The sequence below is a fragment of the Erinaceus europaeus genome, chromosome 15 (assembly GCF_950295315.1).
Source record: "Erinaceus europaeus chromosome 15, mEriEur2.1, whole genome shotgun sequence".
Classification (NCBI taxonomy): Eukaryota; Metazoa; Chordata; class Mammalia; order Eulipotyphla; family Erinaceidae; genus Erinaceus; species Erinaceus europaeus.
In genome coordinates this window covers 34,008,831-34,585,546 of record NC_080176.1, presented here as the reverse complement: position 1 = coordinate 34,585,546, position 576,716 = coordinate 34,008,831, and the positions used below count along the sequence as shown (strand labels likewise).

At 40.2% G+C, this 576,716-nt stretch overlaps 4 protein-coding genes, 1 non-coding gene and 1 pseudogene across 12 annotated transcripts; 4 read left to right on the top strand and 2 right to left on the bottom strand.

Moving 5' to 3' along the window:
* Positions 1-33,421: 33,421 nt before the first annotated feature.
* ABHD3 (abhydrolase domain containing 3, phospholipase) lies at positions 33,422-106,365 on the top strand. Of its 2 annotated transcripts, XM_060173561.1 has the most exons (9): positions 33,422-33,751; positions 34,277-34,440; positions 35,381-35,563; positions 56,431-56,476; positions 86,057-86,169; positions 90,771-90,944; positions 96,402-96,450; positions 96,529-96,694; positions 105,506-106,365. In XM_060173561.1, exons 1-9 carry the CDS (start codon positions 33,605-33,607, stop codon positions 105,682-105,684), a joined length of 1,221 nt encoding a protein of 406 aa, XP_060029544.1. In that variant the 5' UTR covers positions 33,422-33,604; the 3' UTR covers positions 105,685-106,365. The 2 variants fall into 2 exon arrangements, with proteins under 2 accessions (XP_060029544.1, XP_060029545.1); XM_060173562.1 differs by lacking the exon at positions 90,771-90,944.
* Positions 76,024-76,127, top strand: LOC132533278 (small nucleolar RNA U13). Its single transcript, XR_009545171.1, has one exon. It is a non-coding gene; the product is annotated as a small nucleolar RNA U13 (small nucleolar RNA).
* Positions 106,366-145,848: 39,483 nt separating the features above from the next.
* Positions 145,849-153,615, bottom strand: SNRPD1 (small nuclear ribonucleoprotein D1 polypeptide). The gene is made up of 4 exons (XM_007523663.3): positions 153,458-153,615; positions 152,506-152,582; positions 148,980-149,171; positions 145,849-146,028 (listed from the first exon to the last, which is right to left on the bottom strand). Exons 1-4 carry the CDS (start codon positions 153,469-153,471, stop codon positions 145,952-145,954), a joined length of 360 nt encoding a protein of 119 aa, XP_007523725.1. The 5' UTR covers positions 153,472-153,615; the 3' UTR covers positions 145,849-145,951.
* Positions 153,226-220,268, top strand: ESCO1 (establishment of sister chromatid cohesion N-acetyltransferase 1). Of its 4 annotated transcripts, none has more exons than XM_060173572.1 (11): positions 153,226-153,246; positions 171,766-173,791; positions 179,960-180,074; positions 182,067-182,130; positions 183,207-183,321; positions 190,785-190,916; positions 198,760-198,936; positions 205,225-205,314; positions 208,449-208,592; positions 212,950-213,137; positions 219,093-220,268. In XM_060173572.1, exons 2-11 carry the CDS (start codon positions 172,256-172,258, stop codon positions 219,223-219,225), a joined length of 2,694 nt encoding a protein of 897 aa, XP_060029555.1. In that variant the 5' UTR covers positions 153,226-153,246; positions 171,766-172,255; the 3' UTR covers positions 219,226-220,268. The 4 variants fall into 4 exon arrangements, with proteins under 4 accessions (XP_060029555.1, XP_060029556.1, XP_016043891.1 ...); XM_060173573.1 differs by lacking the exon at positions 153,226-153,246 and adding an exon at positions 159,741-161,025 and having other exon boundaries at positions 198,808-198,936; XM_016188405.2 differs by lacking the exon at positions 153,226-153,246 and adding an exon at positions 159,742-161,025.
* Positions 220,269-228,609: 8,341 nt separating this feature from the next.
* GREB1L (GREB1 like retinoic acid receptor coactivator) lies at positions 228,610-524,287 on the bottom strand. 4 transcript variants are annotated; one of them, XM_060173567.1, is made up of 36 exons: positions 524,101-524,287; positions 445,416-445,508; positions 392,576-392,683; positions 375,333-375,503; positions 374,093-374,290; positions 361,648-361,824; positions 356,141-356,317; positions 354,190-354,312; positions 343,253-343,381; positions 322,097-322,210; positions 321,100-321,219; positions 319,946-320,083; positions 316,137-316,322; positions 311,725-312,051; positions 310,600-310,728; positions 309,955-310,089; positions 306,779-306,976; positions 289,248-289,428; positions 284,609-284,801; positions 275,499-275,632; positions 265,414-265,753; positions 257,548-257,663; positions 256,593-256,837; positions 253,995-254,569; positions 253,670-253,772; positions 249,771-249,926; positions 249,343-249,482; positions 246,227-246,388; positions 245,916-246,123; positions 243,294-243,422; positions 240,968-241,133; positions 240,283-240,510; positions 239,401-239,542; positions 237,950-238,150; positions 233,776-233,914; positions 228,610-231,630 (listed from the first exon to the last, which is right to left on the bottom strand). In XM_060173567.1, the coding sequence occupies exons 4-36, from the start codon at positions 375,487-375,489 to the stop codon at positions 231,467-231,469; spliced, it is 6,030 nt and encodes a 2,009-aa protein (XP_060029550.1). In that variant the 5' UTR covers positions 375,490-375,503; positions 392,576-392,683; positions 445,416-445,508; positions 524,101-524,287; the 3' UTR covers positions 228,610-231,466. The 4 variants fall into 4 exon arrangements, with proteins under 4 accessions (XP_060029550.1, XP_060029552.1, XP_060029553.1 ...); XM_060173569.1 differs by lacking the exons at positions 243,294-243,422; positions 445,416-445,508; XM_060173570.1 differs by lacking the exons at positions 243,294-243,422; positions 445,416-445,508 and having other exon boundaries at positions 245,916-246,120.
* Positions 442,983-443,200, top strand: LOC103114038 (U6 snRNA-associated Sm-like protein LSm6; annotated as a pseudogene).
* Positions 524,288-576,716: the final 52,429 nt, after the last annotated feature.

Here is a 576,716-nt window from a genome sequence, read left to right as displayed (position 1 = left end):
TAGAAGCTTGAAGGGAGTATTCGTGTGTCTTTAATCTTTTGGAAGAGCTTTAAAAGTGATTATGTAAATAGACCATAGTATCAACGATGGAGCAGGGCGTAATGCCCAACAGTACAGGATTCTGGCAGTAGCGCAGCAGGTTAAGCGCAAGTGACACGAAGCACAAGGACCAGCGTAAGGATCCGGGTTCTATCCCCTGGCTCCCCACTTGCAGAAGAGTCGCTTCACAAGCAGTGAAGCAGGTCTGCAAGTGTCTATCTTTCTCTCCCTCTCTCTGTCTTCCCCTTCTCTCTCCATTTCTCTCTGTCCTATCCAACAACAGCGACATCAATAACAACAACAATAACTACAACAACAATAAAGGCAACAAGGACAACAAAAGGGAAAATAAATAAATAAATATTTAAAAATTAAAAAGTAGAGGTACTAACTCTTACTTGCAAGGTTTTTAGAATTTATTTGCATGAAGCACAAGGACCAGAGTAAGGATTCCAGTTTGAGCCCCCGGCTCCCGCCTGCAGGGGCTCGCTTCACAAGCAATGAAGCAGGTCCGCAGGTGTCTATCTTTCTTTTCCCCCTTTCTCTCTTACCTTCCTCTCTCCATTTCTCCTGTCCTATCCAACAACAGTGACAGCAATGACAATAATAATAACAATCATAACAATGATAAAAACAACAAGGGCAGCAAAAAGGAAAATAAATAAAATATTTTTTTTAAAAAACCCTTGTTATGTTGACAGTGATTTATCTGTACTTTATCTTCCATGTGGGATATGTGAGCCCAAACCAATCAGAGGGCTTTTTAACTGTAAGTAGATTTTTTAAATATATTTATTTATTTACTTATTTACTTATTCACTTTTGTTGCCCTTGTTGTTTTGTTGTTGTAGCTATTATTGATGTCGTCAGTCTTTGTTGGATAGGACAGAGAGAAATGGGGAGAGCAGGAGAAGACAGAGAGGGAGAGAGAAAGATATACACCTGCAGACCTTCTTCACCGCCTGTGAAGTGACTCCTCTGCAGGTGGGGAGCCAGGGGGCTCAAACCGGTATCCTTACACCGGTCCTTGTGCTTTGCTCCACCTGCGCTTAACCCACTGTGCTACCGCCTGACTCACTGTAAGTAGAGTTTTAAAAAATATTTATTTATTTATTTTATTTATTCCCTTTGTTGCCTTTGTTGTTTTATTATTGTTGTAGTTATTATTGATGTCTTCGTTATTGGATAGGACAGAGAGAAATGGAGAGAGGAGGGGAAGACAGAGAGGGGGAGAGAAAGATAGACACCTGTAGAACTGCTTCACTGCTTGTGAAGCGACTCCCCTGCAGGTGGGAAGCTAGGGGCTCGAACAAGTATCCTTACACTGGTCCTTGCACTTTGCGCCATGTGCGCTTAACCTGTTGCACTAACGCTCACCTCCCTATAAGCAGATTTTATCTTAATGACTCACTTGTGACCAAAAGATGAAACAGGGCAGAGGATAGATAGCACACTGGTTATGCAAAGAAACTCTCACACCTGAGGATCTGAAGTTCCAGGCCCAAACTCCCACTCCACTGCCAGCCTGTGCTGACCTAATTGCCCTAGGACTTGCTGTCCTAGTGAGTCCTCAAAGAAATCCCAATTGTGGGAGCTGGGCAGTGGCGCCCCAGGTTAAGTGCACATGGTGTAAGGGCTTGACCTGAGGAGCACCATCTTGGCCCCCCAGTGACCCTGCCAGTATCGATGAGTTCCAAGAAAGTTCATGCCCCACTAGAGTTCCAGTACTCTGAATAAAGAGGAAGTAGTAAGTAAGTGTATATTTCTCTGAAAAGAAGGTGTGGAGGGTCAAAAAGGGGGAGTTCTAAACTTAATTAGAGTTCTAAAATTAACTTCCCATATTAGCTTCTGTACCTTGCTTGCTTGCAAGAAGTTGTGATCTATGCCTATATAACCAGCTGTGTAACAAGGACTGCTGCTGCTCTCCTCCATTGCTGTGAGACAGTCCTCGGCTGGGCCCAGTCAGGTAATTAAGACTCTCATAATTAGACCGTGATCTCGAGTTGTCTTCCTTGCTTAGACCCACAACAATGGCACAAACTGCAAAGACCTGCATAAGGATCCCAGTTTGAGCCCCCGGCTCCCCACATGCAAGGGGGTCGCTTCACGGGTGGTGAAGCAGGTCTGCAGGTGTCTTTCTCTCCCCTTCTCTGTCTTCCCTTCTCTCTCAATTTCTCTCTGTCCTGTCCAAAAACAGCAGCAGCAATGACAACAGTAATAATGACAACAACAAGGGTAACAACAAGGGCAACAAAGTGAGAAAAAATAGTCTCCAGGAGCAGTGGATTCGTAGTGCAGGCAGCGAACCCCAGCAATAACCCTGGAGGCAAAAAATAAAATAATAAAATTAAATAAAATAAAAATATATCAATAAGACCATAGGACAAGAGGGTACAAATTCACACAATTTTCACCACCAAAGTTCTATATCCCTCCCCCTTCACTGAAAATGTTCCTATTCTTTATCCTTCTGGAAGCATGGACCCACAATTATTATGGGCTGCAGAGGTGGAAGGTCCGGATTCTATAATTGCTTTTCCACTGGACATGGGCACTGATAGGTCAATCCATACTCCCACCCTGTCCCTATCTTTCCCTAGTGGAGCAGGGCTCTGCAGAGGTGAAAATCCAGGGTATATTGATGAGGTCATCTGCCTAGGGAAGTCAGATTGGCTTCATGTTAGCATCTGCAACTTGGTGGGTGAAAAAGCATTAAGATATAAAGCAGATACTATACAGCTATCAAGAACAATGAACCCACCTTCTCTGACCCATCTTGGACAGAGCTAGAAGGAATTATGTTAAGTGAACTAAGTCAGAAAGATAAAGATGAGTATGGGATGATCCCACAAGTCAATAGAAGTTGAGAAAGAAGTTCTGAAAGGGAAACTAAAAGCGGGATCTGACTAAATTGAAATTAGGGCACCAAAGTAATAACCCTGTGGTGAGGGGTGGGGGTGGGTGGATGGTGATGGAACATATTCTTTTGGTGATGGGAATGGTGTTTATGTACACTCCTATTAAAGTGTAGTCATATAAATCACTAGTTAATTAATATGAGAGGGGGAAAATTGATTGTATGTCTCGAGGTTTTTAAAACACAGACTGAGTCTTTTTAATATATAGGCTGTGTATTTGATATGTGGGCTCTCTCAAAAGTCTAGACCAAGTAGATCAGAAGCAATGGGTGGCACAGCTATATACAAGATACTGGGTACTATACAGCAAACCCTAACAAAAGGACTTTTCAAAGTTAATCCAATTACCAAATAATGTGATGATAACATTAACTATCCATTGTCTTTTTGAACCCTAAGACAGCAGGAACCTCACATCTCCACTAGAGAGCCCCTACTTCCCCCAGTCCTGGAACCTCAGGATAGGGCCCACTTTCCCGCATGCCTCTCCCAATTCATATCAAATAATATTGCATCTGCCGATCGCAACCTAATCAACGCAACAATTGCCACCTCAACATGCTTCAGCTCAGACTGTGTCCAGAGACTTCAGGTATGGAACGACAACCCTTCAGCTTCATTACTCGGTGAGACCTTTTCTTTCATAATATTCTCTAAATCCGTCCCAGGTGGTTCACTTTCTAACAAAGTCCCAAAACCTATAGACCAGGTTCTGTGAGAGAGAGCATACGTTCACACATATCCATAAACAAGTGCAAAATATATACCTGAAAGCAGAAGTACACTAGAGTTTGCAGTGAGTACCCCCCCCCCCAATACTTCCTCTCCACTATTCCAACCTTTGGGTCCATGATTGCTCAACAATTTGTTTGGCTTTGTATGTTAACTCTCTTTTCCGCCACCAGGTTCCAGATGCCATCAGGATGCCAGCCAGGCTTCCCTGGACTGAAGACCCCACCAACGTGCCCTGGAGCACTGCTTCCCCAGAGACCCACCCTACTAGGGAAAGAGAGAGGCAGACTGGGAGTATGGACCAACCAGTCAATGTCCATGTTCAGCAGGAAGCAATTACAGAAGCCAGACCTTCCACCTTCTGCAACCCACAACGACCATGCTCCCAGAGGGATAGAGAATGGGAAAGCTATCAGGGGAGGGGATGGGATATGGAGATTGGGTGGTGGGAATTGTGTGGAGCTGTACCCCTCCTATCCTATGGTTTTGTTAATGTATTCTTGCTGGGAAATTGTGCAGATGCATTCACCTCTGCCATGTTTTCCCCTCAGGCTACTAGTTCCCGTGAGAGTTGGGATATTCTGGGAGTGCCTGTTCCACCATATTATGCCCTCAGGACATTGTCTATATCCCCACAATATTTGGAGTGCTTTGGTTACTCCTCCCCCCTCCCATTCTTGTGAAAGCTACTCCTATAAAAACCCTTCATTTTCTGCACCTCACTCTCTTGCCAGTGCTTCACTCTGGTGTTCAGACGCAGGAAAGGTTACTGCGTGAGGCGGCCATTTTTGCTACCTCCACGTGGCCCAACCTGCTTCTCTAGCACCCAACTCTAAGGTGCCAGCGCAAATAAAGATTTGTGTTTCCTCTTCGCTCCAGACCCCCTCTCTCTTCTCCGCGGCCCACGAACAACAACATCTGGCTCAACAACATCTGGCGCTCAACGTGTCCCACACTCACGCCCAGCCTGAGGTCCAGAAAAGCTGCCCAGACACAGGTAAGTGGCAGCCACCCGCCTCTGTGGCCCTGCGTTTCCCTCCACCATGGGATTTTTTCCGTTTTATGAGGAGGTGTCCCAGACATTCTATCCTTCTCTCCTGGGACAGGCTTTCGATCTCAGAGACGCTTTAATTTTCACTACACTGTGGGTTCTCATGGCTATATTTACTATTTTCAGGATATGTACAAGGCCTCCTGCCAAAAGGTTAAGTGACCTTGAGGCTGAGATATGGGAGTTAAAGGATATTTGCTTAAGACTTAAACACCCTAATCAATCTGCAGTCAGCCCCAAAACCCCTGCCTCCGGAGACACGTGTTCGGTTTCTCCTGCGGCAGCTTCTGCTTCCACGACCCCTCCCCCCACTGCCCCCGCAGAAACGTGTTCGGCCCCTCCTTTGACCCCTCCCCCAGCTGTCCCTCCAGACACGGTTCCATTTCTCTTGCTGCGGCTTCCACTTCTTTGACTCCTCCCTCTGCTAATACCTCATCATTAAGAGACCCTGTGGCTTCCTCTCCTTCGACTCCTCCCCCTGCTGACACCTCATCATTAAGAGACCTTGTGGCTGAGATACGAGAGTTAAAGGATATTTTTTCAGTATTTAAGGACCTTAAACCATTTGCAGTCCACCCCAAGAGCTCCATCCCCGTAGATATGTGTTCAGTTTCCCCTGCCACTACAGCAGTTTCCATGGCACCTTCCACTTCCCTAGATCTCTCCCCAGTGTCATCGAACCAAATCCACACCTTCCCGGTAAACGTGGCCCCTTCTAAACAAAACCCTCAGCCGTGGCAGCCATACTCCTTGAAAGGACTCGGAGCACTTAGGCAAGCGGTCAGGGAGGACGGTATGCATACTCCATGGACCAAATATGTTTTAAGGAGTTTTTACCACCATCTTAACATGCCCCAGGATTGGAAGGACCTGGCTCGTGCTGCACTCCCAGACCTCCTCTACCTACAGTGGAAGGCATGCTTCCACGATGAGTGCTCTAGACAGTCGCAGGAAAATAGTAACAAACAGGTAGAATGGGATTCTGATGCTTTGTTTGGAGAAGGAGCTTATGAATCTGGAGCTCAGCAGGCAGAAGTCAGGTTTCCAACCGGTTATTTTGAAAAGGTACGCATCTGCACAACACAAGCATGGGAAAGGGTGACCCCACCCGATGTAGATTCGTCAGTTCCCATTAACTCTCTTCGCCAAGGCACTGATGAATCATTAGCGAGCTTCATCTCAAGGGTGAAGAGAAGCTTAGAGAGAAAGGTTTATAATCCTGACGTCCGCTCACTACTCCTGCGCTCTACTGTCTGGGAAGGCATGATACCACAATTCCATCAGGCATGCCTTAATCTTAAACACCTACACCCAGATAATTGGATTTTAGCGACACAGGAACTTACATCAGGTAATAATGGGGCACCCACTACGACACAGGTTTATGCAGTTACTCCACGTAATCACAACAGGGCCTGCTTTCAGTGCGGTCGCCAAGGACATTGGCGTAACCAATGTCCTGATAAGCTGCGACCACCCCTCCAGTCAGGGAAACCCCACCTCCAGTTAGAGCGACCACGCCTCCAGTCAGAGCAACCCCGCTTTCAGTCAGGGAGTCAGAGGCCACATACTGTTTGTCCAAGATGTCGTAAGGGGTTTCATTGGAAGAGAGATTGTTGGTCCCAATTTCATAAAGATGGTTCACCCCTGAATGGTAAAAATTCGGGGCTTGAGATTTTGTGGACCACTCCTGTTTTAGAATGGGGTCACCCTTCTATGACAGCAAAGATTGGCAATATTCCTTTTAAATTTTTGATTGACACGGGGGCAGCAAAGATGATTTTAAGGCAAGGAGAGGTTCCCCAAGATTGGGAACTTATCCCTGGACCCAGTATACATGGAGTAGGAGGAGTGACCCAATCATTTCACACACGAGATTCACTTGTGTGGGAAGACCTGGAAGGTTCTACTGGGCACTTCCGCCCTTTGGTAGCTAATATTAGCACCAATCTATTGGGCAGGGATATTCTGGAATGTCTTGATGTTAGGATATCCACAGATGCCTCTGCAGAGTGTAACACCCGCTCCCACGAGACCAGGTCTAATCAGCACCCCCAATACTAAATGCCACTGTTCGTAGCCAAACACCCCACTTAAGCTGGCTTTCTAATGAGCCTGTCTGGGTGGAACAGTGGCCTTTACCTAGGGATAAGCTAGAAATTTTAAAAGAGCTCGTCCAAGAGCAATTGTCCTTGGGACACATTCACCATTCTCGAAGCCCATGGAATACTCCTGTCTTTGTGATTAAAAAGCACTCGGGAAAATGGCGCCTCCTCCAAGCTCTCCATGCAGTTAATAAAGCCATGCAGGTCTGGGGCTCCCCCCAAAGGGGTTTTCCTCTTGCTTCTGCAATTCCCACAGGAATTCCAATCATAGCTACTGATATACAAGATTGTTTTTTCTCTATTCCCTTGCATCCACAAGATTGTAAACGTTTTGCCTTCTCTGTTCCTTCTATTAATAATGCCAGCCCTGCTGACATATTTGAATGGGTGGTGCTGCCCCAGAGTATGGCCAATAGTCCTACAATTTGTCAGGAGGCTGTTAAATCTGCCCTTGTCCCATATATTAATAAGGGCCTTAATGTTTTTCATTATACAGATGATATTTTAATATGGGGAAAATCAGATACAGATCTCTATGCCTTACGTGATTGTCTCGTTCCTGCATTAAAGAAAAGCAGCCTTAATGTAGCTCCTGAGAAGATACAGCTAATTCCTCCAATATCTTTCTTAGGTTCAGAGATTTCTTTAACACAAATTCGTCCCTTAAAACCTAATGTCACCTTTCCTTCTAACCTTACTCTTGCTTCTTTACAAAGTTTTCTAGGAAATTTAAATTGGCTTAGGCAGTATCTCTATCTGCCTACAAGCTGCCTCCAACCACTGTTTGACCTGTTAAAAGGAAACAAACAGCCCTCCTCAAAATGTAAGTTAACTCCTGAGGCCTCCTCAGCACTGGAAAGGGTTAACCAGGCCCTCCAGGACATGCACCTTGTTTGATTCTCCCCCTCCTCTCCGGTAAGCCTTCTAATCTTCAACTCCACCCCCACAGTAGTAGGGGCATTGTGGCAAGACCATGGGTTTCTTGAGTGGCTTCACAGGCCAGTAGGAGGAGCTCCAAGACTCCTCACTGAGATAGACGCGTTAGCATTCATGGTTCGCCAAGGGAGAAATAGGTCTGTGCAGGTCTTAGGGAAAGAACCGGATTTAATTATTCTGCCCTTTTCTCTCACAGATACAGAGTGGCTTATATGCCATCATTCCCGCTTTGCCATAAGCTTCGTGGGGTTTCCAGGACAAATAGATAACTATTTTCCTTCTAATAAATTGATAGGTTCTTTATCTCTTTTGCCTCTACCAGCACCTAAACTTTTCTCTTGAGATCCCATTCGTTCTGCTCCTACAGTCTTCATTGATGGTGGAAAAAAGGGAGCTGCTGCCTTTATATATTACCCAGACAAACAACCCCCTAAACCTCTCTTTACTGAGCTTCCTGATAACTCCCCTCAGTACAAAGAACTTTATGCTGTTTTCCTTGCATTAAAAGCTGTACCAGAATCCTTCTACCTTTTTTCTGACAGTGTGTATACTGTTAACTTACTTCCATGGCTTGCTCATTCTTATGTGAAAATTGATGACAACCCACTTTCCCCTCTTTTGATTCAAATTGCCTCTATGCTCTCTTCTCGAACCCAACCACTATATATTCAGCACCTTCGTTCCCACAGCCCTCTTCCTGATGCCCTGTCCGAAGGGAATACTGTAGCTGACCGCCTTGCCTCCACAGGAACTCTCCTAGTCTCTGTCTCTGATCCTGCTGACTTTCATTCCCTAACCCATGTTAATCTTAAAGGCCTTCGAGCTCGATTTCCTGATGTTCCGTTACCACAATTAAAACATATCCTTGCTACACGCTCTTCCTGTGCAAGTCTCATAAAAACACCTGCTATTCAGACTCTTGGTGTTAACCCCTGAGGCTTAAAAGCTAATGCTATTTGGAAAATTGATGTCACCCACATACCAAACTTTGGCAAACAAAAATATGTGTTTGTCTCAATTGATACCTTTTCTAAATTTATGTGGGCGACAGCTCAGACAGGAGAAAGCTCTAAAAAGCTTATAAGCCACATGCTCTCCTGTTTTGCTGTGATGGGCTTACCTCTTCAAGTGAAAACCGACCATGGACCAGCGTTTACCAGCGAACAATTTAAAGATTTTTGTTCCCTCTGGAACATTACTCATACCACAGACATTCCCTATAATCCACAGGGACAAGGCATTGTCGAGAGGGCCCATCAAACTCTTAAGGCTCAATTGAATAAAGATAAAGGAGGAATGTATCCCCCCAATATCCAGCTAGCAAAAGCCTTAACTACGTTAAATCTCTTTAATATTTACAATAACTCGGACTTACCTCCTATTATTCTTCACTGGCAAACACCATCTATTCTCCCATCTATTAAGGTCAAATGGAAAGACCCACTTGATAAAATTTGTAAAGGGCCTGACCCTCTATTGACCATGGGAAGAGTTTTTGCATGCATTTTCCCACATAATTACTCTAAACCTATCTGGGTTCCTGCCCACCATGTCTGACAATACCCTCATGATAGCACTATTATCCCTGAAGAACTAGAAATAATACAGGAGGACTAGATGCAGGATATATCCCAGGATCCATAATATGACATGGTAGAACCTACAAAAGTTGGCTCACAGAGCCCTCTCTCCTACCCCTTCCCTGAATGTCTTATGTTATGACTGGCCAGTTGTGTTTTGTGAGTGAGTGTGTTGAATGACCAAAAATTTTTGTATGACCCATCTGCTCAGAGTACTCTAAATGTTAAAACCATTGTCACTAACATGCGTTAACTCTCTAAGTAACCTGAGTCTGTTTATAGTCCAAAGTCAATTATAGTAAACCTCTAACTTGTTACAAGTTTTATTGTTTTTCACAAGTAAGTGATTACAGCTATCAAGCCTTCATATGAGGAATCATCTGTTCATATGATAAGGTATTAAACTGTAAGAAGTTCCTCCATATCCAACCTATGTGAATTAACAACATTAACATATTCTTGTACACTTAACTGGTGTATCTTGTCTTGCCACCATAGGCCTGCCTTTGTCAGCCAACAATTTAAATATGTTTCCCTTTATAACATCACCCATGCCATGGACATCCTTTACTACCCCCAAAGACAAATGGCTGTTACCCTGGACATCACATCCACTGACTGCTTCCCTTAGACTTAAGATATGATCCCACCTCTTCATATCAATGGATACATTCCCCCTTCCTTACCTGTCTACCCTTAGTTGTAGGACCCTAGTTTGTTTTACTTCTTCTGCTCACAATAGGTCCTATAATTTTTTTCAAACATTCTAATTAATTTATTAATGAGAAAGAGAGGAGGAGAAAGAAACAACCAGATATCTTTCTGGTACACATGCAGCCAGGGATCAAACTTGGGATCTCACACTTGAGAGTCTAACGCCTTATCCACTGCGACACCTCCCAGACCATGGTCCTATAATTCTTAACAAGCTCATGTCCTTTTGCGGCAACAGATTGATGCCATAAAGATGCAACCTATACAAACTCACTATCATAGGCTGGACATGGCAGAATATTGAGTTGCTGTGGAGGATTTTCCCCCCTCCATCAGAACGTTCACCATGTAGAGGGCTGGCTAGCCAATGACGGGTAAGAGGAAACTAGCGCTATCCAGTCAACCTAAGACAGGGCACATGGTACTACTGGGCAAAAATGACCAGGTGTTCCAATGACGGGTAAGACGGAAGGCTGATCCCCAACCTAAGACAGGCACAGTCCACCCTGCCACAAAACAAAGTCCACCAAACATCAAAACATGATATAAGACAGGGGGACATGTGGGGAGCCACATGTGCTCTCAAGGTTGCTATTGGCATGGCCATAGAGTTTATGTTAAAAGATAGTTCCTGGGAATCGGGCGGTGGCGCAGCAGGTTTAGCGCAGGTGGCGCTAAGTGCAAGAACTGGCTTGAGGATCCCAGTTTGAGCCCCCGGCTCCTCACCTGCAGGGGAATCACTTCACGGGTGGTGAAGCAGGTCTACAGGTGTCTTTTTCTCTCCCCCTCCCTTCCCCTCCTCTCTCCATTTCTCTCTGTTCTATCCAACGACCACAATATCAGAAATAACAACAATATAATTACAACAATAAAACAACTAGGGCAACAAAAGGCAAGATACAAAAAAAAAGGGATAAGATAATTCCTGCTTCCCTACACCTTAGAGTCTTTGTTAAAAGATAAGTTCTTTTTCCCCATGAATCACCCAGGACCTTCCAGATAATGGCTGACTACCATGACAAATAATATAAAATATAATCATAAATAAATAGGAAAGATACATCCCCCAATACTCAGCTGGCTAAGGCACCAAACCTCTTTTTCTATAAAGCATTCAAATCAGATGCCCTGCTAACCACAAGAAGCAGATTGTTTGTGTTTCTTCCACAGGAATCCCGGAAAAAAGCATCTGGACCCCTGCACACCCTGACATCACCCACTAGATGGCACGACTACAGTGGCACACCCCCCCCGAAACTGTGGATGTCACCTGACGCGATCTGAAGAACCTGATTCACAGACTCCAAGGACAGAATCTTTTACTGCCTGTCTGCCTTTCCTGCTTTTGCTTTGACCTGTCACGTTTTGGCAGTTCCAGCTCACTTTCTACAGAAAAGCAGAATTCCAGAGGCTGACCTTCCTCATGCAGCATTTTATCCCCTACCATTTCTCCCCCTAGTCGCCTACTTTGGACTGAGACTTTTATCGGACTTGCTGGTATACCCTTTGGACACTTTAGACAATTTTATAGCAGCTTTCTTCCCTTCACGTTGATGGTTTTACATAGACTGACCCTGAGTAGTTCACAGACTTTACACACTGTTGCCCTGGGCATTAGATAAAAAGAAAGGGGGAGATACTGGGAAATTGTGCAGATGCATTCACATCTGCCATGTTTTCCCTTCAGGCTACTAGTTCCCGTGAGAGTTGGGACATTCTGGGAGTGCCTGTTCTGCCATGTTATGCCCTCAGGACATTGTCTATATCCCCGCGATATTTGGAGTGCTTTGGTTACTCCTCCCCCCTCCCATTCTCACGAGAGTTATCATCCTATCCTGGAGTGCTATGGTTACTCCTCCCCCTTCCCATTCTTGTGAAAGCTACTCCTATAAAAACCCTTCGTTTTCCGCACCTCGCTCTCTTGCCAGCGCTTCACTCCGGTGTTCAGACTCAGGAAAGGTTACTGCGTGAGGTGGCCATTTTCACTACCTCCACATGGCCCAACCTGCTTCTCTAGCACCCAACTCTAAGGTGCCAGCGCAAATAAAGATTTGTGTTTCCTCTTCGCTCCGGACCCCCTCTCTCTTCTCCGCGGCCCACGCACAACAACATCTGGCTCAACAACATATCCTTTCTTAAATAAAAAATAAATTTAAAAAAAGATATAAAGCAGAATAAATTGTTCAATAGTCAGGAACCTAAAGACAAGACTATAGCACATGAATTTTGGGATCTCCATTTTGGAAAAAGCTAGTAGTTCTATTTTAGGTATATTCCAAGGAACCCATGACTTTACTAACTTTTGCCTGAACCTGATAGTTAACATGCTGGTGGACCAAAGGTATTGACTGGGAGATGGTGTCATGGTTGGAAATAGGACTAGAAATCTGGATCAGAGAAAAAGAGTGGCTCCCAAATATGCTCCTCAGCTCTCCATCCCCCTGGCCACTGGCTACAGAGACTGGGGAAGCCCCTGGGGGTCCAAGGGAGGAACCTGCAGATGGGGGTGAGCGAGTGGAGACAGACTTTAACCTCCAGTGCATCAGACAGCAAACTTGTTTTATTGTCAAAAGCAAAGGTATTTATCTATTTATGTTGGAGGAGATGGGTGTAATAGACCAATCACATTTAGTTTTAGCATTCATTCCATATATGGTGAATAAGGGTCTCAGTGGTAGGTAAGACAGGGTATGAGTAACAAGGAACAAGGATATTTGTCAGAAAACTAAAACCAACAGCCATTAGGGTCAAGGTAAGAAAGTAGTTTCAACCACAAGGCCTATTGCTCTGAAAAAACATCTTTTGTTATAAGCAGTTGCCTTAGTTAATCTTGAGGGCCACTGTCCACCTGTTCTGAGGGTAATGATTATCACTCTGTCCAGTGAAACCAAGCAGGCTGACTGAAACATGGAACACAGCAGCCACTGGACATCAGACAGTGAGAAGGGGGTGGCAATAGGCTCCTTCCTGAGCACCTGTAAGGATCTCTTGTGGCCTTGCTTAATCATGGAGGCCAGGGCATCTAATTCTGTCAAAAGCCTGGTTCCCCCCCCCACAGAGGTATGGAGCCATTCAAGGACTCCCCCAACCTGGTGAAGTGCCCCCACGAGAGTGGGGGTGATGTTAAAAATCAGTAAACTTACTGGAATGTTGGGGTCATAGTGGGTGAGCTCCATATCTGATAGGGTCTGATTAACTACTTCAAGGGCTTTTAGGGCCTGGGGATTGAGTTCTTTTTTGGATCTGGCTGCTTATCTCCCTGGAGTGCATCAAACAAGGGTTGAATGACACTGGTGGGGACTTTGAGGCAGGGCCAGAGTCAGTTTAAATTCCCAAGAAAACTGCAGGATATATAGGATCAGCTTTGTATGTCAGAACCAGTTTTAGGGGCAGGACTGTGGTTAAGCTAATCTCAGGTCCAAGGAATTTGATAGGGGGAAATAAACTGGACTTTATCAAGGGCTATCTGAAGTCCTACACTAGTTTGTACAATGGTTTCTTTTCGGTATCTCTCTCTCTCTCTCTGGTTGGAGTGGTCTCCAGGGGAAAGGTAACAGGCTGGTTCTTTCTCACTCATGACAGGGGTAACACAAAGTAAAAGACACCAGGGGACTCTTAGCGTGCCTAGAATCCTAGAATCTGTAGAATCCGTTTATTAGCAAAGTGGACATGAGTTAAATAGAAAAGCAACGAAGGGAATTATTGTTGAAATATGTCAGAAATTACAGGTTTCTTAACGGTCGGCATGCCCCTAAGGTAGGGGGCTGGTATGACAGGAATTGATGAGATACAAGACAGTTATTCTCCATGACACAAGCAACTTAATTATCCAAAGGTATTTGAGAGAAGCATAGGGGTTAAACCCGTAGGGTGAGACAGAGAGAAGATGGATATCAAAGAGCCATATAGTTTGGAATTTCTCTTGTCTGGGGTCTGAGGTGTGTGATGAAGTGTGTGATAAGGTATGTTCTTCTGTGATCAGAAGGTGACTTTGAATAAGTGAATCTGCGGCCATGTGGCCTGCAGTTAATGGAGGGAAGTACTGGGGTTTCTGTGGGCCTGAGAGTCAAGAAGGAAAGAACCAAGTCTGAGTTTCCCCCCTTATGCTTACCTCAGTTGAGAGAGACTTACCAAGAGGTTATCTTCTCAGACCTCCATCCAAAGACGGGGGTGGTTCTCCCTAAGCTCTATCAGGCTTACACATGGTCCCAACAGTTTCTCTTAGGTTTGATGTCATTGTTGTTGGATAAGACAGAGAGAAATTGAGAGAGGAGGGAAAGACAGAGGGGGAGAGAAAGATAGACACCTGCAGACCTGCTTCACCACCTGTGAAGCAACTCTCCTGCAGGTGGGGAACTGGGGCTCAAACTGGGATCCTTCTGCCAGTCCTTGTGCTTTGTGACACATGCGGTTAACCCGCTGCACTACCGCCTGACTCCCATAATGATAAATTTTAAGGCCCTGTTCTTGGCTCTCAGCCAGGGCATAGACCACTGCCTCTTGACATATGATGGGGCTGTTAGCCATGCTCTGGGGGAGGACAACCCATTCATATACATCGGCTGGACCTAAGTTGTTGATAGTAGGGACAGTGAAAGCAAATCCTTGACAATCACGGGGGCTTAAGGGGAAGGAGAAAAGACAATCACAAGAACTCCAGTTGGGATAACAGACGTGAGCAGTAGCTCTCTCTGTGGTGTGCCCCAGACTTTCATGGTTTTATTAATGGTGCGGAGGTCCTGTAGGAGCCTCCATTTTCCCGACCCCTTCTTAATGGTAAATACAGGGGTGTTCCAGGGGCTACAGGAAAGGTATATGTGCCCCTTAGAGAGCTGGTCATCTATAAATTCTTTAAGAGTCTTAAGTTTCTCCCCTGGGAGCGGCCACTGCTCAACCCAAATGGGATGATCATTTTCCCATTCTAGGGTGGGGGTCTCATACTTGGCAGTGACCATTAGAATTGGGAATGGTGATGTAGTATTTTGTGCAGGGTGTCCTTGGTGTCAGAGCCCTTGAGGGAAGGGTAATCATCAGTGGTGATGATGACATCTCTGGCATTGAGCAAGTCGTGCCCAAGGAGGTTGACAGGGAGCCCCTTGGCTACCAGGGGCGAGAACTTTCCTTTAGCTCCGTTAGGGTCTTCCCATGTGAGGGAGTCCTGGGCTTGGAATGCATGGGTTGTTCCTCCTACCCCAGCTAGTTGGGGGCATGGAACTAGAGGCCAACCCTGCGTATTTCTTCTTTACGCAAGATTGTTTCATCTGCTCCAGTGTCACTCTAGCACTTCTTCCTCCCTTCCTGTATCAGGGTAGTCCAGTGGGTCTGGAAGGCTCGGGCCTCCCCCCTGGGGTGCACCCCTCATCTAGTTTAAAGGAGGGAGGGGGGTTCAGTCTTTATGATATTTAGATCTACAATCCTTTTTCCAGCAGAAACTCTTTTGCCACCAGGGACAAACAGCAGAAGGGAAACCAGTGGGAGAAGCCCTCAGCTCCTCAGGGAAATCTTTCCTCCAATGACCGCTTTACTACACCAGAAGCAGGTCCCTTGGGGGTTCGCCACGCTTTCAGTGGCAAAGGCCTGTGCCATGACGGTGGCTAGTTGGGAAAGGGAACCAACATCTTGGGTAGCAATTAACCAATCTTTGTAATGGCACCTCTTCATACTTGGACAGGACTGTCTCCAGTCTGAATTCATGCCTTCCCAAACCAGATGATGGATCATCTCCTCTCTAATAATAGGGTCGCTGACTTTTCTCTCTATGCTTTCTTTGATTCTTTGTACAAAATCAGACGTAGGCTCCCCTGCCTTTTCTTTTTCTTTTTTTTTCTTTTGCCTCCAGGGTTATTTCTGGGACTCAGTGCCTGCACCATGAATCCACTGCTCCTGGAGGCCATTTTTCCCCCCTTTTGTTGCTCTTGTTGTTGTAGCCTTGTTGATGTTGTTTGTTGTTGGATAGGACAGAGAGAAATTGAGAGAGAAGGGGAAGACAGAAAGAGGGAGAGAAAGATAGACACCTGCAGACCTGCTTCAACGCTTGTGAAGCAACTCCCATGCAAGTGGGGAGCTGGGATCCTTATGCCGGTCCTTGCGCTTTGCGTGCGCAAACCCGCTGTGCTACAGTCCGACCCCCTGCCTTTTCTCTTAGAGTGGTCAATGGGGAGTCGCCGGTGTCCTGGCCACTGATGGAGATGCGGTTCCAAGCCTGCATGGTGCAAATGCGCACTTGTTCGAAGTAGAACGGAGACTGCTCTGTCTGCCGCCTGGGAGAACACCAGAGGACCCCTTCTCCCAGAAGGCAATTAATGTCCCACTGGAGGCCCTGTGCCTGATTGCGCCTTTCTTGTTGGGAGCATTTGTCCCAATAAAAAGCTTCCCGTTGAAGAAAATGGGAAGGTAGTAGTGAGGCCCCTGCAAAGGCTTTCTAATATTGTGGTGTATTTAATCCCTGGGCCATGCCCTGTAGGATGGCATGTTGGGTGGCCGGGGACAGTCTCTAATCCGGCAAAGCTCCTCAGCCCACGAAAAAGGGGCAGGGGTTCCTGTGGGGGGAGGCAATTTTGGGGACTTGGGATCCGGAGCTCCAGCTTCAGGCCCCGCCTCATAGGGAGGTAAGGGAGGGTAAAGCTGGGGGGAGTGGGGGGGGAAGGGCATTCAGGAATTTAATTTTTTAAATCTTCAAGGTCAGCGTTGTGTCAAAACCTTTTGAAAATCTTCAATGTCCATATGGATGTCGGCCGGCGGGATGGGGCAGAGGTGTAGCGTCCCAGGAAATTTAGGGGGGTTCAAAGTGCACCTCTCAATGGCCTCATCAAGGGGTTCCGGGGGCTCCGACACATTGTCTAGTGGCCTAAATGACAGGGGAAAAGTTTAGAGGGAGCGAAAAGCCTTCTCTAACCTCCGCAGGCCAAGCAAGGAAAGTTATTCTGGCCCAGATTTCTTTGTCAAAAATGTGGGAAGCGGTAACCCAGGGCACAACAGATAGGACAGTATCCCAGAAAGTTTCTGCCTGCCTCTTGGAAGCCTTCATGCCCCGGGACTCAAAAAAGGCCCTCAAGACCTAGTGGGGGTTGTATTGTTAGGTGGAAAACTGAGAAATGTTACGCATGTACAAGCTATTGTATTTACTGTTGAATGTAAAACATTAATTCCCCAATAAAAAATTTAAAAGGGGGGCCCTCAGACGTTGGAGCTGTGGGTTCCTCTGGCTGAAGGGGAGATTTCCCATGATGACAGAAAGGAAAAGGAAATGGCTTGACTACAAGGCAATATTTCTGGAGTAGAAGTCTCTGGGAGATTCCCGAGTCTACCGTTAAGCCTGTCCCCCGAATTTAAAGATGACTGGCGGCTGCCCTATTGGTGTCTACTAGCCTAAGGGGTTACCAGTTTTTCATTGAAAGAAGCAAAGAGGGAGTCGGGCTGTAGTGCAGCAGGCTAAGCGCAGGTGGCGCAAAGCACAAAGACCGGTATAAGGATCCCGGTTCGAACCCCGGCTCCCCACCTGCAGGGGAGTCGCTTCACAGGCGGTGAAGCAGGTCTGCAGGTGTCTTTCTCTCCTCCTCTCTGTCTTCCCCTCCCTCTCTCCATTTCTCTCTGTCCTATCCAACAACGACAACAACAATAATAACTACAACAATAAAACAATAAGGGCAACAAAAGGGAGAATAAATAAATAAAATAAATATAAAAAAAAGAAAAAAAAGAAGCAAAGAGAATTAATCAGTCCTTCCTGATGCTCTAACGGGCTGTTGGGGTCCAGGCAGAGGGTGCGGAGCCTTCAAGTCAGGCAGGAGAGTAGCTCTGGCCGGAGATCTTCAGTTGCCCTGGACCATTTCGTAGTCCCTTGCCACAGGTCAGTCTAGGAAAATATAGAGGATAGTCAAAGAAAGAGAGGAATTTTAACTGTCAGGACCTCTCGGGAACTGCGGGTACAAGGTACCAATGTCCTTTGTGTGGATCACTCACCTGATCCTCCTATCTTGCAGAGTCTGGACAGGTCCCTGTTAGGGTGCCAGATGTGGGTTGTTCTCAGCTCTCCATCCCACTGGCCACTGGTGGCGGACACGAGGGCGTCCCCTGGGGGTCCCAAGGGTCATGATCTGTTCATTTCTCATCAGCTGAGGTGGGGCACACCTACCGTCCTTACCTATAGGGTACCCGGGGTTCACCCTTCTCAAAGCCTCAGTGTCCCCTAGGAGTCATTCCCCAGGGGCCTTCCCCATAAAAAGTATATAAGTATCATTTTATGGTGTCTTTTTTTTTTTAAGATTTTATTTATTTATGAGAAAGACAGGAGGAGAGAGAAAAAAAACAGACATTACTCTGGTACATGTGCTGCCAGGGATGAAAGTTGGAACCTCATGCTTGAGAGTCCAAAGCTTTATCACTGCATCACCTCTCGGACCACGTGGTGTCTTTTTTTTTTTTAAGGTCTTTCTACTTGCTTGCTGTTTGGGGTCACTGCAAATTATTGTGTGCATTTGCTTTAAGGTGTATCTATTCCTCTAACTTATGGGTACATGTGCACATGTGTTCTGTCTCATGGGCCCTGATCTATATGTAGGTTCTGTGGCTTTGTTACAAAGTGCACCACCTGAAGGAGTAAACCTAACCAAAGAAGTGAAAGACTTGTATACTGAAAATTATGAGTCACTACTCAAAGAAATTGAAAAAGACACAAAGAAGTGGAAAGATATTCCATGTTCATGGGTTGGTAGAATTAACATCATCAAAATGAATATATTACCCAGAGCCATCTACAAATTTAATGCTATCCCCATCAAGATCCCAAGCACATTTTTTAGGAGAATAGAAAAAATGCTACAAATGTTTATCTGGAACCAGAAAAGACCTAGAATTGCCAAAACAATCTTGAGAAAAAAGAACAGAACTAGAGGCATCACACTCCCAGATTTCAAACTGTATTATAGGGCCATTGTCATCAAAACTGCTTGGTACTGGAACATGAACAGACACACTGACCAGTGGAATAGAATTGAGAGCCCAGAAATGAGGCCCCATACCTATGGACATCTAATCTTTGAAAAAGGGGCCCAGACTATTACATGGGGAAAGCAGAGTCTCTTCAACAAATGGTGTTGGAAACAATGGGTTGAAACATACAGAAGAATGAAACTGAATCACTGTATTTCACCAAATACAAAAGTAAATTCCAAGTGGATCAAGGACTTGGATGTTAGACCAGAAACTATCAGATACTTAGAGGAAAATATTGGCAGAACTTTTTTCCGCATAAATTTTAAAGACATTCCCAACACCTATGGGCATCTAATCTTTGATAAGGGGGCCCAAAGGATTAAATGGAAAAAGGAGGCTCTCTTCAATAAATGGTGCTGGGAAAACTGGGTTGAAACATGCAGAAGAATGAAATTGAACCACTTTATCTCACCAGAAACAAAAATCAACTCCAAATGGATCAAAGACCTAGATGTCAGACCAGAAACAATCAAATACTTAGAGGAAAACATTGGTAAAACACTTTCCCACATACACCTCAAGGACATCTTTGATGAATCAAACCCAATTGCAAGGAAGACTAAAGCAGAGTTAGAGAGGGAAAGAGACAGAGAGGTAGCCACAACACTGCTTCAGTGCCGGTGAGGCTTCCCCCTGCAGGAGGGGACTAGGGGCTTAAACCTGAGTCCTTGCTTATGGTAATGTGCTCTCAACAGGGAACACCACCACCTGGCCCCTCAATCTCTCTCTTCTGTTCATAAAATAAGTCTTTTCAAAAACTTAAATTACTTGCATTACTTAAAAACTGATTTTAGATTCAGTTTCCGGAGGCAGAGCTATGAGCAGCAGATCGCTTTCTCTCCTCTCCTCTCCTCTCCCGGATCAACTAGGAATACCAAAGGAGACCACCCGGGACCAAAACAAGACAGGACTAGAATGACCACAGGAATCCAGTAAATCACCGGTGAGTACAAACACATGTGGCTGGTGACAGAGAGGAGAGAGGAGCCTAAGGAGAGATTAAGTGACTGCTAACAGTTCAGCAGTTTATCAGTTGAGACACCACCTCCAGTCTGCTCCACCAACAAGGGGACAGCTGAAGGGAGGAGAGGACTCCCCAGAGACTCACCAAGTGCAACTCTGAGTCTCCATTGTTACTACCCTCAGAATCTGGAGCAGCAACAGGGAGGGACACCAGGGGACAGAGATCTAAACAGGTAACAGGAGAAGACCTATACCTAGGTGGCATAGCTGAGGGGCTGTGAAAGTCTCTTTGCATAACCACCGGATTATCTCTGCCACACCCTGCTTTATCTCTTGGTCAGGAGTCAGTGATTAAGCTGAAGCCTATTGATAGTTTAAAAGCCCTCAGGTTCCCATAGCCTACAGGGAAGAAAAAAAAAAGAGGCTTTTAAATCACTGAGCTCCAACTCAGAGATTTAAATACTATTGAAATAACTATTAACTTCTGCCACTGTGAACCCTTTAATTAACTTACCTAGACACAAGTCAATCCAGGAAATAGTGATCAATAATTTGAAAAGTACTGATAAAGAGTTTAATAACCCACATATTTAAAGAGCTTGCCAGACTCAACAATAAGACAACAAATAACCCCATCCAAAAATGGGGGGAGGACATGGACAGAATATTCACCACAGAAGAGATCCAAAAAGCTGAGAAACACATGAAAAAACGCTCCATGTCTTTGATTGTCAGAGAAATGCAAATCAAGACAACAATGAGATATCACTTCACTCCTGTGAGAATGTCATACATCAGAAAAGGTAACAGCAGCAAATGCTGGAGAGGGTGTGGGGTCAAAGGAACCCTCCTACCCTGCTAGTGGGAATGTAAATTGATCCAACCTCTGTGGAGTACAGTCTGGAGAACTCTCAGAAGGCTAGAAATGGACCTGCCCTATGACCCTGCAATTCCTCTCCTGGGGATATATCCTAAGGAACCCAACACATCCATCCAAAAAGATCTGTGTACACATATGTTTTTGGCAGCACAATTTGTAATAGCCAAAACCTGGAAGCAACCCAGGTGTCCAACAACAGATGAGTGGCTGAGCAAGTTGTGGTATATATACACAATGGAATACTACTCAGCTGTAAAAAATGGTGACTTCACCGTTTTCAGCCGATCTTGGATGGACCTTGAAAAAATCATGTTGAGTGAAATAAGTCAGAAACAGAAGGATGAATATGGGATGATCTCACTCTCAGGCCGAAATTGAAAAACAAGATTAGAAAAGAAAACACAAGTCGAACCTGAAATGGAATTGGAGTATTACACCAAAGTAAAAGACTCTGGGGTGGGTGGGTGGGTGGGGAGAATACAGGTCCATGAAAAATGATGAATGACATAGTGGGGGTTGTATTGTTAAATGGGAATCTGGGGAATGTTATGCATGTAAAAAAAAAAAAAAAAGAAGTAGAAACGCAAAGCAGAAATTGACTGAGTTTGGAGTATGGCACCAAAGTAAGAAAGCAGAAGTATACTAGAGTTTGCAGTGAGTACCTCCCTAATACTTCCTCTCCACTTTTCCAAGCTTTGGGTCCATGATTGCTCAACAATTTGTTTGGCTTTGTATGTTAACTCTCTTTTCAGTCACCAGGTTCCAGGTGTCATCAGGATGCCGGCCAGACTTCCCTGGATTGAAGACCCCACCAATGTGTCCTGGAGCTCAGCTTCCCCAGAGACCCATCCTACTAGGGAAAGAGTGAGGCAGACTGGGAGTACGGACCGACCAGTCAACGCCCATGTTCAGCGAGGAAGCAATTACAGAAGCCAGACCTTCTACCTTCTGCAACCCTCAATGACCCTGGGTCCATGCTCCCAGAGGGATAGAGAATGGGAAAGCTATCGGGGGAGGGGGTGGGATATGGAGATTGGGCGGTGGGAATTGTGTGGAGTTGTACCCCTCCTACCCTATGGTTTTGTTAATTAATCCTTTCTTAAATAAAAAAAAAATTTAAAAAAATCATGTTGAGTGAAATAAGTCAGAAACAGAAGGATGAATATGGAATGATCTCACTCTCAGGCAGAAGTTGAAAAACAAGATCAGAAAAGAAAACACAAGTAGAACCTGAAATGGAATTGGCATATTGCACCCAAGTAAAAGACTCTGGGGTGGGTCGGTGGGGAGAATACAGGTCCATGAAGGATGATAAATGACATAGTGGGGGTTGTATTGTTAAATGGGAAACTGGGGAATGTTATTAATGTACAAACTATTATATTTACTGTTGAATGTAAAACATTAATTCCCCAATAAACAAATAAATAAAAAAAAAACTGATTTTAGCACATCCCACAGAATTTCATATTATCACTGCACATCTGTATAGTAGGGCACACTTTCTTGTAAACAAGCTATTTGGGAATTAACAGGACAAGGTGTTTTCACAAATGTCTAGGTGACCAGCTGAAAATATCTCTTTCTAATTACATATTATAAAAAAAAAACTGGTCTTTTATACAAAGAAAAATCCTGTTGAAAGTTCAATTATGATCATTTTGATCTCAACCATTTAGGATTAAACCCATGTGATAGTTTCTTTTTTCCCCCTTCCTTTGCCTTCTGTCTTTTTTTTAATAAATATTTATTTTATTTATTTATTCCCTTTTGTTGCCCTTGTTGTTTTTTATTGTTGTAGTTATTATTGTTGTTGTCGTTGTTGGATAGGACAGAGAGAAATGGAGAGAGGAGGGGAAGACAGAGAGGAGGAGAGAAAGATAGACACCTGCAGACCTGCTTCACCGCCTGTGAAGCGACTCCCCTGCAGGTGGGGAGCTGGGGTTTGAACCGGGATCCTTATGCCGGTCCTTGTGCTTTGCGCCACCTGCGCTTAACCTGCTGCGCTACAGCCCGACTCCCTGTCTTCTTCTTCTTTTTTTTTTTTTTTTAACATATTTCAGGGAATGAACTCAGAGCCTTGTGCTTATACAATACCACTGAACAACCTCCTGAGCACAAAGTTTTATTCTTTTTACTAAGAGAGACAGAGAGGGAGGGGGAATACATAAGGAGCAATAAGCAGAGAGAGGAAAGAAGAGGGAGTAATACCAAAGCACTGTTCCACCAAGTGGAGGTCTCTGATGTCATCTGTTGTGCACCTATGTAGTGTCAGGGATCAAACTTAGGGTCTCAAGTATTCTACCTGCTGAGCTACTTCTGACGATCTTCTCTTTCTCTCTTACACAAAGCATGTCTTTGGCTTTCTGCTGGAGAAGGAATAGGAGGCATCAACTTTATGTCTCTACAGTTGAGTTACAGTCTATAAATTAGTTCTCTCCAAAGGAAGATATTCCCAGCTGACCCCAGTTACCTTGGAGGAAGCAGAGTTAATTTATCTCCCTATTATGGATACTACTTGGCTTCTGTACCTTGAATCTAAGAAACAAAGATTAACCTTGAGAGAAGTTTTTCATGGATTTTTGCTCAATATTTCAGTGATGAATCTAAACAATATGGATTAGAAGTGAAGGCTGGGAAATATAAGCATATGAATTTCTTTGACCATTTCTTTATTATTGTTATGATTACTATTATTACTAGTGATTTAATAATTATTGACAAGATTTTGGGATAAGAGGGGTACAATTCTATACACCACCAGAGCTCGATATTCCCTCCCCTCCATCGGAAGATTCCCTAGTCTTTTACCCCTTGGGAGTATGGACCAAAGATCATTATGAGGTGCAGAAGGTGGAAGGTCTGACTTCTCTGCTGGAAATGGGTATTGACAGGTAGATCCATAACCCCAGCCTGTTTCATCTTTCCCTAGTGGGGTAGGGCTCTGAGGAAATGGGGTTCCAGGACACATTGGTGATGTTGTCTGCCCAGGGAAGTCAGGTTGGCTTCATGGTAGCATCTGCAACTTGGTGGCTAACAAGCATTAAGATATAAAGCAGAACAAATCATTTAATAGTCATGAACCTAAAGGTAACAATAGTATATAAGATTTGGTGTAAACTGTTCTAAGAGGCTAGGAAATCTATTTTAGGTATATTCCAAGGGCTTGTGATTTTACTAATTTTTGTCTGAGCCACACAGCCAACATGCAGGTGGGAAAAAGGTATTGTCTGAGGAGATGGTATCATAGTTGAAAAAAGGACTAGAATGCTGGATCAGGACAGAGAGTAGCTCCCAAATATGGGAAAAGTATATAAATATTGTTGACTGTAAACCCCATTGATTTGGTCTGGGGCTCATATTCATCACAGAAGCCTGTGTAACCTCTGCATCCCTGTAGGTCTGAGCTCAAATTCTGTGGTCATGGCTAGGAACATTCCAGGATGCTCCAGTTTCAGAACCCATCATTCTCAAGTGATAGGCAGAGTATGCTATCCATCCTCCCTTCAGAGAATGGAACATTCCCTACCATTGTTGATTCACATTGAGTGCCAGATCCTATATAGGCCCATTGCCTGATGATTTCCAAAAGCTTCTTGCTGGATTCCTTAGGTTTTTCTATGTATACCATGATGTCATCTGTAAACAGGGAGCTTTTGACTTCTTCTCTTCCAATATGTATCCTTTTAATTCCTTGCTCCTGCCTGATTGCTATGGCAAGAACTTCCAACACTATGTTCAATAGTAATGGTGATAGTGGGCATCCCTGTCTAGTAACTGATCTGAAGGGAAATGCTTCCAGTTTTCCACCATTGAGTATAATGTTGGCTGTAGGTTTGCTATATATAGACTCCACTATCTTCAGGAATGTTCTATCTATTCCCATTTATTTTAAATATTTATTTATTTATTTATTCCCTTTTGTTGTTTTATTGTTGTAGTTATGCATGTTGTCATCGTCATTGTTGGATAGGACAGAGAGAAGGGAAGAGAAAGATAGACACCTGGAGACCAGCTTCGCTGCCTGAGAAGCGACTCCCCTGCAGGTGGGGAGCCAGGGGCTCAAAACGGGATCCTTAAGATGGCCCTTGCGCTTTGCACCATGTGTACTTAACCCACTGCACTACCAACCCGACCCGCCTATTCCCATTTTTGGTAGTGTTTTGATCATAAAGGGATGTTGTATTTTGTCAAAAGCTTTATCTGCATCCATTGATATGACCATGTGGTTTTTGGACTTGCTTTTATTGATATGGTGGATCTCGTTGATTGATTTATGTACATTAAACCAACCTTTCATCCCTGGGAGAAACCACACTTGGTCATGATGAATAATCTTTTCAATATACTACTGTATCTGGTTGGCTAGAATTTTGTTCAATATTTTAGCATCTATGTTCATCAGAGATACTGGTCTGTAGTTTTCTTTTTTGGTTGTGTCCCTGTCTGCTTTTGGTATCAAAGTGATGTTGGCTTCATAGAAGCTGGAAAGGAGTATTCCAGTGTCTTCAATCTTCTGGAAGACTTTTAAAAGTAGAGGTATTAACTCTTCATTTAAGGTTTTGTAGAATTCATTTGTAAAGCCATCTGGTCCAGGACTTTTATTCTTGCGAAGATTTTTGATAACTGTTTCAATTTAATTGGCTGTGATGGGCTTGTTCATGTTATCTAGTTCCTCATTACTTAATTTTGGAAGTTTGTAGGTATCTAGGAAATTGTCTATTTCTTCCAGGTTCTCTAGCTTGGTGGCATATAGTTGTTCATAGAAGTCTTGTGTGATATGCTGAATTTCTGTGGTGTCTGTAGTGATATCTCTTTCATTTATGATCCGATTTATTTGGGTCTTCTCCCTTTTTTGTTTTGTGAGTCTGGATAAAGGTTTGTCAATTTTATTCACTCTTTCGAAGAACCAACATTTACTTTCATGGATCTTTTGTATGGTTTTATTATTTTCAATGTTATTGATTTCTGCCCTAACTTTAGTGATTTCTGTCTTTCTGGTTGCTTTAGGGTTCCTTTGTTCTTCTTCTTCAAGGTCTTTTTTTTTAAGTTTTTATTTATTTTTGAGAAAGATAGGAGGGGAGAGAAAGAACCAGACATCTGGCACATGTGCTGCCGGGGATTGAACTCAGGATCTCATGCTTGAGAGTCCAAAGCTTTATCACTATGCCACCTCCCGGACCACTTTCTTCTAGGTCTTTAAGATGTGAAATCAAGCTGTTAATTTGTGCTATTTCTTGTTTCCTAATATGTGCTTGTATGGCTATGAACTTCCTCTGAGTACTGCCTTAGCTGTGTCCCAAATATTTTGATAGCTTGTGTCTTCATTTTCATTGAACTCTTGAAACATTTTTATTTCTTCCTTAATTTCCTCTTTGACCCAGTCGTGGTAAGTAGTGTACTGATGAGCTTCCACATTTTGGGACTATTACTAATCTTTTGTTGATTGTTAAGTGTTAGTTTAATTCTGATAAGATGCTTGGGATGATAAGATGCTTGGGATGATTTCCATGCTCTTGAATTTGCTGATGCTGTCTTTGTGGCCTAACATTTGGTCTGTCCTTGTGAATGACCCATGTGGACTTGAGTAAAATGTGTATTCCAGTTTCTTGGGAAGAATGACTCTGAAAATGTCCAATAGTTATAGTTTATCTATCTCCTTATTTAGCTCCCTCATGTCTTCATTGTTTTTCTTCCTGGAAGATCTGTCAAGTTGAGAGAGTGGGGTGTTGAAGTCACCTACTATGACTGTGTTGCTGTTAATATATTGCTGTAGCTCTTTCAGTAGAAGTTTGATATATTTAGATGGCTTCTCATTGGTTGCATAAATGTTAATAATTGTTAAGTCCTCTTGATTGACTGATCCTCTGAACATTAAGTAGTGTCTATCCCTATCTTTTTAAATTTTATTTATTTTAAATTCTATCATGTCAGATATGAGAATAGCTGTTCCTACCCTTTTATGTGGGCCATTGGCTTGTATGATAGTTTTCCACTCTTTCACTTTGAGTCTGTGTTTGTCTTGTTGAGTTATGTGGGTTTCCTGTAGACATCATATTGTTGGGTTATGTTTTCTGATTCATCTTCTTACTCTGTGCCTTTCAATAGATGAATTCACGCCATTGACATTTATTGATATAAAAAATTGAAGATATTTTAATGCTATTCTTGTAGATTTTTAGAGTGTTCTGATATATGGCCTATTTATGGTGGTCTGACTGTTTATAGGAGACCTTTCAGAACTTCTTTCATGGCAGGCTTGGTGATAGTTGATTCTTTCAACTGTTGCTTGTCTGAGAGGGTTTTTATGCCTCCATCTAGTCTGAATGACAGTCTAGCAGGATACAGTAGTCTTGGTTGAAAGCCTTTCTCATTGAGTACTCAATAGATATCTTACCATTCTCTTCTGGCCTGTAGTGTTTGTGTGGAGAACTCTGCTGCTAATGTTATGAGTTTTCCTCTGTAGGTGACTCTTTTTTTTTTCTCTTGCAACCTTCAGAATTCTTTCTTTATCCTTATTCCTTTTCATTCTAAATAGGATGTGTCTTGGTGTCTTTAAGTCTGGGTTATTTCTCTTTGGGAGCCTCTGGGCTTCTTGAACCTATATGTCTTTGATGTTGTCTAGACTAGAGAAGTTCTCAGCTATTATGTCCTGAAGAATTCTTCCTTCCTCTCTCTTTCTTCCTCTGGTAAGCTAATAATCCATATATTATTTCTTTTGGAATAATAACAAATAATAATAATCCCATAGGTCTATGTTGTTGTTTTCAGTATCTCTTAATCTCTTTTTGAGATCTCTTACTTCTTTTTTAGTTGTCTCTAATTCATCCTCGATGTTGCTAATTCTATCTTCAGCCTCATTGATTCTATTCCCTCTCCCCTCTACTGTTTTCTGGAGTTCATCTATTTTGTTGCCCTGCTCTGATACTGTTTTAGCTTATTCAGCTAGTTTTGTTCTTACCTCAACTATTTCAGCTTTCATCTCTCTAATAACCTTGAGATAATTAGTGTTTCCTTCCAGGGTCTCATTCATTGTTTCTATATTTCTGATGACAATTCTTTCAAACTCTTTTTTCACTCCTGTGAAATACTTCCTTAACTAGTGTTTGGATGTTGACCTCATTAATTTGTGCTTCAATCTTTGGACGGCTTTTAACTGGACTCTCGTCCTGGTTAATTTCTCCAATATTTCTTTTTGTTGGTTTAACCATTCTATATAGTATGTTATGAGGTGCCACTCTCAGTACTTTTCAAATTACTGATCATTCTTGACTGGATTGACTTGTATCTAAGTGAGGTAATTAAAGGGTTCACAGTTGTGGCAATTGACAGTTGTTTCAATATTATTTTAATCCCTGAGTTGGAGCTCAGTTGCTTAAAAGCCTCTTTTGTTCTTTTTCTTCCCTGTATGGTATGGGAGCCTGAGGGATTTTAAACTGTAAGTAGTCTTCTTAGCTTCATCACTGACTCCTGACCAAGAGATAAATCAGGGTTTGGCAGAGATAATCCAGTGGTTATGCAAAGAGACTCTCACAGCCCCACTGCTAGGCCATGGAGGTATAGATCTTCTCCTGAATTTCCTGGCCAGTTCTCTGTTCCCTGGTGTCAGTACAGGGCCTCCCTGCCACTGCTCCAAACTCTGAGGGCAGCAGCAATGGAGACTCACAGTTGCATTTGGTGAGTCCCAGGGGAGTCCTCTCCTCCCTTCAGTTGTCTCCTTGCCGGTGAAACAGACTGGAGGTGTTGTCTCAACGGGTAAACTGCCAGATTGTTACCAGCCACTTAATCTCTTCCTAGGCTCCTCTCTGTCCATGAGCCACACGTGTTTGCACTTACCAGTGATTTGTTGGGTTCCTGAAGTTGTTCTAGTCCTGTCTTGTTGCAGTCCCAGGTGGTCTCCTTTGGTATTCCTAGTTGACCCGTGAGAGAAGAGAGAAACATAGCTGCTGCTGCTCCATAGCCCCGCTTCTGGAAGTCCTCAGGTCTTCTTAATTCCATTTCAGGTGGCACACTTCTTAACAAAACCTCAAAATCTAGTTATAGACCAGGGCATATGTACATGTATCCATAAGTTAGGGGAAAAATATGTACTTTAAAGCAAAAGTGCACAGTAGTTTGCAGTGAGTCAATAAATGAAGCAAGTAGAAAGACCTAAAAACACACCATAAAGTACCTAGTGAAACAGTTTCTACTTAGACCTAGATACCCACCTCATCTACCTCCTATTATAGGTCCCTCAATCACTCCAAAGCTAACCTTGTCAGACAAAGTAAGGACTACAAAGGCTGAATAAGGGCAAGAGACTCGCATACTTTAATGATGACTCTTCAGTCACTACCAGGCCACCCCATCATCTGGGGCCCTAATCAGGGAGTCCTGGGATTCCCACACAGAGATGATAAGCCTGGACTCTAACAGATCCCTCTCACCACTGTAATCTCCATCAGGAACAACATAATGGACGCCTTTGTGGGCCCTTATAGGACCTTTCCCTCAACATGGATCAACAATAGTAGGGACTGTTCCATTCTCTGAAGGAATGTTGGACAACGTACTCTACCTACTACCCAAGGAAGATGGGTCCTGAAATTAGTGCAGCCTGGAATGTTCTTAGCCATGACCACAGAGTGGCAGCTCAGATCTACAGGGATGCAGAGGTTACATAGGCTCCTGTGCTGACTATGGGCCCCAGATCAAATCGATGGGTTTTCACAGTTAATAATATTTACACTTTCTCCATATTTGGGGGCTACTCTCTTCCCTGATCCAGCTTTCTAGTCTTATTTATTTATTTATTTATTCCTTTTGTTGCCCTTGTTGTTTTGTTGTTGTAGTTATTATTGATGTCATTGTTGTTGGATAGGACAGAGAGAAATGGAGAGAGGAGGGGAAGACAGAGAGGGGGAGAGAAAGACAGACACCTGCAGACCTGCTTCACCGCCTGTGAAGTGACTCCCCTGCAAGTGGGGAGCCGGGGGCTCGAACCGGGATCCTTCCACTGGTCCTTGTGCTTAGCGCCACCTGCGCTTAACCCGCTGCGCTACCGCCCGACTCCCCAGCTTTCTAGTCTTTTATCCAACTATGACACCATCTCCCCCAACAATACTGAGCCCACCTACATATTAGATGTCAGGCTCAGGCAGAAACCAGCAGTCATGGCCCTTTGGAATATACCTAAAATAGACCTACTAGCTTTATCCAAAATGGAGACCTCAAATCCTCATCTGCAATATTCTTGTCTTTAGGTTCATGATTAGTCAACAATTTGTTCTTCTTTATATCTTAACTCTTTTTCAGCCACCAGGTCCCAGGTGGGACCATGATGCCAACCTGACTTCCCTGAGCAAGGGATCACACCATGTGTCTTGGAGGCCTGTCTCCCCAGAGCCCCACCCAACTAGGGAAAGAGAGAGAGACAGGCTGGGAGTATGGATCCACCTGTCAACACCCATGTTCAATGGGGAAGCAATTACAGAAGCCAGACCTTCCACCTTCTGCACCCCATAATGATCCTGTGTCCATGATCCCAGAGGGATGAAGTATAGGAAAACTTTCAAGAGAGGGAACTGGCTATGGAGTTCTGGGGGTGGGAATTATATGGAAATGTACCCCTCTTATCCTATAGTCTTGTCAATATTTCCATTTTATAAATAAAAAATTAAAAAGATTTCAGGGGTATAGTTTCAAACCCATATTTGTGTGTCCAAGTCATCACAACGCAATGAGTGCTCTACTTTTGAACAATTGATTGAACTCTTCGATTTATTTAAAAACAATCCGACAGTAAGCACACCAGTGGGCATTAATATTTATAAATCTGAGTGATTTTGTAGGACCTTTCTATGGTTTTTACAGTTCTCCATGACTATGTAATAATTTATACATGCTGTCAGGAAGAGACATGCACACGTTAAGGGAGAGAGATCATAGCACCCCTCCATCACCCCAGCCCTTAGCCCCAACCCCTACCATATAGGGCACTCATGGTGGTGCCAGGGCTCAAACCATGATAAGATGTGTGCTTTTAAGAGAGAGCTATCTCCAGACAACCCACTGCCCACCCCCTTTTAAAAAAAGATTTATTGTTTAACAGGAGAGAAGGAGAATCAAGCATCACTCTGGTATGTCAGATGATAGTTATCAAACTCATTGCTGAGGGTCCAATACTTTTTCTACTGCACCGACTCCAGGGCTCTCCCTGCCCCCCCCTTTTTTTTTTTTTGCCAAAGCCCTGCTCAGCTCTGGCTATTAACTGTGCTATGGATCAAACCTGAGACCTCTCAACTATAAGTTCTATGCACTACTGCTGTGCTGTCTCACAAGCCCAGGAATTATTTTTCAGCAGTTGCAGTGCTAAGGGTCCTACCCTTTTTCTTGTTATCAGGAAGAGGCTGTGCACGTGTTTTAAAAGCTCTCAATAGTTCCCTGCTGGGTCTGCAGGTGTCTATCTTTCTCTCCCCCTCTCTGTCTTCCCCTTCTCTCTCCATTTCTCTCTGTCCTATCTAACAACAATGACATCAACAACAACAACAGCTACAACAACAATAAAAAACAACAAGGACAACAAAAGGGAAAATAAATAAATAAATAAAAATTTAAAAAAAGAATAAGCTTAAAAAAAAATAGTTCCCTACTACGTGATTCTCTCCATGGGTAGGTCATATAACTATTACCTTTCTCAAAGCAGACAGAAGATTATTTAGTTCAATCTGCTAACCTGAGGTCACCTAATATAACAATATAGTCACAGGAGTGTTGACATCATGTAGCTTTTGCTATATTTTATTGGTTAGCAGTAAGTCATAGTCCTTATCTGCACTCAAAAGAAAGGGAGAGAGAGAGAGAGAGAGAGAGAGAGAGAGAGATAGTTTTAATCAGAGCACTGCCCAGCTCTGGCTTATGGTAGTGGTGAAGACTGAGCCTGGGATTTTGGAACATCAGGCTTGGGTGGTGATATATATAATCATTATGCTATCTCCCCAGTTGGAGATAAGAAAAATTTAAAAGGCATAGATTGGTGGCTGGACAGAGGCCCACCCAGTAAAGCATATATTCAAGCCCAGCTCCCTGCCTGCAGGGGAACTTCATGAGCAGTGAAGCAGGTTTGCAGGTGTCCCTGTTTATCTCTCCTGTTGTAATTAAAATCAAGGGACTTGGCGATAGCGGCTGGAAGTGGTTTTAGACAATCAAAGCTCTATTACAGCAGTGCAGTAGTACTGAATGGTGTATTTTAGGTATAGCAAAATAATAAATTATCAGCAGGGGAAAGAATAGGCCAGACCCCTCCCCTCTCAATTTCTATCTGTTCTATCTAATAAAAATAGGTTTAAAAAGAGAAAAGAAAATTGGGGGGGGGGAAGGAGGAAAGAAAAAGAAAGAAAAAATGGCCACTGAGCCCCAGTGATAACCCTGCTGGCAATAAATTTTTAAAAAAAATTTTTTAAAGGCCTAGACAGAAATCTGGGGGATGGTACAGAGTAGGATGACCCAACCTCCCTTTAGAGAGTGGGGCAATCCCTACCACTGCTGCTTTATAGGGCAAGTTCCTGGATAGGCCCTGGTTCAAATCCCAGTCCCCACCTCTGGGGTGATGAGGGGGGGCTTCACAAGCAGTGAAGTGGTGGTGCTATGAGTGTCTCTCTGTCTGTCCCTCCCTCTACTCCCTCTTCCCTATTTCTCTGTTTCTATCCAATAAATAAATATTTGTTTAAATAAAGACATGAAGTCGTGAATGAATGGTCCCACGGTTGGGTTGACTGTTTTTAGAATGTTCTTTTGGCAATAAGGGGTGGATGGGAGTGAGAGGGAGGAAAGGGGGGCATGTAGCACAACTTCCTGAAAAACAGAAGGTATTTTCACACTGTCCTGAATTCTTACTTGGGACATTAGCGCCCCCCACCCCGCCCCATCTTTGAATCCCAGGCACACTCCTGGCACCACAAACTGTTAGTTTATTCAAGAATTTTCGCGCAGACCCTCAACTGTACTCAGCGTTCAAGGTCACTGTGGCAGGTGGCAGCCCAGAGACCTGAATGCGCATCACAAGACTGGTCTGCTTCTCCAGAATCCTGATCACTGTCCGGTAGCCACTCACGGTCCGGGCTGAGCGTGGCAGCCCAGAGACCTGAATGCGCATCACAAGACTGGTCTGCTTCTCCAGAATCCTGATCACTGTCCGGCAGCCACTCACGGTCGGGGCTGAGCGTGACCAGGCCTGGGGCAGCTTCTCTGGAGGGTTCCTAGACCGCAGGGCCGGGCAGGGAGTGGGCAGGGCGGGGGGGGGGGAGGGAGAACGAAGGAGGGGGCCGGGCGAAGGAGGGGCTGGAGGAGAGGGCGGGGTGATAGGGCGGGGTGATAGGGCGGGGCGGGGCGAGCAGGCGAAGGAGGGGGCGGGGCGAAGGAAGGGCGGGCGGAGAGGGCGGGACGGGGCGAAGGAGGGACGGAGCGGAGCAGGCCCGGCGGTGCATGGGATGGGCGGGGCAGCGCGGGGGAGGGCGGGGCGGCGGGGCTACACCTCCCAGGCGGCTTCGGAGCTGGCGGCCCCCGCGGCCCGGCCACTCCTCCCAGCGCGCTCCGCAGCCGGGTTGGCGGAAACCGAGCAGTGTGCGGCCGGGGCCGCGGTGGTGGAGGTCTGGGGGAGTCCCCTGTCTAGCGGCACCCGAACCTAGCGCCCGCGGTCCAGGAGGCCGGCCATGGACCTGCGGATGCTCTCCCGGGAAATCTCCCTGTACCTGGAACACCAAGTCCGCGTCGGCTTCTTCGGCTCGGGCGTGGGTCTATCCCTGATCCTGGGCTTCAGCGTTGCCTACGCCTGCTACTACCTGAGCAGCGTTGCCAAGGTGCGCGGGGGCGGCGCGGCCGTCCGGGACCGCGGCACTGGTTTGCTGAAGGCGGGGGGGGGGGGGCGGGGGGGGGGAGCGGCCGGCTGGAGACGAGCTCCTGCACCAAGTGGCCTTCCGGCCTCGGGCGGGAGGGAGCGCCCTAGCTCCGCTGGGTGCGGGATGGACGCCCCTGACCCCTGACTGGGTGCAGGAGAGACGCCCCTAGCCCTGGCCCCGCGGGGTGCGGGATGAACGGCCCTGCTGGGCTGCCGAGGGCTCAGGTCCGCGTGGGCACCGCAGCTCAGGCCCTCCGACCTTGGCGCTCACGGGGCACAGCCGCCTCTCCACGATGCTGGGACGCTTTTGGGAAAGACCCTCTTGCCCCAGCTCTCGCCTTTTTCAGTCGAGGGTTTCGACGAGCCAGTTTTCAAGTCCGCGGTGACTGCATATCACCCGCACCTGGCTCTCAGGAGCCGCTGTCTGGGGGGTCGCGCGAGGGGACCATCGTGGCTTTGAGCGCTCACTGCTCGAGGCTTCCCGCAGAAACCCCAGCTGGTGACCGGGGCCGAGACGTTCAGCCGCTTCCTGCAGGACCACTGCCCGGTGCTGACCGAGACCTACTACCCGACCGTGTGGTGCTGGGAGAGTCGAGGGCAGACCTTACTGAGACCTTTCATCACGTCCAAGCCCCAGGTGCAATACAGGAAGTAAGTGCATTTCCACTGCCCAGCACTTCCCCAGGATTATAGCCACCCCCTACTCTCCGTTCTTGGCTAATAGAATCTCTGATTTAATAAGAAACAAAAAAGAAAGGGAATGGAAGTGAAAGATACCTCCTCAGCCCGTATCTACGAGCAGGACAATATTCAGATATTTGCTCTTCCACATTTTCCCCAGACACCTGATATAAATAGTTTATTTATTTTTAGAATGAAGGGCATGTTTGGGGGGGTTATTTCCTGATTTGTCACGTTTTATCCTGGAGGACCCAGATCCTTTGATGCTGACCTGGGGGGGGGGGGCAAGGGAAAGAAGTATGTTAGTTTTAATTTGGTGTGATGGGCCCCTGTGAAATGATTTCGAATAGCTTCTTGATGCTAATGTCCTTGAGATGTTAAAAATATGGCCCAGAATATGTCAGCAGTCAGGTGAATTGTTATTAATTTTCCTGAGTCATCTAGACTTTCTGGAATTCCCTGTGTTGCCTAGAACTTACACTGGGAAAATTCTATATGTTCACAAATATTCTTCTAGAAGTACCTTAAAATGATAAGGAAACAAATCTTATAGTATACGATGTAAGGAATTGAGTCAGAGAGCCAGAGCAGTGATCAAATCAGCATTTTTACTTATTCATAATCTCCAGATGAATTATTTGGGTGACCACAATCAAATAGGGGTTAAGTGCTAGGTATTTTAGATAATGAAATTATTAAGATAAATATTTGAAGTACATGTTGTTCATTTTTATGTGCTTTTTAAAGACAAGTTGTTGGAAATAATTCATGTTACCAATCTTCATTACATTCTTATTAAAAAGGTGAGATATGCATTAGTAAACACTGGTAGAATGTCATATGTTTTAAAAGTAAGACAATAATAAGATATAACTTGAAACATTTAATGAGTAGTGTCTTTGAATTTCAGTGAGCTTATTAAAACTGCAGATGGAGGACAGATTTCACTGGACTGGTTTGATAATGATAAGAGTAAGTGTTACAAGGATGCCAACAATAGACCTACTATCTTACTCTTGCCTGGTCTCACTGGAACAAGCAAGGAATCATATATCCTTCATATGATTCATCTCAGTGAAGAACTGGGATACAGGTACCAAAGTTTTTTTTTTTTTCTTCCAGTTTCCTCTTGATTCATTCTAAAATAAGCATGTCTTAGTATTTTTCATAAATACTTAATTTCTTGCATAGGTTAGATAATCCCCTAAATCGTTATTTTTCTCTACTTCCTCCACTCCTTTTTTTTCTTCCAGGAAAATGCATAATGGAATCATCTCACAGGAAATGGTATTTAGTATAGTAGGTACACAGCAAATTTTGGTTGAATGAATGAAGTGAAATTAATAGCACCTCAGAATTGACAGAAGATCCAGGTCAAAAAAGTAGCAGGCCCCTTTGGATGAAGTACTATGGGAAACAATTAGCTTTTGAGAGAGTAGAGTGACTTTTATGTCACACACTGTATTTTGGTCCTAGATCTACTAATATTGTCTCACTGACTCAGATCTCAAGTGTGAAAGATAGTCATCTTATAGGCCATCCTTATTTTTTCAAAGGTGATTCTTTCCTCTTCTGTTCACCTGTATTTGCAGGTGCACAAAGCTAATTATGATGCTACAGCATTTTTTGAGTAATCATTTATCAACTCAGCCATAAGGTATGATTTAATTTTTGCAAGTGCTTTAACAACTTTAAATTTCAGGCTGTATCCTAGAACCTTAAAGTAGAATCATTGTGAGGGGTACTGCTTTTTATTATTATTTTTTGCCTCCAGGGTTATATTGCTGGGGCTCAGTGCACCATGCGTCCACAGCTACTGGCAGCCATCTTTTTTTCACTATTGCTGCTGCTGTTGCTGTTGTTGGATAAGACAGAGAGAAATTGAGAAAGGAAGGGAATCAGAGATGGAGAGAGAAAGATAGACACCTGCAGACCTCCTTTACCGCTTATGAAGCGACCCCCCTGCATGTGGGGAGCTGGGGTCTCGAAACGGGATCCTGTGCAAGTCCTTGCGTTTGTACTTTGTACATTTTACCTGGTGCACTACTGTCCAGCCCCAGGTACTGCTTTTCTGTGTCACAGTCTTTTATAATTGAAGGTAATTATAGTAATGGAACACTGAGTTGCATTTAAAATAGAGTTGCAGGGTACCTGGCGATAGCTTACCTGGTAAAGCATGCACCTTACTATTTGTCAGGGCCCAAGTCTGAGCCCCAGCATCACACGAGATAATGGACTACACTGGGAGTTCCATCAGCGGTGGTGTGGGTGTTAACGGTGTCTTCCTTGTCTTCCTGACTCTGTCTCCTGCCCCTTTAATAAAGCATCTAAAAGAATGAGCAAATTGTCATGCTAAGCACTTTGCTTAGCACTGGTATTGTGCATGCCTAAGGCTCCCGTTGTAATAATAATAATAATAATAAAAATGTATAGAGTTGAGTTTTATTGAATGTCAGCTTTCTGACGGGGTGATCTCCAGCAGGAAGGCAATTGACCAGCTCTCTCTCACTTGCTCAAGGGATGAAACGAAGCAAAGACACCGGGGAGACTGAAGTGTGCTCTCAAATCTCAAATCTCGTTTATTGGCAGGTGGTCATGAGTTTAAATAGAAAACCAAACAAAGACCATATTTCAAACATGTCAGAAATTACAAGTTTCTTAAAGGTCGGCTTGCCCCTATGGTAGGGGACTGGTATGACAGGAATTGATGAGATACAAGACAGTTATTCTCCATGACGCAAGCAACTTAATTATCCAAAGGTATTTGAGAGAAGCATAGGGGTTAAACCAGTAGGGTGAGACAGAGAGAAGATGGATATCAAAAGGCCATATAGTTTGGAATTTCTCTTGTCTGGGGTCTGAGGTATATGATCGAGTGTGTGATAAGGTGTGTTTTCCTCTGTGATCAGAAGGTGAGGTGAACTTTGAGTAGATGAATCTTAAGGTAGGCAGCCATGTGGCCTGCAGTTAATGGAGAGAGGTATTGAGGTTTCTGTGGGCTTGCGAGTCAAGAAGGGAAGAACTTAGTCTGAGAGACGATTTCTCCCCTTTGCTCACCTCAGTTGAGAGAGACTAACAAGAGGGTATCTTCTCAGACCTCCATCCAAGGATGGGGGGAGTTCTCCCTAAGCTCTATCAAGCTTACACAGAGCCCCAACAATTGAACATAAAAGGCTTGTTTGTATGAAAAACTGATACTGAGTTTATACTGGCAAAACCATTTTGGCTCAAAAGGTAGGGTTTAGCCTTACTGTGTATGAGAGCCTGAGCTCAGCTGTCAGTGCCACATGGAGCAAGGGGAGCTATGGTGGCAGGGAGGCACTTTGGCATCTCTTTGCTCTCACTCTGTCTTTTCTACATCTTCCTGTCTCTACCTCTCTAAATATGTAGGAAAATACAAACTTTTCTGCTAAGATACACTAATGCAAAAAATAATGAACGCCATGGAAACTAAGCTAAAGTCTGGTAAGACACTTAGGAGTATTGCCTTCACTGAGACCTCAAATAGCATTGAATGGGGAAGGACTAGCAAGTAGCTCACCTGGATAGTGTGCATGCAATGTTATGTGTCAACCTATGTTTGAACTTAGCCCCACTACATTAGAGGAAATTTCAGTGCTGTGATATCTTTCCCTCTAATCTCCTCCATCTCCTCCTCTTTTCCTCCTTCTCCTCCTTCTCTCTCTGTCTCCTCTAAAAAAGTTAGTCCAGAGTGATAAAGTCCAGCAACAGAAAAAAATAAACAGAATGGGGACTATTTGATCTACCTGCATTATCCTTCTTCATTGTCAGAGCTCAGTCTATACTCTCTATGTATACTTGTGCCTGAAAGAATTGCTAAGTTGGGAGTCAGGCGGTAGCGCAGTGGGTTAAGCGCACGTGGTGCAAAGCGCAAGGACCGGCATAAGGATCCTGGTTCCAGCCCGCAGCTCCTCACTTGTAGGGGAGTCACTTCACAAGTGGTGAAGCAGGTCCGCAGGTGTCTTTCTTTCCCCCTCTCTGTCTTCCCCTCCTCTCTCCATTTCTCTCTGTCCTATATAGCAATGACAACATCAATAACAACCATAAAAAACAAGGGCCACAAAAGGGAAACAAGTAAATAAAAAAAATTAAAAAAAAAAAAAAGAATTGCTAAGTCAAATAGCCCTTCCTTCTCCCAAGTTTCATGAATCAGAAAAGATATCTCTTTAAGAAAGGATGAATGAGGGCAACAAAGGGAACAAATAAATAAAATAAATATTTAAAAAAAAAAAAGAAAGGATAAATGGGAAAGACCAGTAATATATTTAGAGAGAAACCTTCTTCATGGAACTAGAGGCCTGGGGACAAGTTCCTTGCAATAATTACAGCTGTATGATTGCTAAAACAATTAGAAATCTTTTATTTATTTATTTATTTATTTATTTATTTTCCCTTTTGTTGCCCTTGTTTTATATTGTTGTTGTAGTTATTATTATTGTTATTGATGTCGTCATTGTTGGACAGGACAGAGAGAAATGGAGAGAGGAGGGGAAGGCAGAGAGGGAGAGAGAAAGATAGACACCTACAGACCTGCTTCACCGCCTATGAAGCGACTCCCCTGCAGGTGGGGAGCCGAGGGTTTGAACCAGGATCCTTATGCTGGTTCTTGCACTTCGTACCTCGTATGCTTAACCAGTTGCACTACCACCCGACTCCCAACAATTAGAAATCTTTAATATATATATTTTAGTTTTTTTATATTTATTTATTTATTTATTTCCCCTCTTGCTGCCCTTGTTGTTTTTTATTGTAGTTATTGCTATGGTTGTTGTCATTGTTGTTGGATAGGACAGAGAGAAATAGAGAGAGGAGGGGAAGACAGTGTGTGGGAGAGAAAGACACCTACAGACCTGTTTCACCACCTGTGAAGCCACTCCCCTACAGGTGGGGAGCTGGGGGATCGAACCAGGATCTTTACGCCAGTCCTTGAGCCTAGCTAGCACCATGTGCGCTTAACCCACTGGGCTACCGCCTGACTCCCAACAATTAGAAATCTTATCCACTCATTCAGAGTTACTTGAAACAATCTGTTTGATTATATAACCTGATAAATATTACTTTACATATATGAGTAGTATCCTGTTTCCTTCCCACTCTGTCTTCCCCTCCTCTCAGTTTTTCTCTGTCCTATCCAACAACAACAACAATAATGGCAGCAACAACAATAATGGAAAAAATGATGGCTGCCAGGAGCAGTGGATTTGTAGTGCAGGCACCGAGCCCCAGGAATAATCCTGGGGGGGGGGAGAATTTTTATAAGGTAATCTTTTTGTAAAAGATTGATGTTTACAGGGTTGAGGGTGGTACACCCGCTTAAGCACACATATTACCATGCACAAGGACCCAGGTTTGAACACCCATTCCTCTCCTGCAGAGGGTCTGCTTTACAATCAGTGAAGCAGGTCTGCAGGTATCTATCTCTCTCTCTCTCCCCTTCCTCTCTCAATTTCTCTCTGCCATATCTAATAAAATTAAAAAGAAAGAGAAGAGAGAGAGAGAGATGTGTTGGAGTGGTGGATTTGGATTTGTAATGCTGCCTCTGAGCCTTAGTGATAACCCTGGGGGAAATAAAGTAAATAAATAAATAAATAAAGGATTCATTTTTGTTGTTGTACATGGGGCTCCACTGCTTCAGGAAGACTTTTTCAGAGAGAGTAAGAGTAAGAGCAAGAGCAAGAATGTGTGAGAGTCATACACAACAATGAAACGACCCTCAGTGCTGTAAGGCCCAGGTTCAAACCTGAACTGCGTGCCTAGAAAGACAAGCATCATTCTAGGTGGACTACCTTGTGGGCCCTCATTTTTATGGGGAAAAAAAATTTTTTTCCACTGGCATAAGGATCCTGGTTTGAGCCCTGGCTCCCCACCTGCAGGGGAGTCACTTCACAAGTGGTGAAGCAGGTCTGCAGGTGTCTGTCTTTTTCTTCCCCTCTCTGTCTTCCCCTCCTCTCTCCATTTTCTCTCTGTCCTATCCAACAACGACTACAACAATAAAATGATAAGGGCAACAAAAGGGAATAAATAAATATTTTTTCACTACTCACCTCCCCAGCTATATAACTTTCTTTTAAAAATTACTAATTTATTAATGAGAGAGAGGAAGAGAGAGTGCCAGAGCATAATTCTGGTGTATTGTGATACCAGGAATCAACCTCAGGATTCACACTTACAAATTTCATGCTCTCTGGTTACTACATAACTTTTTCTGTTAGGAGCTTAATCTATTAATTTATTTCATTCCAAGTAACATAAAAATGAGTGGCCTATTCAGAATTATGTAACAGTCAAGTTCTTGAAATCTAGGTCAGTCATCAAGTACTTTGGTACTGTAAAGTACAGTATTAGAACCTATATTCCCAAAGAGCATATGGTTTAGTTGAAGTGACAAAGAGTGTGCAATTGCAGGGAAGAAATGCATTAGAGAGGACCAGAACTGGCTGCAAGTGAGGGTAAATTCAAAGTAACAGCAACTGACACATAATCTTGTAAAAAAATCCAAAAAAATTTGTATGGTAATCTATAGAGTCAGGAAACTAAACTATTTAAAAGTATTTTATTAATTTAAATATAGATAGGAATTGAGAGGGAAGGGGGAGATAGGGAGGAAGAGATACCAGTACACTGCTTCTCCACTGGTGAAGTTTCCCACTTTCACATGTGGGGACTTGGGGCTTGAACCTCAGTGCTTGTGCACTGTACCATGTGTGCTTTTCCAGGTGGGCCACTACCCAGCCCCTACATTTCTTTTTAAATATTGTTTTATAATGCATGGTTGCTTTAGCACCAGTCGTCATATCTGCATTCTGAAATTGGGGGGGTGGGAATAGCGATTTCACCTTCATCTGAATGTGCTTTCCTAGGTTGGAAAGATAGCATAATGGTTATACAAAAATACTTTCTTCTTCTTCTTCTTCTTCTTCTTCTTCTTTTTCTTCTTCTTCTTCTTCTTCTTCTTCTTCTTCTTCTTCTTCTCCTTCTCCTTCTCCTTCTCCTTCTCCTTCTCCTTCTCCTTCTCCTTCTCCTTCTCCTCCTTCTCCTTCTCCTTCTCCTTCTTCTTCTTCTTCTTTTTGCCTCCAGGGTTATTGCTGGGGCTCAGCACCTGCACCACAAATCCACTGCTCCTGGAGGCCATTTTTTTTTCCCTTTTTGTTGTCCTTGTTGTTTTATCATTGTTGTGGTTATTACTGTTGTGTCATTGCTGTTGTTGTTGGATAGGACAGAGAGAAATGGAGAGAAGAGGGAAAAACAGAGATGGGGAGAGAAAGACACCTACAGACCTGCTTCACTGCTTGTGAAGCGATCCCACTGCAGGTGGGGAGCTGGGGGCTTGAACCGGGCACTGGTCCGTGTGCTTCGCGCCATGTGTGCTTAGCCTGCTGCGCTACCGCCTGGCCTGAGACTTTCATTTTTTGCTTCTAGGGTTATCGCTGGGGCTCTGTGCTTGTACTACAAATCCACTTCTCCTGGAGGCCATTTTCCCCATTTTTGCTGCCCTTGTTGTTGTTATTGTTATTGTTGTTGGATAAAACAGAGAAATTAAGAGAGGAGGGGAAGACAGAGAGGGGGAGAGAAAAACACCTGCAGACCTGCAGGTGGGGAGCCAGGGGCTCGAGCCAGGATCCTTGGGCTTTGTACTATGTGTACTTAACCTGGTGCACTACCATCTGACCCTCAATTTGGAGTTGTGACCTGCACACTTTACTTAATAATGTAACATGAACGGAGACTCAACCTTAGGTGACAGCTTTTCCTGTGACATAAGTTTGTTGAAGGATTATTCATGACTCTTCCTAGGGGAGGGAGAAGGGTAAGCTAAACTACGGAAAAGGGGGCAGTGTACAAGGGCAGTGTTACAGTGTACAAGGACCCGGGTTCAAGCCCCTGGTCCCCAGGTGCAGGGGGAAAGCTTTGTGAGTGGTAAAGCAGGGCTTCAGGTGTCTTTCTGTCTCCCTTTCTAACTTCCTCTTTTCTCTTTATTTCTGGATGTCTCTATCTAATAAATACAGATAATAAAAAAAAGGAAATGGTGAAACTAGAAGATATGTTATGACTACTTCCCAATCTGAAAGCATTATCTTGGATAAGGAATCATTTTACATTAACAGATTCTATTATCAATGGTTTTGTTTGTTTGTTTGTTTGTTTTTTTGTTTTTTTCCTTTTTACCAGAGCACTGATCAGCTCTAGCTTATTTATGGTGGTGCAGGGCAATTGAACCTGGAACTTTAGAACCTTAGGCATGAGAGTCTATGAATGATCATTATGCTATCTACCCCTGACCTCAGTGTTATTTTTTAAATTTTTTTGTTGTTGTTGTTAAAAGAATTTTTTATTTTGAGAATGAGTCAGTTAATGACTATTCATGAGAGTGCCTAAATGAAATAGTACATGTTGGAAAGCATTGAATAATGAGAGCTAGAAAAATAGTACATCAGTAGTGCATAGGACTTGCATGCCTGTGGTCCCAAATTCAGTCCTCAGCACCACTAACAGCCAGAGCTGAGAAGTCCTCAGATGAAAAGAAAGAAAGCACTTAATAAGAATTTAGTTTATCTCAGATCCAAGAAGGATGACAGAGAACCTAGTGGGGGTTGTATTGTTATATAGAAAAGTGGGAAATGTTATTCATGTACAAACTATTGTATTTACTGTCGAATGTAAAACATTAATTCCCCAATAAAGAAATTTTTTAAAAAAGAATTTAGCTTATTTGATGTTATTTCTGGGAAAAGTCATAGTGGAGACTGACAAATAGTCCTGTTCTCTAGGGAACCAATTATTAGATAATACTCTATAAAATGACACCTCAACTAACAGACTTTTTGGAGACCAAATTCTTTCTGTTAGAGCTAATATAAACTCCAAATGTGTTTTGTGTTCACAGCACAAAAGAGACTTCAGCAGTCTAAGCTTACATGGAGTGAGCCAACACAATGAGGTAGTTGAGTGATGACTCAAGTCAAATCTGCCTGTTGTATGTATTCAGTTAACAGTTGTTTAACGACTGTGTCCCTTACTTTTCTCATCGGTAAAAATAACTACCTCAGGGGAGTTGGTGGTAGCACAGCAGTTAAGTGCATGGGGCACAAAGTGCAAGAACCAGTGTAAGGATCCCAGTTTGAACCCCTGGCTCTCCGCCTGCAGGGGAGTCATTTCACAAGTGGTGAAGCAGGTCTGCAGGTGTCTGTCTTTCTCTCCCCCTCTGTTCTCCCTTCCTCTCTCCATTTCTCTATCCAACAATGACAGCAACAATAAAAACAACAAGAGCAACAGAAGGGAAAATAAATATAGTAAAAAAAAATATACTACCTCAGGAAGTTGGGTGGTCGTGCAGCGGGTTAAGTGCAGGTGGCACAAAGCGCAAGGACCAGTGTAAGGATCTGGGTTCAAGCTCCTGGCTCCTTACCTGCAGGGGAGTCGATTCACAGGTGGTGAAGCAGGTCTGTAGGTATCTTATCTTTCTCTCCCCCTCTCTGTCTTCCCCTCCTCTCCATTTTTCTCTATCCTATACAACAACAATATCAGTAACAATAACAATAGTAACTACAACAATAAAACAAGGGCAGTGAAAAGGAATAAATAAGCAAGTATTAAAAATATAGTAACTACCTCAAAGGGTTGCAAGGACTGCATGTAATGTATCTGAAGAGCTTGACTAATACTTGACCCATTATAACATTTTAAGTCTTTTACAAGTGAAGACAATATAATGGTTAATGCAAAGTGGCTCTCATACCTGAGGCTCCAAAGTCCCAGGTTTGATTTCCCATGTCACCATAAGCCAGAGCTGAGAAGTTCTCTGATAAACAAAACAAAACAAAGGAAAAACTAGCTACAGGGAGCAGTGGACTTGTGTAAGCACTGAGTCCCAGTGATAACCCTGGTCACAAAAATAAATAAATAAGAAAGCTCAGTACTCAATAACTTCAATCTCTTAATATTGAGAAAAACTGATTTAAAATGTTTCCTCTTGTTCTCACTGGTTTTGATATATAATATAATTAATATATTATACTGCATTAATTAAGTATTAACTTTCTGGCCTTTTAAATTTTTTTCATTGCCAGTCCTTCACCACTCCAGGCCAATTTTTCTTTTAGATAGAAAGAGACAAAGATATAGGAAAGGGGTAGGAGATGCCACCAAAGCTTCCTCCAGTACAGTAGGGCTTGGGCTCAAAGCTGGGTGGTGTGCATGGCAAAGCAAGCATGTTACCCAAGTGAGTACTTTGGACAACTCTTTTGTCTTTGGAAAAAAAAAAATCATTGGACTATAAAGAGATTATAATCAGCAAGAAATAACAAAAATTGTATTTTTCTTTTAAAACTTATTTATGTTGGAAAGAGAAATAAGGATGGAGAGAGGGGGAAAAGAGTTCTCCATGGCCTGCTCTACTGCTCATGAAACCCCTCTTGTAGGTGGGGACTAGAGGCTTGAATCTGGATCCTCACACATGGTAACTTAAGCAGACTTTACCAGTTGAACCATCACCCAACCCCCAAGAATTGCAATTTTGGTTTATCATTACTAAATTTCAGTTTGTTGAGTGTCTGCCATATGATAGGCCCCTTACTGAATGCTATACATATGTCTTATTTAATATGTATCTGATTCCAAGATATATGCCATTATTTACTTTTTACCAACCAAAAACAGAGCTACAACTATAGTAATTTTAACAAAATTAGATAGTGTGTGACAAGGTGAAGATTCAACTGTGCATTCTTGCTACAAATAAAAGTGTGATTTTTATTAGACTCAGTCAGAGCTGGTAACAGTTCTTCTAAAACTACTGTTTTAGATCCTTAATGTTTCAAGCTTATTATCTAGGGGACAGCTTGCTCCTGAAATTCCCATGACTGTTGCTTCTGTTTAATGTAGATTTGTAGTATCATAGATCTTTGTTTTATCAGAGAACTTCAAAACATGACAGGCAAATAACTCATGTTGTTTACTTAGAAGAGATTTTGGCAGGTTGAGACATTTGGTGTATGTAGAAGAGATTTTGTAGGGAAAGAGTTGAAACGAGAATGTGGTTCTTGAGTTCTTGAGTTACCAACTTTCACTGATAAGCAGGAGTTAGGTATGTAATATAGTCAGTAATACACTGTTGTTAGTTACTGTATTTTGATTTCCACTGCTTCACCTTCTATTAAATGGTAAATGATTTATGTTAATATCTTTTAATATGACATTGTGATATAAGAAATGTTCAGATATTTTCTTTTTTTATATATTTATTTTCCCTTTTGTTGCCCTTGTTTTTTTTATTGTTGTTGTAGTTATTGTTGCTGTTATTGATGTCGTCATTGTTAGATAGGGCAGAGAGAAATGAAGAATACAGCGAAGGGGAGAGAAAGACACTTGCAGACCTGCTTCACTGCCTGTGAAGGGGCTCCCCTGTAGGTAGGGAGCCAGGGGCTTGAACCAGGATCCTTATGCCAGTTCTTGTGCTTTGCTCCACGTGCACTTAACCCGCTGTGCTACCGCCCAACTCACCAGATATTTTCTATTAAAAGTATATTATGGGGAGCCGGGCTGTAGCACAGCGAGTTAAGCACAGGTGGCACAAAGCAAAAGGTCCCGTGTAAGGATTCTGGTTCGAGCCCCAGGCTCCCCACCTGCAGGGGAGTCGCTTCACAGGCGGTGAAGCAGGTCTGCAGGTGTCTGTCTTTCTCTTCCCCTCTCTGTCTTCCCCTCCTCTCTCCATTTCTCTCTGTCCTATCCAACAATAATAACTACAACAATAAAACAACAAGGGCAACAAAAGGGAATAAATAAATAAAATAAAATTAAAAAAGGTAAAAGTATGTTATGGGAAGTTGTGTGGTAGTGCAGCAAGTTAAGCGCAGGTGGCGCAAAGCGCAAGGACCAGCTTAAGGATCCCGGTTCGAGCCCCTGGCTCCCCACCTGCAGAAGAGTCGCTTCATAAGCGATGAAGCAGGACTTCAGGTGTCTGTCTTTCTCTCCCCCTCTCTATCTTCTCCTTCTCTCCCCATTTCTCTCTGTCCTATCCAACAACAACAATAACTACAACAATAAAACAAGGGCAACAAAAGGGAATAAATAAATATTTTTTTAAAGTATATTATTTGTTGGACTAATTATGCATATATAAATTAGGTCAAGATAGTTTATAGTGTTATTAATACTTTCATTTTTTAACCAGAGCATTGCTCAGCTCTGGCTTATGGTGGTGTTGGGGGATTGAATCTGGGACTTTGTAGCCTCAGGCATAAGAGTCTCCACATAACCATTATGCTATCTACCCCCACCTGATACTTTCATGTTTCTACTCACTTTTGTCTAATTGATAGAAGAATGTTAAAATCAACTGTAGATTTTCCATTTAATTCTATTTTGTTTCATGTATTGAAGCTCTTGTCACATATTAATTTATTATTGTTGGTCTTCCTCTGATTTAGCTTTTTTACCTTATAAATTGCTGTCTACTTCTGTTCATGATGTCTACCCAATATTACTATAATTTTAATCCTCTTACCAATTACATGAGGTACTGTTTTTCATACTTTAGCTTAAAATATCCGAATGTCTGTGTCCAAAGCATAGTGTTTACAAATAGTATGTTATTGGGTCTTGACTTATTTTTTTTAAATCTAGTTTGATGATCTCTGCCTCTTAATCTGTTTTTTTTTTTAATTTTTTATTTAAGAAAGGATTAATGAACAAAAACATAAGGTAGGAGGGGTACAACTCCACACAATTCCCACCACCCAATCTCCATAACCCACCCCCTCCCATGATAGCTTTCCCATTCTCTAACCCTCTGGGAGCATGGACCCAGGGTCATTGAGGGTTGCAGAAGGTAGAAGGTCTGGCTTCTGTAATTGCTTCCCTGCTGAACATGGGTGTTGACTGGTTGGTCCATACTCCCAGTCTGCCTCTCTCTTTCCCTAGTAAGGTGTGTCTCTGGGGAAGCTGAGCTCCAGGACATATTGGTGGGGTCTTCAATCCAGGGAAGCCTGGCCAGCATCCTGGTGGCATCTGGAACCTGGTGATTGAAAAGAGAGTTAACATACGAGGCCAAACAAATTGTTGAGCAACCATGGATCCCAAGCTTGGAATAGTTGAGAGGAAGTGTTAGGGAGGTACTCACTGCAAACTCTAGTGTACTTCTGCTTTCAGGTATATATTTTGCAGTAGTTTATGGATACATGTGAACATGAGCTCTCTCTCACAGAAACTGGTGTATATCTAGGTTATGGTACTTTGTTAGAAAGTGAACTACCTGAGATGAAATGAGAGTGTACTATAAAAGGAAAGGCCTCACCCGAGTAATGAAGCTGAAGGGTTGTCATTCCACACGTGAAGTCTCTGGACACAGTCTGAGGTGAAGCATGTTGAGGTGGCAATCGTTGCGTTGGTTAGGTTGTGATCGGCGGATGCAATATTATTTGGTTTGGATTGGGAGAGGCATATGGGAAAGTGGGCCCTATCCAAGGGTTCCAGGACTGGGTCTTAATCTGTTTTTTAAAACAACTCTTTTTTATAAACATTTTTTATTATTTTTAATATTTATTTATTCCCTTTTGTTGCCCTTGTTTTATTGTAGTTATTCCTGTTGTTCTTATTGATGTCATTGTTGAATAGGACAGAGAGAAATAGAGAGAGGAGAGGAATATAGAGAGGGGGAGAGAAAGATAGACACTTGCAGACCTGCTTCACCGCCTGTGAAGCGACTCCCCTGCAGGTGGGGAGCCGGGGGATCGAACCAGGATCCTTACGCCAGTCCTTGCACCTTGCGCCACCTGTGGTACTGCCTGACTCCCCTTTTAATCTGTTTTTAGTCAACTTCCTCTTCAGGTAATTATGTGCATGGTAGATATAATATTTCTCTATTCTTTTTTGTTGTTTTATTTTTCATTTTACTTTCGTTGGGTCTTAAAGCTTGTATATTTTCAGCAAATTGAGAAACATTTTTTTGCCATTATTCAAGATTTTTTCTATTCCATTCTCCTTGGGACCACTGTTTTCATGTTGATTTTTAAAAAGATTGTCCCCCAAAGTCACTGAAATTCTCTTATTTTCCAAGTATTATTTTTTCTCGCACCATAAATTTGAACTGAAGTTTATAAATCAGTTTTATTTTATTTTATTTTTAAATATTTATTCCCTTTTGTTGCCCTTGTTGTTTTATTGTTGTAGTTATTACTGTTGTTGTTATTGATGTTGTTGGATAGGACAGAGAGAAATGGAGAGAGGAGGGGAAGACAGAGAGGAGGAGAGAAAGACACGTGCAGACCTGCTTCACGGCCTGTGAAGCGACTCCCCTGCAGGTGTGGAGCTGGGGGCTCGAACCAGGATCTTTACGCCAGTCCTTGTGCTTTGTGCCAGCTGCGCTTAACATGTTGCACCACTGCCCGACTCCCCATCAGTTTTTTTTTTTAATTCAGATCAGTATTTTTTTTGTTCTAGAATTGTCAGTATTTTTAATTTCTCATAAGATTTATTATTTTGTTATTCATTACAAACTTATTTTCCTCTGTATTCATGAGCATAGATATAATAGCTACTTTACATGTTTATTAATTCTAACATCTGAGTCATCTCTGTGTAGTTACATTGAGTAGGGTTATTGTGTACTGGATACAATTAAAATTTAATCCATATAGAGACTTGTGGATTCTATTATATTTTTCCAGTGACAACCCATGGTTTGTTTTATTAGGCAGATGACTTAGCTAAACTCACATTCTCTGTCCCCTGTGCCATCTAGCACTCTGTTCACTTTTTTTGTCCTGAACTGAACTGTTAGAATATTCCATACATATGTACAAAATGAAGGATAAGCCAGAATTTAGGACCCAGTTTTTACCATAATTTTCTCACTGCTTTCTTACATCGAACTCTGTTTTCCTGCTTTTTCAAGTTCCTGGCTGATTATTTCTATGAGATAGTCTCTCCTCAGCAAAAACAACAATGAGCCTAATGCCATTTCTCCTTTCAAATGTCAACTTCTGCTCAGCTTCTACATGCTTTTGGTTCTTCTTCATTGCCTTTACAATTCATCAAGAGTTTATCGTTACTCTCCTATAAAAATGTTGGCTCATATGTTCTCCTGTAGTATTTCTGGAAGCAGAACCTCTCCTTGACATTAAGAATCCTATGAGTATTTTAGTCCTAATCTATTTTTCCATCATTATCCTCTGTGTAGACACATTTAAACTAAGATTTCTATTTTCTCACCTTTTAGAAAGTCTTACACATAGTAAACACTGCTACATGTTTTTTTATTGCCCTTGAGAGCTTGTTTGGATGTTCTAGCAGGGGAGCGCAACTACTTGTATGCCCTGGACCGAGGACCACTGAGTCTCCATCCCAGGGAGGCGGTCCTCTTGGACCCAGCGTGCAGCTTCAGGAGGGATGCACACGGAGGTGAGGGAGGAAGGGGACAGCTGCCTAGCCTGCCAGATCAGCTAAGTCAAATGTGGTGGTCAGTGGGGTGACGGGTATGGCAGGTAGGTCTCCCTCACGTCCCATTTGTTAAAATTCGGAGGCTCCAGCTGCCCGGGCTAGCTTCACGGGCGGGTAACAGAGACGACCAGAGACATACGGCTGGGCAGGGAAGCTGTATTTCTTTATTTAGGATCAACGATTTATAAACTAAGACAAACTAATCACCAAACAGAACTCTCCTGCCTCCTTCCCCCGCAGCAGCGCCAAGCACTCTCGAACTCTGGAACTCTCTCGGGGTTCCTTCGGGGCGGGGACAAGCGGCCCGTGAAAACTAGTAGGACTGAACCAATTTTCTTGGCGGGGGAGAGCTAGAACAACCCAATGTAAAGCATACAACAATTATCATCTGAAATCACTGTAGTGCTTTCTGAAAATTCTCGTTCCACCCTTTCCTATTTCACTTTCTATACTCAAAGACTTGTGAAATCTTAGAACTGAAATTATGTGAGATCATTTCATGAAATGTTTTTGTTCTAGTTGATTATTGGGCTTGAGCCAATCAAAGACTATCTGTTCCATCACACTGTGACATTGAGTCTTAGCTAAGAGAGTTACAGAAAGCTATAGTCATCCAAAATGCTTATAGTGCTGAAGGTTTAGAAATACTGTACTGGGGGTCTCACGGTAGTGCAGCGCATTAAGTGTACTTGGTGCAAAGTGCAAGGACCAGCGTGAAGATCCCAGTTTGAGCCTCAGACTCCCCACCTGCAGGGGTTGCTTCACAGGTGGTGAAGCAGGTCTGCAGGTGTCAGTCTTTTTCTCCCCCTCTTTGTCTCCTCTCCTCTCTCGATTTCTCTCTGTCCTAGCCAACAACAGTAACAGCAATAACAACAATAGTGATGACCACAACAACGATAAAACAACAAGGGCAACAAAAGGGGGAAGAAAGAAATCCTATACTGTAGGTAACTTTTGCCTCTTAGTTAATCTTCATTAAAGGAGATTCACCTGTTTCAGTTGTGACAGAAAGTTCTTAATGCCAGATTTATTTATTTATTTATTTTTACATATTTTATTTATTAATGAGAAAGAACTAGACATCACTCTGGTACATGTGCTGCCGGGGATCAAAGTCAGGGCCTCATGCTTGAGAATCTAGTACTTTATCCACTACACCACCTCCTGGACCACACATGCCAGATTTAGTTTTTATCTGGTATTTCTTCTGTTTATATTTTCCCTGGTTAGAGATAAAAATTGAAACGGGGAATGTCTTTTATAGAATGATTTTCCTCGTGCCCTTAAAATTGTGGGGGAATATAAGAATTATTAGGAGATAACAGTTACAGACTTGAGACTTGTCAGGTTCCCCAATGATGAAACTTATTTCTCAGCCACCTCTTAATTTTATGTGTAGAGCTATGTTCCTAATGACTGCCTGGACACAAGGAGCAGGATTAAATAAAACATTTGGTTTCTTGTGAGGTGGGTAAAGAGAACAGAGGGTTGCCCTCATTCTGCCTTCCTTTATAGCAGCCTTGAGCCCTCAGACCTCTTATCTCTGCCTCTGCCAAACCTAGGAGTTTGTAGGGTGATGACTGCTGCTGAAGGACCAGTGTCAGGCACGCAGGCCTGTGGAGAGGTCAGCACATTTTCTCTTTTGGCAAGAGATGCCAGAATCTATGAGCCACCTTTCAAAACTGCCTGAAGGAAAGTGCAGATAGCCCACTCTCCAGTTTGGAAGGAAGTCCCAGGTGTACAGGCTGCTTTTTCACAAGTTTGCAGATGGATCATTTTCTTCTTTCACCTTACTAGTTCTGTTCTTCCATCAATAGCAGTCACATGATGCTATCCTGCCCCAGAAGTCATTTTTGTCCTTAGTGTTTCCAGTGTAAAAGTGTTTCTTCACAGGAAGGTTCAAGGCCACAGTTACCGTCCCCTGGATTTCTGTGTACTCTAGGTACTTACGCAAGCAGGTGCAAGTGACTGACTTAGATTATGTGTGCAGGCTGTCTTACTGTTCTTTTTAACAAGATTAAGGACCTTAACTTTTCTGTATATTTTGTAGTATATTTAAGATTCTACATTGATTAATCAATAAAGTATATTTCCAGATTTTTCTCAAATCAAATTTCTGGTATTTTTTAAAATTCTTTTTTATTATTATTTTAAAAAATATTATTTATTTATTATTGGATAGAAACAGAGAGATTGAGAGACAGAGGAGAAAGACACCTGCAGTCCTGCTTCACCACTCATGAAGTTTTCCCCCTGCAGGTGGGGACCAGGGGCTCGAACTCTGGTCCTTGGGCACTGTAGAGTGTGTATTTAACAAGGCTTGCCACTACCTGGCCCCCAAATTTCTGATATTTTACTTTTTTTTTTTTTTAGAGACAGAGAGAGTGAAAGGCTGCAGCAGAGCAGTGTGCAGTGTGCTGGGGGTCAGGCTGAAGCAGGGACTGCACACACGGCAGGGCAGCACACTGTCCTAGTGAGCTGCTCTGCTGGCCCAGGTTTCTGAGACTTTAAAACTTTGTACTTGTTTCAGATAGGCTTAATGGAATTCTCTATATGACATGTCATATGCTGGAAATAATCCCTTTACTGAAATATATCTAAAATACCACATTGAAATCAAACTCTCCATGGTCTGGAAGGTGTTGCAGTGGATGGAGCATTGGACTCTGAAGCATGAGGTCCTGAGTTCAGTTCCTGGCAGCACATGTGCCAGAGTGATATTGGTTCTTTCTTCTGTCACCTCTTACCTTCTTCATGAATAAATAAATACATATTTTTTGTGCCTCCAGGGTTATTGCTGGGTCTTGGTGCGTGCACTACGAATCCACTGCTCCTGGAGGCCATTTTTCCCTATTGTTACCCTTGTTGTTTATCGTTGTTGTTATTATTTCTATTGTTGTTAGTGGATAGGACAGAGAGAAATGGAGAGAGGAGGGGAAGACAGAGAGGGGGAAAGAAAGTGAAGCGACTCCCCTGCAGGTGGAGAGCCAGGGGCTCGAACCCGGATCCTTATGCCCTTCCTTGCACTTCGCACCATGTGCGCTTAACCCGCTGTGCTACCACTTGGCCCCCAATAAATAAAATCTTTTTAAAAAAAAATCTAACTTCCCTGAATTGTGCATGTTCTATCAGACAATTGGTGTATCTGTGCTTAGATTAATAGTATGCTGAAAGCAAATTAGAACCTTAAATGACATTGATTGATTGATAGATTAAGTAAAAAAAATAAAAGCAAAATAAAAATTTTTAAATAATTTATTAGTGGTTTACAAAATCATAAGTCTTTTTTTAATTTTTATTTTCCCTTTTGTTGCCCTTGTTTTAATGTTATAGTTATTATTGTTGTTATTGATGTCGTTGTAGTTGGATAGGACAGAGAGAAATGGAGAGAAGAGGGGAAGACAGAGAGGGGGAGAGAAAGACACCTGAAGACCTGCTTCACCAGTTGTGAAGCAACTTCCCTGCAGGTGGGGAGCCAGGGGCTCAAACCAGGATCCTTATGCTGGTCCTTGCGCTTTGCGCCACGTGTGCTTAACCCGCTGCGCTACTGCCCAGCTCCCAAAATCATAAGTCTTTAGGAGCATCTTTTCACATCCATATGTGTGTATAACCCACCACACTACATCAGCCACCAAAGTCTGCCTCCTTTCTCCCTGATGATCATCTTTGTCTCCTTGAATCTAAGAGACTACTAATTCTTTTACTTTGTTTACTTTAGTTGTCTTTATCTCATGTGTGAGTGATGCCGCCCAGTTGTTGTCTCTCACCTCTTCATAAGCATAGTCATGGTTCTAGCCAAGCCAAGGTTCTACCCACAAAATGAATTGTAATTGAGATGAATATAGAAACCAATTCAAGCAGAATCCATGTAGATGGAGTCAGGATTTTGTTACAGGATGTGTTTGCTTATAGAAGTTAATTAAGAGTTATAATTTTTCCAGCTTTAGTATCAGCATTTAGGAGATGTTGATCTATGGCGTTGTTGCACTTACATGTCACCTAAAGATAAGTGTCAATACACCTTAATCTCTATTATTTTAAAAAATTTTTATTATCTTTATTTATTGGAAAGAGACAGCCAGAAATTGAGAGGGAAGGGGTGATAGAGAGGGAGAGAGGCAGAGAGACACCTACAGCCCTGCTTCACCACTTGCAAAGCTTTCCCTCTACAGGTGGGGGCTGGGGGCTCGAACCCAGGTCCTTGTGCATTGCAATACATTCACTCAACCTGGTGTGCCACCACCCAGCCCCCAACTCAATCTCTAACAAACGGAGTTGTTTTTTTTTTAAATCAGAGTTCTGGCTGATGGTGGTTCAGGGGATTGAACTTGAGACTTTGGAATCTCAGAAGGGTCTCTTTGCATAACTATTATTCTATCTACCCCCACCCAGGAGTTAGATATTTTAAGTGTAGAAATTACTTTTTAAAGTTAGTATTGTGGTCCAGGGAGTGATGCAGCGGATAAAGCATTAGTCTCTCAAGCATGAGGTTCTGAGTTCAGTCCCTGGCAGCACAAACAGAGTGATGCCTGGGTCCTTCTCTCTCTCCTCTTATCTTTCTCATTATAAGTAAGTAAATAAAATCTTTACAAAAATAAATAAATAAAGTTAATATGATACTACAACTACCATTTATACTGATAACTTCAGTGTGTATACTTTTTATCAACATAAGATTTGGTGCCCAGGAACTTTGCTGTTTGTAATGGTATTTCCACCTTGGATAAAATTCTGGTCTCTGTGTTTGCTGAACAAGAATGATTTCTTAGGGGCTGGAAAAACAGCATGGTAGTTATATAAGAAGACTTTCATGCCTCAGGCTTTAAAGCCCTGGATTCAATCCCCAGTACCACTGTGAGCTAAGCAGTATTCTCCCTCTCTATAATCCTTTTTTTCTTTCTCTTTTATTAAAGTAAAATAAACTTTTTTTTGTCTATTTCCTTTTTTAAAAAAAATATTTTATTTATTTATTTTCTCTTTTGCTGTCCTTGTTTTTCGTTGTTGTTGTTGTAGTTATTATTGTTATTGATTTTGTCGTTGTTAGATAGGACAGAGAGAAATGGAGAGAGGAGGGGAAGACAGAGAAGGGGAGAGAAAGACAGACACCTGCAGACCTGCTTCACCGCTTGTGAAGCGACTCCCCTGCAGGTGGGGAGCCGGGGGCTCGAACCGGGATCCTTATGCCGACCTTGTGCTTTGCGCCACCTGCGCTTAACCTGCTGAGCTACAGCCCGACTCCCTAAAATAAACTTTTTTGTAAAGTCATTTCTCAGGCTAGGAATAGGTGTTAATAGATTGGAGAACAATTCACTTTGGGAGTCGGGCAGTGGCGCAGCGGGTTAAGCGGAGATGGCGCAAAGTGCAAGGACTGGCATAAGGATACGGGTTTGAGCCCCCAGCTCCCCACCTGCAGGGGGAGTCGCTTCACAGGTGGTGAAGCAGGTCTGCAGGTGTCTGTCTTTCTCTACCCTGCTCTGTCTTCCCGTCCTCTCTCCATTTCTCTCTGTCGTATTTAACGATGACATCAATAACAACAATAACTACAACAACAATAAAAAAACAAGGGCAACAAAAGGGAAAATAAATTTTAAAAATTCACTTGACTTGTATTTACAGTTATTTTAATACTTATTGGAGGTCTATGCATGTTTTCTGTATGAATAAGCAATACAAATTCTGCTCTTATGGTCTGGGAGATGGCTCAATAGGATAAAGCACTGGACTCTCAAGCATGAGGTTCCAAGTTCAATCCTTGGTAGTACATATACCAGAATAATTCCTGGTTCTTTCTCTCTTTCCTCCTATCTTTCTCATAAATAAATATTCTGCTCTTTTGGTAGGAAAACTCATCACTTCAGTATATTGTTACAGTTCTGTAACTTGAGTTAACGTATTTATAGAACTGGAAATGTATTTTAGTGAAATTTTTTTAATTATCTTTATTTATTTATTGGATAGAGACAGGCAGAAATTGAGAGGGAAGGGGTAGATAGAGAGGGTGAGAGTCAGAGAGACACCTACAGCAGTACTTCAGGAGTGAAGCTTCACAAAAAATGAAGCAGGATTGCAAGTGTCTCTCTCCCTATATGCCCCTTCTCTTACAGTTTCTCTCTGTCTCAATCCAAAGTAAATAAATAAAATAAAAAATAAATCCCCTCTCACTATTCTAAAACAGTGGTTCTAATGTGAGCATTCCAAGAAGATGGTTTTGTCGGAAGAATAGAAGCTGATACCGAGCACTACATGTTACTGAGGAGTTTCTTCTCTCTCATAAAATGATTTTATTTATTTATTTATTTATTTTTACCAGAGCACTGGTCAGCTCAGACTTTTGGTGGTGTGGGGGATTGAACCTGGGACTTTAGAGCTTCAGGCATGGCAGTCTCTTTGCGTAACCATTATGCTATCTACCTTGCCCATCATAAAATGATTTTAAATATATCTGTTATATTGTGAATAACAGTGAGATGTCTAAATAACAACAATTACTTTTCTGGTTTTTAGATGTGTGGTTTTTAACAACAGAGGAGTGGCTGGGGAGAGTCTCTTGGTAAGTACATTTAAATTATTTACAACAACTTAATATTTTAAAGTCATTTTCAGTTTCATAATAAATAGCATAATATTTTTATTTAAAATAACACTATGTAAATAACATGAGTTCTTTGTAAAAATGAATGGATAGGCAAAAACTAGAAATACACAAGACTCATAATGTACAACCAGAAAAGTTCCCTTATTCACATTCATCTGCATCTTATAATGAATAAAATATATATAATGCATTTCAAGTTTTATAAAAATTAAGGTTCTATTTTGTAATTTTTTTTATTGCCATCACTAAGAATCCACCACTCCCATAAGCCATTTTTTTCCTTTCTATTTTACTGGATCAGACAGAGAAAAATTGAGAGGGGAATGGGGGGCAGGGAGAGAAAGACACTTGCAGACCTGCTTCACTGTTTGTGAAGCATCCCCCTGAAGGTGGGGAGTGGGGGCTTGAACCTGGGTCCTTGCACATGGTAAATTGTGAACTTGATTTGGTTGTGCTGCCACCTGGCCCCGTTTTGTAACTTTTATGCTTATTATATTTGAACATTCATACAAATTTTTCTATATACACTTTCTTTAGAGATTAACTAGTGCAGTATACTTTTTTCACTTAATTTTTGCTGTCCCAGGAATAGGTGCAGTGGATAAGGCACTGGACTCTCAAGCATGAGGTCCTGAGTTCTACCCCAGCATCACATTGCCAGAGTGATGCTCTGGTTCTCTCCTCCCCCTCATCCTCTAAATAAATAAACAAACCCCTGTGATGAGCAGTCTGGAGAACTCTCAGAAGGCTAGAAATGGACCTACCCTATAACCCCTATAATTCCTATCCTAGGGGATATATGCTAAGGAACCAAACACAACCATTCAAAAAGATTTGTGTATACCTATGTTCATAGCAGCACAATTTGTAATAGTGAAAACCTGGAAGCAACCCAGGTGTCCAACAACAGATGAGTGGCTGAGTAAGTTGTGGTCTATATAAACAATGGAATACCACTCAGCTATTTAAAATGGTGATTTCAGAGGTCCAGGAGGTAGCACAGTGGCTAAGGCATTAGAATCTCAAGCATGAGGTCCTGAGATCAATCCCCGGTAGCACATGTACCAGAGTGATGTCTGATTCTTTCTCTCTCCTCCTATCTTTCTTATTAATAAATAAAATCTTTAAAAAGAAAAAATGGTCCATCTTGGACGGAGCTTGAAATAATCATGTTAAATGAAATAAGTCAGAAACAGAAGGATGAATATGGGATGATCTCACTCACAGGCAGAAGTTGAAAAACAAGATCAGATGAGAAAACACTAAGCAGAACTTGGGCTAGAGTTGGTGTACTGCACCCAAGTAAAAGACTGGGGGCGGGGGCAGGAGAGTTGGGGAGGGTTCAGGTCCTGGCAGAAGACCTAGTGGGGATTGTATTGTTATGTGGGAAACTGGGAAATGTTATGCATGTACAAACTGTTAGATTTTACTTTCCACTGTAAACTAGTAATCCCCCAATAAAGAAATTAAAAATAAATAAATACAGTGGTCTGGGAGGGCACAGTGATAAAGCTTTGGACTCTCAAGCATGGGTTCAATATCCGGCAGCACATGTGCTAGAGTGGTGTCTGGTTCTTTCTCTCTTCTCCTATCTTTCTCATAAATAAATAAAATCTTTTTTAAAAATAATACATAAATGAATATAGGGAAAAAAGAAGGAAGGAACTAATTTGGGGCCCTTCAGGATAGGTCCTCAGGGAGGGTGCCTGTTTCACCCTGCACATGACCCAGGTTTGACCCCAGGTCCCTAGAGAAATATTTGGTAATGTACGGTCTTCCCCTCCATATTTCCCCTTTTATCTGAAAAAAAAAAAATTTTTTTTTGACCTGGCATGGTGAAACCTGCATAATGAGCAGAAAAATAAATTTTTGTTATCAGAGTATTGTTATCAGAGTATAGATGTGTTGGAGCAGGGTGGTAGCACAGCGGGTTAAGTGCACATGGCACAAAGAGAGGACTGGCATAATCAGATGGATGCAGGAAGTCCCAGGTTTAATCTCTGGCTCAAAAACAGCAACAACAAAAAGTTTTAATTGGATGGAAGGAAATAAAGTGAAGTCTAAACAACTCTTCAGACTCTGACCACAGAACTGAGGTCACCAAAGGGTTAGGGGAGAGGCTGTAAGTGTAATGGGGCCGATAGACATCAGTGGTGGCGTGCTTTGGTAGGGGCATGGTGTGGTAACCACATCATGAAATGGCATAAACTCTGCACCTACAGCCTACAACCAATGCTGCCTCAATAAAGAGCTTTTAAAGAATGAAAAAAAGGTCTGGGAAATCTACATAATGGTTGTGGAAAAGACTCGTGCCTTAGGCTCCAAGGTCCCAGATTCAGTCCCCAGCACCACTATCAGCCAGAGGTGAGCAGGGCTCTGGTCTCTTTCTCTTTGAATACATTCTTTCTGTATTTCTCTCATTAAAATTAAGTTAATTTAAAAAAAGAAGGGAGTCGGGCAGTAGTGCAGTGGGTTAAGCGCATGTGGCGCAAAGCACAAGGACCGGCGTAAGATCCCGGTTCAAGCCCCCCGGCTCCCCACCTGCAGGGAAGTCGCTTCACAGGCGGTGAAGCAGGTCTGCAGGTGCCTCTCTTTCTCTCCCCCTCTCTGTCTTCCCCTCCTCTCTCCATTTCTCTCTGTCCTATCCAACGATGACGACATCAGTAACAACAACAATAAAATTACAACAACAATAAAAAAACAAGGGCACCAAAATGGAAAATAAATAAACAAATATTAAAATTAAAAAAAAAGAAGAAGAAGAGGTATGGGGGTCGTGTGGTAGTGCAGTGGGTTAAGAACACATGGAGCGAAACACAGGGACCAGTGTAAAGATCCCAGTTCGAGCCCCCGGCTCCCCACCTGCAGGGGAGTTGCTTCACAGGTGGTGAAGCAGATCTGCAGGTGTCTATCTTTCTCTCCCCCTCTGTCTTCCACTCCTCTCTTAAGAACAATTTCTGTCTGTCCTATCCAACAACAGTGACATCAGTGGCAGCAATAACAATAACGACAATAACAAGGGAAACAAAAATGGAAAAATGGCCTCCAGGAGCAGTGGATTCTTAGTGCAAGCACTGAGCCCCAGCGATAACCCTGGAGGCAGAAAATAAATAAATAATTAATTAAAAAGTGGCATAAAGGCTCAAGTTCTGATTTTAAAAAAGAATGAAAGAAAAAAATGATGATAATTTACTTTAAAAGGATGACACAGTCCATTATCTATTAGACATAAACTTTGATTGCATTTTTTAAAATATCTCTCCAAAACTTTGAGTTTTTACAGAGATAATGCATATTAAACTGTCCATGGCAGGACAGAATTAGAATAGGCTGCTCTAAATCTATTGATTTTAGTCTATAAGACTGAGGCAATCATCTTAATTAAATTGAATCAGTTAATTAATTCATGCCACCAGGATTGTTGCAGGCTCTTTGCATGGCTCCTCTACTCCCAGCAGACACTTTTTTTTAGATATAGTGTGGGTGGAGGGGTACTGCTTCACTACACATGACAACTTTTTTTTTTTCTTTTTTCATCATTGGGCTTCACCATACCAGGCCAACTTTTTTTTTTAAGGTGTCTCACTTTCTTTTTTTTTTTTTTTTAATTTTTTATTTAAGAAAGGATTAGTGAACAAAAGCATAAGGTAGGAGGGGTACAACTCCACACAATTCCCACCACCCAATCCCCATAACCCACCCCCTCCCATGGTAGTTTTCCCATTCTCTAGCCCTCTGGGAGCATGGACCCAGGGTCATTGAGGGTTGCAGAAGGTAGAAGGTCTGGCTTCTGTAATTGCTTCCCCGCTGAACATGGGCGTTGACTGGTCGGTCCATACCCCCAGTCTGCCTCTCTATTTCCCTAGTAAGGTGTGTCTCTGGGGAAGCTGAGCTCCAGGACACATTGGTGGGGTCTTCAATCCAGGGAAGCCTAGCCAGCATCCTGGTGGCATCTGGAACCTGGTGATTGAAAAGAGAGTTAACATATGAAGCCAAACAATTTGTTGAGCAATCATGGATCCCAAGCTTGGAATAGTGGAGAGGAAGTGTTAGGGAGGTACTCACTGCAAACTCTAGTGTAATCCTGCTTTCAGGTATATATTTTGCAGTAGTTTATGGATACGTGTGAACATAAGCTCTCTCTCACAGAAACTGGTGTATATCTAGGTTATGGGACTTTGTTAGAAAGTGAACTACCTGAGATGAAATTAGAGTGTACTATTAAAGGAAAGGTCTCACCCGAGTAATGAAGCTGAAGGGTTGTCATTCCACACGTGAAGTCTCTGGATACAGTCTGAGGTGAAGCATGTTGAGATGGCAATCGTTGTCACTTTCTTTTTTTTTAATTTTTATTTATAAAATAGAAACACTGACAAAACCATAGGATAAGAGGGGTACAGTTCCCACCACCAGAACTCCGTATCCCATCCCCTCCCCTAATAGCTTTCCTATTCTTTATTGCTCTGGGAGTGTGGACCCAGGGACATTATGGGGTGCAGAAGGTGGAAGGTCTGGCTTCTGTAATTGCTTCCTCACTGAACATGGGCGTTGGCAGGTTGATTCATACTCCCAGCCTGTCTCTCTCCTTCCCTAGTGGGGCAGAGCTCTGGGGAAGCAGGGCCAGTATAAGGATTCCAGTTCAAACCCCCAGCTCCCCACCTGCAGGGGGGTAGCTTCACAAGCAGTGAAGCAGGTCTGCAGGTGTCTGTCTTTCTCTCCTCCTCTCTGTCTTCCCCTCCTCTCTCCATTTCTCTCTGTCCTATCCAACAACGATGACATATATAACAACAACAATAAAACTACAACAATAAAACAAGTGCAACAAAAGGGAAAATAAATACATATTAAAAAATTATAAAGATGTACTCAGTTGTAACTGATCAGATAGGTGTAGCCTAGTCTCAACATTCCAATACTGTGAACTGGGCTGAACTTAGATAAAGTTGTGCCCTCTACATATGTCTATATCATCTATAGTAATGTGATTAATTTAAGAAACAATAGGAATGTAAAGTGACCAAAATATGGTTATAATTATACCCTTTTATTTATTTATTTTATTTTTTAATGTTATTGGATAGAGACAGAGAGAAATTGAGAGGAGAGGGAGAGAGAGACAAGGAAAGAGACAGACACCTGCAGCCCTGCCTTACCACTTGTGAAGCTTTCCCCCTGTAGGTGGGAATCAGGGGCTTGAACCTGGATCCTTGCGCACTGTACTGTGTGCGCTTAACCAGGTGTGCCACCACCTGGCTCCCAATTATATCCTTTTAAATAACTGCTTTAAAATAGAAATGTAAGGAAGTGAATTAATTATAATTCAATGTATACTTACACCTTAATCAGTTACAAAAATGAAATGTCAATATTGATTATGGGAGCTAGCTTCAATATTTAGATTCCTTCATAGCCCTTTTCTTCTGCCTTAAAGCTATGAACAGTTACTGTTGCTGGCTAGAAGAATCTGTATATTTATTTATACCTCATCCTGTTTCAGAAAGAACTTTATATAATTCAGACTAAGTAAGATTTTAGAGTAGGCACTTAAAAAAGATGAATCAGCAAAAATCAAGTAGGCAAGAACTGTCTCTAGCTGAAATCAACCCCAAAGAACTAGCAAAGGCAAAAAAAAAAAAAAAAAAAAAAATCAGAGCCAGCCATTCTCTTAGGAGCAGAAGTGCAAAAGTCACAACTCTGCTAAAATGTGTCGGACATACTCGGACTTTATGGGAATCACGGGGTCTCCTGCTAAGGAGAGTGAGGAGAAAGATTCTGCCACCACATTGTCTTCGTCTCCAAATGAGTCACTGTAGGGTTGTAGGAAAGCCAGAACGAAAACAGACAACAGAACCTCACTGTTGGAAATGAGGACCCTGGTTGGCAGTTTCTTAGCAAACTGATGAAACACACAAGTTACCATGTGAGCTAGTGATTCCACTCCTAAGAAAATAGCAAAGAGAAATGAAATTATGCCTCTGCACAATAGCTTGTACACAAATATCCATAACCAAAAATGTAGAAAGAATGTAGATGCCCATCAGTGGATGAATGGGTTAAAATAAAAGGTGCTGTATCCATCTCATGTAATATGATTCAGCATTTAAAAAAAAAAAATCCAGACCTGACACATACTATAAAAGGTGGACAAACCTGGAAACGTCATGCTAAGTGAAAGAGGCTGGCCACAAAAAGTCACAGATACATGATTCCACTTAAATAGAACATTCAGAATAGGCCAGTCTATAGAGATAGAAAGTCAACCACTGGGAGTCGGGCGGTAGTGCAACGGGTTAAGTGCACATGGCGCAAAGCGCAAGGACCCGAGTAAAGAAAGTCAACCATTACTTCCCTGTGACTGTAGAGGGAGGGTGACTGTCAGTGCTTGGGGGTTTCTTTTATTTTCTTTTTCTTTCTTTCTTTCTTTCCTCATTTATTTATTTATTTATTTATTTCTCTCTTTTGTTTTTTGTTTTTTGTTTTACCAGAGCACTGCTCAGCTCTGGCTTATGGTGGTGCAGGAGACTGAACCTGGGACTTTGGAGCCTTAGGCATGAGAGTCTCTGCGTAACCATTATACTATCTACCCCCGTCTTGGGGTTTCTTTTTAGGGTGATGAAAACATTCTAAAATCGTAGTGGTAATCACACAACTCTGAGTATACTAAAACTCATGAATTTTAAATTGAAGAATTGCCTGCTCTGTGAATCATACTTCATCTATTGAAGAAAAGCCTCCACTAGGTGCTTTCTAGTTCAGATCAGACCAGTTTGGCAGGTCAGGGAGGCCAACAGGAAAAGCAGAAGCCAGATAGTATTTTAAAGTAATACTGTTCAAAGTGTGGATTATGAGCCAGCTCCCACTTCCTCAGACAAGATGAATGCCTGCAATAAAATAGGAACCAACTTCAGTTTCAAGCACACTGTTTAGATGGGCTTGTGTGGAGAAGCAGCATGATGACTTACATTTTTTTTTTCCCATTCAGGCTTTGCTTCTGTATGATTCCCCTGCTTCCACAGACTTTTTTTTTTTTTTTTTTTTTTTTTGCCTCCAGAGTTATTTCTGAGACTCGGTGCTGGCACTACAAGTCTGCTGCTCCTGTGGCCATTTTTTTCAAATTTTTTGGATAGGACAGGCAGAACTTGAGAGGGGGAGAAACACCTGCAGACCTGCTTCACCACCTGTGAAGTGATCCCCTTGCAGGTGGGGATCCAGGGGCTTGAACCGGGATCCTTGCACAAGTCCTTGCGTTTCATACTATGTGTGCTTAACCCAGTGCACCACCGCCCAGATCTCTTTTCTTTTTTTCTTTTTCCTTATTTGTTTTTGCTTCATATTTCCAGATAGAGGGAGAGGGAGAAGGAAGAGAGAGAGAGAGAGAGAGAGAGATATCACTGCATTGTTCCAGTGCCTCTGTACAGTTTCTACTTTGCATGGAGGTCTCATGTGGCAAAGGCTCAAATCTGGGTTCTTGAGCAGATAAAATATGCATTATACTTAATGAGCTAGCTCACATGCTCCTGATTTGCTTTTTATTTTTGTTTTAACCTCATCCTGGACTGGCATTTTGAGTTGCCCTGCTTGAGAATTCCTCTAATCCTAAAAACCTCACTTACTAGGTGTGTATGCTTCTGGAGCAGTAGGGTGACATGCCTGAGGTCATAATGCTGGTTAGTGATTTCAGGGCCAGAAGCTGGAACTGTCCACTCTAAAGTCTTTCAGTTCTGGCTCTAACTGAATTTAGGCTGAAAATCTTGGCATAGAGAAAGAGAGGGTTCTAACCTCAATGGATGGCTGATTAGGTACTAAGAAATATGCAGCTGAGCCTTTCCACCTTGTCCTTTTCTTACCACTTCTGTTTTCTTTGTTTGATTTGGTTTTTGTCATTGGACTTCATAACTCCATGCTATATGGTGACAGAAGGGCTTGAACCTGGATCATGCACTTGGCAAAGCAGGCAAAGCTCTTTGCCAGCCTTCTTCTTAGCTTTCTCATGGAAGCTAATGGGGTAGGAGGGAAATACAGTGCTTGTTCTCTTATGATCTCTATTTTCTTTTTTAAAAATATTTATTTATTTATTCCCTTTTGTTACCCTTGTTTTATTGTTGTAGTTATTATTGTTGTCGTTGTTGGATAGGGCAGAGAGAAATGGAGAGAGGAGGGGAAGACAGAGAGGGGCAGAGAAAGATAGACACCTGCAGACCTGCTTCACCGCTTGTGAAGCAACTCCCCCGCAGGTGGGGAGCGGGGGTCTTGAACTGGGATCCTTACACTGGTCCTTGCACTTTATGCCACCTGCGCTTAACTCGCTGCACTACCGCCAACTTCCTCTTTTTTTTTTAATTGGTGATTTAATAATTATCAGTAAAATTGTGGGATAAGAGGAGTATAATTCCACACAGTTCCCACCACCAGAGTTCTGAATCCCTCCCCTTCCATTGGAAGCTTCCCTATTCTTTATCCCTCTGGAAGCATGGACCCAGGATCATTATGGGGAACAGAAGGTGGAAAGTTTGGCTTCTGTAATTGCTTCTCCATTGGACATGAGTGTTGGCAGGTTGATCCATATTCCAAACCTGTTTCTGTCTTTCCCTAGTGGGACAGGGCTCTGGAGAGGAGAGGTTCCAGGGTACATTTGTGAGGTTGTCTGCCCAGGGAAATCAGGTTTGTGTCATGGTAGCACCTGAAACTTGGTGGCTGAAAAGCATTAAGATACAAAGCAGAACAATTTGTTTAATAATCAGGAACCTAAAAGTAAGGATATAGCAAGTGAAATTTGGGGTCTTCATGTTGGAAGAAACTAGGAAGTCTATTTTAGGTATGTTCCAAGGGATCTATGACTTTACTAATTTTGCCTGAGCCCCACAGCTAACATCCAGGTGGGCTGAAAATGTTGTCTTCGGAGATGGTGTCAGAGTTTGGTAGTCTTCCGAAGGGAGTAAAGACCTACATCCCTATGGTCTGAGGAGTATATATGCCAAAGCCACCCAGGACAGTTTATTATTATTATTAATATTTTTACCAGAGCACTACTCAGCTCTGTTTCTTGTTAGTGAGGGGTGATGTGGAGGGGGGAAGGGGTGAATCTGGGACTTGGGAGCATGAGAGTCTCTACATAACTATCATACTATCTACCCCCACCCCAGGACACAATGTCTTTTTTTTTTCCCAAATCTGTTTTTTAATTTTTTTATATTTATTTATTTTCCCTTTTGTTGCCCTTCTTGTTTTATTATTGTTGTAGTTATTATTGTTGTTGTTATTGATGTCATTATTGGATAGGACAGAGAGAAATAGAGGAGGGGAAGACAGAGGGGGAGAGAAAGATAGCCATCTGCAGATCTGCTTCACCGCCTGTGAGGCAACTCCCCTGCAGGTGGGGAACCAGGGTCTCGAACCGGGATCCTTACACCGGTCCTTGTGCTTCGCGCCACCTGCGCCTAACCCACTGAGCTACTGCCCGACTCCCGGAAACAATATCTTGATCAGGTTTGTGTCTTCAGGCTCACCTTTCCCACACTATTGCCTTCCTATTCAACACCATCCCTCTTTCTTCCATCGGCATTATAACAACGTAGGGATGCTGATCTCAGCTACATGTGTATGTAAATATATCGATTTCTAACACTGACAGATCCATTTCAGTACTGCAAACTATTCTACTTGTACAAAGTCTTATACAGTCTCTTTATGTTTAAATGATTTTCAAATAAGAGAATGTTTCTGTAATGAAAGAATGCGGGAGTAAAACACTTTACTAGCTAGGCACCTTTTACTAGATGCCCAGTATGTGCTGGGTGATTCCAAAGGTCTGAGATGCTTGCCAACTCTCCCCTCACACTGCAAGAAGTCTTCATAGAGTAGATTTCCCTCTGCCCAAGTCTCCATATAGGTTTTATCATTCTTGTCACTGTAGCCATTGCCTGCCTTGGCTCAACTACTTCCTTATTCTCTTCAAGCAATTGGTTCTCAACCTTGCTGCACACTAAAATCCTTCAGAACCAGGGATGGATGGAATGAAAACTAAACAAAACAGATAATCATACTGTAGAGATCAATTTAGATGCATAATTTTTCTTTTTTTTAACTTCTTTATTGGGGAATTAATGCTTTACATTCAACAGTAAATACAATAGTTTCTACATGCATAGCATTTGCCAGTTTTTCATATAACAGTACAACCCCCACTAGGTCCTTTATCATCCTTTTTGGACCTGTGTTCTCCCCCCCCAACACACACACACACACACACACACACACACACACACACACACACACACCCCAGAGTCTTTTACTTTGGTGCAATATGCCAATTCCAGTTCAGGTTCTGCTTGTGTTTTCTCTTCTGATCTTGTTTTTCAACTTCTGCCTGTGAGTGAAATCATCCCATATTCATCCTTCTGTTTCTGACTTATTTCATTTAACACGAATTTTTCTTTTTTTATAATTTATTTCTTTATTGGAGAATTAATGTTTTACATTCAACAGTAAATACAATAGTTTGTACATGCATAACATTCCCCAGATTCCCATTTAACAATACAACCCCCACTATGTCATTCATCATCTTTCATGGACCTGTATTCTCCCCACCCACCCCAGAGTCTTTTACTTTGGTGCAATACACCAATTCCATTTCAGCTTCTACTTGTGTTTTCTTTTCTAATCTTGTTTTTTCAACTTCGGCCTAAGAGTGAGATCATCCCATATTCATCCTTCTGTTTCTGACTTATTTCACTTAACATGATTTTTTCAAGGTCCATCCAAGATCAGCTGAAAACGGTGAAGTCACCATTTTTTACAGCTGAGTAGTATTCCATTGTGTATATATACCACAACTTGCTCAGCCACTCATCTGTCATTGGACACCTGGGTTGCTTCCAGGTTTTGGCTATTACAAATTGTGCTGCTAAGAACATATGTGTACACAGATCTTTTTGGATAGGTGTGTTGGGTTCCTTAGGATATATGCCCCAGAGAGGAATTGCAGGATCATAGGGTAGGTCTATTTCTAGCCTTCTGAAAGTTCCCCAGACTGCTCTCCACAGAGGCTGGACCAGTTTACATTCTCACCAGCAGTGCAGGAGGGTTTCTTTGACCCCACAACCTCTCCAGCATTTGCTGCTGTGACCTTTTCTGATGCATGACATTCTCAAAGGAGGGAAATTGTATCTCATTATTGTCTTTATTTGCATTTTGCTGACAATCAGAGATTTGGAGCATTTATTCATGTGTTTCTCAACCTTTTGGATCTCTTCTGTGGTGAATATTCTGTCCATGGCTTCCCCCCATTTATGGATGGGGTTATTTGTTTTCTTGTTGTTGAGTTTGGTAAGCTCTTTATTTATTTTGGTTATTAGCCGCTTGTCTGATGTATGGCATGTAAAGATCTTCTCCCATTCTGTGAGTGGTCTCTTGGTTTGGGTAGTGGTTTCTTTTGCTGTGCAGAAGCTTTTTAATTTGATGTAGTCCCTTAGTCTTCTTTGTAATTGGATTCGCTTCATTGAAGATGCCTTTAAAATGTATGTGAAAAAGAGTTCTGCCAATATTTTCCTCTAAATATCTGATAGTTTGTGGTCTAACATCCAAGTCCATGATCTACTTAGAATTTACTTTTGTGTTTGGTGAAATACAGTGGTTCAGTTTCACTCTTCTGCATGTTTCAACCCATTTTTTCCAACACCATTTGTTGAAGAGACTCCTCTTTCCCCATTTAGTAGTCTGGGCACCTTTGTCAAAGATTAGATGTCCATAAGTGTGGGGCCTCATTTCTGGGCTCTCAATTCTATTCCACTGGTCAGTGTGTTCATCTTCCAATACCAAGCAATTTTGATGACAATGGCCCTATAATATAATTTGAGATCTGGGAATGTGATGCTTCCAGTTCTGTTCTTTCTTCTCAAGATTGTTTTGGCAATTCTAGGTCTTTTCTGGTTCTGGATAAATGTTTGGAGCATTTTTTTCTATTCTCCTAAAAAATGTGGTGGGAATCTTGATGGGGTTAGCATTAAATTTGTATATGGCTCTGGGTAGTATTTTCACTTTGATGATGTTAATTCTTCCAACCCATAAACATGGAATATCTTTCTACTTCTTTGTGTCTTTTTCAATTTCTTTGAGTAGTGACTCATAATTTTCAGTATACAAGTCTTTCACTTCTTTGGTTAGGTTTACTCCTAGATATTTTATTGTTTTTGTTGCTATAGTAAAAGGAATTGATTTCTGGATTTCAATTTCTTCTTAGTGTTTGCATAGAGGAATGCCACTGACTTTTGAATGTTAATTTTGTAGCCTGACACCTGACTGTATTGCCTGATGATTTCCAAAAGCTTCTTGCTGGATTCCTTAGGTTTTTCTATGTATACTATCATACTATCATGTCATCTGCAAATAACGAGAGTTTGACTTCTTCTCTTCCAATCTGTATCCCTTTAATTTCTTGCTCCTGCCTGATAGCTATGGCAAGAACTTCCAACACTATGTTGAATACTAATGGTGATAGTGGGCAGCCCTGTCTAGTACCTGATCTGATGGGAAATGCGTCCAGTTTTTCACCATTGAGTATGATGTTGGCTGTAGGTTTACTATATATAGACTCCACTATCTTGAGGAATTTCTATCTATTCCCATTTTTTATAGTGTTTTGATTATAAAGGGATGTTGTATTTTGTCAAAGGCTTTCTCTGCATCTGCTGATATGACCATATGGTTTTTGGTCTTGCTTTTATTGATGTGGTGGATCACATTGATTGATTAACATATATTAAAACCAATCTTGCATGCCTGGGATAAGCCCCATTTGGTCATGATGAACAATCTTTTTAATATACCGCTGAATCCAGTTGGCTAGAATTTTGTTCAATATTTTCACATCTATGTTCATCAGAGATAATTGGTCTGTAGTTTTCTATTTTGATTGTGTCCCTGTCTGCTTTTGGTATCAAAGTGATATTGGCTTCATAGAAGCTGGAAAGGAGTATTCCAGTGTCTTCAATCTTCTGGAAGACTTTTAAAAGTAGAGGTATCAGTTCTTCTTTGAAGGTTTTGTAGAATTCATTTGTAAAACCATCTTGTCCAGGACTTTTATTTTGGGAGGATTTTTTTTTAATTCCTGTTTTTTAAAACATTTTTAATTATCTTTATTTATTGGATAGAGACAGCCAGAAATCAAGAGGAAAGAGGGTGATAGAGAGGGATAGAGACAGAGAGAGACACCTGCAGCCCTGCTTTACCACTTGCAACACTTTCACCCTGCAGGTGGGGACCGGGGGCTCGAACCTGGGTCCTTGCACATTGTAATACGTGTACTCAACCAGGTGCGTGACCACCCAGCCCTGGGGAGGTTTTTGATAACTGTTTCAATTTCATTAGCTGTGATGGGCCTGTTCATGTTATCTAATTCCTCTTTACTTAATTTTGGAAGTTCGTAGGTATCTAGGAAATAGTGCATTTCTACCAGGTTCTCTAGCTTGGTGGCATATAGTTGATTATAGAAGCCTCGCATAATATGTTGAATTTCTACGGTATCTGTTGTGATATCTCTCTTTCATTTACAATCCAATTTACTTGGGTCTTCTCCCTTTTTTTGTTTTGTGAGTCTGGATAAAGGTTTGTCGATTTTGTTCACTCTTTCAAAGAACCAACGTTTACTTTCATTGATCTTTTGTGTGGTATTCTTATTTTCAATGTTGCTGATTTCTGCCCTAACAGTGATTTCTATCATTCTGGTTGCTTTAGGGTTTCTTTGTTCTTCTTCATCTAGGTCTTTAAGATGTGCAATCAGCCTGTTTATTTGTGCTTTTTCTTGTTTCCTAATGTGTGCTTGTATGGCTATGAACTTCCCTCTGAGTACTGCCTTAGCTGTGTCCCAAATATTTTGATAGCTTGTGTCTTCATTTTCATTGAACTCTTGAAACATTTTTATTTCTTCTTTAATTTCCTCTTTGACCCAGTCGTGGTAAGTAGTGTACTGATGAGCTTCCACATTTTGGGACTATTACTAATCTTTTGTTGATTGTTAAGTGTTAGTTTAATTCTGATAAGATGCTTGGGATGATAAGATGCTTGGGATGATTTCCATGCTCTTGAATTTGCTGATGCTGTCTTTGTGGCCTAACATTTGGTCTGTCCTTGTGAATGACCCATGTGGACTTGAGTAAAATGTGTATTCCAGTTTCTTGGGATGAATGACTCTGAAAATGTCCAATAGTTATAGTTTATCTATCTCCTTATTTAGCTCCCTCATGTCTTCATTGTTTTTCTTCCTGGAAGATCTGTCAAGTTGAGAGAGTGGGGTGTTGAAGTCACCTACTATGACTGTGTTGCTGTTAATATATTGCTGTAGGTCTTTCAGTAGACATTTGATGTATTTAGATGGCTTCTCATTGGGTGCATAGATGTTAATAATTGTTAAGTCCTCTTGATTGACTGATTCTTTGAGCATTTAGTGTCCATCACTATCTTTTAAATTTTATTTATTTATTTTTAAATATTTATTTACTTATTTATTGCCTTCTGTTGCCCTTGTTGTTTTATTGTTGTAGTTATTATTGTTGTAGTTATTGATGTTGTCATTGTTGGATAGGACAGAGAGAAATGGACAGAGGGGGAGAGAAAGATAGACACCTGCAGACCTGCTTCACTGCCTGTGAAGCGACTCCCCTGCAGGTTGGGAGCTGGGGGCTTGAACCAGGATCCTTCCACTGGTCCTTGCTCTTTGCACCACTTGCGCTTAACCCACTGCACTACCGCCCAACTCCCAAATTTAATTTTTTTAAAAGTCTATCATGTCATATATGAGAATAGCTGTTCCTGCCCTTTTGGGGGGCCTTTGGCTTGTATGATAGTTTTTCAGCCTTTCACTTTGAGTCTGTGTTTATCTTGTTGAGTTAGGTGCATTTCCTGTAGACATCATATTGTTGGGTTGTATTTTCTGATCCATCTTCCTACTCTGTGCCTTTTAATAGGTGAATTCAGGCCATTGACATTTATTGATATCAAGGTCTTAAGATATTTTAATGCCATTCTTGTAGATTTTTACTATAATGTATGTTATGAGGTCCCTCTCTCAGTACTTTTCAATTTACTGATCACTCTTGGCTGGATTGACTTGTGTCTAAGTAATGTAATTAAAGGGTTCACCGTTGTGGAAATTGACAGTTGTTTCAATAGTATTTTAATCCCTGAGTTGGAGCACAGTGCCTTAAAAGCCTCTTTTGTTCTTTTTCTTCCCTGTATGGTATGGGAGTCTGAGGGCTTTTAAACTATAAGTAGTAGGCTTCTTACCTTCATCACTGATTTCAGACCAAGAGATAAAGCAGGGTGGGGTAGAGATAAGCATGAGAAAAGAGGATATACTGTAATAAGGTAGTTTCTAAGTACCCTCCCAACTAAGACATAACAAATAGTGTTTTTTAATGGTTGTAGTTATTTTGTTGTTGTTATTGATGCTGTCGTTGTTGTATAGGACAGAGAGAAATGGAGAAAAATAGGGAAAACAGAGAGGGGGAGAGAAAGACACCTGCAGAGCTGCTTCACCGTTTGTGAAGCGACTCCCCTACAGGTGGGGAGCCGGGGGCTCGAAGCAGGATCCTTATGCCGGTCCTTGAGCTTTGTGCCACCTGTGCTTAACCCACTGTGCTACCACCCAACTCCCCATAACTAATAGTTTTAAAGATTTCTTTTTTAAAAAATTTTTATTTAATGTTTAGGCAGAGAAATTAAGAGGGGTGGAGGATGTAGAGAAAGAGACAGAGACACTTGCACACCTGCTTCACTGCTTATGAAGCTTCCCTTCTGCAGGTGGAGACCAAGTGCTTGAACCCAGGTCCTTGTACATGGTAACATGTGTACTCTACCAGATGTGCCCCCAAAGATTTCTTTTATTCATTAGATATGAGAGGATTTCACATTAGGCGGAGAGAAAGAGAAGCTCGAGTGTAACTCTGGTACATGCAGTTCTGGGAATCAAGCCAGGAGCTTCAGGTGTACAAAATAAATGCTCTACTAGTTGATCCATTTCTCCAGTCTTTATCTAGAAACATTCTATTCCTAGAACTTACTTTATCTAGAAAGCTGTTGGTTATATCTTCAGACCTAAAGATTTTTATAAGGCCCTGTATAACCTGAATGAAACCTTTCTTTTATGGGACTCAGGTCTCATGAAGAAAGAAGACATATGGTGTTTCTTGTGGAAATAATCTAGTAGCAAAGGTTGTATGTGTTTTCAGTAATATTCAACAATTAGTTCTTGACTGATGGGAACAGATAAGATAATAATAGTCTGGTATAAGTAGGTAGGGCAGAGAGCAAGCTAATCAGGATGATTAAGGATAGAATTAGGATAGGCTGTGATATCCTGAAGACGGGTAAATCATACCTTTTCTGTCTGCAGTTTATTCAAGTAAAACATTACAAGGCAGAATCAAATTTGCCAATACATATGGCAGATGAAGACTGCATAGGTGACAAAGACTTTGAGGCCAAACAGACAAGAGAACAGCATTGTTCCATTATCCCAAATATCACCTATGGAGAAACAGTAAAATACAGAGCTAGAAAAATTACTCAGGATAATGGAGAAGGATGTGAACACTTGGACCGGAATACTTGGCAGATGCATGTGTGCATGATTCGACATGAGATGGAAAAGCTGAGACATTTTAAGCAAAAAGACCATCATGATTAGAACTGGAAATATTGTCTCGGATATGAATCTGGCAGTGAGAGGGACATACAGTGAATGCACAGTTGTAAGGAAAAGCCAGTTATGAGATAAGCATAGCTATTCAGGTAAGATGTAAAAAGCCTGGTAGCAGAGCTTGTTGGTACCATACCTTTGCCACAACGCTTGCTTTCTTGGCACGTATCATTCCCATGCATGGCTACCTCATAGCTTCCATCTACAAATACCTGCATTTCTTCATGGGGGGGCGGGAAGGTAGGCTTCTTTATCCACTGGGGCCTGCTCAATATGTTATCCAGAGATACCAGCAGTTCCAGAAATAGCTACCAGCTGGTGGCATAAGGGGGTGAATGGATAAATAATCCACCTCCCAGGGAGACAGACAGTGGTGCAGTGGATTAAGTGCACATGGCACAAAGTGCAAGGACTGGCATAAGGATCCTGGTTTGAGCCCCTGGCTCCCCACCTGCAGGGTAGTCCTTTCACAAGCGGTGAAGCAGGTCTGCAAATGTCTGTCTTTCTCTTCCCCTCCTCTCTCCATTTCTCTCTGTCCTATCTAACAATGATGACGACATCAGTAACAACAACAATAAAACAAGGGCAACAAAAGAGAATAAATAAATATTTTTAAAAATAATAATAATAATAATCCACCTCCCTGGCCACTTGGCTGGGATAATTCTGAGCCATGTTCACCACAATTTCCCAAAATGTTCCAGTAGGATCGAGTCCTAGTTGCTTATAGCCACAAACTTCTGGGTAACATTCTTTTTTTTTTTTAAATTCTTCCCCCCTTCCCACATTTACAGAGGTGGTCGGAGAGGTCTGCCCCCTCTACTGTGACTGGCATATGACAGTGGTCACATTTTACGTAGTGGCTCCATCCTGCGTTCCTGGTGTCACTCTCACTTGGTAATGGTGTCAAGCCTTTCATGTCACTGACTTAGCTTCACTAGTCTTTTCTTGAATATTTGCATCTGTACTTATATATTCCAAGTAGCACTTGAAAAAGGCCATCTGTTCTTGATTTTTAAATTTAAATTTTTTATTTGATAGAGACACTGAAATTGAGAGAGAGGGGAAACGGGAGAGGAAGAAAGACACCTGCATCCCTGCTTCACTCATGAAGCCTCCTCCGCCGTGTAGGCAGGAAGTGGGGGCTTGACCCTGGTCCTGGTGCGTGGTGACACATGCATTGTACCAGGTGTGCCACCAGCTGACCCCAGCATTCTTGATTTTTTTTTTTTTTTTGTCTCCAGGATTATTGCTGGGGCCTGGTGCCTGCACTACCAATCCACCACTCCTGGAGGCCTTTTTTTTTTCTTTATTGGGGAATTAATGTTTTACATTCAACAGTAAATACAATAGTTTGTACATGCATAACATTCCCCAGTTTCCCATATAACAATACAACCCCCACTAGGTCCTCTGTCATCCTTCTTGGACCTGTATTCTTCCCATCCACCCACTCCCACCCCAGAGTCTTTTACTTTGGTGCGATACACCAATTCCATTTCAGGTTCTACTTGTGTTTTTTTTTTTTTTTTTTAATCTTGTTTTTCAACTTCTGCCTGAGAGTGAGCTCATCCCATATTCATCCTTCTGTTTCTGACTTATTTCACTTAACATGATTTTTTCAAGGTCCATCCAAGATCAGCTGAAAACGGTGAAGTCACCGTTTTTTTATAGCTGAGTAGTATTCCATTGTGTATATATACGACAACTTGCTCAGCCACTCATCTGTTGTTGGACACCTGGGTTGCTTCCAGGTTTTGACTATGACAAATTGTGCTGCTAAGAACATATGTGTACACAGATCTTTTTGGATGGATGTGTTGGGTTCCTTAGGATATATCCCCAGGAGAGGAATTGCAAGATCATAGGATAGGTCCATTTCTAGCGTTCTGAGAGTTCTCCAGACTGTTCTCCACAAAGGTTGGATCAATTTACATTCCCACCAGCAGTGTAGGAGGGTTCCTTTGACCCCACAACCTCTCCAGCATTTGCTGCTGTTACCTTTTCTGATGTATGACATTCTCACAGGAGTGAAGTGGTATCTCATTGTTGTCTTGATTTGCATTTCTCTGACAATCAGAGACTTGGAGCATTTTTTCATGTGTTTCTCGGCCTTTTGGATCTCTTCTGTGGTGAATATTCTGTCCAAGTCCTCCCCCCATTTTTGGATGGGGTTATTTGAGTTTGGCAAGCTCTTTATATATGTTGGTTATTAGCCTCTTGTCTGATGTATGGCATGTAAAGATCTTCTCCCATTCTGTGAGTGGTCTCTTGGTTTGGGTAGTGGTTTCTTTTGCTGTGCAGAAGCTTTTTAACTTAATGTAGTCCCATAGGTTTATACTTGCCTTAGTCTTCTTTGTAATTGGATTTGTTTCATTGAAGATGTCTTTAAAATTTATGCAGAAAAGAGTTCTGCCAATATTTTGCTCTAAGTATCTGATAGTTTGTGGTCTAACATCCAATTCCTTGATCTACATGGAATTTACTTTTGTATTTGGTGAAATATAGTGGTTCAGTTTCATTCTTCTGCATGTTTCAACCCATTCTTTCCAACACTATTTGTTGAAGAGACTCTGCTTTCCCCATTTAGTAGTCTAGGCACCTTTGTCAAAGATTAGATGTCCATAGGTGTGGGGGGCTGGGTTACATTCTATATTTACTTCTATCCTTCCTGACTCACTTCCTCATTCCCCTCCTAGGCTTCCTGGTATTGCCTTCCAAGTGAACTACTTGCACACAAGTCCTTGTCTAAGAGATCCTTCTGAGAGAATCGAATGTACCAAGTCTTTACTAAAGAGGAAAGGAGATCCTTCTGTAGTTTATAAGCATGATGATTGGGTTTTCATGTGCTTGTGTGAGATGTTGTACTCATAAACCTTGTTACAGAGTCAGCGCATTACCTGTCTGACATGTTAAAAATAAAAATAAATAAATAAAATAAAGATCCTAAAGAGGAAAGGGAGGGGGTGCTGGTTAAGTGCATGTTACAGTGTACAAGGACCCAGGTTCAAGCCTCTGGTCCCCACATGCAGGGGGAAACTTTCACAAGTTGTGAAGTAGGGCTGCAGGTGTCTCTCTATCTCTTTCCTCTCTATCTCCACTGCCCCTTTCAGTTTCTATCTGTATCCAATAATAAATAAATTTAAACAAACAAAAAAAGGAAATGAAGGATCTCTTTCATTTCCTGTAAGAAACACTGAGCATGATCAAAATGGAGAAAACAATGTAATCTACAATTCTGATTAGAAAAAATGTAGATGAGGGGCTAGGCAGTGGTCACCTGGTTAAGCTCACACATTACCATGTACAAAGACTCAGGTTCAAGTCCATGCTCCCCACCTCCAGGGGGGGATGCTTCATGATTGTTAAAGCAGATCTGGGAGTCTGGTGATAGCGAGGCAGGTTAAGGGCACATGGCGCTAAGTGCAGGGACAGAATCCGAGTTCGAGTCCCCGGCTCCCCACCTGCAGGGCAGTCCCTTCACAGGCAGTGAAGCAGGTCTGCAGGTGTCTATCTTTCTCTCCCCGTCTCTGTCTTACCCTCCTCTCTCCATTTCTCTTTCCTATCTAACAACGACAACATCAATAACAGCTACAGTGATAACTACAACAACAATAAAAAGGGCAATAAAAGGGAAAATAGATAAATATTAAAATTATTTTTAAAAAAGCAGATCTGCAGGGATCTTTCTCCCTCTTTATCTCCTCCTCTTTCCTGTCAAATAGAAAAACAGAAAGGGGAAGAAAAAAAAAAGGAAAAAATGGCTGCTGGGAGTGGTGGATTTGTGTGCTGGCACCCAGCCCAAATGATAAACCTTGTGGCAATAAAAAATAAATTTACAACAAGGAAACAAAAGGGAAAATAAATAAATTTTTAAAAATTAAAAAATATTAAAGTGTATGTGTTTTGTAGAAAAATAGAAGTTAGGGTTTTCATGAAGAGAAAAAGAGAAGAATATTTTAGGGCTTTTTGAGTTAAAACTACTAACAGAACACTATAGTGAAGTTTGATGCTAAAATTTGGAAATTTGAGTCTGGAGCTCACAAGACTGAAAATTTAGGCATAGTCATTGTGAATAGGTAGTTTGCACACCTACAGACATCTGCTCTTTGACAAAGGTACCAAGACTGTTAAATGGGGAAAGGGGAGTCTCTTCAGCAACTGGTGTTGGGAAAATTGGGTTGAAACACGCAGAAGAATGTAATCAACCACTATATTTCACCAAACACAAAAATAAATTCCAAGTAGATAAAGGACTTGGATGTTAGACCAGAAACTATCAAACACTCTCTCATGAATAAAACTGAACCACCAGAAACAAGTCTTGAGATTTATCTGGGAAAGAATGCTGCCAATATTTTCCTCTAAGTATTTGATAGTTTTTGGTCTAACATCCAGGTCCTTGATCCATTTGGAGTTGACTTGTTTCTGGTGGTTCAGTTTCATTCTTCTGCACGTTTCAACCCAGTTTTCCCAGCCTCACTTATTGAAGAGACCCTCCTTCCTCCATTTAATATTTTGGGCCCCCTTATCAAAAATTAGATGTCCATAGGTGTGGGGGGGGTATTTCCAGGCTTTCAATTCTGTTCCATTGGTCTCTGTATTTTTGTCCTGTCACAGGTAGTTTTGATTACGAGAGCCTTGTAATATAATTTGAGATCCGGCAGTATGATGCCTCCATTCCTGTTTCTTTTTCTTTTTTTTTTAATATTTATTTATTCCCTTTTGTTGCCCTTGTTGTTTTATTGTTGTAGTTATTAGTGTTGTCCTTGTTGGATAGGAAAGAGAGAAATGGAGAGAGGAGTGAAGACAGAGAGGGGCAGAGAAAGATAGACACCTGCAGACCTGCTTCACCGCTTGTGAAATGACTCCCCTGCAGGTGGGGAGCTAGGGGCTTGAGCTGGGATCCTTACACCAGTCCTTGCACTTTGCGCCACATGTGCTTAACCCGCTGTGCTACCACCCAACTCCCCCATTTCTTTTTCTTAAGATTGTTTTAGTGATTCTAATTCTGGTTCCAGATAAATGATTTGTAATTTTTGTTCTATTCTCTTAAAGAAACTTGGTGGGCCTCTGATAGGTATCACATTAAATTTGTATATGGCTCTGGGTAGAATATTCATTTTAATGATATTAATTTTTCCGATCCATGAACATGGGATAGCTTTCCATTTCTTTATATCAGTTTCTATTTCCTTGAATAGCAAGTCCTAGTTTTCAATATATGAATCTTTCACTTCTTTGATCAGGTTTATTCCTGGATATTTTATTGATTTTTCTGCAGCAGTGAATGAAAGTGATTTCTGGTTATCCTCCTCTTCTGACTTAGTGTTGATGTAAAGGAATGCCAATGATTTTTGGATGTTGATTTTGTAGCCTGGCACCTTGCTATATTGCCTAATGATAGCCAGAAGCTTTCTGCTGGATTCTTTAGGTTTTTCTACCTATACTATTATATCACCTGCAAGTTGATATAATCTGCAAGTTGCAATAGTGAGAGTTTGACTTCTTCCCAGAAGGGAAGAATCTGTATTCCTTTGATTCCTTTCTCTTGCCTGATTGCTATGGCCAGAACTTCTAATACCATGTTGAAGAGTAATGGTGAAGTGGACAGCCCAGTCTTGTCCTTGATTTGACAGGGAATGCTTTCAGCTTCAGCCCATTGAGTATGATATTGGCTGTAGGTTTGCTGTATATGGAGTACATTATCTTAAGGAATTTTCCATCTACTCCCATTTTTATAGTGTTTTGATCATGAAGGGTGTTGGAATTTGTCAAAGGCTTTCTTTGTATTTATTGAGATAATCATGTGGCCTTTGGTTTTTCCTTTATTGATGTGGTGAATCACATTCATTGACTTACATATATTGAGCCAACCTTGCATCCCTGGGATAAATCCCACTTGGTCATGATGAACTGTCTTTTTAATATACTGCTGTATATGGCTGGCTAGGATTTTGTTCACTATTTTTGCATCTATGTTCATCAGAGATACTGATCTGTAATTTTCATTTTTTTATCGTATCCCTATGTGCTTTTGGTATCAGGGTGATGCTGGCTTCATAGAAGGTGGAAGGGAATGTTCCTGTATTTTCAATCTGTTGGAAGAACTTTAAAAGTATAGGTATTAACTGTTTCCTGAAGTGTTTTTGTTTTTGTTTTTTGCCTCCAGGGTTATTGCTAGGGTTCAGTGCCTACACTACAAATCCACTGCTCCTGGAGGCTATTTTTTCCCCTTTTTTGTTGCCCTTGTTTCTTATCATTGTTGTCATTGCTGTTGTTGGATAGGACAGAGATGGAGAAAGGAGGGTAAGACAGAGAAGGGGAGAGAAAGATAGACACCTGCAGACCTGCTTCAACACTTGTGAAGTGATTCCCCTGCAGGTGGGGAGCCAAGGGCTTGAACTGGGATCCTTATGTCAGTCCTTGTGCTTCACACCAGGTGTGCTTAACCCACTGTGTTACCTACAGCCCAGCACCTTCCTGAAGGTTTTGTAGAATTCATTTGTAAAACCATCTGGTCCTGGACTTTTGTTGTTGTGAAGGTTCTTAATAACTGTTTCTATTTCTTTGTCTGTGATTGGTCCATTTAGGTTCTGTAGTTCTTCCCGGTTCAGTTTTGGAAGGGTATGTTTCTAGGAACTCTTCCATTTCTTCCACGTTCTCTAGCTTGGTGACATATAGTTGTTCATAGAAGCTTTGTGGGATGTTTTGAATTTCTGTGGTGTCTGTTGTGATGTCCCCCCCTATCATTTACAATTCTGTTTATTTGAGTCTCCAATTCTCTTTTTTCTTTTTCTTTTTTTGTTTATTTTTTCAAAGAGCCAACATTGGGCTTCATTGATCTTTTGTATGGTTCTCTTATTTCGATGTTATTTATTTCTTCCCTACTTTTAATGATTTCAGTTTTTGTGGTTGCTTTAGAGTTTCTTTTTTCCTCTTCTAAGTCTTAAGGAGTGCAGTCAGACTGTTTACATGAGCTTTTTCTTTTTCTTTTTCTTTTTTTTAACAAGGGCAACAAAATGGAAAAATGGCCTCCAGGAGCAGTGGATTTATAATGCAGGCAGTGAGCCCCAACGATAACCCTGGAGGCAAAAAAAGAAAAAATATATATATTTATTGAGATTGGAGCAGGGGATCACCAGTTCTAATATGTCTTCTAAGCAGAAGCTCCGGGCTCTGGCATCTACAGCCCTTGGGAACATCATGGGCAGAGACAAATGAAATTCCTGGATGGTGATAGTGTTTTGTTGTCTCTCCCCACCCAGCCCCTTCCTTCTCTCTATTCCTCTCATTAAAATATAAGGTAATAAATTCCTTTGACAAAATACAACATCCCTTTATGATCAAAACACTACAAAAAATGGGAATAGATGGAAAATTCCTGAAGATAGTGGAGTCTATATATAGCAAACCTACAGCCAACATCATACTCAATGGTGAAAAACTGGAAGCATTTCCACTCAGATCAGGTACTAGACAGGGCTGCCCACTATCACCATTACTATTCAACATAGTGTTGGAAGTTCTTGCCATAGCAATCAGGCAGGAGCAAGGAATTAAAGGGGATTGGAAGAGAAGAGGTCAAACTCTCCTTATTTGCAGATGACATGATAGTATACATGGAAAAACCTAAGGAATCCAGCAAGAAGCTTTTGGAAATCATTAGGCAATACAGTAAGGTGTCAGGCTATAAAATTAACATTCAAAAGTCAGTGTCATTCCTCTATGCAAACACTAAGAAGAAATTGAAATCCAGAAATCAATTCCTTTTACTATAGCAACAAAAACAATAAAATATCTAGGAGTAAACCTAACCAAGGAAGTGAAAGACTTGTATACTGAAAATTATGAGTCACTACTCAAAGAAATTGAAAAAGACACAAAGAAGTGGAAAGATATTCCATGTTCATGGGTTGGAAGAATTAACATCATCAAAATGAATATATTACCCAGAGCCATCTACAGATTTAATGCTATCCCCATCAAGATCCCAACCACATTTTTTAGGAGAATAGAACAAATGCTACAAATGTTTATCTGGAACCAGAAAAGACCTAGAATTGCCAAAATAATCTTGAGAAAAAAGAACAGAACTGGAGGCATCACACTCCCAGATCTCAAACTGTATTATAGGGCCATTGTCATCAAAACTGCTTGGTACTGGAACATGAATAGACACACTGACCAGTGGAATAGAATTGAGAGCCCAGAAATGAGGCCCCACACCTATGGACATCTAATCTTTGACAAAGGTGCCCAGACTATTACATGGGGAAAGCAGAGTGTCTTCAACAAATGGTGTTGGAAACAATGGGTTGAAACATGCAGAAGAATGAAACTGAATCACTGTATTTGACCAAATACAAAAGTAAATTCCAAGTGGATCAAGGACTTGGATGTTAGACCACAAACTATCAAATACTTAGAGGAAAATATTGGCAGAACTCTTTTCCGCATAAATTTTAAAGACACTTTCAATGAAACAAATCCAATTACAAGGAAGACTAAGGCAAGTATAAACCTAGGGGACTACATCAAATTAAAAAGCTTCTTAACAGCAAAAGAAACCACTACCCAAACCAAGAGACCCCTCACAGAATGGGAGAAGATCTTTACATGCCATACATCAGATAAGAGTTTAATAACCAACATATATAAAGAGCTTGCCAGACTCAACAACAAGACAACAAATAAGACCATCCAAAAATGGGGGGAGGACTTGGACAGAATATTCACCACAGAAGAGATCCAAAAGGCCGAGAAACACATGAAAAAATGCTCCAAGTCTCTGATTGTTAGAGAAATGCAAATAAAGACAACAATGAGATATCACTTCACTCCTGTGAGAATGTCATACATCAGAAAAGGTCACAGCAGCAAATGTTGGAGAGGGTGTGGGATCAAAGGAACCCTCCTGCACTGCTGGTGGGAATGTAAATTGGTCCAACCTCTGTGGAGTACAGTCTGGAGAACGCTCAGAAGGCTAGAAATGGACCTTCCCTATGACCCTGCAATTCCTCTCCTGGGGATATATCCTAAAGAACCCAACACATCCATCCAAAAAGATCTGTGTACACATATGTTCTTAGCAGCACAATTTGTCATAGTCAAAACCTGGAAGCAACCCAGGTGTCCAACAACAGATGAGTGGCTGAGCAAGTTGTGGTATATATACACAATGGAATACTACTCAGCTGTAAAAAATGGTGACTTCACCGTTTTCAGCCGATCTTAGATGGACCTTGAAAAAATCATGTTGAGTGAAATAAGTCAGAAACAGAAGGATGAATATGGGATGATCTCGCTCTCAGGCAGAAGTTGAAAAACAGATCAGAAAAGAAAACACAAGTAGAACCTGAAATGGAATTGGCGTATTGCACCAAAGTAAAAGACTCTGGGATGGGAGTGGGTGGGTGGGGAGAATACAGGTCCATGAAGGATGATAAATGACATAGTGGGGGTTGTATTGTTAAATGGGAATCTGGGGAATGTTATGCATGTACAAACTATTGTATTTACTGTTGAATGTAAAACTAATTCCCCAATAAACAAATAAATTTAAAAAAAGAAGAAAAAATATATATATAAGTTAATAAATTGGGCCTGGGAGGGGCCAGGCCGTGGTGCATCTGGTTAAGCACAGACATTACAGTGTGCAAGGACCCGGGTTCAAGCCCCTGGTCCCCACCTGCAGGTGGGGAGGCTTTATAAGTGCTGAAGCAGGGCTGCAGGTTTCTCTCTCTCTCTCTCTCTCTCTCCCTCTCCCTCTCCCTCTCCCTCTCCCTCTCCCTCCCTCGCTATCTTCTCTTCCATTTTCAATTTCTGGCTAAAAAATGGGCCTGGGAAGTAGCTCTGTGGCTAGTGACAAAGCATGTATTCAAGATCCGGATTTTGATCAGTGGCGTTACATAAAGAAATATTTATAGAATACTCCCTGGGGCCGGGTGGTGGCACACCTGGTTGAGCGTACATGTTACAGTGTGCAAGGACCCAGGTTAGAGTCCTCGGTCCCCACCTGCAGGGGGAAAGCTTCACGAGCGGCGAAGTAGTGCTGCAGGTATCTCTTTCCCTGTCTATCACCCCCTTCCCTCTTAATTTCTGGCTGTGTCTATCCAATAAATAAATAAAGATTTAAAACATATTAAAAATTTTAAAAAGACTATCTCCCCCTTTTTGCCATCAGGGCTACTTGAGCTTTTTCTTGTTGTCTAATGTGTGCTTGTATGGCAAATAAATAAATCTTTTTTATTTTTTGTATTTATTACCAAAGCCCTGCTCAGCTCTGGCTTTGGTAGTGCAAGGGATTGAACCTTGGACTTCAAAGCCTCAGGCATGAGAGTCTCTTTGCATAAGCATTATGCTGTCCACCCCACCCAAATAAATCTTTTTTAAAGATTACTTTGCTGACCAGAGAGCTCACCTGCTTTGCCTTACACACAGGTGAAATCCCCACAGCACTGAGAAAGCTTTGGTGCTATAGTCTCTTTCCCTCTCTCCTTCTTGCCTTCTGTCTCTCTTTTCTTCTTCTATCTTTTTTTTAATATCTTGCATTCTGTAGTAAAAGGTCCTATGATTTTTCTCTTTTTTAATATTTATTTTGATGAAAGAGAAAGACAGACAGACAAGAAATTGAGACTGACTATGCAGCTATTAAGAACAATGAACCCACCTTCTCTGACCCATCTTGGATGGGAGCTAGAAGGAATTACGTTAAGTGAGCTAAGTCAGAAAGATAAAGACAAGTATGAGATGATCCCACTCATAAACAGAAATTGAGAAAAAAAGAACAGAAAGGGAAACTAAAAGCAGGATTTGACTGAATCTGGGGTAGGGCACCAAAGTAAAACCCTGGGGTGAGGGTGAGGGTGGATGTTTGGCTTCCCCAGGGTGGCGGGGTGGGGGGTGGGGGAGTGGACATAATCTTTTGGTAGTGGGAATAGTGTTTATGTACTCTCCTATTAATTTGTAGTCATATAAATCACTGTTTCATTAATATGAGGGGGAAATTGTATGTCAAAAAAGGAAATAATAAATTATTAATAAAAAATAAAAAAGAAATTGAGACTGGTTTATAATGGTGCTGGGGATTGAACCTGGGATCTTAGAGCCTCAGGCATAAAAGTCTTTTGCATAATCATTATTTTGTCTCCTCAGCCCAGTCACAGAATCTTACTCAGGGTTTTGTGGAGACAAATTTTGTTATCCAGTAAATTATTAGTCACTATAAATAGTGTCAGGTCAGGCTGGGGGTATGGATTGGCCTGTCAACGCCCATGTCCAGCAGAGAAGCAATTACAGAAGTCAGATTTTTTTTAATTTATTTATTTAATTTATTTATAAAAAAGAAACACTGACAAAACCATAGGATAAGAATGGTACAACTCCACACAATTCCCACCATCAGAACTCCGTATCCCATCTCCTCCCTTGATAGCTTTCGATAAGAAGTCATATTTCTGACCTTCTGAGCCCCTTAGAGATCTTTGGTCCATTCTCCCAGAGGGATAAAGACTAGGGAACCTTCTAATGGAGGGAATGGGATATGGCACTCTGGTGGTGGGAATTGTATGACTTGTACCCCTCTTATCCCACAATCTTGTTGACCATCATTAAGTCACTAATAATGACAAATAAATAAATAAATAAAATAAAAACCAGTATCAGCTAACATTTGACTCTTGGAGAGTCCCATATGACAGTAGACACTAGGTAGTATAGGTTTGGGCTTAACTGTGGAGAGAGATTTGAAAATTGGGATTTTTCCAGATGGCTTCTTAGTAACTTAGTGACCTTATTGACACGTTACCTTCCTATTATGATCATAATTTTTTGAAAAATTTAAATTGGGTGTGAAGAGAACTGGTTTTTATCTTTTTATTAAAGTAATGTTTCTGGATTCCTGTCCTTATTAATGAATTCCTAATTTTTAATCTTACATACTTCCTTTCCTATTTAAAAATCTGGTGTGAGTTGTATTTTTTGTTGTTGTTGCTAGTGATTTAATATTGGTTTACAAGATAACAAGGGTACAGTTCCACAGAATTCCATCAGAATTCTGTGTCCCATTTCCTTCCTGGAAACTGCAGTGGTTCTCCCAAGGTCACAGCTGAGTATACTTTCTCTCTCCTTCCCAGATCAAATGAGGCATCTGTGAAGCTCTTCTCTAGAAACAAAACCTTGTTGACAAGGTTCACATTAAAACCATTTGTTTTAATGTACTCCGTGTTGAGGCATAACCAGCTCAACATATTTAATATTTAAATTTCAATGTACTGCACCAACTCAGACAGAGCTTCAACTAAAGGGAAAGCAGTGCCAGGAGACCATGTTCCTTCCATTAGTATAAAATGAGGAGACAAAGTAGTTCCCCTCCTTAGGGATGAGTCATGATTTTTAAAAAGTTGCTGGCATTACCAGGTAGCCTTTTTTGTTTACTTGTTTGACTTTTTTTTTTTTAATAAAAATTTTTTGTCAGACTTTTTTTTTTTTTCTTGTATAAAAATGTGACTTCCCACTTTTTCTTCTTAAATCGAACCTGCTCCTGGTAAGTCAGGGACACATCTGAACAGAGTGTTGCTTATCTATTTAAGGCGTTAGTATTGTTCTTGCTCCAATTGTATCAAAACTACCTGATTTTGTTAGTGTCAACTCTAGTGTTCAATTTAAAGGACATTTTTAAATGAATGCAAAAATATGTATATTTAAGCTGCTACTACTACTAAACATGTATACAATATTTCATATTATGATTTCTTGCTCTTTTCTGCATCTCTGCATTACATAAATAATCAACCTCATATTTTTACTTTTTGTGCTTTACCTGTCACTGCTTACAGACGCCAAGGACTTACTGTTGTGCTAACACTGAAGACTTGGAGACAGTTATTCACCATGTACACAGCCTGTATCCTTCAGCTCCTTTTCTGGCTGCAGGGGTTTCAATGGGAGGGTAAGGTTTTTCTTTTCTAAAATGTCTCAGAGGGAAGTGGTCTTTACCAGCTGCCTCTTTCAGAGGATTGTAAACAACATAGTCATCTTAAAGTGAATGTTTAAGGGCAGGGAGATATTTCAGTGTTAGAGCACAGGCCTCAGAAGCCCCAGGTTCAATCCTTGGCACCACTATATTCCAGTGTTTGGTCTCAGTCTTTCTCTCAAGTAAATAACAGTTAAATCTTTTTTAAGTAAAATACATGTTCATTTCATATGATTTGATCACATGTAGCTGAAGGAAGGAAGGAGTTAGTTCAGGTGTTTCCCTTCATTACTGGCCATTGTGGTGTCAGAGATAAAGTCCCTCTTGAGGTAGTCAGGATTTTATGACCCTAAAGGCTCATCTGAACCCTAGGAAGATGATTTCATCACTTGGCTGGTTTTCATGTTGGCCTTCAAATTTCCTGACGTGCTCCCAGTCATTCCTCTAACTCACTTCTCTAGGTCACTCAGGAAGCTGAAATTGTAACTTAACTCTCATTGCTCCAGCCATCCATGGAAACACTCACTCATTGCTCTCTCTAAATTGAAGAGGCCTTCAAAATGGTTTTTCCTCAGGTGGTGATTTTTTTTCTATTGTTTGTTTTGCTTTGTTGCTGGCCAAATGGACCTAACCTGGAATGCTGTTTGGAAACACTGAAATTCTGTTGTTAACCTTGCTCCCTCTGATATTTTAAGCATACGTATATTATTATAATCTGTGCTGTTTGCAGTAACATAGGGGTTTACTTTGAACTTTTATTTGCCATATTTAGGTTCAGTTCTACTGACTGTTTATATTTTTGTCCTAGTATTAATAAAATCCAAAGTTCTACTTATGTAAGATTTTACAATGGTCAAATTTTAAACCGTTGTCAGAATTATTTTTAAATCTTTATTTTCTTTGGAAGAGAGAAGCCAAAGTACCACTTAGCGCTGGCATATGTAGTGCTTGGGATGGAAACTGGGGTCTTAGGTTTGCAAAGCATGTGCTCTACCCACTGAACCACTTACCCAAAACTATGTTTTAATCAACAAACACATGAAATAGAAAATATTTTCCTTAATCTTGTGCTTAACTTGTCATTTCAATTCTCAGTTTGTTAAAAGCTTTGAAAATAAACTACTTTTACAAATGGTAGACTGAAAAATAAATTTTAACCACAGCTTTTTAGATCCTGATAAACATAAAACTAAGAAGAGAATTAAGAAAAACTAAGTTTCTTACATTAGCATGGAAAGTCTGACTTGACCTAGTAAAGCAAGAACTCTGAATTAGTGCAGAGAACTCAAGCAGAATTATGTGTAATGGACAATATTTCACCTCTTTCCTTTGCCCCAGAAGGTGAACCTTAAAGGACAGTGTACCAGATAAGCCTTTTTTTTCCTTGGTCCTATAAACTAGTGATTTTTTTTTAAGGCCAGATATTATATAAACAGGCCCAGATTCTTTATTCAGAAGCTCCTGGGAAATGCTTATTCATGTCACACTGAAGCCTCAGTGCCTGAGGCAGAACTTGACCATTAGCCTTTGCAGCTGGTTGAATATTAATGTCTTGTGAATTGTTTGAAGAAAGTACCCTTTCTAGTTGCCTAGCACTGGGACATATTCCCAAATGGGTTACTACTTGGAGATGTGTTTTAAAGTTTAACACTTTTTTTTTCTTCTGGAGATGCAGCAGACAAAAGCATAGTCTATCAAAGACACTTATGGGGGCTACGTGGTGGCATACCCAGTAGAGCAGCATGTTACAGTGCATTGGGACCCAGGTTCAACCTCCCAGCCCCCACATGCATGGGGAAGTTTCACAAGAAGTGAAGCAGTGATATAGGTGCCAGCCAATGCCTCTCCTTCCCTTCCCAATTTCTCTGTCTCCATACAACATAAATAAAATATAAAAAAGGGATTATTGTCAAAGATCCTTATGCCTAGAGTCATAGTAGACTGGGTTAATAATCCCCAACTTGTGATGCTGGGGGCCAAGTAAAGGTTTTGAGCCAGAATTGAGGCTGACCAAGGAACCACAGCCACTCCTGAGCCAGTTAGATTACAGCCTCCAAATGAATTGGTAAGTAAGCTTTTACCACTGTAGAAAATACAAAGACATGATTCTCCATATATACTCATCACCCAACTCCAGTAAAGCTGTTATCACTAATCTTCAGTAATTACCAACTCATGGGTAATTTTTTATTACAATTTTATCCCCTCCTAATATTAATTATTTTCAAATAAATTTCAAGTATCACTGGTAGTTATCTTTATAAGGTAGTCTCTTTAAAAAAATTGTAAACCATAACACTGTTATCACATCTGGAAAAGAAAACAGTATTTTCTAAATGTCACCAGTTAGCCAGCTATTTCTACATTTCTTCAATTACTGCTTTGTAGGTTGACTTTTGATGGTGTTTTGTTTTATGACACTAGGGCTCTATGCATGACACCCAGGCTGACGTTTTCATGCTTTATTAATATGTATATATTTGTAATACTCCATGACATATAAAGAAGTATGAAATTTAAATGTGCTTATATGTAATATTTTACTGAGCCACAGTCACACTGACTTGCCTATTACACATTGACTTGCCTATTACTGTTTTTGAATGGAGTAGTTGCAACATACGGCAAAACTGAAAATACTGTTTATGTGTATCCTTATATAAAACATTTCTGAGGGCGTAGTACGGAACTACACACTGTATTTTCATTTTATTTTATTTATTCCCTTTTGTTGCCTTTGTTTTTTATTGTTGTCGTTGTTGTTGGATAGGACAGAGAGATAGAGAGGGGGAGAAAAAGATAGACACCTGCAGACCTGCTTCACTGCCTGTGAAGCAACTCCCCTGCAGGTAGGGAGCAGGGGGCTCGAACCCAGATCCTCACACCAGTCCTTGTGCTTTGCGCTACCACCCAACTCTTTTTTTTTTTTTTTTTTTTTGCGTTCAGGGTTATTGCTGGAGCTCAATGCTGGCACTAAGAATCCTCTGCTCCTGGCAGCCATCATTTTCCATTTTATTGGGTAGGACAGAGAGAAATTGAGAGAGGACGAGAGAAAGATAGATACCTGCTGACCTGCTTTGCCACTTGTGAAGCTTCCCCTCTGCAAGTGGAGGGGGGGTTGGGGGCTCAAATCTGGATCCTTGAGTGGGTCCTTGCGCTTAGTACTATGTGTGCTTAACTGGGTGTGCCACCACCACCTGGCCCCTACACTGTGTTTTTATTATCTTGTAGCTCACTATCAATCACAAATAAAAAATAGGAAGAAAAAAAACTTGCTGTGCAGCCTGGAAGGTGGCATGGTGGCCAGGACATTGGACTTAAATAAAGTCCGGGGTCCATGGTTTGATCCCAGGTTCAGTTCCTGGAGTCACATGTGCCAGTGTTATGTTCTGGTACCCTCTCTCTTAGTAGGCCTTAAAGTTTATGGGCAGGTGAGATAGCATAATGATTATGCAAAAATGCTTTCGTTGCTGAGGCTCCAAAGTCCCATGTTCAGTCTTCATCACGAGCATAGTACAGAGCTGAGCCATGCTGCAGTTTAAAAAGAAATCCAGGACAAGCCTTACATACTGAAGCAAACATTTAACTAGAGACTAAGACCCAGGGGTTTGCATATTTATAATAAATCCACAATATTATTTAAGAAGAAATAAAAACTGTTATGTGAATTTCTCGTTTTACTTCATAGAAGGACACATATAATAAATATGTGTATTTATATGTACATATATATTATCTCATTCACAATAGTTAACTACAAGATAAGTAAGTAATTTTTTAAATATTTATGACCCAGAGAAGGGGAAAGAACTAGAGAGAGCATTATTCTGGCACATACAATGCTAGGGGTCAAACTTGGGACCCCATGCACTTATGTACCTTATACACTGTACCACCTCCAGAATTAATAAATAAGTATTTTTAACTTAAGGAAAGAGTGAAGACAATTGAACACTTTTCCAAGATAAATAATAGTTTGTGTATTTCTATTTCCATAGTTAAAATAAATACCATAGTGGTGGCTGGGCAATAGCGTAGTGGGTTCAGTGCACATGGCACAAAGCACAAGGACCAGCGTAAGGATCCCGGTTTGAGCCCCCAGCTCCCCACTTTCAGGGGGTCTTTCCTCTCCATTTCTCTTTGTCCTGTCCAACAACAATGACAGCAATAAAAAGAACAATGATAAACAACAAGGGCAACAAAAGGGAAAAAATGGCCTCTAGGTACAGTGGAGCCCCGGCGATAATCCTGGAGGCAAAAAAACAAAAACAAACCATAGTTAGAAATGGGATGTCTTGTGACTAAAGAGGTGGCTAAGTGGCTAGAGTGTGTTAGAGAAAAATGCTGGGGTGCCAGTAGGTAGCATAGTGGTTATACAAAGTGACTATCAGGCCTGAGGCTCCAAAGTCTCCTTCACCACAGGAAGCTGATCAATGCTCTGGCTGAAAACAAACAAACAAACAAAAAAACAGAACCTGTTCTGCTCATTTCCCCTCTTCCATTAAATAAATACATTAAAATTGGGATGTCTTGAGAGGTGTAAGAAATTCATCAAGCTTATTTTCTCTTCACTTTAGAATGCTACTTTTAAATTACCTGGGCAAAATTGGACCAAAAACTCCTTTGAAGGCAGCTGCAACTTTTTCAGTTGGCTGGAATACTTTTGCATGTTCAGAGTCACTGGAAAAACCACTCAACTGGCTGCTTTTTAATTACTATTTGACAGCCTGCCTCCAGTCTTCAGTTAATAAGTGAGTCATCTTTAAATTTTGGTATATCCAGGGGCGGTAACGCAGTGGGTTAGCGCATGTGGTGCAAAGCTCAAGGACCAGCATAAGGATCCGGGTTCAAGCCCCCAGCTCCCCACCTGCAGGGGAGTCGCTTCATAAGCGATGAAGCAGGTCTGCAGGTGTCTTGTCTTTCTCTCCCCCTCTCTGTCTTCCCCTCCTCTCTCCATTTCTCTCTGTCCTATCTAACAACAATGACATCAACCACAATAATAACTACAACAATAAAAACAAGGGCAACAAAAAGAAAATAAATTTTTAAAAATTGGTATATCCAAATATTTTGCCTTCTATACCTCAACAATCAAAACACTGAAAAACATAAACTGCTAAGTTACATATACATTACTAAACAATTTATAATTCAAGTGCTTTTTTGGCAATCAATAAATATAAATTGTAAATACATAGAAAACAAAATTATATTAATCTGAGTTGGCTACTTTTGAGAATCTTGTATTTTCTTTATAAATAATATGTGCTGATAAGAACCCTTCTTTCCCTGGTTCAAGCCCCAGGTTCCCCACCTGTAGGGGAGTCGCTTCACAGGCGGTGAAGCATGTCTGCAGGTGTCTTTCTCTCCCCCTCTCTGTCTTCCCTCCTCTCTCCATTTCTCTCTGTCCTATCTAAAAACAACAACATCAACACCCCAAAAAAAGTGAACTTATACAAAAATGATTTTAAGTGCAAGCTAAAAATGTAAATAAAGACTATGGTAGTTCCTTTCTGTATACCAGTAGTCACCCTGTATGATCCGGGCATCGGTGCCCCACTTTGAAGGTCACTGCTCTAGATTAGTTCAATACTGAAGACATTATTAAGTGTGTCGATTGACATTATGGGCTGTTTCCCTAGACTTTCTACTTGTGGTTAATTTTATTAGTACATAATTATCTTTTTTCTTAATTATCTTTATTTACTTATTGGATAGAGACAGAAATCGAGAGGGAAGGGGGGCATAGAGAGGAAGAGACAAAGAAACACCTGTAGCCTTGCTTCAAAATGCAAAGAACAGAGGGTTTTATTTATTTATTTATTAAAGACTATTAATACACACTTTAAGTGAATTGATAAATTTAATGTAAAGTTTAGTTAAATAATATAGTTTGTGTATGACTTAGTGAGATTCATAGTTAACCTGAAAGTTAACATTAAACGTAGGGTTAAACTTAGTATATCTGTTGCTTGGCCATGTGCATGATCCAGGTTCAAGTCTGGCCCTTACCTCATTGAAAGAAGCTTCAATGATATAATCGCGATCCCTCTCTCTCTCTCTCTCTCTCTCTCTCTCTCTCTGTTCCTCCCTCCCGCCTCCCCCTCCCCCTCCCCCTCCCTCTTCCTCTCTATCTAAAAAAAAAAAAAAATTTTAAAGAAGGGAAATAGCAGTTGACTCACTTACCATGTGTGAGGACCTTGGATTGATCCTCAGAACACCACCTGGGAGAACCTGAGGGGAGAGGTAAGGGAGGGAACCTTAGGGGCAATGAAGTGGTGCTGTCTTGCCCTTCTTTCTCTCACCCTCTCTATTATTTCTGTCACTCACCCTCTATCTAGAGAAAAAGAAAAGTACAAAATGACCTCCTGGAATGCTGGAGTGGTACAAGTATTAAGACCCAGTGATAATCCTGGTGAAAAAGGAAAGACAAAAAAAAAATCCTAGTTTTAAAAGAATTATATAATTAAGTATTTAAGGTCAACAAAATAGAAGACAACAGCAAAAATGAAAAGAATGATTTAAAATATTGGTTAAGGACCAGGAAGTAGCTCAGCCAGTAGAGTGCACACTTGGCCTTATACAGGGACCTGTATTAGAGCCCCTGGCACCACACGAGCCCCATACGCAGCACTAGGAGAAGCTCCCTCTCTGAATTTGAAATTGAAAAGGAAAAAGAAAGTACACCAGGAACTCATGTATGTGCAATGCCCTGTATGGCAGTAAATATTGCTTATAACAAGAAAAGTGACCAACATTTTTAAACTGCATGTACAAGCACATAAGTAAGTTATCCAAAACTTTTACCTTAAGCTCCCCCCTTTTTTTGTGGCAGAACTGGTTTAACAGCAACATTTTTTTAAAAAAATTTATTTATAAAAAGGAAATACTGGGGAGTCGAGCTGTAGCGCAGCTGGTTAAGCGCAGGTGGCGCAAACCACCAGGACCGACTAAGGATCCCAGTTCCAGCCCCTGGCTCCCCACAGGCAGGGGAGTCACTTCACAGGCGGTGAAGTAGGTCTGTAGGTGTCTGTCTTCCCCTCCTCTCTCCATTTCTCTCCATCCTATCCAACAACAATGACATGACATCAATACAACAATAATAACTACAACAATAAAAAACAAGGGCAACAAAAGGGAAAATAAATATAAGAAAAAGGGATACAAACTATTGTATTTACTGTTGAATGTAATTAATTCCCCAATAAATAAATTTTTAAAAAGGGGGGAAACACTGACAAAAAACACAGGATAAGAGGGGTACACAATTGCCACCACCAAAACTCCATATCCCATCCCCTCACCTGATAGCGTTCCTGTTCTTTATCCCTCGGGGAGCATGGACCCAGGGTCATTATGGGGTGCAGAAGGTGGAAGGTCTGGCTTCTGTAATTGCTTCCCCGCTGAACATGGGCATTGGCAGGTCGATCCATACTCCCAGCCTGTGTCTCTCTTTCCCTAGTGGGGCGGGGCTATGGGGAAGTGAGGCTTCAGGACACATTGGTGGGGTCCTCTGCCAGGGAAGTCCGGTTGGCATCACAGTAGCATCTGGAACCTGGTGGCTGAAAAAAGAGTTAACATATAAAGCCAAACAAACTGTTGACTAATCATGAACCTAAAGGCTGGAATAGTGCAGGTGAAGAATGGGGGGGGGGGGGTTGCGGGTGGTAGCACACCTGGTTGAGCACACATTACACAATGCACAAGGATCCAGGGGAAAGCTTCATAAGTGGTGAAGCAGTGTTGCAGATGTCTCTCTCCCTCTCTATCACCCCCTTCCCTCTCAATTTCTGGCTGTCTTTATCCAATAAATAAATAAAGATAATGAAAAAAAAATTTTTTAAAGAGTTGGGGGTCTTCGTTTTGTAGATAGTTAGTAGTCCTATTTTAGTTATATTCCAAAGAGCCCATGACTGTACTGTTTTTTTTTTTCCTGAGCCTGACATCTGATATGCAGGTGGATCCAAATTATTGTCTAGGGAGATGATGTCATGGCTGGAAAAGGACCAGGAAGCTGAATCAGGAAAAAGAGTAGATCCCAAATATGGAAAAGGTGTATAAATATTGTTGACTGTAAGACCCATCGATTTGATGTGATCTGGGGCCCATATTCAGCTTAGAAGCCTATGTGACCTCTGCATCCCTGTATATCTGAGCTCACATTCTGTGGTCATGAGTAGAAACATTCTAAGCTGCCCCAATTTCAGGGCCCATCTTACTCAGGTGGAAGATAGCCTCCCTTTAGAGGATGGAACATTCTCTACCGTTGTCGATCCACGTTGAGGGCAAGGTCCTATGGGGGCCCACAAAGTAATCTATTGTGTTGTTCCTGATAAAGATGACCCATAACAATGGAGAGCAGGATCTAGTGGAGGTCTAGGCTCATCATGTCTGTTTGGGAATCTCAAGACTCCCCTACTAGGGCCCCAGCTGATGGGGTGTCCTGATAGTGACTAAAGAGTCATCGTTAAAGTATGCCAGTCTCGAGAGTTGGGCGGTAGCGCAGCGGGTTAAGCGCACATGGCGCAAAGTGCAAGGACTGACATAAGGATCCCGGTTCGAGCCCCCGGTTCCCCACCTGCAGGGGAGTCGCTTCACAAGTGGTGAAGCAGGCCTGCTGGTGTCTGTCTTTCTCTCCTCCTCTCTGTCTTCCCCTCCTCTCTCCATTTCTCTCTGTCCTATCCAACAATGACGACATCAATAACAACAATAACTACAACAGTAAAATGCCAAGGGCAACAAAAGGGAATAAAAATTTTTAAAAAATTTTTTAAATGCCTAAATGTTTTCAGAGGCCAGGGCAGTGGTGCACATATTGCCCTGTGCAAAGACCCAGGTTCAATCCTCCAGTCCCCACCTGCAGGGGTGGCTTCATGGACAGTGAAGCATGTCTGTCCCTCCTCTCTATTGACGCTTCTCTCTTAATTTCTCTCTGTCTTGTCATATAAAACAAATGAGTATTAAAATGTTTTGGGAGTCAGGCGGTAGTGCAGCGAGTTAAGCATATGTCGTGCAAAGCGCAAGAACCGGCATAAAGATCCCGGTTCAAGCCCCCAGCTCCCCACCTGCAGGGGGGTCACATTATAGGCAGTGAAACAGGTCTGCAGGTATCTATCTTTCTCTTCCCCTCCCCTCTCCATTTCTCTTTGTCCTATCCAAGAACAACAGCAGTAATAGTTATAACAATAAAACAAGGACAACAAAAGGGATTAAATAAATATTTTAAAAAATGAAAGATCTTTTCAGGAAAAATAATGATATACTCCTGCCATGTCTAGGTAGGTGTGTGTGTGTGTGTGTGTAAGTGTGTGTGCCTGCCTGTGTGATTCTGCCACTCCTGGGCTGACTTTCATTTCAAGTAGAGGGGTGGGGGAGATCCTGCAGCACTACCCCCACCTCCGTGCAGCGACCCCCTTGTCCTGACATGTTCCATGTAGTGACAGGGCTCACTCAGATGCTCACCTCACCTCACTCACGTAAGGTGTGTGTGTGTGTGTGTTTTCTGCTAGGTAAGCTATTTCCTCTCTACTGATAATAAGTAATTTTTTTTAATTTTTAAATTTATTTTTAAAAGGAGATATTAACAAAACCATAGGGTAAGAGGGATACAACTCCACACAATTCCCACCACCAGATCTCCGGATCCCATCCCTTCCCCTGATAGCTTTCTTATTCTTTATCCCTCTAGGAGTATGGACCCTAGGTCATTGTGGGATGCAGAAGGTGGAAGGTCTGGCTTCTCTTATTGCTTCCCCGCTGAACATGGGCATTGACTGGTCAATCCATACTCCCAGCCTGCCTCTCTCTTTCCCTAGTAGGTTGGGGCTCTGGGGAAGCGGACCTCCAGGACACATAGGTGGGGTCATCTGTCCAGGGAAGTCTGGTTGGCATCATGCTGGCATCTGGAACCTGGTGGCTGAAAAGAGAGTTAACATACAAAGCCAAACAAATTGTTGAGCAATCATGGACCTAAAAGCTGGAATAGTGCATATGAAGTGTTGGGGGTACTCACTGCAGACTATTGTGTACTTTTGCTTTCAGGTATATATTTTGCCCTAGTTTATGGATACGTGTGAACAATGAGTAAATATTTCATGAGTACCAACTCTGTGCCTTTGCTCAGCTGTTGTTATTATTATGTATTTGAGGTAGGATCCAGAGGAGAATAAGCTTTTTTTTTTTTCACTTTTGAAATTCTTTCATTCCAGGCACCGGCATATGTTTGTAAAACAAATTGACATGGATCATGTCATGAAGGTAAGAAAGAAAATTGTGTGATATTTTTACTTCCTTTTTGGATTGTAAGAATAAATATAATCTGTTTTTGTTTTTCAGGCTAAATCCATCAGAGAATTTGATAAGCGATTTACTTCAGTCATGTTTGGATATAGAACAATTGATGATTACTATACTGATGCCAGTCCAAATCATAGACTGAAATCAGTAGCAATTCCAGTGCTATGTCTGAATTCTGTGGATGATGTCTTCTCACCCAGTCATGGTAAAATTAGCATTTGAATATATATTTTGAAATAGCTGTCTTAATTATTCTTCTTTTAAAGACATTAGAGTAATAAGAAGTAAAGTGTTAGTCACATATATGGTCTCCCAAAGCAGAAAATAATACCTAGGTAGTCTTAATTTAGTGTATGTCTCATCTCAGAACGATTTAAACATTCCAGGTGTGTATGTATGGAACTGGAACCACTGTTTCACAGCTCTGGGCTACCTTTTCCTTTTTTTTTTTCTTTTCTTTTTTTTTTTTTTTGATTTTGTGAATGATTTAGTGATGATTGACAAGACTGTAGGATAAGAGTGGTATAATTGTACAATTCCCACCTCCAGAGTTTCACATCCCATCCCCTCCATTGGAAGTTTTCCTGTTCTTTATCCCTCTGGGAGTATGGACCAAAGATCTTTAAGGGGTGCAGAAGGTGGAAGTTCTGGCTTCTGTAATTGCTTCTCCACTGGACATAGGCATTGACAGGTCAGTCCATACCCCCCATCTAGTTTCTGTCTTTCCCTAGTGGGGCAGGGCTCTGGGGAGGTGATGTTCCAGGACACATTGTTGAGGTTGTCTGCCCAGGGAAGTCAGGATGGCTTCATGGTAGCATCTGCAACTTGATAACTGAAAAACATTAAGATGAAAAGCAGAACAAATTGTTTAATAAACAGGAACCTAAAGGCAAGAATAGAGCAGGTGAAATTTGGAATCTTCATGTTGGAAGAAGCTAGGAAGTCTATCTTAGATATATTTCCAGGGGGGCATGACTTTACTCATTTCTGTCTGAGCCTGATAGCTAACATGCAGGTTCTGAGAGTATTGTCTGAGAAGATGGTGTCGTTTTGAGAATAGGACTAGAAAGCTGGATCAGGGTAGAGAGTAGCTCCCAAATGTGGGAAAAGTATATAAATATCATTAACTATAAACCCTATTGATCTGACCTAGGGCCCATGTCCATTCATACCTAGCACAGGAGCCTGTGTAACCTCTGCATCCCTGCCAGTCTGAACTCGCAGTCCATGGTCACAGCTGGGAACATTCTAGGCTGCACTCATTTCAGGACAGTCTTTCTCAAGTGGCAGAGTATGCTGACCCAGCCTCCCTTTGGAGAGTGGGACAGTTTCTACCATTATTGTTCTACATTGAGGGCAAGGTCCTGTGGAGGCCCACAAGATGGTTTATGATGTTATTCCTGATGGAGATGACCAGTGATAGTGGAGAGAAGGATCTGTTAGAGATCTAGGCTCATCATATCTATGTGGGAATCCCAGGATTCCCTGACTAGAGCCCCAGATGATGAGGTGGTCTGGTGTAGTGACCAAAATGGCCATCATTAATGTATGCCAGTCTCTTACCCTTATCTAGCTTTTGTTGTCTTTTCTTTATCTGACAGGGCTAGGCTTAGAGTGATTGAGGGAAGTGAAATGGGAAGTAGGTGAGGAGGGCATCTAGGTCTAAGTAGAAACTATTTGTTTTTTGTTGTTGTTGCCCTTTTTACTACAGCCCTTGTTATTGTTGTTATTGTTGCCACTGATGTTGTTGGATAGGACAGAGAGAAATGGAGAGAGGAGGAGAAGATGGTGGGGGGAGAGAAAGATAGACACACCTGCAGACCTGCTACACCGCTTGTGAAGCGGACCCCCCCCTGTAGGTGGGGAGCCAGGGGCTCGAACTGGGATCCTTAACGACAGTCCTTGCACTTTGCACCATGTGTGCTTAACCCACTGTGCTACCATCCGACCCCCAGTAGAAACTATTTGATTAAGTACTTTATGGTGTCTTTTTTTATGGTGTCATTCTACTTACATGCTGCACTTATTGAGTAACTGTAGACTATTCTGCACTTTTACTTTAAGGTATACATTTTCCCCTAACTTACGGGTGCATGTGCAAGTATGCCCTATCTTATGGTCCCTGGTCTATATCTAGGTTCTTTAACTCTGCCAGGAGGTGTGCCACCCAAAATGGAACTTAGTCCTATGAGCTAGGAAAGGTCTCACCCAAGTAGTGGAGCTGGAAGGTTGCCTTCCAAGACTTGGGTTCCCTGGACACAATCCAAAGTGAAACATACCAAGGTGGCACTGATTTGCATTGATTTGCAATGATTAGGCTGAGCTCAGCAAATGCAGCATCAAATGGTTTGCATCAAGAGAAGCATGAAGGAAAACAAGCAAAGCCCAGAGGTTCTATACAAGACCTTACCATGATTTATGTCATTTAATACTATTTACAAGTAAGTATATCATATCCTGACAAGATTGGTTGCTTCTGGTCTCCCTGACGTAAGATTATAGGTAATTTAGTATTTTTTAAAAAGTTATTAGAAATGCATTAACAGTATGAGCCCAGTGTTGAAATTCAGTTTACTAATTTGAAACCTTAAGTGCTTAGATTGAAGGAATATATACTCAGAACTGAAATCTATGCATTCAGAACCTCAAGGTATTCAATCTGTTTTTCCCCTCATTTTAATTAAAAAATGATTTATAAGACTATTAGTCAATAGTATTTTATATTAACACTATTCCCACCACCCATTCTAGAATCTGTGTCCCTACCCCGACCCCCTACAGTGAGTGGAGCTGAAAATCTACCCTCTCACCCCACAAGTTTTTTACTGTGGTGCAATACTCCAAACTTAGATTCTGCTTTGTGTTTCCCTTTCTGTTTTTCTCTCTCAATTTCTGTTTATGAGTGGGATCATCCCATATTTATCTTTCTCTTGTTATCTCACTTAACATGATTCCTTCTAGCTCCATCCAAGATGTATCAAAGAAGATGGGTTCATTATTCTTAGTAGCTGCCTAGTATTCCATTGTGTATATATATACCACAGCTTTTTCAGACACTCAGCTGTTGTTGGACATGTGGGTTGCTTCCAGTTTTTGGCTATTATGAATTGTGCTGCTATGAACATAGGTATACACAGATCTTTTTTGATGGGTGTGATTGAGTCCTTAGGAGAGGAATTACTGGAAAGTCTATTTCTAGCCTTGTGAGGGTTTTCCAGAATGCTCTTCACAGGGGTTGAACCAATTACAGTCCCACCAGCAGTGCAGTAGGGTTCCTTTGTCCCCACAGCCTCTCCAGCACTTGTTGCTACTGTCATTTTTTGATGTATGACATTCTCACAGGGGTGAGGTGGTATCTCATTGTTGTCTTTATTTGCATTTCTCTGACAATCAGTGACTTGAAGCAATTTTTCACGTCTGTTGGCCTTTTGTATTCCTTCTGTAGTGAATATTCTGTTCATATCCTCTGCCCACTTTTGGATTGGGTCATTTGTTAAGTTTGGTGAGCTCTTTATATATTTTAGTTATTAGCCTCATCTGATGTATAGCATGTGAAGATCTCCCATTCTGTGAGGAGTGTCTTTGTTTGGATGATGGTTAAGTATTTGATGGTGTGTGTGTGTGTGTGTGTGTGTGTGTGTGTGTGTGTGTAACTAGAGCCACTGTTTCACAGCTCTGGGCTACCATTTTTGTTCAGATAGAGAGATGCAAAAAAAGTGGGACAACACAACAGTGAACTTTCTCCACTGACACCTCCCATTTGGTGCTGGAACTTGAACTTGTGTCACATGAAAGGCAATGCAGGTATTCTACCTAAGTCTCTTCTATCCAAATATTTTCAATTTTAAATATGTAAACCCTGTATTTTAACACATTATGAGAATTTTTAATATTTTATTTATTTATTTATGATAAAGATAGGAGAGAGGAAGAACTAGACATCTTTTCTGCTACATGTGCTGCCTAACCCTAACCCTAACCCTAACCCTAACCCTAACCCTAACCCTAACCCTCATGCTTGAGAGTTCAGTGTTTTATCCACTGCACCACCTCCTGGACCACGATTATGAGAGTTTTTAAACAAATAATGGCTCTCAATTTTTTCCATTCTTTATTTTAAAAAATCTTTTTAAAAGATCTTTTAATATATTTTATTTATTTATTTTCCCTTTTGTTGCCATTGTTGTGGAGAGAGGAGGGGAAGACGGACGGTGGGGGGGGATAGACACCTGCAGACCTGCTTCACCACCTGTGAAGCAACTCCCCATGCAGGTGGGGAGCCAGGGGTTCAAACCTGGATCCTTAAGCCGGTCCTTGTGCTTCGCGCCACGTGCGCTTAACCGACTGCACTACCTCTGGACTTCCCTATTTATTTATTTGTTTGTTTGTTTGTTTATTTGCCTTCAGGGTTATTGCCGGGGCTTGGTGCCTGCACAATGAATCCACTGCTCCTGGAGGCCATTTTTTCCCTTTTGTTACCCTGTTTTACCATTGTTGTGGTTATTATTATCATTGTTATTGATGTTGTTGTTGTTGGATAGGACAGAGAGAAATGTAGAAAGGAGGGGAAGATAGAGAGGGGGAGAGAAAGATAGACACCTGCAGACCTGCTTCACTGCCTGTAAAGCAACTCCCCTGCAGGAGGGCGTCCGGGAGCTGGAACAGGGATCCTTCCGCTGGTCACCGCTTTGCGCCATGTGTGCTAAACCCACTGTGCTACCGCCTGACCCCCTTTTATCTCCTTTTTAAAATCTGTGTTTATTGGATAGAGACAAACAGAAAGCAAGAGGGAAGGGGGTGATAGGGAGAGAGAGACACCTGCAGCCCTGCTTCACCACTCGTAAAGCTTTCCCCCCAGAGTCCCAGGTTCAACATCCCTGTACCACCATAAGCCAGAGCTGAGCAGAGCTCAGGTCAAAAAAAAGGAACAAATAATGGCTAAATGGAATAAATCTGACTGATATTAACCATCTACATTCTTTTTTCCCCCTTTTTTCTTTTTTTTTAAACCATCTACATTCTTATAACAGATCATGTTTATAGCTAGACACTAGATCATCATTTTTAGATTCATTCATTCATATTTAATAGTAACGCAAAATTATAAATTCATTCTAGTTTTGAGAAATTAAAGATGATTCAAAGAATGGTGAATACTTACACTATCCTAGAAATTCCCACTTAGATGTTAAACCAAGAAAAAAACCTAGTGTCATTACTTGTGTGAGAGTTAAAAATTCATGACTTGGCCCCACACCTATGGATATCTAATCTTTGACAAAGGTGCCTATACTACTAAATGGGGAAAGCAGAGTCTCTTCAACAAATGGTGTTGGAAACAATGGGTTGAAACATGCAGAAGAATGAAACTGAATCACTGTATTTCACCAAATACAAAAGTAAATTCCAAGTGGATCAAGGACTTGGATTTTAGACCAGAAACTATCAGATACTTAGAGGAAAATACTGGCAGAATTCTTTTCCGCATAAATTTTAAAGTCATTTTCAATGAAACAAATCCAATTACAAAGAAGACTAAGACAAGTATAAACCTATGGGACTACATCAAATTAAAAAGCTTCTTCACAGCAAAAGAAACCACTACCCAAACCAAGAGACCCCTCACAGAATGGGAGAAGATCTTTACATGCCATACATCAGATAAGAGTTTAATAACCAACATATATAAAGAGCTTGCCAGACTCAACAACAAGACAACAAATAAGACCATCCAAAAATGGGGGGAGGACTTGGACAGAATATTCACCATAGAAGAGATCCAAAAGGCTGAGAAACATATGAAAAAATGCTCCAAGTCTCTGATTGTCAGAGAAATGCAAATAAAGACAACAGTGAGATATCACTTCACTCCTGTGAGAATGTCATACATCAGAAAAGGTCACAGCAGCAAATGCTGGAGAGGGTGTGGGGTCAAAGGAACCCTCCTACACTGCTGGTGGGAATGCAAATTGGTTCAACCTCTGTGGAGAACAGTCTGGAGAACTCTCAGAAGGCTAGAAATGGAACTACCCTATGACCCTGCAATTCCTCTCCTGGGGATATGTCCTAAAGAACCCAACACATCCATCCAAAAAGATCTGTGTACACATATGTTCTTGGCAGCACAATTTGTAATAGCCAAAACCTGGAAGCAATCCAGGTGTCCAATGACAGATGAGTGGCTGAGCAAGTTGTGCTATATACACAATGGAATACTACTCAGCTGTAAAAAATGGTGACTTCACCGTTTTCAGCCGATCTTAGATGGACCTTGAAAAAAATCATGTTGAGTGAAATAAGTGAGAAACAGAAGGATGAATATGGGATGATCTCACTCTCAGGCAGAAGTTGAATAACAAGAGCAGAAAAGAAAACACAAGTAGAACCTGATATTGGCATATCGCACCAAAGTAAAAGACTCTGGGATGGGAGTGGGTGGGTGGGGAGAATACAGGTCCATGAAGGATGATAAATGACATAGTGGGGGTTGTATTGTTAAATGGGAAACTGGGGAATGTTATGCATGTACAAACTACTGTATTTACTGTTGAATGTAAAACATTAATTCCCCAATAAAGGAAAAAAAAAATTCATGACTTAGGTTAAGTTGACAAAAAAAAAAATTAGGATTTCTGATGCCAACTAGTGGCTCTATAAAGGACTCAAGGTTCTGGAGAGAGATAGCTAGATATGTAGAGCATGTGCCTTGCCTTTCTGGGAGACACATGGGAGCACCAAGAACAGCACAAAAGGTGATGCTTGGTGAATGATGCTTTGGTGTAGAACATCGCGCTACCACTGACTCCCAAATGTTGTAGTTTCTTTTTATTTTATTTTATTTTTTTTTATTTTTTATTTTTTTAACCAGAACACTGTTCAGCTCTGGCTTATGGTGGTGTGGAGGATTGAACCTGGGACTTTGGAGCCTCAGGCATGAGAATCTGTTTGCATAACCATTATGCTATCTACCCTCCACCCTCAGTTTCAGTTTTTACCAATGGGCTAGAACAAATGCTGGGAAACTTATATTTGTAAAAGAAGGGTCAGTGAAGTTTAAAGGTGGATGGAGAAACCCTACATTTTAATAAAATGAAAATATGCTAAACAAATCACTATTCAATTTACTATTCAAAGTTCAGTTTCATTTTCTGGTCATTTGTGGTCAAAGGCCAAAAGTTCCAGTCATTTAGAGTTACTTACAATTACAAATCGCACAATAAAATGTTATCCCCAGAGAAATGATAGGTAATTTTCTTGCTCTAGGCCTTAGGGATTTTCTGAAGTAGAATTTAATTTTATTTTATGACAGAATTTCAGAAAGACCAGAGCACTGCTCACCTGTGGCTTAGGGTGCTTCTGGGGATTGAACCTGGGACCTAGAAGCCTCAGGAATGAAAATCATTTGCATAACAATTATGCTGCCTTCCCAGCCCCAGAATAATTTATTTTTATTAGTGATTTACAAAATTATAAAATAACAGGTACAATTTCACACTGCTCCCACCCCCAAAGTTCTGCGTTCCCATTTACTCCATCAGAAACTGCAGTAATTCTCCCAATGTCACAGATAATAGGTTGACTATTATATCTACAACTGTCTATCTATCTACCTATTTTCCCCATTTTTTCTATGGTTCTGCTGTCTCTTCTATTTGAAGTCACAGCTATACTTCTTACTACTTCTTTCCTTTTTTCTTCTCTCTCTGGATCCTGATGGACTGGGGTTCAGAGCCCTCTAGTCATCTTCCCCTACCATTTCTCCCCTTCTCTGGGAATATGGAAAAAATTCTTTTTTGGGGTACAGAAGGTGGGGGTGTGTGTCTGGCTTCTGTAATTGCTTCTCTGCTGCATATGTGTGTTGGCAGGTCAAAGTATTTAGGGAGATAATAAGGTAAAAGTTTTATAAAAATATATTAGGAAATTTCATTGGAAAAAAATTAGAGGTCAAGTCTACTGAGCCTTAATATATGATGAATTTAATAATCTTGTATTTGTTTACTTATGTTTACATACATACATACATATTTTTGGTACCAAATTCCACATTTCTTTTTTCTCTCTCTTTTCCAAATTTCTTATTTCTTGAATTAAGAAAGCAAGGAATCAATTCAGACATAATTTTCCTTTATACTGTTCCTGGGGGGAAACAAAAACTGTTCCCCATGAAACATGACTATACTGTCTGCAGGTGCCACTTTCATGGAAATGTTCAAGGACAGAGAGTTTTCTTCAGTGTAAAATGAGAGAAAAGCTCTAACATAGAAGCATCAGAAAGAAGAACCATTGATGGGAAAGTACTCTTTTTTTTTTTTTTTTGACTCCAAGGTTATCGCTGGGCTTGTGCCTGTACTATGAATCCACTGCTCCTGGAGGCTATTTTTTCCCTTTTGTTGCTCTTTTTGTTTTATTGTTGTTGTGGCTATTATTATTGTGCTTATTGATGTCGTTGGATAGGACAGAGAGAACTAGAGAGAGGAGGGGAAGAAAGAGAGAGGGAGAGAAAGATACCTGCAGATCTGCTTCACCGTTTGTGAAACAACTTCTCTTCAGGTGGGGAGCCGGGAGCTCGAACCAGGATCCTTGCGCAGGCCCTTAGGCTTTGCGCCATGTGCGCTTACCCCGCTGCGCCACCACTGGAACCCCACTCTTTTTTAAAAATATATTTATTTATTTATTTATTCCCTTTTGTTGCCCTTTTTTATTATTGTTGTAGTTATTGTTGTTGATGTCCTTGATGCCATTACTTGTTCCTTTTTTTTGACCTGAGCACTGCTCAGTTCTGGCTTATGATGGTACAGGGATGTTGAACCTGGGACTCTGGAACCTCAGGCAGTCGAATCTCTTTGCATAGCTATTGTGCTGTCTACCCATACCCATATGTTTCTTTGTTTAGAGGTGGTTTAATTATGATTGGAAATGATAATGGTGTATATTTTTCTTAACAAAAAATTATATAAATCACATTTTTTTCTCACCCTCCCCCTCTTTAATCTCTCTCTCTCTCTCTTTTTCCAAGCTATTCCAATAGAAACTGCTAAACAAAATCCTAATGTTGCTTTGGTCCTAACTTCTTATGGAGGCCATATTGGTTTTCTGGAGGGAATCTGGCCAAGGCAGTCCACTTACATGGACCGAGTCTTCAAGCAATTCGTGCAGGCCATGATCGAGCATGGCCATGAACTCTCTAGCATGTGACAAGTGCATTCTGTCTGGAACACCATAAAGGGGCAGCTCCGCTTAATACACAGAAATCAACTGCTGTATACAGAGCAAATAAGCCAGCAGGTGTGAGGAAGCCCAAGACAACATGCAGAACTGCTGTTTGAGGAAATAGACTAACTTTGTAGCAAGAGATTAAACATAGATTCAGATTATGATTATGTAGATTTTATTTTTACTATGCCTTACCCAATATGACCTTAACTAATGTAGTACAAACATGAAATTGCACTTAACCAAAACTATTGTGTAAAGGGATTTTAATTCCTCAGGGTTTACTTTAGGTTAGTATTTTCTTTTTTCAGATTACTCATTTTATGTGTTTTAATAATACTCTAATGACTGTTAAGAGATTTAGACTATTTGAATGTATGTTCCAAGTTGACACATTCCTAGGGATGTTTATATCTAATGATGATGGAATAGTTGAATATACTGAATAAGCTGAAATAGTGTAATATACAACATGCTAAATATTTATTCTAACTTTAAAAGACATGCAACAATATTAGACTGACTTCTATACAGGCTCTTTTACTCAATATTAAATTCAGGAAGGCTAATTTATGTTTGTAATGATTATAGCTTACATGCTTATTTTTTTAATTATGTGCATACTTATATATCATTGTATTAAAATGAATTGTACCATTTTAAGTTGTTTGTGAGGTTTTTTGTTTTTTTTTTTCCCCTCCAGGGTTATTGCTAGGGCTCTGTGCCTGCACCACAAATCCACTTCCTGGAGGCTGTTTTTTCCCTTTTGTTGCCCTTGTTTTATTGTCATTGTGGTTATCATTATTATTGTTATTGATGTCATTGTTGGATAGGACAGAGAGAAATGGGGAGGGGAGGGGAAGACAGAGAGGGAGAAAGACAGACACCTACAGACCTGCTTCACCACCTGTGAAGCAACTCCCCTGCAAGTGAGGAGTCAGGGTCTCGAACCGGGATCCTTACGCAGATCCTTGCGCTTTGTGCCACCTGAGCTTAATCCGCTGCATTACCTACCACCTAACTCCCCTCTCTGTGAGTTTTTATCTACCAAAAAAGTAATCTTCGAAGAGTAATTTATCATAAGTTCACATTAAAACTGTTTTGTTTCATTGCTCCCATATTGTTACACACACTATTTGCACCAATTAAAAATACTTCTAGCCATAGAAAGCCTGTTGAGCAGTGACTTCAGGAATGTAAATCTTATCTTCTATCACAAGAACTCTCGGGGGGAGAAGCTTACACATGTTATCAAAGATACAGGTTCTTGGTTAAGCGCACACATTACAGTGCGCAAGGACCCAAGTTCAAGCCCCCAGTCCCCACCTGCAGGGGGAAAGCTTTACCAGTAGTAAAACAGGGCTGCAGTTGTCCCTTTGTCCCTTTCCCTCTCTGTTTCCTCCTCTCCTCAATTTCTGTCTCTATGCAAATAAAATATTGAAAAGATGCAGGCTCTTTTTTACTTTTTAAAATTTTTTTTAAAATATTTATTCCCTTTTGTTGCCCCTGTTTTTTATTGTTGTAGTTATTACTGTTGTTGGATAGGACAGGGAGAAATGGAGAGAAGAGGGGAAGACAGAGGGGGAGAGAAACATAGACACCTGCACACTTGCTTCACTGCCTGTCGCTGGGAAGCAATTCCCCTGCAGGTGGGGATCTGGGGGCTTGAACCAGGATCCTTAGGCCAGTCCTTGTGCTACCTGCGCTTAACCCACTGTGTTACTGCCCAACTCCCTCTTTTTTAATTTTATTTTCTTTATGGGGGCTAATGGATCATAGTCCAACCTCCCATCTCCCTGTGGTGGGAGTCTGCAAAGCTTACCCATAACATAGGTCCTTTCCTATCACCAAACACCAGGTTCTTTCTGTGTCCAGCCTGTCCTCAGCAGAGTAACTAGCTATCTCCTAGTCACATTTGTGTTCAGAGGAGAAAGAGAAAAGAGAGGGACAACACATCTTTCCTTTCTATTTGGTAAAGTGAAATTTTTCTCAGAAGATTCATTCACATGGTATAGTTACTGGCATATACCTACTTGACCTTAGAACCTCTGAGGTTTCAGGCATGCAAGTCCTATGTTCTAAAACAACAAGCCACACTTGTTTTCTTAATATTTGTTATTTTTTGAGGCAGGATAGAGAATGAGATCGTTCTGGCACACATGGTGCTGGGGATTGAACTTGTGACTTCATGCTCTAGAGTCCAACATTTTATCTCTCCACTGCACCATCTCCAAGGCCACACACATATATTAAAAGATTTTACTTGTTTATCAGTGGCAGAGAGAGAGAGAGCCAGATCATCACAATGGTACATGCAATGCCAGGGACAGAATTCTCATGCATGTGAGTCCAGTGCTCTAGTCACTGTGTCACCTTCTGGGCCATGACTTATATTGGGATGCTTTCAATTTTTTTTTCTTCTAGTCCCACACTTAGACTATTTTTTGAGATCTTATATATAAGAGAGTTTCATATAAGAAAGAGAAAGGAGCCATAGTTCCACTGAAGTACATGTAGCATTGGGAATCAAATTAGGAAACTCAGACCCAATGCTCCACTAATTGAGCTATTTTTCCAGCTGCTCTGGACCCACTATTATATTATAATATTGTCAAAATCTTCTCCTTCCAGCATTGGGTAGATAAGTCAGTGTATTAGAGCATAGAATATCTGAGGTTGTGGAATCCCAGGTTCAGTCCTTATCGGAACTATGCTCTGGGCTCTTTCATAAAATGATATTTTAGAATAGTAAAATATAGGATCAGCCATATTCACCAACCCCATACTGCAGACTCCATCCTATAGAATAGCAAGTATGGAGATTGGGTGGTGGGAATTGTGTGGAGTTGTACCCCTCCAACCCTATGGTTTTGTTAATTTATCCTTTCTCTTTTTTTCTTTTTTTTTAATTTCTTTATTGGGGAATTAATTTTTTACATTAAACAGTAAATACAACAGTTTGTGCATGCATAACATTCCCCAATTTCCCATTTAACAATACAACCCCCACTATGTCATTTCTTATTTATTTTAAAGTCTATCATGTCAGATATGAGAATAGCTGCTCCTGCCCTTTTTTGTGAGCCATTGGCTTGTATGATAGTTTTCCATCCTTTCACTTTAAGTCTGTGTTTGTTAATTTATCCTCTTTCTTAAATAAAAAATAAATTAAAAAAAAAGAACTAGTAAATGCGTGTAAATAGGTCCCATAGATCCATATGATTTAGTCATCAGGATGAATGAGGTCATCACAATGCACAGTGCCACATCACAAAGGCAAGATCTAAAAAGTGTTTGCAAGGCAATGGGGAAAATATAGTGACTGGGTGCTATTGCTGGGAATGTAAAATAGAGCAGCCGGTCTGGAGAACAGTATAGACATCACCCAGCATATCAGTATGTGACTCAGCAGTTTCACCTCTAGGCATATGGATGAAGGAAATGAAAGTGTATGTGCATAGCATCAGAGGTGGCTCAGTGGTAGGATGTGCCAGGATCTGCATGTGTGAGGCCCTGAGTTTGATCCTAAGCACCACATAGGCCATAATATGCCCCCTCTCGCTCTCCTGTCTGCCTCTATCTCATTAAGTGATATTTAACAGAAAAAGAGAATACACAACATACCCACTGTGGCACTGTGCACATATATAAATACATATGTGCATATACAGACACATTATTCAGTCACAGAAGAGAAAAACACATTGCTGTTTGTGGGTTTTGATAGAATTATGGTGACATAAATCAGAGAGAGACAATTTCATAAAATCTTACTCATGGAATCTGAAAATAGAAAAAGCAGATTCCTGCAAGAGGGGGCGGACATAGGAAGTTGGCAAAATGGATAAAAGTAGTAAAAAGATATAAACATCCTGTTATAAAATAAGCCCTTTGAGATGCATTGTAGTAATTAAATATCAGTACTAGGCTATATACTTGAAAGTAAAAGTAGATTTCAAATTTTTTATCAAAATAAAAATATTTATGATTGTGTGATAATAGATGTTGCTAGAATTATGGTCATTGTTTCCCAACAGAAATACTGATGTCTTTTTCCTTTATTTATTTATTTTCCCTTTTGTTGCCCTTGTCTTTTTATTGTTGTTGTAGCTATTGTTGTTTTTACTGATATCATCATTGTTAGATAGGACAGAGAAAAATGGAGAAAGGAGGGGAAGACGGGGGGGGGGGGGGGGGGGGGGGGGGAATAGACACCTGCAAACCTGCTTTACCGCCTGTGAAGGGACTACCCTGCAGGTGGGGAACCTGGGCCTCCAACCGGGATCCTTATGCTGGTTCTTGCGCTTTGCGCCACTTGCGCTTTGCGCCACGTGCGCTTAACCCGCTGCGCTACCGCCAGACTCCCCTTTTTCCTTCTTTTTATTGTTTTTTTGTTTGTTTGTTTTTCTCGAGCCCTGTTCATCTCTGGTTTATGATGGTGCCTAGGATTAAGCCTGGGACCCTTGAACCTCAAGCATGAAAATCTTTTTGCATAACACTTACGCCATCTCCCCAGCCTTCTACAACTATTAACTCCTTGTGATGTAGCCTAAGACTAATGCATGTCAATAATATCTCAATTCTTTCCTTCTACTCAGCTCTGGCTTATGGTGGTGCTGGGTGGGGGGTTGAGCAGGCACTTTTGGTGCCTTGGGCATTGAAAGTCTTTTTGGAGAGTCGGGCAGTAGCGCAGAAGGTTAAGCGCAGGTGGAGCAAAGCGCAAGGACTGCAGCAAGGATCGGGTTCGAGCCCTAGGCTCCCCATCTGCAGGGAGTCGCTTCACAAGCGGTGAAGCAGGTCTGCAAGTGTCTATCTCTCCCCCTCTCTGTCCTCCCCTCCTCTCTCCATTTCTCTCTGCCCTATTGAACAACGACTACAACAATAGAAAACAGCAATGGCAACAAAAGGGAATAAAAAAGAAAAAGTATTTTTGAATATCCATTATGCTATCTCATCAATCCTATGCATCAATTTTTATTTATTTTTACGCATCAATTTTTAAAAATTATATATATATATATGCATGTATATATAAGTTATATCACTCATACTCCTGGAATTGTCTCCCAGTGCCACATTAAAACCATATTAAGGGGAGTCCCGCGGTAGTGTAGCGGGTTAAGCGCACGTGGGCAAAGCACAACCAACAGCATAAGGATCCAGGTTGGAGCTCCCAGCTCCTCACCTGCAGGGGGGTCACTTCACAGGCAGTGAAGCAGATCAGCAGGTGTCTATCTTTCTCTCTCCCTCTCTGTCTTCTCCTCCTCTCTCCATTACTCTCTGTCTTGTCCAACAATGACGACATCAGTAACAACAATAACTACAACAATGAAAAAATAAGGACAACAAAAAGGAATAAATAAATATTTTAAAAAGTCTTTTTTAGTGGGGGCCCTAATCAGAGAGTCTTGAGATTTCAAACAGACATGATGAGCCTAGACCTTGAATAAATCCCTCTCTCTATTGTTACTGGTTATTCCTATCAGAAACAACACTATAGACCCCTTTGTGGGCCCCCATTGGACCTTGCCCTCAACTTGGATCAACAATGGTAGAGAATGTTCCATCCTCTAAAGGGAGGCTAGACAATATACTCTATATTCCACCTGAGGAAGATGGGTCCTGATATTGGGGCAGCTTGAAACATTCCTACTTATGACCACAGAATGTGAGCTCAGATCTATAGGGATGCAGAGGTGGTCACATAGGCTCCTAAGCTGAATATGGGCCCCAGATCACATCAAATCGATGGGTCTTACAGTCAACAATATTTATACACCTTTCCCATATTTGGGAGCTACTCTCTTCCCTGATCCAGCTTTCTGGTCCTTCTTTCAGCCATGATATCATCTCCCCAGACAATAATTAAGATCCACCTGCATATCAGATTTCAGGCTCAGGGGAAAAAAAACCCTAGTATAGCCACAGGCCCTTTGGAATATAACTAAAATATGCCTGCTAGCTATCTACAAAATGGGGGGGGGGGGCCAACTCTTCATTTGTACTATTCCAGCTTTTAGGTCCATGATTGGTCAACAATTTGTTTGGCTTTGTATGTTGCCTCTCTTTTTCAGCTACCAGGTTCAGATGCTAGCATGATGCCAAACTGACTTCCCTAGACAGACAACCCCACCAATGTGTCCTGGAGCTCCTCTTCTCCAGAGCCCTTCCCCACTAGGGAAAGAGAAAGACAGGCTGGGAGTATGGATTGGCCTGTCAACACCCATGTTCAGTGGGGAAGCAAACCTTCTGCATCCCACAATGACCTTGGGTCCATACTCCCAGAGGGATAAAGAATAGGAAAGCTATAAGGGGAGGGGATGGGATACAGAGTTCTGGTGGTGAGAACTGTATGAAGTTGTACCCCTCTTATCCTATGGTTTAGTCAGTGTTTCCTCTTTGTAAATAAAAATTAAAAATAATAAGAAGAAAAGAAAAAAGAAGAGAAAAAATAAAAATCTTTTTTAAAAAAACATAATAAAATCTAAAGATAGACTTTTGAGAGCAATTAGCAGGTTGCAACCTGTCATGTAAAAACACTGAATTTCTAGAACTTAGAAAATCACTAGTGTCAATGACAGTTGTCATAGTAAAATAGCTTCTTATCTATTGACATTTTCACCCTAATGACTGTAAGCACACTGAAGACTGAAACTATATCTTCTCTGCCCTTCAATTATACCTTAAGACCTGCACAGTGTCATAGTAGGTCTGTCATTAATCAAGAATGTTTTTTAGGGGATGGGAGATAGCATAATGGCTATGCAAACAGACACTCATGCCTGAGACTCCCAGGTCCCAGATTCAATCTCCTAAACCATCATAAGCCAGAGATAAGCAGTTATCCTCTGAGGGGAAAAAAAAAAGTTACATATATAATTTTAGGATCTTGACCCTGACAGAGGTGGAATTACATAAAATAGTGGGATGAGGCATACTTACAGCCTCTCTCTAAAATAGCCTATATCCTCTGCAGACTTTAGAGTGCAAATGGTAATTTTTAACATTCACAGTTGCCCTGAACCTGATGCAGCACTGGTCACAAGGTAAGCACTAGAGTGTTCAGAACTTAATTTGGAGTCAGTGAGGACAATTTGCAGGGTCAGGTGAGAAAGCATACTTAGAAAATATACTATTTTTAACCCAAGTTCTTATTTAAAAACAGTGTCTTTGTGAAGAAAAAAGAACACTTGTCACAGCTGATGGGAGTGAAAAATGGTACAACCATTGTGAAAAGAAATTTGGAGAGAGTCGGGCAGTAGCACAGCAGGTTAAGCGCACGAGACATAAAGCACAAGGACCGGCAGAAGGATCCCGGTTCGAGCCCCGGGCTCCCCACCTGCAGGGGCGTCGTTTCACAGGCAGTGAAGCAGGTCTGCAGGCATCTATCTTTCTCTCCCCCTCTCTGTCTTCCCCTCCTCTCTCCATTTCTCTCTGTCCTGTCCAACAATGATGACAATGATAATAACTACAACAATAAACAAGGGCAACAAAAGGGAATAAATAAATAATTTTTTTTTCCTCCGCCGCCGTCACATAAATATTTTTTTTTAAAAAAGAAATTTGGAGACTTACCAGGATGTTAGAAATGGACCTACCCTATGAGCCATGACTTCAGTAATTTTTGTTTTAGCTTAGTAGCTAACATGGAGGTAGACTAAACATATTGTCTGGAAAATATGACTAGAAAACTGGATTAAGGCAAAAAGTAACACCCAAAGTTGGAGAAAATATATAAGCACAATTAGCTCTTTCCCCCATCGATCTGACTCATGGTCCTTATTGTTGTTAAAATTTGGAAGGCTCTTGCTGGCTGGGTAGCTTCATGGGCGGGTAACAGAGACGACCAGAGACATACGGCTGGGCAGGGAAGCTGTATTTCTTTATTCAAGAACAACGACCCACAGACTAAAACAAACTAATCACCAAACAGAACTCTGCTGCCTCTTTGCCGGCGCAAGCACTCTCTCTCATTCTGCAACTCTGCAACTCTAGAACTCTCGAACTCTGGAACTCTGGCACTCAGGAACCCTGGAACTCTGGCGGGGTTCCTAGGGGCGGGGCCAAGCGGGCCGCGAAAACTAACTGGACTGATCCAATTCTCTTGGCAGGGGAGATCTAGAACAACCCAATGTAAAGCATACAACAATTCCCCCTTTTCTTTTTAACTAAATGACTATAGTATCAAGGGTGTGGGGTGAACAGAAACATATATCATACAGGCATTTTTAAAAAAGAAACTGGCACAAACATGGAGAAACATGTAAGCAAGTAACAACCAGTGTGCTGCTAAGGGAAGGCCTGAGGGGGGGGCCATTTTTGCCTCTGTGGGCAAAACTTTATCAGCTTAAAAAAAACATTTCTTGCCTCTGGGGGCGTACTTTCTTGCCTCTGGGGGGCGCACTTGCCTCGATGGGCATTTGCATGGGGGCGGGGAACGGCCCAGAGTCCCAAAGGCTGCAACTTACCCACTATGAAACAAAACTTATTAGCATAACCAAAGCACAATCTAATGTTCTAATAGAGAAGGAATTTGAGACTTTTACATATCAACAACGTCTTTTTAACCTTTTGTTACACCCATTCAAGATGGAGTTGTGCGCAGGAAAGGAAACCTCAGGCATGAGAATAATTAGCATAGCCATTGTGCGATCTACCATTTCTAATAGAGAAGGTAATGAAGAGTTTTACATATCAACAAGTCTATTTAACCTTTTGTTTAGACCAACTTAGTTAAAATATATTGCTTGTTAACTAATTTTTACCTCAGACTTTAAATGTAAGTTAATTTTATCTTTATGAGAATCATGTTGAAAACCTTTTTCATTTAACTTTGTCTAGTAAGAATTTAGCCTTAAAGTTACTGTTTACCAAACTTTAAACATACACATAAACATGGTCATTAATACACAAGGAGAGAAACCTTTGTTATGAAGACATGTCATTTTAAATACGAATTTAAATCTGTACTGTCTTAGTTGTTGGTGGGGGGGGGTTCACCATCTGGAGGTGGCTTCCCGCGCAGCTTTACTTCTAGGAATTGCAGGTTGAGATCTCTGCACAAATCTCTGCATACTCTAGCTTGTCTGCCTTCACACTGGACCGGCGGCTGGAGATCTCATGTGCCCAGTTTTGGCAGGGAGCCCGGGGGTCCGGGAGGTCCGGGATCGTTCCAGAATTCATAGCAAGAGGGCAGGCGGGCCAGTTTTGTAGAAGGCGTGGGCCTAGGTGCCCAGGGGTGGCGGCCATAATAGGCCGCCGCGGCCCTGCCCCATGGCCCTGCCATGTCTGCTGCCCTGCTCGCAGTGGCCGAGCAGCGTGGAGGGATCACTTGTCCAGTGCCCTGCACCACACGGTGGAGAGCCGGCTTCTGTGGGCTGGCCTGCGTGCTGGCATTGGGCTCCTGCGTGGTGGCATCGGGCTCCTGCGTGCTGGCGTCAGCCTCCTGCGGGTTGCAGGGCTGCGGGGCTGCGGGCGCGGTGCGCGGGGTTGTCTGGGTACAGCCGGCTGGCTGGCTGTTTAACCAGGTGGAAACAGCAGCTCCGCAACTCGCCTCCCGCCCGCTGGCTATTCCCGCTGGCTATTCTGAGTTCGCCTGAGCGAGTGGAAACCACAGAGTGGTCCAGAGATAAATGTTCCAGAAACAGCAAAACAGTCTCATGAAGAAAGAGCAGAGGCCTTTGGAGATCTCTTCACAAGCAGAAGAGAAGGCCATAGTGCATAGGTAGCCAAATTGTCTTTACTTATCTGAGAGATGCGCAGGTCAGGTCCACGTGGGCGCCATTTGTTGTTAAAATTCGGAAGGCTTTTGCTGGCTGGGTAGCTTCATGGGCGGGTAACAGAGACGACCAGAGACATACAGCTGGGCAGGGAAGCTGTATTTCTTTATTCAAGAACAACGACCCACAAACTAAAACAAACTAATCACCAAACAGAACTCTGCTGCCTCTTTGCCGGCGCAAGCACTCTCTCTCACTCTGCAACTCTGCAACTCTAGAACTCTCGAACTCTGGAACTCTGGCACTCAGGAACCCTGGAACTCTGGCGGGGTTCCTAGGAGCGGGGCCAAGCGGGCCCGCAAAAACTAACTGGACTGATCCAATTCTCTTGGCAGGGGAGATCTAGAACAACCCAATGTAAAGCATACAACACCTTATCTATTCATATTTAGCACAGGAGCCTGTGTGACTTCTGAGTCCCTGGCAGTCTGAGCTCGCAGTTGGGAACATTCTAGGCTGCATTTATTTCAGGACCAGTCTTCCTCAAGTTGCAGAATAGGATGACCCATCCTCCCTTTGGAGACACGGGCAATGTATACCATTGCTACTTTATAGTGAAGGAAAGGTCCTGGATAGACCTACAAAAGGTCTTATGATGATGTTCCTGATGGAGATGATTAGTGATGGTGGAGAGAGGGATCTGTTAGGGGTCTGGACCCATCATATCTATGTGGGAATCCAAGGGTATCCTGACTAGGGCCCCAGGTGATGGGGTGGCCTAGCAATGACCAAAAAGGCCTCCATTAAGTGAGCCAGCCTCTAGTCCTCTTCTAGCTTCTATAGTCTCATCTTTCTCTGATGAGCTTACAAAGCATTGAGAGTCATTTATTGTATCCACATTGATATTAGGTTTATGGGGTCTGGCCTCAAGTTAGGGAGGAAACACACCTAGGGTTTCAGTGGGGTCTAAGTCAACCTTAAGTTTTACTGCATTTACTTGCTTAATGAATTTAATAAAGGTTGAGCCAGAGACGACCCGAACTGCCCCTGCAGCTACAGACAGACTATGACCCACATAGTCAACGACTGCCACCTCTACAGATTCAAAGGAGGTCTCGAAACTTTACATCAGGCTCAACCTGACGCTGTTGACTGGCTACGGAAGAAGGGCAAACGCTAGAAGAAGAAGAATAGGGACAATAATTGCTCTTTAGTTGATAATATTTTTGCCAATATATCTCTTGGCGGATTGTATACAGTGTTTCTTCTAAAGATTATCAAGGGGTGACAATAATGCTGATGCTGTCAGAAGAGATTAGGAGAAGGTGGGGGTAGATAGCATAATGGTTATGCAAAGATACTGTCATGCCTGAGGCTGCAAAGTCCTAGGTTCATCCCCCGTACCACCATAAACCAAAACTGAGCAGTGCTCCAGTTTAAAAAAAAAAAAAGGAGATACATCTTACTTCTTTTTGTGTTGTGTGTTGTTAGTTGAATAGATACAGTGATTGAGGAAAGTGAAGTAGGGAGTAGGAGAGGGTTGTCTAGGCCTAAGCAGTAAATATTTGGTTAGACAATTTATGGCGCCTTCTTTAGGTCTGTCTACTAGATTGCTGAGTTCATTAGGTCTAAGTCTAATCACAGAGGTCTATTTAAGCACTTTTACTTTGAGGTATACAGTTGCCCCTAACTTATGGATACATGTTTACATGGGCCCAGTATCCTAGGGTCTGTGTCTGTGTTAAGAGTGTGTGCCATCTGAAATGGAAGTAGTAGTTCCAAGTGTTAGGAAAGGTCTCACTAGATTTTTGGAGTTGGAAGGTTGACATTCCAGGCTTGGTGTCTTTGGATACAATTCTAAGTAAAAAGGCAGTGGCAGCATGACGTGGCCTGGTCACGCTGGTTTAGTTGACATTAGCAGAGGCTGTATAACAGGATAATGGATCAAGAGGAGAGGCGTCGATAAATACAAGCGAAGTCTCAAAGGTTCCAGGACTGGGAAAAATACAGACTCTTAAAGAGAAAGGGGTATGATACTTCCTTGTAGTCTTAGAGTTTAAGAAGGCAACAGATAATTATTATTAAAACCAAGTTACTTGAGAGCTTGGTTTTCTTTGAAAATCCCATAGGTAGGACTTACTATTCTATACTTCACCTAACCATGCTTTATGTCATTTAATAGTAGATAGCACTACTAATCACTATGTCTTAGGTAATGATAGGACCAGATGATTTTTTAACATTATTGAACAGACAGAGAGAAATTGAGAGGGGAGGGGGAAATAGAGAGGAAGAGAGAAAGAGAGACACCTGCAGCCCTGCTTCACCACTTGTGTAGCTTTACCCCTGCAGGTGGGGACCAGGGGCTTGAGCTTGGGTCCTTGAGCACTATAATGTGAGCACTTTACCGGGTGTGCCACCACCTGGCCCCAGAACCAGCTGGTTCTGATCTATTTTGTCTAAGGTTGTAGATAACTTAGTATTTTTAAATATTTATTTATTTATTTACTTTTTACCAGAGCATTTATCAGCTCTGGTTTATGGTGGTGGGGGGAACTGAACCTAGGACTTTGCAGTCTCAAGCATGAGAGTCTCTTTGGTCTCTTTGCATAACCATTATGCCATCTACCCACACCCACGCAGTATTTTTTGAAGTTATTTTTAGCATAGCTTTAACAATTTTAGCCCAGTGTCAGAATTGAACCAGTTGACAAATTTGAAACATTAAGTACTTAGACTAAATGAATATATACTCAGAACTGAAGTCTAGGCAATATTCTTCCAACCCAGTAGCAAGGAATGTTCTTCTACTTCTGTGTGCTCTTCTCTGTTTCTTTCAGTAATGTCTTACAGTTCTTGCTGCAAAGGTCCTTCACCTCTTTGGTGAGATTCATCCCAAGGTGGTTTATCTTTTTACGTTAACTGTGAATGGGATGGAGTCTTATCTCTTTTATTTCCCTTTCCTGTAACTCCTTGTTTGTATACAGAAATGCCACAGATTTATGTGTATGGATTTTGTATTCTGCTACTCTTCTGAATTTACTAATTATTTCCAGTAGTTTTTTGGTGGTGTCTTTGGGGTTCTCTAGGTGTATTATCATGTCATCAGCAAATAGTGATAGTTTGATTTCTTCTTTTCCAATATGTATGTCTTTGGTATCTCTTTCTTGTCTGATTGCAGTGCTGAGGACCTTGAGAACTATGTTGAATAACAGTGAAGATAGTGGACACCTTTGTCTGGCTCCTGATTTTAGGGAGAAAACTTTCAGCTTTTCCCCATTGAGAATGATGTTAGCTGTGGGTTTGTCATCAATGCTCTTTATTATGTTGTGGAATGGTCCTTCTATTCCCAGTTTGTGCAGGTCTTTATCATAAATGGATGTTGGATCTTATCAAATGCTTTTTTATATATATGAAATTTTTTATATTTATTTATTTTCCCTTTTGTTGCCCTTGTTGTTCTTTCTAATTTTTTATTGTTGTTGTAGTTATTACTGTCGTTGTTATTGATGTCGTTGTTAGAACAGAGAGAAATGAAGAGAAGAGGGGAAGATAGAGAGGGGGAGAGAAAGACACCTGCAGACCTGCTTCACTGCTTGTGAAGTGACTCCCCTGCAGGTGGGGAGCCAGGGACTCAAACCGGTATCCTTATGCCGGTCTTTGCACTTTGCGCCACATGAGCTTAATCCACTGTGCTACCGCTCAACTCCCGTCAAATGCCTTTTCAGCATCAATTGATATGACCATGTGATTTGTATTATTTTTCTTGATATGATGAATTACCTTGATTGATTTGCAGATGTTGAACCATCTATTTCACAGGAATGCGTCCCACTTGTTCTTGGTGAGTTATTCTCTGGATATGTTGTTGAATTTGATTTGCCAAGGTCTTGCTTGAGATTTTTGTATCAATGTTAAAGGATTTTTGTATCAGTGATAAAGGTATATACTCTTCTTTTCTGGTAGAGTCCCATACTGCTTTTGGGATCAAAGTGATGTTTGCTTCATAGAATATGTTTGGTAATGTTTGCCCTTCTTCAATTTTCTAAAATAGCTTGAGGAGAATAGGTGTGAGTTCTCGTTTGAAAGTCTTATAGAATTCATTAGTAAAACTGTCTGGACCTGGGCTTTTATTCTTGGGTAGATTTTTGATTCAGTTTCTAAACTAGTGATTGGCTTATTTAAGCTATCTCCTTCATCTTGGATTAGGCTTGGCAGGTGGTCCGATTCCAGAAATGCAACCATCTCTTCTAGGTTGTCCAGTTTATTTCCATAGAGATGTTCATAATATCCAAATATGATTCCTTTAATATATTCTTTTAATATCCTCATCTTCAGTTGTAGTTTCATCTCTCTCATTCCAGATTTTTATTTGTTTGTTTTTTGCCTAACAATGACAACATCAATAACAATGACAGTAATAACTACAACAATTAAAAACAACAAGGGCAACAAAAGAAAAAATAAATAAATAAATAAATATATTTTAGATCATCTCTCTGGATTCTATTTCATTAATTTCTGCTCTGATTTTGACTATTTCCTTCCTCCCGCTGACTTTTGGAACTCTTTGTTGCTCTGTTTCTACTTGACTCAGTTGTGATGTTAGGTTGTTTACTTGAGATCTTCACTGTTTGTTCACATGGACCTGTATTGCTATAAATTTCCCTCTTAGGACAGTTTTTATTTATTTATTTATTTATTCCCTTTTGTTGCCCTTGTTGTTTTATTGTTGTAGTTATTATTGTTGTTGTTGTCCTTGTTGGATAGGACAGAGAGAAATGGAGAGAGGGAGGGGAAGACAGAGAGGAGAAGAGAAAGATAGACACCTGCAGACCTGCTTCACCGCCTGTGAAGTGACTCCCCTGCAGGTGTGGAGCCGGGGTTCGAACCGGGATCCTTATGCCGGTCCTTGTGCTTTGAGCCACCTGCGCTTAGCCCACTGCACTACAGCCCGACTCCCAAGACAGTTTTTGCTGCATCCCACAGGGTCTGATAATTGATCTCCTAATTTTCTTCCTTTCTACCATGTCCTATTATTTCATCTTATGTTTTAGCCAGGAAATAAATTAAAAGGAAAGTTAAATTCTCAAATGTATGTATTTACAAGGGGGAACAGAGAGAACCAGAACTTCACTCTGGCATATCTATTGTAGATGACATCTAATTAAAATGAAATATCAAGGCAAAAGATAAGGAGTTGAAGCAAGACATTTCTTCATTTGCAAAAAGGTGCACAGCTGACAGAATGGCAGTTGGTAGCAGTATGCTCCCACCCACACTCTTTTAATATGTGATGTCCAGGATCAAATTCAGGACCAAACTTTTATCTACTAAGCCACCTTCCAGGCCATGCCACAATTCTTTTTTTTTTCAATATTTATTTATTTACTCCTTTTTGTTACCCTTGTTGTTTTATTGTTGTAGTTATTATTGTTGTTATTGATGTCATCATTGTTGGATAGAACAGAGAGAAATGGAGAGAGAAGGGGAAGACAGAGAGGGGGAGAGAAAGACAGACACCTCCAGACCTGCTTCACTGCCTGTGAAGCAACTCCCCTGCAGGTGGGGAGCTGGGGGTTCTAATCCAGACCCTCAAGCTGGTCCTTGCGCTTCCTGCTGCATGCGCTTAACCCGCTGAGCCACCACCCAACTCGACACAATTCTTTTTTTTTTTTAATATTTTATTTATTTATGAGAAAGATAGGAGGAGAGAGAAAGAACCAGACATCACTCTGGCACATGTGCTGCCAGAGATCAAACTTGCGACCTCATGCTTGAGAATCCAAAGCTTTACCACTACGTCATTTCCGGGACCACTCTTTCATGTTTTAATAAAGTATTTAGGTCCAGAGGATGACCACAATTGTTGCACACTAGACTTTATGCATGAGACCCCATAGCTCAATCGCCAACACCACCATGTACCAGAGTTCAACAGTGCTCTCTTTTATGACTTCTCTTTTATGAAAAATAAATAAATAAAACTTTTAATAAAGATTTATAAAGAGTGGGGGTATAGCATAATGGTTATGCAAAGAGACTTGCATGTCTGAGGCTCTCAAGTCCCAGGTTCAATCCCCCACACCACCATAAGCCAGAGCTGAGCAGTGCTCTGGTAGAAAAAAAAAATTATAAAAGAAATTATTTGAGAGCCGTGCGGTAGCGCAGCGGGTTAAGCACACGTGGCACAAAGCGCAAGGACCAGCGGAAGGATCCTGGTTCAAGCCCCTGGCTCCCCACCTGCAGGGGGAGTCGCTTCACAGGCAATGAAGCAGTTCTACAGGTGTCTATCTTTCTCTCCCCCTCTCTGTCTTCTCCTCCTCTCTCCATTTCTCTCTGTCCTGTCCAATAATGACATCAATAACAACAACAGTAAGAACTACAACAATAAAACATGGGCAACAAAAAGGAAATAAATATATATATATGTTAATAAAAAAAGAAATTATTTATAAATCTTCAGCTTTGGTGAGTAAAAAGGTGTGAAATGGGATGGTTTTTTGAAAAAAGTTACAAAATTAAGGAAGTGGGGGAAAAAAGACTTGCATAAACCAAAAAATATGTTTCAGCATGGAATAAATGTAATTACTTTCAAGTAAATTTACAGATTCAAAAAGTATCAATTAAAGTCCAAGTAAATATTCCTTTTTTTTTTTTACTTTGTTTAGACACAGAGACCTACCACTTCATCATTTTTTTTTAATTTAGTTAATTTAATTTTATTTTTGCCTCCAGGGTTATCTCTGGGGCTAGATGACTACACTATGAATTCACCGCTCCTGGAGGTCATTTTCCCCATTTTTGTTGCCTTTGTTGTTGTTATTGCTGTTGTTGTTGTTGTTGGATAGGACAGAGAGAAATTGAGAGAGGAGAGGGAGACAGAGAGGCAGAGAGAAAAATAGACACCTGCAAACCTACTTCACCGTCTGTGAAGTGACCCCTCTACAGGTGGGGAGACGGGTGTTCAAACCGGAATCCCAAAGTCGGTCCATGGGTTTTGTGTCATGTGCACTTAACCTGCTGCACTACTGCCTGACACCCCCCACACTTCATCGTTTATTATGCTCTATTTTTTTTTAAAAAAATCTTTCTTGGTTTTAAAAAAGATTTATTTGTTTTATGAGAGAGAGCAGAGCACTGGAGATCAAACCTAAGTTCTCTCACACACAAATTCTTGAATCTGCTCACTGAGCCACCTCCTCATCTCTGTCTTTCTTGTTTTTATATAGTGCTGGAGATTGGACTCAGTATTTTTATATGTATGAGTCATGTGCTTTGCTACTAACTCCAAGTAGGATTTCTTTAGAATTCAATAAAGCAATAAAAAGCAATTAATTATAAAAGTCACCTAAGAAAATAAACAGAAACAAATGCTATTATGATTCCATGCTGAACTCTTTCAGCAGATGACCTCACCTATGTGTCCCAACACTTTACCTCTCCAGAGCCCTACCCTACTAGGAAAAGATTGAAACAGTCTGGGGTTATGGATCTGCCAACATCCATATATTGTAGAGAAGCAATTACAGAAGCACCTCAAAAAGAATTTGGCTGTGTAATTGATATGCAGACTCTCTCAAAAGCCTAGACCAAGTAGATCAGAAGCAACCAATAGCACAGCTATATATAAGATACTGGGTACTGTACAGCAAACCATAACAAAAGGACTTTTCAAAGTTAACCCAATTACCAATGTGATGATAACATTAGCTATCGATTGTCTTTTTGAACCCTAAGACAGCAGGAACCTCACATCTCCACTATAGAGCCTCTACTTCCCCCAGTCCTGGAACCCTTTGATAGGGCCCACTTTCCCGTATGCCTCTCCCAATCCATATCAAATAATATTGCATCTGCTGATCACAACCTAACCAACACAACAATTGCCACCTCAACATGCTTCACTTCAGAATGTGTCCAGAAACTTCACGTGTGGAATGACAACCCTTCAACTTCATTACTCGGGTGAGACCTTTCCTTTCATAGTATACTCTAATTTCATCTCAAGTGGTTCACTTTCTAACAAAGTCCCAAAACCTAGATATACACCAGTTTCTGTGAGAGAGAGCATATATTCACACTTATCCATAAACTACTGCAAAATATATGCCTGAAAGCAGAAGTGCACTAGAGTTTGCAGTGAGTACCCCCCTAACATTTCCTCTCCACTATTCCAACCTTTGGGTCCATGATAGCTCAACAATTTGTTTGGCTTCGTATGTTAACTCTCTTTTCAGTCACCAGGTTCCAGATGTCAACAGGATGCCGGCCAGGCTTCCCTAGACTGAAGACCCCACCAATGTGTCCTGGAGCTTGGCTTCCCCAGAGACCCACCCTACTAGGGAAAGAGAGAGGCAGACTGGGAGTATGGACCGACCAGTCAACGTCCATGTTCAGCGGGGAAGCAGTTACAGAAGCCAGACCTTCCACCTTCTGCAACCCACAATGACCCTGGGTTCATGCTCCCAGAGGGATAGAGAATGGGAAAGCTATCAGGGGAGGGGGTGGGAAATGGAGATTGGGTGGTGGGAATTGTATGGAATTGTACCCCTCCTACCCTATGGTTTTGTTAATTAATCCTTTCTTAAATAAAAAAAAACAAAAAAGAATTTGGGTCCATACTTCCAAATGGGAACAAATTTTAGAGGAAGATGAACAGAGGGCTCTGGACTTGAATTCCATCAGGACCTGAAGAGAGAAGAGGAAAAAAGGAAGAACATTCAGAAGTAGTATAGGTGTGTGTGTGTGTGTGTGTGTGTGTGTGTGTGTGTGTGTGTGTAGGTGTGACTTAGAAAGGAAGAGGAGAGTTGGGCTGTAGCACAGCAGGTTAAGTGCAGGTGGTGCAAAATACAAGGACTGGTGCAAGGATCCTGGTTCAAGCCCTGGCTCCCCACCTGCAGGGGAGTAGCTTCACTATCTTTCAGTTCCCCTCTCTGTCTTCCCCAATCTCTCTCAATTTCTCTCTGTACTATCCAACAACGACGACAGCAATAATAATAACTACAACAATAAAACCAAGGCAACAAAAGGGAATTAATTAATTAATTAATTAATTTTTTTAAAAAGAGAAAGGAAGAGAAGGTAGGACCATAGCAAGAAAAATGGCCAAAGATAGACAGATATAGCAAGAAATAATAGTCAACCCATAATAATAAATAAAATAATATAAAATAATATATAAATAATAAATAAAATAATAGTCAACCCCTGTGACAGTGGGAGGACTACTGTCGTTTCCAGCAGAGGAAGTGGAGACACAGAACTCTGGTGGTAGGAACAGTGTGGAATTATACCTGTCAACTTATAGTTGTTTTTTTTGTTTGATTGTTTGTTTTGTTTTGTTTTGCCCCCAGGGTTATTGCTGGGACTCAGTGCCTGCACTAAGAACCCACTGCTCCTGGAGGCTATTTTTCTTCTTTTGTTGCCCTTATTGTTTATTATTGTTGTTGTTTTTATTATTATTGTATTGCTGTCATTGTTCTTGGGTAGGACAGAGGGAAATTGAGAGAGGAGGGGAAGACAGAGGGGGAGAGAAAGATAGACACCTGCAGACCTGCTTCACCACTTGTGAAGTGACCCCCCCCCTGCAGGTGGGGAGCTGGGGGCAGCATGTGTGCTTAACCTGCTGAGCCACCACCCAGCCCCCATAACCTTATAGATTTGTAAATGAATATTAAATCACTAATTTAAAAAGAGTTAATTCTAAAAGTCACTTACAAGAAGAAACAGAAAACATCACTTGTCACTTCCATCAGGAATGTCATCACAAGCCCTCTGTGGGCCTCTCTAGGACCTTGCCCTCACTGTAGAGCAGCAATGGAAGGGACTCCCCACTCTCTGAAGGGAGGCTGGGTCAGCCTACTCTATCTGAGGAAGATAGGTCCTGAAATGAGTGCAACCTAGAATGTTCCCAGCTGTGACCACAGACTGTGAGCTCAGACTGACAGGGATGCAGAGGTTATACAGGTTCCTGTGCTAAATATGAATATATATGGGCTCCAGGGCAGATAGATGTGGTAAACAGCTAATTGTACTTATGTATTTTCTCTGAGTTTGGGAGCCACTAATCCAATTTTGGAAGCCTGAACCCAATTTTCTAGCCATATTTTCAACTCTGACACCATCTTCCCAGAAAAGATTTTTACTCTACCTTCATGTTAGTTATCATGCTCAGGCAAAACTTACTAATTTTATATATTTTTTACCATTCCCAGGTCTTCATCATTTGGAGCCAACTATTGTTCAGCCAGAGAAAGATGAAGGGGGGAAGAAGAGACACTACAACACCAGAGTCTTCTCCAGTGCAGCTGCACTGTTCAAGTGAGTCATCCTGCTGGCCCAAATTGACTTGTCAACCTGGATTTTACAAAGCCCCATTTCTATCTCTGAACCCTCAGCTGAAATCATCATGAAGTGATGCTATTTACAGTTTCACTCATAAGGGGCACAGATCATTGGTGGTGGGAGTGGTGTGAAACTATACCCCTATTATGTTACAGTCTTATAAATCACTATTAAATCAGTATGTCAGGGGGAAAAAAGATTTAACACTTCAGGTTCTGAAACTGCCTAGATTTTAGTACTAAGTAATATAAAGAATTGAGATGCATGAACTCAAAAAAAGAACACACACACACACACATACACACACACACACACACACACACACACACACACATATATATAGTCAACCCCATATCTATGACTTTGAAAAACTATGACAGATACCACTCAAGGGAGGTAGGGGCACAGAACTTTGGTAGTGGGAGTGGTGTGGAATTATACCTCTAATATTTTATAATCTTGTAAATCACTATTGAATTACTAACAGAAATAAAATAATTTTACTCATATTCATTATGATTTCCATTATAAGTTTTCCATTCCAGTTTTCCTTTACTCTATTTAAGACAGCACTTGTAAGAGAATCCAGCTACTGGGTGGAGGGGTAGCATGATGGTCATGCAGACAGACTCATGCTCTAAGGGCCCAGATTTAGTCCTTTGCATCTCAATAAGCTAGAGCTGAGTTTATGAGCTTGGGGGGAAAGAATTCAACTACTTATTCAAGCCCCAATTAAAACAATTTTTTTTTGGTTGGCTGGTTGGTTGGTTGTTTGACCAGAGTACAGTGCAGCTCTGGCTACGGTGGTTCCCAGGATCATGCAGGTACTATACACTACCGAGCTAAGTCCCATTTCAACGCAGATAAAACCAGTAATGCCTACCTGTCATGCACGACATTAGTTGAGAAATTCTGGCTTCATGTGTTCACCTTAACTGACTCTTTTAAGAACTGAGTAGAAAAAAATGAACTATTATAGTCTGAAGTTGCTCCACTGAGCCTGAAACCCTCCAAAGAAATCTTGGATTACCTGATCTACAAGCTACTCCAATAATACGTTAAGTGTATATGTTCAGAATTCAAAATAGTTCGCTCAAAGGTGAAAGTTGGATGAAGTAGTCATAATATTTTCCAGCTGGGAGTCAAGCTGGTAGCGCATCGGGTTAAGCACAGGATCCCGGTTCGAGCCCCAGGCTCCCCACCTGCAGGGGAGTCAAGTGAAGCAGATCTGCAGGTGTCTGTCTTTCTCTCTCCCTCTCTGTCTTCCCCTCCTCTCTCCATTTATCTCTGTCCTGACATCAATAACAACAACAATAATAACTACAACAATAAAACAAGAAGGGCAAAAAAAAAGGGAATAAATAAGTATTTTTTTTAATTTAGCATAAGAAACTTCACAAAAAATATTCACCAACCATTTTAGATATGCTGACTATTTTGAAGAGAAATCACAGAATTCTACAGTTCTGAGAAATTCTCCACTATGGCCAAATTCTCAACTATGGGTTTATTTTGTAACCCGAGGCCCAGTGGCTATGAAGGTTTAGAATAGCAGGCAAGGGGTCAGGTGAAGATGGCTGTGGGGGTACTGAGGGCTCTACTTGCCATGCTATATCTGCTAAAAAGTTATTGGGGTTTAGAGCCAAGTCACAGCACCCAGCTTCCAGTGACTGTATATACTTTTTCCTCACTGGATTGCTGGAGAACTAGAGCCCCCAAAGTTCTGACCCTTCTAGCGGGTGATCTATAACTCTCAGCAGTTGCTCCAAAGTTCTAGTCTTTGACTAGAACTCAATATTTCTCTGCCCACCCCATAGGCTTTTTAGGCAGCAACTTAAATACTAGTGCTTCAATAGTCAACTCAGAATGGATCAAAGTTATGGATGTAAGACCAGACACAATAAAATACATGGAAGAAAACATTCCAGGAGTCGGGCAATAGCACAGCAGGTTAAGCACACATGGCGCAAAGCACAATGACCAGCGTAAGGATCCCGGTTCAAGCACCCGGCTCCCCAACTGCAGGGAGTGGCTTCACAAGCGGTGAAGCAGATCTGCAGGAGTCTTTCTCACCCCCTCTCTGTCTTCCTCTCCTCTCTCCGTTTCTCTCTGTCCTATCCAACAACAACAACATTGATTACAAGAACAATAATAACTACAACAATAAAACAAAAGCAATATATATTTAGCAATGAAATATCTGGATGATGTAATCACTGTGTATGATAGAACTGCGAGTCTTTAAAAGTGACTACACAAATTGTGATAGCCAAAACCTGGAGGCAACCCAGGTGCCCAACAACAGGTGAGTGACTGAGTAGGTTGTGGTCTAGATACACAATGGAATACTACTCTGCTATTAAAAATGGTGATCTCACCATTTTCAGCCCATCTTGGATGGAGCTTGAAGAAATCATGTGAAGTGAAATAAGTCAGAAACAGAAGGATGAATATGGGATGATCTTACTCACAGGCAGTGTGGGTCTAATGCGTGTTTGAGCATGGATGGTTGACCCCCCCCCCCCCAGGAAGCTCATCTATCAGTCTCCCCTTGCCATGCCAGCCTTGTGGTCGAGCAAGATGGGCTGGGGTGTTGGGAAATTTTGCAGATGTGGTTGAGCTTGGCAGGGCTCACAAAGCACCCTACATTCCCTGCTACTATAGCCTGTCCTTTTATTATCTACATATCAATCTTCTGCTTTGTCTTACAAATGACTAAAGGTCTCCTTCCTAAGTCCCCATAGGGTATTGCTAATCCTGCCAGTTGAACCCCTAGCAACAGTTGCTAGGGAGGTTCATACCATTCCCGGCCCATTTCTCCACCCCTCTCCTAACCATGTATGGTATTGTCAAGCCACTTCCTCTGGCTTGTCTCTTCCATGTCCCAAGCTGGAGTCGGGCAGGCATGCAGATGCCAACCATTGTGGTTGGTGCCACGTGGCTTAACCAGATGTGCTACCGCCCCAATGCTGGGAAGCTCGGATGAATAAAGATTTGAGTTGTCCTTCCGCCATAAGCTTCGTCCCTGGGTCATCTCTCTCTCTTGCGATGCTAGCCCGACACTGGGGTATGTGGGGAATTCCAACCAGCCTATCAGTCTAGCCACATCACCCCACCCGTCCTCCCTCTGGTGGGCTTCACCTTCTTTAAATTTTTATTTCCCTGTTCCTGCATCACCATCCATACCTTCTCATTGCCTTGCTCTCTTTTTCCTTATAAGGATATATTGGTCTCATTGTCCAGCTTGGCTACTTCCTCTGCACAGCTACCCCTTTATAAACTTGTAACTGAAACAATAAAGTGTTCCATCCACTGTCATGGTACCCTGAGGTGGTTTGTGGTACTGTCCGCCGCCATGGTACGCTGGAAGACTACTCAGCGAGCTCACTCCTGCTGCTGCTAGCCCGAGGTCCCCCGTTCTCTGCCTGTTTCTGGTGGCCAACAGACTGGGCGGTGACGTGGGAGATGGGCTAGCTCATTTTCCCGAGGAACCCGACAAGGCAGAAGTTGAAAAACAAGATCAGAAGAGAAAACTCTAAGCAGAACTTGGACTGGAGTTGGTGTATTGCACCAACATAAAAGACTTTCGGGTGGGCGGGGGTAGGGTTCAGGTCCTGGAACATGATGGCAGAGGAGAGAACCTAGTGGGGGTTGTATTATGTGGAAAACTGGGAAATGTTATGCATGTACAAACTATTGTATTTACTGTCGTCTATAAACCATTAATCCACCAATAAGTAAATAAATAAGAAATACCACAAAAAAAAAAAAAAAAAAGAAATACCACAAAAAAATAAATAAACCACACTTTCTATAATTATAAAGAAAAAAAGTGACAACACAATTTGACAGTCTCACCAACGTTTTCTTTTCCTTTTTTAAAAAAATATTTTAAAGACATTTATTTATTTATAAATATTTATTTATTTACTCCCTTTTTTGCCCTTGTTTTTTTGTTGTTGTAGTTATTATTGATGTCCTTGTTGTTGGATGGGACAGAGAGAAATGGAGAGAGGAGGGGAAGACAGAGAGGGGGAGAGAAAGACAGACACCTGCAGACCTGCTTCACCGCTTGTGAAGCGACTCCCCTGCAGGTGGGGAACCGAGGCTCGAACTGGGATTCCTATGCCAATCTTTGAGCTTTGCGCCACCTGCGCTTAACCCGCTGTGCTATCGCCCAGCCCCCCAATGTTTTCTTTTTATATTTGATTTACTTATTTATTTTTAATAGAGACAGAAGTTGAGGAGGATGAAGATATAAGGAGAGAGAGGCACCTGCAGCATGACTTGTGAAGATTTACCCCTACAGTGGGGACCTGAACTCAGGTCCTTGAACAACAATGTTTAAATTTCCATTTTCACATCCTCACCAGTACTTAATTGCCATTTGACACTTCATTATTACTCTGTTTATTGCCTTAATAGTAGGAAACATTTCTCATGTTGTTCCAGCTTAAAGAGGCTAAAACCAACACTCTATCTGGATTTCAGAAACTCTTTTCTGTTAGATTGTTGCTGTTTTAAAACATGGCAGTCTTGGAGTAAAAAAGCTAGCTCACAGGGTGCCGGCTTTGCTATGTATGTGACCCGGATTGAAGCCTGGCACGACACAGGGAGTACAGTGACTGTGGGAGATGTCTTGATGCTGTGATACTGTGATGCCTCTCAATCTGTCATTTGGGAGACATAATTCATTGTTTTCAGAGCAGAGACACAGGGCAACAAGGCAGGTAGAGGCATAACTTAGTCTGTCGAGGAGCCAGCTCAACCTCTCTCCCCTTTGTTCAGACCAGTTCAGTAGCTCCACATCTGGGCAGCTGTTTTCAAGGTCAGCTCCTGACCTTGAAATATGCCCTGGTCAGCTCCAGGGCAGCAACAGCAATGGCCCTCTGGATCAGGAGGCAGAACAGTAGACACCACCTCCTTTGACCTAATGTGTCATACAGCAATCATGTGCAGCAGCAGTGAAAAACATGTTTTTGCTTGCTTGTTTGTTTACCAGAACACAGCTCAGCTCTGGCTTCTGGTGGTGTGGGGGATTGAACCTGGGACTTTGTGCAGCAGCAGAAACAAATATGTTTACCTGGCTATATGGTTTCTTCTTAGTTTCCATTGGAAGACCTATGACATCCATGTTAGCTTGACATAACTACATTATCTTAGGCTCCCCTGTAGATGTCTCTCCCTCTCTATTTGTATATCTCTATCTGAAAAAAAAATTTTTTGGAGTCCAGAGCGGTGAAATTGTGCACACACACAAGACCCTGGAGATATCAAAAACAATGTTAATAATTTGAGCCCCCAACTCCCCACCTGCAGGGGAGTCTCTTCACAGGCAGTGAAGCACGTCTGCAGGTGTCTATCTTTCTCTCCACCTCTGTCTTCCCCTCCTCTCTCCATTTTTCTCTGCCCTATCTAACAACGATGACATCAATAACAACAACAATAACTACAACAATTAAAAAAAAGGGCAACAAAAAGGAAAATAAATATAAAAAAAATTTAAAAAAAAAAAAAAAACAATGTTAATCTTGTGGCCATGGAGGTGCTCAGTGAGCAGAGCACAGAACTTGAATGTGGGAAGGCCCAGGGTCAGTCTGAGGCACTGCAATCGCTGGAACAATGCTTTGACTTTACTTTATCTCATAAAATCAGTTTTGTTTTTTTAATGTGGCAATCTTATATTAAAACCACTTTGTTATTGATACCTGCAATAATATGAAAATTATTATTAATTCTTATTAAAAATATAAATGAAATTAACTGTCTACCCCCCATACACCCAAGTAAGAGCATATGTATATATTTATTTAACATAGGAACTTGTATAACCTCTTAGTCCCTGTTGGCCTGGGCTCATAGTTCATGGTCACAGCTGGGAACATTGTATGCTGCACTCATTTCAGGACCAATCTTCCTCGAGTGGCAGGGCAGGATGACCTAGCATCTCTTTGGAGACTAGAGCAATCCCTACCATTCCTGCTGTATGGTGAGGGCAAGGTTCTGTGAAAGGCCTGTGAAAATTAAACCGTTGTGGTCCTGGAGATGGTGCAGTGGATAAAGCACTGGATTCTCAACCATGAGGTCCTGAGTTCAATGCCCCGCAGCACATGTACCAGAGTGATGTCTGGTTGTTTCTCTCTTCCTATCTCTCTCATGCATAAATAAATTATTTTTAAAAAGAAAAGAAAAAAATTAAACAGAAACTACTAGTGAGTAACACACCTTACTAGGTAAAACTGTCTTGGTAGCAGTGAGAAGCCACACAGAATTTTTCCCCCCAGAATGGCTGCCTAGTTCTGGCTTATGATGGTGATGGAGACTGAACCTGGCTTCTCCAGTGACCTTAGGCATGAAAGTATATTGTGTAAACCATTGTGCTACTCTCCACCCTCTATTTTATGACTGAAATAGGACTCTAAGAAGCTATATACATGTAGAAACAAAACATCTTTATCAACTCTTGTTCAAAATCACTGCTGTAATATTGTAATTGCTCTGTTGGCTGGCTGTAAGGAGAAATAGGTCTTAGGCCATGGGAACTGCTAAGCAGTTAATACCATAATTGTCCTCTTTATTAAAAAAAAAAAAAAAAAGAAAGAAAGAAAGTAAAGAGAAAAAAAAACCTTCATAATGGCAGGGTTGACCATTTGAGGACAAAGATATCGCTGAGCTTTCCACTTTGGTGAACCTCTTCCCTACAGGGTTAATTTGAAGCATGTGAAAAAGAAAACAAGTCTTTCTTTACACAAAAAAAGAAATGTTTTAATTCTAGAAGCCAAAATAAAATTTGGGAAAACACACACACAAGAATGTCTAAGTTTAGTTGTTCAGTTTTCATGTATCTTGATGTGTGGGCAGTTAAATGGTCATTCAATAGCTCCCTATTTCTAGTAAAAGAAATTATTTATTTATTCATGAGAATAAATCAAGGAGAAAGAACCAGACATCAGTCTGGTACATGTGCTGCTGAGGACTGAACTTGGGACCTTATGGTTGAGAATCCACTGCTTTATTCACTATGTCTTTCTTCATTTCTCTCTTTAGCAACAGAGGAGGAGGAGGAAGTTGAGGAGGAGAAGATAGACTATGAGAGGGGGTCGGGTGGTAGTTCAAAGGAAAAGGACTGGCATAAGGAACCCAGCTCCCCACCTGCAGGGGAATTGCTTCACAGGTGGTGAAGCAGGTCTTCAGGTGTCTTTCTCTCCCTTCTCTGTCTTCCCCTCCTTTCTCCATTTCTCTCTGTCCTGTTCAACAATGACATCAACAACAATAATTTAAAAAAAAGGGCAGCAAAAGGAAATAAATGTTTAAAAATATATATTTTAAAAAATCCACAAGGTGAGGTAGTTCTGTGTAAAGTATGCATGAGACCCTGTACTCAACCTCTGGCACTGTGTTGAAAAAGTTGCATCATCATTTCTTTCTTTCTTTCTTTTTAATTTCTTTATTGATGAATTAATGCTTTATATTTGACAGTAAACACAGTAGTTTCTACATGCATAACATTTGCCAGTTTTGCATATAACAATACAACCCCCATTAGGTCCTTTATCATCCTTTTTGGACTTGTGTTCTCCCCCCCCAACACACACACACACACACACACACACACACACACACACCAGAGTCTTTTACTTTGCTGCAATATGCCAATTCCAGTTCAGGTTCTGCTTGTGTTTTCTCTTCTGATCTTGTTTTTCAACTTCTGACTGTGAGTGAGATCATCCCATATTCATCCTTCTGTTTCTGACTTATTTCACTTAACATGAATTTTTCAAGGTCCATCCAAAATTGGCTGAAAATGGTGCAGTCACCATTTTTTATAGCTGAGTAGTATTCCATTGTGTATATATACTACAACTTGCTCAGCCACTCATCTGTCTTCTCCCTTCTTTTGTTTTGTGAGTCTGGATAAAGGTTTGTCGATTTTGTTCACTCTTTTTTTTTTTTTTTAAATAATTTATTTCTTTATTGGGGAATTAATGCTTTACATTCAACAGTAAATACAATGGTTTGTACATGCATAACATTCCCCAGATTCCCATTTAACAATACAACCCCCACTATTTCATGCATCATTTTTCATGGACCTGTATTCTCCCCACCCACCCACCCACCCCAGAGTCTTTTACTTTGGTGTAATACTCCAATTCCATTTCAGGTTCGACTTGTGTTTTCTTTTCTAATCTTGTTTTTCAACTTCGGCCTGAGAGTGAGATCATCCCATATTCATCCTTCACTTTCTGACTTATTTCACTCAACATGATTTTTTCAAGGTCCATCCAAGATGGGCTGAAAACGGTGAAGTCACCATTTTTTACAGCTGAGTAGTATTCCATTGTGTATATATACCACAACTTGCTCAGCCACTCATCTGTTGTTGGACACCTGGGTTGCTTCCAAGTTTTGGCTATTACAAATTGTGCTGCCAAGAACATATGTGTATACAGATCTTTTTGGATGGATGTGTTGGGTTCCTTAGGATATATCCCCAGGAGGGGAATTGCAGGGTCATAGGGTAGGTCCATTTAATATATTGCTGTAGCTCTTTCAGTAGAAGTTTGATGTATTTAGATGGCTTCTCATTGGGTGCATAGATATTAATAATTGTTAAGTCCTCTTGATTGACTGATCCTCTGAGCATTAAGTAGTGTCCATTCCTATCTTTTTTAATCTTATCTATTTTAAGGTCTATCATGTCAGATATGAGAATAGCTGTTCCTGCCCTTTTTTGTGGGCCATTGGCTTGAATGATAGTTTTCCATCCTTTCACTTTAAGTCTGTGTTTGTCTTGTTGAGTTAGGTGAGTTTCCTGTAGACAACATATTGTTGGGTTGTGTTTTCTGATCCATCTTCCTACTCTGTGTCTTTTAATAGGTGAATTCAGGCCATTGACATTTATTGATATCAAAGATTGAAGATATTTTAACGCCATTCTTGTAGAGTTTTAGAGTGTTTTGATATATGTCCTATTTGTGGTGGTCTGACTGTTTATAGGAGACCTTTCAGAACTTCTTTCAGGGCAGGCTTGGTGATGGTTGCTTCCTTCAACTGTTGCTTGTCTGAGAAGGTTTTGATGCTTCCATCTAGTCTGAATGACAATCTAGCAGGATATAGTATTCTTGGCTGAAAGCCTTTCTCATTGAGCACTCAATAGATATCTTGCCATTCTCTTCTGGCCTGTAGTGTTTGTATGGAGAAGTCTGCTGCTAATCTTATGGGTTTTCCTTTGTAGGTGACTCTTTGTTTTTCTCTTGCAGCCTTGAGGATCCTTTCTTTATCCTTATTCCTTTCCAATCTAAGTATGACATGTCTTGGTGTCTTTAGGTCTGGGTTAATTCTGTTTGGGACCCTCTGGGCTTCTTGAATCTTTATGTCTTTGGTATTGTCTAGACTAGAGAAATTTTCAGCTATTATGGCCTGGAGAACGCTTTCTTCCTCCCCTTCTCTTTCTTCCTCTGGTAAGCCAATAATGCGTATATTGTTTCTTTTGAAGTCATCCCATAGGACTCTGTTGTTGTTTTCAGCATCTCTTAATCTCTTTTTGAGATCTCTTACTTCTTTCTTAGTTGTCTCTAATTCATCCTCAATCTTGCTAATTCTGTCTTCAGCCTCATTGATTCTATTCTCTCTGCCCTCTACTGCTTTCTGGAGTTCATCTATTTTGTTGCCCTGCTCTGATACTGTTTTAGCTTGTTCAGCTAGTTGCCTTCTTAGCTCAGCAATTTCAGCTTTCAGCTCTCTAATAACCATGAGATTATTAGAATTTTCTTCCATATTCTCATTTGTTGTTCCTGCATTTCTGATTACAATTTTTTCAAATTCTTTACTCACTCCTGTTATTATTTCCTTAGCTAATGTTTGGATGTTGAACTCGTTGTTTTGTGCTTCACCCTCTGGAGGACTTTTAGCTGGACTCTTGTCCTGGTTCGAGTCTCCAATATTTTTTCTTGTTGTTTTAACCATTTTAAATAAGTTAACAGTTTTTTCAATCCCTGAGTTGGAGTTCAGTGGTGTAAAAGCCCTTTTTTTTTTTTTCCCCTGTAGGCTATGGGAGCCTGAGGGCTTTTAAACTATCAATAGGCTTCTTAGCTTAATCACTGACTCCTGACCAAGAGATAAAGCAGGGTGTGGCAGAGATAATCCAGTGGTTATGCAAAGAGACTTTCACAGCCCCTCAGCTATGCCACCGAGGTATAGGTCTTCTGAGTTTCCCGGTTAGGTCTCTGTACCCTGGTGTCCCTCCCTGTTGCTGCTCCAGATTCTGAGGGTAGTAGCAATGGAGATTCAGAGTTGCACTTGGTGAGTCTCTGGAGAGTCCTTTCCTCCCTTCAGCTGTCCCCTTGTTGGTGGAGCAGACTGAAGGTGGTGTCTCCACTGACAAACTGTCAAACTGGTAGCAGTCACTTAATCTCTCCTTAGGCCCCTCTCTCCTCTCTGTCACCAGCCACGCGTGTTTGTACTCACGGGTGATTTACTGGGTTTCTGTGGTCATTCTAGTCCTGTCTTGTTTCGGTCCGGGTGGTCTCCTTTGGTATTCCTAGTTGATCCGGGAGAGGAGAGGAGAGGAGAGGAGAGGAGAGAAAGCGATCTGCTGCTCGTAGCTCCGCCTCCGGACGATTTTGTTCACTCTTTCAAAGAACCAACATTTACTTTCATTGATCTTTTGTATGGTTTTCTTATTTTCAATGTTACCGATTTCTGCCCTAACATTAGTGATTTCCTATCATTCTGGTTGCTTTAGGGTTCCTTTGTTCTTCTTCATTTAGGTCTTTAAGATGTGCAATCAGGCTGTTTATTTGTACTTTTCCTTGTTTCCTAATGTGCGCTTGTATGGCTATGAACTTCCCTCTGAGTACTGCCTTAGCTGTGTCCCAAATATTTTGATAGCTGTGTCTTCATTTTCATTGAAGTCTCAAAACATTTTGATTTCTTCCTTTATTTTCTCTTTGACTCAGTAGTTGTTAAGGAGTGTACTGTTGAGCTTCCACATTTTGGGACTATTACTAATCTTTTGTTGACTGTTAAGTGTTAAATTCCACTGTGGTCTGAGAAGACGCTTGGGATGATTTCAATGCTCTTGAATTGGCTGATGCTGTCTTTGTGGCCTAATATATGGTCTTTCCTTGAGAATGACCCATGTGGATTTGAGTAAAATGTGTATTCCAGTTTCTTTTTTTAAAAAATATTTATTTATTCCCTTTTGTTGCCCTTGTTGTTTTATTGTTGTAGTTATTATTGTTGTTGTTGTTGGATAGGACAGAGAGAAATATGGAGAGAGGAGGGGAAGACAGAGAGGAGGAGAGAAAGATAGACACCTGCAGACCTGCTTCACCGCCTGTGAAGCGACTCCCCTGCAGGTGTGGAGCCGGGGTTCGAACCGGGATCCTTATGCTGGTCTTTGTGCTTTGCGCCACCTGTGCTTAACCCGCTGCACTACAGCCCGTATTCCAGTTTCTTGGGATGAATCACTCTGAAAATGTCCTGTAGTTCTAGTTTATCTATCACCTCATTTAGCTCCCTCATGTATTTATTGATTTTCTGCCTGGAAGATCTGTCAAGTTGAGAGAGTGGGGTGTTGAAGTTCCCTACTATGACTGTGTTGCTGTTAATATATTGTTGAAGCTCTTTCAGTAAATGTTTGATGTATTTAGATGGCTTCTCATTGGGTACATAGATGTTAATAATTATTAAGTCCTCTTGATTGACTGATTCTCTGAGCATTAAGTAGTGTCCATCCCTATCTTTTTAAATTTTATTTATTTTAAAGTCTGTTGTGTCAGATATAAGAATAGCTGTCCCAGTCCTTTTTTGTGGGCCCTTGGCTTGTATGATAGTTTTCCATCCTTTCACTTTGAGTCTGTGTTTGTCTTGTTGAGTTAGGTGGGTTTCCTGTAGACAGCATATTGTTGGGTTGTGTTTTCTGATCCATCTTCCTACTCTGTGCCTTTTAATAGGTAAATTTAGGCCATTGACATTTATTGATATCAAAGATTGAAGACATTTTAACACCATTCTTGTAGGTGTTTAGAGTGTTCTGATATATGGCCTATTTATGGTGGTCTGACTGTTTATAGGAACTGTTTTCAGAACTTCTTTCAGGGAAGGCTTGGTGATTGATTCTTTCAACTGTTGCTTGTCTGAGAGGGTTTTTATGCCTCCATCTAGTTTGAATGACAATCTAGCAAGATACAGTAGTCTTGGTTGAAAGCTTTTCTCATTGAGCACTCGATAGATATCTTGCCATTCTCTTCTGGCCTGTAGTGTTTTAACTGGACTCTTGTTCTGGTTCATTTCTCCAATATTTCTTCTTGTTAGTTTAGCCATTCTATAACTATATATGTTATGAGGTCCCTCTCTCAGTACTTTTGAAATTACTGATCCAGAGGCTTGAAGCCAGGTCCTTGTGCACTGTAATGTGTGTGCTTAAACAGGAGCACCACTGCCTGGACCCAAGATATACTTTGTAATACCCCTTAGGGCCAAGGACTTGCATAGGAGAGGTCCCAGGCACCAGCCAATTGCCTGAGGTGAACTACAAGTGATATTGGTAAAAATAAGTAAAATAAATAATAATAATAAAGGCCAGGTAGTGATGTACCTGTTACAATGTGCAAGGCCCCAGGTTCAAGCATGAAGCCCCTCGCTTAATACCCACACTGACTATGCCAGTGATGCTCTGGTTCTCTTCCCCATAAATAGATCTTATTTTTTTTTGTTTACGAGTCATTAAATGTAGAACTTTCTTGAATTCCTAAGCACAATATGGCTATTTCTTCTTACTTTTTTTTTTTTTGCCTCCAGGGTTATTGCTGGGGCTTGGTGTCTGCACTATGAATCCACTGCTCCTAGAGGCTGTTTTTTTCCCTTTTGTTGCCCTTGTTGTTTATCATTGTTATTATATTTACTAATATTTATATTTATTAATTTATATTTAATATTGTTATTATATAATATTTACATCAATGACCTCCCAGAAACTTCTTCAAGGAAGTTCATCTACGCCGATGACATCTGCTGTGCAACTCAGGCATCAAAGTTTGACATCCTCAAGGAAACACGAAAGACATGTCTCTGATATCTGATTACTGTAAAAAATGGTGACTAATCCCTAGCACTGCAAAAACGGTATCATCTGTTTTCCATCTACACCATGCCTCGGCCTCACGTGAGCTTAATGTGCAGCTTGGCGATACGAGAATCCGGCATGAAGCCCAGCCAGTCTATCTTGGCGTTACTCTCGATCGCACTCTGTCATTTCACAAACATCTCATAAAAACTGCAGCAAAGGTGGGCGCGAGGAATAACATCATTGCAAGACTGGCCAGCTCCTCATGGGGCGCGAGCGCTTCCACACTATGATCATCATCTCTAGCATTATGCTATTCCACTGCAGAATACTGTGCCCCAGTATGGTTCCGTAGCCCCCATGTCCACTTGGTCTATTCCAAATTATATTCCTCCATGAGGATAATTTCTGGAACCATCCGTTCCACCCCGGTTCCATGGCTGCCAGTTCTTAGCAAATCGCCCCGCCAGATATTCGTCGGGATGCGGCATCATCTAAGTTCATTTCCCACGTCTACGCTCGACCGGACCTGCCAATATACGCAGATATCTTCGCCCACCCTGTCCAACGCTTGACGTCTCATCACCCAATCTGGTCCCCTATGCCTACACTGAACTTCTCTGTTCCAGTCTCTTGGAAACAAGAGTTGGCAGTCAGCTGAGGTCAAGAACAAACACCTCATCACAGACCCCTGCAAGCGTCAACCCGGCTTTGACCTAGCATGTTATGATTGCGCCCTCCTCAATCGCTATCGAACAGGCCATGGCCAGTGCGCCGCTATGTTCCATCGCTGGGGAGCCAGAGACAACCCGAACTGCCCCTGCGGCTACAGACAGACTATGACCCACATAGTCAACGACTGCCACCTCTCCAGATTCAAAGGAGGTCTCAAAACTTTACATCAGGCTCAACCTGACGCTGTTGACTGGCTACGGAAGAAGGGCAAATGCTAGAAGAAGAATTATTATTGTTGTCGTTATTGTTGGATAGGACGGAGAGAAATCGAGAGAGGAGGGGAAGACTGAGAGTGGAGTGATGAGATATCTGCAGAGCTGCTTCACTGCCTGTGAACTGACTCCCCTGCAGGTAGGGAGCCGGGGGCTCAAATGGGGATTCATATGCTTTGCGCCATGTGCACTTAACCTGCTGTGCCCAGCCCCAGCTATTGATTTCTTTGGGAGGAAATAGATGTATTAGAAAAGTTTTGTTCAAGTCTGAGTTGTAGCACTATAGACCCTAAACCCAATGGGCCCAGGGTAGAGGGTTGGACTCCCAAGCATGAAGTCAAGTTCAGCACCTAACATCCCCAAGAGCCAGAGTGATGCTGTGGTCCTCTTCCCTCTCCAAGCTGAGCTTTTTAAAGGAAAATATGCTAAATAAGGTGTCTTGAGACAGAAGTACACATAGGACAGGTTAGTCTTAAGTATATCATTGATGAAAATAAGTTCAAAGGTTCACAGGATTCTAATCTTGTATCTTTCCTGCAAGCAATGTCTCATTATTTCACTGACCGAGGTCATAGCAACATAAAGGAAGCAGCTGGGGCTAGGCGTGGCATAGCTGCTTGAGTGCACACATCCCCTTGTGCTGGATTAAAGTCCCTGGTCCCCACTCACAGGGATGCTTCACAACAAGTGAAGCAGTGCTGCACATGTCTCATTCTCTCTTCCTATCTTCCCCTTCCCTCTCAATTTATCTTTCTATTAAGACAGAGAATAATCACCTACTGGGAATGTATTTCAGTCATGTGTCTCATGTGTGAAGCCTCAGGTCCAATTCCAAGCCAATCCTCCCATCAAAAAATAATGGTAAAATGTATATTTAAAAAGCTGCCACAGTAGCCTAGAAAGTGGTACAGTACAAAGTATTGGATTTGGGGGCCAGGTGGTGACACACCAGGCTGAAAACATGTACAGTACACAGGGATCTGTGTTCAAGCCTCCAGCAAGGGGAAAGCTCCATAAACACTGAAGCAGGGCTGCAGATGTCTCTTGCTCCCTATCGCCTCTCTTTATTTCTGTCTTATATATATTTAAAAGTAGTGGGCTTGAATGTTTGAGGTCCTTAGCATTACATGTGCCAAAGCAATGTTCTGGTTCTCCATTTCTCTCAGTAACTATTAAAAACAAAAACAAAAATACCTACATGTCTATGGCATGGACAGGAGAGATAACATAATGGGGTTATGAAAAAAAGACTATGCCTGAGGTTCCAAAATCCCAGATTCAAGTCCCCACATCAACACAGTGCTCTGGTAAAAACCTTTTTAAAAAGTATCTATTGGGGTTTGCTTGCTTGCTAGGTGACACACTGGGTTAAGCCCACATAGTATAGAGTATCTATAGCCATATATGATGAATCACCACACTGGCACACGGACTACAAGGGATTAGATTCCAACCTTTTACTCACTGTGCCAGTATTTTTTTTTTAATTAAATATATATTTATTCCCTTTTGTTGCCCTTGTTGTAGTTTTTATTGGTCATTGTGTGCCGGCACTCCCGTGAAGTGAAGTCCAGCAGGAAGGCAAACTGACCGGTTCTCCCTTGCTCATTCAAGGGACGACATGAAATAGAGACAAGAGAAACCGGGGAGAATGGAGGCACTCTCAACTCTCAATTTATTCAGGGGTGGGCTTGGATATATATATATAAAGTTAAACAAAGAACATTTTTCAAATGTGTCAGAAATTACAGGTTTCTTAAAGGTCAGCTTGCCCCTATGGTAGGGGGCTGGTATGACAAGAATTGATGATACATAAAGGTCAAGATAATTAGTCTCCTGATGCAGGCATTTAATTACCCAAAGGCATTTGAGAGAATAGAGGTTAAACCAGTTAAGGCAAGATAGAAGATAAGCAAATTAAGGACATCAAAGGGCACTGTTAGAAGTGTGTGATAAGGTTCTCCTTTATGATCAGAAGGTGAGGCGAACCTTAAAGCAGGCAGCCATGTGGCCTGCAGTTAGCAAGGAGAAACTGTGAGATCTCTGTGGGCTTGAGAGGCTAACAAGGCAAGCTTAGTCTGGGAGACTTTCCCTCTTGGCTCACCTCTATAACGAGAGACTAACAAGCAGGGTGTCTTTCCAGACCTCCATCCAAGGATGGGAGAGCTCTACCAAGCTATCACATAGTCCCACAATTGTGGTCATTGTTGTTGGGTAGGTAGAAATAGAGGGAAATGGAGAGAGATGGGGAAGACAGAGGGGGAAAGATAGACACCTGCAGACCTGTTTCGCTGCTTGTGAAGTGACTCCCCTGCAGGTGGGGAGCCGGGGGCTTGAACCAGGATCCTTAAGCTGGTCCTTGTGTTTTGCACCACCTGCGCTTAACCTGCTGCACTACCGCCCGACTCCCGCCAATAATTTTTATAGCAAGTAATAGTGATCAGGTCAAACAACTTCTCTTCAGTTTCTTTTCACATAAAAGTGAAATAATGAACTCCAACTGCCTAAAACCAATCTAGTTCCCAAAGTGTATCTGACATTAAAAGTGTTTTAGCAGGGAGTCAGGCGGTAGCTCTGCAGGTTAAGCACGTGTGGCATGAAGCCCAAGGACCGGCATAAGGATCCTGGTTCGAGCCCCCGGCTCCTCACCTGCAGGGAAGTCGCTTCACAGGTGGTGAAGCAGGTCTGCAGGTGTCTTTCTCTCCCCCTTCTTTCCATTTCTCTGTTCTATCCAACAACATCAGTAACAATAATAATTACAACAATTAAAAAAAAACTGTTTTAGCAAATTGTTTTTTCCCTGTGTAAATGAGGAACAGGGGCTTGAACTTGTTTTTTAGTAAGAACACCAGAGTATTGCTCTGACATATGTGATGCCAAGAATCAAAATCTGGAGTCGGGCTGGGCAGACAGCATAATGCAAGACTTTCACGCATTATTTTCATGAGGTTCTGAGGTTCTAGGTTCCATCCCCAGCATAAGCCAGAGCAGAGCAGTGCTCTGGTCTCTATACTTGTATCATTCTGTTTCTCTTTCATTAAAAATAATGGGAGTCGGGCAGTAGCACAACAGGTTAAGCATAGGTGGCACATCTTTCTCTTCCCCTCCTCTGTCCTATCCAATAACAACAACTACAACAACAAAACAAGGGGGAGTCGAGCAGTGCAGCAGGTTAAGCGCACGTGGCGCAAAGCACAAGGACGGGTGTGAGGATCCTGGTTCGAGCCCCCGGCTCCCCACTTGCAGGGGAGTCACTTCACAGGCAGTGAAGCAGGTCTGCAGGTGTCTTTCTCTCCCCGTCTTCTACTCTTTCCATTTTTCTGTCCTATCTAACAATAATTACAATAATAAAAAAAAGGGCAACAAAAGGGAAAATAAATTTAAAAATATAAAATAAAAAAACAAGGGCAACAAAAGGAAATAAAATATAAAAAATAAGTAATACAATAGATGTTTTTTTTAAACTGGACCTTATGCTTATTTTAAATTCAGAGTTCTACCACTGTGCCACTTCCCAGGCTACAACTAAGTTAAAAAAAAAAAAATTTAGGAAATTGGGTGGTAGCACAGCGGGTTAAGCGCAGGTGGCACAAAGTGCAAGGACCGGTGTAAGGATCCCATTTCGAACCCCTGGCTCCCCACTTGTAGGGGCGTCCCTTCACAAGCAGTGAAGGTCTGCAGCTGTCTTTCTCTCCCCCTCTCCATTTCTCTCTGTCCTATCTAACATCAATAACAACAACAATAATAACTACAACTATAAAGCAACAAGGGCAACAAAAGGGAATAAGTATTAAAAAAAAAAATTAAAAGAAGCTGTGTGGCCAGGTTGGGAGGTGGCAAAGTAGTTAAGCTGTAATGCTAATCATGAGGTCCTGAGCTTGACAGCCAACACTTGCTCTGGTGCAGTGTGTCTATCGAGTATAAATACATCTTAAAATATTTTTGTGTCTTACTAGATTGGTTTCATACAACAACCAAGTAGACATCCCCCCCCATAGCCAGAATGTTACACTGACATATGACTTAAACTAGAAAAAATATTTAGTATTTTATAAGTCATCTTATTTTGTAATTGTTTATTTACTTCTACTTCCCTTAGTCTACTACAAACTACATGAAAGCAGATACCAATTGGAATTTATTTACTATTTCACAAGGTCTTTTCTGTTTGTTCCTTTAAATATCTCCTCCATGCTGCATCACTGGGTTCCCTTGTCTTCTGCTTGGGTTCAACAGGAGCACCAACAGACTAGAGGGTAAGAGACACACACCACACAAATGTCTGTACTATTTCTGCAACCTCTTAAAGGGAATAAACCTTTTTTTGGGGGGGCCAAAACCCAGTCATCACTGCTGGGATTTTACCACTCTAGGTCATCTCCACCCCCTTTAAGGAAGAAGGCAGAAAAGGAGAGATACCACAGTATCCAAGTTTCCTCTAATGGTGTGGGATCCAGGGGGCTGGAATCTAGTCACATGAACAGCAAAGCAGGCAAGGTACTTTCCCAGGTTAGCTATTTCACTGGCCCTATTTTTCTCCTTTTTTTTTCATATTAAAATATTTTCCCTTTTGTTGCCCTTGTTGTCTTATTGTTGTAGTTATTATTGATGCCGTCATTGTTAGATAGAACAGAGAGAAATGGAGAGAGGAGGGGAAGACAGGGGGAGAGAAAGAGACACCTCCAGACCTGTTTCACCGCCTGTGAAGCGACTCCCCTGCAGGTGAGGAGCCAGAGGCTCGAACCAGGATCCTTATGCTAGTCCTTGTGCTTTGCGCCACATGTGCTTAATCCACTGCCCGACTCCCTATATATTTTTTTCTAAAGATAATAATCCCTTCAGAGAAATTCTGACTTGTAAAGTTAGACAAGACTGCATGTATTAAGTTCTTATATGAATGTTGAGAAAGAGGTGGCCATGAAGTAAAGCGCAGGCTTTACTATGCATGGGGACCTAGGCTTGAAAAGACAAGGAAGCAAGGTGTTTCTAAGAATTGTGTGGTCTATGGGGGCTATCTTCAGGAGGCGGGAGACAGAACTCTAGGGGTGGGGGTGGTATGGAACTATATATTGTAATCTCACAATATTGTACCATATTATTAAAAGTAGGGGGGGAGAGGACCTGAACATGAGCCTCCAATCACCTCACAGCAATACTTATGCGGGAAAGCTTCACAGCAGAGGGCTGGTGTATCTCTCTCACACCCTTTATCTATTTAGGAAGAAAAATAGCACCAGGAGTGGTGGAATTGTGCAGACGTGGGGCCTCTGAAAGAGCCCTGGGGAAAAATACAATAAAAACACCACTGGGGGGAGGGGACTTCAGTTTTGCTGTCTAACAAAACTAGGCCTCGTTTTTTTTTTTTTTATTTATAAAAAGGAAACTTGACAAAAACCACAGGATAAGAGGGGTACAGCTTCGCACAATTTCCACCAACAGATCTCCGTATAACAACCCCTCCCCTGATAGCTTTCTTACTGTTTAACCCTTTGGGAGTATGGACCCAAGATCATCGTGGGATGCAGAAGGTTGAAGGTCTGGCTTCTGTAATTGCTCCTTTTTGTTTTTAAAGGGCTTCTTACGAAGGAGTCACTTGACAGGTTTAACACTGATCACAACAGATGATCTAATGACCAATTTCAGTTGGTTTGGAATTCGAGAGAATGTGTACCTATTTTAAAACCAAATCAACCCCCAACTTAAAAAAATGGCTATCACTTTTCACTAGTCTTCATACAGTAAAATACAGGAAAGAATCAACTTTAGAACCCCAATCTACTGGAATCCAGTTTCGGAAGTACAAAAAACAAGTAAAATTCACTTCACTTATAGGTAGGTTCCACAGAACAGAGTAAAAATAAAACAAAAGAAAGTATATTCAATGCATTTGAACAAGTTTCATATTCTAGAATAAATTTACAAAAGGAATTTTTGTTAAAAATATTAAAAGCCTAGCCTAAGGGTGGGATATTCTAGGATTGCCTACTAGTGACATTTACCTCTTGCTGTGTTAATATTAGGAATACATGTGAACCATTAATGTTAACTTGACTTAAGACAATTCTGTCCTACATTTATGTTTATTAAAAACTGACATAAACAAAACCTGTACAAAAAAATATCCCAGATCACGTATCACTTCAAAGTAGTAATCTTGAGAGAGATTATCGCCTAGGACCCCCTCTTCCTCTGCCCCGGCCACGTCCTCTTCCTCTTCCTCGGCCTCGGCCTCTTCCTGCAACTGCAGAAAAACAAGAAGAAAACGGTAAGTTCATTTCTGCATTGACTTTAACTGAATGCCACACATATTAATACAGTAAAGAAAGAATTCAAACTCAGCTTTTTTCAACTCTGATATCACAGAGTCACCTGTCCCAACACATGATACAAAGCCAAGTGCTGGACTAGATATTTTATTATAAAGTTTGTTTCGGGAGTTGGGCAGTAGTGCAGCAGGTTAAGCGCAGGTGGCACAAAGCAAAAGTACCGGCATAAGGATCCCGGTTCGAACCCCCGGCTCCCCATCTGTAGGGGAATCGTTTTACAGGTGGTGAAGCAGGTCTACAGGTGTCTTATCTTTCTCTCTCCTCTTTCCATTTCATTTCTCTCTGTCCTACCCAACGACAGCAATAACAACAGTGATATGGGCAACAAAAGGGAAAATAAATATATAAAATAAAATATCCTTGTAACACACCTTAAATGCACCCCAAAATGAAATTAGTAGTAAATGAACACCAAAGACCTGATTTTCTTTTCTTCATTTTCAAAATTTATTTTATTTTTTTCCCTTTTGTTGCCCTTGATGTTTATCTTCATAGTTGCTATTGTTGTCTGTCATTGGATAGGACAGAGAGAGGAAGAGAAAGACACCAACAAACCTGCTTCACTGTCTGGGAAGCGAAACGCGTGCCGGTGGGAAGCTGGGGGCTCGACTTGGCATCCTGATGCCTGTCTGTGTGCTTTGTGCCACATGCACTTAACCCACTGTGCCACTGCACAGCTCCCATGATTTTTTCTTTCTTTTTATTTGTGAGATGTGATTCTTTCTGCTAGTCATATCTCCACCCAAGCATTATTATTTTTTAAATTATCTTTATTTATTTATTGGATAGAGACAGCCAGAAATCAAGAAGGAAGGGGGTGACAGAGAGGGAGAGAGACAGAGACACTGCTTGTGAAGTGACCCCCCCCCCGCAGTTGTGGACCAGGGGTTTAAACCTGGGTCCCTGTGTTCAACCAAGTGTACCACCACCCTGACCCCTAGGCTTGACTTTCTGTTCAGAGATTCCAAGTTAATTAAAAATCAAGAAACACATTACATCAAACAACAATTTCAGGACACTTCAAATCCTTCAGTTACTGACCCAATCCCAAATCTTTCAACTCATACAGCAATCTATCTGTCACTTGGTCCTATATCTACTTGAATATCACTAACAGTAGAGAATCTATCTCACAAATAAACTTAAAAAAAAATCTTTTTAAAGAAAGAGGAAAAAATCATTTAAAAAAATCTTGAAGAAATTGTTTAAGGCTTTCAACACAAAGGGGGAAAACCCCAACAATACCAAGCACAAAATAAACTTTCTCCCTGACACAAGAACATAAAAACTGAAAAATATATTAGATTGCAGGTCTGCAGGTGTCTATCTTTCTCTCCCCCTCTGTCTTCCCCATCCCTCTCCATTTCTCTCTGTCCTACCCAACAACGACATCAATAACAACAATGGCAACAAAAGGGAATAAATAAATATTTTAAAAATATATATTTGTGGTCTGGGAGGTGGTGCAGTGGATCTAAAGCACTGATTCTTTTTATTTTTTTTTTAAATATTTATTCCCTTTTGTTGCCCTTGTTTATTGTTGTAGTTATTTTTTTAAATATATATTTTACAATATTTATTTCCTTTTGTTGCCCTGGTTTTATTGTAGTTATTATTGTAGTTGTTACTGATGTTGTCGTTAGATAGGACAGAGAGAAATGGGGGAAGAGAGAAAGACAGAAAGGGGGAGAGAAAGACAGATACCTGCAGACCTGCTTCACTGCCTGTGAAGTGACTCCCCTGCAGTTGGGAAGCTGGGGGCTGGAACTGGGTTTAACACTGGTCATTGTGCTTTGCGCCACATGGGCTTAACCCGCTGCACTACTGCCAACTCCCTGTAGTTATGATTGATGTCATTGTTGTTGGACAGGACAGAGAGTAATGGAGAGAGGAGGGGAAGACAGAGAAGGGGAAAGAAAGACACCTGTAGACCTGCCTCACTTCCTGTGAAGTGACTTCCCAGCAGGTGGGGAACTGGGGGGATCCCAACTGGGATCCTGATGCTGATCCTTGTGCTTTGTGCCACCAGTGCTTAACCCGCCGCACTACCGCCCAACTCCCAAAGCATTGATTCTTAACCATGAGGTCCTGAGTTCGATCCCCGGCAGCACATGTACCAGAGTGCAGCACATGTACCAGAGTGATGTCTAGTTCTCTCTCTTTCAGGAATAAATAAATTCTTTAAGTGCGTGCGCACGCACACACACAATACACTTATATTTATATTAAAAAAAAAATCTTGGGACTGGGTAGTGGCACAACTGGTTGGGTACATGTTATAGTGCACAAAGACCAGGGTTCAAGCCCCTGGTCCCCACAAGGGGAAAGCTTTGCGAGTGGTGAAGCAGGGCTGCAGGTATCTTGTCTCTCTCCCTTCCTATCACCCCCTTCTCTCTCAATTTCTGGCTGTCCCTACTCAATAAATGAAAAAAGAAAAACAAAAAACTCTGTACAGGGGGTCAGGTGGTAGCGCAGTGGGTTAAGTGTATGTAACCCAAAGCGCAAGGACCAGTGTAAGGATCCTGGTTAGGAGTCCCCAGGTCCACAATGCAAGAGGGTCACTTCACAACCGGTGAAGCAGGTCTGTAGGTGTTCTCTCCTCCTCTCGTTTTCTCTCTGTCCTATCCAACAACAACAAGAGCTATAACAACAATAACAATAGAAGCAACAACAAGGGTAACAAAAGTGGGAAAAGTAGCCTCTAGGAACAGAGGATTTCTGGTGCAGGCACCAAGCCCCAGCAATAACTCTGGAAGCAAAACAAATAACAACAAAAAAACCCGCAACCACATAACCTGTGTATTTGCAAATGTTTGTGTGATGAATAGTAGACTATGGCAGAAATAGTGTCATCTACCAAACTTACCTGCTTCCCTTTTCTTAGATTTCACCTTTGGTTCAACATCCACAAGTAGTGTATCCAGAGGTAAGCTGTCTGGCAGAATAAAATACCGAATGTTATTTCCTCGAATACTCAGTGTTTCCAGCTGTACAGGTTCTCTGTTCTTCAGGGTCATTTTCACAGCTTTAAGATGGGTATTCATGCTGACATCTACACCTGGAAAGAAAAATGAGGGCAATTATCAGCACAATTTAATTAAGAAACCAGCCAATTACCAGTCACAGTAAATACCATATTATAAGACATTACAGACTGTTTTGCCACAGTGTGAACTTCCCTAACAATCAGTGTAACTGGTAAATGGGAGAAAGTACGACCGCAGAGATCTTCCCAAGCCCATTATGTTTTGCACTTATGTCAATGGCAGTGAATGAGGCATGCCATGAGGGAAGCCAGGCTGGTTTGCATGCTTTAGTTCCAATGCCTCCATAGGTCTGTAACACTCAATGCTTACTGGACTGGTCTCCCTCATCTCCTAACTCCCCTGCCCCCATTTCACCAAGCTACCCTTATCGCTGAGGTGTAAAACTCTTGATGAATTTTTTTTTCAGAAAGACACAAAGGACCTAAGGGAAAGACATCAAAGCACCAAAGCTTCCCCCCAGCATAGCGAGGGCTGGGCTTGAACCTGTGCTGCACACATGCATGGCAAAGCATGCATCACCCCAGGTTGTCTCACTCCCACCGTCCCTCAGCAGTTATCACTGAGGATGTGCATTTGCACTAATTCTTCCACTCTTGGGAGACTCCTCCCATCTCCTTTTTTAAGATAGAGGGTGAGCTAGGGAAAGGGCACCACAGCACAGCAAGGAAAGCTTCTCCACCTGCAGATGCCCCCATGTGATGGCTGGGGGCCTGATCCTAGGTCCTTGCTTAAGTATGTGCTTTTTGTGCCCCGTCACCTTTCAAGTCTATATTATTTATTATTTTTAAAAATAATTTTAAAAAATGTTTTCATTATTTATTTGATACAGTCAGAAATTGAGAGGGAAAGGGAAGATAGAGAGACAGAAAGACACCTGCAGCACTGCTTTACCACTTGTGAAGCTTTCCTTCTGCAGGTGGGGACCGGGGGCTTGAATCTGGGTCCTTGTGCATTCTAACAGGCGCGTTCAATCAGGTGCACCACCACCTGGCCCCTATATTATTTATTTCACAAGGCAGGGGCCAGCAGGAACAGCACTCTGAATATATGGTGCCATAGACTGAACTAGAGGCCTCATGCTGTCCAGTCCAGAGCTCTACCACAGTGCCACTTTGTGAGACACCTTTTAAATTAAAGAAAAATGTTATGATGCCAGATTAGAGCACCATTCATGCAAAGTATGTGCTCTGACACTGAATGATATCCCTAGCCCCCATCTTTATTTTTAACAGAACTCTGGTCAGCTCTGGTTTATAGCGGTGCTGGGGACTGAGCCTGAGTGTCAGCTGTGAAAGCCTTTTGCATAACCATTATGCTATCTCCTTGTTCCACCTATTTTTTAAAAAGATCTGTTTTTCACATGTACCATTATATTTTTATTAGTACTGGAAATTTAATGGGAGATATAATATGTGATTATGCAAAGATCTTTATGCCTGAGGTACCAAGGTCCAAATTCAATCCCCAGCACCATCAGAATCCAGAGTTTATTAGTAGTACTCTGGGAAAAAGAAAAGAAATTAAACTAGAAATGAAGCAGTGCTTTCTTCTATCTACCCCTTCCCTCTTGATTAATCTCTCTATCTATCCAGTAAGTACACAAATAGAAATTAAAGTAGAGGGAGTCAGGTGGTAGTGCAGTGGGTTAAGTGCACATGGCGCAAAGCGCAAGGACTGGCCTAAGGATGCCAGTTCGAGCCCCAGGTTCCCCACCTGCGGTGGGGTGGCTTCACAAGTGGTGAAGCAGGTCTGTAGGTGTCTATCTTTCTCTTCCCCTCTCCTCTAGATTTCTCTCTGTCCTACCCAACAACGACGACTACAGCAATGACAACAATAACAACGATAACAAGCAACAAAAAGGGAAAAATAGCCTCCAGAAGTAGTGCAGGCACCGTGTTTAGAGATTTAATGACTTTTATTTATTTTGGATAGACAGAAATGTAGAGAAGGGAGAGAGGGAAAGAGAAAGACACTTGGAACACTGACTGCTTCACCTTTTATGAAGCTCTACCCCCCCACACACCTTGCAGGTGGGGACCAGGAGCCTGACACTATGTCCTTGTATACGTTCAACCAATGCACCACCACCTGGCTCCTTAAGGTCTTTTTAACTGTATTAAAAAAAAAAAGAAAAAAGAGTTGATACTGGGTCACCAAATTAGATTTTGAATGAATGGTGCCTCAAGGATGGGGAAAACCAAACCATTATTTTTAGCATACTATTTTGCATAAATGTCAGAGTTTCTAGGATGAATATACGGCATTAAGGAGAAGCACCTGGTTATCAGAGCCTTTTACCAACGTATCTAGACAAATCCAACTAAAGATTTAGTTATTTTCTGTCCTTAGAAAGTTGGTGGGGGGCCAGGCTATTACATAATGAAATTATATGCATATGGCAATGATTGCACTATAAAAACCAACTTTATTTAAAAAACAAAGCTAAGCAGAACAGCTCTCTTGGATAGTTGCTGCTATGCCATGTATGTGACCCAGTTTTAAGCGAACTGGGATCCTTACTTGGGTCCTTGCGATTTGTGCCACACGGGCTTAACCCATTTGCACTACCGCCTGACTCCCCTCTTCTACCTTTCTATATCTCTCCCCGAATTCTTAGTTGAAGAAATGACAAGAATATCCCCATGCTGCAGAGACACCTTCAGGGTCAGGGAGCTCTGAATGTGCCAAACATAATAAACCCAAACTGACTCACATCACATTGTAATGTGAGTGAAAGACACATTGTAATTAAAGTGAAAAAGGTCAACAAAGCTTCAAGATAAAACCAGAATATCAGTAAGAACATCAGCTAGTCGGGAGCGGGGCAGTAGTTAAGCGCAGGTGAACTGAAGCGCAAAGACAGGAGTAAGGATCCTGGTTTGAGCCCCCGGCTCCCCACCTGCAGGGGGGATCCTTTCACAAGCGGCAAAGCAGGTCTGCAGGTGTCTTTCTCTCCCCCCTGCCCCCATCTTCTCCTCTCTCCAGTTCTGGGGGGGGGGGGGGAAGAAACGGCCTCTAGCAGCAATGGATTTGTAATGCATCACCTTGGAAGATGCAACTTCAGAAAGAGAAAACGCAAAAGCATCAACGGAGGGAAAGGGAGCCAGAAGAGTCAACACAGGGATGGCAGATACTGTGATGTTCATGCAAACTGAAGTCCCAGGTTCAACCCCCCACACCACCATAAACCACAGAGAAAGAGAGAGGGAGAGAGAGAGTGTGTACGGGGCAGAAAGACCCAGGGAAACGTCTCATCGCAAAATGCTCCAGACACTAATCTGCACTGTCCTGACAGGCACTAGACACCGGCCACTGTGGCCCAACACCCGGACAGGTGCTTCATACCTGTGATCGTGCCATGAACCTGAGTTCCGTTCTTCAACTCGATGGTTACAGTCTCGTGACTCAATTTCATCAAAAATCTGTAAAAACAGAAAATGAAATAATCGTTTTCACTCTAAATACATTAAAGCAGTCTTACTGTGTGAAACAAGAAATGCCGAGATATTTTCTGATTTATTTACTGGATGGGAAGAGCAAGACGCAGAGCCGGTGCCCGAACCCTGTTCCCACGCACCCCGGGGTCTTCTCCGCCTGTTGGGGCACCTGGAGCTTCATGCCACCTCGAGTACACATGTGGCTCGTCAGTCCTCGCCACAAACAGCAAGTCCCAACAACGGCCCTTTCCAGAGAGTGAGAAGAGTCAGAGGTGTGACCCGCTGCCGGGACCACCGCCGGTGGCGACCGTGCAAAGCCACGTCCACGACTGAGGCGCAGGACCACCTGGCACCAGCAGCGCCCTCGGGCGAAGCCCAGCTGGATCTGCGCTCAAGAGCCGGCCGCGTGGGCAGACCGCGGGAAGGGAGGCCCCGCGCGGGCGGCGGTGCCCTCTTCAGGCGGGACCAGGGTCCAGCTCGGCAGCCCCGGTGGCCCCTGTGGGCTCGCGGCGCCCCACGCTCCGTGCGCAGGGCGCTCCTGTCTGCCCGTTCAGGGGGTGCGCGACCCGGCGTCTGCCAGCGAGGACGAGCGCAGTACCCACCCCGGCAGGGAGCAAGGTCCCGCGCAGAAGGCCGACTACGGCCCGCAGTGAGTACTACGGCGGCCGGCGGGGCGGGAAACCGGCCTCTGCGCGCAGCTCCCGCCGACGCCGCCAAGATGGGCGCGGGCAGGGGGCCGGGCGTTAGCAGGCCGCGCGAGCACGCCGCTCCGCGCTGCCAGCGAGCAGGAGGCATCCGGCCTCCCGCCCCACGCCCACTCGGCCCGCCGCCGGCCCGCAACTGGTTCAGCCACCCCTCACCTCACGAGCTTCATTCTAGCAACGCCGTCAGCCCTTTATAGCGCACGGAGTCAGACAACCGAGGGCCAGCCGCGCGAGGATGAATGGGCGGAAACACCAACTCCCGGCACTCCGACGTAGAGCGCGCGCAACGCAGCGGGTGCGAGGCGGGTCGCCCAGGGCGCTCTAGAATGACGTACTTCCGGGCTCCGGAGCGCCCCGGCGGCCCCTAGCGGGTGGAGGTGTGCCTTGCGCTGGCTGAAGGCTCACTGGGCTTGGGGGAAACTGAAATTGCTATCTGTGTGCCTGTGAAGGTTTGGGCGGGGTAAGACATCCGGGAAGTTCATAGAAAGATCCAAAACCTCATCTTTACTGAGAAAAGTACCTGAAGAAAAACACATTTGCTTTTTAACTGTCATTATTTACTTATTGGATAGAGACAGCCAGAAATTGAGAGAAGGACGGAGACAGACACCCGCAGCCCTGCTTCACCACTCTAGAAGCTTTCCCTCTGCAGGTGGGGGCCGGGGGCTCAAACCCGGGTCCTTGTGCACTGTAACGTGCACTCAACCAGGTGCGCCACAGCCCCGCCCCAAGATTTGTTTCATTCCTAAGGGTCTAAGGTCCCAGGTTCAATCCCTGATACTAGCATAAGCCAGAGCTGAGCAATGATCTGATTTAAAATAACTAAGTAGGAGGCGGGAGGTGGCGCAGCGGGTTAAGTGCACTTGGCGCAAAGCACACTGACCAGAGTAAGAATCCCGGTTCGAGCCCCCGGGTCCCCACTTGCAGGGGAGTCGCTTCACAGGCGGTGAGGCAGGTCTGCAAGTGTCTCCCCGTCTTCCCCTCCTCTATCCATCTCTCTCTGTACTATCCAGCAACAACGACATCAATAACAACAACAATAACTACAACAACAATAAAAAACAAGGGCAACATAAGGGAAAATAAATAAATATAAAAAATTAAAAATAAGTAAATAAGATTTTACTTATTAATCGGACGGATGGAGTCAGAGAATCACCCAGTCTATGCAGTGCCAGGGATCAAACTTGAGACCTTACTAACCTCACAAGTCTTACACTATAGAGGCTGCGTAGTGGCTCCCCTGGCTGAACGCACATGTCACAGTGAGCAAGGACCTAGTTCAAGCCCTTGGTCCCCACCTGCAGGGGAGAAACTTTTGAGGGGTGAAGCAGTTGCAAGTCTCTCTCTCTTTCTCTTTCTCTGTCATTTCCTCCCCCTCTCAATTTCTGGCTGTCTCTACTCAATAAATAAATAAAGATAAAAAATAGGCCGTATACCATAACTCAGTCATTTACCTAACTGCTATAGAAATTTATCTTTTTTTAAATTTATTCCCTTTTGTTGCCCTTGTTATTTTATTGTTGTAGTTATTATTGTTACTGATGTCGTCGTTGTTGGATAGAACAGAGAACTGGAGAGAGGAGGGGAAGACAGAGAGGGGGAGAGAAACATAGACACCTGCAGACCTGCGTCACCGCCTTTAAAGCGACTTCCCTGCAGGTGGGGAGCCAGGGGCTGGAACCGGGATTCTTCTGCCAGTCCGTGTGCTTTGCATCACCTGCACTTGACCCGCTGCGCTACCGCAACTCCAAAATTTATCTTTTTAAAAAAATGCCTTAGTTGATTGTAATGAGAGAAAGATAGAGAGAGATAGAGAGAGATAGAGAGACAGAGAAAGATAGAGAGGGCACTGCTCAGTTCTGGTTTATGCCAATGCTGGGGACTGAACCTGGGATCTCAGAGCTTAAGGCATTAATCTTTTGCATAAGTATTTTGCTATGTCCCAATACCACAGATTTATCTTAACAATAAAATTATTCTCTAATTTAGCTCCAGATACTGTCGGGTTTCTTTCACTGGAAAAAAAAAAAACGGGGGGATCGCGTGGTAACCCAGCAGATTAAGCACACATGGCTCAAAGCGCAAGGAGGGCAGCATAAGGATCCCGGTTGAGCCCCCGGCTCCCCACTTGCAAGGGAGCCGCTTCACAGGCAGTGAAGGTGATCTGCAAATGTCTATCTTTCTCTCCTCCTCTCTGTCTTCCCCTCCTCTCTCCATTTCTCTCTGTCCTATTCAACAACGATGACATCAACAACAACAATAACAATAAAACAAGGGCAACAAAAGGGAAAATAAAGAATAAAAAAAATAAAAATAAATACCATGAATGAACTGTCTATACTTGTTTTCTGACCTCCAGTTCACATACAAAAATTGTTTTTAAAAGGTCAACAAGGGCAAACAAAATAGCTCACTTGGATACTCTGTTACTTTGCCATAAGAGACCCATATTCCACTCTGGACCCATCTTATTCAAAGAAACTTCAGTGCTGTACCTCCCATCCCCCCCCTGCCCCTTACCCCTCTATAAACAATAAATAAATAAAGTCTATCTTCTCCACAACATCTCAGCAAAACCTAACACAAACTCTCCTCTTGAAACAATTTCCTCCCCTGCCCCCCAAATGTCAAGAATACCTTAGTTTCACTGGTAGTTCTAGTTATTAGTTCTGGTTCTTAGCTTACTCTAGGTAATAATCCTGATGAATACTTTCTCCTTTAACTCCAGGTATATTCTTCTTTATTTATATTTATTTTATTTATAAAATGGAAACACTGACAAGTCCATAGTATAAGAAGAATACAATTCTCACCACCAGAATTCCATATCCCATCCCCTCTCCTGATAGCTTTCCTGTTCTCTATCCCTCTGGGAGTATGGACCCAGGGTCATTATGGGGTACAGAAGGTGGAAGGTCTGGCTTTTGTAATTGCTTCCCTGCTGAACATGGGCGTTGGCAGGTTGATCCATACTCCCAGCCTGTCTCTCTCTTTCCCTAGTGGGTCAGGGATTTGGGGAAGTGGGGCTCCATATGCAGCACAGGAGCCTATGTAACCTCTACTTCCCTGTAGGTCTGAACTGCATTCTGAACTTGCATTCTGCGGTCATCAGTAGGAACATTGTAAGTTGCACTAATTTCAGGACCCATCTTCTTCAGGTGGTAGTATGTTATCCCAACCCCCTTCCAAGGATGGAACATTCTCTACCATTGTTGATCCCACATTGAGGGCAAGGTCCTATGGGGCCCCCTAAAGGGATCCATTATGTTGTTCCTCATGGAGATGACCAGTGATAATGGAGAGAGGGAGCTATTTGAGGTCTAGACCCATCACATCTGTGTGGGAACCTCAGGACTCCCTGACTAGGACCCCAGATGATGGGATGGCCTGATAGTGACTAAACAGTCATCATTAAAGTATTCCAGTCTCTTGCCCTTATTCAGCTTTTACAGCCCTTGCTTTGATAAGGTTAGCTTTGGAGTGAGTGAGGGAAATGTAATAGGTGAGGAGGAACAACATGCATGTCTTACCAGGTATTCTGTGTTTTATTTCTTCCCGTTTTAAGCCATTTGGCATTTGCTATTAAAGATATGACTGTGGGGAGTTGGGCAGTAGCGCACGTGGCACAAAGTGCAAGGACCGGCATAAGGATCCCGGTTCAAGCCCCAGGCTCCCCACCTGCAGGGGAGTCGTTTCACAGGCAGTAAAGCAGATCTGCAGGTGTCTATCTTTCTCTCCCCCTCTGTCTTCCCTTCTTCTCTCAATTTCTCTCTGTCCTAACAACTACACAATAATAACTACTACAACAATGAAAAACAAGGGCAAAAAAAGGGAAAATAAATAAATATACAAAAAAGACTTAAAAAAAGATGACTGTGTATGGGTCATAGGTAGGATTCTTCAAGCATTACCTGTTATCACCATTTATCTATTGATTTATTATATACATAGAACCCTGTTCTGCCATTTATGATGTTCTATTTGTATCTTTTTTTTTTTTTTTGCCTCCAGGGTTATCGCTGGGGCTTGGAGCCTGCACTAAGAATCCACTGCTACTGGAGGGCATTTTTTCCCCCTTTTGTTGCCCTTGTTCATCTTTGCTATTTTTGGTTTTTATTATTATTGTTCTTGCTGTCACTGTTGTTGGATATAGGACAGAGAGAAATGGAGAGAGGAGGGGAAGACAGAGAAGGGGAGAGAAAAACAGATTCCTGTAGGTAGCGCTGCTTCACCGCCTGTGAAGTGACCCCCTTGCAGGTGGGGAGCCTGCGGCTTGAACCCAGTTCTTGCTCACTGTAACATGTGCTTTCACCTGCATGCACCACCTGGCCCTTCCTTCTTTTTCTTTTCTTTTTTGTTACCAGGGCACTGTTCAGCTCTGGCTTATGGTGGTTCGGGGGATTGAATTTGGGACTTTAGAGCCTCAGGCATGAGAGGCTGTTTTGCATAACCATTATGCTATTATACCCTCTGCCCCCCTTTTTTCAGTCATTCTATTTTTGATGTTTGTGTGTGTTGTTGGGACCTGAACACAGGCCTTCACACATGTGCTCGACACCTGGACAACCTCAGCAGTCCCTCGTTATGGTATTTTCTAATTTATTTGTTTATATTGTAATTAAGGAGACTTTTTTTTTAATTTTTAAAAATTATCTTTATTTAGTGAGTAGAGACAGCCAGAAATACCAGAGAGTAAGGGGGATAGGGGGAGAGAGTGGTCCAGTGCATAAAGCATCAGACTCTCAAGCATGAGGTTCTGAGTTTGATCCCCAGCAGCTCATGTACCAGAATGATGTCTGGTTCTTTCTCTTCCTCTTCTAAAAAATATTGATTCCCTTTTTAATTAATTTATTTCCTTTTGTTGCCCTTGTTGTAGTTATTATTTTTGTTATTGATGTTGTCGTTGGATAGGACAGAGAGGAATGGAGAGAGGAGAGGAAGACAGAGAGGGGGAGAGAAAGATAGACACTTGCAGACCTGCTTCACCGCTTGTGAAGCGACTCCCCTACAGTTGGGGACCCAGGGGCTCCAACTGGGATCCTTATGCTGGTCCTTGCGCTTTGTGCCATGTGCGCTTAACCTGCTGCGTTACCGCCCAACTCCCTTTCCTCCTCTTTTTTTTTTATAATGAACTTTTTTTTTTAGTATGCTATTTATTCCCTTTTGTTGCCCTTGTTTTATTGTTGTAGTTGCTTATGTCTTCGTTGTTGGATAGGGCAAAGAGAAATGGAGAGAGGAGGGGAAGACAGAGAGATGGTAAGAAAGAAGCCTGCAGGCAGACCTGCCTCACCGCTTGTGAAGTGGCGCCCCTGCAGGTGGGGAGCCAGGGGCTTGAATGGGGATCCTTATGCTGGTCCTTGGGCTTTGTGCCACTTGCGCTCAACCTGCTGAGCTACTGCCCGACTCCCTCCTCTTTTCTTTCTAATAAATAAATAAATATAATCTTGAGAGAGAGAGAGAGAGAGACACCTGCAGCCCTGCTTTATCACTTGCGAAGCTTTTCCCCTGTAGGTAGGGACCAGGGGCTTGAACCTGGGTCCTTGTGCACTGTGATGTGTGCGTTCAATCAGGTGCACCTCCGCCCGGCCCGAGGAGGCCTCTTTTCTTCACGCCAACTTTTCTGAGAGAGAGATGAGAAGAGAGGAAGAGAGAGAGAGAGAGAGAGAGAGAGGGAGATACAGATGCAGGCTGGCAGAGGCGCAGCCCTGGGTAGAAACCAGCACTGGGGCGACCACCTGGCTGTGATGGGATCTGCTGCAGGGGTCGCTTCATCATCTCTCCTCTCTCCGTTTCTGTCTCCCCGCCCTCTCAGTGTCCAGACAGGTGCATGGGTGGATTCGCAGTCCCAGGACGGAAGCCCAGTGATAACCCTGGAGGAAAAAAAGCGGGGAGGGAGAGGCCGCGGGAGAGAGAACATTGGAGTTTCAGTCACAGAGGCCCACTCCAAACCTGCTGGTGTGCGTAGCATGACAGTCCCAGCTGAGATGGTTTTCAAGGCTTTATGCATTATTGCTATTATTACCAGAGCACTGCTCAGCTCTAGTTCAAGGTGGTACTGGAATAGCGAACTCGGAATGTCAGACATGAAAGTTTTTTGCATGACCATTATGCTATTGCTGGGCCCTTGGTTTTGGTTTTTAAATGCATCTATTTTCCATCAGAGCGCTGCTCAGCTGGGTTTATGATGGTGGTGGGGATCAAATCTGGGCCCTGGAACCTCAGCAGAGTTCCTTCTGCAGTCACCTCGTCGCCTGCTGTCCCGTCCGGTCCGGTTTAGGGGCGAAAGCACACCAAAGCTTCCTTTACTAGCGGCCTGACGCGACGCCGGGTCGGGCACTGCTGAGGCGCTAGTCCACTCACCCCCACCAATTCTTTCTAACATTTTTTTATTATCTTTATTTATTGGATAGCGACAGCCAGAAATCAAGAGGGAAGGGGGAGATATAGAGGGAGAGAGACAGAGAGACACCTGCAGCCCTGCTTCGTCACTCACAAAGCTTTCCCTCTGCTGGAGGGCACAGGGGCTCGAACCCGGGTCCTTGTGCAGTGATATGTGCGCTCCACCAGGTACACCACCACCGGCCCCTATGATTCTGTTTAGACGAAACAAACAGCGAGCGCCATACAGCTCCGTGGATATGTCGTCAGGAAACATGTGTCACCACCAGTATGTCACACAAGGCTTCCTGTCGCTTTGTGCCCAGGTTCAAGCCTGTGGCCCTCCGGAGAAGCCCGGCAGGGGCAGGGAGGTAGGGAGACAGGGACAGGTGGTGAGCAGGCGGAGGGCCTGCCTGTCCGTGGTCCCTCGCAGAGCTTCGGGCAAGGGCTGCCCAGCTATTCCCGGTCTAGGTGGCTGCTGCAGCAAGCAGGTTTCTTTCTGCCTCCAGGGTTATCGCTGAGGCTCGGTGCCTGCACCCCGAATCCACCGCTCCTGCAGGACATTTTTATTGCCCTTCTTGTTATTACTGTCGTTGTTGGATAGAACAGAAAGAAATTGAGAGTGGAGGCGAAGACAGAGGGGGAGAGAAAAAAGGCAGACACCTGCATATCTGCTTCACCGCCTGTGAAGCGACCCCCCCACCCCCGCAGGTGGGGAGCCGGGGGCTCAAACCGGGATCCTTGCGCTACGCGCCACGTGCGCGTAACCGCGGCGCCCCACCCGGCCTGGGAAGCAGTGTTCTGTGTGCAGGAGCGCCCGGACCGGGAGGACAGAGCAGGGCGTCCGCCGCCCGGTTTCTCCGACTCGGCCTGTGCCGGAGGCGGCAGGAAATTGAAGCGGAGACCCAGGAAAGCGAGCCCGCGCTGACGGCGGCGCCCGCGGGGAGGGGGCGGCGAGCCCGGGAATCGCGTGCAGACCCGCCGCGGCCCCGCGCCCACCCGCGGCCTGCAACCACGCCTGCGCTGAGCATGGACGTCGGCTCGCCTTTTCCCGACGCCCGGCCGTCCGGGCCGAGGTGAAACACGGCGTGACACGCAGCGTGCGTGGCGGCCATCTTCGTCTTGTGGGTACGTCAGCCGAGCGGCTCGGTGTAAAGAAGAGCTTGCGCAAGCGCGCCCGAGACGGCCACAGGTAACTCCCATCTGACGGCTGAGGCGTCGCCGCCGCCGGAAGTTTGGCGTTTCTGCCCGCGGGAGAGAAGCCGGCCGCCGCCGAAGCCGCCGAGTGTCCTCGGTACCCGGATGTGAGTGGTCGGCGGGCTCGAGGGCCCTGGGCGAGCAAGGTACGCAGTCTCCGCGCTTCGCACTGCGGGCCCCACAGAGCGGGCGGGCTCTCTCCCTCCCCTCCCCTCCCCTCCCCTCCCCTCCCCTCTCCGCCCTCCGCCTATGGCTCTCGGCGCCCGGTAGGACCGGCGGCTGGGCGCCGCACCACCTGCCGCCGCCCGGGAGGTGGGCGAGGTCCCGGGGGCCTGGACGGTCCGGAGGGGGCCTGGGGGCTCCGGGCCTTCAGGACCCGGGAGGCTGCGCTACGGGCACTGCCGTACTGTGTCGCCGCGGCTCCGGGGCAGGTGGCATGGGGTCGGTGCCCCCAGCGGGTTCGGTTGGCGTTTCCCACGGCCGCCTCTGGCTGCTGAGCACAGGGGACCGGCCGCCACCCACGCCCCTCCTGCACCGGCCCGCACCCCGCCTGCACCCATTCCTCCTGCATCTGGCTCGCACCCCGCCTGCACCTCTCTGCACCCTCTTGCACCCCAGAGCCTCCGCGGGGAGACAGGTGGGTCTGCCCGGGGTGGGCAGGGGCCCAGGTCCAAGGTCACCGGGTTCGGGGTCGGGTGCGGGCCACTGACATCCGCCCACCCTCCCGCCTCCCGCCTCCCGCCTCCCGCCTCCCGCCTCCCGCCTCCCGCCTCCCGCCTCCCGCCTCCCGCTTCCCGCACGGGCTTCAGAAGGCTGGGCGGGGCTGCCGTGGCGGAGGCGGAGGCCCGGCGGCGTGGCGGGAGGAGCCTGGGTCGCCCCGGTCGCCGCCGCTGGCCGCAGCTCTTCCCAAGGCAGCTGCTCCCCGCATCTGAGTCGCCGCAGCCCCGCGAGCGGCCCGACCTGCCGGAGCCCGCGCACCTGCAGGCGTGACCAGCGCCGGCGGCCCCGCGCCCAGGTTGCGAGTTCGGCCCCCGCACCTCTCCTCAGCCCCGACACGGACTCCTCCTCGCGGCTGTTCGCGTGTGGCTTGGGCTTTGTCTTTTCCACCCAAATATTGGATTTTTCAAATTTAAACTTTAAAAACGTAATAAAAAATCAAATCTGGTTAAGACACGGGTGTCATTAAAAATATTCCTGGTCTCGAATTGATCTCACACAACTCGGCCTCGTTGAGACCGTAGTTTCTGCCTTTACCCGGTAGAGCTGCTGTTTAACCGAAGACCCTGGGGGCGGCAGATCTGGGCCTGAGCTCACGGGGAAGGGACGACCGGGGCTGCACAGGTCACCACCCTCCTCGCCCATTGCAAAATACGCCCCTCCTGCCGGGCACATGCTCGCCTGGGAGCTGCTCCTGCCCACCATATGCATTTTTGGTTGAGGAAGATACGCTGTGATACTGCCTTGCTCAACCAGTATTAGATTTTGAAGAGAACAATAGTTTGGTTTTTTTTTGACCAGAGCACTGCTCAGCTCTGGTTTATGGTGGTGCAGGGGATTGAACCTGGGACTTTGGAGCCTCAGGTACGAGAGTCGGTTTGCATAACCATTATGCTGTCTACCCCCTCCCCATAATTTTTTTTTCTTAGCAGAGAATTACTCAATTCAGGAGTTGAGTCTGGGGAGGCTGGTGATTTAGGTATGAAAGTCGGTTGTGCTGTTATTGATGCAATCTCACCAGCTTGAGAACAAGAAAAAAGTGATTTAAATTAATTATTATTATTATTATTTTACCAGAGCACTGCTCAGCTCTGGTTTAGGGTGGTGCTGGGGATTGAACCTGGGATTTAGGAGCCTCAGGAATGAGTTTTTGCATAACCATTATGCTATTTACCCCCTGCCAAGAAAAAATTTAATACCCGCTTTGTACAAACTTTTGTGCTTAGCATTTAAATCGACAGATTATGCTTCCTGAAGAACTGAAAAAGGATCCCAGTACTACTAACTTCTTTGTTAGTTTGATAATTTATTTAATTTTGAAAAAATATTTATTCCCTTTTGTTGCCCTTGTTTTATTGATGTCGTTGTTGTTGTTGGATAGGACAGAGAGAAATGGGGAGAAGAAGGGAAGACAGAGAGAGGGAGAGAAAGACGCCTGTAGACCTGCTTCACCGCCTGTGATGTGACTCCCCTGCAGGTGGGGAGCGTGGGCTCAAACCGGGATCCTTATGCCAGTCCTTGCGCTTTGCGCCATAGTGCACTTAACCTGATGCGCTACCCCTCCAACTCCTGTTAGTTTGATAATTTATTACAGCACAGATTAAAATAATGGACTTACTTTTTAGTTGTTTTTTTTTTGTTGTTGTTGTTTAATTTTTTTTTTTTCTTTTGCAGATTTATGTTCCACATAGAATTCTTTGAATAACATTTACTGGAGGTGATTAGAAGTTAGGTGGGTGGGTTTCGGAGACAGCATAATGGTTATGCAAATAATTTTCATTCTTGAGACTGAGCTACCAGCTTCAATCCTCAGCACCACTTATACTGTTGAAAGAAAGAAAGAAATTAGTTTAGATGGTAGTTAGAAACCATCTGTAAAATTACAAAACTATATTAACCTTCCAATGAGTTTTATATTTTTCTGTGTATTTTTTTTTTTAACCAGATAATTGCTCAGCTCTGGCTTAATGGTGGTACTGTGGTTTGAACCAGGGACCTTTGGTGCCTCAGCAAAATCTTTTTGCATAAGCATATGTTGTCTCCCCAACCCCTGTGCAATTTTTTTTTTTTTTAATAGCACAGTGAAACTGTTTTGGTCCTGTTTCTACGTAACTGCTGCAGTATAACTCTTAGACTATTGTAGTTATTTGTAGAAAATACATTTCTAGGGAGTCGATCAGTAGTGCGCAGTGGGTGGCGCAAAGCACAAGGACCAGGTGTAAGGATCCCAGTTCGAGCCCCCGCTCCCCACCTGCAGGGGGGTCGCTTCACAGGCGGTGAAGGGGGTCTGCAGGTGGTGAAGCAGGGCTGCAGGTGTCTCTACCTTTCCCTCTATCACCCCCTTCCCTCTTGATTTCTCTTTCTCTCTCCCTCTCTGTCTCCCTCTCCTCTCTCCATTTCTCTCCTATCCAACAATGACAACATCAATAACTACAACAATAAAAATTTAAAAAAGGGCAACAAAAGGGAAAGTAAATAAATATTAAAAAAAAAAGAAAATACATCTGTTAACTACTAGACTTTAAAAAAGATATTTATTTATTCCTTTTTGTTGCCTTTGTTTTATTGTTGCAGTCATTGTGTGCTTAACCCGCTGCGCTACCACCCAACTCCCTAGAGATGTATTTTATACAAATAACTCCACTAGTCTAAGAGTTGTACTACAGCAGTTATGAAGACTCCCTACCAGACTGTTTTTATTGAGGGAGTGTATCTTTTACTTAATTGTGTTACTGAATGTTTGAAGAAAGCAGGCTTTGACTTCTGTTCCCTTTAATTAAAAACCATTAATTTATCCACCAGGAGGTGTCATAGTGATGAAAGCATGACAGCATGTAGTACCAGAGTGATGTTCTGGTCATTTTCTCCCCCCTCCCCAAAAGTAAGTAAACATCACCAGAGCTTACCTTTGTGTTGGGGATTGAACTCCAGACCATTGGTGCTTTAGGCATACAGGTCATTTTGCATAGTCATTATGCTGTCTCCCCAACACAATGAATAGATTTTTTGAAAACATTATATATTATTTCTTGCATTAAAAAGTATTTTATTTTCCTGAGAGATAATACACACACCAGTAAACTGCGCACACACACACACACACCCCAGTAAACTGCTTAGCTTTGTGCTAGGAATATTGGTGCTAGGAATTGAATGTAGGACCTCAGAGTCTCAGGCATGAAAGTCTTTTGCAGAACCATTATGCTATCTCTCCAGTCCCCTATTTCTTGCTTTTAAAAGTTTTAAGTATTGGGAGTCGGGCTGTAGCGCAGCGGGTTAAGTGCAGGTGGCGCAAAGCACAAGGACCGACGTAAGGATCCCGGTTCGAACCCCAGCTCCCCACCTGCAGGGGAGTCGCTTCACAGGCGGTGAAGCAGGTCTGCAGGTGTCTATCTTTCTCTCCTCCTCTCTGTCTTCCCCATCTCTCTCCATTTCTCTCTGTCCTATCCAACAACGACAACAACAATAATAACTACAACAATAAAACAACAAGGGCAACAAAAGGGAATAAATAAAATAAATATTAAAAAAAAATTAAAAAAAAAATTTTAAGTATTATACTAGCATATGTGAAGTTAACAGAGATAAAAAACTTAGAATGTAAATAGAAATGGAGTACTAAGTACTTACATGTAGTATTCTCGAGCTTTTTGTTCTGAATTCCTTTACACTTTTTCCCATAACAAATATTTCTTAAATCATTGAAATTCATTATTGAATCAGTCAGCAACCAGATGAAAAATCCTGTCAGTAACCTAGAAACCTTGCTTTCAGTTACTGCTTTTTCTTAAAATCTTTTACATTTTTAAACATTACCTTGCACCATTTATAAGAGTTGTGCTTATAAATGTTATCTTCAAAATTAATTTAAATATAAGTTTATATTTAAATTATTATTTATTTTTATTTATTAATTTTGCCTCCAGGATTATTGCTGGGGCGCGGATCCACTGCTCTTGGAGGCTCTTTTTCCCCTTTTGTTGCCCTTGTTGCTTTATCTTTGTTGTGATTGTTGTCATTGTTATTGGATAGGACAGATGGAAACTGAGAGAGGAAGGGAAGGGGGAGTGGTGGTGGTGGGGTGGTCCTTGCTCTTTGCACCACTTGTGCTTATCCTGCTGCACTACTGCCCCACCCCCTAAATTATTATTATTATTTTTTAATTTAAAAAAAAATTTATTTTCCCTTTTGTTGCCCTTGTTTAACATTGTTGTGGTTATTGATGTCATCATTGTTGTTGGCTAGGACAGAGAGAAATGGAGAGAGGAGGGGGAAGACAGAGAGGGGGAAAGACAGACACCTGCAGACCTGCTTCACCGCCTGTGAGGCGACTCCCCTGCAGGTGGGGAGCTGGGGGCTCCAACCGGGATCCTCCTGCCGGTCCTTGCGCTTTGCGCCACGTGCGCTTAACCCGCTGCGCCACCGCCCGACTCCCCCCTAAATTATTTTTTTAAAGATTTTATTTATTTATTAATGAGGAAGATAGGAAGAGAGAGAGAAAGAACCATATACCACTCCGGTACATGTGCTACATTGGGTATTGAACTCAGGACCTCATGCTTGAGAGTCCAATGTTTTATCCACTGCATCACCTTCCAAACCACAGATGCATATTTATATTATATGTACATGCACATTCTTTTTTTTCTTTTTTCTTTCCCCATTTTGTTGCCCTTGTTGTGGTTATTATTGTTGCTGTTGCTGGATAGGACAGAGAAATTGAGAGAGGAGGGGAGAGAGGGGAAGAGAAAGACACCTGTAGACCTGCTTCACCTCTTGTGAAGCGACCCCCCCCTGCAGGTGGGGAGCTGGAACTGGAATCCTTATGCCAGTCTTTGTGCTTCATGCCAGGTGCACTTAACCCGCTGTGCTACTGCCCTGCCCCCCCCCCCTTTTTTTTTTTTTACCAGAGCACTGCTCAGCTCTGGTTTATGATAGTGCAGGAGATTGAACCTGAGACTTTGGAACCTCAGTCATTATAGTCTCTGTGCATAACCATTAAGCTGTCTACCCCTGCTAAATTCTATGTACATATATACATATGTGATATGTATATATAAATTTAAAATTATAAATAAACAAGGTCTGGAGATAATTGGTAGAATGTCTGAGGCTGATCTTGCATAAGATCAGCATGACTGGCTCTGACAAAACTCCCATCTCTCTCTCTCTCTTTTACTTATTATTGGATAGAGAGAGAGGGAGAGGCACCTGCAGCCTTGCTTCATCACTTGTGATGCTCACCCCTTGCAGGTGAGGACCAGGGAGGGACTTGAACCCCAGTCCTTGTGCCCTGGAATGTAGCAGTGCTCTTAACCAGGTGCACCACTGCCTGCCCCCCCCCTTTAACTTATTTAATCTTATTGTCTCTTATTGGATAGAGAAAGAAATTGAGGAGGGAGAGGTACATAGAGAGGAAAGGAGACAGGGCTTGGGTGGTGCTGCACCTGGTTGAGCGCACATATATAGTGACCCGGGTTCAAGGCCCTGTCCCAACCTGCTGGGGGAAAGCTTTACAAGTGGTGAAGCAGGGCTGCAGGTGTCTCTCTTTACCTTTCCCTCTATCACCCCCTTCCCTCTTGATTTCTGACTGTCTATATCCAATAGATTAATAAATAAAAGATAATTGAAAAAATTAATAAAAAAAAAAAAGGAAGAAGACAGACACCAGCAGCCTTACTTCACTTGTGAAGCTTTCCCCTACAGGTGGGGACCCGGGGCTTGAACCCTGATCTTTGCACTTTGTAATGTGTGTACTTAACCAGGTGTGCCACTGCCTGGCCCCTGTCACTCCATCTCTCTTTCTTCTCTCATGGAAAAAATTGTTGGTCCTCAGAGGCCATTCAACCATATTGTGTATGTATGAGGCCCCTTGTTGCATTTCCTTGGTACCACACAAAACAAAACAACAAAACCTATTTATCACAGTCTAATTTGAATAATGCTTTTCATGGAAAACAACTATTTTCCTTTTTTAATTTTTTTTAAAACTATTTTCCAAAACAAAAAGTTGAGTAAGAGAATGGCAACTGTGTTGTATTTTTGTAAATTTAGGTTTTTGGTCTAGTAGAAGACAGCCTAATTACTTTGACCAAAACAGATTATAACTGACTGAGTACAGAAGTTGTTTTGGTTGAAATATGTGAAGTCCAGTTTCACTGTTGACAGGAGTACTTTATTTTTATTTTATTTATTTTAAAAATATTTATTCCCTTTTGTTGCCCTTGGTTTTTTTTTTATTATTGTTGTAGTTATTATTGTTGTTATTGATGTCATTGTTGTTGGATAGCACAGAGAGAAATGAAGAGAGATGGGGAAGACGGGGAGAGAAAAATAGACACCTGCAGACCTGCTTCACCACTTGTGAAGCAACTCCCCTGCAGGTGGGGAGCCAGGGGCTTGAACCGGGGTCTTTAAGCCGGTCCTTGTGCTTTGCGCCACCTGCGCTTCACCTGCTGCACTACCGCCCGACTCCCTTATTTATTTATTTATTTATTTATTTTTGCCTCCAGGGTTGTTGCAGGGGCTAGGTGCTGGCACTACAGTGACTCCACTGAAGGTGGGGAGCTGGGATCATTACGCTGGTCCTTGCGCTTTGTGCCACGTGCGCTTAACCCGCTGCACTACCGCAAGCCTCCCTTTTCATTTTTTTTTTTTTTTAACTAGGACAGGACAGAGAAATAGGAGGGGGAGACAGAGAGGGAAAGAGGCAGAGAGACACTGCAGACCTGCTTCACGACTTGAACTTTTTAGGGAGTTGTGATAGTCTTCCATTTTACAAGACAACAAGTGGTGATTTCGTAAAAGTTGTGTGCAGTATGGAATCTGAAATGTTACTTACATACCTTTTATACAGTATTACATTATAAAGTTAATGTTTTGTGCTCTAGTAAATTAAAACTTTTTTCTATATTTTCCGTTTTGTTGTTTTTCATTATTGTTGTAGTCATTGTTAGATAGGACAGAGAGAAATGGAGAGATGAGGGGAAGACAGGGAGGAGAGACCTGCTTCACTTCTTGTGAAGCGACTCCCCTACAGGTGGGGATTCGGGGCCTAGAATTGGGATCCCGGTCCTTGCGCTTTGCGCCACCTGCGGGTTAACAGTGAGCTACTGCCTGACTCTAATTTTTTTTTTTAATATTTATTCATTTTCCCTTTTTGTTGCCTTTGTTTTATTGTTGTGGTTATTATTGTTGTTGTTATTGATGCCTTCATTGTTGGATAGGACAGAGAAAAATGGAGAGAGGAGGGGGAGACAGAGAGGGGGAGAGAAAGATAGACACCTGCAGACCTGCTTCACCTATTGTGAAATGACTCCCCTGAAGGTGGGGAGCGGCGGCTTGAACTGGGATCCTTAACGCTGGTCTTTGCGCTTCTCGCCATGTGGGCTTAACCAGCTGCGCCACCACCCGGCTCCCAATTTTTTTTTTTTAATTTGATCTAAGTTACCTCCTAAAAGAATGTGGAATCATGAGGACTTAAATACCATTATTTTCAGAATAACTGCAAATGCACTAGAATTAACAAGATTCTTTAAAATTATCTTTATTTATTGGATGAAAACAGCTAGAAATCGAGAGGGAAGGGAGAGGTAGAGAGGGAGAGAAACAGATACTTGCAGCACTGCTTTAGCATAAAACTTTCCCCCTGCAGATGGGGGACCAGGGGCTTGAACCTGGGACATTGTGCAGTTAACCAGGTGCTCCACCACCTGGCCCCTAGGCTAGAATTTTTGTAGTTATTAAAGTTGAAAGGAATAATGATAATCTGGAAGTGGGATATCAAGTAGTGAAGAGCTTCATCTTGGATTTTTCTGTGACCAGAACCTCAACTTTGTGTATAAATGAATCTCCAACCAGTACGTTTATTTATTTAGTTTTCCATCATCCTTGGGTCTGTGTTTGTGTGACTCCATTGTTCCTGATGACCTTTTCTTTCTTTTTGAATGAAGGTAAGAGACAAAGAGAAGGGTGAGAGAGATGGAAGACACCTGCAGTACTGTTTCACTGCTTTCGAAGCTCCCCCACCCTCCTTTTGCTAGAGCACTGCCTAACTCAGGTTTATGATCTGGGGGCTGACAAACGAGTTTTTACCTCATTTGATGATGACTACAGTGTCTTCTTGCCATTTGTTCTTTCAGCTTCCACACTTTAAACATCTTTTCACTTGTTTGCTTTTTGTCCTTTGGATTTGTGACTTTGCTTTAAACTGATTTTTAAGTAGCTTTTAGGTGAGAAGAAAATGTATACCCCATTTTAGTCCGGGATATAGTTGTTTTTTTTAAATATTTATTTATTCCCTTTTGTTGTCCTTGTTGTTTTATTGTTGTAGTTATTATTGATGTCATTGTTGTTGGATAGGACAGAGAGAAATGGAGAGAGGAGGGGAAGACAGGGGGAGAGAAAGACACCTGCAGATATGCTTCACCTCTTGTGAAGTGACTCCCCTGCAGGTGGGGAGCTGGGGGCTCGAACTGGGATCCTTATGCCAGTCATTGAGCTCTGTGCTTAACCCGCTGTGCTACCACCCAACTCCCGATACAGTTTTTAAAAGTTTTTAAAAAATATTTATTTATTTTCCCTTTTGTTGCCCTTTTTTTTAAAAAAAAATTATAGTTATTGTTGTTATTGATGTTGTCGTTGTTGAATAGGACAGAAATGGAGAGAGGAGGGGGAGACAAAGACAGACACCTGCAGACCTGCTTCACCACATGTAAAGCGACTCACCTGCCGGTGGGGAGCCATGGGCTCAAACCAGGATCCTTACGGCAGTCCTTGAGGCTTTGCGCCACCTGTGCTTAACCCGCTGTGTTACCGCCCAACTCCCTGCCCGGGATATAGTTTAGTGGTGGTGCATCCCTTGCATGTATGAAGCTCTGGTTTCCAGCCCTAGTGGCAAGAACACATTTACCATCTAAACTGTAAGTACATGCTTATTTATATGGATGGTTTTTGTCATAATAGGATTTTACCATTCTAATTTGACTTTTTATTCCCCCAGAGCACTGCTCAGCTCTAGCCTATTATGATGGGGAATTGAACCCGTGACTTTGTAGCCTCAGAGAGTCTTTGCATGACCATTATGCTATCTGCCCTGACCCCAACTTAACTTATTATATGCACACACTGATTTTTTGTGTGTGTTTTGTATATTTTGTATCTATTTTCTAAAACATAAAAAGGATACACACTGTCTCATGTTAAGTGTCACAGTTTACTTCAGTTAAAAATACTAAAATTAAGTTCTTGTGCATAAAGTGAGCTGTGAAGGCTGATGGCAAAACTATGCTGTGTTATATTTGATGAGAGGTTTATGGAAGACTATTTTTCCTTTGTCCCTTTTATACATTTAAAAATAATTTTTCTTTTAGGTGCTGTGCGATGTGTTAAAAACATTATAAGGCATGAATTAGTCAAATTTTTATGAGTTATGGTAGCTGAAAGATCATTTTTGTCTTGTGGGAAAATAATTGTAAGTAAATCTCAAGGAATAAAGTTTTTTTTAAACTATCATGCTTAAATAAGACTGATTATTAATAGGAATTTTTATTACTTATATTTTACTCTGTTAGCCTTAAGTACACAGACTAAAAAGGAGAACTTAAATTTTATGGAAGTCATATACTTCTTTTTTTTTTTTTCCAAGGTAAATTAAACTTTATTAAAAAAGTTCACGTTAGGGCATATGAGAGAGAGAGAGAAAGAGAGAGAGAGCGAGCAAAGAGACTTACATTGTGGTGATAGTCCGAAAAGAGCAGAAGTCATGTACTTCTATATAATATTAAGATTGCTCTTTTTTGGGAGTTGGGCAGTAGTGCAGCGGGTTAAGCACACGGTGGCTCAAAGCGCAAGGACTGGCAGAAGGATCCCGGTTTGAGCCCCTGGTTCCCCAACTATAGAGGAGTCACTTCACAAGCGGTGAAGTTGGTCTGCAGGTGTCGATGTCTCTCTCTCCCCCTCTCTGTCTTCCCCCCGTCTCTCCATTTCTTTGTCCTATTCACCAACAACGACAACAATAATAATTACAACAATAATTGCAACAAAAGGGAATAAATAAGGGCAACAAAAGGGAATAAATAAAATAAATTTAAAAAATATTTTAAAAAAGATTGCTATTTTTCTAGGATTGCATAAATTTTAATTTAAAATTTTTTTTTTTTACTTTTCAGAAATGGCAACACAAAAGAAAATCCATGTTAATAAAGTATTTTACTAAAAAAAAGAAGTTAGGTAGAAATTTAATACCAAGATACTCAGTGAACAAAGAAAGAAACGTGTTTGCTGTAAAACATGTCTCAAATGAATCAAAGTCTAGTCCATTCAGAAGAAGAAAAATTTCAGAAACACTGTCAAGACAGACCGCTGAGTGACAAATAACTCCTAATTATAGGACTTGGTCTGGAAGCCATTGTTAATGGAATAACTAACAGAATTTTCCTCAGATTTCTATTGCCTTGTCTATAGTAAAGCCAATATCTTTCTGCCTTCATGCTAGCTTTTCCCATGACATACTGGGAAAGAAACCTTACTTGAATCAGTTAAAGTTGATTTTTGAACACTCAACCCTTCAGTACTAATACTAGACATTCAACATTCACACCTGCCAAGAGATAGCAAAACCTCTCAAAACTATTCAGAAAAGGAGGACATTACTCAGGAATGATGTCCATTCAGGAGAAACCAAAAGAAAATTCCTCCCGTGTTATTAAAAAAAGTGAAGGTAAGAATTTAGAGACACAAATTCAAGTTTCTCAAAAGAATCTAGCAAAAAACCCAGGACCAAAGGAAGTTATAAAAACACTGGGTAAATCTTCCAGTGAGAGTAAATTAAATCGGCCTGAATTGGAAACATGCATGAGTACAAGATCTGCAAAGGCATTGTCCAGTAATAAAAAAGCAAGCAACAAACCCATTAGTGAAAATACAGTAGCTCTGAGGGGACGTTTACAACAAGAATCTACACAAAAGAAGAAATCATGTCAGAAAAAATCAGAGCGTGTAAACTCCAAATCAAATGAACAGCTTAACCGGAGATCACAAAGACTACAACAGTTAACAGAGGTTTCAACACGGACTCTTCGTAGTAGAGAAATTCAAGCAGTTAAACAGAATTTGCTACCTATAAGAAAAGAGCCCTGCAGCAATACTCAAAGTAAATCTAATAAGGTCAAAACAAGTCTAAAACATGTGAAAAGAAAAGTACTGGAAACAAAGCCTGACTCTAAAGGGGACAAGAGTCCAGGAACAAAGGAAGTAATAACTTCACCAAAAGGGAAAAAGCGAAAAGTAGAACCTGAGACCGTTTCTGCTTCTAGTTCTCAATGCCTAAAAGGATCCGAAAAGTGTCTTCAAAAGAATACTAGGAAAGAAGAAGCAAAATCTGTGCCTGTAACAACTTCTGGGGTAAAAGCATCAAAAATAGCTACTTCAGTGATCTCTAAAAAGAATGAAATTAAGAAATCAGTTCATATACAAGTGACTACTAGTGCAAAATTCCGAAAAAGTTCACAACCATTAGTGCCTGAACAAAATGAGGATAGTGAGGTGGAGCAAGCAGGAAAGAACAAACGAGGTAGCATTTTACAGCTCTGTGAAGAAATTGCTGGTGAAATTGAGTCAGATACTGTAGAGGTTAAAAGGGAATCATCACAAATTGAAAGTATAAGGGAAGAAAAGCTTACAGAAACAAAATTGGAAGAGACTATTGAAAGACAAATTCTTCAGCACAAGGAAACAAATCAGGATGTTCAATGTAACCGTTTCTTCCCCAGCAGAAAAACAAAGCATGTGAAGTGTATTTTAAATGGAATAAATAGCTCAACTAAAAAGAACTCCAACTGGACCAAAATCAAACTCTCAAAGTTTAACTCTGTACAGCAAAGTAAGTTGAATTCCTCTCAAGTTTCTCCTAAATTGGGCTTATTACCAGCCAGTTTTTCACTACCAGCTTTAGATACGCATCATCCACTGACTCAAAGTACATGTTTAGAGATAAAATCATATGATGATAAAAGCATAGCTTGCCAACAGGAAGAAATGAAAAAACTTAATTCAGAAGAAGTTAAAATTAATGATAGTATTGAAATTAATAGATCTCCAAAAAGGACTTCTGAAAATTGTCATTTGGATAACATAAAACCTTCTGTCCTCCCATTGGGTAGCCAGATGAAATGCTCATCTGAATCACCAGATAAGGTAATTCATTTTTATTGTGAACTGAGTACTTTGCTATAAGAAAGAAGATATAACATATTTTAGCTTAAGCATTAAAAATGAGAGGCTGACAGATCATTTGTTAAGGTATATTAAATTTTTAGCAAGAGTTTCTGTTACTCCCACTTTATAATAGAATAAAGTGACTTTATACATTTTGAAGATTATTTATGAGAGAACCAGAATATCACTCTTGACATGTATTACTGAGGATCAAACTCAAGACCTCATGCTTGAGAATCCAATGTCTTATCACCTCCCAGGCCACAAGAATGTATTATTTTTGATGGCTCACATTTTCACCATTTTTATTTTATTTTATTTAAAATTAAAAAAAATATTTATTCCCTTTTATTGCCCTTGTTTTAGTTGCTGTAGTTATTGTTGTCGTTGTTGGATAGGACAGAGAGAAATAGAGAGAGGAGGGGAAGAGGAGGAAAGACAAACAACTGCATACCTGCTTCACCACTTGTGAAGCAACTCCCCTGCAGGTGGGGAACCGAGGGCTCCAACCCGGATCCTTATGCCGGTCCTTGCGCTTTGTGCCACCTGTGCTTAACCAGCTTGCTACTGCCTGACTCCCTCCATTTTTATTTTATATGAAGGATAAACCCATTGAAAACTAGTTTCTTTGAAATTTAATACATTGACTTATTCCCTTTTAAAAATACTTTTATTTATTTATTATTGAATAGAGACATTGAAATTGAGACGGGAGGTGGAGATAGACACTGCCTCACAACTCATGAAACTTTCCCCCTGCAGGTAGGGACCAGGGGCTTGAACCTGGGTCCTTGTGTACTATAATGCAGCACCTGGTCCCTTGTTTCCTTTTCTTACTAATCCTACCAACAAAGTATGTTTCAGAATTGGACCCCATTCTTTTCTTTATTTGATAGGACAGAGAAGTTGAGAGGGGTAGAGGAGAGACACCTGCAGTATTTGCTTCAGAATTCCTGAAGCTTCCTCTCTTAGGTGGGAGCGGGGACTTAAATCTAGGTCCTTGAGCATGATGTTTGTGCTTAACCAGGTGCACCATCATCCAGCCACCTGGGTCTTAACTTTCATCAAGTTCTTAAAATTAATTTCTTTTGGGATAAATCAACCTTTATCCCACAACTGATAAAATTTAAAAGTTAAACATTTCTGTGGCCCAGGAGGTGGCATTGGATTTAAAAGCATGAGGACCTGAGTTTGAAGTAAATCAGTTTCTAAGAATAAAATCGCAGTGGTCAAGAATAAAATACTTTTTTTTTTTCTTTTAACCAGAGCACTACTTTGCTCTGGTTTATGGTGGTGTGGGGGATTGAACCAGAGACTTTGGAGCCTCAGGCATAAGAGTCTGTTTGCACAATGCTATCTACTTCCACCCAAGAATAAAATAAATGGGAAAGTAAACTGAAAGATATGATCTATTAATAAAAATGTAAGCATATTTTGGGGCCAGGTGGTGTGGCACACCTGGTTGAACACACATGTTACAATGTGCAAGGACCCAAGTTAGAGTTTCCCGTCCCCACCTGCAGGGGAAAGCTTCACAAGTGGTGAAGCAGTGCTGCAGGTGTCTCTGTCTCTTTCCCTCTCTATCACCCCCTTCCCTCTCAATTTCTGGCTGTGTGTATCCAAAAAATAAATAAAGAAAATAAAAAGAAAAAAAAGTATATTTTTGTTTTATATGCCACCAGTATAATAAAACTAAGTTATTATTATATAAATAATTTGACATGTTTAGCTATGGAATTGTGTTGTAATATAGCTAAATAGATACAAAGGTCATTTCCCCCTCTTTGTTCCTTTCAACTTTATTCAGAAAATTGCTCTCGAAGTTGGTATGGATTTCTCTTGTGTGTTTCTATGTTTCTGTATACTTAAAGAATTAGTCGGTGGGAAGATAGCATAATGGTTATGCAAAAAGGCTTTAATACCTGAAACTCTGGAGTCCCAGGTTCAGTCCCATATAATACCAAAAACCAAAGCTGAACGGTGCTTTAGTTTAAAAAAAAGAAAAAGAATGATTAACAGTGTATTGTAAATATTCACGTAAATCATAACATGGGTGTTTTAATTTTGGTACCCTTGTTATGTACAGTGAATATATTTGACTCTTAATTGATACCTGGGCATGTTAATAAGTGTAAAGAAATAGATCATGATCTATTTATGTTTTGTTTGTTGAAGTCCAGTCGCTTCACCAGTCGCTATGAATTGATTGATCAGGAAATGTGCAGATGATGACAACTTCAGACATTTGAAAACCATGCTGTTCTGTCCTAGGTCTACACAAAATATGTTCCTAGCCTTCAATGTGATATATATTGTAGCAGTGCTCACCAAAAAAACAAGTGAATCAGCTTAGTTCAAAATAACTGCTTTTGTGTAATGGATCCTGTGTCTTTACTTAGTCAAAGGGACCTACATAGACCTGTAGCCATAGTGTATATGATGAGTTTTATTATTAACCACATTTTACAGATGAGTGTGTTGCCTAGAGATTTAACTAGGTGTCTCTCCTCTCTCTTTTAAAACTGGGTGACTTTTAAGTGATGGGGCCAGGATTTAAATTAAAATTTAAATAGTTTTAAGTTTAAATGGCTGGTTTTTAGAATCTAGTCTGATTTAATTGGGGAACTAGGAGAATGTACAAACAAACCTTACATTACTTTAAAACTTTTCCTATTTTTTTTTTAAATACTACATAGTGTTTTTCTTAGCTGTACTGAGAAATGGTGGTGGCTGATAAGGCCAGACCTTCAGTCAGCCTTATTTGTTGATATACTTAGTGGTTTACAGTACAGTTGTTGGCACATAGGAACAGTTTCTCATCTCACCCAAACACGCTCAAGACTCCCAGATTGAGTTAATCGTCATCACCAGAACCCAGAAGCCTCTTCTGCCCACACTCTCCCTGCCCTCCTTCACCAGGGTCCTTTGCTTTGGTGCAGTATACCAAACCAGTCCAAGTTTAGTTTCCCTTCTCTGTTCTTGATTCTGAAGTCCTGCCCATGAGTGAGATCATCTCATGTTTATCCTCTCTTTGTGGATCATCTCATTTAACATGATTCCTTCAAGCTCTATTCAAGATGAGTTGAAAAAGATGACTTCATTTGGCTGTATTTAAATTATTTGACCAATATTAACTTGAAAGCTCAGTTATTATTACTTTAAAAGATTTAGTTATTAATGAGAGAGAAGAGGGATTGGTGGAGGGGAAGAGCCTCACTCTGATGTGTAGTGCCAGGGAGTGAACTCAGTACCTCTCCTGCTTGAGAGCTTAGTGCTTTATCAACTATGCCACCTCCTGAGTTGCTAAAGCTCAGTTACATCATCGTCATCATCATCATAATTGGCAATCACTGGGGCTTCACTGCTCTGGGCCAACTTATTTTGTAAATATTTCTTTTTTTAAAAAAATTTTTATTTATTTATTTTCCCTTTTGTTGCCCTTGTCTATTGTTGTTGTAGTTATTATTGTTATTATTGATGTCATCGTTGTTGGATAAGACAAAGAGAAATGGAGAGAGGAGGGGAAGAGAGACAGAGAGAGAAAGATACCTGCTGACCTGCTTCACCGCCTATTAAGTGACCCCCCCCTGCAGGTGGGGATCCGGGGGCTCCAACCAGGATCCTTACTCTGGTCCTTGCCCTTTGCGTCACGTGCACTTAACCCGCTGTGCTACCGCCGGACTCCCAATATTTACTTATTGGGTAGAGACAGAAAGAAATTGAAAGGGGAGAGGGAGATAGAAATGGCAGACATCAAGTGGGGAGGCATCAAGTGGGGCGGGCGTGATAGAGAGACACCTGTAGCCTTGCTTCACCACTTGCAAAGCTTTCCCCCTGCAGGTGGGGACCAGGACCTCAAACCCCGGTCCTTGAGCGTTTTAACGTGTGTGCTTAACCAGGTGTGCCACCACCCGACCCCGAGAATCAGTTCTATAAATTAGTAACTTACTAATTTTTATTTATTATTGGATACAGAGAAATTGAGAGAGAAGGGGGAAAACAGAGAGAAAAGAGACAGAGAGACAACTGCTGCCCTGCTTCACCACTCGTGAAGCTTTCTCCCTGCAGGTGGGGACCAGGGACTTGAACCTGGGTCCTTGTGCACTGTAATGTGAGTGCTTAACCAGTTGCGTCATCTCCTGGCCACAATTTTTCTGCATTTTCAGTGACAAAAGTTTCTTTCTTTTTTTTTAAATACAACTATTTGTAATTTTACTCTCTCATCCTCCCAATTAAAAAAGTACAATGTTCAGGATTAACAATGTAAAAAGAATATTCAGAAGTTGATGAAACAAAAAAAGAACATCAATGTTTATTGTACTATTCCCAGAATATGCATATACAGAAAGTTAATTTTTTTTCCCATTGTCATTTCCATTTCTGTGAGATAGCCAACAGTGATAAAGTCAAGAATTTTGGGGGATAGTAGTTACTAAGTATGTGCTTTGACATGGTTTTGACTTAGGGACTCTTACGGAATGTGAAAGTCCTTACAGTATGGTCTCTTCTGCACTCTTTAAGAATCGAGGACATGGTGCCGAATGGTGGTGCATTGGATAGAGCGCACATGTTAGGCTCAAGGACACAGATTCAGCCTCTCCTACACTTGCAGGGGGAGGCTTCACAAATAATGCTGCAGTGCTGTCTCTTTCCCACTCTATCTCTTCCTTCCACTCTATATCTTCTTCCCCTCTCCATCCCTCTCTGTCCTGTCAAATTAAAAAAAAAATGGGGGGAAATAACTACGGGAATGGTACATTTATAGTGCAGACACAGAATCCCAGTGATAACCCTGGTGACAAAAAACAAAAAGGATTGGGAGGTGGGCGGTAGCACAGTGGGTTAAGCGCAGGTGGCACAAAGTGCAAGGACAGGCGTAAGGATCCTGGTTCCAGCCCCCGGGTCCCCACCTGCAGGGGAGTCAAGTGATGAAGCAGGTCTGCAGGTGTCTCTCTTTCACCCCCCCTCTCTGTCTTCCCCTCCTCTCTCCATTTCTCTCCTATCCAAAAACGATGACATCAATAACAACAACAATAACAACAATAAAACAGCAACAAAAGGAAACAAATAAATATTAAAAATATTAAAAAAAATAAAAAGGATTGGGGATATAGAAAATTCAAAATTAGGGGGTCAGGCGGTAGTGCACGTGGCTGCAAAGCACAAGGTGTAGGGATCCCCGTTTGAGCCCCGGCTCCCTACCTGCAGGGGAGTTGCTTCACAGGTAGTGAAGCAGGTCTGCAGGTGTCTATCTTTATCTCCCCCTCTCTGTCTTCCCCTCCTCTCTCCATTTCTCTCTGTCCTGTCTAACAACGAGACATCAACAATAACAGTGTTAACCAAAGCAAGGCTACAATAACAAGGGCAACAAAGGGTGGGAAAATGGCCTCCAGGAGCAGTGGATTCATGGTGCAGGCACTGATCCCCAGCAATAACCCTGGAGGCAAAAAAAAAAAAAGAAAATTCAAAATTAACAAGTGAAAAGGTCATAAAAAGGCATAGATCGAAGTAGATGGTGAGTGATTGTAAATTTGAGAAGTCGGGAAACTACATGCGGAATGGCTCAGATTTAATTAGTTGAATTTACACAGGCATGAAACTTGTAGTTAGTGCTGTCCAATAGAAGTATATTGTGAGCCACATGTCATTAAGATGTTTCCTCTAGCTGCATTAAGCAAATAAAAACCTTGGTGGAATGAATTATATTTTATTTAACTTGTTCTGTCATTTTAACACGTGTTCAGTGTTTAAAATTGAAATGACAAAGAAAAAATTATCCTTTTCAAAATCTGGTGTTATTTACATTTATTTATTCCACATCTGAAGTCAGATACTTTAAGTGCTCAGAAATCAGATGTGGGGCAGTGACTGTTGACAGAGCAAGCTTGGGCAGGGGAAACTGAAAGTATAGTGGCAGGTAAATAAGGAATACTTCTTTAAGAGAGGCAAAGGTTTTAGTTCTGCTTAAAGGGGATTATGTTGGACACTGACACCTAGAAGGTAACTTCTAGAGCCATCATGAGATTTTAAAGCTTATCTATGGAAATTACTACAAAAATAAAGTATTTGCCTGAGTTTTCTTAGTATGCTCAATTCCACTGAACACAAACTGGGATAATATTAACATTTTGCATTACATGTGTTTAGAACATCAACCTGTGTTTGGAAGCAAGACTTGAAAACAATCCAGTGGAAAATGCCACCAGTGTTTCAACACTGCCCAGTCAAGCAAAAAATGATACAGGGGAGAGTAAATTTTCAGGTATTTTGAAAATAGTTTGAATTTCACAACATTCAGAGGTACTGTTGTAAGGCCTTTTAAATAACATTGCTTTTCAAGTGTGTGATAATAGTAATTATCACCATTGGGAGAGAATTGCTTCTGTTGATTGGCTTGTCTAAGGTGCCTAGGTATGGTGGCTGGTGAGATGGTTAACCTGGGAAGGCATATGCTTTGCTATTCTTGCTGCCTAGGTGGGAGCCCGTGGTCTGTCCCTTGGATGTACTAGGTACCGTGCTATCTCTTCTTCTCTCATTCCCTCTCTGACTACACTCAACAAGTCAAGCTGGTGCAATGAAGCCCTGGTGATTGAAAAAAAAAAAAAAAAATATATATATATATATACATTATTCTTTGGCCAGTTTTGGTTTTAAAGTTTTTATTTTTTATATTTATTTTCCCTTTTGTTGCCCTTATTGCTTTTTATTGTTGTTATTGATGTCGTTAGATAGGACAGAGAAATGGAGAGAGGAGGGGAAGACGGGGAGAGAAAGACACCTGCAGACCTGCTTCACCACCTGTGAATCGATTCCCCTGTAGGAGGGGAGCCAGGAGCTTGAACTGGGATCCTTATACAGGTCCTTGCGCTTTGCACAAAGGTTTTAAAGTTTTTATTTTGGTGTGTGTGTGGAGGGGTCATGCAAAGAGACTTTCATGACTGAGGCTCCAGAGTCCCAGGTTCAATCCCCTGCACCACTATAAGCTAGAGCTGAGCAGTGCTCTGGTTAAAATAAATAAATAAATAAACAAAAATTTTAATTTGTGATTTTTCTCGTGAAGAGTTACTTGATAAATTTCCATAAGTTACTTGTAGTAGTTGAATTCTCATGTGTACACTTCTTCAAGTCAAACACTAGGAGGTGAAGAAAAGAGAGCCACATACTGAGGCCAAATAATTGCTTCTGTTGCATTTTCCTCTTGTTGGGGGGGAAACTAGTACATATGTAAAATGCATTTGTTTATTAAAATAGTAAAGTGAATTGATTATTGCATGACTTTTTTTTTGAGAGTTTAATGGATTACAGTGCAATTGTTGATACATGGGTGAAACCTCTCTTCTCCCGGTAATATGTGTCTGCAAAACACTGTCACCCCTTATCTGATCATCAGTTAAATGCAAATAAAGATAATGAGGGGGCTGGGCCGTGGTGCACCTTGCTAAGCATACACACTGCCATGTGCAGGGACCGTGTTGGAGTCGCCTCCTCCCCACCTGCAGGGGGATATTTAACAAACCATAAGCAGAGCTTCAGGTGTCTGTCTTTCTCGTTCCTTTGTTCCCCCCCCCCCTTTACAATTTCTCTCTGTCCTATCTGATAAAATAGAAAGTAAACAATAACAGTGAGAGACCACTTTGTGCTTGTGAGAGTGCCATACATTAGAAAGGGCAGGAATGACAAGTGTTGACTTGACTTTTTTTCTTTTTCTTTTCTTTTCTTTTCTTTTCTTTTCTTTTCTTTTCTTTTCTTTTCTTTTCTTTTCTTTTCTTTTCTTTTCCTTTTCTTTCTTTTCTTTTTTTCTTTTTGTAAGACAGAGCAGAGCACTGTTTTGCCTTTTTTGTGTGGTGCTTTGGAATAAATTCAGGACCTCCCATATACGAGGCTGAGCAATTTCCCTGTCTCTGCATTGTTTGATTACTAATGGTATTAAAACTCTAGAGATTGTTTTAAAAAGAAATGTTTTCATTTAATTAGGTATTATGCTAATATGCAGATATTTAAGCATAGTTGCTCAGGTCTAGTGCTTATTGTTGAAACCACAGGCAGATTATTATTTTGCCATTGGATCTCTATGACTACTGAGCCTGTCTATACCCTGAAGAGTAATTTCTAGTGAGGAGGCTCTAATTTGGACTTTATTAAAAATGAGAGCATTTAGTGCATTGAAAAATTGTGTTTCTGTCTATATAATGAGTCCTGATTACTAGGTTGAGAACCAGAACAAAACCTGATGTGCAATCCATTTTCTCTACAGGTCCACTTTCCAAACAACCGCATAGTGTGCTTAATAACCAAACATCTAAAACTAGTGATAACAGGTAAGACATTGGCTTAATAAATGTAAATATGATAACATAAGGGGGCTTTTCCTTAAAATACTGTGCTAGTAATCCTCATATTTATGTGTAGAAAAGCTGATTCATAAATTGTCTTTTCATGACACTTTTTTCTAGACCTGAAATCCTGTTGAATAACTTTGTTTGTTTGTTTTTGTTTTGTTTTATTGCCACCAGGCTTGTTGTTGGGGTTTGGTACTGGCACAATGAATCTACTCCTTCTGATGGCCATTTCCTTCCTCCCTTCCTACTTACCTTCCTTCCTTCCTTTCTTGCTTCCTTCCTTTCTTTCTTTATTTTTCTATTTTAATTTGATAGGATAGAATAAAATTAAAAAGGGGTGGGGAGATAGAAAGATGCCAACATTTCTTCACCACTGGTGAAAGTTTTCCCTGGCAAGTGGGGATGGGCGTTAGAACCCAGGTCCTTGTGCATGGTAATATGTATTATGTGACTACTCCATTATTTGTTTAACAGCTTTCCACATTAGACATTATGGTTGTTTCTAGTTTATTTCTATCAGAATAAAGGGTCCTACAATTAAACACATATATCTTTGCTCACATGTGGCTAAATTCTAGGATAAATTCAGTATTAGTATTTAATTGCCAAATTTCTTCCAAAGTAGTTACATCTTTTTATGCTCTCATCAGCAGTGTTTGAAATATTTCTTCTCCTAATTCCCTAAAAATATCAAGTATTATCAGTGTGTGGAAGTGTTTTCAGTAGATTACAGTCTTCATTCTCTTGATGTCAGGATTAAATAAAATATGACTCACTTGGTCTTACAGATTCTTGAAAAGACAAACTAATGACTCAGATAAATAAAACTATAGAATTTAAAAATTGTTCAAAGTTTGAAATGTTACGGCTTTTTGCTTATTTCTTGAAATAGTAGTCTTCTTGGTAGTATAACTTGGGTTCTCCCTCTTGATTTTAAAAGGTCCCCCTTTTCTCCCTGGGAGTTGAAATTTGTGTTGTATAGGAAACAAGAAATTATTTTTCATTAAGTGATAATGGATCTATAACATTTAATAGTTCTTTTTGTGTTTTACAAGAGAGACACCACCAAATCATTCTTGGCCTAAGTGTAATTCCCATTTGGAAATAACAATTCCAAAAGACCTTAAGCTAAAAGAAACAGAGAAAGCTGATGAAAAACAATTGATCATAGTAAGTATATATCTTGACCTTTTTTTTTCTGAAGTGTTACATATATCTTATGTGTGTAGATTGCTAAAGAAAAATTCATTTCATAAATTTGTAGCAGATAATAAAATTCAGAATTCTATACTACATTCTTTACAACTGGTACTTGTCATACTTGTTACTTAAAACATTATTTATTTATGTAAGAAAGAGAGGAAGGGGAGAGAGAGACAGACATAGCAGAATACTGCTGGTTGGTAAGTTAAGCCACCTCCCTTATGGTTTTTTTGTTAACTTCTTTTTTTTTCACCAGAGCACTGATCAGCTCTCACTTGTGGTGGTGGTGGGGGAACTGAATCTGGAACTTTGGACCCTCAGGCATGAGAGTCTCTTTGTATAACCATTATGCTGTCTACCCACACCCTGTTTTTTGTTACTTCTTAAACACATCTTTTAATCACTACGTGCTTCAATAGTTAATTTAACTATTAAAACAATATAATCTTATTTAAAAAACATAGTTTATTAGAAAAGAGTGAATAGTGGAAGAGGAAGAAAGAGAAAGGGACCAAACCTTTCCTCAACCTGGGCATAAGGTGGTACTTATGGTCTTTGGAACCTAGGGCATGCAAGTTGTTGCTCTTAACAGGCTTCACTGTCTTCTTGGCCCATACAGTGATTTAAAATATCTATCTTTGTACATTTTAATTTTATTTACTTTTTTTTTCCCAACAGGCTTATTTCTAGAGTTATATGCCTGCATGATTTCTCTGCTCCTGCTTCTGGTGGATTTTTTTTTTTAATTTTTTTTTAAACAATAGAGGGCAAGAGATAGAGACAGAGAGGAAAGACACAACAACACTGAGTCAGGGCTTGTGAAACTACCTCTGTACAAAGACTTCCAAAGCCTTGACTGGGAATTCAAGCCCAGGCCCTTGTGCATGACTTAAAGTGTGTGCTTCCTGGGTGAGCCATCTTCCTAGTCCCCAGTATTGTGTTATTTTTTTAAATTTAAATTTAAATTATTTAAAAAAAATATTTTATTTATCCCCTTTTGTTGCCCTTGTTGTTTTGTTGTTGTAGTTATTATTGTTAGTTATTTATGTCGTTGTTGTATAGGACAGAGAGAAATGGAGGAAGGAGGGGAAGATAAAGAGGAGGAGAGAAAGACAGACACCTGCAGACCTGCTTCACTACCTGTGAAGTGACTCCCCTGTAGGTGGGGAGCCGGGGGCTGGAATTGGGATCCTTAAGCTGGTCCTTGCGCTTTGCGCCACCTGCGTTTAACCCACTGTGCTACCTCCCGACTCCCAGTATTGTGTTATTTTAAATCTATACTTTATAAGCAGCTTATTCAATAGTTAATTGGAAATAGAACATAATAACTATTGTAAATTTGTCAAGATGAAAAAGAGGTAATACTTTTGAAAAATTTCTTTATTGGGGGATTAATGTTTTACAATTGACAGTAAATACAATAGTTTGTATAGGCAGGAAAATACTTTGATTAAAAATTAATTTGAGTGAGGGCTCACAATATAGAAAATAAAAGGACCCAAAATAATAGGAATATATACATGTGTTGTTACTATTTTTTTAATTTATTGCTATAGAAAGAGTAGGAGAGACCACAGCACAAAAGCTTCGTTCAGTGTGGTATGGAGTGGAATTCTGTCTGGATCATACACATAACTAAGCTGTATACTGTCCAAGTGAGCTAATTTGCCAGTCCAGGAATATGCTTTTATAAATTTATTAACATGAGAGAGATAGCGAGAACCAGAGTATCATTCTGGCACATGGACCCTTATGCATGCAAGTCTGTTGACCTAACTGCTATACCATCTCTTGGTCCATAATAGTGATATCTATCTACGTATCTATCTATCTGTCTGTCTTTCTGTCTGTCTATCTAATCTATCATCTATCTTTTTAAAAAATATTTATTCATTTTCTCTTTGTTTTTGCCCTTGTTATTTTATTGTTGTAGTTATTATTATTGTTATTGATGTCTTTGTTGTTGGATAGGACAGAGAGAAATGGAGAGAGGAGGGGAAGACAGAGAAGGGGAGAGAAAGATACCTGCAGACCTGCTTCACCGCTTGTGAAGCGACTCCCCTGCAGGTGGGGAGCAGGGGGCTCGATCCCAGATCCTCTTACCAGTCCTTGTGCTTTGTGTCACCTGCGCTTAACTGCTGCACTACCGCCTGATTCCCTCTATCATCTATCTTATCTATTGTAGCTTCATCCAACATAATGAAAATATATATTTTTTGTTAATGAAATTTACAAATATGAGAAAATACTTTTGGAACAAATGCAGAGTTTTAGGAGAATTAAGGGGGGAGAATTGTGTCATCAAATTGAGTATTTTTCTGTTATAAATCAGTGGAGTGTGACAGTTGTATTATCTAGAATACTACTTAATATGGTAGCCATTTGTAAGCTGCTGAAAATTTGAAATGTGGTTTCTTAGAATTGAAATATACTGTAAACATACAGTATTTCAAAGACGATGAAATAAAGGTATATAAAATATCTCACTGAAAATTTTTTGTATTTAATATATTTTGAAGTTGAAATATTTAATACTTGTTGGGTAATGTTAAGGTTATTTTTTGATAAATAACATTATTAAAATTAATTTTTATCCACTTGCTCTTGCATTTTTTAACATAGCTACTAGAGAATTTTAAATTGCATTTGTGAATCATGTTTCTGTTGATTAGTGCTGGTTACTTACTGCTGATGGCGATGATAGTAATGATCATGATGACATCTAATTTTTTTTTTTTTACCAGAGCAATGCTCAGCTCTGGCTTATGGTGGTGTGGGGGATTAAACCTGGGACTTTGGAGCCTCAGGTATGAGTGTCTCTTTGCATTACCGTATTGCTATCTACCCTTGGCCCACATCTGATATTTTTGAATGCATTATTTCCTTGTGTTGCACTATTTCCCCATTACCAATGATGAAAATGAGACAGAAATGCTTACTCATTACTGTGACAACTGACTGCTTGAAGAACTATCTGTATGTTGATATTTATAGTTCACAATAGCCAAAAGACAGAAGTGACCAGTGTTCATTTGTGGATGAATAAACAATATGTGTATACATACATTGGAACTTTAAAAAAGGAAATTTTTATACATGCTATACAACATAATGAACTTTGAGGACAGTATGTTAAGTTAAATAAACCAGTCCAAAAAGACAGATATTATATGATTCCACTTATATAAGGTACCTACCTACCTTAGTCAATTTTATAGAGGCAGAATATAGACTGCTGATTTCCAAGATCCGGGGAGAAGGGGGGGTGGTTGGTGAATTGTTAGTGGGTTTAGTTTCAGAATTAAAAAAAAATTATTATTATCTTTATTTGTTGGATACAGACAGCCAGAAATTGAGAGGGTAGGGGAATATAGAGAGGGAGAGAAACAAAGAAACACCTGTAGCCCTGCTTCACCACTTGTGAAGCTTCCCCCCTGCAGGTGGGGACAGGGGGCTCAAACCTGGGTCCTTACTCATTGTAACGTGTGCTCAACCAGGTGTACCACCACCACCCAGCCCCTAGTTTTAGTTTTATAAAATGTACAGGATTTTTGGATAGAGAGAGCCAGAAATCAAGAGAGAAGGCTTGGATAGAGAGGAAGAGAGACAGAGAGACACCTGCTGCACTGCTTCACTACTCATGAAGCTTTCTCCCTGTAAGGTGGGGACTGGGACTCGAACCTTGTGCATTGTAACAGATGCACTCACCAGTTGCGCCACCATCCGGCCTCAAAAAGCTTGAATTTTTAAAAATATATTTTATTTATTAATGAGAATGATAGGAGAGAGAGAAAGAACCAGACATCACACCGGTACATGTGCTGCTGGGGGTTGAACTCAGGACTTCATGCTTGAGAGTTCAGTGATTTATCTATTGCGCCACCTCCCAGATCACAAAGCTTGAATTCTTTAAAATATTTTTCCCATATTTTTAAAAAATATTTATTTAGTTATTTATTCCTTTTTGTTACCCTTGTTGTTTTATGGTTATAGTTATTGTTGTTATTGATGTCATCATTGTTGGATAGGACAGAAAGAAATGGAGAGAGGAGGGGAAGACAGGGGGAGAGAAAGACCTGCCTCACTGCTGGTGAAGTGACTCCCCTGCAGGTGGAGAGCCAGGGGCTTGAACCAGGATCCTTATGGCAGTCCTTGTGCTTTGCGCCACATGAGCTTAACCACTGCGCTACCGCCTGACTCCCTTCCCTTTAGTTTTGTACACAGTCCGTTACTTAACATTTGATTTACCTTTGATTATTATTCTAAGGCACCATAGAAACTATGATCTTGTCTTAAACTCTAGCTTTTTCAGGAGTTAGGTCAAATTTCACAGTTGAAGAGCAGAAAGAACAAATGGAATGTCATTTCTTAAAATTAGATCATATTGCTGAATATTTGTTGTATAAGAATGGAAAACAGTTACTGTTCTATAGCACAAATATGAGGTACTGGAGTGTAGGTGACTGTAGCTGGTCTATCATACCTTTTATATATATATAATAAAATATAATTTTATTATCCTTAAATCTATTATTTATTTTGACACTAGATTCATTGTTAGACTTGGTGTCTGTATGACTATTCAGTTACTCCTAGTTTTCTGTCTTTCTTTAAAGTGACAGAGTGAGTGACAGAGAAAGAGGAGAGATACCTGTTTCTCTACTACTCATGTATCTCTTCCCCCATGCCCCCTGCAGATAGGGCCTGGAGGCTTGGACCTGGGTTGTTGCTTATGGTGACCTGTACTCTACTGAATGTACCACTACGTGGCCCTGCTATGAAAATGTTTATCTGACTATGGGAATGAATCCAGGGCCTCTGATAGCTGACCAACCTCCTGGGCCCATTGTTTCCATTGAGGCATGGAGAGGAGACAGACAGCACAGCATTATAGAGCTTCCTCTGCCCGTTTTGTGGTGCTCCCACGTGAAGAAGGGGCTCAAATTCAAGGCTTTGTGAACGATAAAGCATGTATGCATACACTTTACTGGTCTCCTAATTTTATCAGAACTTAATAAGAGTTTTTAGAGATATTATAATACTTTTTATTTATTTTCCCTTTTGTTGCCCTTGTTTTTCATTGTTGTTGTAATTGATGTTGTTGTTGGATAGGACAGAGAGAAATGGAGAGAGGAGGGGAAGACGTGGAGAGAAAGATAGACACCTGCTTCACTGCCCGTGAAGCGACCTCCCTGCAGGTGGGGAGCCGGGCGCCTGAACCAGGATCCTTACTATAACCCTTATTTTATTTTCCTGCCATGGCCTGGCACCTATGTACCATTTCCCAGTGGACAGTAGAGCTCTGCTCCATCATTCATGAAGCTTGTATTTCCTTGTGGTGCTGGTAACTTGGACCTGGCGTCTTTACACATTCTACTGGGTGAGCAAAGTGGACATTCTACTGGGTGAGCTATCTCTTGGCTCCTTAAAAATTCTTTAAAAATGTCTACGAACCAGAACAAACCATGAAAGGAAGCATATTTGAGACATTAAAAAGTTTAGGTTGGGGAGTCGGGCGTTGGCGCAGCGGGTTAAGCACACTTGGTGAAAAGCGCAAGGACCGGGCAGAAGGATCCTGGTTCAAGCCCCTGGCTCCCCAGCTACTGTAGGGGAGTCGCTTCACAGGTGGTGAAGCAGGTCTACAGGTGTCTATCTTTCTCTCCCCCTCTCTGTCTTCCCCATCTCTCTCCATTTCTCATTTTCCTATCCAACAACGACATCAGTAACAACAACAGTAAGAACTAACAATAAAACAAGGGCAAACAAAAATGAATAAATAAATATTTTTTAAAAAGTTTAGGTTGGGGCAGGGGTAGATAGCATAATGGTTATGCAAAGGGAGTCTCATGCTAGAGGCTTTGAAGTTCCAGGTTCAGTCCCCCAAACCACCAGCTGATTATTGTTCTGGTAAAAAAAAAGTCTAAGACCAGGAAATAGCTCACCTAATAGAGAACACCTTACTGTGCTTGTCCGCCTGGGTTTGAGCACAGCACCACGTGCCAGCATTATGGACAATGACACAGTGCTGTGGTATCATTTCCTCTCTCTCTCTCTCTGCACCTCTCGTTCTCTAAACATGAAAATGAATGAGAGGGAGTTGGGTGGTAGCGCAGCTGGTTAAATGCACAGGGCACGAAGCACAAGGACCAGCGTAAGGATCCCGGTTTGAGCCCCTAGCTCCCCACCTGCAGGGCAGTTGCTTCACAGGCAGTGAAGCAGGTCTGCAGATGTCTCTCCCCCTCTCTGTCTTCTCCTCCTCTCCATTTCTCTCTGTCCTGTCTAACAACGGTAACAGTAACAACAACAACAATAACAACAATAAAAAAAGGAAGGGCAACAAAAGGGAAGATAAATATAAAAAATTAAAAAAAAAGAAAATGATTAAGAAATGACATGTGGTGTCTGCTCAGATAAAATCTATAAAACATTTCTTTAGCATTGTAATAATTTCAGCTGTAAAGTAAGTATTCTCATTGTTAGAGTATTTGCTGGTTGAGGCTTGGTACCTTCTTTTCAGTGGTTAATGAATGCTGTAAATCAAGTGATTAGACCATTAAGATGGAAATAGCTTTTAGTAAAATTACAAACAGATCTCATCTTAAAAAAACACTAGGCAGTGGTCTGGGAGGTGGCACAGTAGATAAAGCCTTGGACCTTTAAGCATGAGGTCTTGAGTTCACTTCCTGACAGTGCATGTACCAGAGTAATGTCTTGTTCTTTCTGTTCTCTTGTCTTTCTCATTACTAAATAAGTAAAATCTTTAAAAAAAAATACTGGGGGCCAGGTGGTGGCACAAGCAGTTGGAGCACACACATATGTGTGTCCCAGGCCTCTCCCCACTTGCAGGTGAAGGTGAAGCAGGTCTACAATGTTTTTCTCCCTGTCTGTCTCCTCCGCCTCTCAGTTTCTCTCTATCCTGTCAAAAATAATAGGTGGGATAAAAGGGGATAAAATGACTGTTGGGAGTCGTGGATTTGTTGAGCAGGCTCTGAGCTCCAGTGATAACTCTGGTGGCAATTAAAAAAATGATTATTTTATGAGCGACTGGGCTGGGGTAGATAGCATAATATTTATGCAAAGAGACTCTCATGCCTGAGGCTTTGAAGTTCCAGGTTCAAGCGCCCCTCCCCCCCCCTCTAAGCTAGAGCTGATCAGTGCTTTGGTTTTAAACAAAAAATCAAATATACATATGGAGTGACAAACTGCTCCTCCCTACTTCCAGGGGTCAAATCTAGGAGCCACACATGGAAATCTCTGCGCTGTCTACTGAGCCACCTCCTCAGCCACAGCATCTTCAGTTTTGTAGTCAGCATTGGATGTTACAGATTGAAAGACGTAGAACTTTTATGTTCACAGTATACATTTAGAGGTTGATATTCTGCAGTCACTCGTTTGGAGGAACAAACGTTTCATTTGTGCTTTGTAAATAGGATGCAGGACAAAAGAGATTTGGAGCAGTTTCCTGTAATGTCTGTGGCATGCTTTACACAGCTTCAAATCCAGAGGATGAGACACAGCATTTGCTCTTCCACAACCAGTTTATCAGTGCTGTGAGATATGTGGTAAGTAGGATTCTCGGCTTTTGTGATACGTGATCAGAAAGGTCAGGATTTTAATGAGATGATTTGTCATTTTAAATGACTAAAGAGTTTTTTTGTTTTTAGGAAATAGACAAAGCTCTTGTAGTGTATAAAAGCCTTTTTGTGCTTTCAGGATACGTAAATCAGCTAATTTGTTCTGGCTGATTTATGTTGTGGGATTTTTTTATTTCAGTTATATTTTTAAGCAGTTATTTTAACTGTTCTAACAAGTAATGCCAGTCAACTTTAAATTTAAAACTATCTTGAATTTGAATAATTAACTATTGACATGCCTGTTTAAAGTTCATGAGTCTTGGCACAGCTTTTCATTTAAGGTTTGGCAATGTTTGTATGTGTGTATACACACATTATCAGATAGGTTCTTTTGATATTTCCTTTACTTTCTCTTTAATAAGTTTACCTTTAAATTAAAAAGGATTCGGAAAGGGTAAGACCTCAGAGTTAATAGTATACCAAAAAAAAAAAAAAAAATCCCACAAAGTAAATATGTCTTAGTATGTATTTTTAAAATGCATGTGCATTTGAAACATAATGGGTACTATTTAATATTTGTTTTTAGGAAGTAGCAAAACTGCAAATAATTTTGAGCCATTTCAGATATCTTGTAGACAACAGTAATATAATGTAGTTGCTATTTACCTGTATCTGAAATGGAATGAGTCTGTTGTTGTTCTACACGTTACCTTCAGTACTCGAATTAATAAGACCCCCAGGACATCTGAACTGAGACACCAGTTCATTTCATGCAGGCTTTTGTATAGGAGTCAGATGTTGGAACATCTAAATATTTTGTCAGTAAAATTTATATCCTTGTCTTTGATTAAAGGGTTATTATGCATTGTTTTCATATCCCATTACTTTTTTAAAATATTTTTTTATTGTTGTAGTTATTGATGTTGTTATTGTTGGATAGGACAGAAAGAAATGGAGAGAGGAGGGGAAGACAGAAAGAGGGAGAGAAAGACACCTGCAGACCTGCTTCACCTCCTGCAAAGCAACCCCCCTGCAGGTGGAGAGCTGGTGGCTCTAACTGGGATCCTTAACGCTGGTCCTTGGGCTTTGCACCAGGTGCGCTTAACCTGCTGAGCCTGACTACCCCCCATTACTTTTTTTTTTAATTTAAACTTTTATTTGATAGAAACAGAGAAATTGAGAGGGGAAATAGGGAGAGACACCTGCAGCCCTGCTTCACCACTTGTGAAGCTTTTCCCCTGCAGGTGAGGATTGGGGGTTGAACTGGGGTCCTTATGCATGATAATACATGCACTTAACCAGGTGCACCACTGTCTGGCCTCCTACTTAGCTCATTACTTAAATTTGACAAGTGAGTTTTTTTTTTTTTTTTTTACTGTGGTCATTTATTTTATCTGCCTTTTTTCATATTCATATATAAGTAAAACATACAGTGTTTGTACATAGAGTATCTTTATCTAGATAGTGATTTACCATCTGCAGTTTGTATTTTTAGAGTTGACAACATTAATATCCTTACAACTTTGAAAAAAAATTTATCAGGCAAATAAATTGTAGAATGCTTTTGACAGAAATATTCTCTTTATTTTATTATTATTATTTTTAAAAAGAATTTATTCATGAGAAAGACAGGTGGAGAGAGAGAAAGAACCAGACATCACTCTTATACATGTGCTGCGGGGGATTGAGAATATAATGCTTTATCCACTGCGCCACCTCCCAGCCCACAAATTTTTAGAAATTAATTTACATTATTTGATTCATATATTTTTGTTTCCCTAAAATTATTAACATACTAAATTTCAAAAATTGAATTCTCCATTATAAGGGACGTTCTTCATTTCTGAGAAAAATCATTCAGGAAACATGCTCTTAGTAGTAAGGGCTGTTGATTTTGGGGGCAAGGTGGGGTCATCATCATCTAAAGAAATGTATTCCTACAAAGCCGTAAAGTAGTGTGGCAGCTTATGGAAGTTTGAGTCCTGACCCAAAAACTTACTCTAATCACTCCTCATAGGACAGAACTAGGGGTTCTTTAATTCATTTATTTTTAAAAAATGCTCAGGAGAGAAGGAATTGAGTTCGATAGTTGGAGATCTTTTGCAAATACTAAGGTAAATATTGTTGCTTTTGTCAGGTGAGGTAGCTGACTTGGTAACTCCCCTGCTTATGCTCCCATGCAACGCCACCCAGATTCGAGCTTCCACCACACTGAATGTACTCTTTCTTTCTGTCTCTTTTGTAGCTCTGAGAAAAAAACAAAACAGCAGCAAAAACCTTGTTTAGCTGTTTCCATATATATGTATATATAAAGTGGAAACTCGGGAGTCAGGTGGTAGCGCAGCGGGTTAAGCGCATGTGGCGCAAAGCGCAAGCACCAGCATAAGGATCTCGGTTTGAGCCCCCAGCTCCCCACCTGCAGGGGAGTTGCTTCACAGGTGGTGAAGCAGGTCTGCAGGTGTCTTATCTTTCTCTCCCCCCTCTGTCTTCCCCTCCTCTCTCCATTTCTCACTGTCCTATCTAACAACGGCTATATCAATAACAACAATAACTACAACACCAATGAAAAAAAACAAGGGTAATTTTGTAGTGTAATTTTTTAGTGGAGAGAAGATAAAAAGCATGTCTATATTTTAAATGCTCTGCTGGAATCACAACTGTCAATTTTTGGTTCTGACATTGGACACCTGGTATTTATTGTGTACTGCATAGATAATAAACTCTAAAGTGGTTGACAAAACATATTTAATCTGCTTGGCATTTTTTACTAGAATTTTTTAATTTATTAGTGAGGGTATTGGAGATAACTCTAGCACATAATTTACCGGGGCTTAAACTAATGCCCAAAGATAGATGCTCTACTAATGTATTACAGCCTATGCCACTTTTCTATGTTTCCTATGCCACTTTTCTATGTTTTTATGAATAGATGGACATAAAACAAGACATCTGGTACTCTTAAATTCATCTTAGTTGAATAATGCTCAGTGACTAGAAATAAAGTTTTGTTCTATTTAACTCTTAAAACTAGAGTAAATTAGAACAATTTGACTTTTTAAGTTTTAATCAAGCCTTTTTTTTTTTTTAATGGAAATAAGTAGCTTTTTCCTAGGGGAATTTTTTCCCCTTAAGCATGGTAGTAATCTATGCCAGTTGAAAGTTCTATTTTCACAAAATTAAATCAAAGTTATTATATAGGTTAGATGCTCCCCAAACCTGTTTTTGGTTGAATGAAATCTCCTTTGCCTCATTTCTTTTCTAGCCTTTCTTCCTTCCGTTTCCTCCCTCTCCCCCCCACGGTGAGAAGGTGGCAGAGAGAGAGAGAGAAAGAGATCATAGCACCTTCAGTGGGGGTCAGTATCAAACTGGATTATATACATTTCAAAGCAGCATACTATTTAAGTTCTTTGCCTTTTTTTTTTTTTTTTAAAGACTTTAAAAAATATTCCCTTTTTTGTTGCCCTTGTTTTTTATTGTTGCTATTGATGCCATCATTGTTGGATAGGACAGAGAGAAATAGAGAGAGATGGGGAAGACGGGGAGAGAAAGAGAGACACCTGCAGGCCTGTTTCACCGTCTGTGAAGTGACTCCCCTGCAGGTGGGGAGCCGGGGGCTCGAACTGGAATCCTTAGGCTGGTTGTTGTGCTTCGAGCCACGTGTGCTTAACCTGCTGTGCTACCATGACTCCCCTTTGCCTTATTTCTTATGTCATCTTCTGTTTTGGGTAGGGAAGTGAGTGCTGTTTTTCTCTATTCCTTCATTGAACTATATCTGCCTTATTGACATTGAGTAAATATATTTTATATCACTTAATAGAAACTATTTAGGAATGAGTTTCTTAATGCCTTATAGGTCATATAGGCTCTGGGTTAGACTTAGGAACAATTTAGTCAATTTAGTTTCCTTGCATAAAACAAGGTTGCCAGGCTAGCAATCTGTCCATTTAAAAAAATCTTTTTTTTGGGGGGGGGGGAGTCGGGGGGTAGCACAGCGGGTTAAACGTACATTGTGCAAAGCTCAAGGACCGACGGATCCCGGTTCCAGCCCTCGGCTCCTCACTTGCAGGGGAGTTGCTTCACAAGCGGTGAAGCAGATCTGCAGGCATCTTTTCCCCTCTCTGTCTTCTCTCCTTTCTCTATTTCTCTCTGTCCTATCCAACAACAGTGGCATCAATAACTACAACAATAAAACAACAAGGATAATAAAAGGGAATAAATAAATATTTAAAAAATCTTTTTTTATTTTTTTTGTAACCAGGATTATCTCTTGGGCTTGGTGCCTACATGAGTCCATTGTTCCTGGTGTTCTATTTGAGGGAGGGCAAGAGAGAGGAAAGGAGACACCTGTAGCACTGCTCCACTGCTCAGGAAGCTTCCCTGCAGGCATCAGAGTATTGCACATGGCAGTGATGGCTGAGCTCTACAAGGTGAACCACCACCTGCCCATAGGAACCTATACTTGAACTCAACTGTATTTGAAGTTTTTAGTCATACAGAAAAGGATTAATGTTTGCTTTTCTTCTTTTTCTCCTTCTCCTCCTCCTTTTTTTCTTCTTCTTTTCCTTCTTCTCCTCCTTCTTTTAAAATTTATTTAATAACAAATAAACCTATACTTGAACTCAACTGTATTTGAAGTTTTTAGTCATACAGAAAAGGATTAATGTTTGTTTTTTTGCTTTTCTTCTTCTTTTTCTCCTCCTTCTTCTCCTCCTCCTCCTTCTCTTCTTCCTCCTCCTCCTCCTTCTCCTCCTCCTCCTCCTCCTCTTTAAATTTATTTAATACTTTTTCTTTTTAACTAGACCACTGATCAACTCTGGCTTGTGGTGTGGGGAATGGAACTTGGACCTTTGGAACCTCGGGCATGAGAGTCTCTGCATAACCATTATGCTATCTGCCCACACCAGTTTTTTTCTTTCTATCTCCTTTGAATTCACATCTTACTAAATGTTTTGTGGAGGGTTTTGCTCCTAAAGTATATGATAAGTCCTAGCCTTCAAGTTTGGAAACAAACCCTGAAACAAACAAAAAGTGAACAATAAGAGATATAACTGGTAAAGCCATTAATTAAGTTATTTAAATAAAATAGTTAAGTGTCACAATTTATCTTCATAGATGAAAAATGATTTTTTTTGTTTTCATGAGTGAAGATTTGATTAAAAAATCAATATCAGGAACCTAACATATCCATCCAAAAAAATCTGTGTACACATATGTTCTTGGCAGCACAATTTGTAATAGCCAAAACATGGAAGCAACCCAGGTGTCCAACAACAGATGAGTGGCTGAGCAAGTTGTGATATATATACACAATGGAATACTACTCAGCTGTAAAAAATGGTGACTTCACCGTTTTTAGCCGATCTTGGATGGACCTTGAAAAATTCATGTTAAGTGAAATAAGTCAGAAACAGAAGGATGAATATGGGATGATCTCACACTCAGGCAGAAGTTGTAAAACAAGATCAGAAAAACAAAACAAAACACACAAGTAGAACCTGAAATGGAATTGGTGTATCGCACCAAAGTAAAAGACTCTGGGGTGGGGGTGGGTGGGTGGGGAGAATACAGGTCCAAGAAGGATGACAGAGGACCTAGTGGGGGTTGTATTGTTATATGGAAAACTGGGGAATTTTATGCATGTAAAAACTACTGTATTCACTGTTGAATGTAAAACATTAATTCCCCAATAAAGAAATAATAAAAAAAAAAAAAGAAAAGAGAGAAATGGAAAAAAGAAAAAAGAAAAAAAAGGCAAAACAAAAAAAATTGGGAGTTGGGTGGTAACACAGTGGGTTAAGCACACGTGGTGAGGAGTAAGGATCCCGGTTCAGCCCCCAGCTCCCCACCTGCAGGGGAGTCGATTCACAAGCAGTGAAGCAGGTCTGCAGGTGTCTATCTTTCTCTCCCCCTCTTTGTCTTCCCCTCCTCTCTTCATTTCTCTCCGTCCTATCCAACAACGACGACATCAGTAGCAACAACAATAATAACTACAACAATAAACATCAAGGGCAACAAAAGGAAATAAATAATATTTTTTAAAAATTAAAAAAAAAATCAACATCAGGCCATATGTTAGAACATACAATAAATTAGTCATAAGAAAAGTTTAGTATCTCTGTGGGGGATGGTAACATTTTTTTTTTTCACTTAATCAAAGTTTTTTTTTTTTTAAGTTTACCCTAGAAAAATACATTATATTAGATTGTGATTTTTAAAATATCAAAAATATTTTATGTGGTGCCAGGGAATGAACGGTATCACATGTCTAAGTGAATGCATGATATTTTTATTTATGTTTTTATTCTACATTCATTAAGAGAGAGATGAGAGTGAAAGACAGAAACAGACTTCATGAAAGAAGAGAAAGAGGGGCCAGGTGGTGGCTATATATATATTTTTTTTTTTGAAGATTTTATTTATTTATGAGAAAGATAGGAGGAGAGAGAAAGAACCAGATATTACTACACTACCTCCCGGACCACTGTGTTGTTCTTTTTAAAATTTATTTTTATTAATGCTTTAATAATGGTTTATAAGACCGTAAGATTAGAGACTTTCAGCAATGTAAATTGTTTGTGAAGATCCCTTGCTGCAGGTATGGACTGGGGGCTTGAACCTAGTCCTTGTGTACTGTAATATGTGTGGTTGACCAGGTGCACCACTACCCAGCCACCTCTCTTTCCCTATCTTTCCCTGTTTGTCTGTCTGTGTGTCTAAGAAAAAAAGTACTAGAGAGAAAGGACATTTAACAAGACATAGAGGACTATATATGTTTAAATATGTAATACACAATGTATTACACATAATTTATATATAAGTATATATATATAAATATTAGGCTGTTGGCAAAAGTCATGACTTTGTGACAGATGGTGCTAGACAGATGGAAGCACTAGAGTCATTCACATCTGTTATTGCTATGTGATCTGACAGGTGAGAGTTCGAACCTTAGTCAAAAAAAATTGAGTGATTTGGTTAAGTTTGGGAGATTTGTTTTACAGTAAGTTGAAGATGTAAGACCAAATTGCATTTTTACCACATTTACTGTTTAATTCCATAAAGGGAAGAGCTTAATCAAGCTTGTGAAAAGTCTCGTAGCTAAAGTAACAATATTCTATCAGGACATCAGCACTATGTGTTTGCAAAACTCTGTGTTGGTGATTTTGATTTCAACTGCACTCCTAGGTCAGGGAGGCCCACCAAGGTTGATGATGACAAAATAAACCTTTAGTCAGGCAGATGCATGTAACATGACACTAGAGATTGCAGAAACATTGAAAATACATCATTCAAGTGTTCATGACCACTTGAAGAAGCTCGGGTATGTAAACAAGCTTGATATCTGGATTCCTCATGAACTAAAGTCCATTTGACAACGTATATAAACACCAGCAATACATACGCTCATTAAATGTGAAGAAAACAATATTTATTTATTAAAATTTTTTTATCTTTATTTATTGGATAGAGACAGCCAGAAATTGAGAGGGAAGAGGGTGATAGAGAGGGGGAGAGATAGAGAGACAGAGACACGTGCAGCACCACTTCACCACTTGTGAAGCTTCTCCCCTGCAGGTGGGAATCGGGGGCTTGAACCCAGTGCATTATAACATGTGCGCTCAACCAGGTGCACCACCACCCTGCCCTGAAAACAATCCTTTTTTGAAGCCGCTGATAAGTAGTGATGAGAAATGCATTATTCATGATATGGTGCGCAGAGGCCTTGGTCTTAATGTGATGACTCTACTCTAGCAACATTGAAAGCAGACATTATCTGAGGAAGGTTATGCTCTCAGTGTGGCGGGATTTTTAAAGGTGTCCTGTTTTCTAGCTTCTACCAAGGAACCAAATAATCAGTTCATATGTGTACTGTCGGCAGCTGGCCAGTTTGAACAAATCCATCATCCAGAAATGTCCAGAATTTGTTAACAGTAAAGGAGTTCCATCACAGCAACGCAAGACCACACACAAGTTTGACCACCCATCAAAAATTATTAGAGTTTGGATGGTATGTGTTGCCACCCACACCCACCATACTCCTGACCTTGTACCCTCATACTTCTTGTTTTACTCTCTTCAAAACTCCTTGCATGGTGTAATGTTCGGTGCAGGCAGGGCTGTAAATTAGCATCTTGTTCAGGTTTTCTCAATGAAAAGGTCCTATGAATGGGGAATCATGAAGCTCACTGAAAGATGGGCAAAAGGCATTAAGCAAAATGGACAATAAGTATATCATTGGTTGATCTTTGTTCTTTATATAAAGAAATGTTCTTTGAAAAACAAAAAAGAAGTCATGACTTCTAACAACCCAGTACACCTAAGAAGATCATTTTAAATTTGTGCTTGTCTCCCTTTTCTTTGAACAGCATCTATCCAGTTCTTCCTCCACCTTCATACTTTAAAGCTGCCTCCTATTGGTATATTTGTATGACTTGTTTCTGGGTCTGTTATATTGTGTATCACCTTCTTGAGAGCTAAATGTTCCTTGTTTGCTTTTCTGTGGCACTCTTGTAGTAACTTGCAAGGTAGGTATTACAGTGGCAAGCTCCTTTAGTTTCTGTCTATAATATGATGCTATTTTTATTCCTTTTTGGGGGGGATATACAAACTTTGCTTCATCTTTTCATTAAAACACAGCAAAAATCATTAGTAAGTATGCTTTGTTATTTAACAGTTGTACTTTAAATTGAAACAAGCCTTTTTTTTTTTTTTTTTTGCCTCCAGGGTTACTGGGACTTGGTGCCAGCTCTACTAATCCACTGCTCCTGGAGGCCATTTTTTCCCATTTTATTAGATAGGACAGAGAGAAACTGAGAGGGGATGGAGGAGATAGAGAGGGAGAGAAAAAGACACCTGCAGACCTGCTTCCATGCTTGTGAAGCATCCAGGCTCTTGCAGGTGGGGATCAGGGACTCAAACCTGGATATTTGTGTGGGTCCTTGTACTTAGTGCTATGTATGCTTAACTGGGTGCATTGCTGCCTGGCTCCCCTCCCCCCTTTTTTCTAAAACATAATTCTTTTTTTTTAAATATTTATTTATTCCCTTTTGTTGTCCTAGTTGTCTTCTTGTTGTAGTTATTATTGTTGTCATCGTTGTTGGATAGGACAGAGAGAAATGGGGAGAGGAGGGAAAGACAGAGGGGGAGAGAAAGACACCTGCAGACCTACTTCACCGCCTGTGAAGCGACTCCTCTGCAGGTGGGGAGCCGTGGGCTCGAACTGGGATCCTTATTCTGGTCCTTGCGCTTTGCGCCATGTGCGCTTAACCCACTGCGCTACTGCTTGACTCCCTTTTTTTTTTTTTTAACCAAAGCACTGCTCAGCTCTGGTTTATGGTGGTGCAAGGAATTGAACCTAGGAATTTGGAGCCTCAGACATGAGAATCTGTTGCATAACCATTATGCTATCTATCTGCCTCCACCTATAGCCGAGACACCTTACAGTTTGTTACTTCCCTAGGGTTTGCTCAACAACCTGTGCCTTCCACAGTTTTAAACAGCAGTCCTGAGCTGCTTTGATTAAGCAACTTGGTTTCTGAGTGATACTGTGTTGGCCTTTTAAGTCTGCTGTGGGGATATGAAGCAGTTGCAGATAGGATGTCTTCATGAGTCTTTTCTTCTCTTGTTCCTATCATTCACATACAATCACCAGCCATCAGACAGCAATATTTTTTGATACTGGAAATCCTAGAAGTGCTCTGATTGATTTCATTGAGCTATTTTGTTATAACATTCATTTTTTGTGGGATAGGCAAATTGTCAAGACTAAGTTGCTCTGTTCTGGAAATCCCATTTTTTGTTTTCAATGTCTTGATATTGGGATCAGGCACCACTTTCAAGTATAGATTGAAGACATAAGTTCTTCTTCTTCTTCTTCTTCTTTTTTTTTTTTTTTTTATACCTCCAGGGTTATTGCTGAGGCTCGGTGCCTGCACTATGAATCCACTGCTCCCGGAGGCCATTTGTCTCATTTTGTTGCTAGCCTTGTTGTTGCCATTATTATTGTTGTCATTGCTGCTGTTTTTGTTGGGTAGGACAGAGAGAAATCGAGAAAGAAGGGGGTACAGAGAGGGGGAGGGAAAGACACCTGCAGACCTGCTTCACCCATGAAGTGACCCCCCCTCCCCCCGCAGGTAGGGAGCCGGGGGCTTGAATCGGGATCCTTACACTGGTCCTTGCGCTTTGCACCACATGCGCTTAACCTGTTGCACTACCGCCCAGGCCCCATAATTTTTTTCTTTTACCATAGCACTGATCAGCTCTGGCTTATGGGTGGTGCTGGGGATTGAACCTGGGACTTTGAAGCTTCAGGCATGTCAGTCTGTTTGCATAACCATTATGCTATCTACCCCAACTCTGAGGACTTAAGTTCTACAGGTATAAATACCCCTGTCAGGAAACAAAACAATCTCATAATTCCTCTTAACATTTTATGAGGTCTTACCCCACTGTAGCTTTTTCTTTTTTCTTTTTCTCTTTCTTCTTTTTTTTTAATTGCTTATGAGAGAACCAGACCATCATCCTGGAACATGGGATGCCAGGGATCAGATTTTTAACCTCACATTTGAGAATCCAGTGCTTTATCCATTGTGCTACCTCATATTATTTCTGTAGTAATATTGATGTTGCAATTACAATGGAGGCTTTCTTAGCTGACACAGTCGGAGAAGTGGGATCAGTTAATGGAAAAAGTTGGTTCACATGTCAAAACTCAAAATGTCAGAATGCCTGGTTAGTGGTTTATCAGGAGGTGTATGGTCTTCAGGTTTTTGTTTTTTTTTTTAACTTGGGGGGTGGAGGGAGGGGAAAAAAGACAAACTTTTTTTTTTATAAAGACAAATTGAGAAGGAAGGTAGAGAGAGAGAGATTGAAGCAAATAGACCTATTGCACTATTTCCAGTCTTGGGAGTTTTTAGCGTCTTGAAATCTAGCCATGTCATAGTGAATACTGGGTATTGCTCATCCTATTAGTGTGTTTGTTGGCATTTTAGCTTCATAGCTATGATTTCATTAAGCATTAAACTAGCCTACTAACCAATACCATGTTTCAATTAATGCAGCAATGTTGATTGGGGTGGTTATACTTTCAAGAAAGATTCTTGTACTTTAAAGAAAGGTTCTGTCCAAGTAACCTTTTATCACTGAATCATTACTAATTATTTTCAGCTTCTCAGGAGCTAGGAGCATAAGAATCTGTCAAGAAGAATCATGAACAGTAGGGGAATAGGATGTTTGTAACATGATTTCCATTAGAAATCACCAGAAGACATGTGGAGAATATTACTGAGGGAGGGAGATGGGGGAAAGAAAGAAGCAAAGCACAGCAGGTCAGGGAAGTAGCTCATCCAGTACAGCACAGGTAGAGCAAGCTTGAGGCCCCAGGTTCGAATCTTGACAGAAAATCTGGTGTGGCATATGATAGAGAAGGACTCTAGAACTTCTTTTCTTTCTTTTTCTTTTCTTTTTTTTTTTTAAAGGATTTAATTTATTTATTTATGAGATAGGAGGAGAGAGAAAGAAGCAGACATCACTCTGGCACATGTGCTGCTATTGTTCTTGTTGTTATTTATGTCATCGTTGTTGGATAGGACAGAGAAATGGAGAGAGGAGGGGAAGACAGAGATGGGGAGAAAAAGATAGACACCTGCAGACCTGCTTCACCGCTTATGAAGCGACTCCCCTGCAGGTGGGGAGTCGGGGGCTCGAACTGGGATCCTTATGGCAGTCCTTGTGCTTTGTACCACCTGTGCTTACCGCCTGACTCCCAGGTTGCAGCACTATTATAAGTCAGAGCTGAGAAGTACTCTGGTTAAAAAAAAAAGATTCCTATATTTTAGTGAGATATTATTCAGAGCACTTCTCAGCTCTGGCAGTGGGATTAAATCGAGGCTCTATAAAGCATGCAAGTCTGGAATGCTACTGCTGCACTGTGTCTGACTTAAGTCTGACTTAAGTTTTTGGCATAGGTCTTCAGTAGGTGTGCGTTGATGTCCTTTGTGGGCTTAATTCTCATTTCTCAAAGAATAAGTGATGATGAGCATTGTTTATATGTCTGCAGGCCACATATGTATATCTGTATGCATTTGTCAATGAGAATTTTTATATTCATTGCCTTAAAATGTGTTTACTTAAATAGTTATTTGTTTATTGTTTTAGTCTTTATTTGTGATTATAGTGGGTTACAAGATTGTTGGCTTATAGGGTATAGTCTCATGTTCACTTTTCACTTTTAAAAAAAAAGTGGGAGTCAGGCGGTAGCGCAGTGGGTTAAGCGCAGGTGAGTTCAAGTCCCCAGTTCCCACCTACAGGGGGAAAGCTTCATATGTGGTGAGGCAGAGTTACAGGTGTCTCTTTGACTTTCTCCCTCTCTGTCTCTCCCTTGCTTTCAATTTCTGGCTGTTTCTATCCAATAAATAAAAATTATTGATGTCTTTTAAAAGTTGTTTACTTATGGGATGGCCTAGTAACTTACTTGGTTTGTCATTTAGGGAACCCAGGTTTGAGCCTGGAAGCAGTGTTGTGGTTGGTGGCTTTCCTTCTCTTCTCTGTGTGAGACTCAGTGCAGTACAGCCCCAGCAATGGAACAATGAAAACAGTTTTTTTTTCTCTTTATACTTAACATCTGGATGTGAATGTAATTCATATTTTGTTCCTAACTTGAAAAAAAAAAGTCTTTTGTAAGTACTGTTTCTACTTGATTTTAAATCTTGACAACACTATATTAGTCATAATAGCCCTAATTTTACTTCAGGTAATCTGTTTTCATTTATTTTTATTTATTTATTTTATTTTTTTAACCAGAGCACTGTTTAGCTCTGGCTTATGGTGGTACAGGGGATTGAACCTGGGACTTTGGAGCCTTAGGCATGAGAGTCTATTTGCATAACCATTATTCTATCTACTACCCTCTGCCTGGTAATCTGTTTTTAAATTAAATCTGGTTGTAAATACTTTAACTTAAATTGTTGCATATGCCAAACTTATTATTAGAAATTTTTTTTTAACCTCAACTAATATATCCCTGCATTTGACTCCAAAAGCTTAATTCTTGATTGTTAAAGAAAATCAAGCCATAGTTCAGACATGCCGAAGTATATTTAAAATATAGTTGCCTTTTTCTTGCTCTTACTGAGTCATCTTCTTATTCTGGAAGGAGCAGATTTCCAAAAGATGATGGTTTTCTGCAGTCGAAGTGTATATTGTTTCACCAAAAACCTTTTGATGCAAATTTGGCTGGATAAGACAAATGGAACAACCAGTTAAACTCATTCCATCTGTACTTATCTTTAACTTCAAAGCTCTTAATTTTAACCTCTGGTTCAGTCCCATCTTACTAGGTTTAAGTGGGCTTTTGTTTTTGTTTTCTTTTTCTTTTTTTCATACAGGTTCTGCTCATTAAACACAAGTGTGGATCTGAAGAAGAGTTTATTACCTCTCTTTTTTTTGAGTATATTTAACTTCAGATACACACACATAGCCTCTCCTCCCCCATTAGATCCTTAGAAGGTAGTTATATTTTTATAGTCTGCTTCTTATGACTTTGATAGTTGTGATCAATAAAGATAAGAATTATTTTTACATATTGGGCTACTGCATGCAAATCTGTTCATTTAAAGCCTCCTCGAGGTCTTGGGCATGACAGACAAAAAACCATGAGTATTTGTGGAGGTCACCGTGTTCCAAAGAAATTTAATAAGAGTTTAATTTTTGTATGAAGAAACTGGGGGAGTTATACTTCAGGCTCTGGGAATCACTTTCTTTTTTTCTTTTTAACATTTTTTTTAAATTTATTCCCTTTTGTTGCCCTTGTTGTTGTAGTTACTATTGTTGTTGGATAGGACAGAGAGAAGTAGAGAGAGGAGGGGAAGACAGAGAGGGGGAGAGAAAGATAGACACCTGTAGACCTGCTTCACCGCCTGTGATGTGACTCCCCTGCAGGTGTAGAGCCGGGGGCTCAAACCGGGATGCTTACGCTGAACCTTGTGCTTTGCGCCATGTGCGCTTAACCCACTGCACTACTGGCCGACTCCCTTCACTGAGTTTCTTAAGTGGCTTGCTTTTGGTTTATGACTTTCAAAATTAATTTATAATGGAACATGATAAAAAATTCATTATTAGATATCTGAACGAATATTAGAGATTGCCTTTTACCTATTGTTTGCCTAACAGAATAGCTGACTTAGGTGCCTTAGTTATCAAACATTAATTAGCATATATTTTTTCATGTTTGTAGTATTTTTCTTTCATATGAATTTAAAGAATAAAATGTGAACTATATTCTTTTTTAAATACCTAGGGCTGGAAAAAAGAGAGAATTCTGGCTGAATATCCCGATGGCAGGATAATAATGGTTCTTCCTGAAGACCCAAAATATGCCCTGAAAAAGGTAAGTTTCCAGTGAATTTTTATGTAGAATAAATAATGCTTTTTTTGTTTTTGGCTAGCTTAAGGTAGTAAAACATAGCATAATGAAAATAAGGAATAATCATTGAAAGAATTCAACCAAACTGAAAGATTATTTTATTGAAAATATTTCAAATTTGTTTTTAATTAACTTTTTTTTTTTTTTTTTAATACCAGAACACTGTTGAACTCTGGCTTATGGTGATACTGGAGGTTGATGTTGGGACTTCAGAATCGCAGGCATGAAATAGTTGTTATTTTGCATAACTATTATGCTGTCTCTACAGCCTGAAAAATTAATTTTTGTAGTGTGTTTTGCGTATACAAAGTAAATTGCTAACAGCGCCAGTACTGTCAGCTATCTGGGTGACATCTGCAGAAAGCATGCTGGTTTAATTAATAAATAATAATGCCTAAGTGATTTCAAGATTCAGAACTCAAATAATTTAGAAAGTCAATAAGTGTAAAGTTTCATTTTAAGAGTAAATTTCTAAATAAAAGCTTTACTACCGAAGGGAATCTAATAGTAGGCTGTCATAATCCTGAAGTAAACATGAACTAATCATGTAAAGATATGCTTAGGGGCTGGGTGATGGTGCAGCTGGTTGAGCTCACGTTACAGTGCACAAGGACCTGCGTTTGAGCCCCCCAGTACCCACCTGCAGAGGGAGAGCTTCATGAGTGGTGAAGCAGTGTTGCAGGTGTCTCTCTGTCTCTCTTCCTTTCTATCACCTTTTCCCCTCTTAATATCTGGGTGTCTATCCAATACATAAAGATAATTTTAAAAATTTTGAAAAAACAGACATGTTTATTACACATGGAAAAGAGGATGTTTCACATGAAACAGAAATAGAGACAGGCCAGAACCCCATTTTTGTACATGTGAGGCCTGGAACTGAAGCTGGAGTTTCAGGCATGCAGGTCCAAAGCTCTACCAGCTGAGTTATTTCCTAGTTATTTTTTTCATTCATAATTACAGTGGGAGACCAGTGACTTCTAAAAGATGTTGGCTTTAAATGACATGATATTCATAAAGTGCTTTTTGCATAATGATGTCTAATGTATAAATAGTTCCCAAGGGAACCTGTATTTCTCCACTATACCCACTTCTGTTTTACTGATGAAAAGCTAGTTAAGCCTCGGGAAGAAAAAGGTTTGTTCTGCCCAGGATGCCTCAGTGTTAGTTAGGAGCTCTTCTTTTTATTTTTCTCTAGACTGCTGGGCTAGAAAATACTCTCAGCTCTTCCCTTGTGCTAATTGGTTTATAAGGCTTATAAACAATCTGCCTGGGAGTCGGGCTGTAGCGCAGTGGGTTAAGCGCAGGTGGCGCAAAGCACAAGGACCAGAGTAAGGATCCCGGTGCAAGCCCTGGCTCCCCACCTGCAGGAGAGTTGCTTCACAAGCGGTGAAGCAGGTCTGCAGGTGTCTATCTTTCTCTCCCTCTCTCTGTCTTCTCCTCCTCTCTCCATTTCTCTCTGTCCTAACAACAACAACAACAACAACAATAACTACAATAAAACAACAAGGGCAACAAAAGGGAATAAATAAATAATAAATTAATTTAAAAAAAGAAAGTAAAAACAATCTGCCTGGGAGTTGGGTGGTAGCACAGCGGGTTAAGCACAGGTGGCACAAAGTGCAAGGACCGACATAAGGATCCTGGTTCGAGCCCCCGGCTCTCCACCTGCAGGGGAGTAGCTTCACAGGTGGTGAAGCAGGGTCTGCAGGTGTCGATCTTGCTCTCCCCCTCTCTATCTTCCCCTCCTCTCTCCATTTCTCTCTGCCCTATCCAACAACAATGACAACAATAATAACTACAACAATAAAAAAAAAAAACAAGGGCAACAAAAGGGAATAAATAAAGAAATAAATATTTAAAAAAAAAAAACAATGTGCCTGTATCCAGTGGAGCAGCAGTTACAGAAGTCAGATCTTCCACCTTCTGCATCTCAAAAAGAATTTTGGTCCTTACTCCTAGAGGGATAAAGAATAGGGAAGTTTTGGAGTCGGGCGGTAGCATAGCAGGTTAACTGCATGTGGCGCAAAGCGCAAGGACTGGCATAAGGATCCCAGTTCGAGCCCTTGGCTCCCCACCTTCAGGAAAGTCACTTCACAGGCAGGTCTGCAGGTGTCTTTCTCTCCCCCTCTCTGTCTTCCCCTCCTCTCTCCATTTCTCTCTGTCCTGTCCAACAAAGACGATATCAATAACAACAACAACAACTGCAACAACAATAAAACAATAAGGGCAACAAAAGGGAAAATAAATAAATATTAAAAAATAAAAAAAAACTCGAGAATACATTAAAAAAGAATAGGGAAGTTTTCAGCGAAGTAGATGGGACAGAACTACACTCCTATTATACTTATATTGTAATCATGTAAATATTATATCATTAATAAAATTTTTTAAAAACCAGTTCACAGAGTAATTCAAAATAATTCTTTAGACCCAATTCTATTAGAACATAATGATTATGCAGAAGAATTTAATGTTTGTGGCTCTGAGGTCCCAAGTTCAATCCTTAGCACCATTAGCCAAAGCTGAGCAGTATGCTTTTTAAAATAAAATTTTTTAGAGGTTGGTATGGAATAGTATATTCAAGTTATTTTTGTACAATGTGGGGGATGGAGACTTATGTCCCTCAAACAGTTTCCCCCTTGTTATCCCATGAGGACTTGCTCAATATTCTGGGTTGGGGAGGGGCCGGGCAGTGGAGCATATACACCAGGTTCAAGGACCTGGCTTTGAGTCTCTGCTTCCCACCTGTAGGGTGAAGGGAACTTCATGAAAGGTGAAGCGGGTCTGCAGGTGTCTTTTTTGCCTTCCTCTCTGTCTCCCCCTCTTTCAATTTCTCTCTGTCCTGTCAAATAAAAAAATAGAAAGGAGAGGAAAAAGAAGAAACTGAATATTCCAGGTTGGAAGGTGGGATTATCATAGTGACATTCTTTTTTACTTTTATTTTTTTCTCCTGGTCCTTTTTCCACTAAGGGGAGTTGATCAGTCTCAAGTGATGGGCAGTTAGTTATCTTATTTACCTTTAGGTCTACACGACCTTGATGCTCTCTTTCATACACAGTCTTTCACATTTAAAACAAATATTATTCTTTATTTGACAGGTTGATGAAATTAGAGAAATGGTTGATAATGATTTAGGTTTCCAGCAGGCTCCATTAATGTGCTATTCTAGAACGAAAACACTTCTCTTCATTTCTAATGACAAAAAAGTAGTCGGCTGTCTTATTGCAGAACATATCCAATGGGTAAGTAATTTTTTTAAAGTGTTCATATGTAGTTTACCATTTCAACAGTTTACTGTGTAGTCTTGACTAGCATGATTCTGCTGCTAACTCTATGAATATTTTATGTAAGGAAAGTGAGAATGCAAGAATTCCCATATGTGTTTCTTTATGAAAGAAGAATTAAATCTTGCTTGGGGGAGTCAGGCAGTAGCTCAGCAGGTTAAGCACAGGTGACACAAAGTGCAAGGACCAGCATAAGAATTCCAGTTCTGGAGCCGGGTGGTGGCGCACCTGGTTGAGCGCACATGTTACAATGCGCAAGGACCCAGGTTCGATCCCCTGGTTCCCACCTGCAGGGGGACAGCGTCACAAGTGGTGAAGCAGGGCTGCAGGTGTCTCTCTGTCTCTCTCCCTCCCTATCCCCTCCTTCCCTCTCGATTTCTACCTGTCTCTATCCAATAAATAAAGATAATTTAAAAAAAAAAAAAAAGAATTCCAGTTCAAGCTTCTGGCTCCCCACCTGCAGGGTAGTCGCTTCACAGGCAGTGAAGCAGGTCTGCAGGTATCTTATCTTTCTCTCACCCCCTTCCCCATCTTTCTCCATTTTTCTCTGTCCTATCTAACAACAATGACATCAGTAACAATAATAATAATTACAACAACAATTAAAAAGGGCAACAAAAGGAAAGATAAATAAACAAAAATATAAAAAAAATCTTGCTTTACAAGTCAGTATATAAAATCAACATTCTGAGAGTTGGGCAGTAGCGCAGCAGGTTAAGCGCATGTGTCGCAAAGCACAAGGACCGGCATAAGGATCCCGGTTCAAGCCTCCATATCCCCACCTGCAGAGGAGTCGCTTCTCAGGCGAAGTAGGTCTGCAGGTGTCTATCTTTCTCTCCCTCTCTCTGTCTTCCCCTCCTCTCCATTTCTCTTTGTCCTATCCAACAACAATGACATCAGAAACAACAACAATAAAAAGACAAGGGCAACAAAAGGGGAAATAAAATAAATAAAAATTTAAAAATAAAATAAAAATAAATAAAAATAAAAACTTAAAATAAATAAATAAATAAAATCAACATTCTGTATAAGAAAAATACTGTTGAATTTGGCAGGGATAGCTAGCATAATGGTTATGCAAAGAGACTTCCATGCCTGAGGCTCTTTCTTCAGTCCCAGGTTCACTCCCCAGCACTATCAAAAACCAGAGCTGAGCAGTCCTCTGGTGGAAAAAAAAAATAGTTGAGTTTTATTTAGAAAGTTTCCATGTTATACTTGGAAATTATGTGTACAGATGTACACGTACTTAGTCCTTTCAGTGCATTATACTATAATTATACTACAAGGATAAATTCAACCTCCTTTTTAATGAATAGAATTTACAGTAGCATTAGTTTCCATATACTTACAGATCACCTATAGCTATCCCTATACTTGTAGTATGCTTTCTGATATACTACAGTGATCTAAGCTGAGTAGTTGAAGCAGATGTAAGATGGACTTTAAAGCATTAAATGGCATCCTGCCCCCACACAGAATAGATTACCATTTCTTTGAGCTTTTATGAGGAGCTGGTATATGTTTAGTAACTATATTACATGAAAAATACCAGTCAGACAAAAAGTGGAATCATAGTAAAGGGAAATGTCCATTTCACATTATGAGAATTATTGAGTTGTCAGAAAAGTTGACACATTTTGGCATATTGAAGCAAAAATATCCTGACTTTTCTGACAACCCAATAAATAATATCATCATCTTAACTGAATTTTTTCTCAGCTGGGTTCTTGCTCATGAGCTCTGTACATTGAATTTGATCTCTCTGTAAATACATGTTTTTTTTTTAAAATTCTTTATTGAGGAAATAATGTTTTACATTCAACAGTAAATACAATAGTTTGTACATGCATAACATTCCCCAGTTTCCCATTTAACAGTACAACCCCCACTATGTCATTTATCATCCTTCATGGATCTGTATTCTCCCCACCTACCCACCCCAGAGTCTTTTACTTTGGTGCAATACGCCAATTCCATTTCAGGTTCTACTTGTGTTTTCTTTTCTTAGAAGGCTAGAAATGGACCTACCCTATGACCCTGCAATTCCTCTCCTGGGGATATATCCTAAGGAACCCAACACATCCATCCAAAAAGATCTGTGTACACATATGTTCTTGGCAACACAATTTGTAATAGCCAAAACCTGGAAGCAACCCAGGTGTCCAACAACAGATGAGTGGCTGAGCAAGTTGTGGTTTATATACACAATGGAATACTACTCAGCTGTAAAAAATGGTGACTTCACTGTTTTCAGCCGATCTTGGATGGACCTTGAAAAAATCATGTTGAGTGAATAAGTCAGAAACAGAAGGATGAATATGGGATGATCTCACTCTCAGGCAGAAGTTGAAAAACAAGATCAGAAAAAAAAAAACACATGTAAATACATGCTTTTTATTAAATTTTTTTTATTATCTTTATTTATTGGATAGAGACAGCCAGAAATCAAGAGGAAAGTGTGATAGAGAGGGAGGGAGATAGACACTTGCAGCACTGCTTCACTACTTGCAAAGCCTTCCCCCTGCAGGTGGAGACTGGGGGCTCAAACCTGGGTCCTTGCTCATTGTAGTGTGTGCACTTTACCAGGTGCGCCACCAACTGGCCCACTTTTTTAATTTAATTAACTTACGTCCGCTCTCTTCTCCGCGGTGCAGCCTGACACCAGACCACCACAACAACAATTTTTAAATATTTTATTTCCTTACTAATGAGAAAGATAGGAGGAGAGAGAGAGAGAAAGAGCCAGACATCACTCTGGTACATGTTCTGTCGGGGATTGAACTCAGGACCTCATGCTTGAGAGTCTAATGCTTTACCATTACACTGCCTCCCAGACCACATAAATTTTTATTTATTCTGGATAGAGAAAGAAATTCAGAAGGAAAGGTGAGATAGGGTGGAACACACACACAGACACACCCCTACCTACAGTACTTCCTCACTGCTTATGAAGATCCCATCTCTGTGGGGACTGTGGGCTTGAACCTTGGTCCACACACACTGTCTGATGTGTGTTCTACTGGGTATACCACTTCACAGCCCTGCAAATACATGTTTTATGAAATGAGTTTGTGCAAATTAATTTGTATAGTTAAAATACATCTTACAATAATATTTAGCTTGAAATTATATAGTTTTGTTATATAGTTGTTATTTATATAGTTGTGCCAGTTGTAATAAATGATAGCTAATAAAATGGTCAGTCTAAAATTTTGCCACTGGTATTGAATTAATTTCACAAGATGCAAAGTGTTGTATATTTTTAGGTGTAGTCTGCCCAGTTCCCAAATGCAGTGATTTCTATCACTGACATTTGTATTTTGACAAAACACACTTTATAGCAGTGTTTAGACAAGTATATAGCTTTATAATGTTTGCTTTTATTAACTTGTGTTGTCTAATTGTTGTGTTTTATACCATGAGGCTGATCCTTTTTGTCAAATAAATGGGTAGAAGAGATGCTTTTTTTTTTTGAGATGCGAACATGGATGTGAATTTGGACTATTTTTACCATGTCCCTACACAATTGTGTACCATAAAATTAAAAAAGCTATCTTAAAAAACAATAGTGATATTGAGTTTCTTTCCTTCTTTCTTCCTTCCTCCCTCCCTCCCTCCCTCCCTTCCTTCCTTCCTCTCTTTCTTTCTTATTGGATAGAGACAGAAATTGAGAGGGGAGGGGGAAATAGAGGGAAAGAAATAGATACCTGCAGGTCACTTCACTTGTGAAGTTTTTCCCTTGTAAGAGAGGACCAGAGCTTGAACCTGGTCCTTTTACACTACACTGTAGTGTGTGCACTTTACCAGTTGTTCCACCACTTGGTCCTTGATTTTTTTTTTTTTTTACCAGAACACTATTCAGTTCTGGCTTATAGTGATGCGGAGGATTGAACCTGGGATATTGGAGTCTCAGGCATGAGAGTCTGTTTGAATAGCTATTATGCTATCTACCCTCTACCCTTGATGTTGAGTTCTTAATATGTAATTTTGTTGGTTCTTAGAATGTAGGAGTTAGAGAAAAACTAACACTCAGTTCCTGTTATGAACCAGCTATAATGTCAGGGTGCTTTGTATGTGCTACCTTATTTATTTTCTTAACATTCCTCTGAAAGAAGCAGGGAATCCAAAATTTAATTAATTTTCACTTATGGTCACATAACTAGAAAGTGAATTAGAACAGAATGCTTATTTAGATTTATTTCCTAAAGTTAACACATGTTATAAAGCCAGATAAATGTGTCCTTCTCATTAGGGTGAGTACTAACAATTGCTGTTTAATATTTAAAAATAATCCACTCCATTTTGATACCTATAGGGCTACAGAGTTATTGAAGAGAAAGTTCCAGTTATAAGATCAGAAGAAGAAAAAGTCAGATTTGAAAGGCAAAAAGCCTGGTGCTGTTCAACATTGCCAGAGCCTGCGATCTGTGGGATCAGTCGTATATGGGTATTTAGTATGATGCGACGGAAGAAAATTGCTTCTCGTATGATTGAATGTCTAAGGTAACTCAAATGTGATTTTTGAAAGTGTTTACAATAGGGGACTGGGTGAGGTTTAGACATTATCATACTGAGGACCTGGGTTCAAGGCCCCTGCTCCCCACCTGTAGGGGATAAGTTTCATGATTACTGGAGCAGTGCTGCTGGTGTCTCTTCTTGCTCGCTAACATCTATCAAAAAAAGGGGGGGAGCCAGCAGGAGTGGTGAAATTATGTAGGCACTGAGCCCAACATTATCCTTGGTGGGGCTGGGGGTAGGGAGGTAGTTCCAGTACCTTAGCTTTTAAACTATTTTAAAATAAAGCTTATCTTTTTTTCTTTTTTTTGTCTCTAAGGTTATCGCTAGGGCTTAGTGCCTGCACTACGAATCCATTGCTCCTGGAGGCCATTTTTTTTCCTTTTGTTGACCTTGTTTATCGTTGTTATTATTGTTGTTGTTGTTGGATAGGACAGAAAGAAATTGAGGGGTGGAGAGAAAGACACCTGCAGACCTGTTTCACCTCTTATTTATGAAGCAACTCCCCTGTAGGTGGGGAGCCAGGAGCTCGAACTGGGATCCTTATGCCGGTCCTTGGCTTCAGACCATGTGCACCCGCCCGCTCCCAAAGATTATCAGAGATCAGATAGTATATTTCATTCTACATTTTAATATTTAATTTAGCATACTCCCTTCCAGTTGTATCAGTATCACAGCAAGAGGCAGGATTCCATCTTCTCTTTTTTAATTTGTTGTATTATCTTTATTGATTGGACTCAGCCAGAAATTGAGGGTGTAGGGGGAGGTAAAGAGGGAGAGAGACACCTGCTGCCCTGCTTCACCACTTGTGAAGCTTTCTCTCTGCAGGTGCGGAACAGGGGCTTGAACCTGGGTCCTTGTACATTGTGACATGTGTGCTAAACCAGGTGTGCCACCACCTGGCCCCTCCATCTTTTAAAGCCAAGTAATATGCCATAGTGTACATACACCATAACTTTTAGCTACTCATTTGTAACTGAGAACTACCCCCAATCTTGACTGTGGTAATTATCACTGCAATGAACATGGGTATGCACATATATTTTCTTTCTTTTTTTTGTTTTATTTATTTATTTATTAATGGATAGAGACAGACAGAAATTGAGAGGGGAGTGGGAGGAAGAGAGGGAGAGAGACACCTGTAGTTCTGTATCACCACTTGTAAAGCTTTCCTTCTGCAGGTGAGGACTAGCGGCTCTAACCCACGTCCTTGCTCAATGATGTATGTGCTAAACCAGGTGCACTACTATCTAGCTCCTCACTATTCTTAATACCCAGCTCATTTTAAGATTAAAATATGAAAATTCTGATGGCCTGTGTGTTGGATAAGTGAAAACATTAAAAAAAATTTTTTTTAATTCCTTTTTGTTTCCCTTTTTTATTGTAGTTATTATTGTTGTTTATTGATGTTGTTGTTGGATATAACAGAGAGAAATGGAGAGAGATGGGAAAGTTAGAGAGGGGGAGAGAAAGACACCTGCAGACCTGCTTCACCGCTTGTGAAGTGACTCCCCTGCAGGTGGGGAGCTGGGGGCTCGAACCAGGATCTTTACGCTGGTCCTTGCACTTTGCACCACCTACACTTAACCCGTTGTGCTACTGCCCAACTCCCAAGTGAAAACATTTTAATATAATGGCTTTATTGAGATAAAACTGTATAGCAGGGGGTCGGGCGGTGGCGCAGTGGGTTAAGCGCATGTGGCGGGACCGGCGTAAGGATCCCTGTTCTAGCCCCCCACTCCCCACCTGCAGGGGAGTCGCTTCACAAGCAGTGAAGCAGGTCTGCAGGTGTCTTATCTTTCTCTCCCCCTCTCTGTCTTTCCTTCCTCTCTCCATTTCTCTCTGTCCTATCCAACAATGAACAACATCAACAATGGCAATAATAATAACCACAACGAGGCTACAACAACAAGGGCAACGAAAGGGGGGAAAAATGGTCTCCAGGAGCGGTGGATTCATGGTGCAGGCACCGAGCCCAACAATAACCCTGGAGGGAAAACAAAGAATTAAAAAAAAAAAACAAACTGTATAGCATACAAAAAGTTTGCATTTCAGTGGATTTTATTATGCTCAGAAAGCCATACATCTATCACCACCATCTTAATTCTAGGATTTTTCCATCATTTTTTGAAAGAAAAAAAAATCCTTATAGCCTTTAGTAGTCACTTCTCAACTTCCGGCAACTACCAGTGTACTTTTTTTGTTGTTTTGTTTTTAAGTATTTAATTTATTTATTTATTTAATTTTGAAAGAGATGCAGAGAGAGAAAGACACAGAGAGAAACACCAGAGCTCTGTTCAGCTCTGGCTAATGGTGGTGCAGCATATTGAATCTGAGACTTTGGAGCCTCAGGCAGGAGAATCTCTTTGCATAACCATTATGCTATCTCCCCCTGCCCCCCCACCCCCAGTGTACTTTTAAGTCTAAGTGAATTTACCAGTTCTGAACATTTTGTTAATAATGTGAGGTAGGATTCAATTTCATTTCCTTATCTTTATTTACTGGATAGAGACAGTCAGAAATTGAGAGGAAAGGGGGTGATGGAGAGGTAGAGACAGAGACACCTATAGCCCTGCTTCACCACTTGTGAAGCTTTCCCCCTGCAGGTGGGGACTAGGAGCTCAAACCTGGATTCTTGCACATTGTAACGTGTGTTCAACCAAGTGCACCACCATCTGGTCCTCAATTTGGTACCAGCACTACTCCCAGCGGCCAATTTTTCCTCCTCTTACCCCCGTTTTATTCAATAGGACAGAAAGGAATTGAGAAGAGATGGGGAGATAGACAGGAAGAGAGAGAGACACCTGTAGGCCTGATTTAGCACCCGTGCAGTGTCTCTGCTGCAGGGCCGGAACCCAGGTCCTTGTGCACATAGTATTTGTGCTTGACTGGGTGCACCACTACCCTCAAGAGGCTATGATTTTCTTTTCTTTAATCTTTGTGTGTGTGTGTGTTTTAAATTTTATTTAGCAGTTAGTATTTAGTTCTCATCCACATCGACTGTCCAATTTTGAAAGTGGTGACAGGTACATAGATAACCAGTGGATATAGCTGGTTTGGTGAATCTTCATCCTGAGTGCTTTCTGGGTAGCCATACCGGGATGCAATAGGGGACAATCCTTATTCCTTTGGCCCAGGCAGCTTTCTTGAGCCTGGTATCACTGGAGCGCCCATCTCCTTCAGGCAATCTCTGGATCTCTTGAGTACCTGAGGAGAACATTTCGTGAAGCCCACGCAGTGGATGCACTTGTGATGTTGATGGTGTCCTCCCAGGTTACCACCTCGTTGATGGCAGGGTGGCCCTTCTCACTGCCTCTCTTTGTAGGAGTGATTCTGCTGGGCCAGACAAGAAAGCAAGTCTGGTATTTTGTATTGAATGATCTTAGCACTGCTACCAAAAGTCATATATCATGGGCTGGAGAGAGAATTCACCCAGAAAGGTGGCACATGCCTTGGCACGCAAAGTGACCCAGGTCTTGGCTTTAGTACCCCGTAGGAGTGGCTGTGGCAGTGGTGCTGTGGTATCTGTCTCTCTTTGAATGACAGGGTGGCAGGAGTGATAGGATTGCTCATGCACAAAGACCCAGGTCTAGCAGAAAAGGAAAAAAAAAAATAATTAACTGTTAGTACAAGGGTTTTATCTGGTTTCTTAGTTCTCTTCCATTGATTTAGTCTTGGGTCAGTGACAGTGTCTTGAATATAGCAGTTTGAGAAGGTTTTGATGCCTCCATCTAGTCTGAATGACAGTCTAGCAGGATATAGTATTCTTGGTTGAAAGCCTTTCTCATTGAGCACTTGATAGATATCTTGCCATTCTCTTCTGGCCTGTAGTGTTTGTGTGGAAAAGTCTGCTGCTAATCTTACGGGATTTCCTCTGTAGGTGACTCTTTGTTTTTCTCTTGCAGCCTTCAGAATCCTTTCTTTATCCTTATTCCTTTCTATTCTAAATAGGATGTGTCTTGGTGTCTTTAAGTCTGGGTTAATTCTGTTTGGGACCCTCTGGGCTTCTTGAATCTTTATGTCTTTGATGTTGTCTAGACTAGAGAAGTTTTCAGCTATTATGGCCTGAAGAATGCTTTCTTTTCCATACCTCTCTTTCTTCCTCTGGTAAGCCAATAATGCGTATATTGTTTCTTTTGAAGTCATCCCACAGGACTCTGTTGTTGTTTTCAGCATCTATTAATCTCTTTTTGAGATCTCTTACTTCTTTTTTAGTTGTCTCTAATTTGTCCTCAGTTGCACTTGGTGAGTCTCTGGGGAGTCCTCTCCTCCCTTCAGCTGTCCCCTTGTTGGTGGGACAGACTGGAGGTGGTGTCTCAACTGATAAACCGCCGGACTGTTACCAGCCACTTAGTCTCTCCCTAGGCTCCTCTCTGTCACCAGCAATGTGTGTTTGCACTCACCAGTGATTTGGTGGGTTCCTGTAGTCGTTCTAGTCCTGTCTTATTGTGGTCCCAGGTGGTCTCCTTTGGTATTCCTAGTTGATCCGGAAAGGAGAGGAGAGGAGAGGAGAGAGACAGACCTGCTGCTGCTCGTAGCCCCGCCTCCGGAAGTCTCAAATATAGCAGTTTGAATTATGTTTTGAAATTAGGAAGTATGAGATTTCTAACTTTGTTCTCTTTGAGTCCCCCCCATCATTATTTCTTTTCTTTAGCGCCTCTATGATTATAAGTAATCATGTCAGTTTCTGCCAAGATGCCAACTGTTGATTACTATGGGAACTGTAAAGCTGTTTTAACAATATTACGTATTCCTTCTAAATATTGACCGTCTTTAACTCTCCTTTAATTTCTTTCAATAATGTTTTCTAAGTGTTAAGCTTCTTTTGTTAAAATAATCTGAGGTACTATGCTATTTTAAGTGAAACAGCTTTCTAAATTATATTGCATTGTCACTGTATAGATGACAATTTTTTAATATTATTCTTTGATTCTGATGTGTTGCTTAGCTGCTTAACTCATTTTTCTTAGTTTTTTTTTAAATATTTATTTTATTTATTTATTCCCTTTTGTTGCCCTTGTTGTTTTATTGTTGTAGTTATTATTGTTGTTGTCATTGTTGGATAGGACAGAGAGAAATGGAGAGAGGAGAAGACAGAGAGGAGGAGAGAAAGATAGACACCTGCAGACCTGCTTCACCGCCTGTGAAGCGACTCCCCTGCAGATGGGGAGCCGGGGTTCGAACCAGGATCCTTATGCCGGTCCTTGTGCTTTGCGCCACCTGCGCTTAACCCGCTGCGCTACAGCCCGACTCCCTTTTATTAGTTTTAATAGATTATTTGTGAATTTTAGAGTTTTAAATAAATCACATTTCATTAGCAAAACTTAATTTTACTTCTTTTCCAATCTAGTTTTTTTCTCTAATCAAATTTTTTAAAAAATTTGTTTTAATATTTATTTCCTTTTGTTGCCCTTATTGTTTTATTGTTGTAGTTATTATTGTTGTTGTTATTGGATAGGACAGAGAGAGATGGGGAAGATAAGAGAGGGGAAGAGAAAGATAGACACCTGCAGACCTGCTTCACTGTATTGTGAAGCAACTCCTCTGCAGGTGGAGGCGGGGGCTGGAACCAGGATGCGTATGTTGGTCCTTGGGCTTTGTGCCATGTGCACTTAACCTGCTGTGCTACCACCCGACTCCCTCCCTAATATTTTTCTGGCTAGAATTTGTAGTGCATAGTTGAACAGAAGGGGTATCAGCAGAGATAGCCTTACCTTATTAATGATCAATGATGAATAGTTTTTAGCTTTTCACCATTAAGTTTCTTTTACTTATAATCATTGAGGTTTAGGTAAATATTTTACCTCAAATTATTACTATTCTAGATGAACAGTTATTTTCAACATACCGTATGTTTACAGTTAAATTATATTTGACTGGTCTTTTTCTAACTTTAATAGATTTTTTTTTTTGTGTGTGTGTCCCCTCTCTTTTTTTAAATAGGAGTAACTTTATATATGGCTCATACTTGAGTAAAGAAGAAATTGCTTTCTCAGATCCCACACCTGATGGAAAACTCTTTGCAACACAGTACTGTGGCACTGGTCAGTTTCTGGTATATAACTTCATCAATTGACAGAATAACACCTAGAGCAAACTCTTGCCTAAGTACTAGAAGACATCTCCTGAAGAGAATGGACTGGCTGGTGACTTAGCCAGGAACTAGGGCCATTTTTATTATAGTGAACTCAGGACTGGCAACAGCCATAAGGCTGTTCCATTTTCATAAAATTGGAAACAATGCAGTAATAGCTTATTATTGTTTTGTTTTTTAAAGACGATATTTTATTATCTTTTACAGAAATTTATGATTAATGTATTTTATCTATAGTTATTTAGACATGTTTACATGCAGCAGATAATTGTTCATAGTGGACTGAAATTAATGCAAGGACTATGGTCTTAGTGATAAGTATATTTTGAAGTTCTTAATATGGAAATATACCAGTGTAGTTTGGTACTGTATTTTTTTATATTGATCCACTGATACCAGTTATAGTTTGAAGATTATATTTTCACAGAATAGAAACCAACATCTTTGGGTTATTATTTAAGGAGGGTATGCGGTATTGTGTTTTAAGAACTTGAACATAATTTGTAAAGGACTTGAAATATAGTTTGAAGGACTTACCCCAAACAAAAACAAAACAAAACAAAACTCCAAATAAGCAGGAAGATTTTTTGAATACTAATATTAACTTTCCCCATTTCTCATTTTCCTGTTCTTATTGGTAGAGAATTTAGGTTTCCTTCTTAGTTGTGAATGACTAGTATTAGGACAATAACCTTCAAAGTTTGTTGTTCTGGTTTCTTAAATTAATAAATAAATAAATGTCACCTTTGGCTCACTTAAGCTATTAGCAAATTCCAAAGAGACTTATAGAAACCTACAGAGTAATCAAGCTAAACATGGATAACTTGGTATCTGCTTTGTTATTCCTCAGAAATACTGCACTGGGTGTGTGCCCTCATTATTGAACTTCATTTTATACTTGTCTACCCTTCATAGTGCCCTCTACTTTTAAAGGGTTTATATGTTGAAAAACTGCTGTGGCCTTTTATGACCTGTATATAATGTAGAATAAAATAATAAAATACTTGATAGCTTTTTAGTGATAATGGAGTCATTTTATTTTTTTCTTTTTGAGGGGAATTTCTTGGGTTTGATACCTTGAGAAACAAAACATAGTGTGTGTATGCTGCTTTTTTTATTGAGATGCCATCTCAGTGAAGCTTTCTGATTGCTGTAACACCTTCCACATGGTGCCAGACTCAAAGTTGGGTCACATGGATGTAATGGAGGCACTCTGTCCAGTGAGCTGCCTATAGCCCCAACACTAGCTTAAGAGGATGTTTGGGGGTCGGGTGGTGGCACAGGGAGTTGAGCGCACATGGCGCAAAGCACAAGGACTGGCGTAGGGATCCTGGTTTGAGCCCCAGCTCCTCACTTGCAGGGGAGTCGCTTCACAGGCGGTGAAGCAGTTCTGCAGGTGTCTGTCTTTCTCTCCTCCTCTCTGTCTTTCCCTCCTCTCTCCATTTCTCTCTGTCCTATCCAAAAATCAAAGACATCAACTATAACAATAATAACCACAACAAGGCTACAACAACAAGGGCAACAAAAGGGGGAAGAAATGGCCTCCAGGAGTAGTGGATTCATGGTGCAGGCACTGAGCCCCAGCAATAACCCTGGAGGCAAAAAAAAAAAGTTGTTTTCGTCAGTTCACCAACTGTTCAGTATGTCAGCAATAACTTCTCTTAATTTTGTCTACAAAACACAGAACCCTAAAATGAAATTTTTTTCTGACCTTTTAGAGAGGTAAAAAACAGTAGCTTGAGAGTGAAACATTGCTGATTTAGAATGTTTTCTGAGCTAAATTATCATATCTACATTAAAAACTGATGACCAAAATTTGGGGCTCTAAGACTAATTTATAGTGTACGTTTTACCCCACTCCCTAAAAAGGTGCTTTATTAATGTGCTGTAGAGTGCTATAGGACTGTAGAGTCTATGTGAATGGACTGGTAAGGCGTTTTAAATATTTCCTTCTGACTAATCGTGATGGCTTACTGCTCATAGTCTTTGGAAATGAGTTATAGGAGGAGAGAGAGGAAGAACCAGACATCACTCTGGTACATGTACTGCAGGGATTGAACTTGGGACCTCATACTTGAGAGTCCAATGCCTTATCCACTGCTCTATCTCCCAGAACACAAAACATTTAATTTTTTTATAATGCTGTTTTTTTTTATAACTTATTTATTCATGAGAAAGATAGGAGGAGAGGAGAAGAGAAAGAACTAGACATCACTCTGGCACATGTGCTGCCAGGGATCAAACTCGGGATATGGTTGAGAATCCAGTGTTTTATCCACTGTGCTACCTCCCGGACCACCAAAACATTTAATTTCCATCTAAGCCATGATATTCTTCAGGGAGACATGCTTAGCTGTTTAAAGAGAAACTGGGGGGAGTGGAAAAGATGTATCACTCTGGTGATCTGAGAGTTTATTTTCATATTTAAAGACATCAGATAACTTTTATGATCTTGATATATTTTTTTTTCAAATACGGAATTTTAAAATTTTTTATATTTATTTTCCCCTTTTCTGTTGCCCTTGTTTTTATTGTTGTAGTTATTGTTGTTGATGTCATTGTTGGATAGGACAGAGAAATAGAGAGAGGAGGGGAAGACAGAGAGGAGAGAGAAAGACACCTGCAGACCTGCTTCATCTCTTGTGAATCAACGCTCCTGCAGGTGGGGAGCCGGGGGCTCGAACCTGGATGCTTATGTTGGTCCTTGCACTTCACGCAACTTGCACTTAACCTGTTGCACTACCACCCAACTCCTGATCTTCATAACTTCTAAGAATGATTGAGTACTATTGTGCTACACTGTGTGTTTAGTGCAATGATCGTAACAGCCCTGTGAGGTAAAATTTATGCTTGAATCCGTATCTTAGTAGATACCAAAGAGACTACCATGGCAGTCTGGGAGAATTGTTGAAATACTGAAGTAAAAAACTCTTAATGTCAAGATGAAGATAAGGAGACAAACTTTGAGATGAAGTTGAAAAATTGATAGGAAGGGGCCAGGTGGTGGTGTACCTGGTTGAGTGCACATTTTATAGTGTGGAAGGACCCAGGTTCAAGCCCCTGGTCCCCACCTGCAGGGGGAAAGTTTCATGAGTGGTAAGGCAGGGCAACAGGTGTCTTCAAAGTTAAAAAAAAAAAAAAATTGATGGGAATTGGTAGCTGGCAGGACAAGGGCCATGGAGAAGAATCTAAGGTTTTCAAGAGTTATGTTTTATCTAGCTTATTTGTTTTGAAGAACCAGCTCTTGCTTTCATTAATCTTTTGGATCATCTCTCTGGATGTATTTCATTAATTTCTGTGCTGGTGTTGACCATTTCCTTCCTTCTGCTGACTTTTGGGCCTCTTTGTTGCTCCTTTTCTAGTTGGCTCAGTTGTGGTGTCAGGTAGCTGACTGGAGACCTACATTGTCTGTTAGTATGGGCCTGTAGTGCTATCAACTTTCTCTTAGTACAGCTTTGTCTGCATTCTGCAGCATCTGGTAGTTGGTCTCTTCACTTTGGTTTTAAAAAAAAATTTAATATTTTTCCTTTTGTTGCCCTTTTTTATTGTTGTTGTAGTTATGGTTGTTATTGATGTCATCGTTCTTGGAGGACAGAGAGATGGAGAGGAGGGAAGATGGGGAGAGAAAGACAGACACTTGCTGACCTGCTTCACTGCCTGTGAACCAACCCCCCTGCAGGTGGGGAACTGGGGGCTCGAACCGGGATCCTTACTCCGGTCTTGTGCTTCGTGGCATATGTGCTTAATCCACTGTGCTACCGCCCAGTCCCTTTCCCAAGTAATTTTTAAGTTCTCTTGATTTCTTTAGAGACCCAGGTGTTAGTTCAGTGTATATTGTTCAGTCTTCATAGTTTTGGTGTATTTCTTTGTTTCTTCTTATGGTTGATTTCTAACCTCACAGTCTCCTCGTGGTCAGAATTTTTCTTTTTTTTTTTTTTTGTCTCCAGGGTTATCACTGGGACTCGGTGCCTGCTCTACGAACCCACTGCTCTTAGAGGCTATTTTTTTCCTTTTGTTGCCCTTGTTTATCATTGTTGTTATTGCTGTTGTCATTGTTGGAGAGTACAGAGAAATTCAGAGAGGAGAGGAAGATGGGGGAGTAAGATAGACACCTGCAGACCTGTTTCACTGCTTGTGAAGCAACCCCCTGCAGGTTGAGCCAAAGGCTCGAACCAGGATCCTTGCACTTGGCACCATGTGTGCTTAACCCGCTGTGCTACTGCCTGGCCCCCAGAACAGGTACTTTTTATGGTTTCAGTATTCATGTATTTATTAAGACTGTCTTTGTGTCTACAACACATGGTCAATCATTGAGAATATTCCCCGTGTATACTTTTTTTAGGAGGGATGAAATGTACTGAATATATTTTTAAGTTCATCTCATCTGAAATGTTCTGAATATATGTTCAGTTCATCTCATCTATGAGTTCATTTAAAGCCTCTATTTCCTTGTTGATTTTCTTGTCCTGATGATCTGTCTCTTGCTGTAATGGTGCGTTTAGGTCTCCAACTAACACTATGCTGTTGTCGATGTCTCTCTTAAGGTCAGTACTATATATAGTACTGACTATATATATAGGGTGTGAGACGAGAGTTGAACAAGGAGACAAACATGCATGAAAGTTGAACAGAAGAGAAAAACAAGTGAAAAAAAGGACAGAAATAAACAGGATGTAACTAGCCCACTGCAAGTAGCAAGCAACTGCCAGCTGCCACTTGGCAGGTGCTTTCTGAGAATCTAGGGGGGCTTTCCACGTACCTAGCAGCTTAAGGGCTGAGCATGTGGGGAGGCTTAGAGAAAATTAAAAATACCTAGCAACTGCAGCTTCTGCAAAGTTGCTTCCACTTTGCTGAAAGGGTATATAATGAATCCAGACTTGAACTCAGGGCCAGAAGCTTGCAGAATGATCTGAGCTTTTCGGTCTGTGTGCTACTGCCTCCTTTCTGCTTCACCCAGGCCTGGTCCCAGTCTCCTCGATATTCCAGTGAGATTCCAGTTTCCTTAACAGGTGCATGCATATTTGAAGCATGTATATTGATTGGATCGACCCTTTGACCAGTATGTTGTGTCTCTTCTCACCTTTTTTTGCCTGAAAGTCTAATTTTATCTGCTACCATGTGGGTCTTGAGCATGGATGGCTGACCCCCCCTGAAGCTCGTCTATCAGCCTCCCCTTGGCATGCCAGTCTTGTGGTCGAGCGAGATGTGGCAAGAATATGTGGGGGAATTCCAACCTTCTTATCAGCCTCGCCGCATCACCCACCCCTCCCCCCTTTTCTGGTGGACTCCGCCTTCCTTATATTTCTATTTCCCTGTTCCTGCATCACCATTCATACCTTTTCATTGCCTTGCTCTCTTTCTCTCTTTTCCCTTATAAGGAGATATTGACTTCATTGGCCAGCTGGCTACTTCCCCTGCACAACTACTCCTTTATAAATTTGTAACTGTGTCAATAAAGTTGTTCCATTCTCCGAAACGGGACCCTGAAGAGGTTTGTGTATCATCCGCTGCCATGATATGCTGGAAGACCCCTTTAGCAAGCTCACTCCTGCCTTGCGCCCCCCCCCCCCCCCCCCACACACACACACAGTACCAGAGTAGCAGTTCCTGCCTTTTGTTTGCATTACTGGCTTGGAACGCTTTGTTTCGCCCAGCCTGTCAACTGAAGCTTCTGTTTATCTTTGTTTTGGATGTGTGTTTCCTGGAGACACACATGGGTCTTGCTTTTTTTTTTTTTTTCTTTTCTTTAATTTACACCAGGGTTATTGCTGGGGCTCACTGCTGGCACTACGAATCCAATGCTCTTGGTGGCCATTTTTTCCTTTCTTCTTATTTTTTTTTTTTCTTAGGACAGAGAAACTGAGGATGGGGAGTTAGAGAGGTGGATAGGCCCGCTTCACCACTCTTGAAGTGGACCCCCTGTAGTTGGGAAGTGGTGCCAGGGTCCTTGTGTTTGGTTGTATGTTTGCTTCCCCAGGAGCACTGCCTGGTACTACCTGGCCACCCTTCGGCAACTCTGACTCTTCTATCTGGTGAGTTTCAGCCATCCATGTTGAGGATGATCATTGATGAATCTGGTTTGTGTAGCCACTCAGGTTTCTGTGTCAGTTATCTTACATTCTCATTGACTTTTCCTATTTGTTACTTCACCTGGCTGGTTTTCTGTAATGGTCTGGGAGTTTTGATTTGGCAACTTTCTTAGCTAGACTCAAAGAATTACATAGGGAAAACTGGGTGGGAAAGGATGGGCTTTGTTTTAGTCAAGATTTTTTTTTTTTTTTTTTACCAGAGCACTGCTCAGTTCTGGCTTATGGTGGTGTGGGGGATTGAACCTGGGACATTGGAGCCTCTGGCATGGGAGTGCCTTTGCATAAACATTACGCTGTCTACCCCCCCTCCCCTTTAGTCAAGATTTTAATGTGGCTGTAAAATTTCCAAGGTTCTTTGTTTGGACATAATGAGGTCAATGGATCTAGAATTTGGAAGAAGTTTGAACTAAGTATATCTACTGGTGGGGCGTGGAGCAAGGACCTTGCACAAGGATCCAGGTTTGAGTCCCTGGATCCCCACTTGCAGGGGAGGGTCACCTCAAAAGCAGTGAAACAGGTCTGCAGGTGTCTTTTTCCGTCTCTGTCTCCCCCTCCTCTTTCAACTCTCTGTGTCCTATCCAATAAAAAGGGAAAAAAATGGCTTTGTGGTGTGGATACTGAGCCCCAGTGATAACCCTGGAGGCAAAAAGAAAAAAAGTGAAAAAAGAAAAGTTGGTATCTGAAGTATGCAAAATAAGAGGGTGGAGGAGACTTACAAGAATAAGGGGGAAATTTTTAAAGGAAACTCTGGGAAGAATTCTTAAGACTCAAAGAATGCTCAGTACTTTTACACCATAATTGAAGTTTGATGAAAACCCAAGTATTAGAAAAAGAACAGTCCCCATGGAGTGGTGAAGGCAGTTGTGGACATAATGAGTATAATTTAAAGAAGCTGACTTTATAAGTGCATATGCATTTTTTTGTCAGCTCGCCTTAATTCAAGACCATTATAAAAATGTCTATAATGGGGAGACCGGTGGTAGAGCAGCGGGTTAAGTGCACGTGGCGCAAAGCACAAGGACCGCGTAAGGATCCCAGTTCTAGCCCCCCCGCTCCCCACCTGCAGAGGAGTCGCTTCACAGGCGGTGAAGCAGGTCTGCAGGTGTCTTTCTCTCCCCCTCTTCTCTCCATTTCTCTCTGTCCTATCCAATGACAGCAACAATAGTAATAACCACAACAATGATGAAACAACAAGGGCAACAAAAGGGGAAAAAATGGTCTCCAGGAGCAGTAGATTCGTGGTGCAGGCACTGAGCCCCGACAGTAACCCTGGAGGCAAAAAAAAAAATGTCTATAATGAGGGTCTGGCAGTGAGTTAAACGCATGTGGTGTAAAGTGCCAAGGACCAGCGCAAGGATCTTGGTTGCAGGGGGTCCTCTTCACAAGTGGTGAAGCAAGTCTGCAGGTGTCTATCTTTCTCTCCCCCACTGTGTTTTCCCCTCCTCTCTCAATTTCTCTCTGTCCTATCCAACAACAACAACAAAAATCAAGGGCAATAATATGGAAAAAATGCCCTCCAGGAGCAGTGGATTCGTAGCACAGTCACTGAGCCCCAGCAATAACCCTGGGGGCAAAATAAATAAATGTCTATAATATGAACATTATAGAAACTAAAGTATAGATTAAGAAAAAAGCGCATTTCAGGAGTTGGGCGGTAGAGCAGCGGGTTAAGCGCACGTGGCCCGAGGTGCCAGGACCGGCGTAAGGATCCGGGTCTGAGCCCCGGGTTCCCCACCTGCAGGAGAGTCACTTCACAGGCGGTGAAGCAGGTCTACAGGTGTCTGTCTTTCTCCCTGTCTTCCCCTCCTCTCTCCATTTCTGTCTGTCCTACCTAACAATGATGACATCAGTAACAACAACAACTATAACAACAATAAAAAAACAAGGGCAACAAAAGGGAAAATAAATATTAAGAAAAATAAAAGCTTTTGTGATTGATACTTATACTTGCATAGACATGTAAGAGCTTTATTTTGCAAGAATTAACTAAAATCAGTACATTTCTAGCTTATAGGCAAGAGTGAATTTTCTGTATTTAAGAAAATTTTGTTGTACATTTATTTTTCCCTTGTGTTGCCTTTGTTGTTTTTCATTCTTGTTGTAGTTATTGATGTCATCGTTGTTAGGACAGAGAGAAATGGAGAGGGGAGGGGAAGACAGAGGGGGAGAGAAAGACACCTGCAGACCTGCTTCACCACCTGTGAAGGGACTCCCCTGCAGGTGGGGAGCCTAGGGCTCAAACAGGGATTCTTGCCAATCCTTGCGCTTTGCGTCACATTGCACTTAACCCGCAGCGCTACCGCCCGAATCACTGCTATATTCTTTAAAAAGATGACTATCAAGGACAGTCAGTAAGATGTTTATATTTTCTCAGTCTTATTTTGCATGACTGCACAATGAGGGCATCTGAATGTTAGTATCGCTATGGCACACATTACGAAGCTCATGTACCTGGGTTCGAGCTCCCGGTCCCCACCTGCAGGGGGAAGGCTTCATGAGTGGTGAAGCAGGGCTGCAGGTATCTTTCTGTCTCTCTCCCTCTCTAGCTTCCCTTCCCCTCTTGAACTCTGGATGTCTCTAACAGTAAATTTAAAAACATTAAAAAACATTTTTATTGCTCTTCCTGAGGTAAATGGTCAGGTTGTTTTATTTCCTTCTACAGAAAAGTGTTTTTGTAACTACATCAAATTCTATTTGAGTGAATTTTTATAGCATTTTTTAATTCTCTTTCTTTATTGGATAGAAACAGCAGCCAGAATTTGAGAGGAAAGGGAGTGACAGGGAGAGAGATACCTGCAGCCCTGCTTCATCACTTGTGAAACTTCTTCCCTACAGATGGGAACCAGGAGCTTGAACCTGGGTCTTTGTACACTGTAGCATGTGTACTCGGCTTGGTGCTTACACAAGGAATCTACCACTTCTGGTGGACTTTTTTTTTTTTTTCTTTTCCTTTTATTTGTTAGGACAAAGGGAAACAGGGTGAAAGGGGACAGGGGGGAAAAAGAGACACCTGTTGTACTCTTTACTACCCGCTACCTGTGAAGCTTCCCCCGACTGTATGGGTGGATGTGTGAACCTGAGTACCTGAGCATGATACTCTTTGCACTTTGCTGGCGCACCACTGTCCAGTGCCCATGACCACTGACTTTTGTCAAACAAACATCAAACACTTCCTTAGGTTGTTATGCCAGAACAGTAGAATCCTAGCATCACATTACCTTTCCTTAGACACTGCCAGAATCAGAAAGCACATCCCATTTTGTAACATATCAGAAAATTAGCTTAAAAAACCCTTTTCTTAGGGTAGGAGATCGTTTTAATACATTCATCAAATTAAAGGACAGGAAAATACTATAAACACAATTTAGAATCATAAACAAAATGTGAGGTAGACTGACTAGTGAAATTCACCAAATTTTTGTTAAGAAAATTTTCTAAAAATCACAAAAAGCAATTCTATAAATTACAGCAAAAAAAAAAAAGCTAACAATTCTCATTCTAATTTTAGTTTACATTCATATTAATCTGTATGAACTGTCATACATGGCAAAGATCAATAGTTTTATAGATCAATTGTTATGTAGGCCTAGGGAACACATTCATACCACAATATTCTAAGGGATGGCAAGGCTCAAAGCTAAACACACCAAAGTATGTATTAACAAGTCATGGTGTACTGTGCTTGTGCAATTTCACCTTAGAGGAGTAGGACCTAACATTCTCTTAAAGATTTATACTGATAGGGTGATGTTTTTAAAAAGATCAAAACCTTGTTAAGAGAGGCGTTGTAAAGAGTGTGGAGGGAGGGGTTGTCGATTTGGATGCTCCATTCACTCTGGTGATGGTCTTTTGGCTTTATTCTGGTGATTCTCTTTCATAGAGTCAGTGTTGTGTGTTTTTTCATCTTATAACCCTTGCTAATATGGAATAACTACACCTAAAGTAACTTATGTGAAAAAACTGTCTGAAGCCATAAAGCCAGAAGAAACCCTGAGAAGCCATCCGCAAAGATAAACCTGTTTTAGAATTATTTCAAGTATTTTATTTGTTCTGTGTGGTCACTATTATTGGAATATTGCACAAACTGTGTTTCTTGGTAGCATCTGTGTTAGGCCCTTTTAACAAAACAGGAGTAACTGATACACATTCGTACCTAAATTAAATTGTGTCACCATGTACCTCTTGGCTAAAAATTCTGTACTTAGTATAAGAATATTTAAAAAGTATTTATAAGGCAGATTCTCTTTGCAAAACAAACAAAATGGGCTTTAGAGGGGTTATTTCAAAATACATTTAAAGCTCATTAGTAGTTATATTAAAACCAAGAGAGCTAAAAGCCATTTTCAGATTAGTACATTCGATCTTTTCACTAGCTGTGAACTTCATGTTGTCACAAGCTAATAAAGCTGGTCAGCTAACACTATTCTGCAGTAAATGTGTACTTGCAGACCTCTTTCAGTAGTCTGAGTCCACAAGCAGTGCATTCAAGTAGAGATGACCATTCTCAAGTGGGAATGAGATGCGATACACATGAGCTGATGCAGCAAACGCTGAGATTATTTGATCCTGAGAAATGGAATGATTTAAAAGTGAACATCCAATAGGTACTAGTTCTAGAACATTTTATAGAAATCTCGATGGACTTACGTCTCATCTTAAGAAACATCCCTTGCTTATTTTCACAAGTCAGAAAGATTTAATGGACTCTTTTACTCCTTGTGAAAATATCACTGGTAAAAAGTGAAGCTCAGTTCTCTTTTTATGACAAAAGTCACAGAGACTTCAGCAATCTATGTGTGGTCAATATCATGCAGCTAATATTGAGTGTATCTTCTAAAGGAAGCTTTGATTGGACTTCTGGAAGGCAACAAGCTAGCTCCAATATACACAGTACCTCAGCCTGGCATTTAAACTGGACTGGCACTGCTTCATTCTTTTTCTTTTCTTTTCTTTCTTTCTTTCTTTCTTTCTTTCTTTTTTTTTTGCTGGCTCCAGGGTTATTGCTGGGGCTCTGTGCCTGCAGCACAAATCCACTGCTCCTGGAGGTTTTTTTTTTTTTTTCCTTTTGTTGTCCTTGTTTTATCCTTGTTGTGGTTATTATTGTTGCTGTTATTGTTGTTGGATAGGACAGAGAGAAATGGAGACAGGAGGGGAGACAGAGAGGGGGAGAGAAAGATAGACACCTGCAGACCTGCTTCACCACCTGTGAAGCAACTCCCCTGCAGGTGGGGAGCCGGGGGCTCGAACCGGATCCTTACCCCGTCCTTGCGCCATGTGCACTTAACCCACTGCGCTACCGCCTAACCCCCCTAACTGCTTCATTCTAACCAAACAGTGGCTACAGGATGACTGCTACAAGGTTCTTCATTGGATCAGTTACTGAATCAGTTTCTTTAGCAAGTTTGTGCACTGTTTCATATTCTCATAAATATGGTGTACTTAAGAGACGTAATACATTTTTAAAGAACAAGAAAAGTTTTTGTTTTGTTCAGTTTAAATAGTAAACTTTTAACTCCTGTGGAAATTTTGCCAAAAGTTTCAATACATATAAGATTATAAATCTTAAACTAACACTGCACAGAGAAAGACAAAGCTACTTCTTTTTAAATACAAATATCTTCTACATTCTATCATTTCAGACCCCTGAGAAACACTGTACCAAAGTACAGATCTGAAGAGAAACTGAGGGTTGAGGCCTCAATTGTTAATCTTCAATTAATTTCACACCAATGATGTGAGTCTCATGTAACACATTCAGGCTAGCTAATTCTGAGAGTCAGTTTTCCTCCTAACATATTGTAGTAGAAAAAACAATGCAAACTCTGTGTTAGTTCTCCAAAGTATATCCTCCTCAGGCTTCCGTGAGCTCACTGTGCCTTAAGTACTTGCATAACTGCCGGAATGGTGGACTTAACCTGGATTTAAGGGAGGTTCTAAAATCGGAACTGAAGAATGATGTCCCCAAAGACCTTGGGCAAATTAGGGAAGAAGGGTTCTTTGGAGAATAGACGAATATGTTGCACTTTGTTCCACAGTGATTGTACTTAAAAGGAAAAAAAATAATAAAATAAAATAATTGTTTCCACCCCACTGCGTCTAAGCATCCCATTACTACTTTTTGTCTCTTCAAAAGCTCAGACATGACGTCCTGTGAGAAAGTAGAGGGGTTTGTCATCACTGCTGTTCGCAGTTTGAAATTCATCCCGGAGGCGAAACTGCCACTCATCTTCTAGCTCTAAGCGAACAATTGTTTGACGTAAGGAGCTTCTATCTTGGCAAATGACACAGAGGGTAGCACCTTCAGAAAAAAACAAAAAACTTAAGTTCAGGATAGAAATGATAAAGAGAGTTTTCCCATCTTTGATTATATCCCCCAGACTGACATCTGTTAAATAACATATTAAATTGCTTTATTAATATTTTTAAAATACTTATACTTTATTATTTACTAGCCACTAGAGTTATTGCTAGGGCTTGGTGCCAGCACTAAGAATCCACCACTCCTGGTGGCCAGTTTTTCCTTTTTCTTTTTTTTCTTTCTAGTTTATTTGGCTGGACAGAAAGAAATTGAGAGGGAGAGGGGAGGCAGAGAGGGATGAGAAAGAAAGACTTGCAGACCTGCTTTACCACTCAAGAAATGTCTCTACTGCAGGTGGGAACTGGGGGCTGGAGCCTGGGTCCTTGCACGAGGTGATATATGCACTTAACCAGGTGTGCCACTGCCTACCCCTTATTTTTTAATAAGTAGTACAAATTCAAAAGTTTATACGTATATAAAGTGAAACATCTCTTCAGTTACATCCCCCTCACCCCCTTTGGCAACTCAGTAGTTAAAACCAAAGTTACGTTGTTTATCATGACCTGCTCTAGGACAGGATCTGTCAACCCCCCCCCCCTTTTTTTTCTTGTAGGCTATTTAGATCATCCTTGGCTTTTGCCTAGCATAAGCACTTCCCAATATAACAATCTAAAATGTCCCCAGATATTTGCTGTGAGAAAACTGCTACTACCACCTCTGAATGTTCCAGATCTTATACATAAGTCCATGACTTTGCCTGTCAGAATAAAAATGGCAGTATGCTATATGCAATATCCCTGCCCTGCCTTTATTTTGCCTCTGCCAGGTCACCTTGTCAGGATTATTTTTGATGTTTAATGTATATTCATTTTTTAGGCAAATATAACTGGTGTATCCCTCTTGAAGCAACTTAAGCTTTTGTGTCTGACTGAACCATAACTTACTAATTTAGCTTTTGTTAAGATCAGATTCAGGGAGTCGGCTGTAGCACACGGGTTAAGCACAGGTGGCACAAAGCACAGGGTCCTATGTAAGGATCCTGGTTCAAGCCCTGGCTCCCCACCTGCAGGGGAGTCGCTTCACAAGTGGTGAAAGCAGGTCTGCAGGTGTCTATCTTTCTCTCCCCCTCTGTCTTCCCCTTCCTCTCTCCATTTCTCTCTGTCCTATCCAACAACAATAATAACTATAACAATAAGATAACAAGGGCAACAAAAGGGAATAAATATTTTTTTAAAAAGATCAGATTCAAAGAAGCATTATTTCTTATATCATTCCTTTCTAAACTTACTAATGGCAAAATGTTTAATATGGTCATAGATCTGACTTTTCATTCTTTCATCCAGTGGTTTAAAGAGTACAAAGTGGAGGCTGGGCAGTGGATCGCCTCATTGAGCACACACATAGCCAAGCACAAGGACCCAGGTTTGAGCCCCCTCTCCCTACCTCTACAGGGAGACACTTCGTAAGCAGTGAAGCAGATCTACAGGTGTCTGTCTCTCCCTATTCTCCCTCCCCTCTCAAATTCTCTCTGTCCTAATAAAATAGAAGGGGGGAAAAAGCCACCGGGAGTGATGGATTCCTAGTGCTGACAACAAACCCCAATGATAAATCGAAGCAATTGAAGGAGAAGAAGGGGAAGAGGAAGAGAAAGAAGGGAGTATAAAGTGAAAAATCTCTGATTACATTCCTCCATCCAGACTGGTCTAAAACTAGTATATCTGGAGCTGGGTGGTGGTGCAGCTGGTGAAATGGCAAAGTTAACCATACAGCAGGACCAATATTCAAGCCCCTGGTCCCAACCTGCAGGAGGAAGCTTCACAAGCCATAAAGCAGTGCAGCAGGTGTCTCTCCCTCTCACCCAATTTCTCTGTATCACCATAATAAAATAAATAAAAATATAGGGCTTGGGAGATAGCATAATGGTTATGTAAACAGACTAATGCTTGAGACTCCAAGGTCACAAGTTCAGTTGCCCACACCATTGTAAGCCAGAACTGAGCAGTGCTCTTATAAAAAAATAAAATAAAATAAAGAAATATATAAAAAAGGGTAAAAAAGTAAGATAATTTATTAGTCAAAAATTGTGCTTTTTTTGTATGTTTTAACTTATCACATTCTGAATAATGTTACCTTTAAGAAACTTACCTTTAAGAAACTTAAATTTCTTAAGAAGATCTGCACCTACAAAAGAGTCACAGAGGTACAAGAGGAGTCCACTGAAAAACACCCCTTCACAGTTGGCATTGCTGGAGTGGGGCCTGGAGCTGACACAGCATATAGCCACCTGGAATCATCAAATGAATAGTGTGGGGATTTCAAAGGCAAATGGAAACCTAGACTTTAGCAGAATGAGTGTCTCCCTATTTACTGCAGGGTAAAGGAGATGGATTTATTTTTTAATTAAAAATTAAAAGGGTGGTCTGGGAGGTGGCACAGTGGATAAAGCACTGGACTCTCAAGCATGGGGTCCTGAGTTCAATCCCCGGCAGCACATGTACCAGAGTGACATCTGGTTCTTTCTCTCTCCTATCTTTCTCATGAATAAATAAAAAATACATATTTAAAAGAAATTTAAAGGACTGGTTACTTAAGTTTTGCACCTTTCATTTACTGTGTCAGATTTTAACCAATTTAAAGTCTTTTGTTTATTTTTCTCATAAATAAAAGGCAGGGTCTCCTGCTAGAGTCTTCATGAAATAAAAACATTTTCCATAAAAAGAAGTACTTTGGAAAGACTAAATGGGGGAGCCAGGTGGTGGTGCACCTGTATAAGCACACACATTACTGTGCAAAAGGACCCAGGTTCAAGCCCGTGGTCTCCACCTGCAGAGGGAGAATCTTCACAAGTAGTGAAGTAGGGTTGCTGATGTCTTACTGTCTCTTTCCTCTCTACCACTCTCAATTTCTGTCTCTATCCAATAAAAATGAAAAAAAAAGATTAAATTTGTTTTAAAGATTAAACGTTTTGATGAGAATAGAAGATATTTTAATTTTCATTTAGATAAGATTTTTATTGGACAAAAGTTTCAAACACTATATTCAAATTTTATTTATTTATTTATTCATTCATTACTAGAGCACTGCTCAGCTCTGGCTAATGGTGGTGCAGAGGATTGTACCTGGGACTTTGGAGCCTCAAACATGATAGTCTCTTTGCATAACCATTATCTGCCCCCACCCTGAACTCAAACTTTTAGCTCTACATCACTTCTGTATACAAAAGAAACAACAGAAATTACAAGAATATAAGATAATTGGGAAACACTATAGGCTTGGGTTCAAATTTTGGTTTCTCTACTTAACTCTGACACTGAGCAGTTGCTTCATAATCCAGCTTTCTTGCACACAGAAAAATAATAGACCCTGTTTTCATACAACTGTTTTAAAAGTTATATAATATAAATCATTCAGTAAGTATTCAGTGAGTGATAGTTTTTAGTAGTAATGGTGGTGGTAATAGTGGTTGAGATTTTGTTTAGGACCCTTGATTCTGGGATGAAGGTAGCAGAACTTATTTTTTTTGCCTTCAGGCTTATTGCTAGGACTCGGTGCCGCACTACGAATCCACTGCTCCTGGAGGCAATTCCCCTCCCCCTCCACTTTTGTTGCACTTGTTGCTCTTGTTATTATTATTGTTATTGTTGTCGGATAGGACAGAGAGAAATGGAGAGAGGAAGGGAAGACAGAGACGGGGAGAGAAAGACACCTGCAGACCTGCTTCACCGCTTGTGAAGCAACTCCCCTGCAGGTGGGGAGCTGGGGGCTTGAACTGGGATCCTTACAACGCCACCTGCGTTTAACTTGCGCAACCGCCTGACTCCCCAGAACTTTTTTGTTAACTAGTGATTCAATATTGATTACATGTCAACAGGCATACAACTCCACACCGTTCCCACCACCAGAGCTCTGAATCCCCATCCCTCTTGCAGTCCACTGTGGTTCGCAAGGTTGCTGACATGGATCAACCACCATCTCTACAACTATATGTCTCCATTTGTACATAATTTCCCCATTTTCCTTCCAGTTTAGAACTCAAATACTTAACTTTACAGATACTTAAAAGGCATTACTTCTGATGGTTTTTAATTTTTTAAAAATAATTTGTTTATTCATGAGAAAGATAGGGGGAGAGAAAGAACCAGACATCACTCTGGTACATGTGCTGCCGGGGATCAAACTCAGGACCTCATGGTTGACCTCCCAGACCACGGTTTTTAATTTTTTTTCCTTGAGAGCACATATCTGTGGCGTTCTATTTGTCCTTATTGCTTATGCTGGTGGGGGAGGGGGCATCAAATACAGGGCATCACGCATAGAAAACATACATTCTACCAATGAGCATAGAAAACATACATGCAAAGAAAACATAAATTCTATCAATCTGATGTTTTTAAGGGTTTCCTTTGTTATTATTGTTATTGTTGTTGTTGTTGTAATAGAAGGAGAGGCAGAGAGAGGCACCGCAGAGTCCTTCAATGTGATAGGGTCTGGGCTCAAACCTAGGTCCTGCGCATGGCAAAGCAGCACAGTATGCAAGGATTTCTTCTACTCTAAAACCCTACAAGTCTTGGTCTAGTTCTCAGGATAAACTATTGAAATATAAGAATGAGAAAGTAAATGTGCTGTGTGTTAATTTTTTGTGTGTGGTACCAGGTATGAATTTGGGATACTCTCATATTGCTAACCAACCTTGTGGGCCCAACCTTCCCATTTTTTAAATTTTATTTAGGAAGTTACAGGAAAGAGTAGGAGAAAGAGACAGGAAAGATAACATAGCATGGCTCTATATAGTCATGTCTGGATAGCTTTCCTGCTGCCCCCACGTGGTGCTGGGGCTCAAAGCCAGGGCCTCGTAGGGTAAAGATATGTGCTCCGCCAACTGGGTCACCACACACCAACCCCAACACAGTTAAATTGTAAAAGTCAGTTTTCAAAATTTTCAGGATTTCAGTGTTGGATTTCAGAGTTGAGATGTTTGTTAATACATACAAAGGAAAACTGGGGACAATGAAGTATATAAAATGTATGTTCCAATTAAAAGCAATTTTATTTTCTTATATTTATTGATTTAAAAAAACTTCTAGGTCCGGGAGATGGTATAGTGGATAAAGCATCGGACTCTCAAGCATAGGTTCTGAGTCAGTCCCCGGCAGCACATCTACCAGAGTGATGTCTGGTTCTTTCTCATTAAAAAAAAAAGTTAAGAAAACTTCTATTAGGAGTATATGCTAATGAGGAGAGTTTTTAAAATCTGGAGCTAGCAAGATCACTTACCTGGGTCAGTACCTGCTTTACCACATGTACTACCCTGGTGTGAGCCCTGTAGACCATAGGGAGCACTGTGGTGCTGATGGAAGCTTTGGGACTAGAATGTCTCTCCTTGCTTAAAAACTGACCCAGAACAATGAATACCAATAAAGATTTAAGAAAAAAAGAAAAAAAAAAAAGGAATGAGTAATCCTACAGGATTCAGCCATCAGGGGTCAGAAAAAGCTTAAAGATAGAAAAGGCAATTCAAAACAAAACTGGGCACTGGGGAGATAGCATAATGGTTATGCAAAAACATTTCCATGCCTGGAGCACCAGAGGTGTTAGGTTCAATCCCTAAGCACCACCATAAGCTAGAGCTGAGCAGTGCTCTGGTAAAGAAAGAAGTTAGAAGTGGAAAAATAGGGTTGGGGTGTAGCTCCAGTACAAGGCTCTGGGGCTGAGCCCCAGAACAAGGGAGCTAGCTAGCTCCATGAACAGTGGGGCAGTGTTGTACTTTCCTATTTTTCCTTCTCTCCCTAAAATAAAGGAAAACTGACCTGGGGAAGCCGCTTACTAGTGTTGTGCATGTGTGAGTCTGAGGCCTTGGATTCATTCCTCAGTGCCCTATAACACACAATGGAAAAGGAAGTTCAGGAGTAGAAAGTGAAGAATAACAGCTATACAAGGCTCCCATGGTACCCTAAATTGCTTAGCAATCACTGAGCTCTTTCTTATATGACTAAAATGGTGACTTCATTGTGTTATGTCTGGAGAAGTCACTTTCTTATGGAGAAATAATATGATCACAGTATTATCTGGTGTATGTTATGACAGGAAGGAGCAAGCAACTGATTCTGTCCAAGGTCACTGAACTAAGTTTTGGGTGTTCAACCTACTCATTATGGAGAAGTGAAATAGGTCTAGACAGGAAAAGCTGCTGTCACATGTTGAGCCTTTGCATAGGTGAATATGTCACAGACCTATTCAATTAGACTTTCAGACACGAGACAGAATGGGAAAGAAATGGCTGGGAGTGCATGACATACTGGCTTAGCCCTTTCCCCTTTACCTCTGGTCCAATGTTAAGGTAGCAGTCAATGGCCAGCACAGGACTCTTAAAGTTGTTGATGGCTTTGGGGAACAGTTTGTATGAGGCATGTTGAAGGAACTTCTCTAGAAGAAACTGTGCAGGCGCTGCAAGCAGGGTGTGTTCACTGTCCGGAGCGCAGACATAATGAAGGGGCAAGATAGGTGCTAAAATATCTGATACCTGAAACCAGAGCCAAAGTTATCATGGGAAATGTGTCTCTGGGTGAAATGAGCAAAGAAGCACTACACTGCATTTTTAGTTCCAAACAATAATGGTAGTATAGTACAAGACAGATGCTGGTTTCCAATATAAGCCTGTTCTTGGATTCTGAATTTTTCCCCCTTGTATATAGTACATGTGGACTTAATTTGTACACAGCAAGGGCAGGAAAGATGGAAAAGTAGACTTCTTTGAAAATACTGCATTTAGGGTGGGGGTAGATAGCTTAATGGTTATGCAAATGGGCTCTCATGCCTGGGCTCCAAAGTCCCAGGTTCAATCCCCTGTACTACCATAAGCCAGAGCTGAAAGTGCTTTGGTTTAAAAAAAAAAAAATGGGCCAGGCGGTGGCGCACCTGGTTGAGTACTCATGTTATAATGTGCAAGGACTCAGGTTGGAGCTCCTGGTCCCCACCTGCAGGGGGAAAGCTTCAAAAATGGTGAAGCAGGGCTGCAGGTGTATCTCCCTCTCAATTTCTGGCTGTCTATCCAATAAGTAAATAAAGACATTTAAATTTTTTTTAAAAAAGATATATGTATAAAAAAGAAAATATTGCATTTAGCAAGTACATTGTGAGAACCAGCAAAACTATTGTTGGATGTGGATAGTTTAATCCTGTCCCAACCAGAAAGAGGGTGTGGGTGGGGAGAAGTGTCTAAACTCCACCAGCAATCACCTGGCATCTAATTAGAAACAGAAAAGGGGAGGCCCATAGAATTTGCCTTTAACAGGATAGGAGCTACATCTTTTTCTCTTTCCTTTTTTCCTTAAGCCCGTGCACTGCTCAGCTCTGACTTATGGTGGGGTTGGGGTTTGAAGCTTAGGCATGAAGGATTTTTTTTTTTTTTTTTGCATAACTATAATGCTCTTTGGCCCTATATTATGTTTTTAATTTATTTTTTAAATCTGTGCCAGACAGCCATCTTGACTCACATTTCTTTCTTGTAACACATAAAGTAAAAATATTTAATTTCGTGGGCTTACAAATATAGAATACTAACCTAAAACCGAAGTTTTGATGGAGTTACTAAGCCTCCAATATAAAGAAATGTAGTCTGCTGAAATTTCAAAACTTCTGTTCTGGCTAGAGATAAGTCCTCAGAGAAATGAGACTATAAACTTATGTTTCCTTAGTTTCCAACTAAATGGCAGGTACCTAATAACAAAGACAATACTTATATTCACCAGTAGAATAAAGTGCAAAACTTACCATTATCTTTGGTTTAATGATAAAGTCCCTTTGCCCTCCAACCTGAATATGTTTCTTCATGAGGCTGAAGTTATTAAAGCGGCAAATGAGCAGACCACTACTGTTTGTTCTCAGGTTAAAGTCAACATCTTCACAGAAATACCTAAATTATATGAGAGGTTTCTTTTACTACCTGTTACATCCCCAAAATGATAATTACAGAAATGTGGCAGAAGTTAGGAGACAGCCCCAAACAGAATCAGTCTTTGAGTTGGCCCTTCTTAACACTGACCTGAAGACCTGCTAGCTTAGGTACCATAGCTGTTAAAGGGAGCAGGAGGTAAGGTGATTTGGCTATCAGATACTTCCCAAGGCCTCAGCCGTTCCCAGGCTGCACATCCCAGATACTTTTGCAGAACAGGTTAAGAGGTGTTCTATAGTTCCGACCTTCTTTTTAGCTATCTCAGATTTTCTAGGATGTGAACATAATTCATCCAGGAGTCCAAGCCAGGGTTAGACTGCTTATTCTCATCTGCTGGTTTTTGTCTACAGGATCCAGACACCTCTGGGTCTTATTGAAATTTGGGGAGAATGATATCTTCTACGTTTTGAGGGTGAAATAGGGTTACTCTTCAGTAGGTTTATGGATCCACGCATTGATTTGTGTTCATTAAATAATTGTTCTATTTCTTACTGGATAATGAAAAGGCTAACTATCTCCACTACTGAGGATTAAGGGCAATGGTGGGGGCTCCTGGGGGCTTATGGTCCTCTCCTGCCTTATAAAAAGTCATGGCTTTTAATGAATGACAGCAATAAAAGCATTAGAGGCTACAGTTTGGGTAGGAAAAATCAGTAGGTGCCAGAATCACTTGTCCATGAGGATATACATATGAGACTCACCTGTTAAAATCGTACTGCACATTCTGAGTCAAGTCTATGTTGAGAAGAATGAAATCATGCACGTGGCACCTAGAGAAAGGGACCTTTAGACTCTGAGAAGTCAGCTTGCTGCTCCATTTCTGTATGCCCAGGATTGCATAGTGAATGATTTTTGGTGTTGCTTCAATATGCTGCAAGACACTCTTCAAGGAGACATTCTTGCTGGAAACTCCTGCTTCCACGGACTGGCTGTAAATGTAAAGTTAGTTCATATAAGAATCAATGCATACTACTGAATAGGCTATTTATGGAGTGCCAATACTACTATGCACTATTAATAACTGTACAGGATTTTATTTGCTGGTTTACTCTCTGTTGGTCTGAAATGGAGGAAAATTTTGAGTCCAGTTTTCATCCTGTCTGTCACTGCTGATTTAAACAAGTTACTTTCTGATGCATGGGCTTACCATTTTAAAGCAAAGAAAGAAATGCAGGGGCCTAGAGATGGCTTAACCAGCAGGCCTGTACCTCACCGTGCATGAAGCCCTAGATTTGAGCCCTGGAATCCCATAGAAACCACAGCACTGAGAGAAGCTGCACAGATGGTGGAACTGTGCTGTGGTAATTCTTTTCTCTCTATATCTCACAATGGAGAGAGAGGGAGAAAGAGAAGATTCCCCTAAGACTTCTTGGGAAGCACTACTACCTGGTCTGTTCCTGGAGACTGTGAATGTTCCACAAGACACATGAATCATCCATCACAACGATGAAAGGCCAGACGCACTGACGTTTAATACCCATCTCTTCGAGGCGGTTTCTCTCCAATTCAAGGTTGTGATATGATAGCTCCTTAATGAGAAATCTGGCAGCCCCTAGAAAGCAGCATAACCATAATTGCATGTCCTTCATTAGACCTGGCTAAGCTCCACAGACAGTTCACATCCTGTTCACAGGCATGCCAGTTTATATAGTGGGTGTGATTAGTGGGTGGATGGGGGAACAAAATGTTCAGAGCAGTGTGGATGGTTCTAAAATGTAGGTTAGTCAAGATATAGACTCCTGGAGCCCATCAATGAAGAATCACTGCATGTGGTGAAGTATTGCAGCTATCTGTGATTATGTAGATGAAGTTGGAACTACAGTTTGAGGAGTACTGCTAAGAATCTAGTTTCCCTGACAGGACATTAGATACTGCATAAAGAACAACTTACTACTGTTTGTTCCTAAAAGTTACAGTGGAGCATCTGGTAAGTGCACATATTACCATGTGCAAGGACCCGGGTGTCTTATCTTTCTCTCTTTCTTTTTTCTTTCCTCTTTCATTTCTTTTTTGCTTCCAGGGTTACTGCTGGAGCTCAGTGCCGGCATTACAAATCCACTGCTCCCAGAGACCATTTTTCCCATTTTTTATTGGATAGGACAAAGTGAAATTGAGGGGTGGGTGAGATAGAGAGGGACAAAGAGAGACACCTACAGACTTGCTTCACCTCTTGTGAAGCATCCCCCTTGCTGGTGGGAAGCTGAGAGCTCAAACCCGGATCTCTCCCCCTTCTTAATTTCTGTCTTATCCAAATAAAAAAATAGAAAGGAAAAATGGGCTGCTGGGAGCAGTGAGTTCACAGTGCCAGCACTGAGCTCTAGTGATAACCCTGGTGGCAATAAAGAGGAGGAGAAGAAGCTGTCTTAGTCTTAGAAGCATACTGCTCTAGAGAATGGCTAGGGTTGTTGCAAATAAACAGCATATTTCCTGAAACTTGAAGTGATTATATTTAGTGAAGTAGAAAATAGACAAAAGAAGAATAGATCCTCCAAAGAAGACAAATGCTCAACAATGAAATATGAAAAGGTGCTTAACACATCAAAATACAATTATAATCACAGTAAAATATCACTTCACAGTCCATTAAGATGCTACTATTAAAAAAATAAAACAAAAACAAAAAAACAGGAGGGGCCAGGTGATGGTGCTCCTGGTTGAACGCACACATTACCATGTTAAAGGAACTGGGGGGAAGGGACAGTTAAGCAGTGCTGCAGGTGTATGCCTCCCTTTTTTTTAAAAAAAAAATTTATTGTTTCATGAGAAATGATAGGAAAGAAAGAAAGAACCAGGCATCACTCTGGTACATGTACTGCCAGGACTGAACTCAGGACCTCCTGCTTGAGAGTCCAATGCCTTATCTACTGCGCCACCTCCTGGACCACCAGGTGTCTCCCTTTTTATCTCCCCCTTCCATCTCAATTTCTCGATGTCTCTATCCAATAAATAAATAAAATATTTTTTAAAAAATAAAACAGGAAGGGAGTCGGGCTGTAGTGCAGCGGGCTAAGCGCAGGTGGCGCAAAGCACAAGGACCGGCATAAGGATCCCGGTTTGAACCCCGGCTCCCCACCTGCAGGGGACTCGCTTCACAGGTGGTGAAGCAGGTCTGCAGGTGTCTATCTTTCTCTCCTCCTCTCTGTCTTCCCCTCCTCTCTCCATTTCTCTCTGTCCTATCCAACAACGACAACAACAATAATAACTACAACAATAAAACAACAAGGGCAACAAAAAGGAATAAATAAATAAAATATTAAAAAAAATTTAAAAAAAAAATAAAAAAATAAAACAGGAAATTAATGATGATGAAAGATGGGAAAACAGACATTTTGTACCATTGGTAGGAATGTAAAATAGTATATCCACTATGAAAATTAGTATACCAAATCCACAAATTATTGAAAGAAATATCTTGTGATTCAGTAATTCCACTTCTGACTATATTCCCAAAGGGAATGAAAGTAGAGTCTTGAAGAGATATTCGTACATTCACACTCAGAGCAGTATTTTCATAATAGCCAAAAGATATGGAACAGCCCTAATGTTAATCAACAGGTGAATGCTTAAAGGGAATATGGTCTATGCATACAATTGAATGTTGTTCCACTTTCAAAAAGGAAGGAAATTCTAACACATGTACATAGATGATCACAAGGACACTTGGTGAAATAAACTAATCACAAAATTACAAAGACCATATAATTTTACTTACATGAGAGGCTAAAGCAGTCAATTTCAGACACAGAATACAGAATGGTGTTTGGCAGATAGGGGGAAATAGTGAGTGGGCCATTTATCCTTAGCAGTAATTGTTTCAGTTTTTTTGCAAGATGAAGAGAGGCTGGGAATTATACAATTGTGAACACACTGAACTCTGTGTTTAATGGCTAAGATGCTAATTTTTTATCACAAGCAAAAAGAATATTATGTAGTGTGCATTTGTTTCATTTACATACATATTGGCTTCGCTTCCAAAATGATTGCAAGAATGGCAGAACTGATACTAAATAAATTTAGATCTGGGATAAGGAAGCTTTTTCTCCCAATGTCAGTGAGATTCCTCTTCATACAGAAAAAGCCTTCAGTTAGTTTGAGAATATGTGGTTTGAGGAGTATGGAGGATATATATACACAGAACTATGGAAGATAAAGTTGTGTTCAAAACAATAACCAGATTTGGAAACTATTTTAAGGCCACAAAGAGGAGTGGAAGGGAAGACAAGAAAGAACGATCTGAAAAGAGAGAGATGAACACAGACACAGAGGAAGGCAAAGAGAGATGAAGTTGAATAAGAACAAGAGATCGTAAGGGACCATGCAGACCCAGGGAAATGATTCAGGTCTGCTCTGCTATATATGCCAGTTCTGGGCCCAGAGATTATTCCCTTTAAAGTATCAATTAGTAACACTTGATCCTTGTCTTTTTTGAAACTTTCAGAGAGGTCTCAGAAAAAATCAATGGGAAAAAAATAGTGACTCAGAAGTACAAGAAGTGACCAGATAGCACACCTCTAAAACATGTGAAGTAGACATTTCCTGCCTGAGTGTTGAATGGAGGTGAATGAAGGAGTTCTATGTCCTTCCATTGCCTTCCTTGGCTCTGCTATATACTCAGCAACCCACCTGTCCCCACCCCTCCCTGCCCAGAGAGATAAGTGAGTGTGTGGGTGGGGCAGGAAAGACTTATAGGCCCTTTAAAGATGATGCTTCCAATTCCCAAGGTATATAGAAGCCCTAGAACTTTCCATGGGCTTTTCAAAAAAAATTTTTTTATTGACTTAATAATGACTGGCAAGAAACTTCTTCAAGGAAGTTCATCTACGCCGATGACATCTGCTGTGCAATTCAGGCATCAAAGTTCGACATCCTCGAGGAAACACTCACGAAAGCCATGTCTCTGATATCTGATTACTGTAAAAAATGGCGACTAATCCCTAGCACTGCAAAAACGGTATCATCTGTTTTCCATCTACACCATGCCTCGGCCTCGCGTGAGCTTAATGTGCAGTTTGGTGATACGAGAATCCGGCATGAAGCCCAGCCAGTCTATCTTGGCGTTACTCTCGATTGCACTCTGTCATTTCACGAACATCTCATAAAAACTGCAGCAAAGGTGGGCACGAGGAATAACATCATTGCAAGACTGGCCAGCTCCTCATGGGGCGCGAGCACTTCCACACTACGATCATCATCTCTGGCATTATGCTATTCCACTGCAGAATACTGTGCCCCAGTATGGTTCCTTAGCCCCCATGTCCACTTGGTCTATTCCAAATTATATTCCTCCATGAGGATAATTTCTGGAACCATCCGTTCCACCCCAGTTCCATGGCTGCCAGTTCTTAGCAACATCGCCCCACCAGATATTCGTCGGGATGCGGCATCATCTAAGTTCATTTCCCACGTCTACGCTCGACCGGACCTGCCAATATACGCAGATATCTTCGCCCACCCTGTCCAACGCTTGACGTCTCATCACCCAATCTGGTCCCCTATGCCTACACTGAACTTCTCTGTTCCAGTCTCTTGGAAACAGAGTTGGCAGTCAGCTGAGGTAAGGAACAAACATCACAGACCCCTGCAAGCGTCAACCCGGCTTTGACCTAGCACGTTATGATTGGGCCCTCCTCAATCGCTATCAAACAGGCCATGGCCGGTACGCCGCTATGTTCCATCGCTGGGGAGCCAGAGACGACCCGAACTGCCCCTGCGGCTCCAGACAGACTATGACCCACATAGTCAACGACTGCCACCTCTCCAGATTCAAAGGAGGTCTCGAAACTTTACATCAGGCTCAACCTGACGCTGTTGACTGGCTACGGAAGAAGGGCAAACGCTAGAAGAAGAATAGGATAAGAGGGGTACAATTCCCACCACCAGAGTTCCATATCCCATCCTCTCCATTGGAAGCTTCCTTATTTTTCATCTCTCTGGGAGTATGGACCCAGGATCATTATGGGGTGCAGAAGGTGGGAGGTTTGGCTTCTGTAATTGCTTCTCCACTAGCAATGATTTGGGGAGCCCTCTAGGCTAGAGAGAACTAATCTCCCCTCGCTCTAGACCATCTTTCATCTCACTAGTACATCCCTGCTGTCAATGTGCTCAACCCTGGAACCCCTGTAGCCTATACCAGGCCCTACCTAGGGCACTCAATTTATCAGTGACTTTTTTTTTTCATTACCAGTCCTCAGGAGTTAATTTTGCAATACTGTAGGTAAAGGAAAAAGAAAATACAAAAGTAAAGGAGTTAGAAGTCCCCTGGTGTGGAGGTAGGGGAGTCACTGAAAGTTCTGTGCTTTGTCTCTCAGTCCTATGCGTCCCTCAGCCGCCTTACCCACGCCTGCGTTATTGAACATGCCAGGAAGCACCAGCATGATGTGGTTGGGCCAGTACTTGCGATACAGTGGCATCTCATATTCTTTGACCACCAAGAGGTGAAGGTGGCTGATGCCCTCCATAGCATGGAAAAGGTTCAGGAGTCCGTGCTCATGGCGACCACTGGAAGGAGTGAAAATAGGACTCTTGACTGCATTCAAATTCTGCTGGAAAAGGAAAAAAAGAAGACCAAAACGGGAATTGCGATCCATAGTTACAAGAAGCTGAGTGAACCCAGACTACATGTCAGGCCTGCCAATCATCACCCACCTTGTCGGAAACCAGTGGCAGCCGCATGCTCTCCAGGTGTCTCCCCTGCTTGCTGAAGACAAAGTGACTCTCTTTGGACTTGGGAATGATGAAATAGAGCTGCACTTCTTCCCCCAGCATAGAGGAGGAGAATGTGAATGCGTGAAGGGTAGAATCAGACATCTACATCGGAGAGGAAGAAAGACCAGGAAGGCTATGAGAAAGGCTGTTACGTGAGCCATAGAAACCTGCCCCGCTTTGGAATATAACTAAAATAGGCCTATTAGCTATCTACAAAACAGAGACCCCCCAACTCTTCATCTGCACCATTTCAGCCTTTAGGTTCATGATTAATCAACAATTTATTTATTCCCTTTTGTTGCCCTTGTTTTATGGTTGTAGTTGTTACTGCTGTTATTGATGTTGTTGTTAGATAGGACAGAGAGAAATGGAGAGAGGAGGGGAAGACAGAGAAGGGGAGAGAAAGACAGACCTGCAGACCTGCTTCACCGCCTGTGAAGTGAATCCCCCAGCTGGGGGCTCGAACCGGGATCCCTACGCAGGTCCTTGTGCTTTGCGTCACATGCGCTTAAACCGCTGTGCTACCGCCTGACTCCTGAGTTGTACCCTTCTTATCCTATGTTTTGTCAATGTTTCCTTTTTATAAATAAAAAGAAAAGAAACCTTCCCTGAAAGCTACACTGGTTTGTGTGTGGCTCTTTTTTTCTTTTAGTTTTTTTTTAAATTTTATTATCTTTGTTTATTGGATAGAGACAGCCAGAAATCGAGAGATTAGGGGAGATAGAGAGGGGAAGGTCATAGAGATACCTGCAGCCTTGCTTCACCACTTGCAAAGGTGGGGACTAGGGGCTTGAACCTGGGTCCCTGCACATTGTAGCATGTATGCTCAACCAGGTGCACCACCCCTCCTTTTATAATTTTTTAAAAATTATCTTTATTTATTGGATAGAGAGCCAGAAGTTGAGAGATTTTTAAATTTTTTATTAGTTATTTATTATTGATTTACAAAATTATAACGGGTATAATTCCACACTGTTCCTACCACCAGAGTTCTGTGTCCCCATGCCCTCCACTGGAAACTGCAGTGGTTCTCCTAAGGTCACAGATATGGGTTGACTATTATTTCTATAACTATATTTATACATATTTATCCATTTATTTTTCCTGTGGTCCTCCCTTCTTTTCCTTTCTACATCACACTTTCATGTGTGTGCAATTCTAAAGGGACTAAGAAGCCAAGCCCTCCATCTTTTAGTAGCTGCCACTGACAGGAGATCCAAGCACCTTGGCTCCACAAAGCCTCTCTCAGTGGGCAGGTACCACTACTACTTGGTCTCACAAATGTTAACTAGGTTCTGTTAAGGAGGTTCTGCTGTGTAAGCCTTCCCAAAGGTACTCAGTTGTAGGGGGAACTTATGGATCAGCTCAAATGAACTAGATATAATTTTTTCTAAGTAAAATGTTAGGGCTGATGTCTCTGAAGTGCCTCTATGCCCCTCATGTTTCCTGGCTACCGTGAAACTTGAAGAAGTTTGAATAGTCATTAATCCCAGAAATCCAGCTTCCAGGAGAGACTATTTGATTTGTCAAAGTTAAATATAAACATGCTTTTTGAAAATTGCTATGTGCCTTCAGTAGCAAATAATTACAGTCAATAATTACAGAAGGTCTTTATAGACTTTACAGTGATAATATTTTTTTAATATTTAATTTACTGAAAGGGTAGTATTGCTTTTTCAGCTGTAAATAGGATTCAAGTAGATTTCCCAATAAATTTATACTAGATAATACATTTCAATATTGTAATTACCCCCATACATTCTAGTTCAACCTACTTCACAAGTATAGTAAGAAACTTTACTGTAATCACATGTTAGCTATATACAAGGATATTGACAGATAATTTCTTAAAATGTAATTTATAGGGAGTTGGGCAGTAGTGCAGTGGGTTAAGCACATGTGGTGCAAAGCGCAAGGACCAGTATAAAGATCCTGGTTCCAGCCCCCGGCTCCCCACCTGCAGGGAAGTCGTTTCACAGGCAGTGAAGCAGGTCTGCAGTTGTCTATCTTTCTCTTCCCCTCTCTGTCTTCCCCTCCTCTCTCCATTTCTCTCTGTCCTATTCAGCAATAATGACATCAATAAAACAACAAGGGCAACAAAAGGGAATAAATAAAAATTTAAAAAATGTAATTTATAGAACAGGGAACTTGACTAGTATATGTTCAGCAAAGCATTATAAGCTGATTTCAAAACAATGTTTTTAATAATACCAAGAAAACAAGTGGAATATAAAAGGTAGATTGTATTGGAAGGGCAGAATGATTCAATCCAGACTTTCAGTCTATCCCTTTTAGTGGTCCTAAAATTTGGGTGAAGTTCAATTATTACATCCTACAGAAAAGAAGAGTTGTTCTAGGTGTTCTGAACTAATGAAAGTGTTCTGAGCCAATAAAAACCAAGAAGATAAAAGAAAGTGGCATGGAACTTAGTCCTCAAATGGGCACTGAATACCAGTACTACTTGCTGTATTTTCCCATCTTTTGTTCTGAATGAAAGGAAGCCAAATACTATATGGAGCATTAGCTCACATATGAGTTCCTACCTCTCAAAAAAGCAAACGTTAACTCCTCTGTGTGCCTAGTGATCAGAATCCATACTAGGGGAATAAATTTTTAACTAGGACGGTGAAAAAAAAAAAATCAACAGACTTCTTAGAAGCACAGCTGAAAGGTCATACTCTGCGCATCTGTTAGATAATAGCACTGCTTTCATCAAGAACCCAAAGTGAGAAGATCCTTTCACTAAATATACCAGAATATCCAGCTTTTTCAGGACCTTGAGCAAACAGCTACTTTCTAATTTAAAGATAACACATGGAAAAAAAATAATGACACATGGAACCGTTTAAAGAACTAACATAAGACGCTAAAGCCTGACTTTATTTCCACTCTCTCCTGCTCATCACAGTTCTAATAAGCCCCAAGCAGTTTTTATCAATTGATACATGTATTTTCTCACCAGACAAGCCTAGATTGTGAATCTGGGAGCCTTACTTTTACCCTTTACGTATAAAACCCATGTTGGGTAATAGAGGCAAAGACACAGGGGGCTTCACCTGGGAGGCTGAGGTGAAGTCCATGTATTGGTGGCACTGCTCACAGTGGTGGAAGGTGTTGTAGGCTGCATACGTGGTCAGCATCATGGACACAGTTTCTCTTTTCCTGGGCTCCTCGACTTTGGATTCCTTTACTGCTTCTGTGAATAAAGGGGCAAAAGACTTTCTCATGACATGCATGAAGCTCGGGAGCCTGGGAAGAAAGATTCCTGCTCCTTGCAAGGACTTTTCCAGGGATTCTTGTAACTTACACTTTGAGAGGCAGATAGTAAAAAACTGATTGTGTGGGTGAAGTGAAAAGCAGAGAGGAGAATTAACAAAGCTGTACTTAAATATGAATCTTCTTTCTGCTCTGATTTAGATACACTGTGACCTCTATGACCTCTGTGATCTCCAGAGAAGGCAAGCTTGCCTCTACTTGCACTAACCTGCTTTGACCCCTGCCAGCTTCTCAGTATATACCAGACTCATTGAACTGTACTTGGAGTCATGCACGCTGACGTCAAAGGGCATTTTACTGAAGCTCTCGATGTCTGGCCAGGGCTCTCCCTCTGATTGGTTCACTTCGCTGCTTTCACTGTGATCTAGGACAAGAAGAAAGAAAGTATACAGGGCAGGCAGATGGAATGGGATCTGTGGCCTCCCTCCCAGGAGTCAGAGATGCTAGACTGTGAGAGATCATTCTGAAAAATGAGCTTCTGAGTTCTAGGGTAGGAAGGATAAGAGTTGTTCTTGCAGATCTGGGCTGGAAGGGATTGTACCCTCACAGGGTCTCCTGCATTATTCTCTCTACACATGTGGTGCACAGAGTCCCATAGCTATGAACCAACTGAATCACCCTCCTCCTCCACTCAGATTTCCTTAAAAGTTGTAGATTTGCAGTTCAAATCCTGACTCTATCTTTCTCTCCCCCTCTCTGTCTTCCGTTCCTCTCTCCATTTCTCTCTGTCCTATCTAACAACGAAAAATTAGTAACAACAACATTATCTACAACAACAATGGCAAAAAAAAAACAAGGGCAACAAAAGTGAAAAAAAAAAATATATATATATACATAAAAGCTGTAGATCTGGACGGTCTAAATTTCTAATGTTTTAGTTATGGAGTTTTAAGGTACTAACAATTTTAAGAGATTTTTAAGAATTTATTGAGCAAGATCTTCAATATCTGTTACATATTAGAACCACCTGTGAGCTTGTGCAAATTCCTGTGCTTAGGCCAGATCCTCCAAATCGCCTGCTATGACATTTGAAATTCCTTGGGCAGTTTAGATATGCCATCAAGGTTGAGTCACCAGAACTGGCTCTGCTCCTTACTACTTCTCATCAGCAGTACTCCAGATGATATATTTAAAGTTTCAGACAATTGTAGGTACATGAAAAGTGTCCAAAAGATGGCATTTATTTATTTGAACACCATAACATCATTCTGGCATATGCAAGTCCAGGGATTAAACTCAACACCTCATGCTCACAGGTTAGATCAGATGCTCTAGTTGCTGTGCTCCTTCCTGGCCCATGATAGCTACTGTTATATAAAATAAACATAATAAAAATTTAAAAAGCTCAAGACAACTTAAAGAGGAAGAAAGATAGAAATCTTAAAAAAAACAAAAAACCTTCAAAAAGACCTAAATATACACTTCTCCAAAGAAGACATATAGATGGCAATCAAGCATATAAAAAGATACTCAATATCTTTTGTTGCTGTAACAACAAGATATCATGGCTATCATCTAAAAGAGAAGAAAAAGCAATTATTGTAAAGGTAAGAGAAGAGAGAGAAAGGGAACCCTCATATACAAATTGGTGTAGCCTTTGGAATATAACTAAAATATACCTACTAGCTATTTACAAAACAGAGACCCCCCCCCCCCAACCCTTCATCTACACTATTCCAGCCTTTAGGTTCATGATTAATCAACAATTTGTTTGGCTTTGTATGCTAACTCTCTTTTCAGCCACCAGGTTCCAGATGGTAGCATGATGCCAACCCGACTTCCCTAGACAGACAACCCCACCAATGTGTCTTGGAGCTCTGATTCCCCAGAACCCCACCCCACTATGCAAAGAGAGAGGCAAGCTGGGAGAATGGATCAACCTGTCAAAGCCCATATTCAGTGGGGAAGCAGTTACAGATATCAGACCTTCCACCTTCTGCATCCCACAATGACCCTGGGTTCATACTCCCAGAGGGATAAACAATAGGAAAGCTATCAGGGGAGGGGATGGGATATGGAGTTCTGGTGGTGGGAACTGTGTGGAGTTGTACCCCTCTTATCCTATGGTTTTTGTCAGTTTTTCATTTTTATAAATAAAAAAATTAAGAATTGACTACCTTATGACTTACCAGTTTCACTCTGGGTATTTAGTCAAAGAATACTAAAACACTTAATTTAAAAAATATTAAAACCCTTAATATGTGCCTCTGTGTTTACTAGAGCACTATTTACAACAGTCAAGATACGGAGACAACCCAAATGCCTATCAAAGATGACTGGGTAGAGCATATGTGTCATATATAAGCAGTGAACTACTATACAGCTATAAAAAGGTGAAGGCTTACCATTTGCCATAACATGGGTGGACGTTAAAGAGATTATGCTAAATTAAAAAATTAGACAAACACCTGTTGATTTCATCATATGTGGAATATAAAGAAACAAATCAAAAGCAGACTTTTAAATTATGATTAACAGAAAGGTGGAGAGAACATAGGAGGTGGGGGTAAAGACAGGTGGAATAGGGGGAAGTTGGGTGGTAGCGCAGTGGGTTAAGTGCACATAGCACAAAGTGCAAGGACCAGCGTAAGGATCCTGGTTCAAGCTCCCAGCTCCCCACCTACAGGGGAGTCTCTTCACAGGCAGTGAAGCAGGTCTGCAAGTGTCTTTCTCTCCCCCTCTGTCTTCCCCTCCTTTCTCTCTGTCCTATCCAACAACAATAATAGCAACAACAACAATAAAAACAAAAACAAGGGAAACAAAAGGGAATAAATAAATATTTTTTAAAAAGACAGGATAGGTAAAAGGTCTATTAAATAATGATAGACAGTAACTAGACCTTTGGTGGTAGCTGTGATATGGAATACACATTTGTTTATGTGTGATGTGGTACACTGGATACTTACACAATGCTATCAACCAATGTTGCTTCAATTAAAAATAAGCCTATGAGGCTGGCAAAATAGGTCACCTGGATAGTGTGCTTGCTTTGTCATGGGAACAATCCAGGTTTGAGCTCAGCACTCATCACACTGAGGGAAGCTTAGATGCTGTGTTGTCTTTCTCTCTGTCTTTCTACCTGAAAGTTGGCTTGGAGAGGTGAAGCCCTAGCAATGAGAGAGAAAGCAATAAAGAAACAAAGGAAGGAAGGAAGCACTCTGCAGCACTGACCCTTACATCTGACTGCAAATGCAAAAGGGGTTTTTCTTTCTGGTGCTGGAGTTGTTTTGCACTCAGTTTCCCTTTCATTACACTATGCCGTGTACCTTAACTTACAGGCTTCCATAGAAACAAGATATAGTCTGACTAACCAACAAGGGAACAAAAAATGCTTCCTGGACCCTAGAGCAGTAAAATACCATAGTTAGATGTTAAACCAGAGGAATCCCACTGATCAATACACTTAATGGGTGTTTGGGGGGGGGGAGGGGAAGCCTTTGTCTTGAAATGGAAAAATAGATGCACAATCTCCTAATTCCCCTATGTAGGTGTTTTAATCTATGTGCCTGGTAGAGATCTGTATTTCCTCTGTGATGTAGGGACATAGAACCTAAGTCTGTATTTCCTCTGTGCCTGATGGGCCTCACAGCCATCAGTGATTGCAGCTGCCTTACTTCCTCCCTCCACATTCCTAAGCAGGACAGCTAGGGAGGAACCCAGCCTAGCTGGAAGAGATAAGACCCCATACCCAACGAGCACCAGGGCCCAAAACCATGTGCCTGTAATGTGCCATGTCTGCATTCTCTCTGTAACCAAGATGTAAAACTCTATATAACAGTACTGTTCCTCTGTCCGGGGTAGAGAACTTCCTGGAGAGATCCAGAGCTCTCGTCCACCTGTATTATTAAACTATTCTCTATTTACCACACCCCACTGTGGTCTCGTGTTTGGGGATGATTTTTGCAACCATCTAGCATCTTGTTAGAGAAAAGGAGAAGCTGAAAGAGAGGAAGCCCCCATGCCTTCAAGGAGCTAAAAAGTGGGCATAATCATTTTCTGGGTACACTGCCTTAAATTTCACAACCCCCCTGCACATGAGCTATGGGAAAGACCCCCAGGTTTGGTGTTAGTGCCGCTTTCTCAATTCCACCCAGGTTCAGAACTCACCTGCATTGATTTCTGCTTCATCATACACATCTACCTCCAGGAGCCGGATGAGCATGCGGAAGAGGATCCTAAGGAACTGTAAATAGGAGCCAGTCTTTCCCACCTGAAGGAAATAGTTTTGATTGAAAAGGAAGGCAAGGAGAAAGGAAAAGAGAACAGAGGTCTTTCTCACATCTAGGCACGTCTACATTTCCTTCTGACTGAGATGCCTGAGAAAGTCCTCACACCTCTGGGTCACACACTGCTGCCCCTTCAGCCCACTCCCAAACATCTCCCTGGCTTTTGACCTTGGAGACCCCAGACAAAGCCTAGGCCCAGGCCGTACCTGGGGGGGCCCTGTCAGCAGCAGTCTCCGGGGGTGGCAGGTCTGGGCACCAGAGGCTGGGTCGGGCTGATTGCCATAGTCGGCATGGTGCTGCCGAGCTGAGGTCCACTGGCGGTAGTACAGAGACTGCTCTCTGCTGGTCATATCCTTGTGCAAGAAGGGCCGCAGGGAGCTGATCCAGGCCACGTCGGCATGGGGCAGCAGGGCTGAGGAGGCTGGCAGCTTGCCTCCTCGCTGGGCACCCAGGAGGCGGTAGGCCGCTTTGGACAAGATGACTATTGGGGGCAGGGTGCTGTGTAGGCTTCTGAAGCTGGGGACAGGCTGGTCTGGCCATGGGAGGGCCTGGGCGCCTGTGCAGGAGGATATTGAGAGCTTGGAGGTGGTGCTACTGGCCATTTGGGGACCCATGGAATCGCACTCCTGCTTCAGAGCCTCTCCAGCTCCTGCCACACCTGAGGAGATCCCTTCATCTAGTCCCACACTGTTTGCTGGGCTTTGGAAGCTGGGGGTCAAGGACTGCTTCTGGGACTTGTCAGCCATGCTGGAAGAGCTCACTCCATTCTCCATGATGGAGCCTGAAAAGGAAGGACAGAACCCTCTTTTACTAGATGGCAAATGTGCTCCCCTGGACTCCTGGCTCCTCTGTAAGGAGGGAAAGGCCAGGAGCCAGCTAGAACAGGGCTCTGTGGTGCATAAATTCAGTGCCAGAAATCTTTCTTTAGTGTCCTCCATTCTCCCACCTCCGGGTGTGATTGGCCACTGGGAGGTACCATCAGGAAACTAGTTATTTCCTGGTTCCTCTCCTCACCAACCTCCCACTCTCCAACTTGGCCACCAGTGTGGTGGTTTTTATGAGGCTATAGTGCAAGCCAGGTGTGGCCTTTGAGTCACCAGTGACTGTTCCCTCCCCTTGCTTTTAAGGTTCACTGGTAGCCAGGGTGTCCTCAACTTGGCCCCACCATTTCTTGCTCCTTTTTTACATCTGTTGCATCTTTGTAAGTAGTGCCTTTATTAAACTCTCCTCAAATGACCTCATCTCAGCACATTATCTGACTCAGTCCAGGGCCCTGACCAATGCAAACTCCACATTCAAATCCTCCTCTAGGGGCATTCAATTCCTTCTGGGGTCTGAGAGCATCATACTTCTGGACTCCTGGGCAGCTGCCACTTCTATACCCAAGTGGTGTGGGGATGTCTCCACGTGAAGGGAGGCAATGATGTCCTTGTCTGCACATCTGGCCAATATGCTAGATCAAATATGCTAGATACTCTTTGATTTGAAGATAAGCCAATGCTCATCACATTGGGTTGAGGATGTCCTAGGCATATTGGTCATATTCTATGCTTGGGAGACCTAAATGAAAAGCCAGTGCATCGAGGTTCCTGACACTGACACCCCACTTGCCCATCTGTCTGACTTTGTGCCTCCACTTTTTTCCCTCCAGGGTTATCGATGGGGCTTGGTGCTGGCACTATGAATCTACTGCTCCTGGTGGCCATTTTTCCCCCTCCATTTTATTGGATAGCACAGAGAAAAATTGAGAGAGGAAGGGGAGACAGGGAGAGAGAAACTGTGGGCCTTCGAATGGCCTGCAGATCTACTTCACCAATTGTGAGGTGAAAACCTCACCCCCCCCCCCAGATGGTGAACTGGGGGCTCAAACTGGGATCCTTGCACGGGTCCTTTTGCTTTATGGTATGTGTGTTTAACCCAGTGCACCACCACCTGGCCCCTTGTGTCTTCATTTTGTGTGAGAATCTGTCTCCCAACCTGCAACCCACATGACTGCACCTGCCTGAAGGCCCTCAGAGTCAACCCCTTGCTGCAGTGTGTGCTTCATGGTCTGAAAAAAGCACACAGGTAAGGTTGAACTGAATGGAGAGAGACTCTAAATAGCACAAGGCAAAACATTATCTTTGTCCATCAGAACAAGGCCCAGAACACATGAGCATTGTACAGTGGTTCTCTAAGTGAAGGAGAAGGAAGAAGGAAAGAAAACCAAACTTTTCTCCTCCTTCTCTTTCCTGCACTGGTGCTGGAATCCCAAAGTTTTGGAAGCGGTATCTTCTTTTTCTTCTGTTATCCTTTAAACTACTAACTAGAGAGAAATAGCAGGAATCACTGGGGATCATTATAATCTGTTGGCCCCAGAATTGCTTTCAGTGCCATCAGTGGCTTACAAAAGTCATTCACCCATTCATCATTCATTTTGGTAAAGTAACACTTTGTGCCAACTAAAAAGTCAGTCAGTACAAACTTACAATTTCAGAATCTGGAAGGAAAATATGGCATTTGTGCAAATACCAGAAGCATATTGTCCAGGACTAGGAAGATAATACAGATTGGTTCCATAATATCTATGTGTTAGATTTAGCCTATAGTAATGCTCTTCATTAAATGTTTATCTAGAGTAGTACTTTGGCTACTTAGGTGTCATGTTTCCAAGCGTTTCTCTCAGTGAACTGAGATTTGAATAAGATGCTGGAGTCACTAAGGGTTCTTCTGAAAATCTTGAAGGTCTCTCTTTGCTTTTCATTCTCTTTCTAACCTTTTCATTCCTGTCCCTCGCCCCGTGGAAGAGAAAAGAAAGTACTGACCTGAGGTCCCAGTAACAGCACTACTGTTGCTCTGGGGTCTCTCCAAGTCGATCAGCAGCTCATCAGAGTCATTCTCACTGACTGTAGCTTTCTCCTGCTCCTTTCCGCTAAGGTCCAGGGCAACTGTGGGCCCTCGAATGACCTCTTTTGAGACATAGCAGCATGCCAGACCCACCTCCTGCTCCAAGGCTGTACGGGTTAAATAGCTCGAGTCGATTAACCGGAGGTCACAGTACTTCAAAGATCTGCAAAGAAGCGATGATGCTTTTGAGTCCATTTGCTTATATACACCATGTTTATGTGTTCTTGGAGAGCTGGATCTATCATAGCACTTAAAATCTCAGCTCTAACAGCTCCTCGTTATTATGATATTGAGTCGATCATTTCATTTTTTCCATGTACAAATTGAATGATGGCATTTGACATGCACAGTTATTGTAAGGGATGAAGTATGACACATTAAAACATTTACGACAATGTCTGATCTACAGTGAACATTCAACTAACTCTTTCTGTTATTGCTTTCCAATATAACACCCTTGGACTTGGGAGTCTCAGGCTTGAAAGTCTCTCTGCATAACCATTATGTTATCTCCTTGCCCTACAAGTCCTTGGTCTTTGTCAGGCTTGGGAATTGCAGATTGACAGAATACCCTTACTTAAGGTAGAGTCTTTTCTGCCCTACTTCTCTAAGTGCCCTGCTCTGATGCATAGACACTTCATAACTGCAGTGTTTAAATTCTTTTCAGTCCCTCAAATGCAAAGTAATATCTGAAAAGGGGGGAAAATGCATCAAGGAAGGTTAAGTTTCTATTGTTTCTCTTGTTTCTATTTAGAATAATGTTTTATTTGAACCATTTCTCACTTGTTACATGAATGGAACAGTCCAACATCAGGCAAGGGTTACATCAGCTCAGCTAAACAACTAATGAAAAACGAGGGTTATTACATGTACCTGGGAAAGCTTTCTCCAAGAGGATCTTTGCCAGTTAATATCACAATACAAGGCAGGCCTTCTAAATCTTGGTATGTCCGGGGGACCCACTCTTCTGGTTCATTTCCTCTCCAAGTCTGCAGAAAGGGGCCCATATGATAAAATCAAAACCCTTATTTAAGTTTCCAGCTTTTTTTTTTTTACATAGAGATGACTAGATGCTTTTTAAAAAAACATTTTATTTGGGGGATAATGGTTTACAGAATAGTTGTTGATACATGGGTACCATTTCATGCTCATGGTATCTCCCCTGCCAGGTAAGTATACATGGGTACAATTTTTTCACATCTTCATGAAGTTCCCAGCTTTTTAAAGTTTTTTAGATGCAGGTCTTATATATGTGTTCTTCCAAACGACTTCTATTAAGTATATGTGTGCTTGTATTTTAATTGCAGTTAAAAAGCTGGATGAGGGCAAGAGACTGACATACTTTAATGATGACTCTTTAGTCACTACCAGGCCACCCCATCACCTGGGGCCCTAGTTAGGGAGTTCTGTGATTCCCACACAGACATGATGGGCCTAGACCTCTGACAGATTCCTCTCTCCACTGTCATGGTCATCTCCATGAGGAACAACATAGTGGACCCTCTTGTGGGCCTTGGATCAACAATGGTAGGGAATGTTCCATTCTCCAAAGGGAGGCTGGACCAACATATTCTACCTACGACCCAAGGAAGACTGGCCCAGCAACGGGTGCAGCCTGGAATGTTCCTAGCCATGACCACAGAATTTAAGCTCAAACCTACAGGGATACAGAGGTTACAAAAGCTCCTGTGCTGAATATGGGTACCAGATAAAATTGATGGGAGTTTACAGTTAGCAGTATTAAAAAAAAAATTTATTTATTCAATTTTGTTGCCCTTGTTGTTTTATTGTTGTAGTTATTAATGTCATTGTTGTTAGATAGGACAGAGAGAAATGGAGAGAGGAGGGGAAAACAGAGAGGGGGAGAGAAAGATAGACACCTGCAGACCTGCTTCACCACTTGTGAAGTGACTCCCCTGCAGGTGGGGAGCCAGGGGCTAGAATTGGGATCCTTACACCGGCCCTTGCTGTGCCACCGGCGCTACTGCCTAACTCCCCAGTTAACAGTATTTATATACTTTTCCCATATTTGGGAGCTACCCTCTTCCCTGATTCATCTTTCTAGCCCTATCCCCAATTCTGACACCATCTTCCCAGACAATATCTTTAGTTCACCTGCATGTTAACTGCTGGGCTCAGGCAAAAATTAGTAAAGTCATGGGCCCTTTGTAATATACCTAAAATAGAGCTACTCGCTTTTTCCAGAACAAAGATCCTAAAACTCATCTGCTATATTCCTTTTTTTTACATAGTTTTTTAAATTTATTCCCTTTTGTTGCCCTTGTTGTTTTATTGTTGTAGTTATTATTGCTGTTGTTATTGATGTCCTTGTTGTTGGGTAGGACAGAGAGAAATGGAGAGAGGAGAGAAAGACAGAGAGGGGGAGAGAAAGACACCTGCAAACCTGCTTCACTGCCTGTGAAGTGACTCCCCTGCAGGTGAGGAGCCAGGGGCTCGAACCAGGATCCTTACACCAGTCCTTGCTTCGCGCCACATGTGCTTAACCCACTGTGCTACCGCCTGATTCCCCATCTGCTATATTCTTGCCTTTAGGTTCCTGACTATTGAACAATTTGTTCTGCTTTATATCTTAATACTTTTTCAACCATCAAGTTGCAAATGCTACCATGATGCTAGCCTGACTTTCCTGGACAGAGGACATCACCAGCGTACCCTGGAGCCCCGCCTCCCCAGATCCCTGCCCCATTAGGGAAGGATAGAAACAGGCTGGGAGTATGGACTGACCTGTCAATGTCCATGTTCAGTGGAGAATCATTTACAGAAGCCACACCTTCACCTTTTGCACCCCACAATGATTCTGTGTCCATGCTCCCATAGGGATAAAGAATAGGAAAGCTTTCAAGGGAGGGGATGGGATATAGAACTCTGGTGGTAGAAACTGTGTTGAATTGTACCCCTCTTATCCTATGGTCTTGTCAATATTTCTTTTTTATAAATAAATTTTAAAAAAAGGATACACAGAGAATTTTTAGAAGATTGTGGTATTTAGTTTTCATCTCAATAGGATAACATAGGAGCTTTTGATATTTATCATGCATTAGCTACACAGGCTAAGGAAACAAATGATATGAAATACTGTGCCAGTGATGTAAATCTTACAGAAATCCTGGCTAGTTAAACTACCTGACTCAAGACTCTTAAAAATGTTTTATACAAATAGTGAGCAAACTCTTGGGATTGATGGACTTAAATATAGTTTCAATTATAAATGACAAATGAAAAAAATTTCCAAGATGACTAACCCACAAACCAGAATTTTTTATCAAGAAAAATCATGAAGTTATTCTCTTTCTAATTTTCTAATTTTAAAATAACTGGCATGAAATTATTGGCTTAGCACCTCCAAAGAGTCTCTCTCAAGAAGTTGAAAAATAACAAGCACATCTCTAGGCTGGGGAAAGAGACTGCTCTTCATTTAGAAGAGGACAGCAGCTAGCTGATGGTTCACAAAGTGTTCGAGCATCAGCTTCTCTTGGGAACACATCCATACACATCCATACTTGCATCTTTGATAAGTAGAATACCAATTTCTAAAACAACATGTCTATAAGAAGGAAAGGAACAGCCCACCAACTTGACAGACATTTGAAAGTGAAAAGGTTTAATATCTTTCTATTTAAATTAGTATTTTTTGGTTCTTACTGAGGCTTCAGCATTATGGGAATACTTTTTAAAGAATGAGCTGGGGGGAGTCAGGCGGTAGCACAGTGGGTTAAGTGCACATGGAACAAAGTGCAAGGACCGGCATAAGGATCCCAGTTCGAGCCCCTGGCTCCCCACCTACAGGGAAGTCACTTCACAAGTGGTGAAGCAGGTCTGCAGGTATCTGATCTTTCTCTCCCCCTCTCTGTCTTCTCCTTCTCTCTCCATTTCTCTCTGTCCTACCTAACAATGAAGACAGACAACAATAATAACTACAACAATAAAACAACAAGGGCAACAAAAAGAGAATAAATAAATATTAAAAAAAACAAATGAGGGGAGAGGGAGAGTGGCGGGAAGGTGGTAGTGGGGGGGAGACACCAGAACATAGCACCACTCTAGGATGTGGTTCTGGAGATCAAGTCAGAAAACTTCAGCCATGCAAATCGAACCAACCAACTTCCCTTCCTTCCTTCCTTCCTTCCTTCCTTCCTTCCTTCCTTCCTTCCTTCCTTCCTTCCCTCCTTCTTCCCTTTCCCTTTCTTTCTTCCTTTCTTTCTTTCTTTCTTTCTTTCTTTCTTTCTTTCTACCACGGCACTGTTCAGCTCTGGTTTATGGTGGTGCAGGGGATTGAAGCTGGGACTTTGGAGCCTCAGGCTTGAGAGTCTGTTTGCCTAACCATTATGCTATATGCCCTCGAACCTTTTTTTCAGCTGCACCAGCTGTACTCTCCTCCCCACTTGAATATCAGAGAAGAGACAGAGGAGTAGAGAGAGAGAGAGAGAAGAGAGAGACAGCAGGGTACTGCAGCAATGTCCTACTGTTCTCAGAGTTTCCTGTATGCAGGGCATTTCTTGTGGTGCCAGGGACTCAAAACTGGGTCCTCACACATGGTGATGTATATTTTCTTTTTTTTTTTTTTAATTTTTTTCTTTATAAAAAGGAAACATCGACAAAACCATAGGATAAAAGGGGTACAACTCCACACAATTCCCACCACCAGATCTCTGTATCCCATCCCCTCCCCTGATAGCTTTCCTATTCTTTATCCCTCTGGGAGTATGGACCCAAGGTGACGTATATTTTCTACTGTGCAAGCTATCTCCTGGTCCCATGATTTAAATAGCTTGGCATTTCCTTTATTAAACATTAAATGGAATAACAAAGAATCTACCAATAGGAAGTAATATAATAGGCTTTGAGTAATAATTTGATGTCTAAAAAACCCAGTTTTTAGAAATCAATATACTCATAGTTACTGCAAATAATAAAATGTATATAATTTATAAAAGTAAATTTCCACTAACTTTGTTGTACAATATTTTACCATATATTTGCATCTCAAGGAGGTATCATTAGATATACATATCTTTTTACAAAGTTTGAGAGATTGTCCTTGTTTTAGAAAAATCAATTTGCCAAAAGTGTCTTGGAGGCCAGGTGGTGGCACATCTGGTTACCATCTCAAGGACCTGGGTTTGAGCCCCCAGTTCTCACCTGCAAGGAGAAAGCTTTGCAAGTGAAGCAGGGCTACAGGTGTCTCTTTCTCTCTATCTTCCCCTACCATCTTGATTTCTGGCTGTCTCTGTACAATAAAGAAAGATTAAAATGATCTGAAAAAAATAAAAATAATAGTTTAAAAAATACTAGCAGAAATGTTCTCTACAAAGATCCAGCTTCTGGGGCTGTGGGCTGGGGAGATAACATAATCGATCTGCAAAAAAGACTTTTATGCCTGAGGTACCGAAGTCTCAGGTACAATTCCTAGCACCATCATAAGTCAGAGCAGTGCTCTGGTAAAAACAAAACAAAACTCCAGCTTCGCATACCTTTTTTTTTTCTTTTCTTCACAGGGAACTACAACATTTCCTGATTCAAAACAAAGAATTCTGGTAATAGGAATGATTTCACTTATAGTCCTCACGATGGACTCAGCCATTCCTGGCACTCAGATCCTCCCTGAATATATTTTATCTCCTAGGAACTGTCTGTTTATGGTTCCATCAAGCATAATAAGAATGGACTGAGATGATAGGAGAACACACATTATGTTCACTCCATATGATTTCATTTTCCCTCTTTTACTGGGGGATTAATGTTTTACATTCGGCAGTAAATACAATATTTTGTACATATGTAACATTTCTCAGTTTTCCACATAGCAATACAACCCCCACTATATCCTCTGTCATCCTTTCCATATGATTTCTAATTTATCTTGTTTTTTAAACATTTTATTTATTTATTGGATAGAGACAGAGAGAGCCCAAAAGGGGAGGTGGAGATAGGGAGAGATACCTGCAGCACTGTTTCACTGCTTGCAAAGCTTTCCCCCTACAGGTAGCGACTGGGGGCTTGAAGCTGGGTCCTTGTACATGGTGATGTGTGTACTCAGCAGGGCCCACACAGGCCGGGTCATCAAGCCCAGTGGCACCAAGAAGCCGAACAAGGAACATAAGATCAAGGCCCTGTGCAAGGCCCAGGCTAGGTGCCCTGGCTGCCAGAAGATCCACATCTCCAAGAAGTGGGGCTTCACAAAGTTTAACACAGATGAATTTGAAGACATGGTAACTGCACACTGCCTTATCACAGATGGCTGTAGGGTCAAATGCACCCTTAAAGGTGGCCACTAGACAAGTTGTGGGCCTAGCACTCCTCAGAGTCTTAGCACTTTTCCTTCTTTAATTGCACAACAAATCTATGTCTAAAATTAAGTAATTGGGAGTTGGGCGGTGGAGCAGTGGGTTAAGCACAGGTGGTGCAAAGTGTAAGGACCAGCTTAAGGATACTGGTTCGAGCCCCCGCTCCCCACCTGCAGTGGAGTCACTTCATAGGCAGTGAAGCTGGTCTGCAGGTGTCTCTCTTTCTCTCCCCCTCTGTCTTCCCCTCCTCTCTCCATTTCTCTCTGTCCTATCCAACAAAAGCAATATCAGTAACAACAACAATAATAACTACAACAATAAAACAACAAAGGCAACAAAAGGAAATAAATAAATAAATATTATAAAAAAATAAAATAAAATAATTAATTAATTTATAACTAGAGACCAGAGCACTGCTCAGCTCTGGCTCATGGTTCTGGAAGTTGATCCTATAACTTCTGGGACATCAGGCATACCATTTCTCTCTTTCTTTATTTAAAATAAAAGAATGGAAAAAAGAAAATGACTCAGGGATCAGGAAAGTGCTAGGTCCTGGTGTGAGAGAAAAAAAGAAACAAAGTTCCTCACATCTTGACTTTGGCTTTCATATTATGACCAAGAGGAACACTTTATTTATTTATTTTTATCTTTTATTTATTTATTGGATAGAGACAGTCAGAAATTGAGAGGGAAGGGGGTGATAGAGAGGGAGAGAGAGAGAGACAACTGAAATACTGCTTCACCACTTGCAAAGCTTTCCCCTTGCAGGTGGGGGCTGGAGGCTAGAACCAGGATCCTTGCACAATGTAATATGTGCACTCAACTACGTGTGTCACAACCTAGTCCTGGAGCACATTACTTAGGACTTACCGTAGATTGACTTAGTTACTGACACTTCTGAAGTCTCTGAACTAATGACACAGACTGTAAGGAACTATACTTGTCAGTGTCAGTGGAGACCCAGAGAAAACTCATATTCAGTGGCAGTCTCATTTTTTCAGATACTGTCTTTGTAACAGGCACAAAAAGCTTCACAGAGCAGTGAGGGCTGCTTGCCACTGCAGATTCTTCACTATTCATAGTGTCCAAACTATCCCAAGCTCTATATCTTAATGAGGTATACTATAGTAAGAATTTTAGGACTCTTATTTATTATTCATCTTTGAAATTCTGCTGTGATATGGTCTATACCTATAATTAGAAATTGTGAGTGCTCTATCAATACTTTACAACTTCTATTAAATATAGGCGTCCCTATGTTTAGACAGATTTATATGTTCCAAGATAACATATTTAGTGTTGCATATTGGATCACTGAATTTATGTTAGCTAATAGAATAAAAAGTTTTGATTGGGAAAAATTTTTTTGAATAATAAACCACAATCCCAAAGTAGAATTTTTAGAGATAGTACAGTTCATCTGCCCAATTTTACAGAAAGGAAACTGTAGCCCAGGGTGAAAATGCAAATGCAAATCCCCCAGGACTATGTGTTGTTGTTTTTCTCATAAAATATGTACCAAGATAGATTTTTCTTAACCCAATTTGGTTCAGTATCTAGTGTGTAGGTATCCTGTCAGCTTAACTCAGAATACAATGCTTAGCTATGTGCCAGACCTAGACATAAGCACATATTTCACTAAATGCTTTCTACTGGTAGAATATGGAGTATTAAACAGAATACTGATTCTAGACATAAGTTGCCAGGCTAGATAAACAGAAAAGGATTAGTGACTAGATGGTACTTAAGGTTATGTAAGCCACAGAGGTAGAGGGAACATCTTACCTTTTTCTTCCTGAGAAAACAGATAGTTGTGGGCTAGACACATCTTGAACAAGGTTGATAAACATGGGGTCAAATTGGTTCATCTTTTTTTTTTTTTTTGCCTCCAGCTGGGGCTAGGTAACTGCACCATAAATCCACTGCCCCTGGTGGCCATTTTTTTTCCATTTTGTTGTTGTTGCTGTTGTTGTTGGATAGGACAGAGAGAAATCGAGAGAGGAGGGGAAGACAGAGAGGGGGAAAGACAGGCACCTGCAGACCTGCTTCACCACTTGCAAAGAGACACCCCTGCAGGTGGGGAGCAGGGGGCTGGAACCAGGATATCTGCAGCAGTCCCTGTGCTTTGCACCATTAGCATTTAACCCACTGCACCACCACCCGGCTCCCAGGGGCCATCCATTTTTGTAAAGTATGGAAGACCAACTGAGCACTGATGCTAAAAGAGGGGCTTGATAATAAATCAGGCCTCTTAATAAATGGGCCCAATTAGGAAAGTGAACATTTCCCTTAGTTTAGCCTTAACACTGGCATCATGGTTGAATTGACACACGTACAAAACTCTATTTACACATTGCCTCTGAGTGACCCATGCAAGATTCCTAGAAAACAGAAAACAAATGGCATTTCAAAGAAGTGTCTGTTCATTGCTAACCTTTAATCGTGCCACAAAATGTGTCGAAACACTGAGTTCAGAGGCAGGGTTCCCCAGGATGATCTCAAAGCGGTACTGCAGACCCAGCTTGTCACGCACCTCCTGCAGCCTCTCCTTGGCCAACATTGCTAGCTGCACGGAGGGCACTCTGATAATGAGCATGTGTCCCCTCCCATTTTTGGTTTTTCCTGGAGAGCTGATGAGGTCGTCCATGATGCTGAGTGTTTCTGGTGTGCTGTGGTCTCGGAGTGCCGCCATGGTGGTAAGAGCCATCAGAGCCTCGCTGTACTGCTGGATGAGAAGGTGGCAGCGGACGACCATGCTGTGCAGCCTGGGGTACCTTCAATGGAACACACAGGGCCACACTCAGACAGAAGGGCCACTGCGGCAGCACCGTCTGTGCAGCAGTAAAGCAGACCAGCACAGCAGGAAAGGGTGATCAGTGGCAGGGTAGAGTTCTGTAAGGACTGTTTCACTAGAAAGTCATAATTGAGTCAGAACCTGTGGTAACAGGTTCAGTGGATTTTATTTTTGGCCCCAGGGTTATCGCTGGGACTCAGTGCCTGCACTATGAATCTACTGCTCCTGGAGGCTATTTTCTCTCTTTTGCTGCCCTTGTTGTTTATCATTGTTATTATTGTTGCTGTTATTGCTGTTATTGTTGTTGGACAGGACAGAGAGAAATTGAAAAAGGAAGGGAGACAGAGGAGGGAGACAAAGATAGACACCTACAGACCTGCTTCACTACTTGTGAAGTGACCCCTACCCCTGCAGGTGGGGAACTGGGGGCTTATTTATTTATTTTTATCAGAGCACTGCTCAGATCTGTCATATGGTGGTTCTGGGAATTGAACCTGGTAACTAAGAGTCTGAGGCATGAAAGTTGTTTGCACAACCACTATGCTGTCTCTCCAGCCCACTAAGTACAGAAAATTAAAGAGAGGAGCTCCAGTGGTGCAATCGGTTAGCACGCGATACTTATACAGAAAATTAAAGAGTGTTAGAGATAGTCTAGCAATGTTAAGTTGTCTAGGGTGGTCTAGGGGCTTACTGAATTGTCAAAGCCCCCCAGTCCAGATAGACCAAAACCAGGATCTACACCTTTCTTTGATGAGATCCTGCAGGAAATATATCACTTGAATCATACTAAAATTTGAGAAGCATAGATCTAGTTGGGTTGATTGTCGATACAGTCATAGTGGACCATCCCTGGATTCTAACCTCTAACCTTCTAACCATTGGATTAGGATGGTGGTGAGACTGGCTTATTTCTCTGGCACTCAAGATCACAGTGAAAGAAACTGAGATATGTGGCTGTCTGGTGGTGTGCCGGTGCCTGGCTGAGCATATGTCACAAAGTGCAAAGACCACTGCCTAAGCCCCCAGTCGCTACCCGCAGCAGGGAAGCTTTGGGAGTAGTGAGGCAGTGCTGCAGTTGCCTCTTTTTCTACCCTGCTTTCCCTTTTATTCCTATCCAATAAATTAAATGAACAAAAACAAACAAGCATGAAGTCCGTGACATTAATGTCTGTGACATTAATGCCATACCTGTGAAGTATCAGACATAAAAGGATAATTATTGTTAATAACTTGCAGTCAGTCCCACAGAGAGCAGCACTTATGCTTCACTACAGTGCCTTGGTGCTGGAGAAAACTTGGAGCTGTCTGGAGAAATAGCACACCCTAGTGGTGTGATTTTGATCACCTGTACTGCTGTTTAGGAAAGTGACCTAGGCAAATAGAGGTGTCCTCTCCTTATTCCAGCACCATTGGCACCAGTGCCTTCATCTCAGTCTCCTGGGATCACTGCCAAGTAAGAGGATCACTTGTTTAATTTGGGGACTTTTTACAATTATAGAGCAAGCATATGCTACTTTCACCAAAGCCAGGCTTGATAAAATGAGTACAAACAGGTAAAGAGAACTCTTTGAAGGGCTGGGAGACAGCATAATGGTTATGTAAAAGACTTTTATGCCTGAGACTCCAGGTTCCTTGTTCAATACCCGTCAACACCATAAACCAGAGCTGAATAGTGCTCTGGTAAAAAACAAACAACAACAAAAAAAATGAAATCTAAAGAAACAACAAACAAAAACCCAAAACAAAACTAAACACTAGGTGGGCAGTGGTGTTAAATGCAAGTGTGTAAGGACCCAGGTTCAAGTCCCTGGTCTCCACAGCAAGGGGGAAAGTTTCATGTGTGGTGAAGCAGTGCTTCAGATGTCTCTCTGTCTTTCTCTCCCTCTCTCTTCCCCTTCCTTCTCAATTTCTTTCTGTCCTATCACATAAAATAAAATAATAATAAATTTTAAAATGCCTTGCAAGCATAAAGCAGTGCTGGTTAGGAAAGTAAGCACTGGTACCCCAGGAGCTGCACAGCAGCTATGCAGGAAGTGCAGATATAAAGTCCTGGGTTTGATACTTGAAATTACATAAGACAGAGCAATACTCTAGCTCTCTTGTCCTCTCTCATCAATACATACAAAACTCGAAAGAAAGAAGGAAGGGAAGAAGACAGATCCACCAGAATGAGGCTCTAGGCTGAAGAAGGCTGGCTGAATCTCTTGTGGCGCCCAGCAAAATGAGGGTCTGTGAATCTTCTTTCTGGTTGGCAACTGGTAGCACATACAGCTTTCTGATAGCTGGGTAGGCTAGTAGGGGAAATTCATCAATGGTCCATTTTGTGATTCTATTTGGAAGTAAAACAAACGGTCCACTAGTCTGGCCCAGAAATTTTCAGAGTCAAATGCCAATTAGGATAATTCAGTGAACTGTGTGGTTTTGAAATATACTTTAAAGGACCTGTAAAAGGACCACTGACACCCTCAAGCCCAACTATCTTATTTTAAAAGAGAATGAGGCGAGGGGTTCAGAGAGTGGCTTGGGATGCATTACAAGGTAGAACACAGGGTCTGCCAGTATGAGGTCCTGACGTCCATCCCTGGTACCACATGTGTCAGAGTGATATTCTTGAGTGCACTCTCTGTCTGTCTGTCTGTCTGTCTCCCTCTCCCCTCCGTCTCTCTTGTGTGTGTGCTAAATAAATGATTTTAAGAAAGGAGATGGGGGTCTGAGAGAGATTTAGGTATTTCCATAGCATTATATGAGATGGAACTGAGACTAGATTTCATTCAGGTTTCTCTGACAGTATTGTTGTTGTTGTTATTGTTATTATCATGGTATAGTAGATTGGGGAAAAGTTAAATTCTTCAGTCTAATCAGTACTGGGCCAGTTCTTCCCAGTCAATCACACTATTATTAGCATGAGCTAACTGAGCTGCAGGAAGCAAGCACAGGTGATTTCTGTTTAAGGCTTAGTATTTCTTTTCCTGAAACGGGAAAAAAATCAACCTCAGAATAAACTGTAACTGATACACATGCAATTAAATTTAATATTCCAAAAGAAGTGTGAATTTAGAAGTGACTAGCTTTCCCAATATAACAATATCTATGTTAAACTCTGTGATTTTGTAAGTATCATGAGAGATGTAATAAGAGTTGATGAGATCATTAATAAAAATACTACTTATGAAACTTTGCAAGATGTTACTGGAAGGAAAGAGACATTCCAAACTGATGACACAGGCAGATGGGAAACACTTCAAGAAGAGAGACTCAGGGTAATTTTGGAAATCTAAGATCACAAACGCCATGAGAGGATTAATGTCACAGTGTCAGTTAAGGCTTCTTAAATCCAACAGCTGCAGTAATGTAAGACCTGACTCCATGCCTGCTCCTTCTCTTGACACAGCATTATAGTTTGGTTAGGATGCATCCAATGTATTCTCATTCTGTTTTTTTTCCAAGAAAAATTATAGGGCTAAATATGAATCTATAAAAATTATAGATTATAAATAAGTATATACATAAATTATATATATGACTTATAAAACTTATAGGGCTAAATAGAGGGATTATGATCAGCAGAAGTCAGTTTAAAGAACAACAGTGGGAGTCGGTAGCACAACGGGTTAAGCGCAGGTGGCGCAAAGCGCAAAGACCGGACAGAGTAAGGATACCAGTTCGAGCCCCTCGCTCCCCACCTGCAGGGGAGTTGCTTCACAAGCGGTGAAGCAGGTCTGCAGGTGTCAGACTGGACAGAGTAAGGATACCAGTTCGAGCCCCTCGCTCCCCACCTGCAGGGGAGTCGCTTCACAAGCGGTGAAGCAGGTCTGCAGGTGTCTATCTTTCTCTCCCCTCTCTGTCTTCCCCTCCTCTCTCCATTTCTCTCTGTCCTATCCAACAACAACAACAATAACTACAATAATAAAAAAAAACAAGGGCAACAAAAGGGAATAAATAAATATTTTTTTTTAAAAAAAGAACAATAGTAACTAAAAATGAGAATGGGGCACAAGACTTGTATGTCTGAGGTCACTAGGCCATAGGTTCATGTCTTGGCACCACCTTAGGCCAAAGCTGGGCATCACTCTGGTCTCTCTCCTCATTCTTCAATAAAGAAGCACTGGGGAAGGGGCTGTGTGGTGGTGTACCTGGGTGAGTGCACATTACAATGCTCAAGGAGCCGGGTTCAAGCCCCCAGGCCCCACCTGCAGTGGGAAAGTTTTACAAGTAAGCTTTGCAAGTGGTGAAACAGTGTTGGCAGGTATCACCCCTTCCCTCTTGATTTCCAGTTGTCTTTATCAAATAAGTAAATAAAGGTCATAAAAAAGTAGGAAAAAAGAATCACTGGGGAATAAATGGTGGTACAACTGGTTAAATGCACATGTTACCTTGTGCAAGGATCCAGGTTCAAGCCCCTGGTCCCCACCTGTAGGGAAGAAGCTTCACAAGTGGTGAAGCAGTGTTATAGGTGTCTGTTCTTCCTGCTTCCTCTCCATTTACCCCTTCCCACTCAGCTTCTCTCTGTCACTATCAAATAAAAGAAAGAAAATGTAAAAAAAAAAAAAGACTTTAAATCAATGATTGAAAATAAAAATTAGGATGTTCTTCATCAAAGAGCTCAAATTCCCACCATTAAAGATGACCAGAGAGAATTCTGTAGTGGAGGACAGGGAAGATTATGTCTATTTTTTAGTCTCTAATTCATAGAGAGAGAGAAGGAAAATCTTTTTATTCTTTTGGAGTTTGACCCAGAATTGGGAAATAAAAAGAAGACAGAGAAGGCAGAGCAGTCATGATCTATAGTTCCTAAAGTCAGGGTCAGAAGGAGGAGGGTGGCAATGGAACTGAACTATATTAAATGATCTGACTGTTCCTTAATTTTCTCTGGTCTACACTCCAAATCTTTCACAGTAAAGTTCTTTTTTTTTTTTTTAACTAGAGCACCTACTGTGATTTTGTAAGCACCAATTTGTTTTGCTTAATATCTTAATGCTTTTTTCAGTCACCAAGTTGCAGATGCTACCATGACCTCAACCTGACTTCCCTAGGCAGACGACCTCACATGTGTCCTAGAACCCCACCTCTCCAGATCCCTGCCCAACTAGGGAAAAACACAAGCAGGCTGGGAGTATGGATCGAACTGTCAATGCCCATGTTCAGCAGAGAAGCCAGAACCTTCTGCACCTCATAAAGAGCTTTAGTCCATGTTCCCCGAGGAATAAAGAATAGGTTTTTGTCAGTGTTTCCTTTTTATAAATAAAAATTATATATATAAAAAAGAATAGGAAAGCTTCCAATGGAGGGTATAGGACACAGAACTCTGGTGATGGGGATTGTGTGGAATTGTACCCCTTATCCTAAGATCTTGTTGATGACTATTAAATCAATTAACAACAGCAACAACAAAAATTTTAAAATCATGGAGGCTGGGTGGTTGCATACCCAGTTAAGCATGCACAAGGACCTGTGCATGGATCCAGGTTCGAGCTCTCAGCTCCCCACCTGCAGGGGGGATGCTTCAGAAGTGTTAAAGTGTTAAAGCAAGTGTCTATTTTATTCTCTCCCTATCTCTCCTCCCCTCTCAATTTCTATCTGTCCAGTCCAATAAAATGGGAAAAAAATGGCAACCAGGAGCAGTGAATTTGTAGTGCTGAGCCCTAGTGATAACCCTGGAGCCAAAAAAAAAAATTTTTTTTTTTTAAATCATGAAACCATACTGATAAACTAAAAGACTCATGACATAAATTCTTAGAAAAGTGGTAATAGGAATAACACAGATGAATATTAGGTTCATGATTAGTCAACAATTTGTTTGGCTTTATATGTTAACTCTTCTTTCAGCCACTAGGTTCCAGATGCTACCGTGATGCCAACCGGAATTCCCTGGGCAGAAACCCCACCAATGTGTCCTGGAGCTCCGCTTCCCCAGAGCTCTGCCACACCAGGGACAGAGAGACAGGCTGGGAGCATGGATCGACTTCAACAACCATGTTCAGTGGGGAAGCAATTACAGAAGCCAGAACTTCCACCTTCTGCACCCCATAATGTTCCTTGGTCCATGCTTCCAGAGGGATAAAGAATAGGAAAGCTGTTAGGGGAGGAGATGGGATATGGAGTTCTGGTGATGGGAATTGTGTGGAGTTGTACCCCTGTTATCCTATGGTTTTTGTCAGTGTTTCCTTTTTATAAATAAAAATTATATAAAAAAGAAAAAAACAGAAAAGTGGTAATAGGAAAAAGACTAACAAAAATAAAAATAAAATAAAATAAGAACCCTGAAGCAACCAGAAGAACCGAAATAACTAAAATTAGAAATAAATAATATTGACTAAGGATCCTGGTTCGAGCCCCCGGCTCCCCACCTACAGGGGAGTTGCTTCACAGGCGGTGAAGCAGGTCTACAGATGTCTACCTTTCTCTCCCCCTCTCTCCATTTCTCTGTCCTATCTAACAATGATGACATCAATAACTACAACAACAATAAAAAACAACAAGGGCAACAGAAGGGAAAATAAATAAAAAAGATTAAAAGAAAAAAGAAAATAAGAGAACCATACAAAAAGTCAATGAAGCCAAATTTTGGTTCTTCAAAAGAGTAAACTAAATTGACATACCCTTAGCCAGACTCAAAAAACAAACAAACAAACAAACAAACAAAAAAACTGGGAGAAGACTCACATAAATAGGATTGTAAATGAAAGAGGAGCTATCACAACAGACACCACAGAAATCCAAAGTATCATGTGAGTCTTCAATGAACAACTGTAGGCCACCAAGCAAGAGACCCTGGAAGAAATGGACAAGTTCCTAGATACCTAAAAGCTTCCAAAATTAAGCAAAGAGGAACTAGAAAATATGCACAGGCATATCACAGCCAAAGAAATTGAAACAGTTATCAAGAACCTTCCCAAGAATAAAAGTCCTAGACCAAATGGTTTTACAAATTAGTTCTACAAAACCTTCAAGGCGGAGTTAATTTTTTAAAAATTATTATTTATTCCCTTTTGTTGCCCTTGTTGTTTTATTGTTGTAGTTATTATTGTTGTTGTTATTGATGTCATCGTTGTTGGACAGGACAGAGAGAAATGGGGGGGGGACAGAGAGGAGGAGAGAAAAATAGACACCTGTAGACTTGCTGCACCGCTTGTGAAGTGACTCCCCTGCAGGGGAGGAGTGGGGGGTTTGAACCAGGATCCTTCCTCAGGTCCTTGTGCTTTGCACCACCTGTGCTTAACCCACTGTGCTACCGCTCGACTCCCTAATACCTCTACTTTTAAAGCTCTTCCAAAAGACTGAAGACACAGGAATACTACCTTCCAACTTCTATAAAGCCAACATCATTCTGATACCAAAAGCAGATAGGGATACCACAACAACAACAACAACAACAAAAAAAAAAACACCAAATCAAACAAACAACTACAGACAAATATCTCTGATGAACATAGATGCTAAAATACTGAACAAAATTCTAGCCAACCGGATACGGCAGTATTTTAAAAGATTGTTCATCATGATCAAGTGGGGTTTATTGCAGGGATATGAAGTTGGTTTAATATATGTAAATCAGTCAACTTGATCCACCACATCAATAAAGCAAGAACAAAAACCATATAATTATATTAATAGATGCAAAGAAAGCCTTTGACAAAATCCAACATCCCTTCATGATCAAAACACTACAAAAATGGGAGTAGATGGAAAATTCCTCAAGATAATGGAGTCCATATATAGCAAACCTACAGCCAACTTCATACTCAGTGGTGAAAAACTGGAAACACTTGCCCTTAGATCAGGTACTAGACAGGGCTGCCCACTATCACCATTACTATTCAACATAGTGTGGGAAGTTCTTGCCATAGCAATCAGGCAGGAGCAAGGAATTAAAGGGATACATTTAATTGGAAGAGAGAAGTAAAACTCTCCCTATTTGCAGATGATAGGATAGGATACATAGAAAAATGTAAAGAATCCAGCAGGAAGCTTTTGGAAATTATCAGGCAATATAGTAAGGTGTCAGGCTTCAAAATTAACATACAAAAGTCAGTGGCATTCCTCTATGCAAACACTAAGGTAGAAGAAGAAGAAATCCAGAAAAATTTTAAATTATCTTTATTTATTTATTGGACAGACAGTCAGAAAGTGAGAGGGAAGGGGGAGATAGAGAAGAGAGACAGATACACCCATAACACTGCTTCACCACTTGCAAAGCTTTCCCCTTGCAGGTGCGGACCAGGGGCTTATAGCCATATCCTTGTGCATTGTAACATGTGTGCTCAACCAGGTGCCCCCGATCAATTTTACTATAGTAACAAAAACAATAAAATATATAGGAATAAACATAGCAAAAGAAGTGAAAGACTTGTATACTGAAAATTATTAGTCACATACAAGGAAGTAGAAAAAGACACAAAGAAGTGTAAACATAATGAATATTCTACCCAGAGTTATATACAAATTTAATGCAATCTCCATCAAGGTCTCACTCAAATTTTATTTTTTTAGGAGAACAGAACAAAAGCTACAAATGTTTATCTGGAACCAGAAAATACCTAGAATTGCCAAAACAGTCTTGAGAAGAAAGAACAGAACTGGAGAAATCACACTCCCAGATCTCAAGTTGTATTATAATGCCATTGTAATTAAAGCTGTTAGTACTGGAACAAAAACAGACACAGTAACCACTGGAATAGAATGGTAAGCCCAGAAGTAAGCCCCCACACCTATGGACATCTAATCTTTGACAAAGGTGCCCAGACTATTAAAAGGGGAAAGGAAAATTTCTTGAACAAATGGTGTGGGGAAAATTGGGTTGAAACGTGCAGAAGAATGAAACTGAAACACTACATTTCACCAGACTCAAAAGTAAATTCCAAATGGATCAAGGACTTGGATATTAGACCAGAAACTATCACTTAGAGGAAAATATTGGCAGAACCCTTTTTCATCTAAATTTTAAAGGCATCTTCAGTGATACAAATTCAGTTACAAAGAAGAATAAAACAAAAACAAACCAGTGGGACTACGTCAAATTAAAAAGTTTCTGCACAGAAAAAGAAACCACCACACAAACAAAGAGATCCCTTACAGAGTAGGAGAAGATCTTTACATGGCATACATCAGACTACTAGCCAAAATACAAAAAGAGCTCACCAAGCTCAACAACAACAACTAAAACAAAATAAAACAAACAGATAAACAAAGAAAAAAAACCCTAATGACCCTATCCAAAAATGGGGAGACAATATGAACAGAATATTCACCACAGAAGAGATCCAAAAGGTCAACAAGTATATGAAAAAATGCTCCAAGTCTTTGATTGTCAGAGAAATGCAAATAAAGACAACAATGAGATACCACCTCACCCCTGTGAGAATGTCATGCATCAGAAAAGGTAGCAGCAACCAATGCTGTAGAGGTTGTGGGGACAAAGGAACACTCCTGCACTGCTGGTGGGAATGTCAATAAGTCCAGCCCCTGTGGAGAGTAGTCTGGAGAACTCAGAAGGCTAAAAGCTGACCAACCCTAAGACCCTGCAATTTCTCTACTGGGGATATATCCTAAGGAACCTAAGCACACTCATCCGAAAATATTTGTATATACTTATGTTCATAGCAGCACAATTAAAAAATACTGTCAATATTTCCATTTTATAAATAAATTAAATTAAAAAAAAAAGAAAAATAGAGGGGAAAAAAGAAAGTACAATTAAAGAAAAGGCTCAAAGGTTCTTAATTTACCTTTCCAGGAGTGTGTTCACCATTTTTTCAAAAGTCTCATCACATCTTAGAAGTGGACTTGTGATTCCCCACTGCAGGGACTTACTGTACTCATTCAGACCAAAGTAGAGCTTCCCTTCACAGTTCATATCCTCCTGATTTAAAACAAAACAAGAAACAGGATACAGTGTGTTTTGCTTTCTTGCAGGGGAAGTAAAGTTCCTGTAATAGGTTATATTTGAGGAGGTTAGAGATTTGCAAACTCTCTATAGAAAATTAAAAAGCTTCTGTACTCCAAAAGAAGACATCAAAAAATTGAAAAGGTAATGTGTGAATTGGAAGAAAATGTCTGCAAAAGGCTCATATCCAAATACATATTTAAAGAATTCATACAGCTCAATAGCAAGACCAAAAATAATATGAAAATACAAGTGCAGCTGGGGAAATAGCTCAATTGGAAAAGCACCTAATTTTCTTGCCTGAAATCCTTAGTCTGATCTCTGTAGCTGCATGTATGAGAGTTGCTCTGGTTTATATTTTCTCTGCCTCATGTGAAACTCTCTTGTATATAATAAATAGAATAAATATTTTTTTAAAAAGGTGCGTAGAGGAACTGAATTGATATTTCCCCAGAGAAGATAAACAGGTGGCCAACAGTTACATGAAGCGTGCACAATTTTTATGTATATTTTATTTATTTACTGGCTAGAGACAGAAATCAAGATGGAAGCAGTAGGAGAGGGAGTGAGAAAGAAAGATACCTGTAACACTGCTTCACCACTCCTGAAGCTTTCCCCTATCTCCGTGCATGTGGGAACTGGGCTCTTAAACCTAGGACCTTGTACATTGTGCTTTCTACTGGGTATGTCAGTTTCCTGATAGTGTCTGAAGCAAGAGGCTAATGTTATACACTGACTTTGTCTTGCACACTGTGTTGTACTGCTGAACTTTTATGACATATCAATTCTTCCTTCGCAGGGTGGAAGTTAGAAAGTTTGGAGCGAGGAGTCAGGTGTTAGCGCCGTAGGTTAAGCGCAGGTGGCGCAAAGCGCAGGGACTGGCATAAGGATCCCGGTTCGATCCCCTGGCTCCCCACCTGCAGGGGAATCGCTTCACAGACAGTGAAGCAGGTCTTCAGGTGTCTATCTTTCTCTCCTCCTCTCTGTCTTCCCCTCCTCTCTCCATTTCTTTCTGTCCTAACAACGATGACGTCAATAACAACAACAATAATAACTACAACAACAATGAAAAACAACAAGGGCAAAAAAGGGAAAATAAATTAAAAAAATATTTTTTAAAAAAAGTTTGGAGCCCAAGTTGGGTCCCAACTCAACATTTATATAGCTGGTGTATTTAACTGCTTCTTGTGCTTTTTTTTTTTTTTTTTCCCCTCCTCCAGGGTTATTGGTGGGCTCGGTGCCTGCACCATGAATCCACCGCTCCTGGAGGCCATTTTTTCCCCCTTTTGTTGCCCTTGTTGTAGCTTCATTGTGGTTATTATTATTGCCCTTGTTGACGCAATTCGTTGTTGGATAGGACAGAGAGAAATGGAGAGAGGAGGGGAAGACAGAGAAGGGGAGAGAAAGATAGACACCTGCAGACCTGCTTCACTGCCTGTGAAGCGACTCCCCTGCAGGTGGGGAGCCGGGGGCTCGAACCGGGATCCTTATGCCAGTCCCTGCGCTTTGCGCCACATGCGCTTAACCCACTGCGCCACCGCCCGACCCCCCTGTGCTTTTTTATTGTACTGTATTCTTTTTTTAAAATATATATTTCTTTATTGGGGGATTAATGTTTTAAAGTCAACAGTAAATACAATAGTTTGTACATGCATAATGTTTCTCAGTTTTTCACATAGCAATACAGCCTCTAATAGGTCCTCTGTCATCCTTTTTCAGGACCTATTGTACCATATTCTTGGTCAATCTATCTGTAAGTAATCAGAATACAAATTAAAAACTTATCTTGGTGAATCACTCAACATTTATAATATTGGTGTCCCTGCTTATAAATCAGTATGTCCTATGCTATTGATGACATGGGCTGGATAAGCTTTCTAGTAGCTAATGAATGTTGTTCCTAGATCCATTAGGATATTTTTCAGCAGTGGAGATAGACTTTTCACGGCTCCTGTGACACACTGATGGCAGAGGTTAGAAATATAGTCCTTGATCAACACAGGTCTTCCCCTACTTTGTGTAGTTCTATGCAGCCAGTAAACTGCTGGAGTTAGAAATATAGCCCTACACATTATATTTGCCCCTTTCTTTCACTAACCTGGGAACATGACTTGTTGCATTTTGTTCTACTATCTCTAATTATATTATGTGTTTGCTTGCATCAAAATATTTTGTAGTAACCCTCAAGAATAGGGTTGTGACTGGCCTGTTTCCCCTTCCTTCCTTTCTTCCTTCCTTCCTTCCTTCCTTCCTCCCTCCCTCCCTCCCACCCTTCCTTCTTTCCTTCCACTCCTTCCTCTCTCTCTCTCTTTTTTCTTTATTGGGGGATTAGTGGTTTACAGTCAACAGTAATACACAATAGTGTGTACATGCATAACATTTCCACCTAAAAATACAACCTCCACTAGGTTTTCCTCTGCCATCCTGTTCCAGGACCTGATCCCTCCCCGACCCACCTCCGAGTGGGTCGCAAGGATGTGTTGGCAAGGATGTGGAGAAAAGGAAAATGTACATACTTGGTGGGATGAGATTTGGTATAGTCTAATGGAAACCAGTATGGAGAGTCCTCGGGAAAATAAAAATAGGACTACTGCATGATTCAGCAATTCCACTCTAGATGTTTATCCAAAGTAAATAAAATAGGATATTTAATAAAAAATATATCAGAAGTGAACATTTCATTTTACTTTTTGGCCATATTTACATTCTATTTATTTATAGTAGTGATTTAATATTGTTATATAAACTATAAGCTAATAGGAATATGATTCCATGTGGTTACCATCACCAGAGCTCTGTGTCTCGACCCCTCCACTGGAAACTGTCATGATTCTCCCAGTCACTGATGTGGGCTGATTTTATAATTATCTATCTCTGTCTATGCTTATGTCTATCTGCCTATCTATTTATCTATTTTTTTGCCCATTTTTTTCCCTGTGGTCCTGACTTCACTTCTTTTCTAAGTCACCCCCACACCTATTACTACTTCTGAATGTTTTTTCATTTTTCCTCTTCTCTCTCAGATAAGAGAAATGCTGCCTGACTTCCTTTGGTGTTCTCCATATTTGCTTCACTTTCAGTGATGATATAAAAACAAGATTGCTGGTGACAAACAGAAGTGACTATTTTATATTCCTCCCAATTTGTTAATCCTTACATTAAACTGTAACTATAATTTTGCATTACACATGTTGTAATGGAATTGACAGATATTTATTTTTTAAATTTTTTAAAAATTATTTTTATTTATTAGATAGAGACAGCCAGAAATCGAGAGGGAAGGGGGTGATAGAGAGGGAGAGAGACAAAGAGACATCTGCAACCCTGCTTCACCTCTCATGAAGCTTTCCCCCTGCAGGTGGGGACCAGGGGCTTGAACCCAGGTCCTTGTGCACTATAACGTGTGCGCTTAACCAGGTATGCCACGACCTGGCCCTGGAATTAACAGATTATTATTTAAAATGTGAGTTATGAAACTTTGAATGATGTCACTCTAGCAAAATATGTCCCCAAATTACACAAATCACAAAATATTTTTTTTTTTTGTAAAATAAATTGTATCTGGGGAGGTGGTTCAGTATTAGAGGTTATATCTTGCATATGTAAGGCCTTAAATTCTATCCAGAGCATTGCATAAAGTGATAGAGTGATGTTCTGGTCTGTCTCTCAAATATAAATAAGCAAAACAAACAAGCAAACAAAATCTGCCCTCTTTCAAAGTCCTGCCCTCTCAGTGACCCCAGCCTGTCTATTCTCTGCTTTTCTTCCAGCCAAACACTGCTCTGCAGATACTGTTCCTGGAAGGTCACCAAGGACACTACAGGCCAAGTTCCAGTCCTTATATGTCAGTTCTTAGCCTCACTGGCCTACTGCAGTTATCTTCATAGTTTTTCGAGGTTTTTTTTTTTTTTTTTTTGCCTTCAGTTTTATTGCTGGGGCTCGGTGTCTGCACTGCTCCTGGAGGCCATTTTTCCCCTTTGTTGCCCTTGATGTTTATTGTTGTCCTTTGTTGTTATTATTATTGCTATTTTGGTGCTGTCATTGTTGTTGGATAGGACAGAGAGAAATGGAGAGAGGAGGGGAAGACAGAGAGGGGTAGAGAAAGATAGACACCTGCAGATCTGCTTTACCGCATATGAAGTGACTCCCCTGCAGGTGGGGAGCTGGTTCTCGAACCGGGATTCCTGAGCTGGTCCTTGCGCTTTGCGCCATTATGCACTCAACCTGCTGCACTACTGCCTGGCCCCCTCTTCCATAGATTTTATCTATACCAATAGCTTAAGTGATTTTTGGTTTTGAAAAAAAAAATCTAGTCTAAGCTCCAACTATGCATTTGTGATGGTGCACACGTCTCAGTTTTGAAGTCCAACTCCTCTGTATTCCACCCATCAGTCTTCTCTGTGACTTTTTTCCAACTAAAGTGATCAGCTCAAAGATAGATTTAACTCGTCCCTGTTTCCTAATAAGCAACTTTTTGAAAAGTTACTATTTGTCCAATCATTTTCATTGTTAGGATCGCTGATTCAGGCTTTTGTTAGCTCTAAGTCAAGTCACCAAAAGCCATATTCTTGCTCTCTCCATTTCTCATCACTTTGACTTAGTTTCTAGAATTTTTGAACCTCCTTAAAGTACAGCATATTAGCAGATCCTAAAGCTGTACATATGTTTGTTCTATGGCAGGACAGCTTTACCTGCAGACACATGCCCAGCAGAAATGCATGTGCTAACATGCTAACAGGATGGGTGAGTGGATTGTGGGATCACCTAGTGTAGCCTCCACAGAGTAATAAGAACAAGAGGCTTATGACTTATCCAAATCATACAGAATCTTTCATATGTGAAGAAGTCAGATATAGTGGGGCCAAGCACTTTTTTGAGTGCACATCACTATGCACAAGGGCCTGGGTTCAAGCCTCTGGTCCCCACATGCATGGGGAAAGCTTCACAAGTAGTGAAGCAGGGCTACAGGTGTTTCTCTTTCTCTCTCCCTATCTCCCCTTCCCCTTCGATTTCTCTCTGAACTTTCATATGTGCGTGTATGTTTGTGTTTGCGTGTATGAAGAAAAAGAATAGGAAAGGGAAGGGGTAGGGAAAGAGGGAGGGAAAAAGGGAGGAGTCATTAGATACAGGAGCCACATGGTGGCTCACCTAGTTGAGTCCCCACATTACCCTCCCACACCCCCATGCCCACCTGCAGGGGAAGTTTCACAAGTGGTGAAGCAGGGTTGTAGGTGTGTTTCTTCTTCTTTACCTTTATAATTACCTTTATAATTCTTTATGTTCTTTACCTTTATAATTAACCCCCCCAATTTTTCTGTCCTATCAAGATAAAAGATACAAAGTAGCCATCAGGAGCAGTCATGCAGTCACTGAGCCTCAGTGATAACCCTGGTGGCAATAAAAAATGACAATTAAAAAGTCAGATGTAAGGGGCCAGGTGGGGCGTACCTGGTTAAGCACACACATTACAGTGCACACGGACCCAGGTTCAAGCCCCTGGTCCCCACCTGCAGGGGGAAAGCTTCACAAGAGGTGAAGCAGGGCTGTAGGTGTCTCTCTGTTTCTCTACCTTCCCCTCCCTTCTCAATTTCTCTCTGTCTCTATCCAATAATAAATAAATAAAATAAAAAGATTTAAAAAATAATAAAAAAAGTCAGATATAGGGAGTCAGGTGGTAGCGCAGCGGGTTAAGTGCAGGTGGCGCAAAGAACAAGGACCTGTGTAAGGATCTCGGTTCGAGCCCCCAGCTCCCCACCTGCAGGAGAGTCGTTTCACAAGTGGTGAGGCAGGTCTGCAGGTGTCTATTTTTCTCTCCCTTTTTCTGTCTTCTCCTCTTCTCTCCATTTCTCTCTGTCCTATCCAACATCGACGACATCAATAACAACAACAATAAAACAACAAGGGCAACAAAAGGGGAAAATAAAAAAAAAAGAGTCAGATATAAAAGAGTGCAGAGTGCATGATTTCACCTGAAATAAAGCTCTGTCTTGCCCGGTGGGCAAGACAAATCTGTGGTGTAGGTGGACAAAGAGTCTTCTGTAACAGAGGGGGCCTGGGCTCTGGTGTGGTGGTAATGCTCTATAATATTTTTTTCATCTGGCTGCTGGTTTTATGAGTGTATTTAGTTTGTGACAATTTAAGTTGTACATTTACATTATTAATATAAAGAGTAAAAGGCCTATATGTGTTGATATTTCTAATAATACGATACCCATGCTAAAAACATTTGTTAATACCTGTGTTTATTTATTTTTTGGATTTTATTTACTGATTAATGAATGTGAAAGTAGAAGGAGAGAGAAAGAGCTAGTTATCATTTGGTACATGTGCTGCTGGGGATTGAACTTGGGACCTTGTGTTTGAATATCTAATGCTTTCTTCACTGTGCCACCTCCTGGGCCACTAAACCTGCCAGGTTAGCACTCAAGGCCTCTATAAGTTTTTTTTTTTTTTCCTCCAGGGTTATTGCTGGGCTTGGTGCCTGCACCATGAATCCACCACTCCTGGAGGCCATTTCCCCCCCCTTTTGTTGCCCTTGTTGTTGTAGCCTCGCTGTGGTTATTATTGCCATTGTTGATGTTGTTCATTGTTGGATAGGACAGAGAGAAATGGAGAGAGGAGGGGAAGACAGAGGGGGGAGAGAAAGATAGACACCTGCTTCACCGCCTGTGAAGCAACTCCCCTGCCGGTGGGAATCAGGGGCTCGAACCGGGATCCTTACGCTGGTCCTTGTGCTTTGCACCACATGCGCTTAGCCCACTGCGCCACCGCTCGACACCCCTCTATAAGTATTTTTTTCAGGTGATGTTTGCATTTTAGAGACTATGAAGTGGTCTCTAAAAATGCTTGATGTAACCTCCTCTTTGGCCCTTGAATTTTTCCTTTTTCTTTTAAAATTGTAATTAATTTATTAATATATATGTGATTGATCCTAAACTGATGCTTTCATTCTTTTTTATTTCAGACAGAGAGAGGGAGAGAGAATGAGTAGAAAGAGACACCAAAGCACTGCCACTTCACCATTCATAGGGTTTTCTCTGCTGCTATTAATACTCTCAGGTGGTGCTAGAGTTCAAAGCTGGGGCTGGGGCTTCATTGCTGGTAAGGTGTATATTCTACCAAGTGGTCTATCTTTTGGCTTCAACTTTTAAAAAAGTGAAATGTGATTAATATGTAACATTATATTAGTTTCAGGCATTATGATTACATATTTGTAAAAGTGGTGAAATCAACACTACAGTAAGTCTAGTTAACATTACTATATATTATCACACTTCTTTTCTTATGATAGAGACTTGAAATATTTATGCTCTTAGCAACTTTAACATATGTAGTACTGCAGGCAGGGAGGTAGGGCTGTGGATGAAGAACTGGACTCTTAAGGATGAGGGCCCGAGTGCAGGCCCTGCTATCATATATGAGAACAGAGTTATGTTCTGGTTCTCATTCATACTCTCCTCTTACTCCCCTCTCTCTCTTTCATAAATAAATAGATTTTAAAAAATGCATTGTTGTGGCTATAGGAGATAATATAATGGTTATCAAAAGACTTTCATACCTAAGTTTCCAAGGTTCCAGGTTCAATCCCTAGCATTATTATCATAAACTATTTAGAACAAAAATATTTTGAAAAAAAAACAACAAAATAAAGCGATACATTATTATTAATTATGTCACCATGCTGCATATGGGATCCTCATGATTTATTAATCTTACAAGTTTGTACCTTTTGGCTCTCTCCATCCATTCTGTCCACCCTCTTTCCCTCCATCAATTTGTCCTTTGGATCTATGTTTTTGCATGTATGTCTAATTCTACTTTTGATCATAGTGAGTTTGCTTTCTCTTCTAAGCTATCAGCTTTCAGTGTTTTTAGGAAGATCTAACATAATCTGCAAGTGCTCAATATTTTTTAGCCGAATTATTTTGCTCTTCCCAATTATTTCTCCTCTACAACACTGATTTCAGGATAACTATAGGAGGGTAATCTTTAGAAGTTTCTTTATTACATGTGTAAGGTTACTTTTGTAAATTATATACATTTTTTTACGTTTTCTCAATGTTGACCTCAACTTCGTAGAGATTATTTTAAAAAATAAACAAACAAAAAACTTCAGAGTATAATTAACTCCCCACTGTCCAATTATTTTGAGGTTCTAGGAAACCTTAAAAAAATTTTTTTTTTCAGGTATTAAGGACTAAAGTGAAAAAAGGAAACCTGGATATGCAGACAACTGAGATAGCTACTCTCAACACATTAAATGAAACCACTGAGCATGTTAAAGTATTAGTACCATCATCTTCTGCTCTAACCAGGTGACTGTGGGAACTGACTGGAAGAAAGAAACAAACAAAAACTCAGTTGCTCAGGAAGCATTAGCATAGTTAGTAGAAACACAGATCAGTTGTACTGGGACAGGACAGAGAACCACCCAAGAGAAAACAGAATTCCCCAGGCCTCAAACTGAAATTAGCCATTTAATGGAACACAAAGGTAATCTGGGATGATGGTGTCAGATATCAGCTTTTTTTTTTTAACTCTGCTCTATGGATAACTTTGTATCTACATGATAACCTAGAAAAAGGAGAATCACTTCATCAAAGCCACATGGGACACTTCACTTCAATTTTCAGTTTGATAATTGTAATTATGTGAACTACTGAAAGATAAAAAATCATGTTAGTGAGATTTTTGAACTCTTGCTATATTATACAGTCATGGCCATAGTTTATTACAAGATTCTATTCTTGTGAACTAAAATTATTTTTTAATATTTCTTTATTTGGGGGATTAATAGCTTACAGTTGACAGTAAAATACAATAGTTTGTACATGTGTAACATTTCCACATAATAATACAATGCCCATTAACTAGGTCCTCCTCTGCCACCATGTTTCACAGGGAACTGAGATCATGAACTTACTTATAGTGTCAAAAAGAATGCAGACTCACCATGCTATCCAAATGTACCCAGTGAACCTCATTGTTGGAGCTGACTCGGGACTGTTGGGTCTGTAGAGTGTATGGGAAGGAGCTGACCTGTAGCACAAGGAGGTTGAAAGCTTCCAGAACTTCTCTGCAATTAATGACTCTATCAGCCAGTCCATGACTAGGTTCACCATGTGACAAAGATCCTGAAATCACACTGTAGAAATATTGAAAACCACATTAGGACTTTCTAATTTAGCTGATTAAATGCAGAAGCAGACACAAGTGGAGAGTACGTTTTATTTTCTAGTTTTTTTTTAACTGGTTGTAGGAATTGAAGCAAATGACATTTTTTAAAATTTACATTTGACCTAAAAGAGCAAACAATATACTCCTTACCTGTTTCAGACAGATTTCAGTTTTATTTTGCTCTTTTAAAAAAATTTCCCCAATACACCTCAAATTACAAATTAAACTATCAAAAATAGCATTTAACACAAAATATTTTTTAAAAAGGAAGAAAATAGAAAAGAGAGAGAAAGAGAGGGAGAGAGAGAGAAAGGCTTGGGAGATGGTGCAACAGATAAGAGTGCTGAACTCACAAATGAGTTTGATTCCCGGTATCACAAATACTAGAGTGTTTCTCTCTCATAAATAAATAGACAAGCACCTTCTCAAAAATCAGTTACCCATCCTAAGGATAATAGTCATTGCACCATAGAGAGGCTGTCATGGCAACAGAAGATGATTCCATACTAAAGTGTTTCTCACTCTCTCAGTCTCTATTTAAAAAATGTGGCCCAGAGTGATGAAATAACACAGACATAAAGTCCCACTCCCCCCCCCCCCCCAGCACATCTCCAAAGCAAAACAACAAATAATCAACCCCTGGTGGGTCTTAAGATAGCTTACCCTGTTGGATGTGTCATGCAAACAACCTGGCTTTGAGCCTTGATACCACGTGAAAAATAATGGCACTAAGAAAAGCTCTAGTGATATTTTTCCTCCCTCCCACCCTCCCCCTCCTTCCCTCTCTTCCTCTCAGAAATCTTGAAAAGGGGTAAATCAACAGGGAACAGTGCAACTGCACATGTGCCAAAGCTCCAGCATCTCAAACAAACACTATAGTTGAAATGAGTCACTTCAGTTTGAAAGCTCAAATGAATCTGGGAATTTCTCCATCAAAACATGGCTCAAAACCTTGTCGAGCTCTCTATACCCTGGTGAGGGCCAAAAGTGCAAGGGGTCCCATCTGTGTTGCTGTCATTCTTTCCTCCTTTGATGCGGCTAGTCCACGGAATGGACTTGGGAGGAGGGAGGGGAAGACTCTTATTCCCTTCCCTATGACGATCATTTTCATATCTTTGCATGAGTTTCTTTTAAAAGATTATTATTTTAATTAGTGACTTTTAGGATTATGAGATAATAGGGCTACAGTTCCACACACACCCCAACCAAAGTTCTGTACCCTCTCTCTCTCCTAAATCCCTCAACAATAACCACTATAGGTCTCCTAAAGTCTTAGAGACAGGTTGGCTACTTGTGTTTTCTTCTTCAAGTTCTTGTGTTTCAGTTTCCTATATTCTTTTTTTTTTTATTTTATTTTAATCTTTTCTTTCTTTCTTTTTTTTTTTGCCTCCAGGGTTATTGCTGGGGTTCAGTGCTCGCACCATGAATCCACTGCTCCTGGAGGCCATTTTTCCCCCTTTTGTTGCCTTTGTTATTGTAGCCTTGTTGTAGTTATTATTGTTATTGTTGATGTCGTTCGTTGTTGGATAGGACAGAAAGAAATGAAGAGAGGAGGGGAAGACAGAGGGGGAGAGAAAGACAGACACCTGCAGACCTGCTTCACCACCTGTGAAGCGACTCCCCTGTAGGTGGGGAGTCAGGGGCTCAAACCGGGATCTTTATGCCAGTCCTCGTGCTTTGCACCACGTGCGCTTAACCCTCTGTGCCACCACCTGACCCCCTCAGTTCTCTATATTCTACATGTGAGTGAAACATTCTGGCAGTTGCCTTTTACTTCCCTTACTCAGTATAACCTGCATGACTTTTCAATTCTATTCTAATTGGATGTGGCTAGTTGCTTTACATCTCAAAACTACATTTTTTTAAATCCACCTCTCCTGGCAGCCATTTTTTCCCATATAGGACAGAGAGAAATTGAGAGAGGAGGAGGAGACAGAGAGGGAGAGAGAAAGACACCTGCAGACCTGCTTCACCACTCATGAAACATCCTCCCTGCATATGGGGAGACTGGGGTTCAAACCCAGATTCCTGCGCTGGTCTGCTTAGCCAGTTGTGCCATGGCCTAGCTCCCTTGACTCACCATTTGTGAAGCTTCCTCCTTGCCACAGCCCACCCCACAACCTCAAACTTTCAAGTGAGCTTTCTCTGTCCATAGAATACTAACAGAATGGGAGTCGGGCGGTAGCACAGCGGGTTAAATGCACGCACAAAGTGCAAGGACTGGCTCAAGGATCCTGGTTCGAGCCCCCGGCTCCCCACCTGCAGGGAAGTCGCTTCACAGGTGGTGAAGCAGGTCTGCAGGTGTCTTTCTTTCTCTCCCCCTGTCTCTCCCTCCTCTTTCTTTCTCTCCCCTCTCTGTCTTCCCTTCCTCTCTCCATTTCTCTCTGTTCTATCTAACAACGACAACATCAATAACTACAACAACAACAAAAAAAAGGGCAAGAAAAGGGGGAAAAAAAAAGAATACTAACAGAAGGGAGTCGGGGTTAAGCATACATGGCGCAAAGCACAAGGACCAGGGTTAAGGATCCTGTTTTGAGCTCCCAACTCCCCACCTGCAGGGAAGTCACTTCACAGGTGGTGAAGCAGGTCTGCAGGTGTCTGTCTTTCTCTCCCCCGTCTCTCCCTCCTCTCTCCATTTCTCTTTGTCCTAGCTAACAATGATGACATCAATAACAACAACAATAATAACTAGAACAACAATTAAAAAAAAAGGGCAACAAAAGGAATACTAACAGAGACTGAAAAGATGTGGACAAAATTTCTCTCCTTCATTCCTCCCTTCTTCCATCCCTCTATTACACAATATCTTAGTTATACCCACATATGCTCTAAAATTCAGATTGTGGGGAGCCAAACATATTATGGGTTTCAAATAGGCACCTTGGTAATTTTGACATTTCTACCACATGCAAAAAAAAAAATCAATTTTCAAATCTCGTGTGTCCTGGAGAGAAGCCCCCCCCCAAGCTCTGCTCAGCTCTAGCTTTTGGTGGTGGTAGGGAATGAGACCCTGATTTGGGAACTAAAGTATGAAAGCCTTTTTTTTTTTTTTTAAATAAAACTACTATGCTATCTCCCCTGAGAAAAGAAAATCTACGAATACTTACTGATGCCCCCAAGTTTCCTCCCCAAATGCTATGGACAAGCAACACCGGATTACTATTGGTCCAATATGCAATACCGGATTACTATTGGTCCAATAATGGTACCCTGAGGCTGAGGGAGGGGAAAGGAAGGAGCAAGGAGGCAAAAGGGAGGGCTCTGTGACTCTAGTGTTTGATGGTATAAAGGGTCCTGAGTTGGGGATGATGGTACTTTGCAGATAACTATCATGGAGCAATAGGAAATTGTACTCAAGTGTCAACATGAAATAAAAAAATGGAATGATATTTTTTGCCTTTTTAATTCATTACTGTATTTTGATTTGGAAGGAAAGCTGGTTCCATCAGCCTACATTTAATGCATTAATAACCCCACCTGAGATACAGGGATATTTTAATTGATAAAATGGGAAAGTTTTCAGATCTGCTCTCAGATTATTGGAGTAGCATTTCCACTATAAAGATAAGAGGTATGAAGAAAAAGGAGAGGAAGAGAAGTAGCAGAAGAAGAGGAAAAAAGAAGGGGAAAAGGAATAGAAGAGGTAAGGAGGAAATGCATTCAGGGAACTCATTCATTAACTGTAACCTCTTTATTGTTGCCCTTCCTCTGAGGCAGCTGAGTTCAATAATCCACTAAGGATTATATTATTATTATTGCTGGGGCTTTAGCATTCTTGGGTGACTTTTTCAGGGAGGGAGGGAGGAAGAGAGGAAGGGGGGAGAGAGAGACAGACAGACGGACAGACAGACTATAGCACTGAAGCTTCCTTCAAGGTGGTGGGGGCCAGGCTGAAACATGGGTCTCAGGCCTGGTAAAGCAGATGGACTGTCATTTTGCTGATTCCCTAAAGACTACTTTTAACGGATTTTTCTTCCTCCCTTCCTTCCTTCTTTCCCTCTTTCCCTTCCTTTTTTCCTTTCTTTTTAGATTTATTTTATTTATGAGAGAGAGAGAGGAGAAGGAGGAGGAGGAAGAGGGGGGAGAAACAGAGAATCAGAACTCTGGCACATGTCATTAGTGGTCAAACCTGGGACCTCATACTTGAAAATCCTATATTTTCCCACTGTACCACCTCCCAGGCTGCTTTAACAGGTATTTCTAAGTTCACTGACAGCACAGCTAAAATAAAGTTAACATTAAATCATAAAAAAAAAATGAAAGGAAGGAAAAGGCAAGAGTAAGTTAGCAATAAGAAGATGCCAAATATTGAAGCTCCTGAGTTTTAAACCACCACCTTTTAAAGTAATTTATCACATAGCAAGTACTACTATAGAAGAAATATTGTATTTGCTCACTCTGAAGCAATCACCTCGTTAGTTCCACATGAGAGTTGTCATGAACCAGCACAAAGAGTGTGTACGGGTTCTGTTTCACCCTTCTCATAAAAACTTCAAACTTGGTTTGAATCTCATTGTCTAGGCAAACCACGTATTTCTCTGCTCTCTGATAAGCTGTCCCATTTTCCTCCAGACCCAAGTCTACAAGGACACCTGTCAAAAAGAAAAAAGAATATATCTTTTTATATATGCATATAGGAATGAGATAAATTCAAGTTCTGTGTCAACTGATATGCCATGTACTAACTGTGTACAGACTTAAACAGAGCAGATATTTTTCCTTTTCATATCCTCTACTGCAATTCTGAGAAAGAAATATCAAATTTCCTTTTTTTAAAAACACCCCATCCTACCTTCAACATCAGATGCAAATATATAATAAATTATTTGTTATATTAAGTAGAAACAGTTCAGTGTACGAGACCTTTGTTTAGATAAATTCTGTTTATACACAAAGTGCTGTTGCTAATAGCTATTACTGATCATTCAGAAATAGTGAAACTTTGGGTTACAGCTCTTGATCAAATTAATATAATGAAGTAAGAGTTCCTTACTACAACAACAAATGTAAAAATAAAATAAAATGTGATGGTAAACATATAACAACTAGGTTGGTTTTTAAAGGTAGTATTTAATTATGTACCAAAATAACAAAAGTGAATAGAATTATCCAAAATTACCATTCTCTCCAAATGTTACGAAATTATCTAGTATCATTATCTTTAATCTATTGATAAAATATCTAAACATTTAAATAAATAATTCTAGGTATTGTTACCAAGATGATTAATGATATAATTAATAGCATTCAGATAATCTCTCCCTTTTTTTTTTGATTCCAGGGTTATTGTTTGGGCTTGGTGCCAGCACTACAAATCCACTGCTCCTGGTGGCCTTTTTTTTTTTTTTTCTTTTTTCATCTTATTGGATAGAGCAGAGAGAAATTGAGAGAGGAGGGGAAGGTAGAGAGGGAGAGAGAAAGACAGACACCTGCAGACCTGCTTCACTGCTTGTGAAGCATCCCCCCTGAAGGTGGGGAGAAGGAGACTCGAACCCAGATCCTCGAGCGGGTCCTTGTGCTTCACCTGGTGCGTCACAGCCCAACCCCCAATAATTAATCTCTAAATCCTCCTTTAAAATGAAAAGAAACAATGATCATTATGTGCTAACTTATGTAGGAAACATTTCACAATGTATATAGGCATCAAATATATGGTATACCTTATATATGGTATACCTTACACTAAATATATGACAATGCTATATGTCAATTATATCTCAACAAAACCGAGGAAAAAACTAGTGACAAACAATCTCCTCTCCACTGCTACCAGCATATTTAGTTGCACAGGGGAAGGCTAAATTCATGACATTAAACTCAAGATCCTTCAAGTAGGAGAGGACTGGTTTGGGGATTAGAAATGTCATATTTGTAAAGTTACACATAGCTCTTAAGGAACATCATGAACTATAAAGGGCTGAAGATATTTAGCATAAAATCATTAGTCACAATTATACAAAATAAAAACAAAAGGCTTTTAGAAATTTTATTGATTTAGTTTCATTTATATAGATTTTCTTTTAATATACAGTTAGCTCAATTAACTATGTGCAATATAGGTCTAGAAGCTATAATACCCATAGCTTTAAGCAGCATAAAAGGGGAAGAGGAAAAATGTTTTAGTATATAAAATATTCATTATACTAGAAAAGTGAACAGAAATTACTTAGTAACTTTTCTCACTAAAGGTTTTTCCTCATTGACTGTCTTTAATTTTTGCCCAGATGTAGTCAAATATTAATGTGAACATTTCCAAAAGATATCAGTCAAATATTTAATTTGGAAGGTATGCTGACTTTTTCAAAAGTGGGTTGACTTTAAATTTATTCAACATTTGAAAGTGTTTTTTAACAAAATCAGAAGAGAAAATACTAAGCAGAACCTGGACTGGAGATGGTGTATTGCACCAAAGTAAAACACTTTGGGATGGGGGTTCGGGTTTAAGTCCTGGAACATGATGGCAGAGGACCTAATGGGGGTTGAATTGTTATGTGGAAAACTGGGAAATGTTATACATATACAAACTACTGTATTTACTGTCAACTGTAAAACATTAATCCTCTAATAAAGAAATTTAAAAAATTACAAAACAAAAAAAGAAAGTTTTTATTGTAGCAGTTACTATGCTAGGTGTCTAGAGACATATAGGAGAGTAGAACTTAGTTCTATCTTTAATCTATGGAGTTTAGATGGAGAAAATAGCTATTTTTGACAAGTGTTATGGTGGGAGATAAAGTACTATGGAGTAAGAAGGGTGAATGAGGCATAGAGATAGGGCCTACTTAATCTTTATTGTATCTGAAATAAATTTACCTTATTTTGACAAAAGGGGCTATTAGAACAAGCTGAAACAAAACATAGTCAAAGTTTTCCCTAGTCTTTATTTCCCTGAATAAATTTTCTTTTTTTATCTTTTTATTTATTATTGGATAGAGACAGAGAGAAATTGAGAGGGGAGGGTGAGGTGGCGAGGGAGAGAGACATAGTGACTCCTGTAGCCCTCTTCACCACTCATGAAGCTTTCCCCCTGTAGGTGGGGACCACGGGCTTGAACCCAGGTCCTTATGCACTGTAATGCGAGTGCTTAACTAGGTGTGCCACAGCCTGGCCCCACCCCAGACGTTATTTTTTATATATTTATTTATTTTCCCTTTTGTTGCCTTTTTTTTTATTGTTGCTGCAATTGATTTTGTCTTTGTTAGATAGGACAGAGAGAAAATGGAAAGGAGGGGAAGACAAGAGAGGGGAAGAGAAAGACAGACACTTGCAGACTTGTTTCACCGCCTGTGAAGCGACTCTCCTGCAGGTGGGGAGCCGGGGCTCGAACCAGAATCCTTACACTGGTCTTTGCGCTTCGCGCCATGTGTGCTTAACCTGCTATGCTACCACCCAGCTCCCTTAGATAGTATTTTCTAATCCTAAGGAATAAGGATAGTAAGTTAAAGACATGCTAATATGAAAATACTATAAGTAGTTCATAAAGAGAAAAACATATATCTTAAAGATAATTAAAAGTTGACTACATTTCAAAATAAATAAATGAAATAAAAACAGGTCAATTACATAAATTCCTGTAATGAGAAGAGAAAGGTCCATGAATCTAAGAGAGGCCCTTCTCTTAGATAAAACATGATACATTTGCATGTAACTCAGTCTGCTGGCTAGTAGTGGTGAATTTGGGTGGGTGAGTTATTATGCCAGCCTTAATATAAATATATTAAGTATCTAGTAATAAGTCTTGTTCTAGATGCATACAACCTCTATGGAGAAAATGATGAGCAATTAATGATACTGCAGGGGAGATAGCATAATGGTTATGCAAACAGACTCTCATGCCTGAGGCTCCAAAGTCCCAGGTTCAATCGCCCGCTCCCCCATAAACCAGAGCTGAGTAGTGCTCTGGTGTATTATAATGGTTATAATACAAAAAGACTCTCATGCCCTCCCTCTCTTTCTGCAACTCTTTCAAAAATAAAATAAATAAAATATTTTAAAAAACAATTAATGATATTGAGGAAGACCTAAAATGTAGTCAGAATCAAGTTCTCTAATATATATATATATATATATATATATATATATATATATATATATATATATATATTGGGATTACAATGTAATTTTGGAATGATGGAATTACATTGTAACACCAATAAATATTTCAACAGTCTTACATTTAACTTGAAATATTATTTAAAAAATTCATATCACAGAGTGAAGGACCAAGAGTCAATATAGTCATGAATAAGAAAAAGAAAGAAAAAAAAATAAAAAGAAAGAAAAAAGAAAAAAGCAGTTAGCATGGGGTAGGTACTAAAGAGCTGGATTCATAACAGTGTTTGCTTAGCACAGTCATAGGCCCCAGAAGTAGAACATCTAAAAAGTCTGCATTGCAGATGATGGTGAAGGAGGGGCTGCAATAAATGGCACTGGAAGAATATATGAAGCAAGAAATTATGTTAGATCTTACCAACACAGACATACAGGTTTCAGATGGATTAAAAACTTAAATGTAAAAGATAAAACTATAAAAATGTTCAAAGACAATGCAAGAACTGTGTGATCTCATGAGTCCTCTCCCCTCCCCTCACCACAGTACTCATCATCTCGGCTTATGGTGGGGGAATTGAACCAGGGACTTCAAAGCCTTAGAGATGAGTATCTTTTACATAACCATGATGCTATCTCCCCTCTAAAGATGGACACATTCAACTTAAGATCATCTATTAATCAAAGACATTATAAATAAAAAGGTAACTCTTCTATATCTGTAGTAGGTTTTAGTAATAAAGGATTAATAACCAGAATGCATGAATTTCTCTTATAAATCTGAAAGAAAACTGGCAAAAAACTTTAATAGACACTTTCTTAAAAAAAAAAAAACAGGGAGTCGGGTGGTAGCGCAGCGAGTTAAGCGCAGGTGGCGCCAAGTGCAGGGACCCGCAAAAGGATCCCGGTTGTAGCCCCTGGCTCCCCAACTGCAAGGGAGTCGCTTCACAGGGGGTGAAGCAGGTCTGCAGGTGTCTCTCTTTCTCTCCTCCTCTCTGTCTTCCCTTCCTCTCTCCATTTCTCTCTGTCCTATCCAACAACGACATCGATAATAACTACAACAATAAAACAACAAGGGCAACAAAAGGGAATAAATATTTAAAAAAAATTTAAAAAACACCAAACTCAAGTGGGGTGGAGGGAAACAGAATAATGGTTATAATACAAAAAGACTCTCATGCCTGAGTCTCAGGCTCAATCCCCCACACCACTGTAAGCCAGAGCTGAGCTCTGGTAAAATTAAATTGAAGTAAAACAAACAAAAACACTCGAGGGGAAAATAAGTGTATAAAAAATGTTCAAGATTATTAATAATAAGGGACATACAAATTACAATCATTTTGAAATGGGACTTTGACAAATTAATACAAATTAAATAACAAGAAATGGATGGAAGGAAATATGTATACCTCATTTTAAACAACAAATCCAGGAGGGATAAACTATAAACTAAAGAGATTCTTTACTTGCAGGAGGGTTGAGTGAAAAAGTAAAGTATAAGTGAATGGGGACAGGGTAGGGAGAGGGGAGACACTTCCCTGAATATGCATTTTTTTATAGCTTTAATTCTTAGAACTGTGCAACAATCAAATAAAATCAAGGAAGACTGAGTGGATGTGAAGGAGACACTCAGAATCCAAACAGTAACATAACATATGACATGAAACCTAACAAAGCAACACTACAATGCTGAGGATGAAAAAAAAAAAAACAGAACTTGGGAGTCGGGAGGTAGTGCAGTAGGTTAAGTGCACGTGGCGCCAAGCGCAAGGACCTGTAAGGATCCTGGTTCGAGCCCCTGGCTCCCCACCTGCAGGGGAAGCAAGTCTGCAGGTGTCTATCTTTCTATCCCCCTCTCTGTCTTCCCCTCCTGTCTCCATTTCTCTCTGTCCTATCCAACAATGACAACATCAATAACAACTACAACAATAAAAAACAAGGGCAACAAAAGGGAAAATACATAAATAAATATTAAAAACTTTAAAAAGAAAAAAAAACAGAACTCCCCACCTATGGGCATCTAATCTTTAACAAAGGTGCCCAGACTATTAAATGGGGAAAGGAGAGTGTCTTTAATAAAATGGTATTGGAAAAATTGGTTTGAAACATGCAGAAGAATGAAACTGAGCCACTAGATTTCACCAGACTCAAAAGTAAATTCCAAATGGATCAAGGACTTGGATATTAGACCAGATACTATGAAATACTTAGAGAAAAATATTGGCAGAACTTTTTCATCTAAATTTTAAAGGCATCTTCAGTGATACAAATTCAGTTACAAAGAAGAATAAAACAAAAACAAACCAGTGGGACTATATCAAATTAAAAAGTTTCTGCACAGAAAAAGAAACCACCACACAAACAAAGAGATCCCTTACAGAGTAGGAGAAGATCTTTACATGGCATACATCAGACTACTAGCCAAAATACAAAAAGAGCTCACCAAGCTCAACAACAACAACTAAAACAAAATAAAACAAACAGATAAACAAAGAAAAAAAACCCTAATGACCCTATCCAAAAATGGGGAGACAATATGAACAGAATATTCACCACAGAAGAGATCCAAAAGGTCAACAAGTATATGAAAAAATGCTCCAAGTCTTTGATTGTCAGAGAAATGCAAATAAAGACAACAATGAGATACCACCTCACCCCTGTGAGAATGTCATGCATCAGAAAAGGTAGCAGCAACCAATGCTGTAGAGGTTGTGGGGACAAAGGAACACTCCTGCACTGCTGGTGGGAATGTCAATAGGTCCAACCCCTTTGGAGAGCAGTCTGGAGAACTCTCAGAAGGCTAGAAGTGGACCTACCCTAACACCCTGCAACTTCTCTCCTGGGGATATATCCTAAGGAACCTAGCACACCCATCCAAAAAGATTTGTGTACATCTGTGTTCATAGTAGCACAATTTGTAATAGCCAAAACCTGGAAGCAACCCAGGTGTCCAACAACAGATGAGTGGTTGAGTAAGTTGTGGTATATATACAGAATGGAATACTACTTAGCTAACTAAAAATGGTGAATTCACCCTCTTTACCTCATCTTGGATTGAACTTGAAGGAATCATGTTATCTGAGATAAGTCAGAAAGAGAAGGATGAATATGGGATGACCTCACTCATAGACAGAAGTTGAAAAGTAAGAACAGAAGGGAAAACACTAGGCAGAACTTGGACTGGAGTTGGTGTACTGAAGCAAAGTAAAAGACTTGGGGCAGGAAGGGCTCAGGTCCTAGAACATGATGGTGGAGGAGGATCCAGGTGGGGGGGTAAAAGTGTTATCTGGAAAACTGAGAAATGTTTTCCAGATGGACCAACTACTGCATTTTATTGTCAGTTATAAATAGTTAATCCCTCCCGTGGAAAAAAGAAAAGAACTAAGTAAAACAAATTGGTGTTTTGGCTCAGCACTATAAAAGTAAAAGCAAAAAATAATTTCATGCATTCTCTGATTAATGAGTATGATGTAGATAGGAGGACCATATTTTTCCTTGCCAGAAAAATAAGTTTCAAATATGGCGTGGGGGGGCAGGAGGGGACAGGTTGGCGCACCTGGCTAAGCACATACATTACCAAGCCCATAGACCCAATTCAAGTCCCTGCTCCCCACCTGTGCTGAAGCTGCTCTGCAGAAGTCTATCTTCTTGTCCCCTCTTAATTTCTTAATATTTTTCTTAATTTCCTTTGGCTACCGAGGGAGGCATATTGTATTTATCCAGGTGGGGGAAAAAAAGCCAAACAAAGAGTGGGGAAAGACTAAAAAGAATCTAGAAAAAAATGGAGGTTAAGCACACATGGTGCAAAGCACGAGGACCAATGTAAGGATCTGGGTTCGAGCCCCCGGGTCCCCACCTGAAGGGGGGGTCGCTTCACAGGTAGTGAAACAGGTCTGGCAGGTGTCTTTCTCTCACCCTCTCTGTCTTCCCCTCCTCTCTCCATTTCTCTCTGTCCTATCCAACAACAGCAATGGCAACAACAAAAAGCACAACAAAAAGGGGACAAATGGCTTCTAGGAGCAGTGGTTTCATAGTGCAGGTACACAGCCCCAGCAATAACCCTGGAGGCAAAAACAGAAAAAAAACTATTTATCAGTATGAACTCACTTTAATTTTTAATTTATTTACTTTTATTTGTTTATTTATTTACCAGAGCTCAGCAATGGCTATGGTGGTTCCAGAGATTAAACTTGAGACCTTAGAGCCTAGAGCATAAAAAAAAGTCTTTTGCATAACCACTGTGATATTTCCCAGGCCTAACTGTTTTTTACTTAAAATACTTTTTAAAATTTCACAATATAGACTTTCATCTGAGAGAAGGTAGTAGGTATAATAATGTATCTTGAAAATTTATAAAATTATATTTCCAAAAACATTTATAGTCTCATAACCTTTGAAGTTAACCTCCAAAAAAAATTTAAAATGTTGAGAAAAAGTTGAAAGACTAGTACAATAAATGCCTATGTATTCTTCATTTAGTTTCATCAATTGTTAATATTCTTCTACATTTGCATTTTTTAGTTATTATTGCTGAATAATTTAGAGGTGACACATAATATACACTCCATAATCACGTCAATATACATTTCATAAGACCAAAGACATTTTCTTGCATAAACTATAATATCATTACATTCACAGGACAGAACTATTGTTGACATAATAGTCCCTAATACAAAACTCACACTTGAGTTTCATTAATTGTTCCCAGATAAATAGTATTTTTTATTTTTAGGCCTAGTGACAACCAATTAAGAATTAAGAGCTGCCCTTGGATAGCATGTTTCTCTATTTTTTATGATTAAAACAACAACAACTGTCGCTACTTTCATATTTCCTTTTGGTCTTTTTATTGAAAATGTTTAAAACACAGATTGATTGGTTTATAGAATATCATAAAATCTGGATTTGTCTGGGAATGTCCTTGTAATTAAGAAGAGGTTAAACACATGTGGTAATTATACTTCATGGATAACATTAAGTATTTCTCTTTGCTTATTATGTCAATCTGTCCCACAGCAATGGCAAAGCTTGATTACTTATGAAAGTATCTACTACCAGGCCTATGTTTTACAGCTATGTCACATCAGACTATAGCTTGTTAATTTTTTGTAAAGAAGGGCTTGTCCTCACTATTAACTAACCCTCACTACTGCCCCTTTAATTTTTTTCAGTATTACTATAGATTTGTGTTTTTAAAAATTCTATAGGTTACAATCCATTGCCATTTTTTCCCTTTTTTTTAGATTACTCATGTATGCATAATCTCTTAGCAGCCTTCCAGATCCCATTTTCTATTCTGTTTGAGAGAGAGAGAGTATGAGAAAGAGAGAGAGAAAGAGAGAGAGAGAGAGAGGGAGAGAGAGAGGGAGAGAGAGAGAGAGACTACAGCACTGTTCCATCATCCCTCTCCCACATAGTGTTTTTCATAGTGCGTCCATATGGTTCCAGAACTCAGTTCAGGGGCCTCTTGCACATATAGTAAGGTACTGAATGGGCTATCTACCACTCCCTAATTATTTATTTTTATATTCAAAATCACACAATTTTGTGAGCAAAACTCTCTTCAAGTAGGCTTCTATGACTTTTTGACATATTCCTATCCCATCAATCCTTGAATGTCTTTTAGCACAAGGCATCACAGATCCCTGCAAGCCTCAACCCGGCTTTGACCTAGCACGTTATGATTGGGCCCTCCTCAATCGCTATCGAACAGGCCATGGCCGGTGCGCCGCTATGTTCCATCGCTGGGGAGCCAGAGATGACCCGAACTGCCCCTGTGGCTACAGACAGACTATGACCCACATAGTCAACGACTGCCACCTCTCCAGATTCAAAGGAGGTCTCGAAACTTTACATCAGGCTCAACCTGACGCTGTTGACTGGCTACGGAAGAAGGGCAAACGCTAGAAGAAGAAGAAGAAGCACAAGGTATAGCAGACTGTTCTGTCTCAGAGGTGGGACAGAGGGAAATGTTTTTTGTTTGTTTTTGTTTTTTAATTTACCAGAACACTGATCAGCTCTGACTTATAGTGGTGCAAGGGACTGAACCTAGTTAGGTCTTCGGAGCCTCAGGCATGAAAGTCTCTTTGTATAAGCATTATGCTATCTACACTCACCAGAGGGAATAAGCCAAGATCGAGATGCTAACTGTGTGTATTGGTACTTCTTGGGTGACCAAGTACTTCAAGTAGGTACATAGTCACCTGGTGTGACTCTCTCCCTTTACTAGACTGCAGAATCCTGATTCATTTAAGGAGGAACTGAACACTAGCCAGTATTCCCTTTTGTAGGAGCAGAGAGATAACATCATGTCTTTTAAGCCCAGTCCTGTAAAAAATTTAAAGGGGAAGCAGCAATTTTTCAAGCATCCAAAACTCAATAAGAGGTTTAAAACCAAAAATATATATACCATATTAATTATGTAGTATTGACACAGTAACTCCTGTGAGTACTAATGTCAAAGGCTAAAAAAGTTGAAAGTAAATGAGTACTGAGAAGCCATCACTAAAAGGAGCTAATCATTCTGAATATCAAGTAAAACTAATTCTGATCTGGGAAATCCACAGTCTAGCCATTTTCACAGATAACCCAGAACTCATCTCAATGCAATATTATTTTTTTTAGTGATTTAATAATGATTTACAATAAAGATGGCTTATGTAAATAATTTTTGGGCCAGGCTGTGACTCAATATATAGAATGTATATATTACCATGCCTAAATACTCAAGTTTAAGGTCCTGCCTCTCCCCTCACCCACCCTCATCACCACCTTGGGGAACTCTGTCTCTCCTGTCTCTCTCCCCATTTTTCTCTGTCTCTCACTATATAAAAATGACTGTGAAGAGCAGTGGAGTTATGTAGGTACCTGCTCACAACCATAACCCTGGTGGTGGGAAAAAAAATCACTAAGTAAGTAATTTTATTTCTAAATTTTAGTTCATTCCCTAAACTTTTAATGTCTAATTTTTACATCTTGCTCTTCCCAGAAAGAAGATATCCCAAGTAAAATAAAATTACTTTTAGTCTTATTTGTGCAACTTTTCTGTGGATTGATTTAATTTCTCCAAAGTTTTTGATAGAGAAAAATGTTTAAACAGGGAAATTAAGAAAATATTAAATAACAATAGCATGCTGAGTTTTTACTGATTATAACAATAAGCATTCCTTCATCCTGGTAATTTCTATTCAGCTAACAAATAACCTGGGAGTTGAAACAGCTGGTTAAAAGCTCTGCTAATCACTTTCAATGCCCATGGCATTAGTGGGTCCTTTGTCTCTTAGTGGCCCAGCTGGCTCCCTTTATCCTGCTTCTGGGAGAGAATTCTTTAATCTAAGCTTGAAGTAACTGTGTGTGTGTATATATCAATGTGCTATCTGGGTCTAGGAGGGAAGGAGCCCAGAACCTGCACAGACCAGTACTCTGTACACAGGCACTATTTCAGAGCCTTGGTAGCTGAGAGATGATCTTGTATGGCTTCTCTTCTTGATTAAAGTAGATTTCTGAAACTTGGCTTTAATGGCCAAATATATTTTTGCTACAGGACTAAAGAAATAACAAATATTACTTTTAAGTGATTTTTATTTTTTTGGTGGTGGTGGTGGAGGACCTGCACATATGCATGATTTCACTGTTCCTAGGTAGATTTTTTTCATTCTTTTTCTTATTTCAGTACCAGAGCTTCCCTCTTTTGGTCCCTGAAACAGATTTTAATGTAAAATTCAACTAGATAAAATGTTGTGAAATATTTAATTCAAGAAATATTGTCTGCTACCATAGACAAGGCAGAGACAGGCTTCCTGAATACTTTGATTTTTAGTTGAAAAAACAAAGAAGAGCATTAATAAACACCCAGCTACAACAGAGTTGAGTATTTAGATGGAGGATTTCTGGGTCTGCTTGGAGCATGAGCTGTGTAAGGCTAGGAAGCTGAAGGAACTGTAGTATTCAAAGGAAGGAATGAACATTTTAAACTAGGGAAACAATAAATTGCAAGACAGCTAGAGTCACATGGATACAATTTCTCATATTATCATTGGAGTTTGCACACCAATTCCACCACCACTTTCTTCCTTCACCATCATGAATTGGTTCCCAACAACAACCACTGAGCCCTCTTCTGCCAATGCTCTTCGCAGGAAGTACAGAAACAAGTGAACAAGTGCTGCCTAGAATGTGGGGGTGGGGGTTTCGGTGGTGGGAGGAACTCTTCTACCCTGGTGGTGGGAATGTAATTTAGTACAACCACTAGGTAAGACAGTGTGGAGATACCTGACACAATTAGAAATGGGTCTGTCCTACAATCCAGCAATCCCTCTCCTAGGGTCTATCCAAAGAATACAAAAACACCCATCCAAAGAGACCTATGTACAGCTACATTTATAGCAGCATTATTCATAATTGCCCAAACAGGAAAGCAACTCTTTCTTTTCTTCTTCTTAATATTTATATATTTACTAATTGGGGATTGAGGAATGGGGGAGATAGAGCCACACATTACTCTGGTTTATGTAATGCCAGGGATTAAGTTTGGGGCCTCATACTTGAAAACCCAATGCTTTAACCACTATGCCACCTCCCAGGTAGCTCTTTTTCTTTTCTGCTACTGGGGCTTCACTGTATGAGATTCCACCACTAGAAAGGACCTTCCACCACTCTGAATCACTGATAGCAATGGTGATGGGGGTGGGGTTGTGGGGAGGGGGAGACACTATAGCACTGCTCAATTGCTTGTGAAGCTTTCCCCCTATAGGTGCTCCAGTGTTTCTGGTCTGTGCTTCTCCTACTGAGTGAGCCATTTCCCAATCCCTGGAAGCAAGAAGTGTTTATCTGGGACTGGCAAGGTGGCAAAGGTACCTTCTGCCATGCTATCAACTTAGGTTTGAGCCTGGCCCCACTGCAATGAAGGAAACTTTGTCTTTGCCTTTCTCTCCCTCTCTCAAAACGTCTGCATAGAGCAGTGAAGCCATGGTAACAACAGCAAAACCAATTCTGGGACTTCTCAAGTGTAAATTCCATGCATTACAAAGGATACTAAAATGTAGATATATCCTATAGTCTAAAAATTATTTTAATTTTTTGTCACCAGAATTTTTGCTGGGGCTTCTTACCAGCATGATTCCACCACTCCTGCCAGACACTTTTTTCTTTTTCACATAAAAGGTGAGAGACAGAAAAAGAGAGAAGGAAAGAAATCATAGCAGTGCTCCATCCCTTATGAAGCTTCTTCTTTGTCTGGTGCTCCCATGTGGTGGCCAAGACTTGAACCCTTTGAAGTCCTTGGGCAAGGTGGACTGTGTGTATTCTACCAGGTGAGTGACCTTCCAAGCTTTTTTTTTTTTTTTTTTTTTTGAGGTGCCAGGGAATGAGCTCAGGGCCTTTGCTTGTACAGTATCACCAAGAAACCTCCCAGGTCTAATTTCTTCTTCTCTCTTTTTTATTTAGACATGGAAGAAAGAAATTACAGCACTGCTCCACCACCTATGGAACTTCTTTGGTGCCATCCATAGTGCCCCTATGTGTTACTCAGACTTATATCAGGGATCACATATGGCAAAGTGCTTGCTCTACCAAATAAGCTATTTCCCCACTCCCAAAAGTTTTATGCTGCTTCTCCGCTGATCATTCCAGTAGTTACAAGTTCATCTGGAAAACTTAAAAATGTTAAATCCATTTAATTTCATTTTATTATTTATTATTTTTTACTAGAGCACTGCACAGTTTTGGCTTATGGTGGTGTGTGGGGTTGAATTTGTGACATCAGAGCCTCAGGCATGAAAATCTTTTGCATAACCATTAGGCTATCTCCCTGTCCTCATTTCATTTTTAATAATTTCCCCCATAACTTCATTAATGTGCACATTCTTGATTCTTTTTTTAAATATTTTATTTATTAATGAGAAGATAAGAGGAGAAAGAAAGAACCAGATATCATTCTGATATATGTGCTGCTGGGGATTGAACTCAGGACCTCATGCTTGAGAGTCCAATGCTTTTAACATTGCACATCTCCTGGACCACTTATTATTCTTTAAATTTTTTTTTATTTATTCATTGTATGAAAGAGAGAGAAAGACAGAGACAGAGATTGAGAGGGAAGGAGAGAGAGGGAAGGAGAGAGAGAGGAGAGGGAGAGGAAGAGGGAGAGGGAGAAGGAAGAGGAGGAGAGGGAGGGAAAGAGAGAGAGAGAGAGAGGAAGAGAGAGGGAGAGGGAGAGGGAGAGGGAGAGAGAGAGGGAGAGAGAACGAACACTACTCTGGCATATGTGGTATTGGGGATCCAACCCAAATCCTCAGGCATGCAAGACCTTAACTCTACTGCTGAGTCACTTCCCTAGCAGTTCATTTCTGTTTTTTACTTTCAATTTTTTTCATTTAGTTTTTCAAGACTTTTCTCCCCATGCCTTTTGTCCTTCCCTTAGTTAGAATAAAATGCTTTGCCTTAGTGCTGAGTCTGCGACAATGGGATGGTTTCTAATTTTATCTTTTTCTTTCAGCCATACATGGGCTGCCAAAGATGTGCCCTTTCTTGCAAGAGCTGGTTGCTTCTCCCTGCCACATGCTTCTCCTGGCAGACAGATTGCTGAAATACTTCCTTTATGGAAGGAAAATAGAACCAGAAAGCAGGGCAAGTAGACCACTGTTTCTCTCTGTTTCTTCCCTCTTTCCCTCCACTCAGTTACTAGTTTAGCAGGTGCCAGTGTGGACACCACATAAGGGAGCTGGCACACAGAAAAAAAAAAAAAAAACAGAAGAAAAAGGTCCCTGTCCCAAGGTATTGACTTCTGTGACCTTAGACAAAGCTCTCCTTAATTCACACAGCAAAATATGAGGGAAATGAGTCAGGTCTTTTGAGAATACATTCTATCTTCACAGCTTTGATTTTAAGTTGTTTTCCTGTACAATTTCATGATACTCTGTCCTGAACAATTTCTTTTTATACTTTGATATGCCTAAGGTCCTTCCTATATTAAATTGTTACTTGTTGCAAAGTATGAAAGCATTTCAATGTCAAAGCAAATAAATTTTTGGTGTTTTTATGACTTGGAATACTATATGTTCACTAAGAATAATACATACATACATACTCTCAATGATAGAAAAGTGTATATAATATAAAGTCAACTAAGAAAACAGACAGGCAGAGGATAGAAGTTGGCATACTAGGTATTAAGTGATTTAACAGTTTCTAACAGTGGTGAATCTTGAATGGTGGGATTTTAAGTATTTAAATTTTCTATTTTGTTTCCTTTATTCCTCAAAGTAAATAATTCTGTAATTGAATGAATAAAGTTATTTAAATGTACAGCAGTGACATATTTTGCAGCAAAAGTATTGGTGTGTGTGTGCCAAAGTTAGTTATGAGTAATTTAAAATATGTTTTGCCTTGAATTTCCCAAATCTGTCTATAAAATAGGTTTTTCTGTATTCTAAGCTTATGTAATTAAGCAATTTCTGGCACCTAAGGAGTGATAATCTTAAAGTACTCATTAAACAAACAAATACTTGAGAACCTTGAGAAGGGAAAAGCAAGGAAAGACCTATACAGTTCCTTTATCTGTCAAAACCAAAAGTTTTTTTTTTAATAAGTTAGCTATTTTTTAAATATTTTATTTTATTTATTTATTCCCTTTTGTTGCCCTTGTTGTTTTATTGTTGTAGTTGTCATTGTTGGATAGGACAGAGAGAAACGGAGAGAGGAGGGGAAGACAGAGAGGGGGAGAGAAAGATAGACACCTGCAGACCTGCTTCACCGCCTGTGAAGCGACTCCCCTGCAGGTGGGGAGCCGGGGTTCAAACCGGGATCCTTATGCCGGTCCTTGTGCTTTGTGCCACCTGCGCTTAACCCGCTGCGCTACAGCCCGACTCCCAAAACCAAAAGTTTTATATAGCATTTTTCACTTATCAGGGCAGGTCAAAGTAAAGATCAAGAGGTTATTTCAGGAAAATAACTCTGTAGGGAACACAACTGCTGACCATGGATGATTTCACCACTTGAAACAGCTGCTATGTTTGCTCAAGCATGATTTGGGATATCAGATCACAAACTCAGGAAAGTTACAAATGCCAGTTGGTACACATAAAACACCTATAAGGGAAGCCATTCCCTATGTGTTATAGAAGTGGAAAACTCATTAGAAAAAATATAGTTAAATTTTGGTGCTTCTATTTCCCCACACTGAAGAAGAGTGAAAAAAGGAAGTATTAATAGGCAGTAGCTAGGGGAGTCCAGAACTCAGCCTGCTTTCTGGGAGAGCTGTAAGAGAAAACATTTGATCTTCTTTGACTAATCAACTATAGGTTCATATTTTCATCAGGTAGTTTTGTAACTTGTCATTCAGAATTTTGGAGGCTACCAATATGAATGCACTACTAACTAGGCACATGGGCCTCCAGAAGGCCTGGGAAGACTTTGCCACATCAGTCACAGTCATTGATATACATTAAAGCAGGAGAAAAATCTTAGCTCACCAGGGCCACAGAACTAACAATGAATGTTTCCTTACAGAGTTGTGCTGCTCAAAGTCGAGTACTCTGACCAGAGGCACTGGCATCCTCTGAGATTTTGTCAGAAATACATAATGGAGGAGTCAGGTGGTAGCTCAGTGGGTTAAGTGCATGTGGCACAAAGCACAAGCACCGGCATAAGGATCCTGGTTCAAGTCCCCAGCTCCCTACCTGCAGGGGAATCACTTCACAGGCGGTGAAGCAGGTCTGCAGGTGTCTATCTTTCTCTCCTCCTCTCTGTCTTCCCGTCCTGTCTCCATTTCTCTCTGTCCTATCTAACAACGACGACATCAACAACAACAGCTCTGGCTTATGGTGGTTCAGGGGATTGAACCTGGGACTTTGGAGCCTCAGGCATCAGAGTCTGTCTGCATAACCATTATGCTCCACCCTATGCTTACCTTTTAAAATCTAGCTTACAAAGTCAAGTATTTTTCAGCTATCCTGCCTTTCTAAATTCCTCATCACTTCTTAGAAATCTAAGCAAATTTTCTGTGTGAAAGGGATGTCATTTTCCATGTACATTTACAATTTTTAAAAATTCTTTTATTTATAAAATGGAAACACTGACAAGACCATAGGATAAGAGGGGTACAACTACACACAATTCCCACCACATGAACTCCTTATCCCATCTCCTCTGATAGTTTTCCTATTCTTCAGCCCTCTGGGAGTATGGGCCCAGGGTCAGTATGGGGTGCAGAATGTATAAAGTCTGGTTTCTGTAATTGCTTCTCTGCTGAACATGGGTGTTGGCATGTGGATCCATACTCCCAGCCTCTCTCTCTCTTTCCCTAGTGGGTTAGAGCTCTGGACACACTGGTGGGTTGTCTGCCATCTACAGTTTTTACTTACCTACATTTTAGTTTTTTCTGGAGCAATGTTTTTTCTCTACACATATTTTCTCTAGGTAATTAGGAGAAACTCTAACAGTACTTTTTAATTGAGGGTTCTCATTGTTTACATGGGTTGATGTTCTGGTTTCTAGGTTGAAAATATGTTGACAATGTGCTAAATGTTGCCATATCTTCTTAGGAGGATGTAACTTAGGAGTTCATGGGGCATAGACCCCCATGATCCCATGCAGGCCTCTCTTTGCATTAAGAAAAATTCTCTTTGCAGATGAGTGACTACTTTCTAGTTCACTGATGATATCACAGACTTAACAGTATCAGACAAGCACACATATCAATTTATCCTAGTCCTAAAAGAAAAGGTTCCTTGCTGAGAAACTTAGATATAAATCAAAGTAACATTTAAAATGCTCTTATGGCTATTGTTACTGTAAAAAGAATAGAATGTCCTATCAAGATTTAGATTAAGCAAAAGAGGCAGAGAGAATCTAAAATTGGATCTATGTGAGGTCTTTTTTGTAAGTTCTTACCTGATTGCCGAATTCGTTGAAGGGTTTGCTGGACCAGAACCTCTGATCTTGGAACAATGATGATGAAATCCACTTTGCTGAAGTGGCCAAGATCCAGGCTCTGGCTACCACTGTCTGCTATAGCACACACCTGGGACAAGAGTTTTCTGGCCACTGTTAACTGTGGTTGATAAATTTGGAAGCTTTCATTATCTAAATCTAAAATTTTAAAAAAAATCATAAGGTGAGATTAATTCATTCTTGTGTTGGCCACTACCATTTTTAAAAAGATGATATATAACAGCACATAAACATATAAAGTACATAATGCTTTATCACCACAAATCTCCACTACTCTCTGGATGGAGTTATAATGTATTTGTCTATTTTCCCTGAAAACTTTTGCTAAAAGGATGTGTTCAAGAGTAGATGTAGTAATTTCATAAATGTATTATTTTTTAAATAAACTGATTACCTTATAGATCACTAACACAATAATCTTCCCCATCTCAGACATGGAGGAGGGGATGGACATCCTACTACTCTCAGAAGGAAACAGAACTCATAGAAAGGGGAAGACATAATTTGAAGTTTTCTTTGGAAAAATAGGTGCCTGTGTCAAGACCCAGTTCAGTGAAGGCCGTAATGCTGTAACTATAATACTGGATTCCTTTGAGCTTTTCTGGATGGCACCTTGGCAGACATTTCCTTTCCAATAACTACATAATGTACTTAGGACACAGAGGCACCACCTTCACCTCTCTTCCCACTTAACTCTGCCAGTTCTTGTGACCTGGCAGGCCTAGGTGGTTTGAATCAACTCTGGTGCTGACGCCTGTGCTATCTGAGGATATTTAACTGATGACATGGCCAGCTGGCAGCTCAGTATGTGACATATTAGAAAAACATTGCCCAGCTACTCTAAGCATGCCAGTATTTTTTATTACATCATAACTGGGCAATTAATCTCTCTTATATGTGTGTGTGAGCATGTGTGCACATACACACGAGAGTCTTGGTTACTTAAACACCTAAACAATATTTAGTTTTTACTTATTTATTTTTGTATTATTATCTTTATTTATTTATTGGATAGAGACGGTCATAAATCAAGAGGTAAGGGGGAGGTGGAGGGGAAGAGCAACATAAAAACACCTGCAGCCCTGCTTCACCACTTGCAAGACTTTCCCCCTGCAAGTGGGGACTGGGGGCTCAAACCCAGGTTCTTGTACATTGTAACATGTGAGATTAACCAGGTGCACCACCATCCAACCCCTCAATATCCAATTTTTATAGGGCAGATTTTAATACACATTCATGTGAAAGTTTTCCACCCAAAAGCTAAATAAACTTGTACTAATTAATATTTTCTAAAAATCTAACTACAGTGGGACTATGACAAAGATATAGTCATGATAATCTACCACTCCAAATAGTGAGTTCAGATTTCTCCTTCCTCCTCCTCCTCCTTTTCTGCTTTTATTTTTCTTATATTTGACAGGATAGAGAGAAATTGAGAAGGAAGCTGGAGACAGAGAAGGTGAAAGACACCTGAAGCACTGCTTTATGTTTCCCTCCTGAAGATGGGGGCCTGGTTTGATTCCAGGTCCTTGCTCAACTGGGTGTGCCAGCACTCAGATCCCAGCATTTAGATTTCTACAGTCTCCAGTGAGTCCTTCCCAGAAGAGACTCCACTAGAAAACCCCTAGATTTACAATTCTCAATAAAGCCCACAGCTTTTGTACACAAATATTAACAATCAAATTTAGTCTGCCTTTTATTTCCTTTATTTCACACGATGGATGGATGGGGACGATGCCTACTCTATGATGACATGACTTTATAGAATTTAGCTTGGTAAATCTGGAGGTTTGAGAAAGCCTAAATACATCTCTAAGTAATGTTTCTGTAATATGCATGCTCTACTTGGTGTGATACAGCCTGGCCCCTTAAATAATACTTCTTGAACAGGGAAGGAAGGATAAATATATGGGAATCTGTAAGCACTCTGAGACTTTTAAAATTCAAAACAGTATAAATACATTTCAGATTATCTGGATAAAAAATCACTTGATTACCAAATAAAGTCCAGAAGTCAAAAAATTCTTATTTTCTATATTTGCATTTGTTTTTATGACTGAGCTTCTTCTTCTAGCGTTTGCCTATAACTGAGCTGATACCAAGTCATGTTACTTTTATTACTGAGGCAATCTTAATATGATGCATTCCTAGTAAGAGGAGGCCAAAAGGCTATCAACAGCAGCTTGTATGGATCTGTTTCATATCTGCTCTCCCTCTCCTTCCCTCCACTCTTTTTCCTTCTCCCCTTCCCCCTCTCCCCTCCTCTCCATTTCTTTCTCTTTCCTAATATTTTTATTAATTTATTATTGGATAGAGACAGAAAGAAATTTAGAGGGGAAAGGGAAAAAGAAAGGGAGAGAGAGAGAGAGATACCTGCAGCCCTACTTCACCACACATGAAGCTTTTCCAGGGGCTTGAACTTTGCTCACTGTAATGTGTGCACTTAACCAGGTATGCCACTGCCTACCTCCCACATCCTCCTTCTCTCCCTCCCTTCTCTCTCTTTCTTCTTTTCTTTTTTTATCCATGTCTTTTCCAGTGTCGTCCCTATCAATGAGCAAATTGGGGAAGGAGTTTGAATCCAAAGGAATCCAATCTAATGATGCTCATCCCTGGTCCCACCTTCTGCTTTTGAATCTTGGAAATTTGCTGTAGGACAGATGACATGTATTGCTGCTCCTTTTGCCAAGAAGGCTTCCCTGTCTTTGAGATTATTTGTGTTTTATATGTCAGAGAGTAAATAAATGGAGTGGACAGTCCTGCACAGAGTGTGGTCTAGATTTTTTCAAGCAGTTCTTTGAAGACTTTAGGGAACACCAACAACTTTCTGGTGGAGCAAACAAAGTATACCATGAACTCCAGATCATTTAAGAAGAAAAGGTAGGGGGGAGAGAAAGACTGCTTCAAATAAAGCCTTTGGCTTTGTTTTTAGCTTATGGTAGCATCTACTAAGAATAAGACTTTTGATACAGGACACATGTTAAAACATTTCAATTTACTGTGATTTATCAGTAGATAGTGGGGAAATTCCTGCAATATTCTGTGAGTTGACCTTAAAACCCTGTAATATATGTCCTAAGAGCTGATTTCTTCCTTTTGGTCTGAGGCAACATTACCCAGGCTTTGTGTGGGAATCATGGCAGCAGCTTCCTGAGGAGACACACATTCATTAAGTTCACCATCGAAAGGGGTAACCACACTGTCTCCTCTTCTTTGTTGCATTTTTTCTAGCAGCTTGTCCAGATCATCACCTATCACAAAATAAAGAAGATTACAAGGAAGGGTTTGTTTGTATCAGTATCCCAGTTGGGGAGTTCAGCTGGGTTCTTTTCCAGATTTGTTAGTCAGCCAGCTTTTTATGTTTGAGTTTACACTACAGAAATATCTCCACAGTCAGAGCTACCTGTTTGTATCATGCTTAAAATTTACACACTTTCACAAGCTGTTTCTCTTGTAATCTCCATGATATTCCAAGCCATCAGGATGCCATCATTACATCTATATTTAGTGTATTAGAAAACTGAAATACAGGGAGGCAAAGTATTGCTCAAAGTCACACAGTACCACTGTGATTGAGCTGAAACCTTCAATCCTAGTGCCTGGTGCTCTTCTCTATAGAGGTGGTATAAACCATTCCAAGTGAAGGAAGGCCAGCTGGCAAGCTGAAGCACCAGACTTAGCTTCTTAACAGGCTAAGACTTAAATTCAGAAAATCATGCAGCTAGGGGATGGCAGTGTTGCTAAATCCTATAACCACTCACCTAATGATGTGGTTTTGAAATGCGATGCCAGGAAACTGACCTTTCCTGTGATGAGCTCATAACTAATTTCTTTCAGAAACTCACTTGTGGTGAGCATGCTTTCTGCCAGTGCTCTGGCCTGATGCTGACCTGCAAAACAGAGGAAGAGAAGATTATGCACCAGTGACCAGATGTTCACTGGGATGTGATTTATAGCAGCACAAACTGGAAATAACCAAAGTATGTATAGGAACTTGGCTAAGAAAACTGTGGCATAGCAAAAAGATGGCCAATTTCATAGCATTTAGAAGGACACTTTTAAACAGAGAATGTTTATAACAATGTTAAGTGTTCAAGGTGTTATTTTGGCAAGTTGTGTTTTTGAAAATGAAAAAAGTAAATGTATCCTACTTATTGCTGAAGGTTCCTAAAAGAGACACATCACACAAAGACAGAAAGACAAGCCAGCACTGCCAAACTAAGGGACTTTGTCTCTTTGGTACAAAGAAGTGAGAGTCATTTAGTAGAGAGGAGAAAAGTTAGATTTAATTCAGATGGCTACTCCAGATGGTGCCTGACAGCACACTAATACAAGAAACAAAAATACATTTTATAATGTACCAGTTTTCAAAAAATTGTTTCTTTGAGTCAATGTTATAACTTTAAATACCCTTTTCAGTGAGGCGGTGAATACATGAGCTAGGTTTCTCTTAGCAAATCTGACTGATTTAGACTACCTGTTGCAATGGCTTTATCACATGCTAGATTTTTAACATTTGTACAACCTTTCAAGGAAGAAGTTATGTGAGACAAGAGTATCTGTTACTAGGCTACATTCTGAAATAATGCTTCTGCAAACAGCTGATGGGGACACTAGGAAATTAAGGGCTATGAAGACCTAATCTGAGGGGAAAAGGGAATGCAAAATCAGGAAAGAACCCAAGTTGGAACAATTAGTAATCACAAATTAATAGATCACTAGAAATCACTCAGTACTCCTCCCCCACACTGGACAGTAAGTAGTTGAATGAATGAAAAAAAGCAAAGGTCCTGGATAGATTTCTGGCATTGCATGTGCCAGAGTGATACTCGAGTTCTCTCTCATTCTCTTCCTGTCATAATCAATCAATCAAGAATTTTACTTACCTAATACTACCACACAAAATTCATTTCCTCTGATTTTTGATGCACAAATGGCCACAACATAGTCTGGTAGCCTCTGATAGTGTCTCATTTCACTGAGCGTTCTCAGTGTCTCAGAAATGCCTTCAGCCAAAGAGTTTTGAGTCACAATCACATGGACCAAGTCTTGAGATACACTGGCGACTAATCTAGCAAGCCATGGGAGCTGTTCTGGTGACACAGGTGCACACTGAGTGCCCATCTGCAGGGCTCTCTCTCTCAGGGTAAATTCTTGCATAGCTTTCAGCATGATTTGCTCAAATTCTTCTCTGAGAGGTATTTGATCAGGACCTAAATTGAAAAAAAAATTAGAAAACACACACACATACGTGTAATCCTTCTAAGTCAATTAAACTTCAACTGGAAAATAAGTTATCTTTTCTCTAGTGACCCCACATATAGAGTCCCTCCTAATAGTTTTTCATTAAGAAACTACCTTCTTCTTTCTCTGCTTCTGTTTTTAAAATACAGGATGCCATTATTATTATTATTGGATAAAGACTGAGAGAAATTGAGAGGAGAGAGGGAGATAGAGAGGGAGAAAGACAGAGAGACACCTGAAGCCTGAAGCCCTGCTTTACTACTTGTGAGCTTTCCCTCTGTAGGTGGGGAGCAGGGGCTTGAACCTGGGTCCTTGTGCACTGTGATGTGAGCACTTAACCTGGTGTGCCACCACCTGACCCCACAGAATTCCATTCTTTATTCTAATTTTGATTTTTTTCAACATTTAAAAAAAACTTTATTTAATCTGATAGGACATAGAGGGATTGAGAGGAAGGGGGATAGAAAAAGGAGAGAGACACCTGCAACACTGCTCATGAAGCTTTCCTTTTGCAGGTGGGGATCAGGCGTTTGACCCTGGGTTTTTGTGCATGATAACACATACACTTATTCAGGTGTGCCACTGCCCAGCCCCTAATCTTGATGCCTTTAAAAGAGAATGTAGAGGGGGCCAGGTGGTAGCACAGTAAGCTAAGTGCATATGGTGCCAAGTGCAAGGACCGGCATAAGGATCCTGGTTCGAGCCCCCGGCTCCCCACCTGCAGGGTGGTCGCTTCACAGGCAGTGAAGCAGGTCTGCAGGTGTCTATCTTTCTCTCCCCTTCTCTGTCTTCCCCTCCTCTCTCCATTTCTCTCTGTCCTATATAACAACAGCAATAACAATAAAAACAACAACAAGGGCAACATAATGGGAAAAATGGCCTCCAGGAGCAGTAGTGTAGCAGTAGTGTAGGCACCCCAGCAATAACTCTGGAGGCAATATATATTTATAGTCAGTTTCATCATGTCTCTGGGACAATGTCATTACAGGCAGCATTACAGAATAATTAAATGATCGATGAAGCAAGAAGCTAACCCATTAATGTGTAATCAGTTTTAGGTTTCAAGCTTTTCTCATTTAATTATTGTCATTCTTAATTTAAAAATTTAGATAACCTCAGTTTTCCCAGATAAAGAATGTTTTCATCTATTGTTAGTTATTTCCCCAGTATACTGGACTGCTAAGTATTGTAGTTGGTACTCTCCCACCATTGTGGTTATATTGTGGTTAAACTCATATAGGTAACCTGTGGCCTCTGGGTTTTATTTCTCTTCGGGGATAGGTCATCTTCAGCTTTCAAAATTAATATTTTTAGCACACCCTCAACCCTGCATATTGTACAATAAATAAGATATTAGGGGGCCAGGCTGTGGCACACTTGGTTAAGTGCATGCACATGGACCTGGGTTCAAGCCCCTGGCCCCTACCTGCTTGAAGAAAGCTTCAGGAGAGGTGAAGCAGCATTGCAGGTGTCTCTATCTCGCTCCTTTTCCATCCCCCTTCCTTCTCAATTTCTCTTTGCAAAAAAAAAAAAAAATAGTTATTTAAAAAAATTTACTTTAAATAAGAAATTAAATTGATCTTTGTTCTTGGTTCCTGGGAGTCTCTAAATTCTTGAAATTTCCAAATGACAAGAATATTTTTGTTGTTCATGGTGGGGCCCTCTGACCATATATCCAAGTCTAAGGGATGATCATGGCAGAAAGGCCAACCATGTGACTGGAAGCTTGGGACACTGAGCCAGGTGATATCAACCTGACTTCCAAGAAGGGGGAGGGTTGGCGATTTAGTTCAACTACCAGAGGTCAATGAATTCAGCTAGTCATATAGGGTAATAACTCCAGACAGCAAGGCTTTGGTGAGATTTAGGCTGGTGAACACTTGGATTTATCAAGAAGATGTTGTGCTCTAATCCCACTGTGGGCTGGGAGTTGCGCAGGATGTGACAGTTGTATTTGGGATCCTCCCAGACCTTGACCGAGTGTCTCTTCATATGGATAGTATTGATTGTTATCCTTTATAATAAATTCTAATAGTAAGTAAAACAAACAAACAAAATGCTTGCTTCAGAATAAATGATAGTTCTTTAATTGCAGCTTCAATAGTTGAATATGCTGCACACAACTATATATTATTGCTGTATCTAATAGTCTCTTCAATTATTTCTAATTCCTCCCACCTTTCACAGATAACATCCAGAGATCTGGTCAGTAGTTATGTGCATAGGACCCACTCCAAGCTATGAGGGGGCAACACATTCAATAATGCAGAGCAATTAATTCCAAATAGAAATGCATTCAGGAAAATAAATTCATCAAATATGTTCACAACCTTCTTCACAGTCTGAAAACTCAACTTGACAGACGGACTAAATCACTATTAGTTAACGAGACGAGCAGGCTGGGTCATCAAGGTCTAAATAAAGATACTTCTCAGAGTAAAATACCTTCTTTCAAGCAGCTCCTATTATTTTTTCATCTTCTTCTATAGCTGACTTGTAGAAGCATTTGCCTTACTTTCTGCAAGCTTGATAATAGCAAAATTTCCCCTTTGAGCACTGATCTCCAGGAACTCAGATCTGATGGCTTTTCAGATAAAGCCACTCTAAGAGGAAAAGACAAGGTTCCAACTGACTTAGAGCCCTTCAAGAGTCTGGATTTGCTGATTTTATTATCTACTTCAAAAGATGTTCAGATTGTGAAGTTACAGATTTTTTTCGTGACTAGTGGAAAGGGCTGTCCCTTCTGAATCTTGATCTTTCTTTTCCTGATTACCTTCAGGGAACTTAGCTACCAGAGTATTAGAACAATAGTTAGAATAGTATTAGAACAATACAGTGAAGTCAGTAGCCATCCATTAAGATTAGGAATTAGAACTTCAAATGAGCTGCAGAATCAGGCAACTTTTAATTTACTACTTTCTAATAGCATAACTAGCAGGTTAAAGAAAGGCTTATCAAGTGAGTTGTTCATGAGGTATCTGAAGCCTCACAAATTTTAAAAGCCCATGTCAACGCAGGGCCTTGGAGCTCTGAGGGCATGCAGAATTACAGCCAGGGAGTGCTAGCTGATGTTGTAAAGGCTGAATCTAGTAAATTAAAGTCTCCTCTTCCTCCTCTTTTTTTTTTTTTTAATATTGCTTAGCATGTTGATTTTAATTACTTAACACTAAAGTATTTTCAAACAATACATTTACAAGAATGCAGATAAAAATTTTATGTGTGACTTTACATCTTAAACATTTTTCTAAGTAATGGAAAGTCTACTGAAGTCCTGAAGTGAGTGTATAATTAGCCTGCATATCAGATAGCTGACTGTAGTTTGCAAAATAAAAGGCATTATGATTTAAATGCTGATGAGTCACTATGGTATTGTTAGGGCGCCTACATACACCCACTGTGGGGCTCAGGAGGGTGTATTAAATAGAGGAAGTGAAGGGTTCATGACCTATGTACTTTCCTTACTTTGTTGCCTATAGAAGCTTCCAGGAAGGCCTCTACTGCCTCAAAGATAGAAAGCATGATGGTATGACATCAAATGTTAAGAAGGAAAAAATAGTTATGGGGCCAGTAAATTAACAAGATAAAAAGGTCAAGTGGAAAACTGGGAAAATGATTGTCTAAGACAATGGCTATATTTTCATTCCAGATGGTAAATGTACATTTGGATAAATGACTTGGACAGATTGCCCAAAGGAGGATGCCCACAACTCTGAGAATTCTCTTGACATTACATTGAGACCTTAGGACTATTATGAGACTGGACACTAGGTGGAGCTACTTTTCCTTCTGGGGCCCAGAGAAGCAAAGTGGTGCAGGGGAGGCTATATGTGAGGGGAATAGAAGAGAGCTGGATTGAAGAGCGGAGAAGGAAGAGTGGAAAAGAAATACAATTAAGGAAAGAGAACAGTTCTAGAGATGGAATTATGGAAAAGAATGTTAGATGTGAAAAGAGTGATAGTAATAAATGGGTGAATATGAGAAACTGGAAAAAAGGAAAACATTAAAAAAAGGAATAAACATTGTTACCAGAAAATGATTAGTAAGAATAACATACCTAATCTCACAAGATACTGTATGGTCAGAAGAATCATGTTTTCCACACTCAGGACTTGGCTACCGGTCAACCCTAATTGTTCTAAGTCTTTGTTTTCCAACGGTGGAATCTTGTAGCAATTCACCAGTAGAGGACTCACAACAATGTCACCAACATTTCCATAGAAATAGGGTAAAGTGCCATAGCCTGCAAGATGACGAGATGAAAAGAAGCAGGTCAATATAGGTCAGTATTTACTTATTTTATTATTTTGAGATTAAATCAGTAGATACTCAATTTGTATCAAAGATGCTTAACAAAACTCCTTGTCCTCTCAGGTGGCTACGAAGCAAATCATTCATATGGCTATGAAGCAAATCATTCAAATATGTCAATCCTAGGGATTCACTTGGATGCACCATATTTTATCCTTGCATTAAATCAGATGAACAGGAAGCAAAAGACTCAAATTATATTATTTCCCAAGAAGGGGCATATTAATATTATAGTTATGTCATAAAGGACTTTAATTTGCAAAAACATCTCTGTATCCCTTATAAAACTTCAATTCATTATTTTTTGATAAGACTCTTGATCAAATTCCTTTTCATATAAGAAATGAGAAGACAAACTATACTAACATGTTTCACTACTTAAAAACAAACTCACTTATCAAAAGCAATTATTCTGACAGTCATAAGGTCTTGGAGGTTCCTAGTTTTGCTATCTTAGCTATTTTGTTATGTTCTCTTTCTACATGACAGACACCAGTCTCAAATTATTTGAGTGTTTAGAGATAGCTGATGCAGCAGAGTGCACAGTTTACCATGCACTAGGCCCATGGCCAGCACATGGGAACACCACAGAAAGGGGAAGCTTCATGGGTGGTGGAGTGGTGTTGTGGTGTTTCTCCTCCATCACTTTCTACCTCTATCCGAAAATAAATTCACTAAGAGTAGTGGGATTATGCAGGTGGGAAAACTTGACACTAAAAACAGACAAATAATACAGCATTCCTTGAATTATCTTGAAGCATACAGGGCAAAAATATACTGAAATATTACTCTGGTTTTGTGGCAGAGGCTGTCCTTTAAAAAGCAGACACAAAAGGACATCCATATTATACATATCTTTATTTTTCCCCCATTTTTATTGCCCTTGTTGTTATTATTGTTATTGCTGTTGTTTTGTTGTTGTTGGATAGGACAGAGAAAAATCAAGAGAGGAGGGGTAGATAGAGAGGGGAGAGAAAGATAGACACCTGCGGGTGGGGAGTTGGGGGCTCGAACTGGGATTCTTACCCTGGTCTCTGTGCTTTGCACCATATGCGCTTAACCAGCTGTGCTACCGCCCGGCCCCCTTATATCTTTCTTTCTATTTTTTAATGGATGATTTTTATTTTTTTGATTCATTAATTTTATCAGAGCACTGTTCAGCTCAGGCTTATGCTGGTACAGGGGCCTCAGAACCTGAGGCCTGAAAATTTTCTTTTTAATTTGTAGATAAATCTACTATTTTCTTTTGCCTCTAGAGTTGTGATTGGGCCTTGGTGCCGGTACTACGAATCCACCGCTCCTGGTGGCCATTTTATCCATTTTTTTTTTTTTTTTTTTTTTTACTGAATAGGACCGAGAAAAATTGAGAGAGAAGGGGAAGATAGAGAGGGAGCGAGAAATAGACATCTGTAGACCTGTTTTACCACTTGTGAAGCGACCCCCTGCAGGTGGGGAGCAGGAGCTCAAATTCAGATCTTTTATTAATGTCAAGGTAATGGTGTCTAATTTATCAAATTACATAGGTACATTCTCCCCCCCCCCCCCATTCTCTCTCCAGTTCCTGATGGGATTAAGAGTTCAGAGCCCTCTGGTCACCTTCCCCTAACAATTACCCCTATGGGAGAATGGATCAAAATTCTTTATGGGGTGCAGAAGGTGGAAGGTCTAGCTTCTATAATTGCTTCTCCGCTTGACATGAGCAGCCTGTTTCTATCTTTCCCTAATCTTTTTCTTTTTTTTTTAATTAGTAATTTAATAATGGTTTACAAGATTATAAGATTATATACTTCCACACCATTAAAGTCTTATGCCCTTTCACACCAGATAACCTTCACAGTTCTCACAATGTCTTGGAGTATTTTTTCTTTCCTCTTTCCTGCCCTTCTCCTCCTCCTCTTTCCTCTTCCTCCTTTACTCCTTTTTCTTATTTTTCCTCTTCTTCTGCTCTTCCCCTTCCTCCTCTTCCCACTCCTTTTTCTACCAGAGCACTGCTCAGCTCTGATATATGGTGACATCAGGGATTGTTTGAATCTGGGTTTTTGGGGACTCAAACATAAAAGTTTTTTTTTTCTTTCTGCAGGGGCTGAACAGTGGCATACTTGGTAGAGTATACACATTACCATGTATGTAGACTTGGATTCAAGCCTCCAGCCCCTACCTGCAGGGGAAAAGTTTTACAAGTGTTGGGGCACTGCTGCAGGGATTCCTCTCTTTCCCTTTCCCCCATCCTCCCCTTACTTCTGTCTGTCATAAAATGAAGGAAGGAAAGGAGAGAGAAAGAAAGGGAGAAAGAGAGAGGATAGAGAGAGGAGAAAGAGAGAGAGAAAGAGAGAGAGGGAGAGAGAGAGAGACTCACCAAAGTAGTGAGTTGTGTCTAGACACAAAGCCCCAATTATAACTCCGGTAAAAAACAAAGTCCTTGCATAACCACTGTGGCATCTCCCCACCCCTCTGCGTATCTTTCTAAGGCTTAGTTGCACTATGCATGCAACTTACATACTCAATAAAAACTCCCTGGCCATATGCAGTTTAAATAACTGAGATTCCCACAATGTCTCCAGACCAGGGATAGTGGATAGGGAAGCCTGATAAAGGAGACGGCTTGCAGCAAGACAGTAAACTTAAGTCCACCACAAGAAACAGGCATACCACAATGATTTAGTGAGCCTTAGACATCCTATCTGTTTAGTCTCAAAGGCAAAGAAGGCAATGTCCTTCTGGCTGAGGTAAGCCCCCAACGGAGGGAACTCTTGACATAGACATGAAAGTCACTGCGTTGACCTCAGAATCAAAGAACCCCTAAACTCCTCTCTCCACCTAGAAACAGGTTAGAAAATTTCAGACTTCTTAAAGATACTGATTCACAGATACTTTCCCCTTATTCATATATGGATCATGCGGCCTTTTTGCTTCCCTGAGAGATAGCTTGTTAGCTCCTGCAGCTTGATTCCTTCTTCCTCAGGTTCGGCTTGTCATAATTAGACAACCAGATCCCCTGCCCCACCTCGCACACTTGTGAGCCAACCCTACATGAGCTCTGAGCTGAAGTGTGACCTCTTCCAGGCAGTTAAGTTCTCTTTATTTTCTGAGTTCTTTGTTGTTGTTGTTGTTGCTGTTATTAATAGTATGTTACAAGATCATAAGATCACAATGTATAGTTCTACACTACACCCACCACCATAGTTCTGTATCCCCACCCTTCCACCTCCCAAAGATCACCACCATAGTTCTTATAAGTCATACAAACAGTTTTCTTGAGTCTTTTGTTTGGATTTTGTTGTTGCTGTTGTTGGTTACCAGTTCATGTAAATCAGATCTCTAAATTCCACATAGAGTGAAACCATCTGGCTCGAACTGGGATCCTTATGCGCAGGTCCTTGAGCTTTGCACCACCTGTGCTTGACCTGCTGCGCCACGTGCGTTTTACCTGCTGCGCTACTGCCCGACTCCCCTGTAATTGTTATTTTCATGAGCACAAGAGTCAATACACAATGAGGTACAGAAACATTGCTAGATTCCAATGGACAAGGGTAATCTGAAATTCTTTTGCCTTACCTATCAAAATTACTGGCCTAACTCCTGAGTTACTCAGCAGGTTTTCAGGAACAATTACAGTTTCCCCTGCAGGAATGGGCCTAGGTTGTAAAATTCCAGTTAATGGTGTCTGTGGAACTGAGGCAGATAAAAGAGACTCTGGAAAAAAAGTCATTTGGCAAGATGAATGAAATTTTAAAGTTAAATAAAATACAACTGAAATCAATGCAGTTTTAGTACTTCTAATACAAGCAATTTGGTTATGGTTATGGTTAACAGTTTAACCATAATTCTTTCTCTATAACACACACACACACACACACACACACACACACACACACACATATATGTAGTTTTTTAAAATTTCTTTATTGGGGAATTAATGTTTTACATTCAACAGTAAATATAATAGTTTGTACTGAGAATGATATGTAGTATTTTAAAGCAAATTATTTTTTATTTTATGAGAGAGTGAGTGCAGTGTATCACTCTGTCTAGACATTATACACTGGTATATGGGTATCAAACCTGAACCTCATAAATATGGTCTAACCTCTAGGATATCTCTCTCATTAATCTCTATTGTCTTTAAAACAAAGAATGAAAATTTAAAGAACCCTGTCTATGTCTCAAAATTGGTACATCTAAGAATCATTAGAAGTTAGTGCTTATTACAGCAAGATAGTGTTAGAACACTTAACTATAAACACCACATGGCCACAGTTTCTATATCAAAAGGAGAAGCAATTAGTTTTTCATGTTTATACCACAGACTAAACCACACATGCTAGAAATAATAAGTACAGGTCACACAGAGAATCACAGGAGGGTACATCTAACACCACTACTGGTAAAACAAGTCCATTTGTCCCCTGGGATGGTGTATTGGTAGAATCATACTTCAAATAAAGAATGACACTGATATAAGCAAAGGAAAGCTAGAAGATGAACTAAGATATGTTGTAATTAAAAACAAAACAAAACCCTGTTGTATTGCTCCATGTGTTTGCTGGGAAGAGAGACATGATGGAGACAAAATATTCACTACTATCAATATCCTTACAGAATATCAACACATTGGTTAAGGAAATTTATCTTCAATGGCTTGTAACAGGAATTTAAAATAGATCCATACTTTAAGAAAACTTAAAACCCATCTTTGGTTGAGCTCTTACCAGTTCTTGTAAGGGGTCGAACTATAGGAACAGAAGCAACTAAGCCAGGCTGGGGGACAGGTGACCCGGGATACCAACCCCGGTGTCGTTTCTTTGGTGGTCCAGAAGTAAACACGGTAGCTAAATACAAAAAAAAAAAAAAAGAAAGAAAAGAAAAAAGAAAGAAAGAAAGATGAATCTTGTTTATATCAGTTAAAAAGATGAGAAGAAGCCAAAGTAACAAAGTAACATGGTTTAATTTTTTAGGCAGTCTCAGTCGCTCTTCCAGAGATAAAGCTAAAATTAGCAATGATGATATTCCTAATATCACCTAATATCTGTATGCTATTTTATAATCTGTAATTTTACCCAGATTGTTTCATTTGATTCTATCAACAATTCTGCAAAAGGACAAGTATACTGGTATACCCATTTTGTAGATGAGCAAGGGAAACTCACATTTGCCTAGTATTATATAATAGAGAGAAACTTTGAATCTTTGTCGGCAGAGTCCATGTTTTTTTTGTCAAGACACTTCCTTATACATTTTTTCTTTTCTTTATATTTATTTATTTATTTTCCCTTTTGTTGCCCTTGTTGTTTTTTATTGTTGCAGATATTATTGTTGTTGTTACTGATGTCATTATTGTTGGGTAGGACAGAGAGAAATGGAGAGAAGAGGGGAAGACAGAGAAGGGGAGAGAAATACAGACACCTGCAGACCTGCTTCACCGCCTGTGAATTGACCCCCTTGCAGGTGGGGAGCCTGGGGCATACATGCTTTGCTCCATGTATGCTTAACCTGCTGTACTACTGCCTGACTCCCTTCATTATACATTTGTTTTTAGTATCATTTCCTTGATAGTTTCACCTTTGTGGAATCACAAAGATATTTAATCTGAATACACAGGGTCTAGACATGCTAGGATTGTTCTGTCAGATCACTTATTATTCCAGATTCTGCAGTATTTCTTTCCTCATAAACACACTGTTTCAGAATCCTAAGGTGGCATTGTACCTTGATCTGAAGCACAGCTAGGTCTCGGTGATAAAGAGAAATTTCCTGGGCGCACTGGAGTGGAGCTAGACGCACTGCTCTTCCCTCCTTGGCTGTTGTTTCCGTTAGCAGTATCTGCAGAACAAGAGAGTGTGAAACAGAACAGGCTGGGTTAGACATTGCTTTTTATGATTTTGCAGTCATGAAATGAACCTCACACTCCATGTTTCAAAAAAAATTATTTTTTCCCACTGACAGAACTCAGTACTTGTATACAACTAACAAAGCCCATCAGAATAGTACTTCCATTAAAATGAAAGGTCACCTCAGAATAAGTTTCTAAGACTTTAAGATATCTTTAGAATCAAAGAAAACTTTCAGAATTTATGGTATGAACAACTTTAAACAAATACAAAAGTAGAGAGAATAGTGCATACTCACTGTCCTGAGTCAACATTTATTAGTATCTGAGCAATCTTGCTTTATCTATATTCTCTATTCCTTTCCCTTAGTGTCACATATGCACATACATATCTGGATTATTTTAAAGAAAGTTCTTTCATCATATCATTTCATCCATAAGTACTCGTATTTATTTGTACGAGAAAAGAACTGATAAAACATAATTGGAATGTTATCATACTTAAAATTAACAATAATTAATAATTTTTTAATATCAAATGTATCATTAGTATTCAAATTTGTTTAAAAAAATTATTTATTTACTTATTTCCTTTTGTTGCCCTTGTTGCCTTATTGTTGTAGTTATTATTGTTGTCATTGTTGGATAGGACAGAGAGAAATGGAGAGAGGAGGGGAAGACAGAGAGGGGAAGAGAGAGACACCTGCAGACCTGCTTCACCACTTGTGAAGCAACTCCCCTGCAGGTGCGGAGCCCAGGGCTCAAACAGGATCCTTGCTCTGGTCCTTGTGCTTTGCCTCACCTGTGCTTAACCCGCAGCGCTATAGCCCAACTCCCTCAAATTTCTCCTCCCCCATTTTGTTGTTGTTGTTATTATTGTTGTTGTTGTTGGATAGGTCAGAGAGAAGTTGAGAGAGAAGGGGAAGACAGAGAGGGGGAGAGAAAGGCAGACACCTGCAGACCTTCTTCATCGCTTGTGAAGCTACCCCCTGCAGGTGGGGAGCCGGGGGCTTGAACTGGGATCCTTATGCTGGCTCTTGTGCTTCATGCCATGTGTGCTTAACCTGCTGTGCTACTGCCTCATATTTCTTTTAATAATTTCAAATGACTTTTTACAGTTGGAGTGTTCAAATTGAAATAAAAAATCCACACACTGAATTTAGTTTCTGTGTCTTTTTAAATTCATTTATACAAAAATATTTTTATTAGTGATTTAATAATGATCATAAGATTACAGGGATATAATTTCATACCACATCCATCACCACAGTTGAGTGCCCCCCTATTCCCATTCCTTCAAAGATAACCACTATAACAAACCCTTTAAAAAATTTATTATTATTGTGGTCCAGGAGGTGGTGCAGTGGATAAAATATTGGACTCTCAAGCATGAGGTCTTGAGTTCTATCCCCAGTAGCACATGTAGATTGATGCCTGGTTCTTTATCTCTCTCATGAATAAATAAATAAATTCTTAAAATATTATTGTTTTTTCACAATAGCACTGCTCCTCAGCTTTGGCTTATAGTGATGTTGGGGACTGAACCTGGGACAGTTGGTGCCTCAGGCATGAAAGCCTTTTGGCATAATCTCTATACTATCTCACCAGCACCTCCACAATGTCTTGTAGTATGGATCGACCAGTCAATGCCCATGTTCAGTGGGGAAGCAATTACAGAAGCCAGACCTTCCACCTTTTGCATCCCACAATGACCTTGGGTCCATACTCCCAGAGGGATAAAGAATGGGAAAGCTATCAGGGGAGGGGATGGGATACAGAGAGCTGGTGGTAGGAATTGTGTGGAGTTGTACCCCTCTTATCCTATGGTTTTGTTAATATCTCCTTTTTATAAATAAAAAAAGTCTTAACAATAGTTTAGTTACTTTAAAAAAAAGTTCATGAGTTATGTGTTTAAATTCTTTGTTTTGCACATATGAGCAAAACCATCTGGTAGTTAATTGTCTTTCAGAGAAATGCAGGTCAGATATAAATTATAGCAATCCTTGAACACACACACACACACACACACACACACACACACACACACACACACACACACACCTAAAGGGTAAAACTCCTTTATTCGATTTTCCCTTCTCTACCTCTCTCTCCTCCAGGGTTATCACTGAAACTTGGTGCTGGCACTACAAATCCACTGCTCCTGGTGGCCATTTTTTTCATGTTATTGGATAGAACAGAGAGAAATTAAGGGGAGGGGGTAAAGAGGGAGAGAGAAAGACAGACACTTGCAGACCTTTTTTGCTGCTTGTGAAGCATCCCTCCTGCAGGTGGGCAGCTGGGGACTCGAACCCCAATTTTTGCACTTAGTACTTACTATCTGTACTTAATCTGGTGTATCACCACCCCCTCACATTTCTTTTTTAATGAAAATCCAGGGGGTGGGAGGTAGCATCATCATTATGAAAAGACTCAGGCTCCACCATAGTCAGAGCTGAAAAATTCTCTACTGAAAAGAATAGAAATGAAGAAGGAAGAAAGAAAGAATGAGAGAGAGAGAAGAGGAAGGGAGAGAGAGAGGACAGTCAGGATAAACTCGAGACTTTGGGGATATAGGATACTAATTTTTTTCTTTTCCCTTTTTAATTTAGTAAGAAAGGTGGAAAGAGAGAAAGGGAAGAGACAATAGAGACATCAGAGCACAACTACTCCACAATCCACAGAGCTTGCCTAGTCCCTTTCATGGTGTTCCCTTGTAGTGCTAGGGCTCAAACCCAGGCCATCACACATAGTGAAGAAAATGCTCTTTTGAATAAGATGTTCCCCACTCCGTAGGCCCTTAGATCATTCTTACAATAATGTATTCCAGAAAAATGATCTAAATGATACAAATGTTGAACACATAATACTCAAGTAAGATACTTATCAGTATTATAAGAAAAATAGTAGCTAGAAATTAAACTAGAAAAAACTTGCTCCAAAGTAAATGAAATATAATACACAATATCACAAGATAAATTTTAGTTTCTTTTTAAAATTAATTAATTATTATTTTTATTTGATAAGACAGAGAGAAATTGATAGGGGAAACGGAGATAAAGGAGAGAGAGCATTGTTTTACTACTCACGAGTTTTCCCAGCAACATGTGGGGACTGGTGGTTTAAACCTGGGTCCTTGTGCCTGGTAATATGTATGCTCAACCAGGTGTTCACTACCCAAACCCCCTCAAAATTAATTCTTAACACATGGAAAAAGAAACATGGCTAATAAAAATATGTATGCTAAAGGAAGATAGGCAGATATCTGGAGGTAGTTGTTAAGTCAAAACTAATACTGGTAGAACTCTAAAGGAATACTGGCCTTTTTTTTTTAAGTTTAATTTTTTATTTATAAAAAGGAAACTGACTAAACCATAGGATAAGAGGGGTACAACTTCGGGAGTCGGGCGGTGGCGCAGTGGGTTAAGCGCACGTGGCACAAAGCTCAGGGACTGGCATAAGGATCCCGGTTCAAGCCCCCAGCTCCCCACCTGCAGGGGAGTCGCTTCACGGGCGGTGAAGCAGGTCTGCAGGTGTCTATCTTTCTCTCCCCTCTCTCTCTGTCTTCCCCTCCTCTCTCCATTGCTCTCTGTCCTATCCAACAACAAAGCAACGTCAACAATGGCAATAATAACCGCAACCAGGCTGCAACAACTAGGGCAACAAAAAGGGGGAAATATGCAGCTATCAAGAACAATGAACCCACCTTCTCTGACCCATCTTGGACAGAGCTAGAAGGAATTATGTTAAGTGAACTAAGTCAGAAAGATAAAGATGAGTATGGGATGATCCCACTCATCAACAGAAGCTGACTAAGAAGATCTGAAAGGGAAACTAAAAGCAGGACCTGATCAAATTGTAAGTAGGGCACCAAAGTAAAAACCCAGTGGTGAGGGGTAGACATGTAGCTTCCTGGGCCAATGGGGGGTGGGAGTGGGCGGGAGGGATGGGTCACAGTCCTTTGGTGGTGGGAATGGTGTTTATGTACACTCCTAGCAAAATGTAGACATATAAATCAGTAGTTAATTAATATGAGAGGGGGAAATCAATTGTATGTCTCAAAGTTTCTCAAAAGACAAACTGAATCTTTTTAATATATAGGCTATGTATTTGATATGCGGACTCTCTCAAAAGCCTAGACCAAGTAGATTAGAAGCATCCAATAGCACAGCTATATACAAGATACTGGGTACTGTACAGCAAACCATAACAAAGGGACTTTTCAAAGTTAACCCAATTAACAAATAATGTGATGATACGATATTAACTATCAATTGTCTTTTTGAACCCTAAGACAGCAGGAACCTCACATCTTCACTATAGAGCCCCTACTTCCCCCAGTCCTGGAACCCTTGGATAGGGCCCACTTTCCCGTATGCATCTCCCAATCCAAACCAAATAATATTGCATCCGCCGATCACAACCTAACCAAAGCAACGAATGCCACCTCAACATGCTTCACCTCAGACTGTATCCAGAGACTTCACGTGTGGAATGACAACCCTTCAACTTCATTACTTGGGTGAGACCTTTCCTTTTATAGTACACTCTAATTTCATCTCAGGTAGTTCACTTTCTAACAAAGTCCCATAATCTAGATATACACCAGTTTCTGTGAGAGAGAGCTTATGTGCACACGTATCCATAAACTACTGCAAAATATATACCTGAAAGCAGAAGTACACTAGAGTTTGCAGTGAGTACCTCCCTAACACTTCCTCTCCACTATTCCAAGCTTGGGATCCATGATTGCTCAACAAATTGTTTGGCTTCATATGTTAACTCTCTTTTCAATCACCAGGTTCCAGATGCCACCAGGATGCTGGCTAGGCTTCCCTGGATTGAAGACCCCACCAATGTGTCCTGGAGCTCAGCTTCCCCAGAGACACACCTTACTAGAGAAAGAGAGAGGCATACTGGGAGTATGGACCGACCAGTCAACGCCCATGTTCAGCGGGGAAGCAATTACAGAAGCCAGACCTTCTACCTTCTGCAACCCTCAATGACCCTGGGTCCATGCTCCCAGAGGGCTAGAGAAGGGGAAAGCTACCATGGGAGGGGGTGGGTTATGGGGATTGGGTGGTGGGAATTGTGTGGAGTTGTACCCCTCCTACCTTATGTTTTTGTTCATTAATCCTTTCTTAAATAAAAAATTTAAAAAAAAAGGGGGGGGGGGAAATGGCCTCCAGGAGTGGTGGATTCATGGTGCAGGCACCGAGCCCAGCAATAACCCTGGAGGAAAAAAAAAGAGGGGTACAACTTCACACAATTCCCACTACCAGAACTCTGTATCCCATCCCCTCCCCTGATAGCTTTCCTATTCTTTATCCCTCTGGGAGTATGGACCCAAGGTCATTGTGGGATGCAGAAGGTGGAAGGTCTGGCTTATGTAATTGTTTCCCCACTGAACATGGGCGTTGACAGGTTGATCCATACTCCCAGCCTGTCTCTCTCTTTCCCTAGTGGGGAAGGGCTCTGGGGAAGTGGAGCTCCAGGACACATTGGTGGGGTTGTCTGTCCAGGGAAGTCTAGTCGCCATCATGCTAGCATCTGGAACCTGGTGGTTGACAAGAGAGTTAACATACAAAGTCAAACAAATTATTGACCGATCATGGACCTAAAGGTCAGAATAGTGCAGAATAGTGGAGAGTTGGGGGGTCCTCCATTTTGTAGACAGCTAGTAGGCATATTTCAGTTATATTCCAAAGGGCCTGTGGCTATACTAGTGTTTTTGTTTGTTTGTTTGTTTTTGCCTGAGCCTGAAATCTGATATGCAGGTGGATCCTAATTATTGTCTGGGGAGGTGATGTCATGGCTGGAAGAAGGCCCAGAAAGCTGGATCAGGGAAGAGAGTAGCTCCCAAATATGGGAAAAGTATATAGATATTGTTGACTGTAAACCCCATCAATTTGATGTGATCTGGAGCCCATATTCAGCTTAGGAGCCTATGTGACCTCTGCATCCCTGTAGATCTGAGCTCACATTCTATGGTCATAAGTAGGAACATTCCAAGATGCCCCAATATCAGGAACCATCTTCCTCAGGTGTAGCATAGTGTATATTGTCGAGTCTCCCTTCGGAGAATGGAACATTCTCTACCACTGTTGATCCAAGTTGAGGGCAAGGTCCTATGGGGGCCACAAAGGGGTTTTATGCTCCTATCAATTTGTAGTCATATAAATAACTATTTAATTAATATTAGAGGGGAAAAATTGATTGAATGTTTCAAACTTTTTAAAGCACATACTGAGGCTTTTTAATACATAGGCTGAGTCTTTGATATGTTGACTCTCTTAAAAGCTTAGACCAGGGAGAAAAGAAGCAACCAGTGGCACAGCTATATGCAAATAATGTCAAAGGACATAAATTATGGTGATGTTGTGTATGATACAGAAAATCCTAACAAAGGGATATTTCAAAGTTAACCAAATTGCCAAATAATGTGATTATAGTAATAACTATCTATTGTCTTCTTAAACCCTAAGACAGCAGGATCCTCCTGCTTCCTCTATAGAGCCTATATTTCCCCCAGTGCTGGAACCTCTAGGGTGGGGCTCACTTTCCTGCATGCTTCTCTCAGTTCATACCAAATGATATTCCATCTGCCGATCCCAACCTAATCAATGCAATGAATACCACCTCAGCATGCTTCACTTCAGACTGTGTCCAGAGACATCAGGCATGGAATGTCAACTCTTCACCCTCATTACTCAGGTGAGACCTTTCCTTTCATAATATTTTCAAATGCCATTCCAGGAGGTTCACTTCCTAACAAAGTCCCAAAACCTAGATATAGATCAGGTCCTGTAAGATAGAGCATATGTTCACATGTGTCTATAAATTAGGGCAAAATATATACCTGAAAGCAAAAGTACACAATAGTCGGTAGCGAGTAAATATAAAGTTCCTAATGAAATAGTGTCTACTTAGACTTAGATACCCTCCTCACCTACTTCTTATTACAGTTCTCTCACTCACTCCAAAGCTAACCTCATCAAAGCAAGGACTGCAAAAGTTGAATAAGGGCAAGAGACTGGCATCCTTTAATGATGACTCTTTAGTCACTATCAGGCCACCCCATCAGCTGGGGCCCTATTCAGGGAGTCCTGAGATTCCCAAACAGACATGATGGGCCTAGACTTCAAATAAATCCCTCTCTCCTTTTTCTTTTTTTTTTTTCCCTACCAGAGCACTTCTCAGCTCTGGCTTATGGTGGTGCTGGGGGCTGAATCTGGGACTATGGAGCCTCAGGTATGAGAGTCTGATGAGAATCTGTTTGCATAACCATTATGCTGTCTATCCCCACCCAACTCTAGAGGAATACAAAATAAGGGTGAACTAATTTCAGAAATAAAAACAAACTAAAGAAATTCAAGATATAATATGATAAGAAAGACAAGAAAAGCAAAGAGAAAACTTATATGATGCATTAAAAAGTACTGGAGGGAAAATGAAATGACATCATTTAAAAAGGCAAAGGACTGTACATGTGTAATATAGAAAAGTATTATATATAATTTATGAGAGTATTTTAAAAACTGTTCTTGATTCGCCATTTTTTGCTTGAACAGCATTGATCTATTTCTCCCTCCCCTTTTTATTTTAAAGTTGTCTCCCATTTCTATGGCTTATGTTTCTGGGTTCTCACTTTATTGAGAATCAAATATCCTTTGCTTCTTTTTCTGTGACACTCCTTTCAGTAACTCTTGCAAGGTAGATATAACACTGGCAAGCTCCTTTAGATTTTTTATATCTGGTACTGTTATTTTTATTACTTATTATTATTATTATTAATTTTCTCTTTTGTTGCCCTTGTTGTTTTTTATTGCTGTTGTAGTTCTGGTACTGTTATTTATTGCTCCTTCTTATCTGAATAATAGTCCTGTAGGGTAAAGTAAGTGTGGCTGCCAGTTGCTGCCTTTTAACACCTTGAATATACTACCCCATTCTCTCCTGGCTTCCACAGCTCCTGCTGAAAAGTCTGATTTGAGTCTGACTTTGCTGATTTTATAAGTTACTATTTTTCCTGGCAGCTAGCAATTTTTTCTTTGTACTTGAATTTTTGATAGTTTCATAATGATGTGTCTTGGTCTATTTGATTTTAGTAATATGGGAGTTCTCTCTGCTTCCTGAACATCTACATCCTGATGATATCCTTGACTTGGAAACTTTTTCTAGTATTATTTCTTCAAATATTATTTCTGCTCACTCTTTCTCTTCTTTCTTGAAACCCCTATAATTCTGATATTTACTTTTATTTTAAAAAATATTTATTTATTATTTTTGTTGCTCTTGTTTTATTGTTGTAGTTATCGTTGTTGTTATTGATGTCATCATTGTTGGATAGGACAGAGAGAAATGGAGAGAGGAGAGAAAGACAGAGAGGGGGAGAGAAAGACAGACACCTGCAGGCCTGCTTTACCACCTGTGAAGGGACTCCCCTGCAGGTGGATCCTTACTCCAGTCCTTGAACTTCTTACCACGTGCATTTAACCCATTGTGCTACCACCTGACTCCCAATATTTACTTTTCTAAGGGAGTTTTCAATGCCTCAAAGAGTTGCTTCATTTTTCCAATGCCTTTTTTTTCTCTTTCACTTTGAAGTCAGACTGTAGTCATTTTGTCTTCTATTTCTCATGTTCCCTCTTCTACATGGGCAAACCCACTTTCCTGCTATTTGAGACTAAAATGCATTCAAAGTGTCCTTCACATCATATAGCTCTGTTTCTATATTCTCCATTTTCTTATCAAGTCAATCTTTGAGGTCATGAATTTATTAATCCATTTCCCCATAATAAATTGAGAGTTTTGTATTTCTCCAGCTTTCTTGACAATCATTTTTCATTAGTGATTTATACAATTATAAAATAATAAGGGTATAATTCCACAATATTCCCACCAGAGTTCTGTGTCCCCATCTCCTCCATTGGAAACTGCAGTAGTTGTCCCAAAGTCACAGATATGGGTTGACTTTTTATTTATCATTATCTATCTGTATATTTCTCATTTTTTTGCCCATTTTTCTATGTTCTCACTGTCACTTCCTTTCTTTTTTTTGTATATTTATTAATTTCCCTTTTTGTTGCCCTTGTTTTTTTATTGTTGTTGTAGTTATTGTTGTTGTTATTGATGTCATTGTTGTTGGATAGGACAGAGAGAAATGGAGAAAGGAGGGGAAGACAGAGAAGGAGAAAAATTCACCACCTGTGAATTGATTCCCCTGTAGGTGGGTAGCCAGGGGGCCTGAACCGGGATCCTCATGCCGGTCCTTGTGCTTCATGCCACTTGTGCTTAATCCACTATGCTACTGCCTGACTCCCTTGTCACTTCCTTTCTAAATCATACCTACACCTACTACTACTTCCAAGCTCTGATAATCTATTTCATAAATTCTTTCTCTGATAGCTCCTCTGGATCTCTAGATCTGGATCACTAAAAAGTCTGGAAATCAAGTTGATTTCCCAGTATTGGTATTATCCTAGTTTTACCTACCTATTTTGGTTTCTGTTGTTAGTCAGAAGATGACTCTGGGCTCTGTTTTGCATGTGAGTTATGGGAGAAGGGAGAAGTTTGAAGAAGTAATGTAGTATTATGTCACCTGATGTCCCTTAAACAAAGCTATAGTATGGAGGGGTAGAGGAGAGGGATCCTAGACCTCCTTCTTCTATTCTTAGACTGTTTCCTGTAAGTAGGAACTCTGCTGTAAGGTCAAAGTCACTTTTGCTGCCTGCAGGGCAATCTTCCCCATTTACCAGGGTCTCTATGGCAACTGAGACACATTAGAGTTTGGTTGACTTCTATGCTACCACAAGGGTTCCCTGGTTTCTCTGGACACCCCCCTCAAGTTCACTCAAGAGCTTGTGGCTTCTATAGCTCTAAACAGGCCCTTTTCTTCTCTTTTAAATATATGTATTTATTTACTTAATAGAAACAGAGAACTGAGAGGGAAGAGAGGGAAAAGGGAACGAGAAAAAGAGACACCTGCAGTACTCTTTCACCACTTGTGAAGCTTTCCTTCCTGGTCCTCCAAGCATGTAAGGACCAGGGGCTTGAACTTGGGTCCTTGTGCACTGTAACAGGTGTACTCAACTAGGTACACCACCACTTAGCCTCTACAGCTCATTTTCTTAAACTAATTGGCTCTTGAGCATTTCTGTGCAGCCCCTTTAAATGCACTAGGTAGTGTTGAAGCAATCTGCAGATAAGCCACCTCCAGGCAATGCAGTGCCATGCCTCCATGTGAGTATTTCTCTCCCTTCCTGTTCCTAATATCTACACACAATCATCAACCTTTACACAGTGCTGTTTTTCCTCCTTTACGAGATATTTCACCTGTGCTCTGATAAAATTCATTAAGAATGCATTTTAATATTTGCTTTCTCTGAATTTCTTTTTTTGTCTTCAGGGTTGTCGCTGGGACTTGGTACAAGCACTATGCATGCTCTCCTGGTGGCCATTTTTTCCATTTTATTGGATAGTACAGAAGGAAATTGAGAGAAAAGGGAAATAGGGAGAGAGAAAGAAAGATACCTGCAGACCTGCTTTGCTTTTTGTGAAGCTTCTCTCCTGCAGCTGGGGAGCTGGGGGCTCCACTTCAGATCCTTGCACTTAGTATTTTAGGCACCACCACCTGACCTAATTTTTTTTAAATTCCCAGAGCACTGCTCAACTCTGGTGTATAGTAGTGCTGAAGATTATACCTCAGACTTCAGAGCCTCAGGCAAGAAAGTCCTTTGCATAATCATTATGCTATCCCCCAAATTTTTATATTTTATATTTATTTATTTATCTTATTTGATAGGACAGAGAAACAGAGGAAAAGGGAAGAGGGGACAGAAAGGAAGAGAGAAAGAAAGACATCAGCAACATTGCTTTACCACTTACGAAGTTCCCCACTGCAGGTGAGGACCCAGGTTTGAACTTGGGTCCTTGCTCATGGTAATGCGTATTCTCAACCAGGTATGCCACTGCCCACTTTTCTTCTTAACCACTTTTAATTTATAGAATTAGTTTTTCTTTTCTTTTTAAACTTAAACTTTAATTTTTACTTGTTTATTTATTAGAGACAAGGAGAAACTGAGCAGAGAGGGAGAGATAGAGAGGGAAGAGATAAGAGAAACACATGCAGGGGGTGGGGGAGTGGGATGGGACACAGTCTTTTGGTGGTGGGAATGGTGTCTATGTACACTCCTAATAATTTGTAATCACTAATTAATATGAGAGGGGAAAATTGATTGTATGTCTCAAACTTTTTTTTTAATTTTTAATATTTATTTATTTATTTATTCCCTTTTGTTGTCCTTGTTGTTTTATTGTTGTAGTTATTATTGATGTCATCGTTGTTGGATAGGACAGAGAGAAATGGAGAGAGGAGGGGAAGACAGAGAGGGGGAGTGAAAGACAGACACCTGTAGACCTGCTTCACCGCCTGTGAAGCGACTCCCCTGCAGGTGGGGAGCCAGGGGCTCAAACCGGGATCCTTCCTCCGGTCCTTGTGCTTTGCGCCACCTGTGCTTAACCTGCTGCGCTACCGCCCGACTCCCTGTCTCAAACTTTTTAAAGCACAGACTGAATTTTTTAATACATAGGCTGAGTCTTTGATATGTTGATTCTCTCAAAAGCCTAGACCAGGGAGAACAGAAGCAACCAGTGGCACAGCTATATACAAGATGTTGGGTATTATACAGCAAATCCTAACAAAGGGACTCTTCAAAGTTAACCCAATTACTAAATAATGTGATGATAACAATAACTATCCATTGTATTCTTGAACCCTAAGACAGCAGGAACCTCACATTTCCACTATAGAGCCTATATTTCCCCCAGTCCTGGAACCTTAGGGTGGGGCCCACTTTCCTGCATGCTTCTCTCAATGCATATCAAATAATATTTCATCCGACAATCACAACCTAATCAACGCAACGAGTGCCACCCCAGCATGCTTCACATCAGACTGTGTCCAGAGACTTCAGGTGTGGAATGACAACACTTCAGCTTCATTACTCGGGTGAGACCTTTCATTTCATAGTATTCTCTAATTGCATTCCAGGTGGTTCACTTCCTAACAAAGTCCCCAAACCTACATATAGACCAGGTCCCCTGAGATAGAGCATATGTTCACTGGTGTCCATACACTAGGGAAAAATATATACCTGAAAGCAGAAGTACACAAGAATCTGCAGCAAGTACCCCACCAACACTTCATCTGCATTATTCCAGCCATTAGGTCCATGATTGTTCAACAATTTGTTTGTCTTTGTATGTTAACTCTCTTTTCAGCCACCAGGTTCCGGATGCCAGCATGATGCCGACCAGACTTCCCTGGACTGACGACACCACCAATGTGTCCTGGAGCCCCGCTTCCCCAGAGACCCACCCTATTAGGGAAAGAGAGAGGCAGACTGGGAGTATGGACTGACCAGTCAATGCCCATGTTCAGTGGGGAAACAGTTACAAAAGCCAGACCTTCCACCTTCTGCAACCCACAATGACCCTGGGTCCATACTCCCAGAGAGATAGAGAATAGGAAAGCTAACAGGGGAGGGGATGGGATATGGAGATTGGCTGGTGGGAATTGTGTGGAGTTGTATCCTTCCTATCCTATGGGTTTGTTAGTGTCTCCTTTCTTAAATAAAAAAACCTAATATTTATTTATTTATTTACTATTGTTTAGAGACAGAGAGAAACTGTGAGAGGAGGGAGAGAGACAGAGAGACACCTGAAATCCCACTTCACCACTCAAGATGCTTTTTCCCTGCAGGTGGGGACTAGGGGTTTGAATCTGAATCCTTGTGCACTGTAATGTGTGTGCTTAACCAGGTATGCCACTTCTTGGCCCCCTCATCTTTTCCTTAAACACTAGAATTTTCTACATGCCTACCCTTAGTTCAAAGTTTTCCTTTACCCTATCTTTTATTTTTATTTTATTTGCAAATACCATTTACCATAGTGACTTTATCACATATTAAAAGATCAGTTTCTTGACTGTTTTCTAAAATTTTAGAGTAGATCCAAATTTTAGATTTGAACTACTCCAGATTATTGCTATATTTACTATAGTGTACTGAAAATATCTTGTAGCTCTGTCTTCTTTACTAGGCAGAGATTTGGTTTTATTTATATTTGTATCCTGCATGAATCATCAAATTGCTCTGTGTTCCAAATGTCATTTTTCGCAATTCTGGTTAAAATATAGAGAGCAGATCACAGGTCAACTAGGAAGACCAAAGGAGACCATCTGGGACCGCAACAGGACAGGCCTGGGAGGACTTCAGGAACCCACCAAATCACCAGTGAGTGCAAACACGTGTGGCTCATGGACAGAGAGGAGCCTAGGGAGAGATTAAGTGGCTGGTAACAGTCTGGCAGTTTACCAGCTGAGACACCATAACCAGTCTGTTTCGCCAACAAGGGAACGGCTGAAGGGAGGAGAGGACTCCCCTGAGACTCACCAAATGCAACTGTGAGTCTCCATTGCTAGTGCCCTCAGAATCTGGAACAGTGGCAGGGAGGCCCTGTGTTGACACCAGGGGACAGAAAACTAGCTAGGAAACTTAGGAAAAGATCTATACCTCTGTGGCCTAGTGGTAGGGCTGTGAAAGTCTCTTTGCATAACCACTGGATTATCTCTGCCCCACCCTGCTTTATCTCTTGGTCTGGAGTCAGTGACTAAGCTAAGAAGCCAACTTAGAGTATAAAAGCCCTCAGGCTCCCATAGCCTACAGGGAAGAAAAAGAACAAAAGAGGCTTTTAAACTACTGAGCTCCAACTCAAGGATTAAAATAATTATGAAACAACTGTCAATTTCCACAACTGTGAACCCTTTAATTACCTTACTTAGACACAAGTCAATCCAGGCAAGAGTGATCATTAATTTGTAAAGTACTGAGAGAGGTACCTCATAACATACTATATAAAATGGTTAAACCAACAAGAAGAAATATTAGAGAAATGAACCAGGACAAGAGTCCAGTTAAAAGCCCCCCAAAGGGTGGAGCACAAAATAATGAGGTCAACATCCAAACACTAGCTAAGGAAATAATCAAAGGAGTGAATAAAGAGTTTAAAAGAATTGTCATCAGAAATGCAGAAACAACAAATGAGACTCTGGAAAAAAACACTAATTATCTCAAGGTTATTAGAGAGCTGAAAGCTGAAATAGCTGAGCTAAGAACACAACTAGGTGAGCAAGGTAAAACAGTATCAGAACATGGCAACAAAATAGATGAACTCTAGAAAACAGTAGAGAGGAGAGAAAATAGAATAAATGAAGTTGAAGACAAAATTAGCAAGATCTAGGACAAATTAGAGACAAGTAAAAAAGAAGTAAGAGATCTCAAAAAGAGATTAAGAGATAATGAAAACAACAACAGAGACCTATGGGATGACTTCAAAAGAAATAATATACGTATTATTGGCCTTACCACAGGAAGAAAGAGAGGGAGAGGAAGAAAGCATTCTTCAGGACATAATTGATGAGAACTTCCCTAGTCTAGACAACATCAAAGATAAAGATTCAAGAAGTCCAGAGGGTCCCAAACAGAATGAACTCAGACTTAAAGACACCAAGACACATCATATTTAGAATGGAAAGGAATAAGGATAAAGAAAGGAATCTGAAGGCTGCAAGAGAAAAACAATGAGTCACCTACAGAGGAAAACCCATAAGATTAGCAGCAAACTTCTCCACACAAACACTACAGGCCAAAAGAGAATGGCAAGATATCTATGGAGTGTTCAATGAGAAAGACTTTCAACCAAGACTTCTGTATCCTGGTAGACTGTCATTTAGACTAGATGGAGGCATAAAAACTTTCTCAGACAAGTAACAGTTGAAAGAATCAACTATCACCAAACCTGCCCTGAAAGAAGTTCTGAAAGGTCTCTTATAAACAGTCAGACCACCATAAATAGGACATATATCAGAACACTCTAAAATTCCACAAGAATGGAGTTAAAATATCTTCAATTGGGGTGTTGGGTGGTAGCGCAGCAGGTTAAGCACAGGTGGTGCAAAGCTCAAGGACTAGTGTAAGGATCCTGGTTCAAGCCCCTGGCTCCCCACCTGCAGGGGAGTTGCTTCACAGGCGGTGAAGCAGGTCTGCAGGTGTCTATCACTCTCCCCCTCTTTGTCTTCCCCTCCTCTCTCCATTTCTTTCTGTCCTATCCAACAACATCAATAGCAACAATAATAATTACAACAATAAAAACAACAAAGGCAACAAAAGGTAGTAAATAAATAAATATTTTAAAAAATCTTCAATCTTTGATATCAATAAATGTCAATGGCCTGAATTCACCTATTGAAAGGCACAGAGTAAGAAGATGAATCAGAAAACACAACCCAACAATATGCTGTCTACAGGAAACCCACTTAACTCAACAAGACAAACACAGACTCAAAGTGAAAGGGTGGAAAACTATCATACAGGCCAATGGCCCACAAAAAAAGGGCAAGAACAGCTATTCTCATATCTGACATGATAGAATTTAAAATAAATAAAATTTTAAAAAATAGGGATGGACACTACTTAATGCTCAGTGGATCAATCAATCAAGAGGACTTAACAATTATTAGCATCTATGTACCCAATGAGAAGCCATCTAAATACATCAAACATTTACTGAAAGAGCTACAGCAATATATTAACAGCAACACAATCATAGTAGGGGACTTCAATACCCTACTACTCTCTCAACTTGACAGATCATCCAGGCAGAAAATCAATAAAGGCATGAGGGAGCTAAATGAGGAGACAGATAAACTAGAACTATTAGACATTTTCAGAGTCATTCATCCCAGGAAACTGGAATACACATTCTACTCAAGTCCACATGGGTCATTCTCAAGGATAGACCATATGTATGGCCACAAAGACGGCATCAGCAAATTCAAGACTTATTGAAGTCATCCCAAGCATCTTCTCAGACCACAGTGCAATTAAACTAACACTTAACAATCAACAAAAGATTAGTAATAGTCTTAAAGTATGGAAGCTCAACTACTTAACAACTATTGGGTCAAAGAGGAAATAAAGGAAGAAATTAAAATGTCTTGAGAGCTCAATGAAAATGAAGACACAAGCTATCAAAATATTTGGGACACATTTAAGGCAGTACTGATAGGGAAGTTCATAGCCATATAAGGACACATTAGGAAACAAGAAAAGGCACAAATAAACAGCCTGATTTCACATCTTAAAAACCTAGAAGAAGATGAAAAAAGGAACCCTAGAGCAACCAGAAGGACAGAAATCACTAAAGTTAGGGCAGAAAGAAATAACACTGAAAATAAAACCATACGAAAGACCAAAGAAAGTAAATGTTGGTTCTTCGAAAGAGTGAACAAAATTGACAAACCTTTATCCAGATTCACAAAACAAAAAAAGGGCAAAACCCCAAATAAATCATATCATAAATGAAAGAGGAGGTATCACAACAGACACTGCAGAAATTCAACATATCATGGGAGGCTTCTATGAACAACTATGTGCCACTAAACTAGAGAACATGGAAGAAATGGGTGATTTCCTAGATACCTAGGAACTTCCAAAACTACATAAAGAGGAACTAGATAACATGAACAGGCCCATCACACCTAATGAAATTGAAATAGTTATCAAAAACCTTCCCAAGAGAAAAATCCTGGTTTTACAAATGAATTCTACAAAACTTTCAAAGAAGAACTAATACCTCTACTTTTAAAAGTCTTCCAGAAGATTGCAAATACTGGAATACTCCCTGCCAGCTTTGATGAAACCAACATCACTCTGATACCAAAAGCAGACAGAGACACACCAAAAAAGAAAACTACAGACCAATATCTCTGATGAACATAGATGCTACAATATTGAACAAAATTCTAACCAAACTGGATACAGCAGTATATTAAAAAGATTATTTATCATGACCAAGTGGGGTTTATCCCAGGCATACAAGGTTGGTTTAATATACGTAAATCAATCAACGTGATCTACCCCATCAACAAAAGCAAGACCAAAAACCACATGGTCATATCTATAGATGCATAGAAAGCCTTTGACAAAATACAACATACCTTTATGATCAAAACACTGCAAAAAATGGGAATAGATAGAAAATTCCTGAAGATAGTGGAGTCTATATATAGCAAAACCTACAGCCAACATCATACTCAATGGTGAAAAAATGGAAGCATTTCCCCTCCAATCAGGTACTAGACAGGGCTGCCCACTATCACCATTACTATTCAACATAGTGTTGGAAGTTCTTGCCATAACAATTAGGCGGGAGCAAGGAATTAAAGGGATACATATTGAAAGAGAAGAAGTCAAACTCTCCCTATTTGCATATGACATGATAGTATACATAGAAAAACTTAAGGAATCCAGTAAGAAGCTTTTGGAAATCATCAGGCAATACAGTAAGGTGTTAGGCTAAAAATTAACATTCAAAAGTCAGTGGCATTCCTCTATGCAAACACTAAGTTAGAAGAAATTGAAATCCTAGAGTAGGGCACCAAAGTAAAAACCCTGTGGTGAGGGGGAGGGTGAACATTAGGGTTCCTGGGGTGGTGGGGGGGGTTGGGGTGGGTGGGTAGGAGGGGACACAGTCTTTTGGTGGTGGGAATGGTATTTATGTAAACTATTAAATTGTAGTATATAAACCACTATTTAATTAATATGAGAGGGGAAAAATTGATTGTTATGTCTCAAACTTTTTAAAACACAGACTGAGTCTTTTTAATGCATAGGCTGAGTCTTTGATATGTTGACTCTCTCAAAAGCCTAGACCAGGGAGAACAGAAGCAACCAGTGGCACAGCTATATACAAGATGTTGGGTATTGTACAGCAAATCCTAACAAAGGGACTCTTCAAAGTTAACCCAATTACCAAATAATGTGATGATAACAATAACTATCCATTGTATTCTTGAACCCTAAGACAGCAGGAACCTCACATTTCCACTATAGAGCCTATATTTCCCCCAGTCCTGGAGCCTTAGGGTGGGGCCCACTTTCCTGCATGCTTCTCTCAATGCATATCAAATAATATTTCATCCGCCGATCACAACCTAATCAACACAACGAGTGCTACCCCAGCATACTTCACATCAGACTGTGTCCAGAGACTTCAGGTGTGGAATGACAACCATTCAGCTTCATTACTCTGGTAAGACCTTTCATTTTATAGTATTCTCTAATTGCATTCCAGGTGGTTCACTTCCTAAGTCCCAAAACCTAGATATAGTCCCCTGAGATAGAGCTTATGTTCACATATATCCATAAACTAGGGCAAACTATAAACCTGAAAGCAAAAGTACACAATAGTCTGCAGTAAGTACCCCCAACACTTCATCTGCACTATTCCAGCCTTTGGGTCCATAATTGCTCAACAATTTGTTTGTCTTTGTATGTTAACTCTCTTTTCAGCCACCAGATTCCAGATGCCAGCAGGATGCCAACCAGATTTCCCTGGACAGATGACCCCACCAGTGTGTCCTGGAGCTCTGCTTCCTCAGATACCCACCCTACTAAGGAAAGAGAGAGGCAGACTGGGAGTATGGATCGACCAGTAAACGCCCATGTTCATCAGGGAAGTAATTACAGAAGCCAGATCCACCTTCTGCAATCCACAATGACCTTGGGTCCATACTCCCAGAGGGATAAAGAATAGGAAAGCTATCGGGGAGGGGATGGGATGCGGAGACCTGGTGGTGGGAATTGTGTGGAGTTGTACCCCTCCTATTCTACAGTTTTGTTAATGTCTCCTTTTTAAAATAAATAAATAAATAAAAGAGGATGAAATACAGAAATCAGTTCCTTTTATTATAGCAATAAAATACCTAGGAGTAAACCTAACCAAAGAAGTGAAAGACTTGTAGCCTGAAAATTATGAGTCACTACTCAAAGAAATTGAAAAAGACACAAAGAAGTGGAAAAATATTCCATGTTCATGGGTTGGAAGAATTAACATCATCAAAATGAATATATTACCCAGAGCCATCTACAAATTTAATGCTATCCCCATCAAGATCCCAAGCACATTTTTTAGGAGAATAGAACAAATGCTACAAATGTTTATCTGGAACCAGAAAAGACCTAGAGCTGCCAAAACAATCTTGAGAAGAAAGAACAGAACTGGAGGCATCACACTCCCAGATCTCAAATTGTATTATAGACCCATTGTCATCAAAACTGCTTGGTACTGGAACATGAATAGACACATTGACCAGTGGAATAAAATTGAGAGCCCAGAAATAAGCCCCTACACCAATGGACATCTAAGCTTTGACAAAGGTGCCCAGACTAGTAAATGGGGAAAGCAGAATCTCTTCAACAAATAGTGTTGGAAAAAATGGGTTGAAACATGCAGAAGAATGAAACTGAACCACTATATTTCACCAAATACGAAAGTAAATTCCAAGTGGATCAAGGACTTGGATGTTAGACCAGAAACTATCAGATTCTTAGAGGAAAATATTGGCAGAATTCTTTTCCACATAAATTTTAAAGACATCTTTCTTCAATGTAACCAATCTAATTACAAAGAAGACTGAGGCAAGCATAAACCTATGGGACTACATCAAATTAAAAAGCTTCTGCACAGCAAAAGAAACCACTACCCAAATCAAGAGACCCCTCACAGAATGGTAGAAGATCTTTACATGCCATACATCAGACAAGAGACTAGTAACCAGAATATATAAAGAGCTTGCCAAACTCAACAAGAAAACAAATTACCCCATCCAAAAATGGGGGGAGGACATGGACAGAATATTCACCACAGAAGAGATCCAAAAGGCCGAGAAACACATGAAAAAATGCTCCAAGTCTCTCATTGTCAGAGAAATGCAAATAAAGACAACACTTCACTCCTGTGAGAATGTCATTTGTCAGAAAAGGTAACAGCAACAAATGCTGGAGAGGTTGTGGGGTCAAAGGAACCCTCCTGCACTGCTGGTGGGAATGTAAATTGATCCAACCTCTCTGGAGAACAGTCTGGAGAACTCTCAGAAGGCTAGAAATGGACTTGCCCTATGATCCTGCAATTCCTCTCCTCGGAATATATCCTAAGGAACTCAACACACCCATCCAAAAAAAATCTGTGTAGACATATGTTCTTAGCAGCACACTTTGTAATAGCCAAAACATGGAAGCAACCCAGGTGTCCAATAATAGATGAGTTGCTAAGCAGGTTGTGGTATATATACACAATGGAATACTACTCAGCTATAAAAAATGGTGACTTCACCGTTTTCAGCCAGTCTTGGATGGACCTTGAAAAATCCATGTTAAGTGAAATAAGTCAGAAACAGAAGGATGAATATGGGATGATCTCACTCTCAGGCAGAAGTTGAAAAACAAGATCAGAAGAGAAAACACAAGCAGAACCTGAACTGAAACTGGTGTACTGCACCAAAGTAAAAGACTCTGGAGTGGGTTGGTGGGGAGAATACAGGTCCAAGAAGGATGACAGAAGACCTAGTGGGGTTTGTATTGTTATATGGAAAACTGAGAAATGTTATATATGTACAAACTATTGTATTTACTGTCGTATGTAAAACATTAATTCCCCAATAAAGAAATTTTAAAAAAAGAAAAAAAAGTTTGTTAAAAAATATAGAGAACATAAAAATTTGTATAAAGATATATGTTACAGGGAGTCGGGCAGTAGTGCAGTGGGTTAAGCGCACGTGGCACAAAACACAAGCACCAGTGTAATGATCCCAGATCAAGTCCCCGGCTCCCCATCTGCAAGGGAGTTGCTTCCAGGCAGTGAAGCAGGTCTGCAGGTGTCTATCTTTCTCTCCTCCTCTCTGTCTTCCCCTCCCCTCTCCATTTCTCTCTTTCCTATACAACAATGACAACAATAAAACAAGGGCAACCAAAGGGAAAATAAATAAATAAATAAAAATATATGTTACAGACAGCCCATTTTTGTCAATAGACAAAGAAGCTACTGGTTTCTTGTACTAAATTGTTAATTTCACAGAAATTCACAGAAGTCTTTTATAAGCCATACAGTAAACAAAGAAATATAAGTGAGGAAAACATCACCTGTAGCAAAAGTCTTCCCTACACTCTGCAAAGATAAAGCCAGCGGCTTCACAACATTCCTATTCCAGGTCAGGTCCTGAGCTCCACTTAAATTGATTGCAGAATTAGTTGGAGCAAGAATCGGTGAATCTTTAAAATAAAGGAGGTTGTTCAAATTAGAAATTATTTATGTGTCCAGGAAACTGATTCAGCAGGTGCGAGGTGAGAAAGAACAAACTATATCATTTGTTTCTTTCCCTATTTACATTAATATGACACTCTAGGAAAGCCAATTTCTTTGTAATCAGGTTTCTTAAATAATTACAAACATTCACTAGAAGTTATTAGATGCTGGTGCTAATCTAAGGACTTTAAACATAGTAGTTCACTGTAAAGATACAGTAAGATAAATCCTATTACCCTGACAATTTGTAGTTAGTTAGATTGGTGATAGGTGATGTGGCATCAGTGTTAGCATTCTGTGTCATAATGACATCATCTTCATGGTTTTCTCAAAGCCTTACTTTAAGAAGATGTATTTTCTCCATTCCAATGAGTTTATTACTTAGAAGGAGCCATGTAAATTAAGTCATGCAATTAATGTGAAGACATTTTTTATCTGAAGAAAAGTTGCTTTAATTTTTTTTAATAAACTGGAACTAATTTACCTGTGTAATATCAGATACATCCAAATAAAAGTCCTAAAAATTATTTCAGAAAATCCTATGCCATTAAACCAGAGTACTGCTCAGTTCTGGCTCATGTGGTGCTGTGGGATTGAACTTGTGACCCTGAAGTTCCAGGCATTAAAATCTTCTGCAGGGAGTCGGGCTGTAGCGCAGCGGGTTAAGCGCAGGTGGCACAAAGCACAAGGACCGGCATAAGGATCCTGGTTCGAACCCCGGCTCCCCACCTGCAAGGGAGTCGCTTCACAGGCGGTGAAGCAGGTCTGCAGGTGTCTATCTTTCTCTCCTCCTCTCTGTCTTCCCCTCCTCTCTCCGTTTCTCTCTGTCCTATCCAACAACGACAACAACAACAATAATAACTACAACAATAAAACAATAAAGGCAACAAAAGGGAATAAATAAAATAAAATATTTTTAAAAATCTTCTGCATAGGACTAGGGAGCTAGCATAATGATTATGCAAAAAAAAATTTATGCTTGAGGCTCTGAAGTCCCAGGTTCAATCCCCAGCACCAAAATAAGTCAGAACTGAGCAGTGCTCTGGGAAAAACAAACAAACACATATCAAAAAAAGAGTCTAACACTTTATCCATTGCACCACCTCCTGGGCCATACTTTAATTAAAAAAATTGTTTTATCAGGGAAATAATAATTTACAAGCCAGTTGATGTCACATATGTACAATTTCTTTTTTTAAAAAAGTATTGACTTATTCATTTATAAGAGAGCCAGAGCATCACTGGCATATGCAATGCAAGGGATCCAACTCTGGTCTTCATGCTTACAAGTTCAATGCTTTGTCCACTGCGTCACTTCTCAGATTGCACTTGTATACGATTTCCCATTTCCCCATGATAGGTGTCAACACACAACTCCCATTAATAAATAACTTAGGTCTGTCTCTGTATGGTGCACTGGATATATATATATATAATTAACTAATTAATTTATTTATTCCCTTTTGTTGCCCTTGTTGTTTTATTGTTGTAATTATTATTGTTGTTGTTATTGATTTTGGCGTTGCTGGATAGGACAAAAAGAAATGGAGAGAGGAGAGGAAGACAGAGGATGAGAGAAAGATAGATACCTACAGACCTGCTTCACTGCCTGTGAAGCTACTCCCCTGCAGGTGGGGAGCCAGGGGCTGGAACCTGGAACCTCATGCCAGTCTTTGAGCCCTGCACCACATGCACTTAACCCACTGCGCTACTGCCTGACTCCCTGGAAATATATTTTTTTATGTGGCATGGGGAAATGAATTCAGGGTCTCTCATATGTATGATTTAACTGAATGAATTCTTGGTCCCAAGTTTCTCATTTTTTTGCAGGGTAGGTGGTTTATAAAGCGAGACAGAATAAGAAGATAGACACACCACAGCACCATCTTGATAAGACTCCCCTGGTACTTACTGTCCATGTTGCTTCAGTGTGGTACCCATACTCAAACCCAGGGCCTTGTGCATACTCTACTAGGTGAGCTATCTTCCGGTTGTTATCTGGAACTGATAATTTATGTATAGTGTGAAGTAGGAGTGGAATTCATTCACTCCATCCTTCCTCCCTTGCTATTTATTTATTACTATATATATATATATATATATATATATACTATTATTATTATTTTTGCTTCCAGGGTTATTGCTGGGGCTCAGTGCCTGCACTACGAATCCACTGCTCCTAGAGGCCATCGTTTCCCTTTTGTTGCCCTTGTTGTTTATTAGTGTTGTTGTTACTATTATTGTTGCCATTGTTGTTGGATAGGACAGAGAGAAATGGAGAGAGGAGAAGACAGAGAGGGGGAGAGAAAGATAGACACATGCAGACCTGCTTCATCGCTTGTGAAGTGACTCCCCTGCAGGTGGGGAGGTGGGTGCTCGAACCAGGATCCTTCTGCCTGTCCCTGCGCCTTGAGCCATGTGCACTTAACCCACTGCACTACCGCCCACTCCCTATTTATTATTTTTAAATTTTTACCAGAGCACTGCTCAGCTTTGGCTTTATTGGTGTTGAAGAGGTTTGAACTTGGGACTTTGGAGCCTCAGGCATCAGAGTCTATTTGTATAACCATTAAGCTATTTTCCTTGCCATTTTTTCCCACATAGGATATCTAACATTCATAGAAAAGGAAGACCCCTCCACTCATCATAGAATGTGAATATAATATGCATCTGTTTTTCTACTGCCTTTTCCAATCTTCTCTGTCTGCCCTTTGTCAATGCTACCCTGTATGTACTGATAAAGCTTCATGCTCTTGACACATGGTAGAACAGTCCTTTTATTTGTTACTATTCTTATGTCTTTAACACACAGTTGTAAAATAGGAAAGGCATTCATATTACTTCAAGTTTCTTGTGGCTTACAGAGAGGAAAATCTTACTTCACAGTCGATATCTCTGCTTCTGATAACAAAACCTATTAGATACAGAAGGTCCAGTGCCTCAGGACCATAATTCTTTTAGGTGTTCATGAAAATGTTTCAATTTATTAAAAAATCAGAGAAGAATGAACTTTTGCTAAAGGCATTTTAATAAACACTATCAATATATTCATATTTATGTGAACAGTCATAAAACATCATTTTAATTACTTTTCTAGTGAAAGAGGACCCACATATGCAAAGAAATCTAGAAAAAGTCATTAAGTGGTCCTGTCTGATGATCTTGAAATCATACTGTCAGTCACAGGGACACAGCATATCAGTTCATCTCTATTCTGCCCTAGAAAGGAGGACATAAAAACATGTTTCCTCCCAATGGGAAACACAACATCTTTTTTTGGAAAAAACAGTATATATATATATATTTTTTTTTTTTTTTAAACCAGAGCACTGCTTACCCCTGGTTATGGTGGTATGAGGGATTGAACCTGGGACTTTGGAGCCTCAGGGATTAGAGTCTCTTTGCATAACCAATATGATATCTACCCCCACCCTGGAAAAACAATATATGTTAATAATTTACTAATCTTCCAAACACTGACTACAAATTTAAATTAAAGTAGAATTCTAATAACATTTATCTTCAGGTATTTTCTAGATATTAAAAGATATAGGAATAAGCAGGATGAACATAAAGTCGCTGCATATAAAAGGAAAGACACAGTTAATACATAAATATAATTGGGGGAAATATCACACAAGTATTAGTATGGTAGCTAGAATGACTTAATGCTTAGATTATGTATTATCATATCTAGTTTTACAAATGAGCAAACCATGGCACAGAACAATTGAGAGGCTTATCCCACAATCCAGTCAATATACTCAAATGCAGTACTTGAATAACAGGACTCTGATTCTAAGACCTATGCTGTTTATGTTTACTCTTCGGTCTGAAATAGTTCTCATATCACAATAGACATTAAATAAAATAGTGCCACTCTAAAGGATTTTACCTTTCCCTAACAATAGTTTTTGGGTTATTTTTATAGCTTCATTAAAGATTATTTTAGATATCATAAACTTACTATGTCAAGTATTTAGTAGAGTTTTAGTAACTTTAACAACTGGTACAAACATCATCATAATCCTTTTTAGAACATTTTCATTCTTCCAATAAGAAACCTCAAGCTCCAGTTAGTAAGGAAGTGAAGGACAACTACCAGAAAGTTTCACTCATATGTAGAATATAGAAAATTTAAGCATATGAACTAGAAAAAACAAACAAACAAACAACAAAAAAGTAGGTCTTGCTGGGGGTGGTGCACCTAGTTAAGTGCAGACATATGTTCAAGTCTCTAGACACCACCAGCAGTGGGGAAGTTCATAAGAGATGAAGCAGTGCTGCAGCAGGCACCTCCCTTTCTATCCCCCCTCCCCTTCTCAATTTTTCTCTCTCCAATTCTAATAAATAAATTTTTAAAAAGGAAGAAAGCAGTCAATGTGGACTTCCAGAAGTGTGGCTATAGAGTAGCAGCAGCTGCATTTTGCTTTCTCTGATCAACCAGGAAAAGCAACAAAAATCACCTGAAAACTCAACAAAATATGACCAGGATCTCTACAAAAAAACCACCAAGTGACATGTGAGTACAGACACATGTGGCTCATAGACAGAAAGGGGCTGTGGGAGAGATTCCTGGGGCTAAGGGCCATACTCAGGAATGGCTAGTGCCAGTCCAGCTGAGACATACCACTTCTGGGTCTGAGTTTTAGTAACAAAAAGACTGTTAAAAAAAAAAAATCTAAAGCTTACTAACTGTGGGTTCTCAAATCTCCATGGCTATTGCTGCTCAGAGGCTAGAACAGCAGCAGGAGACCAAATGTTGACATCAGGGGCACAGAACCAGTGTGGTAACTCAGGATAAAATCTACCCTCCCTGCTACACCTGAGGAAGATGGGTTGATATTGGGGCAGCATGGAATGTACCTACTCATGACCACAGAATGTGAGCTCAGATCTAGAGGGATGCTGAGGTCACATAGGCTCCTAAGCTGATTATGGGACTCAGATCACATCACATCAATGGGCTTTACAGTCAACAATATTTATAACCCTTTCCCATATTAGGGAGCTACTCTCTTCCCTGATCCAGATTTCTGGTCCTTTTTCCAGCCAGGATATCATCTCCCTAGACAATAACTTGGATCCACCGGCATATCAAATTTCAGGCTCAGGGGCAAAAAGAAAAAGGAAAAACAAAACAAAACAAAACAAAACCTAGTATAGCCACAAACCCTTTGGAATTTAACTGAAATATGCCTACTAGCTATCTACAAAATGGGGGACCCCCAAAATCTTCATCTGCACTATTCCAGCACTTAGGTCCATGACTGGTCAACAGTTTGTTTGGCTTTGTATGTTAACTCTTTTGTCAACCACCAGGTTCCAGATGCTAGCATGATGCCGACCAGATTTCCCTGGGCAGACAACCCCACCAATGTGTCCTGGAGCTCTGCTTCCCCAGAGTCCCACCCCACTAGGGAAAGAGATAGGAAGGCTGGGAGTATGGATCGACCTGTCAACTCCCATGTTCAGTGGGGAAACAATTACAGAAGCCAGACCTTCCACCTTCTGCAACCCACAATGACCTTGGGTCCACACTCCCAGAGAGTTAAAGAATAGGAAAGCTATCAGGGAAGGGGTTGGAATACAGAGTTCTGGTGGTGGGGATTGTGTGGAGTTGTACCCCTCTTATCCTATGGTTTTGTCAATGTTTCCTTTTTTATAAATAAATTTTTTTTTAATCTACCCTCCCAGTGGTCCAGAGGTGTGACTATGGAGTAGGAACTTTTTCACATCATTCTCCTGATAAACTAGGAAAAAGAATGAAAAATCACCTGAAAACTCAACAAAATACAACCAGGATTTCTTCAGAAACTCACTAAGCCACACAGCACTGCTTAGCTCTGGCTGAAGAACCTGTAATATATGGACATATTCCTAGATACTCATAAACTTGCAAAATTAAACAAAGAGGAACTAGAAAATATGCACAGGCATATCACAGTCAAAGAAATTGAAACAGTTACCAAAAACCTTCCCAACAATAAAAGCCCAGAACCAGATAGTTTTACAAATGAATTCTATAAAACCTTCAAGGAAGAGTTAATACCTCCACTTTTAAAGCTCTTTCAAAAGACTGAAGATACAGGAATACTCCCTTCCAGCTTCTATGAAGGTAGCTGATACCAAAAGTAGACAGAGACACATGAATGAGAAAATGACCAATCTCTCTGATGAGCATAGATGATAAAATACTGAATAAAATTCTAGCCAACTGGATACAGCAGTATTTTAAAAAGATTGTTCATCATGACTAAGTGGGGTTTATCCCACAGATGCAAGGCTTGTTCAATATATGTAAATCAATCAATGTGATCTATCACATCAACAAAAGTAAACCAAAACCATATGATTATATCAATAGATGCAGAGAAAGCCTTTGGCAAAATCCAACATCCCTGCAAGATCAAAACACTACAAAAATAGGAAAAGACAGAAAATTCCTCAAGATAGTAGAGTTCATATATAGCAAACCTACAGCCAACATCATACTCAATGGTGAAAAACTGGAAGCATTTCCCCTCAGATCAGGTATTAGACAGGGCTGCCCACTATCACCATTACTATTCAACATAATGTTGGGAGTTCTTGCCATAGCAATCAGGCAGGGGCAAAGAATAAAGGGATACAGATTGGAAGAGAAGTCCAATTCACTATTTGCAGATGATAGGATTGGATACACAGAAAAATATAAAGAATACAGCAGGAAGCTTTTGGAAATTATCAGGCAATATAGTAAGGTGTCAGTCTTCAAAACTAAGATACAAAAATCAGTGGCATTCCTCTATGCAAATACCAAGTTAGAAGAAGAAGAAGGAGGAGGAGGAGGAGGAGGAGGAGGAGGAGGAGGAGGAAGAGGGGAGGGGGAGGGGGAGGAGAAAGAAAAGGAGAAGAAATCCAGAAATCAATTCCTTTTCCTACAGCAATAAAAACAATAAAATATCTAGGAATAAACCTAACAAAAGAAGTGAAAGACTTGTATACTGAAATTTATGAGTTACTATTCAAGGAAACAGAAAAAGACAGAAAGTGGAAAGATAATGAACATTCCACCCAGAGTTACATAAAAATTTAATGCAAAATCCTCATCAAGGTCCTACTCATTTTTTTTTTAGGAGAAAAAAGCTACAAAATGTTTATCGGGAACCAGAAAAGACCTAGAGCTGCCAAAACAATCTTGAGAAGAAAGAACAGAACTGGAGATATCACACTCCCAGATATCAACTTGTATTATAGACCCATTGTCATCAAAACTGCTTGGTACTGGAACATGAATAGACACATTGACCAGTGGAATAGAACTGACATCCCAGAAATAACCCCCTACACCTGTGGACATCTAAGCTTTGACAAAGGTGCCCAGACTATTAAATGTGGAAAGCTGAGTCTCTTCAACAAATGGTGTTGGAAAAAATGGGTTGAAACATGCAGAAGAATGAAACTGAACCACTATATTTCACCAAATACAAAAGTAAATTCCAAGTGGATCAAGGACTTGGATGTTAGACCAGAAACTATCAGATACTTAGAGGAAAATATTGGCAGAATTCTTTTCCACATAAATTTTAAAGACATCTTCAATGACAAAAATAAACCAATGTGACTACATTAAATTAAAAAGCTTCTGCACAGAAGCTACCACCCAAACAAAGAGACCCCTTACAGAATGGGAGATCTTTACTACCATATATCAGACAAGAAGCTAATAACCTAAATATATAAAGAGCTCATTAAATTCAGCAATAAAAAAACCAATGACCCATCCAAAAACTGGTAGAGGATATGGACAGAATATTCATCAAAGAAGAAATCCAAAAGGCCTAGAAACATATGAAAAAATGCTCCAAGCCACTGATTGTTAGAGAAATGCAAATAAAGACAGTGAGATACCACTTTACTCCTTTGAGAATGTCACACATTAGAAATGGTAGCAACAACAAATGCTGGAGAGGTTATGGGGGCAAAGGAACCCTTCTGCACTGCTGGTAGGAAGGTAAGTTGGTCCAACCCCTGTGGAGAGCAATTTGGAGAACTCTCAGAAGGGTAGGATGAGACCTTCCCAATGACCCTGCAATTCCTCTCCTGGGGATATATCCTAAGGAACCCAACACAACCATCCAAAAAGATCTGTGTACACATATGTTCTTAGTAGCACAATTTGTAATAGCCAAAACTTGGAAGCAACCCAGGTGTTCAACAACAGATAGCTGAGTAAGCTATTAAAAAATGGGGTTGTATTGTTAAATGGGAATCTGGGGAATGTTATGCATGTACAAACTATTGTATTTACTGTTGAATGTAAAACATTAATTCCTCAATAAAGAAATAAATTATTAAAAAAAAAACTCAAAAAAAATGGTGATTTTGGGAGTCGAGTGGTAGCACATCGGGTTAAGCACATGTGGTGAGAAGCGCAAGGACTGGCTTAAGGAACCTGGTTGGAGCCCCAGCTCCCCACCTGCAGGGGAGTTGCTTCACAGGTGGTGAAGCAGGTCTGCAAGTGTCTATCTTTCTCTCACCCTCTCTGTCTTCCCTTCTTATCTCCATTTCTCTCTGTCCTATCCAATAATGATGACATCAATAACTACAACAACAACAAAAAAAAAACAAGGGTAATGATAGGGAAAATAAAAATAAATAAATTAATTAAAATGGTGATTTCACTTTCTTCACCTCATCTTGGATGGAGCTTGAAGGAATCATGTTAATTGAGATAAGCCAGAAAGAAGTGGATGAATATGGGATGATCCCACTCATAGACAGAAGTTGAAAAATAAGAATAGAAGGGAAAATACAAAGCAGACATTGGACTGGAGTTGGTGTATGGTACCAAAGTTAAAGACTCAGGGGTGGAGGGGAAGGTTCAGGTCCTGGGACATGATGGCGAGGAGGATCTAGAGGGGGATTATTAGATTGTTATGCAGAAAACTGAAAAATGTTACATATATAGAAACTACTATATTTTACTGTTGACTGTAAACCATTAATCTCCCCAATAAGGAAATAAAAAAGTAGTGGTGGGTAGCATGGTGGATAAAGCACTGGACTTCAAGCATGTGGTACCAAGTTCACTTCTTGGCACTGTGTGTGCTGTGTGTGACAGAGTGGTGCTGTGGTTCTGTCCCCCTCTCTTACTGATGAGTTAAATAAAATAAATCTTTTTTTTTTTTTCTCCAGGGTTATTGCTGGGCTCGGTGCCTGCACCATGAATCCACCGCTCCTGGAGGCAATTTTTCCCCCTTTTGTTGCCCTTGTTGTTGTAGCCTCGTTGTGGTTATTATTATTGCCATTGTTGATGTTGTTCATTGTTGGATAGGACAGAGAGAAATGGAGAAAGGAGGGGAAGACGGGGGGGGGGGGGGAGAAAGACACCTGCAGACCTGCTTCACCGCCTGTGAAGCGACTGCCCTGCAGGTGGGGAGCCGAGGGCTCGAACCGGGATAATTACGCCTGTCTTTGCTCTTTGCACCACGTGCGCTTAACCCACTGTGCCACCGCCAGACCCCCTAAAATAAATCTTTTAAGAGAAGAAATCATGTTAAGCAACATAAGCCAAAAGGAGAAGGATTAACATCTGATTATCTCACTCACAGGTGGAATTTAAGAAACAAAGTCAGAAAGGGAAACACAAAGTAAACTTGGGCTGGTTTGGTCCTTTGCACCAAAGCAAAGGACTCTGGGAAATGAGCAGGGGTTGGGGGAGGGGAGAATGTTTTGCAGACACCTACCACAGGGATATGAGAAATTGTACCTTTGTGTCAACAATTGTACTATATTCCATAAAAAAAAAAAAAAAAAGCGAGGGGCTGGGTGGTGGCTCAACTGGTTGAGTGCACATGTTACAATGCGCAAGGACCAGGGTTCAAGCCCCCGGTCCCCACTTGCAGGGGGAAAGCTTTGCCAGTGGTGAAGTGGGGCTGCAGGTGTCTCTCTGTCTCTCTCCCTTTTTATCTCCCCCATCCTTCTTGAATTCTGGCTGTTTCTATCCAATAAATAAATAAAGATAATTCAAAAAATTTTTAAAAAGTGAGTTAAAAATATTAACAAATTTGGGGCTTAGGCAGTGGCATACCTAGTTGAACCTCTCAATCCTCTAGCTACCTGGAGTCTCACCCTGACCTCAGATCCTAGCCTAATACATTCCTCTTAACTGTCAGAATTTTGAGAGCCTTAGAGTAGTAATTTATCTGGTCAGTCTTAGATTGGCCATTATGCTGATTGTTTGATACTGTAATCTAGTTTCAAGCACTAACTTTACCTGGTTATCTGTGACCAAGCCCTTCTTGCACCACTAAAAACCAGATCCCAAATTCTTTCATTATGATCATCAGTCCTACCATAGAATCTTACTTTTCTGTCCCTTTTAGAATAATATTCCTTTAAATGCTCAGTAGCCTAGCTAGAGCTTAAATCTGGAAGTCCATAATTATGTTCCTGGTACATGTCATTTGATAACTATAAGCAGATTGTCCTCATGTCTAGATTCCCATTAATACCTACTGTCAGATTTCTTGGGAGACAATTCAGTTATGCTTAAGCTAAATTTGCTACCAACTGTCATTTCTTTTCTATGTCCCTTGCCTAGTACCTGCAGGACTGCTGGAATGTGGGTTCCTGATCACCCACACACTGAACCATCTCAATGCTGGTTCTAATTCCAATAGCAGTTTAAGTAATAATTCAATTTTAAAATGTATTCAAGTCATTTATTGGTAACTTTAAAATGCCATAAATATCCACCTGCTGCCTGAGATTCCAAGATACCCCTTACCCGTCTGAATGAATCCTGACTTGTATCCATTAGTTGTGCCATTTTCTGGGGTCACAGTTGATGACACTGAAGTGTTTGTTTTAACAGAGTGGCAAGTAGCAGAGGATTGTCGACTTCTACATTCTGGAAAGGAATAAGGTCACATTGTGTAAGGAGAACCAGTATTTTGTTAAAAAACAGTTGATGGGGCGTGATCCATGAAATCTCTAAAATAAAATTTCTATTCTTGGGTCAGGGAGATGGTTTAATGGATATGCAAAAACAGTTTCATGCCTGAGGCTGTGAGGTCCTACCTAGGTTCATTCTTTAGTACCACCATAACAAAGAACTGAGCAGTGCTCTGGTAAAAACAAAACTTAAAATTGAAATTAAAAAATAAACAATCAGTTGTATTTAATTTTCTTGTAAGAGATCTCTCTTTCCCTAATTTTTAGATGAAGAGAATCTATCTTTGTAAGGCCAGATATTATGTATGTAAAGCAAAGTGACTGTTAGATTTACAATGGGGTGGGCCAGGAGCAGACACCTAGGCCCCACCGGCAGGGAGGAAGTCTCAAGAGTGGTAGAGTAGGCTGCAAGTGGAGTATATCTCTTTTTCCCTCTCTCATGCTATTTATTGCTGTCTCTGTAATCATCAGAAGAAGGAGGAGGAGGAGGAGAAAGAGGAAAAAGGGAAAGAAAAAAGCAAAGGAAAAAGAGGGAGAAAGAGAGAAGGAAAAATGGCTGCTAGGAATAGTGGGTTTGTTGTGGGCACTGAGTCCCAGCAATACCTCTGATGAAAAAAAAATTACAATCAGTTTTGTTGCTCATAAACTAGACTGGGGGAAAGTTATTTATGAATAATATAAGTTAACATAATTTTATGCATAAGACCAAAGCTAAAATATCAAGAATTTATATATAAACTCAATAGGCTTTCAAACAGAAGTTAATCTCTTATCCAGGGTTGATTTGAGTGTGAGACAGTTGCCTAGAGTCCATCTAGCCTAATCTTCTTCTGTTTGTTTGTTTGTTTGTTTATTTATATTGCCACTAGTGTTATCACTGGGGCTTAGTGCTGGCACTTGAATCCACTGCTTCTAGCAACCATTTTTTCCTATAGTTTTTTCTTTCCTTTTTTCTTTTTTCCTTTCTCTCCCCTTTCCTTTCCTTTCCCTTCCTTCCCTTCCCTTTCCTTCCCTTTCCTTTTTTCTTTCTTTCCCTCTTTCTTTCTTTCTTTCTTTCTATCTTTCTTTCTTTCTTTCTTTCTCTCTTTCTTCTAATAAGAAAGAATGGGAGAACCAGAGCATACATTTTGAGTTTTCTCTAAATGACAGAAAGCTAGAAAGAATTCTCTATTTTTTTCCTTTTGGCTGGAGGTGACATTTAAAAAATATTTTTAATTGGGAAAGTAATAGGTTACAGGAGTGCTGTTGATACATGAGTACAATTTCCTCTTTCCTCATGATAGATGTCTGCATACCACTCCTACCACCAACTCAAGCATCTTTTCACCAGTGTCCTGGCTACCCGAAGCCTTTTCCTCTCTCATCCTCACACTCCCTTCTTGACCAGAATATTTTGCTTAGCTGCAAATACAACTTATTCAGTACAAATACCACACTATGTGCCCCCGCTTTTTTTTGGCCTCGCTTCTTAAGCACCACCTACAAGTGAGATCAAATGGTATTCATCCTTCTCCTTCTGGCTTATCTCACTGAAAAAGTCTAATTTTTTTTTTTTTCTAGTGTAAGAGCTATGTTCTATATTCCCAAGAGAAAAATACAGAGGTGGACACTTTCCTAAATTTGATTTTTTTTTTTTTTTTTTTACTAAAAATAAAAAAGAGCAACTCAAACTGTCACAGCATCTCACATTTTAAGTACACCTGGATTCTGGCCCTTGTATGGCCACTTGTAACTATCCTTACATCCTCACACCCTTCCCTTTCTCTCCTGGAGGTTGACATTACCTTTCCAGCAGATAAGGGGTCCTTTTGACAGTACACCCTGGGAACTTCTGATTAGGTAGTACTTTAAGTGCTTCTGCTTTTTTGGTTGGGTGGTAAGCTTCAAATTAATGTGGTTGGAAAATTCCGTGAAATATCGAAATCCTCTTTCTCCACAGCCGATGCAATTTCCAGAAAATCCTGGACAGAGGAAAACCAAAGTCAACAAAATTGATACAATATTTCTCCATATTAAAAACTTAGAAATATTCATAAACTCTGACCCAGTAACTTTCTAATCCCTAGGAAATTATTTAAAAGGGGAAAAAAAGGAAGGCTATTTTATTTTTATCCACTCTACCTCCTGGGTCACTATTTTGTTTTTAAAGCATGAATTGGGGTGGGAGACATAGCATAATGTCTATGCAAAAAACTCTCATGCAAGGCTTTGAGGTCTCAGGTTCAATGGTCAACCAAGCAGTGCTCTGATCTTTCTCTCTCATAAAATCATAATAAAATAAATAAGATCACTAATTATTATTATCTTATTTTTATGGTTTTTTCAGTCAGTAAGATTTCTTTTTATTTATTTATTTATTTATTCCCTTTTATTGCCCTTGTTTTATTGTTGTAGTTATTATTGATGTCACTGTTGTTGGATAGGACAGAGAGAAATGGAGAGAGGAGGGGAAGACAGAGAGAAGGAGATAAAGGAGAGACACCTGCATCACCGCCTGTGAAGGGACTCCCCTGCAGGTGGGGAGCAGGGGGCTCGAACCCGGACCCTTAGCCGGTCCTTGCGCTTTTGCACCACCTGCGCTTAACCAGTAAGATTTCTTTACTAGAGCTTCATGCCTGTACAGTTCCACAACTCCTGTCAAAGGGTGAGAGACAGAGAGAGGAGAGATACCACGGCACTGCTCTCCCGTTTATGAAGCTCCCCTTGTCATAGTGCTCGCATATGGTAGCTGAGGGCTGTAGACCCAGGTCCTTGTACATGGCAAAATATGCACTCTAGTGGGTGAGTCAGCTCCTAGGTTCCAAAAAAAGCTATTTTAGTAAGATTATTTTATAATAGAAAGTGCTCTTCTGAAAAGATAATGAGGGCTGAGGTTATGTAAAAAAGGTAGTATAATGGTTATAGAAAAAATAATTCATGCCTGAGGTAACAAATGTCCCAGGGCTTTTTTTTTTTTTAATTGATTTAATAATGATCATCAAGACTACAGGATAAGGGGTACAATTCCACAGGATTCCCACCACCAGATTTCTGTATCCCAGATTGTAAGCTTTCCTGTTTTTTATTTATGTCGACATATTTGTCCTGGAGCTCCGCTTCCCCAGAGCCCCACCCCACTAGGGAAAGAGAGAGGCAGGCTGGGAGTATGAATCGACCTGTCAATGCCCATGTTCAGTGGGGAAAGCAATTACATAAGCCAGACCTTCCACCTTCTGCATCCCACAATGACCTTGGGTCCATACTCCCAGATGGATAAAGAATAAGGAAGTTTCCAGTGGAGGGGATGGGATATGGAAATCTAGTGGTGGGAATTGTGTGGAATTTTACCCCTCTTATCCTACGGTTTTACTGACCATTATTAAATCAATAAAAACAAAACAGGGTGGCCTGGCAGTAGCGTAGCAGGTTATGGGCACATGGCATGAAGCACAAGGACTGGCATAAAGATCCTGGTTCAATTCCCCAGCTCCCCACCTCCAGGGAGGTCACTTCACAGGCAGTGAAGCAGGTCTGCAGGTATCTATCTTTCTTTCCCCCTCTGTCTTCCCCTCCTCTCTCCATTTCTCCCTGTTTTATCCAACAGTGACATCAATAACAACAACAATAATAACCACAACAACAATAAAACAACAAGGGTGACAAAAGGGGAGAATATGGCCTCCAGGAGCAGTGGATTCATGGTGCAGGTACCGAGCCCCAGCAATAACACTGGAGGCAAAAAACAAAACAAAACAAAAAAAAGAAAAGAAAAAAACTGTTATTTACATATTGTGTGTCAAAAGTGTGGATCAGTAAGCAGGTATCACTTCACAGTTACAGATTTAGTTCTGAACATATTTTTATTAGTAATTTAACTTTTGCAAACTCTTAAGATTTTAGACTTTAGAAGTATGGTTTCACACCCACACATGGTACACATAAGTAAGTCACTCTACCAAAGTAAAGTTTGGTTCTAGAAATGTTCATTATTTCTTCGTCATGTATTCTCTTCTCATGTAACCTGTTGGTCTTAGTCCTAGTTCTCTGCTTTACCCTCTATGGCCAGACCTAATTGTACTGTGGACCAATATTTAATCCAGTCTGGGACTGTCAGATCTCTAGTCTTGAATTTTGTAGTAAATATAAAAAGAGTCAGTCAGATGGCACTAGCGCCTGAATTTGTAAGCTTTTGAACAAATGGAACAGGAGTTGGGGCTAAGTCAAATAAATGCCATCTACGAAGTAAGAGGGAACAAAGAAAACTCTGAAAAAGAAGTAGCTATGCACTTAGTAAAATATTAACAGTGTTGTGTGAACTCAGGGCAGTGGAAAATTTCTAGTTTTTGTGAGATATGGCTGCACTTTCTGGCATGAGTTCCTGAGATTTCCACTTCCCTTTCATTAAGCCCATCTTTAACCCAAACTCATTATTCACTGAGATTAACAAATTCTTCATGCAGATTAATCAAGCAAAATACAACTTTCAGTGGCCTACTTAGAGCAGCAGACGTCAAGAGAAGAAATGGAGGCTAGGAAGATGACAGGCCATGCTCTGGTTCACTGGAAATCAACTTTACAGTCCTGCCCTCCCTCTCCTAAACACAGTAAAAGGCAGAGATAAAGGGAATGAATCCATCATGTTGTGCCAGAAGAGGACATGACCCAATTAACAAGGATATAGAAAAAGGAAAGAAAATGGCCACAGGAAAGGGGCCAGTAGATGGCTCACGCATCAGAGCACACATGTCACATGTGCAAAGACCCAGGTTCAAGCTTCTACAGGAGAGAAGCATCACCAGTGGTGGAGCAGTGTTGTGGTATCTCTCCTTCTCTTTTTGTCTCTTTCTCTTCATCTCTCTCTCTCTCTCTATCTCACGCTCTATGTAGAAAAAGAAAATAATGGCCAGTGGACTCATGCTGACATGAGCCCTAGTAATAGCCTCAGTGTTGGGGGGTGGGGGAGAGAGAAAGATCCTGGGGATAAAGACATCACAATTACTGAATACTAATATCAGTTCTGAACATTTAATAATGGGCAGTTTGACTGGATAGTTTTGTTCATATGTGAAATATAGAAACTTGAAACATAAATGTTAAAAAAAATGTGACCACACTGTCTCTGGAGAGAAAGCATAATAGTTATGCAAGAGAACTTCAGGCCTGAGGTTCTAAGGTTCCAGGTTCAACCCCATCACCACTGGCAGTGCTCTGGTCTCTCTCTCTCTCTCATTAAAATAAAAACAACATTTTAAAAAAGGTTATGTGGGAACTATGGTAATTATCATGGGGGTGGGGTGGTCCATGTAACAGAACTTCAGTGGTGAATATGATGTGGAATTATCCCCCTGTAATCTTAGTAGTAGTAGTCTTGTACTTTTGTAGCCCATTATTAAATAACCAATAAAAAGACAGTTAAATTTATTATTATCCACCTAACAACTAAATATTGTACACCTACTACATATTGCTTGCCTGAGGCTCTAAGGTCTTAGGTTCAGTTCTCAGCCACCATAAGCAGTTGAGCAGTACTCCAGTTAAAAACATTTTTTACGTATGCAAGGTCCCGGGTTCTAGCCTCTGGTCCCCACCTGCAGAGGGAAAGCTTCATGAGTGGTGAAGCAAGGCTGCAGGTGTCTCTGTCTCTGTCTCTTCCCCTCTCTATTTTCCTCTACTCTCGATTTCTCTGTATCAAATAAATAAAAATAATTTTTTAAATTTATTATTTTTTTAACTGAGGAGGACAAAAAAGAATAGATCTGAATAACCTTCAAGGAAGAGAAACTTCGCATTATATCTCAACAAAAACCCTGACAAGAAAAAAAAGCTATAAAGTAATAATAATATATATCCATTTACAAGGCTAGTGAAACTATTGTGGCAGTAATATGGATGACAGAATCATGTCATGTGTTAGGTACTATGACAAATATTTACAAACATCATTTCATTGATCTCTGCAACCTTACAGAATTGTCATTATTGCCTCCTGTGTATCTGCAGGGAATACTGGGCTTTAAGCAGATAAGCAGCTTGTCCAAGTACTTGCTCAAGTACTAGGTGACAATCTTGGACTTAAGTTCAGTACTAATTCCAAAGTGTTATCTCTGGACTCATTCTGGTTTACATAGACTAATGAAATCTGTGGCTGGGTGGTGGTTCACCTGGTAGAGTGCACACATTTCCATGTATAAGAATCTGGGTTCACACAGCTATTAAGAACCATGAGTTCACCTTCTTCATTTCATCTTGGATGGAGCTGGATGGAATCATGTTAAGTGAGCTAAACCAGAAAAAAACAATAAACACAAAGTAGAACTTTGACCGGGTTTTGTGTATTGCACTAAAGTGAAGGACTGTGGGTTGAGGGGGACTTTCCGGTCCTCGTGCTGATGGTGGAGAAGGACTCAGGCTTGAGGTGAAAGTGTTTTGCAGAAAACTAAGAAATTTTACATGTGTACCAACAACTGTATTTACTGTAAACCATTAATTAACCCTAATAAAAAGAAAATGAACTTGGGTTCAAGTCACTGGTTCCCACATGAAGGAGGGGAGATTCACCAGCAGTGTAACATGCTGCAAGTTTCTTCCTCTTTCTCTCATTCTCTCTAAATCTCTCAAACTCTATTAAAATATAAAGGAACAAACAGTCACTGTGAACAGTAGAACCATGTAGACACCAAATATCAGATACTGGCAAAGAAAAAAGAAGGAGAGAGAAAAAAAAGAAGAAAAAGAAATGTCATATTTTGGTGAAATTATGTGTTACCTTACCATGATGTAGTCCAGTCAGGAGGAATAACTGAGCAAAGTGGAATTATGAGAGATCTTTCTATTGTCTATTAGAGCCACATATGAATTGTGCCCCCATTCAATTAAATCATGATACTTTTCAGATACAGAAAGTGTTTCATGTGTGGTTTCAGAGGTGGCACAGTGGATGAATGCTGGGCTCTCAAACATGAGGTCATGAGTTCAATCTTCAGCATCACATGTGCTGTGTCCTCTCTCTCTCCCTCTCCCTCTTTGCCCTCCCTTTTTTCATTAATGAAGATATTACAGCATACAGTGGGGGTCTGGCTCAAACCTGTGTTGTACACAGGGCAAAGCAGCAATCTATCCAAGTGAGCTAATTTGTAAGCCCAGTGAACTATTTCATAAGCCCACTCCAGCTACTTTTTAAGTTACCAAATGACAAAAGGTTCCACGCTTAAATTAAATTATTCAATAAACAAATGATTTTGTGGTTTTCTAAAAAAATTCTACAATAGTTTAGAATAAACATATACTTTATTTTATAGACACGAATACTCACCTAAAAGTGCATTTTTCCCATTATCATCTGGTAGAAACCGCTTATCTACAGCACACACTAGGATGTGTTCAGGAAGATTGGGAGACTTAGCCCCCACCAGAAGGAATCCTGCAGGGATATCGATTTGTTCCATACACAGAGATACCAAACGCAAGTCCTTTCCTGCTTGACAAAAACCTAAAACCAATAAGAAGGGTACAGTGAGATACTTAAAGCTGTTTTATCTTCTTATAGTTCATTTGGAGAAGAGATGTCTCTATGGAAATGACTAAATTTAAAGTCATATAATCTAGTCAGAAGGTGAATCTATCGTATATATCCCTCTGAGAAAAGTTGAAAAGAGAGTTCTAATGTTTTTAACCAACATTAATGATGCTATATTTTATGGTTCACAGATAAATAAATGATTGAACACAGAAAATTCTAACTTCTAAATGAATGGACTAGTATTAGAACTCAAAACTGCTAAATTTTTACTAGCTATGACAACATTTACAAAACCACTTTACATAATATAATGTTTTACACTAACTCACTAGTTCATCAATTATGAAAAATATTTTACAACAGGTCCTAGGTGGAAGATACAAAGTTGAATCAACTGTCTCTTCTCTTTTTTTTTTTTTTTTTTGCCTCCAGGGCTATTGCTGGGGCTCGGTGCCTGCACTACAAATCCACTGCTCCTGGAGGCTATTTTTTCCTTTTTGTTGCCCTTGTCGTTTTATCATTGTTGTGCTTATTGTTATTGATGTTATTGTTGTTGGACAGGACAGAGAAAAATCGAGAGGAGGGGAGACAGAGAGGGGGAGAGAAAGACAGACACCTGCAGACCTGCTTCACCACTTGTGAGGTGAACCCCCCCCCACTCCCAGGTGGGGAGCTGGGGGCTCGAACTGGGATCCTTATGTCGGTCCTTGTGCTTTGCGCCATGTGCACTTAACCTGCTGGCTTCGCTAGTGCCCGGTCCCCTCAACTGTATCTTCTAAGAACATTGTAGTTAGTTGTAAGTGCAACAAACTGATAATTACACAGCAAGAGTATAGAGAATGGCTTTACTGGTGCAAAGTACTGTTCTTTAAATCTTATAAGAAATGATAGTCCTTACACTAATCATGTGATTCCTGTAGCGAGATTCCAGACTGACTTGGGATCCCATATTTCACCTTTCTATCATTGATTGATCCAAGGGTGGGCACCTGATTAAAACAAGTCAATGAAAGCCTTTTTTCTAGGGTAAATTGTATTGTGGCACATAGGCTAAAATACTGATTTACAAGCATGAAGCCCTGGGTTTGGTTCCTGACATTGCAAATGCCAGAGTGATGCTGTTTCTTTCTTTCTCTCTCTCTTTCTCTCTCCTCCACTTCTCCCCTTAGTCTCTGGCTTGTCTGTCTCTCCTTCTCTCTACCTTATGTGAAACACTTCTGCATAGTAAATAAAATAAATCTTAGAAAAATTCAAATTTAACTTTTAGTGTTTATGGATGGAGAAATATATAAAAATATTATTTTAAATTCTGTAACAATTTTAAATGAATCTTATTTACAACATCATCTTTGAAAAGTAGTTATGGTGGTCCGGGAGGTGGCGCAATGGATAAAGCACTGTACTCTCAAGCATGAGGTCCCGAGTTCAATCCCCAGAGGCACATGTACCAGAGTGATGTCTGGTTCCTTCTCTCTTTCCTCCTATCTTTCTCATTAATAAATAAATAAAAGAAAAAAAGAGGGAGTCGGGTGGTAGTGCAGCAGGTTAAGAGCAGGTGGTGCAAAGTGCAAGGACTGGCGTAAGGACACCGGTTAGAGCCCCGGCTCCCCACCTGCTGGGAAGTCCCTTCACAGGCGGCAAAGCAGGTCTGCAGGTGTCTATCTTTCTCTCCTCCTCTGTCTTTCCCTCCTCTCTCCATTTCTCTGTCCTATCTAACAACGACAACATCAATAACAACAACAATAATAACAACAATAAAAAGGGCAACAAAAGGAAATAAACAAATATTTAAAATATTTAAAAAAAAAGAAAAGTAGTTATGCATACATATGACTCATAATATTTATTTTACTTACAAGCATATTGAAAAAAATTCTACCACTGCCATTCCGACTAAAGAGCAGGAATCACAGATTGGAAATTGGGCATTTATGATAATGATGGTACTGATGACAATTGACGTAATAGAACAGTTTACATAAATCAAAGACAGTGTAAAGACTGTATAGTCTATCTTATTTGAGCTTCTCAACAATTCTAGGTATAATTATCTTTTTCATTTTATTTTTAAATATACTTTATTTATTTATTATTCGATAGAGACAAGAGAAATTGAGAGGGAAGAGGGCGATAGAGAGGGAGAGAGACAGAGACACCTGCAGGCCTGCTTCACCACTCGTGAAGCTTTACCTCTGCAGGTGGGGACCAGGGGCTTGAACCTGGGTCCTTTAGCACTTTAATGTGAGTGCTTAATGAGGTGTGCCACTGCCTGGTCCTAATTACCTCCTTTTCATTTATGAAGAAACTGAGGCTTTAAAGGTTAGTGAATTTGCACAAGATTTCATTTTAAGTCCAGTAACGTACAATGATATAAGACATAGGAAGCTTGCTATATGAAAAGACAAAAAGTACTATTCAACACGCCAAAAAAGAAATTAAAAACATTTATGATACAGAGCTAAAATCATTAGGGACAAACAGATTATTTCACCAACTTTCTTTTAAACATTTATTTATTTATTTATTTACTCCCTTTTGTTGCCCTTGTTTTATTGTTGTAGTTATTATCATTGTTGTTATTGATGTCATTATTGGATAGGACAGAGAGAAATGGAGAGAGGAGGAGAAGACAGAGAGGGAGAGAGAAAGATAGACACCTGAAGACCTGCTTCATCGCTTGTGAAGTCCCCCCCTCCCAGGTGGGGAGCCAGGGCTCACCAGTCCTTGCGCTTTGCGCCATGTGCACTTAACCCGCTGTGCTACTGCCCGACTCCCTCTTTCACCAACTTCTAACATACTAAGATAGGAAGTATTTTCTTTTATTTTATAAATTTTTAAAATTTTATTTGTTATTGGATAGAGGTAGCCAGAAATTAAGAGGAGAGGAGGAGAAAGAGAGGATGAGAGACAGTGAGATACCTACAGCCCTGCTTCATCACTTGCAAAGCTTCCCCCCTGCAGATGGGAACTGTGGGCTCGAACCCTGGTCCTTGCTCATTATTACATGTATAACTCAACCAAGTACATCACCACTTGGTCCCACTAGGAATCGTTTTAAAGATCTGAATGGAGGATTGGGATGTGACGCACACTGTTGAGTACATACCTTACAATGTGCAAAGATCCAAGTTAAAGATTCATGGTCCCCCACCTTCAGGTGGCTTTCTTTCTCTCCCTCTCGACTCCCCTCCTCCACCCTCAATTTCCCGCTAGCCTATCAAATAGAAGACCAAAACAAACAAACAAACAAAATCATGGGGAAAAGTGGCTGCCAGAAGCAGTGGATTCATTGTGCAGGCACCAAGCCCCACCTATATCCCTGGTGATAATATATCAATAACTATTTTAAAAATAAGTAAAAGGGCAGGAGTAGACAGCATAATGGTTATGAAAAGAGACTCTCCTGCCTGAGGTTTCAAAGTCCCAGGTTCAATCCCTCCACACCACCAAAAGCCAGAGGTGAGCAGTGCTCCGGTAAAATAAATTTAAAAAGTAATATGAATAAAAATGAGTAAAAGATCTAAACAGTGCACTAGATTTGTTTGCTAAACAAATCATTCATTTGCATTAATTTACAGACTTAGAAACAGATTTCCCCTAAGAAGTAGTATCTTTATTATGACTTACCCCAAAAGGCAGAACATTACTAGCTATCCTCCAAAAAAGTGTGGATAAATTCAATAACGAGAGGTTCATGGTTACCTATTGATGGAAAACAGGATGCTTGGGAGCTGTTTGTTACTGAGAAGGAGTGATATAACTGTTCTATAACCCCGACTTTCTAGAGAAAAGAATGAACTAGATAGAACCACAAGTCTATACAAATTTGAAAATTAGTATAAGCACCTTAGAATATTAGTGTTATATGGAACCTCAAAATCATTAAATCTGATATTTCCTAAGTGGTTTTCAAATCCCAGAGATTCATAGAGATATTCCAAAATGCTTGGAAAGCATATGCAAAATTTTAATAAACATAATTAGGAGTTATTAAAAACTAATAAATAATTATTCAAACATTCTACTTTTAAAATAGAATGTTCTGAGGACAAGGCTTCTATCCTATACATGTAAAGAAGTGGAACCCAGTTGAATGAACAAAAACTCATTTAGCTGAAAACTCTATCAGTGTCTGGCTTCACCTATACAACTTTAAAGTTTTATTGTTATACATGTTGATGTTACTTAATTTATACTCCTAATGGGTTGTTGGATCATAGTGGGACATTTCAGGATTGCTGATTTTACAAATATGCACACAAATACTCCTTGCTAGATATAATTTAATCCACACCTTCACCCTTCAAATAAAGTCAAATAAAATGCTCTACAACAACAATAAAAAACAAGGGCAACAAAAGGGAAAATAAATAAATATTAAAAATAGATATTAAAGCTGGAAAACATTTAAATATACTTAGATCTCCTACTCCCCCCTCCCACGCCCCAAATACAGCATCTTATTTTTAAATTTGTCAAGAAAACATGATTTTTCCTTTCATCTGTATATATTTATTACTATTTTTAATATTTATTTATTTTCCCTTTTGTTGCCCTTGTTGTAGTTATTATTCTTGTTGTTATTGATATCGTCATCATTCGATAGGACAGAGAGAAGTGAAGAGAGGAAGGGAAGACAGAGAGAGCGAGAGAAAGATAGACACCTGCACGCCTGCTTCACTGCCTGTGAAGTGACTCCCCTGCAGGTGGGGAGCTGGGGCTCGAACTGGGATCCTTATGCCAGTCCTTGCGCCTTGTGCCACGTGCACTTAACCCGCTGTGCTACTACCAGACTACCATATTTATTAGTATTTTAATTTTTATTGCTATGGCTCGATGCCCACACTATGAATTCACCACTTGTGGCTGTCATTTTTTTCTCTTTCTATTTTATTGGATAAGACAGAAGTAGAGAAGGAGGGGGGAAATAGAGAAGGAAAGAGAAAGACACCCACAGACCTGCTCCACTGCTCCTGAAGCATCACCCCTGAAGGTAGAGAGAAAGGGACTGAACCTGGGTCTTTGTGCATATAGTAATATGTGCCCTTAATCAGGTGTGCCACCACCAGGCCCCCATCATTTTTCTTATACACCCAATTAAGATTATTATTTTTTTAATGGAGGGTGCCTGCTTTCATTTATTTGTTGGGGGGGCGGAAACAGAGCATTAGTCTGATACATGTAAGACCTCATGCTTGTAAGGGCAGTGCTCTAGCCACTGCCTGGGTGACTTAAAGTAAATTAAATAGCAATAACTGAATAATAAAACACAGACAAATGTCCTGGGAGGTGGAACAATGGGTAAGGTGTTAAACTCTCAAGCACGAAGTGTAGAGTTCACTCCTCAATCCTCAGCATGGGGTAAATCTGAGTGATGCTCTGGTTCTTGTCCTCTCTCTCTCTCTCTCTCTCTCGCTAATATATAGTCTTTAAAAACAGACAGTTTTCCTCATGTATATAGGCAATATTAAAGAATATATATATTCATCAAAAATGAATACTTAAATCCAGTCTTTATTACATGCCATGTAAAGGCAGAATTAGCTTTTAAATCCCTAAGATGGGTTCAGAAAATGATGAATTATTGTGAGAGATTTGTGTCTATGATTACGTAATACTAATTTTATCTAATCTCTTTGGTATGCACATGAGGAAACTAGGGTCTATAAAGATTGAGGACATGCCCCAAGGAAGCAGAAAAAGTAGGACTGGAACCTAAGTTTTTTGACTCCAAGTTAGATGTTACTACATACTCACTGGCATCTCTATGACTCAAAAATGCTCCAAGATCTCAGTCTGCTGTGGTTAGTACACTATGCTTTAGACCATTCTTTGTCTGCTTTTACTGAGCCCTGTTACCCAACTTTCCAAAGCCGAATCCTGGGAGGTGACTGATAAACCAGAATTTGCCAGTCCTGGGCTACGTCATCACCCATTTACTTCATTCTTGCTGGTGAATCCTTATAAGGTGTGGCTTTATGAGCCACAAAGGTCACTCGTGATTAGAGGGTGGCATTTCTGATGAGATCTCTCAAAGAAGCACATTGTAGCTATTTGGTTCTGGGTTTACTAAGACTAGCATCAAGAAGACAGTATGAAGAGCGTATGAAGAAAACAAGATTTTCTGTGGAATAATGGTGATTTCAGAGTTATTTCTGTCGTACAATGAAAACTACAAAATAAGAAGCACAAATAGTTTTTAGTAAAAGTTTTAAGGCTATTCCAACTTGTGATATGAGGACACCTAGAGGCCAAAAGTAGCAGTTACTTAAATGTCTGGATTCTATGAGAAGTGTATTTTTTAGTCTCTTTAAAAAAAAAAAAATCTAGGGCTGGGAGTCGGGTGGTAGAGCAGCAGGTTAAGCGCACATGACGCAAAGTGCAAGGACTGGTGTAAGGATCCCGGTTCAAGCCCCCGGCTCCCCACCTGCATGGGAGTCCCTTCACCAGGCAGTGAAGCAGGTCTGCAGGTGTCTTTCTCTCCCCTTCACTGTCTTCCCCTCCTCTCTCCACTTCTCTCTGTCCTAACAACAACGACACCAATAACAACAACAATAATAACTACCACAACAATAAAAAGACAAGGGCAACAAAGGGGAAAATAAATAAATAAAATTTTTTAAAAAATTTAAAAAATCTAGGGCTGGGGAAATAGTATAATTGCTATGCAAAAAGACTATCATGCCTAAGACTCTGAAGTCCTAGGTTCAATCCGCTGTACCACTTTAAACCAGAGTTGAGCAGGGCTCTGGTAAAACAAAATAATAATAATAGTAATAATAATTAAAGTTCTGCCTATTATAACAAGAGAAAAACCCTACTTTGTGTTTTAGAGAAAATCTCACAATGGTGGGAATACACATAAGGGACACATGAACTAACCAAAAGCGCTCCTCGTGGTTAACAGTTTGAGCAACAAAATAAATATAGCATTAGATACAGCCCAAACCTCCCCCCCAAATACTTATTCATGAAAAGTATTATAAACAAATGACTAGGTAAATCAATAAATGGAGGGAAAAAGAGACAAATTCCCCTGTAGTCAAATCCCAATCAATTTATGTAGATAATCTGTTCTCAGGGAGGTAGTGTGAGCTTTGAGTGTGAGCTGATGATCCCCTTCCACAATATGAAAGGGGAGAAAAAGAGTAGGGAGAACACTCCTTCAGCCAGGTGAATCTAGGGCAACATTAACATACATGAAGCATGTTGATAGTGTAGCTTTGATATATTATTATGAAAAAGACACTTTATCTCTGTGATATCCTTGCTCCAAATCACTACTCCCAGCCGAATGTGAGAAAAAAAGTCAGTCAATTTCAATAGAATATCTCCTACAATATATTTGGTCAATTATTTCTAAACATCATTAGAAGCATTGTCCAAGTGACTGTCATAGTGAAGAGGAGTCTAGAAAGACCCAATGACCAAACCTAGTGTGGTACCCACCTAGGATGGGATTCTGGAGCAGAAAAAAGACATTCTACTTGATTTTCCTGCTTTCCTAACACGTTGTCCAGGTCATTTCTTGAGGGAAAAAAAGCATAAGAAAGAAACAGAAGGCAAGCCTGAGTCCAAGAACAGGTCAGAAAGAATTCAAGGTCAAAAATGGTTGCAAAATCAAGGATAAATGTCAAAGTTCAGTTTGTGACTTTTCTGAAAATAATGCCCACCTGCCAAGGGTCTCACTTTTTTTTTCCTTCTGTGACATTTATTAACTCTTTCCTCCAAGCCATCAATCTTGGGGTTCAGACTAGCTAATTAAATACATGTATTATATGTATTAAATACATGTATAATATGTATTACATTTGTTTAAAAACTGCAAAGAGCATTAGTTAATTCACTTTAAGGTTCAAAGTAATCTATGCATGTTCGTAAAAATATTAAAATAAAGTGGCAAGGTGGGATTTATGAAATGATATTTTCAATACCCAGAGGATCTGAATATATAGTGTATGAGGTAATTTTGTCTTCTCGGGAGTCTGGCGGTAGCGCAGCGGGTTAAGTGCACGTGGCGCAAGGATTGGCATAAGCATCCTGGTTCGAGTCCCGGCTCCCCACCTGTAGGAGAATCACTTCACAAGCAGAGAAGCAGATCTGCAGTTGTCTTTCTTTCCAGCTCTCTGTCTTCCCCTCCTCTCTCCATTTCTCTATGTCCTATCTAACAAAGATGACATCAATAACAACAATAATAACTACAACAACCATAAAAACAAAGGCAACAAAAGGGAAAATAAATAAATATAAAAATTTTTTTTAAATTCTGTCTTCTCACCATTAGAAACATTTCACAACAGCTTACATCTCAATTATAGCTTCAAATAACCAAACAAGCAAATAAACAAACAAAAAAATACCCATATGACTTCTGGTAAGGTAATTTTGAATTCTATCTGAACTAATTTTGAAAGAAGATGGGATCTTTCTTTTACAGATTCCTGGAAGACCAGGGAAAGAATTCAAGCTTGTTTACAACACACAAGAATATTTGTGAGCATACAATTAGCAATCTACTTGACAAACTTGCCCTGAAATAGCTTCATTTTGTAAGAGTTATATTGGAATGTTGTCCTTAAATCATGATTCCTGCAGCAAATGACTTTAAAAGGAGGGGGGACTACTAGTAGAGGACCTTTCTTTGTAAAGTTCATCTGCATTTCCTTAAGAAACTACCCAAGGTTTGCACTTCACAATAGCAGATTTGCATTCTCTAATTATCTCCAACTAGTAGGTTAAGAAGTAATCTAAATGGAGGGCAGAACAGCTGTAAACACAAACAAAAGTAATCAAAGCAGTTTGTAGAGACCTAAAACTAGGCTGCCCTCACTCCTTTAGACAATCAACTGCTTCCCAGCAGGGTAAGAATGTACACAGATCCAATAATTTACATAAGAAATTAGCACCCAGAATTTACATCTGAATGTTAATCTGGAGCAGCCCTTCGGGTGTTAAGTATCTGCTTATCTAAATTGCTTCTAAAAATATCTTTACCTCCCTTTAAAGTCTTAGGTAAATATAGGCCTTCCCAAGAAAGGAAGGTGGTATGCTAAACCAAGTATTATACAGACCCATTTCACTGCTATTTTAAAAAGTTTTATTTATGGAGAGAGAGACAGAGACAGAGAGATACAGAGATAGAGAACTCTAAAAATACCTTAGGCTTTGCTAAACTGAAGGAGCTAAGTGCTGGGGCAGGGTATGGGGGTGGGGAGCAGAGGGAGGTAATCTCTACCCTGACCTCAACATAAGGACAAACTATAAACTGTGAAACTGGATGTGTTGGTGGTATAGTGGTGAGCATAGCTATTTTCCCAAATTATAAATGATGTTTTTGTTTTTATTGGCACACTCGAGTGAATTAAAGGGGAAAATGAATAACATATAACTCACCACAAGAAATTAAGGTAGTTGGTGTTGGAATCTAAGTGTAGGACTAATGATTTCAGATGGCCTTGGAATTTGAATATTGTATTTGGGTGGGGTAGTTCTGTTTTCTCAGAAAATATGTGCCTTTCAGATCGCTTTTATCTCAAGTAATAATAATCACATTTTCCTTAAACCCTACAGAATCTCTACAAAGTAATAGCGGTGGTCATCTCTTAATGTTCTTTTTTTTTTTTTTTAAAGAGTTAAGAGTCTCTATTGTAACATTAAAAAGTTTAAAAAATATTTACTAACTGCTAAATCACCAAGTTTTTATCTTGGTAGAGACTAAGCAGCTTCACATAGTACTATCAACAGTGCCAGTTCCCCAAAAGGCAAACTAATATATACCTGGGGAACAGGAACAACAGGGTAGCTCCTCCCTCACTTTTGATATAAGATTTGATATTTCAAATCCTGTCCTCTAAAGGCTTTAATCTGGCTCTATTTAATTATTACATATTTAATTATTACAACGAGTCTCAGGGAGAATACAATATTTTCTAACATACTATTTCCATTTAAAGTCGATAATAAAATAAAATTAAATTAAAGGCATGAAAATGGTTAAAAGGAAGCCTAGTCACTCCCAACAACAAGAATTTGGACAGAATACAGGTCTTTAGGCCTATAGTGTGTGTGTGTGTGTGTGTGTGTGTGTGTGTGTGTGTGTGTAAATTGTGGGAAAATCCATAAAGAAACCAATTCTATATGGAAACAAATTCACAAAGAATGTTTTACCAGAGAGTGCTCACTCTGGTGGTTACAGCTGGTAAGGTGGGGACACAGAACTTTGGTAGTAAGAATGGTGTAGAACGACCAACAGTGATCTTAAGTCTTGCTGACCGCTTTTAATCACAAATAAAATAAATAAATATCATCTTGTCCTTTACATTTGTTATTTAGGTAGGACTACAAGAATTATACTCATTCAAAGCTTCATATGTTCCAGCTATTTGATAATTTAATTATTTTTCCCAATGCAATAAAATTAACATAAAAAGGGGCAATGGAAAAAATAGATCATATAGCATCTTAAAAATAACAATAAAGAATAAATGGGCCCTTACTGATATTTCAACATTTTCAAATGTTATTTATGAATGTAATTTATATATAACTTAAATATAAATTAGGCAGGGATTCTACAGTCTGTACTTTGCTACCTAAGGAAAAGAAGAGAAAAGAAAAGAAAGGGTAGGAAAGGAAAAGAAGTGATACTGAAGGCAGATGTAACTCAAAGAGCAGTGGTACAACTGCTAGAGACTTCTTGTAGTGAATCAAGTTAGATAAGCTACCAAGAAAGATAAGCTCCTAGAATTATTCAGGTACTTCTTGTCCTCTTGTGCTTAGGGGATTTTGAGGCCTTCATATAGGTTTATTAGATTTTTTCAGAAAAGTAGAAGAAAGTAAATCAAGACAAAAATCCAACTTCCCCAAAGTGAAACTTCCTTAACCTGAATAACTTCTAGCATATCCCAATTCTTCTGTACTTCAAGTACTATAGGAGAAGTATCCTAAAAATGCACTGCATTTCTTTTTCTCTTTATCTTCCCTCTCCCACCCAGTGTTTTCATGCACTAGAGTCACCCAAGGACTCAAGTTATTCTGCATATCACAGCTGTGCTCTGGCCAAGATGGCTGAAGGAAAGTTCACATGCTAACTAGGCTGGGATGGCCAGAAAATAGCACTGTGCACCAATAAATGGAGGAAGAGTATGATTTTTAAGTTGAGACTTCACCAAAATCATCAACTACTGACATGTTTCATATTAGGGTTTTGTTCTTTCTTAATGAGGCAAAAACCTTGGAAGAAGAGGAGGTTGGTTAAATGATCAAAATAGGATTACTAAAATATGTACACTTAAATTTCCTATAGATAACAACTGGATGCGGGTTCAGGATGGAAAAGACAAATATAAAATATATAATGTCTCTTTTTATTATTTTATTTTTTTTAATTATTTATTTGGGAGTGGGGTGGTAGTGCAGCGGGTTAAGTGCACGTGGCACAAAGCGCAAGGACTGGTCTAAGGATCCAGGTTCGAGTCCCCAGCTCCCCATCTGCAGGGGAGTCACTTCACAGGCGGTAAAGCAGGTCTGCAGGTGTCTCTCTTTCTCTCCCCCTCCCTGCCTTCCCCTCTTCTCTCCATTTCTCTCTATCCTATCCAACAATAATAACTACAACAATAAAACAAGGGCAACAAAAGGGAAAATAAATTTTAAAAAATTATCTATTTATTTAATGCATAGAGACAGCCAGAAATTGAGAGGGAAGGTAGAGACAGAGAGACACCTGCAGCCCTGCTTTACCACACGCAGAGCTTTCCCCCTGCAGGTGGAGAGCAGGGGCTTAAACCTGGGTCCTTGTGCTCAACCATGTGCACCACCACCAGGCCCCAAACATCTGATGTCTCTTTTGTTATTAGAGGATAGTGGAGGGAAAAGAAAAAAAGGCAGGAAGAGAGAACAGTGAAAAAGTTCCTAAAATAGCCTTCTTGCAGGAAGTATGGATAACACTGGGTAAGCCCTAACCGCAATCTAAACTTGCCATTGCCACACACCACCTCAGTGAAGACATTTCATTGTTGTCATTCATAGTTTTTTAAACTATAAGGTGGATTGTTAGTACGTGTCTTTTTTTTATGGCAGCTGCTATAAAGTTATAGGAGACAATAGGAGTGAGAACATAAGTCTTCCTCATTTCTTTCTGTAATTATTGGTTCCCAGCCTTGAGCAGTACAAGTATTTAATGGACATGAACCAGACAATATTAGAGGAATTGGGGGGGGGGATCCTGAAACTCACTCACCATCTGTAGTGCAAGACCCTTCTGGGGCAGGTTTTTGTGAATAGGGAATTGGTGGACTATTTGAATCAGACATTTCTTCATCATCTTCGTCATCTTCCATTTCGTTAGCTGTTAAATTGTTAGAAAAATCTAGACTTCCATTTTGAGTGTAGCGGTGTACGAAATCTTTATCCAGATCTTCTACTTTGGGCTTTACATCTGGATAAGGAAATAAATTATATGCTATTTAATAAAAGATGCTTATGAAAAAAAGTAACCAAAAGAAAAGTTTACAGCTCTGAAAGACATCTGAGGACAAGGTAACTAACATTTTCTTTTATTATTATTATTTTTTATTTATAAAATGGAAATACTGACAAGACCATAGGATAAGAGGGGTACATTTCCACATAATGCCCACCCCCAGAACTCCATATCCAATCCTCTCCCTTGATAGCTTCCCTATTCTTTATCCACCTGGGAGCATGGACCCAGGATCATTGTGGGGCACAAGTCTGGCTTCTGTAATTGTTTCCCTGCTGAACATGGGCTTTAGCAGTTCAATCTATACTCCCTGCCTATCTCTCTTTTCCTAATGGGGCAGGGATCTGGGGAGGTGGGGCTCCAGGACACACTAGAAAGGTCGTCTGCCCAGGGAAGTCAGATTGGCATCATGGTGGTAGTTAACATTTTCTAACATTTAACCAATTTCTTTCAGAGATCCTCAGATATATTTTTTTTCTTGCTTCCAGGTTTATCCCTAGGGCTCAGTGCCTGTACTACAAATCCACTGTTCCTAGCGGCCATCTTTTTTCCACTGTTGTTGCTGCTGTTGTTGCTGGATAGGACAGAGAGAAATGGAGAGAAGAGGGGAAGACAGAGAGGGGGAGAGACACCTGCAGACCTGCTTCACCGCTTGTAAAGCGACCCCCCTGCAGGTGCACACACATTACCATGCCAAAGACCTGGGGTTCAAGCCCCCACTCCTGCCCTGCAGGTGGGACTCTTTATGAGCAGTAAAGCAGGTCTGCAGGTCTCTCTCCCCTCTCTCTGTCTCCTGCTCCCTTTTTAATTTCAATCTCTCTTATTTAGTAAAAATAAAAAGGGGGGAAAAAAAGGAAAAAAGGGCTGCTGGAGTGGTGAATTTGTAGTCCTGGCACTGAGCCCCAGCAGTAAACCTGTTAGCAATTAAAAGAAAGAAAAAGGAAAAAATAAATTTAAAAAAGGTTGTCTTTCAAAGGTGTAGGACTGTGAGACTTACCTGTGGATGAGAAAGGATGCTGGTCAGGGTCCAAGTACAGCTGGGAAAAAATGGGTCGTGGTACCACACTACTACATCTGAGTGAGGCTTCTATGGAGTTGTGGAGTGCTTCCTCAAACCGAGCAGATTTCAGTTGCCCAGCATATGAATTCCCCATGGTCTAGATAACCCCTCCCAAAAGAAAAAAATGATAAAATTAGAAAGTCATGAAATCAGAACTCTCTTTAAATCATCACTAAAACATGATTTGTCCTTTTTACCTATGATCAAAAGTTCCATTATGCTAGACAAAATTGAAGAAGCATGTAAGGACTAATATTATTTTTTTGAAAATTTATTTTTTAAAAAATATGTTATTTATGGGAGCTGGGCGGTAGTGCAGCGGGTTAAGCACAGGCAGTGCAAAGCACAAGGACCGGCATAAGGATCCTGGTTCGAGCCCCTGGCTCCCACCTGCAGGGGAGTCGCTTCACAGGTGGTGAAGCAGGTCTGGAGGTGTCTATCTTTCTCTCCCCCTCTCTGTCTTCCCCTCCTCTCTCCATTTCTCTCTGTCCTATCCAACAATGAAGACAACAACAATAACTACAACAATAAAACAACAGGATCAACAAAAGAGAATAAATAAATATTTTAAATATGTTATTTATGTTTATGTATAATGTGCTTATTAGTGTTTATTTTGAAACTAAAATTATCTTAAAATCTTCTAATTTTAATTTACAATAAAATTATCTCTTATATGCAAAACTCTGGGGTCATCAATAATTTTATTTAATTTATTTTTTTAATAATTTTTTATTTTTATATTACAGGGGTTTGAATCCACACCATTCCCACCACCAAAAGCTCTGAATCTTCACTTTACCCACTGCAATCCACCACAGTTCCTCTAAGGTTGTAGACATGGGCCAACTGTGATCTCTACAACTATCTGTCCATATTTATACATAGTTGTCCCTTCTTTTCCTGATTCAATCCTCTCTTCTCCTCTATGCCACTCATAACATCATAGCTTCCTGCATATGTCCCTCTCCTTTTCCTTCTCTCAGTTATCAATAATTTAAAAAAAGAGATCCTGAGATAAATAATTTTTAACTATTGGACAATACAGTAAATAAAACACTTTAGAAAAATTATGTTATTTAATTTTTAGTATTCTAGTGTAGGCATACACTTTCATATTTCACAGATGAAAAACTGAGGTTTGCAAAAGTCAAGTGATTTGTCCACTATCTCCTAAGTGGTTAGGGTTGGAACCAAGACCAAGGCACATGACAAATCTTGTGCGCCTAGAGCCTGTAAACTCTACTTATGTGAGCTTCATTTGTTACTACTACTACTCCTACTGCTACTACTACTACTTACTGCCACCACTACTACTACTACTACCACTACCACCACCACTACTACCACTACTATCATTACTACTATTATTTTATATTTTTAACCAGAGCACTGTTCAGCTGAGACCTTGGAGCCTCAGGCATGAGGGTTTTTTTATTTTTGTTGTTTTTTTTGCATAACCATTAGGCTACTTCCTATGCTTGGTAAATTACATTTCAAGAAAGGAAATTTGGGGAATATTTGAAACTACCCACCAAAGAAAGGGGTACGTATTAAATTTCATCTAGAACTCCAACTCTGATTAAGTCCTTGGAGGAAATTCCTGGAATATTAATTGAGTAGGACCTGTAATATACGTCTAGACTCTCAAGATAGAGAAGCTAGATCCAGTCATTATTAACATGGGTGAGAAAATGCAAAACAAAGTACTCCTTACTCTTATATTTATAAATAAGTAGAGATTTGGGTGCCCCTGAGGTGCATTTGCACAACAAGAAAGGATTCTTATGTGATTTCTGGCAGCAGTGAGTAGTTTTGTACAGGTTTTCATCAGAGTGGCTGAGTTTATCACAGTCTTGTTACAGATTTCTATGATTTAGAGAAAAGAGCCTCAAATAATACATTGGTAAAGTATTTCAGGGCCTTAATAAAGATGTATTTGGAGATTCCAACCAATGGGCATGGGAAACCAAAACAAGAATGAACAAATGGGACTATAACAAATTGAAATGCTTCTATATATCAAAAGAAAATTCCATAATGGTATACAGGAAACTCAGCAAAGAAAGATATTTGCACACTATACTTCAGACAGTGGTTGAGATCAAACATCCATAAAGAATTTAGACAGCTCAACAAAAAGAAAAGGAACAGCCTAGTAGAAAAGTGGGCAGAAGATATATTCAAATAGAGAGTTCTCACATGGCTCACAGACATATTCGGAAATGCTCCATTCATTCATCATTAGAGAAATGCAATTAAAATCACACTGAATTCCACCTCATACCTGAGAATGCACTTCAACAATAAAACAAAACAAACAAACAAAAGATTAGCATTGGAGAGGATGTGGAGAGGAACTCCACTACACAGCTGGTAAGAATGCAAATTAGTACAGCCATTATGGAGAATAGTATGAAGAATCCTTAAACAAATACAAATGGAAATACCTTATGATCCAGCAATTCTACTCCTAGGCATTTATCCAAAAGATATAGCTCTGATTCGAAGGGATATATGCACTGTCATGTTCATAGCTGAATTATTCATAACCGCCAAAATATGGAAGCAGCCAAAATGCCCTTCAACACAAATGACTGGATAAAAAAGCTATGAAACATATACTCAATGGAATACTACTCAGCAATAAAAAATACTGTATTGTGTCCTTTGGGATAAAGTAAATTGAATTGGAGAAGACTAACCTTAGAGAAGGAAGTAAGGAGGGTAAAGGACAGCTACAGAATAGTTTCACTTATGCAGAACATAGAGAGTAGAACACATGAATGTTAAAAAAAAAGTCAACCTATTATTTAAGACCATGGGAGATTATAGTGGTTATCTATGGGGGTGGAGATGGGGACACAGACCTTTGGTGATGGAAGTGGTGAGAGAAAACTACACTGCAAACCATTAACCCCTCAATAAAAATTTTTTAAAAATTAAAAAAAGAGGAAGTCAGGTGGTAGCGCAGCGGGTTAAGTGCACGTGGTGTGAAGTGCAAGGACCTGTGTAAGGATCCTGGTTCCAGCCCCCGGCTCCCCACCTGCAGCAAGTCGCTTCACAGGTGGTGAAGCAGGTCTGCAGGTGTCTATCTTTCTCTCCCCTCCTCTCTCCATTTCTCTCTGCCCTATCCAACAACAATGACATCAATAACTTCAACAATAAAACAACAAGGGCAACAAAAGGGAATAAATAAATATTTTTTTAAAATTTAAAAAAGAGAGAAAAGCCATCATCATATGTTGACAGTTAATAAGCAGTATCATAGATTTAAATTGCTAGGCTCATTTTTTTTTTTTTTACAAAAAGCACATACCCAAAGTATAAGTATGATACCCAATTAAAAATTACAAGTGGAGGCCTAGGAGGTGGCTCAGTGGTAGATAACACTTGGAAGTGTGAGGTTAGATCCCTTACATGCATATGCTAAGGTGGTGTTTTGGTTCTCATGCAGTCTCTCTCTCATCAATGAGGAAATAAATCTTTTAATTAAAAAAAAAATTAAGTGGAGGATAGGAGATAGCTCACCTAAAACATGGTACACCTCACCATGTGTGAGGCATTAGGTTCAAACCTCAGTACTACAAAGGATTAGCATGGATGGTACCAAGGAAGTTCTCTGGCATCTCTCCTCTCTCTCTCTCATTTCCTTTTATAAAGTGAAGGACTAAAAAATGACCAGGTGGGGCAAATCATCTGGTTTCATCCCCTATCACCACATTAAAAAAAAAAAAAAGGCAATTTGTAACTGGAAGAAATCAGCAAAGTCATTGAAATGATAATGTCTTAAAAATATCAACTTTAACTTATCTAGGATCCTATGACTCCTCATCAGCACAATTGTAAATGCTTACATTTTTTATTTTTAATCTTTTTATTATTGTTACTTATTAGATAGAGACAACTAAAAATCGAGAGAGAAGGGGAGATTGAGAGGGGGAGAGAGAGAGAGAGAGAGAGAGAGAGAGAGACCTGTAGCCCTGCTTTACTACTCATAAAGCTTTCCCCCTGCAGGTGGGGATGGAGGCTTAAACCCCCGCCGTTGTACATGTAACATGTGCGTTCAATCAGGTGTGCCATCCCTTAAAATTTAAATTTTTTTTTTAGCTTTTAATGCTTATATTTTCTAAAGCTCACAAGCAATCAAAATAGGGCAGGGATTGTAGGAGAAATGATATGTCACTATTTCATACACCTAAGTCAAAATATAATAGTCATTACACCTGTCTTTGTTGAAAGAAATAAAACTACCAGAAACTAGCACAAAGTCAATCTTGGGATTCCTTACTCATGGAAAAATAATGAAATAGCTTCAAAGGTAGACCCGGAGCCTTTCTTCAGAGTACCTAATGCCTAAAAATCTTGCTTTTTAATTTTATTTTAATCTATTCACTATTCACAAAGTATCCTTTCATCACTGAAAAACCCCAAAACAATTCTCTAAAGATCTTTTTTTTTTGCCTCCAGGGTTATTGCTGGGGCTCGGTGTCTGCACCCTGAATTTACTGCTCCTGGAGGCCATTTTCCCCCCTTTTGTTGCCCTTGTTGTTGTAGCCTTGTTGTGATTATTATTGTTGATGTTGATGTTATTCATTGTTGGATAGGACAGAGAGAAATGGAGAGAGGAAGGGAAGACAGAAAGAAGGGGAGAGAAAGATAGACACCTGCAGACTTGCTTCACCACCTGTGAAGCGACTCCCCTGCAGGTGGGTAGCAGGGGCTGGAACCAGGATCCTTACACTGGTCCTTGCGCTTTGCACCACGTGCGCTTAACCCACTGCACTACTGCCCAACCCCTAAAGATCTTTTTAGTTTAATAAATAAGTACCCAATTATCCATGGAGTATTACATAGTCTTTGTCCTTTCCCCTTATAATTTCAAGATTGATGTGACATATACCTATGTATAGGTCAAAAAAACATTATATTGAATAATATAGTAAATCCACATGAAAAATGGGCAATCAGTAGTCTGAGAAGTGGTACAATGGTTAGAGAACTGGACTTAGGAAAATGAAGTCCTGATTTGGAGCCCCAGCATCAGCTATGCCAGAGTAATGTTTTCTCTCTTTCCTTGTCCTCTCTCTCCCTGCTGTTAATAGATTAATAAACCTTATTAAACATTTAAATGGACAATCAAATCTCACCATAGAAGATAAACACAGTCTTACAAGAGTATGTATTAGCAGCGTTCTAAAGACAAAGGGAAGTGCCTATGGGAGCAGTAAGAGTGGGTAAGGCGTTGTGCTCTCAGGTGTGACTTCTTGTGTTTGATCTATCTTCAAATGTGCCAGAGTGAAACACTGGTTCTACCCCTGTCTATTGCACTGATAAATAGATATATCTCTAAAAATGATACACAGAAATCAAATTGCTTAAAAACAAGAACCTAAGTGGAGACAGCTCGCCCAGTAGAATGCACAGTACATTGTACACAAGCTCTGGGTCTGAGCACCTGCTGCCACATCAGAGAACTAGGTAAATGAGAAGTCTTGTGGATGACAGAGTGGAGGGAAGGTTGATGGGAAAAAAGTCATGGCTAGGTATTATTTTACATGACAGTGGTAAATTGAAGAAATATAAATGGACCTCAGACTTCTTGAGAGCTGAATATGAAAAGTTCTTTCTTTTATAACTTAATGCTACCCCTAGGAATGGGATAGTTTAATACCATAGTATTTATAGTCCCTGGAACGTTTGGTGTCATCCACCTAGACAAGCAGCCTTTCTTAACTATAAATCCCAGAGAGTATGCAGTGCCTGTAATGATTGAAAATGCAACTGAAAAAAAAAAATCATGACAATCTAACTTTAGGTCAGAAAAATGATAATTTTTTCAGAATCTCTTGTTACACAGAAGAAAGCAGACTTCTCTGGATTGTTTGGTAATCTGTCTAGTAGTGTTTAGTAGAGCTGTCTTGCAGAAAGCTCTTATGTGGCTATAGTCTTTTTTTTTTTCAATCAATCATTTATTTATTTTGCCACCAGGGTTATTGCTGGGGCTCTCAGTGCCTACAGGATGACCCCATTGCCTCCACTGGGCAATTTTTTTCTGTTTTTCTTTATTGAGACAGAAAAAAAATGAAAGGGGCAGAGAGAAAGGGAAACACCTGCAGCACTGTTCCACTGTTTGTGAAGCTTTCCTCTGCAGATAGGGACTGGGGGCTCAAATTCCAGTCCTTATTCACCACTATATGTATATTCTATCCTGTGTACCTGATCTCTATACAGAAAGATAAGGAAAGACAGGTGGGAGTAGAATAAGTCTGGTGACTTTAGGAATAGGGACTAAAAAAGACTTGCTGACAAGCATTTGTCTGCTAATGTCTCCATAGTTTCTTCTCAATTCTTTTTTCTCTTGAAAATAAAAAGGAGAAGCACTACAGTTTGATGGAGATTCATCCTTGAAATGTAGCATTTTTTATTTCCTTTGTTGAAACATTTCATAGTTAATTATTGTATTTTAAGTAATTTTTTAATACTTACGAAGTATACATAACTTCAAAAGACAGGGAGAAAAATATTCCCTTAACTTACTGCCCCAAGACAAGATCACTATCATTTAAAATAATGCCCTGTGGAGCATGTAGTAGAATGTGCATGTTCCAGTGCACAAGGACCCAGGTTCAAGCTTCTGCTCCCCACCTGCAATAGAGGAAGCTTTAAGAGTGGTGAAACAGGAAAGAGAGATAGCACAATGGTTATGCAAACAGACTCTTAAGCCTGAGGCTCCAATGACTGGTGAAACTGTGTTGCAGGTCTCTCTCTCTCTCTCTCTTACTCCCCCCTTTTCTATGAATTTCTCTGTCTCTATCATAAATAAGTAAAATAGAAAAGAACAATAAATTTAAAAAATAAAATAAAATGCCCAGTGAATGTGAGTTGGGAGTAGTAACTAGAACATTGGACTTATGCATGAGGTCCTGAGTTTTGTCACTTTAATTTACTCTTTTCTTTCTTTATCCCTATGACTGATAAATAAAACTTTAAAAAATGTACAGTTATGTTTTTAGTTGGAATAATGTTAGTTATTGCTGTTTATTCTTTTGAATCTGTTCCATGGGCATTTCCTTTTGTCCTCATTTGAGTATACTTTTTTTTTTTTTTTCCAATTATATATGTCTTCTATAATGGTGAAATTTGGTTGTTCGTTTTTATATGGATTTAACAGATTTCAGAATACATATTCTTCTTTTTTCTTAACCAAAATATCATTCTGGAATATGTGATACTGTGAACTGTACTCAGGACACTAGGCTTCTAAGTCCATTGCACTAAGACCCAAGCTGTTTGTTTTATTTTTAAATGTTGTTATATATGAAGCACACACCACAATGTAAGCATTAGTAGGCAGATTATACATTATAAGCTACTGCTATCATTATTATCACTACTGGTGATGGTGACAGTAACATCAGCAGTAGTTATCTTTGTAAAGAATGCAAAAGGAGGAGCTGGGCAGTGGCAAACCTGGTTAAGCACACATATTACAGTGCACAAGAACACTGGTCCCTCCCACCTGCAGTGGAAAGCTTTACTAGAGGTGAAATAGCATTGCAGGTGTCTTTTTCTCTCTCACTTTCTACCTCCCCCTTCCCTCTCAGTTTCTGTTTCTATCAGAAATAAAAAAATAATTAAATGTAAAAATAAAAGAATGCAAAAGGTGTGGCCAGAAGTGACTCAGTGGGAAGGCTTGCATACATGAAGTCCTATGTCTGAACCCTGGCAAGGCACACGCCAGAGGTTTTTTTTTTTTTCCCTTTGGTCTTGTGCATACATGATTTCCCATTCCCCTTCTCTGGGCTCATTCATTTATCCACTCAGATAGACAGAGACAAAGACAGGCAAACAGACAGACAGACAGACAGACACACACACACACACACACACACACACACACACACACGTAACATGGGAAGTTTACTAACAACCTGGCCACTTTTTAAGAGGACAATTTGCCCAAGCCACCACATGAGGAAATGCCTGAGACAATGAGATGGAGTAGGAGTCGAACAGTCTATCTACAGCAGCAGCCTTCTTAGCTTATTTTAACCACTATGCCATTTAGCTGTTAAAACACCTATAATAATTACCCAATTGAGTAAATAGATTCTCTATAAAATATAAGTAAATTTACAAGTAAAAAAACAATCAAGAAAGATTTTACTGATATCTATATCTATATCTATATATCACAACTGCAAAATAAAGCCAAAACTACAGTTCTACTTTAAGAGATTAACAATAAAAAAAATTAGAGGGTTGTAGCAAGCAAGCAGAAAGACCTAAAAAGACACCATAAAGTACCTAATCAAATAGTTTCTACTTAGACCTAGATATCCTCCTCACCTACCTCCTATTACACATCCCTCAATCACTCCAAAGGTAACCTTGTCAGATAAAGGACTACAAAACCTGAATAAGGGCAAGAGATTGGCATACTTTGATGACTCTTTAGTTACTACCAGGCCAACCCATCACCTTGGGGCCCTAGTCAGAGAGACCTGGGGTTTTCACACAGACATGATGGGCCTAGACCTCTAACAAATCCCTCTCACCATTGTCACTGGTCATCTCCATCAGGAACAACATAATGGATCCCTCTGTGGGCCCTTATAGAACCTGGCCCACAATGTGGATCAACAATGGTAGGGAATGTTCCATTTTCCTAAGGGAGGTTGCATAGCATACTCTGCCGGAGGAAAATGGGTCCTGAAATTAGTGCAGCCTGGAATGTTCCTAGCTGTGACCACAGAGTGTGAGCTCAGACCTACAGGTTGCAGAAGTTACATAAGCTCCTGTGCTGACTATGGGCCCCAGATCAAATCGATGGGGGTTACAGTTAACAATATTTAAATACTTTTCTCATATTTGGGAAATACTCTCTTCCCTGATCCAGCTTTCTTTTTTAAAAAAGTTTTTTTTTAATATTTATTTATTTAGCCTTTTGTTGCCCTTGTTGTTTTTTACTGTTGTAGTTATTATTGTTGTTGTTAGATAGGACAGAGAGAAATGGAAAGAGGAGGGGAAGACAGAGAGGGGGAGAGAAAGATAGACACCTGCAGACCTGCTTCACCACCTGTGAAGCAACTCCCCTGCAGGTGGGGAGCTGAGGGCTCGAACTGGGATCCTGAACCGGGATCCTTAGGCTGGTCCTTGCGCTTGGCGCCATGTGTGCTTAACTTGCTGCACTACCGCCTGACTCCCCTGATCCAACTTTCTAGTCCTTTTTCCAGCCGTGACACCATCCCTCCAGACAATAACTTAGCTCACCTGCATATTAGATGTCAGGCGCAGGCAAAAACTAATAGGGGTCATGGGCCCCTTGGAACATACCTAAAATATGCCTACTAGCTTTTCCCAAAACGGAGACCCCAAATCTTCATTTGCGATATTCCAGCCTTTAGTCAACAATTAGTCACCCCCTTTCCTCTCAATTTCTGGCTGTGTCTACCCAATAAATAAAATAAAGATAAAAAAACCAGAAAAAAACATTATTTAATTTTTATTTCCTCAATAGTGGTATAACACTTAATTTAGGTAAGTAGAAGTCACAAGAAAGTAATTATGATATTAAAATATAATATGAATTTATAATAAATGAATATATCTAGACATTATTTTCTTGAAAAAATAATGATGCAAGCTGTGAAAAAAGTCAGGAGGTAATTTTTAAGTATTGATGATAGGGCTACATAGAGAGAAATTATCTTTCTTTTTTCATCTTAGTATCTTTCAATTCTTAAAGGTATGAAAATTAGAGTATGAGATAATAAAGAAAGTGTCATACAGTAAGTGAATTCATCTAAATTCTGTGGCTATTCTTGTGTAAGTACACAAAATAAAATATGAAATAAAAACAGACTATGTGACAGGGAGAATAGCACAGATGGTGGAACACAAGATCTGCATGCCTGAGACTCTAGACTCAATCTTTGACATCAGATATTCTGGTGCTCTGGTTTCTCTCAAATGTAACTTTCTTTCTCACATAATTTAAATAGTTAGATGAGTCTTAAAAAAATACTAGGGGGTCGGGCGGCAGCGCAGTGGGTTAAGCACAGGTGGCACGAAGAGCAAGGACCAGCGTGAGGATCCCAGTTCGAGCCCCCAGCTCCCCATCTGCAGGGGGGGTCACTTCATAGGCGGTGAAGCAGGTCTGCAGGTGTCTATATTTCTCTCCCCCACTCTGTCTTTCCCTCCTCTCTCCATTTCTCTCTGTCCTATCCAACAACGAATAGCATCAACAAGGGCAATAATAATAACCACAACGAGGCTACAACAACAATGGCAACAAAAGGGGGAAAAACGGCCTCCAGGAGTGGTGGATTCATGGTGCAGGCACCGAGCCCAGCAATAACCCTGGAGGGAAAAAAAAAAAAAAAGGCTACACACACATTCAATAGAAATTTTGCTTTGAATTTTGATGTTTTCCAGGTGTTGTGATCATTGGCATGATATTCTTTGTCATGTTAGGCAGTAGAATGGAGCTGTAGGCCCCAGTTAATCAAGTAATTCTAAGAGTGAATGACTTGGGGGCCTGGTGGTGAACATCCAATAGAGCATACGTTACAATGGATGAGGACATGGTTCAAGACCCTGGTTCACACATGCAGGGGGAGAAGCTTCAAGAGCAGTGAAACTGCTTCAGGTTTGTTTGTATGTGTCTCTCTCTTTCTCCCCCTTTCTAACTTCCCTCCCCTCTTAATTTCTCTCTGTCTCCATTCAAAATCAATAAATTAAAATATTAAAAGGAATAAATGACATACATGCTATAGTGTACTATGCTGCCAGCACTTTTTGACACTGTGTTCTGTGTTTTTGTGCCCATTAGATCTATAAAATGCCCACCTGTATCTCCTGCCTCTGATAAGAACAGGAAGGTTATTAGTCTTTAATTTTTTTTAAATTTGTGATTAATAATAGGATATAAGACTTTAGGATTACAGTGTATAGTTCCACACCACACCCACCATCAAAGTTCTGTATCCCTATCCTTCCACCTACCAAAGATAACCATTATAGTTCTCACAGGTCTTTAGAAAAGTTTGCTTCTTCAACAATTTGTTTGGCTTTGTATGTTAACTCTCTTTTCAGCCACCAGGTTCCAGATGCCATCAGGATGCCAGCCAGGCTTCCCTGGACTGAAGACTCCACCAATGCGTCCTGGAGCTCAGCTTCCCCAAAGACTCACCCTACTAGGGAAAGAGAGAGGCAGACTGGGAGTATGGATCAACCTGTCAATGCCCATGTTCAGTGGGGAGGCAATTACAGAAGCCAGACCTCTCACCTTCTGCAACCCACAACAACCCTGGGTCCATGCTCCCAGAAGGATAGAGAATGGGAAAGCTACTGGGGAGGGTATGGGATATGGAGATTGGGTGGCGGGAATTGTGTGGAGTTGTACCCCCCCCATCCTATGATTTTGTTAATGTCTTTTTTCTTAAATAAATAAATAAATTTTAAAAAGTTTGCTTGCTTTTTTTTTCTAGTTTATGTGTACCAGATCTCTAGATTACATATATGAGTGAAAACATCAGGTAGTTGTATGTATTAAAGGTTTTCATAAATTTTTGTTCTTTTGCACTAGGACTTTATGCCTGTGGGAGTCTAACACTCCTGGTAGAATCTCAATACCTCTCTCTCTCTCTCTCTTCCCCTCCCTCCCTATCTCTCTGTTAAATTTCAGATACACTCAGAGAGGGATAAAGAGACAGAAAGGTAGAGTAAAAGAGAGAGTGACAGACACTACAGCACCACGTCATGATTCATGAAGCTTCCGCTGTTGTCATACATGGAGCTTCTATGTGGTATGGGGACTCAAACCTGAGTCCTCAAGAATGGCAAAGTGTGCACTACACCAAGAAGACTATTCCCAGGTCCCAAAGGGCATCTAATTGTTAATTATTTTTTTGCTACTAGGGTTGTCACTGGAAGTTGATCTCTGCAGAATTCCACTGTTTTCCCCCACCATGCCTTTTTTTTTTTTTTTTTGATAGAGGGGAGAGACAGATAAAGATAGAGAGGGAGAAGAGAGAGAAAGGAGAGACATCTATAGCTCAACTGCTGGTGAACCTTTTCCCTGTAGGAAGGGACTAGGGACTTGAACCTAGGTCCTCATGCATGGTAACATGTAAGCTCTACCAGGTAAGCCAGCATCTTCCCCCCACCCAAGTGCATTTGAAAAAAAAAACTTAATATTTTCTGCAGCCTAGGAGATAGCTTAGTGAATAAATTGTTAGACTTTCAAGCATGAGGTTCTGAGTTCAATCCCTAGCATCACACAGACAAGAGTGGTGCTCTGGTTCTCTATTCCTATCTTTCTCTAAATAAATAAATAAATCTTTTAAAACACTTTTAGTATTTTAGTATTTTCAAATTAGGATTTGTTTATCAGGATATAACCCATTGTAAAATGATGAATAAGTTTGTCTTTTTTTAAGTAACAACTTTTTTTTTTAAATCAAATTAAAAAAAATTGTGGGCTGGGGATATAGCATAGGAGACAGTTGAGGCTTCAAGGTCCCACATTCAATCTTTGGTATCACCATAAGCCAGAGCTGAGCAGTGCTCTGGAAAAAAGATGGAAAAAGATAAGGATATAGAAGAGGAGGAGAGGGTAAGGAAGAGGAAAAGGAAGAGGAGGTGGAGACAGAAGAGTAGAAGTTTCAGATTTATATTTCTAAACATTATCTGCTAAGAAGTTTGAGAAGTGATGATAAATAACTCAATAACATACAAAAAAATCCCCATTGAAAAGAAGACTCTTTAAGGGTATAGCAATGCCAGACCAGGAGGAGAAAATATACATGATGAGCTTTGAACATCCTGTGCTGAAACATAAAGGAATTTTCAAGACTAAAGGCTGGGTTAGGGAGGTATCTCAGAGGTCTATGTAACAGACTATCATGCATGAGACTCTGAGGCCCCAGGTTTAATCCTTGTATCACCTTAAGCCAGAGTTAAGCAGTGCTCTGATAAATAGCAACAACAATGACAATAATAACAATAATAAAACACAAGGAATCTACACTGAAGTGTACCCAGAGACCAAAGATGAGAGACACTGAATCTAAAAAAATAATAATAATAAATACAAAGGACCAAAGCATATTAAAAATATAAAAATTCATAAATTGATTTTACTCCTCAAAGAAAAAAAAATAAAGCACCTCTTGGGAAAACAAACAAAGCAAAAGTTAATCAAATCCTACAAAAAGGAAAAAGGGAAATGTGAAGCATTATCTTGTTCTTGTGCTTCAAAGTACAGTCCTGGTCATGCATAGTACTTTTCTTTTTTAAAATGAAGACTCCTCACTGGTAAATGTGGAAAGAACAGCAAAGTTATAAAAGTACCACTTTACAACAAACAATTAAAGTAAAATTCATTTATGCAATTATTATAAATAAAACCATTAGTTAAAAGGCTGATAGGGAACTTTATAATGAAGGGATTAGATTGTGTCTCCTAGACTCAGTATCAAGTTTAACATCACTAGAACTAAGGCAATGTCATTTTTATTTATTCTATTTGCTGAAAATATTTAGAATATTCAGAATTTTTAAACATTTCCAACCTAGGGTAACAGTTCTGTATATTTAGATAATGGTGACTCCCTTTTTGCACTATCTAAAGCCAAAATATATTTTTGGTACTGAAATAAAAACCCATTAGGTGGAGGGATGCTAGTGGTGCTTTGGTTAAGAGAGTGGTAGGGTAACATACATGAGAAAAAGATGAAGTGATACTCCTTGCAAACCAACACTGTCTCAATGGAAATCAAAAAATTCTAATTCAAGAGAAAACAGTTCTGATAGCTTAATTTTAAAATCAGACAGTTCTACCAATATAATCATGGATATGTAATGTCCCTTAAAATTGTTAAAGAAATAACTGCTGTAGCAATTTTCTAATCACTATTTTAAAATAGTCATAATTGAAAAGATAAAGTACAATGTTCTTCTTTGTAACAAATCTTCACTTTCTTCCTTGAAATGCCAGAAATTCTTCTTAAAATAAACACATCTCATCAAGACTATCTGGAACTAGTATAATTACCAGAAGCAATCTCTGTGGAAGATGAAAGAAGCAAAACAATAATAGGCTATGTGTGACCTCCGCCATGTCACTAGAGACCAATTTTTCAACAGGGATAAGAGTCAATAATCCAGAACAGAAAACATTAAATAACCAGAAATGCTTCCTAAGTGTGGCTTACCACATCTATCAAGACTGCCACACTAAGAAAGGTTAGCATCTATGGTTTTGGAGACAAACTTCTGGGAATTTATTACAATAATCATTAAAATTTGCATCAAACACTGGGATTGGGGACAAATTTCTCAAGTATAATGGGGAGAGCACAGATGACTAAAAAAACTTTTTTCCCCATAACATGCATCTAATTTCTATTATTTACTTGTCTTTAATTTTCTTAAGACATTGCTTGCAAGAGGGGCAAAGGACATTAACAGGTAAATGTAATCAGTAACAACACATAAAAGACTTCTGCAAAGATATTTTTTATGTGTTTGTTTTATTTGCTTTGTTTTGCTTTGGTAGTACTGTGTTACTAAACCCAGAAGCAGGACTTTGGTCTCCTTGGTAATGGAAAAAAAAAATGCATTTGTTGAAAAAATGGGTTAAGAAATTCCTACTCACCATAATTATAGTTAAGTTGAAGTTCATTTAAAATTGACTTCTAAGAAATGCTATAAATAAATGTCTGCCTGAGACTTGGTCCAGTTTGCTTTTCTTAGATACAACTACCAAACATCTGTTTTCTTTCAAATTAGATGAGTTAGGAGTGAACAAACGTATATGGATTATTTAACTTGCAAAACAACCACTTTGCTGGTAATTCAGAAAGTAGTAAAATAAAAGGCTCTGGAAACTCAAAGCAACTATGAACATTCTGTTCTTATGTGGGTTAGTTAAGTATCCATTCTGTCATCTGCCCCTGTCTTCCCATCTTCTTTTAGTAACACTGCTAATTGCTTTTGTCAGTTTGGCCACAATTTCAATGCTACTTAAAACAGCCAGCTGTAGGCTTTCTCTAAGTAATTATCAGTCACTCTACTTAGATTTCTAAATTAGTTGTTGAAAAGTACTTCATCCTTGAGAGAAAAATAGACACTGAACCTTTTGTCTACTCCTATAATGTGAGTAATTATTTTAAAAGATTGGGGGGGGGGGAAGCATGCATAAGTAATTTATATTGTAAATTTGTAAGAAAGTACTTAATGAAGTCTGTTATATACTACTCATCATTTATCTTTTCCCCAATCATTGCATATCATATAGATGCTCTCTATGTATATGTATCTATGCTTAGTGTATAAACTAGAACATCAAAACACTACCATATCCCTCTAACAGTCCCTACTTTTACTATGCATTTGCAAGGAGGCCTATACCTTTCAAAAGTATCCACCATCACATAACAGGTATTTTGCAGTGTGGTATACTGAGGCTATAAAGTGTGGTAGACAGCACTTAAACTATGTAAATTTTTCTCTTCTACTTCCCTTCAAAAGAGCAAATTCTTTCTTATATCTGGTATTCCTAGTCTCTGTTCTTGACTCTTAATAGTGGCTTTGTTTACATACTACTACAAGATGTCTGAGAGACATATTCAGGGTGAAACATAAGATTTAAAGTTGTCAGCTGATATCCACTTCTATTATGAAAAATACAGCTAAACTAAAGAGTCTACAGTCTAGACTCTTCATGACACTTCATGAGCTACTTTCCACCTTGTACATCAAAGTAAATTCAAAGGTAACAACCAGCTGATATTTGTATTTTTAAAAGTTTATATAAGATCCTGTTTGTTTAGAATTACCCTGCTTAAAAATAATTTTTAAATTAATGTAGGCTCTCTCTTTGCACTCTCTCCTACAAACATACTTTCTGCTCTGAGGAAAGAAAAAGGTAGTATTTCAACAGGGCAAAATTCTCCATTGAGAGAGTAATGTTAAAATGATAAACATTTTGTAGAGTGTACTTCAAACACTGTTCTTTTAGACCTAGATTGACTCTTACACACGTTGCCAACATTTGGTAAAGATTACCCTTCCATTAGACAAAAGCATTCCTTAGATAAATCAGGAGTTTTTGCCATGAGACTCATAAAACTTTTCCACAACACAGATTTTCAAGAGAATCTTTTAAGGTTTTAGGAGGCTGTTCCTTTAACTGAGTAACAAAATACACCCCATGGTGTCTAACTGACCCCACTCAGCTGTCCTTTGACCCCTTCAATTGTTGAAGCCTAACTCCAGGGCCCACAGAATTTGCCTCCCATATCAAAAAAGGAGAATGTTGCTTCCTCCTAGCACCTGGTGTAACAAAACGCAACAGTTCCCCATCTCTTCAGTTTCCTCTGCTCCCTTTTTGACCATTTTCCAGATGTTCCAAGCCCAAATGTTTAGCTGATACTAGGCATCAGGATCTGCATGGTCACCATGAAGGAACAAACAGGGACCAGGCTGAAGTGGCAATGACCCTCTTGTTCTCTGGGACTGCAAAAGGATACAACAGGCCATAAAAGAGGAAAAGATCTTTGGCCTTTCTTGGAAATCCCAGGCTATTTAAGTATGCTATTACCCCACCCCCACCCCCACCAAAGAGAGATGGTCTTGGGTTATTCTCTTATCAACAGGTTACCTAAATTCCCAGTTCTAAGCAGTTATCACTATTTTCCTTTCAAAAATAAAAACCTTCTAAAATAGAAAAAAAAAAACTTTCACAAAACTTTTAGAATATACATCTCAGATAGTGTTTTAAAAAGTATAAATATATGAGACATTTATTAGATATGGTTTGAGTTTTTCTGCAAAATACAACAGTATAGATATCATTCTCATTAAATAAATTGAAACATAAAACTAAAATCAACACAGGGGGAAAAAAAGTTGGATTCATATCTTAACTTAGGTATCTAGGAAGTATAACACAGAGACAGTTGTAGGGGGAACCATACTGCTGAAGGTGTGTGTGTCTGTTGATGGGGGAAGGAAAGCAAGAAGGGGGGTAAATAAGAGAAGAGTTCATAGAAATACCTATTTAATTTATTTAAGGATGAAATATAGCAGCTTTATTTAAATTATAAATATGACTTTTTATAACAAAATTGAACTTGAAAATTGGAGGGGGCATTATATTTATACAATACCTTGGTTTATTTATTAACATTTTTGAATCATGTTCATGATTAAGTTGGGTTGTCAACACTTCAAGGAGTCTGCTGCCTAGATTTTACTTGTTTAAAGCTTTTTTGCACCTGCAAAAACATAAAAAAATAAAAATATATATGTAAGGGCATGTCAGTTTCCAAAAGCATTATATTCCATAATATAATAATCTAAATATTTACAATTATGTAAAGATTACTATTAGAAATTAATTATAAAAAGTCTTAGATATACAAACACACATAGATTGAATTTGGGACGTTTCTTCTTAAATACTCCAAAATAATCACATGGTTATATAGATTGAAAAGTAATTTCTGTTGCTTTAATATCTCCTCCCAATGAATTTAAATTGCACAAATCTGTAAGGTCTACCTTTTTGAAAGGTGTTACTATATAGCTAAAAACCCAGAACTATGTTTAGCGATGAAATTAGTGAAAAGCAGTTTTCTTAATCTAAGATATTTGAGTTTTATTATCTCTGAGGCATGATGAAAATGTATCTCCTCAAAAAACTTAACTAGTGTTGATTTAAAATTATTTTCTACTTTTTGAAATTTATACTTAATAAACTCCAAAAAAGGGAGCCTATAGGGAGTCGGGCAGCACAGCGGGTTAAGCACACATGGAGCAAAGCACCAATGACAGGCTTAAGGATCCAGGTTTGAGCTCCGCAAAACGTAAGGACCAGCTTAAGGATCTCGGTTAGAGCCTTCTTTGGCTCCCCACCTGCAGGGAAGTCGCTTCACAGGCGGTGAAGCACGTCTGCAGGTGTCTATCTTTCTCTCCCCCTCTCTGTCTTCCTCTCCTCTCTCCATTTCTCTCTGTCCTATCTAACAACAGCAATAACAACAACAATAATAATAACCACAAGAATAAAACAAGGGCAACAAAAGGGAATAAATAAATATTTTTTAAAAAAGGAGCCTATAAGAAGAGGACTATTATTTTCTCCCTTCCTGAGTATGCATTCCTAAACTAAACGAAACTAAACTACATGAATACATGTAACTGATTGAAAGGCATAAAGTCCATATTCTCTTCTCTAAGCAGATTATGGTAAATACAAACTTCTGTATGGAATAGTCATAAAGTACTGAATAAAATAAAAACTATTTATTGCTGATCTTTATACATAACTTAGAAGTATTTGTATCCTTTCATCAAAAAGAAAATGTGTGGTCCAGGAGGCGGCACAGTGGATAAAGCATTGGACTCTCAAGTATGAGGTCCTGAGTGATCCCCAGCAGCACATGTACCAGAGTGATGTCTGGTTCTTTCTCTCTCTCTCTCCTCCTAACTTTCTCATAAATAAATAAATAAAATCTAAAAATAAAATGCAAGAATGTATTAATTAATATGCGTATTTATAACACCAAAATACATCAAATAATATGTTCTCTTAAAAAGTTATTATTTTGCTACCATTTTACACCAAGTTGAGAGGAAGGAAAAGAATCATTTTAGAGTCTGAACTAAAAATATGTATCTTACATTGCTTAATGCCAGAGAAATATCTTCAGGCAAAAGAAGAATAAAAATGTAAGGCCTCGAATTTCAAACTCATGTGTTTTCCCCCCTACCCATATGCAAACAAACATCACTTGTAAATCAGGAATCTTGCTACCTACATCCAAACCCAAGATTACCCCATGTGGTCAACAAGGTCAAACTGCATTACTGCCAATGAAACTATATGACTCCACAAGGACCTTAATGATTTTTAAAAAAGGTCAGTAATCCAATTCCAATAGCTTCAGTGTCTAAAATTGCTAATTTTGGGCCACGTGCTGCACACTTTACCTGCTAGTAATGACATTTTTTGTATTTTCTTCTAATTACACTCAAAGCTATGACCTTTGCCCCTGGGCCACAGACCTCTATTCAGGCTGCACACATTCTCTTAAATGACCTGATCCTTTGTTGTCACTCTCACTCTTTCATCTATTATTTATACCCATAGAGAAGGAAGATACTCCACCATTTGTAAAGCTTAAGGCTTCTAATCATCTTAATTTCTTTGCCTTTCAACCAACGGTGTTTTTCATAAACCAGTGGCAAAAATTTGACAAAATCATTTTTTTCCCCAATCAGATCACCATCCACCCACCGACTCACCCCTCCTCCATTACTCCCTAGTCAACCTTCTTCCTCTTCCTATTCAGGAAGGCCTTTATATAGGTTGGCATTTACAAAGTTTGAATTTAACCAAAAAATGAATTCCTAAATATAGTACAAACTTGCCTCCTTGTTCTGACAAGTCAGTATCTAGTATATGTTTTTTATCAAAGAAAATTTCACTATTACATTAAGTAAAAGTCTGTTTAAAATAACTTAAAATATGCTCCCAGCCTCCCTAAGCCATGAGCATAAAATTTTCAGACAGAATTCCCAGTCAAGATGCCAAAGAAGCTTCAATAAACAGTGAGGATAATTAATCATGTGCTTAATTTAAAAAAAGGAGGAAAGAAAAGGGAAAAATATAAAGAAAACTGCATAAATTAAAAATTCTTAAGTATTTACATTTATTTTTAAAAAGGCTACTAGTTTTCCAAACAGCAAAATCTCCACATAAAATAGTCTGTATCAATGTAATTCTCTCATAGTTTTGGGGCCAATGTTCAAGAATATTTTGCAAATCCAAAGCACAAAATTATTTACCATGATGCAGACGTTGCCCTCAGATCACTGTAGCCAGCAAAAAAAAGATTCTGATTTCCAAGAAGCTTATAAAATTACTTATGAGCCATCTTTGCTGTCTCTTCCTTTATTGCTCAGCTGACTCTTGATTTCTAACAGTATTTCCTTGTTGTCTGTCCTCTCTGCAGTCCCTGAAACCCCTTGTCTTTTCTTATTTTCACCATTTGCTTCAACCAACAGTTCACTGGAGACCCATCCGTCTTGTAATGCCTAAAGTGACAGATGCTCTCAGGAACCACCACACTGCTGAGTGAACAAAAGATAACATCACCTCTAGGAACTCCAGAAAGAAATACAACTGCAATCATAAGATGGGTCTGATTTGACAGACATTGGACCTCTCCTAAATGAAAATGAAAACAATTGCTACACACACACATTCTCTCTCTCTCTCTCTCTCTCTCTGACACAATCAAAGGCAGAAAAGAGTGATTATTTGTCAATTGCCTTTTCACTTTGCAACTCACTTTTCCTCCTTCACAACACCTTTATATTGGGGCAATTCAGTTGCCAAGAGGCAAAAGGAGTTCTTGGGTGGAAAAAGCCCTTCTCAAGTGTCTTTTATTTTACAGAATACAGTGTCTGAATGGCTATAAAGAGATGCTACAGCTTATTTACATATAGCAGTCATGACTCAGAAATGCTGACTCAAGTCTTATTAATGTGAAAAGCATATGCATGCTCTGCAAATTAAAAACACATTCAAAATTAAAAAGCAATGTGCAACACAATGTCAACAATATGGATAGCTCATAAAAAAGATCACCATTCACTCATTAAACAGCCACCAACTTGAGTTAAAAAGACCGTTAACAAGAGAATTCTGGGAAAGGACTACAGTTCTTTTCTGACAAAGGAAGGTCATATTAACATCTCCCAGCAACAGAACTAATGACAAGGATGCTATGGGTTTAGAGGACATTGCCTGATGCCATCTAGGGTCTTCTGTGAGTTGTTTAAAATCTTCAGGCAATGAAAAGAGAAATCTAAACTCTCTAACTTTAAATTTAATTCTAGCATTTAAATAAATACAACAAGGGAAAAGTTTTTGAAGCACAGAAAAACAAAACCTGACTTGGTGATCAATTAAGGACATTGTGTGATCAATGTTAATTATGGAAATTAACATTGTGTTTTAATAACATAGACCAAGTAACACAAGTAAATCTCTATTGTAACTAAATACATTATCATTTTCAAAAGGAATACATGATACAAATATCTATATGTAAAACAAGGAACCAAATGCTGAAGTAATATTCTACAACTATTTCTAAAATATGTAAACATTTACAATATTTCTTTAGCATAGGCAATTTTATTTACTCTTTGAGTTTTCACATAAAAATATTTATTTTTTCTCTGACATCATTAATAATTCCTCTCATCTTTATTCTATTGAAAATATAACAAAAATATATCTCCTGTATTTGGAAAATTTCAACTTCATAAATCAACATGTTTCTTTTTTTAAAACATGTTTCTTTCTTAAATAAATACAAATAATTCACAATATTATATTTTTTCTGGGCTCAAGTTTAATACTGGCAAAGCAGGAAGCATAAAAAATAAATATGTACAATTATATATAACTCAATGGAAACAGATTAAACAATTATAAACTGCTTATCAATATATGAAGGATTTGTTTTAACATGGACTTGATCTTTAACTAGACAACTAGATCTTTGACTAGATTACCCTACGTAATCTCCCAAACAACTTATCCAAAAGTACCACATGGTTTAACACTCTTACACTTTGGATTTAATACCAAAAGAGATGTGACCCTGAAATGACAGTTCCATCACAGAGTCTCTAAATAAATCAATAAACCAAATTAAATATAAAATATAAAATATAAAATATTTTAAAATATAAAAGCTTTAAAATATAAAAGGATCCAATAAGTACACAGGAAGAGTATATCCTTCTGGAAAGTTCTTATTGCCTGAATGATCAAAAACAAAACTTTTTTTAAGGGCCCCTTCCAGATCACAGTCAGTACCAGAAATCCACACAGGAAAAAAATCCATCAAAATGAAACCCTGAAAGGGTTTACCCTTCACCATCCTATTTGCACTTCAAAACCCTGCAAGTCCTTCAGTTAAACCCCAGGGCTGAACCATTTCAATAATAAGAGAGATGGCCAGCAGTGATTTATCTCCCATTTGGCCTCTAGACAGAGCTGTAATGTCTATGAGCCTTCCCTTCCCTGACTCAAACCCTCCCCCAAGTCTCACCCTTTACTTGTGCAGTTTTGGATCGGCAATATTTTTTTAACAACTCATATGCCTCTTCCAATCAGACATAAAAACAGCCTGTAGTTCAAGATTTGGGTACATTTTCCTGGCACTGCTTCCACAGAACAGAATGCTGCTGAGTACTCAGAACTGAAAATACGAGGTTAAATTTCAGGTTCTCTCTCTCTTTTTTTTTTTTAAGTTGAGAAATAAAGTTCCTCAGCTTTAGCCTGTCTTTTCTTACATATGTTGTCATTAGACCTTCTTTAACTAATTCCAAAATATATATTAACGTCCTTTACATTTGGGGCTACATTAGCTAATTTCCTGCAGTGGTACTCATCTAAATTTAAGTCCTTGCACTGTAAATATCTTTAAAAAAAAAAAAAGTAGAGATTTCATGGGTCAGAGGCTCCTGGGTCAAAAAGACCTTAAAGACAGACTATCAGGCTACTGTGACGCAACTTATTCTACTCTTGTTGTCAAATGTGTACTGTAACTGTCATAACACACATACACACAATTTTCCTCTGTGAGATAAGCACTCAATAATGCAGTAGTTATTCAAACTGAAATAGACATACCAGAAACTATCAGATGTGAAGCAAAATTCTATTTCAAAAGTGTGTTTACATGCTATCTAGAAGAGAATAAAAAAATAAGCCTAATCTTTTCTTTCTCTACCCATTCACTGTTTTCAGTCATGTAAGAGGAGTTTGTTCTTTCTAACTGACTCTAATAAATTCTACTTGAATGCTATATATACAATTTATGCTAAATAATCCCAATATAATTACTCCATTTTTTAACTTGAAAGCTTTCAAAATATTTCAATTGGGGCCAGGTGGTGGCACACCTACTTAAGCGCACACATCACAGTGTGAAAAGACCCAGGTTCAAGCCCCTGATCCCTCATCTACAGGGTAAAAGCTTCACAAGTGGTAAAGCAGGGCTGCAGGTCTCTGTCTCTCTCTCTCTCTCACTTAAAAAAAAAAAATTTATTTATTTATTTATTTATTTATTATTAGATAGAGACAGAGAGAAATGGAGAGGGATGGGGGAGATAGAGGAGAGAAATAATGAGAGATCTGCAGACCACTCATGAAGCTTTTTCCCTGTAGGTGGGGACCAGGGGCTTGAACCTGGGTCCTTGTGCACTGCAGTGTGTGCGCTTAAGTAGGTGTGCTACAGCCAGGCCCATCTCTCTCCCTCTCTTTCTCTCCCTTGCTTCTCAATTTCTGTCTCCATCCAATAATAAAATTAAAATGTTTTTAAAAATATTTCAACTTCATTTAAAACTAATGTCAGTACAGAAAAGTTCAAAAGAATAAAATCAAATATATAATTTATATTTAAATATAAAAAGTTTAAATTTTTGTTAACTATTATAAAACAATTATTTGCTTTAGAATAAATTTACCAATAAAAATATATTTCTTCCATAAAAATGCACTTCTAATACTTCCTTACTTCCCATATACAGTTTTATTTTCAGGGTCCCAAACAGCACAAATTCTAGAAAAAGAGACCTTCACAGCAAATGAATTTATTGCATGTTACCAGATCAGTGGTGGAAAAATCGAAAGGCTGTGATTTTTTATATTTACTGAGCCAAATATCAGCAAATTCAGGGAAACACATTTCTTAACCTATTACATGACATACAAAATAGCTTTCTCAGTGAATTAACAAAAGTAAATCTGCCACAGAGGAAATATTCAATCTTCATTAAATATTCATTCAGTGGAACAGATTATTTGGTCTATTTAGACCTCAAAGCAGAAACAATTCCTGTCTGATGGGAACCAAAGCTTGGGAGAATTGAATGGACAGAAGAGGCAGTTTCTCAAGTCATGACACTATATTTCAAAATGTAATGCTAGAAATAGGGAGAGGCTATAAAATTAGTATTACTACGCTGAAATCTAATACCAAAGAGATAATTAAGGAAATAGTAATTTAAAAATTTTAACTAATTTTTTTCTAATGGAGAGTATTTATTTTAACAATGACTGAAACTTGATTTCCCATTAAATTTGGATAAAATTTAAGTCTTTAAAATTTTAATAAAATTTGGATGTTTAAGCTTATTGTTTTCAAACTTGTCCTCTATAACCATGGCTAAATCTTTCATTTTACTTTATTATTTATTGGGTATATATATATAGAGAGAAATCAAGAGAGGAGAAGGAGGAAGAGGAGAAGTAGAGACACTTGTAGCACTGCATCATCTCTTGTCATAGGTGGGGATACAAGTGGGAGCATGAGGATTGAACCTGGGTCTTTGCATATTTGTACACATGCACTCATTCAGGTACACCACTGCCTGCCCCTTCATGGCTAAGTCGTTTTTTTTTTTTTTAAGATTTTATTTATTTATCAGAAAGATAGGAGGAGAGAGAAAGAGCCAGACATCACTCTGGCACATGTGATGCTGGGGAGCGAACTTAGGACCTTAAAGCTTTGTCACTGCACCACCTCCTAGACCACTGGCTAAGTCTTTTTAAAAGATTTTTTAAATTTTCTTTATTTATTTGATAGAGATAGCCAGAAATCAAGAGGGTAGGAAGTGACAGGGAGAGAGACAGATACCTGCAACACTGCTTCACCACTCACAAAGCTTTTTCCCTGCAGGTGGGAACCACAGACTCGAACCCAGGTCTTTGTGCACTGTAACGTGCACCAAGTTAAGTGCACCACCATTTGGCCACCCATGGCTAAGTCTTTAATCTCTGAGCAGTGCCAGGTGGAGGCACACCTGGTTGAGCACACACATTACAATTCACAAGGACTGGGGTTCAAGCCCCCACTCTCCACCTCCAGGGAGAGAAGATTCACAAGTGGTAAAACAGTGCTGCAGGTATCTTTCTGTTTCTCACCCTCTCCTCTCAATTTCTCTGTGTCTCTATCCAAAATAAATAAAGATAAAAGGAAAGTTAAAAAAAATTTCTATGGGCTTGTTTTCTTATCCATAAATGGGAATAGATACCAGAAATACATTTCTATTTCCGGATTGAAAGAACTATAGGAGCAGTAAGGATGAATAATTGACTCCATTCACCACAGCAACTGCAAAAATAATATGTAGTATTTATTTACTTATTATTTTGAGAGAGAGAGAGAAGCCATAGCACTGAAGCTCCCTTCAATATAGTGGGGGCTGGGCTTGAAACTGGGTTTCACACATGACAAAGTAGTACACTATCCAAGTGAGCTTTCGTGTTAGCCCAAATTATGTTTCTAGTACTGCACCAGAAAATGAAGCAGGGTACACAAATATGCACAGCATCATTGACTGCCTTCTCCAGATCAACTTTTTATCGCATAATTTTATAGAGTGGTAAAAAAAAAGGGAAAGGCAAAGACAGGAGACAGAAAGGAGAGGGAGACAGATTTACGCACTACTCCACCATCTATGGAGTTCTTTCTTCTTTTTTAATAATCTTTCAAAATTTTTAATATTTTATTTACTTACTGAATAGAGACAGAGAGAAATTGGGTGGGAAGGGGAAGATAAGGAGGGAAAGACAGAGCAACACTAATAGCACTGGTTCACCACTCACGAAGCTTCCCCTGTGCAGGTAAGTATTGGGGGCATGAACTCAGATCCTTGCACATTATAGCATGAGCTCAACCAGGTGTGCCACCACCCAGCCCCATTCATGAACGTCTATTGGTGCTGTCCATGGTGCTCCATGTGGTACACTGGATGGAAACCAGGGCTTCATACTTCATACATAGGTGCAAGCTCTATCCAGTATGTATGTATGTATGTGTGTCATTTCCTTCCCCTCTCCTCCCCTCCTCTCCCCTCCCATCTCCTTCCCTTTCCCTTCCCTTCCTTTCCCTTCCCTTCCCCTCCCTCTCCCCTCTTCTCCTTCCCTTCTTAAGAGACCACCACACACTACTCATGGAACTCTCCTGGTGCTACCCATGTACTCCTATGTGATACAGTTGCTCAAATCAAGGTATCACACAAGGTGAGGCACACATTGCTTGCTGGGTGAACTACCTCATGACTTTAGGAATCACCTTCTTCAAAAATCTTCATTTACTAACTTTTTAAAAAAATACTAAGTTTCCTATAACCTTAGACTGGATTGGCCAGAAACGTTTGCTCCTAAGATATTGTTATTATAGACATCATTAAATGATATCAAGCATGGTGAGGACTACTATAGTATTATAAATCCTAACTATGGGATTTTCTTTCTTTTTTTGTTTTATATTTATTAATTTTCCCTTTTTGTTGCCCTCGTTGTTTTTCATTGTTGTAGTAGTTATTGTTGTTGTTAGATTATTGTTGTCATTGTTGTTAGGACAGAAAGAAATGGAGGGGGGAGGGGAAGACAGACACCTGCAGACATGCTTCACCACCTGTGAAGCGACTCCCCTGCAAGTGGGGAGCCGGAGGCTTGAACCAGTCCTTGTACTTTGCACCACGTACGCTTAACCCGCTGCGCTACTGCCCAACTCCCACTATGGGATTTTCTAAGAAAAACAAGTATAGAAAAAAAAAAACTTGGTTATAATAATAATTATCTACTTTCTTTTCAAACTCTAAAACTATAAGGAACCTTCCCCATTTTCTTTAAAATCTGTATTTCTTCCAGTGCTGGAACCTCTGGGACTTTGCTTGTAGTTCTTGATGCCTTTCCTTTAGATTCCTTACCCCGTTATACTGCCTCTAATGACCTCAACTAAATCAATGCAACCAGTGTTACCAGGCCACACTACTCTGTCACTGCCTTTTTGCTTCAGAGTATATCCAGAGATGCCAAGATGTTAACCTTCCAACTCCAATAATCTGGTGAGATCTTTCCTAACACATGGGGCTACCTAATGCCATTTCAGATGGCATGCTCCCTAACAAAAGTTACTGATCCTAGAATGTAATATTTTTTGTCTGGAAGAAAATATCAGAGAAGAAATAATATTTAGATTATTTTAAAAGTTAAACAGGAATTTATCAAGCAGAATACCATAGACATGGTTTATTTTAAAATACTGAGAAGGGAGTCGGGCAGTGGGTTAAACGCATGTGGTGTGAAGCGCAAGGACCAGCGTAAGGAACCTGGTTCGAGCCCCTGGCTCCCCACCTGCAGGGAAGTCGCTTCACAAGCGGTAAAGCAGGTCTGCAGGTGTCTGTCTCTCTTCCTCTGTCTTCCCCTCCTTTCCCCATTTTTCTCTGTCCTATCCATCAATAGCTGTTGTATGCTTTACATTGGGTTGTTCTAGCTCTCCCCCTGCCAAGAAAATTGGTTCAGTCCTGCTAGTTTTCGTGGGCCTGCTTGTCCCCGCCCCAAGGAACCCTGAGAGAGTTCCAGAGTTCCAGAGTTCGAGAGTGCTTGGCGCTGCTGCGGGGGAAAGAGGCAACAGAGTTCTGTTTGGTGATTAGTTTGGGTTAGTTTATGAATCGTTGTTCCTGAATAAAGAAATAGAGCTTTCCTGCTCAGCCATGTGTCCTTGAGTCTCTGTTACCCGCCCATGAAGCTAGCCCGGCCTGCTGAAGCTCCGAATTTTAACAACAAATAGCAACAACAATAATAACTACATCAATAAAACAAGGGCAACAAAAGGGAATAAATAAATAAATAAATAATACTAAGAGAGGGGGCAGGGCAGTGACACACCTAGTTGAACACACATGTTACAATGTACAAGGACCAGGTTCAAGTCCCCAGTCTCCAACTGCAGGGGGTAAGCAGTACTGCAGGTGTCTCCCTCAATCTCTTCCTTTCTATCTCCCCCTTCCCTTTCAATTTCTCTGTCTGTATCCAATAAGTAAAAATATTTTTTTAATTAAAAAATACTAAACATTCAAGCTAGAGATATAACTCAGTGTGTTATAGAAACAACTTCCATGCCTGAGGTCCCAGAGGCCACAAGCTCAATTCTGGTATCATAGCTCTGGTTCTCTCTCTCTCTCTCTCTCTCTCTCTCTCTCTCTCCATTCTCATAGTAAATAATAAATGAAAGAAATTCTTAAAATTATTTGTTGGGAGGGGCTGGTGAGTGGAAAGAGAATAAAAAAGTAGGGGGCTGGGGAGACAGCATAATGGTTATGCAAAGATACTCCCATGCCTGAGGCTCCAAGGTCCCAGGTTCAATCCCCAGCACCACCATAAGCCAGAGCTGAGCAGTGCTCTGGCCTTTCTTTCCTCTCTATATATCTCTCATTAAAATGAATGAATAAATAAAATATTAAAAAAAAAGTAGGTTGGGGTTAATCTATAAAGAATCTTAGATGCCAAAATGAGAGCTTTGATTTAATTCTAGAAGCAGAAAGTAAAGCAGTGTATTCCTTCAAAAAAGTAATTAACATAATCAGATTTTTAAAGAAAAAGGTGAAAAAAGAAAAATAAAAGGGAGAAATCACAGTGGATGAAGTGTTGGACTGGCAAGAAAGAGGCTTCAAGTTTGATCTCTGGCATCACATATGCTCTCGGTCTCTTTCTCCTATTCTTGTTCATTAATAAATATTTACAAAATATAAAATGGAATATATCACTCTGATGGCAGTGTAAATGTTGGATTAGAGCCCACATAAATGATTTCTTCGAAAGCCTAGCAAGAGGTGACAGTAATTGCAGATAATTTGTTGTGGAAGAACTGCAAAGAAGTCCTTTTGGTAAGCAGGAGAAATTCAAGATTAGAATTCTGAAGTGAGGACTGAACAAACAGACCCCAGAGACAGACAACTATAAAACAAACAACTTATATCAGTACTGATGGATTACCCAGGGATTGTCTCACTAGGGCAAGTATGTAAAGGAAGGGGCTCCAAGAGGAAAAATCTAAGAAACACTGTTTTTTGATAGTCAAGCAAAGGAAAATGAAAATCCAGCAAAGCAGAAGGGGAAGGAGAAATATCAGTAGTAGAAAGGAAATTAGGAACCAAGGAGTTTTGAAAGACACCGGATAACAGCATATGAGGTGGTCAATAGTTCCAACAGGTAAGAGAGGAATGAAAATGTGCTGTGCATGTAGTGATCACTCTTTTAGGAAGTGCAGTGAACCAGGATAAAACTAAGTTTAAACAAAGGGAAAAAGAACAGGGAAGCTTCCAATGAAGAGGATGAGACACAGAATTCTGGTGGTGGGAACTGTGTGAAATTATACCCGTTACCTTACAATCTTGTTAATCATTATTAAATCACTAATAAAAACATGGAAATCTAATTAATTATATTTCCCATTTTGGCAGATAAGTAGCTAGATAAATTTTGACAGGAATTAATAGGAAATTCTAACATATGAAACTTGTCCAGAGGAAAAGTAGAAACTAACAGAGGAGACTGTCAATCCTATTTATTTCCCAATATTGTTCAGTTGTGAAAATAAGAGAAAAGTCAATAAACATAATAATGTTGACAAAAACAGGAAAGGTATAATGGCAGAAAAGAGTACTTAATATGTATTTAGGATGAGATTATTTTATCAAAGGAAAGGGAGAGCTGATAGTATAGAAAAGAAGATGATTCATGGAATAAAATCTCAGTGAGTAGATAAGAGAGAGAACAGGACAGAAGCCAGATATTCATGGCAGAACCAGAAGGCAGAACTCTAGATCACTGATAGCATATTTACTTTTAATCAACCTTACCACCTTCATACTTTGTTTACATGGGAATGAAGTAAATGTATTTTTTAAATGTTTATTTATTTCCTTTTGTTGCCCTTGTTTTTTATTGTTGTAGTTCTTATTGTTGTTGTTATTGATGTCATCATTGTTGGATAGGACAGAGAGAAATGGAGAGAGGAGGGGAAGACAGAGAGGGGGAGAGAAAGATAGACAACTGCAGACCTGATTCACTGCTTGTAAAGCGATGCCCCTGCACGTGGGGAGCCGGGGGCTCAAACCCGTAGTAAATATCTAATTTTCTTGTTATTTGTTGACAAAAATAATACTAACTGACAAAGGAGAGGGGGGCACTGAAATAAAAAGCAAATACATCTCAAAACCACAAAGACATGAAATAATACAGTATGTTCAGAAGATAAGGTAAGGCATTAAGGATATTAAACAAAGAACTGTCATATTCCCATTCCAAGCCCTCAACAGATTCCTCTAGTGGGAAGGGCTTTCGAAGTTTCTTCTAAACCCTACTAATGTGACCTGGAGCTCCGATTCCCCAGAACCCCACCCCACTAGGGAAAGAGAGAGGCAGGCTGGGAGTATGGATCGACCTGTCAATGCCCATGTTCAGCGGGGAAGCAATTACAGAAGCCAGACATTCTATCTTCTGCACCCCATAATGACCCTGGGTCCATACTCCCAAAGGGATAAAGAATAGGAAAACTATCAAGGGAAGGGGTGGGATACAGAGTTCTGGTGGTGGGAATTGTGTGGAGTTGTACCCCTCTTATTTTTTTTTTTAATTATCTTTATTTATTGGATAGAGCTAGAAATCGAGAGGGAAGGGAAGATAGAGAGGGAGAGAGAGAGGCACTTGCAGCCCTGCTTCACCACTTGCAAAGCCTTCCCCCTGCAGGTGGGGACCAGGGGCCTGCACCCGGGTCCCTGCACCCTCTTATTTTTAAACATATAAAAAAAAGAAGTTTCTTCAGAAACTTCCACTATTTTCTTGGTAAAAGATCATGATGCTTGCACAGATGCAGTTGTGATATGATTACAAAGGATAGATATAAACTTGAGAAATAGTTGGGAATTAAATATTTAGAAGTATTTAGGAAATTTAATCTGTATAAATTGTTGGTAAATACCATGGGTAAGTGACTCATGATAAAGCCACAGCTAATAAAATAGATAAAATATACTACTTTTCTCAATCCCTGCCAGTAATTCAGGTATGCCTGTATTTCCTTTAGCTATTCAACAAGTATTTGTTCAGTGTCTTCTCTGCTTCAGGTCCCGGAGATACAATGGACAACAAGGTAGAAGTGATCTTTGCCTCACAGATCTTAGTTATGAACTCTAATGCCAAAATTTAATCCTCATACTACAAGCACTATTACTGTCCCTATTTTTTCCACAATGGATATAATTCTGTGATATCATTTCTTTTTTCTTCATTTGTAATTAGTGACTTAATATTGATTTACAAAATCACAAGGTAATAGGGATATAATCTTACATCTTTTCTACCACAAAAATTCTGTGTCCCCATTCCTTTTCCATTGGAAACTGCAGGGGTTCTCCCAAGATCACAGATATGGATTTACTATTATTTTTATAACTATTTGTCTATATTTATATACATTTACCCATTTTTTTTCCTATGGCCTTGCTTTCTCTTCCTTTCTTTAAATTTTTTAAAAATTATTTTTTTTATTTATTGGATAGAGACAGCCAGAAATCGAGAGGGAAGGGGAGATAGAAAGGGAGAGAGACAGAAAGACACCTGCAGCCCTGCTTCACCACTTGTGAAGCTTTATCCCTGCAGGTGGGGACTGGAGGCTCAAACTTGGGTCCTTGTGCATTGTAATATGTGCGCTCAACCAGGTACGCCACTGCCCCGCCCAGTTCTCTTCCTTTCTAAGTCACACCTACTATTTCTGCTTGCCCTTCTTTTTTTCCCTTTCTCTCTCTGGGTCCTGAAGAAGTTGGAGTTCAGAGTGCTGTGGTTATCTTCCCCTAATGCTTACCTCTTTGGGAGTAGGGACCCAAATCCTTTTTAAATTTTACTTTTATTAGTGATTTAATACTGATTAATAAAAGTACAAGATAACAGGGGTACAACTCTGCACCATTCCCACCACCAGACCTCTTAATCCCATCCCTCCACTGTAAGCTACAGCAATTCTCTCTCTCTCTCTCCCTCTCTCTCTCTCCCTCTCCCTCCCTCTCTCTCCCTCTACCTCTCCCCTCTCCCTCTCCATCTCTCTCTCTTTCTGCTTCACTGCCTGTGAAGCGACTACCCTGCGGGTAGGGAACCAGGGGCCCGAACTGGGATCCTTATGCTGTCCCTGCGCTTTGTGCCATGTACACTTAACCTGCTATGCTACTGTCCAACTCCCTACAGCAATTCTCTTAAGTTTGCAGATATCGGCACTATTATTTCTATAACTATCTGTCTATATTTGTATAGATTTGCCTACCCCCTTTTTTTCTATAGTCCCATCTTCCCTTCCTTTCCAAGTTATACTTATCAGTACATCCAAATGTCCCTCCCCTTTTCCTCTTCTCTTCGGGTCTTGATGGAGCCCTCTGAACAGGATATGGGTGTTGGCAGGTTGAGCCATACATTTAGCCTGTTTCTATTTTTCTCTAGAGGGATAGGGCTCTTCGACCAAAATTCTTTATGGACTGCAGAAGGTGGAAGGTCTGGTTTTTGTAATTGCTTCTTTGCTGGATTACCTACTTTTTAGGTGAGATAAATCAGTCTTAGAAAGTTTAATGATATGCCCAAGATCACAAAGCTAGCTGATAAGTGGTGGAGCCAAGAATCACAGATCCACTTTACTTCAAATTATATTTTTAATCACTTGACTGTTACCTTTCATGTAACTATATCCATTGTATCAAATACTATGACAGTTACATTTCTCGTAACTGTTCACTCTTTCTGCATATGGCATATTTCAGTCACAGTAACTTTTTTAAAATGCAAATTATAGAGGATGATGGTACCTTTGTTGATCAAAGGAACTCAGAGGAGGATTATAAGGTTCTGAATGGGAGATGATATAATCAGTTCTTAGATACATTTATTATGAGATGAGTAAGCCTTGCAAATAGAGTGCTTTGGAGATAAACCAATTGAAATCACTTGTACTTATAGGAGAAATAAAGTCAAATCAATTACTGGGCTTTGCCCTCCCTATAGCCCTCCAAATAGGGCTTCACTGCTCTAGGCTTTTCAAATATAAAGAGACATAGAGACAGAAGGAGAGAAAGATATCACAGCACTGAAGCTTCCTCCAGTACTTTAGGGACTAGGCTTGAACCTTAGGTCAAGTTCATAAAATAGTCGGCACAAAATTCATGTGAGTTGGACAGGGGTATATAACATAATGATCATGCAAAGAGACTCTCATGCCTGAGGCTCCAAAGTCCCAGGTTCAACCTCCCCACACCACCATAAACCAGAGCTGAGCAGTGCTCTGGTAGAAAAAGAAAAGGAAAAAGAAAAAGAAAAAAAAATTCATGTGAGCTATCTTTCTTTGCTGGTCAGATTACTGAGATTCTCTAGGAACTTCTAGAAGTGAGAAGAGCAGCCTAAGAAAAAGAGCTACTGGATAAAGGCTCTGTGAGAATAGAGTATGTGGAATAACTAATTAGAGAGAAAGAAGAAATCAGTCAAGGATAATCCAGCAAATCAACATCTATCTAGTCCTATTTAAATTAATTTCCCGAAGAATAACAAAGCAGATCACCTGAGAACACAACAAGACAAGACTTGGAATACTTTGAGAACCCGTCAAGTCATGGATGAGTGCAAACATGTGTGGGAGGGTTCAGATCCTGGAACATGATGGCAGATAAGGACCTAGAGGGGGATGAATTGTTATATGCAAAACTGGGAAATGTGAACGGGGGTAGATGGCATAATGGTTATGCAAAAAGACTCTTATTCCTGAGGCTCCAAAGTCTCAGGTTCATGGTGAATTGCAAACCATTAACCCCCCAAAAGACATTAAAAATTAATTAATTAATTTTCCTTCAGTCTTTGAAGTCCTCAAAGCCCTTTAAGACTTGAAATCCTGACTTTATTGTTTTTATTCCAAACAACTCACACATTGCTATACTTGTCTTATAATATCCAGGCTAGAATGTAAAGTCTTTAAAGATAGGAACTCTGTGTAACTTTAGAGTTTTGCCGGAACATCATCACCTCAGTTTAGAGACTCACACACAGCATACCTTCATTGAATATTTGAGATTGAATTTGACTGTAGTCAGGAAGCCACAATGTAGACAACAACCATTTACTACTGTAAGGCAGTTTTTTTGCAACCAGGGAAGTAGTTCAGCTGACAGAATACAGGATTTGCATGCCTGAGGGTGCCAGTTCTATCCTGTCATGGACCAGAGCAATGTTCTGTGCTCTCTCTCTCTCTTCTTTATTTGATAGGACAGAAAATAATTGAAAGGGGTGAGGGAGATTGAGAAGGAGAGAGACAGAGACACTTGCAACACTTGCTTCATGGCTTATGTAGCTTACCCACTGTAGTGGGGGTGGGGTGGGGAGAGAACATGGGCTTGATCCTTGAGCACTGTGATGTGTGCAAATGCACCACTACTCAGCCCATGTTATGTATCTCATAAGAAATAAATAAGCAGGATGGGTGGTGGCACACGCGGTTATGCTCACAAGTTAAAATGCACAAGGACTGTTTCAAGTCCCTGATCTCACTCAACCTGCTGGATGTATGAAAGCTTCACATGGCATCTATCTCTCTACCTCTCCTTTGCCTCTCAATTTCACTCTCTCTCTATCAAAAATAAACTATTTTAACAAAGAAAACAAATGTATTTGAAAAATATAAAGTTTTTATTTTTTAACTTTTAAAAATAATTTTAAGTTTTTCTTTAAAACTTATTTAAGTTTATAGAGTTGGAATAAACAGAACTTCCTCACTAATTCTTTTTTTAAAAAATATTTTATTTATTTTCCTTTTTTGTTGCCCTTGTAGTTTTTATCATTGTTGTGGTTATTATTATTGTTATTTATGTTGTTATTGCCAGATAGGACAGAGAGAAATGGAGAAAGGAGGGGAAGACAGAGGGGGGAGAGAAAGATAGACACCTGCAGACCTGCTTCTCTGCCTGTGAAGGGACCCCCTGCAGGTGGGGAGCCAAGGGCGCCAACCGGGATCCTTACGCCGGTCCTGCCAGTCCTCGAGTTTCCGGCCATGTGTGCTAAACCCGCTGCGCTATAGCCAGATCCCCATCACTAATTCTTATTTCCTATTTTTCATTCCTTTCAAATCCATTCCCTATTTTTAATTATGAGATAGTGATTGATAGTTAGAAACTATATAATTTTGGCGATAAGCATAATTTGGTATAAATGTGTATATACCTAAATCCTATATAATGTTATCAACCTGTTACTTCAAAAACAACAAAAAAGACCACCATTCGGGAAATGCCATTTATTTTTGAAATTTGGGCACTACTGGCAGCTCCATGTGCTCTATGATCATGGTTGAACAACTAGGCATTTCTGAGACTCTAAATCTTCATTAGTAAAACTCAAGGAATTGGACCCAATGGTGGCTGATGATCCTTCTCATTCTAAAACCCAAAGATAATCAGAATGCCTAGAGGACCTTTAGTCATACAAGAACTTTTACATTATAAAGCAAACTTAAAACAGAGACTTCATGGTTCACTATTGGAAAACTAGCAGACAAATCCCTCCATAAAATCTGTTTATAGCTCAGGGAGATGACTTAACAGTAGAGCATATGACTTGCATGCATGAGGTCTCAAGCTGAATTCCATATAAAGCAAATGTCAGAGCTGAGTGGTGCTCTAGTCAAGCTGCTAATCTCTCTCATAGGAAATTAACAAAAATAAATTAATTCAGGAACAGCGATTTGCTGACTGGGTAGAAAGTACACCCTACCATGTGTGTGTGAAGCCCCAAGTTTAAACCCCAGCAGCACCACTATGCCTGGGAAAGCCCCACAAATGGTGAAGTGGTAAGGTGGTATCTCTCCTCCCTGCCAAGTCCCCAATCTGTTTATCTTTGTTGGAAATAAAAATAATGAAAAAAGGAAGCCAAGTGGTGGTGCACCGGGTTAAACATATAGACCCAAGTTTGAGCTCCTGCTTTGGTGGGAAAGCTCTGGTGAAGCAGGTCTCCTGTGTCTCCCTGTCTCTCTCCTTCTCTGTCTTCTCTTCCCCTCTCAATTTCTCTCTGTTCTATCAAATAAAATAGAATGAAGAAAGAAAGAAGAAAAAAAAAGGCTACTGGGAGTAGTGGATTCATAATGCTGGCACTGAGACCCAGAGATAACCCTGGTGGCAAAAATAAATAAATAGAATAAATAAATAATGAAAAAAATGACTTGGGAGTGGTGGAAAAGTACATGCTTTCATTCACCAGTGGAGGAAAAATATTTATAATGTGCAATGCACATTTTTTCTAAGATGATATTATTTTGTAACTAATAACTGCTTTGACTGCTAATTGAAACATTATCGAGGCAAGTTTGTTTCTCAATGGTAGGGTCAACCAAAAATCAAATGAAAGCATATAGTAGATCACTTTTGTAAGAAAGAAAGAAAGAGAAAGAAAGAAAGAAAAAGAAAGAAGAGGCAATTTTTTAAATTTTTTCTTTTGAAGAAAGGAAGAAAGAAGGAAAAGAGAAGAAGCAAGCATACCTGGAAGAAGTATATAAACATCACTTTGAGTCTTGAATATGCCCGTTGGTAGCTCTTTTCCTTTTTACAGATAGGAACCAAAAGAACATAACTGACTTACTCAAGATTAGAGAAACACAAAATGGCAAGATAGGTACAAGGCTCAAGATTCCAAGTCATATGCTTAAAAAGATAGGTCAACAGATGCTTCCAGTAGACTGATAGTTCTGGGGCTCCCCTTGGAATGTGGCAAGTCTCCCCCTGGACACTACTCTGCCATTGAAAAGGATGATATTATATTCTTTGGGACAAAATGGATGTAACTTGGGGATGATGGTCAAAAATCTCCTGAAAGACAGAAACATATGAAGGTGAAACATTAATTCTTGTCCTTAAAAAAGAGATTCTACTTTTTTTCTTTTTAGGTTTAATAATAGAAAATTCCAGTGGCTAACACAAAGGGCTGGCAGGTGAAACACTCCAACCGGCTAAGCAAATATATTTGCTTTTTTGCACCACAGTTTGTAAATTAACTGTAAAAATAAAATAATACAGAAGATAGAAAACACGGAGAAGTAGTTAACACAGAAATAGCTAGCAAAGGACTGGTTCCCTTCATTAGCAGCCAGGGTGGTGAGTTCCTTTGCAAATCCCATTTATAAAGACTCCTGGCTACCTGTGGAGCCAAGGAGCACCAGCTACATCAGTGAAGACACCACAGGAGCAAAGGGAGCTGTGAGGCTGGGAAGGTCTGGGAAAACCATAAACAAAAGGCAGCATTCCAAGTGAATGCCACTGCCAGGTTCTGCATTTAAAATGCCTGGGTTAAGAACCCTAAAGCAGATTAGTTTAGAGCAACAAAAGATTCAAATAAGCTACAAAGAACTCATTTTGACACACTAATAAACTGTCTTCTTTAGCTCATCAGATGCTTAAGACTAATTATTAAAAATAATAATATTAATAATAATAATATTTCCTCCTATACTGTGTTCTGGGCAGTGAGATCTAAAAAACAGAGATCTAAAATATATATTTAAAATAACTTATTTATTTATTCCCTTTTGTTGCCTTTGTTGTTTTATTGTTGTAGTTATTGATGTCATCGTTGTTGGATAGGACAGAGAGAAATGGAGAGAAGAGTGGAAGGCAGAGAGGGGAAGAGAAAGATAGACACCTGCAGACCTGCTTCACGGCCTATGAAGCAACTCCCCTGCAGGTGGAGAGCCGGGGACTCGAACCAGGATCCTTATGTCGGTCCTTGTGCTTCGGGCCACGTGTGCTTAACCCGATGCTACGGCCCGACTCCCTCATTAAACATTTTGTCCTGCTTTTTATCTTATTGCCTTTTAGCCTCTGTTGGTCTGCTTCTAATTCTGCTTCTAAGACCCCTTCTGTTTTGATCATCACGTTAGGTTCACTTGCACTGCTTAACACTGTGGTCTATTTACATAATCATTGTTTTATTTGAGACCTGCACTGGTTTAATCCCCACTGGTTCACGTGCTTTTTCCTTCTCCCCAACCCCTATCCTATGTACTTCCTCTTCCTGACACTTCCGCCTCAGGAAATGTAAAGGACAGGCTCTTCTAATGAACAGAGATTAGATTGATTGCACTGCATCCCCGCTCACCAATAAAGATTGAACTGCATTCCCAGCTCAGCCATGAGTCTGTCTCCCGCCCACAAAGCTAGCTCGGCATCTGGTGCCCGAACAGGGACCTGCAAGCCACCAAGTTGCAGATGCTACTATGATTCCATACTGACTTCTCGGGGCAGATGACCTCACCAATGTGTCTGGGGACCTCACCTCTCCAGAGTCCTAGCCCACAAGGAAAAGACAGAAACAGAATGGGGTTATGGATCAACCTGCCAATGCCCATGTCCAGAGAAGAAGCAATTACAGAAGCCAGAACTCTAACCTTCTGCACCCCATAAGGAATTTTGGGGGGCTGGGCAGTGGTACACCCATTAAGTGTACACAGTAGTATGAGCAAAGACCTGCACTGCAGCAGGATGCTTCACAGGTAGGTGTCTATCTTTCTCTCTCCCTCTCTACCTTCCTCTCCCCTCTCAATTTCTCTCTGTCCTATTAAATAAAGGAAAAAATGACCATTAGAAACCGTAGCTTTGTAGTGCCAGTAACAAGCCCTAACAATAACCCTGGAGATGATAAAAATAAACAGAATTTTGGTTCATTCTTCTAGAGAGGGAGATATGTAGGGGGAGATGACCAGAGGGTTCTGAACTCCAATTCCATCAGGACCTGGAGACAGAAGGAAAAAAAGGAAGGACATTCTGAAGTAGTAATATATGTATATGTGACTTGGAAAGAAAGAGGAATCCATGGAAAAAATGGGCAAATATATATAAATATAGCCAGATAGTTATACAAATAACAGTCAACTTGTATCTGTGACCCTAGGAGAACTACTGTGCCTTCTAATGGGAAAAATAGGGACACAGAACTCTGGTAGTGGGAACTCTGTGAAATTACATTCTTGTTATCTTATAATTTTGTAAATAAATATTATTAATAGTGGTCCGGCAGGTGGCACAGTGGATAAAGTATCAGACTCTCATGTGTGAGGTCCTGAGTTCAGTCCCTGACAGCACATGTACCAGAGTAATGTCTGGCTCTTTCTCTCTCCTCCTATGTTTCTCATTAATAAGTAAATAAAATCTTTAAAAAATATATTATTAATAAAATTAAAATAATTTGTTTTTAAAAGATTTGAAAAATATATTTATTTCCTTTTGTTGCCCTTGCTGTAATTATTATTGTTACTGATGTTGTCGTGGTTGGATAGGACAGAGAGAAACGGAGAGAGGAGGGGAAGACAGAGAGGGGTTGAGAAAGACACCTGCAGACCTATTTCACCACTTGTGAAGCGACTCCCCTGCAGGTGGGGAGCCAGGGGCTCGAACCAGATCCTTATGCCAGACCGGTATCCTTATGCTGAACGGGGATCCTGATGCCATTCCTTGCGCTTTGTGCCACATGCGCTTAAGCCGCTGCGCTACCGCCCGACTCCCAATACTTTTTCTTTTATCTCTCTTGTGAGAGAAAGGGAGCTAGGGAGTCACAATAAATTAAGGTTTTTTTTTAAAAAAATTATTTATTTATTTATTCCCTTTTGTTGTCCTTATTGTTTTACTGTTGTAGTTATTGATGTCGTCAGTGTTGGATAGGACAGAGAAATGAAGAGAGGAGGGGAAGACAGAGAGGAGGAGAGAAAGACAGACACCTGCAGACCTGCTTTAATACCTATGAAGCGACTCCCCTGCAGGTGGGGAACTGGGGGCTCAAACAGGGATCCTTTTGCGGGTCCTTGGCTTTGCGCCACGTGCACCTAACCCGCTGCACATGACTCCCAATTAATTTAAGGTTTTTTTTTTTTTTCTGTTTATAAATTTCTTTTCACAAAGATTCCCTTACTGCTGCTGCTGATGTAAAATAGAAATGAAAAAAAGGGGGCGGAGCCAAGATGGCGACTTGGAAACAGCAGTTGCAGTGAGTGCCAAACAGAAGCAGCTTACAACCTGGTATTCTCTGGATAGGCCACCAGGTTCCATATGCTAGCATGATGCCAACCAGACTTCCCTGGACAGACGACCCCACCAATGTGTCATGGAGCTCCGCTTCCCCAGAACCCTTCCCCACTAGGGAGAGAGAAAGACAAGCTGGGAGTATGGATCGACTTGTCAACGCCCATGTTCAGCGGGGAAACAATTACAGAAGCCAGACCTTCCACCTTCTGCATCCCACAATGACCTTAGTTCCATACTCCCAGAGGGTTAAAGAATAGGAAAGCAATCAAGGGAGGGGATGGGATATGGAGTTCTGGTGGTGGGAATTGTGCGGAGTTTTACCCCTCTTATCCTCTTATTTGTCAGTGTTTCCTTAAAAAAAAAAAAAATGAAAAGAAAACACACTTATGGACAATATGTATAATATCAGGCCAGCTAACCTTTCACTAAACATTTTTAGGCATGCTGACCATTTATCAGTTTTTTATAAAAATAGATAATCATTTGTAAATAGCATTAAATGATATAAATTATGATGTGGTCATATATGGTTAAGTAAATTCTAACCATGGGATTTTCAAAGTAAACCAAGCTCCCAAGGCTATCTAACCTTATCTATTTTACCTTATCTTATCTTATTGCCTTCTTAAACTCTAAGACAGCAAAGAATATTCCTCATTCTCTTTTAAAAATTGTATTTCTCACAGTCCTGGAACCTCTGGGACTTTGCTTGTAGTTCTTCATGATTCTCCTCTTGGACCCCTACCTTGTGATGCTGGCTCTGCTGATTCAACTAAATCGATGTAGCCAGTGCCACCAGGCCAGATTTCAATTTGGACTGTATTTGGAGATGCCAAACCTGAGATGCCAACCCTCCAACTCCAATTATCTGGTGGGCCTTTCCTAACACATACGACTAAAATGGCACGTTCCCTAACAAAGTCACAGATCCTTGATATAAACCATGCCCCAATAGACATGGCACATGTGCACATGTATCCATAAGTTAGGGGAAAATATATACTTCAAAGTAAAAGTGCTCAACAGTCTGCTGTGAGTAAACTTAGACTAAATAAATTCAACAAGCAAACAGAAAGACCTAAAGAAGACACCATAAAGTAATTAATCAAATATTTGCTACATAGAGCTAGACATCCATCCTCCTCTCCTACACCCTACTTCACTTTCCTCAACCACTTTAAGTCTAACCTTCACGGGTGGGAGACAGACAACCAGGGACTCAAGGCTGAGCTGAGATGCAATGCCATGCTGGCTTTATTCATCTGCATTTATACTCTCCAGGAAGGAAGTGGTAGGGTGTAAAACAGGATGTGATGAAGAGAGGGTGGAGCAAAAAGAGAGTGCAAACCAATGGGGATTAAATGGTGGAAAACAGGGTGTGACTAGCAGGGGGCGGAGTGAAAAGAGAGTGCGAACCAGTGGGGATTAAACCAGTGCCCTGCAGACAGGGCGGGTTTCAGACAAAACAATGATTATGTAAATAGACCAACAGATCAAGGACTTGCATGTTAGACCAGAAACTATCAAATACTTATAGGAAAACATTGGTGGAATACTTTTCCACCTAAACCTCAAGGACATCTTTGATGATACAAACCCAATTGCAAGGAAGACTAAAAAAAAAAAACAAAAACAAATCAATGGAACTACATTAAATTGAAAAGCTTCTGCACAGCCAAAGAAACCATCACACAAATAGAGACCCATCACAGAAGGAGAGAAGATCTTCACATGCCATACATCAGACAAGAGACTAATAACCAAAATATACAAAGAGCTCAGCAAACTTAGCAACAAAAAACCAAATGACCCCATCCAAAAATGGGCAGAGGATATGAACAGAATATTCACTACAGAAGAGATCCAAAAGGCTAACAAACACATGAAAAATGGTTCCAGGTCATTGACTATAAGAGAAATGCAAATAAAGACAACATTGAGATACCACCTCACCCCTGTGAGAATGGCATACATCAAAAAGGACAGCAGCAATAAATGCTGGAGAGGCTGTGGGGACAAAGGAACCCTTCTGCACTGCTGGTGGGAATGTAAATTGGTCCAGCCTCTCTGGAGAGCAGTCTGGAGAACTCTCACAAGGCTAGACATGGACCTTCCATATGACCCAGGAATTCCTCTCCTAGGGATATACCCCAAGGACTCCATAACACCCAACCAAAAAGATACGTGTACACCTATGCTCATAGCAGCACAATTTGTAATAGCTAAAACCTGGAAGAAACCCAGGTGTCCAACAACAGATGAGTGGCTGAGAAAGCTGTGGTATATATACACAATGGAATACTATGCAGCTATTAAAAACAATGAACCTTCTCTGACCCATCTTGGATGGAGCTAGAAGGAATTATGTTAAGTGAGCTAAGTCAGAAAGACAAAGACAAGTATGGGATGATCCCACACATAAACAGAAGTTGAGAAAGAAGAACAGAAAGGGAAACTCAAAGCATGATTTGACTGAATTTGGAGTAGGGCACCAAAGTAAAAACCCTGGGTTGAGGGTGAATGTGCATGTTCGGCTTCACGGGGTGGGGAAGGGGGGAATGGGATGGCACACAGTCTTTTGGTGGTGGGAATGGTGTTTATGTACACTCCTATTAAATTGTAGTCATATAAATCACTATTTAATTAATATGAGAGGAGAAAAAAATTGATTGAATGTCTCAAACTTTTTAATGCACAGATCATAGGCTGAGTGTTTGATATGTTGACTCTCTTAAAAGCTTAGACCAGGGAGAATAGAAGCAACCAGTGGCACACCTATATACAAATAATGTCAAAGGACATAAGTTATGGTGATGTTGTATATGATATAGCAAATCCTAACAAAGGGATATTTCAAAGTTAACCCAATTGCCAAATAATGTGATTACAGCAATAACTATCTATTGCCTTCTTAAAACCTACAACAGCAGGAACCTCCTGCTTCCTCTTTAGAGCCTATATTTCCTCCAGTGCTAGAACCTCTAGGGTGGGGCTCATTTTCCTGCATGCTTCTCTCAATTCATACCAAATGATATTGTATCCTCTGTTCCCAACCTAATCAATGCAATGAGTACCACTTCAGTATGCTTCACTTCAGATTATGTCCAGAGACATCAGGTATACAGTGTCAACCCTTAAGCCTCATTACTCAGGTGAGACCTTTCCTTTAAATTTAGAAAAGGTATCAATTGAGACAAACACATATTTTTGTTTGCCAAAGTTTGGTATGTGGGTGACATCAATTTGCCAAATAGCATTAGCTTTTAAGCCTCGGGGGTTAACACCAAGAGTCTGAATAGCAGGTGTTTTTATGAGACTTGCACAGGAAGAGCATGTAGCTAGGGTATGTTTTAATTGTGGTAACGGAACATCAGGAAATTGAGCTCGAAGGCCTTTAAGATTAACATGAGTTAGGGAATGAAAGTCAGCAGGATCAGAGACAGAGACTAGGAGAGCTCCTGTGGAGGCAAGGCGGTCAGCTGCAGCATTCCCTTTAATAGGATTCTCTAATTCCATTCCAGGTGGCTCACTTCCTAACAAAGCCCAAAAACTAGATATAGGCCAGGTCCCATGAGATAGAACGTATGTTCACATGTATCCATAAATTAGGGCAAAATATATACCCGAAAGCAAATGTACACAATAGTCTGCAATGAGTCAGTATAAAGTTCCTAATGAAATAGTGTCTACTTAGACTTAGATACCCTCCTCACCTACTTCTTAATTACAGTTCTCTCACTCACTCCAAAGCTAACCTTATTAAAGCAAGCACTGCAAAAGCTGAATAAGGGCAAGAGACTGGCATCCTTTAATGATAACTCTTTAGTCACTATCATGCCATTCCACCAGCTGGGGCCCTACTCGGGGAGTCCTGAGACTACGAAACAGACATGATGGGCCTAGACCTCAAATAAATCCCTCTCTCCATTGATACCAGTCATCTCTATCAGGAAGAACAAAATAAACCGCTCTGTGGGCCCCCCCCACAAGACCTTGCCCTCAACTAGGATCAACAACAGTAGAGAATGTTCCATCCTCTGAAGGGAGGCTGGACAACATACTCTATGCTACACCTGAGGAAGATGGGTTCTGATATTGAGGCAGCTTGGAACGTTCCTACTCATGACCACAGAATGTGAGCTCAGATCTACAGGGATGCAGAGGTCACACAGGCTCCTAAGCTGAATATGGGCCCCAGATCACATCAAATTGATAGGGTTTATAGTCAACAAATATTTATACACTTTTCCCATATTTGGGAGCTACTCTCTTCCCTGATCCAGCTTTCTGGTCCTTTTTCCAGCCATGACATCATCTCCCCAGACAATAACTTGGATCTACCTGCATATCAGATTTCAGGCTCAGGGAAAAAAAAAATTGGAGTAGGGCACCAAAGTAAAAACCCTGGGTGGAGGGTGAGGGTAGATGTTCAGCTTCATGGAGTGTGGGGGAGGAGAGGATGGGACACTGTCTTTTGGTGGTAGGAATGGTGTTTATGTACACTCCTATCAATTTGTAGTTTATAAGTCACTAATTAATATGAGAGGGAGAAATTGATTGAATGTCTGAAACTTTTTAAAGTACAGACTGAGTCTTTTTAATACATAGGCTGAGTCTTTGATATGTTGACTCTCTTAAAAGCATAGTCCTGGGAGAACAAAAGCAACTGGTGGCATAGCTATATGCAAATAATGTCAAAGGACATAAAATATGGTGAGGGTGTGTATGATACAGAAAATCCTAACAAAGGGATTTTTCAAAGTTAACCCAATTGCCAAACAATGTGATTATTGCAATAACTATCTATTGTCTTCTTAAATCCTAAGTCAATAGGAATCTCCTGCTTCGTTTATAGAGCCTATGTTTCTCCCAATCCTGGAACCTCTGAGGCGGGGCTCACATCCCTGCATGCTTCTCTCAAGTCAGGCCAAATGATATTGCATCCACTGATTCCAACCTAACCAATGCAATGAGTACCATCTCAGCATGCTTCACCTCAGACTGTGTACAGAGACATCAGGCATGGATTGCCAACCCTTCACCCTCATCACTCAGGTGAGACTTTTCTTTTCATGGTATTCTCTAATTCCATTCTGGGGTTTACAGTCAACAATATTTATACTCCTTTCCCATATTAGGGAGCTACTCTCTTCCCTGATGCAGCTTTCTGGTCCTTTTCTCAACCATGACATCATCTCCCCAGACCATAATTAGGATTCACCTGCATATCAGATTTCAGGCTCATGCAAAAACAAAAAACAAACAAAAAAACCCCAAAACACTAGTATAGCTACAGGCCCTTTGAAATATTATTAAAATATGCCTACTATCTATCTACAAAACGGAGGACTCCCCTCCAACTCTTCATCTGCACTATCCCAGCCTTTAGGTCCATGATTGTTCAACAATTTGTTTGGCTTTGTATATTAACTCTTTTCAGCCACCAGGTTGCAGATGCTAGCAGGATGCGACCAGACAACCACACCAATATGTCTTGGAGCTCCGCTTCCCCAGAGCCCTTCCCCACTAGGGAAAGAGAGAGACAGGCTGGGAGTATGGATTGACCTGTCAATGCCCATGTTCAGCGGGGAAGCATTTACAAAAGCCAGACCTTCAACCTTCTGCATCCCACAAGGGTCTTGGGTCCATACTTCCAGAGGGTTAAAGAGTAGGAAAGCTATCAGTGGAGGGGTTGGTATATGGAGGTCTGGTGGTGGGAATTGTGTGAAGCTGTACCCCTTTTTATCCTATGGTTTTCTCAATGTTTCCTTTTTATAAATAAAAAAAATTAAAAAAAAAAAAACAGAAAAAGAAAAACTAGTATAGCCACAGGCCCTTTGGAATATAACTAAAATATGCCTACTAACTGTCTACAAAACAGCACCCCCCCCCCCAACTCTTCATCTGCACTATTTCAGCCTTTAGGTTCATGATTAGTCAACAATTTGTTTGGCTTTATATTTTAACTCTCTTTTCAGCCACCAGGTTCCAGATATTAGCATGATGCCAACCAGACTTCCCTGAACAGAAAACCCTACCAATATGTCCTGGAGCCCCGCTTTCCCAGAGCTCCACCCCACTAGGCAAAGAAAGAGACAGGCTGGGAGTATGGATCGACCTGCCAACACCCATGTTCAGCGGGGAATTACAGAAGCCAGACCTTCCACCTTCTGCATCCCACAATGACCTTGGGTCCATATTCCCAGAGGGTTAAAGAATAGGAAAGCTATCAAAGGAGGGATGGGATATGGAGTTCTGGTGGTGGGAATTGTGTGGAGTTTTACCCCTCTTATCCTATGGTTTTGTCAGTGTTTCCTTCTTATAAAAAAAAACAATAAATAAATAAAAATTAAAAAATAATAAAAATATAGTAAAAATAAATGAGAAAAAAAAGTGGTGACTCATATTCATGGGGCCACTAAAATAATACAGTGTTTAAAAGGGAGAATAATAAGCTGTTCATTTTAGGAATACCTGTCACTGAAGGTTGTTTTTTTTTTTAAGTTTTTAAGTTTTGAACTTTATCTCTAACTTTCAAAGGGTTTTCTGAATATTGATTCATTATACTCACAGAGATTATTAATAACATGAATATAACTAATTAATATTTAAAAATATATCATATAGTTGAGTGGTAAAAGTTTTAAAACTTTTTTCAAATTATAGGAACTTTTACCTTGCTAAAAATTAAATTTACTAATCAATTGTACAGAATTTTGGTTATACTGCAGCATCTCTCTTTCTACATTATTATAACAAAATATCATGCCTACTTTGTAATGCATTATCACCTAAACTATAATTGTGTGATTTTGAAATCTGATGCACAAACTTGGGTATTAAGGATGCCAGTGAAATTTGCATGAGGAGTTGCTTGCAACAATAATTGCTGATTCATTAATTACTTGTTCAATGTCACAATGTCATTGATGTAATCCAGTGCTCTTACAGGAGTTTGGAGGAAAACAACAGACTTCGGAGTAACTGAAATCTTTAACTCTCTTTTTGGAAAACCTTCTGTCACAAGTCAGAAGGATAATGTCTCTTTTCATCCAATGAGAAAGCTGTTCTCACACGAGCATAATTAATCTTCTGACACCATGACAAAGAAATTCCTTAAAAGGATTTCTCTGATTTCCTCTCAAGACAGAAGATTGTCTTTATCCATCATCTGTTCTTCCTGATCCCTTTTTTTTGAATATCCACATCAGCAGAATTGTCCATCAGAAGAGACAGCAGGAGGGAAATCTATGCATGACTGATAGGGCCTCAATACTCTGCAGGCCTATTTAAGTGCAAGCATCTATTGTTGCAAACTTACTTTACAGCAGTTAAACAAATATAATAGTCACCAATTCAACCATTGTGCAGCTTAGACTTGACTAAAACTAGTAAGTGAAGTTTGCTAATGACAAAGCACAGATTTGGAAGCCAGACAGAATCTGCACAGATACATTAGCCTGATGTCCTCAAAAAAGCTCAAAGACATTCAACAGTACATGCATATTAGAAAGTGTCATATTCTATATTGTGTATAGATAGATACTTCCATTAAAGATCAAGAAAAGACTATGGATTTTTATCCTAATAATCACTTAGTACTTTTTACCTACAGCATGGCTATCTGGGGAAAAACAAAATAAAAACTGTATATATTTTAAAAATATTAGGTTTGTCAAAGAAAAACACATTACAAATAGATATTTGAATTCTCTTTCAGACTCATCCTACTAAAGTTTTACAAAAATAAACTGAGGTATGGCTATGTACTCTTAATCCCACCCATGAAAGAAAATCAAATGCTATTTGAGACATGCTGTGAGTATGACCCACTTCCTTGGGTGGAACTAATGAACCATATCATGACAGGTCAGTTTCAAGTGGAGGAGCATAAGCAGACTGGGCAAAGGCCCAAATCCACACAAAATCTAATCCTAGCTCCTCTTTCAAACTAATCTACGTGAAATACAAACAGATCTTGATATTTCACTAAACTGTGGTGAAAGCATACCCAACATCAACAGTGGATATTACAGCATGCTCTGTGTTCTTCATAGAAGTTGCCAAGAAAAGCCCCTTGAACAAAGACAGCTGGACACACTGACACCATGTGTTTGCACCACAATGACCTTAACTACTCAGTTTTAGATGCACCCTGTAAAAATATTTGTTTATCTTTCCAATCCCCAAATAGGGAGGCCAACACTCACAGGCAAAAGACTCAGTTCATTGGTACTTTCTTGGCATAGTCAGAAGGGCAGGCTGTCACTGCTTGAATCACCATGGGTCTTTCCTGCCAGTAGACCTGCTTCCTCCAGCTATGGAGAGTAACTGATGGCTGGTCTATAGCCAGGACTTATGTGTTCAACAAGTGGCTTAGCTTTGATTTTTCTTAAGAAGTTGTATTTAAGATTGATGACTTCTTTGAAGATATGGGAGGAATTATATCCAGGATTGGGACCTAGGGAAGTCCTTATGGATTAAGAAAGACACTAAACAGTTCGACTGTAGGTTATATGCCACCATTTGAATACGGAGAAACTGGAAATTGACAGAGAATGTACCAGTAATGAAAAGACAAAGGGCTAGATAAGGAAAGCAGTCGCACCACCCAGAGGGATGTGTTCTTTTATCATAGGGAGACTCAAAAATCTCACAAGGTCTCACTCACCAATAGGTCCACATTGTTGGATAACAGTTCTTTTGTGACTGATTTATCTTCTTAACTGAATTGTATTTTGGGGACTGTATTTTGGGGAATTGTATTTTGGGGTAGTGGCAAGGACCACAATCGCCTATTATACATCATGCAGCATCTTGTAGATAAACTAGATAACTAGTTAGAATGCAACTTGAGTAAAGTCTCTATTAGTGCTGCTCCAGACTAAGTGTTTAAGATCCATGGAAGGAACAAGCATTCTGAGTGGAAAAGCGATGAGATCCTTGAGCTTAAGTCCAAGTTCAATAGGAATAACCTTTTGTCTATAGTGACCCTTGGAGTTAAATCTTTGATGAGAAAAGTCCAACATGGCGCCCAGTTGCGGCGCACCTGGTTAAGCGCACATAGTACTTTGAACAAGGAACTGAGCAAGGACCCGAGCAAGGAACCAAGGTTGGACTCCTCCACTCCCCGTTCCCTGCCAGCAGCCCAGATGCTTCACAAGCTGCAAAGTAGGTCTGCAGGTGACTTACTTTCTCTCTCCCTATCTTCTCTTACCCTCTCAATTTCTCTCTGTCCTATCAAATAAAATAAAATAAAATAAAATAAAATAAAATAAAATAAAGGAAAAACGAACCACCAGGAGTGGTGGATTTGTAGGCAGTGCCAACTGGCCAGCAACAATAACCCTGAAGGCAAAAAAAAAAAAAAAGGAAGAAAGAAAGAAAGAGAAAAGTAGGAAACTTCTGTCTCTTCCTCTTAATTTTGCTATGATTTAAACTTGTTTAAAAAAATTCTTTTTAGGTGCTAGGGACACAGCTTAATAGCTATGCAAAAAATTCTCATGCCTGAGGCCCTGAGGTCCCAAGTTCAAGCACCAGCCCCACCATAAGCCAGTCTGTTATCTTAGTATTATTTTCAAGTCAGGGTCTGACTGGCAGATACAAAAGCACATTTTGTTTTTATTTCCATTCAATCCAAATGAATTCTTATTTTGTTATTATGGGTGAAGACATATTTTGAACTGTAACATTCAAAAGTTCGTAGATCAGAGGAACAAGTGTGACAATATATACAGTATGATAGAGAACATACATAGTGCTCAAGAAGCCTAGGAGTTAGGGTGTGGGCAGCATTTAGCACTTAGGATGAGCAGGAGTTGGCATAGCAGACAAAGGGTTGGTTAAAGACATTCCAGCAAAGGAACAATAGGACAAAGGAAGTATGTGTCAATTTGTATATGTCTGAGTTCTAAAATAACATAAAGGCAAAATGGCAAGCAACTCAGCTAGATAGTGAAGATAAGAAAAAATAGACCTGGGGGAGTCTGGCGCTAGAGTAGCGGGTGAAGCACAGGTGGTGCAAAGCACAAGGATGGGCGTAAGGATCCCGGTTCGAGCCTCCGGCTCCTCACCTGCAGGGGAGTCACTTTACAGGCAGTGAAGCAGGTCTGCAAGTTGTCTGTCTTTCTCTCCCCCTCTCTGTCTTCCCTTCCTCTCTTCATTTCTGTCTATCCTATCCAACAACAATGACATCAATAACTACAATAACAATAAAAACAGTAACAAGGACAACAAAAGGGAAAAAATAAGTATTAAAAAAAAAAAGAAAAAATAGACCCTTCTTTCCACCATCACTGATTAGTTCCATCAGGAACATCATCATAAGTTCTCTTGTGGACCTCTCCAGGACTTTGCCCTCAATATAAAGCAGCAGTTGTAGCTACTGCTCTACTCTCTTAAGGGAGGCTGGGTTATCCTACCCTGCTACTCAAGGAAGACTGGTTCTGAAATAAGTGCAGCCTAGAACATTCCCAGCTGTGACCACGGACTTTGAGTTCAGACTGACAGGGACTCAGGTTACACAGGCTCCTGTGCTAAATATGAATATATATAGGCCCTGGATCAGATCAATGGGATAAACAGTTAATTGTATTTAAACACTTTCTTCAACTTTGGAAGCCACTCTCTGCCCAGCTTTCTTGTTCTAATCTCAACTCTGATATCATCTTTCCAGACAATATTTTTAGCCCACTTGTATGTTAGCTATCAAAGTAAAGCAAAAATTACTAGTGTCATGGGCCCTTAGGAACATATCTAAAATAGACTTCACAGCTTCTTTCAACCCTAAGATCCCTAATTTTATCTGCTCTATTCTTACTTTTTTGGTTTCTGTTTATTAAACATTTTATCCTGCTTTATATCTTACTGCCTTTCAGTCACCAAGTTGCAGATGCTACTATGATTCCATACTGACTTCTCTGGGCAGATGACCTCACCAATATGTCCTGGAGTGGGGGTGGGGGATCTTCTGTTTTTTTTTTTTTTTTGCCACCAGGATTATTATTAGAACTTGATGTCTGTACCACTCTACCATCCCCAGAGACTATTTTTTCTTATTTTTTGATAGACAGGGAGAGAGAGGCAGAAAGAAGGAATATGTCTGCAGTACTACTACATCACTCACAAATCTTCTCCCTGCAGGTGGGGGTCGGGCTTCGTACACATGGTAACATGTACTCTACTAGGTGAACCATGTGGCTGCTTAAAAAAATTCTTTTAACAGGCAAAGAGGAGCCCTTCAGAACTATAGACAAAGGGTAATGGGAGTCTGGCAGGTGGTGCAAAGCTCAGGACCCTTATAAGGATCCTGGTTCGAGCCCCCGGCTCCCCACCTGCCAGGGAGTCGCTTCACAGGCAGTGAAGCAGGCCTGCAGGTGTCTCTCTTTCTCTCCCCCTCTCTGCCTTCCCCTCCTCTCTCTATTTCTCTCTGTCCTATCCAACAATGACATCAGTAACAGCAACAATAATAACTACAACACAGGCAACAAAAGGGAATGAATAAATAAATAAATACATTTTTTTTTAAAAAAAAGGTTAACACAATAAACTTGTCCTTTCGATGACAGAGGACCTAGTGGGGGTTGTATTGTATATACAGTTTTCCATATATCTTATATATGGAAAACTGGGAAATGTTGTGCATGTACAAACTGCTGTATTTACTGTCGAATGTAAGACATTAATTCCACAATAAAGAAATTTAAAAAAATAAAATTGTCCTTTCAAAAAGGTAATTCTTGGGACCAAACAGAATAAACTAGAAAGGGAGGAGGTGATTAAAATGATCTTGCAAGAGAAAATGAGGCTGAAGCTTTGGGAGAACTAAGGTGTTTAATGTTGGAGGGGGTGGAGATAAAACTTTATTGGTGGGTATGGTGTGGAACTATACCCCAGTTAGCTTATAATAAAAAAATCTAAATAAAGAAGAGGTGAGATGATTAGGGAGCTACTAGAAGAGTGAGATGAGATGTCATGTATTGAAGACATGCAGGATGCTGAGCACAAGGTGTGAGTTGGAAGGGAGAAACCTAAGATTTCTGGGAAGTTTCTAGTTTGAACACTTGAACTGTTGCACTGTTAATTTGGATATGGTAGTATAGGAAGTGTAGCTCTGTGTGTGTGTGTGTGTGTGTGTGTGAATTTGCAGAATCATGAATCTGGAGGCTTTTTGGTTACAATACTCTACTAACACCTTGACATCCCACGAGGGAAATAAGAACAGAATAAAACCTCAGAAAATTAACATTAAAAAATAAAAGGCCTGCAAAAGCTGAATAAAGGCAAGACTGGTATACTTTAAAGATGACTCTTTAGTCAATACCAGGCCATCCCATCACCTGAGGCCCTAGTCAGGGAGTCCCACAAAGACATGATGGGCCTAGACCTCTAACAGATCCCTCTCACCATTTCACTGGTCATCTCCATCAGGAACAACCATAATGGACCCCTATAGGACCTGGCCCACTATGTGGATCAACAATGGTAGGGAATGTTCCATTCTCTGAAGGGAGGTTGGATAGTATACTCTGTCTATCACCCGAGGAAGATGAGCCCTGAAATTAGTGCAGCCTGGAATGTTCCTAGCCGTGAACACAGAATGTGAGCTTAGACCTATAGGGATGCAGAAGTCACATAGGCTCCTAAGCTGAATATGGGCCCCAGATCAAATCGAGGGGGTTTACAGTCAACAATATTTATACACCTTTCCCATATTTGGGAGCTACTCTCTTCCCTGATCCAGCTTTCTAGCCTTTTTTCCAGCCATGACATCATCTCCCCAGACAATAACTTGGGTCTACCTGCATATCAGATGTCAGGCTCAGGAAAAAAATAGTATAGTCATTGGCCCTTTGAAATATAACTAAAATAGGCCCACTAGCTATCTACAAAACGGAGACCCCTCTCTCAACTCATCATCTGTACTATTCCAGCCCTTAGGTTCATGATTAGTCAACAATTTGTTTGGCTTTATATTTTAACTTTCTTTTCAGCCACCAGGTTCTGGATGCTAGCATGATGCCAACCAGACTTCTCTGGAAAGACTACCCTACCATGTGTCCTGGAGCTCCGCTTCCCCAGAGCCCTGTCCCACTAGGGAAAGAGAGAGACAGGCTGGGAGTATGGATCAACCTGCCAATGCCCATGTTCAGTGGGGAGGCAATTACAGAAGCCAGACCTGCCACCTTCTGCACCCCATAATGACCCTGGGTCCATACTCCCAATGGGTCAAAGAATAGGAAAGCTATCAGGAGACAGTATGGGATATGGAGTTCCGGTGGTGGGAATTGTGTGGAGTTATACCCCTCTTATCCTATGGTTTTGTCAGTGCTTCCTTTTTATAAATAAAAATTTAGAAAAAAATAAAAGGTATTCTTTTTTTTTTTTTTTTTCCTCCTCCAGGGTTATTGCTGGGCTCGGTGCCTGCACCATGAATCCACCGCTCCTGGAGGCCATTTTTTCCCCCTTTTTGTAGCTTCGTTGTGGTTATTATTATTGCCCTTGTTGACGCAATTCGTTGTTGGATAGGACAGAGAGAAATGGAGAGAGGAGGGGAAGACAGAGAAGGGGAGAGAAAGATAGACACCTGCAGACCTGCTTCACCGCCTGTGAAGCGACTCCCCTGCAGGTGGGGAGCCGGGGCTCGAACCGGGATCCTTATGCCGCAGGTCCCTGCGCTTTGCGCCCCATGTGCTTAACCCACTGCGCCACCGCCCGACCCCCAAAAGGTATTCTTATACATCCCTTTTCTTTCCAAAGCAATCTCATGAAACTCTAGTTTTTAACAACTGCTTCTGAAGTTAACAGATTCTTGATTTATTTAATAAACTGGATAGCTTAATGGATTTTGCAGCTAGGCTAGTTTTTTTTTTCCTTTTTGTTGCCCTTGTTGTCTTTTTGTTGTTGTTGTAGTTATTATTATTGTTGTTATAGATGTCATCTTTGTTGGATAGGACAGAGAGAAATGGAGAGAGGAGGGGAAGGCAGAGAGGGAGAGAGAAAGATAGACACCTGCAGACCTGCTTCACCGCCTGTGAAGCGACTCCCTTGCAGGTGGGGAGCCGGGGGCTCAACTGGGATCCTTATTCAGGTCCTTGCGCTTTGCGCCACGTGCGCTTAACCCGCTGCGCCACCGCCTGACTCCCACTAGGCTAGTTTTTAAGTTTGGTACAAATAGGTGAAAAAAGAAAATGAGGAAAACAAAAACAAAACAACAAAAACAACAACAATTAAACAGTTGCCAAACGTTTGCATTTGCCAAATGGTATGTGAGAGCACATTCAGAGAAAGAGGGAGAGAACAAGAGGCTGGTTAATGCCTCTACTTTACTGATGGGAAGTTTCAAATGAGAAGAACATGTTTAATGATCAATTTAATATAAGGAGGTCCCAGTCAGCAAGACTATAAGTCTCTCTTAGAAGATAGTAACACTCTTATTCTGAAAATCTTTTACAGGCATCTACTATATAGATTAAAAGATGATTTGTACTAACATTTAAAGCATTAAAAATGTAAGAAAAAATAATGTAATAGAAAGCAGTGTGGCATATTCACTTGCTACATAATTACCCAACACATACATAAAAAAAATACAAGATGGTTGGATTCATCTTTAAAGAATGGAGGCTATGCATATTGGAGCAAAACACAGAAAGAGCCTGGTTCCTTGATAGCACAAGTCACCATCCCAGGTCTAGACTGCCTTCCCAGAGAATTCTTGAAAGCAAAAAAGAAAGAAATCCTAAAGTTATTAATTATTAGTCTTTCTCTCTTTTTTCTTTTTCTTCTTGTTCTTTTTTTTTTTTTTTTTCCTCCAGGGCTATTGTTGAACTATGAATCCACTGTTCCTGTGGCCATTTTTTTTTTTTTTGACAGACAGAAAATGAGAGGGAAGGGGAAGATAGAGAGGGAGAAAGAAAGACAAACACCTGCAGGCTTGCTTCACCTACCCTGCAGGTGAGGAGCTGGGGGCTCGAACTGGGATCCTTCCACAGGTTATTACTACTATTTGTGCATAAGCTGGCGCCACTGCCCAGCCTCTTCTTTTCTTTTCTTTCCCTCTTTCTTTTTCTTTCTTTCCCTCTTTCTTTCTCTTCCTTTCTTTCCCTCTTTCTTTCTTTCTTTCTTTCTTTCTTTCTTTCTTTCTTTCTTTCCCTTCCTTCCTTCCTTCCTTCCTTCCTTCCTTCCTTCCTTCCTTTCTTTTGATTACTCATTAGCACCAAGACTTTCTTTTTTCCCTCTCTCTTCTCCTCTTGCTCTTCCTCTTTTTTTTTTTAACCATAATATGCTCAGCTGTGACTTATGGTGGCCATTGGGGCTTTGAACCTGGGAACTCAGAGCCATAGCATGAAAGTCTTTTTCAGAGCCAGGTGGTAGTGTATCTGGTTGAGCACATATAACTTCTTATTTTTTTAAAATTATCTTTATTTTTACTTGTTGGATAGAAACAGTCAGAAATTGAGAGGGGGAGAGAGAGAAGGAGAGAGATAGAGAGACACCTGCAGCCCTGCTTCACCACTCGCAAAGCTTTCCCCCTGCAGGTGGGGATCGGGGGCTCAAACCTTGGTCCTTGTGCATTGTAGCATGTGCACTCAACCAGGTGTGCAACTACCCGGCCCCAAGCACATAAATTTTCATGCACAAGGATCTAGGCTCAAGGATCCAGTCCCCACCTGGATGGGGGAAAATTCATGAGTGGTAAAACAATGCTGCAGATGTCTCTCCACACACTCCCTTTCTTCCCCCTCTCAATCTCTCAAATAAAATAAGTAACTAGCCTAATGAAAAAGTCTTTTTGCATACTCACTGCAAGCACCTCAGTCCACTAAAGGTAATTTTAACAAAAACAGCTCCATTTAACATTTTCTCTATATTTCCAATTCATTTTGTATGTAAGTGTAATTTCTCTCATAAAATGGTTGTTTAACCATATTATACCACATATTTTTATCTATTAATTTATAATATTTTCTTATGCTACAGGATAATCTATGACACAATCTTTGAAGACTGATCATAGACTTCTACCATATGAATGTACCATCACTTATACAATCAGTTCTCTGGGGACATTTAAAAAGTAGTTTCATCTCTCAGTGGATTTTCTTAATTTATTATAATTTGCCAGTTAACATTAGAGCTAAAAATCATATAGCTATACCTTTACAAGAACCCAGTGTGATGAATATCCCCTGCCATGCATAATGTTGAACGTCCTTATGACATTATTTTACTCAATTCAGTTTCTAAGCTGAATTCACACAGGGGAGGTACAATGAATACTGTAGCAGATATTTGGTTATTTGGCCATCAAAGATAAAGAACAAGGTGGTGCTGCCAGTACCTAAAAACCTGTTACAACCAGTATTTTACCCAAAACTTCCAGATGAAAACTTTTATTCATTCCCCCAAAACACCAAAAAAATGTCTCTAGTCTAAGTGGACAGAAAACAGGTCACATTTAGGTGGAATTTCTCCACTAAAACAACTATAGTGACATTGGGGGGGGGGGGGTTCAAGACAAAACAAAACCCTAAAGAATTATGACTAAACTTGATACAAAATAAAAATCAATAAAACAAGTTAATGTCAATAGATACTTAAAATTGTTTTTAAATTCCAGTTGGCATTCTAAGTAGCAAGTTATGAAAAGTTAGTGCAGTACAGTAGATGGTAAGAATCTATACTAGATCTAGTAAGATGTACTATTGAGAACTGCAACCCTAGAATTCAAGGGGAGTTCTCAGAGGCAGTAATGGGTAGATAGGATCTCTTTTTAGAGAGACAGAGAGACAATAGGAATAATTCCCCTTATACACATTTTCAGAAAGTAAAGGTTAAAACACAGTTGTTTCCTGATTGGTTTTCATAGAGATGAAAATTGTTATTTACCTAGAATTTCTAGTAGCTTGCTTATTATATGAATAATGTCATTCATATTAAATGAAGATTTCATTCTTCCATGTGAGCTAAATGACACCAGGGTAACAGGGATACCTTGTCCCTCAAACTCCTACAAAGCTAAACTTTCTTTCTTTTTTTTTTTTAAAGACTTTTTAAAGAATATTTTATTTATTATTGGAGATAGAAATTGAGAGACGAGGGAGATAGAGAGGAAAAGAGATACAGAGAGACACTTTCAGCCCTGCTTCACAATTTGTGAAGCTTTCCCCCTGCAGGTGGGGACCAGGGGCTTGAACCCAGGTATGTGTGTATGTATGTAAGCTAAATTTTCTAATGCAGTTATTATTCTACCAAGAATAACAGGATAACATACTACTTTAGTAAACATGAACTGACAGTAAATACCAAAGTATGTATGAGCTAAGTGCATAGTCACTTTATAAAATTTCATTAGCAAGAAGGGGAAGCTTATCCATGCTCAAACCTTCCATTCTAAATACAGTAACAAATTCTCTCTCTAGAGGTCAATGACCCAGACTTCTCAACTAATGCAAACAGTCCAGTATCTAAACATAAGCAAATAAGTATACAAACTGACAGAAAAGAAAGCACAAAGTTCACATTCAAAAGGCATTTGCACTTCATTCAGGAAGAACCATTCAAGCATTAAGCTACACTGCTTCCTCTCATTTCAGATACACTTTGAAAAAAGTTTATTTATATGATTCTTACTTTTTGGCATATTAAAAGAAATGAAGTACCAGGCATAAGGATGATAGTTAAAAACAAAGGTGAGACTTTCAATCTAACACTGAGAATTAAGACAGAAAATATTTTCCCAATAAAATTGTTTTAAAGTTAGAAATTAACTAGTTAGTAAGTTTAAGTTAAAAATACCAGTTTTGCTCTGTAGTTAAAAGTGAATCTTCTAAATAATAATTCACCCTAACTTAACTCTAAAACAATAATGAAACTCAACTTTTGTCTGTTAATTCCAAAGATACAAAATAATATTTTAGCACCTTAAGGCATAATTTCCTAATATCATTTACCAGTAAACATTTTAAATAAAGTTTCATTATCTTTATTTATTTATTTGATAGACAGCCAGAAATCAAGAGGGTAGGGGTTGATAGAGAGGGACAGACAGACACCTGCAGCCCTGCTTCACCACTCACAAAGCTTTCCCCCTGCAGGTGGAGCCCGGGGCTTGAACTTGGGTCCTTATATATTGTAACATGTGCACACTACCAGGTGTGCCATCACTGGCCCCCACCAATATACTTTTAAATATAGATGGTAAGGGGGTTGGGAGATAGTTCATCCAATAAAACACACACTTTACCGTGCATGAAGACCTGAGTTCAAGCCCTCAACCATCACAAGTAGTGGGGCATTGCTATAGTATATTTTCTCTTTCCCTTTCTATCCTTCTACCTAAAAGAGTCCACCAGAGTGGGAGAATTGTATAGGTATGAGGTTCCAGAAAAAAATCCCTGGTGATAAAAAAAGAAAAAAAAAAGGGAGATGGTAGAATAAATATTCAATAAATAGTATTGGAATCACTTTTGAAATGACATACTTGAGATCCATAGTTTTATGGGGTACTGAAAAAAATCAGTTAAGTGAATGTGCAGGATTGAGCTTTGTTTACTTAGTGAACCTAAGAAATATACTTCCCAGCATTCTCTTTCCAGTGTGGTTCTGGATTAAGAACTGGTAAATATGGAGAAAGCTGGTGTGAGATGTAAAGGTAGAAGTGAAGGAATAGTCATTCTCTTTAGCACCACGGCCAGAAACAGTGAAGCTGTCAGAGGTACCACAGTGGACCCCACTGTACCTGCTCCCCATTGTTTCCTCATAACTACATGCTACATGCAATCCAGAAAACCCACATTAGCCCAACAGTTACTAGTTATGGCTGCATAATCAGTCACACTGAGGAGACTTTTTTCCTGCAGACCTCTCTATGAGGAAGGCTGGCTTGGTTTCTACAGATTATTTGCCCACATATATCAGTGTTTCAAGACTACTACACTGACTGGTCAGTCCATGAGCCTCTCACTTGCCCATGTACATCAATGTTTCAAGACTACTACACAGTTAGTTTGTAAGCCTCTCACTTGTCCATGTATATCAGTGTTTCAAGGCTACTACACAATCAGTTTGTAAGCCTCTTCTTCCCTTTAAGCGCTTTCCCAACTTCTCCCACATTTGTACAATCCCTAAATACATTCTTCAATCTCCTAGCAGAGTGGCTGTTTCCCTGAGTGAGCTCTGATGATGTGGATTCATATGGACACTCAAGGATACATTTAAAATCTAACCTAGAATATACTGATGTGAATCCATTTGCTGATCTTGAATACATGATAGGGGCTTTTACCCTGGGGATGAGTCAAGCACTGGGAGATCCTTTGGTGAGCCACACCCATAGCACATTACTTATAATTTCCAGTTACTGACTGTTCAGATGAAATAAAAATTTAAACATACCATTAAAATTAATATACATGGGTTCTGAGTTAGACTGATGTACTTAACAGTTCATTGTATTTGTTGATTTTTTTTTTCAAGTTTGGGAGCTACTCTGCCCTAAGCTAGCTTTCTATTTTGAACTCTAACAACATGCTCTCAGACAAAGTTTCTAGTCTACCTTCATGTATGCTATTAAATTCAAGCAAAGATATCTAAAGACATAGGCCTATAGGAACATACCTAAAAATAAAGATCTTACCTTTTCCCCAGGGACTCTATTCTTTTTTATTATTATTTTTATTTATAAAAAGGAAACACTGACAAAAACCATAGGATAAGAGGGGTACAACACCACACAATTCACACCACCAGAACTCCTTATCCCATTCCCTCCCCTGATAGCTTTCTTATTCTTTATCCTTCTGGGAGTATGGACCCAGGGTCATTAGGGGGTGCAGAAGGTGGAAGGTCTGGTTTCTGTAATTGCTTCCCTGCTGAACATGGGTGTTGACAGGTCGATCCATACTCCCAGCCTGCCTCTCTGTTTCTTAGTGGTGCAGGGCTCTGGGGAAGAGGGGCTCCAGGACACATTGATGGGATCAGACCCAAGGAAGTCCGGTTGGCATCATGTTAGCATCTGGACCTGGTGGCTGAAAAAAGAGTTAACATACAGGCCCAAACAAATTGTTGACTAATCATGAACCTAAAGGCTGGAAAAATTTATATGAAGAGTTGGTGGGGGGTCTCTGTTTTGTAGATAGTTAGTTGTCCTATTTTAGTTATATTCCAAAAACTCTACTAGTTTTAGGGACTCTATTCTTATCTGCTCTATTCCTACTCTTTGGCTCCTATCTATTAAATATTTTGTCCTGCTTAATATCTTCCTGCCTTTCAGTCACCAAATTACAGATTGTTACTATGATTCCATCTTGACCTTCCTGGCCAGATGACCTTGCCAATACATCTTGGAACCTACCCTCTCCAGAGCCCTAGTCCACTAGTGATAGAAACAGGCTGAGGATATGGATCAACCTGCCACATCCATGTCCAGCAGAGAAGCAGTTACAAAAGCTGGACCTCCCACTTTCTGCACTCCAAAAATAATTTTGGTCCATAGCCCCAGAGTGGGGAAAAGATAGGGGAAGATGACAAGATGGCTCTGGACCCCAATTCCATCTAAAATGTTTGTAACCATGAATCTTTATACCATCACTGAAAAGCAAGTGAATCTGGAAAACATCAAAGGAATTCAGGCACTGTTTTGCTTATCTGAGAGAGAAGGGGAAAAAGGAAGGACTCTTGGAAGTAGTAATAACTATAGGTGTGACTTATAAAGGAAGTAGAGGCAAGACAGTAAAAAAATGGACAAAAAATATAGATACAGATATAGACAGATATAGATATAAAGTCAACCTGTAACCTTGGGAGAACTATTGCAGTTTCTGCGGAAGGGATATGGGGATACAGAACTCTGGTGGTGGGAACAGCATGAAATTATACACCATTATCTTATAATTTTATAAAACACCAATGAAAAATAAAAAAATTAAGTTTACCTATGAAATAATGTGTCCAGAATATTTAACATGATTGTCCTTATTAACATCTTGTACAATACTCTTCCACCTTCATTTCAACAGGAATTATTTTTGCAAACTCATCTTTCTATTTTATTTTAAAAAATTATTATCTTTAATTATTGGATAGAGATAGCCAGAAATTGGGAAGGTAGGGGGAGATAGAAAGGGAGAGAGACAGAGAGACACCTGCAGCACTGCTTCACCAATCATGAAGCTTTCCAGCTACAAGTGGGGGCCAGGGGCTCGAACCTGGGTCCTTACACATTGTAACAAGTGTACTCAACCAGGTGAGCCACCACCCAGGCCCAAACTTACCTTTATCTTTATTAAGTTTTTTAATTTTAATTTGGTACTAAACTCTTTAAAATATTTTTATTTGCTTTATTTTAGAGAGAGAGAGAGAAAGAGAGAGAGACCAGAGTATTACTAAACTTTGGATTATGGTGGTGGGTGGTGCTGACAAGGGATTAAACCTGGGACCTGTGGTGCCTGAGGCATAGAAGGTCTGTTGCAGTACTGCTGGTGTTGTCTCCTTGATCTACAAATATTCTCCATTCAGCATCTTAAAACAACTTTTTTAGGGGCTAAGTGGTGACACACCTGATTAAATGCACACATTACATTGTGCAAGGACCCAGCACTATGGTGGAAGCGTTGTAAGTGGTGAAGTAGTGTTTCAGGTGTCTTTTTTTTCCCCCTCTCTATCTCTCTTCCCCTACCTCCCTTTCCATCTCAATTTCTCTATCTCTATCCAAAATAAACAAAACTTCTGTAAACATTATCTTCTATCACTAACAACAGCCAAGTAGCAAGAGTTGGTTGTTAACTACCAGTTAATATGGGGAAAAGCAAGCTCATAAAGTCTTGAAAACAAGACCACATGTGGATAAGGAAGGAATAATAATCTCTATGCATGGTGTTCAATCCATTAATCCTGAGTTCATCTCTTCAGTCACCATAAAAATGAGTCACAGCCATTTGGCAGAGACAAAAAGATCTGGGAGACAAAATCAGCTGTGATCTTAAGAATACTCACAACATAATATTGTACCATTTCTGGTTTCTACAATTTGATCTAGATCTCTTTCTTCCATCACTTAGACAAGATCTGGAACCAAAGGAAATTTCTCATGCCCCAATTTTGCTGATGTTTTCAATAATGCAAGTAATAAAGGTAGCAGATTTGCTTTTTACTTGTCACAAACACATTTCTCTAGTTTACTGCTAAAAAGCAAACTATAGCTAGGAACTCACTGTACAGTAAAACTAAAAAACTATATCCAGGGGCCGGGTGGTGGTGCACTTGATTGAGTACACATGTTACAGTGCACAAAGACTTCAGTTCAAGCCCCTGGATCCCACCTGCAGGGGGAAAGCTTCACAAGTGGTGAAGCAGGGCTGCAGGTGTCTCTCTGTCTCTCTATAATCCCATTCCCTCTCAATTTCTGGCTACCTTTGTCAAATAAATAAAGATAATAAAAAAATAAAAACTATATCCTCCACCTAACATTTCAATGAATTTTGAAGATATTTGTGTTCCTTTCTCCCAAGTTCATAAAGACATATAAGATAGTGAAAACTCCTGGCATAATCTCTGGAGAGTTCTTATTTTAATCTTCTGGTTTGAATTATTTATTTTATTTTATTTTAACCAGAGCACTGTTCAGCTTTGGCTTATGGTGGTGAGGGGGATTGAACCTGGGTCTTTAGAGCAAGTTTGAATTATTTTAATACACAGGCATAAATATCATTTATTTAAGTGGCAATATTGCCAGACCAAAAAAAAAAAAAAAACTGCCAGTGGGTCTCACCACTACCAACTATATCTGCTAATTTTAGTCTTTGTACTTAGATTTTCTTTGAATGCTGCTCTCCAGCTGATCATTTTAAGTTTTATGTGCTCTTTCCCATTAATTTGCAAACAGCCTGAGAAATACAATACTTCTCTGTCTGTCCTGCTTTTCATTCAGAAGTCATGGAATGGGTATGAGGCTGGTAGGAAATACCTGTTGCCTCTTACTCAAGGGTCCCTTCACATTTTTTTTTAAGATTTTATTTATTTATTAATGAGAAAGACAGGAGGAGAGAGAGAAAGAACCAGACATCACTCTGATACATGTGCTGCCAGGGATTGAACTCAAGACCTCATGCTTGAAAGTCTAGTGCCTTAGCCACTGCGCCACCTCCTGGACCACCACATCTTATTATAATGCCCCAGACATCTTTTGTTTATGTGGAGCTGGGGGCCTGAGCATGCTTTAGATCACATTTTAATTCAGAGAGAGACCACAGCATCAGAGCTCCTCCTAGTGCCATAGGACCTTCTGCTTGGCTCTTGGGCCCACACTGGGTTGTGTATACGGCAAGGTATGCACTGTACCTGGGGAGCTGTGTACCCCTCCCCCGGCATGCATTATACCTGGGAAGCTGTGTACCTCCCCAGGCATGCACTGTACCTGGGGAGCTATGTACCCTCCCCATGGCACTGTACCTGGGGAGCTATGTACCCCCCCCCGGCATGCACTGTATCTGGGGAACTGTGTACCCCCACCTCTGGCATGCACTGTGCCTGGGGAGCTGTATATCCTTCCCCCAGGCATCTTACAGTACAGCTGTTATTAATACCATTTTATTTAAAAATAGATAAAAAACCATAAAATAAAGTTTGCGGAAGTTGAAAGATTTCTCCAGTTAATGATGAGCTCCAAACCAAAATCTGCTTTCCTTTTCCATTATGCCATCCTTTCTCTTCACATTTCTAAAACCACCTTCATTGTAAGACTTTCATAATAACATCTGCAATAAATGACATTATAAAGACTGAAAAAAAGAGTAAAAGATAATGTAAAAATAATACTTTCTAATCTCCTTTGAACTATGACAAAGAAAATCAATTAGCGTGGTACTATGTTGAACAAGATGTATGTTAGGAAGAAAAATAATTAACTTTCCTTAATATATTTATTTTAAAATTAAAAAAATTTAATGTAGTTATTTTTTAACTCAGTGCCTAAAATTAAGCTCAGGGTCACACACATGCTCTACCGTTGAGTCACCTCTTTAGCCCAATTTTTAAATTTTATTTATGAGAATGAAATAGAGATGGAGAGAGAGAGAAAGTAAAGAACTGCTACAGCATCCAGCGAGTTCAATTTTTTTTTGTCTTTGTTGCTCTCATGTGGCTCCAGAATCAAACTAGGACCTCACTCATAGAAGGCAGAAACTTCATTGCTGAACCAGCTACTCAGTCCCTTAATTATATGTATTTTATGTGTATGACACCAATACACAAGGGAATAACTACTCGAACTCTTACTAATGATATATGTAATCAATAAAATTTAGAGACTATGCATATTAGCAACCATTCTAGAAATATGAAACAGGGACCTCTGGGATACCTTACATCCTTCCAGGGTATTAGCAAGGTCAAAACTTTTTTTCACAGCAATTATCAAGGTAGAACTGATCTTTTTCACTCATTCTTTTTTGAGTATAGTGGAATTTTCCAGAGGCCACATGATATGTGATATTGCAATGGATGAATGGAGAAGCAGATGTGAGAATCTCTCTTATAGAAAGTCAGATGTAAAATAATGTTTTAAAAATGTGAAACAGTGAACTGAGCAGGGGGTTTCAGTGAATAGGTATGGCATTGGGCTCTCAAGAATGAGGTCTTGAGTTTGATCCCTTGCATCACAAGTGCCAGAGCAATGCCCTGGTTCTCCTACATCTGAAAGAAAGAAAGAAAGAAAGAAAGAAAGAAAGAAAGAAAGAAAGAAAGAAAGAAAGAAAGAAAGGAAGGAAGGAAGGAAGGAAGGAAGGAAGGAAGGAAGGAAGGAAGGAAGGGAGAGAACGGAAGAGAGAGAAAGAGAAAAAGGAAGAAAAAGCAATGATTGTTCTTAAATTTTATACAAGTTGGTTTTTGTGTGTATGTGTGTGTGTGTGTGTGTGTGTGTGTGTATGTGTTTATCAATCCAGAAGATGGAGAAGTGGATGAAGCATTGGCTCTTAGGCATGAGGTCCTGAGTTTGATCCCCAGCATCATGTGTGCTAGAGAGATGCTTTGGTTCTCTCTCTTTCTCTCATTAATAAATAAGTCTATTTTACACTTCTTTTTCATTAAATGGTATTCACATGTAATGAATGGTTATTGCTATTTTTAAATGAAATAAGATGTGTGTGTGTGTGTGTGTGTGTGTGTGTGAACTACAGAGCTTCACCACTCAGGTTTACTTTATCCAAATAGGAAAAGTGAATTTTTTTAAATTTCTTTATTGGGGAATTAATGTTTTACATTCAACAGTAAATACAATAGTTTGTACATGCATAACATCCCACAGTTTCCCACATAACAATACAACCCACACCAGGTCATCCTTCTTGGACCTGTACTCTCTCCACCCACCCACCCCAGAGTCTTTTACTTTGATGCAACACACCAATTCCATTTTAGGTTCTACTTGTATTTTCTCTTCTGATCTTGTTTTTCAACTTCTGCCTGAGAGTGAGATCATCCCATATTCATCCCTCTGTTTCTGACTTATTTCACTTAACATGAATTTTCAAGGTCCATCCAAGATCGGCTAAAAACAGTGGTCACCATTTTTTACAGCTAAGTAGTATTCCATTGTGTATATATACCACAACTTGCTCAGCCACTCATCTGTTGTTGGACACCTGGGTTGCTTCCAGGTTTTGGCTATTACAAAGTGTGCTGCCAAGAACATATGTGTACACAGATCTTTTTGGATGGATGTGTTGGGTTCCTTAGGATATATCCCCAGGAGAGGAATTGCAGGATCATAGGGTAGGTCCATTTCTAGCCTTCTGAGAGTTCTCCAGACTGTTCTCCACAGAGGCTGGACCAATTGACATTCCCACCAGCAGTGCAGGAGGGTTCCTTTGACCCCACAAGCTCTCCAGCATTTGCTGCTGTTATCTTTTCTCACAGGAGTGAAGTGGTATCTCATTGTTGTCTTTATTTGCATTTCTCGAGACAATCAGAGACTTGGAGCATTTTTTCATGTGTTTCTCGGCCTTCTGGATCTCTTCTATGGTGAATATACTGTCCATGTCCTCTCCCCATTTTTGGATGGGGTTATTTGTTGTCTTGTTGTTGAGTTTGGCAAGCTCTTTATATATGTTGGTTATTAAACTCTTGTCTGATGTATGGCATGTAAAGATCTTCTCCCATTCTGTGAGGGGTCTCTTGGTTTGGGTAGTGGTTTCTTTTGCTGTGAAGAAGCTTTTTAATTTGATGTCCCATAGGTTTATACTTGCCTTAGTCTTCTTTGTAATTGAATTCGTTTCATTACAGATGTCTTTAAAATTTATGGGGAAAAGAGTTCTGCCAATATTTTCCTCTAAGTATCTGATAGTTTCTGGTCTAACATCCAAGTCCTTGATCCACTTGAAATTTACTTTTGTATTTGGTGAAATACAGTGATTCAGTTTCATTCTTCTGCATGTTTCAACTCATTGTTTCTAACACCATTTGTTGAAGTGACTCTGCTTTCCCCATTTAATAGTCTGGGCACCTTTGTCAAAGATTAGATGTCCATAGGTGTGGGGCCTCATTTCTGGGCTCTCAATTCTATTCCACTGGTCAGTGTGTCTATTCATGTTCTAGTACCAAGCAGTTTTGATGACAATGGGTCTATAATACAATTTGATATCTAGGAGTGTGATGCCTCCGGTTCTGTTCTTTTTTCTCAAGATTGTTTTGGCAATTTCTCAAGATTGTTTTGGCCTTTTCTGGTTCCAGATAAACATTTGTAGCATTTGTTCTATTCTCCTAAAAAATGTGCTTGGGATCTTGATGGGGATAGCATTAAATCTGTATATGGCTCTGGGTAGTATATTCATTTTGATGATGTTAATTCTTCCAACCCATGAACATGGAATATCTTTCCACTTCTTTGTGTCTTTTTCAATTTCCTTGAGTAGTGACTCTTAATTTTCAGTATACAAGTCTTTCGCTTCTTTGGTTAGATTTACTCCTAGATATTTTATTGTTTTTGTTGCTATAGTAAAAGGAATGGACTTCTGGATTTCAATTTCTTCTAACTTAGTGTTTGCATAGAGGAATGCCACTGACTTTTGAATGTTAATTTTACAGCCTGACACCTTACTGTATTGTTTGATGATTTCCAAAAGCTTCTTGCTGGATTCCTTAGGTTTTTCTGTGTATACTATCATGTCATCTGCAAATAGGGAGAGTTTGACTTCTTCTCTTCCCATCTGTATCCCTTTAATTCCTTGCTCCTGCCTGATTGCAGAACTTCCAACACTATGCTGAATAGTTATCGTGATAGTGGGTAGCCCTGTCTAGTACCTGATCTGAGTGGAAATGCTTCCAGTTTTTCACCATTGAGTATGATGTTGGCTGTAGTTTTGCTATATATAGACTCCACTATCTTCAGGAATTTTCCATCTATTCCCATTTTTTGTAGTGTTTTGATCATAAAGGGATGTTGTATTTTGTCAAAGGCTTTCTCTGCATCTATTGATATGACCATGTGGTTTTTGGTCTTGCTTTTGTTGAGGAAAAGTGAATTTTTTTCAGTTCCATCCCATTTGTCTGGTGGGACTGGCTGTTGTGGCACTAGGCATAGGATCTGGATGCCAGTTGCCAGATCATACATCTGGTAAAATGAGTCTGTGAAAGCAAACCATCAGTGACTCCTTAAAACAACTCATCAAATAGTCGATTTTGGTAAAAGTAAATTCTGGAATGGTTTATCGAGGGGTTCTGGCATGTTGGAGCAGACAGAGGAATATGCCAATGGACAGTGGAAGACCAAATATGGGAGTGCATTTTTTTGAGGAAACAATGTACTGTGTGTTAGCACCCAGGAGAAAAAGATGTGAAGACACCATGAAAACAATACTTCTTATAACTGGATATATTTTTAAAGATTTAAAAACCACTTGTGATATAATCTGTCCTATTTTCATTGTGGTTAGTAATGCATGAGGACCTGGCTTCAAGTCTTCTGGTTCCCACCTGAAGGGGGAAGCTTCCTGAGTGGTGAAGCAGTAAGTTTCTCTCTTTCTCTTTCCCTTCATTTCTCTCTGTCCTTATGAGAAAAGGATGAAAATGCACACTGGAAGCAGTGGAGTGTCTGTGCTGGGACCAAGTCCCCAAAATAATGCCAGTGGCAAAAAGTAAAATTAAATAAAAACAAAAGAACTTGGACATTGCTTGCACATTGTAGTGTGTGCTCTCTACCAGGTGCACCACTTACCAGCCTCCAACTTTCTACTTTATTATCAAGCTCTCATGAAAGAAGACTAGTGAGGAGTAATGAAGGTTGATAGTGACATGGACTATAGGGATACAGAAATCAAGTCTAGTCTGTGGCTATAGCCACAATGAATAGTGATAGACATTTGGATATTTGGTACTGGAGACGTTTATACTAGTGGTGTAACCAAACCAAACCAAACAACTTGAAGGATATAAATCTCCTGTAGGCTCATGCAAATTACTATGAGGTCCTAACACTCTAAAAATAAATAAGGTGTTTACAATGAGTCCCTTACAAATGCTGATGGTGCTGGTAGTGGTGGCAATGTTGGTCATGATATTCTTAGCCCAAAGGTTACTTCTGATAAATGTGTAAGTCTGAGGTGAGAAGAACCTCAACACCAAGTAAATTCCTGCTTCAAGTAGAGATAAATAATGGCAGAGTAATTAGAACTCAATTTGCTTCCAGAAAAATCTTATTGATTTAGCATTGTTTTACACTATAAGATTTTAGGAAACACAGAGTAGGAAATAGCACAGCTAGTAGGATGCCAGACTTGTATGATTAAGGTTCTCAGTTTGGTTCCTGGCTGTGCATGTGCCAGAGTGGTGCTCTGGCTTCCTTCTTTCAAATAAGACCCTCTCTATCTCATGGCATAAAAATAAAAATATTTTTAAAAATTGTGAGCTGGTTAGCTCAGTTGGTTAAGGTGTGGTGCTGATAAAAAATATGGACTGGGGGGGGGGGGTCGGGCGGTGGCGCAGTGGGTTAAGCGCACGTGGCGCAAAGCGCAGGGACTGGCATAAGGATCCCGGTTTGAGCCCCCGGCTCCCCACCTGCAGGGAAGTCGCTTCACGGGCGGTGAAGCAGGTCTGCAGGTGTCTATCTTTCTCTCCCCTCTCTCTCTGTCTTCCCCTCCTCTCTCCATTTCTCTCTGTCCTATCCAACAACAAAGCAACGTCAACAATGGCAATAATAACCGCAACGAGGCTGCAACAACTAGGGCAACAAAAAGGGGGAAAAAATGGCCTCCAGGAGCGGTGGATTCATGGTGCAGGCACCGAGCCCAGCAATAACCCTGGAGGAAAAAAAATACATATATATGGGCTGGGGAGATAGCATAATAGTTATGCAAAATGACTTTATTACCTAAAGCACCAAATGTCCCAGGTTTAGTCCCCAGCACCATCATAAGCCAGAGTTGAGCAATGCTCTGGGAAAACACACAAATTAATTAATTAAAAACATTCAAGGGGTATTTTTATAGACGTGTGTGTGTGTGTGTGTGTGTGTGTGTACATCTCATTGCATCCATCATCAAAGTTCAAGTAGTGCTCTCTCTGCATTTACTTTAGATCCATACAATATATCTGACTTTCAGTAGCTATTCAATAAACTTTGGTTTAATACTAAGAAAAGTAAAGGAGAAAATTTATCTCACAAAATAAATATACTACTCCCACCCAAGGCAATGACCCACTCCATAGACTCATTCAGATGTTTATATAGCACATATACAATCCAAAGTCCAAAATATCATTTGAATTATATTTGGCACATTCAAAACAGGATAATTTGCATAGGCTTATTCGAATGAGAATATTTACAGGGTTAAGAGAAAGAGCATAGAGTAACTAGTAGGGCTACTGCTAGAGTACTGATAGCAGCAGAATTGTTAGTTACCACTCCTAGTGGGAAAGAGATGAGAAGGATTGATTACAGGAACCCAAAAGGAGAAAGGTTTATAGAGAAGAACTGTGACCTTAGGTCGTGAGGGGCACAGGCAGCCCAAGGCAACATCACAAAAAGGGAGCCAGGAGAATAATTAGCCTGACCTCACTCTCTCCCTCCCTTCCATCTCCTGCTGGGAATCTGTCACTGGAATAAGTCAGCACAGGAACCCTTGTGTAGTCTTCATAGGCAGCCTCCTGGGTAGAGAAGGGGTAGGAGGAAGAGAAGGGAGGAGAGTAGATCAGAAGGGACAAATGGGAGATATCTTAACAATAGGTAATCACTATCTCTGAACTGGTGGTGTTTGGAAACCTTTAATATGCCAATTTATGATCAATTTATCTACAGTCTAGCGAAAATAGTCACTTTTTAAATTCTTACTCTGCATATATAGTTGAAATCTGGGAGTTAAGATTGTCACTCTAACTTTAAAATGGGATCCTAAGCAGGCCAAAAATCAAATTCCAATAAGAGCAAAACTTAAGTAACAAAGAAATTCTGCCAAATCAGAAAGCAAGTCACAAATACACCAACTCTAGATTTCCAGTTAGAGTTGAAAGTGATAGTTCTTCCTAATATGGAAAGTGTTAAAAGGGTTAATGTACTACTTTATAAAAACTAAACTTTAAAAAACTTTTATCATGAGAAGGACACAGTAGAACTCAGTATTGGGAAAAATTACTATTATTCAGTAGTTCTCAGACAATTGAGAACTGGGACATTAATGAAGACAATCACTGAGAAAAGCTCTCACATTTGAAAAGTGCTTAATAACTTTTCTTAAGAAAGAAGAGAGAGGACAATGCTACCTATCAACTGACAAAAATAACACAGTAGAGTACTGGGAGTAGAAGCTGGGAAGAATTCTAATCCGTGTAGACTCAGAAATAAAAATAAACAAATAACAAGATACTCATCATCTTTTTAATTTTGGTGAGCCTGTGGCCTATAGTCTCTTGACGCTTATTAGAAAATCAAACACAAACTCCCGATAAGATAAAGAAAAATGGGAGGTTCAGTGGTAGTGCAGCGGGTTAAGCGCACATGGTGCAAAGCATAAGGATCCCAGTTTGAGTCCCCTACAGTTTGAGGCTCCCTACCTGCAGGGGGGTCACTTCACAAGCGGTGAAGCAGGTCTGCAGGTGTCTATCTTTCTCTCCCCCTGTCTTCCCCTCTTCTCTCCATTTCTCTCTGTCCTATCCAACAACAACGACAGCAATAACAACAACAGTAATAACCACAACAACGATAAAACAACAAGGGCAACAAAAAAGGAAAAAAAATGGCCTTCAGTAGCAGTGGATTTGTGATGCAGGCACTGAACCCCAGCAAAATAACCCTGGAGGCAATAACTAAATAAAAATAAAAATAAAAGATCTTTTCATTTTGATCCAATTCAAAAGTGGGGAAAGGATAAGAACAGAATACTCACTACAGAAGAGATACAAAAGGCCAACAGACATATGAAAAATTGCTCCAAGTCACTGACGGTCAGAGAAATTCAAATAAAGACAACAATGAAATACCACCTCACCCCTGTGAGAATATCGGACAACAGAAATGACACCAACAACAAATGCTGGAGACGTTATGGAGACAAAAAAAAAAAAAAACCCTCCTGCTCTGCTGGTGGGAACGTAAATTGGTCCAATACCTGTGGAGAGCAGTCTAGAGAATACTTTCAAGGCTAGAAGTGGACCTTCCATATGACCCAGTAATTCCTCTCCTAGGGATATATCCTAAGGACTCAAATATAGTCATTCAAAAAGATTTGTGTACACCTATGTTTATAGCAGCACAATTCATAATAGCCAAAACCTGGAAGCAACCTACGTGGTCAACAATAGATGAATGGTTGAGAAAGTTGTGGTATATATATACACAATGGAATACTACTCAGCTATTAAGAATAATGAATATACCTTCTTCAATCTATCTTGGATGTAGCTAGAAGAAATTGTGTTAAGTGAGATAAGCCAAAAAAGAGAAAGATGAGTGTGGGATGATCCCACTCATAAATAGAAGTTGAGAAAGAAGAACAGAAAAGGAAACACAAAGCAGATTTTTTTTTTTTTACACAAAGCAGAATTTAACCAAGTTTGCACCAAAGTAAAAAACTCTGGGGGGTGTGTGTGTAGGTTTTTAGCTCCACTGTAGGGGGGTGGGGGTAGGGACACAGACCTTTGATGGCAGGAATGGTATTAATATATTCTTCTATTAATCTATAATCTTTTAAATCACCATTTAATCAATATGAGGGAAAAAATAAATTGAGTATCTTGAGCTATTTAATGCCGACTTCAGTTCTGAGTACATATCCCTTCAATCTAAAGCACATAAGGTTTCAAATGAGTGAACTGATAGAATTTTAATATTGGGCTTAAATTATTAATACCTTTCTACTAATAACTTTTTTCTGAAATAATAAATCATCTATAATCTTAGACCAAGGACACCAGAAGTAACCGGTCTTGTCAGTATATAAGATGTAGTTATATGTAAATAGCATTAGATGACACAAATCATGGTGAGGTCTTAAATAGTACCTTCCTCATTCTCTATAAACCTGTATTTCTTTCAGTCCTGGAATCTCTGGGGCTTTGCTCATTTTCCTTCACGCTTCTCTGATCCAGACCATTTGATGCTACATCTGCTGAGCTCATCCAAATCAATGCAACCAGGGCCACCTCAACATGTTCGACTTTGGACTGTGTCCAGGGACTCCAGGCTTGGGATGTCAACTCTCCAGCTACAATATTCAATGGAGACCTTTCCTAGCTCTTTAATTCCATTTTGGGGGGCACACTTCTTAACGAAGTTACAGAACCTAGATATAGACCAGAGCCCATGAGATAGGATACATGTATCCATAAGTTGGGGGGGAAATATAAACCTTAAAGCAAAGGTGTGAAATAGTCTATAGTGACTCAATTAGATGCAGCAAGTAGTAGAAAGACCTAAAAAATACATCATAAAGTACTTAATAAATAGTTTCTACTTAGGCCTAGATACCCTCCTCACCAATTCTGTTTCACTTTCCTCAACCATTCTAAGTCCAGCCGTGTCAGGTAAAGTAAGGACTACAAAAGCTGGGTAAGGGCAAGAGACTGGTATACTTTAATGATGACCCTTTTGGTCACTACCAGGCCACCCCATCACCTGGGACCCTAGTCAGGGAATTCTGGGGTTCACACATAGATATGATGAGCCTAGACCTCTAACATATTCCTCTCTCCACCATCTCTGGTCATCTCCATCAGGAACAATATCATAAACCCTTTTGTGGGCCTCTACAGGACCTTGCCCTCACTGTAGAATAACAATGGTAGAAATTGACCCACTATGTAAAGGGAGGCTGGGTCAACATACTCTGCCACTTGAGGAAGACTGGTCCCGAAATGAGTGCTGCCTAGAATGTTCCTAGCTATGACCATGGACTGCGAGCTTAGACTGACAGGGATGTAGAGGTTACTAACACAGGCTCCTGTGATAAATATGAATAGACATGGTCTGAAGTCAGATTGATGGGGCATATAGTTAACGGTATTTGTATACTTTTCCAGCTACTCTCTGCCCTGGTCCAGTTTTCTAGTCCTATCCTCAACTCTGACACCATCTTTCCAGACAATACTCCTAACTCACCTGCACATTAGCTGTTGGGCTCAGTCAAAAATAAGTAAAGTCATGGGCCTCTTGGAATATACCTAAAATAGACTTCCTAGCCTCTTCCAACGTGAAGACCTCAAATCTCATCTGTTATACTTTTACCTTTATTATTATTGATTATTAAACAATTTGTTCTGCTTTATATCTTAATGCTTTTCAGCCACCAAACTGCAGATGCTACCATGATGCCAACCTTCCCTAGGCAGAAGACCTCACCAATGTGTCCTGGAACTCTACCTCCCCAGAGCCCTATCCCACTAGGGAAAGAGAGAACCAGGCTGGGGTTATGGATCCACCTGCCAACACTCATGTCCAGCAGAGAAGCAATTACAGAAGCCAGATCTTCCACCTTCTGTACCCCATAATGAACCTGGGTCCATACTCCTAGAGAGGGAATGAATAGGGAAACTTCCAGTGGAGGGGAGGTGATATGGAACTCTGGTGGTGGGAATTGTGTGGAATTGTATCCTGCCCACAATCTTGCCGATCATTATTAAATCTCTAATAAAAATTATTTTAAAAGATCTTCCTGGGAGCAGGGTGGTAGTACAGCTGGTTAAGTGCGCATGGCACAAAGCGCAAGGAACAAGCATAAGGATGCTGGTTTGAGTCCCTGGCTCCCCACCTGCAGGGGAGTCGCTTCACAGGCGGTAAAGCAGGTCTGCAGGTGTCTATCTTTCTCTTCCCGTCTTCCTCTCTTATCTCCATTTTTCTCTGTCCTATCCAACAACAATGACAGCAGTAATAATAACAATAACAACAACAACAATGATAAACAACAAGGGCAACAAAAGGGGGAAAATAACAATTAAAATTTAAAAAAAGAACAATGAAGTCTTATTTATTAAAAAATAAATTTAAAAAGATCTTCCTACTTTATCCTTTCTTCTGCTTATAGACATATACCCATCTAGCATTATACCTGATTTACAAAAAATAAGTATGTGGCAATTATTATCTATGCAATTCCTGAAAAATTATTATATGTTCAAAAACTTTACAGTTAAATTAATTTCTGTTTAGCACACTGAGTCTGGAACTTGATTTTTTTTTTCTTGAGAGAGTCATATGCATGCCTACTGCCTGTTCAGTGCAAACTGTTCTCATCATAGATGAGTACGTCCAACAATTTTAGAACCTTATCTGCAAGGAGTACACTTTGTACTATCATTCAAGCATATAACATTCACACCAAGCTGCAAAGAAAAGATAAGAACAATTGATAAATAGTGAGCAGTTTATATGTACCACAAGAAGAGCCCTTTTATTGCTAATATCTTTTGCCTTGTTCCAAATTAATAAAATATCTAAAATAGAAAGGGCCATTTCCTTGCCTTTGAGTCACTTAATAGTCATGAAAATTTGGCAGGAGTATTCTTACTAAAATCTTTATTAGTTCTATGGTTTATAATATTCAAAACCTAAATATTCTTATTCCCTAATTCAACAATAACTATTTCTTGAATGCCTAATACACATGCCAGAAAAATGTCAGAGGCACAGTAAACAAGACAGACGAGGTCTCTGCCTTCATGGACCTTACATTCTTAGAGAGATGGTTAAGTATAGTAAGTGGGTAAATGAATAAATACTTTAATATAAAGTGACCATTACTAGAAATATAATAAGCAAAGTAACAGTAGAGGAAGGGGCATAATTTCAGTCAGGACTCACTGAGGAGTTAACATTTTAGGCAAGGCAAAGCCAGAATAACAGGAAGACCTTAACTACTTGAAAAACTGGAGAAAGAACATTCCAGGATTAAGGTAAAACCCTTGAGGCAGAAATGAGTTAGGAATGCTTAAGGACTAGTAAGAAGGTCAGTAAGTGAGAGGAAAATGATAGGTGATAAGACAGCACAGGTAGACAGATCATGCAGGTCTTGTAGAGCAAAGAAGCAGGATTTTTTTCCCCCAAAAGTGATGAATAATTGTCATAAAGCTTTGAGATGGAGAGAAACTCATCTGCCCTTTAAAAGAACTGAGTTACCCCTGAATAGAGGAAAGACTATAGGAGGAAAAGTCATTGCAGTCATTCAAGAGAGAAAAAGTAAATGAACTATGGAGAAAAGGTGATGGAAGAAATTAGACAGACTGAGGATTCATTCTGAAGATTGGCCTCCTTGCATTGGATGGGGAGTGTGCTCAAGGAAAGAAAAAAGCACTCCCAGATGGCAAGTTAGCTCCCCCACGAAGTGTGCCTGCTTTGCCCAGATTGAACTCCAGGCACCCGAGCACTAGAGGAAGTGGCAGTGCTGTGGTGTCTTTCCCTCTTTCCTGTCTCTCTCTCTATCTGAAAAAAGTCGGCCCAGTGCAGGGCAGGGCAGTGGTGCACTTACTATGTGTGAGGACCCCACTCCCCACCTGTAGCTGGTGGGAGGGAAGCTTCACAAGCAGTGAGGCAAGTGCCTCTCTTCCTCTATCACCCTCTCTACCCTCTCAATTTCCATCTGCCCTATTTAAAATAAAATTTAAAAAAAAGAACTTGACCTCTTGAAAATAAAAGAGAGAAAAGTCAGTCTGTAGTGGTGAAAGTATGTATGAGGCAAGGAGGGTGGTTATGTAGGGGCTCCGAGTAGAACTGTGTACATATTTTATTTGAGATGCCTAAAGGAGATGTAAATCAAACAGTTGTATTCATGAACCTGGCACTCTGAGGTGAGTTTGGATATGATTTTTTTTTCTTTTTTTTTTTTTAAATCCAAATGAATAATATTGGAAACAAAGGCTCAGGAGAAGTAGACTGTATCTTTGAATTTACTGCAGGGGTATGGAAATAGCTCACTTGGTAGAGCATACACTTTACTATATACAAGGACTCATTTCACGTCCTTGGAGACACAAAGGAGCTTCAGCCACAGCAATTTCATGGGGAGCAGAGTGGTGCTATGGTGTGTCTTCTCTCTCTCTCTCTCTCTCTCTCCCTCTCTCTCCACTTTCCCGTTTCTACCTGCAACTATAAAGGGTGGGAGGCAAGAGTCCACCAAGAGCAGTGAAATCATGCAGGTAGGGAGCTCAGCAGTAGTAAACTAATTAATTAATTTTCTTCATAGGCTACTGTGGCTCCTATATTGAAATGCTAAAAAACACTGGATAGTGTGAAGTAATAATCATAAATCAAAATAAAACCCTGAAATATTATCTTTGGTTTACTTGGTGCTTCTTGCCAACTCAGCTCAAGTATTCCTCTACCTGACTATATGACTGATAACTCGTAGCAGAGAATTACCAAGTCAGAAAATAATAATAATAATAACAATAGTAATAAAGACTTTAGCTACTGAAGATTTGAAATAGTCTACAGTAGCCTCAAATATAGCACAGTGGCTATAGTGCTGGACTTATAAGCTGAGGTCACAAGTTTGGTTCCTAGCATTTCACATGCCAGAGTAATGTTCTGGTTCTGTAACACTGGTGAATAAGTAAAATGTCTACAGACATTTTAGTTTTTAGTTTATTTTTGTTTTATGTCATGCCTGAATGCAATAGTTATTCACAGATCACACCTAGGAAGAAGCATCACAAGTACAGGAAGGATCTATTATTAGTGCTGGTACATCAAATGAAGAACAAATTCTATGAGGGCAACTGAATAATCAATGCCAAGAATGCCTTTTTTGATGGATGAGGGGAGTTTACCAGTCTACAGAATTTCACAGTAATACAAATGCCTTCTGAATGACTAGCTTTCTTACTTTACTTCATGATCAATAATGAAAGGAATTTAAGCTCTCATAAGAGGAAGAGTAAAGTTTCACCAAGTATTATCTTATAAATTATGCAATTAAACATGATCGAGTGAAAATCAACTATATTGAATTTGATAAGATGCAAATGTCAAGAAATTCTAGTTGGTCTGATTTCTTTACAGTAAGGTCTAACCACACAGAAACCCTTTGTAAAGACAATAGGGCAGGAAGTGACAAAGTCAAAATCAGTAACCTTCGAAATCAGTAACTTTTTGAAGTGCAAAGAAGCAAAGTAACAACTTATAGTTCAAAACTAATATCATACTTTTGAGTTACTGAGTGAAAAAGGGAAACCACTAGCAGTTAAACCATTATTTAGTAAGAATCTCAAAATCAATTAGTCTCTGGACAAATGGTATATTGAAGACTTTCTAAATGTTTCAATATACCATTTCTAAATGGTATATTGAAGTCCTTCTAAATGTTTATCCAAATAAATTTCACAACAATAAAGAAAATAACCCCTCTCAATAAAAACCCAAATTTTTTATCTGGAAGCTTCCTATCCTTTCCCTTTCAAATACTTAGTTTATTTCATATGACAGTTTCACATAAAACTGAGAAAGAGAGAGGGGAGAGGGAGGGGGGGAGAGAAGCCAGAATAACACTCCAGTATATGCTGCACCAAGGGATAAAACCTCAGGCATGTATGTCCTCCATTCTGCTAGTTAAAAAAAAGTTTCCCTGTCACTGGAAACTTCTTTTTCTGCTCTTAGTTTAGCTCCCATAAATTATTTGGTTGTTTCTGTGCAAGTATAGTAGATGGCAATTAACAGTATCCATAGTATGAGAATGCAATGCATAGAGACTTCAAGTTTTAACTAAAAGGTATCCATGATAAGACCTAGACTTTAAGAAATACTACACTTAAAATCTTGGTAACATAGATCAAAGCTAGTAATTAAATCTCCTGAATATAGAATCCTTACCTCCTTCAAAAAAGCATAATATTACAACCCAGTTCCAAGACATTCTTTGGGTGATGAAGTTTTTTCTAATCTTTCCTCCTCCCAGAAACACCTATGCATCTTAGATATTAGTCTGTTCTCCCTAGTTTCAAAACATTTATACCCACAAATGGAAGACAGGGGGCAAGCATAGGAGAAGAAAAAAAGAAAACAGAAAGAAGAAAGTAAAAGACTATAAATGTTCACCCTAACATGCCAGAATTAGGAAGTTGTAAATGTTGTCACAAGTGTATGGTCCATCAGAGCAGCCCCTCAACCCTTCTGTTTCTTATCTCTCCCTTCTTCTGATCTCTTATATTAGCAACCTCCTCTCAACTCCACGTTCTATGCCACAATTTGCACATCATGCAAAAGCATGCTGAAATTAAATTGTGAATATGTTTTAATAGTCTTATTAGGTTAATGTAGGATATTAGAATTGGCCATTTTAAATATACTGGTTTGAACAAAGCTAAATAAATATTCAAAATTAGTGATTCCTTTCTATCTCCCTTTTCCCTCTCAATTTCTTTTTGTCTCTACCCAATAAATTTTTTAAAAGCGATTTTTTGAATTTAGACTTAGGAAAGATTTTTTTTTTTTATAGAGGCAGAGAGAGAAAAAAAAGTCTTTCAGTGGGTAGAGGCCAGGCTCAAACCTGGATTATTCACAAAGCAAATCAGCACACTGGTCTTGTTTTGTTCTTTCTAATCAAATGTAATAACTAGATATAAAGATTGACAATATTTCTCCAAAATCATATAATCAAGCTATTTCCCATGAGTTCTCACCTTTCAATAAGAAGGGGGAAAAACAAAAACAAACAAACAAAGAAAACCACAAGACACCTAGCTAATACTGCAGTTCTACCACTTCCAGGTTTACGACCAAAATTTCACCAATGTCTCTAGGGCATGAGAGGAATTCAAACATCTCAAATGCTTTTTTTTTTTTAACTTACTATATGCACAAAGTATACACAAATACCATTTGCTAAAAGGGTAGTTCTGTTGCCAGAAGAGCTCTGGGTTGGTTTCAGGAGTTCCCCTTTCAGGAAACCAGCACCTCAAGTAAAGGCAAGGATGTACTTCCTCCTGTTAAGTTCAACAAAGTAAACAAAGTAACTCACCCTCACTCCAACAATGCACACAGATAAGGGAGGTCAAAATTCTTTTAAGATCCAACAAAATAAATAACAAACATTTCAATCACACTAAATGACTCTAAGAGAGTCTGACTGTAAGAACATTTTCATTTTCTCTTCCAAGTAGCATTCTGTCAAAGACTATATATTTTTTAAAGTTTCTTTTAATTATCTTTATTTGTTGGATAGAGACAGCCAGAAATCGAGAGGTTAGGGGGAGATAGAGAGAAAGAGAGACACTTGCAGCCCTACTTCACCACTTGTGATGCTTTCCCCCCTGCAGTTGGGGGCTAGGTGCTCGAACCTGGGTCCTTGTGCACTGTGGCATGTGCATTCAACCAGGTGCACCACACCCAGCCCCCAGACAATATTCTCCAAATGAAGACCATTACAAATTCTGACTCAAGCATAGGCTCTATGTTACAAACATCATGAAAACACAGGAAAGACTCAAATTTACTTTTGGAGTATGTTAGGCATGACTAGATCTTGGGTTACAGTGTCAGCTAAGTCTGTCTCTGAAAATAAGCTGGAGAATAGCTTTCTAAGAGCAAAAGCCTAATTATAGATGATGTAATCTTATTCAAATAGGCAGTTGCTTTCCTCTTTAGTCATAGGTGGCCTGTGACCTGGGCAGGAAAGGAGGTTGTCTTTCAAGAAAAGATTATGTGAAAAGGAGAAACTAGAACATAGCAGTAAGAAGTTCTCCATGGTAGTTTTGCATAATGTCTAGAATGTAGGTGGACACACAAGTTAAAAATATGTTCCATTCCTTTGTCTTATTTTGGACTGGTTTAACAGAAGAAAAAAAATGTAATTACAACAAAGCATCTACAAAGATAAAATCTAGGGAGTTTTCAAAACCAGAGAATGTTTGGGATGGGGGAAGGGAGTGAGACAATAGAAGTCAGAGTAAGATAAAACAGAGTTGGAAAAACTGGCTTTTGAACAAAGGGAAATAGTAGCATAAAGCATTTATGAGCATTTTCATCTATATTTTTTCTTCCTAAATCAATTAAAACATTAGTCTATAGTGAATTTGCACCACAGTGAAACTCCTGACAACTTCAAAATCAACTCCATGTTTGGGTTTCGTTATTTCAGGTGATGAATAGTGGGAAATCAGCGAAGGAATGTCACTTGAAGTCAGTCATTTATCAAGAACCAAAATGGCTAAGTGCCCCATAAACTGCAATGATCCATTTCCTATTAGCATCACACAACAGAAGGCAGCCTCATCTGCATCAACAAGTTTTATGACCTTTGTAGGCAAAGAGGCTAATGTTAGGAAATAGGTCATTTTTGTTCTGTTATAAATGTTCATTATTAGGCCATAAAAAATTCTTTAAGGAAATAAATTTCTGATTGATTCACTAAGAAATTCTTTTAAAAATGTTTTCCCCCTTCAAACTTTTCTTTTTTAACTTAATCTTGGTAGTTTCACTCTTTTCGGTAGAGTTAACATCCTACGTAATACAAACCTCTTTCACTGTAACATCAAATGTCACAACAACTATAATTAAAATAATTCCTCATCTCCAAATGTATGTGACACAAAATTTTTCAGTGTCCTAAATTTCAAAATGTAAGCAAGTATTTTGAATCTAAGCAAACTCTAGGTTTCCTAGTTCCAAGAAAAGACAGGAAAACACCATGTCATGATTTAAAATGAGTAAAACTATTACAGTGCTTAAAATCAGTTCCCATAAAATACAGCCTACCAGTTTAAACCTGTTAGTGGGTCACATCCAGATGGCTAGTGACACTCTTGACTACAAACATGACCAGTCGTTACCTTCCCACAACAAATGGTATCATTTCCAAACAGAAAGAAGAAACCCAAATGGCAAGATGAGAAGAGCAGCTAAGGAAAATGGGTACCATATAAAGAGACTAGAAAAATAAGGATATTTACTAACATATTATATATATGTCTATAAATTTAAGAAGCCAGCCTCTTCTGAAACAAATCACTGAAAGCACAATGATTCCAATATTTATATAACAGTACTGCTTGGCTTGGCTTTTTATCTACAGAAGGTAGTTTAAAATAGGCATAATACTTTTTACCAGTTCTTCCTTCACTACTTCATTTAAAAAAAAAAAGAAAGAAAGAAACATCAACAAACTCGGAAAACAAAAAGACACATGGAAAATTATTTTGAATTGTTCATATTAAATTGTTTCCATTACTGAAAAAAAAGTTTCATAAAGTCACAAATTCCCAAAAGGTGGGGAGAAGAATCAGACTGAGCATATATTCAATATGCTTGTAATCTATTTGGGGAGATGGGGTACAATCATACTAAAATGAACTTGAAGTGAGCTATCACAAAATAAGCATGTAGCACAAAATCTTTTCAAATATCAGGAGTGAAAAAATACTTATTGATTCATTAAAAATAATTTTAGTAAATGTGTGTGAGAAAAGAAAAAAGAGAAGGGGAGTCAGAGGGTGGCGCACCTGGTTAAGCGCACATAGTAGGAAGTGCAAGGACCCAGTGCAAGGACCCTGGTTCCAGCCCCCCAGCTCCCAATCTGTCTTTCTCCATCTCTATCTTCCTCTCCTCTCTCAATTTCTCTCTGTCTTACCCCCCCAAATAATAATAATAATAATAATAATAAAAATGGCCACAGGAGCAGTGGATTCATAAGTGCAGGCACTGAGCCCCAGTGATAACCCTGGAGGCAAGAGAGAGAGAGGGAGGGAGGGAGGGACGGAGAGGGAAAGGGAGAGGGAGAGAGAGAGAGAGAGAGAGAGAGAGAAGAGAGAAGAGAGAGAGAACTATGAACTGGTGACTAGGGAAGAATTCATACTTGCACTTTTAACCTCTCCGTTTCCTGAAATTCTCCTTCACTGCCTATTCACCAAATGATGACCATAATTGTTTTCCTTTCGCCTTTGAAATCACTAATGACCCTCAAATCAGATGATCCCACCCACCAAGAACTAGGGGATCCTGCAGAGTGAGGGCTGGATGTTTATGACCTTATTTCTGTCAAGTAGATTTTAATCATCAGAAACCTTCCAGACTCTTTGAGAGAAAGCTACACATGGATAAACTAAAAACAAAAATTTAAAATTGACTCCAAATAATGTACAAAAAATTCTATTGTAATCCCTTACAAGCTTTGCCTCAAAGATTTGAGGATAAATATTTAAGTGTTAATTCACACTCCAGACTATGTACTTTACTCTTGGTCCTTTTCTCCTTGCCTGTGAATTATTTCAAATGTCCTATCATATGTCTTTCAGGGTCCAGATACTTCCCACCAAGTCCACAATATATGTCTCTGTCAGGAAAATATTCTTAGACTACAGCATGGTACACATAAACAACTTTGATAAAAAATCATTAGATAGGGCCTGGGTGGTCCGGTGCATCTGGTTGAGTGCACATATAGCAATGTGCATGGAACCGGGTTCAAGCCCACAGTCCCCACCTGCAGGGGGAAAGATTTGCAAGTGATGAAGTAGTGTTGCAGGTGTTTCTCTGTCTCTCTCCCATATCTACCACCCCCTTCCCTCAAAATTTCTGGCTGTCTCTATCCAATAAATAAATAAAGATATTTAAAAAAATTTAAAAAAAAAGAAAAACAAAAATCATTAGGTAATCTCCATTACTGAAAGAGTACAATCCCACTCTACCTGGTACTTTCCCGTCTTTCTTCCCACCCCAGGGGGATAGCAGTGTCATTGCCCAAATGAAATTCATGTTAAGTACAAGAATCTGGCCAGGTGATCTGCCTTTTTCAATTATACTTCTCATGTTTGTCTTACAGTAGTGCTTCTCAAACTTGTCTGTACATACACACCACCTGGAATCTTAATGAAAATGACATTTGATTCCATAGGTCTGGGATGAGACCTGAAATTTAGGTCCATGACCTAAATCTAATGCTTCCATGACCTGCTATGTTAGCACAAGAACTAAAATCTGGGTAAGGAGATTATGAAGCCATGGTTCTAAACATCAACTCTATGTAAAAAATTTTGTGTGAAATTAAAAAAAAAATCTGAATGGACAGAAGAGACACTTGGTAGCACTGCTATCCCTTGCAGGTAGGGTCAGGAGCTTGAACCTGGGTCCTCATGCAAGGTATTGTGTGTGTTTTACTGACACCTGGAGTTGTTTTTCAAGTTTCCCCGGTGATTTTGATGTGTAGTCAAAGCTGAATCTTTTTCTAAAGCCAAGACCACTCTACTCATTCATCTCTCCACCACATACAGTCACCTCAGGAGTGTTCCACTCATCAGCTGCCCTTTTTCTTCTCAGTTAAGGCCTGACCTAAATCAAGTCTTCCCCTGTGAGGATGTCTCCAGCCCTATAAATCTCTTTACCATGTTTCTTAGTACTTTCTCATCAGGAAGAGAGAGTTCCAGGACTTGACCATGCCTGCCAGACAGACTCAGAGATCTATCTCCTCTCATTTAAGAAGAGTAAGATTTACCTTTAGGAAAGGGCTAAAAGGAAGAAAGAAGTTGAAACCCAGGGGCGTGACCTTTAGGTTAAGAAGTGAAGAGTCTCAGACAACAATGCTAGCCATTCCCTTCCAAAGCAAGAATTGTCTGAGCATGATGTGAATGTGTGGGAGCACATTCAAATTTGGTAATGAATAGACTAGCTTCTCCAACTTAACTAATTCCCTAGCCACTCCATTTTAAGATATGAATGACACCAAGTTCCATAAACAGGAATTAAGGGGGGTGGGTGCAAGAAAACTATTTTCAAATGCTGAATTGATGACATGTCTAATTAATGAAACAGATTATCTTATAGTATCAGTCTCGTGGCCAGAAACCCTTCCAATATGAAATCAGATGGTTAGAGAGAGAGAAAAATGCCTAGTAGATGTCTTATGGTCAGGACAAATCATGAGAGACAAACTTGAAGAAATCCATCACAACTGAAAACTGAGAAAAGTCCAAGTTGGGAAATGTAAAGTCATTAATGAAGGGATTAATTTCTGAAGCCAAACAGTCCTGGATTAAGATCCCAAGCCTCTCCACTGTACCTTCAAACTTTTATCTTTAATTTTTCTCACTGTAAAATGAGAATCAAAATGCCAATTTTGGTATATACTTTAATGCAATAGTTTCTTATAAATGTATGCCATATAACAAGTGTTAAAAACGTTAGGTTTATTTTTTAATCTCTTCCACTAGGCCTTTATCATAAAAGATGCTACATGTAGTGGTAATGTTGCAGTAACCTAACCTATACTTTCATGCTACAAAGCCACAAATCTTTTCTTGAGCTTGCATATAGGTTTTTAATGCTCCATGATTCTACACATTGTGTCCTGGAGTAGGGCACCAAAGTAAAAATCTCTGGTTTGAGGGTGAGGGTGGATGTTCAGTTTCACTGGGGGGGGGGGGGGGGGGAATGGGACACAGTCTTTTGGTAGTGGGAATGGTGTTTATGTACACTCCTATTAAACTGCAGTCATATAAATCACTATTTAATTTATATGGGAGGGGAAAATTGATTGAATGTCTCAAACTTTTTAATGCACAGACCATAGGCTAAGTCTTTGAAATGTTGAATCTCCTAAAAGCTTAGACCAGGCAGAACAGAAGCAACCAGTGGCATTACTCTGTAAGATACAGCTATATATAAATAATGTATATAAAGGATATAAATTATGGTGGTGTTGTGTATGATACAGCAAATCCTAATAAAGGGATATTTCAAAGTTAACCCAATTGACAAATAATGTGATTATAGCAATAACTATCTATTGCATTCTTAAACCCTAAGACAGCAGGAACCTCCTGCTTTCCTCTATAGAGTCTATATTTCCCCCAGTCCTGGAACCTCTAGGATGGGGCTCACTTTCCTGCATGTTTCTCTCAATTCATACCAAATGATATTGCATCTGATGATCCCAATCTAATCAACACAACGAGTACCACCTCAGCATGCTTCACTTCCGACTGTGTCCACAGACATCAGGCATGAAATTTAAAAAGTAAAAAAAAAAAAGAGAGAAATAATAGTCAACCTATATCTATAACCTTAGGAGAACTGCTGTAGTTTCCAATGGCAGGAATGGTGACACAAAATTTTGGTGGTGGGGATGGTGTGGAATTATACCCATGGTTTTGTAAATCAAGAATAAATCACTAATAAAAAAAGAATATGAGTGAATTGACTGAGAAATCCTTCTCTTTTCCTTCTGCTAATTCATAAAATTGTCCTGCTAGGAGACCATTAAGGACATTTTATGTTAAGGACATCACAGTGAGCGAGTCATCAGACCATCTAGATGTTTCATGCTCACTCTCACCAATTCTGTTTGCTCTTCAGTCTGAGAAGCATAGGATCAACAATCAGCTCTGTGATGTTTTTAGTGGAAACACACAAGGTCAGAAAACATGCAAGCAAGCTCAGTGGTCTTGCTTGCTCAGCAACCTTACTACAACCACTACAATCAGTGATGCTCACCTCACAGTGTGGGTTTGGTTCAACCTAAGAAATTTTCAGGGCCCAGGCAGTGGCACACCAGGTTGAGCGCTCACATAATGGTGTGCAAGGACCTGGGCTCAAGCCCCTGGTCCCCACCTGCAGGGGGAGAGCTTCACAAGTGGTGAAGCAGTGCTGCGAGTGTCTCTCTCCCTCTCTACTTTCCCTCTCAATTTCTCTCTGTCTCCATCCAATAATAAATTCTAAAAAAAAGTTAAAAAAAATTTTTTTTCAGTCTTTGGGTTTCATTATACCTTAAACATGAAAAGTGATAGTGAGTGGTTTCAGGATATCCAGAAGTTCCACAATCCAACCATCACTCCCCAAGATAATCTATAAAGGTTTTAATTCGCCAGTGAAAGGCATAAATTTAGCCTTGCACTTAAGTGAACTATAGGGAACCAAATTTTATGGTTTTACCCAAGGTGGTCTGACTCATGTCTTAGTGTGTTGTTTAATAGAAATTCATCATGTGAAGCTACACATCTTCAAGCAACATGTATTCTTCCCTTTTCCTTTAGCTGTATAAAGGAAGAAGGAAAAAGTGATATGGGCAGTCTCTTAACCCTGCACTTACTCAATGTACACTGAATACTACATATTTCTCCAGGTGCTGAGAATATAAGAGATAAAAAGTACATACTCTGTTGCAGTAGAACAGACATACGCTGAACAGGTAAATGCCCTAGAAAACCTGGCTGTGACAATGAATCAGAGAAAGTTTCATCAAGTAAGTAACAGTGGAGTTGAATAGAACCTGACTATCTTTAGCAAACAGGTCTGTGAGAGCAGGAATTGGGAACACATTTCAGGCCAGTAGAGGGGACAGTGTGTACAAAGTCAGTGAGATGTGACACTGTTTAGGTTGTAGGAACAATGGGGCAAGTCTTCAGGATAGCTAGGGAACAGCCTGGGAGGCGTGGGAGAGAAATGAAAAGAAACATGGCCAGATTATGAGGTGGATTACCTAGCGAAGAATATAATAGTTTAGAAACTAAAGTTTAACAGGGAGGCCAGGTGGTGGCATACCAGTTAAACACACACATTACAGTGTGAAAGGACCTGGGTTCGAGCCGCTGGTTCCCACCTGCAGGGGGGAAGCTTCACAAGTGGTGAAGCAGGACTATAAGTGTCTTTCTTTCTCCCTCTCTAGCTCCCCCTTCCTCTCAACTTCTCTGTATCTATCCAATAATAAGTAAATAAAATATTAAAAATAAAAAATAAAGTGAAACAGTGCTGCAGGTGTCTCTCTTTCTCTATCTTCTCCTTCCCTGATGACTTCTTCTGTCTCTATCTAATAAATAAATAAATAAATAAATATTTAAAAGAATTTGTTTCTAGTTCATGACATCAATGGAATGAATAAAGAGTTAATATATGGCAGGGGAAATAGAGTAATAGTTAACGCAAAGAGACTCTCATGTCTGAGGCTCCAAAGTCCCATGTTCTATATTACCACAAGCCAGAGATGAGCAGTACTCTAGTATAAATAAATAAATAAATAAATAAATACTAATTTAGAGAATAACTAAAAAAATAAATCATACAGCAGGTTGGCTAGAAAAATAAATCATACAGCAGGACAAATAGTGTTTGCTTTAAAGTACTTATAAAAGGAGGAGCCTCTTTATTGCATTTACCATAAATGTTAGATGTTCTAATTTAAAACAATACTTTTTTGTTGGAAAAAAAAATCCAAATGACAAAAAAAGAGAAATAGACTTATTTTCCCAGTAGTTCAGGATTAAATAAGCACTTAAATAAGTTGTATGTACAGTCACACTAGATAGATATTATGATAGCAAATTAGAACAAACTTAGTGGTCTAAATATCAAAAGATTACACATTCAGTTCAAACAAAATATAAACAATCTATCTGAAAAGTTAAGACTAGGGCGGGAGAGACATGCAAACAGACTCTCATGCCTGAGGCTCCCAAGTCCCAGGTTCTATCCCCCTCCAACCCCCAGCCCTGTACCACCATAAGCCAGAGCTGAGCAGTGCTCTGGTGTTTCTCTCTGTGTGTGTCTCTCTCTCTCTTCATCTCTCTCAAAAATAAAATAAATAAATAATTTTTTAAAAAGGTAAGACTAAGAAATCTATTTAATTCTTTTAGAAAAATACTACTATTAACATTCATGAAAGCTTCTTCACTCTCTTGGCTGTATCTAGAAGGTGGTTAAAATGATCTACTTGGGGAGTCGGGCTGTAGCGCAGCGGGTTAAGCGCAGGTGGCGCAAAGTACAAGGACCGGCATAAGGATCCCGGTTCAAACCCCGGCTCCCCACCTGCAGGGGAGTTGCTTCACAGGCAGTGAAGCAGGTCTGCAGGTGTCTATCTTTCTCTCCTCCTCTCTGTCTTCCCCTCCTCTCTCCATTTCTCTCTGTCCTATCCAACAACGACAACTACAACAATAAAACAACAAGGGCAACAAAAGGGAATAAATAAATAAAATAAAATATTAAAAAAAAAGAATTAAAAAAAAAAAGATCTACTTGGTAGTCAAAGAAGCAAGGTAGGAAACCTGGTATTTATGCTATTATATTTTCCACAGAAACACTCCAAGACTAAATTCTACTTTACCTGCACATTTCCCAGAAACCAGACAGCAACAGCACTGCCAATAATTACAGTCATTTGTCAACTTCTCTTCCTCCTCTACGTCCTTCTCCTCTACCTTTTCCTTCTTCTTCCAACAGCTAGGGCTCTGTGCCTTTTTAACATTTTACTTATTAGTGAGAAAGATAGGAAGAGGAGGAGGAGGAGAGAGAAAGAAAGAGAACCAGACATCACTCTGGTACATGTCCTGCCAGGGATTGAATTCACGACCTCATGCTTGAGAGTCCAATGTCTTATTCACTGTACCATCTCCCAGACCACTGTTTTCTTTATTTCTTATAGAAAGTGAGAGAGATACAGAGTAAGAGGCAGAGAAGAGAGACACCTGCAGCATCGATGCACTGCTTATGAAGCATCTTCCCGCAAGAGAGTATCAGGGGTTTGAAGCCAGGTACTCAAGCATGATAGCACATGCATTCAACTGGGTACAGCAATATTTAACTTTCACTTGTAAATGCTCAACCCATCTGTGTCGAATCCAGTGAGCTGTCAGTTCAAATAAAGAAGCTCTGATATAGTTCTTGCTTTTTCTATATACACTGTGCATTGCCATCAGGAGAACTCATGCGCCCTCATAATTTGGAAGGCACTTAGTAACCATCAAAAGTATGGTCTGTTGTTCTGATGACAGCTCACTATCATCAACTATCATTCCTGAACCATTCTGGTTTAATCGCCTATATAAAAAAGAAATCCAGATTATCACAGTATTATACTTTAGGAAACAGAATTGCTCCCATTTCTACTGTAAATCAACAGCAAGACTAAATACAAGGTAAACTGGAGTGAAATTGTACAAAACAGTTATTTTAAGGCAATATCAGTAAAGTGATAATTTATACTCAATCTAAGTAGTCATACTGAATATTCTATTCTAATGTGCATATTAAAGGCAAGATTAAAAAGCATATTTTACTGAAGGCTCCTCTGATGAGTTAGGAAAACAGATGACAAAAGAGATCACTGTTAGCAGCTTTCTTTTAGTGACACCTTTTTCCAGTAAAGAAGTCCCCAGAATGTCTAATTGGGTAGCCTGTTCTGTGACCCAGATGGTGGGGCAGGGGCGGGGAGGGAAATATGATGCATGGCTTACCTTTCATTCTCAGTCTTGGGAGAGTGAGCAAGGAAAATAGTGAAGAAGGAAAAAAAAAAACACTTACAAAATTCAATGTCACTTATATCAATTACTTGGCCAAGAAGTCACTATAAGTCAAATATATATATATAATTTATTGTGACTTATACACTATGTGCTTAAGTGATTAATTTCTAAGACCTATACAAGTTTCCTAAATCAGGGTTCTTCTCCAACTCCTGAGCTATCAAACTGTTGTACAATAAAGACTTGCTGTTCTGCTTTTTGCCTGTTTGTTTTTAGATGAGACAGAAAAACAGAGGCAGAGAGAAAGTGAAGGAAATTACAGTGCCAAAGCTTCTTTCAATGCAGCAGGAGCAAGGCCTGAACCTGGGTCATGCACATGGCAAAGCAGTGCTTTTATTACAGATCTGAGAATGTGGGCAGGAAAAACTGGTCCACCAGAAAGAAGGAAGAATAATAAAAGAGATGGAAGATGGAAGAAAGCACCTTCTCTCTTTGAGATTGTCTCTCTTAATGGTATATCTCAAACTTGGTACTTTCATGCTACTGCTTGACCTTACCATCATTACATCAGTGTTGGGACAGAGCTGGTTGTGTGTTTGTGGTGGGGAGGGGGTGGCAGGGAGAGGGGAGGGAGAGGCGGGTGGCAGGAGCAGGGGGCCAGGGGGATGTGTTTTAGTTAAAAGACCTGATTGCAAAGATTGTTATTGTTCAACTACAAATAAACAGAGTCAGTTTCCTCATTTAAAAATGCAACCAGTGAAGCTGGGAGACAACTCACCAAGTAGAGTACACAGTTTATCATGTGAAGGATAAGAATTTGAGCCTCCATCACTATGTGGGGGGGAACATGTACAGTATTGCAGAGTGGCACTATGGTATTTCTCCTTCTCTCACTGAAATTAAAATAAAAAAATTAATAAAGGTCCAGCTTATACCTCACCAGATAGAACTCACATGTTGCCATGCACTAGGACCTGGGTTCAAGTCCAGGTCACCATGTAGAGCACCTGTAGAGGGGAAGCTTAATGAGAGGTAAAGCAGTGCTACAGTGTATGTCTCTTTCTCTCACTCTGCCTTTCTTTCGGTCTCTCCCCTTCTATTTAGAAGAAAGAATAAATAGTCACCAAGAGCAGGAGACCTCTGCAAGCACTGAGTCCCAGACATTGCTGTAGTGGAAACAACAAAAAACCAACCAACCAAACAAACAAACAAAAAAACAGGAGCAGGGGAGTCAGGCAGTCTTGAGGCCACAGTAGGTTAAAAAAAAAAAAAAAAAGAAAGAAAATTTGATTTGAAATAGTTACACAACTGCCATGTGTTGCTATGAAGAATACCTTAGAGATAATCATTTTATGAAGCATTGCCTCAGACATTTATAACACCATGTAGCAGACATTTCATTACTTTATTAGCACTATTCTTTGTCAATCTCCCAATGTAGATATTACAGTATTTTTAAAATGTATTTTTTATTTACTTATTTTTTGACTGTTAAGAAACAACTGTAGGAGTTGGGCAGTGGCTCACTTGGTAGAGCACACACATTACAGTGCTCAAGGTACTGGGTTCAAACCCCTGGTCCTGCAGGGGGAAGTTAAACAAATGGTGAAATAGTATTGCAAGTATCTCCTTCTCCCCCCCCCCTCAATTTCTCTCCATATCTATTCAAAATAATGAAACAAATGAAACAATTGCATAGACTTATTATCTTTACTGGTCAAAAAGCAGTCTCTTAAATACAGCTTTAAATGTAATTTCTCTCTACCAAGGTTGAAAATAAAGTGGCTGTGGATGACAATATATGAATCAAATCAAAAAAATTTAGAAGAGTTATTTTTCTTAAATATAACTCCCCACACATCCTATTAGATTAAATTTAATTAATACAAATAAAATCTACACAAAAGGTGTTAGGCTTGTGTAAAAGGGATTTTTTACCTCATTTCTCAAAACTCTAGGTGTAAGCTTCTGGACAATGAAACAGTAATTTTCAACTAATATGAAATGGAGCCTTTTTGTTTTTATTTGTTGTTGAGGATGGAGAAATATAATCCCATTATCATTTTTTTACACTAAGATTATCACTATTCATTACTATATGGTGTTAAGTAGTAAGCTCAAAAGAGTGGTTTTGAACCAGCAATCTGGTTTTCAATAGAAAAATGAGGAAGTAGTGAACTTTTCTCTACAGACAGACACACACTTATTTCTCACCACCAGAAGGAATGTATACCCGGGATGTCTACACACACACACACACACACACACACACACACACACACACACGTAAAATAGGGCAATGATATTAAACTGATGCTTTTAGTGTTATTTTTATTGGTGATTTAATAATGGCTTACAAGCTTACAAGATTACAGGGCATAGTTTTATACTGCACCCACCATCAAAGGTCCTTTCTCCCTTTGACAAAAACTAGAGTTCTCATAAAGTCTGAGAGACAATTAAACTTTTAAAAATCAATTTTTGTTATTAATACTGTGTTATAAGATTGTAAAGTTATAATATATAGTTTTATACCACACCTACCACCAAAGTTCTATATCACTATCCTTCCACCTCTCAGAGATAATCACCATTGTTCCCACAAATCTTACAGTTTGCTTACTTCTGTTTTTTTTTCAAGTTTATGTGAATCAGATCTCTAGATTTAACATATGGGTGAAACCATCTGGTAGTTGTCTTTCATCTCTTATTTCACTAAGCATTATCACCTCCAGTTCTATTCATTTTGTCCCAAAAGACACAATATCATCTTTTTCTTATTGCAGAATAGTATTCCATGAAATATAGAACCCATAACGTCTTTAGCCAGTTATCTGTTGATGGTCATTTAGCTGCTTCCAATCTCTGGCTACTGTGACTAATGCAGCTATGAACACAGAGGTGCTTATATTCCTTCTAATTAGTGTCTGGGTGTCCACTGGATAGATGCCTAAGAGTGGTATTGCTGGATCATAAGGTAATTCCATTTTTATTTGTTTAAGGACTCTCCCTACAGTTTTCCAAAAAGGCTGTGCCAGTCTGCATCCCCACCAGCAGTGGAGCAGAGTTCCTTTTTCTCCACAACCTCTCTAACACCTGTCATTTCCTGGTTTGCTGACCTAAGTCATTCAAGTGTGAGCTGGTATCTCCTTGTGGTTTCAGTTTGCCTTTCTCTAATGATAAGTGAAGTGGGGCATTTCTTCATGTGTCTGTGGACCATGTGTATCTCTTCTCTAGAAAACTGTTTAGTTCTTGGGCAGGGTAGATAGCATAATGGTTATACAAACAGACTCTCATGCCTGAGGCTCCAAAGTCCCAGGTTCAATCCCCTGCACCAGCATAAGCCAGAGCTGAGCAGTGCTCTGGTAAAAAAACAAAAACAGGGGGTCCGGCGGTGGTGCAGTGGGTTAAGCGCATGTGGCGCAAAGCGCAGGGACCGGCGTAAGGATCCCGGTTCGAGCCCCCGGCTCCCCACCTGCAGGGGAGTCGCTTCACAGGCAGTGAAGCAGGTCTGCAGGTGTATATCTTTCTCCCCTTCTCTGTCTTCCCCTCCTCTCTCCATTTCTCTCTGTCCTATCCAACAACGAATTGCGTCAACAAGGGCAATAATAATAACCACAACGAAGCTACAACACGGGCAACCGTGTTGTAAAAAGGGGAAAAAAAAATGGCCTCCAGGAGCGGTGGATTCATGGTGCAGGCACCGAGCCCAGCAATAACCCTGGAGGGGGGAAAAAAAAAAAATAAATAAAATAAAACAACAAAGAACTGTTTAGTTATTTGACCTACCACTGGGTAATTTTTGCTTCTTTTGTAAATCTGTACCAATTCTGTATAGATGTTTGTTATCTGTTGCTTGTCTGGTGTGTGATGTGCAAATATCTTCTCCCATTTACTGGATTGCCTGGTTATCCTTGTGTAGTTTACGTTTGATGTGTAGAAGCTCTTTAGTTTCATGTCATCCATGTATTAACTCTTGTTTTCATCTCCCATGCCCAGGGGGTAGAGCTTCCAAACACACCTTTGATGTGAAGGTCCCGCAAAGTTTCACTGACATTTTCTTCTATAAAAGTTAGTTTCTGTGGGAGTGGGGCGGTGGCGCAGTGGGTTAAGCGCACGTGGCACAGCAGGGACCAGCGTAAGGATCCTGGTTGGAGCCCCCGGCTCCCCACCTGCAGGGGAGTCGCTTCACGGGCAATGAAGCAGGTCTGCAGGTGTCTATCTTTCTCTCCCCTCTCTCTCTGTCTTCCCCTCCTCTCTCCATTTCTCTCTGTCCTATCCAACAACAAAGCAACGTCAACAATGGCAATAATAACCGCAACGAGGCTGCAACAACTAGGGCAACAAAAAGGGGGAAAAATGGCCTCCAGGAGTGGTGGATTCATGGTGCAGGCACCGAGCCCAGCAATAAATAACCCTGGAGGAAAAACAAAAAATTTAGTTTCTGTTCTAATATCTAGATCTTTAATCTGTTTTGATTTGACTTTGACATATGGTGTCAGATGGTGGTCTAATTTTTTTTCTGAAAGTTTATTTATTACAATTTTTTTTTTGCCTCCAGGGTTATTGCTGGGTGCCTGCACTATGGATCCACTGCTCCTGGAGACCATTTTTTCCCATTTTGTTGCCCTTGTTATTGTTATTGTTGCCGTTGATGTTGTTGTTGGATAGGACAGAGAGAAATCGAGAGAGGAGGGAAGACAGAGGGAGAAAGAAAGAGAGACACCTGCAGACTTGCTTTACCGCTTGTGAAGTGACCTTACTGCAGGTGGGGAGCCAGGGGCTTGAACTGGGATCCTTGCTCTGGTCCTTGCTCTTCGCACCATGTGCGCTTAACCCATTGCACTACCACCCGGCCTCCATTTATTACATTTTTTCCTTATTGGGGGATTAATGTTTTATAGTCACCAATAAATACGATAGTGTGTACATGCATAACATTTCTCAGTTTTCCACATAACAATACAACCCCCACTAGGTCCTCTGCTATCCTATTCTAGGACCTGTATCCTCCCCATATCTCCCACCTCAGAGTCTTTTACTTTGGTGCAATACACCAACTCCAGTTCAGGTTCTACTTGTGTCTTTTTATCTTGTTTTTCAGCTTCTGCCTGTGAGTGATCATCCCATATTCATCCTCCTGTTTCTGACTTATTTCACTTAACATGATTTTTTTCAAGCTCCATCCAAGATGGGTTGAAAATAGTGAAATCACCATTTTTAATAGCTGAGTAGTAGTCCATTGTGTACACAGACCACAACTTACTCAGTCACTCATCTGTTGTTGGGCATCTGGGTTGCTTCCAGGTTTTGGCTATTATAAATTGTGCTGCCATGAACATAGGTATACACAAATCTTTTTGGATGGGTGTGTTGGGTTCCTTAGGATACATTCCCAGGAGAGGAATTGCAAGGTCATAGGGTAGGTCCATTTCTAGCCTTCTGAGAGTTCTCCAGACTGCTCTCCACAGGGGTTGGACCAATTGACATTCGTACCAGCAATGCAGAAGGGTTTCTTTGTTCCCACAACCTCTCCAGTATTCATTGCTACATTTTCTGATGGGTGACATAACACAGTGCACTCATAGGGTAAAAGACCATTGCAAATATTTGTACATTTCATTGTGGAATATATATCTCATAAGGCAATGAACACTCTATTCTATTTTAAGAAAAGACTTTTCCTTCTCCCCAAGGAGTGATCATGTATCATTTACAGAGTGCCAAATCATGCACTGGAGTATGCAGTTCTTTCAAATAATGTATACAAGTTCTTGCTCTGTGTTCTAGTAGGAAGAATAGGGTTTATTGTGTTCCGGGAGGGGGCACACTGGACTCTCATGCATGAGGTCCTGAGTTCAATCCCCAGCAGCTCATGTACCAGAGTAATGTCTGGTTCTTTCTCTCTCTCCTCCTATATTTCTCATCAGTAAATAAATAAATCTTAATAAAAAATAATAGGGTGTATTTATGTGTTCTTGTATAGTTCTTAAACAAATAAGTTAAAACACTTCATGTAATTACACTTTTAAAAGATCAAATCATTTCAAAAGTCATGTCACCAAAATAACTTAAAGCAGTTTGGATGAAATAAATTATCACATGCAATGTAGAAATTAGAAATTAGATTCAGATTCATAAAATACCACTTGAAAGTTAGAATTGAGGACTGGGAAGATAGCATAATGGTTACGCAAAAGACTTTCACATCTGAGGCTCTGAGGCCCCAGATTCAATCCCCAACACTATCATAGCCAGAGCAGAGCAGCAGTCTAGTCTTTCTCTCTCTCTCTCCCCCCCTCTCTCCCTCTCTGCCTTTCTCTCTGTATTTCTCTCACTGAGCTAAATAACAGAAACAACAAGTTATAATTAAGAATATCTTGCTCACTGTTAGTATCCATCTATGTTTAATTTACTTCACAGGGTTAAGTTGCTCTACCATGACGTTACTCACAAAACTGTCTTCTACTAAAGCATTCCATCTCTTCTATTCAAAATCAAACTTTATTTAGAACATAAATTGAGCCTGCTGCTGTTCCATTTTCACTTTCACAGCCTCTAACTTACTCATTTTTTTTGACTTCTCATCCCTCTTTCTTGAGAGGCTCACTATCTTTCATTTACCTCACAATCAATACTAACATGAAGATTATTTCCAGAGGTGCAATTTCAATTATATTACATCATAACTTTTATCTTCCTGTTCAAATCATTTTGCCTGCAGGATAAAGAGTAAGTTCAGTTTGTAGCCTGGCCTCATTTCAAGGTGCAAGTACCCTTTCCTGTTACTTTGAGTGATGATTTTAGTCAACTAGATCTAATCAAATCCATGGACAGGTGATTCAAGCCCTCTGTGATCAGATCAGGATAGTCTACTCTCTACATCATGGCTACTCAAAAGTGTAGTCTGCAGAGTACAGATGGTACCTAATCAGATAAACAGAAAGTAAGCTGACAAAACAATTTTAGTCTGTGAAACCCAATAGTTAAAAAAAAAAAGGTTTTGTTGTGCATGACTTTTAAGCTACATTTTTCTAGTTATCTGTGCTTACTTCATTTTACTAAAATCAGTCATCTTAGCTGAAAAAAGATAAGCTGATATCACACCACAATTTGAGAAGTGCTACTCTAAAATATTGTTCTGCTGTGCTTCTCAAACACACAGAGCTTTCTACCAACATGGAAAGTTCCAGGCAAGCTGACCACTGGTGGATGGCAAATGTTAAGCAGTACAGAATCTACTTCAGGAGCAAATACAGTTATTTATTACATTTGTGTGTTAGTTGTGATTTTGTCCATCGAAATTTTGTTGGGGTATAGAGTTAAGTTATGTTGGGCCCATTTCAAGCATTCTATTTTTTTTTTTTTTTTGCCTCCAAGGTTATCACTGGGCTTAGTGCTGGCACTATGAATCCACTGCTCCTGGAGGCCATTTCTCTCCCCATATTTTTGGATAGGACAGACAGAAATTTAGAGGGGAGGGGAAAATAGAGAGGGGGAAAGAAAGACAGCTACAGACCTGCTTTACCACTTGTGAAGCAACACCCCTGCAGGTGGGGAGATGGGGGCTCGAACCAGGATCCTTGAGTGGTTGTTCATTTTTTTTAATGAGATACTGTAGCTAGAAAATATACAAATGGCCAATAAGTACATCTATATGACATCATTAACCTGTCAAGAAAACACAGTATGATACTAGTTCCTACTCTTTTTTTTTTTTTTTTTTGCCTCCAGGGTTATTGCTGGGGCTTGGGCCCTGCACTATGAATTCACTGCTCTTGGAGGTGTATTTTTTCCCTTGTTTATCATCGTTGTTGATATTATTATTGTTGTTGTCGTTGTTGGAAGAACAGAGAGAAAATGAGAGAGACGGGGAAGACAGAAAAGGGGAGAGAAAGAAAGACACCTGCAGACCTACTTCACCGCTTGTGACATGACCTCCCTGCAGGTGGGGAGCCTGGGGCTAGAACCAGGATCCCTGTGCCGGTCCTAGAGCTTTGCGACATGTGCGCTTAACCTTAACCCGCTGTGCTACCGCCCGACCCCCACTCATTCCTACTCTTTAGAACAGCTCTAACTGGGTTTTCCTAGGCACCTGGGGAACTAGGAAGGGAAAGAAGAAGAGAACTTTAAAATTTGAGCTCTCTAGAACCCTGCCCCACTAGGGAAAGAGAGAGGCAGGCTGGGAGTATGGATCAAACTGAATTGTAAATGCCCATGTTCAGCGGGGAAGCAATTACAGAAGCCAGACCTTCCACCTTCTGCATCCCATAATGACCCTGGGTCCATACTCCCAGAGGGACAAAGAATAGGAAAGCTATCAGGGGAAGGGATGGGATATGGAGTTTTGGTGGTGGCAATTGTGTACGCCTCTTATCCTGTGTTTTTTGTCAGTGTTTCCCCCCTTTTTTAAAATTTCTTTATTGGGGAATTAATGGTTTACATTCAACAGTAAATACAATAGTTTGTATCCCTTTTTCTTATATGTATTTATTTTGCCACTCCCAGGCCACGATTTCTTTCTCTTTTTATATTTATTTATTCCCTTTTGTTGCCCTTGTTGTTTTATTGTTGTAGTTATCATTGCTGGCATTGATGTTGTCGTTGTTGGATAGGACAGAGAGAAATGGAGAGACAAGGAGAAGAGACCTGCTTCACTGCCTGTGAAGCAATTCCCCTGTAAGTGGGGAGCTGGGGGCTCAAACCGGGATCCTTACGCCAGTGCCAGTCCTTGAGCTTTGCGCTACCTGCACTTAACCTGCTGCACTACTGCCCGATTGCCAATTATCTTCTTTTGAAAATATTGTTTGTTTTACTTTAATGAGAGATACTGAGAGGAGACAGAGACCAGGGCACTGCTCAGCTCTGGTTTATGGTAGTGCTGGGATCTTAGAGCCTCTGGCATGAGGGTCTTTTTGCATTACTATTATGCTGTCTCTCCAGTCCATTTAAGAATTATCTTTTGGGTGAGGGAGATAGCATACTGCTTATGCAAGTAGATTTTCATGCCTGAGACTCCAAAATCCCAGGTTCAAACCCCTGAACCACAGCTGAGTAGTGATCTGGTAAAGAATAAATAAATAAATAAATATTAAAAAATTTATCTTTTAACAAACTAGTGACAGGTTCATAGTTGATATGCCTACTTAGAGCACAGAAGGAAGTACAGAGAAAGTTGTAGGAAATAAACTGTTCTTCACAAATCAATAGACTTTGGGCAGGCTAAAATTCTACAATCTGTCTTGTATATTGCTCACAGTTTCCTAAAGACAGTTAATTCAGGCTGTGGTCAATTCAGAAGGACAAAGCTCTCTGATTCTGTCTCCAATGACTTCAGTTCCTGGTCCTATATAGGTATGATATATTTCCTGGATGCTAAGAATAGCAATGGACGCCCAGAAAACCCAGTCACTTCCTTAGTTGGATAAGTGGTAATACACTGAAGTTAATTTTTAAGAAATGTTTTCTGCTTTACTTCTTGAAAAGCTTATTGGGGCCAGCAGACAGCACACCTGGTGAAGGCCTCTTTCCTATGGAAGAGGCCCTGGTTTTCAGTGCCAGCACCATGGAGAAATCCCACAGGCAGTGAGACAATGCTGTAGAGTGTCTCTATCTACATTTCTCTCTCTTTTCTATTTCTTTTTTTTCTTAAGATTTTATTTGCTTATTCATGAGAAATGACAGGAGAGAGAGACAGAGAGAGAGAGAGAGAGAGACAGAGAACAAGACATCACTCTGGTACATGTGCTGCCGGGAACTGAACTCAGGACCTCGTGCTTGAGAGTCCAAAGCCCTATCCACTGCACCACCTCCCAGACCACTCCCTTCTCTATTTCTATTTATATCTCTATTTCTCTCTGGGAGACCACTTAGGGGTATTACATATGCATGAAGTCATGGGTTCCTTCTGTAGATAGAGGTGATTAGTTTTTCTTTCTTTTTCTCTTCTCTTCTCTTCTCTTTCTTTCTTTTTAAGATAGAAATATCTCTTAGCATATATTCAGTAAACTACAGCTGAAAAGCAGTGATTACAATCAGCCCCACCTTACAAGACCTACTGAACCAAGTCCCACAAGAAAGGAGGAAGCACCGCAGCTTCCCACCTGCAGGGGAGTGGCTTCACAGGTGGTGAAGCAGGTCTGCAGGTGTCTGTCTTTCTCCCTCTCTCTGTCTTCCCCTACTCTCTGTATTTCTCTCTGTCCTATCTAACAATGACGACATCTGTATTTCTCTCTGTCCTATCTAACAATGACGACATCAATAACAACAACAATAATAACTGCAACAACAATAAGAAACAAGGGCAAAAAGAGGGAAAAATAAAATAAAATATTTAAAAAAAAAAAAAGAAAGAAAGGAGGAAGCAAAAGAATACACGTTCCAAGTGGGGTGAATAGCAGTAGACTAGAATGAAGAACACATTAAAAATAGGAAAGAACAAGCAAATAGGGAAGGAAATTAAAGGACAAAGCAGTGAAAACAAGTATTTGTTAATCAAGATCAACTTAAAAAAGGCTTTTCTAGATACACAATGCTAGTTATTACACTTACAGTAACCATAAAACAAATCAGAGAACAGAGATTTTTAAAAATGTATTTATTTTTTTATTCCCTTTTGTTGCCCTTTTTTATTATTGTTGTAGTTGTTATTATTGTTGTTATTTATGTCATCATTGTTGGATAGGACAGAGAGAAATGGAGAGAGGAGGGGAAGACAGAGGTGGGGAGAGAAAGATAGACACCTGCAGACCTGCTTCACTACTTGGGAAGCAACTCCCCTGCAGGTGGGGAGCCAGGGGTTCAAACTGGGATCCTTATGCCAGTCCTTTGCACCACCTGCGCTTAACCCACTGTGCCTGACTCCCTGAACGGAGATTTTAAACTGTGGAAAACTATAGTGGTTACCAAGGGGTGTGGGGGGCAGGGGCACAGACTTTTGGTGACATGTCAGAGAGGAAACAGAGGTAATACTTGAAGTTCTTTAACTGCCTAGCCCATAGATCTAAGTACAAACATTTGCTTTAGCCTAAGTAATCAATACCTCAGATTTGTAAGATGATCAAACTCTAAAGCTTGGCTTAAACTGTTCAAGGAGCTCTAAAAATATATGTGTATATAGCTTTTTAAACATCTAAGTCAACGTCAACTTTAGGCTAGACAGACCAAGACCATTTGGCCCTGTCAGTATCTAAAATGCAAAGATGTTCAGACACCACTAAAGGGCACAAAGCACAGTGAGGCCTAGTATATTACTATAGATGCTAACCATTGGATTAGCATAGAAAACAAACCCCTAGGAGTGGGGTGGTAGTGCAGCAGGTTAAGCGCACATGGAGCAAAGCGCAAGGACTGGCATAAGGATCCTGGTTCGAACCCCTGGCTCTCCACCTGCAGGGGAGTTGCTTCACCTTTCTCTCCCCCTCTCTGTCTTCCCCTCCTCTCTCCATTTCTCTCTGTCCTATCCAACTAGGATGACATCAATAACAACAATAATAACTACAACAATAAAACAAGGGCAACAAAAGGGAATAAATAAATATATATAAAAAAGAAAGCAAACCCCCAACTAACCTGGCTTTAATAAGCATTGATTACTCCTATTCTAAGCACTTTCTAAGAGTACAAGAAAGTCCTTGCATTCTCTTTGGGGTCCTCATTTCTCCTAGTCCTGGAACCTCTAGGATTCTGCCCATACTTCTTGATAGTTCATCTCTCTGATTCCTTACTGACATACCACCTATGATGCCCTCAACCAAATAGCTACTAGTGATGCCATCCTACATTATGCTGCTACTGAATACCTGTGGTGGACTACAACCAGAGGTATGGAACCTGAGATATCAATCTTGCAACTCTTCAACCTGGTGAGATCTTTCCTAACACATGGAACTGCCTACATCTACTTTAGATGGCATACCATCTAACAAAGTACAGATATTAGGTATGGGGTAGTGTATCGGGTACTGGGTACAGTGTATATAGCCATAAGCTAGGGGCAATTATATAACTCAAAGTAATAGTATGCAATAGTCCTTGATGATTAGACTTGGACCTAATAAGCCCAAATCCTAAAGAAAGCACCATAAATTCTCTAATCTATTAGACTTAGAACAAATTATCTTAGTAATATAACAGAAAGGCCCAAAAAAGAGAGAACCTAAAAAATTAATTCTGATTGGGTTCAACAAATGATGCTCAATGTTAAAACAACAGGGAGAAAGTCTAAGGCCATCAGACAGAGGACTACAAAAGCAGGATAAGGGCAAGAGACTGGATCACTTAATAATGGCCCTCACACCACATCATCATCTGGGGCCCTAGTCAGGGAGTCCTTGGATTCCCACACAAATATGATGGGCTTACACCTCTAATGGATCCCTCTGCACCACCACAGGTCACTTCCATCAGGAACGTCATCACAAGCCATCCTGTGGGCCCTCTCAGGACCTTGCCGTCACCATAGAGAAGCTATGGTAGGGACTTCCCCAGTCTCTGAAGGGAAGCTGGAGTATCTTGCCCTGCCAGTCAAGGAAGACTGGTCCTGAAGTGAGTGCAGCCTACAATGTTCCCAGCTGTGACCATGAGCTGCAAGCTCAGACCAGTAGGGGCTTATGAGTTACACAGGCTCTGGTGATAAATATTACTATTTATGGGCCCTGGATCAGGTGGATGGAGGTGGATAGTTAATTCTATCCACAGAATTGTTTCAAGAATGGGAGCTACTCTATGCCCTAATCCAACTAGCCCTTTTCTCTATTCTGACACCATTTCCCCACACAACATTTTTATCCAACTTCATGCTAGTTATCAGAAACAAGCAAAAACTAGTAGTCATGGTATGATATAGAAAACTGGGAAATGTTATGCATGTACAAACTATTGTATTTACTGTAGAACGTAAAACATTAATTCCCCAATAAGTAAAAAATAAATAAATAAATAAATTTCAAAGAAGTTAAAAAAAAAAAAAAACCTACCATAGTCATGAGCCCCTAGAAACATGTCTGAAATGGATTTCCAAACTTTCTTCCACCCTAAGAGGCCCATCTCATCTGCCTTGTTCCTACTTTTTGGTCCTGGTCACTAACCATTTTGTCTCACTTTATGTCCTGCCACTTCCACACACCAAGTTGCAGAAATGACAATGATTCCACCCTGACTTCCCTGGGTAGATGACCTCACCAATGTATGTGTCTTGGAACCTCACTTCTTCAGAGCCCTACCCCACTAGGGAAAGACAGAAACAGGCTGGGGGGCATGGATAGGCCTGCCAACACCCAATTTCAGCAGAGAAGCAATTACAGAAGCCAGAACTCCTACCTTCTGCACCCCAAAAAAAAACAATTTTGATTCATGTTCTCAGTAGGGGAGAAGTGGCAAGAGGAAGAGGATAAGAGGGCTCTGGACTCCAGCACTATCAAGTCCCAGAGAGAGGGGATGAAAAAGAGAAATATTTGGATGTAGTAACAGGGTTATGTGTGGCTTGGAGGGGTAGAAAGGATTGGACCTGGAAGAAAAAGGGGGCAAATATGTACAAATGTAGACAGATAGTTGTAGAGATGACAGTCAACCCTTATCTGCAACCTTGAGAAAACTGTGGTGGTTTGCAGTGGAGGGACTTGAGATTCAGAACTCTGGTGGTGGGAACAGTGTGGAATTACAACCCTGTGGACATGTAATTTTGTAAATCAATATCAAATCACTAATAAAAAAATTTTAATGGATTACTTAGAAAATAAATTAAAAGAAAATCAGTGATTAAATATTTCAATAAAAGATGATTACAGAAGATGAATAGGTATTAGAAATTTGAGGCTATTTTACCAATAGTGACCATCACTTCATTCAAAAAGTTAGACTATGAGCTGCTGCTGCTGCTGCCTTCCGACAAAGGAAGATAATGTCGGGGTTCTATTGTGTACTTACTATCTTCCTTCACTTCTTCAAATAATTATATTTGAGGAAAAGGAGATTCAGCTAAAAATAAGAATGATTTAAAAGGTAGCAAATATAAGTTTTGAATATATGGGATCTTTTGAAACACATTTGGAAATAAATTATTTAAGAACCCATTTCTATCCTAAAATACAATTTTAATTGAAGTAGAATTGTCTTATGAAATTATATGTTTATTATTATATCAGCTGTACATTGAACTGGCAAGGCAGTGTTCCACACTCACATGGATACTTGTGCTTCCTTCATTATGCAAATGATCTAGGTTCAAACTCAGCCCTCAACATACTAAAGGAAACTTTTGTGGTGTGGCTCTTCTTTTTTCTCTTATTTTTTCAATATAACTTATTTACTTTTTAAAAATATTTATTTCATTACTTATGAAAGGAAGGGAAGGGGAGAGGGAGGGAGAGGGAGGGAGAAGGAGAGTGAAAGAGAGAGATGCCCAGATTATCACTCTGACACATGTGATGGCAGAGATTGAACTCAGATCCTCACACTTTAGAGTCCAACACTTTATATACTGTGCTACTTCCCAAGCAACTATTTTATTATTTTTCATCTTAATTCTTCTTTTAATTTGGAGAGAAAGACAGACAGAAAAGGAGAGACACTAGCAGCAATATATAAAAAACATGTATTCCACTGAGTGAGCTATTACCAGTTCCATAAAGGATTTTTTTTAGGTATGAAGTTATAAAGACAAAAGAAAACAGCAACAAAAAATTAATCTGGGAAGCAGATGAATTCACAGAGAATTGAGGAAGTTGAATACCAAGCCAGACTTACAGACAGTTTTCACAGTAAACTGCATACCTCCCCCAAAGGCATCACCACGTGAGGTTCAAGGTATGAAGATAAAGGTAGGACAGGAGGACTACGTGAAATTCCCTTTAAAAAGCAGATAAAAATCTACAAAGCCCTTTCACCAATTTCAAGCAGGCAACTGTATCTGCCCCAATCTGAGACAGTTAAGCAAGCACTATCTAGTGTGAGGTGTCAATTTGCAAATGGGGAGGTGGGCACAAGTAAATATTTCATATACAGAAAGCTGAGTCTTCCCACTTTCAGACCTCTTCTTGAACTCAGTTTCCAGAAATAGAGAAATCAACCAGTTCTATACCATCTAAGCAGATCAGAAGTTTTGTTTTGTTTTTTTCCTGGATAATCTAACCAGTTCAAGAGGAGAGACAAGATATCAGCAGTAAGTATTTCTTAGTGAGATGACCTACAAGTAGCTCTTAAAGGGATCAGACTTCTGATTATCAAGTTTTCTGAGTACTCTAAGATACATCAGGATCGTTTGGTCAATGTTTCCTTTTTATAAATAAAAATTTTTTAAAAATACATCAGGATCACCAGACAACTCAAAATAAAAAAGCAACCTGAAAAAAATGGAGACTGCAGGGAACAAAAAAAGAGTTGAAACTTCATTGATATATTCACAAATAGAAGAGATTACATGTATGTAGTAACAGGATAAATAAAAAATACATTTTTCTCAAATGAGCTGAAAACTTATGAACACACACATACCAGAAAGACCTATCACAATCGTTTATAGTAGCTCTATTCATATAGAATAGATATATAATGCAAAATATAGAATCAACCAAGATATTACTCAAAAGGTAAAGAATAATTAATCATAAATAAACTCTGGCATATCTGTATAATGAAATATTTATTCAATGATAGAAAAAAGTGAGCTACCAATCTATAAGAAGACATTGAAAAACTTAAATTCATATTGTGAAGTGGAAAATGACAGTCTAAAAAAAAGCTATCTACTAACTGGCTACAACTATACAATATTCTGGAAAAGATGAAACTACAAAAACACTAAAAAGATCAGGTTCCAGGGGCTTGAGATAATGCTGGATGAATATGTATAATAGGGGAGATTTTGAAAGCCGTAAAATTCTTTCCAGGTTCCTGCCTGGCACCATTTTAAAAAATTTTTTTACCTTTTTACTGTTTTAAAATTAACTTAATTAAAAGTTTTTAACTGAGCAATTCTGCTTTTCAAAATCTAACATAATAATAAGGGCAAGAGACTGTGGTCTGGGAGGTGGCGCAATGATAGGGCTTTGGACTCTGAAGCATGAGGTCTCGAGTTTGATCCCCAGCAGCACGTGATCACATCACAGAGTGATGTCTGGTTTGTTCTCTCTCCTCCTATCTTTCTCATAAATAAATAAAAACTTAAAAAAAAAATAAGGGCAAGAGACTGGCTCACTTAATAATGGTCCTTTTGGTCAATATCACACCACCTTATCATCTGAATCCCTTGTCAGTGAATCTTTGGAGTCCCACACGTTCATCAGGAACATCATCATAAGCCCCTCTTGAGGACCTTCTCAGGACCTTGCTCTCACCATAAAGCAGTGATGATAGGGATGGCCCCAGTCTCTGAAGAAAGGCTAGGGTACCCTGCCCTGTCACTTGAGGAAGACTGGTCCTGAAGTGAGTGCAGCCTGCACTGTTCCCAGCTATGACCATGAGCTGCGAGCTCAGACCAAGAGGGACTCAGAGGTTACACAGGCCTCTGGTGCTCCATATATATATATATACACATGTATATAATATGCCCTGGGTCAGGTGGATGGAGGTAAATAGTTAATTTTTTTATAAATCTATTTATTGTTGTAGTTATTGTTGTTGGATAGTACAGAGAGAAATGGAGAGAGGAGGGGAAGACAGGGGGGGTGGAGAAAGATAGACACCTGTAGACCTGCTTCACCAGCTTGTGAGGCGACTCCCCTGCAGGTGGGGAGCCTGGGGCTCAAACCGGGATCCTTACGCCGGGTCCTTGAGCTTTGCGCCATGTGTGCTTATCCCACTGCGCTACCGCCTGACTCCCGGAAAATAGTTAATTTTAACCATTGAATTTTTCCAAGAGTGGGAGCTATTCTCTGCCCCAATCCAACTTTCTAGCCCTTTTCTCCACTCTGACACCATTGTCTCAGGCAATATATTTGTCCGACTTCATTCTAGCTATCAAACTCAAGCAAAAACTACCATAGTCATGGGCCCCTAGAAACATGCCTAAAAGGGACTTCTGAGCTTCCTTCCAGCCTAAGATCCCTAGTCTCATCTCTGTTCTTAGTTTTTTGGTTCCTGTTCATTAACCATTTTGTCTCACTATATCCTACTACCTTCCAGACACCAAGTTGCAGATGCTATCAAGATTCCATCCTGACTTTTCTGTGCAGACAATCTCACCAATGTGTCCTAGAAATTTATCTCTCCAGAGCTCTAACCCACTAGAAAAAGATATGGGCTAGGGGTATATATTGACCTGCCAAAGCCAATGTCCAGTGGAAAAGCAATCACAGAAGACAGAACTCCTACCTTCTGCACTCCAAAAACAATTTTGATCCATACAGTGGTAGAAGGAGAGGATAAGAGGGCTCTGAACTCCAGCTCCATCAACACCCAGAGAGAGAGGAGGGAAAAAGAGGGGGACATTTAGATGTAGTAATAAGGTCATGTGTGGCTTAGAAGGGAAGGGAGGATTGGGCTTGGAAGAAAAATGGCGCAATTATTTACAAATGTAGACAACTGTAGAGAAGATAATTAACCCATGTCTGCAACCTTGGGAGAACTGTGGTGGCTTACAATGCAGGGATTGGGGATTTAGAACTCTGGTGGTGGGAATGGTGTGGAATTATACCTCTGTTGCTATATAATTTTGTAAATCAATATTAAATCACTAATAATTTTTAAAAGTCTATTATAAGATAAAACTACAAAGTATGACATGGAGGAACTCATAAGCACCAAATAAAAATATTGGTTATAAGAGGCCAAATTATGTTGCACCTTGTTGAGCATACATGTTACAATTTGCAAGAAGCTGGGCTCAAGTCCTCACTCCCCTCCTGCAGGGGGGAAAGGCCTTGCAAGCAGTGAAGCAGTGTTGCAGGTGTTCTTCTTTCCACCTCGCTCTCTACCTTTCTCTTTCCTCTTGATTTCTCCCTGTCTCAATCAAATAAACAAATAAATAAATAAATGTTTAAATATATATTGACTACTGTCTAAATTATAGATAAATGGTTAAAGTATGACAGGTCACTTTAAAACTAATATTACTTAGTAATATTACTGAACAATATCCAGAGAAATACAAATTGTAAAGGGCAGAACATAAAACCAATAATACAGTCATGAAAAAAATACATTTCTGTAAAAGATATTTGAAGTTAATGAGGCTATATAGTATCTTTTTCTATATTTTATAAATTTCTAAAATGTCATATTTTATTCAAACAAGGAGAGAGATTAAAGTGATATGGCAAAATGTGTTATTTCATATTACTTTAATGTAAAAATAAGTTTTCCCCATTATCTGAGAGTAGTGCATTTCTCCTAGATAAAGAATGTTAGTGTGGACTACAACACTGAAAAAACAAACAAACATTTCCCCATATAAATTCATGGTAATAGTATTCCAAGATCAAAATATTAACCATCTACTTTTATATGAGAAGCCTGTATAGGGATGTGCCAATGTCTTTTTTTTTTTTTTTACTTCCATTACTGGGGTTTCAGCACTCTAGGACAACTTTTTCAGATAGATGGAATAGGATAGATAGAGTGAAAAAGATGATAGGATTGAAGCTTCCTTCAATGAGGTGGGGTTGGTCTTGAATCTGGGTTGCACATTGGCAAAGCAGCACACTATCAAAGTATTGTATCAGCCTCCAACTCCTTTCCTCCTTCCTGTTTTTTTTTCTTTCTCTCCCTCTTTCTCTGTCTTCCTTCCTTCCTGCCTGCCTTTCTTTTTTCTTTTTTTTTCAATTGCCACTAGAGTTGTTGCTAGGGCTCAGTACTGCAGTCCAAATCCACTGCTCCTGATGGACATTTTTCTTCTCCCTTCCTGGACCCCTCTCCCCTACCCCTTCACTCTCCTCCCCCCATTCCCCTCTCTCCCTCTCCCCTACCCTTTTACTCCCCTCCCACAACTCCTCTCTTTCCTTCTCCCCTCCCTTTCTCCCCTTCCCCCTTCCCTCCCCCTCTTCTCTTTTTTTCTTGATAGAATATGGGGAGAGAGGGGGAGTCGGGCTGTAGCGCAGCAGGTTAAGCGCAGGTGGCAGGTGGCGCAAAGCACAAGGACCTGCATAAGGATCCCGGTTCAAACCCCGGCTCCCCACCTGCAGGGGAGTCCCTTCACAGGCGCTCCCCATCTGCAGGGGAGTCCCTTCACAGGCGGTGAAGCAGGTCTGCAGGTGTCTATCTTTCTCTCCACCTCTCTGTCTTCCCCTCCTCTCTCCATTTCTCTCTGTCCTATCCAACAACGACGACAACAACAATAATAACTACAACAATAAAACAACAAGGGCAACAAAAGGGAATAAATAAATAAAATATTTTAAAAAAAAAGAATATGGGGAGAGAGGGAGAGGAAGAGACACCTGCAAACCAGCTTCACTTGTGAAGCTTCTGCCTGCAGGTAGGAACTGGGGCTTGAACCTGAGTCCTTGCACATGGAAACATGTTCACTTAACCCAGTCTGACACTACCCAGCCCCCTGCCCCCAACATCTTACTTATATGCTTTACTATGTGAAAGATTGAATACATGAATGTTCATTTTTACAATAAAACATTTATCTGAAAAATTAGAAAAACATGGAATTAGATGTAGGTAATCTTTATATAGTTATGTTCAGTTATACATAAGGTGTTTTAATGTGACTATTGGAATATCCTAGTGCCTCTTAATTTCAATTTTCCAGAAGTCTTTAGTTGACCTTTTAAAAATAAAGAATTATTTTTTGCATTAAGACATTCTGACTGACTATATACACAATTGATTGGTTTCTGGTTTGAGTGGGTTTTTTATGATTTCTGATTGCCAATTTATTAATCAAGATCTGGGCTCTAAAGAACACAATTTTACTACTTTATAATAAAATGTGGCTGGTATTTTCTCTATTGCATATTTATATAGTGATGTTATCAATTGCTCAGGGATCAGTATTCTGACTTAAGCATCCTAAGAACACTTGATACCAGAACATTTTACAGTGTTCTCAGTGTGGTGTGAACTAAGAATTCAGGTACTAAAAGAAACCATGATAAATGCTAATGTTTCCAGTGTTTACTATTAAACTTCATTTTTTGAGAAGAAAGCTATTATAGCCTCCACTTCCTACAAATTTGAGCTTATATGGCTTTGACACTAAATAGAAATGAATCTGTCATTGCTATTTTATCAGTTTTAACAGACTCTAGGCACTTCATTATCCAGCCTGTTTCTTGAACTCAGTTCATTTCAAAGGACAATCTTCCAATTTGATTATTCATGATTTCTGTTGGGAACCCCTGAATCCAAAATAAGTTCTATTCTTTTCTTTTTATATTCCTTATATTCTTTATTTTTCTATTCCTTCATACATTTTGGAGCAAATTCAGCATACTAAAGACACAGATGAAATCTGATTGATGCAGTTAAGAACTCAAAATCTAATAGGATACAAAGACAGTCACGTAGTACTGTGGTCCATCAGTTCATGTAATATTGCTGGGTAAAGCATGACATGGCAGGAAGTGGTTTGGAGCTGCACCTGCACTTTAGTATGTTCAGTTTCACATGTCTTGGGACAGCAGGAATGTGGATTCACTCGTAGGCACTCGACTGTTTGATCTACAACAAGCTGTAATAGATACAGTTTTGTGAATACCATAGAGAAAATGTGATTGTATAGGAAGAGTGTGTGATGAGAGAAAAACAGACAAAGTTTGGGATTTTCATTTAAGAGGCAGGAAAATGAGTAAGCAGCACAAGCACTAGAAGAGTAACAACAAAGTAAAGCAAGGTTTTAAATTTATTTTAATGCAAGAAAGGGATACAGAGAGAAAGATACAAAGAGACCAGAGCACTGCTTAGATCTGGCTTATGGTGCTGTTAGGAATTGAACCAAAGACCTTGGAACCTCAGGCATGAATGTTTTTTGCATAACCATTATGCTGGTCCCCCAGCCCAGTAAAGCAAGTTTTAAGAATGAATTAACAGTCAATAATCATCTGAAGTTCAAATAAATTCACTAAGATAGAGATGAAAAGGATACATTTAGTGTGGAAACTTGGCCAGGTCACTTTCTCATAGGAATCTCAATCACATAGAGCTATGTGAAGAAATAGCAACAAGATTGTGTTCTGTGAAGTGAGAACTGGAGACAAAGAACAGGCACAGATAGCAAGGAATACAGAATCAAAAGAAATCTCAAAGAGCAGGGAAATAGGTAGAGCACATACCTTACTATGTGTGAGGCCCTGGGTTTGATATATGGCACCTTACTGTAGCACCATGGACAGCAGCAATGGGAACCCCATGGATTATGGAGTGTTTTTTTTTTTTTTTTCAGTATCTGTCTATCACAATAACCAAAAGTAACTATTCACTTATATCAGAAGTCAGAAAAGAAAAAAATTAAGGGGTCAAAGATTAAACACTAGTGGATGAGCCAAGTGAGCTGTTTCACTGACCCTTATTTCACTTATTTTAATGCTATCTAGGTTCATCTATGCTATAAGTGGTAGTTTTTCCCCTTATTTACTTACTTTTTAAGTCACAGGGCCTTCTCATATGAATGATTTCATCATTCCAGGCTGACTTTTCCACTCAGATACATACAGAAAGACAGACAGGCAGAGAGGGAAGAGGATATACCACAGCACCAAAGCATGTCATCAAGCTATCATAGCATCCCCTATTTGATAACTGGGCTCAAAACTGGAGCATAAGCATGGCAAGGCAGGTATCCTACCCAATGAAACCCTGCCTAATTTGGTCTTTTTGCTGTTGTTTTCATCTTTTTATAGCAGAGTAGTATTCAATTGTGTGTGTGTTTTTTTTTCCTCCTGGAGGCCAGTTTTTCCCCTTTGTTGCCCTGGTTTTTTTTTTGTTTGTTTTTTTTTAATAGTTGTTGTGGTTATTATCATTGTTACTGATGTCGTTGTTGTTGGATAGGACAGAAAGAAATGGAGAGAGGAGGGGAAGACAGGGGGCGGGGAGAGAAAGACACCTGCAGACCTGCTTCACCGCCTGTGAATCGACTCCCCTGCAGGTGGGGAGCCAGGGGCTGGAACCAGGATCCTTATACCGGTTCTTGTGCTTTGGGCCATGTGCGCTTAACCCACTGCACTACCTAAGTTTTCATTTTCAAAAGCAGATGGTGTTTTAGTTGAGGAACCAATGTGTTGGCTTCTGCCCTTAACCATTTTCTTTTGGGGAACCTGTTCTTTTCACTGTTGCAAGAACATCATAAACAAAAAATATTAACACTATTAAATGCATTGCCAATACTTTTCTTCATTATATATTTTGTTTCTGTATATTTGTGGGGAATATAGAGGTTTAATTAAATAGAACTTCTTATAGTCAGAACTGGCAATCTTTTGCCTTTTTTGCTTTTACTTTATAATCATGTTCATAATGGTTTTCCCCTATACCAACCCTGTATTTTTTTAAAGATTTTATTTATTTATTAATGGGAAAGACAGGAGGAGAGAGGGAAAGAACCAGGCATCACTCTGATACATGTGCTGGCAGGGACTGAACTCATGTTTGAGAGTCCAGTACTTTATCCACTGTACCACTTCCCGGACCACCCAACATTAAATGTTTATCTCCTCACTCCTAGAATTTTTAGAGATATACTTATGACAAATATGACAGAAAAAAGGAAATATCTGGAGCCAGAATGCAAAGGTTCATAGTACTTATAGCAGGATTATTATTTTTTTTTCCTCCAGGGTTATTGCTGGGCTCAGTGCCTGCACCATGAATCCACCGCTCCTGGAGGCCATTTTTCCCCCTTTTATTGCCCTTGTTGTTGTAGCCTCGTTGTGGTTATTATTATTGCCATCATTGATGTTGTTCGTTGTTGGATAGAACAGAGAGAAATGGAGAGAGGAGGGGAAGACAGAGAGGGGGAGAGAAAGATAGACACCTGCAGACCTGCTTCACCGCCTGTGAAGCGACTCCCCTGCAGGTGGGGAGCCGGGGGCTCGAACCGGTATCCTTACACCTGTCCTTGCGCTTTGCGCCACATGCGCTTACCCCACTGCGCCACCGCCCGACCCCCAGCAGGATTCTTTAAGACTCTTACTTTAGTAGTAAATTAAGGAATATGGTTCCTGCAGGGGAATAGCATAGTGGTTATGCAAAAAACCTTTCACTTTGAGGCTCCATAGTTCAATCCCCAGCACCACCATAATAAGCCAAACCTGAGAACTGGTATGGTTAAAGTAATAAATAAATACATACATATACATGCTCATACATTTTTCAAGTAAAATGATGTATATGTAGTTCTTAGTTTATAAAGCTGTTCCAAAGAGTGAATAAGGGAGTGGGGCGGTGGCGCAGTGGGTTAAGCGCATGTGGCGCAAAGCGCAAGGACCGGTGTAAGGATCCCGGTTCGAGCCCCCGGCTCCCCACCTGCAGGGGAGTCGCTTCACAGGCGGTGAAGCAGGTCTGCAGGTGTCTTTCTCTCCCCCTGTCTGTCTCCCCCTCCTCTCTCCATTTCTCTCTGTCCTATCCAGCAACGATGACATAAATAATTACTACAATAAAAGCAACAAGGGCAACAAAAGGGAATAAATAAATTTTAAAAAAAAGAGTGAATAAGAAAAATAGGTATAATAATAATTGCTAAAATCAGAAACTGACATATAGCATAATCTAAACAAGTGTTAGCTATCATTACCTTGGTATTTTTAATACATGTAGAAGCTATTCTAATTTAAAAAGTAAAATTAATATTGAATTTAAACTCTTCATTTTCTTTCTTTATTGTGGGGGTAGTAGACAACAGTATAGTTGTTGACACATGGCTACAATATCTTCTCCCCATGACGGGTGTTTGCAAAACTCTCTTACCCCCAACGTAGGTCCTTTTCCACTATCAGGCACCAGGACCCCAATGACCTTCTCAGCCCCCTCTCATCCCAGAGTCCTTTGCTTTGGTGCAATACACCAAACCCAGTCCATGTTTTACTTCATGTTCCCCTTTTCTATCTTTGTTCCTTAAGTTCCACCTATGAGTGTGATCATCCAGTATTTATCCTTCTCATTTGGTTTATCTAGCTTAATGTTATTTCTTCAAGTTCCATCCAAGAAGAAGCAAAGAATAACTTATATCCCATCCCTGTACTTAAATCCACCTCCCAACACTTTTATCTCAATCTTATTTATTTTCTTTACTTCCTTTGAGATATCACCAATGATTTGAGTTTTTTTTTTTTTCATTGTTGAGACAAGTCAAATATTTTTTCTTTTATTTAAAAATAAGAATTGGTGGCTAGGGAAATGGCTCAGTGGCAGAATGCAGCATTTACATGGACAAAGTCCCAAATTCAGTCCTCCACCCTGCAGGTAACAGAATAATGATCGGGGGAGTCAGGCAGTAGCATAACAGGTTAAGTACATGTGGCACGAAGCACAAGGACTGGCATAAGGATCCCGGTTTGAGCCCCCGGCTCCCCACCTGCAGGGGGGTCACTTCACAAGCGGTAAAGCAGGTCTGCAGGTGTCTATCTTTCTCTCCCCCTCTCCTCTCGATTTCTCTATATCCTATCCAAAAAATCAAGAAGATGGCCACAGGAGCAGTGGATTCGTGGAGCAGACACCAAACCCCAGTGATTACCCTGGAGGCAAAAAAAAAAAAAAAAAAAGAATGGTAAGATCTTTATATAATAATTTGTACACAACTAGATACACTGCATGTTTATTATTAATATGCATCTAGTTAAATGATCACTTACATTAAACAGAAAGCCATACTTTTAGGAAAATTCTATAAATCAAGATTTTAACGAATTAAGAAATATTCTTTGGGCAGGGCACCTATGCCCAAGGACCCAGGTTCAAACCCTCCATCCTCACCTACAGGGAGGGGCATGTACAGGTGCCTCATTCTCACTCCTATTTCTGTCTATGTCAGAACAATAAAAGGAGAATAATGGCCACTGGGAACAGCAGAGTTGTCAATGCAGGCCACAGGCAATACCAATACACAATCAAACCAAACCTTTAATCTTTTCATTCTGGGTATTGTTTTACTATTGTGAACACATTCATTCATGCACTTATCCGCTTAGCCATTCATTCAATTACATGTTTATTGATTACATACTAGGCATTAGGCAGTGGTAATTAAAAGGTGAACTGTATATGATTTGTGTTCTCATTAGATAACTGGATACTATAATTAGAAGTAAAATGAGTCTTATTGACATCTGGAAAGGTCAAGAAAGTCTTTTTGAAATGATGTGCTTGAGACTTTACTGTCCATAATCTGTCCATAATGAAGAACATTAGGTAAAAAATAACTTTTAAAATAACAAAAATAGTAAATCTCATCTATTTGTTACTTGTGAAACTCACTTTTCATTGTAAAGAATGCCTTTATCCACTGTGCCAACTGTCTTCAATAAATTGACTCTATATAACTGTTGTGGGATAGAAATTGACTCTCATAATACCAATTTCTCTCTGGACATGGTTAAACAACATATACTAATTTTCCCAGTGGAATGTGCCTGACTTGATGGCCAAGACTGTTAAGTATGGAGTACCTTCCCTAAACCCTTTCTTCCTTCCACAACAATCCTGGAGGCTGAAATATGAGGATGGCAGTGGAAGGAAATGAGAAAAGCTTGAAATACAAAATGAGCAAATTAGTCATATCTAAAGTTGTAAAGCATGCTTATTAGGCTGTTTTCTGAGAAAACCTCCTCACTGTGAGACAGTATACAGTCAGCTAAATTTTATTTATTAATGTAAGAGAAAGAGAGGAAGAGAGAGAAAAAACAGCCACAGAGCATCACTGGCATATACAATGCCAAGACTCAAGCTTGGGGTCTCATATTTGCCAATCCAGTGATTTAGCCTCTAAGTCACCTCCCAGGCAGCTCAGTCAATTGAACTTTAAAGAACACAATGAAGGAGGCTGGGCAGCAGCGCATCTGGTTAAGCACACATAGTAATAAAGACAAGGATTTGTGCAAGGATCTGAGTTTGAGTCCCCAGCTCCCCACCTGCAAGGGGGACTCTTCACAAGTAGTGAAGAGTCTGCAGGTCTGCAGGTGTCTATTTTGCTCTCTCCCTTTCTATCTCCCCTTTGCCTCTCAATTTCTCTGTCCTAGCCAATAAAATGGGGGGGGGGGGGAATGGCCACCAGAAGCAGTGGATTTTTAGTGCTAGCACCAAGCCTCAGCACTAACCCTGGAGGCAAGAAAAAAAAATGGTAACAGTTACTTCCAGTTCCCTTTCTGATGCCCATTTCTTTCTCCCTTTTCTTTTTTCTTTTTTCCTTTTTTAAAAATAAGATACAGAGAAATAAACCCAAGACCTTACACATGTGACCTTCCTGGTCCAATTTTCTATTTAGCTTTTTGAGAGAGAGAGAGAGAGAAAGGAGAATGAAAAAGGGGAAGAAGGAGGAGAAAGGGAGGAAAGAGAAGGAGGAGGGGGGAAGCGGAGAGGAGGAAGAAGGAAGGAGATAAAGAAAATGGAGAGATACCACATCACTGCTCCACCAATGGTGCTGTCCATGGTGTTCTCACATGGTGTCCAGGCTCAAGCCCAGGGATTCAAGCATAGCAAGGTGTGTGTTCTACCAGGTGAGTTATCTTCTTTCCCCATACACTCTCTTCTTTTTTAGCAGGACTCAGACTTTGGTCAGAATACCAATGCATCTAGCTTCAGGTGAAGGATTTAAGTTGTCCTAAGTTCATAATAAAGTCCTATTATTTTTCCAGCTTTCCCTGCAGTGAAAGATGGTCATAAAGCCCAATGTTACCTAAGAAGACATAAGGGAAATCCACTGTAGGAAGTTTTGGAAAAAGTATTCATCTCCTATATGACTATTGTCCATCAATCCTTCTTCCCACTCCTTGATTCAAACAGAGACCTGATGGCCAGGCTGCATTCTCAACTGGCACAGTACATTCTGAATCAATAGAGCACACTTACCTAATACCATATGCTTGTGCGATGATATGGGCTATGCATGAAGAGTGCGTGCCCATTTCAAGGCATGTAAATGTAACTTTTAATTTAAATATTAAAGTGAAAAAAGGCCTTAATGAGCCCATGGCTTCTTGCTCTGTGAAATTTGAAATGCAAAGATGTGTCATTTATATCAGTTTAATATACTAGCTATGAATCGGGCGGGGGGTGGGGAGGCAGGTGTTGGTGCACCTGGTTAAGCACTCACATTAAAGTGTACAAGGACCTAGGTTCAAGTTCCTGGTTCCCATTTGCAGGGGAAAATCTTTACTAGTGGTGAAGCAGGGCTGCAGGTCCCTCTCTCTCTCTCCCTCTTTCCCTTTTTTTCCCTCTCCTTCACTCGTCTCTCAATTTCTGTCTCTATCCAATAATAAATAAAAATATTTTTAAAATAATAAGGCTCAAATAAAATAATCAGGCTCTGGAATCAGATTCCTAGCCCTGGCACTTACCATGTGAATTGAAATGATACTAAAGTTCTTTTTTTTTTTCTTGTCTTTCATTAATAGGATGAAAACATGCTTCTAAGGGTGGTGATAAGGGTTAACTGGCAAAATCAATGGAAAGTGCTTAGCAGAATATTTGATACATAATAACAAATAAAAGCTTTCATTTTCATTACCTCCAGATTTCATTAATACAACCAGATGATCCATATCTGTGAGGAAGTCTTTGCTTTCTATAGGTGTGAGTGTGCTTTATGTTTAAGGCCTCCTGGTGAGTAAGCTAAAGAATAATTAAGGTTTCCTGGCAGCCTTTGGACTGCTTGGATTTTGAGCAAGGTTAAAATAACATCACTACTAAGTTGTTTTAGTAAAGGATTAGAGTCAATGACTAAGAGTCAAGGGCAGAATGACAGTGGGCACTGAAAGAGTGCTTTCTCATCCCTGTGAAATTCTCCTTTATTTCCTTTCTTAATTTTCTTTTCTCCTTTTTCCTACCTCCCTCATCCATTTCTTCCCTTTTCTCTCTTTTTTCTTTATTTTTTTCCTTCCCTTCCCTTCCCTTCCATTCCTCACCGCCCTTTTTAACAGATGTACACAGTTAGATCCATGCAAACTTACACAAACAGGACTCTTTTCTGTCATTTTCTTCCAGACACAGCAGAGGTGGGTTTTTCCTCTAGACTATCCCCTCTTAGTGAAATATTCTAATTCAGAAACTTCCCTGGGGAGGCTCTGGGGAGGGTGGGGGCAATCTTTGCAGATTACTTTGCCAGCCACCAGGACTGCCCAACCAAGCTTAATTTTTAAATGTTCTTCATTTCAGAAAATGCTGGGAGTCCCTGGGTATGTGAGTTTTCCCTCCCTCCCTTCCTTCTTTTCTTCCTTTATTTTTCTACCCAGAGAACCTCTCAGATTTGGCTATTGTTGGCACTGGGAATCAAATCTGGTGCTATCTCCTGCCCTCCCCACCCCCACCCCCTGACTATTTCACTTTGGGTGTGGACTCTGGATCCTCTCTCCAGACAAAAGGATGAAAAGACAAGAGCAAGGAAGAGCCACAGATGATAACCATAACAATAGTAGTAGGTCAGGTTCCTTCTTACCATTCCATTCTCCTTCCTCATACTTCTCCAAAATGGAATATTCACTGTTACAAGGACACAGTTCATGTTTTTCTACCTCCGCATATCTGCTCACACAATTCTCTTATTAAGAATCTCATCAGCTCATTTCTATTGCCAAAGCACTATGTATCTTTCCATCTTGCATAATCGACACTTTTTAAAGACAGCATCTCTAGTATTTCCCCTTCAAATAGTCCCCATCACTTGTTTTTTGTGAACCCTTATTGAGCCTCATTTATTCAAAAGTATTTTTTAATAACTATCATAACATTAGAGGGTCAGCAAAATACCTCACTTGGATAATGTGCTGCTTTGTCATGTGTGCAATCCAGGTTGAAGCCTGGCCCCAGTGCACTGAAGCAAACTTTGGTGATGTAGTATCTGCCTCTCTGTTTCTGTCTTTGTCTCTGTTTCTATCTTAAAAACAAACAAATAAACAAGTGATTGAGAATCTCAACAAAAACACTATTATAACATTAGAATAGCCGTACATATTGAGGGGACATGATCTTGGCCTTTTGCAAGTAGTTTTAATGGTTACAATGCATCAAATTTATTTCTACTTTCTCTCTTTTCCAACAGCATGTGCTTGTAATAGAGAAAGTAAAACAAAGTTCAGGTACAAGAAAGAAAGGGAATCAGATACACTGGCCAATAAACTTTAGCATAAAATTTAGCTCCTAGAGAATCAGGGTAAATAAAAAGGGGAACACAGCAGTCTTTTCTCACAATATTCCCTATTTATATGAGAGTAAGATTGAAACACACCACACAGAGAAAATACAAATCTTTGTTCTGCCATCCATGGAGTTCTACTTACCATATTCTGGTTGCTCTGGTGTAGTTTGGGGTATTGAATATGGGGACTTGTATATGCAAAGCAGTTGCTCTGCTGCTGAGCAACCTCCCTACCCCCACAACATTCTTTTAATAATAGAAGAGAAGAAGTCACCCTAAAGTATATGCTTTCTCCCTTAGGATGTTAAGAGGTTTCAAATAATTACATTCCCACATTAAAACTATTAGAAATGAAGAATATACAAGGTACCAAAGAAATATAAATTAGCTCACTAAATTTCAAGCTCCTTAAATATAAACACTGCATATTTTCAAAACAATAAAGATAATACTGTTAAATTGACTCTCAGAACACTTCCTAGATCTATTTTTTAGAATTAAATAATCTAAAATAGCATGCAAGGATTTAAATGAACTCAAAGTGCAACAAAATACACATTCTATAAAGATGAAGCATAATGTTGGAGTCAAACAATAAAAGTATTCTCTTGCATCACCCTAAAATGGACGTTACATTGCTGCTAGTATGCAATTCCCTCCTAATTCAGCTGAGTCTGGTGTGAGCTCAGTTAATGAAATACAGCTCTCCTGTCTGGTCTGGTCTGGAGTTGGGGAACGCTGCCATCCACATTTCTAATCTCTTTTGAGTTTTGTTTAGTTCCCCTTCTTCAACTATATATTTTTGTTTGAACATCACCTCATTATGTCATTTCATTGCCCACACTGATATTCAAGCCCATTTTATCCTGAGGTCACATTTAAATAGTAGCTTAGGTTTACTTTCCTAAAATATAACACTATTGGATCAGGAAAATAGCTCAGGGATTGAGGACTAGATTGGCAAATCTGGGGCCGCAGGCTGATTGCCTAGCACTACCAAGTGCTAAGCAGTACTCTGCTCTCTCCCTCATAAAAATAAATGTTAGTCTTTGTAAATAACACATAAGGGGTCATGAGGTTGCACAACCGGTTGAGTGCATATGTCACTACCATACGCAAAGAGCTGGGTTCAAGCCCTTGGTCCCCAACTGTATGGAGAAGGCTTCACAAGCAGAGAAGCAGTGTCTTTCTCTCCCATTCTCTACCCCTTCCATTTCAGTTTTTGTCTGTCTATATCCAATAAATATGTAAAATATTTAAAACAAAATATAAAATACCTATTTAGAAACATTCAGTGGGCCACTGTTTTGACATGTAGGTTCAACATCAGTCTGGAACTCACCTATTCTATGACATGGACTCAGCCCAACAGTTATACTCTCTACAGATTTACTTTTATGTTTTTCTTTCTTTCCTTTATCCTGATAGAGATAGGAAAAAACAGAACAGGGAAGTGCAAGGGAGAGAGAGGGAGAGGAAAAGAGACAACTGCAGCACTGCTCCACTAACATTCTTTAAACCTTTTCTCTACCCACAACTCCCACAGGCCAGGACTTGGGGCATGAACCAGCGTCCCCTGCATGGTGACTAGTGCCCTCTACCTGGTGCACCAGCACTGGGCCTCCTCTTTCTCCACTTTCATACCGTTCTATCCACTGCTCTGTATAGTAATCCTTCAAGACTCACAGCAGGTACTTGAAACCAAAAATAATGGCCTAAACCTGAATATATAGCTTTTTCCTATAAATATATGCTATAATAAAGTTTAATTTCTAAAGTAGGGACAGTAGACAATGTCCAAATCAGTCATTTAATTATCATATTACATATATCCAATAGACCTTTATTCTATTTTTATCCATAAGGCACTTTCTGCCTATGGCTGGTGCTCAGGCATTGTAGCACATATAGTTAGCATTTCTAAGTACTCACTTAATGAACATGTTCACTTCTGGACTCACTACAATGCAACAACTTGAGAAGAGGAGATCCCTGTTCTCAAGCCCGTTTGCATTTTCAGACACCACCAGTTTCCCTACTTGAACTGTGAAACATTAACATCATGAAATTTGTTGTTCCTAAACTCTTCTGAGGTTTCTAGACATAAAATCTTCCAGCAATAATGACTATACCAGCTATGGTATAATTGGTAATTAACTCAAAGTTCCATTTAAAACTTAAGTCTAAAACTGGATGTCTACTAGGCACAAGGCTATGCACCAGAAGTTGGAAAGGTATTTTATCCTTTTCTGTTCAGCACAAAGAAAATAATGTTTAAAAGCCCTCCTATGAATGAAAGCGTTGCTTAAAATGATACTATGCTCAGCAAGCACCCGTCTGTCTCTATCAATTCCATCATAATTACTAGATTCTAATACTATATCTGGAAATGTATCCTTTAATTCATAATTCTTTTGTTCTAGTTCTCAACAATATCAGAAGTAACTGAATCATGAAGAAAAAAAAATCAGAAGTCCAGCTGGTGATGTGACAACCCCCCTCCCCATCTATACTTAGATTACCTGGAAACTTTTTTTTATATTTATTTTATTTATTTATTCCCTTTTGTTGCCCTTGTTGTTTTATTGTTGTAGTTATTATTGTTGTTGTTCCTGGAAACTTCTATTATATCCCAGTTTTTCAATATGTATGGAGAGTCATAATTTCCACATTCAAGTTTTCACATATTAGGTCTAGGGATTGGAGAGAGAGAAGACAGGCCACACTTGTTCAGACATGGTAGTATTCTGGCCTCTTGGGGGCTGGAGGAGTCGGGGAGGGGACTTACCTTAAATCTCCTTTGTCTTTATACCAATCCCAGAGGGCAGAAAACAAAAGTAGAAAAAATCCTGCAAATACCTTTCCTCATACCCCTTTATGATCAGAAGAGGTCATAATGCAATTTGAAATGTGCTTCTTGCAGCTCCTTCATACATAAACTTATATATAAGCAGGTATTTACTGAGTCTCTACATCTATAATGAGATCTACAGAAACCAAGAACAGAGAAGACATTTTTCCTACTCACCAAAACTTCCTGATTTAATGGGGATGTGAGATTTACCCCAAAACCCAGGTGAAAATAACTAAGTGTCATGCATCTGAGAGTAACAATAAAATTTAAAAAAAAAATCAACTACATTAAAACTGCAGGAAACTAGCCAGAAGAATCTCACTTAACTTCTCCCCATAAGATGTCTCCTAAACCCTTCTCACATTTAACTTCTGATATCCTACTATATACAAAATGGAGATCCCCAGCTCTTCATCTGCACTATTTCAGCCTTTAGGTTGATGACTAGTCAACAATTTGTTTGGCTTTATATGTTAACTCTTTTTTTTTTTTTCCAGCCACCAGGTTCCAGATGCTACTATGATACCAACCAGACTTCCCTGGACAGATAACCCCACCAATGTGTACTGGAGCTCTGCTTCCCCAGAGCCCTGCTCCACTAGGAAAAGAGAGAGGCAGGCTGGGAGTATGGATCGACCTGTCAATGCCCATGTTCAGCTGGGAAGCAATTACAGAAGCCAGACCTTCCACCTTCGGCACCCCATAATGACCCTGGGTCCGTATTTCCAGAGGGTTAAAGAATAGGGAAGCTATCAGGGGAGGGGAGAGGGTGGGATATAGAGTTCTGATGGTGGGAATTGTGTGGAGTTGTACCCCTCTTATCCTATGGTTTTTGTCAGTGTTTCCTTTTTATAAATAAATTAAAAAAAAAAGAGCTTACAATTCATGAAAGAGTTGATTTAATTTTCAAAGTATCTAATTCCTAAAACAACTGACCTATGCTGAAGGAAAATTCTCATCATTTTGTTAATCTGTCTAGTAATGATTTTCAAATTTTATTTTTAAACAGAGCAATGTGTTTTTAAAAGAAATGTTAGGTTGGGGTGCAAAGAGCTTTGGTGGTGTGTGAAGTGTAGAACTTTACCACTTTAATGTTATAACCTTGTAAATCACTAATAAAAATGCTTAGAGAAGAAAAACAATGAAATGAAAGAAATATGGAGCACAATTCCTACATATAGAGAGCAGTTAAAAGTGCAGTTCTCCTGCTGGCTACTCCAGAGAAGAAAAATAACAAATGAAAGAAACATGAAGCACAATTCCCACATATAGAGCAGTTAAAAGTGCAGTTCTCCTGCTGGCTACTCCAGAGAAGAAAAATAACAAATGAAAGAAAACATGGAGCACAATTCCCACATATAGAGCAGTTAAAAGTGCAGTACTCCTGCTGGCTACTCCAGAGACTTTCAGCATACTCACTGGTGCTCTCTCTTCTGTCTCTCTGCTCCCCACAGAATGTTTGCATCTCTACAGAGAAAAATCTGGAAGCCACTGCTTTGAAGGTAATTAGAGGGAATCTAATTTCAGTTTTGCATCAGTTCTTGAACATAGTTATCTTGTCTCTTTCTAAATCTTGGGTTATGCATGCCCCTTTCAAGTGGTCTCTTCCCCTTATATCACTTTTCCCATATCACCCCCATGCTGATCACTCTCCTAAAGAGGACATTTTCTCTGAAAACTGTGGAAACTATCTAAACACAATTCTTTAGATTCTGTGATCAGCTTAGGACCCTATCTCTGCTACTCTCCAGATAGTAACAAAGCTGAAGGGGGATTAGTGAATGAAGAAGGACCTGAGCTAGACCTTGGGCAATGTAAGATTTAGATAAGTAGAGAGAAGATAAAATTCCAGGCTGCAAATAAAGCATGAACAAAGACACAGAAATTAAAATGAGTACTTATTAACATACTTTGAACACTTCTAGACCCTTTCTGATTTTTTTTCCATTCAGCCAGCTGTCAGTTCTCTTATATTTCCCAGAAGAAAATTAAGTCAGATCTTATCTCTGTAAGTGTAGGTTTTTTGAATTGATATTATGAAGGACATGACCTGAGAAATATACACATGTATTTTAAGATTTTAGTTACTGTCTCAGAAGAAAGAGCACTTGATAAAGAGAAATGTTTGATAACTCTGAAATAACTATATCATCATTCAATGAATCAACATCTTGTCAAGAAGATTCATAAAGGTTATAACACTGTGGAGGAATATTCCTGGGAAATCTCAAATCTAAAGTCAACCTAGAGAATACCTCTAAAAAATTATCTCCTATGTATCACTTAACAAACCACAGGTACTACATGCCCCCACAAATGGTCTCCTGATTTTAAAAGTAGCATTTTCATAGATAAGAGTCCTAATCCACCCAGGCAAAATATTCCTTAGAGGAAAAAATTAAGATTGATTTTAATAAAGATGCTCATTAAAATCTATTTTTTCCTGTTACTTAATTTTACCACCTATAGGTAACAAGTCAGGAACATTGATATTTCATTAAATTTTATTATTCAAGAAGGAAAATATTAGGAACTGGTAATTTATGATAGATATTTTCACTTAAAAATGTATTTGGTAATGATTCTATGACTAGTCTTTGTATTATAAGCATGTGATTTCACATATGCAGTACTCACACTGATCTTGTCCTAAATGTTGATATGTGTTATAAATCTAAGAGATCTAAAGCACTGAAGGGAAAAAAATGATCTTACAGCATTCAAGGGTAGCTAATTCAGACATTTTATTTCCATTATTTTCTCTTTTCCTTTATCTCAAAAGGAGATAATCTGAATTGCTCTAATCTAAAACACAACAATAAGTGTAGCAAATACTTGACAATGAAGACGAAAAGCTTCTAAAAATCTGTTGCCTTAGCAACAGCAAGAATGTGGAAGAATAAGAACACACTGTCAGGACATCATTTCAGATTCCACAGATTTAGAGCCTAAATACAGTCAGCTTTCATTAGCTTTTTGTTTTTCTCAGCAGGTCCTTGGACTTTGAAACAAAACCTGAATGACAGCTATGAGCAATTCCAGCCTGGCTCCTGATTAGCTATGCCAAACAAAACAACTCTCTGCAGTGTAAACTTTCCAGGCATCTGCAACCAAGCCTCTGTAGAGACTATAATTCCTCAGTGAGATTTGAAGGAGAGTCAGAGGCTGGGGGGTAAAGAGGGGGAAGGGAGAAAAGGGCAAGACCTTCCCCTCTACCTCGAACTAGTTCCCTGAACTAGTCTCCGATTAAAGAAGGGGGGGAGGGGAATAAAGTAGAACTTGTCTTGATGTCATTGCAGCTTTTCAACTGAACCTCTTATACAATTTGACTGACCAGCTCTCTAAAGCTATTTTACTCTAATTAACACACATAATACCCCTGTGTTTCAAACCAGACATCCATTTAAACCAAACAAGCAATTCTGAAGTTTTATTTGCATCAGGTAAAGTAAGTAGCAGATTAAAGAGGCCTATAAAAGAAGCGGAACAACATATGAATTGGCAGTGGCCCATATGGATACAAACTAAGATGCTGTGTCATTTGTTGTCATTCACTTTCACTGAATGTATACATAAAATTAATTAAATCAAATGACAGTGAGCTGTGCTGTGTGGTCCCATCTGCTCCATAATTAGATCCTGGTGGAACTACTAAAAACTTTTTCTTATTATCAATTTCTTAGATTTTATCTAAAGAACACTTCTAAAAAAATTTTTTAAATTAAAAATAAATAAATAAAAAGAACACTTCTCCATCTTCACAAAAGGACTAGATTAGATGTCAGAGAAGTCAATTTTGATCAAATGCTTGCTTTTAAAGTCAGAGGTGGCTTCATAAGAAAAAAAAAAACTGATGAAGATTCTCTACTAGAGAGCTAGGTGGCAATTCAGCTGTAAAGAGATGAATTAAACTAAAAGGTTGACTAAAGTCCTGTCAATGGCCCTAAAATCTCGGTCATGTAAAATTATTGTTTATATATTTCTTGATTACACAAAAAAGACGGTAGCATTGAAATCTTTCCAAATCTTTCCATGACTAAAAAATGACATTTAGCCACATCTAATCACATTCTAATCTCTAGAGTTCAGAAATAATCCACAGAAAGTTATGATTGGCTTACTTTGTATGCTGGGTGGTAACGGTAGCTAATTCTAGTTGATTATGATTTTTAACAACCTCATGATTATGTACAATTTAAAATAAGCATAATAGCTCTAAAAACCTAAGATGTAATTTGCAGGTATACAGCAACATGTCTCAGAAAACTTACCATTTACATAGCCACATCATAAAAGTCTAATCAAGATTTAGGATACTAAATTTAGGATAATAAAGATTCATGGGCAAAATTAAAGTTCCAACATAAAAAAGAATCTATAAAAGATTTATCAAAAATCACAATCCGAGCAGTAAAGGGCAAGGAATTATTTCCATGTTGGATAAAGAAACTCTATTAAAAAATGTTCTTATTGGCTAGAGAGACAGCATAGTGAGATTATGCAAAAGACTTGCATGCCTAAGGTTCCTAGGTTCCAGGTTCAATTCCCAGTATCTGAGCAATGTTTAGGTAAATAATAGTAATGATTTTTTCTCTTAGTGTGCTTCCCTATGCTTTCACAGAGTGGTGGGATTACAAAGAAGTCTAATAAAATATATAAAGAAACTCAAGTCAGAAAACTATATATGCTGTCTCTCTAGCCAATAAGAACATTTTTTAATAGATGAAAACAAGAATATTATATATGAACAGTAACAACACAACCTTCAATATTAATCTATGCTTGGAAAAAAAAAAAAAAACCAAATTTGCTGACTCAGCACAAAACCATCAGTGGTGTTCTTATCTGTAAAAGGAACAATCTATTGTCTGGCTGAAACAAAGGGCAATGCACAGGAAATCAACCAAATCTGAGCCAGATGGTCACTGATTCAAGTTTCATTCTCACCACCCACCACTCTTTCTGGCACTACTAAAATAGATACAGACAGCATTTTTAACTACCAGGTAATAGCAGAGTGTGAGGTATAAGCCTTTTACAAATCCCCTGCCTCCCCACTCTTAACTCACTAAAACAGAATATCTGCAAAAAGTTAATGAGGAAGTTGTTATTGATGGAAAAATACTCCTGAAAACCCAGTAACAGATTCTTAAGCATGACATGAAATTTTACTGTATGGAAAAACTATAATAATAATAATTTGTTCCCATCTACTTTTTTTTCCCTCAAGCCATGGCACAAAATAGAAATGGATCCAGAGAAAACTGATTTATCACATTTATTTTCTACAGGTTGATATCATTGGGCAAAAAACAACAACAACAACAATGCAACAACAACAAAAAAAAAAACACCTTGTAGTTTCTAACTCAGAAATACCTCTCCCAGCGATAAATTGGAAAATACTTTTTACCAGTGATATAAAACAGTAGGTCTGACTTTGTACCACAGAATCTATAAATTTGGATACTACTGTAAATACACATTTCACATCCCTACTGTGTAGAATTAAACTAAACTTTAAATTCTAAGCAATAAATGCTAGTTAAGCAAAATTGTATTTAGAATTATACCTTAGAATATGCCATTACTCTATGTAAACATTCATATTAAAGAATAGCATAAATAAAAATTTAGGACTGCACAATAAAATGTTAAGGAAACATTCTTTCACTTTTCTTAGCTGTATAAAAAAAAAAGATATCTTCAAAGGCATTTTCCCTGAAGAGAACCCTTGACTCTAGCAGTTACTTGGAAAATGTTTACATTTATGTAATCTAAATAGATTTTACAACAAATAGCATTTCCTTTGGTAAACTCTATGATCCTTTTTATAATGACTTTCGAAATGTCAATGTAGGAGTTCATTTTATTGACATGCTACAAAGCCACTTTTCTTAAATTTACATTTAGAAAGGTTAGGGTACATCAAAGAGATTTTTTTTTTTTTGTCTATTTGATTTTTTTTTTTTTTTACAAGATAATCACAGGTTGGCAAAGCAATGGCTAAAGACAAAAAAAGGCTTCAAAATATGCAATCAACAGTAACGCAAATGGCTAGTTTTACTCTAGGGAAGTAGAAAAAGCTGCTAAAGACAACATAAAGTAACCTCCCTTAAGAGGTTGCTTACACAAGTGAGTATAAAATGAAGCCAAATTAGCAGAGTGGAAACTTCTCATAAAAACTTGCTTTCAAAAATTGTTCCTAAAGTTGACTTATAAAGACCTCAGATTAGATTGTAAGGTGTGATTTAACATGTAGTTTAAATGTATACATATGATACAGATATGTGTGTAACATGTGTATATGTGCTTCTGTTAACTACAATACCTGGCTTTAAAATTTTTTCGATTTAATTATTTGCAATGTGTTTGCACAACCTGAACTTTTAAAACACTATTGCTTTCCTCTACTTAGGAACACAACACAATGTTCAGCAACAGGATGGAAATACTTGAACTATAGTTAGTATACTTTAAAAAATAATTTTCTTAATATGATTATATAATCGTAAACTTGCAAATGAGAAAAATTGATAATTCATTAAAAAACTTTAAAATAAGGAATATTGGTTAACAAAGATTTTCTGTAGTGTAAAAAGAAGAAAATGACTATTCAAATTAAAATTCTCTATCTTCTGAGCTCATTTTAGTCTCTAAGATAAATTTACATTTAAATGAAACACACACACAAAAGCAGCTGGACTATCATAACCATCCCACGCACATTTGTGTTTCCAGAATTTAAATCTCTAGTTCTCAGCATACGGAATTTGTGACAAAATACTTTTTTAGTTAACCAGTTTTAAAATCACTGCAATAGAATTGATCTACCAATGCTTTAACTCAATATAAAAGTTAAGGGAAAAGCATTTCTAAAGAGATAAAAATAGAATTCTACTAACAAAAGTCAGTTCAGAACATTACATTCACCTAAGTTTCTGGGCAACTAACCTTTAAATAAGATAAAAACAAAAACCACATCAACAATAATAAATGAATATATAAGTACATGCATCCAAATAGCAGATTAAATTATAATCTTTTTTTATCAGGTACTAATATAAAGAAGTAACATTTTAAAGCTAAGATTTATTGTATAAGAACTGAGTTCTAAAAGGATGACAGAGGACCTAGTGGGGGTTGTATTGTTATGTGGAAAACAGAAATGTTATACATGTACAAACTACTGTGTTTATGGTCTATTGTAAAATATTAATCCCCCAATTAAAAAAAAAACCCTGAGTTGTATTATTCATCCTTTGTTTTTTCTTTCATATTTTTTTCACTTAATTTTTGTTGTTATTTGCTTCTTATTATCCACAAGAGACAGATATTTTTTTCCATTCAAAGAAAATTGTTTCTAAAAAAAAAGGATTTGCTGGGGGAGATAGCATAATGATTATACAAAAAGACCATCATGCCTGAGGCACCAATGTTCTCTGGTTCAATTCCTATCACCACCATAAAGCAGAACTGAGCAGTACTGTAGTAAACATTTTTTAAAATTTTTAAAAGAGCATATTTATGGCAAATTTGATACTATTATTTTATTACTGTATATAGTAACAATCATATGAAGAGTTAAATTAGAGTATACATAGCTACCACTAATGAAAATTGCTGAGAATCCAAACTTCTATTGAATGAATTATATATAGAATAAAACATTTTATGCTTTAAATGTTCATTCTCAGTCTAATCTATGCATTAGTAACACACTAAATATTCTCATATGAGTGTAAATGTAACATACTATAACGTATTAATTGAATATTCTCATATGAATATAAATGAACTTTAGACAGTCTGAAAATCAAAATAAACTTTCACTCATGTCTCTAAATTATAATTTCTCATGTCTTAAATTTGCCATTTAGAGGACACCTCAGAAAGAGCTTATTTACTAAAACTAGTGAAAGATATGAATTGGATAGAGATCAAATTTATATACTCCCTTCAAAATATACGTTTTGATTCCTGACATACAAGGAATTGTCACTAAAAAACTGAAGGCTCATCTCTTGATTTCCTTCACATCACCACACTTTTTCTTAAGTGTACAGTCCATGCCTCATGAAATAGTATCTAGTTTAAATATAAAATGAAGTGTGTTGGTAGGTGGCACAGTGGAATAAGCATGAGATGCTGAGTTCAGTCTCTGGCACTGTATGTGCCAAAGTGACGCTCTGATTCTCTCTCTCTCTCTCTCTCACACACACACACACACACACACACAAACAAATAAATAAACCTTTAAAAATAAAGCAAACACTCAATATTCATAGATACTAATTCAAATTCAAATGAATTATTTTATAATTTTGGTCTTTGGTAACAACAACATTCTTAAATATTACTTTATAGAATTTTTTTTTACAAGTTTAGTAATGATTTGAGGATCATGGTTTAAATAAGACTACATCTGAATCTACAAATCCACATAACTATGTTTTAACCAGATTTCAGGTTTACTGAAAACTGTTGTTAGTCTTTATTTTCCTTTCTTCTTCTCTCTAGTACCATTCCCATTACAGATACAAAATTTAAAAATATTTACTTTTATTAATTTATTAGTTAATGGAGAATTTTATTATTTCTATTGAATATAAAGTTCAAGCTCAACAGAAAAACTACAAAGAAAAATTATCTTAAGGAAGTAATAAATAGATTTGATGTAATAATTTCTTTTTATCCAAAAGAAAACTAAGAGTCAGTTTGGTATTGAAACTTTTATTACCCATTATAAACTTTAAAAATCTTTTTAAAAAAACAGTACAGGTTAAACACAAACTTTAGTTTTAGAACTATGATGTCTGTTTGCAATACATGAACTTTAACTTCCAAGGATAAATAACATACAAATGTCTGGTAATCTACCATGTAACCATGTCTACAGTAAGCCCACACTGTTTTGATTTTGAAAATCTTATCAACTTAAAATTCAATGTCCAAAATGTTTTGTGACATGAATTCATCACAAGAGATTAGTCTTTTTTTTTTTTTTTTCAAAACATTCGTTTCCTCAGACCATCAATTCTATGGTTCTATTCTACTTTGTGGTATTATCCTGGCAATGTATGCTTTTAAGTGATTTATTTACTAGAGTATTTGTTGGCAAATTTGAATTCCATATTAACTGAATTATATAAGCAAATTTATTGAGAGAGAAAGAGAGAGAAAACTTGGTGAACATGAGAGATTACAAAGATACCATTTTGCAAACCTAAAACTAGAAAATAAGATAGAATGAAATGCAACTCCTTTTAGCTCTATCATAGACTTACTTTGGATTTACTTTTCCTCTTCAGCAACCTTTATTCAAAAGATCATTCTAAGAAATTATTTTTAAAAAAATCATTCTACTGATTCTAGCTTCCAAAGAGCATGACCTCATCTTCATATTTCCATTGAGGAGATAAATTTATTTCATCCATGCTTCCTCTCCTAGGCCCCTAAAAATCAGTAACTCTAATCTTAAATGTAGCCCAGGTTAAGGATGGGATCCATAACCATGGAGAAAACTAACAACTTTCTATAACTCTCTATAGAAGTCATTCATCATTCATTTTTTCCTTTTTTTTTCTTCTTCTTTTTTTTTTTTTTTTTGCCTTCAGGGATATCACTAGGGCTTCAGTGCCAGCACCACGTACGAATCCACTACTCCTGGAAGCCATTTTTTTAAAAAAAAATAGGATAGGAAAGAGAGAAATTGAGAAGGGAGGGGAAGATAGAAAGGAGGAGCGAAAGATAGACACCTGCAGACCTGCTTCACCACCTGTGACGCAACCCCCCTGCAGGTGGGGAGCTAGGGACTTGAACCAGGATCCATCCGTCGGTCTTTGTGCTTTGTACCGCCTGACCCCCAGCAAATATTTATTGAGGGACAACTATTTACATGTTCTAAGTGCTAAAAATAGAATAGTGAGTGAAAGAGATGAAGCACTTCGAGTCAGTGAGCTTTTGTTCAACCTTGGTAAGTAAATAAATGCAAGACTTGACTATCACTACATTCCTTAGAAACTAAGATATAGGAATGATACAGTCTGTTAAAAAAAAAGCAAAAAGGAAATAGTAATATGTTCCTTGGAACCTATCAATATCACCTTTAGCTAAAGAAGCAATATTGCCAAGTTATCTTTTGGGGTAAAAGTAAATATTAAGAATATAATTTTGACATCCAGATGTTACAATCTAGTTGAATCACAAGACATGTACTTACTAAACGCAAGAAATAGAAGAACAAACAAAAGCTTTGGAATCAGCTAGCCCTAAGTTTGAATTCTCACTTTACAATTTAGCACCTATGGATTCTTGTAAATTTGCTTAAACCTTCATGATTTCTACTTGCAGAACTATTACAAGAAGTAACAGTGATATGTGTATGGGGAGATACCACGGCACCAGAGGAAGCTCTAACGCTGTGTTGTCTCTCCCTCTCTTTGTCTCTGTCTCTCTGTCAATATCTGTATGACTAAAACAACCCAAGAGCAATGAAGTCGCACATTATTGAGGTCCTGCCTAAACACACACAGTGTGTGTACAATGCTTGAGGGAATACATACACATTTTTATTAACTAGTTATTAAATAAACTATTAACACTTTCTATAAATTAAATATGAGAGCTGGCTGGTGGTGCACCTGGTTGAATACACACATTACAGTGTGCAAAGACCAGGATTCAAGCCACCAGTCCCCACCTGCAAGGATAAAGCTTCACGAGTGGTGAAGCAGGGCTGCAGGTGTCTCTCTCCCTTTCTGTCACCCCTTTCCCTCTCAATTTCTAGCTGTCTATCCAATAAATAAAGATAATAAATAAACAAATAAATAAATTTTAAAAATACGAGAAAGGGACTAGGCAGAGAAGCATATAGAGATCATGAAGATAGAAATAGGGTGGGCGTATGGATCAACCTGCTAATATCCATGTCCAGCAGAAAAGCAATTACAGAGGCCAGAACTCCTTCCTTCTGCAAAAAAGAATTTTGGTCCATGCAACCAGAGATACCAGTCTGAGAAGTCTCAACTCCTCAAATCTGGTGAGACCTTTCCTAACTACCTTCATCCAAGTTAGATGGCATATCATTTAACTAAGTAAAGATATCAGATTAGGTTAGGGTTTAGGGTACTGGATACAGGTGTACACATATCCATAAACAAGGGACAATCATATAGCTCAAAGTCAAAGTGCTTAATAATGGTTGAAGTGCCTAAAGAAGGCATCACAAATTCTGTAATTGATTTTAGACCAAATTAGCAGGACAGCCTAGCAGAAAGTCCCAAAGAAAACAGATCCCCAAAACCTAACTCTGGTTGGGCTCAACAAATGATACCCAATGCCTAAACAACTGAGAGGAAAATCTAAGATAATCAGATAAAGAAAGGACTACAAAAGTTGAATAAGGGCAAGAGACTGGACCACTTAATAATGGCCTGTTTGGTCAATATTACACCATCTGTTGTCTGGGGCCTTACTTAGGGACTCCTTGGATTCCCATACACATATGATGGGCCTTAACCTCTAAAGAATCCCTCTCTCAACTACCACTGGTTGCTTCCATAAGGAACAGCATCTTGTGGGCCCTCTCAGGACCTTGGCTCTAACATAAAGCAATGACAATAGGGATAACCCCAGTCTCTGAAGGGAGGCTGAGGGCATCCTACCCTGCCACTTGAAAAAAACTGGTCCTGAAATGAGTGCAGCCTGCAATGTTCCTCAGATGTGACCATGAGCTACAAGCTCAGACCAACAGGGACTTAGAGGTTACACAGGCTCTGGCACTAAATATAAATATGCATTTACATATGGGCCCTGGAGCAGGTAGATGGAGGTAAATAGTTAATGTTAGCCACAAAATTATTTTTTATAAGAATGGGAGATACTCCCTTCCCTAATCCAACTTTCTAGCCCTTTTCTCCACTCTGACACCATTCTCTCAGACAATATTCTCATCCAACCTCAGGCTAGCTACCAAACTCAAGCAAAACTATCATAGTTGTATGCTCCCAGGAATATGTCTAAAATGCTTCTCCTAGCTTTCTTCTACCCTAAAATCCCTAAGCTCATCTGCTCTAATCCTACTTTTTGGTTCCTGTTCATTAACCATCTTGTCTCAACTTAGGTCATGCCACCTTCTAGACACTAGGCTGCAGATGCTACCATGACTCCATCCTGACTTCTCTGGGCAGACGACCTCACCAATGTGTTCTGGACCCTCAGTTCTCCAGAGCTCTCTGGTCCACTAGGGAAAGATAGAAACAGGCTAGGAGTGTGGATCACCTGTCAACGCCCATGCTCAGCGGAGAAGCAGCTACAGAAGCCAGAGCTCCTACCTTCTGCTCCCCATAAACAACCTTGATCCATACTCCCAGCAGGGGTGAAGTGATAGGATGAAGATAAGAGGACTCTGCACTCCAGCTCCATCAGCATCCAGAGAGAGAGAAGGAAAAGGAGAGGGACATATAGAGGTAGTTATGATGTCATGAGTGTCTTAGATTGAATCAGAAAAGGAAGTGGCAACTATGTATAAATGTGGACAGATAGTTGTAGAGATGATGGTTGGCCCATGTCTACAACCTTAGGAGAACAGTGGTAGACTGCAGTGGGGAGACTGAAGATTCAGGAGTCTTGTGGTGGGAATGGTGTGGATTCAAACCCCCTGTCGACATGTAATTCTGTAATATAAAAATATTTAAAAAACAGAAAAAAATTTAATTAAAAAAAATAATAATTTTGGTCCATAGCCTCAGAGGAGAGGAATAATAGGGGAAGATGACCAGAGAGATCTGAACCCAATTCTACCAGGAACCAAAACATTTGTCACTAGGAATCTTTGTTTTTATGCCATCACTAGAAGGGAAGTGAATCTGGAAAACACCAGAGGAGGTCAGGCATTGTTTCGCTTATGTGAGAGAGAAGAGGGAAAAAGAAGGATACTCAGAAGAAGTAATAGGTGTAGGTGTAACCTAAAAAAGGAAATACATAGACACAGATATATAGTCAATTCACATATGTGACCTTGGGAGAACTACTACAGTTTCCACTGCAGAGGAACTCTGGTGGTAGGAATGGTGTGGAATTATAACCCTATTATCTTATAATTTTGTAAATCCATACTAGTAACTAATACAAAGTTAATAAATTAATAAATGAAATTTGAAGTTTCACTAAAATTTTCTAGACAAGTTCAAAATCCTGGAAAATATATATTATAGATTTAACATTTTTAGTAGTTGAACAAACTAGTTCTAGAGAAGTTTAATATGGATTGAAGTTTTGTTTTTTTTTTAATATTTTGCCTTTTGGGAGTTGGGTGGTAGCGCAGGGGGTTAAGCGCACGAGGCGCAAAGCACAAGGACCGAGTAGGGATCCCGGTTCAAGCCCCCGGCTCCCCACCTGCAGGGGAGTCGCTTCACAGGCAGTGAAACAGGTCCGCAGGTGTCTAGCTTTCTCTCCTCTTCTCTGTCTTCCCCTCCTCTCTCCATTTCTCTCTGTGCTATCTAACAACGACGACATCAGTAACAACAACAATAATAACTACAACGACAATAAAAAGACAAGGGCAACAAAAGGGAAAATAAATAAAACTACCAAAAAAAATTTTTAATATATTTTTGCCTTTTTATTCATGAGAAAGGTGAGGGGAAAGAATGAGAACATCACATGTGATGCAAGGGCTCAAACTTACGACCTCATACGTGAAAGTCCAATGGTTTTATCCACTGAGCTACCTTCCTGTCTGCTGATACTCTTTTTCAAAATCAAGTGTTAATAATAGTATAAATTATTAGTTTTAATTTAGATTTCAAAATAACTGATAAAGCTCAAGAATTTTTCATATTTATTGACAGTAAATATTCAAGTTCAAGCCCCTGGTCTCCACCTGCAGAAGGAAAGCTTCATGAGCAGTGAAGCGGTGCTCCAAGTGTCCTCTCGCTCTCCCTATCTCCCTCTTCCCACTCAATTTCTCTTTGTTTCTACTTACAGAAAAGAAAAAAATAGGCAGTAGGAACAGATAATTTATTCTTCAGGCACGGAGCCACGTGATAACCCTGGTGGCAATTAAGAAAAGTAGAAGAGGGAGTCGGCCAGTAGTGCGGCGGGTTAAGTGCACGTGGTGCAAAGCCCAAGTACTGGGCGTAGGTATCCGGATTGGAGCGCCCAGCTCCCACCTGCAAGGGAGTCACTTCACAGGCTGTGAAGAAGGTCTACAAGTGTCTCTCTGTCTCTCGTCTTCTCTATCTCTCCCTTCTCTCTCAATTTCTCTCTGTCTCTATCCAATAACAAATAAAAAATTTTAAAAAGTCATTATTTTTTCCAAAAAAATGATGGTGAGGGGATACGAAATGTACTCATTTGGGGATCAGGCGGTAGAGCAGTGGGTTAAGCACACTAGACGCAAAGCACAAGGGCCGGTGTAAGGATCCCAGTTCGAGTTGTTGGTTCCCCACCTGCAGGGGAGTCGCTTCACAGGCGGTGAGGCCGGTCTGCAGGTGTCTATCTTTCTCTCCCTCTATCTTCTCCTCCTCTCTTCATCCTATCCAACAACAATGACATCAATAACAATGATAATAGTAACAACAACAACGATAAAAAAAATACAACCAGGGCAATGAAAGGGAAAAAATGGCCTCCAGGAGCAGTGGATTCGTGGTGTAGGCACCGAGCCCCAGCAATAACCCTGGAGGCAAAAAAAAAAAAAAAAGTACTCATTTGTTCAACATTTCTAAAATTAAAAAAAAAAAGTGATTAAAAAAAATCAAGTAAATTTAAATGCACTCTTTCCAAAGCAGAGAACAGATTGAATGATAAAAATCCTAAAGTGAAAAGATTCCTTAATCCTTTAATAAGAGTGAAAGCTGAACTGGGGAGATAGCATAATGGTTATGTAAATGGCTTTCATGTATACGGAAGATGGGTGGTGGTGCACCTGGTTAACTGCATGTATTACCATGCACAAGACCTGGGTTCAAGTCCCTGGTCCCAACCTGCAGGGGGAAAGCCTCATGAGCAGTGAAGCAGTGCTGCAGGTCGGGGTCTCTCTCTCTCTCTCTCTCTCTCTCCCTCATTACCTCCTCCCTCTTTTCAATCTCTTTGTTTTATCAAATAAAATAAAGTTAAAAAAAAAAAAAGGCTTTCATGTGTGAAGTTCTACGGTACCAGGCTCAATCTCCAGCACCACCATGAACCAGAGCTAAGCAGTGCTCTGGTCTTCCTCTTATTTAAATAAAATATTTAAAAAAGGGAAGTGAAAATTGTTCTAATAGTCTTATAGTTCCCTGACTATTCACATATATATAAACTTACTACAAGTTGGGTTAACTTAATCAGTTTAAAAATCAGTGAATAAACAAGACATTACACCAATTATATCTGTACATGATGACTTCATTTACGTAATGGTGACAATTTTAGTCACATTTACTTAAAAAATTAACTTAGAGAATGATAAATATTAGGAGTGCTTCTAGAACTTTTGAGTCCATAATAAGCACCTGGGAAAATGTTAGAATGTACATTCTGGGATCCCACCCCCAAAACTTTTATTTAGTAGGTCGAGACCAAGAATCCAAGAATCCGCATTTAACAAGCACCCCAGGTAGGTCAGTCAGGTGTTGACAGATCACACTGAAAACAGTGAATTCAGGAATGTCTGATCTTTTTACAAACTGATTAGCCAAAGAATTCCAAGAGTGTGGTATACTAAAGAGAACAAAGCATTTTAAAGTTAAAAGATCTCGATTACCTTTCTGACCTAATCCCCACTCACTCTTCCTTGCTTATTTCCTTCAGTGTCACTGGCCTCCTTGGTTACCCTTCTCACAACAGACAATCCTCTTACTCTAAATTCCACAACAGTTCAGCTCCTAGCAGGTGTCACTTCTCAGTGTGAAGCAGAATTATATAGAGTAATGAACCCATCTCACTGTCTAATTTTCCTTCTATTTCATTTTTCCCCTAGCATTTTCCACTATTTAAAATACAACATCCTTGCAACACTAGAGCAGCACAATGATTAGACTGATAGACTTACATGCACTGAGGTCTTGAGTTCACTCTCTATCACCATATGTCAGGGTGATGTTCTGTTTCTCTCTCAATAAATAAATAAATATTTTTAAATAAATAAATAAATAAAATATAACAAATTGTCTCTATCAAATACATAAAATTAGGGCTGGGGAGACAGCATAATGGTTATGTAAAAGACTTTCATGCTTGAGGCTATGAGTTATCAGGTTCAATCCTCAGCACTACCTCAAATCAGAGCTGGTCTTTCTGTGTTTTTCTCTCATTAAAATAAATAAAATATTAAAAAATAAATAAATAATAGTGTGGTCCAGGAGGTGGCACAGTGGATAAAGCATTGGACTCTCAACCATGAAGTCCTGAGTTCAATTCCTGGCAGCACATGTACCAGAGTGATATCTGGTTCTTTCTCTCTTTCCTCCTATCTTTCTCATAAATAAATAAATAAATAAATAAAATCTTAAAAAATAATAATAATAAAACAAACGAAGCTTGATGTATTTTGGTGACAGGAGGCAGAGTTTAACAGTGCGTAGATCTCTGGGCCCTGTCAAAGATTCTAATTCAGTAGGTCCGCAATGGAGTCTTCAATTCTGAAATTCTAGCAGTAACTCAGATGATACTTTTACAACTTGAAGTTGTCACATGAGGCAGAGGGAGACAGAGAGAGAGGAAAGAGGATGGGGGGGGAGAAAAGCATGAAAGTCCCATGCTCTATCAGTTTAACCATTTTCCCAGCTGTGCTTACTATCATTTTAACAGTATAACAATAGTCATTTTCAATTGCCAATACTAAATGCTATCAATGTACTGAATTTTATAATATGAAAGTTGAAAAGTATACGATTTTTGGGGTGGGCAGTGGTGTACCCAGTTAAGTGCACATGGTTCTAAGCTCAAGGACCTGCTCAAGGATATGGATTCAAGCCTCTAGCCCCCTACCTGTAGCTGGGACACTTCACAATTGGTAAAGGTGTCTCTCTTTCTCTTTTCCTATCTCCCCCTCTCCTTTCAATTTCTTTCTGTCCTACCCAATAAAAAATTAAAAAAGGAAAACCTGGCTACCAGGAGCAGTGGATTCATATGTAGTGCAGGCACTGAGACATAGCAAAAAGAAAAAAGAGAGAGAGAGAGAAGAAGAAGAAGAAAAGAAAGGAAAAGTAGATGATTTTCATATGCATTTCTCTAATTATTTAATTAGATGAGAGGTTAAAAATTAGTTGGTTTCCAAATTTGCTTTGCTAGGTCACGTGTAGTATTTAAATTTTATTGTCAACATTTAAATTCATATAAACCATTAATTTCCAGCTCCACTTGAAAAATCAAATGATCTGGCAACAATGACCTATGTTCCCACAGGGCAAAAATCAGAGAAGCTTTAGAAATTCTGTCACTGTTAGACTTTCTTGCCCACCAGAACTCATCATCCTCTAGGGTTTTCTTGTTGTCTTGCTTTCTTCACTGAAATTGCCTGATTGGTCCCTAGAAGCATCAGATTCATGGTTCCTGCTCTGACTTAAGTTTTGAAAGGTTAAAAACCAAAAAGCAGGGGGCTAGGTGGTGGTTACCCAGTTAAGTGCACTTATTATCATATTCAAGGACCTGGGTTCAAGACCCTACTCCCCACCTACAGGTGGGATGCTTCATGAGCAGTGAAGCAGACCTGTAGGTGTCTTTCTTTCTCCCTATCTTTTCCACCCCTCTCAATTTCTCTGTCCTATCACAAACAAAATAGAAGAAAAAAAGTGGCCACTAGGAGTGGATTTGGAGTGTTGGCACCAAGCCCCATAGATAACATTGGTGATGAAAAAAAAGAAAGTACTGGGGGCCAGGTGGTAGCGCAGCTGGTTAAGCGCACATGGGGCAAAGCCCGAGGACTGGCATAATGAACCTGGTTTGAGCCCCCTGGCTCCCCATCTGCAGGGGGGTGTCAATTTACAAGCAGTGAAGCAGGTATGCAGCTGTCTATCTTTCTCTCCCCCTCTCTGTTTTCCCCTCCTCCATTTCTCTCTGTCCTATCCAACAACAATGACAGCAATAACAACAACAATAATAACAACAATGGCAACAAAAGGAAAAAAAATAGCCTCCAGGAGCAGTGGATTCACAGTGCAAGCACTGAGTCCCAGCAATAACCCTGGAGGAAAAAAAAAAGAAAAAAAATAAGTACTAATAAAAGCTAATTTATTCCGTACTTAGCACACAAAAGTAATTATATGATATTCACAGATTGTTTTACAAATAATATTGAATGACTAGGAAAATACTTTTCCAGTGGTTATTAACTTTTCCTATTCCTAGAGTAATGGGTCAACCTCAGAAGGGTTATTAAAATGAAGATTAGTAAACCCTACCTCCAGCATTTATAATTAAGTATTTTGGGTTAATCTCTGCAAGTTTTCATCTAACCCCAAACTCCAAGTGCAACTCTGTATTAGGATGAAATTTTCTCAAAGATATGGACATTTCAAGAAGTGTAGTAAGGTATCATTTTGATAACATAATATGAATTCACAGGTAACTTTTTTCTAAATATTTTTCATGTTTACTATTTCATTTTACAATAATTCAATGCAGTAAACTGGTATTTAGGTCAGTTATTGTTAATCCCATTTTATAGAGGAAAAAGTACTACTCTAAATATACAAGTTAAAAGAACTAGAACAAGCAGATTTCCTGGCTCCTAACTTTGATGATATAGACAAACAGAGCAATCCAAGACACAACTGGAGTTTACTACTCCAGATCAGTACTATAAAATACAACCATACAGAAACAGACAGACCATATAAGATAAAGTTCACAGCAACAAACATTTATCAAGTGCTGATTAAGTGTTAATCTACACTAATCATGACTACAGACTCTTCTGCAGGGATAGCTGATGACACTCAAGAACAGAGAAAAATAAAAAATAATATCTGAAACCACAACCTTGAAAAGATAGTGGATTTGTCATACACAGAACAAAAAAAGAAAAAAGTGCTGAAGGGGTAAGTAGTATAAAGACAGAGTCGGGTAGAAGAGAAGAATCCCTGTAGATGCTTCACATCTGGATTTAGAGGAGCTGCTACCACCAGTCAGTCAAGAATGGGAGGGCAGGAACACTACACAACAGGAGCCCTCCTGGGGCTCAGCAGCACAAAGGCTGCTGTTATCCATGTTGGGTATGTGTTTGTCCGAAATTTCAGGGCTGCTGGAACTCCAGAACTTACAAGGGCATGCTTTTGTGTACTCTAAATTACCTTGACTACATCAGAACTCAAATGAGAGGGCACAGTTTCACTACCCATTTGTAACCAAAAGATACCATAATTAAGAGTCATGAAACTTTCTCTGATTTTTCTGCAAGTTTTGAGAAATATTCCTAGTAAAAATCTACCAAATTATAATCATAGTAACGCTTGTATAAATCAGTCCCAACAGAAAAAAAGAAAGGATTACATTTTAACTTAACTAGGACTGATATTATGATATTATTTATTAACTAACTTTAACTGCTACTTTTCTAAGATTTAAAATCAGAACTAATAAAAGTTACCATAAAGTGACTACAAGAAAACTGCACTTAATTTAAAAGATCAAGTAGGAAATTAGGCTCACTCTTCATGAGTGTTATAACTGATTCATCCTAATACCCATCTAATAGTTAACTTCAAAATGACTGAGGCAATGAAGCTTCCACCATTCAACTTAGAAAACTGTAGCAGGTGGTCCAGGAGATGGTGCAGTGGCTAAATCAAGCAGGATGTCCAGAGTTCAATCCCTGGCAGCACATGAACCAGAGTGATGTCTGCTTCTTTCCCTCTCTCCTATCTTTCTCGTTAATGAATAAATAAAAATCTTTAAAAAAGAAAGAAAGAAAGAAAACTGTAGCAGTACTATTGGAAAAAAAAAATCCTTTATTGTACACAACAGCAATGAAAGACAAAAGAGTGGTCCAGGAGATGGCGCAGTAGATAAAGCATTGGACTCCCAAGCATAGGCCCTGAGTTCGATCCCCAGCAGCACATGTATCAGAGTGATGTCTGGTTCTTTCTCTTTCTCTCCTCCTATCCCTCTCATTGATAAATAAATAGAATATTTTAAAAATTGAAGAAATTGAAAAAAAAATTTTTTAAAGAAAGGCAAAAGAAAATAAAGGGGGAGTCGGGCAGTAGTGCAGTGGGTTAAGCGCACGTGGTACAAAGCTCAAGGACCTGCGTAAGGATCCCAGTTCAAACTCCGGCTCCCCACCTGCAGGGGAGTCCTTTCACAAGCAGTGAAGCAGGTCTACAGGTGTCCTTCTCTCCCCCTCTCTGTCTCCCCCTCCAGTCTCCATTTCTCTCTGTCCTATCCAACAATGACCACATCAATAACAACAACAATAATAACTACAGCAACAAAACAACAAGTGCAACAAAAGGGAATAAATAAATTTAAAAAAAAGAAAATAAAGGGATACAATTTACACTGATCAAATTAGTCAAAAATATTAACTTTAATATGCTTTTAAAATGACATAAGCACATTAATGATGCTACTCTTATATAATCCTGTTGGTCAGTAATTTAGACACTGTCAGACATCTGAATTTTTCCTAATAAAAATGCAATGTTTGTAGGCTGAGTCTTTGATATGTTGACTCTCTCAAAAGCCTAGACCAGGGAGAACAGAAGCAACCGGTGGCACAGCTATATACAAATAATGTCAAAGGACATAGATTATGGTGATACTGGGTATTATATAGCAAATCCTAACAAAGGGATTTTTCCAAGTTAACCCAATTACCAAACAATGTGATTATAACAATAATGATCTATTGTCTTCTTGAACCCTAAGACAGCAGGAACCTCAAATTTCCACTATAGAGCCTTTATTTTCCCCAGTCCTGGAACCTTAGGGTGGGGCGCACTTTCCTGCATGCTTCTCTTCATTCATACCAAATAAATATTGCATCCGCCAATCCCAACCTAATCAATGCACCACCTCAGCATGCTTCACTTCAGACTGTGTCCAGAGACATCAGGTATGGAACGACAACCTTTCAGCTTCATTACTCGGGTGAGACCTTTACTTTCATAGTATTCTCTAACTCCATTCCAGGCGGGTCACTTCCTAACAAAGTCCCAAAACCTAGATACAGATCGGTCCTCTTGAGATAGAGCCTTTGTTCACACGTATCCATAAACTAGGGCAAATTATATACCTGAAAGCAAAAGTACACAATAGTCTGCAGTGAGTACCCCCCAACACTTCATCTACACTATTCCAGCCTTTAGGTCCATGATTGTTCAACAGTTTGTTTGGCTTTGTATGTTAACTCTCTTTTCAGCCACCAGGTTCCAGATGCCAGCATGATGCCAACCAGACTTCCCTGGATAGACAACCCCACCAATGTGTCCTGGAGCTCCACTACCCCAGAGACCCACCCTACTGGTGAAAGAGAGAGGCAGGCTTGGGAGTATGGATCAACCAGTCAATGCCCATGTTCATCAGGGAAGCAATTACAGAAGCCAGACCTTCCACCTTCTGCATCCCACAATGACCTTGGGTCCATACTCCCAGAGGGATAAAGAATAGTAAAGCTATCAGGGGAGGGGATGGGATATAGAGATCTGGTGGTGGGAATTGTATGGAGTTGTACCCCTCTTGTCCTATGGTTTTGTTAATGTCTCCTTTTTTAAAATAAATAAATAAATAAATAAATAAATGCAATGTTTGTACTTTAATTTGTTATGGTTTTGCATCTTAGCAACTCTGTAGAATGTTATTACAATATCTGTTTTAAAATAAGCTAAAGTTCTGAGAAAAATGTTACTTTCCCAAAATTACAAAAAGTGATAGTTACATTTGGAACTCAAAACTTTAATGTTAGAGCCCAACCATGTGGTGCAACTACACTATACTGCCTCTGAAGAAAGTTTTAAAGGGAGTCAGGTGGTAGTGCAACGGGTTAAGCGCAGGTGGCGCCAAGCGGAAGAACCAGCGTAAGGATCCCGGTTCAAGCCCCTGGCTCCCCACCTGAAGGGGAGTCATTTCACAGGCGGTGAAGCAGGTCTGTAGGTGTCTATGTTTCTCACCCCCTCTCTGTCTTCCCCTCCTCTCTCGATTCCTCTCTGTCCTATCCTACAATGACGACATCAATAAGAACAGCAATAACCACAACAATAAAACAAAAAGAGCAACAAAAAGGGAATAAATAAAAATTTAAAAAAGAAAGTTTTAAAAAGAAATAAAATTTCATTCATGAGATGTTCATTCTATATTTTTATTAGTGACTTAATATTAATTTTAAAAAGTATAAGATGGCTTTTCCCACCACCAGACCTCCACATCCCCATTCTCTGCATTGAAAACTGCAGTAGTTCTCCTAAGATCACAACTATGGGTTGACCATTACTTCTATAAGTATAAATACAATATTATCATTATTATTTTGTCCATATTTTTCTATGGTCTTGCCTTCTCTCTCTCTCTCTCTCTTTTTTGGCCTTCTTTTCTAAGTCACACCTCCCCCTCTTTACTACTTCCAAGTATCCTTTTTTCCTCTTCTCTTTCAGGGTCCTGATGAAATTGGAATTCAGAGCCCTCTGCTCATCTTTCCCTGACATTTCTCCCTCTCTGGAAGTATGGATCAAAATTCTTTTTGGGGTACAGAAAGTGGGGGTTCTGGCTTCTGTAATTGCTTCTCCATTGGACATGGATATTGGCAGGTCAGTCTATACTCTCAGCATTCTATATTTTTAAAATACTGAAAAAATCCCCCAAATAGCAGAGGGCTAATAAACTACATACATTAATTGAGTAAATTATTATACAGAAAAATATTTATGAAAAATTGAAGCAAAATTATTTACAGCATAAGATATTTACAAAATAAATATTCTGGATTGGCAAAATAGCTCACTTGGATAATGTGTTGTTTTGCCATGTTCATGACCCAGGTATGAGTCCAGTCAAGCAAGCTTTAGTACTGTGATCTCTTTCACTCTCTTCCTAACTCTCTGTAGTTCTGTCTCTATAAAATAACAATAATAATAATGTAAAAAAATACTCATAGTGTGATACTGAGAAGAAAACTGGGAAAAAAAAGTATTCAATTTTAGAGACTTTCAATGCTAGTACTCAATTTTCATTTGCTTTTGTCAATCAGGATTATTCTATGTACCCACAGAAATCTATTTATCAGGTCACATTCTTATCCCAATCGTGTTAATTGGCTTAATCAAAATATATAATATTTTTATTGGTAGTTCTGAAGTTTATTTATTTGTCTTGGTGCCTATTCAACAAATTCACCATTCCTGGTGGACATTCTTTTCCTTTTTTTCTTTTTTCCCTCTTCTTTCTTTTTATTTTATAGTTCACAGAAAAATTGAGAGGGGAGAAGGGAAGAGAAAGAGAGATGGCTGCAGCACTGATTCACCACTTCTGAAGCTTCTTCCTTGTACCACAGGTGGGGACCCAGGGTTTGGACCCAGGTCTTTGATCATGGTAATGTGTGCACTCAACTGGTTGTGCCATTGACTGGTCCGATTTCAGTCTTAAAGTATGTTTATTTAAAGAAACAAAACTAATATTTTGAAGTTTCTTAAAGTATGAGTGAACCTTTAGCACTTGGAGAAATAGTTCAACTGGTAGAGAGCATTAGAGTTGCACGTATGAGTGTCCTGGTTTGATGTACCACATGTACCACCAGCCTACGGTTCTGGTTTCTCTTTCCTCTTTCTCATGTGAAAATTCATATGTAATAAACTTAATGTGAAGCTTTAAATGTCTTTTTAAAATATTGTATTTAATTGATTAGGACCGAGAGAAATGGAGAGGGAAAGGCGAGAGAGTGAGAGAGAGATACCTACAGCACTGCTTCACTGTTCAAAAAGCTGACCTTCCCCCTGCAGGTGGGGACCGGGGCTTGAACCCAGTAGGCTCGCTACCACCTGCCAACCCCCCTAAGCTTTAAATGCCACAAAATACAAAATTTTCTTGACAACTTACAGTGAATGTACGTTTAAAATTCCTTAGTTGAAATAATATATAATAACTAAAATCAGCTGATTATTTTTTAACTTTATTTTTATTATTCCCACCAGGATTATCGCTGGGACTCTTGATCCTAATACTATGGACCCAGTGGCCACGTTTTATATATTTTTTTAATTGGACAAAGAAAAATTGGGGTTGGGGAGAAGATAGAGGGAGAAAGACACCTGCAGACTTGCTTCACTGCTGTGTCCCTCCCTGCAAATGAGCAGGGGCTTGGACCCAGGCACTTGATAATAACATGAATGTTCAACCTGGCGCACCACTGCCCCACCTCCCCCGCCCCCACCTCCCTGTCACCGCACCCCCACTTTTTTTTTTTTTTTTACTTTCTCGTAGCCTTGCAATCACTCCTCAACTCCCTGCACACACCAAGAAATCATTAGCCCAGAGGTTGCAGGTGTTTTAGAGCTTAGAAAAGTTTTCTACCAAAAGCATAACCTCTCGGTAAATACAAAGTAACTAAAATTTCTTGACTTCAAGAAACTGATTTCTTCAAGAAACTGCAATACTGATCTAAATACTTTTAAGTTGCTAATTAAATTATGTCTTGTTCTTTTGAAGTAGCCAAGTAAACACTATTTTCACTATCTCAAAGATAGAAACTATTTGGCTGCAGCAATTTCCCTAAAAATGGCCCAATGAGCTGAGAATTCACTCTCCTTGGTGAGGCCATTCAACACAGGGGTTGGTTCTGTATTGGTAGCACAAGCAGATACACTGTAGGAAAGTGAAGTGGCTATTTCCCAAAGATTTCAATCTCTTTAAGAATGGGAATGTCAATCTCTTGAAGAGTGGGGATGTTGCTTAAATTTCTCCAACTTCCCTTTTATAAATGTATCATTTGGGATTTTTTTGGGGGAGGGGCTACCTTCTAATACACACAGGTCCAACAGGGTATTCTTTAGTCAGTACTAGGAGACCTGAAGAACTATTTTAAACATGGAATGTGGGGATTAGAAGGACTCTCAGAAACTAAATAATTCAATTCCTTTATTTGACTAAGGGGAAACAAAAGTACCATACCCCTTCAAAAAAAAAGTTGATTTAGCTAGTATATGGCAAATCTAGGCCTAAAATTAAAAGATGTGACCAAATTCCTTAAACTTGACCTTTGTGTTTCTCCCTTACCACTGAAAGTTGTATGTTGTCATGCCAATAAGAGTATACAGATGTCCTTTCAATGTCTTCAGATATGCACTACACTAGCTCATAGTCTATAGTTCTCTCTCTCTAGTTCATAAAGAATTCCAAGATGGAAGAAATATTCAACAAAGATGATGAAATTAGGAGGTTGGTGAGTATGATTTCCATTGAATACTTGTAAAGTTTAAGCACTTTAACTGACCTTATGTCAAGTGAAAGTTTCTAATGCCATAAGTGTACACCAAAGTAATAGCCTTCATCACTGATGTATTCAACTTTTACTTATATTTGGTTGTATTCATCATTTATTTTTGTAATGTAACTTCATCTCAATAGGCTTATGAAAGACTGAAATTGGCAACGGTGACTGCTACTAAGGAGGAAGATATTGAGAGAATAGGATGGGAGAAAGAGGCTGACTTTACACTGCTGTTCGACATTTTTTTCACTATGTATATTATTTTTTTATATTTGTTCATCTAAACCTCCTTTTAAAACGTGCTATATGAAGGCAATTTTACTACCAAATATTGTTCAACCAAGCATGCTTTAATGCTATTTAAATAAACCTTCAGTATTCAATCTGTGAGATCATATAGAAGGACTTGGTTAGAAAAAAAACCAACACAATCACAAACAAAACTCAAGGCAGAACCCCAGGTTTAAATTTAAGAAAAGGTACAAAAATAATGAGGCTTTAAAAAGAGATATTTCATTCAAAAATCGTATGCAGAAAAGCTCTTCCCTTTACTTAAGTGGAAGATTTTAAAAGGGGATTCTAAATAGGATTTCCCATCTCAATGGGAAGGGGTCCTGTAATGACGTGAACAGTAGAAATTAAAACTTGGTTCCTGTTTTAAGAGGACAGGGGGCCGGCATGAGGCTCTTGTAACAACCACATTCAGAGGGGAAAACCACGACTGAGAAGTTTGTCCCGGACTCGTGCCCCTCAGTAGGAGACAAGAGCTGTTGCCATGCGGATGAATTGTGGGATCTCACTAGCCTCATTGAACTGAGAAGCCCACAAACAGAATCTACACAGATGATTTTCTTTTAATGGAGCTAGGGAGACAAACCGATGTACTGATGTACTTTAACCGAGTGCCTCATTATCACTGCCCCGCCAGGGCGCACAGCTCAGCTCGCCCACTCCCCGCGTCAGGGCTGGCTGTCAACGCAGCCCTTTGTGTCTCATTCATAAGGAGAGGTCCTCGGCCGCTCACAGGGGAGGGGAAGGGGCTGGTGGCCGAAAGACACGCGCGTGCGGGGGACAAAGTGACACTGGTGTGCAGAAAATAAGCCATGGGCACTGAGCATAAACCCAGCCGCGCTGCCGCCCGCAGTTTCCCCAAGCCGAGCCCTCTCCATCTTCCTAGTCACCTCTGCGGCCCTACCTGCCGCCCGCCCGCCTCCCCGGGCTCCCGCCACAAAGGCAGCGGCTAGAGTCGGGGATGACAGGCCTTTGGCCTCCGGACGCCGATCACCGGCTGGGAGCCCTGAGGGGGCTACGCGAAGCGGCGGGAAGATACAGGGCTTGGGACCGAGGGCTGGCACCGGCGCTGCCCCCGCCACGGAAACACGCTCGCGCTCAACCCCCATCCCGCCCTCCTTCCATCCAGGAAAAAAATAGTAATAATAAAGAAAAAAATCAGGCACAGCCTTTCCCCACGCAGGTAGCGTGTCCACAGCACGCCAAAGGGCAGCTCCTGCCGGGCAGAGGCGAGCACTCGCGCCCGGCTCGCGACCTCTACTCTCTCCGCTCGGCTCCCCGCCTCCCGCACCCGGGTCCCGCAGTCCCCGCAGTCGCTCACCTGGCGCAGGCCCTGGCCCTGGCGCTGGCGGGGCGCGAAAGCGGAGGACCAGAAGGTGGCCCTCGCCTCGCCTCGCCTCGCCTCGCCGGGGCTCGATCCCCAGCCCCAGTCCGAGTCCCAGCGCTGCGCTCGCTCCCTAGCTCGCTCGCTGGGGCCGCTCCGCTCCGCGCCGCGCCGCGCCGCGCCGCCCCGCCCCGCCCAGCCGAGGTGCTAGCGCCGCCGCCGGCTGGCGTCTCTGGCGGGCGCGCTCGCAGCGCTCAGTTCCCCGGGGCGGAGCGAGGCGCGGCCGCCGCGGCCGGAGGCGGATTCCTCAGGTGCTGCCCCTCCCGCTTCCCCACAACCTCAGCTGCAGGGGCCCGCGGATCCCCTCCCCCACTCCGCCTCCCGGCCTCACTCGGCCTCCGCGCCCGCCAAGAGTGGCTCCGAGCGCCCTGGCTCCCTGAGGCTGCGGGCTCCGTGTTCAGACCCACGCGCCGGCACCCACACCCAGACTGCAGCCGGCAGTCCGCTGTGCTCGAGCCATTTCCCAGCCCCCTGCACACAGGATGTGTGGGCCCGGGGTATGGAGAGTGGTAGTGAAGAAAAGGTCCTTGGGAAGAGGAGCGACCACCCCCATCCCCTGTGAGGTTTACGCGCGCAGCCCGAGAGACAGACACAGACACAGAGGGAGGAGGCTTAGTCCACTGTTTTTCACAGCGGATGATTTCTCTTGTCCACTGGACAACAGTGACAGGCCCTAAGCATGAACTCAGCCTGGGTAATGGTGGGCCAAAAACCTTTGGCCTTTTGCATTAAAAAAGGTAGAGCGGAGGGAGGACGGGGACAAAACCAAACAAATGCTAGCACTGGGGTCAGACTCCCGCTTCTCGCGGGCGAGGTGAGCTCTCCCTCCGGTCTCCGGGCAGGCCGCTCAAGGACTCGCTCGCCCAACTCCCAGGCAGCCTCCCCCAGACCCCAAACCGCTACTTGTACCGGGTCCTGGGCCTGTGGGCACTGCTGGAACCAACGTTCTCAGTGACGTGCTGTGATCAGATTGTGACCGATTTGGCTCCAGTTTTCATGCCTGGCGTTTTGGGGTTTCTTTGTCTTGTTTTTTTCTTCTCTCTCTCTTAGAGATGTAGCTCTTTCTTTTCCATTTTTCTTTTTTCTTTTTTGCCGGGGCTCGGTGCCTGCACCACGAATTCACTGCTCCTAGAGGCTATTTTTTTCCCTTTTGTTGCTCTTTCTTTTTTAAATCGTTGTTGTGGTTATTATTATTGTTGTTGTTGATGTCATTGTTGTCGGATAGGACAGAGAGAAGTGGAGAGAGGAGGGGAAGACAGAAGGAGAAAGATAGATACCTGTAGACCTGCTTCACTGCCAGTGAAGCAACTCCCCTCAGGTGAGGAGCCAGGGGCTCGAACCGGGATCCTTACCCCGTGCCACGTGCGCATAACCCGCTGCACTACCTCCTGACTCCCTTTTTTCTCTTTCTTTTTCTTTCTTTTTTTTTTTTTTTTAAGTGTCATTGCTACCAGACGCCAGCAACTAGGCTTCTTTATGAGTTGGATTGCTCATTCTAGAAGCAGCTTGATGTTGGGTGTGGCAAAAAGAATCTAGATAAAGAAATTTTTATCTATTTTTAGTGTTTCTGGAGCAAGTCTACTAACTCCAGGTAACTCAGCTTGTTCCTGAGCACTATGGGGGTGCCTGGGCTGAGCAAACTGGTAACCAAATACTGTTATTGTACTATCATGTTTTATTGTATTTTTTGTTTCAATTATAGTAGATAAATTAAAGACCTCATATGACCTCTAGGACTGTACAGTTTATTTGCTTGATCGATTTTTTTTAAAGAAGTGAAATGTGTATTCTCCTGTTTTGTTTTACAAAGAGGGAATTGACTAGAAGTCTGCAATCACCAGAAAGCAGTTTAAGGGAAGTATGATTCAATTGTGATTAGCAAAAGAGATTTCTTGAAGGTGTGACTTGTCTTCTCTCCTCCTCCACTGTTTTATTTAAAAAACCACTTTGCCCCCTATAGGGACTAACAGCCAATTTTTTCATTTAAAGTATATATTTTTAATGTATTTATTTACAAAAGCACTGTTCAGCTCTGACATATGGTGGTGCCCATTACTGAACCTGGGATTTGGTAATCTCAGACATAGAAGTCTTTTTGCACAACCATTACACTATCTCCCAGACTCCAGAATATTTTTTTTAATTTTTTTATATTTATTTATTTATTCCCTTTTGTTGTCCTTGTTTTATTGTTGTAGTTATTATTGATGTCATCGTTGTTGGATAGGACAGAGAGAAATGGGGAGAGGAGGGGAAGACAGAGAGGGGGAGTGAAAGACAGACACCTGCAGACCTGCTTCACAGCCTGTGAAGCGACTCCCCTGCAGGTGGGGAGCCGGGGCTCAAACCGGGATCCTTCCTCCGGTCCTTGTGCTCCTTGTGCTTTGCGCCACCTGCGCTGAACCCGCTGCGCTACCGCACGACTCCCCAGAATATTTTTTAAATGTTTTAATATTGAAATTTTTAGTCTCTGACCTTTAAAGATACATGGAAAATTGTGTACTACATGGACAGGGAACCTGACTTTCTCAGTTACCACTGTGCTTCTTCAGCTTATTTTTGCACACAATGTAGACGTAATAAATTATATTTAGTCAATGTGATTTTATTTTAGGTAACCATGGCATATTGATAGAAAGGCGAAGTTGACTTATAGTTAGGTCAATATCAAGAAGGAATCCATTGTTATCAAACTCACTATGAGAATTGGTATATATGAAGAAGATAGTAAGTAGAAACCTGGTATATCAAGTTCACTTTGTGACTATAATCTAAGCTCACAAGAAGTTAAAGCTGATGAGATTTTTTTGTATGTGTTTGGGTTTATTTGTTTACTTTTGAAAAATCCAACCTGTAAGGGAGTTGGGTAGTAGAGCAGTGGGTTAAGCGCAGGTGGTGCAAAGCACAAGGACCGGCAAAAGGATCCTGGTTTGAGCCCCCGGCTCCCCACCTGCAGGGGAGTCGCTTCACAAGTGGTGAAGCAGGTCTGCAGGTATCTATCTTTCTGTCCTCCTCTTTGTCTTCCCCTCCTCTCTCGATTTCTCTCTGTCTCTCCTATCCAACAACAATGACATCAACAATAATAACTACAATAAAAAGGGCAACAAAAATGGAATGAATAAATAAACAAATAAAAGAAAAATCCAACCTTTCACAAGGACTACAGAGTTGGAGAGATGAAAAAGGCAAGAATGAAAAAGCAACTTAGACCTGGGAAGTGGCACAATGGATAAAGTGCTGTACTCTCAAGGACTAGGTCCTGAATTTGATCCCCCACATTGCATATGCCACAGTGATGCTCTGGTTCTCACTCATAGATAAATGAATCATTTTTAAAAGTTTTCATTTACTAATTAGAGAGGAAGAAAAAGAACCAGAGTACTGCTGGGGATTGAACTCATGGCCTCATGCTTGAGAGTCCCACACTTATACACTAATCACCTCCGAGGCTGCAAATAAATAAATAGATCTTTTCTATGAGGAAGAGAGAGAGCGGTGGAGAGAGGAGAGGAGAGGAGAGGAGAGGAGAGGAGAGGAGAGGAGAGGAGAGGAGAGGAGAGGAGAGGAGAGGAGAGGAGAGGAGAGGAGAGAGGAGAGAAGAGAGAGAAGAGAGAGAGAGAGAGAGGACACACCTGAGAACAGTGAGCAGCCTCAGAGTAAAATCATAGTGCTGTTTTCCTACAGTGTACTTCAAGGACCATTTGTTGAGTCCTAAGCAGACTATACTCTCAGATGTGAAGGTAAATTTGCCACTGTCTTTTGAGGACCTTACACTAATGTTATAGGACTCTGCTATTTATCCTTTAGCCGACAAATATTTATTGAGCACCTACTGTGAGCCAGATGGTATAGTGGGAATTGGTGGTTCATCAGTAAACAAGTCCCTAACAGGGTTAAAAGGTTCGGGTATTGAGCTGGGGAGATAGCATAATAGTATAGTTATGCTAAAAGGCTTTCATTCTAGAGGCACTAAACGTACCAGGTTTAGTTCTCAGCATCACCACAAGCCAGAACTGAGCAGTGCAGTACTTAAAAGTAACTAAATAAAATAAAAAGTTTTAGTAATATCTATATTCTGGAAAATTGAAGACATCTGAATGCCCTTTCTTCACATATTTCTTCACCTTAAATTTATTTGTATATATTCTTTGTCTCTCCTTTAGAGTTTATATATTCTTTGTAATGCCCAGTAAATTTCCAAGCAGTGGTGCACACAGTTGAACAGACACATTACCATGTACAAGGACCTGAGTTTGTACCCCCACTCACCACCTACAGGGATGAAGCTTCATGAGTGGTGAAGTAGTACTGTAGGTGTCTCTCTTTCTTCTTCTCTACTCCTCTTGTCTCCTCTCAATTCCTCTCTGTCCTAATAAAAAAATAATTAAAAGAAAAAAAAGTGGGAGGGTAGGGATACACAACTCTGGTGGATGGTGTGGTGTGGAAAGATACCCTGTAATCCTACAATATTGTAATCTAGTCTTTTTTAAAAAAATAATAAGTAAAATGAATGAGTGGGGGAAAAAAGAAAATGATCAGCAGTAGTGGTGGATTCATGGTGCAGGCATCAAGCCCCAGTGACAAACGTGGAGCAAATAAATAACTTAAATATATAAATAGTAGGTAGGTAGATAAATAAATAGGCTTTAGAGTAGACATTCTGGGTACATCAGGTGGATCAATGGGTGAAACATTGTACTCTCAAGTCCTGAATTCAGTCCACAGCTTTGGCTGTGCTGGAGTTGTACTCTCTCAGAGAATTCTCAGAGAATTAACTGAGTTAATTCTCTCTCTCTCTCTCTCCCATCCCCCTCCCTCCTACCCTCCCTTCCTCTCTCTTTCTCTCCCAGTCCTCTCTGGTTACTAAATAAAATATTTTTTTAGAGTGAACATTCTGGAGTTAGGTTCCGTAGTTTAAAATCCCAGATTCAAGATTTCACCTACTTGTAACTTTTTAAAAATATTTTTAATATTTATTTATTCTCTTTTGTTGCCCTTGTTTTTTATTGTTGTAGTCGTTGTTGGATAGCACAGAGAGAAATGGAGAGAAGATGGGAAGACAGAGAGGGGGAGAGAAAGATAGACACCTGCAGACTTGCTTCACTGCTTGTGAAGCGACTCCTCTGCAGGTGGGGAGCCCAGGGGTTGAACTGGGATCTTTATGCCACTTAACCTGCTGTGCTATTGTCCGACTCCATAAAAATATTTTTATTTCAACAACAATGACATCAATAACAACAAACTAAAAACAGCAAGGGCAACAAAAAGGAAATAAATAGATATTAATATATATTTATTATATATTTTTAATTTATTTATTTCCTTTTGTTGCTCTTGTTGTTTTATTGCTGTAGTTATTATTGTTGTAATTGATGTCGTTGTTGGATAGAACAGAGAGAAATGGAGAGAGGAGGGGGAGACAGAGAGGGGGAGAGAAAGATAGACACCTGCAGACCTGCTTCACCGCTTGTGAAGCAACTCGCCTGCAGGTGGGGAGCCGGGGGGATACTTATGCCGGTCCTTGCGCTTTGCACCACCTCCACTTATCCCACTGTGCTACCGCCTGACTTCCCATGCTTATCATATTTATTCTGAATAGAGACAGAGATAATATGAAAGAGAGAGGGAAGAGGGGCAGAGAAACCTTTAGACCTGCCTTACCACGATTAAAGCTACCCACCCTGCGGTTGAGGACCAGGAGCTTGAACGTGGGTGCTTGTGCATTATGATGTGTGCACTCAACCAGGTGCACCACAATGCAGCCCCTATTTGTAACTCTGACCAATTAATTCTATCTCAGTATCATAATTATTAGAGGAATAACTCTAAAAATAGGTATTTTCATGCCTAAGGCTCTCTGTTTGATACTGAGCCCCACATATACCCAACTAGTGTTCTGATTTGTCATTCTTTCTTTCTCTGCCTCATATGATACTCTATCTTTCTCACTGGTGATATATAAAATAAGTCTTAAATAATAATCTGAAAAGAATGACATCATAATAGCACATACCTCAAAGAGCAGCTATGTGGATTGAGATATGCATAGTGGCCAGAGTACTATAAAGTGATGAATGTCATTGTCCGTGAACTCCACCACTTTTTCTCTACAACAGTGATCACCAAAGGTAGCCTCAGAGATACCCATCGTTAGAACCCAACTTTAGATTTCTTTGGTTTTGAAACCAAAGAAAGACCCAACACTGGCTGCCAGCTATAGACCAATTTCTCTCCTCTCCGTGTGTTACAAACTCCTTGAGAGGCTGCTTCTGTCACGTATTTCTCATCTTACAGAGAAATTCCTATCACCCGCCAAGGCTGGTTTCCGCCCAGGAAGATCTACCTGCGAACAAGCCCTGGCCCTCTCAACTTACATTGAAAATGGATTCCAGAAGAATTTAAAGACGGGTGCTGTCTTTGTTGATCTCACAGCAGCCTATGACACGGTCTGGCACCGTGGTCTCCTGGTCAAGATCTCAAGATGCCTGCCTCCATGGGTGGCCAACACTATATCTATGTTTCTTCTCCAAAACAGAAGATTCCGGGTACATCTGGGTGACAAGTCTAGCAGATGGAGACTTGTCTCAAGTGGCCTCCCCCAGGGCTCTGTTCTGGCTCCTACGCTATTTAATATTTACATCAATGACCTCCCAGAAACTTCTTCAAGGAAGTTCATCTACGCCGATGACATCTGCTGTGCAACTCAGGCATCAAAGTTCGACATCCTCGAGGAAACACTCATGAAAGACATGTCTCTAATATCTGATTACTGTTAAAAATGGCGACTAATCCCTAGCACTGCAAAAACGGTATCATCTGTTTTCTATCTACACCATACCTCGGCCTCGCGTGAGCTTAATGTGCAGCTTGGCGATACGAGAATCCGGCATGAAGCCCAGCCAGTCTATCTTGGCGTTACTCTCGATCGCACTCTGTCATTTCACAAACATCTCATAAAAACTGCAGCAAAGGTGGGTGCGAGGAATAACATCATTGCAAGACTGGCCAGCTCCTCATGGGGCGCGAGTGCTTCCACACTACGATCATCATCTCTGGCATTATGCTATTCCACTGCAGAATACTGTACCCCAGTATGTCCCCATGTCCACTTGGTCGATTCCAAATTATATTCCTCCATGAGGATAATTTCTGGAACCATCCGTTCCACCCCGGTTCCATGGCTGCCAGTTCTTAGCAACATCGCCCCGCCAGATATTCATCAGGATGCGGCATCATCTAAGTTCATTTCCCACGTCTATGCTCCACCGGACCTGCCAATACACGCGGATATCTTCGCCCACCCTGTCCAACGCTTGACGTCTCATCACCCAATCTGGTCTCCTACGCCTACACTGAACTTCTCTGTTCCAGTCTCTTGGAAACAGAGCTGGCAGTCAGCTGAGGTAAAGAACAAACACCTCATCACAGACCCCTGCAAGCGTCAACCCGGCTTTGACCTAGCACATTATGATTGGGCTCTCCTCAATCGCTATCGAACAGGCCATGGCCAGTGCGCCGCTATGTTCCATCGCTGGGGAGCCAGAGACGACCCGAACTGCCCCTGTGGCTACAGACAGACTATGACCCACATAGTCAACGACTGCCACCTCTCTAGATTCAAAGGAGGTCTTGAAACTTTACATCAGGCTCAACCTGACGCTGTTGACTGGCTACGGAAGAAGGGCAAACGCTAGAAGAAGAAGAACCCAACTTCAGTAAACAAACAAACAAATAAAAAATAGTCCTGCAGTAATTAGGATTTATATAAATGAAAGAATCTTCCCTAGAGTTACTGGAAAGATCCCCTGCCTTTATAATCCTCTGCCTTGCTTATGTCCCACTACTGCTCTCAAGGATGAACACCCTTTTGCATTAATTTCTGTGACCACTGACCCCACACTCTGGGGTCCTCCATGGTCACATCTGAAGTAAGCATTAGGAAGTAAGTTTTCCTTAGACACCTAACAGTTTTCACAGTCCATTTCCTGATGGTAGTATTTGTAGTCCTGGGGGTTCTTTCAGTTAATAATTTTTAAAGGTCAGGGTTGTGGCTGATTTAACTACATTATTCCCTCAGCTATTTAATAGACTTTTTTTTCCCCACCAAGATTATTACAAGGGCTTGGTGCTCCTATGACACCACTGCTCCCAGCAGCTTTTTTTTTTTTTTTCATTTTTCTATTTTTTAAAAAATATTTATTTATTTCCTTTTGTTGCCCTTCTAATTTTTTTTTTTGTTTAGAGAGGCGAGAGGCAGAAAGAGGGAGAGGAAAGAAGATATCACTTCATATTTATTTGCTTCTATAGAGTTCCCATGTGTCAGTAGTCACACCCAAAGTACTTTCCTGAACATAGTTTCAAATAGTATTTCTTTGTTTCCTCATATCTTTTTCTCTCAACTTAAGGTTTGATATGGCTTGGCATCCTTTAAAACTTTGTAACTGGGTGGGGTGATAAGCATAGTGGATATGCAGAAAGACCTTCAATCCCAAATCACCAAAATTCTAGGATCAATCCCCAGCACTGCTAGAAAGAAACCATAGTTTAGCAGTACTCTGGGTAGTGGGTGGGAAGGAAAAGGAAGGAAGAGAGGGAGATAGGGTGTGTGTGTGTGTGTGTGTGTGTGTGTGTGTGTGTGTGTGTGTGTGTGTGTATTGTCATGCTCAAAGACAATAGTTGAAGCCCCTGGTGTGTGGTGTCTGTGTGTGTCTGTGTGTGTGTGTGTCTCTGTGTGTGTGTGTCTGTGTGTATTGCCATGCTCAAAGACAATGGTTCAAGCCCCTGGTCTCTACCTTCAGAGAGAAAGCTTCACATGTGATGAAATAGTGCTGCAGGTATCTCTTTCACCCTCTCTTCCCACACTATCCTTTCAATTTTTCTGTCTCTATAAGAAATAAATAAATAAGGGGCCAGGCGGTGGTGCACTTAGTTAAGTGCACACATTTCAGTGAACAAGGACCCAGGTTCAAGCCCCTGGTCCCCACCTTCAGGGGGAAAGCCTCATGAGTGGTGAAGCTTTGTTGCAGGTAACTGTCTGTCTCTCTCTCTATCTCTAACTCCTCCACGCAATTTCTCTACCCAATAATAAATAAATAAATATAAATAAATAAATAAATAATGTGTGGCCTCAAGAGTAGTAGATTCATTGTGCAGGCACTACATCCCAACATAACCCTGGCGGCAAAAATAAATAATAATAAAACATTGTAACCAATCTCATATCTTCTATGAAAAAGAGAAAGAGCTTACTACTTTCTCATCAAAGCCAATTTATTTTATTTTATTTTTTTAAAGCCAATTTATTAGAAGTTAGAAAACCAACTCTCAAATTGCCACCAAGAACCTCAAAGGGTTATACCCAATGGAATCTTAAACAGTGTTCTCTCTAACTACAAGTGGGATTACAGGTATCAGTGCTGAATGACCTAGATCTCCACCTATAATAAAGAGTAGGTAAAAAAAAAAATCACAGGAGTCAGGCGGTAGTGCAGCGGGTTAAGCGCAGGTGGTGCAAAGCAAGGAGCAGCGAAAGGATCAAGCCCCCCCCCCTTCCCCCTGAAGGGGAGTCACTTCACAAGTGGTGAAGCAGGTCTGCAGGTGTCTTTCTCTTCCCCCTGTTTTCCCCACCTCTCTCCATTTCTCTGTCTTATCCAACAATGACGACATCAATAATAACTACAACAATAAAGCAATAAGGGCAAGAAAAGGGAATAAATAAATAAATATTTTTTAAAAAAGAGAGAAAGTTTTTTTAAAAAAATCACTATCAGGACTTGAGATCCCCAACACTGCATATGCCAGCCTTCTGCTCTGCTCCCTTTCCCTCTTTCTCTAGCTATCTATCTCTTATGAAGTAAATACAATAAATCTTAAAAAAAAAAAACATTGTTCATTGAGAATCCACCATCTGAAAGAAGACCCAATTGCAATACATACTAAAGTGAAGTTATCACATAAAATATGAAACAAACTTTTTTTTTTGATATTTATTTATTCATTTTCCCTTTGTTTTTGCCCTTGTTGTTTTATTGTTGTAGTTATTATTATTGTTATTGATGTCTTCGTTGTTGGATAGGATAGAGAGAAATAGATAGAGGAGGGGAGACAGAGAGGGGGAGAGAAAGACACCTGCAGACCTGCTTCACCACTTGTGAAGTGACTCCTCTGCAGGTGGGGAGCCAGGGGCTTGAACTAGGATCCTCTTGCCGGTCCTTGTGCTTTTCGTCACCTGCACTTAACTGCTGCACTACTACCTGACTCCTGAAACAAACTTTTAAAACTTTTGTTAAGTTCTTGTTGAAATTTGTAGAGCTGTCATAAAAATGGAACAATATGAGAACCCAAATTTCCTAGGAAATTGAAAAATGTACAAATATTTGAGCTGAAGCAATTATAGATGTATTTAAATAGAAAAATAAATACTATTGAAAACTGAATTCATGATCATAAATTATAAGGCCACCTCAAAGAGTCCTCCCAAGTTACAGAATAAAAAGATAAAGAAATAGAAATTTTGAAGTAAAAGTGAAAATAACAAAAACGTATCTAGGAAAGTAAATATGTGTATGTTGGAATTTTTAGAAGCAAAAATAAAAAGTTATTATATTTTGTTGTTGGGTTGACAAAATAGCTAACTTGAATAGTGCTTTTGCTTTGCCATGCATACATCCCAGATTTGAGCTGCCCCCCCACACACACACACACCTAGAGGAAGATTTGGTGCTATGGGCATGAAGTCCCAAGTTAAATTTCTGGCATTGCATATACCAGAGTAATGTTCTGGTTCTCTCTCTCCTCTCTTTCTAGATCTATCATTAGTAAGTAAATAATTTTTAAACATTTGGTCCATAGCTGTGAAGCCGTCACAATAGTAACAACAATAACAAAGAAGTATTTTGTAACATACATGTAAATATTTACTACCATACATAACTTATTATTATGCAAAACCACTAAAAGACATTTAGATCTAGATAGCATCCTATGTTGTTGGAGTTGAAGACTTAATATTATAAAGGAAACCGTATTCTCAACATTTATTTTCAGATTCAATAATACCTATCAAGTCTCCAGGCCCTTCTTGGGCATGGTGGCTCAGCATCCTTTTTTTTTTTTTTAATATTTATTTTATTTATTTATTCCCTTTTGTTGCCCTTGTTGTTTATTGTTGTAGTTATTATTGTTGTTGTCGTTGTTAGATAGGACAGAGAGAAATGGAGAGAGGAGGAGAGAAAGATAGACACCTGCAGACCTACTTCACCGCCTGTGAAGCGACTCCCCTGCAGGTGGGGAGCCGGGGCTCGAACCGGGATTCTTATGCCGGTCCTTGTGCTTTGCGCCACCTGCGCTTAACCCGCTGCGCTACAGCCCGACTCCCTCAGCATCCTTTAAAACGTCATCTTCCATAAAATAAACCAATCTCTACCATGAGGAAGAGGTGGGAGTTGCTACTTTCCCATTCAAGCTGACTTATCAGAAGTTAAAATGCCACCCCCCCCCAATTTGCCAGCATCCTCCTAGAGTAGAAACTGGTAAAATTATCCTATAACTCATATGGAAATGCAAGAAACTAAAACCAGCTAAAATAGTCATTTTTAAAAAAGTAAGAAGACTTTCCCAATTAAAAAAAATCTCATTAAATAGCTATAGTAGTCAATACAGTGTGGAACTAGCATAAGGTTATGGATCAATGAAATAGAGTTAGGAATTCAGCAATAAACCCATGGTCAACTGATTTTCAACAAGAGTGTCAAAATAATACAATGGGGGAAAGATGGATCTTTTCAACAAATGTTGCTGAGAAAATTGAACTGATAAATTTGGACACCTGTCTTAAGGCACCTGCCTTAAGGCTGAGAAAATTGAACTGATAAATTTGGACACCTGCCTTAAGGCACAAAATGAACTTAAAATGCATCTAAGATCTGAATGCAAGAACTGATATGGTAAAATGTAAATAGTATTTTTATAATGGATTAAGCACTAGTTCTTAACATAGTTCCCAAAGCACAAGTCACAAAGAAAAAAAAGGCTAAGTAAATTAATAAATTACATGTATAGGGAAAATTTAAAACATTATATATAATATATATATAAACAACATTCTATATATAAATATATGGAAAACATTATATATGTATATATAGAGAGGAGAGTGTGTGTGTATGTGTGTGTAAGTGTGTGTGTGACTGTATGTGTGAGTGTGTATATGAGTGTGTGTGTGAATGTGTGTGTGAGTTGTGTATATGAGTTGTGTGTGTGTGTGAGTTGTGTGTGTATGTGTTTGTGATTGTGTGTGAGACTGTGTGTGTGAATGTGTGTGTGTGTGAATGAGTGTGTGTGAATATGTGAGTGTGTGTGTGTGTGTGTGAATGAGTGTGTGTGAATATGTGAGTGTGTGTGTGTTTGAGTGTGTGAGTGTGCGTGTGTGTCTCTGTGTGAGTGTGTATGTTTGAGTGTGTGAGTGTGAGAGTGTGTGTGTGTGTGTCAGTGTGTTGTGTGTGTGAGAATATGAGTGTGTTAGTGTGTGTGAATGTGTATGAGTGTGTGATAGCGTGTGTTTGTGATTGTGTGTGTATTTGAGTGTGTGTGTGTGTGTGAGAGTGTGTGTGAGTGTGTTGTGTGTGTGAGAATGTGAGTGTGTGTGTATGTGTGAGTTTGTGTTTGAGTGTGTGTGAGTGTGTGTGTGAATGTGTGTGAGAGTATGAGATAGTGTGTGTATGTTTATGATTGTGTGTGAGTGGTGTGTGTGTGTGTGTGTGTGTGTGTGTCTGTCTGTGCATGCACGTGTACATGGTTGGTTTTATCCTTCATTTCAGGCATCCACCTGGGGTCTTGGAACATATCCTCCATATAGAACTAAAACAATGAGTTTATGACTTTCTGGAGGGCCTGGTTTGTGTGAAACAAATTAAAATAGTAGGTGACACTTTTACTCAATAACTTAGGAAAAAGATCAGTCACCTTCTATGTTTTGTCATATGCTTTTCTGAAGTCTACAACAATTTTGACACAAGGGAAGCTAGCACAAGGAAGAAAGTAGATTTGAGAAAATTCAAACTAGAGTGGAACCTCTCATTAAACTTTGTCTGAAACTTGTCTGAGAATTTAGTTAGGTGAGTCAAAATTTTATTAAACTTCTTTTGTGTGATATATTTAATGCTACTTGCGATTAAAGACTCAAACTGCTAGGGAAATAAAAATCAAACAATGGGACTATGTTAAATTGAAAAGCTTCTATTTTGGGACAGGGAAATGGCATAATGGTTATACAAAAGAATTTTGTGATTGAGGCTCTGAAATCTCAGATTCAGTCCTTAGTACCATCATAAGCCATAGCTGAGGCATACAAAGAAAGAGAGGAAGGAAGGAAGGTAGGGAAGAAGGAAGAAAGGAATGGAGGGAGGGAGTGAGGGAGGAAGAAAGAGCAAGTGAGAAAGAGAGAGAGAGAGAGAGAGAGAGAGAAGCTTCTGCATAATGAAATAACCATCACCAATACAGAAAGGCACCCTTCTGAGTGGGACATCTTTAGAAGCCATACATTAAAGGACTAGTAATCAAAATATGCAAAGAGCTAAAAATAAAAACTCATCAAAACAAAAAACAGGGCCGGTGAAATAGCACACTTGTACAGTGTATTGCTTTGCCATGTTCAAGCTTGACCTCCTCCCCACTGCTACACTGAAGGAAGCTTTGATGATGTGGTCAATCTCTGTCTATCTATCACCTATCAATCATCTGTCATCATCTATTTATCATCTATCAATCATCTATCTATATACCTATCTCTGTGTCTTTTTTTTTAATCTTTTAAAAAATTTTATATTTATTTTCCCTTTTGTTCCCTTGTTTTTTATTGTTGTAGTTACTATTGTTGTTATTGATGTTGTTGTTGTAGGATAGGATGGAGAGACATGGAGAGAGGAGGGGAAGACAGAGGGGGAGAGAAAGAGACACTTGCAGACCTGTTTCACCTCCTGTGAAGCAACTCCCCTGTAGGTGGGGATGTGGAGCTCGAACTGGGATCGTTACGCTGGTCCTTGTGCTCCGTGCCATATGTGCTTAACCCACTGCTCTACTCTGTATCTATCTTAAGTAATAATAATAAAAAAGACATTAATATTGGGGAGAGTGGTGGTCTGGGAGATGGCATAGTGGATAAAGCATTGAACTCTCAAGTGTGAAGCCCTGATTTCAGTCCCCGGCAGCACATGTACCAGAGTGATGTCTAGTTCTTTCTCTATTCTGCTATTATTCTTCATGAGTGAATAAATATAATCTTTTTAAAAAATGGGGAGAGGACTTCTGGAATGCGTGGTTTATGGAGTAGCTGCAATCAGAGCTTTGCTCTCTCCAATACAACTATTATACACAACAAGAGATCGAATTGGACACATAATCTACAGCTGAAAGAAACCCACAGCCTCAGGTGGGTGCCGGCGCCCAAGGTTGGGGAAACGGGAGTGGGTTGGAAGACACGGTTGGTCCAAATGAGAGCTCTGGGCGGAAGGCGCTCAGCACCTACCCGCGCCATCTTGGACAATTACGCAATTAGTAGACTCCTCAGAAGAAAAGAAATTGGCGCTTAAAACCTCTCTTTGACTTGGGGTTCTGTTCGCTTTCGTTTTTCTCAGGTCTGAATTTAAGACAAAGACAAAACTCAGCCCACAAGGTAGCCCAAAACACCCACCACAGCAGATTCAAGTAAGTGGAAAGCGAAGACCAAAACAGCACCACCTACTGGCCAACATAACCAACACCATACATGTGAAAGCAAATGGGCAGAAAGTTAAATAGCATCAGAGAAAAGTAAATCAGATGAAATCCAAGAAATTCCAGATACAGAGAGTCTATCAGAGACAGACTATAGAAATCTCATGAGAACTTTACAAGAATATAAGCAATAATTTAAAGCATTTTTCCTTGGAATTTGATAAGAAGCTACAAAGTGTGAAAGAAGAACTCAAAGCAGAGTTCACTAAGCAGTTAAACAGCATGGAGGAAAAATTTCAAACAGAACTGCTAGGACTGAGAGACATCCTTAATGCAGTTCAATATCAGGTAGAAAACTTAGATAATAGACTCACATGCAGAAGGAAGAATTTCCAATCTAGAAAACATAATTATCCCACTCTTTCAATTCAAAGATGCGGGAGAGGAAAGGTTTAGAAAGAATGAATCTACTCTGTCAAATTGCAGACTCCATAAAAAGGTCGAATATATGAGTTATAGAGATACCTGAGGAAGTAGACCGGGTCAAAGGTCCAGAGGTAATTTTCAGAGAAATTTTAGATGAAAATTTCCCTCACGTAGGCAGTCCTCAGAATATACCTACTTTGGAAGCAATTGATCACCCAGGTTCACAAATCCAAAATTATCAACACCAAGGCACATTATAGTAAAATTGTTATTATTTTTTTAGTAAAATTATTAAAACTCAATGACAAAGAGAAAATTTTACAGGCTGCTAGGGAAAGGAAAAATTTTTTATGCTGTAAAATTATCCTTCAAGTATGGGGAGTAATAAAGGTATTCTCATGGTTCGGGAGGTGGCGCAGTGGCTAAGGCACTAGACTCACAAGCATGAGGTCCTGAGTTCGATCCCTAGCAGCACATGTACCAGAGTGATGGCTGGTTCTTTCTCTCCTCCTATCTTTCTCATGAATAAATAAATAAATTCTAAAAAAAAAAAGTTAAAAAAATTAAAAAATAAAGGTATTCCCAAATACTCAAAAACTAAAGGAATTTGCCACAATCAGCCCCACCTTACAAGAAATACTGAATGGAGTCTTACAGGAAAGGAACACATGTTTTCAGTGAGGTGAACAGCAGTAGATTAGAAACAAAAACACAATAAAAGCTGGGGTCCTATTCGGGGAGTCCTGAGATTCTCAAACAGACATGATGGGCCTAGACCTTGAATAAATTCCTCTCTCCGTTGTTACCAGTCATCTCTATCAGGAACAACAAAATAGACCCCTTTGTGCCCCCCCCATAGGACCTTGCCCTCAACTTGGATCAACAATGGTAAAGAATGTTCCATCCTCCAAAGGGAGGCTGGACAACATACTCTATGCTAACCTGAGGAAGATGGGTCGATATTGGGGCAGCTTGGAATGTTCCTACTCATGACCACAGAATGTGAGGTCAGATCTATAGGCTATGCAGAGGTCACATAGGCTTCTAAGATGAATATGGGCCCCAGATCACATCAAATCAATGGGGTTTACAGTCAACAATATCTATACTCCTTTCCCATATTTTAGAGTTACTCTTTTCCCTGATCCAGCTTTCTGGTCCTTTATGTAGCCATGACATCATCTCCCCAGACAATAACATGGATCTACCTGCATTTCAGATTTCAGGCTCAAGGGAAAACAAACAAACAAACAAAACTAGTATAGCCACAGGCCCTTTGGAATATAACTAAAATATGCCTACTAGATATCTACAAAACAGAGACCACCCCCTCCCAACTGTTCATCTGCACTATTCCAACCTTTAGGTTCATGATTAGTCAACAATTTGTTTGGCTTTATATGTTAACTCTCTTTTCAGCCACCAGGTTCCAGATGCCAATCAGACTTCCCTGGACAGACAACCCCATCAATGTGTCCCGGAGCTCCACTTCCCCAGAGCCCCACCCCACTAGGGAAAGAGAGAGGCAGGCTGGGGAGTAGGATCAAACTGTCAACACCCATGCTCAGTGGGGAGACAATTACAGAAGCCAGACCTTCCACCTTCTGCATCCCACAATGATGTTGGTTCCATATTCCCAGAGGGTTAAAGAATAGGAAAGCTATCAAGGGAGAGGACAGGATATGGAGTTCTGGTGGTGGGAATTGTGTGGAGTTGTACCCCTCTTACTATGGTTTTTGTCAGTGTTTCCTTTTTATAAATAAAAATTTAAAAAACCACAATAAAATAGGAAAGAACAACAAGCAAATAGGGGAGGGAATTAAAAGACAAAGAAGCCTTATCAAATGTTTGTTAATCAAGATCAACTTAAAAAAGATTTTTTTTTGATACACAATGCTAGTTATTACACACAGGGTAACCACAAAACAAAACAGGAAACAGAGATTTGCAGAGAACACAAGGAAAATTAGTGAGGAATTCACTACAGAAACTCATCCACACAATAGGTTAGATAGAAGCAAATAGGCAAAGACTCAACAATTTAAAATAAACTTAAAACAAAAATTAGAATGGACATATGTAAACCACATATATCAATAATCACCTTAAATATGAATGACCTAAATTCTTTTTTTTTTCCTCCAGGGTTATTGCTGGGCTCGGTGCCTGCACCATGAATCCACCGCTCCTGGAGGCCATTTTTCCCCCCTTTTGTTGCCCTTGTTGCTATAGCTTCGTTGTGGTTATTATTATTGCCATTGTTGACGTTGTTCATTGTTGGATAGGACAGAGAGAATTGGAGAGAGGAGGGGAAGACAGAGAGGGGAAGAGAAAGACAGACACCTGCAGACCTGCTTCACTGTCTGTGAAGTGACTCCCCTGCAGGTGGGGAGCCGGGGACTCGAACCGGGATCCTTATGCTGGTCCTTGCACTTTGCACCACTTGTTCTTAACCCACTGCACCACCGCCCGACCCCCGAATGACCTAAATTCACCTGTCAAAAGATTCAGAGTAGCTAAATGGATTAAAGAACAGGATCCATCCATTATGTGTCTTCAGGTAACACACATCCAAAGAAAAGACAAATGGAAACTGAATATAAGAGTTTGGAGCAGGATGTTCCAACCTAATAACTCACAAAAAAGGGCAGGGATAGCTATCCTATTCTCTGATAAAATAGACTTTCAGACAAAGTAATCAAAGATAGAGAAGGACATTACATAATGGCTAAAGGTTCAATCCAACAAGAAGACATAACCATCATATATGCCCCCAACTTAGGAGCACCCAAATATATAAAACACTTAATAAATTCAAGGGAGACATTGATAGCAACACAATATAGTAAGAGATATCAACACACCACTCACAGCAAGAGACAGAACATTTGGACAAAAAATCAATAGAGAAATAGTGAACTTAAATGAAACCATAAATGAAATGGACCTAGTAGATATATACAGAACTTTCCATCATAAAAGTAATGAATACACATTCTTCTCAAGTACCCATGGAACATTTATAAGCATTGACCATATGCTGGGCCACAAAGACAGTCTAAACAGATATGTGAATATTAAAATTATAAAATGAATCCTCTCAGACCACGAAGGTATGAAACTAGAAATCAACAAAAAAAGGAAAAGAAATTTTCCCAAAGCCTGGAGACTAAACAATATGCTGCTGACCAATAAATGTGTCATTGAAGAGATCAAAAAGAAATTAAGCATTATCTTGATGCCAATGTAAATGAAGAAACCAGCTACCAGTCCCTATGGGATGCAGCAAAAACAGTGCTGAGAGGGAAGTTCATAGCAATAAATTAATAAACAAGAGAAATTACTAGTAAATCATCTAACAACCCACCTCAATCAACTAGAAGTGGAGCAACAAAAAGAACCAATAGTCAGCAGGAGACAGGAAATAGTCAAAATCAGAGCAGAAATAAATGAAATAGAAAACAAGAAGACCAATAGGAAGATTAATGAAACCAAGAGCTGGCTCTTTGAAAGGATAAATAAAATAGATAAGCCATTAGCTACACACACCAAGAGAAAAAGAGAGAATGCTATGGTAAAATCACTCAAAAATGAAAGAGGAGATATTACAACAGATGAGGTAGAGATTCAAAAGATTAGCAAAGAATATTATGGACACCTGTATGGAGCCAAATTTGACAACTGAGAAAAAATGGACCCACTACCAACCTTGACACAAGAGAAAGTAGATAAACTTAACAGGCCAATCACTAATAAAAAAAATGAAACAGTAATCAAAAGCCTACCCAAGAACAAAATCCCAGGTCCTGATGGCTATACTAATGAATTTTACAAAACATTCAAAGAAGAACTAACACCCATCATCCTCAGAAAGATGGAAAATAAGAAGATATTATAAATAAGAAGATATATTCAGAAAATAGAAGAGGGAACACTCCCAAATAAATTTTATGAGGCTAACATCTCCCTGATCCCCAAAGCAGGAAAGGACCCCACCAAAAAGGAAAACTATAGACCTATATCCCTGATTAATAGACTTCAGGTTATACTACAAAGCAGTAGTAATCAAAACAGTGTAGCACTGGAACAAAAATGGTCATATGGACCAATGGAATAGGATAGAGAGCCCAGAACTCAATCCATACATGTACAGACACCTCATATATGACAAAGGAGTCAAATCTGCTCATTGGGAAAAAGAAAGTCTCTTTAACAAATGGTGTGGCAGAACTGGACAGCCACATGTAGAAAAATGAAACCAGACCACCAATTAACACCATACACCAAAATTAACTCCAAATGGATCAAAGATCTGGATATCATACCTGAAAGTATAAAATACATAGAAGAATATATTTGTGAAACATTTCATGACATTAACACTAAAGATATAGTTGGAGACTTCACCCCATGGGTAAGGGAAACAAAAGTAAAATTGAACAAGTGGGACTGTATCAAATTTAAAAGCTTCCATACATCAAAAGAAAACTCCATAAAGATAAACAGGAAACCCAGCAAATGGGAGGACATAATTGCACATCATACTTCAGACAAGCACTTGATATCAAACATCTATAAAGAACTCATTCAGCTCAACAAAAAGAAATAGAACAACCCAATAAAAAAGTGGTCAGAGGACATGCATAGACAGTTCTCCAAAGAAGAGATGTATGGCCCACAGACATATGCAGAAATGCTCTAATTCACTCATCATCAGAGAAATGCAAATTAAAACCACACTGAGACCACCTCACACCTCAAACCACACCTGTAAGAATGGCCTTCATCAACAAAACAGGAGAAGATAAATGTTGGAAAGGGTGGTCTGGATGTTGGCATAGTGAATAAGGCATTGGACTCTCAAGCATGAGGTAATGAGTTCAAACCCCACATGTACCAGAGTGATGTCTGATTCTTTCTCTCTCTCCTATCATTTCTTGTGAATAAATAAATAAAAATCTTTTTTAAAATGTTGGAAAGGATGTGGAGAGAAAGGAACTCTAATGTATTGCTGGTGTGAATGCAAAATGGTACAATTATGGAGAACAGTATGGAGAATCCTTAAGCAAATACAGATGGAAATACCTTATAACCCAGCAATCCCACTTCTAGGCATTTATCCAAAAGAGATAATATCACTAATTTGAAGGGATATATGCACCCTCATGTTCATAGCTGCACTATCTACAATAGCAAAAATTTGAAAGTGGGAGTCGAGTGTAGCGCAGCGGGTTAAGCACAGGTGGTGCAAAGCGCAAGGACTGGTGTAAGAATCCAGGTTCAAGCTTCCAGCTTCGCACCTGCAGGGGAGTCGCTTCACAAGCGGTGAAGCAGGTCTGCAGGTGTCTTTCTTCCCCTCTCTTTCTTCCCCTCTCTTTCTTCCCTCTCTTTCTTCCCCTCTTCTCTTGATTTCTCTCTGTCCTATCTAACAACTACAACAAGGGCAACGAAAAATGGCCTCCAGGGAGCAGTGGATTCGTAGTGCAGGCACCAAGCCCCAGTGATAACTCTGGAGGCAAAATAAGAAAAAGAATTTAAAAAAAGAATGTTATGATACATATACACAATAGTATATGATACATATACACAATAAACTCACCTATTAAAAATGAAAAGTCCATTTACTTTGCCTCATTGTGGAAGGAATTTGAAGGAATAATGTTATGTATAATAAGCCAGAAAGAAATGGATGAATAATCTCACTTATAAGTGGAATTTAAGAAACCAGGAGGCAAAAAGCAAACCATGAGGTGAAATTTGGATTGTTGCTGCAAGGCCACAGACATGGGGGTCAGAGGAAGGAGGCTGTAAATGCACTGCAGACATAACGCACAAAGGTGGAGAAAGACTTGTCTTGGCAGTAGGATTGTAATACACACTGTTATGGAAAGATGAGAAATCATACTCAGGTGGCAAAGACTGTCTTGGTTATTTTTTATTTGCTTACTTTGTTTTATATTATTTATTTGTTTATTTTTGATACAGAGAGAAGGTGAGAGAGAGACACCTGCAGCACTGTTTCACAGCTTGTGAAGCATTCCCCTTCTTCTTCTTCTAGCGTTTGCCCTTCTTCCCTAGCCAGTTATTGGCTTTGAAAGTGACTGGGATCCATGTGGATTCAGTCGGCTAGGAAGGATCGTCAGTTTCCCCAGTGAATGGGTACTCACGGGATGCACCACGGGAAGGTCGATCCAATGCATCCCAGCATTCCCCTGAAGATGGGGGTCAGGGGCTTGAACCCACGTCTTTGTGCATTGTGTATGCACAACTAAGTGCATCATCACCCAGACTCATTAATTATTGTCTTGTAAATCCTTTCCCTAATAAAACATAATTTAAAAATAAATTAATTAGGGGCAGAGGGTTATGTTTATGCAAAGAGACTCTCATGCCTGAGGCTTCAAACTCCCAGGTTCACCTCCTACACCATCATATGCCAGAGCTGAGCAATGCTCTGTTAAAAAAAAAAAAGTTAATAGTCAATGAAAAGATTAACACACACACACACACACACACACACACACACACACACACCAAAACAGGATAAAAACCCAGTAAAAGCCATTGAAAAAATTAAATAAAATCGAATGTAAATGTTATGATAGGGTTCATAAGAAGGAAAAAATAATTTAAAAAGTAGCCTGGAGGCTAGGCAGTGGTGAAGCAGGTTAAGCACACATGGCATGAAGCACAAGGACCAGTGTAAGGATCCTGGTTCGAGCCCCCAGCTTCCCACCTCCAGGGGGGTCGATTCACAGGCAGTGAATCAGGTCTGTAGGTGTCTGTCTTTCTCTCGCCTCTCTGTCTTCCCCTGCCCTCTCAATTTGTCTGTCCTATCCAATAACAACAATAGCAATAACAATAAGAACAACAAGGGCAACAAATATGGGATGGGTAAATGGCCTCTAAGAGCAGTGGATTCGTATTGCAGACACCCAGCCCCAGTGATGCCTGGAGGAAAAAAAAATAGTAGCCCTGGAGGTGGCATAGTAGATAAGGTATTGAACTCTCAAGCATGAGATCCTGAGTTCAATCTGTTGTATGGCATGTACCAAAGTGCTGCTCTGGTCCTCTCTCCCTCCTCTTAAATGATTAGTTCTTAAAAATAATCTATAATTAAAATTCCATTCTATTTAGACAAATGTAGGGTTATAAGGCCTTAAGGAAGAAATTATAACTATTAAAACTTTCATTGTGTTTGGGGGAAAAGAACTCAGTACAAAAAATAGACATCATTTAAAAAATATAAACTATCTATTCCCATTTTTTGTAGTGTTTTTAGCATGAATGGGTTTTGGAATTTGTCAAAGGCTTTCTTTGCATCTATTGAAATAATCATGTGGTTTTTGGTTTTGCTTTTATTGATGTGGTGACTGATATTGATTGATTTATGTATGTTGAACCAGCCTTGCATTCCTGGGATAAATCCTACTTGGTCATGGTGAACAATCTTTTTGATAAACTGCTGTATTTGGTTGGCCAGGATACTAATATTTTGGCATCTATGTTCATCAGAGATATTGCTCTGTAGTTTTCCTTTTTTTAGTTTTCTGCTTTTGGTATCAGGGTGATGTTGGCTTCATAGCAGGTAGAAGGGCATGTTCCTGTTTCTTCAATATTGTGCAAGAGCTTTAAAGTGTAGGTATTAATTGTTTCCTGAAGGTTTTGTAGAATTTGGTTGTAAAGCCATCTGGTCCAGGACTTTTGTTGTTGGGAAGACTCTTAATAACTGTTTCAATTTCTTTGTCTGTGATTGGTGCATTCAGGTTTTGTAGTTCTTCTTGGTTCAGTTTTGGAAGGGCATATGTTTCTAGGAATTCTTCCATTTCTTCCAGATTCTCTAGCTTGGTGGCATATAGTTCTTCATAGAAGTTTTGTATGATTTTCTGGATTTCTGTGGTATGAGTTGTGATAACTACTCTATCATTTACAATTCTATTTATTTGAGATATTGGGACCCAGATCAGATCAAACTGATGGGGTTTACAGTTAACAATATTTATACACCTTTTCTGTATTTGGGGGCTACTCTCTTCCCTGATCCAGCTTTCTGGTCCTTTTTCCAGCCATGACATCATCTCTCCAGACAATAACTTGGATCCATCTGCATTTCAGATGTCAGGCTCAGGGAAAACAAACAAACAAACAAACAAACAAACAACTAGTATAGCCACAGGCCCTTTGGAATATAAAATAGTCCTACTAGCTATCTACAAAACAGAGACCCCTCTAATTCTTCATATGCACTACTCCAGCCTTTAGGTTCATGATTATTCAACAACTTGTATAGCTTTATATGTTAACTCTCTTTTCAGCCACCAGGTTCCACATGCTAACTTGATGCCAACCAGACTTCCATGGACAGACGACCCTACCAATATGTCCTGGAACTCTGATTCCCCAGAACCCTGCCCCACTAGGGAAAGAGAGAGGCAGGCTGGGAGTAGGATTGAACTGTCAACACCCATGTTCAGCGGGGAAGCAATTGCAGAAGCCAGACCTCAACCTTCTGCATCCCACAATGACGTTGGTTCCATACTCCCAGAGGGTTAAAGAATAGGAAAGCTATCAAGGGAGGGGATGGGATATGGAGTTCTGGTAGTGGGAATTGTGTGGAGTTGTACCCCTCTTATCCTATGGTTTTTGTCAGTGTTTCCTTTTTATAAATAAAAATTAAAAAACCACAATAAAATAGGAAAGAAAAACAAGCAAATAGGGGAGGGAATTAAAAGACAAATACAAAAGTAAATTCCAAGTGGATCTAAGACTTGGATGTTAGACCAGAAACTATCAGATACTTAGAGGAAAATATTGGCAGGACTTTTTTTCCCCATAAATTTTAAAGACATCTGCAATGAAACAAATCCAGTTACAAAGACTAAGGCAAGCATAAAGCTATGGGACTACATCAAGTTAGAAAGCTTCTGCACAGCAAAAGAAACTACTACCCAAACCAAGAGAACCCTCACAGAATGGGAGAAGATCTTTACTTGCCATACATCAGACAAGAGGCTAATAACCAGAATATATAAAGATCTTGCCAAACTCAAAAACAAAAAAAAACAAATGACCCCATCCAAAAATGTGGAGAGGACATGGACAGAATATTCACCACAGAAGAGATCCAAAAGGCTGAGAAACACATGAAAAAATGCTCCAAGTCTCTGATTGTCTCGAGAAATGCAAATAAAGACAACAATGAGTTACCACTTCACTCCTGTGATCTTCTTCTAGCGTCTGCCACTCCTGTGATAATGTCATATATCAAAAAAGGTAACAGCAGCAAATGCTGGAGAGGTTGTGGGGTCAAAGGAACCCTCCTGCACTGCTGGTGGGAATGTAAATTGGTCCAACCTCTGAGGAGAACAGTCTGGAGAACTCTCAGAAGGCTAGAAATGGACCTACCCTATGATCCTGCAATTCCTCTCCTGGGGATATATCCTAAGGAACCCAACACACACATCCAAAAAGATCTGTGTAGACATATGTTCTTGGCAGCACAATTTGTAATAGCCAAAACCTAGAAGCAACCCAGGTGTCCAACAACAGATGAGTGGCTGAGCAAGTTGTGGTCTATATACACAATGGAATACTACTCAGCTGTAAAAAATGATGACTTCACCATTTTCAGCCAATCTTGGATGGACCTTGAAAAAATCATGTTGAGTGAAATAAGTCAGAAACAGAAGGATGAATATGGGATGATCTCACTCTCAGGCAGAAGTTGAAAAACAAGATCAGAAAAGAAAACACAAGTAGAACCTGAAATGGAATTGGCATATCGCACCAAAGTAAAAGACTCTGGGGTGGGTGGGTGGGTGGGGAGAACACAGGTCCATATCACAGGAGATATCACTTCACTCCTGTGAGAATGTCATACATCAGAAAAGGTAACAGCAGCAAATGCTGGAGAGGATGTGGGGTCAAAGGAACCCTCCTATACTGCTGGTGGGTATGTCAATTGGTTCAGCCTCTGTGGAGAACAGTCTGGATAACTCTTCAAAGGCTAGAAATGGACCTACCCTATGACCCTGCAATTCTTCTCCTGGGGATATATCCTAAGAAACCAAACACACCCATCCAAAAAGATCTGTGTATACATATGTTCTTAGCAGCACATTTTGTAATAGCCAAAACCTGGAAGCAACCCAGGTATCCAACAACAGATGAGTGGCTGAGCAAGTTGTATTATATATACACAATGAATACTACTCAGCTATAAAAAATGACTTCACCATTTTCAGCCAATCTTGGATGGACCTTGAAAAATTCATGTTAAGTGAAATAAGTCAGAAAGAGAAAGATGAATATGGGATGATCTCACTCTCAGGCAGAAGTTGAAAAACAAGATCAGAAGAGAAAACACAAGTAGAACCTGAACTGGAATTGGTGTATTCCACCAAAGTAAAAGATTCTGGAGTGGTTGGGGGGGAGAATACAGGTCCAAAAAGGATGACAGAGGACCTAGTGGGGGTTGTATTGTTATATGGAAAACTGAGAAATGTTATGCATGTACAAACTATTGTATTTATTGTCGAATGTAAAACATTAATTCCCCAATAAAGAAATTTTAAAAAGAAAAAAACGCTATAAAGTGCCCAATGAAATAGTCTCTACTTAGCCCTAGATTCCCTCCTTACCTACTTCCTATTACTCTTCCCTCAGTCATTCCAAAGGTAACCCTATCAAAGTAAGGACTATAAAAGCTGCATAAGTGCAAAAGACTGGCATACTTTAATGATGACTCTTTAGTCACTACCAGGTCACCCTATCATCTGGGGCCCTAGTCAGGGGGTCCTGACACTCCCACATAGGCATGATGGGCCTAGACCTCGAACAGGATGTTCTTCAATATTTTAGCATCTATTTTCATCAAAGATATTGGTCTGTAGTTTTGTGTGTATGTGTGTGTCCCTATCTGCTTTTGGTATCAGGCTGATGTTGGCTTCAAAGAAGGTGGAAGGGAGTGTTCTTGTTTCATTGATATTTTTTTGAAGAACTTTGAAAGTATAGGTATTGGGGAGTCAGGTGGTAGTACAGCAGGTTAAAGGCAGGTGTCACAAAGCACAAGGACTAGTATAAGGATCCCAGTTCAAGCACCCAGCTCCCTACCTGCAGGGGAGTCACTTCACAAGAGGTAAAGCAGGTCTGCAGGTGTCTGTCTTTCTCTCCTTCTCTTTGTTTTCCCCTCCTCTCTCCATTTCTCTCTGTCCTATCCAACGATGACATCAATAACAACAATGATAACTACAACAAGGGAAACCAAAGGGAATAAATAAATAAATTTTTTTTTTTAAGAAAAGAAAGTATATGTATTAACTGTTTCCCGAAGGTTTTCTAGAATTTGTTTATAAAGCCATCTGGTCCTGAACTTTTGTTTTGGGGAAGATTTTTAATAACTGTTTTGATTTCTTTGTCTGTGATCGGTCTATTTAGTTTTTGTAGTTCTTCCTGGTTCAGTTTTGGAAGGACATATGTTTCTAGGAATTCTTTATTTCTTCCAGATTCTCTAGCTTGGTGGTGTATAATTGTTCATGTCCTCTTTAATTTGCAATCCTATTTCAGTCTTCTCCCTTTCTTGTTTTCTTGTCTTTTCCTTTTCTTGTGAATCTGTATAAGTACCGAGTGCTGTCCAATTTCACCACTGGAGATCATTGTTTTGTGAGTCTGGCTAAGGGTTTGTCAATTTTGTTTACCCTTTCAAAGAACTAACATTTAGCTTCATTGATTCACTGTATGATTCTTTTATTTTCAGTGTTATTTATTTCTGTCCTAACTTTAGTTACTTCAGTCCTTCTCAACGCTTTAAGGTTCCTTTGTTCTTCTTCTAGGTGTTTAAGGTATGAGATCAGGTTGTTTATCTGAGCTTTTTCTTGTTTCCTAATATGTGCTTGTATGGGTATGAGCTTTCCTCTCAGTACTGCCTTAGCTGTATAATATTTTCCCATATATTTTGGTAACTCCTGTCTTCATTTTCTTTGTATTCTCTAAACATTTTTATTTCTTCCTTAATTTTCTCTTTGACTCAGTAGTTGAGTAGTATACTGTTGAATATACATATTTTGAGATTTTTACTAATTTTTTGTTTGTTAAATATTAATTTAATTCAGTTGTGGTCTGAGAAGATACTTGGGATGATTTCAGTTCTCCTGAATTTGTTGGCACTGTCATTCGGGCCTAACATATGGTCTATCCTTGAGAATGACCCATGTGGACTTGAAAAAAATGTATATTCCAGTTTCTTGGGGTGAATGACTCTGAATATGTCCAATAGCTCTAGTTTATCTATTTTTTCATTTAGTTCCTTCGTTTATTTATAAATTTTCTGCCTGGATGATCTGTCAAGTTGAGACAGTGGGGTGTTGAAATTCCCTACTATTGCTGTGTTGCTGTTAATATATTGCTGTAGTTCTTTCAGTAGATGTTCAATGTATTTAGATGGCCTTTCATTGGGTGCATTGATGTTAATAATCATTAAGTCCTCTTTATTGATTGATTCTCTGAGCATTAAGTAATGTCCATCCCTATCTGTAGGGAAAAGGCCCACTGTCTGGGAAGTCCAGGCCATTATTTCCATGAGAGTCTGAGCGGGTTGACTCCGAGTTTTCTCCCTCCTAAGAGGAAGAGACATTAGGCAGGTCCCTCCTGACCTCATGAACTTATGATGGATGGTCTTTTTCAGACTGGGAACTTTCCTGTACATTCTATACCATTCCTTTTGAACAAAGGCCATGAATTACTCTGTACATCTAACTTGAAACCCACTGCAAATATCCTGGCTTTGCTCAAACTGCTCCCTTCCCCCCTGCCCTGAGGTGTTTGTAACTTACTTGTAGAGAAAAATGCCTGCCTATGCATTGTGAGCTCATGACCAAACCGTATATGGTAACTTTCTTTTTTTTTTTTTTTTTTCATATGGTAACTTTCTAGTTGTGATCAAATACTTGGTAGGCCAAGATGTAACTATGCATTGAGTGTGGGTTAATGATTACTTCAAGCTTCTTTCTGAGCCTTGGGTATATCTATTTGCTTATATACCTTAATAAACTAGTAGTCCTAAGAGGCTTCTCCTGGAGCTGATTGGTATTGTGTTCCCTTCCTTTCTCTCCGTGCATGGCACCCTCATCACCAGGACCCCCTTGGGCCCCCAGGGGCTACTCCAGTCTCCTCTGCCAGTGGCCAGTGAGGTGGAGAGCCCTGGGATGACCCCCAGCTGGTCCCTGAACAGAGACCCTGAAACATGACGTGATCAAGTGGAATTTGGCTGAGTGATCCCCACCAATTGGGGTAATGTCCTGGTGGAGTCCTCAAAGAGGGACCCCAGTATTTCTCTTTAAACTATCTTCTTTAATTTTCTCAGACCTTACTTTCGCTTGGAGCTGAGGTATGGTATAGAGTGAACCTGGGTTTCTGGCCAGAGCCACACTCTGTTGTAACCCAAAGGCTCTACAACCCCTGCCCAGCCCGACAGCCCATCAGGGTGCCAAGAAGGGCTGATTAATTCTCTTTATATCTATCAATAAATCTGGTTACGACAGCTGCGTAAAAGCCATTAGGGCAGCTGCCAGTCATCTTAAATTCTGGGGACAGGCTTAACAGGTAGACCCAGGAGAATCCCCAGAAGGCCCGCCTCTGGGAAAGTTTTCCTGGGTCGGGCTTTTTCACATCTGTCATGGGAAACATTCCCTCCAGTCAGAGAGACTCAGCTTCAGGATCTTAGACACTGCTTAAAACTAGAGGTTTGACACTTTCCAAGAAAAAGGCTGAATCCTTCTAGGACACAGTTCTTTCTGTTACCCCGTGGATTACAGTGTTTCATATCTTTGATATAGAAGTGTGGACTCAGATAGCCTTTCTTGCCAGCATGCAGAGATCCATGATGGCCTGACACTTTCCCTGTACTTCTTTTCTGTAGTCTCAGCCATTGGATTGAATGTAGGGGCCCCAGAGCCAATAGGAGAAGTGGCAGGGAAGTGTGCATAGCTCAGCCAGACTCCATAGAAGACTAAAAATCTCTCCCAAACCTCTGAAACAGTCCTCATAGAAGATTCAGATAGAGAGCTACAACCATAAAATAGCTGAATGAAGATTTAGAAGATCTTAAAATTAAACTATCTCCCTCAGATTCCCCTTCACCTGCTCCCCCAAAACCCTCTTTGTCAGCACCCCCAACTTTTGTCCCTGCCACCAAAACTTTACCCACCCCTCTGGAGGGGGTAGGGGAGGACTGGATAAGGGGAGAAGCGAGATTTGTGAAGTGTGGCTAGGAGCGGAGGGCACGAGAGTGACTGAGCTACAAAGTGGAGCCACTGTGTGGGACTGGCCTCCTGGGGGACCTAAGTCCTGTTAGGGCTGCCCTGCCTTCCCCACAGCCTCGGCTTTACCCACCCATTCTGCCCTTCCTCGCCTATGACATCAGAGAGGGACTAGAGCCCTCACCTTTGCCCCTAGCGCCAGCAGTGACAAGTTTCCAATTTCCTGGCTAGAAGCTCCGCCAGTCATTTCCCTGACACCACCCTCTCCATGGGCGGAGGAGCTTTGCTGAGTCAGGGATGCCCAATTACCTTTCGCCTCCCCACCTGGGGAACATGCTGTATTTAGTGGTGAGGAAGTCCAGCCAGACATCAGAGCATTTCCGGTAAATCTTGTTCAAAATACTCAGCAACTTTTACGCTCGTACTCTTTTTTTTTTGAGTTTTTCTTTTTTTTTTCTTTTTTCTTTTTATTATTATTATTTTTTTATTTAAGAAAGGATTAATTAACAAAACCAACACCCAATCCCCATAACCCACCCCCTCCCCTGATAGCTTTCCCATTCTCTATCTCTCTGGGAGCATGAACCCAGGGTCATTGTGGGTTGCAGAAGGTAGAAGGTCTGTCTTCTGTAACTGCTTCCCCGCTGAACATGGGAGTTGACTGGTCGGTCCATACTCCCAGTCTGCCTCTCTCTTTTCCTAGTAGGGTGTGTCTCTGGGGAAGCTGAGCTCCAGGACATACTGGTGGGGTCTTCAATCCAGGGAAGGCTGGCCAGCATCCTGATGGCATCTGGAACCTGGTGACTGAAAAGAGAGTTAACATACAAAGCCAAACAAATTGTTGAGCAATCATGGACCCAAAGCTTGGAATAGTGGAGAGGAAGTGTTAGGGAGGTACTCACTGCAAACCCTAGTGTACTTCTGCTTTCAGGTATATATTTTGCAGTAGTTTATGGATACGTGTGAAGATATGCTCTCTCTCACAGAAACTGGTGTATATCTAGGTTTTGGGACTTTGTTAGAAAGTGAACCACCTGAGATGAAATTAGAGTATACTATCTTCTTCTAGCGTTTGCCCTTCTTCCGTAGCCAGTCAACAGCATCAGGTTGAGCCTGATGTAAAGTTTCGAGACCTCCTTTGAATCTGGAGAGGTGGCAGTCGTTGACTATGTGGGTCATAGTCTGTCTGTAGCCGCAGGGGCAGTTCGGGTCGTCTCTGGCTCCCCAGCGATGGAACATAGCAGCGCACCGGCCATGGCCTGTTCGATAGCGATTACTATGAAAGGAAAGGTCTCACCCGAGTAATGAAGCTGAAGGGCTGTCATTCCACACGTGAAGTCTCTGGACACAGTCTGAAGTGAAGCATGTTGAGGTGGCAATCGTTGTGTTGGTTAGGTTGTGATAGGCGGATGCAATATTATTTAATATGGATTGGGAGGGGCATACGGGAAAGTGGGCCCTATTCAAGGGTTCCAGGACTGGGGGAAGTAGGGGCTCTATAGTGGAGATGTGAGGTTCCTGCTGTCTTAGGGTTCTAAAAGACAATCGATAGTTAATGTTATCATCACATTATTTGGTAATTGGTAGTACTCTTACATGGCCATGGAACTTAAAGAACTTGTGCCACAGTGAAGGAGAACAGAATCCATGTCCCTTGGACAAAGTCTGTCCTTCATGGCATAGCACAAAATTTAAATACAACCCAGAACAGGAGATGTTAATATTCATTAACATGTTAATATTCAAGTCCTCTTGATTGATTGATCCTCTGAGCACTAAGTAATGTCCATCCCTATCTTTATTTTAAGGTCTATTGCATCAGATAGAATAGCTGTTCCAGCCCTTTTTTGGTCTATTAGCATGTATGGCAGTTTTAGTTAGGTGGGATTCCCACAGTCAACATATGGTTGCGTTGTGTTTTCTGATACATCTTCCTACTCTGTGCCTTTAATAGGTGTATTCAGGCCATTGACATTTATTGATAGTATAGACTGAAGATATTTTTATAACACCATAAAACCATTGTTGTAGATTTTTAGAGTGTTCTGATATGTGGCATATTTATGGTGATCTGACTGTTTATAGGAGACCTTTCAGAACTTCTTTCAGGGCAGGCTTGGTGATACTTGATTCTTTCAAATGTTGCTTGTATGAGAAGGTTTTTATGCCTCCATCTAGTCTGAATAACAGTCTAGAAGGATACAGTAGTCTTGGTTGAAAACTTTTTGCATTGAGTGCTCTCTCTCTATCTATATATCTATATCTGTATCTATATATATCTATATGTCTATATATATATATGTCTTGGCATTATCTTCTGGCATTTTGTGTTTGTGTGGAGAAATCTGCTGCTAATCTTATGGGTTTTCCTCTGTGAGACTGTTTTTCTCTTGGAGTTTTCAAGATCCTTTCTTTATCCTTATTCCTTTTCATTCTAAATATGATGTGTCTTGAAGTCTGGGTTAATTCTGTTTAGGACTCTCTGGGCTTCTTGAACCTTTATGTCCTTTATGTTGTCTATACTAATTCTCAGCTATTATGTCCTGTAGAATGCTTTCTTCCCCTCCCTCTCTTTCTTCCTTTAGTAAGCCAATAATGCATATACTACTTCTTTTCAAGTCATCCCATATGTCTCTGTTGTAATTTTCAATATCTCTTAATCTCTTTTTGAGATCTCTTACTTCTTTCTTAGTTTTCTCTAATTCATCCTCTATCTTGCTAATTCTGTTTTATGCCTCACTTATTCTGTTCCTTCTACCCTCTGTTGCTTTCTGTAGCTCAACTATTTTGTTACCCTGTTCTGATACTGTATTACTTTGTTTAACTAGTTGTGCTCTTTCAGCTCTCTTATTACCTGAGATAATTAATGTTTTCTTTCAGAGTCTCATTTGTTGTTTCTGATGATATTACTGTCAAAATCTTTCCTCACTCCTGTAACTATTGCATAAGTTAGTGTTTGGATGTTGTCTTCATTCATATGTGCTTCTATCTTTTTGGGGATTTTATCTGGGCTTTTGTCCTAGTTAGATTCAATGTTTCTTCTTGGTTTAACCATTGTATTTTGTGTGTTATGAGTTCCCTCTCTGAGTACTTTTCAATGCATTTAATCACACTTGTCTTAATTGACTTGTGTCTAAGTAAGGTATTAAGAGTTCACAGCTTTGGAAATAAACAGTTGTTTTAACATTATCTCAATCCCTGTGGTGAAGCACGGTGGCTGTTAAACCCTCTTATCTTCTCTATCTTCCTTGCAGGCCTTTTTAACTATATGTAGAGATTGTTTATCTGAGTCACTCACTTGTGACTCTGGCATAAAACAGGGTGGGGGATAGATAGCACAGTGGTTATGCAAAGCAACTCCCATGCCCCAAGGGTCTGAAGGACCTAATCCCCACCCCATGCCCAGCTGGATTTGAGCCAAGTTGTACTCTGTGGCCCTGTATTTCTGAATATATCATTATTCTTTGAGGTAGTTATTCACCCTTTTTCCTATTTTATCAAGAGAATGATGTGAAAAGGCTCCTACTATATTACCACATCTCCTGACCACTGGGAGTGTAGATTTTCTCCTGAGTCACCCGGCATCTCTGCCCCCCCCCCATCAGTATAGGCTTCATTGCTGCTGTTCCAACTTCTGAGGGGTAACAGCAGTAGAGAACCACAGTTGTAAATTGGTGAGGCTTAATTTGTCCTCCCTTCAGCAGTCTTTTTGTTGATAAAACTCAGACTGGAAGTGGTGTTTCAACTGGCAAAGCACCAGACTCAGCAGCTTCTCCTGAGTAAGTATGGACTTTTAGCCCCAGGAATCTCTCTTTAAGTCCCTCTATCCATGAGTCACACGTTTACTCACCTGTCGTTTGGTGGGTTTGTGGAGTGATCCTAGTCTTTTCTTGTGTTCTCAGGTGATCCTCTGTGCCATCAATTAAATATTTTTTAAGAAAGAAAAAAATAGGGCTTGGAGATAGCTAGCCCAGTAGAGCACATGACTTACCATGCATTGAGTTCCTAGGTTCAAGTTCCAGGATTATATGGGAATACCATATCAATATAGGAAATTCCATGGATGGTAGAATAGCACTGTGGTGTCCCTTTTGCCAGCTGTCTCTCTCTTTCCATCTGAGATATAAAGAATGAAAAAGCTGCCCCAGGAACATTGGTATCATGTATATGGAAGGCTCCAGCACTGAAAGAAAACGTACTGATAAGACTAATGTTTAACCACTGTGGTGACTAGTCATACTGACTTCAATATCATTCACAACATTGTCAGTGAATTATTGCTGTTTAATATATTTTTAATTAATTAATTAGTTAATTAATTAATTTTTGCCTCCAGGGTTATTGCTGGGGCTCAGTGCCTGCACTATGAATCCACTGCTCCTGGAGGGCATTTTAAAAAAATATTTATTTTCCCTTTTGATGCCCTTGTTGTTTTATTGTAGTTATTATTGTTGTTATTGATGTCGTCATTGTTGGATAGGACAGAGAGAAATGGAGAGAGGAGGGGAAGACAGAGGGGGGAGAGAAAGATAGACACCTGCAAAGCTGCTTCACCGCCTGTGAAGCAACTTGCCTGCAGATGGGGATCCAGGGGCTTGAACCAGGATCCTTATACAGGTCCTTATCCTTTGTGTCACATGTGCTTAACCCCCTGCTCTACCGCCTGACTCCCTCTGGAGGGCATTTTCCCCCCTTTTGTTATCTTTGTTGCTGTAGCCTTGTTGTGATTATTATTGTTGTTGATGTCATTCATTGTTGGATAGGACAGAGAGAAATGGAGAGAGGAGGGGAAGACAGAGAGGGGGAGAGAAAGATAGACCTGCAGACCTGCTTTACCGCTTGTGAAACGACTCCCCTGCAGGTGGGGAGTCGGGGCTCGAACCAAGATCCTTTCTTGATCCTTGCACTTTGCGCCACATGTGATGTAATTTTTTTCAAGATAAATAACAACCCAGGGGATGGCAGAGTAGATGACATCTTGGATTATCAAGCATGAGGCCCTGAGTTGGAGTTAACAGCATCACATGTGTCAGGGTGGTGCTCTAGTTTTCCTTCTCTGCTTTCTCTTTTTCATTAATAAATAATAAAGTTTTTTTAAAAAAAACGTTTTATTTATAAAAAGGAAGCATTGACTAAACCATAGGATAAGAGGGGTACAACTTCACACAATTCCCACCACCAGAATTCTGAATAAATAGGGAGTCTGGCAGTAGTGCAGTGGGTTAAGCTCATGTAGTGTAAGCTCAAAGACCAGTGTAAGGATCCCAGTTAGAGCCCCCAGCTCCCTACCTTCAGGGGAGTTGCTTCACAAGCAGTGAAGCAGGTCTGCAGGTATCTGTCTTTCTACCTCCCTCTCTGTCTTCCCCTCCTTTCTCCACTTCTCTCTGTCCTATCTAACAACGACATCAATAACAACAACAATAATAACTACAACAATAAAATTACAATGGCAACAAAAGGGAATAAATATTTAAAAATCTTTACTTTTACTTATAAAATGGAAACACTGACAAGACCATGGGATAAGAGGGGTACAATTCCACACAATTTCCACTACCAGAACTCCATATTCCATCCCTTCCTCTGATAGCTTTCCTATACTTTAACCCTCTGAAAGCATGGACCCAAGGTCATTATGGGGTGCAGAGGTGGAAGGTCTGGCTTCTGTAATTGCTCCCCACTGAACATGGGCATTGGCAGGTCAATCCACTCCCAGCCTGTCTTTCTCTTTCCCTAGTGGGGCAGGGATTTGGGAAGGTGGGGCTCCAGGACACATTGGTGGAGTCTTCTGCCCTGGGAAGTCCGATTGGCATCATGGTAGCATGTGGAACCTGGTGTCTGAAAAAGAGTTAAGATAGAAAACAAAGCAAAGTGTTGACTAATTATGAACCTAAAGGCAAGAATATTGTAGATGGAGGTTTGGGCTCTCCATTTTGGAAAAAGCTATTAGGTCTAATTTAGGTATATTCCAAGGGGCCCATGACCTAGCTAGTTTTTGCCTACACATAACATCTAATATGCAGGTGACCTAAGCTATTGTCTGGAGGCATGGTGTCAGTTGGAAAAAGGAGCAGAAAGCTGGATCAAGGAGGATAGTAGCTTCCAAATATGGGAAAAGTATATAAATATTGTTAACTAAATCCCATCAATCTGCTCTGGGGCCCATAGTCAGCACAGGAGCCTATGTCTGCATCCCTGTAGGTCTGAGTTCACATTCTGTGGAAATACATATATTTTTTAATTTAAAAAAAGGAAACACTGATAAAACCATAGGATAAGAGGGATACAACTCCACACAATTCCCACCATCAGAACTCCATATCTCATTCCCTCCCCCGATAGCTTTCTTACTCTTTATCCCTCTGGGAAGTATGGACCCAAGATCATTGTGGGGTGCAGAAGGTGGGAGGTCTGGCTTCTCTAATTGCTTTCCCACTGAACATGGGTATTGACAGGTCAATCCATACTTCCAGCCTATTTTTCTTTTTCCCTAGTGCGGCAGGGCTCTGAGGAAGTGGGGCTTCAGGACACATTGGTGGGGTTGTCTGTCCAGAGAAGTCTGGTTGACATGGTAGCATCTGGAACCTGGTGGCTGAAAATAGAGTTAACATATAAAGCCAAACAAGTTGTTGACTAATCATGAACCTAATGGCTGAAATAGTGCAGATAAGGAGTTGGGGTAGGGGGTCTCCATTTTGTAGATAGCTAGTAGGACAATTTTAGTTATATTCCAAAGGGCCTGTGGCTATACTAGTTTTTTTTTTTTTTTGAGCCTGACATCTGAAATGCAGGTGGATTCAAGTTATTGTCTGGGGAGATGGTATCATGGCTGGAAAAAGGAACAAAAAGCTGGATCAGGAAAAGAGTAGCTCCCAAATATGGGAAAGGTGTACAAACACTGTTGACTGTAAACCCCATCTATTTGATGTGATTCAGCTTAGGAGCCTATGTGACCTCTGCATCCCTGTAGATCTGACCTCACATTCTGTGGTCATGAGTAGGAACGTTCCAAGCTGCCTTAGTTTCAGGACTCATCTTCCTCAGGTGGAACATCGAGTATGTTGTCCAGCCTCCCTTTGGAGGATGGAACATTCTCTACTGTTGTTGATCCAAGTTGAGGCCAAGGTCCTATGGGGGGGCCCACAAAGGGGTCTATTTTGTTGTTACTGGTAGAGATGACTGGTAACAATGGAGAGAGGGATTTTTTTGAGGTCTAGGCCCATCATGTCTGTTTGGGAATCTCAGGACTCCCTGACTAGGGGCCCAGCTGATGGGGTGGCCTGAAAATGACTAAAGAGTTATCATTAAAGTGTGCCAGTCTCTTGCCCTTATTTATCTTTTGCAGTCCTTATTTCGATAAGGTTAGCTTTGGAGTGAGTGAGATAACTATAATAGGAAGCAGGCGAGGAGGGTACCTAAGTCTAAATAGACACCATTTCATTAGGAACTTCATGGTGTCTTTTAGATCTTTCTACTTGCTTGCTGCATATACTGACTCACTGCAGACTATTGTGCACTTTTGCTTTCAGGTATATATTTTGCCCTAATTATGGATACATGTGAACATCTGCCCTATCTCAGGGGACCTGTTCTACATCTAGGTTTTGGGGCTTTGTTAGGAAGTAAACCACCTGAAATGGAATTATAGAATCCTATGCAAGGAAAGGGCTCATGCAAGTAATGAGGCTGAAGGCTTGACATTTCATGCTTGACGTCTCTGGACACAGTCTGAAGTGAAGCATGCTGAGGTGGTACTCGTTGTGTTGATTAGGCAGGGATCATGCAATATCATTTGGTATGAACTGAGAGAAGCATGCAAGAAAGTGAGCCCCACCCTAGAGGTTCCAGGACTGGGGGAAATATAGACTCTGTAGAGGAAGCAGGAGGTTCCTGCTGTCTTAGGTTTTAAGAAGGCAATAGATAGTTATTGCTGCAATCACATTATTCAGCACTTGGGTTAACTTTGAAAATCCCTTTGTTAGGATTTGCTGTATCATACACAACATCACTATAATTTATGTCCTTTGACATTGTTTGTATATAGCTGTGTCTTATAGAGTAATGGCACTGGTTGCTTCTGTTCTCCCTAAACTAAGCTTTTAAGAGAGTCGACATTTCAAAGATGCAGCCTATGGTCTATTCCCTCCAACTCCCCCACCATGAAGCCGAACATACACCTTCACCCTCCAGGTGTTATTGCAGGGGCTTGGTGCCTGCACTACGAGTCCACTGCTCCTGGAGGCTATTTTTTTCCCTTTTGTTGCCCTTGTTATTTATTGTTGTTATTATTATTGTTGTTGCTGTCATCATTATTGGATAGGACAGAGAGAAATGGAGAGAGGAGGGGAGGACAGAGAGGGAGAGAGAAAGATAAACACCTGCAGACCTGCTTCACCTCTAGAGAAGTGACTCCCCCCACAGGTGGGAAGCCGGGGGCTCAAACCGAGATCCTTATGCCTGTCCTTGCACTTTGCACCTTGTGCACTTAACCCACTGAGCTACTGCCTGGCCCCTACAGCATTACTTCTTATGGTCACCACCCATAGTTCAGTTTTTATTCACTGATCTTCTTTACCAATTTAACCCCTGCCCCCTCCCCTTTTGCTTTCCCCTCTATCAACCATCTTTTTGTTTTTATAGTATAAGCATTTGTTGACCTACTTTTAAATTTAATTTATTTTTAATTTTTATTCATTGTCTTTTTTTTTTTTTTTTTTTTTTACCAGAGCACTGCTCAACTCTTGCTTATGATGGTGTTACGGGTTGAACCTAGGGCCTTTGGTGCCCCAGGCATAAAAGCTCCTTTTATATAACTATTATGTTTTCTCCCCAGTCTGATCTACCTATTAAAAATGATCAGATACGTTGAGAGAGCAAGTTTTAAGACATAAGCAGGGATAGTAAAATAGAAAATAGTTGAACACAGAGCACACGATTTGCATTTATGAAGCTTCAAGATTAATTCCTGGCACCCATATACTAAAACAATGTGGTGCACTAGTCTTTCCCTTACTCTATAAAAGAAAAAAAAGTAAAATAGCTAAATGTTGTCTAAATAAGAATTAAAAGTGGGGGAGGAGACTTCCAGAGGCGGAGCTACAAGCAGCAGCAGATTGATTTCTCTCCTCTCCTCTTCTCTCCCGGATCAACTAGGAATACCAAAGGAGACTACCAGGGACCGAAACAAGACAGGACTAGAATGACCACAGGAACCCACTAAATCACCGGTGAGTACAAACACGTGTGGCTGGTGACAGAGAGGAGAGAGGAGCATAAGGAGAGATTAAGTAACTGCTAACAGTCCAGCAGTTTATCAATTGAGACACCACCTCCAGTCTGCTCCACCAACAAGGGGGACAGCTGAAGGGAGGAGAGGACTCCCCAGAGACTCAACAAGTGCAACCCTGAGTCTCCATTGCTACTACCCTCAGAATCTGGAGCAGCGACAGGGAGGGACACCAAGGGACAGAGATCTAACCAGGAAACTCAGGAGAAGACCTATACCTTGGTAGAATAGCTAAGGGGCTGTGAAAGTCTCTTTGCATAACCACTGGATTATCTCTGCCACACCCTGCTTTATCTCTTGGTCAGGAGTCAGTGATTAAGCTTTCTTCTTCTAGCATTTGCCCTTCTTCTGTAGCCAGTAACAGCATCAGGTTGAGCCTGATGTAAAGTTTCGAGACCTCCTTTGAATTTGGAGAGGTGGCAGTCATTGACTATGTGGGTCATAGTCATAGTGATTAAGCTGAAGCCTATTGATAGTTTAAAAGCCCTCAGGCTCCCATAGCCTACAGGGAAGAAAAAAAAAAGAGGCTTTTAAACCACTGAGCTCCAACTCAGGGATTTAAATACTACTGAAACAACTATTAACTTCCACCACTGTGAACCCTTTAATTAACTTACTTAGACACAAGTCAATCCAGGCAATAGTGATCAGTAATTTGAAAAGTACTGATAAAAGGAACTCATAACATAATATATAAAATGGTTAAAACAACAAGAAGAAATATTGGAGAATCGAAACAGGACAAGAGTCTGGCTAAAAGTCCTCCAGAGGGTGAAGCACAAAATAACGATTTCAACATCCAAACATTACCTAAGGAAATAATAACAGGAATGAGTAAAGAATTTGAAAAAATTGATACCTACCAACTTCCAAAACTAAGTAAAGAGGAAGTGGATAACATGAACAGGCCCATCACAGCTAATGAAATTGAAACAGTTATCAAAAATCTCCCCAAAAATAAAAGTCCTGGACCAGATGGTTTTACAAATGAATTCTACAAAACCTTCAAAGAAGAACTAATACCTCTACTTTTAAAAGTCTTCCAGAAGATTGAAGACACTGGAATACTCCCTGCCAGCTTCTATGAAGCCAACATCACTCTGATACCAAAAGCAGACAGAGACACAACGAAAAAAGAAAACTACAGACCAACATCTCTGATGAACATAGATGCGAAAATATTGAACAAAATCCTAGCCAACCGGATACAGCAGTATATCAAAAAGATTGTTCATCATGACCATGTGGGGTTTATCCCAGGCATGCAAGGTTGGTTTAATATACGTAAATCAATCAATGTGATCCACCACATCAACAAAAACAAGACCAAAAACCACATGGTCATATCAATAGATGCAGAGAAAGCCTTTGACAAAATACAACATCCCTTTATGATCAAAACACTACAAAAAATGGGAATAGATGGAAAATTCCTCAAGATAGTGGAGTCTTTATATAGCAAACCTACAGCCAACATCATACTCAATGGTGAAAAACTGGAAGCATTTCCCCTCAGATCAGGTACTAGACAGGGCTGCCCACTATCACCATTACTATTCAACATAGTGTTGGAAGTTCTTGCCATAGCAATCAGGCAGGAGAAAGGAATTAAAGGCATACAGATTGGAAGAGAAGAAGTCAAACTCTCCTTATTTGCAGATGACATGATAGTATACACAGAAAAACCTAAGGAATCCAGCAAGAAACTTTTGGAAATCATCAGGCAATACAGTAAGGTGTCAGGCTGTAAAATTAACATTCAAAAGTCAGTGGCATTCCTCTATGAAAACACTAAGCTAGAAGAAATTGAAATCCAGAAATCAATTCCTTTTACTATAGCAACAAAAACAATAAAATATCTAGGAGTAAATCTAACCAAAGAAGTGAAAGACTTGTATACTGAAAATTATGAGTCACTACTCAAAGAAATTGAAAAAGACACAAAGAAGTGGAAAGATATTCCATGTTCATGGGTTGGAAGAATTAACACCATCAAAATGAATATATTACCCAGAGCCATCTACAAATTTAATGCTATACTCATCAAGATCCCAAGCACATTTTTTAGGAGAATAGAACAAATGCTACAAATGTTTATCTGGAACCAGAAAAGACCTAGAATTGCCAAAACAATCTTGAGAAAAAAGAAGAGAAGCGGAGGCATCACACTCCCAGATCTCAAACTATATTATAGGGCCATTGTCATCAAAACTGCTTGGTACTGGAACATGAATAGACACATTGACCAGTGGAATAGAATTGAGAGCCCAGAAATGAGGCCCCACACCTATGGACATCTAATGTTTGACAAAGGGGCCCAGACTATTAAATGGGGAAAGCAGAGTGTCTTCAACAAATGGTGTTGGAAAGAATGGGTAGAAACATGCAGAAGAATGAAACTGAACCACTGTATTTCACCAAATACAAAAGTAAATTCCAAGTGGATCAAGGACTTGGATGTTAGACCAGAAACTATCAGATACTTAGAGCAAAATACTGGCAGAACTCTTTTCCGCATAAATTTTAAAGACATTTTCAATGAAACGAATCAAATTACAAAGAAGACTAAGGCAAGTATAAACCTATGGGACTACATCAAATTAAAAAGCTTCTTCACAGCAAAAGAAACCACTACCCAAACCAAGAGACCCCTCACAGAATGGGAGAAGATCTTTACATGCCATACATCAGATAAGAGTTTAATAACTAACATATATAAATAGCTTGCCAGACTCAACAACAAGACATCAAATAACCCCATCCAAAAATGAGGGGAGGACTTGAACAGAATATTCACCACAGAAGAGATCCAAAAGGCCGAGAAACATATGAAAAAATGCTCCAAGTCTCTGATTGTCAGAGAAATGCAAATCAAGACAACAATGAGTTACCACTTCACTCCTGTGAGAATGTCATACATCAGAAAAGGTAATAGCAGCAAATGCTGGAGAGGGTGTGGGTCAAAGGAACCCTCCTACACTGCTGGTGGGAATGTATATTGGTCCAACCTCTGTGGAGAACAGTCTGGAGAACTCTCAGAAGGCAAGAAATAGACCTACCCTATGACCCTGCAATTCCTCTCCTGGGGATATATCCTAAGGAACCCAACACATCCATCCAAAAAGCTCTGTGTACACATATGTTCTTGGCAGCACACTTTGTAATAGCCAAAACCTGGAAGCAACCCAGGTGTCCAACAACAGATGAGTGGCTGAGCAAGTTGTGGTATATATACACAATGGAATACTACTCAGCTGTAAAAAATGGTGACTTCACCGTTTTCAGCCAATCTTGCTATTTAATATTTACATCAATGACCTCCCAGAAACTTCTTCAAGGAAGTTCATCTACGCTGATGACATCTGCTGTGCAACTCAGGCATCAAAGTTTGACATCCTCGAGGAAACACTCACAAAAGACATGTCTCTGATATCTGATTACTGTAAAAAATGGCGACTAATCCCTAGCACTGCAAAAACGGTATCATCTGTTTTCCATCTACACCATGCCTCGGCCTCGCGTGAGCTTAATGTGCAGCTTGGCGATACGAGAATCCGGCATGAAGCCCAGCCAGTCTATCTTGGCGTTACTCTCGATTGCACTCTGTCATTTCACAAACATCTCATAAAAACTGCAGCAAAGGTGGGCGCGAGGAATAACATCACTGCAAGACTGGCCAGCTCCTCATGGGGCGCGAGCGCTTCCACACTACGATCATCATCTCTGGCATTATGCTATTCCACTGCAGAATACTGTGCCCCAGTATGGTTCCATAGCCCCCATGTCCACTTGGTCGATTCCAAATTATATTCCTCCATGAGGATAATTTCTGGAACCATCCGTTCCACCCCAGTTCCATGGCTGCCAGTTCTTAACAACATTGCCCCGCCAGATATTCGTCGGGATGCGGCATCATCTAAGTTCATTTCCCACGTCTATGCTCCACCGGACCTGCCAATATACGCGGATATCTTCGCCCACCCTGTTCAACGCTTGATGTCTCGTCACCCAATCTGGTCCCCTACGCCTACACTGAACTTCTCTGTTCCAGTCTCTTGGAAACAGAGCTGGCAGTCAGCTGAGGTAAAGAACAAACACCTCATCACAGACCCCTGCAAGCGTCAACCCGGCTTTGACCTAGCACGTTATGATTGTGCCCTCCTCAATCGCTATCGAACAGGCCATGGCCAGTGCGCCGCTATGTTCCATCGCTGGGGAGCCAGAGACGACCCGAACTGCCCCTGCGGCTACAGACAGACTATGACCCACATAGTCAATGACTGCCACCTCTCCAGATTCAAAGGAGGTCTCGAAACTTTACATCAGGCTCAACCTGATGCTGTTGACTGGCTACGGAAGAAGGGCAAATGCTAGAAGAAGAAGAAGCCGATCTTGGATGGACCTTGAAAAAATCATGTTGAGTGAAATAAGTCAGAAACAGAAGGATGAATATGGGATGATCTCACTCTCAGGCAGAAGTTGAAAAACAAGATCAGAAAAGAAAACAGAAGTAGAACCTGAAATGGAATTGGCGTATTGCACCAAAGTAAAAGACTCTGGGGTGGGTGGGGAGAATACAGGTCCATGAAGGATGATAAATGACATAGAGGGGGTTGTATTGTTAAATGGGAAACTGGGGAATGTTATGCATGTACAAACTATTGTATTTACTGTTGAATGTAAAACATTAATTCCCCAATAAAGAAATTTAAAAAAAAAGAATTAAAAGTGGTTAGTGATTGGTCTATAAAGTTCAATAGAGTTCCCATGTCATGGCATAATACATAATAGTTTCCCATGTCACGGCATAAAACATAATAGAAAACATAATAGTTTTACATGATAACATGATTGTAAAGGTAGTATGCATGAAAACAACTCTTTTAAATGCAAAATATATCCTATAATGACTGAACAGTTAAATATTGGCTAAAAGTTATTGGGAAAGAGATAAAAGAGAACATGGATAAAGAGGATTAATAATATAAAAGAAAAATAGATTACAAAAAATGAAAAGGTGGACTGGGGAGTGATAAAATTAATTAAAGCAGAAAAGAGAGAAAACATATTTTGCTTTTTATTGAACCTGAAGTTCAATAAAAGAAGAGGAATGTTGAATTTAAGGATTTAGGGAAGGCGGGGCCAATTTTCTAGCCATCCATATCAAAGAGAAACCAAGATTTTAAACACAGAGCGTGGAATTCTCTTGGGACTCCATACAGACTAGCATCTGCTACCATAATTAGAAAAGGTGTCATCTGACCAACTTCATGCTACAATGTTAGGTTAGTGGTGTGAAACAAAACAAAATTTAACTTTCTTAACATCCTTTATATAGGTGTTACTTCCTTTTATAGCACTGCTGTGCTTTGTTAGGGGAGGAAGAAAAACCTAACCTTATTCAGTAGCTTTCAACTATTATTTTCTAGGCTATACATTTTATTATCTAAAGTCTTCTTTCTAAAGACCTGTAGTTTCCTTTTTGCTTATTTAGATAATTTTAGGGTATTTCTTTTTCAATTCCAATATCATTTGGAAATGCTAACCTACAGGATTCTGTTGTCACAAGTTCACTTTTCCACATTTCTACTGCATAGGTCTCAGTACATTTCACCCATAGCCAAATCATCACCTTATTCCAACAGAAGTAGTTTTTATTTTATTCTCCTTTAAAAACACTAAGTAGTAGCTAGAAGTTCTTTATATTTTACCTTTAGAATGCAAAACTTAAAAATCTGAATTTGTTTTATGCTCAGAACAAAATTAATTTCCTCATGGCACTTAGTTTCCATGTATTCTTCTCACTTATGACTAAATACCATAACCAATAAGTGAATAAGAAAATGATATATTTGGTGTTCAAACCTAAATTCAACATTTTTTTTCTGGGGCAAAGTAAGAAATAAAACAAAGTCATTTATATCTAAAATTCTGGCCATTGCTTATAAACAATAGTAGCCTTTGTTAAAATTTTCATTTGATATATAGCATTTCCCAGGTCAATAAAGCTTATCTCCTGAGAACAAAAAAACGATTAAAAAGAACGATTAAAGTCCTACAGATAAATTAACTTTTGGCAGTGACATTTATGTTTCTAATCTTTTTTTATATAATACCTGAATTAATGTACCCATCCATTACAGTAGCACTTCTTGGGTCTTAACACATTGTCCATTCTTTCACATGTGGTCATCTGTCCTTTTGCCTTTAGTCCATGTTGGGCTTTTGAGGTGCTACTCCTAAAGCATACCTATCAGCCTAAACTGTCATTGTTTTCCTTGGTGTTCTGAGCAGAAGACTAACAACACTTGGAATGTGTCAAATTCTCAGAGAGCTAGAGTATTTTTCTATATCACAGCACAAATCAAATGCACCACCAGATTGTGTGTGTGTGTTTTAAAATTATTTGTCAGTTGTCAAGGGCACAAAATAATGAAAATGACTAAGGAGCTTTTACTTCCAAAATGAGTATCTAATTTCCTCACATTAATTTTTAGAAAAATTTTGTATGTCTTATTTGTATTTGTATTTTGAAAGAGAATCTAGAGTGCTTTGTAAAATCATCCACTTGATGAAGCACTGGACTCTCAAGCATGAGGTCCCAGGTTCGATATCTGGCTTCCCAGGTACCAGACTGATGCTCTCTCTCTCTCTTTTTATAAATAAACAAATAAAACTGTAATGGATAAATAAAATGGTCCACTTGACTAAGATAACTCAGCCATGCTCCAGTGTTCATTAAAAGTAATTGGGGGGCTAGGGAGATAGACTAGCAGCTGTACCCCAGACTTGCATGCCTGAGGTCCTAAAGTCCTAGGTTCAATTCTGGCACCACCATATTCTAGAGATGTGCACAGAAAAAAAAAAAAAAAAGAATAGGGAAACTTCCAATGGAGGGGATGGGATATGAAACTTTGGTGGTGGGAAATGTGCGGAACTGTACCCCTTATTTCCCACAGTCTTGTTGATCATTATTAAATCACAAATAAAAACGCAAAAAAGTGCTAATTGATCCATAAAGCAAAATCGCCCAAGGGAGGAGAGATCTCTGTGCTCCATTCTGTGCCCCATGCTTTGTATTCATTTTTAAACTAAACCACTTTTTATCAATGTTGAGATATAATTTATTGTAGACTTCTTATGATGCTGGAAGCATGTTAGAAATAAAATTTTAAATCTTGAAAAGAATTATTTAATAATTAATATTGATTTTTGTTTCCTCAGTTCTAAAACAGGATAATGAAAGTTACCTCTTAAGTTGGTTAAAAAGACTAAATGGGGAAATGTAGCAAGTATTCAGTTCAATAACTGACACATAGAATATGTTCAATACATAATAATACTTTAATACATTTTATTTATTTAATATATTTTACTTATATTAATAAAAGAGATGGGGGAGAGAGAGAGATAGCACAAGCAAACAAACAGAGCACTACTCAGCTCTGGCTTATGGTGGTGCTGAGGATCGAGCCTGGAGCTGTACAGCCTCAAACATGAAAGTCTTTTTCATAACCATTATGTTATCTCTCAACCCTGGATTTTATTTATGATGCAGGCTACCTTAATCTGGACAATTATTCCTTATCTTCTTAATCCAACCTTGGAAAATGTTTTTGGAATAAGACAAAAGCTTTTTTTTTTTTAAGTTTACATAATTTTTAGAAAATAAGTTAATGGGGGCTGGGTGGTAGCGCAGAGGGTTAAACACACATGGTGCAAAGTGCAAGGACCAGAGTAAGGATCTGGGTTGGAGCCCCCAGATCCCCACCTGCAGGGGGGGTCACTTCACAAGTGGTGAAGCAGGTCTGCAGGTGTCTATCTTTTTCTCCCCCTCTGTCTTCCCCTCCTCTCTCCATTTCTCTCTGTCCTAGCCAACAACAATGACATCAATAACAATAATAACTACAACAATAAAAAATAACAAGGGCAACAAAAGGGAATAAATAAATAAATAAAAATTTTAAAAAAGAATCACTATAAATAATCCTATTTGGGCAGTTCTGATCACTAACAATACAGCAAAGAGGAGAAAACTGTCAGTAATACCTAAAAAGGCTACAATGTCAAATAAAAAGGCTACAACATCAAATTCTCTTTTCTTGAAACTTGGACTGAGATGGTGATATGATATTTCTAGGATTAGTTTTATAGTCTTTTTCAGTATATGGATTGTGTCAGATTTGTGCAAGTAGTTTCTCATAGAGGTTGTTCCTTAAGGACTCAAAACAACGATTTTTTAAAGTGAGGATTGCTGTTCAGTCCCTCCACCCTAACTGCCCCATAAAGTTGAAAGTTTCTAGTGGCTTGCACAACAACACCAGTAAGGTTATTGTGATTGATGACAGACTGTGGCTTAGATGAAGGTGATAGCAGAGAAGGCAGAACTAGTAGAGAAGGCAGAACTAGTAAAGATATATATATATATATATACTTTGTGGCAGAGCCAGTAGGTTTTGTTAATAATTTAACTATAGAAGATGAGCAAAAGTTTTAAGTAAGAATAATTAGATAGGAGTGGAATCATTTGTAATGCTGCTAAACTGGCAAACTGCTGTTTCAGAGAAAAATGTTAATAGTGGAACCAGTAGCAAACTCACCCAGAGGAATGCTCACTGGCATGTAGACCTGGGAGTCTGCTGGGAGCCTTGGAAGGTGTGAAGCCCCAGCAGGAAACAAAAAATGAAGAAAAGAAAACTGGGGGTTGGGAAGATAGCTTAATGGTTATGCAAAAGACTTTCATACCTGAGGCTCTGAAGTCTCTCTGGTTCAATTCCTGGTTCCAACATAAACCACAACTATGCATTGAAGTCTCTGGTTCAATTCTTGGTTCCAACATAAACCACAACTATGCATTGCAATGTTATCTCTCATTAAACTAAAGTAAATAAAACTATTTTTAAAAAGAAAAAAGTAATGTTAATGTAGTATATTTTCTTTTATCTAAAACAAAAGTATTTAAAATACATTTACTAAATTAAAACATTATCAAATCTTCACAACTGAACAATATCTAAGTTTTTTCCTTTATATAGCAATCTTTAAAAATATCCTAAATTATTTAATACTTTAAAGGTTCTATAGATAATCATAATAAACTTGTTGGTATGCTTCTAGTTCTGCTTCTGGGATCCCTTCTGTTACATTGCTTGACATTGTGGTCTATTTACATGATCATTCTGTTACATTGGTTTGGTCTCACTGCCCCCCCCCCCCCCCTCCGGAAGATTGTGGTTTAGTCTTTGCCTTTTCTTGGTTATCCCCGCCCCCTATCATACATACTTCCTGGGTTCCTGACTTTGGGGCAGAAGGGAAAGATACAGGACAGAATGTATGGTGATTAGATTAGATTAGTTTTTTGAATCGTTGGCTCGTGAATAAAGAAATACAGCTTCTCCACTCAGCCTTGTGTCCCTGGTCGTCTGTCTACCGCCACGAAGCTAGCCTGGCATGCTGGCGCGCTGAACTTTGACTGACAAAACTACATAAGACTTAACTACTCTTATTGTAAAAGGTGAGAATTTCTCTTCCATAAGAATTAAAACAGAATTGTAAGCTGATTGGCAAGTAGATAGCTTAGTGGGTTGAAGATGGAATGCCTGGGGCCCTGGATTTGACTCCTGCTACTTCTTATGCCAAAGGAGAGTGGTGTTCTTGTTTCTCTCTTTCTCAATAAACAAATCTTAAAAGAAAAAAAAATAATTTAAGATAAGTTTTCAGTACTTTCTCCAAGCTCGATTTTTCAAAGAAATACAATTACATGGTTTTAAAAATCAAGAGTTTGTTGAGGAAAAATACTAGTTTGTTGATGAAAAATACTAGTTGAAAAAATACTAGTTGAATACTAGTGAGGTTCTCTAACTTATACAGAATTTCTAAGACTTAAAAAAAAAAAGAGCAATTTTTTTGTGGGGCCTTAACCACTCTTTAATAAACCTGCACTAATCTGAAAAGCGGATTTATTTTGCAAAAAAAAAAAAAAATTAAGATGAGGCCATTTTTAGTTCAAGATTTAACTAGAGAAAAAAAGATTTTTATGAAAAAAAAAAACTATTCTTACAAAAAGACATTTTGTAAAACTGAAGAGTGACATCTAGTGTCACTCTTCAGTAGTATTTGTAACTTTGTCTACTATCTTCATCAGTTTACCCTACTTCCAAAATACTGAACAAGCCATAAGAACTCATAAGAGGGTGACAAATGAAGAAGGTCTTTGTAGTAACTGATAATAATTAAATGTAGTTGCAGAATTTCTTTTCTTTTTTATTGGGGTGATTAATGGTTTACAGTCAACAGTGAAATACAGTAGTTTGTACTTGTGTAACATTTCCCAGTTTTCCACTTAACAGTTCACCCCTCTGCCATCATGTTCCAAGACCTGAACTCCCCCCCCCCAGAACCTTTTACTTTGGTCCAATACACCAAACCCAGTACAAGTTCTGCTTTGTGTTCTATTTTTCAGCTTCTCTCTCTTTTTTATTGACCTCAAGAGCTTGCTTGGAGGTTCTAGCAGGGAAGCACAGCTACTTGCATGCCATCAACCAAAGACCAGTTTGTTTCTATTTGGGGAACACCATCTTCTTTGGCCCAGTATGTAGCTTCAGGAAGGATGCACATGGAGTGGTGAGGGAGGAAGGGGACACCCGCCTAGCCAGCCAGATCAGCCAAATCAACGCTGGCCATTAATGGGGTGACAGATGTCACAGCCAGATCACCCTCACATCCTCTTTTTTATTGATATGATAGATAAGAGTGGCACAATTTACACAACTCCCACCACCAGAGTGCCATATCCCATCCCCTCTATCAGAAGCTTCCTCATTCTTTATCCATGAAAATATGGACAAAAAATCTCTATGGGGTGCAGAAGGTGGAAGGTCTGGTTTCTGTAATTGCTTTTCCACTGGGTATGGCCATTGACAGGTCAATCCATATCCTCAGCCTCTTTCTGTCTTTCCATAGTGGGGCAGGGCTCTTGGTAGGTGGGGTTCCAGGATACACTGGTGAGGTCCTCTGCCCAGGGAAGCAGATTCGTGTCACAGTAGTATTTTTCAACTTCTGTCTATGAGTAAGATCATCCCATATTCATCTTTCTGCTCTGAATTATCTCACTTAGCATGATTCTTTTGAGTTCAATCCAAGATGAGGTTAAGAAGGTGAATTCACTATTTTAAATAGCTGAGTGGTATTCTATTGTGTATATATACCACAACTTGCTCAGCCACTCATCTATTGTTGGACATCTGGGCTGCTTCCAGGTTTAGGCTATTACAAATTGTGCTGCTATGAACATAGGTGTACACAATCTTTTTGGATGGGTGTGTTGGGTTCCTTAGGATATACTCCAGGAGAGGGATTGTAGGGTCATAAGCAGGTCCATTTCTAGCCTTCTGAGAGTTCTCCAGACTGCTCCCTCCAGGGGTTGGACCCATTGACAATGCCACCAGCAGTGCAGGAGGGTTTGTCCCCACAGCCTCTCCAGCATTTGTTGCTGCTACCTTTCCTTTGATGTATGATGTATTCTCATAGGAGTAAAGTGGTATCTTACTGTTGTCTTTATTTGCATTTCTCTGACAATCAATGACTTGGAACATTTTTTCATATGTTTATTGGCCTTTTGGATTTCTTCTATGGTGAATATTCTGTTCATATCCTCTTCCCTTTAGTTGCATGATTTCTGAGCATTCACAGCCCTGAACAAATTTCAAAAGTTTAGGAATGGTATCCTAAAGTAGCTGCACCCTGAATTGACATAAAAAAGGGGAAAGATCTTAAGGGTAAAAAAGTGTTGCTGTCAAAAATGACAGCAACAAAAATTAAGGTAAGAAATTGAGTGATTGTGTAATATTGTAGGACAAGTGCATCTAGAAGGGAAAAGATAGGTAAAGCTGCTATCAGGCACAACTTGTAAATGATATGCTTCCCTAGAGAGACTTAGGATTCAGAAAAAAAAGCAGAGGCATGTTAGAGATGCACTGGGAAGAGGCTGAGATGAAAAAATAGGATAGTAAAGGAAAGGAAAAGAAAGGAAAGGAAAGGAAGGGAAGGAAAGAAGGACTGGGGAGACAGCATAATAGTTATGCAGATGCTTTTCTTGCCTGAAGTTCTGAGGTCCTAGGTTCAGGCTTATGGGTGACCATAAGCCTGGACTGAGCAGTGCTCTGGTAAAAGCACAGAGAAATTATTTTGAGTTGGATTACTAGGAATATAATAGAAAGGAAGAATACAATTTATACAATTTATTCAGTATCAAACTACAATGCAGTAAGAATCAGTATTTTAGAATTTGCCTTTTGAGGCTTGCATACTACTACCGTAGTATCAAATGAATGTATATGCCTAAAGAGAAGGGCAACTAGTACCACAGGATCTTGTTATTCTCTGTTCTCTGTTGTTAAAATTTCGGAGGCTCTGGCCGGGTGGGTCTAGCTTCATGGGCGGGTAACAGAGACGCGGAGACAATGGCTGGGCAGGGAAGCTGTATTTCTTTATTCAGGAACAACGATCCATAAACTAAGACAAACTAATCACCAAACAGAACTCTGCTGTCTCTTTGCGGTGGCACAAGCACACTCTCTTACTCTGGAACTCAAGAACCCTCCAACTCTGGAACTCTCGAACTCTCGTACTGGGGAACCCTCTGAAACTCTCTTTCTAACTCTGGAACTCTTGAACTCTCGTACTCGGGAACCCTCTGAAAACTCTGGCACCTTTGAACTCAGGAACCCTCTCTCGGGGTTCCTCCGGGCGGGGCCAAGCAGGCCCGCGAAATTAACGGACTGATCCAATTCTCTTGGTGGGGGAGGGCTAGAACAAACCAATGTAAAGCATACAACAGTTCTCCAGCTTTTTGAGCTGTGTCTCCACAACACGTGCTCCCAGCCCAAGAATCCTGGAGGTAGCTGGTAGAGTCTGGATTCATGGAAATCCTGAGGATATTGTGGGACAGCTGAGACTAAGTGACAGTCAAAAGGGAGGTAATCAGGACCAGGGCTCAGGTTATCAGGTTAATTCTCAGGTAAAGCCCTTGAATTACTTTTTTTTGTTCTTGTAGTACAAGGAAATGAACCATGTTCCCTGTACATAAGGGGTACATGAAAAGGTCTGCTCTGGGCCATTTTTGTCCCCTATGTTTAGAGAAGTAATGAGAGACATTACTATGAATGGCATTCTCCCACTGCTATTCATTGTGCTTCCATGTTACCACATGAGATCAGATCCAGGTCTCACATAGGTCTCACTCTACCCTAGCAGCATCTCCTGTCCCATAATATAATCTTATTAGTTTGTTAATACATATATGAGAAAGAAAATTAGAGTATTACTTTAAACAATGTGAGGAAGGTTACTGACTATGTCAATCTTTGTTCTGCTCCCCCCATATTTCTCTTTAATTAATAAATACATAAATAAAATATTAAAATAAGATTATCCATGGCCAGAAAAAATATCTCACTCAGATTGCTTATTTGATATCTGTATGGTCTTGGTGTGGGCCAGTCCCCTACTACATTGGAAGTAGCTTCAGTGATGGGGTGTCTTTCTGTCTTTGTCTCTTTATACCTAAAAAACTGCATGGAGCAGTAGCTCCAATGATGAAAATGTAGGAAGGAAACACACTAAGTGTTCACTCCCTGCTCTCCCGGGTCTGACTCTGTCCTGCTTGATCCAGTTTCTGCAGCCTCCCACCCAAGTGCAGGGGTATAAGACTGTCACTGCCACAGGCCTTTATAACTGTTCCCTCCTCATAACCTCTATTTTTAAAACTTAAAACTGTAGCTTGTGAAACTTCCTTCCAGAGGCAAGGACTGGAGACTTGAACCAGGATCCTTGCACATTGTAGTATCTGTGCTCTACCACCTCCTATGCACCAC

Coding starts and splice junctions, on each gene's coding strand:
- ABHD3 (XM_060173561.1), top strand. CDS start 33,605: ATGGACCTGCGGATGCTCTCCCGGGAAATCTCCCTGTACCTGGAACAC. Junction 33,752..34,276: donor ACCTGAGCAGCGTTGCCAAG/GTGCGCGGGGGC, acceptor GGCTTCCCGCAG/AAACCCCAGCTGGTGACCGG. Junction 35,564..56,430: donor AGTGAAGAACTGGGATACAG/GTACCAAAGTTT, acceptor TCTGGTTTTTAG/ATGTGTGGTTTTTAACAACA.
- SNRPD1 (XM_007523663.3), bottom strand. Junction 149,172..152,505: donor GGTTCATGGCACGATCACAG/GTATGAAGCACC, acceptor TTTTCTTTCCAG/GTGTAGATGTCAGCATGAAT. Junction 146,029..148,979: donor ATCTAAGAAAAGGGAAGCAG/GTAAGTTTGGTA, acceptor GTTTTTCTGCAG/TTGCAGGAAGAGGCCGAGGC.
- ESCO1 (XM_060173572.1), top strand. CDS start 172,256: ATGATGTCCATTCAGGAGAAACCAAAAGAAAATTCCTCCCGTGTTATT. Junction 205,315..208,448: donor CAAAATATGCCCTGAAAAAG/GTAAGTTTCCAG, acceptor TTTATTTGACAG/GTTGATGAAATTAGAGAAAT. Junction 213,138..219,092: donor CGTATGATTGAATGTCTAAG/GTAACTCAAATG, acceptor TTTTTTAAATAG/GAGTAACTTTATATATGGCT.
- GREB1L (XM_060173567.1), bottom strand. CDS start 375,489: ATGGGGAATTCATATGCTGGGCAACTGAAATCTGCTCGGTTTGAGGAA. Junction 321,220..322,096: donor TAGCTGTGCTTCAGATCAAG/GTACAATGCCAC, acceptor TTTTGTATTTAG/CTACCGTGTTTACTTCTGGA. Junction 316,323..319,945: donor TAGGCCAGTAATTTTGATAG/GTAAGGCAAAAG, acceptor GTCATCTTGCAG/GCTATGGCACTTTACCCTAT.